The sequence below is a fragment of the Ceratotherium simum genome, chromosome 6, assembly GCF_057802395.1.
Source record: "Ceratotherium simum simum isolate JZ-2026a chromosome 6, ASM5780239v1, whole genome shotgun sequence".
NCBI classification, from domain to species: domain Eukaryota; kingdom Metazoa; phylum Chordata; class Mammalia; order Perissodactyla; family Rhinocerotidae; genus Ceratotherium; species Ceratotherium simum.
The window spans coordinates 63,596,396-64,173,111 of NC_141905.1; the positions used below are offsets into that span (position 1 = coordinate 63,596,396).

Here is a 576,716-nt window from a genome sequence, read left to right on the forward strand (position 1 = left end):
TTCATTTATCAGCTCCTTGGCAAGCATCTTAGCTTCCCTAAGCCGCAGGATTTTCATTTGTGAAACGGGAATGATGATGATGATGATGATGATGATGATAATGATAATAATAGTACCTACCTCACAGAGTTGTTACCAGGCTTAAATGAACTAATACAGATGAAGTGCTTAGACCGAGGCCTGGTACATATGACTGAAGGCTCCATAAACATCACCTGTCACTATTATCTGAGCAAATGGCCGTGGGATGGAAAAGGGATGCTGGACTACTTCAAAGTCGGTATACAAGTTTCCCGGACAGGGATGTGCACAGGCCTCTTTCTGATGTTGGGCATTTTCCTTTCTGCTTCTTGCAGGGACCTCCACCAGTCCTTTTATTTTATTTATTTATATTTTTTTGGTGAGGAAGATTGGCCCTGAGCTAACGTCTGTGCCCATCTTCCTCTGTTTTGTATGTGGGATGCCACCACAGCATGGCTTGATGAGTGGTGTAGGTCTGCACCTGGGATCCAAACCTGTGAACCCTGGGCTGCCAAAGCAGAGCACGCTAAACTTAACCACTGTGCCACCGGGCCGGCCCCCCTCCACCTGTCCTTTTAGACGCAATCTTGGGAGTGCCTGGCCTCAGGCCTGGATTTTATCCATGGGCATTATAGACCCAGGACTTAGACCTATGGGCTTTCTAAGGGTCATCTTAAGACCAGAAAAAACGTTATTGGCTCCAAATTATGAAAGGAAAACTTCAAAATCAAAATTAATAAATGTTTACTTAAATGCCTACAAAACTTAATGTTGTGTCAACTTCATTAATTGTTAAATGAGTACTCATAAATATTTCATTATAGTTGAAGACAATTGCAGGTTTTTTCTCATCTTGGCAAGAAATTCAACACATGCCTGATTGCTTAAAAATAAAACCAATTGTAAATTCAATGAGTTCCTTGTAAATCCAATGATTCCAAAAGCCAAGTTTAGAAAAATCCTTTCAAAATGTTTAAGGCAGGAGAATTTGTTTAATGTGAGATGTAGGATATTTTAGTATGTTTGACCTGATAGGGTTGGGCTCCAAAAATAGGGTTGGTGGTGTACGAAGATCTTACCATTGGTCCTGGACCTAGAGGCCGCCTCCCAGAGGGAAAATCTGTCTGTGGAGCAGAGGAAGGGGCAAGGGTTCCCCCTCCCTGCACAGCCACCTCCTGCCCTACCTTCCAACATGACCAGCCCTGCTTGGGTAGCAGCCTGCACTGGCCTGGCCCCATATGGTGTCCAGCTTTCCCGGGAATAGCCTGTAGGGATTCTTTAAACACATCCTCTCAACTAGAACGCATGTCCACATGGAGCAGTTTCCCAAAGTGTGATCAGTTAATGACCTGCTTCAGATTCTACCGAACCAGAATCTCCTGGAGTGAGGCCTGAGACTCTGCATTTTATTAACCATCTCTGCCACTCCCCCTGTAGATGATTCTGATGCATGCTAAGTTTGAGAATCATTAGTTTTTAGTATGTGTGCACCCTAGGAGGAGGGCAAGATGATCCTTTTTAAAAATAGACTTTGTTTTTTAGAGCAGATTTGGGTTCACAGCAAAATTGAATGGAAGGTACACAGATTTCCCACATACCCCCTGCCCCTACACAGGTATAGTCTCCTTCATTATCAATATCCTCCACCAGAGTGGTACATTTGTTACAATGATGAACCTGCATTGACACATCATTATCACCCAGAGTCCATAGTTTATGTTAGGGTTCACTCTTGGTGTTGTACATTCTATGGGTTTGGACAAATGTGTAATGTCACGTATCCACCATACGCTGTATGGTGGTCATACAGAGTAGTTTCATGGCCCTAAGAATCCTTTGTGCTCCACCTACTCATCCTTCCCTCCCCTCAACCCCTGGCAACCACTGATCTTTTTACTGTTTCCATAGTTTTGCCTTTTCCAGAATGTGATATAGTTGGAACTACACAGTAAGTAGCCTTTTCAGATTGGCTTCTTTCACTTAGTAATATGCATTTAAGTTTCCCCTGTGTCTTTTCATGGCTTGATAGCTCATTTGTTTTTAGTGCCAAATAATATTCCATTGTCTGGATGTACCACAGTTTACATATCCATTCACCTACTGAAGGACATCTTGGTTGCTTCCAAGTTTTGGCAGTTATGAATAACGTTTCTATAAACATTCGTGTGCAGGTTTTTGTGTGGACATAAGTTTTCAACTCCTTTAAGTAAATATCAAGAAGTGCAGTTGATGGATCGTATGGTAAGAGTATGTTTAGTTTTGTAAGAAACCACCAAACTGTCTTCCAAAGTGGCTGTACTATTTTGTATTCATACTAGCAATGAATGGGAGTTCTGTTGCTCCACATCCTCACCAGCATTTGTTGTTGTCAGTGTTCTGGATTTTGGTTATTCTAATAAATGTGTATGGTATCTCATTGTTGTTTTGATTGGCATTACCCTGATGACAAAAGATATAGAGCATCTTTTCATATGCTTATTTACCATCTGTATATCTTCTTTGGTTAGACGTCGGCTAAGGTCTTTGGCTCATTTTTTAAATCGAGTTGTTTTCTTATTGTTGAGTTTTAAGAGTTCTTTGTATATTTTGGACAACACTCTTTTATCAGATATGTCTTTTGCATATATTTTCTCTCATTCTGTGGTTTGTCTTTTTATTTTCTTGACAGTGTCTTTCTCAGAGCAGAAAAATTTAATTTTAATGAAGTCCAGCTTATCAATTCTTTCTTTCATGGTTCATGCTTTTGGTGTTGTATCTAAAAAGTTATTGCTAAACACAAGATCATCTCGGTTTTCTCCTCTGATATCTTCTAGGAGTTTTATAGTTTTGTGTTTTACATTTAGGTCTGTGATCCATGTTGAGTTAATTTTTGTGAAGTTCTGTGTCTAGACTCATTTTTTTGCATCTGGATGTCCAGTTGTTTGTGTATCATTTCTTGAAAAGACTATCTTTGCTTCATTGTGTTGCCTTTGCTCTTTTGTCAAAGATCAGTTGACTATATTTATGTGGGCTTATTTCTGGGCTCTCTACTCTGTTCCAACATCTATCTGTCTATTTTTTCACCAATACCACACTGTCTTGATTACTGTAGCTTTATAGTAAGTCTTTTTTTTTTTTTTTTGTGAGGAAGATCTGCCCTGAGCTAACATCTGCCAATCCTCCTCTTTTTGCTGAGGAAGACTGGCCCTGGGCTAACATCCATGCCCATCTTCCTCCACTTTATGTGGGATGCCGCCACAGCATGGCCTGACAAGTGGTGCATCGGTGCGCGACCGGGATCTGAACCGGCGAACCCCGGGCCACCGCAGCGGAGTGCGCGCACTTAACTGCTTGCGCCACCGGGCCAGCCCTATAGTAAGTCTTGAAGTTGAGTAGTGTCAGTCCTCCAACTTCGTTCTTCTTCTTTAGTATTGTGTTGGCTATTCTGGGTTTTTTGCCTCTCCATATATTCGAATCAGTTTGTTGATGTCTACAAAATAACTTGCTGGGATTTTGAGTTGGATGCATTGAATCTATGAATCAAGTTGGGAAGAACTGACATCTTGACAATACTGAGAACTACTGTGTGTTTGGCCCTAAACTCAGTCCTGAGAGGTGGGAAACTGGACTGGAGTACACAAAAGCACAAGACGAGCTCCTCATGGTGCACCTCACACAGTGCCAGGCATACAAGTAGTGCTCAATAAATGGTCACTGGGGCCATGAGTGAAGCTGAATCCCAATGCACCTGGGAAGAAGGCGCTATGGTGCTCATTCCATGCTCAGATGGGTAGCACAGACTCCCGTCCTTCAGAGGGAAGGCCTGGCCTCAGGGAAAACTCTGTGGAAAAGGTACTGTTGAGAAGGGAGCTGGCCAGCTGGGCCGGTCTGAGCAAGGCTCTCAGGCTGACTGGGTGGCCGTATTGATAGGTTAATTCACTGATTTATTGATTCATTGAATAAATATTTATCGAGTATCTATTATGTATCAGGCACTCAGGGATCTCCCTCCTAGCACGTCCAGCCATCCCCTGCAGTTCGGGCAGGACCCCTGTATAGGTTTTCTGATGGCCTAATAACTGTGGGCTGGGCCTTGGCTGATGGCAGGGGGCCCTGTATCCCAGCTAGGGATGGCTGTGGCTGTTCCTTATTTTAAGGTTAGTTTCTCAACAGGGAGGGAGGTGTCATGCTATTGACTAAGGTGGTCTCAAGTTTAGGGGAGCCCAGCTTGGCCTAGATGAACCCCACTCTTGCCTGCCTGGCGGGAGACCATCCCTGAGGCTGGTTCTGGGCTCAGCATCCAGGGACTCAGGGAAGGAAGAAAGCAGACTCTCAGACAAATATTTTGTTTTATCAACATGGAGACTCTTCAAGACTTGAACTCATCTGGGAGCTGTGGAGACTGAGAAAGAAGGGGAAGAGAGAGGTGAACCACAAGGAGGAAACAGGGCCAGGAACCAAAAGAGGAGAGACAGCCAGGAGAGAATGTGACAAGGGTGGAGAGAAGCAGAGAAGGGCAGGGAGAAGGAGAGAAAGACAAAAGGAGGGAGGGAAAGAGGAAGAGAGAGAGAGAGAAAGGAGCCAGCCAGAGGGAGAAAGAAAGGAGGGAGAGAGAAGGGGAGAGTGGGGGCCAAGCTGCTGTTGAAGGGGCCCCAGTTCTGCTCTGAGTCCCTGCCTGGGGTCCTCCCTCTCCTGCGCGCTGGTGTAAGCACTCACGGCACCCACAAGAACACATGTGTACACACATGCAAACACATATGCACTGACACCCACCCCCTTGGGCACCGTCTTCAGAATCTACACTGCTGGGGAGGCGAGGTTGCCACGGTGACAGGTGTGGAGTACCACCTTATGAGTATTAATAGCTTACATTGAAGCCACCAAAACAGTGACTTCATCCAGCCCCAGTCTCCCTGGAAGGTTCCTTCTCCCTCCTCCCTTCCAAGACGGGGCTGGGAAGGGCCCTCAGGGCCACACAAGCACTTCCCTGCCTCCTGGCAGCCGCCTTGATGGCTGTGATGAAGGATGGCTGTGATTCTGCTGAAAGTCCAGGGGGAGGAGAGTGCCGGAGTTCTTTGATTCTCTGAGCTGGGTCTAACCACACAGCCCCTGCCAAGAAAGGGTTTCTGAGGCACAGGTCCCTTCAGAGGGGTTACTCTCAGCTTCTCTGGGTCCCATGCAGCCACACTCCCTCCTCTAGGTCCCTGCCTAGCTAGAGACTTGCACCTCATTGACACTTGATGGTGGCGTCCTCTCCCACAGTACAGAGCTCCCGGGAAGGGCTAGGTCCAGGCTAGGGAGGTGCCTAGGGTACAGAACTTCAGAGGCACTCACTCTCAGACTTGAGCGGGTACAGAGTTGGCAATGCAGAGTGAGCATCTCCTTACATTTTACTCCGGGGTGCCTCGCTTGCCTCATCATAATCCTGGCCCTGTTGATACTTCCATCACCTCCTCAACCCTCTTGGGCTAGGGGAAGTTTCTGTCCTGCCCTCAGTTGCCTGCCTTGGTCCCTAATGCCTCTTACCTTCCTGTGGGGCTCCCGGGATCAGGCTGCCCTGAGCCGCAGAGCCTGTGGCTGCCTCTGAACTCCTCAGGTGGGCACCAGTCTCTGGGCCTCTCTTCCCGCCTTCCCTTTGACCTTCTTCTTCTCTCCTCTGCTTTGCCCACAGCCCCAGGTTTAGACCACATTGGGCCTGTGACATCCCTGCTGTCTTCTACCTTTGGGGCCTCACCTCCACCCCCATCCCCTGGCCCATGCTCCAGCTCCTGCTCCCTGGGGAAGGGAGGGGTGGGACTCCTCTAGGAAGGGCCCAAAGCCTCCCCCCAGCCACTGTTTGCAAATCCTACCAAGGGCCTTGCATTCACACACACTCCAGGGGAATTACGCTTGTCTATACAGAGCCTTCAGATTTATTCTGATGCCAGCAGCAGCTCACAGTGACCTCATTCCAGCAGACTTCAGGGGGCATATGAGTGCGTGTGAGTGTGCGTGTGTGCTTGTGTAGAAGTGAGTGTGCGAGAAAGTATAGAGGTATGTGTGCAAATGTGTGAGTGTGCTGCCATTCAGAGCCCATGGATTTCTGACACATGAGTCACCGGTTGGGAGCGGGCATTGGGAAGATATGCCCATAAAGAAGACAGCACTCCTGACCTGCCTTGTCCATTCTGTAGCTGGCCGGGCACGTGATCCTGGGCATCTAAGAGGCTGGAGGCGGGGGTGGGGGCTGTTTTTCCCTCCAGACCCCAGAGAGCAGCTGTCAAGGATATTTCTAGCTCGCCTGGAGTCCCAGACATTTAAGGATGTGATGCGTGGAATGGGGTGGGGGTGGGATGCAGGGGAGGGAAATAAAGGGCGATTCCCGGCCTTACTCCCAGGGATCTTAGCTGAGTTCTGCTGGTGGGCAGGGGAATTCATCCGTTCCACAAGTATTTTTTAATTGTCTGTCATGTGCCAGGCACTCTCCTAGGGGCTGGGGACATCATGGTGAGTGGAGCTGACCTGCTCTCTCCCCTCAGAGGGCTTACATTCTTGTTGGGGGAGGCTCAACATAAACAAGGGGGAAAGGCTACTTTCAAACTAGTTCCAGAAAACAAAACAGAATAATGGTATGGAAAGCAACTGAGAGTGGCAGGAGTTTTTTAGCTGGAGCGGCCAGGGAAGATCAGGAGGTGACACATGAACTGTGCCTGAATAATGAGGAGCCGTCACACAGAGACTTGAGGGAAGAACCTGCCATAAGAAGATGGATGAGATGCCCGTTGTCAGTCCACGTCCTCGCTACACTCTGGATCAGAGGTGCTGAAGCCACTCAGGGAGCTAGAGGTGACCTAGAGGACCAGGAAGGCAAATTCTCTCTCTGGAGGGACCTTGGTGCATCTTCCACCTCTGACAGCTGGAAGGAGGAGATGCCCCAGGTCTGAGTAGGAGGAGAATGACTCCCTTTTCCCCTCCTGCAGGCTTCCTGGTAGCAGTGCTGAGCTACAGTATGGATGTCATGTGAACAGGGGACTTGCTGAAGTCCCCTTCCTCCAGGAAGCCTTCTTTGCTACAGACCACAGAGGTTCCCCTTACCCACCTCTTACAGCTGACAGAACCACCCAGTTCAGAATTGGTGGTTCTCTGATGGTTTGTCCCTGAGATCTGTTCCCCCAAGCTTGCCCAGCGACCCAGTCTCCTAGGTCCAGTCTGTATTCATCCGAAGGCCCCCACTGCCCTGTGTCCAGTAACTGGATAGCCTGGGGTTCTTGTTCCCAGCCCTTGCACCAGTACCCCTTCAGATTTCACTGAGAGTGGAGGGTCAAGTGCTGGGGTTCCTAATCTCACTTCGTTTATTCAGTCATCCATTCACTCATTTAAATTTTTTTTCTTGATCTTTTACAGTGTGCCAGGCCATGTACCCGCTGCGAGGGAAACTGTAAATTAGAGCTACCTCGCCCCGCGCCTGGCATCCAGGGAGCCCAACGTTCTTGCTGTACTGTTCCTCTTGTTTTCAAGACGAAGTTCCAGAGTCTGTGAGAGGAATGAGCCCAACCCCCGGAGCCCCAATCTCTGCCTGATAGTTTACCCCGACCTGGGCCCGGGGGTCCCGCGCCGCCGAGAACTTGTAGCCGCGGGAACGCGGCGCGCCCCGGGGCCACATCTGGCTGAGCGGGCGCGCGCGTGTCACTAAGACGCTCATTCACCGGCGCAGCTGTCACCATAACAACCGGAGCCAGGGAATCCTGGCGACGGCGGGGGGCGAGGGGCGGGGGCGGCGGCCGCGGGAGGGAGCCGGCGGGGGCGGGAGCGCGGTGGCCGGGGGAGACCAACCACCGCGGGAGCACCCGGCACGCCCCGCGCTCCACCGACCCCCGCTCCATGCAGACCCGCCGGCCGCAGGGCGCCACGCACGTCGCCGCAGCGGCAGTCCCCGCGGGCGGGGACCGAGCCTGCCGCCGAACCTCCGAGCCGCCGGGCAGGCCGAGCCGCTGAGCGCCCGCGCCGGGAGCCCTGACTCTATGGCCCCCGGGGAGCGCCCCGGAGCCGCCGTGCCGCCCACCACCAGCCGGAACCCGAGCGCCAGCCGGAGGAAGAGGGGATCCCCGGGCGCCGCCAGCCCCTGCCCAAGGGCCCGCCCGCGGCCCCCGCCCCCGCCTCGGGGAATGGCAGGCAGGTAGCCGGCTCGCGCGAGGACCTCCCCCGGCGGGCAGGACCCGCCGAGGACCGCGGAGCCCAGAGAGAGGGAGAGGAGGCGCGGCCCACCCGCCCCCGGCCGCAGCCCCGCCAGGGCCCTCCCCCGGCGGCGCGCCACCGCGCGCGCACACACTTGCACACAGTACCTCGGCTCCTGCCCGGGCTCGCCTGCCCCCCGCCAGTGCTGAAGCCCCTGGGGCCGGATGCCATGGGTAACAACTTCTCCAGTATCCCCTCTCTGCCCCGAGGAAACCCGAGCCGGGCGCCGCGGGCCCACCCCCAAAACCTCAAAGGTAAGGCTCTCCCGTGGCCAGGCTCAGCTGGAGGACCGGGGCGCAAGTGGAGGGGCAGGGAGAGGTGGAGAGGTGTGTTTGGGGAGGACGGGCAGGTGCCACCTGTTGTGCCTATTTGGAGACAGAAGACGCACATCTCGCCATGGAGGTGGGCTGGGGGTGGGGGGCTGCGAGTGGTGATGGTGAAAACCGGAGAGAATGGCGTACCGTGGGGTCTGCGCAGTTCTTCCTGCCAACACGGGGAACGTCACTGGAGTCCTCTCGGGTCACGATGCTAGGAGAGCGTGCAGGGGTGAGGAAGGGAATTTGCTAGGTGTATAGGGGAGGTTGGCGGAATGCTCAGGTCGGCCAGCTGTGCTTCTCAAGGGAGGCACCACGATCTCCTTTTTCACCTGCCCAGGGTTGGAGAGGTCATGCTGGAAGCACTAGTTGCATTTCCAATTGGAAGGTCTTAATAATCCAGGACTGACTTATAGCAACCTGGAAGAAGGGGCCAGAGCCAGTGGCTTCTGGAGTCCTCTGCAGCTGTTGACTTTTTGCATTCACTGAATCAGCTTGGGTTCTGGTTTCCCCAAATGCCAGATGTCCATTCCCAACCCTAGAAAGGAGGGGCTGGGAGCCTTGACACAGAGGGACGTTACCAGGAAGATCTTTGCCCTCTGAGTCTGCGGACCCACCCAGCACCCTCAGGGAGGCCCTAGGCCCAGTTCTGTGTCCTGCAGCTTCCAGTGCTGTCTCTGACCTTTGGAAGACACAGCTGGGTCCTCCCAGGCCCTCAGACCCTGCTGATCCTCTTCAGGAAGCTGCTTTTCTGTCACCCTCAGAACTAGCCAGCACTTGTTCTGGGCATTCTGATGGCTAAGAGCCAGGAAGGGGAGCCCTCAGGCTTTCACCAAGAACAACCCTCTTATTCAGCCCCCTGGGGTTGTAAGGATAATAGTTATGCCCTTTGACAAAGCACTGAAGTTTACAAAGAACTTTCACAAACACCTTTTCGTGTGAGCAAGGAAGCTGCTCTGGGAGGTCAGCAGAGCTGGTCACACCCATTTTACAGTTGAGGAGAACTGATGCTGATTTCAGGTTCCCAAAGCCAGGGAGCGGCAGAGCTAGTCTGCAGACCTGTATCTTCTGACTTGGAATTCTGTCCTCTCTTTTGCTGGACAGTTAACCTTCAAGACTAGGGGAGAAGAGGAGAGACGGGACGACTGTCCTGCATTCTAACTCCAACCCTTTCAGAACTTCAGCTCTTGCTCAGCTCGGGAAAATCCATGGGTTTGTTGTGTCTTTCTGGAAATTAATATGGCAGCACTTTAAAAAAAAAAATTGTATTCATTGGCCTAGTGATTCCATCTAAAGGAATTGATCCTAAGGAGATGAAGATGCAGGCAAATACTTATGTGCTAGGCTAGGATGTTCATAGCAGTATTATTTATACTAGAGAAACAATGGAAATGCCCAGTGATCATGGTATATCCTCTGGGTGGAGTATTATACAGTCATTAAAATGGTATTTTTGAAGAATATTTGATGACTTGGAAAAATGCTTACAGCAGCATAATGACAGTTGAAAAAAACAGGATACAAAGTGGTATAGACTGTAAGATCCCAATTTTATTAAAAAGAAATGATATGAATGCAAAAAAACCAAAAATCAAACAACCCTGGAAGAAAGTGTCCAAAAAGTTAATAATGGTTTCCTCTGGGTAGTGGGATCACATAAGATTTTTTCTTTTCTTTTTTTATGTTTTGCTCTTTTCTAAAATTTCTACAATAAGAAAGTATTATTTTTTATAGTCAGAAATAAGCTGTAAGTGTTAGCATATATAAAGACTGTTTCTGAGCATTGGAAACAGATTCCTAATGATGGAAGAACCCGCGGACATCATCCAGTTCAGTGTCCTCCCTTACAAGTGAGAAGAATGAGAGAAAGGGATAGTGATGTGCCCAATTACTCAGTGGGTTGGTCAAGAGAAGATGGCCAAGCCAGGCTAAGTTCTTCAAGGGCAGGGGTTAGCTGGGGGCCAGGGAGTTGACTTGGTGTGTTAATGCTCACAAACTTCCCCGAGAAGGCCCTGCTCCGTTCTTGACCCTAGGGAAGCCCAAAGAAGCCCTCCGTAATTGCACTTCTTTTTACTTAAAGTTTGGGATTGAGGGGTTGTGAGGTCTCTGTGGCTGGGGTCTTTGGCAAGGGAGAGAGTGGGCTGGAGAGGGTCTGAGGCCCTCCCTCCTCCCTGCCCCCACCCCATCCCCCTCCTCTGCCTGACTCCCCACCTGTCTAACCTGGGAAACCCCCCTGATGCTGCCTCTCTGGTTTGCAAGAATCAGTTCTTCTTCCGTGGGAGTAAAGGGTGAAGTTCTCCCCCCAGAGGTCTCCCTCCCCTGCCCATCTCCCTTCAGGCTTGATTTACCAGAATTTATCCTCCCTGACCCTACCCACACACCTACTGCAGGTGGCCATGAGAATTTTAATTCTGCCCCTTTCAAGCCTGAGATGCAGGATTAGAGTGTGCCCATGAAGGCCACCTATGGGTGCCCTCCATCCTTCATCCAGGGTCTGCTGATCCGCCTTCTCAGCCTGACTTCTCATCCTAAAATGCCATCAGCTTTATTCTGTGATTGTTGTGTTGTTCACTCCAAATTCCCTTCTAACTGTATCAGCATTGACCTAGGAGTCTTCTCTGATATATCAGTGGTCATCCAGAATTCCATTCCAATTGTATTGGTGTTGACCTTGATACTGACTGTGATTCTAAGACTGTCCACCCAGAGTTCTGCTGGGATTGCTTCTGTACTCACCCAGAATTCAGCTCTAATTCTTATCAGTGTCCATCTAGAAATTTGCTGGGGGCGGAGACCTCTTGTTTTTTTTCTCTCCTCTATAATTGTAATCTCTATTGATTTCTCACCATTTTAATTAAAACAACTGGAAGGAGGCTGGTGTAATAGGGACCCTGGGACTCATCGGAGATCTAAGATTGGTCTGGTTGTCAGGCTGACATGAAATGAGGCTCGGCCATCACCTGTCAGGTGGTAGACTTTGGTCTTCTTCCTGAAGACACACTGACCTCCCTCCACTGCTGGTGATTCCCACTGGGATCTGAACAAGGTTGGTCTGGGAGTGTCCAGGGGAGAGGTCCAAGGAATAGCTCTGGGCTTAGGACCAACAGACAGTTACGAGGAGCCGCTCTGTGCCTGGCTCAGAGGTAAGGGCTCCCGACATTCCTGTATATTCAGAGGCTGAAGATCTACTCAGAAACGCAAGGCTAGGGGAGGGAATGAGAACTAGTGCTTGGTTGGACCATTGAAATCCTAGATGTGTATGGGCAGAGGTCAGAAATGGGGGGTCAGTGAAGGATTTGAGCTGGACATGGAGGGAACTGCAGAAATTGGATAGATAGCAAGGGGTGCAGTGGGAATCGTAGGGTGTGGGGAGGAGAGTCGAGGAAGGGACATACAGCAAAGGCTCAGAGGTGGGAATGAGTAAGTGTGTGTATATATTCTTGGTGCCAGGCACAGGGTGACTGCGGCAGGGGATTCATGCTTCATGGAGACAAATACAGAGAATAAAGCTCTTCATCCTTCCCCAGCTCTTTGAGTGCCTGCCTGCTTGATGCTAAGTGGTGAGGGAAAGGTAACTAGGAAAGCCTTCAGGAAGGGCTACCAGCCTTAGTGGTCACCCATAGATGGGGATTGGATGAGCCACCTCCTGTCTTTTTTTTAATTGCAGTAAAATTCACATAACATAAAATTCACCATTTTAACATTTTTTTTTTAATCTTTATTTTTTTCCCCGAAGCACCAGTAGATAGTTGTATGTCATAGTTGCACATCCTTCTAGTTGCTGTATGTGGGACACGGTCTCAGCATGGCCGGAGAAGCGGTGCGTCGGTGCGCGCCTGGGATCCGAACCTGGGCCGCCAGTAGTGGAGCGCGCGCACTTAGCCGCTAAGCCATGGGGCCGGCCCCATTTTAACATTTTAAAGTGTACAATTCAGTGACATTTAGTACATTTACAATGTTGTGCAACCACCACCTCTGCCTAGTTCCAGAACATTTTCATCACCCCAAAAGGAAAGCCTGTACCCATTAAGCAGTCACTCCCCATTACCCGCTTCCCTGAATTCCTGGCAACCACTAATCTTCTTTCTGTCTCTATGGATTTGCCCATTCTGGGCATTTCATATAAATGGAATCATACTATATTTGTCCTTTTGTGTCTGGCTTCTTTCACTTAGCATAATGTTTCCAAGGTTCACCTATGATGTAACATGTATCTTCTTTCCTTTTTGTGGCTGAATAATATTCCATTGTATAGATATGCCACAGTTTGTTTATCCACTTGTCAGTTGATGGATATTTGGATTGTTTCCATCTTTTGGTTATTGTGAATTTTGCTGCTAAGAAGATTTGTGTATAAGTTTTTGTTTGAACACTTGTTTCAGTTCTTTGGGGTAAATACCTAGGAGTAAACCTTCCATCTTTTAAAAGCTGGTGCTTCTTGAATTGGACATTTCACAAAGGCACTGGCTGTGACAGCCACAGAGAGATTGTCCCCCTACAGCTTTGGCTGGGTGTGACGCCAGGCAGACACCTGTTGTTTTCAGAGTCTCTTTTCCGTGACGGCTGAGGCTCCTGGCAGGCCAAGGGAGGAGCTTCCAAGGTCAGCCCAGGGGGCTTGATTCTTCAAGGTGGGCCACAGTGGGCCACAGGAACTTGTCTGCAGACCCTGAACTTCCTCACTGTTCTCTGAGGGTGAGGGTGGGGGATCCGTCCTCCTAGGACAAGGTCCCAGCCGGTTTCCAGCCTTCACGGTCTCGCTGCTGCTTCCCTGATCTGCATTCCAGATATTGCAGTAGTTGCCTTCCTGACTAACTTCTCTGCCTCTGGTTCCTCCTTTGATGCTGCCAGAGTGATCCTTTCGTCATGCCCCTCCCCTATCAACAGCCTTCAATGTTATGACCGAGACTGCCATAATTGGATATTCAAGGCCTCCTTTCTTTGGCCAGCCCACAGATATTCCCACAGCCCTTGTCTGGGCTCCTTCCTTGGTTGCCATGACGCTTGCAGGTTGGGGGAGCTCATCTAGCTCTCCACCCCCAGCGATGCAGCAGCCAGACCTGGCAGGGCGGGGTGGGGTGGGGTGGCTGCTGGTGGCCTCCTCTGCCGACCCAAGACTTCAGAGAGGCTGGGCTGAGACACAGCCCCCATGCTGAACCCTGAGCATCTATCTTGCACACCATGTTGGTTTTTAGTTCATCTGACCTTTGAACCCTGTATTGTTAATCATAATAATAATGTTTGTAATAGTTACCATGTGTTGGGTGGCTACCTTGTGCTAAGTACTTCCATGTAGATTATTTCCTTTAATATCCTCCTGACAACCTACTGAGGGAGGTATTGTTGTCACCATTTTATAGATGGGGAAAGAGAGACTCAGAAGGTTAAGTAACTTATCCCAGATCACACAGTTAGTAGCTGATGGAGCTGGGATTCAAACTGTTGTGACCATTATACTCTCATGCCCCCATAGACTTCAGTTTTGGTAGGTTCTGTCTTCCATTGTGGGAAAGAAACTGGGGAGCAATCTCCTGGTCTCTGGACAGAGCCCCAGAGGAGGGAAAGGGGGCTATAATGGGGCTCTTGATGCTCCTTCTCAGCCCCCTGTCCCTTACACCTCCCCTGCGGGGCTTTTAGTCAAGTAGACCCATCAGCCAGTTATCAGACACTTTCAAGGGAACTTTCTGTTCATTTGGGCCGGTGTTTCTCAAAGTGAGGCTTTTCTACTTCCTGTATTAGCATCAGCATCAGCTGGAAGCATGTCTAAAATACAGGTTCCCAGCCCCCAGGCTAGACCCACTGTCTCAGAATATCTTGGGGTTGGGGCCCCTGAACCCCAAAGAATCATGTTTAACAAGATCCCCAGGTCATTCTGATATACCCCAAGGTCTGAGAACTATCCAGGCTGTGGGACCTCGGAACAGACCTACTGTGATACTCTCGGAGTTGGTGAGATCAGGCTTCTCAAAGGAAGGGAGCCTGGAGTTGGATGGAGAAGATTTGGAACGGAGCTACAGGGGCATCTCGGCGAAGCTATGGTGGCAAAAGCACAGAGGCAGGGAAATGCAAGATGTGTGCAGGGACAATGAGCAATCCCTCCCACGTGGGATGTGGGACCCCCAGTGGGGAGATGAACAGGTCAGTCTTTGAAGGTAGGCTGGGGCCAGACCTTGGAAGGCCTTGGATGTCAGAATGAATACTTTAGACTTTATCCTGTAGGCAGTGGGAGCCATGGACAGCTTTTGAGCAGAGGAGTGTAGTGATTTCATTTAAACAGCAGCAGCAGCAGAATCCAAACTGGGAGGAGGAGGGAATGAAGCATCTTGAGCTGCTGGGAGATTAATGGCAGCTGCAGGGCTTCAGTCCTAGGCCAAGCTGAAAGGGCTGGGTGGACAGCCAAGCTGACCTCATCTAGGGTTCCCATGGGTTAATCTGGAAGCACTTTTGACCAATGGCTATGGTCAGAAGGGCAATTGCTCAGCAGAAAAAAAAAAAGAATTTTTAAGAAGCCCGAGTCCTGATGCTAGGCACTACGCTAGGTGCTTAATATAGGTTAATTCATTTAATTTCTCAATAAATGTGAAGCATTATTATTCCCATTTTATAGGTAAGAAAATTGAGACTAAGAATGCTGCCTAGAAATACTGACCTAGACAATGGCAGATTGGGATTGCTACCTAGGACACCAAAGCCCACAAGGGAGAAAATTGGTCTTGGAGGGAATTTCACATGTTGGGGCTTTCTTTCCTTGACCCTCTGGGATGGCATGTGCCCACTTCAAAGATGTGCACATTGAAGCATTGGCTCTAAATCACAGAGCCCAAGATGGAGGCAGGATGGACAAGAGCCGGAACAGAAGGAGGAAGAGATGGGAGGAAGGAGGGCAGGAGCTGGACACTGCTGGGGGATGCCTCCAGCCTGGTGTACCAGCTGCCTGGGCCTGTTTCCTGTGGGTCTGTGGCTCTCTCATTCCTGGTCCTGCACACCCAGGGGCCAGAGGCTGAGGGGCTGCTTCTCCCTGAGCTGGTTGCTTTGGCAACCCTGGGCAAGATGCAAGTGGTCTCCTTGGTAACGCCTGGGAAACCTGCCTGCAGGGATGGAGGGAAGTGGACTGGCCAGCGGTCAGGCCGGGTGGCACAGGCAGGGCCAGGCTGCTGAGACCTCAGGCCTGTGGAGAGTGTCAGGCTTACAGAATAGCCTGGGCTGCCTGTTGGCCGTTACCCAGAAAGCCAGAGTCCAGAGGCCCTGGGGGCCTGAGGGCCTGCCTGGTGAGACCAGAGGCGTTAATGGGCCAGCCCAGGAAGTGGGAGGAGATGGTGGTGGGGGTGAGAAGGGGGGAGACTATAGCTACTGGATGACAGATCCAGCTACAGGGTTTATTAAAAGATGCTTATCAGGGGTCATTACCCAGATCATGCTGCTTCGGGGAAATGAGCAGGTGCTGATGCCTGTGGGGGGTGGGGCAGAGAGAAAAGAAGGGCTAGGAGAGGAGGCTGAGGGAAGAGACTGGAGTCACTGGGAGGCAGGCGGGAGGCCTTGGCTTTCTCTGCTCTAGATGCAGTTCTGAGGGTAGGTGGGGCTCTGCGCTGGGCTCTGGAACTGAAGGGTGGAGATGGGGTTCCAGGGATGCTCTGATGGGGAGGGGTCATTCTGTTGTTTAACAAACGCATACTAAGCATCAGTGATGGGCCAGACTCTCTCCTAGGTGTGAGGATACAGTGGTACACAAAACAGACAAGGGCTTGCTGCCATGGAGCTTCCCCTCCAGTGGAGGAGGCAGATGGAACAAAAATGACAGATGAACAAATGAATGACAAGTGAACAAAAATGAGTCAGAATATGATGACAATTGCTAATATGCGATATGCTAGAGCCTGTGCTAAGCTCTTATCTCATTTAATCTTTAAAACAACCATGTGGAATAAGTACGATTATTAACCCCATTTATAGATGAATAAACTGAGGCTTAGAGAGGTTAAGTAAATTGCCCAAGGTCACATGCTGGTCTGAGGTGGAGCTGGGATTCTAGCCAAGATCTCTCCCACTTTGGAGTTACCACTCTTTTTTTTTTTTTTTTTAAAGTACTGGCATTATTCAGAACAGTTTTAGATGTATAGAATTGTTGCAAAATAGTACAGAGAATTTCCATGTACCCCATACCCAGTTTCCTCTGTTATTAACATCTTACATTAGTATGGAACATTTGTGATAATTAATGAACCAATATCAACACATTGTTATTAACTAATGCCCATACTTTATTTAGATTTCCTCAGTTTTCCTTAATGTTCTTTTTCTGTACCAAGATCCCACATTATATTTTTAGTTACCACATTATGTATTTAGTTGTCATGTTTTCTTTTTTTTTTTTTGTGAGGAGGATCAGCCCTGAGCTAACATCCGTGCTAATCCTCCTCTTTTTGTTGAGGAAGACCGGCTCTGAGCTAACATCTATTGCCAATCCTCCTCCTTTTTTTCCCCCAAAGCCCCAGTAGATAGTTGTATGTCATAGTTGCACATCCTTCTAGTTACTGTATGTGGGACGTGGCCTCAGCATGGCCGGAGAAGCGGTGTGTTGGTGCGCGCCCGGGATCTGAACCCGGGCCGCCAGTAGCAGAGTGTGCGCACTTAACGGCTAAGCCACGGGGCCGGCCCCAGTTGTCATGTTTTCTTAGGCTCCTCTTGGTTGTGACAGTTTCTCACACTTTCCTTGTTTTTGATGACCTTGACAGTTTTGAGGATTACTGGTTAGGTATTTTGTAGAGTGTCTCTCTATTGACATTTGTCTGATGTTCTTCTCATGATTAGGCTGTGGTTATAGGTTTTGGAGAGAAAGACCGTAGAGGTGAAATGGTCTCATTGATTTCATCACATCATATCAATGGTGCATGCTCTCAACATGACTGATCACTGTTGATGTTGACCTTGATCCCTTGGCTGAGGGAGTGCTTGTCAGGTTTCTCCTTTGTAAAGTTAAAGTTACACATTTCTCTCTTCCATGTTGCACTGTTTGGAAGAAAGTCCCTGTGTGCAGCCCACATTTAGCGGGTGGAGAATTATGCTCCACCTCCTTGAGGCTGAGCACTTCTTCAACTGCTCTGTCGACTCTTTATTTACCCAAGCAGTTACATTTGGATGAAGGCTGTGAAAGAGAAGACTAGGGAGCTGGAAAGGGGGAACTTGACCTGGTCTTGGGTGTCTGGGAAGGTTTCTTTAGGGAAGTGATCTGAAAACGAGTAGGGGTTGGCTTCATGTTCCCAGAGTGGGTGCTCCTGGCATGTTGGATGTGAGACTATTTATTTAGCTTCCCTCACCTCTGCCTATTAAATGCCACGGGCCACCTTAATGTCACATTATGACATTAAAAAAAATATCTCTCATATTTTTAAAAGCACCCCAGAGGGGGCGGTACCACCCCCAATTGAGAGCATTGAGCTGGGTGTGAAGGGCAGCAGTGAAGGGTGTTCCTGGTAGGGGTCCAGCTTGAAGATGGAGCTGAGGGTTGGCTTGCCGCTGCTGCTAAGTATGGAGGGGCAGAGTCTAGGCCAATGTCATCCCAGCCCTCCAGGCCAAGGAACTTTCAGCAGAAAATCATTCAGTGGCTGCTCCCTTGCCTCTCTGTCCATGGAAGCAAGTTTCTGGTCACGAAGGCTGTCTGTGCGGGGGCGGGGCAGGAGGATGAGAGGGGACCCTTCTTGGCATGAAGGGAGAGAGGGAGGGAAGTATGTCTGCTGGTTTACCTGGATGATGTTTTTTGCCTCTGCTGCCCCCAGGATGTCATCCTGGCTGCTCCAGAGTTTGGAGTGGGGACAGAAAAGAGAGAACATTGACAGGGGAGTATGCCATCTTATGATTAGCCTCGTGGCAGTTCTACCTGCCCCTGGCTTCCACCTTCCTCTTTCCCCATTGGCTTGCCCTAGCCTCTGCCTGGCATCTGCTGAAAGGCTGATCTCCTCCAGGGCATGGGCCAGTCTAGACTGTATGTGTCCAAGTGTGGTGTCCAGGTGTCCCTGAGAGTGAGTAGACTTTGCCCTGATCAGAGTAGAGTGAAGCCGCAAGGATGCTCCAGCTGATTCATGTGTCGGTGCCTTCCGTGCACCAGGCATGGTGCTGGGTATGGAGAACTGAGAGGTGAATACTGGGCATCGTCTCTGCCCTTGAGGTGCTCTTGGCCCAGCCTCATCCGGTTCAGACATTAGTCCGTATTGGCAGAAGGGTCCTGGAGCTCTTCTCCTCCTCCTCCGGATCTGCTTTCTTTTCATTTCTTTTTCTGATCTCCCCAGCAAATGCTCCTTTGAACACATTCTTCCTGAGAGGAGAGGACTGGCAGGTCGTCAGGTGTGTGCATGACATGTGGAAGGGCTGGTGGCACTGACTTCAAACATTAGTACCCAAGTATACCATAGAGATCGTTTTGTCCTACTTCCTTTCTCAACCCAGGTGTGGGGTTCTCAGCCCCAGAGAGGGGAAGTGACTTGCCCAACGTCATGTAGCTGGATTGGACCAGGTGGTAATGAGGTGATGCAACGTGATGCTCTCAGGAGCTGGCAGAAGTTAACTCCAGAGGGACACCCGAGAGGGATGAATGCTTGCCCCAACTGTGACATGTGCTGTCCCCAGGGGAACTACTGAAGGGCTTTAAACAGAAGAGTGACAAGATCACTTAAATGTCTTAAGAATCTCTGGGGCAAGAGGGGGGCAGAGGAGGGGCCAGGCAGGAGGCTGCTGCAGTCCTCCAGGGGAGGAGAGAAGTGTGGCTTCTAGCAGGGAGGGGCAGTGAGTAGCGAGGCAAGTAGGTTGGTTTGGGAGATGCTTTAGAAGGTCAACTTGAGGATTTGAAGGTGGAGAGGAGATGTAGAGGAGCTGCTCGTGCTGACATGTGTCTGAGGATTCTGACTTCTGGGGCAGTGGTCAGTGAGGTACCCAGGTGGCTTGGCTTGAAAAAGCTTGAATACATTACTGGAAGAGCTTGAATACATCACCCTCCTACTGGGAGTTCCCTTGAGAGTTCTGTCCCACCCAAGGCCTTGAGGCCTTAGAGCCGGGAGGAGAGACAGGTGAGCAGGGCAGGGCTGGCCCTGAGCTCTTGGCTCCATGCCTACCCCCTGGGACACCATCAATAATTAATGTCCCCTTTGCCTGTCACAGGTGGCTCCCTGGTGGGCAGAGGCAGGGCCCTGGCATCTGTGGTGTGGTGTGCATCTGGCTTTAGCTGGCCCCGGAGCCAGGGCCTTCAGTCTTGACCTAACCAGGCTTTCTCAGTGGTTCCTCGCTCCCCGTGGCTGCCGGGTTCCCTCAGCATACACACACAAACCATGAAAGGTGGCCGTAAATCAGCTGGGACAGGCCAAGGCTGCTCTGGTTTTCCCAGAGTTGAGATCAAAGCCCCAGACCCTCACCTTGGGGCTCAGTACTTATTAACTTATTAAACTGTCAAGGGAGGGGAAAGCAAGATGGATTGGATGGATGGCCACATAGTAAAACAGAATGCGGAAAAATGGGCTGAGAAATGAAGCAGCAGGTGGGAAAGGGGAAGAGAGGAGGAAGAAAAGCTGTCTTGGCCCCAGGGCTCTCAGACTTCTCACAGGGCTGTCTCTCTTGTGTTTGTATAGCACTTAAACAGTCCCCTCCTGCTTTCTCCTCCAAGATCTCATTCGATTCCCATGACAAGGATTCAAAGCCTCACTTTACAGAGGCGAAACTGAGAGCCCGAAAGTCCCAGGATTGTGAAAGTCTGTACTTCTGAGTCCTTTCCAGGCTCTTTCTGGGTCCCTTAATGTGGCCTCTTTGAATCAACATTAGGCTGACACCCATTCTTGTCCCTCACTCTCAGGATACAGACTGGGGTGAGTGAAGAATCCCATTCTGATCCCAGGAGGACCAGCCAGGCCCTCTTCCTGCCTCTGAGCCCCCTGGACTCTCCTCCAGCTTCCGGGGACAAAGGCAGAGCTTGAACCCAATAGAGTGCCCGTCCCTGCCTGAGGCAACAGATTCTATCCCTGGCCCCCTACTCCGGTTGTTTGCAGGAAACCCTTTCTTTTCTTTCCCCAGCTTTATTGTGGTATAATTGACAAATAAAATTGTAATGTGTTTAAAGTGTATGTCGTGGTTTGATATATGGATATATTGTGAAATGATTCCCACAGTCAAGGTAATTAACACATCCATCACCTCACATAGTTACTTCTTTTTGGTGAGAACTTTTAAGATCTACTCTCTTAGCAACGTTTAAGTATATGATACGATATTTTTAACTTTAGTCACCATGCTGTACATTAGATCCTCAGAACTTATTTATCTTATAACTGAAAGTTTGTACCCTTTGACCAACCTCTCCCCGTTTCCCCACCCCTCAGCCTCTGGCAACCGCCATTTTACTCTCTGTTTCTATGAGTTCAACTTTGTTTTTTTTTTTTAGATTCCACATATAAGTGAGATCATGCAGGATTTGTCTTTCTCTGGCTTACTTCACTTAGTATAATGTCCTCTAGGTTCATCCATTTTGTCCCAAAAGCAAGATTTCCTCCTTTTTTATGACTGAATAATATTCTATTGTATGTATGTATGTGTGATACATACATATATATATATGTGTATATCACACCTTCTTTATCCATTCCTCTGTCAACAGACACTTAGGTTGTTTTCATATCTTGGCTGTTGTGAATAATGCTACAATAAACATGGGGGTGCTGATAGCTCTTCAAGGTAGTGATTTCATTTCCTTCAGATGTATACCCAGAAGTGGAACTACTGGATCATATGGTAGTTGTATTTTTATTTTTTTGAGGAACCTCCATACTGTTTTCCAAAATAGCTGTTCCAATTTACATTCCAAAGACTGTACACGAGTTCCCTTTTCTCCACATCATCATCAGTATTTGTTATCTCTTGTCTTTTTGATAGTAGCCATTCTGACGGGTATGAGATAATATCTCATTATGGTTTTGATTTACATTTCCCTGATGATTAGTGATCTTGAGCACCTTTTCATGTACCTGTTGGCCATTTGTGTGTCTTCTTTGGAAAAATGAGTATTCAGGTCCTTTGCCCTTTTTTTTCATTGAGTTATTATTGTTATCTTTTTGCTATTGAGTTGTAAGAGTTCCTTATTTATTTTGGATATTAAACCCTCATCAGATATATGGTTTGCAAATATTTTCTCCCATTCCATAGGTTGCCTTTCATTTTGTTGTTTCCTTTGCTGTGCAGAAACGTTTTAATTTGATGTAGTCTTACTTGTTTATTTTTTCTATTGTTGCCTGTGCTTTGGGTGTCAAAACAAAAAATGACTGTCAAGATCAGTGTCAAGGAGCTTTCCCCCTATGTTTGCTTCTAGGAATTTTGATTAGATCTTAAATTCATTTTGAGTTGATTTTTGTATATGATGTGAGATAAGGGTCCAGTTTAATTCTTTTGCATGTGGATATCCAATTTTCCCAGCACCATTTACTGAAGAGACTATCCTTTCTCCATTGTGTATTCTTGGCACCTTTGTTGAAAATTAGTTGATCATATACGCGTGGGTTTATTTCTTGTATGTCTACTCTATTCCATTGATCTATATGTCTGTTTTTATGCCGATACCACACTGTTTTGATCACTATAGCTTTGGAATATAGTTTGAAGTCAGGAAGTGTGATGCTTCCAGCTTTGCTCTTCTTGCTCAGGATTGTTATTTAGGGTCTTTTCTAGTTCCATACAATTTCTGAGATTTTTTTTTCCATTTTTGTGAAAAATGCCATTGGAATTTTGGTAGGGATTGCATTGAATCTGTAGATTGCTTTGGGTAGTGTGAACATTTTAACAATATTAATTCTTTCAATCCATGAAGATGGGATATCTTTGCATTTATTTGTATCTTCTTCAATTTCTTTCATCAATGTTTTATAGTTTTCACTGTAAAAATCTTTTACATCCTTGGTTAAATTTATCCTTAGGGATATTTTGTTTCTTTATTTTATTCTTTTTAATGCTATTGTAAATTGGTTTGTTTTCTTAATTTCTTTTTCGGATAGTTTGTTGTTAGTGTATAGAAACACAACTGACTTTTGTATGTTGATTTTGTATCCTGCAACTGAATTTGTTTATCAATTCTAACAGTTTTTTGGTGGAGTTTTTAGAGTTTTCTATATATAAGATCATGTCATCTGCCAACAGAGACAATTTTACTTCTTCCTTTCTGATTTGGATGCCTTTTATTTATTTTTCTTGCCTATGTGCTATGGCTAGGACTTTCAGGACTATGTTGAATAGAAGTGGTGAGAGTGGGCACACTTGTCTTGTTCCTGCTCTTAGAGGAAATGCTTTCAGCTTTTCACCATTGAGTATGATGTTAGCTATGGGCTTGTCATATATGACCTTTATTATGTTGAGGTACATTCCATCTATACTTAATTTATTGAGAGTGTTTATTGTGAAAAGATGTTGATTTTTGTCAAATGCTTTTTCTGCATCTGAGATGATTACATAATTATCATCCTTCATTTTGTTAATATGGTATATCACATTTATTAATGTTGCATATGTTGAACCATCTTTGCATCCCAGGGATAAATCCCACTTGATCGTGGTGTATGATCCTTTTAATGTGCTGTTGAATTTGGTTTGCTAATATTTTGTTGGAGATTTTTTGCATCTATGTTCATCAGGGATATTGGCCTGTAATTTTCTTTTCTTGTAGTGTACTTGTCTGGCCTTGGTATCAGGGTAATACTGGCTTTGTAAAATGAATTTGGAACTGTTCCCTCCTCTTCATTTCTTGGGAAGAGTTTAAGAAGGATTAATTCTTGGTATTAAGTCTTCTTTTCTTTTTTTGTGAGGAAGATCAGCCCTAAGCTAACGTCCGTGCTAATCCTCCTCTTTTTGCTGAGGAAGACCGGCTCTGAGCTAACATCTGTTGCCAATCCTCCTCTTTTTTTCCCTAAATCCCCAGCAGATAGTTGTATGTCATAGTTGCACACCCTTCTAGTTGCTGTATGTGGGACGCTGCCTCAGCATGGCCGGAGAAGCAGTGTGTTGGTGCGCGCCCGGGATCCAAACCCGGGCCGCCAGTAGCAGAGTGCACGCACTTACCCGCTAAGCCACGGGGCCGGCCCCCTAAGTCTTCTTTAAATGTTTGGTAGAATTCACCAGTGAAGCCATCTGGTCCTGGACTTTTCTTTATTGGGAGATTTAAGAATACTTTACCCAGCGAAGTTGTCCCTCAGAATTGAAGGAGAGATACAAATATTCCCAGATAAACAAAAGCTGAAGGAGTTCAAAACCACTAAACCTGCTTTACAAGAAATGCTAAAGGAGTTCATCAAGCTGAAAAGAAAAACCTTAACTAGTAACATGAAAACATATGAAAGTGTAAAACTCCCTGGTAAGTGTAAATATATGGTCAAATTCAGGATACTCTAATACTATAATGGTGGTATGTAAGTCACTTATAATTCTAGTATAAAGGTTAAAAGACAAAAGAATTAAAATAGCTATAACTACAATAATTAGTGGGTATATAATATAAAAAGATGTAAATTGTGACATCAAAAACATAAAATGTTGGAAAGGGAGTGAAAGTGTTGAGCTTTTGTATGTGAACAAAGTTAAGTTGTTATCAGCTTAAAATAGACTGCTATAACTATAAGATGTTTTATGTAAACCTCATGGCAACCACAAAGCAAAAACCAGTAGTAGATACGCAAAGAATAAAGAGAGAGGAGTCAAGCATACACTATAAAAAATCATCAAATGACAAAGGAAGACAGTAAAAGAGGAAGAAAGGAACAAAGGATCTACAAAATACCCAGAAAACAATGAACAACATGGCAATAGTAGTCCTTACCTATCAATAATTACTTTAAATATAAATAGTCTAAATTTTCCAATCAAAAGACATAGAGTGGCTGAATGGATGCAAAAAAACAAGATTCAACAAACTACCCAATTATAAGAGACTCACTTCAGCTTTAAGGACACACATAAGCCGAAAGTGAAGGAATGGAAAAAGAAATTCCAGGTAAATGGAAACCAAAAGAGAGCAGAGGTAGTTATACTTATATCAGAAAAATAGACTTTAAGTAAAAAACTGTAATAAGAGACAAACAAGGTCATTATATAATGATAAAGGGATCAATTCATTAAGAGGAAATAACTATAGTAAATATATATGCACCCAACATCAGAGCACATAGATATATAAGCAAATACTAACAGATCAGAAGGAAGAAATAGACAGCAATACCATAATAGTAGAGGACTTCAGTTTTCCGCCTTCCACAATGGATAGGTTATTCAGACAGAAAATCAATAAGGAAACATTGGGCTCGAACTACCTTTAGACTAAATGGACCTGACAGACATGTATAGAACATTCCATCAAACAGCAGCAAAATATACATTCTTCTCAAGTGCACACAGAACATTCTCCAGGATAGATCATATGTTAGCCACAAAACAAGTCTTAACATACTGAAGAAGAGTGAAATCATATCAACTATCTTTTCTGACCACAATGGTATGAAAGTAGAAATAAATTCCAAGAGGAAAACTGGAAAATTCACAAATATGTGGAGATTGAACAACACGCTCCTGAACAACCAATGAGTCAAAGAAAGGAAATCAAAAGGAAAATTAAAAAATATCTTGAGGGGCCGGCCCGGTGGCGCAAGTGGTTATGTGTGCGTGCTCTGCTGTGGCAGCCTGGGGTTTGCAGGTTCGGATCCCGGGCGTGCACCGACGCACCACTTGGTAAGCCATGCTGTGGTGGCATCCCATATAAAGTAGAGGAAGATGGGCACAGATGTTAGCTCAGGGCCACTCTTCCTCAAGAAAAAGAAGGGGAGGATTGGCATCGGATGTTAGCTCAGGGCTAGTCCTCCTCACAAAAAAAACCAACTAAACAAACAAACAAACAAAATATCTTGAGACAGACAAAAATGGAAACACAACATACCAAAACTTATAGGATGCAGCAAAAGCAGGTCTAAGACAGATGTTTATAGAGATAAATGCTTACATTAAGAAAAAACAAAGATCTCAAATAAACAACCCAATTTTACACCTCAAGGAACTAGAAAAAGAAGGACAATCTAAGCCCAAAGTTAGAAGAAGGAAGGAAATAACAAAGATCAGAGTGGAAATAAATGAAGTAAAGACTAGAATGACAATAGAAAACATAAACAAAACTAAGAGTTTGTTTTTTTTTTTTCCCAGGAAGATTGGCCTGGGACATCTGTTGCCAATCTTCCTCTTTTTCTTTTTTTTCTCCCCAAAGCCCCAGTACACAGTTGTATATCCTAGTTCTGGGTCCTTCTAGTTCTTCTTTGTGGGACTCAGCCTCAGCATGGCTTGGTGAGCAGTGAGTAGGTCTGCACCCAGGATCCAAACAGGGGAACCCCAGGCCACCGAAGTGGAACACGCGAACTTAACTGCTATACCACTGGGCTGGCCCAGGAGTTGTCTTTTTTTAAAGATAAACAAAATTGACAAACCTTTACCTAGACAAACTAAGAAAAAAGAGAGAAGACTTAAATAAATAAAATCATTAATGAAAGAGGAAACATTGCACCTGATATCACAGAAATACAAAGGATCATAACCCACTACTGTGAAAAATGATGTGCCAACAAGTTGATAACCTAGAAGAAATAGATAAATTACTAGAAACATACAACCTATCAAGATTGAACCATGAAGAAGAAGAAAATCTGAGCAGACTAATAATGAGTGAGGAAACCCCTCTCTTCAGGGCAAAGAGAGCCTGTCCACTGCCTGAGAGTTATAGAGGGGGCTTTCCCTCCCCTGGGCCAGAGCTGGCAGATCCTCTGGGGCTGATGAAACCAGCCAGACACCCAGACCCTGGTGGAGCCAGAGGATGGAGGAAGTGGTGGGATGACGCTGTGAGTGACAAGGGTGCCACTCACATGGAAGTTTCTGCATCAGAGTGCAGCCCTCCTGGAAAACAGGGCTCTGGCTGCATGAGATTCCTCTAGTTCCTTCACTGCAAAATGAGAAGGAAACTGTTTTAGGGAGTTTGGGTTTCCTCATCTGGTCCCCAAATTGAGGTTGTGTTAAAGAAACAAAACATACGAAGAGTGTGGATCAGCTGTTGAGAAGAGAGTTTCTCAGATTCAGGGCTTATTCTGAGAGTGGGGGTTTACTATCTGGTGCTAAGGTTCAGTTCCCAGGGCACAAGCTTCTATTTTGGAGTGAAGGTGCCATTTCTGCAGGCACGATTCTGGCTTGGTATTGAGGTGCCTGTTTTGGGGTTTGAGTTCCATGCTGGGGTGAGAGTTTCATTACTGAAGGGGAGTTTTCACTCCAGGGTCCAGGATTCATGACTTCAGTTGAGCTTTGATTCTTGGGGCCAAGAGTTCCTTTTGGGGCTCCATATTCTAGGATGAGTTGAGGTGCCCGTCTTGGGCTTGCGGTTTGATTATCCGACTGGACGTCTTGTGCCCTGGGAGGAAGGGAAAAGCTACAAACCCCTTCCAGAGAAGACTCTCTGGGACCACCGGCAGGGGAATGGGCCGATAGACTTATGAGCTGATGATGATCCAGGCTTGGGTTTCAGCCCTTGCCTGGATGTGAGATCAAGGATAAATGGCTTGTAAGCTCTGGGTCCCTGGTGAAACCTTGGCCAGGCAGTGGTGTTGACTCGCAAAGCACCATCCAAGCTCGCTTAATCCTCACAAAATGACATTAATGGCTCCATCGGCACCAATGACCATTGCTCGGTGAGTCAAATCCATGATGACAGCACTCGAGCTGCCCTGGGCACTGCCAGCTTGGTCCAATTAGTGCCAATTGGATCTTAACTTGTGCTGAGGGGCCCCTGGGGAAAGTGAGCACACACTGAGTGGGATATGTTAAATCTGGGTCCTTGGAGCTTGGTGTATGGCTCTGGTGGGTGGGAGCTGGGCTAGGTTGGGTCAACAGCTTCCCTCCCGCGTGGGCCAGCTCTCACATAGCCCAGGCAGTGGGTACAGACATGCTGTAAACCATGGTCTAAAGGGGCTAGCTCTCTCCCTTGTGCTCTGAGGAGTGGCTGGGATGCGGAGGGGTTGTTGCATCCTCTCGCAGCAGCCTGGCTGGCACCCAGCTGAGAAACATCTGCCTCTATATAGGGCTGCTGCCTCCTCTCCCGTTTCTTCCTCCCATTACTCCGATGTGGATCCCCCTCTCAGCCAAAGTTTCTGGGAAGAAAAAATTCCATTATGTTTGTCCTGCACTTTGAGCTTCATGAAGCCCTCATGCCTCTTCCCTCCTGGATCTTGCTCCAGATCTCCTAGAGGTTGCTGAGACTGGTGGTCTTGGCCATGTTTGCTGGAGGGGCAACCTGAGGTCCAGTTGGGTGGACATTTCCAGGGCACCCTCAGTGTTGCCTGTACCCACCTGCCCAGGGTCACACAGCTGCCCAGTGGGCCTTGAATGGGGAGCTCCTGCCTTGTAGCCTCCTAGCCCCCATCCACCCCTGTTGCAGGTGGACTTTCCTGTCTCAGAGGTCCTCCTCTTTTCTACCCAAATGGGAGACAGCAGTGAATGGTGCAGAGGTGTCAGGGTGAGGCCAAGTGGGGAGTTTCCAGCTTGGGAGCAATTTCTCTAATGTTCCAGAAGAACTTCTCCTTTGGGACAGAGCCCCTTCCCCGTGGCCCAGGAAACTCAGGCACCTGAGAAGATGTGGGAGTTTTCATCACAACCAAGTCTGTCCCAGGGATGTAGGAGTATCTCTGTCTGGGTCTGCAGGGACCCCCAAGCTCCACTCTCTGGGTCTGGCCAAGGTACAAGGGAGGCTGAGAAGCCTGGGGGTCCCACTGGGCTATGGAAACCCAATGCAGACATTAAACTGTCGTGTAGCCCAGCAGGCCTCTGGAGCTCCCCAAGGGCATCTGAGGGGACGTGAGCCAGTTGGTCATGCCTAGGGTGTGAGGAGGGAGGAGAAAAGGCAGGCAGGGTAGTACGCACAGTGGCTAAGGTACGTGCAGTGGCTAAGTCAGACTTTGGTTTTGCTGCCTGTGCCACCTGGATCCAGAGGCTGAACTTCTCCATACCCTAACTTCCTGTTAGAGATAATGTTTGACTAGTAATAAATGCACATTAGGGGCTGGCCCTTTGGCCTAATGGTTAATTTTGGTGCGCTCTGCTTCGGTGGCCCGGGTTCTGTTCCCAGGTGCAGACCTACACCACTCATCAGTGGCCGTGCTGTGGTGGCAACCCACTTACAAAGTAGAGGAAGATTGGCATAGATCTAGCGCAGGGCGAGTCTTCCTCAGCAAAAAATAAATAAATAAATAAAAATAAAATAAAATAAAATTGACATTAAATGTTTAAAAAAAAATAAATGCATAATAAATACTAGTTATTATTGTCATCATTAGGCGCAACCTTCAGTCCTGACTTCCCCCAGGAAGCCTCCTCTGACCGCCCTGGCTAGGTTAGAGGCCTCTGTGTCCTCTCCCACTGCTGCCTTGTGCTCCCCTCCCAGCACTGATCATACTGGTTGTCAGGGCCGGTTTACTTGTCAGTGTCTTTTACTGCCTGTGTAAAATCTTTTACGTTGCGTCACTACCACCAGTGCCTGGCACACATAGTAGGCACTTGACAGATACGTATTTTGAAACGAATGCAAGAATGGGCTGATTCTGGGGAAGTCAAACTTTCCTTCCACGGGCCCTTCCGGGCTGCTCCAGCCCACTTTGCTTTCTTTGTTGAAATGACATTTCCTGAATAGTAGGCTCTGGGGCCAAGACAAGAGAAGGTGAGAGCAATGTGGAACCCTTGGATCATTCATTCCTTCCCTGATGGCACAGATGTTTGAGTGCCTTCCAGGTGCCAGGTCTCGTGCCAGCCTCTGGGGACAGACATGGCCCTGCCCTCATAGCGCTGTGGTGCTGATCACTCTGGGGACAGACATGGCCCTGCCCTCATAGCGCTGTGGTGCTGATCACTGGGGCTGAGGGAGGTCAGAGGAGAGGAGGGGGATCAGCCGGCTGAGTGGAGTCAGGGAGGGCTTCTGGGAAGAGAGATTTGTTTGGAAGAATGGTGGAGAAGTTTGGATAGATACAGACGGGCTTTCTCCTGGAGGTGGGCAGGGAGCAGATGGAGCTGCTGTGTACGGCAATACGGCAAGGCTGCCCAATGACAGTGTGGCCTGAGAGTGCGGCACCTTGACTGTCAGGCTGAAGATGGATTCAGAAGCTGTAGGTACCATGGATCCTAGACCAGTGACCTTGGGCGGGTCACGTCACTCCATGAATGCTAGTTTATTCACCTCTACGATGGGAACTGTGATGCCTGCCACTCAGGGTTATCAGACCACAATGGCAAAGCACTTTGTCAAAGGAGATGGCCCAGGTGATGGGGGGCTGGAGGGGCAGGACCTCCAGGGTTGGGCTAGAGGCAGGCATGTCTGGAGGGGGCCTGTGTGGGAAAACAGGAAGGCAGTCCCGCTTCAGGCTTCTGTTTTGTAAATAATTAAATTCTTATCTCAGGTTTATGGTATCCACACTGCAGGAGGCGGGTGGAGCAGCGGGGAACAAGGTGCTCTTGTCTGGGAAGTGGTGGAGTGCCTTCCCTCCCCTTTTACCTCCCTCCTGGTCTCCTGCTCATGGTAGGCAGAGTGAGGGTAAGAAGGAAGCAGTCTTCTAGGGTCTTCTTGTGGCTGCATCACTCCTTCCCTGCATTTCTCTTTCTCTTGCCCTCTCTCCCCGGCTCATTGTCTGGTTCCCCCTCGCATTCCCACCTCTGCGGACACAAAGGGCCACTTGCCCCCTCTACCCCAGGCCCCATGTCCCTGGGTGCCATTACCCTGTGTCCGCCCCACATTGCTGCCTGTTGAAACCCTTCTCCCTCCCCAGTGGGCTTCTCCAATACCCCCACCTCTGTGAGTCCTCCCAGGTCTGCCGAGCCTCTTGAGGGGCCTCAGAGGAGCACCGACCTCTCCCTCGCCCCATGCTCCAGAGACAAACAGTCATTTTTTCATTTATAGTGCTCAATACTGAGAATGTGAAGGTCTGTTTAGTCTTGTCCAGCTAACATAAACCAGCCGGAACTGGGCTGTGGCGGGGAACTTTGCTGTAAGTTCCCTTATTTGGAATGAAATTCACTGTTTTTTACTGGGAGGCAGTGGGGGCTTTGGGGAGGCCCCGCTGGGCCCCTTCCCCAGGGTGTAGCCTGAGGGGCCCCTCCAAAGGTCACTAAGGTGTCTGTGACACAGAGGCTGGCCCTAGGACACCAGCCACACCCAGTGCCTCAGGATGGAGAGGGCCTGGAGTCACGTTGTCCAATCCTGCCCTTTCACAGGGGAGAAACTGAGGCTCAGAGAGGAGGGGAGACCTGCCCAGAGTCACAGGGCAACTTGAAGCAGACAGAGGTCTGGAGCGCAGGGCTCCTGGTTCCCTGGCCCTCAGATCTCTCTGCTGTGCCAGGGCGCCTCTGGCCTAGGAGCTGGTGGGGGTGGGGCTGTGGGATGGTATGGGGTGCTGATGAGTCTGGCTGGAAGTGGCCTGCAGTCTGGGAATCTTCCAAGGCTTCTGAGGAAGCAGCTAAGCATGGAGGCCAGGGGGCAGTGAGCCGAGGGGAGGGGGCATGGGAGAGGAGGATGGGGAAGAAAGGAAGGGGGTGGTGAGAGGAAAGGGAGAGGTGGCTGAGGGACCCCGGAGAGCTGGGTTCTGGTCCTGACTCTGCTGCCGCCGCTGGGACTTTGGGCTCTCGAGTGCCTTCTTCTGCACCTGTCCTGAAGGCTCACCCTTCTGTTGTGCATCTCCTAGGGTGGGCCTTGGATGACCCGAGGTCAGGGAGCGTTTCTTACCTGTGATGGGCTGTGTGAGTTACTGTCCGTTTCTGTGCTCAGGTTTCCCCCTCCTTATGAAGAGGGGTGTGGCCTCTTCTTGAGTTCTCTGCAAGAGCGAGCTTTAGAGGCAGAACTTGGGTTCCAGTCTTGACTCTGACACTTATTAGCTGGGCTATTAATTAGGGGCAGAGACTTCAAAACCCGGGACCCTAGAGGTAGCAGTAAGGGTCTTTGCAGAGATAGCATGAACTCATGTATCCAAAATGTCTGTGCCTCACTGCCCAGTAAATAGAGTGGGGAGTGGGGCAGGAAGCAGGCAAGCATGGCGGCTGCTGACCTCCGAGCGCACAGTGGCCCTGGCCAGCCTGGGGGCTCTCTGTGGCCCTGCTTCCTTAGCTCTATCTCAGGCTTCTACTCGAAGAACAGCAAGTGTGTGTTTAGATAGTCTTTCCAGAGGAAGTTCCCCATTTAACATCCTTTAAAAAGAGCTTCTCTTTTATTCACTTACTCTTTTCAGGGAGAACACACAGCTGGGATGTAGGAAGCTGTAACTGACCAGTGTAGGAATTCCTGAGAGTGGAAAAGGAAAGAGTGATGTTAGAAAGTACGGACCTGAGAAATCTTAACTAGAAGGGCCCTGGTGCTGGGGAAATAGGGCAGGAGACCTTGCTTTGTTTACTATGAACATTCCATTCATGGCTCTTTCTGCAGTAACGCTAGTGCTAGTATCCAAGGCGATTATAAAGGTACGTTCTACATGGTTAGTGAGGCACTCATTTACATCTCCTTGCCAAGAGCAAACCACCACCTGGTGAAACATTAAACTCAGCATTAAAAGTGAAGGGAGATGATGTATGGACCTACATCCACACAGGCCCTGGGTGTCTCTGGGCAGTGGGAGCCATTGAAGGTTTTAGATTTGCTTTTTGGATAGATCAGTGTAGCTTCCCTGTGGAGGATGGATTTAAGAAGGACAAGATGGGAGCAGGGAGACCAGTTATGTTGGGACTGTAGCTGTGTGGGGAAGGATGCCAAAGCCTGAACTACAGTTTTGGTGAAAGAGAGGAAGGGGCACACTGCTGAGACCCATTTAGGAGGTGTGCTAGGCAGCAGTGGTGAATGAATGGTGGGGTGGTAAGGGAGAGGGAAGAATCTAAGACAGGGCCCAGGTTTTCAGGTGGCTGGGAGGATGGTGATTCCATCAGGATCCCAGGCAGGAGAGGAGGATTGGAGGGGAAGATGGTGGGTTGAGTTTTGGGATGTGTCAGAGGAGCCCTGAGGGATTCTGGGGGACATATTGGGTTGGCAACTCCATGTTTGAGCTCAAAGCTCAGGGGAGAGGTCATGGCTGCAACCTGTTGTCAGTAATGGGTGCCATTTAAACCTTGAGAGTGAGCGAAGGATCTCAGGGTGGACAGAATGAAACTGTGAAGGAGTTGTTAGAGGAGTACAAGGAGAATCAAGAAAGGACAGAGGGCCCGAGAGGCCGAGGGAGGCCATGGGAGTAGAGTTCAGAGGTCGTGATGTGGCCAGGGCAGTGGTTCTCAGATTAATGGGCCTTCAGGTTGCCTGGAAGCTTGTAAAAATGCAGGTTCCTGGGGCCCACCTCCAGATAATCTGGTTTAGTAAATCTGGGGGTGGGTTCCTGGAATCTGCTTTTTTAGACAAGAATCTCAAGCAGTCCTGGTGTGAGGGATCCATGGACCACTCATTGTGAGAGACTTGCCAAGGGGTCAGTCAGATCCGGGTTCAAATCTTGACCCTTGGGTCTTGACTTTGGGCAAGTCCCTTGATCTTCTAAACCTCTGTTTCTTTATTGGTAAGTAGGCATACTAGTTCCCACCTCATAGGGCCATCGTGTGGATTGAATGAGGTCATAGCTGTAGGTCATGTGGCTCTGGACCTGGTCTATAGTGATAGCTCAGTAAACAGTAGGTGTTTCTTGTTTATTACTAGAAGGTTGAAGATGGTGAGCAATGGGGCAGGGCAGGCTGCTGACCACACAAATGAGTCAGCCCAAGGGGAGTACTCCCCTGCCCAGCATCTGGCCCTTGGCTGGGCTGGCCCCAAATTTCCATCTCCAAGGTGTCTCGTCTGAGTTGGTAGGACTGGGGGTTCCTGGCTCATCTAATCAAGTCCACAAAAACTCATGAATCAAATCAGAAGTCAATTTACTACTTCTCAGTGAGAAATTTATTATAGGTGCACTGGATTGCTTGGCATCTTCTCCCCCTGTAGGAAGCTACTCGAATGCTGGGTGAACCTGGCATCTGACCAGGGAATGGGGGACAGAATCTGAGAGTTTAATGCCATTGGGCTCTGAACCCTGCCCAGGGTACTTCACCAACAGGGAAATGCCTGCCAAGTGGACCCAACACTTGGGCCAGCTTGGCAGGGCATCAGCTCCCTGGCTGCACTCCCATGGGCCCCACCATGGTTTACCTCAGTGACACCCACTTTTCCCTGATTCCTCAGCATCCAATGAACGTGTCTTTTCTTTAGGTTTGTTAATACCTCCAGTCAAGTCTCCTTTAAGTCTCGCCAGGTCTGGAGCTGTTTCGTCTCTTGAGGGTAACTTTGCATGCTCTGATCCATGACCAGTTGATTTCGTAGACTGAAATTCAGGGAAAACTTATTGCCAAGTGCCGTCATGGCCCCCTCCCTACTTACTGCCCACACAGGGTTTCAAGAAGGAGGCAGTGGGTTAAGTCAATGGTAGCATCTCCATACACAGAAATGCTTTGCAGCCTTTAATATCATGGGGTACTGTGGTAAAAAATGTCCACCACGTTAAGAGAAAAAAGCAAATTGCATGATATGTGTAGTGTACAGAGTATGACCCTATTTGTATTTACAGTATTATATTTTCCCTCTCTCCCTCCTCCCCTCCCCTCCTTCCTTCCAACTAATATTTATTCAGTGCCTACTCTGTGCCAGACACGGTTCTAGGCACTAGGATATACCAGTGAACAAATCCCTTCTTGTGGAGTTGCATCCTTATGAGGAGAGACAGATTAAAAAAAAAAAAAAGGTAACATATGGGATGTCAGATGGTGATAAGTGCTATGGAGAGAACTAAATCATGGGGTGTGGCGGGGATAAGGATTACAGGTGGGGGGTCTGGGGATGTTACATTTTTAAATAGGTTGGCTAGGGAAAGCCTGATGGCATTGATAATGACTAGAAGGAGGCGAGGGAGTCAGCGATGCAGATATCTAGGGGAACTGCTCTCTATTCTGTGGTTTGATACCTTCATATCTGTCTGTGCATCTGTTTGTCACTCATCTGTATTTACTTTGTTTATACAGACACAGACTACGGCTGAGTGGATGCCCACCCAGCTGTCACCAGTAGCTACCTCTGGGGAATAGGCTGGGGATTGAGTGGTGTGGGGGGATGGGATGCTTTTATTTTTTACCCCATACTAATTGGTACTGTTTCATTTATTTTTTAAATAATAAGCATATATTGCTTTTATACTGTAAACTTTTTTAAAAAAAATTAACTTTTATATCCCTGCCCTTCCCAAAAGAGAGGGTGGACTACAGAGTCGACTCCCTGCTTTGACAAGCTGCATCGAGGAATGAATGAGGTACTTGATATATAGTGGCCAGGGGATGTGCCTGCTGCTCAATAAAGGTTAAATTCCTTTTCCTTCTCTTAATTCCTCCCCTCTGGGCCCAGGACAGGGCTAGGTATCCAAAAGTACGTGAAAACAATGGGTGGAATTCAAACAAATCCTGATATACTTCTCTTACCGGGAGCCCCTGGGAGTCAGTGCAAGGGCTCCACCTCTCGTGCCTCTGGGGGCTGGTTGGGTCTGGTTCCCCTCCCCAGAGATAAAGGAACCCCTTAAGGATTTATCTAGAAGACCTCAGACCCTCCTTGAGCCTGTGTGTGGTTTTGGACCCCCTGTCTCAGACATTACATTGCGTCCTCATCATTTTTGACACCATTTAAAACTCTACTGCCACCACCAGCAACAGACACTTTAAAAACAGTTTATCGCTTAAATTACTTTGAGTAATATACCCTTTGACCAACATCTCCCCATTTTCCCTACCCCTCAGCCCCTGGCAACCACTATTCTGCTCTCTGCTTTTATGCTTTTGGCTTTTTTAGATTCCACATAGAAGTGAGGTCATGCAGGATTTGTCTTTATCTGGCTTATTTTACTTAGCGTAATGTCCTCTAGGTTCATCCATGTTGTCTCAAATGGCAGTATTTCTTTCTTTTTTTTAAGGCTAATATTCCATTGTGTATATATATTTATCCATTCGTCTGTAGATGGACACTTAGGTTGTTTCCATTTATTGGCTGTGGTGAATAATGCTGCAGTGAACAGGCAGTGCAGGTAACTCTTTGAGATAGTGATTTTATTTCCTTTGGATATATATTCCAAATATATAAGTGGGATTGCTGGATCATATGCTATTTCTATTCTTAATTTTTTTCAGGAATCTCCATACTGTTTTCCACAGTTGCTGTACCAATTTACATTCCCACCAACAGTGCACGAGGGTTCCCTTTTCTCCACATTCTCAGCAGCATTCGATATCTTTTGTCTTTTTGATAATAGCCATTCTAACAGGTGTGAGGTGATATCTCATTGTGGTTTTGAATTGCATTTCCTTAATGATTAGTGAAGATGAACATTTTTTCATATTCTTGTTGGCCATTTGTATGTCTTCTTTGGAAAAATGTCTATTCAGGTTCTTTGCCCATTTCTTGAATCAGGTTGTTTGTTTTTTGCTGTTCAGTTGTTTGAGTTCCTTATATATTTTGGATATTAACCGTTATCAGATGTATGGTTTGCAAATACTTTCTCCCATTGTGTAGGTTGTCTCTTCACTCTGTTGATTGCTTCCTTTGCTGTGCAGAAGCTTTTTAGTGTGATGCAATCCCTCTTGTTTATTTTTGCTTTTGTTGCCTGTGCTTTTGAGATCATTGTCAAAACCAATGTCAAGGGGGGCCGGCCCGGTGGTGCAAGCGGTTAAGTGCGCGCGCTCCGCTGAGGTGGCCTAGAGTTCGCTGGTTCAGATCCTGGGCGCGCACCGACGCACCACTTGGCAAGCCATGCTGTGGCGGCGTCCCACATAAAGTGGAGGAAGATGGGCACAGATGTTAGCCCAAGGCCAGTCTTCCTCAGCAAAAAAAAAAAGAGGAGGATTGGCAGATGTTAGCACAGGGCTGATCTTCCTCACCAAAAAAAAAAAAAAAAAAACACACCAAAAACCAATGTCAAGCTTTTTCCCCATGTCTTCTTCCAGTAGTTTTACAGTTTCAGACTGTAAAGACTTATGTTTAAGTCTTTAATCTATTTTGAATTGATTTTTGTATATGGTGTGAGATAGGAGTCCAGTTTGAAAATTCTGCATGTGGATATCCAGTTTTCCCAGTATCGTTTATTGAAGTGTCTATCCTTTTCCCATAGTGTAGGTTGTCTCTTCACTCAACATGTTGATTGCTTCCTTTGTTGAAGATCAGTTAACCATAAACGCTTGGACTTATTTCTGGGCTCTCTATTCTGTTCCACTGCTCTCTATCTGTCTGTTTTCATGCCGGTACCATACTGTTTTAATCACTATAGCTTTGTTATAGTTTGAAGTCAGGAAGTGTGATGCCTCCAGCTTTGCTCTTCTTGCTCAAGATTGCTGTGGCTTTTTGGGGTCTTTTGTGGTTCCATATGAATTTTGGAATTGCTTTTCTATTTCTGTGAAAAATGCCATTGGAATTTTGATAGGGATTGCATTGAATCTGTAGATTGCTTTGAGTAGTATGGACATTTTAAACAGTGTTGATTCTTCCAATCCATGAATGTGAGATATCTTTCCATTTATTTGTATCTTCAATTTCTTTTGTTAATGTTTTATAGTTTTCAGTGTACAGATCTTTCACCTCCTTGGTTAAATTTATCACTAGGTATTTTATTCTTTTTGATGCCATTGTAAGTGGAATTGCTTTCTTAATTTATTTTTTGGATGGTATTTTGCAGTTGTCTTTCCTACGTATAGTTGGGGGGGATGAGCCTATAGTGCACACTTTCAAAGCATTCAACTTTGTTTTTTGGTTGTATTTTTTTAAATAGTTGTGGTAAAATACACATAACGTAACATTTACCACCTTAACTATTTTTAGGTGTACCATTTAGTGGCATTAAGTACGTTCACATTGTTTTCAAACAAATTCACATTTGTTTAGTGGCATTAAGTAATTCACATTGGATTAGCACATTAATGTACCATCCATTTCCAGAACTTTTTTCAATTTCCCGAACTGAAACTCTGTACCCATTAAACAATAACTCTTCATTCTCCCTGCCTCCAGCCCCTGGCATCCGTCATTCGACTTTCTGTCTCTATGAATTTGACTACTCTAGGTACCTCATATAAATGGAATCATACAGTACTTTGTCCTTTTGTGACTGGCTTATTTCACTTAGCATAAGGTCTGTAAGGTTCATTCATGTTGTAGCATGTGTCAGAATTTTCTTCCTTTTTACTGCTGAATAATATTCCATTGTATATATATATATATACACACCACATTTTGTTCATCCATTCATCTGTCGATGGACACTTGTGTTGTTTCTATCTTTTGGTTATTGTGAATAATACTGCTATGAACATAGGGGTACAAGTATCTGTTTGAGACCTTGCTTTCAATTCTTTTGGGTGTGTACCCAGAAGTGGAATTTTTGGGTCATGTGATAATTCTATTTTTAATTTTTTTTGAGGAACTGATTCAACTTAGTTTTTACAGAAACAATAATTTTCTTTCCCTACCCCTTCTCTCATACTCATATTTAAGGGATTTTTAAGAACAGCTTTATTGAAGTATAATTGACATACAATATACTGCCCATATTTATAATGTACAATTTGCTGTGTTTTGATGTACATATATATCTGTGAAACCATCAGCACTGTTGAGTTAATGAAAATCTCCATCACCCTCAAAGATGTCCTGGTGCCTTTAGAAGTCCCTCTCTCCTCCTCCTCCCTGCCCCCCCCCCCCATATTCAAGTAACTACTGATCTGCTTCCTGTCACTACAGATTAGTTTGCATTTTTAAGAGTTCTATATAAATGGAATCATACAGAATGTACTCTCTTTTCCTCTGGCTTCTTCCACTCAGTATACTTATTTTGAGATTTGCTCATATTGTGGTGTGTATTAATAGTTCATTCCTTTTTATTGCTTAGTGGTATTCCATGGTGTGCTTGTACAATTTGATCCTCTCTTCACCTGTTGATGGACATTTGGGTTGTTTTCAATTTTATGCTATTACAAATAAAGTTGCCAAGAACATTTGTGTACCAGTCTATGTATGGACATATATTTCCTTTTCTCTTGGGTAAATACCTAGAAGTGGAATGGCTGGATCATATGGTAGGTGTATGTTTAATTTAAACATTTAAAGCTATTCTTTAAAATGCTTGTACTGTTTATATTTTCACCAGCAGAGTATAAGAGTTCTAATTTCTCCACATTCTCACCAACACTTGGTATGGTCAGTCATTTTAATTTTGGCCATTCTAACAGGGGTGTGGTGGTATCTCATCAGGGTTTTAATTTGCATTTCCTAATGACTGATGATATTGAACATTTTTTTCATGTGCTTATTTGTCATCTGTATATCTACTTTGGTTAAGTGTCTATTGAAATTTTTGCCCGTTATTTTTGTCCAGCTTTATTGAGATATAATTGACGTATAACATTGTGTAAGTTTAAGGTGTACAATGTATTAATTTGATACAAGTATATATTGCAAAGTGATTACCATCATAGTGTTAGCTACCACCTCCATCCCATCACATAGTTACCATTTCTTTTTTGTGGTGAGAACATTTAAGATCTACTCTCTTAGCAACATTTATGTATGTAATACAGTATTATTAGCTATAATCACCATGCTATACATTAGATCCCCAAACTTGTTAATCTTATAGCTAGAAGTTTGTACCCTTTGCCTAAAATCTCCCCATTTACCCCACTGCCAACCCCTGGTAACCACCACTCTACTCTGTTTCTCTGAGTTTGACTCTTTTAGATTTCACATATAAGTGATATCATACTGTATTTGTCCTTTTCTGTCTGACTTATTTCGCTTAGCGTAATACCATCAAGGTCCTTCCAGCTTGTTGCAAATGGCAGGCTTTCCTTCTTTCTTGTTGGCCCATTTATTTTTTATTGGGTTGTTTGTTCTTTTTTTTTTTTTTTGTGAGGAAGATCAGCCCTGAGCTAACATCTGTGCTAATCCTCCTCTTTTTGCTCAGGAAGACCTGCTCTGAGCTAACATCTATTGCCAATCCTCCTCCTTTTCTTCCCCAAAGCCCCAGTAGATAGTTGTATGTCATAGTTGTAGATCCTTCTTGTTGCTGTATGTGGGACGTGGCCTCAGCATGGCCGGAGAAGCGGTGCATCAGTGCGCGCCCGGGATGCGAACCCGGGCCGCCAGTAGCGGAGCGCGCACACTTGACCGCTAAGCCACGGGGCCGGCCCTGGGTTGTATGTTCTTATTTTTGAGTTTTGAGAGTGCTTTACATATTCTAGATTCTCTATTAAGTATGCGCTTTGCCTGATTTTCTCCCAGGCTATGGCTTGTCTTTTCATTTTCTTAAAAGAGAAGTTTGATATTTTTTATGTAATATTTAAACAGATTACATAGTTTCCTGGCATACCAACCTGTCATAAACAAGTTCAGGGACAACACAACTTCTCGTATTGAGCATACAGTTTGGCTGGAGGGAGCAGAAGGGTGTACAGGGACACCCGGGAAGACCTCACCAGTTTTGAAGAGTCTTTGTGCTGTGGGTGTCAGTCATAATGTTTTCCAGAGGAAATGGAGCTCATCATTATGGCTGAGGACCCTGTTTTTATTCGAGGTCATAATGTGTACAATGAAAAGGCTACATATTCCAGCTTCCCTTGCAGTTTGGTGTAGCCATGTGACTACATTCTAGTCAATGAAATATAAATTAGAATCGTTGGGTGGACTTCAAATAAGGCTCCTTTAAAGAGGAGCAGATAGCTGGTGTAGGTCCTTTGATTTTGGTTTTCCATGCTCCTCCTGCTTTCTGCTTGGAATGTGGACAAGGTGGCTGGAGCTTCAGCAGCTATCTTGGACCATGAAGCAACCTTGAAGTGTCATGTGGAGTGATGGGGTAGAAAGATAAAGGAAGCAAGTCCCTGATGACTGCAGAGCTTTCACACTAGCCTTGGACTGTGTACCTACAGACTTCTTCTATGTGAGAGAAAACACCTCATGTGTTTAAAAATTGTGTTATTTCTGGGTTTTGTTACTAGCAACCACATTCAATTCCTAAAGAAATTTGGTTAATATGGCAATTGGTCAAGGGGAAGTCAGTTCTACTGCATATATATTTACATCATTGAGATCATACTGTTAGAATTTTTTTATCTCTGCTTTTTATACTTACCTTTATCACCACTACTGTTTTCACCATCATCACGACCATCATCTTCCTCTTCAAATTGTTATTGTGAATAATAATCATTATCATTATTGTAACATCTTTGAGAGGATTCACTTCTTGTTGATAGAGGGTTGTTTGTGTGTAAGATGTATTTCTCTTGTGAAATATTCCATTGGAGGGTAAAGGACAGGAAGTCAGAGGGAGGCTTTGTCACTGAGGAACATCTGTGGAAATGGGTGGAGTTGTACTCAGATCTAGGGCAGCTTCAGTGTTCATTGGGCGTGGGCCACATCAATCATTTCTGCCCTGTGAACGGCCAGCATTACCCGACGTGGGGAAGCCCTCCAGGGGTGTAAGTGAAATAATAGGGATGGATTTCAGTCTTCTGCCAGGGTTGGCTGGTGGGGCAGGTCAGAGTCAGCAGTGCCTATAAAGAAAGGTGGAGGAAATAGAGCTTGATGGTATAAGAAATAAGAAACTATTGAAGGTTCTTGAGTAGAGGAATAGTGTGGTTTGTGTAGGAGGGATTGGGTATGAGGTGGAGGGAACTCAGACGTGGGTAGGCCACTTAGCAGGCTCTCACAGTGGTCCAGGCATGAAGTAGTGAAGGTCACGTGTTACGCAGGTCACGTATTAAGTAGTTAAAGAGAAGATTAAACATGGAAAAATCATAAAAACACTTATCAGAGGAAATGCTGGTGTGAGGAAAAATAGGGAGGAAGTATGAGAGGCTGGGTGAGCTGTCGGTCATCAACGCAGGTGTGACCCCGGGTGAAGGAGAGGGATAAGGAGGGAGTTTTGGTGGAAGCACTTTAGACTGCAGTGCAATTCTAAGGAAAGTTCAGCAAGGCCCCTGGGGAGTCCTCAAGCCCAAGCCACCGTTGCTGGTCAGAGGAGTCCCATGTCCCCAAGGAATGGGCCTGCCTTGATATCCCTGCCCACTCAGTCATTAGCTGGGAGCAGCTGTGGGAAGTGTGGCCTTGGAGCAAATACTGGGATGGATTTCAGAGCTCCAGAGCTGGGGCCCTCAGTAAATTATGCTCCCTGCGATGGAAGATCTAAGGGCGGGGAGAACTGGGGTGGGAGATACGAGGAAGGGGACTGCTGCTGTCTCAAGGCTGTCATTGCAAGTAACAAATGCTGACCTGGACTGGCTTAAACAATGAGGCGCTGTACTATCTCAGTCCCAGCAAGTTCAGGGGTGGGTGGATTTCAGGGCTGGTGGAGTCAGAGTTCTAAGGTGAGCTCAAGGATGAGGCGCTTTCCACTCTCGGCTCTGCCCTCTGTGAGTTGGCTTCTTCCTTCTGGACAGGTAGCAACATGGCCATGGCAGTCCCAGGCATCACAACCAGACACAAGATCTAGAGGAAGAAGAATGAATTCTCTCATGTGCTTCTTTCTGAGGAGCAAGGAAACCTTTCTCAGAGGGGTCCCGCTGATTTCCTGCTGTGCTTCATTGGCCAGAAGTGGGTCACATGGCCATTCTTGCCCAATGGGCAAAGGGAATGGAACCGTTGTGATTGGTTTATACCAGTGCATTGCGGCCCTGGCTGCACATTGGAACCACCTGGAGAGCTTGTAGAAACACCTATGTCTGGGCCACCCCCGTCAGAGTTTCTGTATTGTTTTGGAGCAGGACTGGTAATTTTAATAATCTCCTTAGGTGACGCTAATGTGCAGCCAGAGTGGAGAACCACTTGGAGTAGAATAGATGCTGGGGACTCAGCCACAATGTCTGCTACTGTCACTAGTTTTGTGTGGCTTGGGCAAGTCACTTAACCTCTTTGAACCTCAGTTTCCTTATCTGTAAAATGGGGACTGGCAGTAACCACCTTCTGCGGATACTGGGAAGACTGAGTGAGCTCTTAGATGCTCATAGACTTTGCAAACTGTAAGTCACTGACACGTGAGGGATGGTTGCTTATCATCCTCCTTCAATTTGGAGGGAAAATTCAGCTTCTGTGCTGCCTGAAGCAGCCAGGGTAGAGATTTCTCCTGAACACAGCTTCCTGCCATTAAAATAAAAAAATGAAAGAGAAGGAAAAACGACAGACTGGGAAACCACGGGCAGTTGCAGTGGGCTTTTTTCTTCTTGGAAGGCGTGGGTTTGAATGTGCTGCTATAAATGGTTTATGCAAACGAGTTGGAGGGGCTCACCCTCCTGCTGCCTTAATCCGGGAGAGCCTGGGAGGGAGCCGGGCGCATGGTTTTCAGCATCTCCCCTGTGTAGTCCAGCAGTGGGCGGTTGGCGGCTGGTGGATGCTCTCCTGCTGCCTCCAGGGAAGATGGTCAGATAAGGCTGTGGTTCCTCAGTGTTCCAGGACACACCTGGCTGCTTGGCTTCTTGGCTGTTTCTAGCTGAATGAGCACCGGCTGGTGCTGCCAACAGTACCGAGGGAACAAGGAGCCCTGGAGGCTGTGAGGTTATGGGCCAGGCAGGCCTTTTTTCCAGGTACCACTGGGTCTGCAGGGACCTGGGGCATCGCGGCTGGGAAGGTGACCTCAGGGCTGTGCTCTGGAGCCTGGAGAAGGGGCAGATCGGGGCCAGGTCAAGACCACCCACCGTCAGCCCTGGCCTCTCTTTCTCCCTCCTCTCCTTCTTTTCTTGCTTCCTTCCTAAATTATACTTTGAGTACCACGCAGTGCCCACCATGTTAGGTGCTGGGGATCCAGAGCTAAAAAGACACCTGTCTGCCCTCAGGTTTCTCCCAGTGTGGGATAGGGACCCTTGCCATCACTGCAGGGCTGGGGCTGCACAAAGGGCTGGACATGCCTTGGAGAGGGTAGGTCTAGTGTACCCTGGGGTGTTGGGATGACCTCAGGGAAAAGAGCCGGCGGAGCTGAGAGATGAAAGTGAGGTAGGAGTTTCTGAGTGACTAGTGTGGTGGGGGGCAATCCAGATAGTGGACCAGTGTTCAGGGAGCTGTGGACGGTGCGGTGCAGCCACATTCTAGGACACACATGGCTCGTGTGCATGGAGTGTAGGTACTCGGGTGGGAGGAGGTCCCGGGAGGTGAGGCTAGACACATGGGCTGGGCCATTTCACAGAGGACCTTGAATGTTCCCCAAAGGAGGGTCGAGTTTATCCACTGTGGGCTCTGAGCTGGGCAGTGACCCAGCTGGATTAGTCAGGCAAGAAGGTCAGTCTGGCAGCCCCCAGGAAGGGGGATGGGAGGCCAAAGGCTGTTGGAAGAGTTGTCCAGATCGGGATGATGCTGGCGGCCTGAACTGTGGGAGTAGCCAGGGGATGGATTTGAGGAGGACGCAGCGACTGCTCAGATGGGGGAATCCACGCTGACACCAGACTTCTGGCCTGGCCAGTAGAACTCCAGGGGTAAACCAGGCCGTGGAAGCCTGAGGAGGTCCCCAGGTTGGGTGGGGTCAGGAAGAGGACTGAGAAGCAGTGATATCCAGCTAAGAGCATGCTAGCTCATCCTTGGTTTTCCACCAAACCTTGGTGGTAAGGGGGAGAGAGGGAGGGTCTGCCACTTCAGACAGTGCGGGAATTCTTGATTGCTTCTCCCCAGTGATTCCCCTCCCACATCCCTGACTCAGGGAACTCCTGGTTCAGAGCTCAAGATGCATGAGTCGAATGCCTCCATTTCACAGATGTGAAGACTGTGGCCCACAGAGGAGACTGACTTGCCCAGGGTCACAGAGTGAATTATGGAGGCGGTATCATGACTAGTAAAAATAGACCCCCAATCAAAGGCTAATGGAACCCATCTCCCTCAATTGACCCTGAGAACAGAGCTCTCCTCTGGCCAGGAGCAGTGGGTTTGGCTAAGCAGAGCTGAAGTTATGAGGGGGGGGTATTGTTTTAGAGAGAGGAGGGGGCACCCCCAGGAGAGATCCCTGCTCCTGTTTGCCTAGAAGTGGGGCCCAATACAGGAGCTGCATTAACCCACCTCCTGGAGCCCTTACCCCCACCAGGAGGGAGGAACCTATGCAGACATTAAAAGGGACCCTCCCTCCTTGAGTCTCCCCAAACCCAACCAGGCTACTACAGACCTTGCCAAGCCTTGGTCGAGTTTTACCATGGGCCACATGACCTGCTTGGAACTCAGGAGTCCTGATTCCCAGGGAAGGCTTTGTCCTCTGGACTTTGATGCTGGAGAGTCCACCCTGTGCATTGCTGGGGTCTCTGGTGGCTTGCCTGACCCTGGGCTCCAGCAGCTGGAGGGAGGGGATGTGGCCTCTTGGGGGAGGAGCCTGAGAGAGAGGAAAGGAAGGCGGGAGCAATGGATGGACATGCAAATTGGGAGATAGGGCAGCTGCAGGGAGGAAAATGGGTTTCCTGTCTTGGCCTTCACCCTGTGGTGACTCCCCCTCATGGGCTGCCCTTTAGTCAGGAAGACCACAGTCCTGACAGCTGCCTTTGGTCAGCCACACCTGAGCTCTGGCTCCAGAGGGAGGGGCTGCCGGTGCTGAGCCAGCCACATGGTCATGGTCCCCAGGACTTTAGAGACTAAGAGCCCCTGTTTGTGGGGCTTCCTGATGATGTGATGTGAGATTGTCTAGGGTTGGGGTCAGGGCCAAGGGCTGGAGGTGCAGTGTAGGGAACAGAGTTCGTTCATCAGTTCAGTAGTCACGAAGGCCACCAGCCTCTCCTGAGAGGCCCTGAATGGACCCCAGTACTCACAGGTGCCTCTGTGCCTGAGGGTCCCGCCCTCGGCTCTGCAGGCAGCATGGCCAATGTCCTCTGTGCTCCAGATCCTGGCCCCTGGGGGGTGGGCACAGAGCTGGCATAGTTCAGTGGCTGGACCTCAGGTCGGTCACTCCTTTTTGCTCTGTGAGAAGAGAAGCTCCTGGTTCAGAGTCAAGCTGAGCCCCCCTGCTCCTAAAAAGGACCCTCCTTCCTTCTCTCTTTCCAGAGCATTTTCAGGTTTGTGTCTCAGGGCCTGTGAGAGCTGGGCTCCCCTGCATTAATCTCCCGCTTCCCCTTTGGACATGTGTGTGGTGTAAAGCTCTGGGTCCTGGAGCTCAGAGCTCCCTCTGACCCCCAGTGTGGGAGTGCCAGAGCCGGCGGGGCGAGGCCTGTGGGTGTGGGCAGGACAATGACTCTGGGAGCACCACGGCCAGAGAGTCCAGAGCCGGCTCACACTGGGATCAGCAATTTTTACATTTGTTCCTGCGCTGACCCTGGGCCCCTCCGACTGATGCTGTGTTTATTTAAGTGAAGGTGGCTTTTCTTAGGACAGCACTGTGTGATGACAAAGCCCAGGACCCTGGACTCCTGAGTCTGAGATCTGGGTTCTGGACCCGGCTCTGGCACTTTCTCGCTTTGGTAATTCATTTCTATCTCCTTGAGCCTCTCTGTTTTTCTCATCTATTTTTTTTTTTAACTTTATTTATTTATTTTTCCCCCCAAAGCCCCAGTAGATAGTTGTATGTCATAGTTGCACATACTTCTAGTTGCTGTATGTGGGACATGGCCTCAGGATGGCCGGAGAAGCGGTGCGTCGGTGTGCGCCCGGGATCCGAACCTGGGCCGCCAGTAGCAGAGCGCGCGCACTTAACCACTAAGCCATGGGGCCAGCCCCCTGTTTTTCTCATCTATTAAAGGAATGAGCATCTGCCCTGTGGTACCTCATAGGGTGCTTTTGCAAATCCAGTAAGATTTTGGTGAAAGTGTTTTGTAGCTATGAAGAGCCGGGTCATTATTCCCAGAGGCCACTTGGCAGAGAGGCAAATGCCTGGACTCTGATGTCTGGTAGACGTGCGTGCAAATCCCAGCTTAGCTGCGTATTAGCTGTGTGACCTGCACGCAGTATTCAGCTTCCCCGAGCCTCCATTTTCCCATCTAGGCTGCTGAGTTCCCTGTGCTGCCTCTTCTTCTGGGGGCCCAGAGCAGGGGTTTCAAGATGCTGCCAGTAGATGTAATTTTCTTAATTGATCTGGGTGCTTATTTATCTTAGTTTCTGACTAATTTTTGCAAGAGGAAGAGGTGCTGGGACGCCCACCGATGGGGTAAAGGCCTTTTGGGGGAGCCAGGTCAGAGACCACTGTGAAGTGGGGAGGCAGCTAGGCCCGGTAGGACTATGGAGCTCTGAGGGGCAGAGGCCCCGGGGCAGCTGGTAGAACAACTCTGAGCAGAGGCCTGTCTCTTGGGCTGGGGATTCTGGGACCTCAGGCCCCACCCGTCCTCAGACAGCCCCTGGGACTCACAGTGAAGCCTTCTGCTCTGCCGAATGGCTTCCTGGGTACCAGCCCCACCTCTGCACCCTGATCTGGCCTGGTCCCTGTGTGATCAGCAGCCCAGTCCTCACCAAGGCTGTACCCATGACCATTCGCTTGGACAGTGTCCGCCCTCCTGGGCGGTGCACGATGTGGTGCTTAAGAGTGCAGGCTCTGGAGGCCAGCTGACCTGAGGGCAAATTCCAACGCTGCCATTTCCCACTCTGTGTCCTGGTTTCTCTCTGTAAGGTGGGGTAATGCCAGGGCCTCTGTATCGAGTTGAGGACGCAGGTGTCTCATCAACAGGACTGTCATGGACATGGCACTTCCTGTGCGTTCCACACTGTTCTGAACGCACTACGTGTGTGAACTCATGTCACCCTCCGGCAGCCGTATGAGGTAGGCACTATTATCACTAGCCCCATTTTCAGAAGAGGAAATAGACACCAAGTAGGTTTTAGAACTGAGATTTGAACCCAGACAGTCTGACTCCAGAGCCTACTCTTAACCACCACCTGTGAAGCCCCTGGTGTAGACACACTCTAAGTGGCGGCAATGAGTAGTATTTAGTGTTGTCAGGTTATTGGGATCTGGCTGACAGTGGTCCTGCTGGGGTGCCCCAGCCCCAGGCCTGGCCCCTGTGGGGTCCTACACCGTCTCTCTCTCGTGCCCACGAAGGCCCAATGTCTGAGCCCCAGTGTTGGAGTGAGGGGCCCCAGCAGTGGGGCGAGGCAGGGCCAGGGGCAGTGCACAGGAGTAGAGGTAGGGGTCAACTCAGCTGGTCCTGGGCTCTGCCATGCCTCGGAAAGCCAGACCTGGGAGGGGCAGGAAGCAGGAGAGAGCCCGAGGAAGCAGACTCCTCCGAGGCAGGAGGGTAGGCTGAAGGAGGCCCAGGGGGGCCTCCCAGCCTGGGGGTGGCTTCAGCTGGCTGGGGGCTGGACACCAAGAGAGGTGGGCTGAGCCACGGGGGCTAAAGGTGTGTGTGTGAGTGTGTGTGTGAGAGAGAGAGAGGGAGAGGGAGGGAGAGAGAGGAAAAGGGAGGGAGAGAGAGGGGGTGGATGGGCTGGAGGAGGGTGGTCTCTGCCTGCCGAGGAGGGATTTAACCTCCTGCTATCAGCTGCCAGCTTTCCTCATAATCCAGGCAGGCTGAGCGGGATCAGCCGAGCGTGTTGACGCATCTCCGGTGGACAAGGCTCGTGCTCGCTCCAGCATGTGTCCTCCTGCGTCACCTTGGGTCTCCTCATCTCTCTGCCTCACCTCCCGCATGGCTGTCTCATTGTCTGCCCTTCCTTACCCGCCTCAGCCAGGTTATAATTTAGGGAGCATCTTATGAATTCAGACCCTGGTCGTTTATCACTCGTGATCATGGAGACAAGGGCTGGCTTCAAGTTCAAAATTCATTCTACCCCTGAACAAAAACAGAGCACTAACCAGGCGACAAGGGATGATGTTTAATCTGCCTACTTAGAAGAACCTACTCTTAGCCAGCACTCCGAAACGGCGTTTGCATATACGGCATGCGTGCAATAATACACAGAAGGCTTAGAGCAGCGGCTGGTGCGAGGTAAGCGGTGCTGAGCCAGTGGTGCCGGCATGATGCTGAAGGCAGTCATTATCTCTTAAAGCTGGTCCGCCCTTCTTCTCCTTGGTGTAATGTTTATACTTAGTGCCATACTCACATCCTGCATCCTCAGTCACTCCTCTCTGAGGTTGGCACAGGGATCTGAGCCCTTCCAGGTTCTACCTGGATTCCTGAGTTCCCTGGGTCTCTGAACAACATCGACAGCAATAGTTACTATTACTTTTTGGGCCAAACACTGGGTCTCAGAGAAGCTTGGTGGCTTGCCCAGTCACATGGCAGTTCAACTTGCCTGTCTGATCTCAAGACCAGAGCTCCCACCCTCCACGAGGGTGGGGTGGGCGCATCCACCCACCCTTCCTGGCCGGTGACATAGATCTTATCACAGGCAAATGTTTGCTTCCTGCAGGGGGCTGTGAGGGTGTGGGCTCCATCTGGCACACTCTGTCCTGGGATTCGAAACCTGGTTTCCTCCTTGTTCTGTCCTTCCTGCCTGGCATGGATGGTGACCCCTCTGTCTAGTCCAGGCTGGCTGGGACGGCCCTGAGGCCCGGACCTGGGGAGCAGGAGTAGGTGTGTTTGTGTCCTGGATGGTCTGAGAAAGGGCTGCTTGGCACTGGGCCCGGGGCCTGGGAGGGGCGCCCAACTCCAGGCTGTTTTCTCAGATTCCCTTTCGGTCTCCGCCCTCGCCTCTGCACCTGTTGTGTTCCCATCATCCTGGGCGGCTGGCGGCTGGCAGCTGTCACTGCTGGGGCACCTGTCCCAGCCCCAGAAGACGCCCTAAGGGTTCCTTGGCTCCAGTTTCTCTGCAGCACACAGCTCGTGGTCTCTGTCTCTCTGTGTCTTTGTCCTCATCTCCATGCACATTGCTTTTTCTTCCAGGTTCCAGGCGGCAGCCTCCATTCTCATCTTGGTTCTGGGCGTGGAAGGAAGCTTTAGGGTGGGGTTCCCTGCTCCCCAGTCTCTAGCACCAGGCCCCCTCTGGTGGAGGGAGGATGGCCCTGGCAGGTCGACCTTAAGCCCCAAATGCCAGGTGACTCATCATCTCAATCAAATTATTCCTTGTTCTTGACGAAAAAGAAGCTATAGCAACCAGGAGCTGCCTCCCAGCTCCACCCCAGCAGGGCCACCTCCCCTCCCTGACCTCTCTTTATGGACGTCTCCAGATACCAGTCCCCTCTGCCCATCTCATAAGGAGAAGTTATCCCCTCTCCTTGTCCAGGCTTATCTTCTGTGCCTTCCAATGCCCTGACCTGTATGTCGTGTTAAGCTCCAGAATACTTTAAACCTGAGTTGAAGGCCTCCTTATCTTCCACCCACTGTGTGACCATGGGGAAGCCTATGACTTACTAGGCCTCCTTTGCTACACCTGTAAAGTGGGCAAGTTACTTACTGGCCTGCCTGAAGGCAGTGGCTGGACCCAGTGCTCTCTTGAGGCTCCTTCCCCTCAGAGATCTTGGAGTCTGTGGTTCTGATGGTTTCTATTGACCGGTGAACTTGTTCCATGTTTTGTTCCGCAGTTGCTGGGTCTGCCGTAGACTTTATGTTCAAAGAGGGCAGGCTCAGCCTAGGGATGTGGGTGCCAGGCCTTGTGGGACGTGGATGAGAAAGGACTTGGTGAGGAGAGAGTTGAGCTGGGTAGCCTACCATGGAGAACAAGATGGCACCCAAGAAGGAAGAGGAGCAGGCAGAAAGGGGTCAGGAGACGGGGAGATGGCAGCACGAGGAGGAAGGCGCTGGTGGTGGGGAGGGTCTTGGGAGCTGAGTGGGTTCAGAGATCCAAGGGGGCAGAGGTTCCCAGGATGGGGCCAGAGAGCAGATGCAGCGAGGGGTAGCCAGAAAGGGAGGGTCTCTGTCAGACCAAACTGCTCCCCAAGGACACATCCAGCCCTGCCTTCTGACTGTGGGCTTTCAGGCGTTACAGCCCCCACCCAGGTCGTGGACGGGTCTACCTTCTGTAGGATTTCCAGAATGGGCTCTCCTGTTAGCGGATGGAAGGTCCAGTCTTATGCCAGTCTGCAGTCTCCCCTGCCTTCATTTAAGCTCCATCCCTGGGATGTCACCCTCTGTCCACTGGAAAACTCCTAGGCTCTACCTCTGCATAGAACCCTTATGATTCTTTTTTTTATTTTTTTATTTTTTTTATTTTTTCCCCCAAAGCCCCAGTAGATAGTTGTGTGTCATAGCTGCACATCCTTCTAGTTGCTGTATGTGGGACGCGGCCTCAGCATGGCCAGAGAAGCAGTGCGTCGGTGCAAGCCTGGGATCCGAACCCGGGTTGCCAGCAGTGGAGCGCGCTCACTTAACCACCAAGCCACCGGGCCGGCCCAGAACCCTTATGATTCTTTAAGGAGAAGGTCCATTGTTGCCTTGTCATCTTTTCTCCAAGGAAGAAGAGCCCCTGCCCTTTGACCTTTTCTGGATAGAGCATGAGTTTTGATGCAGGCAGATCTGGGTTTGAGCTCCAGCTCATCTTGCCTTCAGTGTAACCTCTCTGAGCCTCAGTTTTATAGCCTGCAAGATGGGGATGATAATAATCCTGCCGGGATGTTGTGGGGATTAGGCGAGATTATATATGTGAACTACTTAGCATGGTACCTGGCATACAGTAAGCGTCCAACAAGTGGTAGCATTTACAGCCTCTTCCGTAGATTTGTTTATAGATTCTCCATTCCTCTTTCACATCCTTTCCATCTTTTCACATCCCCTTTCACATCCTTTCTGGCTACAGAACAGAACACTGAAATAATTCAGCCAGAGCCAAAGGAACCTCATTCCTTGATCCCAGCATGGCTCCTGCTTGGCTTCTGAAGGGTGGAAATTGGGTCTGGCCCAACAGTGGGTCCGAGGTTGGCACTTAGTGAACGCTGGATGAATGAATGATGTAGGTCAGTGGTTCTCTCACCCCTTGTAGTAACAGAATCCTTTATGAAATTGTATGTGATGCCCCAATGAATAAAACTGTCTGCCGCAGCATCTGTAGAGGCCTGGACACTGCTCTGGGGAGTCTGTGGGGGGCACCTTCAGACACAGGACATTGCCACTTCTTATTTAAATTGGGGAAGTGGATTGTAGGAAAGAGGACCCAAGTCTGCTCGAAAAACCTTCCAGACAGTGATGTGTGAAGGCCCAGGGGCTGCCCAGGCTGCCTCCCAGTTCTCTGCTCCACTCAAGTGTCCAGAGTGAGGGCTGCCTCCCACCTGAAGGGCTCTTGGTTTGCTGAGCCCTCACCCAGACCCTTTCCCTGCTTGGTTACTTCCCCCTGGTTCTGTCTCTGGAAAATTGCATGAATTCAGTTCCATTTGTGAGAGGTTTTCTGAGCAACTGTTCTGTGCAGACATGATGCTGGGCCTGGGGGAGTGAGGCGACTCTGGTACAGGCCTGACCCTGCTGCATGGCGCCACTTTCTCCCCTGGCGCCTTTGCCTCCTCTGCATTACCCACACCAGATGGCAGAGTGACCTTTTAGACATGCAGGTCTGGTCTTGCTGCCTCCCTGGTGAAACCTGTCAGGGGTTCCCTATTGCTCTCAGAAAGAAGGCCGGATTCTTCACCCTGCTGCTCGAGGCCCTCCTGGTGTGTCCTCAGTCCACCTTGGCTTGCCATCAGAAACTTTCCCCAGGCTTCTCCTGCCGTCCCTGCTCCAGCCCTACCAACCTTGCTTCCTGAAGGTGCAGGGCTCCCTCCAGCCACAGGGCCTTTGCACATGTTGTGCTCACTCTCTGGAGCACTCTCTCCTCTAACCTGCTTCCACAACCCATGGACATGACTACTTTAAGGCCTGCCTTGAGCCCCCAGAACCTTGCTCTTTTCTTTCAGAACACTTTTTTTTTTCTTTTGTGAGGAAGATCGGCCCTGAGCTAACATCTGCCAATCCTCCTCTTTTTGCTGAGGAATAGTGGCCCTGGGCTAACATCCATGGCCATCTTCCTCTACTTTGTATGGGACGCCGCCACAGCATGGCTTGATAAGCGGTGCGTCGGTGCATCAGTGCGTGCCCGGGATCCGAACTGGTGAACCCCGGGGCCGCCACAGCAGAGCGCGCGCACTTAACCGCTTGCGCCACTGGGCTGGCCTCTCTTTCAGAACACTTTTTTAGGACTGTGATGAAATGTTCCTTAGTGAGACTACTTGATAAATGTCTGTTTCCCTCTGGACTGTAAGTCCACAAGAGCCAGGGCCTGTCTATTGTTGATCACTATTGCATTGCCAGCTTAGTGTCTGGCACTTAGTAGACGCTCAATAAATGCCAATCAAGGTGAATTGTTGAGATGTGCACAGGAGAAGCCAAGGCAAGGAGACAAGGCCACAGCGAGGCCATGTCTGTCTCTGTGAAGGGCAGGGTAAGACGAGGGGTTGCGAGAGACATAGCTTGGGCTCGGAGGAGAGACAAGCTCCAAGAAGGGGGACTCACTCTGTGCACGGGGCCCTAGGAATGCTTCCCAGAAGAAGTGTTCCCAGTGCTCCGGGGGTGGGACAACCAGGCTGGTCATGTGGGAGGGGTTGATGGGGAAGAGCCCAGCCAGATGCATTAAAAAGCAGGCAGGACGAGGTGAGTTGACTCTGCTGCTGCAGGAACAGCCTCCAGAGCAGCCTCTTTTTGCTTCAGTCTCCTCATCTGTAAAATGGGTGTAAAAATGCAACCTATCTCTTAGAGTTGTCATGAGGATTGAACCAGTTAGTAAGTGTAATGTGCTCAGAACTGCCTGGCACACAGTCAGGCCTTGAGTTTGCTGTTGTTATGATTATTTACCCCACAAAGGAATTTGGGTTATTTCCTCTGCCAGACTTTGGCTTAGCCTCTCTCCCCCAGAGGACCTGGGTATGTGTGCCATGGAGCGTGTGTGTACGTGTCCGTGTGGCCGGGTGCAGGCACGAGCGAGCATGTGCCTGTAGAGAGGGGCAGCCTTTTGTGGGATTGGGTGTCACAGCTTCTCCCAGGGAGAAGTCTCAGGCACACCTCTGGTCTGGGAGAAGGATTAGCATGCCGGGCTTGTGGGCACTTTCACCCAGGCCTGCCCAGCCCTCTGGCTGATGACCCTAGGTCAGGCTCGAATGCCCCTCACCCTTCTCCAGACCCACACAGGGGTGGCAGCAACAGGGTCCTGAGTGAGGGCTCAGGGCCCAGCACAGCCCATCACAGAGTCCAGGCCACTGAGTTCCATCTGATACGAGACAGCCCCCGCCTTTCCCATGGCTCTTTCCCCAGCCCTCACCCCTCCGCCTGCTGGCCTTCCCTCCCCATCCAGTTCTTTCCCTGGGAACCCAGATCCCTGACCCTGAGGACAAGAGCTGGGGGCTGGGCCAGGGCCTGGGAGGAGGGAGCTGTCCTGTTATTCTGGGAGAGGCTCCTGTCCTGCAGAGATCCTGTGATGGGTGATGGACCATGAGATTGTCCCACAGACCTGAGCTTGAGTCCTGGCCCTGCCTCTGACCTGCTGGGTAACCTTAGGCAAGTTCCTGAGCCTTTCAGAGCCTCTGCTTTCTTTTCCGTAAAATGAACCTAACAGTAGCCTCTGCCACCTGGAATATAAATTAGACAGTGCACGCAGTGCCTGGTGCGCCATGAGTGCTCCGTGCATGGGGGCTGCTCTTCTGGTGATGCCCTGGGCTCCCAGCGTGCTTGCCTAGGGCTGGAGGGGCCTGCCCTCCTGCCGCCCCTGCCTTCTCCGTCTGCACCTTTCCCTCTCCCCTGAATGTGGGCTGCCAGGTTCCACACTCAAGATTTCTCCAGAGACTGCATGAGTCTGTGGGAGCGTGCGTGTGTGGAGTGTGTACATTGCAAGGTGTGTACGTAACCATGAGTATGTGTCTGGTGGGCAGTAGGTGGCTAAGTGTGTTCAACGGTGAATGCTTATAAGCGCTTATGAGCCTGTGTTTGTGCATATATGTGTGACAAGGTGTAGACGGGTAATGTGGTCTGTATACATTGGCGTGTGTTCATATATGTTTGTGATTAAAGGGATGGTTTGGTGCAGGGATAAAAGTGTGGATTCCAGTGCCAGACTGCCTGGGTTTGCATCCCACCTGCTGCTTTCTGGCTTGGTCACCTCTCTCTGTTTCAGTTTTCTCATCTGTAGGATGATCATAATAATGGTACCTATTAATAATAACAATAATACTGAACTCATCATTCAGCCTGAGACGACCAAAGGAGTTAATACTCCTGAAGTACTTTCAGTAGACCCCGGAAGAAGCAGTGTTAGCTGTTTGTTATTAAGCTCCACCAGCCGGATTGTAAGCCCCTTGAGGGCAGGGATGAGGTCTGTTTTGCTCACCATGGTGTCCTCATCACCTCGCCCACATAGGTGCATGATGGCATGTGAAAGGCTGTAGGTCTGGGCGAATGGTGAGGGTGTGTGTGTGTGTGTGTGTGTGTATCTGTGATGAAGTATGTGATAGGGAATGTGCATATGTGCATGCATGTGTGTGTGTGTGTGTGTGTGTGTGTGTGTGTTTATGTGTCTGCTCCGGCTGGGGCATCTCCAGTGCTTTCTGGAGCTTGGCTATTTCAGGAAGCCTCTAGTCTCCTCCTCCTTATGTAAATAAACATGACAGATCCCATTGCCTGTACCAGCGAGGGGAGGTGGGGGAGGCTCGGGGAGTGGGTGGGAGCTGGGAGGCAGCAGTGAGCAGGGCTAGAGGGGTGTGCGTGTGTGCATGTGTGGCCGGCCTGTCGGGCAGGCAGCCGTGTGCGGGAGGGAGTGCGTGAGGGCGCGGGAGGGGCAGGCTCGGCCCTGCCATGCCGGCTGCCGGCCATGGGGGAGGAGGGGGGGTAGGAGGAGGGGAGCTGGCGGCCAGGGCGGCTCGGTGACGAGGCCAGCCGGCCAAACGGAGGTGGCTGTGCTGCCCGCTGCCCACGATGGGGGGACAGATGACCCGGAGCACCCTCCACGGTAAGGCCCCAGCTGATGACTGGGGGTCCGCCCATCCCCAGCCTGGGGACCACCTGGGGAGGCTGGGGCCAGGAGCAGTGGGGCTGAGGGCATGGTCAGCCCCCTGCCTCTTCATTCCTTAGTGGAATCCAGGGCCATGGGAGGGTGTGCCTTTGGGTGGCAGGTACTGTGGTGGGAGAATGTAGGGGAGCTGGGATAAGCAGGAAGAGGGGGACTTTCCCTGGCAGCTGGTGAGAGGTCGGGCAGCTGAGTCTCCCCACAAAGTCTCCTTGTCCTCTTACCTCCCCAGGGTGCTGACCAGCCCCCAAGTGGGATGTGAGGTCCCAGGTGTCTGTACCCTCCTCTCCTAGAACTGAGGAAGAGCACGGTTAGACAGCCGGGGGGACCTGGTGGTGGCTCCTGGGATGCAGGCCATGGAGGTCAGGGCTGTGTTCCATGATGGAGCCGTGGAGAGATGTGTGGGCACACGCGTGTGTACATGAGTGTGTGTGCATGTCTGTGCTCATGAGCGTGCATTGGAGGTATCTGTGGGTGTGTATCTGTGCCGGTTTGTGCTTAAGCACATGGGTTGGCAAGTGACAGCCCCCCACATTGCCTGACCTCGGTGGTTCTCAAAGTGTGTGCTCTGCTGGGGAGGCCAATGAACTTCTGACCCCTGGGGTTCCCGTCCCCAGTCAGACAGATGGACAGGCAGGCAGGTGAAGGGGTGGAAGGGAGGAGCGCCAGCTGGCTCCCTCCTTGAAGGACTCGTGCTTGCCCCAACTCCTGTGCCCATGCCCTCCGGGCTCCAGTGCTGTGATCTTAGGAGTAACGTGGCCTATGTGGCACCAGACCCAGAAGGGGGAGCCTTCCCAGAGACTTCTTTTGTCATCGCTGGGCCCCAGGAGCTGGGGTTCCTGTACAAACTGGCTGGCTCCAGAACAGTCCGGGCTGACCTTGCGGAGTCCCTGTCACACTCCCCTGTGTCCCCTCCCCCCCCCCCCGGACAGGGCATTAGGAGGTGGGGCAGCCTCCATCTGCTGGGTCCAGTGGGCACTGGGAGAGGCCCGAGAAGGAACGAGGGTGGTGGCAGGAGCGAGTGGGAAGCTCTGGCCGGGACTGGTGACCAGGTGGCTTCCCCCTTCCAGGCTCTGGACTTTGAGAGAGTAATTTCTAATTTAAAAAGAAAAAGGCATGGAAGGAGACATGGGAAAAGCAAATCATTGGCTCTCTTAAAAGGAAATGAATTTCGTCCTGGGCCTGAAGGTGTAAGTGACAGATGGAAGGCCCTGAAGACACATAATCCAGAGCTGGCTAGGGGCAGTGCCAGTGGCCTGGGCCTTTGGCCTGAGATTCGGATTGGACTGACCTGGGCCTGGCCCTGCCTCTCTGTGGGGCGGGGGCTCCTCTCAGGGCTCATTGGCCCCAGCGGGGCCTGGTGGCAGAGGGTCTGGGCCAACTGGCATTTTCCGCTGGAGTCAGGCTTGGGCAAGCCTGTGGCCTGGGAAGGACAGAGAGGCCCCCAGAACAGGATCAGGACGCAGCACGCTGTCCTCCAGCTGCCTTGGAGCACAGGCTTCAGAGGGCAGTGAGGACCTCGAGACCACCCGTGACAGCAGATGGTCGTCAAGAGCTCATGCTCTGGAGTAGACAGACGTGTTATAGGAGTGTCTTCCTGAGCCTCAGTTTTCTCATCTGTCAATGGAGCTAATAATAGTACCCTCCTCGTAGGATTATTGTGAGGAATGCATGAGACAATGTGAGCAAGGACTTAACATGGGGAAAACCAAAAGGGCTTGGAAAGGCATTCTGAGGCCGAGGTCATCTTCCCTCCCTCTCCCCCTGAGACAGGAGGATAGCTTGGGGTAGGCTGGAAACTCTAGGAGTTGGGCGTCAGGCTGGGTGGCCATTGGTGAGTGCTAATTAAATGTCTCATCTGCCTTGGTGCCCACGCCCTTGCCACGACCACCCTCCTCAGGCTAGGCCCCTGCTAAGTGGCCCTGGCCCCTGCCTCAGCCTACCATCAACACAGCAGGGTGTGGAGAGGGGGTGTTGCTTGTCCCTACCTAGCCCCTTGTCCCTACCTAGCCCCTTAGCCAGAACCCCTGTGTGCATGTCCTCATCCACGCCCGCGTGTGCCCACACCTGTGCACTGGCTACCCTAGTGGCTCTGGTTTCACCTCCTCTGGGAGGTGAGTTGGGGAAAGTGAGAGATGTAGGGGGGTTCCTTCTCCCTAGGAGCGCTCTCAGCCCACCGCCTGACTCCCTAAGTCATGGTTACGTAGCTCTGGATTGTATTTTCATTGTGGGCCTTGGGACTTTGGTTTGCGTGAAGCTGAAGATTTTGGACTGCTAGGTGACAGTGAGAGGTGAGGGGGAGGTGACAGAGTGACCCCAGACTGTTTGTGTGTTGGGGGGTTTATCTGGTTGTGTGTTTGTGGATGTGTTTTGGCTGTCTGTGTTTCTGGTGTCTGCAGATTGTGTATCTGTGTTGGGGCCTCTCTGTGTGTGTACCCGCATGATGTGTATCTATCTGTGTAATGTTTAAGGGGTTTTGTGTGTGTCCATGTGCGTTTCCATGTGTGAGCAGCCACATTTGTGGTACTCTGTGCTTGTGACATGTCCTTGTTATTCTGCAGATGTCAGTGTTTCTGCATGAGTCGTGTGTGTGTGTGTGTGTGTGTGGTAGGGCTGGTGGTGAGAAGTCGGGCTCCTCTGGGACCAGCCTGTCAGGGGACCCATGAGAGAAATTAATTACCATTTGGAAAATGATTTCAGCAGTTACATGCTTGATCTCTTTCATCGGGCAGATTTCCAGAGCTGCTCCCAGTCTTGAGGGCAGGATGGGGGTGGGGAGAACACAGAAGGAGGCAGCAGCAGTCCTGGGAGGCCTCCTCTCCCCTCCCCTCCCCTCCCTTTCCTTCTGCTTCCTCCTCTACCTCCTTCAACGCACTCCCCAGGGCAAGGATGGATCCATTGCTGGTCACTCCCAGGTTGGTCTCTGGACCAACAAACCCTAGATGCTGGGGTGCAGGGACCTGAGAGATTGGTTCCCACCCTGTCCTTTCACAGAGGGGATGCTGTGGCCCAGAAAGGGAAATGGCTGACTGAGGTCACATAGCTGGTGGCTCAGAGGGGAAGCCAGGGCTTGTCCCTTCCACAGCTGACTCCCCACTTCTCCTCCTTGGGTTCCTTAATTCTTAAACACACAGCAGGGGAAAGGGTATCAAGTGGCCTTATGAGACCCGGGATTAGCACAGAGGGAGCCGTCTGTCTCCTGGCAGCAGCTCTGGAGGCTTAGGCCCAGGTGAGCTCACCGCAGCTGGGCAGGTACATCTGTGAACATAGTGCGCCCACGCGCCCATACCCCACTCGTGCTGTGGGCTTCAGGAGGGTGGGGATCAGGTGGCTATGTCTCCATATCGTCTTAACCCAGCCCAGTGTCTGGCACACAGTGGGTGCCAGCAGACACTTGGTCAGTGAGCGAGAGGGAATAGTGTGGGTACAGGCCCTGGCTTTTGGACCATGTGGCATTGGAGCTGCAGGTGGCCTGAGGGGGCAGGTGGGATGCAGCTGTCAGGGATGGATGGCTTCAGAAGGTGTGCAACCTGAGCTGGGCGATGAAGCCAGGCAAGGTTGGAGAGGAAGGGGAAGGTGGGCGGATGTTCTTGCTGAGAGTCTGAATCCTGTTCCACTCTTATTGGTTGTGTGACTTTGGGTCTCCCTTCATCTGAGTCTCAGTGTCCACTTCTGTAAATTGGGGATGGTAAGGTTTACCCCAAAGGGCGGTAGAAAGGATTAAGTGAGCTAATGGGCATAAAGGGCCGCCTACCTGCTGCATAGTAAGCACTCTGCCCATGGATGTGCTTTTGTGAAGGTTTCCACGGAGGCTCCTCCAGGCCTGTGTGTGCTTGCGAGTGTGTACACACACACGTGCCTGGCTGCCTCTAAGGACCAAGATTGCATCTTCTGCCTCCTCTAGCACTGGTGGTCCCCTGGGAGAGAATATTCCTTGGGTGCTTGTGTTCGCCATTAGGCACACGCACCGGCTGTGTGTGTGCACGTATGAAAACACGAGTGAATGTGGATTTGTGTAAGGGGAACTAAGGGTGATGGTCTGCATGGTGTGTGAGTTTATGTGACTGAGCCGTGCTCCCCCTCATTCTCTTAGGCCTGGCCTGGGGGCTTTGGGGAGGCGCTGGGAAGACAGAGACAGGGAGCTGAACCCAGAATAGTTATCATCTGGAGTCCCCTTCTGGAATCTCAGGGTGGGACAGAGGAGGGGGAGGAGGAGGGCTGGTCCCCTCCCAGCAGTGAGGATACTGGGAAGTACAGCTGTGTGCACATCTGGCTGCTGGAAATGTCAGAGACTGGGATGTCGCAGAGTGAATGAGAGCAGGAGGCTCAGGGTGGAGATTAACTTGGCTGTGAAGGTGCCGATCCGCCCACTCCCTGCCACTCTCCTTCGCCCACCTCATCATCGTGAATTCATTCAGTCTTCCGGGGAGCTGCGGGCCTGCTGTACACCTAGCCGGGCGCTCTGGGGGAGATGATAGGGTGCTAACATTGTGTTATACAACAAAGATGTATATACTTGGGGGCTGCAGAGGTCATGGAGAAACTGACTAGGGTGGAGTCAGGGGAGAGGGCACTGAGCATGCTGGCTGGCTAGCTGGGGCTCACTGAGGACAGCTGCACAGTGAGACAGATCTGAGTTTAGAGCCCAGCTCTGCCACTTACCAGCTATGTGGCCCTGGGCAAGTTATTACCTCTCAGAGCCTCTGCTTCCTTATCCATAAAATGGGACTAATTGATACTGTATTGCTACATAACATATCTATTGGTATATAACAAATTACCCCAAAAGTTAGTGGCGTAAAACAACAAACATTTCATCATCTCACAGTTTCTATGGGTCAGAAATCTTGACACAGTTTAGGTAGGTGCCTCCAGCTTAATGTCTCTTGGGAGGCTGCAGTCAAGTTGTTGGCTGGGGCTGCGGTCTCATCTGAAGGCTTGCCTGGAGGGGGATCCATATCCAAGCTTACTTGCGTGGTTATTGGCAGTCCTTGGTCCCTCGCCACACGGCTTCCCCATGGGGCTACCTCACAACACAGCAGCTGGCTTCCGCCAAAGGGAGAGACCTGAGAGAGGCAAGAGAGAGGAACCAAGATGGAGGCTGAACGTTTTTTATAACCCAGTCTTGGGAGCGACATCCCATTACTTCAGCTGTGTTCAATGCATTAGAAGCCAATTGCTAGGCCACTCCACATGCAAGGGGAGGGGACTACAAAAGCAGATGACTGTCAGGAGGTGGATGTGGGGACCATTAGGCCCATCCTAGAGGCTGCTTCCCATGGATCCCTACCTTGCAGGGATTGGGAGGGTGAGATGAGGTTGTGTATGAAAGGCATCAGGTGCAGTATCTCATACAAGGAAAGAATCAACTCTCATGACCTTCCTTTTCTCCTTTTTCCTGCAGGCAAACGGAGCTATTGAAGGTTCTTGAGGAGGCAGGGTTGTAGTCAGGCATATAGTGTGGGATCTTGGTGCTAGGCAGTGAAGACAACTGTCCCTCTATTCCCTTTTTCTCTAATTTCTCCACAGGACACCAGAAAGGGCAAGTCACAAAGTAGGTGGTCCCTGGACACTTGCCAATTAATCAGGGGATTGAAGAATTGAGCAGCGGAAATTTGTTCAACAACTTTTATTGAGTACCTGCTGTGTGCTCTGAGCTATGCACTCAGGAAACAGTAGTAAAAAAGACTATGGTTTCTGGGCTGGCCTGGTGGTGCAAGCGGTTAAGCGCGCGCGCTCTGTTTCGGCGGCCTGGGGTTCGTGGGTTTGGATCCCGGGCCCACACCGACGCACCGCTTGTCAAGCCATGCTGTGGTGGTGTCCCATATAAAGTGGAGGAAGATGGGCATGGATGTTAGCTCAGGGCCAATCTTCCTCATAAAAAAAAATAAAAGAGGAGGATTGGCATCAGATGTTATTAGCTCAGGGCTGATCTTCCTGGCAAAAAAGAAAAAAAAAAAAGACTATGGTTTCTGCCCTCAGGAGGCTCACAGTCCTTCAGGGGGACAGACACAAATAACCCTGCAGCCTTCCCTAGCTGGAAAGCTGTGCCCAGAAGACAGAAAATGATCTGAGTGACTCTCTTCTCAACTCGCCCAAAGATGGCGAGTAACCAGAACCATTCTGGGTATGGAGAAGACGAGTCAGGTCATTGCATACAGTGGATGCCCCAGGGCATTTCGGCCTAATTCTGTGGAGAAATCAGAATTGAGAAAGGCTGCTTGGGTGCTAGATGCTCTGGTAGGGATGTGTGGGGTCCTTGGAGGTCCATAGCAGGGCCCCTAACCTGGTCTGGGGTCAGAGACTTCTGGGAGAAAGTGGGCTTTAAAATCAAGGTCTGAAGGATGAGTGAGAGAAAGGCAGGTACGTAGGTGGGAAGGAGGAAGGAAAGGTTCCTGGCAGAGAAATGGGCTTGGGCCAAACCTAGAGGCAACAGGCAGCTGAGGGAGGTGGGTCCCTTTAAGGAACCCAGAGATGTTCACATCTGCCCAGTTTTACAATCATCTCTCTCACCTAGGCCCCCACCCCCACCTGCTCTCCCACCCTTCCAGCTGGCTCCCAAAGTCTTTTCCCCAGAGAGAGCGCCGTTCAATGAATGCACATAAGCTAGTCCAAATCAGGACCCCCTGGCAATCTGGGATTAGGACATTTGGGATACAATAAAGCAGAAGTGTCTGGCCTCCCACCGGGCTGAAATGAGCTGATTTCCTATGGTGGTGGTGGTTGCTTTTATAAGAAAAAATGAGACCTTATGTTGGGATCAGGTGTTAAAGTTTGCAGAATTCTTTCACATCTATGAACTCATTGGGTCCTCACAACCACCTGGAGAGGTGGGCAGGGCAGCTATGATGACTCCATTTTATAGAGAAAGCAATAAAGGTTCAGAGAGGTGAAGTGACTTGCCTGAAGTCACACAGCAAGTCTGTGGCATGGCCAGAGTTTGAAGCCAGGGCCTCCTGCCTCCAGGGCCTATGCTCTTTGCCCCACTCCACTGCCCAGAAAGAGAGACAAGCCTCCCTCATAGGAGATGCAAACAGTCATGCCAGCACTGCTATTCAGGGCCACGGATTCAGAATGAGGCCATCCTGAAGACAGTGGGATTCAGCTGAGCCTTGACAGATGAGTGACATTTGGAGAGGTGCAAGTGGGGCAGGGAGAGAAGATACATAGGGAAGGGGGAACGGCTTGAGCAAAGGTATGGAGGTAGGAGAGCATAGATTGATGTCAACAGCAATAATAATAATTATTATTATATAATAATTATTAATATAATTATTAACAACTATTGTATATAACTATTATTATTATTATAGCAGCCATTTACTGAGTTAATTTTACATACATCATCTCATGTAATCCTCACAAGAATCCCATGAAGAAGGTCTGCCATGACCCCCATTTTACAGACGAGAAAAGTGAGCCTCCCAGAGGTCTCACAGTTAGTGACAGAGCTGCTGGGTTTGGAGGCAGCAGACCTGCGTTCAGATCTGGGCTCTTTACTCTGGCTGGGTGACCTTGGTGAGGTCCTGTGTCATAGTGGCATTGGGGGCGTAATGAAGACACTGCCTGTTGAGCCACATAGAGGTTGGTCATTGTCATTAGTGTTGCTCTCTCCCTGTCTCTCCTTGGCAGCCCAGCTCAGCCGAGCCTGGGCATCTGGGGCTCTGCCAGGGTGGTTCTGGGGCAGAGCTTGGTGGGGGCAGTGGGGAGGTCACTCTGGAGGCTACCTTGTGTCCAGGCATCTGCCCCTGGGATCCCAAGAAGCAGGAATGTGGTCCATAGCTGGGTGAGGGTCACTGGAGGGCTGGCCAGGCTTGTGTCTTGCAGCTCATAAATGCCCAGGAGGAATGGGCTGTGGGGGGTAGTTTCCATTGTGTCAGCAGCAGCCTCGCCTGAGCGGAGTGCCCCCACTGTGGCTCCCGAGAAGCTCATAAACCTGTCACTAAGGAGGGCCTCCTGGGAGCTCTGCCGGGAGTTAGATGGCAAGATTGGGGCCCTACCTAGGAGCATTGGCCACTGGGGAAGCAGCTGTACGGTGCACAGGCCCAGCGTCTTGAGGCCCTTTGCTGTGGCTGCTCCTTCAGTGGGACTGGCCAGCATCTCCTCCACGCGGTCTTTTCCCACTACGCCTGCCATCTTGGATTCGTGGGGAAAATGAGCTCTAGTATTAGATGCTGAGTAGGGTAAAGGACTCCAGACATAGCATCGGAAGACCAGGGTTCGAGTTCTAGCTCTGCCACTTAATTGCTGTGTGACCTCAAGCAAGTTGGTTAACCAGTCTGAATCGCAACTCACTCATCCATAGAATGGGGCCCTTAAGGGGTCATAGTGTATGTCAAAGTGCAGTAAGGGAGCCCTTTTGGAAGGTATAGGGAAGAAGCCTTGACCCAGCTGCCCCTCTGGCCCTTGGTATCAGAGCTGTGCTCAGGGTTAATTCTCATTTTGCCTTCTCTCCTTCCTCCCCCGCATCATAATGCCAGTTGAGATGGAAGAGGGAGAGCGCAGAAGCAGGGATGGCGGGGGTTGGGGAGGTGGTGATCACCCTGGTCAGGGCTGCCACCTTGGGCACTCTGAGGGCACCATTCCTATGTAGTCCATGAAAATGGCAGCCCATGGAGGTGTCCAGGGCAGAGCCTATGTGGCTGTACATGGTGGCCTGGCCTTTGTTGAAAATGCAATGAGGCCTGGGCTAGGGCTGTGGCAGCAGGGAGGCCAGGCGCGGGCAGAGCACAGGGATGTTGATTTCTGAGGTGGGATTGGCAGGTTGGGTGTGGGGTGCTCGAAAACTGCACTGTGGCCCGGGGGACATGGTAGGGCTGGCGAGTTAGGGTCAGGAGTTCAGCTGGGGCCTGCCAAGTGGCAAGTGACCATGGTCCACGGGCAGGAGATGCTCAGCAGGCCAGAGAGGGTTTTCAAGTCATCCCGACTGAGGTGGCTTGCTGGGTGTTGATCACATAGTGAGCTCGAGGACAGAGATGGGGCTGAGGACAGAGCCCAGAGAGCCCCTGCATCCAGGGCTGGCCCGACAGCCTCGGAGACCACACTGTGGGCAGGAGGAGACAGCATGGGACCTTGGGGCCCTGGAATCTGTGAAGGGGCTTCACAGCTGCTCAAGTGCTCTCCTCATACCCAGAGGGGGCAGGGAACAGCACCCCCACTTCACAGATGTGGAAGGAGCTTAAGGCTGAGAGTGGCAGGCCCCACGAGGCCTTGGGGTCTCCTGTCAGATGGTCCAGATCCTAGACGCTGCCTGCAGTGGGGTGATGGGGGCTGTGGTGGTCGGGGTTTCCAGCCTCCCTTTCCTCCATCTTAATGAAGGTCTGGTGGGTAGTAGTTGTTGTTGCTTTTGAGGTATAAGTTATACATAATAAAATTCATCCTTTTTAAATATATAGTTTGGTAAGTTTTGACAAATGTATGTGTGTAACCACTACCACAATTAAGATATAGAACATTTCTGTCACCGCAGAAACTTCCTTTGTGCTGCTGTGTAGTCATCTCTCTTCCTGTCCCCAAACTCTGATACTCATTGATCTTTCTACCTCTATAGTTTTGCTTTTTCCAGAATGTCATACGAATGGAATCAGACCGTATGTGGCCTTTTGAATCTGGCTTCTTTCACTTAACATGCTTTTGAGGTTCCTCCTCGTCGTATCATAGCTCCGTTCATTTTTCTTGCCGAGTAGTATTCATTGTGTGGATGTACCACATTTCATTTGTCCATTCACCAGCTGAAGGACGTTTGAGCTGTTTCCAGTTTTGGATTATTATGAATAGAGCCGCTGTACATTTGTGTACAGGTCATTGTGCGGGTGTGCTTCCATTTCTCTTGGGTAAGTGCCCACGAGTGTGACTGCTGGGTCGTATGGTAGGTGTTTAGCTTTATAAGAAACTGCTAAGCCGTTTTCCACATTGGCTACACCATTTTGCATCCTACCAACCATGTATGAGGGCAATGTTATGAAAACATGGTGTGTACTTCTGTGTTTTGGTGACATACACACATGTATCATGAAAGCATCATAATAGAGTTCCAGGTACCCTCCAGTGTGCTACATGAGATGCTTTTGTGGATGAACATTTTTTTTCTGTATTTTACAATTATAATCCTATTTTAATGTGCATTTAAAAAAATGTATCCAGCACACCAAACCCATGCTTTCTTGGCTATTAATGCTTAACGGCTAAAACACAGGCCCTGCAGTCAGATTGCCTGGGTTTGGCTCCTAGAGCCCCTTCCTGCTGGCTGTGTGGCCTTGGGCAAGCCACTCAATCTCTGTTAGGCTCAGATTCATCATCAGTAAAATGGGCTGGTAATGTCCCTCCCACCTCCTAAGTTTGCTGTGAGGGTGAAACCAGTAAGTGTATGTAAAACTCCCAGTTTAGAGCCTGGCACATGTTAGCTCTTGATAAATGGCTGCCATCATTATTAGATGTGTATGGCCCATGTGTGATGGGCGTGTGTTTTATATGTACTGTTTTGTACGTCTCTGTGTGCATGGTTCATATGTAGATGAGTGATTCCTGGTCTAAGGGATCAGGGAAGGGATAAGTCTCTCTCCTCCCATGTCTCCTAGGGTCTGGGTTACCCTCATGTGCTGACAGATGTATGTATGTGCCCATAAGTGTGCCTTATTGAGGCCACATGTCTGGGTGCACATTGTGTCCCCAGGGACCGGAGTTCCCAGATCTCGCATTCTCCATTGGTCCTGCTGTCAGCCAGGGTGGCTGGGCTGCAGTCCTTGTCTATCCAACACCCTCCCTGTGGAAGGGAAGCCCTGGGGGATGGTCCTGCCACGGCCTGGGTCTCTACTCCCTTGGTGTCTCCACCATATTTGCCCAGAGCCAGTGTTTTCTAGACCTTTACCCAGGGCCCCAGGACCCCACCCAGGATGGGTGGGAAGAAGAGGAAGCATTTTTGAAGGAAGCTGAAGCCCTGCAGTTGGTCCTTGGATTCTGAGTGGAGGCTGGGGAGGCCTCTCATGGGAGAGGCTCTAATGAGTTGCTGGGCTCAGCAGGCTCAAAAACACTGCTTTATTGAGGTAGAATTGACATACACTAAACCACACATGTTTAAAGTGTGTAATTGGGTGGGTTTTGATATTTGCGTACACCCATGAAACCATCACCACAATCAAGATAGTGAACACATCCATCCACCCAAATGTTCCCTTATGCCGCTTGGTAATCCCTCCCTCTCTCTCCCCACCATCCCCAGGTGATCACCAATCTCTTGTTATCACTATAGCTCAGTGTGTATTTCTTAGAATTGATACGAATGTGACAGGGTGGAGGGAGAGGAAGGGTTTTGAAAGGAATGGAAGCCCTGAAGTTACTCCATGAATTGTGTATGCTTTTCTTTTAAGCTGGCTTATTTCACTCAGCATAATTATTTTGAAATTCATCCATGTTGCTGCTCATATCAATAGTTCATTCCTTTTTCACTGCTGAGTAGTATTCCACTGTATAGCTGTACACAGTCTGTTATCCATTCACCCGGCGGGTATTTTTTTCCTTTATGCTTTCATTTCTACATATGTATACATCCCTAAACAATGTGTAACATCACCTTTCACCAGCAGGTATTTTTTGAAACGAAGAGTCAAGCTGTGTCTGAGGCTGGCCTGAGCCCAATGGGCACCTCTTCCAGGCAGGGCACCTGTAGCCAGTGCCATGCTCTGTGTGTTGCCCCAACTGTCCCCTTCCCTGGAATGGGTTCCCCTGCTCTGCACTATCGAGGGGCCACTCAGCCTCTTCCAGGTAGCCTTCCCAGACTGTCTGGGTCTCCTCTGAGCAATTTCAACCCTCACTGCTTGGAGGCTTTCAAAGCCCTTGAGTGCTGTTAGCGATTCCATTCTTCTCTCCTTAGTGAGAGCAAGGCAAGCTCGTCCTTGGGCCACCCCCACCTGCCACCTTGTGGGCCGGGTGTGCGGGAAGCTGCTCCAGGGAGGCCTGGAGGCTGAGGCACAAGGTGTCTGGCTGGCCCTGGACTGTGGACCCTGGTGTCTGGGGCCCTCTGGGAAAGAGGGAGCAAAGAGGCAAAGTGATGCAAACGAATGCAAACGCGGCCTGGTCTGAAGTCTGGGCCTTCTGGGATCTGGGATCCCTCCCTCCCTCTCTTGTCCCGCCTGTCTTCCTCTGCGTCCTGGAAACCCCTCCTCCTCTTTAGGGTGTGGAAGGGATCTGGGCACGCCTGATGCTGGCGGAGCTTTCTGCATTATTAAATTTCTACCTCGGAGGGACCAAAATTTGAAACATCCCAGAAGGCCTCTGTCACATTCTGTGGCTTTCTACTTCCCCGCCCCCATCTTCCCCATCCTCCATGTCTCTCTTTCCTCAAGATGGTGGGATGGGCCAGGGCTGCCCTTCATGATGGACAGCACAGAGATCTTGGGGAAGAAATGAACACCTCCCCTCCCTTGCCCTCAGCCACCAAGGCTGTGCATTAATGCTGCCAGTGCTGCTGATACGTGTCTTAGAGCCACAGAGTAGAGGCCATCCATTGTGCCAGAGAGGGGAAGTGACTTCCCCAAAGTCACACAGCCAGTTAGTGACAGACACAAGCCACCGACACCTCATCCCATGTTCTTTCTTCTCTGCCCTGTCTCCTGGATGCCAACCGCACATGTTTGTAGAGCACCCTCTCCTGGTCCAAGCCCTGTGCTGTACTCTATCCTGTTTTGGGGTGTGGTAGAACCATCTGTGGAAGAAAGCGCTGTGCCTCTCTGGTCAGGGGTTTTTGAGGCAGATTGGAGTTCTGTTAGGAAGCTTGGTGAAGAGGCCCAACTGTGTCCAGGATGTTGCAGGCACGGGCAGTGTAAAGCAAGAAGGCAGCCAAGGTGGGAAGAGGTGGGTGTGGTCCCGGGGCTGTTGCGCCAAGGCTGCTTGACCTCGCTTGCTGGTCTTTATGGCAGCCCCATGGTCACATGTTCACTGCAGTCCAGCCTGATCAGCCCAGCTCTGATGCCTGCCCCCCACCCCCCAGGAGGCCTTCCTGAGAAGTGACCTGCCTGTACATCCTTTTGGTGCTTATCACTGTCTGCCATTTGTATTGTGATTTTTGTCCATGTCTTATCTCCCGTCCTGGACTGTTGGCTTCTTGAGGACAGGATCCATGTATGTTTTGTGCCTATATCTCCAGTGCCTAGGACAAGGCTTGGTATTCAGCAGATACGTAATGAATATTTGTTGAATAAAATAAATGATGGTGGTAGTGAGAGATGGTGAAAGGTGGTGGACGTTGGTAGTAAACAGTGATTTATCACAATGGTAGATGGTGGAAGGTAGATGGTGGTAAATACTAGTGAGGAGCAGTGGATGATAGATGGTGGTGGTGGGAGGTGATGGGTGGAGGATGAGGGTAGATGGTGGTGCTGGGAGGTGATGGGTGGAGGATGAGGGTAGATTGTGGTGCTGGGAGGTGATGGGTGGAGGATGAGGGTAGATGGTGGTGCTGGGAGGTGATGGGTGGAGGATGAGGGTAGATGGTGGTGATGGGAGGTGATGGGTGGAGGATGAGGGTAGGTGGTGGTGGATGGTGAAGTGGGAAATAGCAATAGATGGCAGCAGGAGAAGGATGGTGGCGGAAAGTGGCAGTGGTGGTGGTTGGCGATGATGGTAGAAATCCTGGGCAGTGGGGTGACTTCTGCTTATGCCCCAGCCCTCTACCCTTCCCTAGGGGACCCCGGTCCAGCTCTTGGACTGCCAAGTTCTCTGATGCTGTGGCTTGTTCCTTTGCAGACTCCATTGGGGGCCCCTTCCCTGTCACCTCTCACCGATGCCATCACAAGCAGAAGCACTGCCCGCCGGTGCTGCCGGGCGGGGGGCTCCCGGCCACGCCGCTGCTCTTCCACCCCCACACCAAGGGCTCCCAGATCCTCATGGACCTCAGCCACAAGGCCGTTAAGAGGCAGGCCAGCTTCTGCAACGCCATCACCTTCAGTAACCGCCCAGTCCTCATCTATGAGCAAGTCAGGCTGAAGGTGGGGCCTCCCTCCCCGCTCTCCATCACTGTCTCCCCCCGGGCCCCTGAGCTCTCTCCCCCGGTCACTGCTGTCTGGCACGGCCATCACTACACCCTGCCTTCCTCTTTCCTCTCTGCTGCTGTTTCTGCTCTTCCTCATCCCTCCTCTGTCTCTTTCTTCTTCCGTACTCTTTTCTCAATTGTCCCTGTGTGACAAAGGAGGAGTGGGGTAGGGGAGTGGCCATGGGGACCACTAGCTGTCACCAGACTGGCGGGAAGGCTGCCGAGGGAGGGAAAGGAGCCTGAGTGGTGGGTGAGCTGGGCTGTGGGACTCCCCATGGTAGGGGGTCTGCAGAGAAGGGCACGCTCCCTTCCCCTTGGGCTCACTGACAGTGAGGGGGAGGCTGTCTGAGGCCGGCCCCCTTCTGCCCAGATCACCAAGAAGCAGTGCTGCTGGAGCGGGGCGCTGCGGCTGGGCTTCACAAGCAAGGACCCGTCCCGCATCCACCCGGACTCGCTGCCCAAGTACGCCTGCCCCGACCTGGTGTCCCAGAGCGGCTTCTGGGCCAAGGCGCTGCCCGAGGAGTTTGCCAACGAGGGCAACATCATCGCCTTCTGGGTGGACAAGAAGGGCCGTGTGTTCTACCGCATCAACGACTCGGCCGCCATGCTCTTCTTCAACGGGGTCCGCACGGCCGACCCGCTCTGGGCCCTGGTGGACGTCTACGGCCTCACGCGGGGCGTCCAGCTGCTTGGTGAGTGTCCGCGCCCGGGGCCCCTTAGGCGCGCTGGTCTGACACTGCTGGATCCCATCAGGCATGGGACCCCTCCCCCAATGGGAGCAGCCCCAGGGCCAGGTGGGCACCAGGCAGCCCCAGGGGCCTTTGTGTGAACTGCAGAGCGCCCCCTTCCTCCAGGCCCCCTGCTCTGGCGAGTGGAGCCTGGGCGAGATGTCGGCCCTCCGCGGCCCCTCGGGTTGTGCCTTTGAGCATAAACGGAGCCTTGAAGACCCCCACTCCCAGGAAGCAGTGAATATGAATCATCGTAACCGTAGTACCGAGAGCTCTCACTATGTGCCAGACACTTCATTGTTGCCATTCTCGTAGCAACCCTGGGAGGCAGACTCCATTACTGGGCCCATGGAGGCGAGACTCAAGCTCAGGGAGGTTGAGTCATTGGCCCCAGGAGGCACAGCACGTGAGTGGTAGAGCCAGTGCTCAGTCCCAAGTAAGCCCCTGACCCCTGGGCTCTGCAGCATCCCAGGAGGTCCAGCCCCAGCCTAGTGCTTTCTGCAGGGATGTGGGCCAAAGGGGGAAGAGGGGAGAGCAGAAGGCACTAGGAGGGCTAAGACTTTTCTGGCTACTCCAGGGCCACCTGCGTGAGTAAGGCTGCTCAGGGGAGTGAGAGGGCAGACATCTCGTGGGATGCGAGTGGAGCATCAGAAGGTAGCCTGGGGCTGCTAAGGTACCAGGCTTCCCAGCGAGGGCACATGTAGACCCGACGATGCCAGGGCTGGAAGAGTCCTCAGAGAGTCTCCGATTTCCTAGGGTCCCACAGTGAGTTGGTGGCTGAGTTGGGACTAGAATCCAGGTCACCTGACTCCCAGTCCAGGATCCCTCTCACCGTGCTATGCTGTGCATGTGCAGGCGAGTGTGTATGTGTATGCATACGTAGACTTGGGGTGGAAATCAGCCCATCGGCAAATTGGCTGTGTCTCCAGGCAGAGCCTGCAGGAGCTTCAGCTTTCCCATCTGTAAAGTGGGTTGGTGGGAAGAATAAATTAAATTAAAGAGGCCATGAGTTAAGTGCCCAGCACGGTCCTGGGTATCAAGTCGGCGCTCAACCAACACTTGTTCTTCCCATCTCCCATTCCTGCCCCCTCTCCTGCAGAGAAAAAGGTCCTGGAGGTGGTTGAAAAACTTTTTTTCTTTTTTTCCTTTCTGACTTCAGAGCCTAGAAACAGTGAAGCTCTTCTTTTCAAAACATCTTTATTTAAGTAAAAAAGATAGTGAATGTAAAAACAAAGAAATGAGTAACCTCAGAAGCCTTTCTGTTTGTTGAGTTCCAGACATCAGGAGGCTGCTTTTGTTAATCAATAGTTTGGGAGCTTTCTGTTTTTCAACTCAATAAAAGTGTTTCTACATTCTCATGGACATGTCCGGTGCCTGAAGCCAGGCTCTTCAGGGTCTCAGCAGGTGAAGAAGGGAGGCACGGCTGCCCAGGATAATCTGCTTTTCATTCCCTCTGAAGTGGATGAGGCTGCAGGGCTTCTACTGGCTGGAGGCGGAAGGGGCAGAGTTATGCTCCTGGACTACAGAGTCAGACCCATCTGGTGGGATACTGGCCTCATCCTATACTAGCTGTGGGACCTCAGTTTCCTCATCTGTAAAATGGGGTAATAATAATTGTTCTCAGGGTTCTTTTGAAGGCTCAAGGAGCTGGGTTTTGTGAAGCAGCTTACACATAGGAGGTATGCAGTGCCTGGCACTCATCCCCATGCATCCGGGACAGGGCGATGCTTAACCCGAGGTTCAAGTGGACGCCTCCTGCTCTTCTGAGATCCTCAAGGCCCCACGCTTCAAGGCACTGGGGTCCCAAAGCTTGGGTTTGAGCTCTAGCCTGGATACTTCTGTCTGAGCCTTAGTCTTCTTGTCTGTTAAGTGGTTGTGAATACTATGACCTAGTCCAGGGCTTGGCCACATGGTAGGAGACAGAAGGATGTCTCTGCTTTTGAGAAAATCAGTCTTTTTTTTGCTGAGGAAGATTTGCCCTGAGCTAACATCTGTGCAGTCTTCCTCCATTTTGTATGTGGGTCACCACCACAGCATTGATGCCGCCAACGAGTGGTGTAGGTCCGCTCCTGGGAACCAAACCTGGGCCACCGAAGTGGAGCATGCAGAACTTAACTACTAGGCCACGGGGCTGGCCCCCAGAAAGTCACAGTCTTGTTGGAGGGAGAGGGGTAAAGGAAGTGGGAACAAAATTGTTGCTTTTCCCTAAGCAAAGAATGCCCTTCCCCACAGTCCCCAAAGATGAAAATCCCACTTGGGCTTCAAGGCCCAGCTCAAAAGCCACCTCTTCCCTGAAGCCTTCTGGGGCTGAATTCTTTTCTCTGTCCCTGTGTCCCACCACCTGGTGCCTGCACTTCTCTCAGCACAGAGGCGTTGGCCGAGCCTTAGTCCATCCACATGTCTGTTTACACACAGATGGGGAGGGCTTGAGGGAGGAATCCATGTCTTCCCGCCAGGTTCCTCTCCGGAGTGGAATCTTGTGCCTGGCGGGTGGAGGACACCGAGGAATATTTGTAGGGTGGGTGGGGGAGAGTGGTGGGATGGCTGGATGACTTGTTAGAGGAAGGAAAGTAGGGGTGACTGAGGTAGACCCAGCCCTGCTCACAGACAGTGCCAGGCTCACTGGGAAATGAGAGACACAAAGCAAGCACATCAGACAGAATTGGGCATAACCCAAGGGAAGACAGTAAATTGTTTAACGCTGTGGTCGTAGGATCCCTTCCATCTGCCTGGATGGTTTCCATCCAGTTATCTCATTTAACCTCTCAGCAGCTGCCCTGGAGGGAGGGTTTTTTATCCCCATTAGGCAGGGAGAAAATTGAGGCCCATGGCAGGCCTGGCTTGTCCTTTTAGGGATGTGGCTGAGCTGGGACCTGAACTGGGTGTTTTGATTCTCAAAGCAGTGCCTTCCCCTTTACCCTTCAGCAGGTGTGAGTGTGAAGGGAGGCAGGAAGTCAGAGGAGACTGAGGTTAGTGAGGGAGGATGGAGTCCAGGAAGGCTTCTTGGAAGAGGGGGCATAGGCTGGGCCTACAAGTTCCAGGAGGGTCTAGAAGGGGGTGGATATGAAGGGGTCATGCCAGGTGAGATGGGGCTTCCAAAGCTCAGGGGCTGGGGGAGGGGCCTGGAGAGTAATCTGAAGGGCCTCACCCTGGGGCAGAGCCCAGGCGGCTGACCCGGCCAGGCCAGTTCCCCCTCTTTGACTATAAATGGGTTTTCATGCGGTATTTTCCGTTGCGTTTGGACTTCCCAGCAGGCTCCTCTGCACACCCGATAAGGCTGAGGCCCGGCTGATTCCCATCCCAGCTGTAAATCACCGTAATCCCTGGGCATTTTCAAACACTGATTATGGCCCCTAAATTCAATTAGCAGAATAAAATGTCGCTTCATTTTGTTCTTCCTAAATTGATTTTTTTTTTTTGGGAAAAAAAAAAAAGATCCATCCAGGATAGCTTTGGAGGTGGGCATGCTGCTCTGTGTCCTTGTTCAGAGCCCCTGCCCTGTGGGGTCTGCCCGCTGCCCTAAATAGTCTCAGCGTCCATTTTCCTCCCTATCCCCCCAACTTCCCCTCTCCCGCTCTCCTTGCCTGCCACTTCAATGCGTCTTTGTCCTTCATGGGCATCTCTCTCCCTCTGCCCAGATCCCTCCAGCTTCTCTGGCTTTCCTTGGTCTCCCTCGTCAGCTGCTGCCTTTGAGTTTCTCCTCTGAAGAAGTTGCTCTCTGTCTTCAGAGGCTCTGAGGATGGGCCTGGTCTTCCCTGGGGTGACTGTCCCCCAAACCAGTGTCTCATCTTTAGAGATTTCCTGCCAAGCCTGCCCGCTCCCCTTCTGCCTCTGTTTGGAACCTGTGGCCAAAGCCTTCCAACTCCACCTGGCCAGTGTCGGCTCCTCAGAGCAGAGACATCCTGGGGTACCTGGCACATAGTAGGTTTGCAAGTCAGGCCATGGTCAGACCGGCCGTCTCCTCCAGCAGAGTGGAGGCAGGGGCTGATGTCTCTCCCTGGTTGACACCTCCAGGCTGGTGCCCCATGCCCTCCCCTTGCTGCCCTAATTATCACCCAGGCCCCCTGCATCAGGCCTTCCAGGCTCCCCGTGATGCTGGAGTCCACCAGTCACCCTCTTCCCTCGGGGCGTCCTGGCCCGAGCCCGGCTGGTATCTCCAAGAATAACAGCTTCCTACCTCCAGGAAGAAGGACCTACCAGCAACTAAATAAATACAGGTTTTATGGGGTGATTAATACTTGGAGAGATAAGCTCCTATCCCAGTTTTTCAAGGTCTCCCTGCTCCTCTCAGACTTGTTGGCTCAGGAAGAGCAGCTGTGGGTCCTGGCAGAAAGCTTGTGAGCCAAGACTCCACTTACAGGGTGCTCCTGAGCACCCCTCTGTGCCCACCACAGCCTTGGCACCATGCAGGGGGAGGGGGAGACACAAGAATTGAAAACCCAGCCCCTCTCCTGAAGAGTGTTTACACTGGGGGGACACACTGTATAACTGCTCTGAGGTGACCCAAATCCAATTCTGCAATTAAGTGTGGCTGAGGAATAAAACTGTGTGGGTGCTGCTGGGGAGCAATCCAGGAGGACTTCCTCTAGGAGATGGGTTTCAAGGCAGGAACCAAGGGAGGTGAAAAGAATGGACTGGTTGAAGAGGAACAATTTAGGCCAGACAGGAGAGGGTGTGCATAGGCACAGAGGTGGGGAATTAGCAGTCAGTCGGGGAGCAGATCCCTCAGGGGAGGGGTGAAGTAGAGAGGTAGTGGGTGACTTGTGGAGAGGGGGTGTGCCCAGGTGTGGGTAGGTGCATGTATTACAGGGGAGAGAACCGTGACAGTAGGTTTCTGACAGCTTCTGGGCTGTCAAGTTTTCAGTAAGAGAAAATGTGGCCCAGCTGGTCAGAAGCCACGCCCGGCCTGGAGTTCAGATTGCCCTGGCTGATCTGGGCATGAGGTCAGTGTGAGAAGACTTATTGCCACATCAAAATGGCAGTGGCTGAGCCCCGGAGGGTGTTAGAAGGGCATTAGGTGGGGCCCCCAAGGGCATCCTGCTTCATCCCAGCCTGGCACAGGTTCCCAGGTCTTGGTGACAGATCCCACCTGCCCACTGAGGAGAGAGATGTGTGAGGCACTCCAGGGAGCTTTCTGAGGGCTGGGCTGCTGTTGGGCCAGGTTCTGGGGTGGCGGGCCTGCCTGGCTGCCCTGCAAGGAGAGGCCTGGACCTCTCTGGAGATAAGGTCCTGGGTCAGGTCCTCTGTCCAGGGTGTGCCTCAGCTTGGTGGCACAGAGTGTGAGCCATCCCTGGCCAGCTGAGGACCACACCGCCATCTGGGGCTTTCGCTTCCCAGGCTAAACCAATATTTACCTTCAGCCGTGGCTGCCAGGGGCTGAGAGGCAAATATTAGTTTAAGGAGCCTGAGCCAAGCTCTTGGGATGGGGGAATGGGCTGAGGATGCTGATTGTGCATTCTTCCTCTTTGACAATTTTTATTTCTTCTTGATTAAAAAAAAATCTTGCTGTTCCTTCTGCTTCAGAGGCTTTTCCAGGCACTTCCTGTCTGCTTACCCCCAATTCTGCCAATTATATCAGGGCCCAACACTGTAAACCCTCCCCTCCACCAGGAAGCCTTCCCCGACTTCCCCTGGTCTTAACGACCCTCCTCCTCCTGACCACCAGAAGCACGTGGAGGTCTAAGTGGTATTGGCAGTTCTACATCATGCATTGTCCTGCTCTTTAAGAAGACAGCATAAATCCTCTTTGTATGTATTATAAAGAAAGTTATTATTGTACCTATTTTGCAGATAAGGAAACAGGCTCAGAGAGGTCTCATAACTTGCCCAAGGTCACACAGCTTGGTGGAGCTGAGACTTGAGCCAGAAGTGTGGGCTACATTGCCTCCCAGCTTCTCTAAATACGAGTCCATCTGGTCTCCCTATTAAGTCTGGATTCCCCCCAATGATGGAGACTGTGGCCTTCCTATGTCTTCCAGAACAGAGCTTATGAGAGCTCAAGGCATCAGGGATCAGCTGCACATGCTGGGCATAGATAGGCCACCAGGGCCCCAGCAGTGTCGGCACAGGGAGGAGGGGCAGAGGGGTGCCCAGCATCCTGATTCAGCGATGAGGGGGTCTGCCTGCCTTGTAGTTCCCAGAAGGTCTCCTGCTTCTGAAATGAGGGCTTTGTCATGCAAGGTTGCAGTTCCTTGCCCTAAAACACACCCCACCCTGAGCCCCCCAGGTCTCTCTCCATGGGCCCCAGAACTATATCTTGGGCCAAAGAGGTACTAGGTGGAAATATAGGAAATTGCCATTTCTGTACATTAGAAACAGTCCAATACTGGCAATTACATGTGGTTGCATTTTATATCTATTCATTCTAGTAGAAAACTAGAGCCCACCGTGAACAACAGAACCAGACAAAGCCCTCCTTTCAGAAGCAGGAGACTTGACTGAACCGAGACGACTTGGCCACTCGCTAGCTTTGGCTTCTCTGTGCCTCGACTGCCTCCTCTATTATTTGAGCATAATCATACACGTGCCATTCACTTCACAGAGCATCTGCGAGGCTCATGGATATGTAAATGTGTTTACACAAATGGGAAGGGCTATTGTTTTTAGGTTAAAAAGGAATATGTAATTTAAAAACACCACCAAAATAGACAAACCCCCAAGCCAGTCCTCTCACTGGAAGAGGGAGACTTAAAACCCAGTGCCTGTATCTGGATGCAAGTCAAACCATGCAATCTAAATTGTTTCTTGGAACAAGATCTGTGGATCTCCAGCTGGGTTCCTTGGAACACCAGGGTTCCACAGAGGCGTCTCTGAGGCGGCTGAGTGGCAGGGCTCTGTGGCCACCTCAGACTTCAACCAGAGCTTTTGGTTCTGTTGGACAAAAGCATTTCACTGCTTAAAAAAAATTTTTTGAGAACCACCAGATCAGATGATTCTGAGAATCTATACATCTAAGATCCTGTGGCTTGAAGACTGTATAAATCTAAGAGTCTGTGACTGAGTGATTCTGGGACATTCTGCCCTTCCCTCCATGAGCCTCAGAAAGTGTGTTTGTTTCTCCTCGCTTTCCCGTGGTTGAGGTTATATGGAGAGGGCGGAGGCGGGTGTGGGTTTCAGGGCACTGCCTCCAGGGGTGGAGAAACCCCTCACCCGCCCAAGCCATGAGCTGTGCACCGCCCTCCTGGCTCTTTCCCCTGCCCTGTGCCAGATGCCGGCCAGCAGGAGGATGTTTATGGAGATAGTAAATGGGCTGGCAGCGCCTTCCAAACGGGGGCCGGCACATACCCGCCAGCCTGCCCGGCGGCTGCAGGCTGACTCGTGGTTAAAGATTATCCAGCGCTCCGGATGTGAGAATCTAAACAAACAAGACTCGGGCTGATGGCAGGCCCTGCTTCAAAGGAGCCCCTTGCCTGCCTCCGAGAACCCTGCACCAGTGCCCAGGCCCTGCCTGGTTACCCTGCACTGGCTGGCAACAGTGGGAGGGCCCGCTGGGACTCGGGACAAGAGCTGGCCCCAGTGCCCCCCGCCTGGCCCCCTCCTCCTCTCCCGTCCGTCCTTGCTCCTCACTGGCCTTTCGCAAACTGTTCTCTAGGCATTGGCAAGCGCAGTTTCCCACCCAAGAGTGCCTCGTTCTGTCTGTCAGTCCAAACCCTCTTGTCCTCCAGGGCCCAGGTCAGATCTTGTTTCTTCCAAGATGCTGTCTCTGACTCACTCTGAAAGAGCAAGGGCTTTATCCTAAAAGGGATATTTGTCCTAAAGAAGGAAAAGCTCAGAGGGGACCCCAAGCAGTGGATATAGGACATGTATGGATCCATGCAAGGAGAGTTTTTCTAACAGCGATAGCTGTTCAAAGATAGGGGCTAGATAGCCTTGGGAGGTGGTGAACTTCTTGGCCTCAGGGGCATTCTAGCCAAGGCTGGGTGAAAGCTTGGCAGAGATAATAGATTTCCTCATTCTCCTCTAAGGTCCTGTCTAAACTGAGACACTAAGAATTTTGTAACAAAATTGTATTCAAATATTTTTATGCCTCCAAGCTTCAGTTCTCCCAAGGGCTATTGGCTCCCCAGGGCCCGGGTCCTGGCTTCTCCTGGCTGGGCACACAGGGGTTTGGTGAGTGGGTGCCCTGAGTGCCAGCCTGAGGGGAGGAAACCCCTGGCCCAGCCCTCCCTGCCCTTTGCCAGGCCCGGTTTTTTGTGCCCTGGCCCAGAGGATATGCAGAGCCACCCCCAGGCACCAAATTAGGCAGGAGCTGAAGACCAACAAATTCCTTCCTGAAAGAGGGGACACAAGAGGGAGCCAGCCTAGCAGCTTCTTCCAAGGCCTTGTGTCGCCCCTCCAGCCACCATAAACACCTCCAAAGTGGGCAATCACGTGTCCCAGGCACAGACCACATAACTTGTTGCTTCCAAAGGTGGGGCCACCCTCCTGTTTGGGGTTGCAGGTTGCCAGTCTAGTTTTTCCAAGCTGCACCCAGGGCGTGGTCCTGGGCTGAAGTTGGTCCCATGGTGTTTTCCCCTGGCTCTGCAGGCCCAGACCCTTCCCTAGCCTTCGACTTGATGTCGGTTCACTCAGCTGTGACCTTTGCTGTCCCTTCTGTGGAGGGCGCTCTGACCAGCTCCTCGATCTCGAGTTTCATCTATTTCAGGGCCCCGGCACAGCTGGGCACACTGACGGGATGGTTATTTTGGAGCTTGCTGGCGGCCTGCCCCTGCTCCTGACCCCAAGGGTGGAAGGGATGGGAGAGAAGACGTACTTGGGCTGCACGCTGGCCCCAGGGACTCCATTTTTAGCTGGTTCCCAGCCTCTCCTGGACCTCCTCTCCCAACTCCTGTGATATTTTAAGCAAGGCCCAGAGGGTCCTTTTCCTACCCCTTCTCCTCTCTCTCCATCCTCCAATGTTTTTCCCCTCTTCTCCTTTCTCCTCTAATCTCCACTTGTAACTTCTCCTTCCTAGCCTTTAGTCAGCGATATCATTCAATGATCATGTCCTGGGTGCCCATCATGACTGATATAAAGTCCTACTTTAGGTTCAAAAAGTTAATTGTCTGAGTGCAGGTGGACCTGACTTTGGTTGGCAGACTCAACCTGAGCAAATACTAATTTCTGAAGTTATCAGGTACCCAGGTGCCAGGGGCTTCCCACTCTACCTCTGATCCTGGCAACAACATCACCAGGCAGGTATTATTACCCCTGTCCTCTAGGTGAGCGATCTGAGGCTGGGAGGAAAGTTGCTTACCCCAGGCCACCAGCCAAGGGCTGGATTGGACGTTTCAACCCAGGCCTGTATCCCTCCAAAGCCCATGCAGTTCCTTCTGAGCCATCTGGCATGTAAACGAAAATAACAATGGCTCATAGTAAGCTAGTGATTACTATGTGCCAGGTCCTCTACTGGTGCCCTATGTGTCTTATTCCACTTTATCTTCACAGCATTCCTTCTGAGGGGAATATTAGAATACAGATTTTATAGCAGTCTGTAAATGCTGATTTCACTGCTGAAGAAGAGAGGCCCAGAGAAGTTAAGCTATTTGTCCAAGGTCATACAGCCAGGAAATGGCAGAGCCAGGATTTGAACCCAAGCTTGACTTCAAAGTCCTTGGATTTAACTGTACTCCTATCTTGCCTACCAGTATATGGATTTTGGTTACTGAAAAACCTAAAATCCTCTTCGATTGCATTATTAAAAGTATAGTGTATGTATCACGGGAGGTGATGGCCCACTGTGCCTTGAGCTGGCTGGGGCCCATGTGGAATATTGAGTCTGAATCTGTTCATTGTGGGAATGTGTGTGGGGAGTCTGAGTATTTCCTGAGGAGAGCTGTCTTCAGTATGGGGCTGAGGTAGTGGGCATAAATACAGGGAGGTGGATTGCAGTTTAAGAGAAGGAAACACTTTCTTAAAGACGGAGTAGTTCAACAATGGCACAGGCTGCCTGGGAGGTAGTGAGCACCCAGTAGTGGGTATATTCAATGGAAGAGGACTCCTGAAGGGATGGAGACCAGGGTAGCTCACATGCAGCCCCGTTCAGAAATCTGTTCTGAGCGTCTGCCCAGCCCCGTGGGTCTGGACTGCTTGCCCTGAGGGTGTGTGTGGAGGGGGTGGGGAGAGGCGTGTGGGGGTGCATATGTGTGGGGTCCCTGTGACAGCCTTGGTTCTGTAGGCTCTGGCTGGGCATCTCTGAGCAGTTTGTTTCCTCCTCACCCTGCTGTCCCCATCCCTTCCCCTCTGTCTCCAACCCTTTGGCGTTCTCAAGGGCCAGTGTCTGGAATCCCTGAGGGCTGGGGGAGCAGGGGCTGTTCTCCGGAGTCCAGGTCAGCACACAGCCCTCCCCGGGTCCCCACTATTGTCTCTAGTGCCTCCCCCTCCTGCTCGGGCCCTCCTTGCCTCTGCCACTCTGCAGCCCCCCAGCCTCTCTGCATCATCGCTGTCACAGAGTCAATTCCCTGGAATAATCGCATTTTCCGGTCGGCTCCCTCCTCCTTGCCAAGCATGATCCTGGGAAATCCCAACCAGCCGGGCCCCAAGAGGCTTCTCCAGAGAGGCAGGGAGGGCGGGGAGGGCCCGACACCGTCTCCACGCCTAACAGGAAGGCTTTAGAGATCGTCTCTAGAGTCAGCTGGGGCTGAATTCTGGCCTCTGCTGCCCAAACCAGTCCAGTTCCCAAAGCCTTGCTCTCACACGGAGCATCCCTGCCATCTTTACCCAGTTCCTGGAGAGAAGGCACAGGTTCTCCCTTGGGGAGGCTCAGAGAAAAGGCTCCTGGGGAAAGACTGGCCCATGATGTGGCCTACTAGCCAAATTTGGGGACTCCCACAGAAGGAGTTCAATAAACAAGGAGGGCCTGAAAGCGAAGAATGTGTTGTGGGGGTTGGACAGACGGTGCTTTAATCCTGGATCTGCCCCTTGGTGCTGTTACATAACATCTCTGAGCTTTATCTGTACAATGGGAGCACCTCCATGGGATGCTTGGAGGATGAAATGCAGGGGTAATTTGTTGCGCATGATGACTTTTATTATAAATTATAGGGCTCCATAAAGCACGACATAACACAGCCATTAGAAAATATGGTGTTAGAAACACGGTTATTGGCGTGGAAAGGTGTTCGGGACATAGTAAGTGGAAAAGCTTGTTTTGAAAAGGAAACCTGTACAGCAGAGTTCTTGGCCTGGAGTCCATGCCCATGGAGGGCTTTATGCGATTCACGGATACCCTGAAATTATCCCTAGAATTTAGGGAGAAGGTGCATTTTTCTGAGGAGACAGGTCAAAGTTATCACATTATCAAAGGAATTTGTTATGCATAAAAGGTTAGAAACTAGTGGTGTTTAAATAGCATGATTCAATTTTTGCATTAAAAAAAGTAACGGAAAAATATATTGAAGAGAGGCTGGGAGGTGATACATCCAAATATTAATATTATTTTTCTCTGCATGGTGGGCTGACAGGCGATGACTTTTTCTTTTTACTGAACTCTCTTTTCTACAAAATACAGCCTGTATTACTCGTATGATTAAAAAGTGGAAGGGTTCGATTTCCAGTCAAGTCATTTTCAAAAGGATATCTGGGATAAATTTACTTCTCTCAGCCTCAGTGTCCTATGGCAATGATAACCTCAAAAGGGAAGCGTTAGGCTAAGATGAGACAAATGTATGCAAAGAGGAGTTCTGGGGAGAGGGGTCCCCTCTGGCCTCCAGAGGGGTAGGATGTCATTAGCGCATTCAACAAATATTTATGGCTGTCTGCTAAGTGCTGGGTGCTGTTCTAGCTGCTGGGGAGAAAGAGGGAGGGCCCCAGGCGTTAAATTAAAAAAAAAATGATAACCATACCATTTAGAAGCAATCAGGTTTTTAATTTCGGTGTCTTTCCTTCCATCCTTAACCCTTCGCTTAAACAAATAATTAGATGTCTTGCAAAACTTGGTTTCCCGATTTTGCTCGTTAATTTATGTCCTAAGCATTTTCTAAGCCCTTAAAAATCTCCTAAGTATTTTCACGGTGCACGCTTTCAAGACTGGCGGAGGAAGAGCCCGGGCCCCGGGGACTGACCCCGGTGTGGCCCGCGTGACGGTGGCCCTGTCTCTCCCCTCCCCGGCCGCAGACAGCGAGCTGGTGCTCCCGGACTGCCTGCGGCCGCGCTCCTTCACCGCCCTGCGGCGGCCGTCGCTGCGGCGCGAGGCCGACGACGCGCGCCTCTCCGTGAGCCTGTGCGACCTCAACGTGCCGGGCGCCGACGGCGACGAGGCCGCGCCGGCCGCCGGCTGCCCCATCCCGCAGAACTCGCTCAACTCGCAGCACAGCCGCGCGCTGCCCGCCCAGCTCGACGGCGACCTGCGCTTCCACGCGCTGCGCGCGGGCGCGCACGTCCGCATCCTGGATGAGCAGACGGTGGCGCGCCTGGAGCACGGGCGCGACGAGCGCGCGCTCGTCTTCACCAGCAGGCCCGTGCGCGTGGCCGAGACCATCTTCGTCAAGGTCACGCGCTCGGGCGGCGCGCGGCCTGGCGCGCTCTCCTTCGGGGTCACCACGTGTGACCCCGGCACGCTGCGGCCCGCCGACCTGCCCTTCAGCCCCGAGGCCCTGGTGGACCGCAAGGAGTTCTGGGCCGTGTGCCGCGTGCCCGGGCCCCTGCACAGCGGCGACATCCTGGGCCTGGTGGTCAACGCCGAGGGCGAGCTGCACCTCAGCCACAACGGCGCCGCGGCCGGCATGCACCTGTGCGTGGACGCCTCGCAGCCGCTCTGGATGCTCTTCGGCCTGCACGGGGCCGTCACGCAGATCCGCATCCTTGGTGAGTGCTGCTGGCGACGGGCCGGCCTCCCCACGACGGCACCCTCCTCCAGACCCAGCGTCGTGCCTTTCCTGGAAGAGGGGGCCCACCCACCGCACCCCCTCAGGTGGTCTTGCCCAGGAGTTACAGACACCAAAGATGAGTGTGGGTGGGACCCCATCGTCTGGTCTGTGGTCCTCACCAGATGCACCCCGGGGAGGGGGAGAAAAGCGTGGATTGTTGAGTTTCACCCTCAGAATCTGATTAACCCACATTCCTATAGGTACATAAACAGCGCAGGGGCACACACCCCAGTGGCCATTAAAAATGAGAAAAAATTGTTTCCACCAGCAGTTAACTTTTTGAGGCTCAGTTTCCATTTCTGCAAAATGGGAATAAAGTCCTCTGCCTCTAAGGATGGTGGTGTGTCTAAATAAGAAAAAGAGGTTGGTCTGTCAGTAGCCAGTTATCTGTGCAGGGAGTGCATGGGTTGGGGGCCTGTGGGGAAGCCCTGAGCAGAGGGCCTTGCAGGAAATGGGGTTGCAGAGGTCTGGGCCTGCCTTTCCTGGGTTTGAATTGACTGACTATGAATGGATTGGAGGATGTGTACTTGTATAAGCTGTATTTCCCAGAGTGTTCTGCAGGATAGGTGTACACTGAAAAAGGGTCCTTGGGTCAAAAAAGTTTGGGAAATACTGAGTTAAAAAAAAGCAGGGGATTCTTTACTGCAGAACTTCCAAGTATGTAGTAGGTAGTGTGAATCTTTAAGGAGGGGGTGGTGGTGGTTATTCTGTACAGCTTTTCCAAACTAATTTCACTAGAAATATTTTTTTCACAAAGCATCTCCAGGGCTTCTGGTACCCCAGAATGATCAGGTATTCATACTTTCCAAGTGCTGGTCTGTTAACCAGCTACAGTAGACAGAGCTGGTTTCTTTTCTTTCTTCTTTTTCTTCTTCTTTTTTTTTTTTGGTGAGGAAGATTGGCCTTGAGCTAACATCTATTGCCAGTCTTTCTGTTTTGTTCAGGAAGATTGGCTCTAGCTAACATCTGTGCCCATCTTCCTCCATTTTGTATGTGGGACGCTGCCACAGCCTGGCTTGATGAGTGGTGTGTTGGTCCACACCCGGGATTCAAACCTGTGAACCCCGGGCCGCCGAAGCAGAGCACGCGAACTCAACCACTACGCCACCAGGCTGGCCCCCAGAGCTGGTTTCTTTGGACTCACTTGGAGAACCTACTAAAGTGCAGATTCTTGAATCTCACCTCCAGAGATTTTGATTCTGTAGATCTTAGATAGGTCCTGGGTATCTGAATTTTTTTAGCAAGTTTGCTTAGACAAGTTTGGAGACCCCTGAGCCTCAGAGCCCCCTGCCTAGACCTTACCCCAAGGTAAGGAGGCTTCACAGACAAGATAATGTGTGTCTGTGAGTGAGCACGGGTTATGATGTAAGGTTGGCATACTGTGTTTGGTGCATGTGAGTGACTAAATGCCTGTGTATTTGTGTGTGTAATGCTGTTGGTGATTGTGAGAGTTTGTGAAATCAGAGAAAATCAGTGGGGACTTCCTACTCTGCAAAGAGACCAAATGAAGATGGAGTGAAAAATAAATTTAAAAAAGAATGAAAAGAAATGGGGCTGGGGTGCGGAGTAAGAAGTTAGGATTGAGTGAAGAGAAATCAGGAAGGAATGAAAAGAAATCAGGCTAGAGGAAAAGACATCAGGAAGGAAAGAAGTGCGGGTGAAAATTCAGCATCAAATAAAAAGAAATCGGACTGGGGTGCAGAAAAAAAATCAGGCCGAGGTAAAAAGATACTTGGCTACACTCACCAGGAGAGGCTGCTCCTCAGGTGAAGGAACTTGCATAAGGGCAGACACTGTCTTGCCTCAGCATCATCTAATAATGGATAAGTAGCTTTCCAACGAGGCTTCTGTTGCCCAAAGAGGCTTATTGGACTGGAGCAAAGGAGACGCTTAAAAAAAAATCAGGATTTAAATGTCCCAAGAGGTAAGTGGGCCAAGGTGATGGTTGAAGAATAATCATCCAGAATTCAGTATGTGCTCAACAGAGTGCTCTTGAGCTGTTTGGAGAATTGGGCATCTCAACCAGCAAATCAGTGTGAGGGGATCTTGAGTGACTCCCAAAAAACAAACCAGTGACAGTGTGTGAAGGGTAATTACTTAGCTTATAGAAGAATGCTTTGCTTTGTTGAAGGCCTCGGTGAACTAAGAATGGAAGGATATTTCCTTCACTCCAAAACTACAGCTGATTTCATATTTAATGATGAAACACTAGAAAATTCTCATTAAAGTCAGAAATATGGTAGAGATGCTGTATAGTCTTGTTCTGAAAATGCTAGCCAGTGCAATACAGCAAGAAAAGCAAATAGGAGGTATGAACTTCTGAAGGAAGGAGATGATAATTAACTTGAAAACTGTTAACACTAATCAGAGAAGCCCTGTGGACATCTAATGAATATTCTTGGGAACAGTGACTAGTAAATGAGTTAGAATGAATAGTAATATAAAGGTCTCATTGAGTACCTACTTGCGTATAGGGCATTATGTTAGGGCCTGTGGGAGGGTCACAGGTGAATAAGATTTCCTGCTCTTGGGAAGCTCATGGTTTAACTGGGGAAACAAAGCTGCATTCCTGGGCAGAGAACAAATAATACCCCAGGCTCCTGTGGTGGTTTAGTCCCATGTATGTGATGTGTGTGGCTGGGCAGTGCTCATAGAGTAATGTGATGGGGACGTCAAGACTGCCCAGAGGAGGGGCTTTGAGGACAGCCCCAAGAGGCTCCTGGACAGTCAGCTCTTTGGGGACAGGGGCTCTGGTGGTCTCGTTCCTGGTTTTATGTATACACAGTGCCTGGTACCTGCTAGGCCCTCAGCAAGGACTTGTTGAAAGGAGGAGGGAGGGAAGGAAGGAGAGAGAAAGAGTGTAGGACAGAACAAGCGTGGGAGATGGCGAAGGGCATTTCAGAGGTGCCAACGCAGAGAAGGTGGGTGATGTCTGGGGACAGTGACAGAGAGTACAGGGCTCTGAACAGGGGGGTGAGGGTAGGGCTTGAAGAGCCGTGCTAGGCGGAGGAAGGCGATTTTGTTCTCTGGCCTGGGAAACCTTGAAGGTGAAGGATGCCAGGGGGCAGGTGGAGGTGGGATTCTAGGCAGGGGGCTTGTTTGGAGACTGCTTATGTTGTAACCCCAGAGCACGATGTGGCCTTCCGATTTGTAGGCGGGAACAGAGAGCTGGGGCCGGCGCTGAGCCAGCCTGTGGAATCCTGCCCTGAGCCTAGTGGCTGGGCTGTGTGGTCAGGCTGTGGCACCCACTTTCTCTCCTGGGAATCTGCTGCAGGGGCAGAGACTCGAGCTTTCTCCCAGTGGGCCTCTGAGTGGCTAGCGTCTCCCTCCCCCCGCCCCGCCCGCAGGCTCCACCATCCTGGCAGAGCGGGGCATGCCGTCACTCCCCTGCTCCCCTGCCTCCACGCCAACCTCGCCCAGCACCCTGGGCAGCTGCCTCTCCGACCCCTTGCTCAGCACGTGCAGCTCCGGACCTCTGGGTAGCTCTGCTAGCGGTAAGTAGGCTGGCCTCTCCAGTTACATGGTGTCCCTGCTGAGACCCCCCAGTGGAGTCAGGCATGCAGCCTCTGTATCAAGGCTGGGACCCCAGAGGAGCTGGAGCAGGCTCAGCGGACCCTTGTTGGGTGGTGATTTCTGGGGTGTATCCCATCCTGTCCCCTACTGGGCAGCTTTCTCCAAAGGACTTTTTTAGCACACGGAACACCCGAAGGTAGCTCAGGAGGGGCCTGCCTTCACAGATTTGGGGCCCGCTTCCTTCCTCCAGTCCTCCTCCTTCTGTCACTGCCTCATGGACGCCCTGGCCTCGGGTCTGCCCAGAGCACATCCTCTTCTCTCTCGTGCCCAGGAAGTTGGGTCGTCAGGGTAAAGAGGCAGATCCCGATAAATGGAGGGCAAGACAAGAGGCCGGGGGGCTCTCTTCCCATGAACCTGGGGCTGGGCTGGGCCATGTCTCCCCCTGACTGGTATCCCCTTGCCCCCAGGGACGGCCCCCAACTCGCCAGTGAGCCTGCCAGAGTCGCCAGTGAGCCCAGGCACGGGCCAGTGGAGCGATGAGTGCACCATCTGCTATGAGCATGTGGTGGACACGGTCATCTACACGTGTGGCCACATGTGCCTCTGCTACGCCTGCGGTCTGCGCCTCAAGAAGGCCTTGCACGCCTGCTGCCCCATCTGCCGCCGCCCCATTAAGGACATCATCAAGACCTACCGCAGCTCCTAGCCCGCTGCGGCGCCCCACTCCGCACGCCCGCCTCCTCAGGCTGCAGCCCAGCTCCAGCTGAGGGGCAGGCCAACAGGGACCCTTCTCTTCGTCCTCATTTTGGAAACTCTTCTCTTCTCATTAAAGCTGGGAAACTGAGGCCCTGGAAGGTTTGGGGCGAAAGGAGGTATCTGGCGGGGAGGTGGGAGCAGAAGCAAATCACCTGGCAGAGGGGAGGGGAGGAGTCCACATCCTCCCCGTGTTTCCCTTCTCTGCACCCAGCTCTTCCCTGCCTGCTGAGGGGCTAAACTGGGGTCTCAGCCTGTCTTAATCCTTCCCTATCTCGGGCAGGTTTCTAGGAGGTCCCTTGAGCCTGTGTAGCACCTCTGTGAGAATTAGAAAACGTGTCCCTTCCTCTGGGCAGATGTGGCCCTGAGCCAGGGTGTGTGTCTTGGTTAGTAGACTGGACTTCAGCCTCCATTTGCTTCCTCAGCCAACTTCCCTTGAGCAGTGTACAACCTGCTCAACAGCAGCCCTGGGCAGGCAGCCCCTGAGCTGCTGCCTTACTCTCTGACCTATACCCACCTCCTTCCTCTCTTCCCTGCCCCGTGGGCCTGGCAGTCAGGGGTAAGGCCAGTGGGTATGTCTCACCCTGGGCAGGCTGCAGCCTCCATGCCATGTCCCTCTCCCACTGACCTGGGACCGGTGGACAGACAGGCTGCAGATAGTTCCAGGCTCTGGGTCCCTGGCCCTGTGCCCCGGCTGAGATGTGGAGGGCTCCTTTCTGGCCATAGCCTTTCTGCCCTAGTCATCTCGCTGGGTGCTTCTGCCCAGACACAGCCCCCTTGGTGTGGGCTGGAGAGCGGGACCTGTTTTCTGTCAGAGTCTCTAAGAACAGGTTTGCATCTACCCTCTGTGACTTGTCCTCCCACATCTCAGTGCTGTCCTGGGCCTGGCTGTTGCTCAGAGAGGCTGTAGCATCCCCAGGAGAGGCCATGGCCCTGGGTTGGGGGCAGAGCGTGGTTCCCTGGGGTAAGATCAGCCTTTTTCCTCATTTTTATTTATTTATTTATTTGGTTTGTTGTTTTTTGGAGAGGGGGTGAGTTCCCAACCCCCAGGCACCTAGAAATGCTGCCCTAGTGTGCAGGATGCCTGGTGAGAGGGGCCAGCAGAGGTAGTCGTCACTCAGAATCTTCTAGATTCTAGCCCAAAAGTCGATAGCCAGCTCTGCTTATCATGGATTAGAACTCCATAAATGGGGGCTGAGTTGGGGGGCCGCCTGGCAAATTGTGTCCATTTTACAGAGAGGCAAACCAAGCTTCCTTAAGGCCCCAGCGCTGGTGGATCACCCAGAGCCACAAAATGCCCTTCATCCCTGGGTGGAACAGGGTTATAGTTGGCTCAGATAGATCAGGAGGCCCAGGAGTTCCCCCTCCTCAAGGGCATAAAAAGTTCTGGGAAGGCTGAGGGAGGGGAGCCAGCTTGGGCAGAGCACACGGCTGGGGGCTCCTAGTCGTAGTAGGGGCAGGGAGCCTGTTCTTAGGAACGGCTCTCCCCCAGGAAAGATGGGCAGAGCAGGTTCCAGCACCTCGGGTTCTTCCTGGTTCTGGGGTGAGGGAGTGCCCCTCACCTGCTCTTAGGTTACAGTCGTCTCAGCCCTGCCCACCCTTCCTGATAGGCCACAGGCTGGAGCCAGCTGTCCAAGGCTTGGCCTGGTCTCCCCAGAACCTCCCAGCCCTCTGCCCCCTCAGATGGCTTGTGTCCATCAGAGACTGCTTCTCCCTTTGGCTGGCAGAGCATGGGATTCCACACCTGCCTGCTGACCAGTTGTGTGGCCCTGGCCAGGTCACAGCCCCTCTGAGCCTCAGCTGCCACCTCTGTAAAATGATTGTTTGGGGAGGGGGGCAGACTTTGTATGTGACTCTTGGGAGTTCCTTGGTGAGGGCTGCTATGGGGTGGGGTGATGGGACAGCACTGTGGGTCAGGATGCCAGGCTGGGCCTTAGTCTGCCCCTGCCTTGCTGTGGGCCTTTGGGAAGTCATGATTCCACTATGGGTCTCTATTCCCCAGTCGCTGACCCCAGAGACCCCTGCTGTGGGAGTGGGCTGGAGCCGGGCAGGTGGTGGCCCCATCTAGTCAGGGTCGCAATCTCAGAGGCAAGGAAAGGTCTTCAGTGCAGGGGCTGCGTGGCCTGAGGGTCGGGAAGAGGAAGCCATCTGTTCCATTGTCTCTGTTAGTGCGGGAGTAGTTGCTGCCTCTTTGTGAACTTGGGTCGCTGTGATTGTGAATAAAGGTGATTTCGTACCAGCCTGAGGGCTGTGCTGTGCAGTGTGGAGGGTGTGGGGGTGGGGGGCAGTGTGCATGTGCGTGTGTGTGTGTGTGTGTGTGTTGGGGGGTGGGGGGTCGGGTGAAGCATCAGGTCTGGATACAGAGGGGAGTCAACAGAGAACACTCCCTGGAGTAGGGGGCTGGAGCATGACCTGGTGCTTGGACAGCAGGGGCTGGAATACCAGGTGAGCCTTTTAAGTTGAGAGGGAGAAGCCACTGCCCTTTGGTGGCCTCAGATCCCTGGGTCTGTGAGGAGCAGTGTTGGGGTAGGAGCAGCAGGAGTCCATGAGGCCTGCTCTGCTTCCTCTTGAGGCTGAGCTGGGCCCAAACCTGGCCGGCAACCCTTGTGGGGTGGCAGTGCCACCTAGGGGCTAATGAGAGGATGACAGGTCCTCCACTCAGGTCAGCAGGGGCTGTGCTGAGCTCCCCAAGAACAGGGCCTTCCCACCCCTCACCCCAGGCCCAGACCCCTGCCTCTGGCTGGGAGCTCAGCTGCGCTGCCACTGGTGAGTGCAGAGGGCTTTACCAAATGGGTGGCACAGCTGGGCAGAAAAGGGAGGCCTCTGACCAGAGACCTTTAAAGAAACTTTCTAGATGTGCTGAGTACCTCCAGCTGGCTGCAGAAGCTGGGGGTGGCAGAGGGGGTCTGGGTACAATGCAATCATGCTCATTTGGCCAGCAGGGCCTCAGAAGCACACGGGATGCCTGCCTTCCTGCCCTCTCTCCTGGGAGGACACTCTGGCTGCCCAGCCTCTGCCTGGCTTTGAACGGCCATGGGCTGCTCCCTACATCAGGACGGCCCAGCCCTGCTTGGTGGAGTCCAGCAAAAGTCGGGGAGGGTCAGGTGGAGTCCAGCAAAAGTGGGGGAGGGTCAGGGCTTCCAAGATGAAGGACCAGCCAGGCCCGCGGGATGTGCATCTTCGGCCCCAGGATCTGCGTCTCTCTCTCTCTCAACTGCCCAGAAGCCTTCCTAAGGCAGAGAGCAGGGAGGAGCTTGAGCACAATTCTCACTAACAATGGGGGGAACTTCCCTGTCTCCCCACCCCTCCAGTGTCCTCAGAGGGCCCCCATCCTGCATTCGGGATAATGTGGCTTTTGCCATCCATTCAGCTGGATGGGTTTTCTGGTGGTAGGGAGAATCAAGGGGAGATTCTGTTCAGTTAAAAAGGCCAAAAAACTTTATTTAGTTTTCAGGGAAATACAAGATGCATGTAAACATAAACAAAATACAAAACAAAACAACCCAAATCTTACAGTCTAGAAGCATGCCAAGACAGAATATCTTCTGCAGACCAAAGAGTCCCGTCAAAATGATGGATACCTGGAAAGTGGCAGGCCAGGGGGCTAGGTCCCTTCCCCAAGGACACTGCATTTTTTTGATGAGAACAATTAAAAAAAAAAAAATACCTACTATTAAAAATATTAGAAACATGGAGATAGTTTAGCACCACCATTGACCCTGGAAATTTGTTAGCACTCAAATTGACCCCACTGAATTCAATGTCCTTTTCTTCTGTTTCTCTGCTGAGGAGGGAAGAGTGAACAACCTCCTCCTGACCCCACAGAGCCCACTAGGAGCTGGGAGGGGGTGAGTGGACACCATGGGGAATTCTGCGAAGTTCTGGAACCCCAGAGACATCCAGCAGTTCCCGTGCAACCATGCAGTCTACAAACCCACGCTTCAGAGACCTGCTGCTCACATCGGCCTCACTCGGGTCACCTTCCTGCAGACCTCTCAGTAACCGGCAGTGAAACCCTTTCCCATCCTGTCCTGGGTTTAAAGAAAACCTGCTGCAGAGAACAAGTTGCAGATTCAAGACTGGCGGCTCTGTTTACCCTTCTCTGAAATAAACGCCTAAGAGCAGTGTGCCTTGGTCATAGGCCACTAAATATGAAAGGGCATAGCCACAGACGAGTGTGCACTGCACCCCGTCTCCTAAGTCACGCCAGTGAGGCAGGCTCAGCAAACTGAATAACCACAGGTACCATGAGAGATACTCGAGAACAAGTAGTGTCAACAGACGAACACGTGAAGGTGCCTTCCTCCCAGATATGCTTGATGACATCTGGACCCCGAGGTTCCAGTTGGGGCTGGTGGGCCCCTACTGCCTGATCCATCACGGCAACTGGGCTCTAACTGATTCAAGCAATTTGAGAAGCTAGCTCTGGATTGGACAAAGGGAGGTGGGCAAAACCAGCTGGGAACCTGGGCAACAGATGAATGTTCTGGAGCCAGGGCCTCTAAACTCTAAGATCTGTTTGTTGCTGGTAACTTCCCCCCTCTACTAAGTAAATCAGTGGCCACTAAGCACCGGCTGAGGACCCAGTTTGTGGCCTAGCAAGTAGCTATTTTCTCGGGCTAGCTGCTTCTATGGCCAAATCTTGGGGTTTTTCCAACCCGCTCTGGCTGGACTCTTGGGTGTTGAATCACTAAATTCCCTCCCCACCTGCTCTCTTCTTCCTGAAACACTCAGAATTGACTTTGTCCTTCTTTCTAATAAAGACAAAACTCGACTCCAAACCCTCTCAGCCATCTCACACTTTTCCCTTTCTGCCTAGAAGACATCCTCTTCTGGAAGCCACCTTCCCAGGGAAGGGACGGTAAGCCCCAGCCACCCCAAACATGCACACACATCTCACCGACGTGCTTCTCGCTCGCCTCCAACATGCTCTATCCATCCTTTTGCTCTAAGACGACAATGCTTCCTCTCCCTCTCTCTTTCCCCCCTCCTGAGGTCCAGCCCATTAGCCAGGGTAGAACTGGGAGCAAAAGAGGGACCTTCAGTGCAGAGACTCATTCTCTAAGGCCACTAAGTTCTAGGACTGGGATGGGAGAGGGAGCTGATTGTCAAGGTCAAGTGCAAACTCAAGATTAAAAAAAATAGGATTGGGGAAGGGGGATCACATGGTAATCCCAACCTTATAGGCAAGTTGGGATCAAGGCCTTGGAGGATAGAGCTCTCTACTCAGTCTATAGGCACCAGCGTGCCCAACCTCTGGCCTGGGGACAAAACAGGAGGGAAGCTAAAATCAGTGGGGCTGTTTTTCCTAAAACGAGGAAGCTATAGGTCACTGACCCCATCCTGTCACTGATCATAGAGCTTGAGAACCACAGAGGCTGCCCCAAACAGGGATCATGATTTAGGAAAAAGCTCAGTACGGTTAAGAGGGAGCCCTCCACACAATTCCCATGACGTGTTCAGTCGGGGCCTGCAGTCCAGACCAGAGGGGCTGATGCATATGCACGTGGTCTGTGGAGCTCACCAGGAGCCAGTGCTCGCCCTGGCCAGCCCGACCACCCTCAGCAACACAAGAACGGAGGGCCGGCAGCTCTTTTATTATATGGGGATTCCCAGTGATGACATGCATGGCAGTGGGCCGCAGTCAGCCCGCTAGATGACACACCTGCAGGTGGTGACCCAATTTAACCACCTTGGCGCTTGCACACCCAGCGGCATCTCTTTTCAACATCTTCATTTTGGAGGCTGGGATGATGGCCTAGGCTGCTTCTGCTAGATCTGTTAATGCCAGTGTGAAGTTTCCAACTAAATAATAAAATAATTACAAAAAAAAAAATACACATTGCACTCTCCAGCCAGAATAATGTGTGTGAATAGCACACATACTTGCTGCCAGAAGCTGCGAGTCCCATGGGGCCTGCCCAATGCCAAGGACTTGTTCAATGGAGACAGCTTGCCCGGTATTTTTTTCTCTAACCCCGTGTTATTTAGTTCAAGTGGGAAATCACCAACACTCACACATGGGCACACGTGCTCATACACAAGTGCACGCACGCACACACACACTTTCTCAACACACAGCCCTCAAAAAAGTGAGGGAATCTTAATTCTTTAGCGATGTGGATGGTTCTCTTTCCAGAGAGCTCTGCATCGAGATTCTCAGAGATTGGACATATAGACTTGTACACTCCAAGGAGACACACACACGGGCGTACGGTCCCTCTGGGCACTTAGATCCATATTTGTACAGAAATTCACCAAACAGAGGGGTTGGAGCAGCAAGCGTACAGTACTGGAAGAGGGGACAAGCCCGCAAGGACGTCCTGTAGCACTGAGGGCTTGGACCCAGAGACTCCCCACCCTGCTGCTTTCTTGACCAGCACCAAGTTCAGAGGAGGCCGGCTTGTACCTGTTGTGGGAAGTTCTGTCTGCAGAGACCTGAGTGGGTCCTCAGACGCATCTCTGAGACCCTCTGGGGACTGCCGGGGTGCTGAGCAGAGGCAGGGCTCCCTCCTCAGGCTGGAGTCATTGAGATGAATGGGTGGCCCAGGCTCAGCCCCAGGCCCAGCTGCAGGCTTGTGGGAACTGATGTCTCACTGGGGTATGCAGGGCTCAAGGCACCCACATCCCCAAAAAAAGGATTTGGTTATATCTAGGGTTCCTGCCCATAAACAGAACTGAGGTTACATAGTTTTAGAAAGACTCAAACATACATCAAAAGGATCATGGCCCAAACGTCAGGAGACTGGGGTGAGAGAGGGCTGCTGAGAGTGATTTTTAGGACAGGTCTTTCTGAGCAGCTGGCTGAAAAACAACGGAAATGAAAACAAGGAACGATTTCTGGATGTCCTTGCTCTGCTCCGAGGGCTGGGGCCCCGGGAGGTCAAGAGCCCCATGTCACTTCCCTGAACCCCCTTCTTCTGGGTGGATGACATCCAAGAGAGAAAGGGGCTGCCCTCTGATGGGGACCCCTGCCATCTTGCCAGGGAAGGGGAGGGGAAGGAGGGGTAAAAGATCAACCCAGGAGGTCACCTGTCAGGTCCAGACGGGGCCACTGGGTCTCCCTACTGTCCCAACAAGCCCTGGCATCCCTCTTGATAATATTGCACTTTTCCTGTCTCTCAGATTGTTTTCATTTTCGATTGAGAATGCAAAGTATTTGGAGGGAGTAGGGGAAGTGAGTAACCTTCAAGAAATAATATATTAGTTAAATACAAAAACAGGAAAAGTAGGGGTTACTTTATCTTTTTTTTCCCTTAAAAACAAAACGAACTACCAAACCAAAGTCTAAACTTAAATAGTTCTACGCCTACTCTGCAAGTACTAGTAATATGAAAATAATGCTTGACCGAAATTCCCTTGTCTTTTTTCCTTAGATGATAAAAGTAGTAACATGCCTTGCTGAGGAAAGCAATGGATATAAATGCCAGTAAAATATGCTGCTCTAACATCTGAAAGTGATTAAAACGATTCTATATAATGCCTTCGTCAAGATGGAGAATTGAGGAGGAAGAAAGAGAAGTCTGTGAGGCCAGGCTGCGGGTGGATGGGGCTGAGGCCTGGCAAGGCAAGGCCCGGCCAGAGCCAGGGGCAGATGGCACACCTGCTGTTCAGGAGTGCCCCTTCCAGCTCCCTCTTGCTGCCCCCAGGGTCCCCTGGCTTAGTGGGAACAGCATGGTGGGGCCGGGGAGCCCGGCCAGGCCCGCCGTTACGAAATGGGAGAGAGATGAAGACATTTTTTTCCCTTGTAATAAAAAAGTCTTTAAACTTAAAGAAAAAGCACCAAATGATGCATCTTCGGGCATTATATAAACCTCAATAATGACCTCAGAAGGGCTCATTATGATTAAAGTTGCAGTATACAGCAATACAATGTCATTTCACATTTTCAATCGCAACTAATGGAAAACTAGGTTTGGACACTGCTGAGATTCCATTTTTCTTTTTCCTTTTTTAGTCCAATCTGGTTTTCCTCCAGATGGGTCAGAGCCACAGGTCCCTCCCTCCTCCCCTGGCTGCCGGCAGTACCCTCCAACATCACAAAGCAGTTCAGTAGCTCTAGGGAAAGGCCCTCTTGCCCTGGGTAGGGCTAGGAGTCCAGGGGCATGAGGCCTGGCACCCCCCGGCCATGTGTGAGAGGGACTGGTGTGCACCCTTCTTGCTTCAAGTATTAATATTCTCTTTGGGTTTGCAGGGTTTGTGCTGTGCTGTGAGTTAGGGGGTGATGGTGAGGGGCGAGGGGCGAAGATGAGGCATGGCAATCCCTGTTCACTGCCCAAATCTATATGCTGTCACCAGGTGGCAGCATTCCCCACTTTTCCTGGATGCCTGAGCAACTCCCAGCCATCCTTAGGGCTGGATGTCACAATGTAAACATGATGACCACACAATAAACTATAACGGGGGTGGGGAGGAGTGCAAGGATTGATGCAGTGCAGAGGTCTGCCATTAACTAGCTATGTGATTTGGGGAGTCATTTCCTGTCCTTGGGCTGCAGTAACAGGAGGGGATGGGATGGAGCGACCTTTGAGGTCACTTTTAATGACTCTATCACTTAGAGCACTGGGGATCAAGGAGGGAGGGTCCTTAAGGGGCTGGGAGAATGTGGGCCTCATGGGTGGTGGAGAGCCCCACGGGGCAGTGCAGACAGTGAGGAAGGACAGGGAAAGGCAGGCTCTGGGGAGCACTGTGGTCCAGTCCGACTGAGATGCTCTGTGCTTGGCAGATGCGTCCTGCACTCCTTTCTGGCCTGGCTGGCACGTTGCTGATTGAACTGGCTCAGTGCAGACATTGAGGAGCGAGGCCGCTGGGGCCCTCCCCCTGGAAGATAGCTACGTGGAAGGTCCTTTAACCTGACAGGCACTCTACTTTTAAATTTTATTTTAAATAATCATAAATTACTTTTTTTTTCTTTTAATAAATATGTGCTGCTTAAAAATGAGAAAAGTATATACTGCATCTTTAAGTAATGCACTTTGCTCTCTGGGTTTCTTTCCATTCCACCTTATTAAAGTGCATTAATTAAAAAATAATGAACCACTTCTTTATCATTATTGTTCAAATAAGTCCAAATAATATTAATATGAAGACACTAAACCACTACCATTAGTACTGCAATCTAGCAGATTAACTCAACATCCTGCTCTATTTAATACTGTCCAGCAGAAGAAAATAACTAATTTCAATTTTAAACAAACTCACAAACAAAACAAAAGGAAACAAAATCTCACCACGGCCCTTCAACAAAGAACACGAGCAGTCTGCTATAGCTGCCAGGCATCAGTGTATGGCGAGGGAGGAGGGCTGGGGGAGATACCCAGTCAAGGCCTTGGGGGTCCAGGGGCGGGTGGGGTACTGCAGCACGAGACACTGAGTCCTGTGCTCATATTTAGGCAACATATACTGCCTGGTGGGGAGCAAGGGTGGAGGGCCTTTCCTCCTTTGTAGAAAACACCAACCCTCAGTCCAGGATTCTGGCAGCTGAATCGGTGGCTGTGAAGCCTGATCTGTCCGCAATCAAAGGCACATGTGGAAAACCACTCCCAGCAAACGGTGAGTCCTTGGGGAAGCCAGTTCAGCTTCTGGAGGGTCCTCTCTGAAACGTCAACAGTCAAAGACAACCCAAAATTGACAGGAACTTTATTCTCGCTCCTCTCTCCGTGGGGGCACTGCCCCTTGGGAAGACCGGGCTGGCTCCCGGCCCAGGGATCTCCCATCTTCTCGGGCACCTGTGGCATCGCTTGCAGGCTGGGGGGCAGCTGGTGCTGTTTGCCCAGCTGGCGTCTCATCAGCCCAGGGTGAGGGTGATGGCTGCTTCTCCACAGTAGGCGCGGAAGGCTTTCGGCCCTGCTCAGGTGGGAGAATGGATGCAGAACGGCGGTCACCCTGCAGCCCGGGGGCTGCCTTCTCTCCTGAACAACACACTCCTCCCTCCTGGGGAGGGTTCTGCCCGGCTGAGGGTGGGCAAGAACCAGAAGAGCAGTGTCTCTGCTTTGCCGTGTTTGGGACTTGGGGCTTCCCCAGCCCCCGATCCCTCCAGCAAGGGCCATGCTCAGGTACTGTCCACACAGTGGAAACCAAATGAAGCGACTTTGCCTTGTGAAGGGGAAGAAGGTGAAACACAGACGAAACTACCTCCCCACGAGTGTACGACAGAAACATCCCCATCCACTACCCATCCTGTTCCTGTGAGGCTGACCATCTTCAGGCCCCCAAACAACCCCTAAAATAAGACCAAAACCCAAGGCCCGACATAGAAGCCCCAAATCAATAAACCTTTCCCAAAACATGCAAAGGAACTGCCCATCCAGAAATACCCAAAATAAAGTCCGTGAAGAGACTCACGGCTTTGCCCACCCTCTCTGTAAACTCTGGGGCTGGTGGTCCTTTGTGGGGTGCCCTGGGCAGGGCGGGCTCTCTCCTCAAGGCCAGGGGCAGTGACAGCTAAGAAAGGTGGTCCTTGCTGGCACCTGGGCAACTACTTTTTCTTCAATTAACAGACACTGAACAGCAGCCTGGTCTAGGGACGGGCTGAGCCCACAGGAGATGCCTCCAAGCCCCAGAGCTGGTGGTGTCTTCCACCACACCCCCCCGTGGCAGGCGGTGGCCATGCCTGGGAAACCAGCACAATTCACAAATACAGATTAGGACGATATGAGAGCTACCTCTGCTGGCAAGATGCCAGCAATCACAACTGGGCTAGGCATGGGCAGGGCACGGGAGGCCCCTACAACCACATCTTTTCCAGATTTGCAGCCAAGGCACAATTCAGGGTTTCCCACATGACCTGTCCCAAATGGCACCAAGTCCACCAGCAAAGTCGCCAAGGTGTACACATGGGGTTCAGCTTTCTTACCTCTGGTCTCAGGCCCAGGGCTCCCCTGCCCATTCCCTTCCCTGTTCAATGTGGGCCCACCAAACCCTACCTTCCAGCTGGAGGACAGCCTGGAGGGGGGGCATCTTTGAGGTCACACATTCTGCAGGGTTTAATGCTGTCCTCCCCCCACCCCCTCCCATTTCCCTTTCCCTTTTGTCTTCATCTCACGACTCATCCACACTGAGGCTGGGAGGACCAACACTCCCTGTTAGTTCTTTTTCTCCAGGTAGTTGGAGGGCACCCAGCCTTTGAAGGGCTTTACCCCATCCAGGATCTGGCAGTACCACCAGCCATTGGGGTTCCTCTCCAGGACCTCCATGGACACGCCCTCCTGGAAGCCCGCTGTTTCCTCATCCCCCTCATAGTCTGCAATCGAGACATACACATCTTTGAGGTTGTTGTGGATGAACTGGGACTTCTCGATGGGCTTGGGGCGCACGGGGGACACGGGGATGCTGTTGCGCTGGGCGGGCAGCAGAGGTGTGTCTGAGCCCTGGCTGGCGGCCCGTTCGGCCAGGCGGCCCTTGGCCTCTGCGGCAGTGGAGCGGGCAGTGCTGAAGGAGGAGTTCCGGCGGACTCCTCGGAGGCTGTCAGTGGCCGTGAGTGACTCGTTCCTCCGCAGGGCACATGATAGGTTGTTGTCCTTGGGTGGCGGGGACACAAACACGGACTGGGGCCTCACTGCCACCTGCCGCACACCATTTCTCATCTTCACCGGCCCGGCACCTGAGGTCTTGCCGAAGCCCCCAGGAGGCTTGGAGGGGATGGGCGGCGTGGCCCTCTTGTTCTGGTTCACGGTGTTCAGTGCTTGGACCCGCTTCTCGATCTTTTCCAGGCTGTCTGACTTGCCCTCATTCTGCTTGTTCTTGGCAGTTACCGCGTCCGGCTCTTTGCCAGAGGAGTCAGGTTGCTCGTTCTCACCGAGCACCAAATAGTGGGAGGGGGCCCAGCCCTCCAGCTCCCCAAACCTCACGTACCACCAGCCACTTTCCAGCTTCTCAAGCACCTGCACCTCCACGCCTGCGGGGAAGCTGATTTCTGAGTCCTGGACCTTCTGGTAGGCGCTACATGTCGTGTAGGTGGTGGCCTGCCCTTCCCGTCCCTTCTTGGTGGGACACGGGGACGTGGTGGCTGGGAGGGTGATGAGGTCAGCCGAGCTTCTCCTAGACCCCTCATTGGGACTCTCGAAGGCTGTCTGGGGGGGCAGCTCCGAATCCTCGCTCTTTGAGCCCTTGAGACCACCCCGGAGTTGGCCTGTTGGTCTCAGCTGGCGCCGTAAAGTGCTGATGTCCATCTTCTCTTGACTCTGGGACTCTGCTCGGTTCAGGAACGGTTTGGGCCGGACCGATGGCTTGGCCCGGGCACAGGAGGTCAGCCCAGCCTTCAGGTCAGCGTCCTTCTTCACCCCGACCTTGGGAGTGCCGCGGATGCCTGCGTCCGAGGCAGAACGGGGCTTCAGGTCACCACTGCTCTTGGACAAGGAGGAGGAGGAGGAGGAGGAGGAGCAGGTGGTGTTGATGGTGATAGATGAGGAAAAGGAGGCCGAGGAGTGGTTCTTCCCCAGTTCTGCCTGGGCGTTTTTCTCTACCTTGAGCTTTAGGAGTGACGACGATTTGGGGGAGCCCAATTTGGGGGAGTTTTTCCTGGCAAGGGACAGCGGGGAGCCCCCTGGGGAGTCACTGTCCCGGGAGGAGCGTCTGGCTGACAGGGCATCTTCTGCACATGGCCGGAAGCCCTCGTTCTCGTAGATGGTCTCCTCTTCTAGGGCCACATCCTCTGAAGACCCGCCCACCCTGAAGCGGGCCCGCTGCAGTGAGGAGGCGGGTGAGGGCCTGTGGGGCTGGGCAGGCTGCCTGTCCCCCGAGCCACTGTCCTCTGCGGGCTCCTCGCTCAGCTCCGCCTCTGAGTCGAAGCCAAAGGCAGGGATGTCATACTCAGGCTCCTCGTACTTGAGCTTTAGTGGGGAGTCCTGGCTCTCGTTAGTGCCTGCCGGACATTCCTCGGCCTCCTTGGGCTTGCTGGGGGGTGCCGGTGGGGGAACCTTGGGCCGGGTCAGTGTGCTTGTACGGCGGCTCAGGTTGGGCTTCTTGCGCTTATCGATGTACGACGCGGGGGCCCAGCCCTCCTTCTCACCGATCTGCACGTACCACCAGCCGCCTGAGTTCTTATCGATGACCTAGGGGGAAGGGGCAGACAGGTCAGTGAGCTGGGAGATCGCGAGGACCCTATGATGTGCCAGGCTAGGAGCTTCATACTTTGGCTCTAGGAGATATCATTTACATCTTACAGATGAGCCGTGGCCCAGGACCCAATGTAGTAAGTGATGGGCAGAAATTCAAGCCGAGGTCTCTATCATCTCCTGGTTGGGGGGGCTCCCACTCTCCAAGACCCTCTCCCCTGGTCCTCCAAATCTCTGTCAACACCCTGGTCGAGCTGGGCTCCACTACAGACCCCTGATTTTCCACCCCCTAAGCTACCGCACTTAGAAGATACACCGTTCCTAGTCCTCACAAAACTCAACTCGCCAAAAAACCATATGTATAAAAATCTGCCATTCCACCACTACCATCTTCTTTCCCTCCCCAGTACTGCAAGGTCCTCCCTTGGTGACCCTGGAAAGGGTCTCTCAGGTCAGAAGAGAATGGGAAGTGCAGGTGAGTTGAACTGGGAGGTACGACCTGAGGCCAATGCCTCCCTGCAGAGCATCTCCCTGGTGTCCCCACTGCCTATGGTCATTTCACTGCATGTGGAAGCCCACTGCAATCCCACTAGCTGAAGAGATTTCTTTGGATTGAAAGGTTTCCTGTGGGAAGGCTGCGGGGCTTTCAGTCATTTTCATGTTAGTAATAACTAGTTCAAGGAGCTTCCTTCTTTACTGCTATTTGAGATTGGCTAAAGGCCAGGTGTGTGGTTGTTGGTTGTACTGGGGTTCATCTGGATTGGGGAACATAAAGGGAAGATAATTTTGGATTGTGGAACACTCCTAAAGAAAGAGGTCCTGGGGAGGGGAAAGGGAAACATGAAAAAATTGGCACTAGGGGAAGAGGGGCAAGGAACGAAGAGAGGACAGAGATCACCAAAGACGAGCTCTGCCTGAGACCAGCCCTCTGCAGTCCACACCAAAAAAGAAAGACTTTTCTCCTTCCTTTGGTCCTATATTCATCCTTCACTCTGCCCATCCCGCACTTAAAATTCAAGCTCAGTTAGATCCTAAGTATGACAGTTCTGTTACATTATGAGCTTTGTAGGCTCTTCCAGAAACCCAAGTACCACAGAGAGAATGATTTCTCTTGGAAATTTGTTCCAAGTTCCAGACATGTGATATAAAACATTCACATTGGGGATATCACCTCTTCAATAGCGAGAGACTACCCAATTACTCTTCTGACAGTTTTACAGGTATTAATTGGATTTAACTCCATTACTACACAAAGCCACTCAAGAGAAATGACTGAGTCACAGATCTTCTCTGTCCCCTGGAATGGCCATGTTCAGTGCAGGCCACAAAATAGTTTCATAAATGCTAGGAGATGGGCCAGAGGGAGCATCACAGGGCCTATTACCCCATTTTGCAGAGAGAAATAATCACAGCCTGGGGGGAAAAGTAACTATATCAAATGCCAGAGGTGCCTGTGGTGTGGATGTGGCCAGAACATGAGTCTCCAGTATCTTACTTCGGTCACCTGGACCACATTCTCCTAACAATAGTACTTCCTAATGTGGGTTCTGTGGATCCTGCCCCTAGGTGCTCCTGGGAGAGAAAGTCTGGGCAATGCTGTTTATTCTAATCCCCCCTTAGAGATGCACAGTGACATCCCCCTAGCATAGGCTCTGAGAAGTCCTGCAATTAAAACAACAAAACTGGTTGGATTTTGTTTAACCCACTGTCCTCCAAACTCATTCGACCACAGAAGCTCTTTGTTTCAAGGCAACCCCATCACAAGCTCCTACAATATGCTTTGGGAAATGCTGCTGTGAGGGAAGCACTGTGGAGCTGCATGGAGACACGAGTCCTGATTTCTAGTCCTGGCTGTAGCATTTACTAGATTTAGGAAAATTCTCGTCCCTGTGGGTCTTGTTTCTGTACCTTTCCTGCTGGCCCCTCAGGAACGTTGCCAGCAAGACATAAATGGGAAATGCGGTAGGTCTTGGACCAGCATAAATTAAAACCCTCAGCCTCAAAACAGCCAGAAAACAATTAACAAAATGGCAGTAAGTACATACCTATCCATTATTACTTTAAATGTAAATGGACTAAATTCTCCAAACAAAAGACACAGAATGGCTGAATGGATTGAAAAAACAAGACACATCTATATACTGCCTACAAGAGACTCACTTGAGATGACACACACAGACTGAAAGTGAGGGGATGGAAAGATATTCCACGCAAATGGAAATGAAAAGAAACCTGGTGTAGCTATACTCATATCAGACACAATAGACTTTAAAACAAAGATGGTAATAAAAGAAAGAGGGGCACTACATAATAATAAAGGGATCAATCCAGCAAGAAGATATAACTTTTATAAATATATATACACCCAACATAGAAGCACCAAAATATATAAAACAAATATTAACAGACCTAAAGGAAGAAATATATAGCAATACAATAATAGTAGGGATTCTAACATCCTACTTACATCAATGGATATATCATCCAAACAGAAAATCAATGAGGAAACATCAGCCTTAATGACACATTAGACCAGATGGATTTATTTGATGTATATAGAACATTCCATCCAAAAGCAACAGAATACACATTCTTCTCAAGTGCATATGGAATACTCTCCAGGATAGATCACATTAGGCCACAAAATAAGTCATAATAAATTCAAGAAGAATGAAACAATATCGAGCATCTCTTCTGATCACAATGTATGAAACTAGAAATCAATTGCAAGAAGAAAACTGGAAAAATACAAATATGTGGAGATTAAACATGTTACTAAACAACTACTGGGTCATAGAAGAAATCAAAGGAGAAATTAAAAAATACCTACAGACAAAGGAAAACAGAAATACAACATACCAAAATACAGAAATACAACATACCAAAATCTATGGGATGCAGCAAAAGTGGTTCTAAGAGGGAAGTTCATAGCAATACAGGCCTACTTCAAGAAACAAGAGAGATCTCAAATAAACAATTTAACTTTACACCTAAAGGAACTAGAAAAAGAACAAACAAAGCTCAAAGCTAGTAGAAGGAAGAAAATAATAAATTGGGGGCCGGCCCGGTGGTGTAGTGGTTAAGTTTGCATGCTCTGCTTTGGCAGTCTGGGGTTTGCAGGTTTGAATCCCAGTCGTGGACCAAGGCACCGCTTGTCAAGCCATGCTATGGTGGCATCCCACATACAAAATAGAGGAAGATGGGCACAGATGTTAGCTCAGGCCCAATCTTCTTCACAAAAAAAAAAAAAAGGAAGGAAATAAGATTAAAGTGAAAATAAATGACATAGAGACTAAAAAGACAATAGAAAAGATCAATGAGGGGCTGGCCCTGTGGTGCGGTGGTTAGGTGCGTGCACTCCGCTGCTGGAGGCCTGGGTTCAGATCCCGGGTGCGCACCGATGCACCGCTTGTCAGGCCATGCTGTGGCAGCGTCCCATATAAAGTGGAGGAAGATAGGCACAGATGTTAGCCCAGGGCCAGTCTTCCTCAGCAAAAAGAGGAAGATTGGCATGGATGTTAGCTCAGGGCTGATCTTCCTCACAAAAAAAAAAAAAAAGATCAATGAAACTAATAGCTGGTTTTTTGAAAAGATAAACAAAACTGACAAACTGTTAGCTAGACTCACTGAAAAAAAGAGGGCTCAAATAAAATCAGAAATGAAAGAGGAGAAGTTACAAATGATACCACAGAAATACAAAGGATCATGAGACTACTATGAACAATTATACGCCAACAAGTTGGACAACCCAGAAGAAATGGGTAAATTCCTAGAAATCTGCAATCTTCCAAGAATGAATCATGAAGAAACAGAAAATCTGAATAGACTAATCACTAGTAAGGAGATTGAATCAGTAATCAAAAACCTCTCAAAAAACAAAAGTTCTGGACCAGATGGCTTCACTGGTGAATTCTATCAAACATTCGAAGAGGATTTAATACCTATCCTTCTCCAACTCTTCCAAAAAAAATGAAGAAGAGGGAAAGCTTCCAAACTTTTATGAGGCCAGTATTACGCTAATACCAAAACTAGACAAGGACACCACAAAAAAAGAAAATTACAGGCCAATATCACTGATGAACATAGAGGCAAAAATCCTCAACAAAATATTAGCAAACCAAATTTAACAATACATTAAAGGATCATACACCATGATCAAGTGGGATTTATTCCAGGGATGTAAGGATGGTTCAACATCTGCAAATCAATCAACATGATACACCACATTAACAAGATGAAGGATAAAAATCATACAATCATCTCGATAGATGCAACAAAAGCATTTGACAAAATTCAACATCCATTTATGATAAAAACTCTTAAAGTGAGTACAGAACGAATGTACCTCAACATAATAAAGGACATATATGACAAACACACAGCTAACATATACTCAACGGTGAAAAGCTGACAGCTTTTCTTCTAAGATCAGGAACAAGACAAGGATGCCCACTCTTGCCACTTTTATTCAACATAGTAGTGGAAGTCCTGGCCATAGCAATTAGGCAAGAAAAAGAAACAAAAAGTATCCAAATCGGAAAGGAAGCAATAAAACAGTCAACTATTTGCTGATGATATGATACTATTTATAGGAAACTCTGAAGACTCCACCAAAAAATTGTTAGAATAAATGAATTCAGTAAAGTTACAGGATACAAAATCAATATACAAAAATCTGTGGCATTTCTATACGCTAATAACAAAATATCAGAAAGAGAAATCAAGAAAACAATTCCATTTACAATTGCATCAAAAAGAATAAAATACCTAGGAATAAATTCAACTAAGGAGATGGAAGACCTGTACACTGAAAACTATAAGGCACTGATGAAAGAAAGAGAAAAGGACACAAATAAATGGAAAGATAGTTTTGTGCTCATGGATTGGAAGAATTATTACTGTTAAAATGTCCATACTACCCAAAGCAATCCACAATTCAATAGTATTCCTATCAAAATTCCAATGACATTTTTCACAGAACTAGAACAAATACTTCCAAAATTCGTATGGAACCACAAAAGACCCCGAACAGTCAAATCAATCTTGAGAAAGAAGAACAAAGCTGTAGGTATCATGCTCCCTGATTTCAAACTATACTACTAAACTACAGTAACAAAAACAATATGGTATGGCATAAAAACAGACACACAGATCAATGGAACAGAATTTGAGAACCCAGAAATAAATCCACACACATATGGGCAATTAATTTACAACAAAGATGCCAAGAACATACAATGGAGAAAGGACAGTCTCTTCAATAAATGGTGTTGGGAAAACTGGACAGCTACATGCAAAAGAATGAAACTAGACCACTCTCTTGCACCATACACAAAAATTAACTCAAAATAGCTAAAGGCTTGAATATAAGACCTGAAACCATAAAATTCCTAGAAGAAAACATAGGTGGTAAGCTCCTTGGCGTAGGTCTTAGTGATATTTTTGTGGATCTGACTCCAAAGGCAAGAGAAACAAAAGCAAAAATAAATGGGACTACATCGAACTAAAAAGTGTCTGCAGAGTGAAGGAAATCATCATCGAAACGAAAAGGCAACCTACTAAATGGGAGAAGATGTTTGCAAATCATATAGCCAACAAGGAGTTAATATCCAAAATATATAAAGAACTCCTATATCTCAACAACAAAACAAACAACCTGATTAAAAAATGGGTAGAGGAACTCAATAGACATTTTTTCCAAAGAAGACATACAGATGGCCAATGGGCACATAAAAAGATGTTCAACATCATTAATTATTAGGAAAATGCAAATCAAGACCACATGAGATATCATGTCACCCCTGACAGAACAGCTATTATCAAAAAGACAAGAAATAACAAATGTTGATGAGGATGTGGAGAAAAGGAAACCCTTATGCACTGTTGGTGAGAATGTAAATTGGTACAGTCACTATGGAAAACAGTATGGAGAGTCCTCAAAAGACTAAGAGTACAACTACCATATGATCCAGCTATTCCACAGTATCCATTTATCTGAAGAATACAAAAACACTAATTCGAAAAGACATGCACCTCTATGTTCATCACAGCATTATTTACAATAGCTAAGACACGGAAACAACCTAAGTGTCCATCCACGGATGAATGGATAAAGAAGATATGGTATATGTATATATAATGGAATACTACTCAGCCATAAAAAAGGATGAAATCTTGCCATCTGCAACAACATGAATGGACCTTGAGGGTAGTACGCTAAGTGAAATGTCAGACAGAGAAAGACAAATATCGTATGATTTCAGTCATATGTGGAAGCTAAAAAAACAAAACAAATGAACAAACAAAACAAAACAAAAGCAAACTCACAGTGACAGAGAACAGACTGGTGATTACCAGAAGGGAAGGGAGTCAGCAGGTGGGTAAAATGGGGAAGGGGGTTAATGGGATGGTGACGGATGTTAACTAGATTTTTGGAGGTGATCACTTTGTAGTTTATACAGATGTTAAACTACAATGTTGTAACACCTGAAACTTATATAATGTTATACATAAATTTTAACTCAAAGCTCAAAAAACAATCCTCTGCCTCATGGCTCAAAGCTCACCTCTGCCTTCTGTCCACCCCGGAAGCTGATCCCGTCAGAAATGCACGACTGGAATTCGGCAATGGTGTAGTACTCCACCTCAACAGAAGGGGGCTCTGGTGGCTTCGGCAGCTGGAACCCCTAAGCAGAGACGGACTCAGTGAGCAAAACTCACCTGATCAGAAAGGTAACAGAGGTGAGTGTGGTGTTTACACTAGCTGGACAGCAGCTGACCTGAGGAAGCATCTATCACCTGAGTCTCAGGGTGTCTCCCCAAGAGATCGCTCTCCTGACCAGGCTTTCTAAGAACACTTAGGATTCACTGGGGACTTGTTTGAGCTATCATAATGATCATTTAGTAACACCCCTCCCTCTCTGGAGGTCCCAAAATGAAAATTAAAAAGCAGAGAAATCATTGTAACAAAGCCTGCGCCCACTGCCTCATGGGAGAGGAGAGCCCTGTCCTTAAGTCTAAGGGTGAAAGGCTGCAGGGGTGACATCTGGCTGCGAGGGCAGGGCCAGGGAGCACAGCTATCCCTACGGGGCGTGGGGTTGGGTGAGATAAGCCCTTGGTCAGTCATCACGATGATGTCAAATGGTCAGGCAAGCACTGAATAAAACTCGGGGTCCTTTGCTCTGTGAGTAGGGTGGAACATGCTGGAAAGCCTACATGTTTTTAGATGCTGCACATCAATATCTAAGCATGATATTCAAGGACATTTAGAATTTGGCCACAGCCCATGACTTGTGAGCCTCATTCATCTGTTTTACAAATGTTTGCTGTGCATCTACTGGGTGCCAAACACTGGTCTAAGGCCCTGGGCATCTGAGAGTGAACCAAAAGGACAACACTCTTGCCCTTAAGGAGTGGACATTCTAGCGTCACTCGGTCTCTGCTCTGGCCAAAATGGACTTTGTGCCTCCCCATCACTCCCAGTATATCCCAGTATCATACAAAGGAGTTAAAGCAAAATAACTAAGTGAAAAAGGTATGTGTTGGGGGGCGGTGCTGGGGAGGGGAAAGCAGCTGTGGTGTAACAGGAACACCTCTGCCTTGCAGCTGGACACATGTGGGCTCCAATCCCAGCTCAGCAATTCACCAGCCACATGGCCCCGGGCAAGTCCCGTGACCTCTCTGAACCTCAGTTTTCTCATCTGTAAAATGGAACTAATAACAGGGTCATTAAGAAGATTACTGAGATAATGTACATAACTTCTGGCCCAGCCAGGGCACAGGAAGAGTGCCATAAGTAGAAGCTACAGCTGAGCACTCCTCCTGAAACACCATCGTATTCCTCTGAAGCTTCCTCGTCCTTCAAGGCTCGGCATGTCCTAATCCTGCCAGTCACAGCCCAGCTGCCTGAGGTCACAGGGAGCGAAGGGTGGGAGGAAGCTGGTTTTGAGGGACTGGCTCTGATTCAGTCAACTTTCTGCCCTGGTGCCTGACCCTGCAGCCATCCATGGAGCAGACTGAGCCAAGGCCCCAGCCCAGCCTTGACCCCTGGCCAGGTGGGATTCAGCCGGGCCTACCTGGAAACAGCAGGCCTGCCTCAGCAAGCCCTGCATTTGGTCAGTGTGGAAGGAACTACCCCATTCTTGCCAAAATCAAGTCTGCCTGAAAATAATCAGCTGGGGCTGAGAGAAATGGGAGGAAAGGAGAACTTGTTGTTTAGTTGTATAAAACCCAAGGGGAAAAGGAAATAGAAACTCCACTGGGGCTGATGGCAAGGGCGAGGACGGTCTCACCTCCAGGGCCCAAATCTTCACAAATCCTGTTTATTGAAGGCCCTCTCTTCCAGGGACTGCTGCTCTCCCCGCTTGGGGGCAGATGCCACTGATCAGAGCCATTCTTGCTGCTAAGCCCAGATGGGACTTCAGAAATCTTTTTCCACACAACACAGCAGGTAGTCCCTCCTAACAGTCACAGTTGACACCAGAAATGGAAACCCGACTGCCAGCCCTCTACACATCATCTCATTTCATCCTTACAACAGCCCTAGGACATGGCTGCATTGTCCCCATCTTATAGATTAGGACACTGAGGCTTGCGGAGGGGAAGCAACTTGTGCCCAGGGTCTCGCTGTTCCTAAGTGTCAGAGTGGAATATGAATCCATGCCTGGCAGGCTCAAAGCCCCATTCTTTCCACTGCATCTCCTGCTCCTGATAACAGTTCTCTGTTCTAGGGCTCTCGGCCTGCCACCAGCATCACTGCCGCTCCCAAGCCCCAGCGCCCTGAGTGTACATCTGCCTCCCTGACCATCTGGACACCAGGAAACTCCACCCACAGGAGCCAGGAACCCCAGCAGCACTGAACCTCTTTAAGCTTCAGCCAAGCCAGTCCTTGCCATTCACCTCCCTCCCTAGAGGATGCTCAAGGTCTGCTCTCTGCCCTCCCAGACTCTGGCATCCACCACAACCATTGGGCATTTCCGAGCAAGGAAGGCAAAGCTGAAAGGCTTCCAGGCTCACATGGACAGCAGCCCTGTTTCCAGCCCCTGGCAATGCCCAGGCTGGACACTCTCGCCGGCCAGTCTAAATGTTTATGTCTGCCAGCGAAGTGGCTGGGATGGATTTATTTAGCTTTGGAATGCAGTGCATTTTCAATTATAAACTGTCTAGCGAGGCCCCCAGAAAGGCTGGGATCCCCAGGCTTCCCTCCCTGCCCCCAGCCCCACAAAGCTAGAAGCCCCAGCAGGGCCTTGGGAGACCTCTTGAGAGAGCCAATTAACTGGGGCTGCTACAGTACATCCCAAAAAGGAACAAAAAAGGGAGAAGAAATTCAGCACACATACCAGGCTAGATTCTCTGCGAGGTGGAGGCCTTGTCCTTAGGTTTGGGGAGCCTGGAAGAAGAAACATGGCTTCAGAAATCCCACTGGGCAACAGTGCCTGGACCTGCCCTCCCCTGGTGTGACCACCTCCTGATCCTGGGACGTTCCTGCTTTTGTCCCACACTGATGAAGGACCCATGCTCTCAGTCACTTTAGGCACTAGAGTTGGGCTTCTTCAGTGGGAAACCACAGACCTTTAAACTTCCTTGACTGTGCTTCAGGGGGATCCATGAGTCCTCTAAAATGATGTGCACATTTCAAAATGCACGGACACAGAGGCATTTTTCAGGAGAAGGGGTACATAGCTCTATCAGATTTTCAAGGTTAGGAGCAGAGACCATGTCTATTTTTTGCTCACTACCAAATCCTTAGAAGCTAGCACAATTCCAGGCAAGAAGAGGTGCCCAAAAAACATTTCACCACTGATTGCCCAAAAGGTTTCAGGCACATGAGCTAACTTAACCAAGTGCAGAACTAAACTAAAGAATAGCTTTCCTCCAGATTTTAAGGATGGCTGGAGATACCCGGAAGCTGGTCTCTCATAATACAGAACAGTTTAACCCTCGACCAAAGGCATTGTTGAGTGAGAGATGGATAGAGATTTGGAGGAGGAGCCAAATAGCCGGGGTTCTCCTATAAGAATGAAGGAGATTCCTGAAGAGTGTCCCTTAAAACTATGCTTGTAGAGAGAGCAAAACCACACCTTCCAAGTCCATTAGGTTTCCAGAAACTAGTGGAAGGTGACAGGGAAGGAGGGATAAGGCCCAGAAAGATGTCGCTCTGTTGGCTGTCACTCCATAAAGCAGCCTTGCATAGAGGGCCCACGTATGGCAGCCCAGGGGACTACAGCTATCTGCAAAGTCACCATTCCTGACTCTCCACCTGAGAAGGAGGGCGTGCTGCCGGCTGATATACTCAGGTCATTTATCTTCAGTGGAGGAATTGCCTTGCCCGCTCTTGTGATTAACATGAGACAAGCTGACAGAGTGAGGCTGGGGTCAGGAGTCAGGATCTCAGGAAGAAAATGATGGGGGGGTCCTGCACACCCTTCTGGCTTTCCTTACACCCCCTGCCCACTCTATAAAGAGCTTTGCAGTGAGGACCAGCGAGGCTCTTACTGATCTGAGCCCTCTGAGGGGCAATCCTGGCCACGGCTGGGGAACCCTGGGCTAGCTTGGAGACGGTCCTCTCGGGGACCCCCAGGGCACTGCCATTGGAGGCGTTGCAAAGGATGGGCAGGCTGATCTCCTTCTTGGCGATGGGGGCCTCAGGGCCCTCGCCTTCAGTTGGTGGAGTCTCCTTATCCCCTGATGTCTTCTTGTTCAGCAGGTTGCTTATCTCCATGATGTTTCCAATGATCTCCACTGGGCCTGCCAGATTCTTCTTTCGTGCTGGCAGGTCATCCTTGGCTTTCTTCAGGTAGGATGCTGGTGCCCAGCCCTCTTTGCCCAGGTATCTGTGGGGAGGAGTGGGACATGGCACCATTACAGCACTGATGCCTGACCTCACGCCCCACTCCCGGACCCCAGGCTTCATCCGGCCTTGCTCAGCTGAGCCTTCTCTACCATGTTATGCAAGACATTTGGCAATCCCACTACTCTGGAGAGAACTGGAACTGAGGGCAGGTGGAAAAGACACCTTGAACACCATTTCTTCCTCTCTTTCTCCTTGTTCTTTGCCTGATCCCTCTCGGTGAGGGCTCTCATTCTCTGCAAAGTCAGGCCAACGTTAGAAGATTCCTCAAATTTTGGGTCGCCCAAAAGGTCGACTTCACAACAGCCTGCTACCTCACAATCAGTAGAGAGCACTTCTAGAGAGAAGAAATGAGAAGCTGTGTAGAGTCAACTGCCCTATCGGAAAGGGAAGTGTTATCAGAGAGGCCAAGATGTAGCAGAGGTGAGAGTTAGGAAAGCTGAGTTCTGGTCTACGGTGCCTTGGACCAGTCCCTACCTTTGAGCTCAATTTTTTCTCTTCTGCAAAATACAGGGATAAAAAAGCTGTGAAAATGTGTCCAGAAGGATAGACACATTGAGAGCAACCAGGAAGATGTCTATAAAGAAAAATGACTGAGGGGGAAAGTACCAATTCTACTGCAGGGGCGGCAGACAGATCACGTTCATAGAACAAGCCCACAAACAGACCAACACTACAGGTAATATTTCAAATTAGTGGGGTAAGGATGGATTATTAAATGAGTGATTTGGGGACAACTAATTATCCAGTTAGGAAAAACAAGTGAGACCCTGGTCTCGTGGCTGTATAGCAAAATAAAAAAATGCAAGTTGTGAACATTTGCCTCATCTTGGGGGTTGAGAAAATCCTAAATGGGACTCCAAATGCCCAAACCATAAATGAAAAGACTAAAGCACATGACTGGATAAAATGAAAACCTTTGGTATGGCAAAACAAAAACTAAACGAAACAAAATGAAACAAAATGAAAACAAAACCAAAAACCCATAAACAAGAGCAAAAGGCAAATGACAGGGCTGACTTAATTTTAGGTGATTTGACGACTTCTGAAAACAAGCTTTTCCTTTTTCTCCCCATGGTGTTGAGCTTCTACCCAAACCCACTGGGAGCTTACTTCCTGGTCCAGCCGTTGCTGGCCAATGCCCCCGAGTCTGGGTTGCAATGTCCCCGTCTGCTCCCTGCGGCACATCTGGCTCCTTGGAATGGGTCCTCCACCCCAGATGTCGGCAGTCTCCCCTCCCCCACCTCCCTGATCTGACCTGGTTCTTGGGCACTCGTTAGGTGGGAAAAAAAGGAATGTGAAAGCTGACGTTTCTATGTACGTGTCTGAGCTTTGCTGGAAAGCTCAGGTAGGAGGTGGCTTCTTATGTTCACGTCATAGGAAGGTGCAGGCAGGCTGACCCAAGCTCACCTGTCTGGCCCCCCGTTGGGGGCTTGGAAGGCAGGCATCAGTGAACAAATGGATGAAGTCAGGGAGCTGGCAGACAGAAGCAGAGAATTTCAGGGGTAGATGAAAGCAACTAGCAAAAATGCCTAGTCTTACATATGAGCCAACAACCAAGGCTCAGAAAGCAAAGTAGCAGAGGGTCACACAGCTAGCTGTTGGCAGCATCCAGCCCAGAGCCTGGTGCTCTTGCATCTCGGATAAAGGAGGAAGATGACGTTTTTCTATGCAAACCCTGTGGAGAGGTGGGGCACAGGGTCTCATGGGAGTGATGGTCAGGCCTGCTCACTGCCCTGAGTGCTCCTATTTCAAACCCCGTTGTGTTCCTTTGGTGTTACATGGGTAAAATTCGACTCCAGGCGGAGATATGCAAGGGAATCAGGAGTGGCTGTGTGTGTCTGGGTCCAACTCTGCTCACATCTGCTTTCCAGCTCTGGAACATGGAATGACTCCAGAGGCAAGAAGACTGGAAAAGGAGGGATGGAGAAAGAGGGAGGGGTGTGTGTGTGGTGGGGGGGGGGTGGAGGAGAAAGACAGGAAATGAGGATCAACACAGAGCCTGGAATGTTGGGAAATGGCATATTTAAGGGGGTATCTGGCAGCCTTCTTAAGGTGGAACCTTTCAGCAGGGTTTTCTCAGTTGAAGCTCCCACTGGCTAAAGGGCTAGGCCAAAGGGACAAGAGTTGACTAGAAGCAGCAGCTCAGAATGACTTCGTTGGTCATTATAGAAAATAGAAAAAAAATCTAGCAGCTTTGTAGATAACCTCCAGGCAAGCAATTTAGGTTCCCAGCCTGCCAGAATGTTCACTGGCCTTCCCATGCCAGACGTGTAATTGCTGGATTTTTGGGTTGGCTCTAGTTTCCATTGCTTAGAGAACATGAAAGTCTAGAGGCAGTAGCTTTGGGCAACAAATCCTTGTCCCACCTAGCAGGAGAGAAAGGGACACCTCAGCGCTCCTGACTGATATGTACAGGGCCAGGGGCAGCTGTGTGCTGTCAGGTCACACTAAGGTTCAATCTCACGAGGCCAGTAACCTCCATCCTACTTGTCAGCATAGATCAATCTTAGCACCATCACAGTCTGCCATGGTCTGAGCACTGTTTCGTGAGTGCCTGCATCACCGTGGTCAATCCTGTCCCTGCTGGGGGAGACAGCTCAGAACACACATCCTGCCCACGGTGGATCTGGGGTTCCCAGGTGTGGTGCACTGGCCAGGCTGTCCCCAAAGCCCACAGACATGGGACTATCTCTGTAGGCTGTGTTATGAGCAGAGGAGAGAGAAACTGGGCAAAATCATCACAGCTGAGCAGGTTCCAAAGGCACGAAAACATTTCCTGAGAGCTAGCCTCGGAGCCCTGGGCAGAGGGGACTAGAAGGGCAGGATCTGGTGGGGGAGAGGTGAGTGAAGCCCACAGGTTTACTTTGCTTCCCTGAGCATCAGGAAAGCTCCCCAGCCCCTACCCACACTCCCAAATGGGTTTCTCAGCTGGGAAAGGGAGGGGCAGGAGATGGAAGAGGTCTCTGAACTAGGCCTGGGCTCAGGCCTCACTTCTACCTCAGCTCTCGCAACCATGTGAGCCAGCCCTGAGGAGCGGAACAGCCCGGGACCAAGCCAGCATCTGGGGCCCCGAGTGCTGAGGCGTGGGCAGCAGGGGCTGCCTGCTGGGACCTCAGCAAGGCCCATGGACGCCAGCGCTCCAGGCAGCGGAGCTGCACAGCATGCCAGGCAGCCAAGGCCGGACACAGAAAACCAAATTCAGATGTGCTGGACCCTCTTGGCAGAGGCATGGGGAGGGATTGCACCACTGCCTGCAAGCTGAGCCAGGGCCCCTGTACCCCGCTGGCTATGGCTCAGGCTCTGCTTTATGCGTCCCGGGAGAAAATCTGCAAGATGAACACTCTCTGTTCAAGCTGTTCAGCTGTTCAGCTGTGCAGACTTGGAGCAGCCAAGCCCAGGCCGTGGGTGCAAAGCTGCTGTCAGTATCTACCTGCCCGCTGTGCCCACGGCCACCCTGCAGTCCACTCTGCTGCCCAGGACTGGGGCCTGAGGGCCAGGGTGGCAGAGACATCTCGCTCCTCTGCGGGTGCTCCTACCTGATGTACCACCAGCCCTCCAGATTCTTCCGGATCACCTCCACAGTGACACCCTTCTCAAAGCCAATTTCATCCTTGCTTTGGCTGGTGTAAGGCTGCACCGTGACATACTTCTCCTCTGTGGGTGGCGGGCAAAGCGAGAAAGCACAATTATTTGAGGTTGGGATGCGGGTCCTCCCTCCTGTCTCCTCCTCCTTCCCTGGCCTGGCCTGCTTAGCTGGTTGCCAAGGTGCACTGGGTTAGCCTCTGGCTTTTCCAGGGAAAGGCATAGAAGAGAAGGGACCAGGCCTCACTTCCAGTGTGTGCCAAAGCCAGCCAGGGCCCGGGTAGCCCAGCAGAGCCCTGGGCAATGTAGAGGCTCTCCCAGCTTCCCAGCCCAACAAAGACAGCCAGGCTGCTGGGGCCTGGGGTCCTCAGGGTCCCAGAAACTCCCAGAGCTGAGGGCAGGGTTAGGAGAAACCTGCCTCTTGAGGGGCCCGCGTCAGGAAGTCTGAGACCAACCCTGGGTGTCCCCTGAATGCCTTGAGGCCCCATGACATGCCCTCTCCTTCCCTGAAGGTACCACACTTCCATCTGTTGCAGACTTGCTCTCTGGGCCCTTCTCTCACCTCAACCCCTTAAATCCTTCCTCTGTCTGACCCTCTGACGGCTCCTGGGGCACTTCCTCTGGGAAGCCTTCCCTGACCACTAATTACATAACTTCCCCAAGAGGATTCCAGGGAACACAGGTCCCACGGGAGTGGTTATACGTGTCTTGTTAAGATAAGGGTCCCATGGCCAAATAAGCAATGGCAGTGCCGAGCGCAGCACAGCCAGGCGAGACCTCCTGGAGCCCTGAGTGGGCCAGTGTGCCCGTGCGTCTTCTGGAGGACAGCGTGCGGAGCTGACCACGTGGTGCGGCAGACCCCTCTGGGGAGCGGCATGCTCTGGTCTTGCAGGTGTGACTGCGGGCCTCATTCAGGGTCTCCCCAGGCACTGGGGAAGAGGCGGCTTGTGGGAGCTCAAGAAGAGCTTCGGGGGCAGGCGTGGGGAGGCTGAACGACCGTGTCTTCCCTGGTTCCCTCAGCCTCTCTCCCAGCAGGGGGGCCTGCTGCCTCCACACAGGTCCTTACTTAGGCTTCCAGAGGTGTTGCTTCTGTCTGCCGGGGGCCAGTTCTGCCTGCCCCCAGGAAGCCCCTGACAGCTGGATCCACAGCTGGCTGGCCACAGACACCCTGCCTTCCAGGTGGAGAGCCCCCGCCAGAGGACGGTGGAGGCCTCAGGATGGAGCATACTCCCCCACCCCCACCCTCTGGAAGAACAAGGAGCAGACAGGCAGGGAAGAACTGGCCCATCTGGCCATGCCCTTTGGGAGGGCGACCCTGAACCTATGCTGTCCTCTCCGGCCTGGGTGTTCTCCGTGGCTGAGACAGTGCCTGGCACACAGCAGGAGCTCCAGAGGAACAGGGTGCATTGAGAAAGAGAAGGAGAAGCTGAGCAGCAGCACTCAGGGGAGACTTTCTGGGAGCTCAAAACAGCAGAACACTCATGCGGAACGCCGGTCTCTAAGATGTCTGCCCCCCACCCCCAGCTGCGACAGCCGCCCCCTGGACTCCTCAGCTGGACCCTGATGGGCAGCAACAGGGAAGGGGGGGCAGCTGCCACCTCGACCCTCTGCAGGAGGGCCATCTGTTCTTTCTTCCCTGGATTATCGGGGTCCTGTTTGCGGCCCTGTGCTGGGCTGAGATAGTGGCTCCCTTTGGGATGAAGGCAGCTGCCCTGTCAGGCCCCAAGGATGGGCCGCTGGCCAAATGTTAAAGGCTGCCAAAAGGCACAAGGTGAATGACGACCCGTGGGAGCCTGCACAATTCTTCAGCATGCTCTTCTCAACTGCAAACCTTTCTCAGCTGCAGGCCTTTCTCAGCATCAACCAGCTCCTGGATGCTTTCAGATTCCCATCCAGCCATGCTGGGGAGAGCTGCCAAGACTGCTTGAGAACCTTGTCCAGCCGGATTCTGACTCGGGCCTTTGAGAAGTTCAGGGTTCCACAGTCCAACCCTCAGCTCTCCCGCCTGCTCTTGGTCCTGCTCCATTTTCCAGTGGGGCACGGCAAATCCTGGCCTGGGTGGTGGCCGGAGGGGCAGCACCAGGCCCCGGGGACCTGGAGTTCTGAGGTTTGGGTGAGGCAAGGCCTGCGCTCCACATTTTGCCTTTGTTCAGCTGGGCTATTTTTAAAAGCCTGTGGTTTGAGCAGGAAGCCATCATTAAAGTTTTCCTAGGCAAAGCTTTTGCAGGGAAAAATTACAGTCCTTCTCTCAGGAAGATCAGAGGAGCCCAGCCCTGCCGCATGGCAGAGAACAGGGCCTACACTGTGTCACATGGGCTCCAGCTCTGCAGCTGCGAGGCCCAAGCACCAGCCGCTGCAGCCCCATGTGTGCTGAAAACAGAGCCCTGCGGGCCATGTAAGCGCCCCACTTTCCCCTGACCCTTCTGGGGTGGGCAGAATCGAGGATATCAGTTTTACCCAGTAAAGTTGAGCTGCTCCTGCAAAAGGCCCTATTCATGGTGGCCCTGGGGCTGACGTGAACACAGATCTCTGGGAGTTTGTGCTCCCAGTAAGAGATCTGGCTGGCTTGGAGGCTTGTTCTGCCCTGTCACTGTGTAGGTTCCAGGTGATGAGAATTCTGAGCTCTGGTCCCACGCAGGGCAACTCTTCCAATTAGTCTGTTCAGGGGCTCAGTTCTCTGCCACAGTTGGCTCAGATGGATGAAGTGTGGATTACCTCCATGTGGACATGTGCCACATAGGTCTCAGGTCCTCAACTCACAGGGTTCCCAGAGGAGGAAGCAGAGCCAACCCCTCTAATGGACTGGGGCCACAAACCACACCAGGAGAGGGGCAGACAGGAGGATGCCCAGACAGATGGAAATGGCCTTAGCGGACAGTGAGGCATTCAGGTTGGTTGGGGTCTCTAGAAGAGATGCCCCTTAGGAATCAGAGTTGGGGGAAGGGGGGCTGTGAGTTCCAGGGGGCACCTCAGGGATTCTGGGAAGCACTGAGGCTGTGGTCACTCTGATGTGCCATCAAAGGATGGTGGCAACCCTGCCCTGGGGAGGGCTGGCCAGGCCGCCCATGGAGGGGGTGGGTGGGTGGGTGGCTGGCTTGGGGGAGGTGGACAGGCCTGTTTTGGTTTTCGAGGCAGGGGCTGGAGAGCCCTGCAGTTTCCAAACCACAGACGCCTCCTCTTTCCAAACACTTTCCCCTCCGTCAGCAGTCTCCCCGGCTCCCCTCCCAGCCCCCACAACCTACCCAACCCCACTGCAAGGGGCCTTTTGATTCCAAGGCCTGGTTGGCTGAGGGAATAGGGAGTGGAGGCCGCGGGGAAGCACTGCTTTTCTCTTGTCTGGTTATATATGACCCACTGCCCGCTTCCCCCCGTCAGCTCGGCTGTTTGCAGCAATGTTTTTCCCAGCCAACTCTCTGCAAGCTTTTCTTGGCTGCCTGATTTAACTTAGGGCTAAGACTGGGAAATCATGTTGTTTAGGTCTGTTATTTGAGAGAGAGAGAAGTTGTGGGCATGTATTTGCATATGCATGGGTAACTGTAGAATCAGGCGTTTAGTTGGGTATTTGTCTATGTTCATAACTGGGAACACAGCGCCCGTGTACACGTGGTATGAGGGCTGATGTATACAAGACTGTAGATGAAGCTCTATGTGTACTTGTGGTGTTGCTGCAGAGATGCACACATGACGTGGCTGTGAGCAGTTAGCTGTGTGGATAATGTATCTGTGACTGTGTAAATAACATATACATGGAACAGTCTATGTGTGGTTGCGTAAGTGGAATTACACATGCGTATCCATTAGTGGCTGTGTGCACAGGACCGTGGATGTGCAGCTGTGTGGGGACTGGATGGGACAGTGTACTGTAGCCACGCCTGTGGCCAACAGGGCTGTGCATTGGTGGTAGTGTTTCACCGGCTGCATGTGTCTGCGTGGTTGTGGAGACAGTTGTATCTGGGGCTCAGTGTATGATGGTGTTTGGAGCAGATGCTGGAGGCGATGGGGGAAGGTCAAGCCTTTCTCCCTGCTGTTCTCCTAGGCCAGCATCCTGCTCTCCTTTGCCACCAAGGCTGAGGGCTGTGTCCCAGCCTGGCCTGCCAGCAATGCTGTCCCACTTCTCCCAGCTCTAGGATGCCTTTGCTTTACATTCAGCCTGTTCTTGCTGTTTCCACAACTTAGCCCCCCGCCGTGCACCAGCCCCTAGGGTCCAACCCATGCCCCACCCTCAGGACAAGCTGGGTTCCTCAGAGCCAGCACTCTGAGCCTGATGCCAAGCTTGCCACGGCGGTGGCCAACCCCGAGTCCAGGCTTCATGCCGCCCAGGGCTTGGGGGCAGATTCCACAACATGGTCTCACAGTCATTCAGGAACGAGCTTTGGGGGTGGGGGTATGAGTCACCAGGCATCCCTGCCATTCTAGAGGCCAGTGCTTATTACACACCTCCCAGCTGTGCCGGCACTGCCCGGAACACACATGATGTGCTCTCCTTGAGGCAGGAGAAACTAGCCACTCACTGCCCTTGGGGCTCTGCAGATGTTTAGGGGTTTGTTCAGAGGCCTGCCTCTACTCTCCCTTCCTCCCAAGCTCCTGGATGTTGGAAAGGTCCTGGGGCCGGCCCTGTGGCATAGCGGTTAAGTGCGCGAGCTCTGCTGCTGGCGGCCTGGGTTTGGGTCCCGGGAGCACACCCATGCACTGCTTGTCAGGCCATGCTGTGGTGGTGTCCCATATAAAGTGGAGGAAGATGAGTACAGATGTTAGCCCAGGGCCAGCCTTCCTCAGCAAAAAGAGGAGGATTGGCATGGATGTTAGCTCAGGGCTGATCTTCCTCACAAAAAAAAAAAGAAAAAGGAAAGGTCCTGAACCTGCATAAATCTCAGTTCCCGATCAGCCTATGTGGCAGGCCTGGGGCCTCCCCGGAATCTTCTTTTTTTTTTTTTAAAGATTTTATTTATTCAGTTTTTTCCCCCCAAAGCCCCAGTAGATAGCTGTATGTCATAGGTTCACATCCTTCTAGCTGCTGTACGTGGGACTCGGCCTTGCGTTGGACGGAGAAGTGGTGCCTCGGGGCGCTCCCGGGATCCGAACCCGGGCCGCCAGCATCAGAGTGCGCGCACTTAACCGCCAAGCCACGGAGCCGGCCCCCCGGAATCTTCTTGATCAGGCCCCTCCTGAAGTCCCAACGGCTAGTGTGGAGATGCTGGAGGCTCCTGACCGGACCTGATACCTCCATCAGAGCTTGTGGGGGCTGCACCCTGGGGCCAGGCCGGGTCTGGCTTTTGCTCCCTTTCTAGTTTCCCAGGAGCTGGCTAGAGGAGGAGGGCTGTGGGTTGCTCCTCCTTCCTACTCTGTCCCTAAGTAATCGCTGGAACAGCTTTGGCTGAGGGAGCACCTTCCTGGAGGAAAGAGGCAATGAAGGGTGGGGGTGACTGGGACGACCCCTGCAGAGACTTGGACTCTTATACTTAGTTTTCTTAATCTGCAGCTTCCAGGGCAAATGTGGCCTCTCTTAGAGTCCCCAAAATTATGTCCTAAGTCCCATGACCCCCACCCCCAGGACGCTGGAAGAAGCCAGAGCCGCCCCCAGTGTCATCCCAATCCCCAAACAGCCCCTGCATCCACCTTCCTCCCCGCTGCTTCCCCAGCTGCAGTAGGCAAGAGAAAAGTCTGGCCAGTGAATCTGGGTGAGGAGGCCACTGGGCAGGGCAGACCAGAGCCCGGGGAGGAGGAGAGGTGTTAGTGAGAGAGAGAGAGGTGGCAGTTGCAGGTGAGGAGAAGCTGGCTCCCACGGTCACCTCGGCTGTGCTGCCTGTTGACCATCCCGCCCAGGGTCCACCGACGATCCAGGCGCCGCAGATGGGCCTTGCGTCTCTTGGACACTGGCGTGGGAGATGGCGATGGAACACGTGGCCGACAGGAACACGTGGCCGACAGGAACGGGCGGAGAGAATGGAGATGAGGATGAGATGGGATGGGGCGGGGAAGGGATGGAGGGACGGAAGGTTCATCCCAGGTCATCAGCACCTGGATGGAGCCCCAGCAGCACACCACTGCTGGATGGGGACAGATGTGACATGCAACAATGTTGGCATGTGGGGGAAAACTCAACCAAAGCCAAACCCTGGGGGGTTTTGCCCCTGAACCTGGGAGGGGCTATGAATTTAGAATCCCAGCACCTGAGAGGTGGAGAGGGCCCTCGGCTCCAGCCTAGCACAAGGACGGCCCTCCGCTGCAGCCCTAGGGAGGGCTCATGCTCCCGCCATTGCTCTGCCGGTTCCCAGGAGGGCAGGGGGCCACACCGCATGGCCCTTACATCCATCTGCCCGCCGCCACCCACTCACTCACCAAGTCCTGCTTGTGAACTAGCCACCATGTGCCAGGTACCATGTGTGGAAGAATAAATGTGCCCAGGAGAGCCTGGGGGCCCCTTTCTCGCAGAGCTTATAGCTCTTACAGCTCTGGGTTTGTTGTCTCTGCTTTCTCGGTCATCCCCACTGAAGTGAGTCTGTTGAGGACAAAGACTTTGAGTCTCTGCATCCCCAGGGCCCAGCAGAGGGCCTGGCACACGGCCAACCCCTAAGAAATGGTGCTGAGTGACGTGCACACAAGAGTGGAGGCCCCTTCTCCGCACGCTATCCATTGGAGTTCTGATGACAGAGGACCTGCCTCCCGGCTGCTCACTGCTCCAGACCCCTTTCATCTAGACCGCCCTCTCTCGGGTGGCCTCTTACACTGGTCCTCTGGTTACTGTGGCCCAGTTGCAGATGATCCCTGCCTTTCTAGGGAACACTCCCCTGGAAAGGACAGCAGACCAGGGCTCCAAGGTGCCAAGTGGCCCCCTACCTCCTGGCCCTGCAGAAGGAGGGTGACAGGCTGCCCAGGTCTGGGGTGGGGGGGAGGCCAGCAGTTAGAGTAGAACTGTCCAAACACACTCAGGTCAAACCCCACCAAGGCCTCCTGGGAAGGATTCACTTTCCCAGAAGGAGGAGAGTGGCCTGGTTGACCTGATGCTTATAAGCGGGAGGCCTGGACCAAAGGTTAGGAGGTGTGGATTCAGTCCAGGCTGCACTGCCAGGTTACTATGTCCCTGGCAAGCTGTTGTCCCAGTCTGGCCTCTGTTTCCTCATCTGTCACTGGGGTCAATACCACCTAGCAGGGACTGAGCGGGCTCTGTGGAACACAAATCAGGCCAAGCGTGAGGCCAGACCAGGAGGAACTCTGAGAGTGGACCTCCCAGCAGGTGTGTGTGATTTCTCTGTGGACAGAGGAACTTCAGCTGATGCCCAGGCCAGGGGCCACCTTAGCAGTAAGTGATGTTTACCTGGTTTAAACCATTTACAAAGACCACCTCACTGGAACCTCACAAAAGCTCTACGTGGCTGGCACTGTCCCCATTTTAGAAATGGGAAACCAGAGGCACAGGATGTTAAGGAAGCCTCTGCATCAGACACCTGAGTGTCAGGGCAGCAAGTGGATCCAGGCAGTCTCACTCCGGAGCCTGGACTCTAGGCCCCGCCACGTTGTTCTTCTCCCTCGATCCTGTGCCCCTTAGCCTGCCAACAATGAAGAAGGCCCAGATAGGGGGCCGGGGCCAGTGTGAACCCACCAGGAAGAAGGCAGGTCATCGCTGGTGGCTGGGGGTCACAGAAGCACAGGTAGGGACCCAGGTTCTGGTCTTGGCTCTGCCACAAACTGACCTGGGGGCCCTGTAGAGATGATAGCTCTCCAGGCCTCCATGTCCTCACCTCTGAGAGGTGATGGATCTGTTAGTTCTACTAAAGCACCTTGCCAGTGTCGGGCTTGGATGTCGGGCTCATCATCATCAGTGGGCGAGAGGGCCTCCACCTCCACTCCAGCTCTCCCACCCCCTACTGCTAACATTTCTGAATTCTATGCAGCACACCTGGCTTCAGGAGAAACACGAACATATGCCAGAATGTCTGATAATCGAAATAAACCAAAACAGCTAGTTGTTTCTTGCTTTCCAAAGCAATGAACCATGAGCTGTTAGGGAAGCTTTGAGGGGATGAAGGCTTCCAATTCTGTCTAGAGGGCTAAGGGACCTATGATGGGACAGCAACAAGACTGGGGTAGAGATGGCCAGAGAGAGGACCAGAGTGGGCTCATCTCTTAGCCACATGGCTGCAGCTGCAGACAGACTGGCAGACATGCCACAGCTGCTGGGGCCTTGGGGTGGGGTACTGAGCCCCGAGCCCTTCAGTCGAGTTGGGCAGAGATGCCCAAGATGTGATGATGGAATTCACAGCTGCCCAAGGGCTGCCAGGGGTACTGGCATACAGGTCCTATCAAAAGCATGCAGAGGAACCTATTTTAGGGAGGGTTACCCTGGGTGCACATGCACACACACACACCTCTGAATGCAGAACCTGCACTGGCTGCCTGATTCTTACTCCATGAAGGTTAAAATTCTCTACAACCCACTACTGCTTGTTCTGTGCAAAGCACCCACTCTCTCTTCCAACTAGGTTGGCATCTGTGCCCACATACCTCTCAGGCTCTTTCCTGCATACTCAGGTCCTGTCCTGGTCCTCCATCATCAACCCAACATCTCTGCTCTGACATTCTTGGCATAGCCTTTTCAGGCAGGGCTCTGATTCCACATACACACCCTCCTAGAGTTGCTTACAAGCAAAACGCTGCACGGAGAGGTATGTAGCACAGCGGTGAAGACCACAGGCAAAGGAGGCCGACCAGGCTCAAGCCTTAGGAAGACAAGCACGTAGCTCAAAGCCTCAGTTCCTGCATCAGGAAAATGGGGATCGCAACAGTACCCCCCCCAAGGTAGAGGCGAAGGCATTTAAAGCACCAGGCCGGGTACTCTAGGGATCGTTATTTCTGAGAAGCCCTGGGATGCCCCCTAGAATGTGGAAGTGGATAGCAGTTGAGGCCTGGCGACTGTAGACAAACTAAACCAGACCCAGCTCAGGGGCCAAGACCCTCCACCGCTGCAGAGGTGCACTGGAACCAGAGGTGAGATGAGGTGCAGGCCAAACCCCAGGGCTCAGGGAGCAGCCAGGAATGACTGAGCACCCAGCCTGAACATATGGGGACTCGTCCCTGGAAACCTGTCACAAGGTGGATGTGTATTGCCGGGGCTACAGCTCTGGTCAAGGGACTGAATTAAAGCCTTTACACGAGAGGAAGGGTGGGGTTCCAACTGCCTGCTGAGTAACCGACATTTAGGGGAAGGATGAATAAGGAGCTGGCACTTGGCGGGCTGCTTATTTTGGCCTGGGCAGTGGGGAATGGTGGGGGGAGGGGGGCAGGCCTGGAGGTGGCCTGAGCCCTGGGTGGCAGGGCTCCATCCCTCTGGCTCACAGACGTGCCCATTTGGACAGCCCCCACTGACCGTTAGGGCAAGTGTTCTTGCTGCCAGGATTTAGGAGGTTTGGAAGCCTTTAGGAGCAGGGGGCCAGGAACTAGTGGTGGCTCACACTCACTGGCTTGGGCAGCCTGCTCCAGGGAATACCTGAGTCCATAGACAGGCTGTCCAGGCCAGTGATGGCCTGGGGAGGTGGGGGAGGCAGGCTTTCTGAAATGCAATGAGAAAGATCCAGAAAAACCTCACTGGGCCAGAGCTAATCAGAGAGGCTAATGGTGCAGGGGCCGGAGCCACTCCTTGGTTGCTGTGACTCTGCACCCTCGGCCAGACTAACAGACACCTGGAGCAGAGGCCTCTGAGCAGAACAACACACGCACAGCAGAAGCTGTGTGCACACAGCCCCTTGGGAGCAGGGAGCGCAGGGAGCATAGCATGGGACGGGGATCTCTGTGGGGTCCCCAGAGGAACCCAGGGCTTCTAGGGGGAGAGGGAGCTTTGGGGATCTGGCCTTAAGACTGTTCTCCCCAGTCTCTTCCCAAAAGTTGTCAAAGCCTGAGATCCACACCCCAAGGGAATTTCCCCACCTAATGTTAGCCCCACGTCGCGCCAGCAGGGACAGGCCTGGGCTGGGAGGTGAGCTTGTGGGTCAGCCTCAGTGAGACAGGATCCCAAGGAAAGGGGCTGGCACATGGTCCAGCTCACTTCAGGGTTCTCATGGTTTTAGGGAGAAGAGTAGGAAAGCTGCTTCCAAGAGGACTTGGATTCACTTCTGGGGCCAGGGATGGGGTGGGCACCAATCCCTGGGGACCCCAGAGGCAGCCACCTCCCCGCACCTGCTCCATTACCCACCCGACCCTCCTGCCCTGAACCAGCAGGCCCTTACCTTCCCCAGTCTTGGAGGTGTTGATGTCTGAGTCATCCCGAGTACCATTCTGGGCCTCCAGGTAGGTGGCAGGGACCCAGCCCTGCTCCTCAGAGGTGCTCACGAACCACCAGCCTGCAGAGGGGACAAGAGAGAACAGGGCCATGAGAGCCCAGTGGGATGGCAGAGGCAGGCTGGGGGCCTGGAAGGGGGAAGGAGCAGCGTGGAGGGCACAGAGCCAGAGAGCCTGCCACCTGGCAAATGCCCGGCCCACCTCCAGCCTCGAGGGGCCTGCGCCTCACTAAGGAAGAAGAGATCGACACGCTCCCTGAGAAGAGGCCCGAAGGACTGCTATCCAAACTTACACAAATGTTTGATGAAAAAATTAAAAAATGAAATTGAAACAGTATGTCCAATGTGTGAAAGTCACCTTGCAAGAAAGGCCAAGGGAGCTCTGGCCAAACAGAGACTCTTGAGGGTCTTTCAACGGACCATTAGGACCACTGGTTTGGCCTGGAGTTTGGCCACTCTCTCTGCTTTCAAAGGCATCTGGGCTTCGATGCCTCACAGTTACCTTTCAGTGGTCACTGTTCTGCTTTCCCCAGCACAGGTCAGTGGTATTTTCACGTCAGTGATACTCACAGCTGCCTTTTAAGTGTGCTGACACTTTTAAGTGGGCATTGCACACACTCGAGTGACCCTTGATGGTCATGGCCAAATAATAAAGGCTCATTCATTGTCTGTCTTGTTCATTGGTTCATTAATTCATCATTCAAACAAACGCTAACTGAGCAAAGTACTCCGAGCAACCGGGTCTTGGGACTGTGCTAACTGCTTCAGTCCCTTCCTAGAACATACTTTTTACAGGATCTTGTCTTCGCCCCCATCCCATCCCAATCCTTCTCTGCCTCCCAAAGCAATTTGGCACCGATTCTCTCTTCCATCCATGACAGAGCTCCAAATCTGCACTGTTCTCTGTCAAGAGACCACAGGGCTTCTCCCTGGGCATCACTGAGGCCACGTCACTGCCCACTGGCAGCAGGTGGCTGCCTGAGGAGGGGGCACACTGGGTGGGGGGCTCCCAGGTACTCCCAGCTGGGCTTAGCACTGGGAGGTGGAGGAGGCTGCCTGAGGGCTTCTTTGACGACAACGGAGAAAGACAGAGGAAAATAGTCTCACCACTGCACGGGACCTCAGAACCCAGGGTCATCTCTTAGGTCTTCAACTGGGTCCCCACTGCCCTGTGTGACAAGCCTGGGATAGCAAATAGCCTGTCATCTAGTCTTGAATGCATACTGAGCCCCACCCTTTCCAGGGAGTTCTACAGCTCTCTGCTTGTGGCTCTTCAAAGCCCATGAAATGCCATAACATCTGTATGATACCTCAACGATGGATACATGTCATTATAGGCTTGTCCATACCCATAGAATGTACAGCACCAAGACTGAACCCGAATGTAAACTATGAACTCTGGGATTAGGATATGTCAGTGTAGGTTCATCAATAGTGTAACAAATATACTACTCTCATGGGGGATGTTGATAATGCGGGAGGCTGTGTATATGTGGGGGCAGGGGGTACATGGGAAACCTCTGTAGTTTCCACTCAGTTTTGCTGTGAACCTGAAACTGCTCTAAAATACAAGTCTTAAAGAAAAAGAAAAGAAAAGAAAAAGCCCTGGACATGAGGTCCAAACTCTTGAGGCCCAGGCCCATTGGGCTCAGAGGCCTTAGCTGGGTCATTGCCCCTCTGGAACCTGGGGTGGATGCCTTTCTTCCTTCCCTCTGCCAGATTCAGGTAAATTCCCTGTCTTTCTTGAGTGGGATGAGTGTGGGCCACCTTCATCACACCTATAGCCACTTGCACATTCTGGGCCTACCATGCACGGGGCCACCGAGTGGGCTGCCTGGAGTAGCACCACCATCCTTCCGGAGGCCCAGGCCATAATGGTGTGGCCGCTCAAGAGGCTGTGGCTGATGGAGGCCCCAAAGAAGCCAGAAGGCATGGTTTTGCAGGAGTCTCTGCCTGAGACGTCTTTTCCCCTCTCCCAGCCTCTAGGGGAGCACTCTCAGGGACCTCAACAGCCTCTTCCAAGAAGCCCCAGCTCCAGGTATTCTTCCACAGAGCCTAACTGGAGGTCACAGGACAGGGATTCTCATCTCATAGGGTTTCCTGCCCTGTGGCTCTGCCTCTTGACCATAGGGATGTGCATGTCCAGCCAATCATCTTCTGACTGGTCTGTCATCTGCCAAGACACCGTAATGGTTCAGGGGATTTTTCAGGAACAGACGTGGGAATCACAGGAGTATGTGGGAAGAGACGGCCTGAGAGTTAAGTCAACAAAGTAGCAGCAAAGTCAAGAGATGGAGAAAGTCTGTCCTGATTAACATCATTTGAGCTCCAGGTTCCAGGTGTGCTAAAAGCTAGACCACCCCGCTGGACTTCCTAATAACAACTAGCCAATGACTTTCCTGTGCTGTTTGACTCAGCCAGAGCAGTTTCAATCACTGGGACTGAGAAAGTCCGCATAATACCATCCCTGCCCAGCAATCACCAAGGTTCATGATGGAAGGTCCACCATCACGAGTCAAGTTGCAGAATAAACCTCAAGTCCACTGGGCACCCAATACCACAGCCCTCAGCGGGTGAGGATGGAGCCCTTCACATCACTCTGAGTAAGCAGTCCTTCCCTATATCCCTCCTCCCCAGGATAACCTCCAAGAGCCCCCAATAGCAGTCGCCACAATCCCCAACTTGGAGTCACTTTTGGGAGGGTCTTGAAGGCTGAGGCTCTCATATGACTCCCCAGGTCCAGGTCCCAATACCAAAAGCACACAGGTGTTGGCTCCCACATCTCATCCAGACCCTCCCCAAAGTGACCACCCCAGTTTCACCCCTCAAAGCCAAGCCAAGTCCCAGTAGGCCAAGGAAGTACCCTGAAGGCCTGGCCTCAAAGGGGAGCCTTTGTCCCCAGGAGAGAGGGGTCCCTAGGCTGGAGCCAGGGATCTTACTGTCATCAGACAAAACGGGATGTGCCTCAAGGAATAGTGGAGCTGAGAAGCATGTGACTTGTTAAGGATTTGCCATGATCCCTCTATGCCCAGCCCCTCCCAGCCTCTTTTTCTACACCAAGGTGTGCCCACTGCCCCTCCACCCTCTGAAACAACCTACTTTCTGTCTCCACTGGGAGAATATTCCTGCCTCGCCTTGTATGAGCCCTTGGCTTCCCAGGAAAGTAAGCTACTTGGTGGTCTCCTGGATGGCTGGGGTCACTGTCTTCTAAGCCTTCTCTCTACTTCTGGAATTTGGGCTTCAAAGTCATCCTCAGCAGAGGTGAAGGAGGCAAGCCCCTCCAAGGGCTCCAGGCGGATTTTCTCCATCGGTCCCATCCAAACTTGTCTGTGTTCACATCTGCTGTGAAGTGAGTTCACCAGCCTGCTGACCTCTTGCTCTCCTCCTCTCCCCCCATGGTCATCTCAGGGACCAGCCCCCTGCGTGGACCTTTCTCCTTGGCTCCAAAGGCCTCATGATTCCAGTATTCAGGTCTCTTCTCCACTGGTGGCACCTCTCCCCTCCCTCCTACTACACTCTTTGAGAACACTTCCTTGTACATTCTGCTCCCTCATGGATCTAGACTTGTCTGCCCAGGGAAACTCCTGGGGGCAGGCCTGCCCTCCTCCTACGTCTGCTGCATAGGCCTAACACTCAGGAGTAGCTGGGCAGAGACTTGCTGAGAGGCCAAATGTGTGGCTGAGGTGCCTACTGGGCAGGGTGGCGTGATGCTATGCACCTCACACCACCTAGGTACCCCATGGATGTGCCAGGGCTTTCTATGAGTCCTTTCTACCTCAAAATCTCCACTGCACCAGAAGCACTAGGGAATCTGGGCCACATTATCAGCTGACCATGATCATCTCCTCACCCCAGGGCAGCAACTTAGGATCCTATGCTCCTGCTGTACCCCTAAGACTTGGGGTGAGACCTTCATCGTCTTCATGGCTTGGTGGTCCCTGCCCACCTTGCCTGAGAACATTGGCTTGGGCTTCCACTGCAGCCTTGAAATGTGCAGAGCTGGGCTGTATGGGTTCAAGCCTCAGGTCCTTCCTGTCTCAGGTCCTGCAAAGAAGAGCTTGCTGCTGTCTTGGCTGTGGGCACCTCCACAGTGCCAGAAGAAGAATATAATTCAGTCAGGCTGCCTGACAGGCCAGGGCCCAGAAAGAACAGCAGTGTCACCCATCACACACAGCCAGCCCTGCTCGGTGGGCCCCAATAACAACCCACTTCACAATGGCCCAGGGGCTGAGGGGAGGAGAAAGCAACACTGGGGTGGCCTGGATAGCATCTCCAGCTCCGGGCAGGGAAGGGGGAGCCCCAGATCCAAGAGGGAAAAGCTCAGGCCCAGGAGCGAGACCCTCCCTCTTTCCAGGTTGAGCATAATCTTCAGTGAAGCGGCCAATGGGGCCCATCTGTTTGGCCAATTTCTAAGCCCTCTCAAATTGATTCTAACTGGGGCTTCCCAATGCTGGCACTGGGGGAGGGACGGAAGTAGAGCTAGAAATTGAGAGTGAGACACAAATTGAGACAGAGACAGAGTGAGAGAGAGACAGAAAGAGAGGCAGACCGAGAGAGACAGAGTCAGAGATGGAGACAGAGAATGCAGATGGGAGGACCTGGGAGAGGGGCCAGGAGAGGGGCTGGGGGCTTTAGCCCCTCTGGGAAGGGGCTGAGCCTGGCCGAGAGTGGCAGGAAGTGACAGGCACTCCCAGGCCACCGCTGTCCCCAGGGTGACCAGGCCACAATGGCCTCCTTAATGAGAGGATAATGAGCTCATTAGGGCCAGAGGAGGCCAGCTGCACACAATTAGGATGTTAATAAAGTCTTCCAAGGTCTCAACTCAGCCTAGGATAAAAGTTGGTGGGGGAGGGGGACCCCGCTCCTTCCTCTTCCTCTGAAACTTCTCCATCCTTCCCTGTATCGTCCTCCATGAGGCCTTCCCTGACTCTCCCCATGCTCCCAATCCTGCTGGCCCCAGGATTCAGCCCACAGGCTCCTCTTAGCTTCCTATTCCAAGACAGACCTCAGTTTGGACCATGGCTTCACCAAGTGCTGGCTGTGTGACCTGGAGCAGGTCATTGGCCCTCTCTGAGCCTCATCATAACAGGATAATGTGATCTGACTACAGGGTTGCCTGGCATCAGGGACATATGGTGAACTCAATAACCAAGTACTTACTGAGCACGTGGTACATGCCAGGCCCTGTTCCAGGCACGAGGACCCCGCAGAGAACACACCGTCAGGACTTGGGCTCTCCTTCCCCATCTCCCCCTGCATGGCACACAGGATGGGCGCAATACAGTGCAACCTGTGTGCTGGCGCAGGGAGCAGGTGAGGCCAGGGTTCCACCCACCAGCCCTGGGCATGAACCCAGAGGACAGGGAGGCAGGATGAGACTCTGACTTTGGAGTTTAGGAGAACCCAGAAGCCTTTAGGTGACTTCCGGGCCTTGCCTTTTCTTTCCCTCTAGATCCCGCACGTGGTCTAACACCAGTTAGAGCTGAGCACCCGTGGGGCGCTACTGTATGCCCAGCCCTATGTGAAGGGCTGCAGCCTCTAGAAGGGTGGGTGATGGAGCTAGGAAAAGTAGAAGACACAGTCTTAGGCCTCAAATACTGCCTCCACTTGTGACACATGCCTGGGCTCAGGTTTTGGCTCCTTTGGGAGGGTGACATGTCCAGGCGTTCCCGTGTTCTTTCCTTGGAGCAGCTGAAGGAGGGGACGAGGTGAGAATCTGGCGGAGAATCTCCACCAAATGGTGGAGGTGGGGAGATGCTGAGAGGAGGAAGGGGGCTGAAGGGCGCCTGGCCAGGCACATGTCACCGGTGCTGCCCACCTGGTCATACCACACCTGGCACAAGGCTGGACCCTGAGGGACTGCTTCTGCCCTGGACCCAGCCTGACCCCTTTCCCATGACCTTGGGGCAAATCTGAGGCTTCTAACTGAGAGGGACCAGAGGTGCTATAAATGCAGGCCGCTGTGGTCATGTTGTGCCTTTAAGAACAACGAAAGGCGGCCCACCCTCGGCCAGGCCTCCCCTGGTCAGAAGGCTCCGTCACTGAGCCTCTTGCCAAGACACACTCCAGCTCACAGCACGTGGCCTCCACAGTCCAAAGCAAACAGGAGCGGGAAAGAGGCTCCCCCTGTCTCGCCCGCAGGCACCTCCACAGCCCCTGCCTTCCTGCCTGACCCCTCCTTCTGGTGCCACCACTAGCACCCACCCCCCTCTGTTGCCCATGGCCTCCCCTTCCCCCAGATGGGGTTCTTAAGCCACCAGGGCCCCAGCACTCTCCCTGGGCGCCTGAGGCCTGAATTCCAAGACCATTAGCACAGGCTGCTACATCACAGTTTGGAAGGCTCCGTGGAGTCCGTGGCAAGAAGACAGCAAGAACTGGGCGGCTGCCACCCCTCCCCCAACTTGGCTCCAGCCTGCCCACCTCACTGGACAGGCCCAGAAGCCCAGTGCTGGGTCTGGGCAGGCTGAGGCCATGGGTGAGGCACCCAGGAGAAGGCCTGGCTGATAAGCATTCAGAGGCAGAGAAGGAGCACATGATAAAGCACCAGGCTGAAGAGAATAATGGTTTTAAGCAAGGGCTCGAAAGCCCGGTTACCTGGATTTAAATCCCAGCTCTGCTACGTACTAGCTGAATGAATTTGGGCATTTGCCTCAGTTTCCTCATCTGTAAAATGGACCTATAGTAGTGCCTACATCTCACAGTGTTATAAGGGTTCAGATCAGTTAATCCACGAAAAGCATTCAGAATCGTGCCTGGTTCCTAGGAAGTTGCACCAAAGAACTATTACTAAAGTTTAAGTGCCAACCACAGGAAATTTTAAAGAAGGAATCAAGATCTCAGCGCCCCTCAATGATTGGTGCCAGGGCTGGGCAGGGAGGCAGGTGGGTCTTAGGTGTTCGGAGTGTCAGGGAGAGAGAGACTCTTGGTGTCACTGTCATTTGGCCTTAACCTTGGAAGGTCTCTACTGAAAACTCTGGGTCTGGTTCTGTGCCTGGCACGGGTGGGGGTCAGGGGCAGGGTGAAGTAGAGAATACAAGATGGCACAAGGCCCCTTCAGGAACTACAGAGCAGAGGGGCCCAGACAGCCCTGTGCCACAGACATGCGGTTGTTGCTGCAATGTTGGCTAGAGGAACTGCAGACATCCACAGATGAGACTGAGTAGTCAGGGAAGAATTCTTAGAGAAGACTTGACTTGAACCTCAGATCAAATCTGGAGGGGAGGTGATCTGGTGGGAAGAATAGGACAGGCAGAGTCGTGGGAGTACCTGTGGCCCACCCAGTAACGCTCACGGTGCTTCATGGTGGGGATTTTTCCAGACCAAAGCAAGAGAGGCAATCACCTTCAACCTCCCTGTCCTCCTGTCCTTCAAGTGCCCCACTCTAAAGCAGAGCACAGCACGGAGGTGTGAGCCTGTGGCCAGAGATTCCCGAACAGAAGGTGGCTCAGGAGGGATAGAAGATGCAAAAGGGGATTTGCTAATACAATTGTAGATGACGCGAATGGTGGGGCGAGATGTGGCTGTACAGAGTGAGGCCCCGGAAGACGGACGGGGCACAGTACTCGGGAAAGAAGAACAGATAAAGGAGATGTGAACTGCAAGGAATCAGGTCAGGAAGGTTCAAGTCTCACAAGTGGATCCCCGAAAAAATGCTCAGGGTAACAAAAAGGGCGTTTACCCTGATGTTCCAGGCAAGAGAAAGAATAAGAAAGAGGGTAAGTTGAAGGAGACCGAGAGAGGGTGCGGGACCGTGACGCTGACTCAAGGAGGAAGAGGGTCCGCTGGACTCCTTTCTCTCAGGAGGAAGGGTGCTCAGACCGGAAAGCACTGAGCAGGAGGGCGGTGGGCAAATGGACCCAGGGCGGAGATGGAGGCAGCACTGACAGGCCACCCTCTGCGAGCTCTCATCAGCTGGCTGTGAGAGGCCTGGAGAGCCCCTGACAAAGAGCCTGCCAGGCCACTATGAGCAATCCTGGAAGAAACAGAGATGTTCCAAGGCCAGAGAACAGAATAGGCAAAGGTCCCAACTTCTAAAGAAGAAGAAGAAGAAGGTGAATTCCAGAGCAGAGATGAGCAACCTCAACACTGGTCCTGATCAAGTGAAACATGTATTCCCGAGGGATGGTCAGAGACCTGGAAAGCAGTTCTGAGCATTCCCCAGGCAGTGCTGAGCAGAAAGGCAGAACAGGAAGGAAGGGGGCCAGGCCACACCAGATTCTGATAAGGAGGAGCGAACCACTGGCTTAGGGGTCTGGGATGTGTCAGAGCTGAGCTGCGAGGGCTTGGGGCTCCCACAATCCCCTGGGGGCTGCAGGGCTGCAGTGACAGATTGGCAGCTGATGGCTGACCACATCCAAAGAGGGTGTGACAATTCACTGGTTACAACCTAGGGGGGGTTCTATTGGGAACCTGTCCTGTTGGATGTTTTAATCAGTTCCAGGAGGAGGACAGAGGCGCTGTGCTAGTGGCACCATCTCTTTTAGCGAAAGCTGTGCCAGGATCAGAAGCCAAAAAAAAAAAAGTTCTGAACAGATGGTAATGACAGGTCAAATCTGACAAGACGAAGAGTAGTAAATGGAGAGACGGAAGGATATGGTTTAGTACAGTGATCTTATAACTTACTGTCCAAACTTTTTGGAGTAAATGGGTGCCATTCATAGTTATGCCAAAATACTAGGTGCCAACTGGGAGTGTCCTGGGCAACTGGGTTGTATGGGTCACCCTACTTGGCAGTGAGGATGAGAAAGGTCCTGGAGTTTGGGAGACTTTAAGTTCAGTAAGTTGTCTGCCCCAAGTCTGAAACCTTAGGCTGCATTAGGAAACACCTGGACTGGGTGACTTACCCAAGGTGCTGTCTAAGAAGGGGTAGCACCAGGATTGGCACCCAGGTCTGACTCCCAGGACCGCATCCACTCAATTCTCCTCACAAACGACTCCAGCTGTCCCTTCCTTTGCAGAAGGAGACCAACACTGCCTGCTCTTTCTATTAGATCCCCAAATTCCCATCTGAGAGAGGAGCTGGGAAACCAGTCGCCTCATCTACTTCTCCATTCCACCAGTGTCTCCAAAGCAGATCTGATTCTCAGGAGAGTCACAGGAATGGCTCCGCCCCTCCTGGCCTCCCCTCTGAGAGGAGGGGGCTGACAGGTGGTTTCAGGCCTCCTCTCCAGGCTGCCTCTCTCTCACCCTCTGTGAGACCCCATGGCAGGGCTGGGTGAGGCAAGGGCACCTAGGCTAAGTGAGTTTCTGGCACAACATATTACCCAAGGGCTTTGCCAGGAGAGAGTGACTTTGGATTAGCATTTCTCAAACCTCAGATATTTCCACACACGCATGACTTTTTCATATCCTTGAACTACAGATACCGTGGTTCACATAGTAAATATATATTTAAAGCAATCCACCTTTTTTTTTTTTTAACTTCAAGAAAATAATTTGTTTAGGAAACTTCAGATTGCCACCATGAATAAACAGCTAGGACCACTGACCCCAACCATGAAATTACAGAGAAAAAGCCATGTAGTGAACTGGAGCTGTGCTGAGACTGAAGAGGTGGTGCGTGCAGCCTGCTCCCTCTTTGTTACAAAGGAGATTTAGTAGACAGAGGTCAAAGACAGCGACCATCAAGCGAGATAAATCAGAAGGCTCGGAAGAGAACTGAAACTTTTCTCCCTGTGAGTTGCAGAAGTATTTAATACCGCCTCTCTGTACCATCTAAAAGCATCCCATGTTCCATGGTGTTGCGTGGACGACATTTTCAGGAAACCAACCTTGAACTAGAATGATACTTGGTCATTCAAAATGGTTGAAGAAAGAGACTGAAATGTCCTTGTTAGTGTGTTGAGAATATTAAATAGCATGTACTAACCAGGGTTGTGGTGAGAAATCAAAGAGAAAAGAATAGAAAGAAACTAGAAGTGTGTCTGGTGCCTTCAATGTGTATTTCCGGTCTGGAGAAAAGAGCTGAGGGAACCCTCTGCAGCTGTTACCAGTCATTTGAAATATAAGAGGTCATCCTTATTCTTTAAACTGGCTTCCTCCAGTGCCTAAGAAGTACACGTCTGAGTTCATTTTTTCCTTTTTCTTTCTTTGCTAAAAATGGAGGCTTCTTGGCCCCAGAATTGAGTTGGTTTCAACTAAAAGCCTTAGGCTGACAACCGTCCCCTCCCTTCTAGCTGAGTTCAGCCCCTCTTCAATTGGGGCAAAAATAAAACGGGGGCAATTTCCACTTTAAAGACGATGTCCATAAACAAAACAAACCCACTCCACAATTTGTCTAGGGCATTCCTCCCTCCAAACCCTCCTTATTTAATTTCTGGGGAATTTTAAATAGAGGCCTTGCAAAATCCTGCCCCGCCTGACGTCAACAGCTCTCTGACAATGTGGATTCTTCCACACGGTGTGGGGAGCAGCCACCGCGAATGCTGATGCTTTTCCAGGCTCCTCTCTCGGTTGGAATTTGGGAGCCACTGGTGTCACCCTAGGAGACTGTGGGAGAAGCATGGTACCCAGCAGTGTCCTGCTTGGGGTCCTGTAACTGCATTTCCCAAACCTCAGGCATTATAGAGATCAGGTGTGCAATCAAGCTATCCAAGTAGCACCTGTGTTTTCTTTTAAAAAAACTTGAATACGTATTTCAAAAAGACATTTTCCTATGCCACACTAAATGGAAAACCAGTAACTCTTGGCATAAATAGAAGATAATGGAAAAGTACATACAATGAAACAACAATGCCAAGGACTTCTAGCAATATATCAGGGCAAGTTCTAGCAAGACACTAAGGCTGGGGCCAGATTTTCTCTTGGTCAAACCAACAACATTCGCAAGTGTTAACAACACAGGAGCCCCACATGGAGACTTTGCCCTTGCCCCAGTGTGGAGTGCAAGAGGACTGAAATGAAATAATCTCCTCATGATGGGATTCCATGCCATTTAATACTGTGTCCACCATACATTTGTATGACCCACTCTCTGGGATAAACACTGACTTGCAGAAGGAGCGTTGTTAAGAATATGCAGCCCCTTAGTTTGAATCCAAGCTCGGTCACCCAGCAAGCTTTGAGATGTTGTGCAAACCACTTGTCTTTCTGAAAGTCACTTTCTTCTTCTGAAAAACAGAAACAAAGCCACCTGCCCTACTTACTCCTATAGAGTTACTCTGAGATAATAGATGGCGAAAAGCCTTTGAAAAGTCTCCAGGTTGTAGACAGATGGGGGCAGAGGGGTTATTATTCCGAGCAATTTCAGGAACCTGATGGACTCCTGACTTCGCCCTGGATATAACATACTGCCCAGACTGGATGGTGACCCATCCCTGTCTATTAGAGAAAAGAAAATGAATCTGTCACTTGACAATTTTCTTTCACAGTTAACTTTCCCAATAGCCACATGGGTTTCAAAATATTATCCTCATTTTATAGATATGGAAACTGAGGAGCAAAATGGCCACATACTGGCAGCTCAGTGGCAGAGAGGAATTTGAGAACAAGCCTTTCATGGGCCTTGGGGGGAAATGCCCTCTATCTTGCTTTTTTGTGCACACTGAGCATGGCTCAGAAGCCCAAAATGTGTGGTCTTTTTGATCCATCACTGTGCCCAGGCCTCATCTTTCAAAGCCACCACCTTTGAGAAGTTCCTGTGACTCCCCACCAGCGGGGATTCTGCTCTCCTGCCCTTGTCTCCCCCAGCACCCTGACCTTAGGTTTGGGTTGGTCATCCCCCTGAGCCAGACCAAGAGCTCTTTGAGGACAAAGGCCAAGTCTTGCTCATCTTGGCATCCTGTTGAGCCCTTGCCTGGGTCCGTGTTTCAGACAAAGAAGGGGCACAGTAAGCAGTTGCCGAAAACGAAATGCACTGACAGATGTGCACAAGGCTTCCTTCTCCATCCACATCACAGTACCTCCTGCTTCCCTTGGCTCAGTATCTCTCCAGCCCAGCTCCTGGGGTCAGTGCAGGGTCAGGCCTGGGCATCTTCTCTCCAGCTCTCACCCCTCTGGCCTCGGGGCCTCTGCTAGAATCCCGTGCAGCTGTTCAGCCCGTGGGCAGTATACCCTCCTCAAGTCCCCCAAATTCAGGAGATACCTCTGACTCATAGCTCTTCTAGAAGGATTTGCCCATAGGGACCTGAGGCCGGGAAATTTTTTGTTACTTGTTGCTAAACTTACCCAAGATGACCCAGTGAGCTATTACCCCCACCTGAGAGCTCTTTCTTGGAATCTGCTCATACACCTGATCGGGCCATTTTCATTTGGGCCTCTCCCCTCACAGGAATGGAAAAGCAAAGCTCAGGGAGGTCCCAGAGGCCAAGCACCAGGGACAAGCCCACGCACTGGGTGAGGCTCCTGGAGGAATGCTGAGGGATGCCACTAGTGGCCCCTCCCCAAGCCCACTCAAAGCAGCCCCACCGGCTGGCCGCAGGCCTCTAATGGGACTCCTGGAGTCACGGCTTCTCATACAGAAACACGAACAAAGCTCTCCTCCTTGGTGGGGGCAACTTGGAGCCCCGGAACAGGCAGCCCCAGAGAGCTGCTACCCCCAACCCCTAGAGGGTGAGTGGGGAGAGAACTACACCCAAGATAGCTTCCTCCAGCATGGTGCCCTACTCGGGGCCCAGGGAACCGCAGAGGATTAACCAGGAGGCAGCAGAATGTGTGGGAAAGAGGCTGGTAAATTACCTGAACTTTCTGGGCCTCAGATTTCTCATCTGTAAAACAGAAGTCAAGCCACCTGTGCTTTATGGGGCAGTGGTGGTGATTATAGGAAAGAAGGTATTTGGCTCACTGTCTGACACACAGGAGTTGTTTCAATAATCCCTTTCTTGCCTTTCCCATAGGTTTCTGATATTAATAGTCTCCAGAAAGCAGCAAAAGGGTTTACCTTGAGCCTGAAATATCCTGGTCCTGGGATAACCATCCTGGAGCCCCAGCTGGGTTTGTGGTAACTTAGGAATAGGTTCTCTCCCTGAGCTGTTCCTGCCCATTTCCCTTCCTGCCTCTGTGTACCATCTTCCTAGTTCCTAAGATCTGGTCTGGTAAAGATCCTACCCCAACCCAAGGAGAAAAGGCTACACCCAAAGCAAATAACTCCTAGTGCAGCTGCCCTAGAGGCCACAGGTCCAGGTATCTCATTTGAGACTCGCCACAGTTACAGTGATTGGTCAGGCAGTGTGACTGACACCCATGAGCACCAATCACTGATGGAGCTCTTCCCATCTCGATCCTGTCAATCTCTGGCGCCTCCTGTCCCCACACCCAAAGACAATTACCATCCTGCCTCACAACACACCAGCAACTGCAGTCTCCTAGGCCACGTCAGAAGTGGGTAACTGTCTGCTTCCCCATTAGACTGTCAGCTCCATGACATGGAGATCAAGTCTTCCTTGTTGAGCTCTGTGCCTTGGTGCCTGGCACACAGCAAGAGATAAAGGTTGGGGAATGAATGAATGCCTGATCTCCAGCTCCTGACTATATGCTGGCTTGTTTGCTTGGTTTGGTTGTCTCCACTCTGAATGAGTGGCCATCCTCTGATCAACACCCCACCATGGTCAGCAGTTAAGATCCTGGTACTTGACGGCAGAGAGACGGGGTAGGAAGCTGGGAAGTTATTCTGTCATTATTTTGTCACTGACGTCACCTACCCTCCACATCCCCATCTCCCAGCCTCCAGGGGGTCATCCCACCACCTCAGGGCCCTTGGAGGAGACACTCCGTTCTAGAAGTGGTCCTAAGGTGGGGAGGCCTGGATGGAGTAAGATAACAGAAGTCAGGGGGTCAAGGTGGGGCCATGAAGATTTCCCCCTTTAAACATGACAGGTCCAAGGCATCCCAGCTGAGTCCCAGCCCTCAGCCATGGCAGATTATAACTTCACTCTCCAGGCAGTGAGCAATATTGTCATCAGCTCCAACCCCCCAGCTCTGGCCTGTCCCCTAGACTAGAATGTGGATGTCTCCATCCCCTAGTCTCTCTGTCCTGGTCTCTGGATCAGAGTTCCTGCCCAACCTGGCTCTGACTCCATTCAGGCCCTCAACCCTAAAACCACTTCTAGAATGGAGTTTCTCATCCAAGGGCCCTGAGGTGGTGGGATGGCCCCATGGAGACTAAGAGATGGGGTATGCAGGGCAGACTAGGCCCTGGGATCCAGAATTATCCTCCCAGCTGCCACATCAGCACCGATAATATGCTCTGGCTCCACCAAAAGTGGAGACCCTTTAAGTCCAAGGATGCAAGTTTGTGTTTGGCTACGCAGTGAGGCCTGGGACACAGGGCTGGGCTCAAAGCAGAAGAAGGGTGTTAAATGCTCTTAAGGGAGGCACTGAGGCGGGACTCTGGATGCTCATTCTCCCTGGGCAAAGCCCCAGTGATAAGGTGAACTTCCTTCCTCTCCTCTAAGGGACAGTCAGTTAAAATCCCACTTTGTTGGCGTTCGCCAACCCTGGTTCTGCTCCCAATACCAATGCCAGAGGGAAGCATGCCCCTCACGATGTCAATACTCTGGGGAGCAGTATTATTTATGCCCAAGCATGAAGGAGTTGATCTGATGCTTGCCTAGGAGGTGCTGATTGAAGGAAGGGGAGGGGGATGAGAAGCAGGCCCCCCAGGGCTGGGTTGGGGCTGGGGGGGTGAGAACCTCATTATTGTGTCATGTTCATTGGCTGGTCCGGGTCCGCTCCAATGTGCTAAGCCATTTTCATTTTTTCTCCACCTGACCCTCCTCCCCCTCTGCCCAGTGCTAGGTACATGGTGAACATGCAGAAAATGCCAGATTAAATATGCAGAAGGGTCAGGACACTTGGTTGGTGTGCAAGACGGAGATGAGGATGCCCCAGGTAGACAAGAAAGACTCTGGGAAAATGGGCTTTTCCAGTTCTCCCCAAGAAGGAATGGGGCAGCAAACGGGCCAGGCGAACCCTTTCCCCACTACCAGAGGAGGTTGGTGGAGCCCTCCCATGCTGGGCCTTGGAGACCCCTTGCTGGCTTGAATTTTGGCCTCTCTCTACGTCCCAGAGCTATTGCTTTCACAGATCTTGTTTAACTTGAGAAGGACAGGGGAGGAGGGGCAAGGAAAACTGCATTCTTCCCCATCAAAGCCAAGAGTCTAAAGTAATACTTCTGGTTGTAACTGATCCCGGCCTGTTTGTGATTATGGCCCCTTGCTTGCTTTCTGGCAGGATGGCCCTGGAACCCCACAGCATGGCTGATGGGGAGAGACACCCTCGCTCACTTGGATGATCTTGTCTTCGTCTGACATGACCAAAAACATCCGTCAGCCTCTCTGCTTTCAGCAGTTCTCCAAGGCAACACTTCAAAACATTACTTGATTTAAAAAAAGGAGGGACAAAGCCACCCCCAACCCCTACTGTGAAATTCCACAACACTAATCATATTCCTTCTGTTACCAGCACCATCCTGGAAAACACGGCAGCACCAGCAGTCTCATTGGCTGATGCAAATTGAAGGAGAGAGGGAGCCTCGGGATTGGACCATCTTCCTCTTTTGCCTACCCCCCCCCCCCGCCCCCGCGCAGACTCGGGCGCGCACACACCCCCACACCCCTTTTGCTTACCCCCCTCCTTTCATTAGGGGAGAACACACACACACACCTTTTGCTGCCATAGCACAGAAGTGGCTTAGCAAAGCTCAAGACTATTTCTCAGCTGTTCTTTCTCTGGAAATTTAATCTGCAAAGCATTTGGCCTCACAAAGCCCATTCCAAAGGTGTCCAGGAGCCCACGAGCCCTGTGATCATCATTACAAACCCAGGGATGTTTGCAGCCAGTGACCCATTTGGCTGCTCAGAGGAGAGCTGGCTGAAGGCTTGCCAACATGGTCAAATTCCCCTCGCCTGCTCCCTCTAAACTGAAATTGGCTTTTTCTTGGCACCCCAGGGGTTAGAGGGGATCTTAGGAACTCTGGAACTACGGAGATGAAAGGCCTCCTTCTTGCCCAGCTTGGTAAAATCATGATGGTGGGGAATGGGGGAGCTTGGTATCTGAAAAGCAACTGTGGCCACTGTCTTCACTCCTAATCACAGGTGAGGAAAGCTGATGCTCAGAGAGGTAAAGCGCCCTGCCTGAGGTCACCTGGTTAGTGGATGGCTGAGCTTGGAACCTAGAATGACCGAGATCCTCTTATGCAAAGCCTGGCATTCCTTCCATGACGGCACACTGCTGCTCTACCCATTGAGATGACACCCTGAGCAGCGTGCTAAGTGGCAATCCCTTGACTCAATGCCTTGAGCAAGACACTGGGCTGGAACTGGCAGAAAGCCCCTCAAGGCACAGAGAGGTCACTTGGCCAGGCCAGGCCTGGGAGAAGCCTATAGCCAACGCTGCAGGCACGGGTGCGTGGCACGAGATCCCAGGCCTGGCTGTGGGTGCATCCTGATTGCAGCAGCTCAAAATCCTGGTGCAATCAAAAGATGGTGAACACGCTGAGTGCAGAGAAGGCTGGGGCCTTGTGAGGGCACAGGTTAGAAGTACAGAAAACAAATGAGAAAAGACAGAGTGTCCAGAAACACCGAGACTGGAGGCCTGGCCAACCTCAACAGCACCCTCACCACCTTCCTGGGGCAAGGCAGGAACAGAAGGGGCAGAAGAGGCAGGGCCTCTGGTCTGGGGGGAGACCTACAGCCAGCCATGGGATGGCCTCACCTCAGCCCCAAGAAGCAGCATTGCTAAATGGGGGAGGCTGCATTCTCAAGTTGGGGTGTCTCAAGATGATCTTGCAGGCTGAAGTCACCATGTTTGAAAATGAGTCTGTTTGAATGCATGGGGCCATGGAGGATATGCAGGAAGCGCCCTGAGTCTCGAGCCTGCCTCTGCGCTGCGTGTTCCCAGGCTCTAGCATTAGCACCAGGCTGAGGGGCCCAGGGTCAGGGAGCTGAAGAGCCCGCTCACCTCCTCCCCTCACCTGGGGGGCTGGATGGGCCTCAGTCAGGGGTGACATGGGGTACACCCAGCCCTGAGTCGGTGGCAAGGCCTCAATGGTGCTGGGAGTTGCCAGCAGGCCTCAGAGCTAGCCACCTCTGCATCAACAGTCCACAGCCATGTGGCAGCCCTGCCATGAATAAGCCATGTGACACTGGGCAAGTGGCTTCAGTTTTCCAGGCTCTGTTCCTCCTCTGACAAAGGAGTGGTTGGGGCAGATGGTCAGAAATGTCTCCCTCAGCTTGGTGTGGAAGGACAGGAAAAGCTCTCCTTCACCTGACATTTGAGGACCTCAACACACCCCTCCAACCGGTTTATTGCTAGGTGAACATCTTCTCTTAGGCAGCCCCAAGCACTGCTGCCAGATCACTCTTGTCCACACCACCCTCCCCACCTTTGTACATGTCATTCTGGTTCACTCAGCTCAGAGCACCTTCCTCCTTCAGTCCTTGTTCAAGGCCCATCTTCTCCAGAAGACTTCCTTGACCACCCAACCCAGGCATCACCCCGTCTCTGAACCCGACAGTATTTATGAAAACCCAGAGCCGACCATGCCTTCTGGTCCTGCCCTCCTGTCCCCTCCATAACACTGTACGGCCCTCGCAACACTCTGCTTTCTGCCTTGCACATGGTAGGTGCACTGTGAAAATGATCGACTCACTGCATCTGGGCCTTTATCCTGCAAGTAAGAGCAAGTCCTAGAATGCTGTCACCTCCAGCGATGGGAAGATAGGGACGGCTGCTCCACCCTGGTATGGGGCACACTTCAGGACACACAGTAGGTGCTCCGTGTTTGCTGAGTGAATGAGCAAACCACATTCTAGAGAAGCAGTCCCTGCGTGTAGGACGTCACTCAGACAGGGCTGAGACTGCTGAAAGACGTGGGGTGAGGGGGGAAGGAGGCAGGATGGCAGCTCTTCCTTCAGTCCTGTAGGGTTGGGGGAGGGGCCAGGATAGGTCTATTTATTTGGACAAACAGGGAAGGTAGAGTGAGCTGGGGCTCTGACCAGCACCGCCCAGGCACAGCCCAGCCTCTGCCCTCACACCTTCAGCCCTGCCCACCAAGACCCTGGTGAGCAGTTCTTTGGGGAGACCACAAGGGCTCCCGACCTATCCACCCATCCAGTCCAGCCCTGGCCCACGGACCTGGCTGAGCCAAATTCTGGAACATTCACACAACTCTTCTGCAGGAAACTTGAGTCAGCGTGCTTCCCTCCCCTTTCATATTTCCTCTGACCTGCCCCTTAGCCTTTCTCCTACCCTAGCTGGGTCTTCAGCAGCCCTGACCTCTGCTCTCCTGCTCTCTGTGGCCTGGAGAACTCACGCAGCAGAGCACTCCGGGGTTTGGCTTTCCAAAGAAGTAAAATCCACGAGGAAGAGAAATGCGAACATCCAGATTTCCAAACACTGGATACACAGCATGTGTTGGAAGCCCATGCCCCACCTTGCAGCTGTGTAACATTGGGGCAAGTCGCTTAACCACTCTGGGCTTCAATTTCCGCCTCGGAAAGACAGAATGCCAACATCTGCCCTTCCTCTTACCAAGGTGTTTTATAAACTGCATGGTTTTATATCTTGTAAAATATAAAATATTCTGATTCAGAAAGCGGTCACCTTGAAAAAAGTCCCAAATCCCTTACTAGCTAGCATGAGCAGGTACTCCCCAGGTGGCCTTGACCTCTCCTATGACCTCCCTAGCAGGAGTCTAAGAGAAGAGACATGCAGGCTTCAGGCCATTGTGCTTAGAATGTCCCTTAACACACAAGGTTCTGGGACACAGTGACCCAAAGGGACCGATGGGCCAGATCTAACAGGAGAGAAGGATCTGCTATCACAGCACACAGCACTCAAAAGCCCACTTGTGGGGCCGGCCCTGTGGCTTAGCGGTTAAGTGCGCGCACTCTGCTACTGGCGGCCTGGGTTCGGATCCCAGGCGCGCACCGACGCACCGCTTCTCCGGCCATGCTGAGGCGGCGTCCCACATACAGCAACCAGAAGGATGTGCAACTATGACATACAACTATCTACTGGGGTTTTGGGGGAAAAAAGGAGGAGGATTGGCAACAGATGTTAGCTCAGAGCCGGTCTTCCTCAGCAAAAAGAGGAGGATTAGCATGGATGTTAGCTCAGGGTTGATCTTCCTCACACACACACAAAAAAAAGCCCACCTGTGGTTCGCTCACTTGATGGCCAGTCCTTGGCAGACTCTTTCTTGGAGTTTGGCTTTCTCTCACCTCCCATGGCACCTGGGCCATGTCCCCACAGTTTAGTCCAATAAAAGCTTACGGGAGGCAAATGCATTTTCTCATGAGCCTGAGAGGTGCCTGACTAAGAAGGGAAATGTAGAGCTGGGGCTGAGACAATTAAATGAACCCAAAAACTCCAATAATTCCATATAGCATATTTCAAATGTAGATAGAAATGAAGTTGGAGTTACATGAGCCAGAAGCTTCCCTCCACTTACTGGGATTCGGCAGCTCAGCTCCCAGGATGGGGAGCCCCAGTGAAGACTGGCTCCCACCAGGCTTCACGGAGCAACTGGGTTAACCTGGTCAGCCTGGCTGTGCCCCTGCAGTGAGGCCAGGGAGTCCGGGTCACCACCAGGAACCCAGAGGCTGAGGTTATGGAACCTGAAAAGATGGTGACAGAGATGAGGGCAGTCACCCGGGTAAATCCCACTACCACCAGCGTGGTTACTGAAAACCCAACTGCTGAGGGGTGTAATATCACACGGCTACAGGGCAATCTGGGGAAAGAACACAGGGCAATTTCTCAACCCGAATTCCCTGAGGTCCTGACAAATTATACTCCCCAAAAGTGCCGTGATCCCAGGGTGGAAATCTGTTACATAAGAGTAGAGGAAATGTGGTGCAGGGAGATCTGTTCCCTGCTCTTCAGCCGCGTGGTGAGAGCTGTCACTTCTACTGGGGACAAAGGCCACGTATATATGTGTGTGTATGTGTGCGTGTGTTGAGGGCCTGCGGAGGGTTTCCAGTGTCGCCCCCTCCTTGGGCACCTGGGCCAGGAATGTCTGGGGAGGGGTGTGGGGTCACCTGTTGGCTACTCTGTAGGACTCCCACTTGGTTGTGGTGGCCGCTACACCCAGAACAACACGCCCTGGCCTGGTACCCACCAGTCTCTCCTGCTTCTCTGTCCTCACTCACCACCCCTCTCCCCCAGATCAGCTGGCCTCTGGTTCTCCCTCAGTTCACCAAGCTCCACCTGTTCTCAGCTTTATCAGCACCTCTTCAGAGAGGGCTTCCTTGGCCACGCTCTCTCACCTCCTCCCCCTGCTTATTCGCTACCATTGTGCCCTGTTCATTTCCCGCATTGCACTTTTTGTTTTTTTGTGTGTGTGTGAGGAACATCGGCCCTGAGCTAACATCTGCCAATCCTCTTTTTGCTGAGGAAGACTGGCTCTGGGCTAACATCTGTGTCCATCTTCCTCCACTTTATATGTGACACCGCCACAGCATGGCCTGACAAGCGGTGCATCGGTGCACGCCCAGGATCTGACCCGGTGAACCCCGGGCCGCCGCAGTGGAGCGCGCACACCTAACCGCTTGTGCCACTGGGCCAGCCCCCCGCATTGCACTTTTTATTTTCCTGATTTACTTGTGACTGTCTCTCCACTACATATGAGCCTCGTGAGGGCAGAATTTGTTGGCCTCCGTCACCTCTGGGCCCCAACCTGGCACTTAATGAGCTAGTATGGATTCAGTGACGACCAACCACCTGAAGATTGGCCTTGCCGGGGTCTGGGCAGAGGGGTTTAATTGGTCCCTTGGTGTTCAAACTCAGAAAAGCAGCATTTTGGGGATGCTCAGGAACAGACTTGGTGCAAACTTGTTTGCCCCTCCAAAGGGAAGGCAGCCAGGTGTTGCCGTGGGGCTGAGGCTGGAATGAGCAGCTGGCATCACTCTGGCCCTTCAGCTGGATTTCCAAGGTCACCACCGAACCACATCTTTTGCTCAGAAATGACTATTCGAGGAAAATGGCCTCAGAGGAGTTTGGCACATGACAGGTCCAAGAACCATCATGAGGTCAGAGTGATTGGCCCCTCTACTTGCCCAACTGGAGCAGGTGGAGGCAAGGCAGAGGGTGCCCCACTGTCCCACACAGCAGCTGGCCCCAGGCGGGTAGCTGGCAGCGCTCAGTGCTGACAAGCCCTTGGCATCTCCCTGACAGCAGCCTGTACAGATCCAGCTCGAGGAAAGAGCTATTTCCAGTCCCCGATACACCTTCCCCTGCCACTTTCCTCCCTGCAACCAGATTGCTTGCTTCAAGTACCACCATTCTCAGGTCACTCTCCTGCTCCCCTGCCTTCCACAGCCCCATCCTTCCTCCCCATCCACTTTTGCCCAACTTCCTTTATTAGCACATATCTGCTCGAGGCAACCAGACACCTGCCTTGCTGTCTCAGCCCCAACAAGCCAGCCCTCTGCCTGGCACTCCAGAGACTCACATGGAACTGGAATTCCTTCCTCTCTCTGCCTACCTAACCTCCCTCATTCTCCAAGGCCCAGCTCAATGCCTCCAACTCCTCCAGGCAGCCTTCCCTGACTGTGCTAGTCTCCCCCTGTCAACACCCCACCCCCAGCATTCAACAGAGCCACTGAGTGACAGCAGCATGGAGGTGTCACAGGTGGGCTTCTCCTCTCCCCAGCTTGCATGAAGCCCCCTGATCCCACTGGGTCACCAATGGGAACCTGACTTCCGTTTCCAACTCTTCTTCTTGTCTTAGGCTGGGGCCCTAAGCCGCCCAAGGAACATCTCCAGGGGGACGACTACGGTCCCCAGCATGGTCTCCCTGCTTCATTACCCTGTAGTAAGTTCCCTGCTTGCCCTACCCACCTCACAAAACCATCAGGCTGAGAGAATCCTCAGACACCACCGACTGCAATCCATTCTCTGGCCAAGTGGGGAAATCGGGGCCACAAGAGGGAAACTGGCGTGCTGTGGGCCCCAAGGTCAATCTGTGGCAGAGCTGCCCCAGTCCAGCAGACTTACTAGCGACTATTATGTACTGAGCACTTACTGTGTGCCAGGCCCTGCACTAAGCACTGAATTCCTTTTGAATCAGCATATACCAACCCTATAGCTATGGGTACAATTATTCCCATTTTACAGGTAAGGAAACTGATGCTTAGAGGACCCAAGTAACTTTCCCAGGGTCACCACTAGTAAGTACCAAATCAAGATTAAAACTAGGCTTATCTAAGTTGGAGCTCATGTTTTCAATTGCTAGGCTACCCTGCAATCTCATTCTCAAAACAATCTCTAGCCTGGGGTGAATGAAGCTGGGCCGAGGGGCCCAAGCCTGGATTAGGATGCCCAATTCTGCTCCCAGATTTATACTCTATGGTCCTTTCCCTTCCAGCCAGCTTTGTGAAGTGGAGAACAACTGCACACAAGAGAGTCTTGGACCAGAATGGACTTTGGAATTGGTGATTAGGCTGATGCAGCAGCAACATGCATACACATGCTGCACTTAGAAAGAGAAATGCTGTCAGAGACCAAGGCCTCCTGAGAGCTGGGACAGCACCTCCTGGGCCAGTCGCCACATCTAAATGGAGGTTGATTCATTGGAACCAAACTCTTAAAAGGCTGTTGCAGAGTTAAGAGTGTTAGTTCACTTATCTGCAAGGCAGACTGCAATAAACCTGCCTTTCTAGCAACAGCCTATCCTATCTTTATTGGGACATCTCTTTTCTAGGGTAGCTTGGCAGTCAGAATTAGCCATCAGGTGGTTACTTAGGAAGCACATAAACTAAGCAAAAGACATAGAAGATATTCAGAAGTCCCTTTAAGACAACAAAAAGTCTGCAAAGCTATCCCAGCCTCACAATACAGTCCACCCCTTACGTACTCAGAACGCTCACATATAGAGTCTGAGCTCCATAAAGGCAGGAACCTTATGGGTATGTAGCCAATCAGCACAGGGCCTGTGACAAAGCAGGTATTCAAAAACTGTGAAATAACTGAATGAGTGAATAAATGAATAAATACCATGTAAAGTATATTTCTCCCTTATAAAAAGCCTATGCAGAACTAGTTATAACAATGTTCATGAAGAAATATCTAGAAACAGAATAGATCCTCGATGTTAAAAAGATTCCAACTCACAAAATATGTGGCTAAAGAATGCATTATCTTTGACAACACAAAATAATCACTAGGACACACAAATCTGAGAAAAGCTTCTTAGTTTGTCTTATTGATATTTTTCAAATAATAAACGGTTACATTTCATTAAAAAAAAGCCCATGTAGTATGTATCATCGCCCCCTCACACTGAGGAGGAAACAGAAGTTAAGTGATTCCCACTTACATCACACAGGGTAGCATTTGATCTTAAACCTAATATTCAGATTCCTGATTCTTTGCTCTTTCCACTGTACACACAGCTGTGAAACAAGTACAACAGTCGCAGTCAACATGTTTTTGGGTACCTTACCCGCTCTGTATCTTCTTTTTTAAAACCTGCCCTCCAACAGCCACTGCTGAAGAGGTTGGCTAGGCAGCCATGTTTATACCCCACGGCACTTCTGGTCACAGCTGATTGGCCCAGGGCTACACACCTGATCTAAGGTCTGCCACTCCATTGGCTGGCCAGAAACCAATCAGATTCAAACATCAAATTTTGAACTCCGAGACCCAGAGGCCATCGTCAGTTAGCCGCAGTTATCTCAACTGAAAAGTCATGCAGAATCTAGTCCTGACAAGCCAACAGCAGAACAGCTGCTGTTATGAGTGAACAGGAAGAGAAGGAAGGCTGGTCTGCAGTTAGGAAATCCCAGCTGGGCTTGAAATCCACATGGCACCCAAGAGAGAGACAGAGACAAGAGTAGCTGCTTTGGCTCATGCTGACTTCCTGATTCCCAGTCCCTGTGAGGCTGGGATGTACTTCCCACCTTTGGGTTCGGTGAGATTTTCCTACATCCTTTCAATAATCTCTTGAGCAAGTTTGAGTGGATTTCTGTCCTCTGCTCACAACTCAATTGGGACCAAAGCATTGACTCTGAGGAGATTGAAGATTCTCAAACTCCCCAAGGCTTAGTTTTCTCACCTGTACAATTTCTCACCTGAATGGACCAGCAGAGCTCAAAATTCCTTGCCAGAAAAATGCTTTGATCTTAGATCCTTATAGCTATGTGCCTCCAAAGAAGTATAAGAACACCCAGTGTTATCATGTCGGTGCCAGGAAAGAAGCAAAGACTCAGAGAAGAAAAGCTGACGCAGGAAAATAAGCATCTGTTGACTCATATCCCCACATCCTCTCCTGGCCCCTAGTCCCGAGAAGAAGTAAACAATCCTGGAAAGTTGGAGGCAGCTTTTTTCAACACAGAAATCAGAGCAACCAGGACCCTGCCATCACCACTCTGCCATAAATTAGACCAGATTATGTCTGCTGGAAGGTGAAGCCAATGCAGTCTTTGAGGCATAAGAATGTCCTACAAAGGCAGCAGCTCACTCACTGCTGGCTATGTCAAGGGTGGAGGGGTTTCTAAGGACAAGACAACAATGGCTGCTGCCTGCCTTGCTGGTTGGCAAAGCTAACAAAGCTGTTGAATCTTTCTGCTAGATTTGTCCCTGGTGATCAACGGAGAAAAAGAGTCCTTTTCTGGCTGGGCCCCAGGTCTACTGCTTGACCAAAAATGCTTTCCCTGAAGCCACTCAGGTCCCACTTTGGTCGTCTTTGACTTCTGTCCACCTATGCTCCCTGGAATAGGCTTGTGCTGGGTACACATCACCCTCTTAAGCTCCTCTTAGCTGTTGCTTGTCTCCAAGTTCAAAGGAACAATTAACAAATTCCCACTACCTATGAGCACTGTGCTGGAAGGTGGGACACAGCGACATCCTTCTGTAATGATGTTCCAGGGAGCCCTGTGGTCATCTCAACCAGCCCCCACCTTTCCCCTCTTTCCAACTCGCAGCATCACCAGCTCAGTCATGATCCCACCAGGGATCAGCCCACTCTCACCCTCCCCCCACGTCCTCTGTAGAGGGGGAGAGATCTCAGCTGTTGGACTCTAGGGAAATGACCTAACCTCTTAGCCTGTTACTTCAGCCACAAAATGGTTCAAGTCCTTCTACTGCCTGGGGTCCTGCCATGATTCCAATAAAGTGATGCCTGTGAAGTGCATGGCCTGACACCTGTTGTTTACTGTTTACTGACTCTGAATTGCTTTCCAGACATACATCGCTCTTTAGACCGATGAGATTACAGAGCGCTGGCACAACCACACCTCCAAATCGCTTGGTGGCTATGGTTCCAGCCAGAGAGCTTTGATGAGCAGGCGGAGCCAGAGATGGCCAGATCCTTTTGTGAACACTCTACTAGAAGGACTTCCAGTCAAGTGAGAAGGGGACACAAGCAGAGTCCTGGCTCCCAGTGGGCAAGGCGAGGCCCTAGAGGGCGGGAATGGTGCTCACTGGGGCTGCTGCCCCAACAATTCAAGTGGAAATGCCTCAATACACCCACCAAGTGCCAAGGTCAAAGACATTACAATTGAGTCTTTGTTCCAGAGTTCAAAAGCCTCACTCACCACTCCTTCCTAAGCCAGCCTGCAGGATGCACAACACACCTCCCCTCCCCCACCATCAGACGTCCAGCTTCCTTGAACTGGGAAACCACCCTCCCAAGGATCTGCAGTGCGGCCCTCTTCCTTTCTCCTCTCCACCCACATAGCTTCTCCGGTTAAGCTGGTCATACACTCCAGGCCTCCCGGTTTCTGACAGCAACAGAGAGCGTAGCTTTGCATGGTGGACATAGCACTCCAAGGTCCCTGTGTAAACATCTTGTGCTGAACAGCTGTCTCCACCAACGGTAAAGATACAAAGTCCCAGAGAAATGGAAAAGCCACGTTCAGGGAGGCTCTCGATACCTGACACCCAGGGCCCTCTAGAGTCTCCCAGCCACTGAGTTCAGACCTGGGAGAGGGCTCAAGGAGCTCATCTGCTCTAGGCCCTGCTTCCAAGCAGCCACCAGATTATCTCCATTTTACAGAAGGGATAACTGAGGCCCAGAGGACTAAGGGACTTGAAGCCACCCAGCCTATAGGTGGTGCGTAGAGCCCTGCTTCCAAGGACAGCAGCTCCCTCAGAGGGTCTGTGTGCCAGACTGGGCTGCTCTGCGGAGTCAGGCTGCCTGAGCCTCTTCAAACAGCCCTTGGGGACTCCTCAGGACAGGAGGTGCCTGCACGTTTTCCAGGCCTAACACAGAACCCCCACTTTGCCAAGGCTCTCCCTCCCCTACTCCTAGGCAGAACTCCAAGTGTTCCCAGTGTCCTGGATGAGGATGGGAAGGCAGAGGACACACACGTCCCTGGCAGTCAGGGAGTTTTATAGCAGGCTGACTTCCTTTTGTGTGGGGTCTCCTTTTCAGCCATCCTAGCCAGCAGCTGGTACCCAGAGACATGGGGCTCACTCCTCCTGCTGTTCCAGGGTTATACAGCTGTGGTGACATAAGACAGGTGAGGCGGCAGGAGGGTCCCTAAGCCAGAACTCTACTTCTGAGCAGCCCTGACCTTATACGGAGAAGTGGGCTTGCCTTTTTTCGGAGCAAGCTCCAAAACAAACATCTCTCTCTCCTCGGTGGCTGCCTCCAATCGCACCACTGGAGATCCCTTCCTTTGGGTCCTGAGGTGCTTAGGGTTTCCAGAGCCAGGCCCCTAGGACAAATGCAGCTCCCCTAGGGGGTGAGGAGGTGGGGCCGGTACTGTGACAAAGGTTGAAGGCAAAGCTGTGCGGGAAGGAGGCCAGCGTGGGTACCTGGGGTGAAGGGCCCAGGTCTTATGCTGGTATGTGGCTCTGCCAGGTGAGGACTGCTGCCGCCAACCACCTTGGCGATAACTCCAGGCACAAGGGCAGAGCCTGCCTCTCTCAGAGTGGAACATGCTGTGAAGACCCCAGACTCAGGAGGGCCATGAGTCAGACCTATGTTGGCATCACAGCCCTGTTTCTCAGAGAGCATAGTTCCTGAGGCTCCTGCAGTAGGAGTCTGAACTCACTTTCCCCAGCAGGCCTACTGGGATTTCTTCAGCATCTCTACAGCTACTTGTTGCCCACAGGCATAGGAATCAGAGGCCCAGGAACATCCCTGTTCTGTTCTGCTTTTGACCGCAGGTGACTCACTTCCACTCAATTTTTCTGTGCCTCAGTTACTCTATCTATAGAATGGGCACAGCCATTCTTTGGTCTGCCTTCCTTTCTGGGCTCAAAATATTGGAAAGGAACAGAGTGGGACAGGAAAGAAGAACAGGCCCCTCCCCTCTGGGAGTGTCCTCTAAACACAGCCCAGAGAGGCTCCTATGCACGGGGCCTTCCCCCGCAGCAAACTGAAACCGAAAGAGAACATCCTAGGAACCAATTCGAGCTCCAGTAAGCTGTGGGCAAACTGCTGATGGATGTCTTGGGCCAGAGTCTGTCCCTGGCCCTGCATCTCAGACTAACGGACTCAGGCCCTCCTCTCTCCACCTGCAGAGACTCCTGCTGCAGATGGCTTGAGGCACTTGGGCCCGCTCCCCGAGAACCCTGGAACCAGCAGCCTCCTGGAGAGCCATCCGCAAGGCCCCAGACAAGACAAAGCCTCAGCTCCCAATGACAGGGCAGCTGCTGAGGACCCTCCCTGGCCCCAGGACCTGGCTTCACTCCCCTGTCTGGGCCCTCTTCCCAGGTCCTGGCAGCCTTCAGCTCAGCAGGGGGCAGTCAGCTCCCCACCCAAACACTAGCCAACCGCCTCAGGCCTGGCCTTTCCTCAGACAATCCGCCAGGGGCCCGAGGACCCCAGACCCCACAGTGATGTCATGGCCTGCCTTCCCTACCAGCTAACCCAGTTCTCCAGCCCCCGCCTGGACCCTGGCTTGGAATATGGCCCCAACATGGGAAGCTGCTGTAGGGCACCCTTAAGCTGGGTGCTACCTTCCCCATGGGCCTCAGAGGGCATGGGGACCCTGAACACAGGCTGGACAGTTACACCCACGCTGCCACCCTGGCCTTGAATTAACACGAGCTGGTTAATTACCGCGCGCTGTGGAGACATTCTTCCACCACCAGGCGAACTGCTGGCCTGCAGCCCAAACCAACAGGGGAAACTTCAGCCTCCTCGGCCCTCTCCCCGCCAGATGGAAATAACGTATAGCTGCAAAGGTGGGGGAGGAGGAAGGGAACAAAAACCAGCCGTTTGAGGAGCCAGGCCGGAACCCTAGTGGCCGGCCAGCCGTCCGGGGCACTCACCGCTTTCGTTCTTCTCAATGACATCCACCACCTCCCCGGCCTGGAGGCTCAGCTCCGAGTTCTCTTGCTTCTTATAGTTGGACACCACCACGTACTGTTCCAGGATCATGGGCTCGGCGTTGGTGTCGGCACCTGGCGAGGGCAGAAAGCACGCGGTGAGCCAGCGGCCAGCCATGGCCCCGCGGCCGGGGCGCCCCCTGTCCATGGGCCTCGGGGGAGGCTGCTCTGTCGCCAGCGCCACTCCCAGGGGCTGCCCGCAGCCAGGGCTCGCAGCTCACTGGGCCCCAAGGACAGGCCATATAGCAAGCCCCCACACCGGCCCGCTGTAGCGCGGGGACCGGGGGACATGGGGAGCCGGGGGACAGAGGAGGGGTGGTGGGGAGTAGAAAGAGACAGAGACGGAGGCCAAGGAAACTGAGAGGAAAAGCCTTCTGCCGTGATGAGTTAGTCCCAGCCCCGCACGAGGGAGTCAGAGGAGAGGCCTGGGGCGGACACGGTCTCTCCAGACCCCTGGGCCGCAGGGGCGCGAGGGGAGGGCCGCGAGCGGGCGGGTGGGCGGCCCATGAGGGCTGAGGCCAGAGCACAGGAGAGAGAGAAAGGCAAGGCCCGAAGGAGGGCTCCTGCCTCCCTCCAGCCCCTGTAAACCCAGAGAAAGAAAGTCAGCAGTCCTCCCCTCGGGAGGGAGAGGGAGAGAGCGGGAGAGAACGTCTCCGCAGCCAGGGCCCAGGCAAGAAGTCAAGAGGGTTTGAGGCCGCCAATCACTGGGGTTTACTCGCAACCCTTAAATAGAAACACATGAGACCCATCGAATGAGGAGCCGGGGGTGGAGGCAGGGGAGGGGGAGGAGGGCTGAGACTGTTTACTTGAAACCCAAGAAGAAAGTCCCAGCACCAGCGGCTCTCGAGCCCAGCCCACCCCCCGCCAACTTTTCCTCAAGTCCGGCTCCGTCCCTGCCCCTCGGGCTCACCCAGGCGCTGCCACCGAGCCCAAGGGCCTGGTGCAGATGGAGCAGCCCTGGGCCCGCTCTCCCAGCCCCGCTTCCAGAGGGAGCATCCTCCAGCGTCGCTGCCGCCCTCTGGCCACAGGGAGACTGACTCAGTCTCCCTCTGCCTTTAAGCTCTGGGGCTCGTGGCCAGGCTCCTGGAAGCCTCCAGCTGCCCTCTCCTGGCAGTTTCATGAAGCTCGAGGGGTCAAAAGGTGGGCTCAGCAGAAGGAGGGCAGGCGGGCAGGAAGCTCCCAAGAGCAAGCAACTTCTCTGTCCTCAGCCACTGAGCCAGGGCAACATCCATTAAGCAAGCATGGGGCTGGGAGGTGGACAGACTGGGCGCCCATCTCAGCTTACTGGCTGTGTGGTATTGGACATGCTGGGTGGAGGTGGGCATAAAACATCTAAGACAATACATGCCCTGCTAGGAGCTGAAAGGATCCAAAAACCAGAGACCTACTGGTCACTTCCTACAGGAAGCCTTCTTAGACTACCTCCAGCCCAAAGAGAATTCCTAGTACACGTAAACTGTGTCTACCCCCCTATACATCTGCCAATCTTCTGGAAGGCTGGGGGCTTCACACAACCACCCTGGCTATAGAAATGGCTGAGAGGGTCCCTAGGCACCACACGGCCCCCTTGGTGCTTCAGCCTGCAGCCACATTCCCTGCATGCCTGGGTCTAACTTGGCAAATGTTCTGTGCCAGGCATGTACACTGTCCCACTTTATTCTCATAACAACCTTCTTACGTCCCAATTTCACAAAAGGCAGCTCAGAGGCCCAGAGAGGGCAAGAGGCTTGCCCCAGCTCACACAGCTGCAATGGAGAAAACCAAATTCACTTGGTGTTTTAGGTCTAAGCCCATCTCTCTTTCCATTAACAGAACTGCCTCTGATTTCTGTTTCCAGACATCCCCTTCTTCTAGCACAATGAACCTCAACTCGGTCTCACAAAATTGCCTGGGGAGCTTTTAAAGAATACTGGTGCCTTGGGGCTGGCCGGTGGCGCAAGTGGTTAAGTGCGCACGCTCCACTGCGGTGGCCCGGGGTTCGCCGGTTCGGATCCCGGGAGCGCACCGACGCACTACTTGGAAAGCCATGCTGTGGCGGCGTCCCATATAAGGTGGAGGAAGATGGGCACGGATGTTAGCCCACAGCCAGTCTTCCTCAGCAAAAAAAGAGGAGGATTGGCAGATGTTAGCACAGGGCTGATCTCCTCACAAAAAAAAAGAATACTGGTGCCTGGGCCCCACCCCTGAGACCCAGATTTAACTGGTCTGGGGTATTTTTTAGACACTGGCTCCTCCCCCGTGGTTCTTAGGTACAGCCAGGGGTGAGAAGCACTGCCTAGATCTTTGGGTCTTTCCATTGGGGGGGCTCTATTCAACCTGGGGCAGGGGGCAAAGGAGGGGAAAGAAATCCCCTGCCCCTGGCAGTTTGCCATGAGGTGTGGGCCCCACAGCCCCAGCTCAGCCCTCTGGAGACCCAGAAGGGACGCTGCCACATGGATACATACAAGCACAGCCCCAGGCAGCCCCTCCAAAGCCAGGATTGTATTTCAGGCAGAAATGCAACCAACAGCTGGGCAGCAGGGCCAGCCCAGCCCTGCACTTGGATGGGGCCAGCTTCTGCGCCTGCTCTGCCAGCCGGACAGAGGCCGCACTGGGCACAGCGCTGACAGAGACTACCTCCTACTGTGCCCCTGGGGGACATCAGTGCCTCTGTGGCCAAGAGCACTTCTTAAGTGCACCCAGCACAAAAAGGGCCAGCCCCTCCCTGTGGGATACAGGGGCTCCCTTTCCAATTTGTGCGAAAGGAAAACTCGATACAAACAGAAGAGAGGGGTTCCCCAGCAGGTTAGAGAGCTTGCAAATCCTGAGAGCACTCAGATTATACCGAAAAGCAACAGCGAGTCCTCGTTAGGGCTCACTCGCGGTCAGCACTGTGCCAAGTGCCCGACCACATCATCCTGCTGTCTCGTTTGATCCTCATGACAACCCTGTGCGGTAGGTCCTGTTATGTACCCATTTTACACACAGGCAGACTGAGACTCATGAGGGTAAGTAATTTTCCTAAGGTCACACGGCTGGGACTGAACCCAAGCCCACCTGACCCTGTTGCTTGTGTTCTGAACTTCTGCACTGTACACGACCTACAGAGAGCCACTTGTCCCCGGTTTCCAAGGAGGGACCCTGCCTCATCCTATCCCCCCGAGACTGAGTGTGGGTTCCTGTTGACTCTTGCTACATCCGTTGACCAGATCACAGTGCCCATTAGGTGGCAGGAACTCAGTGAGTGTTTATGAAATGAATGGACGAAATGAATGAACAGGCAGGCAGACGAACAGAGTGATTTAATGGTTTGTTTGGAGCCAATACAGATAAACCAGGCAGGGCCTCACCTCTGAAATCTGGGAAAACTAGACAACTCAACTCTGGGAGGGAGAAAGGGGAGATGGGGAAACAGATGCACAGAGGAGCAAGGAGCGATGGGTTTGTGGCCAGAAGCTTCTAGAGAGGACAAGTGGGGTGCTGGGAGTGGAGAGACATCCGTTCATTTTGATCTAAGCCAAGGAAATCTGAGGCAAGATTTCAAAGAGGGGAAAAATCCACATACCCCCGCCCCCAGCTCCTTGGAAAATTGGCCTGAGCTTTCTGCAGACTGACACTCTGCGACACAGGTAGAAAAGTTAAGAAAAAGTTCTCCAGGCATTCTAGAGCACAGAAGACAGGTGGCAGCACTTCTTGGAGGCTACTCCAGAGGCTGTGGGACGGGATAGATGGACACACAGACAGACACTGTCCTCCTGGCTCCCCTCCCCTCCCCCAGCACACGCAGGCTCCCAGCTCGCTCTCTCTGGCATCTGCCTCTTAGGGTGTTGCCTGCCTGGGGCTGCCCGGGCGGGCGTGAGCTGGGAGCAGGTATCCAGATGAGAAACCACTCAGCAGGCGGGCCGGTGGGTGATGTCATCCCACAGAGGCTACTCTGGATCCCCTCCCAGCCAAGGCCTGGAAAATTGGGGGCTGAAGGAGTGGGCCCAAGGGAGGGGGAGGGGCAGTGGAGGGAGCCTCCTGTCTTCAGAGGGGAAGGGTTTGGCAGAGGCATGGAGAAGGGGTGTACCTCTTCCAGAGAGCAGAGCCCCTCCCAGGTTGGAAGGGGACTTCATCAGACTCTCATCCAGGGGTGGGCCCTTGTGCCTTACTAGAGCCCCTGGCTGGATCTGCTGGGGCTCCGGCAGCTCCCTGGAGCCCTGCCCCACCCTTGCCTCCCACTGCATCCCTCCAACTACCACCTGGATGGACCCTGATCCTGGCTGCCAGCTTACACTTCTAAACGAGGCTTTTGCCAAGGCAGTCCCCGGCTCCAACACTTTCAATGGGTCCCTGTTGCTTATAGAATAAAGGCGAAAATAGTCTTTCTTGACAATCTGAGCTCCCCAAGTTCCCTGACACACAGCCCCTCTGTTCCAGGCAACATTCATGATTCAACACACGTGTATTGAGCACCCACTATGTGCCAGCCACACTGTTCCATGCAGGTTCTTACTTCCAAGCCTTTGCTTTAGCTGTTCCCCCGGCCTGGAATGCCTTCCCTTCTACCAATCCCAATTCTGCCATCTCTGCCCCTCCAGGAGTCACCTGATCGCTGCAGCCGCAGCGCTTGCTCTGGTCGAGTACTGGATTTTTTATGGGGCCCTGCTTCCCACCTAGACCATGTGCTTTAGACAAGAGTCTCTCTGATGAGAGTAGACACCAGGACTGGCACCAGAGGACAGGGCACTGGACACAATAATTGCCCGAGATTCATGATGCAAAAGCAGAAAATTGGAGTCAGAGAGTCTGAGTGCCCTTACTAGCCCTGTGGCCCTGGGGAGGACACAACCCCTCTGAGCTTTAGCTTCCTCATCTGTAACCAGGAACAACAACAGTACCTACCTCACTGGGTGGTTCTGAGCATGGTATGAGGTGACAGGGTTAATGCCCTATGTAAACTACAGACGGCGTTTATGAAGCAAACAGGAAATGGGAGATTTGGGGAGGAGCAGGGGGCGTTTAGGTTCCTCTGAGCCTCACCACCAGCAGGCGGCTCAGGGCAAGGGCCACAGGCACCAGGAGAAGGGCAGCCGCAGCTGTGTTCCTGCAACGCACCTCTCTCTCTCAGACCCCACCTCCTGGCAGGCAGTGGGCACTTGCCAGCTGGAGAGCCAGATCAGAGACCCCTGGGCCCACCCTGGGGTGGAGACCAGGTTACGCAGCTGAGGACCCTTATCTATAAGGATCTCCAGCGTCAGCCCCTTACCTCTGAGTTTCCTGTCTCATCGAAGTCTCCAGTATTCCAGATGGGGAAACCAAGGCCCAGAGAGAGCTGGCGACTTGCCCAGGTCTCCAGCCCTGGCCCTCCAAGTCTGGCTGGTTTCTCAGTCCCACACCACCTCCCCTCAGCTTTTCACTCCAAACAGCTGGGCTCATCCTGAGAAGCCAAGCCCTGCGGTGGCCCTGGCCCCAGGCTCCCCATGCTCTCCACGACCCTCCCAAACCCTGGGCATCCTACCAAAGTCCCTCTAGTACCTCACAACTGGTTCCTCCCAGGCCTCGGCCTGCCGGCTTCTCCACAGGCCTCGGGCAGCCAGGCTATACGTCTGGTGAATAAAATGTACTGCTGTGGGCCAAGCAGGCTCTGGCTCTCCGGCTTGTGGAGAGGGAAGAGAGGGACAGGAGCCCAGGGACTGGCTCAGGCCCAGGCCCTCGTCACAGGCAACACCAGGATGATCGCAATGAGTCCTGCTGCCTGCTGCCTTCTCTGGCCCCTCTCAGGAGGTCTACGTCCCCTCCCTGCCCACAGCTGTGTGTGGGGGGGCTGAGCCTCAGGCTCTGACCCCTGGGGCTAGCCCAGCCCCCCTCTGACCCCTGACCCCTCTGTCTGGTCCCCCAACCCCTGAGCCTGAACCTCTGCTTGCAAGTTTGGGCTGGGAAAAGGGGGTCAGGGAACACTCTCAGAGATGGAGGACCCTTCCGGAGATCCCGCCCCTCTGCCTGCCACCATCTCCTTCAAGCAGCGGAGAACCCTGCTGGCCAGGTTTTCTGCCATTGTCCAGTAAGACAAAGACAAGCTCCTGACCCCTGGTCTAGCTCTGCCCAGACACAGGCCCAAGTCCCTGAGGCCCCACAGGCCCCATCCCAGGCCAGGCAGCCCAAAGCCTGGAAAGGCCTGAAGCCAGAGGCAGCTCCCAGCCCTGGATCCCTGCGTGGGGGCTGTGATCTCTGTCACAGGGCTCCAGGCCCGGTGTCAGGGACTTCAGCTCTCTGCCTCAGTTTAACTGCCTGATGCGATATTCATCACCTCTGGCGGGCCCATCTCACAGGATGGCCACTTGGGTTAATGCTGAAGATGATGGGAGCCTCATCATCACCTGAGCACTTTCTGTGTGCCAGGCTCCTGTGAGGTGGCACTGCATCCGCTCAGAGAAGTTACGCAACCCGCCCAAAGCGGCATAGCCAGGACGTGGCAGAGTTGGGATTGAAACCCACATACTCCAGGTCCTGAGTGCATTTGCTCACACACTGTGCCACGTGGTCATCACCCATCAAAGGGCTCCAAGGCTGGATCTCAGACCTAAAAAGGGTTAAAAGGAAAGCAGAGGGTACAGCCAGTGGAAGGGCAGGAGAGGGCTGAGGAGACACCCGAATGCTGACAGAGAGCTGCTACACGTCACAGGGAAGCGTGCGGACAGCAGCCGGCGGCACTGGCTCCCACACATGCATGCTTGGGACACACATGTTCCCTCACAGGCACTCACATGCACACAGGCAGTACCTGTCACGTCCTTCTTGGGAGACTCAGTCCAGCTGGAGAGCCACACTTCCGAGTCCCCCGAGAGCAAGCAGCAGCACGAGAGGAGAATCAGAGGAGGAGAGAGAACCGTTAGGCAGGCAGGAGGTCCACCCGGCGAGTGGAGTGGCTGCAGGCGCCGCGTTGGGCCGGCAGCGGAAGGCGGGGGAGGGGAGGGGAGTGATTTCCTGGCCCTGGTCTGGCTGCTGGGCGTGGGCCGGCGTGATTACAGAGGCGCTGGGACACAGCCGGCTGGGACCGGGATAATGAGGTGTCTGGCGAAACGCAGGAATCCTCTGTAGCACAGAGAATCCTACACAATCCTGCCTGGAAGAGGGCCCATGGGTTATCACTATCCTGGAGAAGCCTGGATCTTTCTCTCTGGCCATGTGGGTGGCTAGCCTCATAGGGCCCGGTGGCTCCAAGGATCCTCACAGGCCAGCAGGCTCAGCAGCCTGGACCTGGAACCTCAAACACGAGGGTCGGAGAGCCCAGACCCACCATTGGGCCCGAATGTGTTGTCCAGCCCTCGCCCCCGCCCCACCCCCTGAGGAAGACAGGCCCAGCAGAATAGAAGGAAGCCTCACTTTAGAGAGTCTCACCCCCCAACTCCAGCCCAGAAGGATGGGGACCTTTAGTGACCAAAAGAGATGAGGGCTCTCTTCCAGGCTCAGACAGTCGTGTCTGATCTGGGCCTCAGTTTCCGCATCTATGAAGTGAGGTTAAAAACTGTCCTCCTGCTAAGAGGAAGGAGCGAAGTCAAATCACCTAAAAGAACATACAATTATGAGACGTGATACGGTAACATTATAATGAGGTAGAAAGCTCTTAGGCTCATCAACAGTGGGGACATTTTTAGAGCATCAGTGGGTCAACATGTGAGGAGCACCGACAGTACCCACAGTGTACACTGGCGCATTCACTCCCCATGACGATCCCTTAACTGGGCATGCATTTTTACCCCATTTTACAAGGGAAGATTCTGAGTTCAGACAGGGAAAGTAACTGGCCCAAGTTCCCATGAGCACAGAGCAGCAGAGCCACAAATGGAACCAGGTCTGAGAACATCCCGGCTGGTGCTTTCTCTGCTGCTGCTTGTCGCCTCCAAAGGACCACAGTGCTGGCTGCAGCGGAGACAACGAGAAGGAAACGCTGAGATGTAGGTGTGCGAGGCAAACCCTCGCACTGTGCACCCAGCGCTGGCCAGGAGAGCTGCCTGACCCAATGCCAGATAGCAACAATAATCCTAACAGCAGCAAATGTTTATACAGCATTTACCGTACACTAAGTATCATGCTGAACACTTACATATGGTAACTCATTTGCGTTTCACAATAATCCTATAATGATAAGATACTCCTTCCACTTTGCAGATGGGGAAAATGAACCAGAGAGGTTAAGTAACTTGCCCAAGGTCACACAGCTAGTACAGTGTCCACCTCTTGTGGGGACACAGACCTCAGAGACCTCAGGCAATCAGTTTGACACCGCTCACCATTTGAAGCAGCTAACTCTCCCTCACTCAGCAAGCCACCTTCCAGCTGCAGGTCGGCTTGCCATGTAGGACTGGGAAGCCTGGTCCTTCCAGCTCTCACTGTAAACCAACAGAACAGAGCTCTGGTGGGGAGGTTTAGTGAGGCCTCAAGAGTCTGACTGGATTCAAATCCAAGCTCTATCCCTTTGAGGAAGTTACTTAACCTCTCCAGACCTGTTCCCTCACCTGTAAAAATGGAGATGAACTGATACGCTTACCTTCTAGGTTGCTGTGGGGATTAAATAAGGTAATATGCAATGAGTGCCCCAGTATATAGTCAGTGCTCAATGATAGTTAGCCACCATTGGCAACATTTACCATGAGCTTGGTTCAATCAGCTCTGGGGGCCCCAGGAAAACCACACTCCTAGAGCTGCAAGGAGAGAACCGGACAGTGTTTGATACTGGATGCACCAAGAAAATGCTGGCACCTGGTTAGAAATCCCTCCCCGTACACACCCCCAGACACCACTCCAGCTGAAACTGGGGGCAGAGGGACTCCGGGGGACTGCACCCAGAGACAAATCTGTGGCCAGAGCCTCTCCCTGGGCCTAGCAGCCCGACACCTCCCTGGGCAGCAGGAGTGCTGTGGCCCTGCTTTCCAGCCCTGGTGGGGCTGAGACAAGGTGGATACACCCCGGCCCCTGAGGCTTTAAGCTGGTGTGGCCGAGTGGGTCTGAGTTCAGAATATGAGGCTTCATCGCCTGGTGCCACATCTTTTGGGGGCTATAACTTCCTATCGCTGTACCCCAGATGTGGCGAAGTGGGCTGCCCCTTGGCAAGGCCATCCTAACCCCCCGGGCAGGCCTAGGGCCAGGCCCATCCCAGCCCCATCTGGCCCCACACAGCCCTGTGCTGACCCAGCTATGAGGTTACCCACACCTCTCTCCATCTCTGCTGACTTGGTTACTTTGTACACCTTCCTTTTTGGTTTCTTTTGGGGTTCTTCAGAAGGAGCCTTTTTGGGAAATGCTAAGCTCCTTCAGTGAGCCAAAGGGAATTATTTCACCTGTGCCTGGAGAACCCAAGAAGACTTATTCTGCTAGAACAAGGGTCGGCAAACTTTTTCTATAAAGGGCCATAGAGTCAATATTTAGGCTTTGTGGGCCATGAGGTCTCTGTTGAGACTACTCACCTCTACTGGTGTAGCTCAACAGCAGCCCCCAACAATTGGTAGAAGAATGAGTGGGCAGTGTGCCAATAAAACTTTATTTACAAAACCATGTGGTGGGCCAAACTTGGCCTGTGAGCAGAGGTTTGCCAACCCCTATGCTAGAAGATGAGGGCTATCAGGGAGGGTGAGCTGCTCTTGTCATCAGGGGGAGATGCTCCAAAACCCTAGGAGAGAAAAGTGGGGACCCCCGGCCCACCTACACTAAATGCTCACAAAGTCTTTGCTGCTTGGATGATTTTTTTCAAGAATCATCTTGAAGGCTGTGAGGCCCTTCCAGGACCTTGGGGTTTGGGCATTTGGGCAGGCAGTGGGGAGTGGACAGGAAAAGATCCCTCAGCCTCTGGAAACTGAGCCCCCACCACTGCGCGTGGAACAACCCAAGCTCATGCCGGCCCCCTTCACCCCCCATAAGCAGGTCTTCCCTTCTCTCTCCAAAGGAAAACGGGAAGTGGACCAGAAACGAGCCTGTCTTTTTAAAATAAAAGTCTTTTTAAAGCACGATTTATTTCTCAGGCCCCTGGATCCGCAGAATTAATCCAGTTTCGCTGCTCCCATCCCAAACTCCCCCCTTTGGAGTGCCTTCTCTCCAACCCACCAAGCAAGCCCTCTCCCAGGGTGGGAAGGACCGACCCCTGCCTCTGCCTCATTACAATGAACAGAGGGGAGCCCTGGCTCAGAACCCCGGCCCTCCGGCCAGGAGGCAGACGAGGCTGCTGGCTCAGGGCTGGGAAAACGGAGAGGCAGAGAGACGGGGTGAAGGAGCGAGAGGCAGGCACAGCCAAATGAGCAGCTGTGACCGACACAAACCAACTGCTTCCTGCCCCTCCCTGCTGTCTCTACCTCCCTCTCCTCTGGGGACAGAACTAAGGGCCTTACAGAGCAGGGTCACAGGGCCTGGTGGAAAGCGAAGGGTCCCAGACTAGGAATCTGCACAACTCGTTTTGCTGAGAACTAGCTGTGTGACCTTGGGGAAGTGACTTAACTTCTCTAGGCCTCAATGCTCACATCTGTAAAATTAAGCATTTAGGCCTACTGATCTCCAAGGTACGTGAACTCTTCCAGAAGAAACCTGCTAGTCTCCAAACACAAGTGCACCACAGCTGAAACAAATCTTTCCAGAGAAACAGACTGCCTTTCCAGGGAAAACTACTTGAGTGTGCACTCAGTAAATGGAAACTCAAGTGAAAAAAGCAAACAATTCAGGACGCATAGACGGCAGAGAACTGAGGCAAGAATTTTTTTTAAATCTTGTCTCTTCTGCTTACTCTGCCACTTAGCTCACCGATTCTGGGGCATTTAGCAAATCTCTGAGCCTCTTTTTACTTCTGTAAAATGGGGCTAAAAATACCTACCTTGTCTTTTTCATAGGGTTGGTTTTTTTTGTTTGTTGGTTTTTTAAAGTTTTTTTTTTTTAATTTTTTCCCCAAAGCCCCAGTAGATAGTTGTATGTGATAGCTTCACATCCTTCTAGTTTCTGTATGTGGAACTCGGACTCAGCATGGGTAGAGAAGTGGTGCGTCGGTGCGCGCCCGGGATCCCAACCCCAGCCGCCAGTAGTGAAGCGCGCGTACTTAACCACTAAGCCACGGTGCCGGCCCCTGTTTGTTTTTTTATTTTTTCATTTTTCACTTTTGGTGAGGAAGATTGGCCTTGAGCTAACATCCACGCCCATATTCCTCTACTTTATATGGGACACCGCCACATCATGGCTTGACAAGCAGAGCGTCAGTCCACGCCTGGGATTCGAACCTGCGAACCCCAGGCCGCTGAAGTGGCACGCGTGAACTTAACCACTACACCACCAGGCTGGCCCTATAGGGTTGTTTTAAAAGTGAAATGGCCTAATGCCTGTGGGAGGTTTTGGAGGGGTAGGAATTAGGCCTCTGGGACACAGAAGGGGAGCGGGTAATAGGGACAAAGCTGGTGACTAAAGCAGTGTGTGCCTGGGAGACAGGAGGCAAGGAGACAGGGTCCCTCCCTTGGCCATCCCACAGCACTCACGTCCCTGCCCCGCCATTCCTCCTGGCTTGCAAGAACAGCAAGATTCCAGGCTCAGAGAAAACCAGGTACCTGCAGGTCCTGGCCAAACACTGTGACCTGAGGACACTGAGATGCCGACCCTGATTCTTATCAGGTCCAGGTGATGATGAGAAATCAAAGAACAATACTCCAGCTGCCCCTGCCTTTAAGAAAGTTCCCCCAAACACAAATACACCAAGTACCACAAAAAACACACCTGGATAGACTTACGTTAGGAAAGGGACTCTTATTGGTTCGTAATAAACTCTCTTTTAGCCTTGCATAACTCCAGAGCAGTGAGAATTGGGTTCAGTTTACCCAAATCTAGTCTCAAACCATGTTTCCAGGAATCCTTCCCTGGTGTAAAGCAAGTCCCACCCATGCAAACTAATAAATCCAGAGTGGGCTGCAAGCCCAGGTGGGAGAGACAGGAGCGAGAACATCCAACAGCACAAAGTCCTCGGAGAACGAAAGCAAACCAAGGGCTCACGGGGACCAGGGCAGGGTCACCCGCCTTATCGGCTTACACAGCCCCCGCCCTGGGCTCCTGGGAGGGGAGGAGATGCAGGGACCCTGCCAGGGGCCCTGAATGGAATGCACACCCCCCCATCTTCTGCATGTCTTTCCGTTCTTCGATATCTCAGCACACTGGAGCAGTCAAGACCTCTCCCTCTCTGGGAATTCTATTGTTGTTACCTCACTGCAGCCTTGAACTGGTTTCTAAATATCTGCTGTATTCTAGTCTTTTCTCTCCTTTTGTACAACTAAACTTTGCACAGGGCTAGATTTCCTAGGTTTCCTATAGACTCCCCATGTTTCCTTGCTTTTTTGACTAGGCCACCAGGAAACTCAGCCATTGCTTTCAGGCATCAACTAATTAGGACCTAACAGCTGCTAGCCCTGTTATTTAATAGCAGTCATAGAAGGAGCTCCTTTTGGGCCGGCCCCGTGGCTTAGCGGTTAAGTGCGTGCGCTCCGCTGCCGGCGGCCCGGGTTCGGATCCCGGGTGCGCACTGAGGCACCACTCCTCCAGCCATGCTGAGGCCGCGTCCCACATACAGCAACTAGAAGGATGTGCAGCTATGACAGACAACTATGTACTGGGGCTTTGGGGTAAAAATAAATAAATAAAACCTTTAAAAAAAAAAAAAAGAAGGAGCTCCTTTTCCATGAGTAGAGCATACATCTTGTTGCAGGCGCTGTACTGTCACAGGCACAAAGTAGCTCAAATCTTTACAGCAGCCCTACAGGGCTAACAGTCCTTCACAAAGAAGTAGTTCCTTTACAAAGAAGGAGGTTGGCTTACAGGATATATTCACTTTAGGGGGGCCTGAAATAGGTCCTCATCTCAGAGCAGCAGAAAGAGAGGCAAAACAGTGAGAGTGACAATGAATGCCATCTGGGAAAAGCATGGCATGGGTTAAGATGGCTAAGACAGAGGACAAGCAATAGTCCCAACATGACTTCCAACCGAAAGTCACACGGACAGAAGTGTGGAAGGGTACCGCTGTGAGGGGCGTGAACTGCTGCTCACGTGGGCAACTCTGTGCAGCTTGCTCCAGGGTTAGCAGCAGCCTCCGGCTTGTCGTAAATACCTGTGGCATGAAAAAAATCATGCCCTTGGACTGGACAGGTGAGGGGTTAATGCTGCTACAGTAGCAGCTCAGACCCCTGGCCCTGCCTCCTGCACTCACAGCCTCCACGGCAGGGCTGGCTTCAGGTGGGTGTGATCAGGGCAGCTGCTCAGGGCTCCACGCTTAGAAGGGCCCTGCACTTGGTGTAACGCTCTTCTGCCCCCCATTGGAAATCTTTAATAATTTATGAACAAGAAGCCCTGTAAATTATGTATCTGGTCCTGCCCAAGGCCTGCGGGTTCTGGGCCACAGAATTCTGAGCTAAATAAATAGAAGTACTCCAGAAGAAACTCAGGATGGCTGAATTTCTGATGGATATCATCTTAAAGACAGAAGGCAAATCCTAAATGGGAAGACAGGCTATTGTTTGTCCCAGGTCCCCTCCCCCCAACATCTCTGGCTTCTTGGTGGTACCCCAAAGGCTGGAAGGAGCATGTGGGGACTCAAGACCAGAGAAGGGAAGAAATTGGCCTAAGAACACACAGAAAGTGAGTGGAGGGCTGGGGCTAGAACAGTTACACCAGCTCCCACTTTCTTAACACTCATGCTTGCCACTGTGCTAAACATCTCATGAGCACCATCTAATTTAATCCTTACGACAATCTGTATCTCACAGATGCAGAAAGTGAGGCTCAGGAAAGTTCTGGTTCTTCCCAAGGCCCCACAGCGAGGAAGTGATGGGCCAGACTTGAGCCCAGGCATGCTGGCCAGGAAGTGGGAACAAAAGGGCCTAAAAAGGGGACTTCGTTCTCTGGATCCTCCCTTGCCCTTGGCCAAGGGAGGCTCATTTATTTCTTCTGAGCTTCTCTTTGTGAATGCAGCCATATTCCTATTTATTTTGCTCTCAGTAAGAAGGGGCCTGCCTCCTTCCCCAGGAGCTGCCTTTCCGAGAATCCAGGGTCCAAGTGGGGGCAGCCCAACCCGGGGCAGGAATGCTCTGCTGACCTGCTGGCCGCTGAGCTATGCAGTCAGAGAACAATCAGTTCCCCTGCTCAGGTGGGGAGTGGGGTGGGGTAGGGGGCTGAGGCTGGAGCCATTCCATGGCCCCTTAGGGACCAAGTCTAAGGGCGCCCACCTAGGCCACGGCTGGGGCCAGCAGAGACAGCCCAGCCCACGTGGGTGTGGGCGGAGAGGGCCAGGATGCCCCCGGGAGCACTGCAGCTGCCCAGAGGGGGCTGCCCCGGCAGGGAGTGGCGGGCAGGTCCACCACTCTCCTTCCACCCTGCTGAAAAGACCCAAAGCTTCCTGGTTAAGGACAGGAGCTGTGGTTAGTCAGAGGCACTGAGGGCGGACAGAGGGGTGCTGGGTGGGGAGGTCGGTGGGGTTCTGAGCCTCTGTTCTCACAGCTGCTGCCTGATCCTACAGCAGCCCCTTGGGTCGCAGCCTCCTCCTCAGTTCTCAGGTTCTCACCTCTTCCCATGCCGGGGCGTTGGTGTGTAGAGAAGAGACAAACTCAACACTGTTCAGAGTTCCGGGATCCCAGCCACTCCCCTCCCTGGGGTGGTCTGCCTTGGTGGTCCTCCCCCACTTACTGGGATATCCCCCCTCCAATACCCCCACCCACCAGCTCCCCCACCCAAAGCCGGTATCTCAGCAGAAACAGGGGCCAGTGAAGCAGGATAAAGTGAGCAGCCGCTGGGTCTCCAGCCCCCCCAGCTTCCCAGCCCATCTCCCTCCCTGGCTCAGTCTCCACAAGAGCAGGAGTGAATGATGGAGTCAACAGCAATGGACCCAGGACCGACATTCCCATCCCAGGACGACAAGAAGCAGAATGTTTTGTTTTCTCCAGGCTGGACTCTTGCTATCAGATTATCAATGAATCAACCACCAACTATTTAATGAGCATCTACCACGTGCACAGCTGGGGGCCCCTGGCCATGACCAACTCATTCCCCACCGTCTGTCTCCAAGCTTCGGAGACGGGGCACAAATATTTACGACCAGACACTTTCCCAGGCGTTCCTGTCTGCGTCAAGAGTCAGGTAGGTTTGGGGGAGTCAGTGTGGTTCCCTCATCCACCTGCCTGGCACTGCTGGGGCTACCACTCAAGTGCACCCTCACTCCACAAGGCAGGCCCGACTGGATGGCAGGCTGGGGCCAGGCACAGCAGGCTGGGCCCTGGGCGGGTGGTCCGGGTAGGAGATGCAGCAGGGCTGAGCCGGAAGGCCTTGAATCTGTAACTGGAGCCCGCCTCTGGGGCAGGGCTCGAATGCTGCCGCTGACATCTGGCTGGACACTGCCATTGACTGGAGCAGGAAGGGGGTGGCAATGAGGGGGCAGAGGGTAGGGACAGAGTTCACTCCTGAACTGAGGTTGCGGCTCACCCACTCGTCAAGGGTTGCCGACCTCCGTTATCTTGCCCTAGGCAGGATATCTGTATTGTTCGCTGACAGTGTCAACTGGCTCCAGAATGTTGGGTTGGTTCTGTAATCTTAGCAAGTGTCTGGCACACAGTAGGTGCTAACTCAAAATCTGTTATGAGTCTCTCCAATCAGATCTGACCCTTCAGGGTCTTAACCCTGTCATCATCCTCACAGCCCCCTGAGCACAGTAGGTGGTGCCCAATAAATCCTCAGTGGCTGAGGGAAGGATGCACACCCATTGCGCTCAGTCCGAAGGGTTTCTTGGGGAAACTGAAGCCTGGCTCACCCCACTGCCCCAGGGCCTTCTTGGCACCCACAGCCCTGCACTCTGTCTAGTCCAGGTTTTGCCTCTGGAGCCACACACAGGTCCTCTCAGGCAGGGAAAGACCCTGAGCCTAGCTTGTGCCGGGCAGAGTGGCTCACGGGCAGGTCCCCAAGCCCGGCAGAAGACCTCTGGAAGGCTGCTGGCTTCCAGCATCTGCTGTAAAACTCTTCAAAGAGATTTTTTAAAAAAACTTATCCATAACCAATATGGTCTATGGCAAGATGGATGTTGCAGGAAATGGGAGTCTGAGCAAGAACAACTGGCTTATCTACAACGCCTGGTGGGAGCAGGGCTCAGCAGCGCTTGGAGGAGCCCCCGTGATGTGTGCCGGAGCCCCTGGGCCTCTCCTCTCCCCATCCCTCCCCTGCTCTGCGCGGGTCTGGACCAATCCCCTGAGCTCTCAGATGCCACGTAAACAGAGCAGTGTGGGTCTGTGTGTGTGTATGTGAGCACACACACACACATACATCACTGCCTGGGAAATCCCCACATCTGGCTCTCATGTGACCGAGCTATGCCCAGAAAGCCACAGCTGGGAGGGCCTGGAGGGTCAGGGTCAGGAGTGTGTGAGCTCTCCGGGGAGCACGGAGTTAACCCTTTGGCACCACAGCAGAGGGTTTCTGGCTAATGCTGAGCTTCCACCCTGGGGAGAAGCCAGGAAGGAGACCAGTGCTCAGAAGGCCCTGGCCTGGCTCACTGCACAAGTGTGGGTCCCCCTGGTCTTCACCTGCGAAAGGGCTGCTCTTTCTCTGTCCTGTCAGTTCTGGTCAACCATCAGCCACTGGGGAGACCACTGCCTGGAGATTTCTCTCCTAATGGACCAGCCTGTTACTCAGATATTTAACAAGCACCTCCCAGCGCCAGGCCCTGGAGTAGAAGTCAGGATTCATGCCCTCCTTGCACAGGCATGTGTCCCCCAGGAGCCCTCTGGAAGCCAGAGTCCTCCTAACGATAAGGAAAGGGTCAGAGGCAGCTTTTGGGACAAGCTCTCTCCAACCCAGGCACATGTATTAATTTTACAGTTAGAACTTTTTAAGCTTCAAGAACTTGAGCAAACAAGTGGCCATCTGCAACAGTCTCTCTGAAACAGCACCCAGGAGGGACTCTGTGCCTCAGCCCAGCAGAGAAGACGTGGCCCACTCAGACAGCTAATGCTGAGACTGAGCAGGCGTCCTCTGTAGGCTGCTCTCCCTCTCCTCCCGGCTGACTCATCAAAAAGCCTCAGTGACCAGGAGTGGAAAGCCTTGCTCCGCACCCCGGGCTGGGCTGTGCGCCTCCCCTGAGGCTGCCTCTCACTCTGTCCCACCCCCACCGTATCATCACTGCTGCTTAATTTCCTACCTCCCGGACCCACTGAGGGTCCTGAGGACAACGACCTCATCGGATCCATCTCGGTGTCCCTTGGCTTCTGCTGCAGGGCCTGGCAGGAGGAGGTCCTTGGATGGTCACTGGACCAATCTACCAGACAGCCATGGCCAGTGAGGCAGCTGCAGGTCTGGCAGGAGCTGTCTAGTCCTACAAGGGAAGTCTAGTACCAGCGTCCATTCAGAAACTTGCTGCCCATCAATTCGGCCCTCAAGGGGTCCCCCTCCCCCCGGAGAGCTGCCACCAGTGTCGACTGAGCTGTGGGCTAAGAGCAGAGAGAGCAACCGAGGTCATGAAGAAGCTGGGGGAAGGGCCCTCTCAATCAGAACCCTGCGATCAAACGCAAATGAGAACTGATGGAGGGCTCTCGGAGCCACTAGGCTCCAGGGAGGGACGGTGTACGGCAGCGGGCCGGCAGACCAGGAGAAGGACTTGTCCCACCCTGAAAGATCTGGGACGAGGAGCATTAATGTCTGCATGTTTGCAAGGTTTCCCCGGGGGGCCGCTGCCAACATACAAAGACAGTCTTAGTTTGGTCTCTTGTCACGAGCCTGTGATCACAGCTTCACGAGGACCTCGCCCTCCTGCCAGGAACAGTTATGCACCCAACCCTGACCCTGATCCAACACTTGGGGAACCTAAGGTGGTCCAGGGCTGAGCTGAGGAGATCCTGGAGAACGGAGAAAGGCAGCCCCCAGACACCTGCAGGGGCTTCTCCGACAACAGGCCCCCATTAGCCAGAAGATCATAAAGAGGTGGCGGCTCTTCCTTCTGAACACAGGGAAGGGAGGGGACTTTGTGACACGGCCCAGTTTTCTTGGTACAAGACTCCAGCTCTAACAGGAACAAAATACATCTTTGTACCAGCTGTTTGGGTCACACGCAGCAATGACAAGATCCAGGGGGCAAAGCATAAAGAGTTGGGGAAAAAAACACTTTTTTCCCTGCAAACTTCTAAGTTTTACTGAAACTTTGGAAAATTTTTCTTTGCCTTCACATTTCAAAACCGACCAATCATACCACGAGACAACTAAGTTACACACGCCACATTTCTGTTTCTAAACAAAGTAACTTTAGATCAGAAAAAGGTGCTAAAACAATAAGTAATGCACATTTCCCCCAGATCTTTGTTTTTCCACTGGCTTCGTCATTACTGGAAATGTTTCCTCTTCTGTCACATGTCTATAAACCAAAAAGCCGAAGTGAAGAACAAGCTCTTTTCTGGCTGAAGGCCACAGTGGGAAGCATTTCTTTGCTGGACCACAATGTGGGCATTTCCTCCCCCAAGAAGAAAACCCTGTGGAACTACAAGGCAGCTGGAGTCTCGTCACTGCCTCCTAAGGAGGCCAGAAGGGAGGTCAGCGGCTGGGCAGGCCCCTTAGATAGCCATTCTCCCAGGCTGCGAATGCTGGGCCAGGGTTTCAGCGATAAGAGACTTAGAATCCTGTCCTCTGACTGGTCTCCCTGTCCCACGTTTGCCCAGCCTCCAACTTGGGCGACAACTGAATGCATCTTCCAGGAGCAGCCCCATTTAGTAGGAGTCCATCATGGGGACTCCAATCCTTCCCCCACCTCACTGCCTGTCTACCTTGAACACCGCCATCAACCCACATGGATGACCCACCCCAAATTCAACCCTGGCTTCATCTCAGAATCCCTGGGGAGCCTGTCAATAATGCCAATTCCTGGGTGCCACCTCCAGAGATGCTGATTCAGTAGGTCTGGGTAGGGCCAGGGAACCTGTGCTTCAGTAAGCAGCCTCAGGATTCTGAAGCACCCCTCCGGCCTTTGCACATGCTGTTCCCTTCCAGACCACCTTTCTATTTTCCCAGCAGGAGAAGCTGGGTGATAGGAGCGAGGAAGCAGAGAGAAGTTAAGCAAGCAGGGCCGAGCGAATCAAGACTATCAGCTAGTTGGGAGTGAGATGCCTGATTCCAGGATTTGGGGACCCTCCCCTCCCCCGTCCCTGCTTCATGTGTCCAGGCCAGTAGGGCAGTGGGGCCACACTGTCTCTGGTGGGAGAGTTGTGGCACAGCCGCATACATGAGCAGCACATTCACTTTCTCCATCACATCACTGCCACATGGCTGGCTGCAGAGCTGCCAAATCAATCAGCCCCCTTTCATTTGTAATTAGTTAGCTTTGAACTCCAGGAGTGACAGAGGCTGAGGACCCAGAGCCACGAAAATAAAAATTGTTCACAAACACCAGCCTGGGTGAGATGCGCCAGAAGGCGATGCCTTCACGAGACATGTGTGCTCTGGAACAGGCCGTTGGAGGGTGCCAGGAACATCTCGGCCATGTTCGCTGAGCAGCCTGGGGCTTTCCCTCTGAGGATAGGAGGCTTGGGCAGACAGAAAGCCTTGGAAATTGCTTTGAAGAGCCTTGCGGACACACTCTCCACGGCTTCCTTTCCAGACTCATCTCCTGCCATCCCCCTCCCCGGCTTTCTCTTCACTCCTGTTAGGCTGGACACCTCTCCTTCCCTCAAATTTCTCAAACTCATTCCAGCCTCCAAGTCCTCGCTCATGCCCGGCCCTCCCACCAAGGACACCTGCCCAGCCCTCTGCTCATCTCAATCTCTTCCATCCTCCCAGACACATCTCCAGCCTCTCCCATCTTGGCTAGCCCCACCCCCCTTCTACTTGACACCCACAGCTTGTGGATCACAACCCATCCTGCCTTGTGTTCATTTATGAAGCCCTCATAAGATCTTGCTTTCTCAGTTGAGCTGTGAGCTCCATGGGGCCAGGGAGAGAAATGAAAGCCTCAGGAACCCTGCACTCTAGAGCGGAGTGAAGGCTGCTGCCATGTGCTTTGTCTCTGTCCCTGTCCCCCTGTGGCTGGTGAGCAGGGCAGGCCTGGGGCCAAGAGAGCCCAGCTCTGCTCTATGTCCTATCGGAGCATTCATCTTGGGGGAAGACGGGCACCAGAGGCCTTACAGACCTGCTCTCTCTGCTTCACGATAGCCCTCCTCACACCTCCACCTCCTTCCAGGGCTTGGTGGGAGTGTGATGAGCAGGAAACCAGGTTCTGCCCACCCCTCACCTTGGGCAGGCAGCAGCCCCTCTCCTAGCTGCTTCATCTATAAAAGGAGGAGGGTAGACTAACTTTTACAGTGGCCAGTACTTCTGGGCGGGTTTTGCTTTAAGCAGATCCACTTTATCAAAAACCAAACTCATACAAAGAGAAACGAAGGGGATATTAGTCATATACTGCAAAGGGACCCTCTACCCAATGAAGAATCACTTGTGACCAGTGGGTTCCCTCTAGAAACCTCAAGGGAGGCGGCCTGTCCCAAGAGAACCCCCTCCCAGTCTATGGAACCTCCTGCTAGAGGTCTTCAGAGCCCCAGTTCTGGTCACCTGTGGATCCCTTGGGCCTTGGCTCAGGAAGGAACAGACTTCAATGGAAAGAGGTTTGGATCAGAAGGACCAGATTTGAATCCTGTGCCTACCTGGCTAGGCGACCTTGGGCAAGTCTACCTTTCTTGGTCTACAAAGTGGGGACAAGACTACCTGCCGGGTTGTTGTGAGGCTTACTGACAATTATGTGATGGTGCATACTCCGCCTTCCCCCATCTGACTGAGGAGTCGCTCCTGGAGGACAAATGCCAAAGCCAGTGGTCTCTTACGCGTGAGAGCAGGACAGCTATAGTCCTATTCAGAATAGAACTAGCTTAACCCTTAGTGAGTGTATACGGCACCAGGCACAGTGCTGGAGTTAACACTGCATATGTATTAACTTGTACTCAAGCCTCAAACAACCTGCTGAAGTGCTGTCATCACCCCCATTTCACAGATGAGGAAACTGAGGCACAGGGAAGTTAAGGACTTGCCCAAGACCGCAGAGCCGAGACATGAACGAGGTATTCTGGCTCCATAGTCCGTGGTCTTAACTCTACAGAATATTCCGCCATGGCCAAGTCTAGGTCTCGTCTCTTCTGGGGCCAGGCCCAGGGCTCAAAGAATGGAAATCAACACTTTAAGTGGGTCTTTTTACTCTCAAACCAAAGGTAAGACCAACTTCTCCTCTCCTTTCAGACTCTATCAATAATTACAATGACAAAATGCAGCTACTATTATTGGGAGCTTGCTACGTGCCAGGCCCTCTGCTAATTCAATCCTTACATTGAACTGAGGCAGCCACTCTCTTTACCCCCATTTTCCATACAGAGGCATGAAAGTCAGAGGTTAAATAACATGCCTGTCACAGAGCAAACACATGGGAGAACCGGGGTTCAAATCCTGTCTCTCTGACGCCAAAACCTAAACTCTTAACTCCAAGCAACATGCATCTTGGCAATGAAACTACAGTAACGCTGATCTCATTAACTCCATAGAATAAGGCAGGTTTTATGACCACTAAAATGGAAGCCAGGCTGAGCTCATCAATTTTCCAAGGAAAAATATAAACAGTATCTCATGAGGAACATCAACACTTGCCCAAAAGAACAAACTTGCAACACTCTTGAGCAACCTCATTTACATTTAAACAAACGAGCTGCAGCACGTCACAGGGCGCCGGGTGGGATGGAGCGTCATCCCTCTGCCTGGCAACAATCCCAGGGCCAGGATGATCCTGCAGGATCCGTGGCTGCCTCCGCCCCCTGGTGGTGCAACTCAGAACTCCCGAGCCGCGGGCGCTGGAGAAGGGCAGCCTCCTAGAACTGCGACAGCACCATTCCATCTTCCCAGGTCTGAAGAGAAGCCCCTGCTCTGGGGAGCCTGCTACAGCCCCTCTGGGCTGCTGGAGCAGTGCTCACCTTGGGGAGGCCAGTCGCAGCTAACAGCAACAGACCCTTCCTACTGCCAGGCTCGGCACAAACCCCTCTGCACAAAGTGCATCATCTCCTTGGACCCTCTGCACCTTCCTGCAGGTCGCTGCTCGGACGACTACTCCATTTTACAAGTGTGACTGTCAGTTTATGCGTCAACTTGGCTACGCTATGTCCCCAGGTATTCGACACCACACTGATCTAGGTGATGCTGGGGAAGGTATTTTGCAGATGTGATAAAGTCCATGATTAGTTGACTTGCAGTGAGATTATCCTAGACACTCTGAGGGGCCTGCCTCAATCAGCTGAAAAGCCTGAAGGACAGAGCCAAGGCTTCATGGAAGAAGAAATTTCACCTGTGGACTGCAACCCCAGCCTGCTCTTGGATTTCTGACTTGCCCAGCCAGCCCCAACAATCGCGTCAGCCAATTCCTTGCAAGAATCTTAATACATAGCTCCTACTGGTTCTTTCTGTAGTTGAACCCTGACTGCACGCTCAGTCCTGCTCCCCCGCCTCTGCGCAAGTGCTGTCTCTTGATGACCAAAGCCCCCTCTCTGCCCCCAACCAGAAAAACCCCTCCACTCCCCAGATAACGTCCTGATTTGAGGCCACAGGAATCTCTGTTTCCCGACTTGCAGTGTTCATTCACACACGCCTGCATTCTTCTATCCACCTGCCCATTCAACAGGCAAGAGGGGACCCTGCCACTGGTGTGAGCCCTGCAGCCAAGGGCTTTGCTCTCAAGGTGATGGGGCACAGATAATAAACAAGAAAACTCTCAAGATAATTAGAGCATGCTCAGTGATGTGCAGGGAAGAAGTAGGGTGATTTGAGGGGGCAGCTAGAAGGTGGAGGATGGGGGCGGCCTCTCTGAAGTGAAAACTTAGCAGAAATCTTAAGGAGGCAGCCATGTCAAAGATCAGGGAACAGCATTCCAGGCTGAGGGAACAGCAAGTGCAAAGGCCATGTAGAGAGAATGAGCTTGATGTGTTTAAGGAATGGAAGGTGACCGGTGTGGCTGAGCGGAGGGTGCTGAGTGGGAATGTGGGGTGGTGGGGGCAGAAGAGGGTAGGAGCCAGGGCAGGATGGCAGGCAGGGGCAAAGCACACAGGGCTCTGTAAGCCAGGATAAGAAGTTTATTGAGGGTGGGTGGGAAGTCCTTGGGGGCATTTAAACAGAAAAGCACATGATTTGACACGTTTTGAAGAGCTCCCTCTAGCTGTGGTGTGGAGAACAGCATGGAGGGGCAAGGGTGGAAGCAGGCAGGCGGAGGAGGAAGCTGAGGGCTTCCAAGAGGCTGTGATGGTGGAGGTGGGAAGAAGTGGATGGATTCAGAGGTCAGGTTGGCAGGTGAGAGAAAGGGAGGAGTCAAGGATGACTTCTAGATGTTGGGCTTGAGCAACAGTGCGGATGGGAGGATGGGAAGATGTGGGAAGGAGCAGAGAGAAATGTGAGGCTACACTCCCTCCCGGGTTTTAAAGTCACTGGTCCTGCCTCCTTCATGAGGCTGTAAGCTGCCTGAGAACTTTCTTCCTGTTGACTCCCCCCTTCTCAGGCCTGGCTTCAAATATTGACTCTGCGCTCAATAAGAGATCCATCCAAGAGATCCTCCAAGGAGGAGCTGGGGCTTTGGGGACTAACATGAGACAAGTGACGACCAGGGAACAGCACCCATTTCCTCCATGCAAACGTCCCTGGCTGGAGTGATCCTGCGAAGCTTCATGAGCTGCATTACCGAGCAGAGTAAAGCCTTAAACACAGACTCAAATCCTCAATTTGCCACAGACTGTGGGCAGCCACCCTCTTGGAGGCTGAGCTTCTCATTCTAAAATGGGAATCCCACCAGCCACCTCAAAACATGGCTCCGAGCAGCAAATGAGGAAACATATGTAAAGTTGCTAGCACATAGCAGATGCTCATTAAATAATAATAGTAGCTAGCACTTTGCGAGAGCTTTCCAGGCTGCAGGCAGTGTTCTAAGCATGCTAACATATATTCATTTGTCTAATCTAATCTTCATTATAACCATATGAAGTGTGTATTAGAGTTCTCCAGAAAAATAGAACGGGATGAGAGATAGAGAGATTGATTCATTGATTTTAAGGAACTGGTTCATGTGATTGTAGGGGCTTGGTGAGCCCAAAATCTGATGGGGGAGGCTGACAGGCTGGAGACTGGAGGAAGAGGTGCAGTTCAAGTCCTGCAGGCAGAATTCCTTCTTGCTCAGCGGAGGTCAGTCTTTGTTCTATGAAGGCCTTCAACTGATGGGATGAGGCCAACCCACATTTTGGGAGCTCATCTGTTTTACTCAAAGTCCACTGATTTAAATGGCAATCTCATTCAAAAAACACCCAGAACAAGGCTTGACCAAATATCTGGGCACCATAGCCCAGCCAACCTGACACATAAAACTAACCATTACAAGGTAGGTATGAATATTATCCCGAATTTACACAAGAAAGAACAGGCACAGAGAGGGTAAGAAGCCTGCCCAAGGTCTCAGAGGAGAAAAGCCAGGCTCTCTACTCCTGCTTTCTGGCTCCAGAGCTGGCACTTGGAACCACGACACTAAGTGGCCATTATCATAAGCACACCAATGTAAATTCAATTTCTCCATCCATCCTCTTCCTGGCCTGGGGAAACGGGGGAGGCTTTCCCTGGGTGGGGCCCTGCATTACTTAGGAAGCAGTACAGAACCTGAGCCTCAGAGACAGGGGTGGGGGAGACCTGAGAGGTTATCTGGTCCAGCCCTCAACTTTACAGGGGGGAAACTGAGGCCCAGAGTAGAGAAGGGTCTCACCCCAGGTCCATGGCTTCAGAGTGGAATGATGATAATGCTTCTGATGATACACTGATACTTCCATAGTACTGATTATGTGCTGGGACTATTCCACATTAACTTATTTAATCTTCTACATATGAGGTAGGTACTATTATCATCTTTGTTTTAAAGAGAAAATGAGGAAACTGAGGCAGAGAGGTTTTGAAACTTGCCTAAGGTCACACAGACCCAGAATCTGAGGCCAGGCTCAACTACACCTCTGAGGCCCAGGGCAAGTGTCTTGGGGAGGGGCTTGCCAGAGAACGCAATCCCAGGTTTGCCCTCCCTTCCCAGTTCTCCCACCTGGGGCTCTGACTGCAGGCGACAGCTTAGGCGATGCTGCAGTTCCTCAGGTCCCAAATACAGCCTCACCCTCCTGTTGACGGAAGAAATGCCCTCCGCACCAGTGGGTGCGCACACCTGAGACACCCCTGCCCAGCTGACACGCACGTGTGCACACACATCCCACAGCCCCAGACAGGTACACAAACACACGAACACTGACTCCCACCCACAACCAGATACATCCCAACACAGTGGCACACAAATGCAATACCTATGCACCTGAACATGTAAACACACCCTCAGAGCACACACCTATGAAGACGCACACGGACACACACAACCCCACATACACACATGCCTCTCAATACATACACCAGGACACAACTTTCCTCCTCCCCATAAACACATAAGCAAGCACTTGTACACAGAAAACATACAGACCCATACTCAGAAACACACCATACAATTACACCTACCCCAATTCTCTCACCATCCACCACACAGGGGCACACACACCTCCACTGATCCACAGGCCAAGGCACTTGGACACATATACCTCCACACAGGCGCCATTCACGTGAGCCACGTGTTTATACAGGCTTCCCACATTCCCAAGGGCCAGATCCCCCCGGATGGCTGCCGACCCCCATAACTCACCACCCCCATAAATACGGGCTGCACACATGCCGACACAGATCACTCCCGTCCGCACCCTCTCGCCCCACCCCAGTACACACACAGCCCTAACTCCTAGCGACCACCCTCCCCCAATTAACTACACCCCGCCCACACCCAGGCGTGTGCCGAGCCGGCCTCCGCCACCCACAGAGAACCGTTCTCTGACCCCGGGCGGGCGGACAGCGCCCAGCACACAGCGTCCGAGGACTTGTTCCCGCCTCTCTCCCTGTCTCCACCCTCTTCGCAAACTCCGGGTGGGCCCTGGCACCTATCAGGCCAATGCCAGGGTGGGCCGGCCCCCTCCCATCCCTGTCTCTGCGGCCACCGCGCAGAGCCCCCACCCCCGCAGCAAAAGAGAACGCGCTCAGAGTTGGGGGAGGAGAGGGAGCTCTGCGCTGCAGGCGTTAAAAAAACTCAGTCTCTCGAGTGAGACACCCCCCCCTTGCAGTCCCGGATCTCACCTTCGCATCGGGAAAACCCTGCGTCTCTATTAACCCTTTCAGCACCGCCACACCGCGGGAAAGACGCAAGGCGAAGAAACAGCAGTGCCTAGCTGTGGGCACCGCAGGGGGGGGGATCCGCCTGCCAAGGGTGCGGGGGCAGGCCCTTCACGAGACACCCACACTCCCCGTGCACCCACCCTATTCCCACGGGGGAGAGCCCGGGGAGAGCGAAAGGGATCGGTGGGAGAAGGAGAAGGGGTGAGTACCAGAGCTCAGAGGGCAAGGGCCGGGGAGGGGGGCAACTGAAGGGAGGACCCTGGGCCCGCAGGACCATAGGGCGGGCGGGCAAGGACAAGTCCCAGAAAGTCCTCCGCAGGATGGGAGAGGTGCGTGCAGGAAGCGGGAGGGGAGGCTGGAGGGAAAAACGCCCGGAGGCTCCCTTACCTGATTTCCTTTTGGAACTGCCATAGTCCCTGAAAAAGAAGCAACAACAGATAGACATGGTTAGGGCCAGGCGGTGACACAAGGCTGCGGCGCTGCGGCGCTGCGGCGCTGTGGCTGCGGGGCGCTCAAGGGCCGGCTGCGGTGGGTCCCCGGCACCGCAGCTCATGTGATCGCAGCGGCCGGCGAGCCGCGCGCACCGCAGCCGCACGCACAGCGCGCCGCGCCTGCCCGCCGGGGCCCCGCCGGCCCGCCCCCCGGGCGCGAGCCCCCGCCCCGCCCCGCCCCGCCCCCGCCGGCCCGACGGGAGGGGCTCGGGGGGGAGCCGCTCGCGCCCTTTCCCAGGCACCTTCCCGGTCCTCGGCGGCAGATGCGGGAGGGCGAGGCAGTTTCTCCCGCACTTTCTAAATAGGGAAACTGAGGCCCTGAGGATGGTCGCTAGAACCCAGGCCCTGCGTCGCGCTGGGAGCCGGCTCCCCACCCCTGCAGCGCTTCCCCTCCCAATGCTTTGCATTGCTTGCTCATGCCCACTCAGCCTTTAAGTCACGACTGAAATGTCACCTCCTCAACGTGTCTTCCTCGACATCTTCCCCCTCTCCTGTTGGCCTTGGCGTAATTACAGATTTGTGTGACTCTTTGATTAAAGTCTGCCCCGGCCCTAGACCCAAGGCTCCCTGAGGTCACACTGCGTCTTGTTTCCTCCCACTACATCCCCTGGGCCTGGCGTAGGTGATGGATAAACGTTGGCTGTAGACTGAATGTTGAACAGGCCTTTCTCCTTAAAGGCTCAGGCTGGGAACCCGGGGCTTCAGTCCGGGTGAGGGCAGAGCATGCTGCAGGGGTAACTGGGAGGCCAGGAATGGAGGTTGAGCTTCTGAGTGAGCACTGGGTTCAAATCCTGTCACTGGCAATAACTCAACCCGTCCAGCCTCCATTTACCCTCTGTGGACTACACCAGCCCGGGGCCTGCCCTGCCCTCCAGCCAGGAATTATCCCAGACTCAGGATCAGGCTGTTTCCCAAATCCTGCCCCCACCGCTCCTGCCTTTGGCCCCTCCCACCTCGTCTTCCATTCACCAATCCTCAGGCATGCCTCACATGCCCTAAAATGCTGGAGGTGTGTTCATGCTCAGGAGGGGCTGGCTGGGGATCTCTCTGGAGACTAGAGGAAATGCCTTTCATTTCCCCTGGGGATCAAAGAAAAGGTCAATTGTCAGGCTTTGGTCAAAGTGAACTGGCCAGCTAGGTCTGCCTGCCAGAAAGAGGGGGTATCATGGATGAACAGACAGCAGGTTCACAGGAAAGGGAGTCAACCTCATGGAGACTCCCTGAGATTCCAATTCTGGAGGTTTGGGGGGTGGCCTGGACTTGGGGTGCATTTCTTAAGCTCCAAGGCAATTTGCTTCCATAGCCAAGGGTGAAGGGCTCCCCTTCTCCTAGGCTCCTATGTTTCCAAAAGTTTGGACTTGGAACCCAATGAATCAGAACGCTGGAGGTGAGGCCCAGGAACCTGCACTTCTGATACCTTCCCCCCGCCCCCCCTCCTGTTTGAGAATCCCCTTGGTATTCCATGCCTCTTTCAATCCTCACATCCACACTAAGAGAAAGGTTCTATTATCTTCACTGTACAGATGAGGAAACAGAGGTTCAGCCACTGCCCAAGGTCACCAACCTGGGGAAAGGCTGTGGTTTATGAGCCCACCTGCAGGAATAAAAACTGCAGGGTGGATGGGGTGGAGGAGAATTTGTTGAATCTGTCGCCTCTGAAAAGAGTTAGGAAGATGGGAGAGTTCCCCCCTCCCCACACCTGGCAGCCCAAGAAGGCCAGAAGATGAGCATGCTCATCTCCCTGGGGCAGAAGGGAGACCGAGGATAGACTGTGTCCCGGAGGGCCTGGCTGTGCCCCTTGAAGCTCAACAGTGAGGAGAATTCCCAACGAGGAGAGCATTATATGGTGGCTATGTCCTGCCCAGCAGACTTGCCATTCCCAAGGGAGGAATTCATTTCTTAGGCTTTATTGCAGGGTGAGGCCCAGGGATGGGCAGGGAATGGTGGCAATAAGGAGCTGCCTCCCTTGCCCCAACTCTTTTCTGCTGGTCCTGCAGAAGTCCTCTGGGCTTGGGACCACAGTGACCCACTGACCATCCCCTGATCCCCTGGCTTGTAGTCCAGACAAGGAGTGGCTTCCTTGCAGTGATGGCTGCCTTCTCCCCTCTGTTTGTGCAGCTGTGGGCTGCCCAGGGTTCTCTTTGAGCTTGTCAACAGCACCAGCAGGGAGGCAGGCAGGTCATTACCATGTGACAGGGAAGAACACTGAGGCTCAGGAGTGGGACAGGGACATAATTCACAGGCACTGAGTGCTTCCTCTGTGCCAGGCCCGGGTCAGCCTGGTCATTCAGCAGGATCATCTGGGGAGCTGGTTACAGATTCAGACGTGGGGCCCCACTCCAACCTATCGCACTGCCTGCATCGCTGACAAGTCCCCCTGGGGGTTCTGAGGCTGGACCAGTGCTGGCTGAGAACCTCTGGCCCAGCACAGTCTCCACCCCTTCACTGCAACCCTGACAGGTAGGCAGGAGTGGTGCCGAGGGCACTCCAGTCCCCAGACCATAATCTCCATCAGGACCCCAGGCATCCCTAAGAAACATTTATGCTTAGTAAGAACAATGTGCTTGCAGTGCCAAAGAAGCTTCCAGACAAATCCGCTGGCCAGCCTGTCCTTCAAGCAGAGTACAAACCCTTCCCGCCAAGGATTTTTGGACCCCCTGCAGGTGGTGTGGTCTCCTGGGTTTGCAGGTGAGGAAAGCAAAGCTTAGAGCGGCTAGACAACTTGTTCAAGGTCACGCAGTGAGTAGGTGAGGCTGGGATTGGATACCGAGAACACAGGCCTTGCTTGGGGTTCACGACAAATCCCCAAACACTGCCACCCCCCCTGGACCCTGGAGCCGTGGATGCAGGGGAGGGAGGGGACTGCGAGGCCCTGGGGGCCTGAGAAGCATACGAGGTTAAAGGTGTGGAGCTGAGGTCCTGGCAGTGGGGCGGCCAGGCTGTGACTGAGTGGTGGGAATGGCAGGCATAGGAATCCTTCACACAGCATCTGGCCTCCAGCCCAAGCAGGCTCAGCCCTAATAGGAAATCTCTTGGAGTTTCCGGTTAGGCACCTTTCGGCAAAGCAATTTCATATTTTTAGCCACTGAATATGCTGAGAAGCAGCTTAGGTATCCATGGCTGGGACTCCCCCATCCCTCACAAACCAGGGCAAGGTGGGGAAAGGGCAGGGCACCCCTGCCTCTAGCATGCCCACCTCCCACTGCCCTGCAATCAGTCCTGGCCTGGGCAGGGCAGCAGGCCCTCTGTTGGGGTCCAGTTCCCTTATAACTCAAGATGCCCCCCACCTGCCCTCCTTGCTCTGCTCCAATTCTTGCCCTGAGCTGGTGCTGACAGTCCCCACCCTGCCGGTGATTCCACTCCGGGTAGGTCACAGTCTAGCCTGCTTCCGACTTGCTGCTGAATCACTATCTCCCAGGGAGCCACAGGAAGGAGAAGGGGAGGGGAGGGAGGGCTAGTGTCTCCCTCTAGTGCAGCCAGAAGCTAATGTAATTGAAAAGTCCTCCCGGCCCGTGTCCTGACGTGGCCCCATCAGGCCACTTGGCCTTCTCTGCAACTGGTTGGGTGTGACTAAGACCACAGGTACAGTGACCAACCATCCTAGGCAAACTGGGACATGGGACATTCAGGGCTCAAACTGGGAAAGTCGCAGACAAACTGGGACAGTTCATCATCCTGTGGTCCACAGGTCAGGCCTGGCTGGGGGAATGGAGCGGGGCTCCTCCAACCCAGCACCACCCCTCTCCCCCACTTAAACAGGGACTCCTGACCCCCCAGGCCCCCTTGATATAGATAGTTCATTTCTTGATCTTTCCTCATAGGTTGATGCCAGCTGCCAAGTGAGGGCAGGTTCTGGAAACAGACAGATTCCCGTTCAACTCTGCGCTACCTGCTAGCTGGGTGGTCATCTTGGGCTACTTCCTTTCCCTCCTGAGCCTCGATTTCTCTATCTGTAGAATGAGGGTAATAACCATACCAACCCCTTAAGATTTGGGGAAGATGAAATGTACAGTACACGCAAAGGGGTTCGCAAAGTGCCTGGCACAGAAAATGCTACATAAATTGTCTTTGTTGTTATTCTTTCACACCTAGACATGACCCCACCTTGGTTATTACCCAAATGGCAAAGGCCTGTTTAAACCTGGACCCTGCAGAGCCCCCTAAAACAAAAGGAAGGGGCTTCTTCTAAAGGACCTCAGCACGCGTGATGCCGGCAACACAGTGCCGAGCAGGGGTGATTCCAGCCCCATTTTCAGAGTTTTGGTCTCTGTCAAATGCTATCCACTGGGAAAAGCCTGCTTCTGCAACGAAACGTTTGCACAGGGCTCGTCTGGCCACAGTCGTATTTTCAGGGTGACACTGACCCATGGGAATTGGTGTGCTGTGGACTCCTTTAACCTCCTTTAACCTCCCAAGGAGCGGCCAGCTCTTAGAGCCCCAAACCAAGAGACGTAAAGGGCCCTGCGTCTTCAGGCTAATGGCACCCGAAGTCTCAGCTTTCCTTTTGTTCTTTTTTCCCCTTTCATTTCTCTTGGTGAAACATGCTGCGCTCCTTGCCTGACATTCTAGTGAAGGGGCTGGTGTTGGAGACAGCAAAGAGGGAGAGGCTGGAGGGAGGGGTGGGAAAGACATTTAACAATTCCTGTGTGTTGGCCACCTGCTTTTCCACATGCCTCCCCACCCTCTCCCAGGCAGACATTTGACCTTCAGGGCTCTGAAGAAGGCAATAGTGTTAATCCATTTTATGGATGAGGAGACTGAGGTCCTGAGGGCTTACGTGGCTCACCCAGGCTCATGAAGCTAAACTTCCAGTCCTGACCCAGAATGCTCTCCACTCCCCACACTGAGGCCCCCTAGGGATTGGGCTGCAAGGAGAGGACACACAAGCAGCAGGAGCAGGCTCTCTCGGGGGGAAAGGTCAGGGTTCTGGAGTGAGGCAAAGCCAGAAGAGCCGCTGAGGCAAGGGAGAGACTAGGAAAGGAAGCCAGTCTGGCTCTGTGGAAGGACGCTGAGTCCCTGCCAGGTGGAATTCTGAATGCTACAGGGACATGCCCTCCGCTGCCTGCCACCCCCTCTCCCTCCCATTCTCATTCCCATCAGTGACTGTCCTGGCAGGGGAGGACACGCACGCACAAACTTCCAGCCTGATGTTCTCACTCTCTTGTCTGCTGGCTGACATTGGCGGCTCGGCCCAGGACGCCTGTCTGCAGGCCCTGCTGCCACTGGAAACTGCTTGAGAGACCGGCTGGGTTGCCAGATGGTTGTGGGTGACCTTGAGAGCAATTGGTCTTGGGGACAACGACCGGTACCTGGAATATGGGGGCTGGGGCGATGGTACGCAGTCTTGACCAGGGAAGGGATGCAGGGCCCTTGAGGTACGTAAGGATGATTTTGACTGCTGTTATTAACCAACAAGCACTTTCCAGCTCCTGCTGTAGGCTGTCTCGTGAAGGCCTGTGCAGGCACAGGAGAAATATGCGACACACTCCTGGCCTGCAAATTTGGAGTGAAGTTGGGGGAACAAAACTGCATAGCACAGTGTGAAAGCTAACATTCTGAGACAATCTATACAAGTGTCACAGGAGCGTTATACTCCAAGTCAAAGAAAAGAGAGACCCCGGGGCTGCAGGACATTCCAGGCAGCTTCCTAGAGGAGGGAGCCTTAAGCTGAGCCCTGAAGGATCAGGAGAGTTTGGATCCATGGAGAGGGTAGACAGGGGAAAGTTCTGGAGGCAGGAACAAGGAGCTCCAAACAGAAGGAGTTGAACTGGGAGGATTGGGGAGCAGATGAGGGAGGTGGTTGCTTGATGCCCTGCTGTGAAATCTGGAAGAATTTCAGAATCAAGGAACGATGTGGTCAGGGCATGGCTGGAGGAGGATTTTTGTTAAGAGGTGAGGTGGACACGTAGGGGGACGGGGCAGGAGAGAGACTGTGACAAGTCTGGCACCGGTGTCAACAGACTCCGGTTCTGGGCCTGGCCCTGCCCCTCAGTGGCTGGAGGACCTGGGTAAGCCACTTCAAACTAGTGCTTTTCCAATGACAGGTTGTGCCCCATTAGTGAGTTCTGAAATCAACTTAGTGGGTCCCAACAAGCATTTTAAAAAGATAGAATAGACAAAATGATCGAGTCACCCACAGTAAGGTAAAATATTGTTTTGTGGAACTTCTGTTTCAGATGTCTATCTATTTGCCTACCTACTTGTCTATCTATGTGTACTGGGTTGTGATGTGAAATTTCTTACTGTGGCAGAAAAAGTTTTAAAATTTCTTGAGACCTCAGTTTCCCCATCCCTAAAATGAGGTGACTCTGAATGTCCTTGCAGACTGTTCATTCTCTGTGAAACCAATACAGCAAGACAGAGCACGCTGGTCCAGGAGCCAAGCGAGGAGGGTCTGAGTGAGGGGCTGCAGGTCAGCTGAGGTCTGGAGAACGCTGGGGGATTTTTTCACCCCACTTAGCCCCTAGCTGGTTTTTTGTTCTGGCTTTCGAGAGCCTTTGCATGAAATGGTCTCGAGGGGCAGCGACCTCCAGGGCAGACAAACGGAGGGGGCATGAAGGCTGTTCTTTGCCCCCATTTGCGCCCTGATCTAAATTGTGGCACTGAGGGCCCTTGTGTCCAAAAGAATCCGTCCTTTCTCCGCAGGGGCTGTGTTTTCCAGGGTTCTGAGAATGGGCCCCATTGTGACCATGTGGACAGTCAAGAGAGGCCGGAATTCCTGCCCTGGAATGAAAAAGCTGAATTCTTGGGGAGGGAAGGGGTCTTGGCCCCCCCAGGCTGTGTCGCAGAGAGGCCGATGCTGTGGCTATTGCAGACCCCAGAAACCTCCCAGGCATTGTGCTTGTCCCCTGCACATCCCAGAGGGTCTCTGCCGCTGCTCCATCTACAGCAAAGGACAAAGCACTGTCTGTCTGTCTGTCTGTCTGTCTCCTCTGAATGGACTCACCATTCTGGGCAAAGGCCCTGAGTGTGTCTCCAGCCCCAGGACGGGGTCCGTGTCCAGGCCTCAGAGCAGAGGGTTGAAAGTGTGGTAGGGTGGAAGCCAGGTTCAGCCACTTACTACTTGTGACACAGGCAAGTTACTTAACCTCTCTGTACCTGCAGTTGTCAAAGGGGATAAAAATAGTTCCTGCCTTTATTGTTGTTGTGGGGATTGCCTGAGATAATGTACAAAGCTCTTAGAATGGCATCTGGCACATGAAGGGGACCCCTGGCCAATAGCCTGGCCTCACGAGAGGGGCTGGATTCAGAGTGTGGACGGCAGCCAGAGTATAGGAGGTGTTGACTGGCCCCCCTCATGGGTATGGACTTTGCAAGACTCTGGCTCCGCCGCCCAGGGTGCCAGTTCAGAACCATGAAAACAAACAGGCGTGGGTTCCCACCTGTGTGCACTCCAAGGAGTCCCACCACCCAGATGGTGACTGACAAGCCATCCGTGGAGGAGACGGAGGATGGTGGGGCAGGGACGCAAAGCTGGTTTCCTAGAAGGGAAACGAGGCCGTGCAGCCCCCTGGCCATGGAGCGCTGTGAGCTCCCCACAGGCCACCCAAGCTCCTGCTCTCCACTCTGCCAGACTACTACTGGCCGTGGGGGCTCCCTAGACTTCCAGGGACTGCATGCCAGACCTGGGGAACCATGGAAGGGGCACAGACAAGATGCTGTGATGAGGCTCAACTACAAAGTCCCGAGAGAGAAGAGCAAGGACGGTCTTCCATGTTTGGAGGCCTTCCCTGTCTCTCTCCAAGTGCATTTGTCTGTCTGTCCATCTGTCCACCTACCCATCCGCCCATCCATCCATCCATCCACCCACCATCCATCCATCCATCCATCATCCACCATCCATCCATCCATCCATCCATCCATCCATCCATCCATGTCTTAACTGAGGGGTTGCTGTAGACCCATCCTTGTGTCTGAGCAGAAGAGTGCTGGAAAACTCAGTTCTGCCCTCACAAAGCAAACTGTCTAGTTGGATAGACAAGACAAACACCCAGGAAAACAGAACACACGAGTTACTTTGTGATTAGGTGCCCCAGAGCCTGGCCAAAGGATATGTTGTATAGGAATCCCCAGGAAGGGGAGGTCAGAGTGGTCTGGTGTGGTCGGGGAGGGCTGCCTGAAGAAGGGAGCACTAGAGCTACCTTAAAAGATGAGTATTTTGGGCCGGCCCGGTGGCTTAGCGGTTAAGTGCGCACGCTCCGCTGCTGGCGGCCCAGGTTCGGATCCCGGGTGCGCACTGACGCACTGCTTCTCCGGCCATGCTGAGGCCGCGTCCCACATACAGCAACTAGAAGGATGTGCAGCTATGACATACAACTATCTACTGGGGCTTTGGGGGAAAAAATAAAAAAAAAAAAAAAAAAAAAAAAAGATGAGTATTTAGAAAGAGCAGAGGCAGGAAAGAGATTTGGGGTGGAAGAGATGATGTGAGCAAAGGTGCAGGGGCAGGAACAGAGATGGGATCTTGTGTATATGCGTGTGTGTGTGTGTATGCATGCGTGTGCACACACACTGGGAGCCAAGGGTGAGGAGACCTCTGGGAGGCTGTATGCCTGGGGGCAGGACATGCAGCTGGAGGTGGACTGCAAGCGAGGAAAATGGCTCAGATTTTAGAAGGAGCTTGTCAGTGGGAGAAACCCGGTGGCGATGTTTGTAACATCAGATTTTCCCCCGGAAAGTGGCAGCACCGGCTCTGAGACTGAGAATCAGGTCCCGTCTGGTTCTGGTTTCCCCTGTGTAGGCTTTAGGATGGGGACTTGTTTCAGGGGAGACAGAAGACCACCTTACTCCCCAGCTACAGTGGCTCCATCTGCAGAGGGGTGCCTCATTTTTGTGTGCGTGGACAGACACCAGGGCCCCACCGCTGAGCAGAACTCCAGGCTGCACCTTGGCCGTGGGCCCCTTACTCCCCAGTCCTGGCCTAATTTTGAGCCGGGGTTGGGAAGCTGAGAGCTTGGGCCAAGGGCTCCCTGCTTCCCACGGAGGCCCAGGAGCCCGCCCAAGGCCCAGCTGTGTGCTTGTTCTTGCCTCTGCCTCCGCGGGAATGGGCGCTCGGAGCAGGGCCCCGAGCTTCTCAGGGCACCTAGCCTGCACTGGCTGGGAGGGCTGGGCTCTTCGAGCTCGTGTGGTCACCTCATACAGTGAGACCCCTGCATCTTCCAGACTCTCCCGAACTCCACATCACAAACCCACAAGCACTGAGCACCCAGACGGGCCAGGCCCTGTGACACCCGCTTTGTCTCTGAGGCAGGTGCTTTAGGTCTATTTTATAGATGAGGCTCTGACAGGTTAAGTAATTTGCCTGGTGCCACACAGCTAGCAATGGGGAATCAGGTCTGTGCTTACAGCCACTGCACGCACCCTCCCACCCTCTCTAGTGTTTCACACCCTTCCAAGGCCCAGGAAGGGGCACCGCCTCCAGAAAGCCCACTCACCCCAATGGCACTGAGTGTCCCAGTTCTGCCCCCAACACCTAGTGGTGCCCTACCTGGACCTGCCTAATAGAATTCCCTGTGATCATCGCCAGCAAAGGCCCTTCTGCACTGTCAAGTGTGGTGGCCACCAGCCACTGGGGCTGTTGAGTGCTCAAGATGTGGCTAGTACGACCTGAGAACTGAATTTTTAATCCTCTTTAATTTTCATTAAAATTTTAATTTAAATAGCTACAGTGTGTTGCCTGGTGCATTGGACGGTGCGGCCTTGACCAATGGCCTGAATTTGGCACTAGCCGGAAGGTTTGTTTGGCTAACATGGGGGATGTGTGTGTGTAGCTGCCTGGGTTCAAATGCCAGCTCTGCCAGACAGATTATTTAGGGTCTCTCTGTCTGCATTTCCACTCTGTAAAAAGAAGAGACAGACAGGATCCACCTAATCGGATTGTTGGAGGATAAAACAGGTAACACATATTTAGGACCTGGTGGACAGTCAATCCCAATACAGGTGAGCGAAGTTGCTGAGCTTCCAGCCCACTCCTCCACCCCCGCCTGCCCGTCACAGAGCTCTGCCTTAGGGCCAGTGATTAACCCTGGGGAGGGTGGGGCAGGCGGGGTGCTCCCTGGGGGAGCCAAGGCTTGTAGGTGAGATGAGAGGACCACCTAGGACAGGCTGGGCAAGGCCTGGGGGGCTTGGGAAGATGTGGGCAGACTGGCCTGGCTGGCCCCAATGGGGTGGGCCACGGCTTGGGGTGTCTGTTGAAAGATGAAGAAACTCAGGCTCAGAGGGGTAAAGCCACTTCATCAAGAACACATGGCTTGGGGGTGGCAGGGCTAGGGGTGCAGGGCCAAGGGGTTCAACTCCGTCAGAATGACTGTCATTCCTTTTACATTCCCCAGGACTCCCCACTGCTGCCAGGCTGCTGGGCCTCCCAGGGGCCTTGGCCATTGCTGGCCCGAGGCGCAGGAGTGACAGCCAAGCCTGGATCCCTGTCACTGCTGGACCTAGTGGCCGAGGAAATGAGGCTGCTCCACAATGGGCGAGTGGCTGCCACACTCCACGCAGCAGGCACTGGAAGTGCAGGACAAAGGGCTCTCTGCCCCGGGCCGCGTGCCCAGGGAGCTCGGGGTGTTTCCGGGCCAGCCTGGGCCCAGGGCGAGCTGGGGGTCCCCCACGGGTCTGCCAACTGCCTCCTTGAACAAGCATGTGACAGAGAGGGTCTAATGAGGCGGCCCGAGAGACACCACAGTGGGGCCGCCCAGTGTGGGGTTCACGAGAACTGGGGGACGGCAGCCTTCTCTGTGCCTGTTTCCTCGACTGAAAAATTCAGGGCACTGGACCGGCCCCACCCGACTTTTGCAAAGAGGCCTCCAGCTCCAGGCCCCAGACAGGCCTGGTCCTATTTGCCGCAGGAGGGGCAATCTGGGGCTCTGGGTAACAGCTTCCTGCCCCAGCCCTCCTCCCACCAGCCTCCCCATCAGCACCGGACCTGCTCTCTCTCCTCTGGGTCAGCTGGGCTCCAACTACAGCAAAGTTCTGCTCCCCAGGACACCCATGACAGATCCCAGCGGGCAGCCCTGGCCTCCGCCTCCAACCTCCACCATGTAATGACGTCTGAGATTCTACTGCCAAGAAGTCCCCTGAGGCCCTGGACCCCGAAGCATGGTGGGAAACGGGGAGGGGGGATGGAGGGAGTGGGTCAGGCCATGGTGGGAGTCACCCGCAAGCAGCACCCCCACCCCGAGTGAACGCTTCTTTCCCAAAGAGGGGAGGGAGGCATACTGCTATTATTTCTATTGCTACTATTATTATTACCAATACCATAACTGACAAGAATGGTTCATTTTTCAAGCATTTACGTTATACTAGGTACCAAACTGAGCCCCTGCCACATCAGCTCATTTTATGCCACATCAGCTCATTTTATCCTCACAGCACTCCCATGTGGTAAGTTCTCTTATTTCCCCCATTTTACCAAAGAGAAATGGAGGATCAGAGAGGGCATGTAGCTTGCCCAAAGTAACATGACAGGGTTACTTTGAGTGACAGGGATAGGATCTGAGCCCAGGCTGCCTGAGTGTAGCACTCAAATCATTTACCACCTTGTGGCTGATAAGGACATCTGTAAAATCCAGACAGATACGCTAAATTGGGAGTAGGTGGGGAAGAGAAAGGTAAAATGAAGACAGAGACTCAGGGCAGGATACTAAGTTCTAGACACTTCCTTGGGGAGGTCACACTTTCAGCACTGGTCTGAGGACGGCTGTAAGGAAGAGGACGCCTGGCTACGACACGCGGCAGTGTCCGCGACCATGTGCTCAGAGAGGCCCGGTTTCTGGTTCTAACGGACCTCCTCCAGAGCGCCGTGGTAACAAGGCTCCTGGGTCTCTTCGTGGCGGCTCTGCCGAGTGCCCGTTCAGCAGGAACGTGGCTAGGTCTGCAGCCCGAGGACGGCCCGGCTTCACCAGGGCAGGTTCTACCGTCCCAGAGAGGTTGTTTCTGTTAGCAGAGTTTTCGTGAATCTGGGGACAGTGACGCTGGGTCAATGCTGTCCTGGGTTCTGCCGCCCTCCGTCTCTCTCTCCTCCCGCTCCTCCAGCTCCCAGCCTGATGCCACTGCCCAGCGCCCCCAAAACCTGGCCTAGTGCAGCACCCTCTTCTTTTCCTTAGTAGCCCATACCGTGACTAGTAAATCTTTGCTGTTCCCTTGTTTTTGTCTATTTCCTCCCCCCACTGTAGGCTCCATGAAGGCAGGAACTGTGATGTCTCCCCAGGCCTCACACAGAGCTGGGCACAGTCGGTGTTTGCTGAATGAATGCATGAAGGCCCTGATTCCTGGCAACCAGGTTCGGGCTGGCGGTGGTTCTGAGCAGCAAGGCAGAACTGCAGCTGGTGTTATCCTGAGCTGTCCTCCAGGCAGACTCTGGGCCTCTGCCCTCCCCTCTTCCCCCTAGTAAAGCTCAGTGGAAGTGCCACTCCCTCCAGGAGGTCTTCCTTGATAAGTACAGGTGGGTCGGCAATCAGGGCGTTAGTTCGTGTAAACTATGAAAGGGCTTGAGAAGTCTTGATGAGCAGAACGCACCCTGATGACTTGGTGCATTTCCTCTCCGTTTATGAGGATGGCCTTGGCCTCCTATGCTCCCTCCTCTGTCTGTAACATCACCCAGGGTTGTCATGGAAACAACTGTGGCATCATAGTGAGCCTGCATGCTCTTGCTGACATCCTGCATTATTGCTTCCACCGTGTCTCTCTCCTCTGCTAGCTGGACCACAATGCCTCACCGCCTCCCTGGTGGGGCCCAAGTCTGAGAACAAGGGCACGTGTGTGCTTAGGAGGTGCTATGTGCTGGGCACAGCGTGATATGCTTCATATACATTATCTCAATTCTCTTGACCACCCCAAGGAGGTACTATCATTACCCCCATATTCCAGATGGGGAGACTGAGGCATAAAGAGCTTAGGTCACTACCCCAGTGGAACAGCTGAGATTTGAACCCAGTGCTGGCTGACTCCTAGGTCTGTGCTTGGAACTATCATGATCTTTCCTGTCTCTTTCTCAGCCTTCCCACCCTCCCACCCTCCATGAACACCCCTGCCTGCTCGCCCCTGCTCAGAAGCCTCCAAACCTGCACTCACAAGCCTTCCCTGGCCCAGGCTCTCTCTCACCCTCTGTCTCTGAACTTGCCCTCAGCATCCAAGCCCAGGTAGAGGTCTGGCTCCCCCACGCAGCCTTCCTTGCACACCCCTGGCCCCCATGGGTGTCTCTCCCTCTCCCAGGTCCCCCTGTATTCCTGGTCTGAGTAACTCCACTGGGGCTGCTTGACCACCTCGTGCTCAATGACTATCCCTTGCGCACTGGCCAGTCCTGGCCTCCTGGAAGAGGACCACAGGGGACTAGCCCCTCCGTGCGGGCCTTCCTGAGAGCTTTAGCCAGCGCCGACCTCAGGCCTTGAGCAGACTTGCGATCACACTCGGCCTTCACACTGTTGTTACAGAAACTCAGTGCTTAGTGACAAAGGGCCTCACCCCTGGAGCCCCCTGGCTGGGGTGGGTGTGGGGCATGGGGTGCAGGGCAGGTGCTTCCCGCCCTTCCCTGCAGCTGGAATGCTCTTGCCTCTGGTTCCTGGCAGCACCACCAGCTGTCAGTCAACAAGCATTTGCTAGCACCTATTATGTGCCAGGCCCTGGGGTCACAGCCTTGAGTAAACAGACTCATGCCCTGCCCCGGAGAGGGCAACAAACAACCGAATAAAGCAAACTGATACACTGGGTTAAGAGCTGAGGTGGAGAGGGAAAGGGAGGTCTCTCAGAGCAGGATAGGATTAAAGGAGGGCCGAGGGGCCCCTGGAAGGGCTGGGGTGGGCGGGGCAGGGGCCTTGGGCTGGGGCTGGGGCAGGGGGCGCAGGCCACCACGGGGAAGCTCGTGGAAGTCATCCTAGGCACCGCGGAAAGCCATGGCGGTGTTAGTGCACACAGGCTTTTGGGAACGCTCCCTCTGGGTGCAGTTTGGGGGTGGACTGGAGGAGGGTGCAGGGGAGCAGGAGGATGAGAGGAAGAAGCGTAGATGCCCCAGCACCCCTGCCCTTGTGGGGACAGCCCGCAGCCGAGGGTTCTTCGCTGGCGCCCCAAGTGCCCTGGGGGATTAAGCCCCAGGCGCCCACGGGGTAGCTGGTTGGTAACACCCCACTTGGCTGCCTCACTTCACTCCCTCACTGGTGTCTTCTGGTATCACCTCCTAAATAAACTGCCTGAGCTCAAATCTTCACCCCCAGACCTGCTTCTGCGGGATTCCCAACCAAGACACCTGCCTCTCCTTGAATTATTTCCCTGTCTCCGGCATGAAAGGTCCCCCCACCTGCCCACTAAGATCCTTGTAGCCTCCCCAGGACCTAGCACACTGGCTAACACAGACATGCCGGGTGTGGGCCAAGGTGGGGATAACCCAGGGCCCCTGGCCTCTGGCTCCCGAGGCGGCTGCCTGCGGCCTTGCCGGTCGGTCTCTGTGGGTCTGACCACATGGGACAGGCTCACAAGTACCCTCTCCTGCTTGGGGTGGGGGCCAGAGTGCGCCCAGCTATTAATCTTTAATTCTCTGGCTTGGCAGGTGCAGCCTTCTCTATTCAGGAGCCTGCGCCTGCCTAATTAAATCAGACCTGACGGCAGCCCTCCCTGTCCGTCAGCCAGGCTCCTATTTGAGTCTCCATAAAGGTTCAACTCGGGCCTCCAGAAGCCCTCCTATGCCCCAGCATTCGGGATGCTCCACGCCTGGGCGATGCTCTGGAAATCCGCTGGGAAAGTTTCCAAGAGCCGGAAAGAGCACAGGACTCTGAGTCAAAAAACCTGCTGCTAGTCTAGTTTCTCTCTGTGACCTCAGGCAATCATTTCCCCCCTCTGGGCTGCAGAACCCGTCAGTGCAACGTGAGGGCTGGGCTGGAGGAAGTCGGGGAACGTGGGGCTCTGAAGGCTGGGACTGGCGGCAACCCTCCCCTCCTGCCTCTCAGTGGGACACACCCAGGATGAGAGAGGCTGCTTTGATGGCTCCAGAAACTGCAAACCCACGTAGCTGGAGGCTGAGCCCTGAGTGTTCTGTGGGTGGCCTCTGGCTTCTCCTCAGCACATATTAGCCCCTCACCAACAGCAATAGTAATAAAATGTCCCATTTTTTACGAGCATGTGCCATGCAGTGCACTTAGTGAGCTCTATGAGGGGCGGGACAGGTAAGAGCCAGGCTCTCACGCTGGACTCCCTGGGTTCCAGCCATCTCTGCCACTTATTGGCTTTGCACATGACCTCTCTGTGCCTCAGTGGCTTTATCTGTAAATTGGGGAAAACATCTGTACCCACCTCATGGATGGATGCAAAGATTAAATGAGCTAAAGCATGTGAATTGCTTTCTGGGCTGCCTGGACCTTGCCCTGGTAGAAAGTCGAGCATCTTGTGGCTCGGGCCCTAGGTCTGTTGCTTGCACTCACCAGCCTTCGGAGATGCTCGGGGGAAAGTAAGCATCACGGCCGTGGTGTAGCTGACCTATGGAGCCAAACTGTGTGTATACTTCCTGGGGGTGGGGATGAAGTTTAACGTGGGCACTCAGCTGGGCCCTGGGAATCAATAAGCAGTGAAGGTGCCCAATGAAGTGTGTACCCTCGCCCCTCCATCCTGCGCCCCCAATCAACAGCCATTCCACCTCAGAGCTGCATTGAGAAGGCCAAGCAGTCCTCGCCCCTGGGCTGCTGAGCAATTTGTGCACAGGCCAAAGCAGCTGGAGATACCAGAAGGTCTAGAGATCCCAGCAGCACAGGGTGAGGCAAGACTCAGTCCCCGGGAACGTTCATTTTCTATTCCCGGACTGGAGCAGAGGGAAGGGAGGCCAACGTATCCTAGACCCTGGAGTTTGGGAAGAATTAAAAACCTCCCTCTGGGATCTTTTTAGGGTGATGGAAAGGTTCTAAAATTGGATTGTGATGATGGTTGCACAATTTTGTAAATTTACTAATAATCATTGGATTAATTGTACACTTAAAACTAGTGAATTTTGTATTTATGTAAATTATACCTCAGTAAAGCTGTTTGAAAAACAAAATCTCCCTCCTGCCATAAGCACGGCCTTGCCCAAACAGCCTCTGGTAGGAAGAGCCACAAATGGACCACGTGTTAGAGACCAGGTTGGGGGCTTAAGGGCTTGGTCTGGGGCTGGAGTCATAGCTGGACCCAAGGCCAGAGTCAGGTCTGTCTGGTTGGGGGAAGGGAGATTGCTTTTTTGGGTGCTTCTAGAATCAGCCCCACTGTGTCTGTCCTGTCAGGGGCACCAGGCAGCACCCCTCCTCAGAGGTCTGGCCCCAGAGCAGGAAGGCATCTCCAGAGCTCCTGAGGCTGGAGGAAGGTCTCAGCAAGCATGCCCTGGATGGGCCCTGGGGCTCCTGCGCCTAGCACCTTCTCAGGGATGTGGCCTGGCGAGAAGCCTGGATCCCCCTTAAAGAGATCCCCAAACGTGGAAAGTGCCCTTAACTGTATCTTCTGCCGCCCCGTCCCCCGCGACCACAGCAACCATGGGGTCCTGATTCAATTACTCCCCTTTGGTCAGACGAAAGGTCCCATCTTGCAGTTTGGAGCTAGTGGCCCTGGCCATGGCCCCTGTGCTTCTCTTCATCACACCCCCATGTGGTCAGCTAGGGTGCAGACCTGGAGTTGGAAGGGTTTGCATCCAGCCTCTGACACTTATTAGCTGAGAGGTAACTCAACCAATCTGAGCCCCAGGTTCCTCAGCTGCAAAAAGGAGGCATGAAACTTACAGGACTGTACGGAGGGCTAAACAAGATAGATCATGCTCAAGGGTCAGCGCAGCTTCTGGCAGGATCACGTGAGTCTGCAGGTGCCTGCCAGGATGCTGGCAGCTGTAATACCCAATGTCGCCACAAGGTGGAGCCAGATACACACAGATCCCATGACCTAAGGACCTTGAAGTGACCCAAAGTTACACTGATGCCCAAACTCCAGCCAACCTTGAGACCCAACTTTCAGGGCCTGCGAAGAGGAAGAGGGCACATGGTCTCCAGGATGCTTGTCTCTTCCACATCTGACTGTTGCTATGAATGTCTTCTGTTCCCACAGCCATCAGCCCCCATCCCAGACCCTGGTTGTTACATGTTTGGACTAATGCAATAGTCAGCTGGTCCTGATAGGATCACAGAATGTCAGAGCCAGGATGGGCCCCAGAGACCCCAAATTCTGCCCCCTCACCTGATGCGAAAGTATACAAAGGGTTAACAACCATCCAAAGTCACTGGGCTGGACATCAGTTGCCCCGGGCCCACTCCTCTTGGCCCAGCCCAAGCCAACACTCACTCTCCAGGAAGACAGAGTTTCTTTCAGTTTCTTTTTTCTTTTTTTTTTTTTGGTGAGGAAGACTAGCCCTGAGCTAACATCCGTTGCCAATCCTCCTCTTTTTGCTGAGGAGGACTGGCCCTGGGCTAACATCCCTGCCCATCTTCCTCCACTTTCTATGTGGGATGCCTGCCACAGCATGGCTTGACAAGTGTTGTGTAGGTCCACACCTGGGATCTGAACCTGTGAACCCCAGGCCGCCGAAGTGGAGCCCACGAACTTAACCACTATGGCACCGGGCCGGCCCCTCTTTCAGTTTCTTAAAACTGCTGCCGTCTCAGGGACTGTCTGTGACCTGACTGCCCTTCTCTCCCACTCCCCCTCCATGGCTGGCCCCACCTCACTCTCAGCGCAGATGCCCCTCTTAAGGAAAGCTCCCTGACCCCCGCCCGGCTGCCTGCCGCTGTGGACGGCCCAGCACCTGTGCCATCACTTGTTTCCCTTCTGCCTTCTCCCTGGATTGGCAGCTGTCATAAGCCCCGTTTTCCAGGTGAAGAAACTGAGTTTAAACACAGACCAGGCCACACAGCAGGTGGGGGAGAAGTCAGGGGGCTGGCCAGAACCTGGCCTCCTTCCTCTGCGCTCTGCCGCCTCCCACAGCGGCGAGCCAGGCCCTGCCAGTGCCGTCTCCCCCTCAGACCACGAGCTCCCCACGGGCAGGGCTGAGCCGTGTCCACTTCCGTGGTCCCAGGCCTCACACCGAGATGATCAAGAAATGCTTGAATGATCGACTGCCTCCTGCCTGGATGCCAACAGAGGAAGCCCTGGTCTGGAGGCTCCACACACATCTCATTTCATTCTCCCCAGCGACCGGGCAGGTAGGTGTCACTTACAGACAAGGGAAGGCTCCGTCATCAACTCAAGGCCACGCTGCTGTCAGTGGGGGAGCCTGGATTCTGACATCAGGAGTCAGACTCTGAGCAGGCCTGACCTGGCATTTGACTGGGATTGAGGATGTGGGGGCCCCTGGAGGAGCCTCCCCAATTCCCAGGGCCATCCTGGCTGCACTGCCACACGCCCTCTGTCTTCCTGCTGGGCTGGCAAAGTCCCCTCTGTCCTCCTGGACTCTGCTTTCCCCAGGGGAGGGCAGCCACAGCCTCGATCTCTACTGAAAAATAAATGGGAAGGGGGGCTGGGAGACCTTGCCCAGGAGTGCCTTTTCTTGGGTCTGACCTCACACACATCCCAGCGCCAGAGCAGCTGCCTGCCCCTGCCCTGGTCCTCCTGGAAGCCTCGTTCAGCGCCCTCCAAGTCAGACCCTGGGCCAGCCTAACAAGCCCCCGACCCAAACCCGGAACTCCCCTCCAGTCAGGTAGCACATCCTCCCTTTCTCGCTGGCCTGCCCAGGTGTCCCACAGACATGGTGGGTGGCAGGGGTGTTGGAGGTGGACCCCCAGGCCAGATGGAAGCTGGCCCTCTGGGCAGGCTGGGGCAAGGATGGCTCTGGTCTGGCCGTGGGCCCATCCGCCTCTCACCCTGGGTCCCTCCGAACATTGGGCCATTGTTCTAGGCCACAACAGAGAGCGTCTCTGTGGCCCTGGGGCCGAAGAACAAAAACCTGTTTAGCAAGGCTCCGCTCCTCCCATGCAATTTCAGGAATTCAACTAGGGTCCTGGCTGGCTTCAGCGGGAAGAAGTGTGCTGAGGGGACAGGCCCAGGCCTAGAGCTGAGAGGGGGCGGCAGGGAGCAAGAGACCCTCAGCCCGCTCCTGGGCCCACTGTGTGCCCCTGGAGCTGCTGTGTGAGAGGTGGCCCTGCTGGCTGCGAGCTCCCGGGCCAGCGGGCAGGCTGACAAGCAGGATCCTAAGCGTGTGATGAGATGGGGGCACACCAGCCCAGCCCCGGCCTCCATTTTCCCCTCTGCGACATGGGGGCCAGATGCATGCGTGCCCCTGCCCACACGCTCGGGCTGAGAGCAGAGCGCCAACAGTGGTCAGGTGGCAGAAGCAGGCTGTAGCCCCCACCCTGTGGCTGCAGTGGCAGACCTGGGGTGGGGGTGATGCAGAGCCTCGTGCTGCTGCACCACGCCCTCCACCCCCCCACCCCTGGCCCAGGGCTGCTGTGACGATGACAGCAAGTGGCTGACAGCAAGTGTCGGCGGTCTGTCCAGGCACTTTGTGTGCATTAAAGCGTCATCGTCACAACAGCCCTTGGGGTCCGGCGCTATTGTTCTTCCCACTCTACAGATAAGGAAACTGAGGCACAGAGAGGCAAGGGGCAGAGCTGGCCTGTGAACCTGCTCCACCTAACCCCAGAGGGGTCGAGAGTGCTCTCCACTCTGCTCCCTTGACAGGGGGCAGTTCCATTTTTAATCTGGTTAAACGGCCGACTTGGGTTCAGTCAACACTTACTAGGTGCCACGCCCTGGGGGTCCAGAAGTGTGGGCCTCTGCGGTGGGGGGAGACCCATGAACAGACCAATGTGGTATGGTCAGCGCCACTCCCAGCGGCTGGGCTGTGGACTTTAGCAGAGGCTTCCTGGAAAAGTCTGAGGGCTGAGTAGGCCTCGGGCCCGGGGTGGTTGGGGAGAGGGGTCGGGAGAGTACTCCAGGGAGGGAACAGCAGGGCATGGGCTGCAGGCCAGGGACAGCAGGCTGCACTCCTGTGACAGCAGGCTGCACTCCTGTGACGGGCTCCTAAGAATCAGGGGGTGGCTGGCGGGCCAGGAGGCTGGAGAGACGGAACGGTGGGTCACAGGCCCCCGGGAGCCTCACGAGACTAGACCTCCCCTGACCCTTCTCCAAGAGGAAGGTGCATCACTCCGGGGGTCTGAGGACAGGGCTCACAGAGCTCCTTGGCCTGTTCCCTTTGACAACCTTTAGGTTCATTGTTTCAACCGGATACAAATTTAAACTTGCAAAAAAAGAGGCATTTGCTGGGTCATGTGGCTGACTAGGTTGTGAGTCCTGCCAGGCCAGCCTGGGCCTGCCTCAGCTCCCGTTTGCCATCGCTGACACCACATGGGAATCAGAGCAAAGGGACCCGCTGTCTGGGGGGCTACCGTGTCTGTGGGAGCCCAGCAGCCCCGCAGGGGGTTCCTGGGCGCTCAAATACAGCAAAGCCAGGTAGAGCCGAGACAGCGCACACAGTCCCAGGATACCGCGCCAGGCGGGCCACGTGCACAGCTGGGGGTCACCTTGGGGTGCCGGGGTATGGCTTCCACGAGGTCAGGTTCATCTAGTTGTCAGGGTTAATGCTCAGCACCACCCAGACTTGTCCCTTGAGCTCCAGCGGTGGGTCTTCCCCCTCCTTCAGGATTTGGTGACCAGGGCTCTCCCCACCCCACACCAGCCACACGGCTGCCCCAGAAGCCACACAGGAGAGGCTAAGAAGCGTCCTCACCAGCTTCTCTTGCTTGCCAGCCTGCCTGAGTTTGGATCCTGGCCCTGCCACTTGGCAGCTGGGTGACCTCGGGTGAGCGACTCCAGCTCTCTGAGCCTTGATCTCCTCTGTAAAATTGTATCCCAGTCTCCCTCCTACGAAGACTAGAGTGATGCCTGAGTGACCCCCGTCATTCATTCGGCAGATGTCTCCTGAGGCCTGCTTTGGGCGCTGGGGACACAGCGTGAATGGACAGGGACCGGCTCCTGCTCTCCTGGAGCCGATGTTCTAGCAGGAGGACCAACAATAACCACAGTCACGTGAGGAAGTGACAAGTTCTGTGAAGAAAGAAGCTGGGCAGGGGAGAGCAAGTGCAGGGGGATTTTAAACAGAGGCCAGAGACAGCCTCACTGAGCAGCTCTTTGCGTAAAGATTGGAAGGAGGTTGGGAACAGGCCAAGGGGCTCTCTTGGAGAGGGGCCAAGTGTTCCAGGCAGAGGACAGAGCCAGTGCAAAGGCCCCGAGGCAGGAACATGGCTGGGAGGTGCGAGAAGCAGCAGGCAGGCCAGTGTGCCTGGAGCAGAGCAGGCGGGAGAGGGGCAGGAGGTGCCATCAGAGGGGAGGGGCAGGCCCAGTCGGCCTGGACTCTGAGTGACCTGGGAGGCATGGAGGATTCTGAGCAGAGGAGTCACAGGATCTGACATATATTTTTAAATGACCGTTCCTTCCGCTCTGTTGAAAATGGACCATAGAGAGCAAGGGCAGATGCAGGGAGACCAGTCAGGAGGCTAGAATTCAGGTGGGAGATACGCTGGCTTGGCCCAAGGTAGCAGCAGGGGAGACGGTGAGATGTGGCCAGGGTCTGGATGTTTCTGAAGGTAGTGCCCGCAGGATGTGCTGACGAGTTGGATGGAGGGATGTGAAGGAAAGCAGTGACTCTAGAGTAATGCCAGGGTCTGGGGCCTGAGCCAGGGGCCCGAGAAGAGCTCAGCACTGCTCACGCACAGCAGCAATACACGTTGGCCAGTGTGAGTGGCTAGAGGAGGGAGCACAGGGCCCGTGAGCAACCTTCCTGGGGCGGCCGCAGGAGGAGGGGAAACCACCACGACCGCTCAGCACCAGGCTCACCAAAGGTGCCTATACAGAACATCCTTTCTGTGCGGGGCCAGTGGTCTAGAGCAACCGCTAGAGGTCCAGAGGTGGGCCCGGCCCTCCACTCGCAGAAGCCAGTGCGTGGCCTGGGATCAAAGGCGAGGGGCTCAGGCCTGCTGCCCACCTCCCCCACCAAGCCAGGCCTTGTCTTCCCTGCAAGATGTAAAGGGGCACAGTCCCTCCCCAGCCCCTGTGAACGTTCAAAGGCCCCTGCAGCAGCACACTTGAAAGAGGCCAGGGGTTATCTGCAAAATTCCAACTAAATCCACAGGCTTTGATAATTTGATAAGCCACTCCACAGTTGCCCCAGAGTCAAAATACGCTGTTACTTGATCCCATGGTTATGTTTCAGGATGGAGGTGGGAGGCGTATGGTGGCCTGGGAAGAGGAGGGGGTGCAGGCCCCTGGCTGACAGATGGTCAGCCTATCAGACTAGGGTCACCTTCGGGTCTGGGCTCCTTCATGGGGGACACACTCTGCAGTGGAACACTGGCCTCTCTTGGCAGGTCTTGGAGGCCGAGTGGGGCCAGGGCCTGGGCCAGGGAGAAGCCCTTCAGGACTGTCTGGCCGCAGCTGACCCCACTTCCTGAGCCTCAGGCCTGTCGTGTGCTGGAGAGATTCCTGTTTTCAGGCCATCTCTTGCCAGACGAGTTGTGAACCTGCCCAGGTGACCTATACCACCTCAAGAAAAAGACAAATGACCCCCGTTGACATGGAGACTTGGAGGCCAAATGATTTACAACCCCTCCCTGCAAAAGGCAGGCTGTGGTCTGCAGGGGTGGAGGGCACACTGAGCCACCTTCCACTCCATTCCACAACCTTCCACGAACAAAACTGTTGGGCACTTCCTCTGTGCCCACAGCACCTGGCTGGGTTATCTCAGTGCACATGTAACCTCCAAAAGCCCTCTTGACCGCTCCTTCAGTTCCACATTACCTCATTTTGGGGATGGGAAAACAGAAAGGCAGAGAGGTTGAACGATGGTCAGAGATTACAGAGTCGAGTGGCAGGCCCTGACCCCAGCACCTGGCCCCGCAAAGCCACGCCCGCTGCCTCGCCAATGCACAACTGTTTCTCTGAGCCTGGTTTCCACCGTTCCTCGGGGGCCTGCTGGAGACGGGCAAAAGGCTAACCTATTGCCATTAGTGTGCAGGGGGACACACGAAATAGGACCCATTTACTTAGCTGACTGGCAGAACGGGGTTTAGAGGCACGACTCAAAGGCGGGGTCAGTTGATTTTGTAGGGACACATCTGCTTCTTCACCCACCAGCAAGGACCCCTCTCCCCTCCTGTGAGCACATGATCACATGTGACTCCAACGACAACCCGCCTGGGGAGGGGCATCTCTCTCTCTCCCGACAGAAGGAGAACAGGAGGCCATATAGCCAGGGAGGGGGAGGGCCAGGTATGGACCCGGGGACGCTACTGCTGGTCTCAGGAGGCTTCCTCTGCCCTGGGAGATGGGAGGACAGAGAGGACACACTGAGAGGTGTCAGGACCACAGTCCTGCTCCCCGATTCCTCCTCAAACCAGAGAGGCAGGCTGGAGGAGTAGAAAGAAGATGGTCTCCGAAACCAGAAAATTCTGGGTTCAAGTCCCGCTCCAGGTGTGAGCCTCCGTTTCCTTCTGTAACGTGGGGATAAGAATATATAACTCCTGGTGCAAACCTCTCTCATGAGCCTGACACGCAGTAGGAGGGTGCAGTCATGCTCCTCCCTCTGCTGAGAACACACGTTTGCATCTCATTCTGTCGTTTGCAGAGCTCTTGCCCAGCCCTCATGTCATCTGCGTCTCATAGATAATCCTTGGACATAGCAAGAGCAGGGATTCATCACTGTGCCCTTTTTGCAGATAGGAAAAGAGAGGCTTGGAGAAGCTACTCAAATGATCTGCCTTGAAGTTGTGTGGCTAGTAAGCAGCAGAGTTGGGCTGTGAACTCAAGACCACGCATCATCCTCTCCCCTGTGGTTTTCAACTACTCACATTGTGAACCAAGTCACTGATGAGTTCTGATGGTTTGTGGCATTTTCTTGTTTTTAAGGCTGTGGCAGCCTGCAAGGGAGATGGCCTTGTTAGGCCAGGTGAGCCTCTGACCTGGTAATGCTCTTTCCTCCCTCAAAGGGCCCGAGCCATTTTAGGCTCTTAGACTTACAGTATGGGTGAAAAGAAAAGGGACCCTTTAGGCAGGACTGCCATGTATGGGTGTGCAGGCTGCGCACTTTACAATCTCCATGGGCACCGTTCACAGAAAGTGCAGCATGAATGGCTCCCCTGGAGCTGTGCAACGCACACCTTTGTCTTCAGACTTTCCCCTCCACATCACCAGACGGCCCCAGGCATCTCCTTACCTGTCCCAGACAATTCCCCTGTACCATTCTTTCCCTTCCCTCTGTGGTAATCCCACCTGCCTCTCTCTCCCCTATCCTGGTACTTTAAGATTTCAGGGGAACAGAGATATGGGGTGAGGCAATCAACTAGCACCCCCTCCAACTCCTCTCTGCTACCCAACACTCTTCCCTGGCTGCCTTCTGCTCATCAGCTCCTGGGTGGACACTGGGTTTTTCTCTCCATTGAGAACCTACTCTGAGCTGCAGAGGTGAGGGATGTGTTCTGAGCAAGAGAGGGTGGCCATCAGGATGGAGTTTGGTCATGTATGTGAGAAGCCAGCATGACTGGGTGGGTCATCTTGACCTCTGGGCCCAGAGTATCCTGCTTCCAGAGAGAAAAAAGACCTCGGTTCCCCATTTCTCTCCAAATATGGAAACATCAGCCAGCCCTGGGCCACTAGTAATCAGAGATTTGGGTTCAAGTCTCGTGCCTGTCACATATCCAACCAGCTGTATGACTTCAGGAAAATCACCTAACCTCACTGGGCCTCAGTTTCCTCCTCTGTAGACAGGGCTCCTAATGTCTGTCATAAAATGCTATGTGTAGAAGCCATGTGGTGAACTCTCCAGGGACAGTCATTGTTATTTTCAGTGATGATTATAAAATCTGTTATAGCCGCCCAGGACTGCTGAGTTATTCAGCGGGTGAGTTTTCAGCCTGGGCAGCACCTGCCCTCCTAGACCTGCATTTCAGCTGGGAGCTTGGTGCCATCAACAGTTAAGAGCAAGGACTGCTAACCCTGAAAATCTGAATAGCATGACCATTATGTTCTCTGCTATCTCATCTGCTCCTTACAATAACCTGTGAGCTAGAAAGAGTTTACAGGAAAACCTGCTCCCCAAATGCAGAGACACCCTCGCTTGCCAGCCCTGGGGTAAAGGAAATGAGGAGCAAGCTTTGGCAATAGGAGTCTGGGGAATAATGGTCCCTGTCTTTTTGGCCCATCTTTCCTTGCCAGCTCTCCCTCTTCCTGTGTCCCCACAACCTGGCCTCCCCACGACGGCCTCAGCTTTAGCCCATACCGCCCAAGCACACGGGAGAGGCCTGAGCTACCACTCACTCTTTGGGGGGGTTGACATCCTCTGGTCGGGCCTCAAAGAACCGGAAGACTTCATCACACTGGGAAATGTGGGGAGGCAGCCGGACAAGTGCCTGTGGAGAGATGGGAAGAAAAGGCATCAGGCCTGATGAAACCGGGAACAGAAAAGCCAAAAGCAGGGTCAACTTGGTCTAACAGTGATGAGGGAGGCTCAAGGACTGTGCCGTGGAAGACACAGTCAACCAGCCACCCACCCACCCAACCAGACAATTGATCAACAAAATAACTATTTGGCTAACTAATGAAACAACTCTCCATCCATCCATCCCATCAACTAACCAACCAGCCAAGTAATCAACTAACCAATCAGTCAACTAATAAAAATAACTAACTAATCACTCAACCAACCAACCTATCAACCGTCCAGCCAACAAGTCAACCAACCAACCAGCCAAACAGCCAGTAAACCAACTAAACAATCTGCCAATCAAACAGAAAACAGTGACCGCCGAACCCTAGGTCTCAGGACCCTCAGGAAGTAGTCATTCTGCATGAACCCTGGAGGAATTCCCTCCTGCCCACAAAACAGGTCCAAGATCCTTAGCCTGACAATCCGAGGTCTTATCCCACCAGTCTTGTCTCCCACTTGCCACACTCCAGCTGCACCAGATATTCACAGCCTGACAGCACAATTAGTCATTTAACAACAAGTGGATAATTCTACCAAGAACAACACGGTGCTATGAGGGAGTTTGATAGGACCTAGGAAGATTGGGGGGCAGGGGTTTTAGGAAAGACTCTTTGAAGCTGAGTTCTGAAGGCTGGCTAAAAATTAACTGGTCAAGGTAGGTGGGGAGATCAAGCATGGTGGTTCCAGGAGCTGAATGAAGTTGGTGTGGCTTTAGTGTACTGAGTAAGAGAGAGGGGGCATGGGTCTGATCTAGCAGGGCCTTATGTGGGCTAAGCTGAGGATGCCTGGAGGAGCAGTACAAGTGAAGGGTGTGGAAAGGCTTCTTAGAAGAGTTGGCATGAGCTAGGCTAGAGGGGTTCACAGGATTTGGACAGGCAGAGAGGAGAGGGGTGGGCAGCCTATGGGGGACCACTGTCCAGGCAGGGCTGTGGGCCAGCTGTGAGCTTGTCATCCAGGGAGGGCTGAGAGTCTGCTGCTGGAAAGTGAGGGATTGGGTCAGACAATGGTCAGAGCTTCTCCAGCACATACCCACACCTTGTGGCCTGGGGCACATGGGACCCCTGACCTGGCTCAGTCCAACATGGAGGGGTAGGGGTATAGGTGAGGCGAGGCAAAGCCCTGCTTCCTGGGTCCCTCAATTCGGTATGGAGAGAAAACACTGGAATGATCCTTTGGTCCAAACAGACAGGAGAGGTCACTGCTGAAGCAGGGCTGAGGAACAGGGCCAAGAGAACTCTGGGCTGCAGCCAGAAGGGAGAGGAAAACCCAGGACTGCGGGGCTGTGAGGAGCCGCTGATAAGGAGGCTCCAGGTTAGTGGTCCGCCGGACATGAGCCTGTCACACGCCCGTGCCTCCCCAGGCCCCCTTCACCTGGGCTGCTTCAGACGCAATGACCTGATCCAGCAGCTACCCTGTGCCGAGCATGCTGGGGCCTCCCTGGTGCACCTCCTGGGAACCTCATGATGAGATCATGAGGGCAGATCTCATCCCCATGCTACAGAGGAGGAGACAGAGGCTCAGGGAGGCCCTGTGGCCTGCCCACAGGCCCCATCGAGGGTACCTTCCTTGCTGGAAGGTAAGCTCCACGCCGGCAGGGACTTCAGTCTCATCTGTTGTCTGCTGTGTCCACGGATCCTAGAAGAGTGCCTGGCACAGAGCAGGCCCTCAATAAGCATTTGTTCAAATGGATGAATGAGTGAATAAGGGTTTGGGTACGCAGAAGCCCCATCTCCAACAATAGTGGGACATGATAATGGGGCAAGAAAAGCCCCATGTGGTCTTAGGTCATATTGACAGAAGTACAGTGTTTAGGAAGAGGGAAGCGATAGTTTACTTCTTCTCTGAGCTGGTCGGGTAACAATTCAAGTGTGGCATCGAGCACTAGGCAACATATCCCAATGGCCTTCTCGATGCCAAACCCACACCCGGGCAAGACGAGACAAGACCCCACTGACGCAGGAAAGACAACACTGCAACTCCCAGCCGTTCCTCCAAGAGCCAGGCTTTCTAACAGATCACATCCGCAGGAACAGGAAACAGAAAAGAGGAGAAATTCACATGTAATGAGAACTACCACCTGTCAGGCTCCTCCTGGGCCTCTCGACTCTTCAATTACCCAACAAACAGGGCGGGCTTTTCATTCTGAGCCCGACAGGGGCTGTGCCCTAGTGTTACTGGGACGAGCTAGCCCTGGCCCCCGCCCTGCAAGAGCACACCTGACCACGTGTCACCCCATTTTGTCGTGGAGGTAGACGTCGTTGCCTCCGTTTAGGATGGGGACACTGAGGCTGCTGGGGGGGGTGCGGTGAGCCACAACTAAAGTAAGAGGCAGAATGAAGCCTGGTGCTCAGAAAGGAGGATGGGTGGAACCTGCCCCACAGGGTTCAGGTTTTCACTTAACACACGTGGTACGTGCTGTTTTCTCCCCCAGGGAGGGCAGAGGAAAAGGAAAACTGAGGAAGAAGAGAGAGACAGAGACAGAGAGATGGAGGGGGAGAGAGAGACTGAGACAGAGGGAGACAGAGAGACAGAGACAGAGAAACAGATATACAGAGAGATGAAGAGAGAAAGAAAGATGGAGGGAGAGAGAAACGGAGAGACAGAGGCAGAGAGAGAAGTGGAAATCAGGCGAGTGCAGGGCAAGAGCTCCTGGTGGGAGGCAGGAGGGTTTGAGGAGGGAGCACTAATGGGCCGGGATGGGCAGGAGGCAGGAGGGAAACCATTACCAGAGCCCCAGGCTGTGTGCAGAGTCGCTGCCACGGTCACCTCCCTGAAAGGTTCTGGGGGGCGGGGGGGGAGGCAGGGCAGGTTTCCAGCCCGGCCAGAGTCCTAGTGCCCTCCCAGCTCAGCGCACTGCCACCCACCCCAGCGCAGACCCTGGCTGGCCCCTGGCTCATCCAGCACCAGCGGTGAACATAGGGGCTGTTCATGCCGACAGAGACCAGCATTCTGGAGGCGAGGACGTGTGGGCTGTGAGAGCCTCAGACAAAGAGGCCTTTGGTTGAACCACCGCGGCATCTTGATTTAACAGGGAGCCCCGAGGAGAGCCGCATTGAGGGCTCGTCCCGATTTCAGGCTGACAAGAGGCTCTCAGCTCGGAGCAGCTTCCATTAGAGCCGCTGCCAAGCCCAGCTCTGGCCAAAATCATTTGGCAGGAGAGCCAGGTGCTGAGCAGTCAGTCCCCGAGGCCTGGGCTGGTGACAACTGCCAGAGCCCGGGAACCCCCAAACCCAGCTGTCCTGAGAGGAGCAGGTGGGGGCCAATACATGGGTATTTTCAGGGGCACCACCCCCGGCTCAGGCCTAAAATTCTGCCATTGGACATTCAGAATGTCCATAGGGTGGCTAAGTCAAGGCCTCGGGGCCAGGCAGACATGGGTTTGAGTCCTGGCTCTCCCCTTCCTGCGCTGTGTGATGCTGAATGCGTTACTTGCCCTCTCTGAGCTCAGTACAGTGGATTGGATGTGGCACCTGCGTGTTAGGAGGTTAAGTGAGATCATGAATAGGAGGAGCTTAGCACAGTGCCTGGCGCTGAGTAAACACTCGGTGAATTTTAGTCATCACACGATTGTCTTCGTTGTCACTATTCTTTAGGTGAAAGCAGTGATGCAGACTAGAAAGAACATTGGAATAGGAGTCAGGAGACCTCAATTCCAGTTCCAATTCTGCCATTATAGACTTGCTGCATGACCTTGGGCAGCTTACTTCAGCTCTCTGGTTATCGTTTCTTCTAGGATAAAATAGACTAGCTCTAGGATCTCAAACTGTCTCATGGAACACCTGTTTGATGAAATGAAATGAGTTCTGTGGGCCCATGTGAAACGGCGCCTTGTAGATCCCCATTTTGGGGATCACCATGTTCATCAGCATAGAAAAGGCCCTGAGAAGTCCTGCACAAAAGAAACCTGCAGAACTTTGTTTACTCAGCATTCATTAATAATAATGACATCCTGGGGGATTGACTCAGTCATCACATTAACTCTAAGAGATGCATATGATTATGATTCCAATTTTACAGAAGAAGAAACTAAAGCACAGAGAGGTTAAGTAATTTCCCAAGGCCACACAGGTCGTAAGCAGCAAGATTTTGAATCAGCCCATCTGAGTTTTGAGCCTATGCTTTGTCTCATCTGTTACACCGTACTGCCTCCAGCATTACCCACAGGCCTCTGACCGTGGAGCTGGTTTTCCTGTTGACAGCCCATAGAACACAGCTGGGACAAATCCAGGCTGCAGACATTCTGACGTTTCTTCTGGCTCTAAGTCAGGTCTGTGAGCAGCACTATTATCAGTGAATTCAGCGTCTGATCTATCAATCAATCTGACTGACTTTTCTCATATGGCGCTGACTCAGGTAAGGTCGGAGGGTCCTGAAGACCCCAGGTGGGAGAAGAGCTGGAATGGGCGTGACCTCATAGCCCTCAGCATCTAAGGAGGGGCCACTGCCCCGTGGGGCTGCCTAGAGCATGCAGGCCCTGCGGGATGTCGGCTGAGCTAACTTCAGTCTCTTCCCACCCTGCTATCCATGGTCCAGGGGGCTGGTGAGCTGGCTGAGAGCAGATCTGGGGATACAGGGCAAGAGAAGGGGCCGAGGGCAGTGGGTGCCAAGGCCGGGGAGACTGGTAATGAGGCACTGAAGAGCCAGCCGGGTTTTGCCATCAGCCAGTCCTTCCAGTGCTAAACTGCTCCCAAGACCATTTTCTGGGGGCCAGTGACTTGGGCCACCACTTGGCACCGTGTCATCATTCCAGATGGTGCAGATCTAAATAAGGCAGAAGGTGGCTGCACTGTGTGCCCCTGAGACCTCCACCCAGATATGGCGGGACAAGCCTGGTGTTTCAAGTGCAGCAGCGAGGGAGGGGCCCCAAGCTGACTGCGGTCAGACCTCCTGCTTCGAAACGATCCCCCTCCACGAAGCCCACTGCCCTGGGTAATGTTGGTCCCAGGACAGAAAGCGAAGTTGTGCATTTGGCCAGAACAACTGTGGGTGTCCTGCTCTTTCCACGGGGTCGAACATTTTCTTATTCTTAGCAGCATCGTTGTGGTTTCTAATCAAGGGAAATCCCATAGGTAAAATCCCAGCGACTCTGGGGAGGGTGAGGTGCAAGCCAGGGGCTGCAGTCCTGACTGGCCCCCACTCTCAGCCCCCATTGCCTGAGGCTGCCAGGACTGTTCCTCCCAGATCACCATCTGGGAAGCTGGGGGGCACCAAACTTCTGTAAATTGGAGTATTTCCAACACACGAGCTGTCTTTTTGAAGGATGTAAGCAGCAAATGCTTTTGAAATGGAAATAGAGTCTAATTCGCGGTTGGAGTTTAAGCTATTTCACAAGGGATCCTAGTACATCGGGGACTCGGGGACATGTCACCCTCCTCGGAGGTTTCCTCTGCTTGTGTGTGATCTTTGCATCTTGTCCTCAGATACTGGCTGGACAGCACGTGGGGCCAGGCTCCCTGATTGTTAGTGAAGACACAAAGATAAGAGATGTGGCCTTCAAGGAGCTCCTGGTCTGGAGAAGATGGACACACAGAAATGACCCTCCCACGGAGGATGAGCGTGCAGCGTGGAGGCATGCACAGAGTTTTCTGGGAAGCGGAAGAGCCGGGGTGGTCAGCTTTCCCTGGGGAGTCGGGGGACTTCTAGGAGGGGCACCATGGGAGCTGAATGCGTCCCCAGGAAAGGGGCAGAAGCCTAAGGGAGTCTGGCTAGTTGGGAATGGCTGCATTCCCGGCAGACTGGACTGCAGGGTGTGGGGGGGAGGGGTGGAGCTGAGCCCCGAGCGGTACTTGGCACACTCCCTAGAGTGTCTGGCTGAGCCGCTTGGAGGTTCTTGTGGGCAATGGAGCTCCTCTGAGGGCCTTAAAGGAGAAAAGGGACATAATTAGCTGTATCCCAGGCTGGAAACTCCTTTTCCTGGATCTGTCTGGACCAGAGGAGATGGAGAGATTCTGCCAACTGGGTTCCCCAGAGTCCAGACTACTCGAGAGGCATGAACAGACCAGTCTGGGCTCTCTGCCTCAGTCTCCCCCATCAGCAACACTCATGGCCCAGGCCCACCCTTCAAAGGAGAGCCACAAGCACAGTTATTCTCTCCGTAACTAGGACCGAGCATGCTGGGGAGCCTTGGCACTTCCTGAAGGAGTCTGTTTCGACTGCAACATGAACCTTTCTCTTCATTAAGGGAAGAGCCAACAATGGGCCTTGGTGGAAAATTCCCATGGTGGGAGGGAGAATACCTGGGACTAAGAACCACCACCAAGTTAGAGCCTCAGTTTTCAAATCTGGGAAGTGGGGATAAAAAGGAATGCATCCAGGAGATGGGGAGGGTTGAGTGGGGAGATCCTTACCCCTCAGGGTTGACCCCCGTGTTGGGCTTGGAGTCCCTCCCCCAGTCCAACTACAGCCAACCCCTCATCCCTTCCACAAAGAAAGCCATTGACCTTGAAAGCAAGTCTCCGTGGTGGACAGAACAACAGAAGCAAGCTCAGCTTCTTGGGCAGCAAAACAATTCTAGCCGCACCCACCAGGAAGTGGAGACTTACATAAACGCCATGACATGGCAGAGGGCAAGGTGATCACTCTCAAACACTCTCTCTCACTGCCCCCACCTGGGATATTTATTTTATCCCCTAGACAAACACTACAAACTTGTATTTCACACGCAGGAACAGGGTAAATGGAGTCACTTACGAGATTGCTATCTGAGACCCTGAAGTACAGTTCACCCTTGTTAGTGAGATGAAAGTCTTCAACTTGTCAAGGCCACAGAACCATTAAATACTAACCGCATAACCATATTGCTCATTAAATTAATTTATGGAGTTAAAGAAATGCCTTTGGAACCCTTCTTGATAGACACCGGCCCTCAAGTGCCACATAAAACAATCACCGGGCTGGTGCTCGGTAAATTTTCTGTGACGCTCATCCAATCTGCTCCATGTATGTTTAAAATTAACACTGAGATTTGGGCTGTGAAACCACCATTAGGCAGAGGGACCGTCTGGCCGGCAAGGGCAGGGAGCCCGAAGTCTGGGGAGTCCACTGCACGGTCAGACTTTCCACGTCTGAGTCCTGGCAGAGGAGCCGGCTGCTCTGCACGCAGAGCCAGCTTCACAATTTTGGGTGCGTTTGAATCCCCAGCAAATCCCAGACCTGGAGCCCATGTTGTCTAGCAGGTCCAAGGAAGAAGATGTTGGCCAGACAAGCAGAGCTGCATGTGCAGGGTACTGGAAAGAAAAACCTCCGAGTTTCTAAGCAGTGTGTCTGAGGACAGGCATAGACAAGGGAAGAGCTGACCATGGAATGGACTGTACATGGCACTGACCGTGGAATGTGCTGTGGGGGGCAGTGACGTTGAGTGAAATGTTGGATCCTGAGTGGCCACAGATTGGACTGTTGGACGGCAGAGCTGTGAAGTACAAACACGGGTGACAGTGACTATGGACTGGCTTATCCCTAATGACGATTCCAGGGTCATTCCAAGGTCTCAGACAATCAGACCACAGATCCCAGCTTTCTAGTTCAGCAGAATTAAAGGTCACTTCTGCACTGCCCTGGCCCCCGCCATTCTCAGAGTAAATTACGGCCTGTGGGATGGCTGGCTGGTTGGTGAACCCAGGACATTGCTCCTTGTGGCCCGGCTCTGAGCAGCTCTCATCTGCGCTAATCAGGTTAGGAGGCCCTCCTCTTGCTGGCCCTACTTAATGGCTTCCCCAGCCACCAGCAGCACCCCTGGGGCCCCAGAGCCCCGTGAATCTCCTCCTGATCCGGGAGTCCTGTTCAAAGCCTGATCCCGGGAGATAAGATGTTATTGGCTTCCTCCTCCAGCTGATGGAGGAGACTGCATTTCCACAGAGCCCAATGCAGATGCCTCGGGCTCCCCCAGCTCAGGGAGGCAGAGGCTGATTTGAGCCATAAATCCCAGAGGGAAGAGGCCTCCTCCTGCCCTTTGCCCCTTCCTCCATTAGCTTTGCCCATTTATTTAACTTCTTGGGAAAGGAATAAAGAGAAATAAAATCTCAGGCTGCAGCCATCAATTTAACTGGAAATGGCAAATGCCCTTTAAAGAGAAAGATGAATATTGATCTAAAGAAGAGGAGCTTCTAACTTAAGGGAATTCATTATTGGAGCATCCTTTTAGGTTAAGGCAGAAAATGTAACCAGGTATAACCTGCACAGTCACGAAATTCAAACTTGGGTTCATGGAGAGTATATGGGAGCGCTCATTTTCCTAACACCAGTTAATAAATTCAGCAACTTGGTTCTTATTCAAACATTTTTATTGCCAAACATAGTGATTCAGAACTATAACATATCAGTGCAGAAAGGGACCTTACAGTAACAACTCCGTGTCGGGACGGAGCATTTCAGAAGTTACAAACACTGTGATAGACACTCTCCCACTCAACCCCTTTCATGAACCCCATGAGATACTTGTTTTTACCCCCATTTTACAGATGAAGAAACTAGTACTCAGAGAGGTAAAGCAACTTGCTCAAGGTCACACAGCTAGTAGGTGGAGCGCTAAGATTTGAGCCCAGCTCTTCTCACTCGAATACCAGCACTCGCAACAAAACATTATCCCACACGTGCCTCTCCTCAAGACTCTTGAGTCAGACTCCACAGTAGGTTTCATTTAACTAAGAACTTGCATCTCCATTAAAGCCAGTGGTGCCCAGCGGTAACATTAAACTGCTTACACCTTGTAATAAAAACAACAAAAGGCTAGCGTCTACTGAACGTTCCTCTGTCTCTGACACCATGCTGTTGCCTTACGTGTGTCAGTTGATTCATCCCCACGACTACCTTCTGTGGAGGCGCTCCTCTCCTTCCTATTGTACAGACATGGACACTGAGGCACCTGGAAGTTAAGTAACTTGCCCCAGTTCACGAAGCTAGTCAGGGGTTGGAACCCAGGAGCTCTGGCCATCTGGAGGCCACGTGCCAAGGCCACTACAGTGGGAGCCTCTCCTTCTCACTGCAGGGGTCTTGGACTCTAATCAAAGGAGGAAGACAGTCGGGCTCTGCTTCACAACACTGCTGTCGCTCTCACTGCTGTTTGGCATTGGCTGTTGTAAATGTGTGTGTGCACGCATGTATGTATGTGCGAGCATTTGCATCCATAAAGATGTGTCCATAAAGATCTGCATCTATCAAAACTCCTGTGAAAAAACAAATAGGCATTTTGGATGCTAATGAACTCAGAACTGATTCCAACAACGTCCCAAAAGGAATTCAAAGAAAGAGATCTTCTATGTCCAGCGAAATGCCACATACAGAATTCTTTCAGCAGGAGGTCCCTTCACTTAGCTCCCAGCCGGTGGAAGTGATTTAAAAGAGTGTTTAGTAAACATAGACAGGTCCTGAAAGGAGCAGAGGCTCAGCTGGGAGCCCGAGGCCTTCATGCCCCAGAGCGGGGCCCAGTCACGGGGTGACCCCTCCCTAAGGGACACCCACACCCGCTCCTCTGGCCAGGAAACACCAGGCTTCAGGATGCCTCTGCTAAACCACAGCCAAGACTTTTGTACAGACAGCCTTCCTTCTCAGAGGGACAGCCCCTCCCCCACCCCCAGACACACCCTTACCCGGCAGTACTCGTCAATGGGCTTCAGCCTTTTCACAGCTACATCCCGGATGTGGCTTCTCCGGAAGAGGATCTTGCCTGGAAGAGAGATGCTTGTGAGCTGGGTGATTCCAGGTAGAGCTGCCATAGGACCAGGGACCCCCGCCCTCCTCTCACTCCCCTCTCCCTTGGCTTCTCCGCGTCTTAGCTGGTCATCACCTGTCACCACCTCTGCCCGTTGTCAAGGAAACAAGGAGGACTGGTCACCTCTCCCAGAGGGCAGAAGGCGCTCAAGGCTGAGGGCCCAGGACCTCATGGGCAGATGAGGAGCCCTGGAGGCTGCCATCTTGGCCAAGTCACCTTCTCTGGGTCTAATGTCGGGATCCATGCCCTGACGTGGGCGTGGCTCCCAAATGACCTCGCAAATGAATACAAAGGATGGCCCAACCCACATGCTGTGTTTTGTTTTCAGGCCCATCCCTCTTTGAGAAATCAGCATTCATTCCTACCAGCCAGGCAGGAATTCCTATTCTTAGATTAGGTGGGTGGCTACTTCCAAGGCAGGCACAAGCCAATGCCAAGGGGAGCACAGCTGCCCCAGCCTGACTGTTCTCCCAGCCTCCATACACACAGCATCCAGCCATAGGGGCTGATGCACAGCTGGTCTGGGGTGCCCCTCTACAGGGATGGGGCTTACAGGAAACGCCAGCCCCTCAAACCTTCCCCGCAGGCTCTTCCGAGAGGGCCGAATTCAATTACAACAAGACATCAATGCATAGGCCTTTTACGGTTGGTTAAATTTAGAATCTGAACCCCTTGTTTTGACATTCAAGGCCCAACATGGCTGAAAATTCTGTGCCCAGTGGCTGTCAAGGTCTAGGCCAATGCCCCCTTTCAGAAGGCCCTCCTCGACTGGCCGAGCTGGGAGTAATCTCCCTCTTTCCAGAACACCCACACACTGTCTATTCCTAAGGCAGTAGCCACATGCTGCTGTGTTACAGATATTTCGGAGTCCCCTCCACCAGCAGCCTGTCTGACTCATCTTAGGGCCCACGGAGTCCGCCACATGGTGAAGTGCTCACCCTGTGGCTGTAACAGGCATCTGTTGTCCACGTCTGCCCAATTTCTCTTTGGAGAACCACCTTCCTCCAGTCCCGGTTCTTGTGGTTCAGATGGAGCTAACCACACCCCCTGGCAACAAAGGTAGGCACGGGACCCAGCCTCACCAACCAGAGATGGGCAGGGGACCCGATCTGGGCAAACGAGGCTCAGCCCTGAGACTTCAGCTGGCGCCTTCTCTCTCTGGAGGTGCTAAGCTCCAGGATGAAAGCCCAAAGCTTTTAGTGGCCATCTTTATTATTGCCTGAGAAGGAAGCCGATTAGGAAAAAAGATTTGTGTCCGGCACAAGGCAGGTGCTCGATAAATGTCTCTTGAATGACTGAAGAGCAGAGCCAAGAGATGGCGAAGGGCAGATTCCTTTGACATCATTTGAGCAGCTGGATATAGCTATTCCTGAACCCAGAGTCTACCTGGTACTTTTCACTTGTATAAAACAATAAAATTATTTTATTATTTTTTTTTCCCCCCAAAGCCCCAGTAGATAGTTGTCCATCATAGTTGCACATCCTTCTAGTTGCTGTATGTGGGATGCGGCCTCAGCATGGCTGGAGAAACGGCACGTCGGTGCGCGCCTGGGATCCGAACCAGGGCCGCCAGCAGCGGAGCGCGTGGACTTAACCGCTAAGCCACGGGGCCGGCCCAGTAAAATTATTTTTAATTTAACTAGTTGGAGATGGATTTTCATCACTTGCTTTAAAGGGGTCCTAACTGAGATAATTCCCACTGCGTGTGAACAAATATGTAGACTGCATGTTCATCCACTTAAGCTTCCTCTGTCATGGTCCAAGTGAAGTACTAAGCATTGCCTTGGTTTAGGCTGTTTCTCCAGAAGCAGACCCAGAGACGAGGAATTGAATGCACATCGTTTATTTGGGAGGCGCTGCTGGGAAACACCAGTAGAGGAGTGGGAAGTAAGGCAGGGAGAGAAGGAAGTATTATCAAGCCAGTTAATCACTGTGGCGGCGGAGCTCAGTTCTGTGGCGGCGGAGCTCAGTTCTGTTGGGGAGCTCCAGGAGATGACACAGCACACACCACGGACGGATCCCAACCGAAGGCGAGGGGGCTCGGGTATTTATCTCCAAGTCACTGCTTGTGTTGATCTTCTGAGAGCATTAATTCTGGCACTTCTGGCCAAGGGTGCTAGCGGGGCCAGAACAAAGCCCCCAGGTGTCCCCAGGAGCATCCTTTGGCAGGTAGAGGTGAATGGTAAGGGGACCTGGGGGCACTGAAAGCACAGGCAGCTGCTTCAGCATCCGACTTCCCTGTCACCACGGTCCTGGTCACCAGCCCTGCTCCAGTCAGACGGCGGGACATCTAACTCGTCACGTTGCGTGTGACTTGTTTCCATCCGTGTCTCTCGTCTCTGCACATATGGCGCGAACCAGCGGCAGCGGTCTGCAGCTCCTGCCTCCCCTTGGCGCCACACGCCCCACTTAGCACCAGGCTTTGCATACAGGAGATGCCCCATAGGTACTTGTGGTCCGTTCACTTTCCCCTCCCAGACTCTCCCTCCCTCTCTCCCTGAAGCCAGGCAGAGGGGCCATCTCCCGTCTGAGGGACGACACTGTGCAGGCTGGACAATGTCATCAAGATAAACCAGCTCCGCCACGTGTTCCTTTTGAAAGAAGATAAAACGTGATTTATCAAGACACTGGAGACGGCCGCTTTTCCCCGGGGGAAGATGTCACAGATTTGGTATTCCTGGCCTCTGCCTCCTACCCTTTTTTGGCTGCCTGTCACTTTATTGCCTGCGTGCCGCAGAGCACATGTGTGCCGCCATGGGGACGGCGTGTAAAAATAAACGCATGGCGTGAGGGGACCGCTCTCAGGACTGACAAGATGATGGGCGGCCCTGGGGCTGGGGGCTGAGCCTTCTAACTGAGCCAGTGACCCAGCAGGAGCTGGAGGTCGCCCAGGCCCAGTGACACCAGCGGTCCAGCGGTATCTCACAGGACCCTGAAGGACGCATCTCAGAAGCAGAGGAAACCAAAGGAGAGACCACAGGAGGGCCAGCGCCCACAGACTGGCTCAGCCATGCGCTCCTTTTGAAAGGAGACAAAATGCGCTTTATCCATTCTCCAAAAATAGCACTCCTGCTCTTTCTCATCCTGTTGGAGGACAAAGAGGAAAGGAGGGAGATGGGGAGACAAACGGGGTCCCCCTCCCAGGCCCTCATCTCAAGGCTGGCCAAACCTCTGACTGAGTCTGGTGTCCCTGAGATCAGAGATAGAGACAGAGATAGAGATCAGATAGGACCTGATCCAGCGGCAAAGACAGAACTAGCAAAATAGTTAAGGGACAGTGAAGGCCTCCACGAGGTGCAGAAGGTTCTGAAAAGGGAGGGATGGGGGTCGGGAGGTGGGAGGGCTCTGCCTGGCCCCTCAGCCACACCGGCACAGGACCCCCACCTTGCCCCTTGAGCCCACCCTCTGCCAGTGAGGCCGCCACGCCTCTGGGCTGGACCTTCCATCCCCTCCACAGGGCTCGTGGGTCTGTGGTTCAGGTGCACAGCCAGAGGGGCATTTCCGTACCAGCTATTTCCTGCTCAAGTTTTTGGAATCCCAACAGGGCTTCTCCCCTTCCCGCTGAAATCCTGACAGGAGTCCCCCTTTCTTTTCTCGGCGCTTTGGTGCAGGCAGTGGGGGTGGGGAAGGGAAGGGAGGGAAGATCTGGAAGGGATTCTATGGTCTCGATTTCTCTGTTAGGAATCCACACCACACTCTGAAAGCCAAACCGGTGACCATATTAAAAGGGAGAGAAAAAAAGGAGGAGGAGGAAAAGCCCTATTAAGGAAGCAGAGACCACAGGGCATTAAAGGCCTCTTGTAAATGTAATTCAGCCCATTTACAGGGAGGCCAGTCTCCTGCCTGAGTCTTCAAAGCCACGCAGATGCTGCCCCAGAAATAGGATAAGCAGACACCCGGGGCATGAAACAGACCTCAGGACTTAACTCCTTCCTGAGAGCGGGAAAGAGAGCTGTTGGACCGATGGGGTGCGAGCACGTAAGTATAGGTCGTGCCACTCTGGCTGGGCTGAGAAGGTGGGACCGGCAGAAAGAGCAGGGGCCTCGGCGGGAGACCTGGGTTCAGGTCCTGCCTGGGCCACAGACTGGCTGTGTGACCTTGAAGCAGTTCCTTCCTCCACCGGGGCCTCTGCATCCTCATCTGGAGACTGAAGGGCCGGGGCTCCATGGCTGCTCCCCTAGAGGTCCTAAGGTTGATTTAGTGGGAGTGGTGGAATTGAGAGGAGCAGAGGAGGAGACAAGTGGTAATAGCTAAGTGCTTACTATGTGCCAGGCACATGCTGACAGCTTTTCATTGGGTTCTCTTGCTTAATCCTCACAACAACTTTGAAGCAAGTACTTTTATTATCCCCACTTTGCCCAGGAGGAGATGGTGGCTCAGAGAAGTTGAAGGACTTGTCCAAAGTCACACAGCTATTAAGTGGTTGAGTTGGGATTTCAACCTGGGGTTTTGGAGCTCGGATAGTGATGGGGAGAGAGAAGGCAACAAATCCAGAGAGATCTTTGGGCTCAGATCATGGAAGGCTTTGAGAGCCATAGTGAGGACTTAGGATTTTATTGTGTGATAGGGACATCATTAATGTCTCCTCCATGCCAGGTGCTGTGCTGAGGTCTGGGGAACAGCCGTCTCGGGGGTTGACTGAGAATTAAGCAAGCAGTAACTGTGGATGGTGGGATACGCCATGGTGCATGACCCCCCCGAGGTCTCTGCCTCTCAGATACAAGTGAATGAATGACCGAGTGAATGAAGGACTGAGTGAATGGGTGAAGGAGAGTGAAAGAATGAATGGACCAAGTAGCAGGGAAGGAGAGGTGACCCAGTATCTAATAGTGGACTTTGAGGAGAAAGAGCTCCCTGTCCTTTAAAGGACCCTTCCTGTCCCCACCCCACACCCCCCGCCACCCTAGCTGGGCAGGTCCAGCCCAGCAGAACCAGGGGGATGCTCACCTTCACAAGTGGGTGGGCATCACCCAGGGGAGGGAGGTCCATCTCTGCCCCACCCCCTAATCTGGCCTGACCTTCTCACCGTGAGTGTCCACTGGGGGCCAGGACACACAGGCGGGGCACTGACTCAGGAAGGTCCCCATACGTGGGTGGCAGAAGTGTTTCTCCCTCTCACCCAGGATATCAGGCACTTAATGAGGTGTCTGAGTGGCACCTGATGGGTCTTAGTAGTTGGCATTTGCTTCTGGAGAATGAATTATTTCAAGAAGGCGAGAGATGAGGACATGGCTCCTTCTTACTGATAGAGAGAAGTGGATAAAGAAAAGATGGAAAATTCTGAAAGTAGTTAAACCTCTAGGCCAGCCACAGCCTCCAGAGTCCTCCTTGTGACATGTGGAATCCATGGAGGATTCCTTAAGCAGGAGTCAGGGGGCCAGGGGCCCAGGAAGAGCAGAAATACCAGACACAGCACCACTGGCCAGGGAGCCCCCTACCCAGCCATGAATAGTCTGCAGCAACTCCACAAACTTGGCTAGTACCCATTGTACAGGGCGTTAAGAGGTCACTGGCTACAGGGGTGACAGGAGAGGGCTAGCCTCGGAACCTCTTTCGGTCTATCCCAGCTGATCTGTTCTTGGCAGCCTCTCCTTTTCAAGATTCACAGCGTATATGCGTGCATGTTCACATCCTCCTATAACTCCCTCTTCCTTGCCTTTTCTGCCACCTGGAATGCCATTCACCCATCCATCTATCCATCCATCCACCCATCCATCCATCCATCCATCTATCCATCACTGTCTTGATGAAGGGTCTGCTCTGGGTGCTGAGAACACCGCAGTGAACAAGATGGATGGGGGCCCTGCTCTCAAGGTTTTTACTTTCTAATTGGGAAGGGTGTGTGCATGGGAGGGAGACAGGATATAATTTTCATACATAGTTAGTAATTTGGTTACACATATATGTCTCCTTCCACCTCTATAAAGAGAATAAAACAGGGTAATGGGAAGGGGCATGCCTAGGGGTGGGAGAATTCGGCTACTGGTCAGGGAAGTCTCTCTGATTTCAGTGGAGACTTTGAGGAGAAGGAGGCAGCCATGCAAAGCTCTGGAGCAAGAGGAGTCAGCCAGAGGCAACCCCAGAGCAGAGTTGGAAGGCGGAAAAGAGGCCATTTAGGAGTCTTGTAGCCACAGAAAGGAGTTTGGTTTTCTTCTAAGTGCCCTTGGGCCTCCCTCCCCATCCTAAGGCACAGTTTCCCTGTCCTAAGACCTTCTCCATGAAGCCTTCCTTGAATGCCTGCCTCGCTCTCTATTTACCAACCTCCCGGACCCTCTGGCAGTCACCCCATTCTCACCCTCCCTCCCCTGCTGTCCTGGAGAATGTCAGGGAGCTGCCATCCCAGGTCCCCTTCTCACCTTCCCAGTGGGCCCCCTGATACGTAGGCCAGCTCTTTCCAGCTACCCCAGCCTCTGAGGGCACAGATGTTCCCAACCCTGTCCCTTCAGTGCAGCCCAGAGAGCCTGGAGCATCACAGGGGACTCGCCTAAGAAACAGGGGAGACCACAGAAGGGCCCAGAGGCCCACAGACCGCATGGCGCAGAGGAGTCATTCTCCATGAATGACACTCTTGCCCATCTAATTGGATCTGAGGACAAAAAGGAAACGGGTGTGTTAGTCTCCCAGGGCTACCGTAACAAATTACCAAAAACCTGGTGGCTTAAAACAACAGCAATTTATTCTCTCCCAGTTCTGAGGCCAGAAGTTTGAAATCAAGGTGTCAGCAGGGCCACGCTCCCTCTGAAGGCTCTAGGGGACAATCCTTCCCTGACTCTTCCAGCTTTTGGTGGCTCCAGGCATTCCTTAGCTTGTGGCAGCATCACTCCTATCTCTGCTTCTGTCTTCACATGGCCTTCCCCCTCTGTCTGTGTCTCAAATCTCCCTCTGCTTTTCTCTTATAAGGATGCCTGTCTTTGGGTTTAATGCCCACCCTAAATTCAGGATGATCTCATCTCGAGATCCTTAACTTAGTTACATCTGCAAAGACCCTTTTTCCAAATGAGGTCATATTCACAGGTTCTGGGGTTAGGATGTGGACATATCTTTTTGGGGGCCACTATTCAACCCACTACAGGGGGTTATGGGAGAGTCCACAGGGCTGGCCAGACCCTGACTGGACTGCAATCATCTGAGGGAAGGGGTGACTTTCTATACCCCCTGCCCCTGGTGATACCCGGCAGGTGCTGGGGGTAACAAATGCGAGTGTTTCCTGATGCCCTGAGGAGGGACAGGGGAGTGTCTGGAAAGAGTGGGTCAAGGGTCTCTGGAGCCCTAGAGGGGAGAGGCAAACTGTGAGGATCTGAGAGCTGAGTGAAGCGGGGGTTCCTCTCAGGCTCGGCTGGCTGATGTGGCTCCCAGGAAAGAAGAAACTAATTTCCCAACCAATTAGAGTAAGGAAGACATGAGGGTTACTAGAAGGACACCCCCATAATGCCATGTATGCTCATGGGGTGTGCTCTGGTCTGACTGTTGGTGCCCCTCAAAGTGCATAGGTTGAAATCCTAACACCCAATGTGATGGTATTAGGAGGTGGGGCCTTTGGGAGGCGATTAGGCCATGAGCGGGGAGCCCTCATGAAGGGGATTAGTGCTCTTATAAAAGAGACCCCAAAAACGCCCTAGCCCCTCCATCACGTGAGGACACAGTAAGAAGGCTACAACCCTGAAGAGGGCCCTCTTCCCACCATGCTGCCCCCTGATCTCAGACTTCCAGCCTCCAGAACTGTGAGAGAGAAATTTCGGTTGTTTATAAGCAACTCGGTCTGTGGTATTTTGTTATAGCAGCCTGAACAGTCTAAGACAGAGTCAGGAGACACAGGCAATGCCTGTGGGGAAGAAAAAGGAATAATGAATCTTCCTCAGTCTTCTTCTCCCACAGCTCTCTGTAGTCTGAAGACCTGGCGTGGGTCCACGTGTGAAGTGGGCCAGGCCAGCAAACAAACCCTTTGTCCAACTGCCCTAATCAGGTGCCTTGAACTGTGCTGTTTGCTGACAGATTGATGAAGACAGAAGCTCTTAAGTAAAGAGCCTTGGGCATAGGAGGCCAGGGAGAACATGATGCATGGATGCAAGGATCCACTAATGGCTCTTCCTTCCCCGGGCAAAACAAAAACAAACAATCCCTCCTTCATTTTCATCCATTTAATTTCAGAGGGGCTGACACCAACCCCCACCTCCAGGGGTAACCCCAGTCAGCAGGTAACCCAAGTCGGTCCTATGAGAGTCAGTCTGGGACTTTTGCTGGAACTACCAAGGAAGAGAAGTGCTCTTTTTTGACAGGGGCTGCTAACTCATAAACTGTAAGCCCCAAGTTGCTGGGGAGCATCTTTGTATATCTCTGTCACCACGTGGGGAAAGCCTTTCTGAGAATGAAGTCACCAGAGAAGAAAGCAAAGATGAGAGCTGGAAAGACACAATTTGGTCACCTAGATCCAGCCATGCCTGAAACCATTACCCCTGAAGTTTTCAGTTATGTGAGCCAATAAATTCCCCTTTTTTTCTTAAATCAGTTTGAGATAGGTCTAGTCCTGTCTTCTGGGGGCTCCTGACGAGTATATCTGGCTCTGCCATTTACTACTGGGTGATATGGGACAAGTCACAACCTATTTGAATCTCAGTTTCCTCACACTGCAAAATGGGCATGATACAGTCAAGTGCTGCTTAACGATGCATCTAAGAAATGCATGGTTAGGCAATTTCGTCATTGTGCAAACATCATAGAGGGTACTTACACAAACCTAGATGGTATAGCCTACTACACACCCAGGCTATATGGTACTAATCTTATGGGATCACTGTCATATACGTAGTCCATCATTGAGTGAAATGTCATTTTGCATGACCATAATGCCTAACTCAAAGGATTACTGTAAGAAGTCAATGAACTAGTGTATAAAAGCATTTAACCCAGAGCTCAGCCCACAATAAATGTTGAACAAATGGGATCTCTGTGAGCTGGAATTCCAGGTCAAGTAGGTGGGGTGCTGTGGGGGTGGGGTACAGCCTGCTCTGCCTGTCTCCTCGCTGGCCACGTGGAGTCCACGCACAGCAGTGCTTTCCAGCACCTGTCCGTGCACCTGGCTTCCCCACCCAAGGTCAAATACTGACTCCCTTCGGCCTGCAGCAACCTTCTCTGATTCAAGCCCCAGCCCCCTAAACACACCGCGTCTCCCACACAGCTCCCACTTCTCCTCTATGGGACACTCCTCCATCGGCCCAATTCTAAGAGCAGAGAAGGTGACACAGCGGAGAGGCCGTGATTACTCACGCCATCCGCCCCCCTGGGGCCCTCTAGGATGACTGACACAGGTGAGTCTCCCCACCCGCGCTCTCCGCCCCTCTCCCACACACTCTGGGAAACAGACTTGCAAAAATCCACTGGGGTTTCGCCATACATCAAAACCTTAACCTTCTTGCAGCCACAGCACATTTACAGGAAGAAGGAGCACGTCTAGAGGGAAAAATGATCTTCCAGATTCTGGTCTAGAGGTTCCCATACCCAGCGCAGAGCCAGGCTGAAGGGAACCAAGTCTTGCATTCCTCCATCCTCAGTGGGGCCAGGTGGGATTTTCACGTGTCTGCTAGAAATAAAGCACCTGGTCCCAGCATAGCAGAGGTTTTAATACTGAACCAAACGGAATTGAAGGTTTTTTGAGCACCTTTATAGAACTATGAGACCAGAACAATTTTTTTCCTTTAAAAACAATTTTTTTTGAAGTGTAATAAACATACAGAAAAGTGAACATGCATGTGTATAACTCGATGAATTTCACAAACTGAACCCACTGATGTAACGAGCACCCAGGCCAAGGAATGGAGCATAGCCTATCCCCCAGGAGACCTTCATTGCGCCGGAACAGATCTCAGGTGGGGTTTGTTAGAAGTTCTGTACCAGTGTGAATGCTAGAACTTGAGGCTGACTGGGTGACATCTAGTGCAGAGAAGGGGCACTAACACATTTATTGATTTTAGTGATATTTTTATTTTCTCCAGGCTTATTGAAAAATACATGCTTTATGATTTGATTCAAGTTGCAGCAAATTTAAGTGCATAGTGAGTCTGGATCCATGGAATGAGGTCCCTTTTGTGGGAAATGTGAACACACTTTTGATTTATGAATTGTTGTAAACAAGGGGTAAATGCTGACCCACAGGGTTAGCTTTGGGAAGAACAGCGTAAACAGAAATAAAATAGAATTTGCCAACTTGTTCTCCCTTGCTTTGGAGAATGCCCAGGCTTGGTCGTGAGCCCTGACATAGACTGGAGATATTTCATTAACTATAAGATCTTACTTTGGATTACAGGCTGCCAGTCTTACCAATTGCCTATAAAGTAACCAGCATCTAGGGATTCCCAATACATACCAAATCAGAGAAGGATGTTGGCCACAGTGGCACTGTGGGTTGGCAGGGACATGGGCTGGCCCAGCCAGACCCTGGGAGGCAGATAGACCTCCAGGGTAGCCCTTAGCCCCAGGGAAGGGAGAGGCTTTGTGATCAAATATAACAGCACTTAAAGTGGCCAGGTTGAGGGTGCCACTTGGGTACCACTGGGGTTCCCCAGGGCACATGTGGGTCTCATTCAGAGCTGAGCTTGGACAGGGCTGAGCCCACTCTGGAAGGTGCTTGGTAAACCCATCTAATACGTGCACTAATGGTGGGGCAGCTGGCAAAGGCCGAGGGCACCGGCCTTCACAGCATGGTCACACTGGTCTGATCTCATCTTCCAGCTGTGTTTTTCTATTCTTGGTAAAATGGGAAGGTAAAAAAAAATCAAAATCTAGGACCGTTCAGCTACAAGCAGCAGGATCAGAGCATGGGCTGCAGAGCTGAGAAGCCCCAGGCCTTTAAAACCCCTGTGTCCTGGGTACATTAACCTTCCTGAGCATGAGTCTTCCATATGCCTAATGGGATGATAGGGATGGGACACGGATTAGCAACAGCCCTTGGGACAAGCATAGCACACAGTACTCAGCGTGCAGGAGGGGTGCGACATGAGATACCTGTTGGGAGGAGAGAAGGGTGAGGCCAAATCACTCGATGTTTAGCCAGTAGCCCCCATGAGGTGCATGGTGACATTTTTCTGTCTGATTCCCAATCCTTCCCCCACCCCCACTCCCAGTCTATTTTCCACCCAGCGGCCAAAATAATATTCTTAAAATGAAACCTTTGCTTAAACCTTTCAGTGACTTCCCAGCGCACTGAGAATAAAATCTAAACTTATTTCCGTGGTCTGTGAGGCCCTGCAGGATCTGGCTCACACCTTCCTCTCTGATCTTGTCTCATCATGCCAGCCATGCTGGGCTTCAATTAGCACCACAAACACGCCCAGCTGTCTCCCACCTCCGGGCCTGTGTGCACACTGCCCTCTCCCGGGACACAGTGCCCACTGCCCTTTGCACGGCTAACACCTTCCATCCTCAGGTCACCCCATGGGAGGCCTTGGCAGGCCACTCCAAGAAGGGAGGCCTCTCCGCCTCTCTCTCCCAGGCCTTGACTGTTTCCCTCCTAGAATTCCCCAGGATTTGCAATGATCCTGCCTCTACACCAGATCTTATATGATGTCTCGTTTACTGCTTGATCCTCAGGCCCAGCCCAAGGACTGGCACACAGTGGCCCCCAGTTGACATTTGCTGAATGGATAAGTAAGTGTGAGTGTGTGTGATAACACATACTCACTCTAGACCATCTCTCTCATTTATACAAACACACACACAAACCCCTGAAGGGACTCACCAACAAACCTTACCCTACACACACACGCTGGGGGCTGCAGGCGAGGCTGCTGTGGGGATTGACTCGCCCTCCAGGACCCAGACAGAGCAGGGCCAGAGAGTGTGGTTAACTCGGAGCCCGGCTTCAAGGCCAGGCTGTCCCCACTCCATGTGGGTGTGGGTGTGGCGGGCGTGGTGGGCACGGCTCTGCACCCTCCTCTGTGGGAGCCTGGGAATAAAGGGCCCTATTCAGCCGGTGCAGCCTGAGCTCCTCCCTGTCAGGGGAGGCTGCCCTCAGGAAAGCGGACGGGGGACGTTGCGCAGAGCTTCTCGGCAGCCTCTCCTGGTGGCATAGCCCACAGTGCGTGTGTGCGGAGGGGGGCAGGGCAGGCCAGTGGCCCAGGGCCTCCAGGGCTCAAAGAGACACAACAGAAAGGCCCAGGGGGACAAGGAGGCTGTGGGGAAGCAGGGGCCATCCTGGTTCTGTGGGGCGGTGCTGAAAGGCATAGTTCACTCCCCATGCTCTGAAGCAGAGGAAAATCCCCAGGATGCAGAGGCCCATTGGAAACGGCCCCATAACCACAGGCCTGTCCGCGCCAGCCAGAGGGGAGTCTGCCTGGCTCTCCGGGGGTGGACACTGTCCCCCAAAGCCTGCTTTTCTTGGGCAGAACTGAGCCCAGACAGTTAACTCTCTTCAGCAACCTCCCACCAACGTGTTCTGTGGTTCCACCCCCTCCTGCAGGGGAAGTGAGGGCAATATTAATAACAGATAACGTTCACTGAGCACTGGTGTGTGCTAAGCACTATGCTGTGTACTTTATATTTAATCTGTTATTTCATCTTCTTAATCACCTATGACCTAGGTACTGTTGTCATTCCCATTCTACAGATGGGTAAACTGAAGGTCAGAAAAGTTGAGTGACCTGCCCAAGGTCACACAGCTAGTAAGCGGCAGAGCTGGGATGTGATACGTCGTGGTCTCTTTCTTTAGACGGTCTGAAAGTGCCAAGGCTCTTAATTATTTTTGCTATATTCCTTCATTTCTCTGTGCATCCCCTTGGCCTGTCTTCCCCAGGAGGCACATGGCAACCCTAACTCAACCCCACAAGCACGGTCAGCACGCATCATTCACTGACTCACTCATCATTCAGCCCTCCAATGCTGGGCGCTGCCCCAGTGGCTGGGATGTGATGGTGAACAATACAGACACGGCCCCTGCCCTCACAGAGGACACAGCCTGTGTGGGCATTGCGCTGTGGTGTGATTGTTCATGATGGGGACACATAGGAGGGCAACAGGCCTGAAAAGTGGTAGGAATGAGCCAGCCCAAGGGAAAGTGGAAAGAATGTTCCAGGAGGAGTAAAGAGCCTGGGCAAAGGTCCAGAGATATGAGACCAGACACATCTGAGAAGCTGAAGTAAGTTCAGTGTGGCTGGATAGGGGTGTGTGTGTGTGTGTGTGTCTGTGTGAATCTCTGTGTGTGTGAAGGGGCGTGTGTGTCTGTGTGGGTGTGAAGTTGTGTCTGTGTGAATGTCTGTGTGTGTGGTACGTATGTGGGTGTGAGTGAAGGTGTGCTGAGAGGTTACGGAGTCGGGCTATGACTGGTGCTAGAAGAGACTGGGGGATAACAGGGATTTGATCACATGGACCACAGAGAGCAAAGCAGAGCCATTCAAGTTTCTATTTCAGAAATACACACCCCAGTTCCTGACTCTTCAAGGCGAGGACCACGACTTTTACCTGGGGGGACACAAGCACCTTCAGACCTTCTGAAGGCTTTCTCCCTCAAGTCTTAACCCTGAGGTCAGGGGCCGGGGGGCACACTTGGGCCTGGTCACCAGTGTGGCATGCACAGCACAAGTTCAAACCTGTGTTCTCACCCGTGTCTACACCCGCCACAGTTCAAATGGATTCCAGGGGTAAAACCGGGAGACCCTGGAGGTCGTCATGTCCAGCCCCCTCACTTTCTGAGGTCAAGACTGAGCTCAGAGAGGGCCACATCTTGCCCAACTTCACAGAGCAAGTCAGTGGCCAGGCTGGGCCTCAGCAGGGCACTTGGGCTGGCAGCCTGGTTCTGGGGCGGGTTTTGCAGCTTCCGCACTTACAGGTTACGTTCCCCCGGGTCTCCAACTCGGCTGTCTTTCCTACCTCCAATTTCTACCCCAATCCTAACCCAGTGACAAGGCTGACACCGTGTCATAGAACTGAGGACTCAAAGGAGCCTGTGACAGTCGGCCTCCAAGGCTGCCTGTGGTGACTCTTGCCTCATGGCCCTCAGGCCTCACATAGTCCCCTACCACACCGAATAGGGCCAACCCACGGAACCAGTAGGATACTGTAGAAATGATGGTGTGACTTCTGTGACTTCCAAGACTAGGTTACAAAAGACACCACAGCTTCCTTCTTGATCTCACTCTCAGATGACACACGGAAAGAAGACAGCTGCCGTGTTGTAAGGACACTCAAGCAGCCTTATGGAGAGGTCCACGTGGCAGGGACCTGAGGTCTCCTGCCAACAGCCAGCACCAGTCTGCCAGTCACGTGAGTGAGCCATCCTGCCACTGGATCCTCCAGCCCTAGTCAAGCCTTCAGCTGACAGTCTGACCACAACCTCACGAGAGATTCTGAGTCAAAACCATGCAGTTAAGCTGTTCCCAAATTCCTGGCTCATAGAAACTGTGTAGGATAACAAATGTTTATTGTTATTTTAAGCTGCTAAATTTTGTGTGTGGGGGGGGATAATTTGTTACACAGCAATAGGTAACTGATACAGGGCCCTGCACAGCTCTTGAGGGAATGAGAGTGTTGGTTACAAATGCAGATTCCTGGGATTTACCCAGACCCCCCGAATTAGATGGAAGGGGATGGGGGGCAGGGTGAGAGTCTGCATTTTTAATAAAGCCTCTGAGTGAATCTCAGGTACCTTTAAGATGGAGAAGTACTGAGCTAATCTAATTTGCTTTATAGATTTGGAGAGGCTCAGAGAGCTGATGGGAGGATCCTTATCACACATCTAAGCTGAGGCTGGCCTGGGCCTAGAATCAGCACTGGATTCCCAGTCCAGTGCTCTTTCTACTTATTTCCTCCCTTGTCCATTTTGGGTTGCCTTTTTTTTTTTTTTTTTTTGGTGAGGAAGATTGGCTCTGAGCTAACATTTGTGCCCATCTTCCTCTATTTTGTATGTGGGATGCCACTACACATGGCTTGATGAGTGGTGTGTAGGTCCATGCCCAGGATTCGAACCTGTGAACCCCGGGCCACCAAAGCAAAGCCCACGAACTTAACGACTACACCACCAGGCTGGCCCTCGGGGTGCTTTTTTGAGAGTTGTGGGCTTTCTTTCCTTTTTCTTTTATTTATGTTTAAAATTTGCATGCAGCAAAATGCTACACAGTCAAATGTCTCCCTGTTTAAGAGCTTGCTTTGCTTGGGAAGAACTTTGTCAGCACTATTGAAAATGTGGGCCTAACGCTAAGAAGGCGAGGGGGGTCCTAGGCCATGCAGAGAGTGGGCGCTGCTGCAGAACACTGCATCAGAATAGGTACCGAGCTGCCTTCCATCCACCGAGACACCTCAGCTCCAGGCATTTCTCCTAGGCAAAGAAAATGCAGTGTGTACAAGGCAGAGACAATGAGGGAGTCTACCTTAACCTCTGCCAAGCTGTCACCCCAGCAGGTAAGAATAATAATCCCACTGTCACTTGTATAGCATTTGGGGGCTTAGAAAGAACTCACACACAGTGTTACTGAATTATCTTTGCAGATGGCAAGATAGGCAGGTCTGGTGCCCATTTGGTCGTTCACCAGACACATTGGGTGAGCAGCTACTATGTGCTAGGTAACACTCTAGGCACAGGGGAAATATGGATTTGTTTATTTTTTTATTTTATTTTATTTTTTTGTGAGGAAGATTAGCCCTGAGCTAACACCCAATGCCCATCCTCCCATTTTTGCTGAGGGAGATTGGCACTGGGGTAATATCTGTGCCCATCTTCCTCCACTTTATATGGGACGCTGCCACAGCATGGCCTGACAAGCAGCGCATCTGTGTGCGCCCGGGATCCGAACCTGTGAACTCCGGGCCGTGGAAGCGGAGCACACACACTTAACCTCTACACCACTGGGCCGGCCCTGATTTGTTTATTTAATGAATGTTTATATATATTTACTATGGGCCAAGCACTGGTTTAAGCACTTTACAAATCTTAATTCACTTAATCCTCACAACAGTCCAACAAAGTAGATACCATTACTCTTCTCATTTAGTACAGAGAGTTAAGTAACTTTTCCAAGGCCTAACAGCAAGCTGGGGCAATATGGGGACTGGAACCCAGGCAATCTTGCCCTAGACTCCACCCTCTTAACCACGATAAAATAAGGCATGGTTCCTGCTCTTCAAAAACTTCAGTTTTTAAAATCTCCGTGACCACAGAAGAAAACAACGAAGCTCAGAGACGTCTTCTGAATTTCCCCATGTCAGACGCTGCTGGGACTAAAGCCAGGTCTGACTCCATGCGGTGTTGCTTTGCTCCACCTCACGCGTCTGTTCACAAAGAAGGTTTAGCAGAAGATGGGTGCGAAGGCAACGAACAAGAAGGGCGTTTCTAGAGCCCAGAAAGAGAGAGGGTTTCTCCAGGCTCTGTTGGCAAGTCCGAAGTATCCCGAGAGACACCAGAGCAACTCAACGAGGCTCACTCCCAGTCCGGGCCGTCATGATTTGTGGCTGTCTGCTGCCCCACCGGCACTCATGCCTCCAGATATTTTGGGGCACTGTTATTTATAGACCACATTTCTATTTATACTTTCATTGAATTCTTGCTAACCCTAGCTAGATTCCCCCCCTACAACCTGGAGAGGGGAGGATAAGAACTCTTTTTCACCAAGTAAGTCAGGGGCAAAGGTGAAGGTCAGAGTCTTGGCTGTGTGTGCAGTCTTTCAGCAGGAGTCCTTTGGAGGGAAGCAATCAAGACAAGGGGGCTTTCTAAGCTTTCCAAAGGAAATGGGGGGTGGGGGGAAGGGCACAAAGCTGGCCTTATACAGAGGCAGTCACATTCTGTCAATGCAGTAGGATTTGAGGTGGGCCTAGAAGACCTCTGTTCCCCTAAAATGTTTTCCCTTTTACATGATATTTCATCATTAGGCATTTATTCCTTTGGTCTTAATACCTATTAGGTCACAAAACGTTGGGACTGTGAGAAAACCTAGATAGTATCAAGTCCAATCCTTGTATTTCACAGATGGGGAAACTCAGGCTCAGAGAGAGGCTATGACCTGTCCTTAGGGGGGAATCTGAATAAATAAATGGAAATATATTACAATGCACAGCAGACAATTCCAGTGTTGACAGAAGAGTTGTCAGGTACAGCAAAAGAAACTGGGGACAGCAAAGCAGGTTCAGAATTCCTCTCTCACCAAGTTTTAGGAATGAACAAGTAAAACCATATGATGTTTCTAAGGTTGTATTTGGTGCCCAAAGTAAAAACTTCCTGATTTAGGGTCATAGAAAAATAAACGTTAAGTGGAACGTCTTTCTTCCTCATTTTTAGTCCCTTGTTAAAGTGTGTTTTAGGAAACAGTATCTGTGATGATTGTCACTACATGGTTGCTTTATAGGTTTGTGTTTACAAAGCCAGCCTTCCAGAAGTCAATTATTTCCTTCTGGGCACTATGCCTGCAATTCCAGCATCGGCCACTAGGTGGATGGTTAAAGTTCAGTAGGTAAGAGAAAGTCAACAGAAAACACTGTAATCTAGACAAGACATTTACTGTAGGAATGTGACACTTTATTAAAAGGACAACATTGATCAACCTCTAATTGATATAATAAAAAAGATACAAAACTTGAAACAAAGGTTAAAGAAATGTAAATACCCTGATGCAGGTGGTATACTCACCATTTTATACCAAACCTCAACTGTTAATCTCCAGGCAGGACATCTTTAGTCCATCCCACTCTGCAACAAGCACTTCCAGGACATAGAGAGTAGCGGTCAAGAGCTTGGGCTTAGAAGTGGAAGGACCTGGGTTTGAATCCCAGCTCTGCCTCTTACTAGCTGAGTGGCCTTGGACAAGTCATGCACCCCTTCTAGCCCCTTCATTTGTAAAGTGGGGTTGCTGTCATTAAATGAGATTAATATAAGCACATGAAACCTTCTGCACAAAAGTACATAATAAATAGTAGCTATAATCCTTAGGTAGAAATCCTCTCTCATTTACAGTTGTTTAATCTGTTAAAAGCTCCAAGTCTCACACACAGTTCCTCAGAAACTGTTTGCAACTTTTCCCCTATAACCCACTCAAAAGGTATCTCCAGGCCACTTGGCTCATGTGAACAGCTGTTCCACTCTCTCTTTTAGAAGCAAGTCCTTCTGTTGAAAGAGAACAGCTCTGCCAACCACATAGGTCTTACTTAAGCCATCTTCATCAATTACCAACTATTAAAGTTGTAAATTCATCTTTCAGATCAAAAATAAGAAGCCGAGAGTAAAAACCTTGCCAGTCACAGAAGGCAGCAGATTACCAGTCACTCCCTTGTCTCAACTCTCCTTTGGCTTCTATACTTTAAAGCTTAGAGTTGTAATAATTATTTTATACAGAACAGCAAAAGATGCTCCTTTAAAATCTCAGTTTATTTTTTTGTCTTAACCCTTTTGCCAGAGACTCTTTAAAAGAGACCTAAGCCTTTTTTCCCTCCTAATAGTACAGTAGCACTGAATATGTGGACTTGAGACATATTTCTGCCAAGTTATCTTCAAAGCCACATACGAGTCATAGGCCAGTCTCTCCCATCTCCAATCAGAGAGACTTCTGAAATAAAAACCTTAGCAATCTCCTCGGCCACAAACTTCACCCCATCTTGGAAGGGAGGGGAGAGAGAATGTTCTGACTTACAGCTGATGAGGGAGTGTGACTGGGCCTGGAGCATTCTCCTGGTTAGGTTGGTGATGGGGAATAGAGGGCTATACCGTGACTTATGCCCCCATCCCCAGGGTGCCAGGAACAGGCAGGCAACTCAGGTATGTGTAGCGATGTGAGGCCAAGGAACTGGTCCTCATCAAGTTACCTGCATGACGCCTCATCTCCCCATGCACCTCTACTTTGGGTCAGAAATTGATTCACTAATTCTGGTGGTTCAGTGGTTTATATTACGTGGTTGGACTGAAAATAACCAAACACCAAGGAAGTCCTGAGACAGAGTCAGCCTATGGAAGGGCTTCACTGGACCTTAAAACAGTGCTTCTCAAACTTTCTTGTGCACACAAATCACCTGTGCATGTCATTAAAATGTAGACCATGACTTAGTGGGTCTGGTGGGGCCATGACTCTGCATTGCCAACAAGCTCTCAGAGGATGCTCGTGCTGCTGATCTGCAAACCACATTTTGAGCAGCAAACCTTGAAATGCACAGGACTGCATGCAAGACCTCACTCCTGGAAATGGTCCCAGAGAGACAGCTCACGGTTCTGTGTCGAGCCCGATACTAATAATCACCACGTCACCTTCACGTATTGAGTGCTCACTGTGTGCATCACAGATGTTACATTTGATGCTCTCAACAGCCCCGGGGTATTTCACAGACGAAGATTATGGTGGAGGTGCAGAGATGCTGAGTAAGGCTGGCCCAGGGTCACACAGCTATTAAGAGGCCGAGTTGGGATTTGACTCAGTATGTCTGGTCCTAAGGCGTCCAGTGCTGAAATGCAAAGCCTACCTGCCTCCACCACAGAAAAAGCACAGAGTTTCAAGTCAGACCATGAGCACCAAATAGAAAGCCCAGGTGTGGACCCAGATCTTTGAGCCCAAGGACAGGTTCAGATCTGTCAGAACCACCACACCCTGGGGCTGGCAGAGCTGAGGAGTCACACAGCTTCCTTTGGCAATGCAACTCTGGAAATTCTCCCCGAGATCTGCCCAATTTGTTCTCACTAAGGTGAAATCCGGCCCCTTATGCTCCGGCCTGGGGGGAAACAGAAGGCAGCCCTTGTCCCTCACACCCTGCCCTGAAGGGTAGAGAGGGGCCAGAGCTGCCAGCCAACCCCCATCCGCCCCACTCGCTTCCTCCTCTGCCTTCTGAAGGTGCATTCAGCTGAACAGACTCTATCTTCAGGCCGCGCCAGTCCCTTAGGCCCACTGTGGTCTGGAGGCCGGCAGCCTGGCATCTGGGGCCTCCTCAGTGGACATCGGTCCTTGGAACTGTGGAGGTGAAGGGGGAGGAGGGGTTTTCAGGGCCCAGAGCGACTGTACTGCTCGAAGCCAGGCAGCCTCTGGATGAATGGTGCATCAGTTCATATGGGCCTGGGGCGTCTCCAAGAGTCAGCTCAGTTCCTGCCAGGGAAGAGCTCTGGCGTGGGGCTCTGTCCTGGGGCCTGGGTCCAGTCAGGGTGACCTTGGAGAGCAATGGAGGGGTCAGGCCAGGGACATTGTGGAGACTTGCCACCAGTGCCCCTCACCTCCTAAGAAGGGGGGCCCTGAGCTCCCTCTCAATGGACCTCAGTGTTCTCCCTGCACCCTCCCCCCAACTCCCCACTGAAACCTGGACCCAGAAACCAGAGTGCTTGCTGCCTGGAGGCTCTTGGGGCGGGAGCTGGTGGTGGGACTCTCCACCACAAAGCATCTTTCACATGCGCCAAAGGCTTCAGCTATCTCAGGGATGCGGGAGGAAGTCATTTCCTTTCACCCCCAGGGATGAGGTCCAAGGCGGGAGCTGGGGGAGGGGTGCCAGGGCTGACCCCACAGAACCGTGGGCATCCTCATTCTTGATCTCCCCCTCAACCCCAGCTCCAATCCATCAGCAAGGCCTCTTGGCTGTTCCTGTAAAATACATCTCAGACCTACTTCTCTCCATGCCACTGTCCAGCCTAGGCCAAGCCACCCTCATCTCTTGCTGTGCCTCGCCCACCTCCAACTGGTCTCCCCACTCCACGCTCACTCCCTTGTCCTTCCAGTCTGACACTTGTCGGCTGAGGGATCCTTTCAAAACAGAAATCCCTCAGCCTAAAACCCTTTGGAGACTTCTCACTGCACAGAGGACACATCCACACCCCTTGGCGTGGCCCATGACAACTGCACAGCCTGGCCCTGTGTGGCAGCCACCCTGAACACTCACACAGCCTCATCAACCAGGCTTCTCAGGGCGCCCCCAGAGACCCAGCACCCTCTTCCTTCTCCTGCCTCAGGTGCCCTCTTGCTGCCTCACCTCTGTCACACCTGGGCTCAGGTAACTGTCCTGTCGGTCATCTACACTTGAGTGTGAATTTACTGATGCGCCACTGCCAGGGAACACCAGAGTGTTCTCTCTCAGCGTGGAGTGACAGGATGTGACCCTTGTGAAAGGACGTTTGGGCATTGGGTAAGGAAACAATTTACTTCCAGGGTTGAGGGGTTTGGTGTTGGGGGAGGTCAGGACTGTTGCAGAGACTTAAAATCTCTGGCGTCTTGGGCCGGCCCCGTGGCTTGGTGGTTAAGTGAGTGCGCTCCAGTGCTGGCGACCCGGGTTCGGATCCCGGGCTCTCACCGACGTGCTGCTTCTCCGGCCATGCTGAGACCGCGTCCCACATACAGCAACTAGAAGGATGTGCAGCTATGACATACAACTATCTACTGGGGCTTTGGGGGAAAAAATAAATAAATAAAATCTTTAAAAAAAAAAAAAAAAAAAAATCTCTGGCGTCTGGTGACCATGCCAACATGGAAGGCGATCCCTGGTTGCTCTAGTGTAACTTCTGGTTAAATTTCTTTTATTTATTCATTTTTGTGCCACAGCGATTAGCAAGAGTTATACCAGAATCCTGGACTCTGGACTCCCAGTTTAGGGCACATTTTTCTGCACATTAAATTAAATGGGCTGACAGAGACCATGAAAAGATTTCTGCTTAGATCAGAGGTTTCTTGGGGAAGATACCCCAAGATACATTCCAATCAGGGCTGGGATTCAGGGTTCGGGAGGTTGATTCCCTTCTAGAATTATCTCTAGATAAGGAAGACACATAGCAAGTTGTAACAAAGTGACCTGACTCTGACCCTGGTCTTGAAATGTGGGGATGACATGGGGAAGGATTAGGAGGCCGGATCCGCATTTACTTTCAAAAGTAAAAAGGGCTGCTTGAGCAGCTGCCTCCTGCAAAGCTCGTCATTCCCAGCGAGACCTGGCAGCTCTGAAGCTGAGAGCTGCGAAGCTAGTGACCCTGCCCTGCGATCATGCCATGGGGGCCAGGGCTGCCCAGCCCCCTCCCACCGTTCAGCCAGATCAGCCATCCGGGTCATCAACTCTTCAGAAACAAGCTCCTCACTGCCTCGCAAGTTACCACAAGCAAGGAGCGGGCAGCAAGAAGTGCAACCCAGGCTGAAATGCGCTGGGAAGAGCTGAATCAGCACAGGGAGGAAGGGCAGGCGGAGGGCAGAGCAGAGGAAAGCCCACATTTGTGTCCTGCAGCAAAGCCACCGGGATAGAGAGGCAGACTTAGAGCACCAGCACCTTCATCTGCAGTTCACCCAGTGCTTTCTGTGCTGATTAATCCATCCGATAGATGAGGAAAGCGACCCTGGAGGCTGTGGGACTGAGCCAGAATCACACAGCTTGTGCATGTGTGTGGAGCCCTCTCGTTCTTGGGCAGCTTTGCCACAGGAGACACGCGTGGGAATTTCTTGGTTCCATAACTCCTGTCTGCCCAGCTCTCCATGGCGACTCAGGCCCCCGCCCCTGGCTTCATGAGCTTCTTGCTGTTCTTCAAACACACACCCTCAGTAGCACTCAGGTCACTGCCCTTGCTGTCCCCTCAGCTTGACACTCTGGGCCCTGATCTGCCCACGGCTGGCTCAGTTCAGGCGTCACCTCCGCAAAGAGGCCTTTCTTGACCACCCAATCTCAGTTGCCCCCAGCCAAGTTACCTGCCACATGACCTGGTTATTTTTCTTTCTGGAACTTATCACTATCGGAAATCGCTCATTTATTTGTTTGCTTTCTGACTCCCCCACTGGAACGTGAACTTCCTGAGAACAGTGACCTGGTCCACCTTGTTCTCAGCTGTATCACCAGTGCCTACAGCTGGAGCCGCACAGAGTAGGCACTTAATAAACACCTGTGGCAGGAATGAACGAACGCAGCTCTTGCACGTAGCGTTCAGACCGGCTGCCGACAGCAGGCCCTGAGAACTGCCCGCCCCAGATTACAGAGGGAGAGAATGATTTTTTGGGGTGGGGGCAGTAATTAGCAAGAGAAGACCCAGCACTTCCAGAGGAGGTTACAGAAAAGCCGCTTTTAAAACAGCACACGGTGCTTCTCAGGCCTATAATCTTGTTGATCTTTTTTAAACCCTGGCATTACCAGCACACCATATTTTTCCTTCTCCGGCACGTAGAGGTTTGTCTTTTCCTGCCATCCCAGGTCATCAGTGTGGCTCAGAAACCTCTCAGGCCCTCTCCCTTGGGATCCGCAGTACCTGCCAGTGTCTCTGAGCTGCTGCCTCCTGCATAGCTTCCAAGGCCCTTCGCAGAGGGCTTTTCCTGGTGGAGACATGCAGAAACGCCTACAGCCCAGGGAGAGGGCCAGTCTCCCCCACGCCGGGGACCAGGTCTAGCAAAAGATATCCCTTCCCCCTGCTTCCTTCTGTGTTGGAACAAACACCGGATCTGTGGCGCAGGGCTGGGGGGGCGGGCAGAGAGAGGAAGGCCCCAGAGACTGTGCTGGCAATTCACCCAGCACCCTCCTGCACTGTGGCTCCAAACTGCCTCCTCATTGAGCGGCCGGTATGTAAACTGGTGAGCTGGTACAAAAGAACCAAGCGTGCCTGCTGTCCAAAAATACACCCCTCTAAGTTTGTAAGGTCACGAGACTGCCTGTAGGCTGGCAGCACCTACTTTGATTATGGTTATAGGTTCACTTTTCTTCCTAAGCTATCTAGTTTCTCCACAACTCATTGGCCCAGAAGTACGTACAGCTATGAGTGGGACAGACTCAGCCATTAGGATGAAGGGGCTTTCTGGAAGGTCAGAGGCCCAGTATCAGCCAGCACAGAGACACCGATGGCTTGCGAGCAGGAGGAGACGGCGCACAGTCCCTGCAGAGTGAGTTCACCTCTTTCTGCTCTGCTGCCTGGCTTCTGAAGTCCCTCGGTCCCTGGCTGCAGCTGTTTGCTTTTTACATCAGCAGCTCCACACTCTACTTCACTCTGTAATGACCATTTCCTCCCAGGGAGCCTCCTTGGGCTGGCAAACCCAGGATATACAGGAAATCTACTCCAATCCCAGGATGAGCAACAGGAGATGGATTTTCCACAATAGTCTTTTAAAACAAGGCAGAAAGCTCCACGTAAACAGTAGGCTGCCCTGAGAGGCTGCTGACCCCATCACGCTTGGCTCAATGTCCTAAAGAACTTCATTTCTGCCCTAAAAGCAGGAGACCCCAGAAAGCACAAGATACACTTGTTGTGAGATAATTCTCCCTGGTTCTCTTGCATGTCTGCATGTCTTGTCAACAAGGCACTAACTGCCTTTTATTCTGGATTATCTTTTCAAAGCTTTGTATAGCAAACAGCCTTAGAAGACAGAGGCAGCGTCTTGCTCTGGAGTAAACAATAGGTTTGCATATAGTATTGGAAGACTGAGATAGTGTCTCTCTCCAGAGCAAAAGGGGTAGATTTGCTTAGTGCCCCATTATAAGAGATGTGGGCTCCATAAGACGTGGGTTCCTCTCCTATAATGGAACCCACTGGCACTCCTCTGGGCCTGTGGGTCACCACATGGGACTGGAGGCAACGGGAACAGATGCAAATGTGCTGATGCTCATGCTGCCTGCTGTGCCATAATGAAGTCTTTTGTCTCTGACCCAGGAGTCTCATATTTTCTGCTAGCATCCGCGTGAAACCACGGTAAGCTAACTTAACTGGCTTGTAAATAGGGCAAAATCTCCAATTTTTCACAGTTCTTCAGTGGAGTAGTTCTGCTCTTATGAGGGTCGATGCTGCTGCCCAGTCTCTGAGCTCCAGGTCTGCCGTCTTTCCAGCAAGAAGCCCCAAATCATAAAAAAGTACGTAAACCAAGGAAAGAAGAATTACTTAAAAAAAAAAAAAGAGTGCTCTGCTTTGCAAAAGGACTTACGACATGCTTCTTTTAAATGAATAGCATTTAGGACACCTAAAAGATGATGTGATGTGTCCCAAAGAACTGAATTTGCACAGAAGTTTTCAGAAATATGCCTTAATATAAAACAAAGTTCACCTCTGCCTTTTTGTGGAAGTGGGAATGCCAAGAGGCCAGGCCTGTCAAACCACTGCTAGTTCTTCCTAAAGACCAGCGGCACACTTGCTTAAGAGCACTCTCCACCTCCTTAAAATAAAAGTCAATTACTTGGGTTGATGGTCTAGCTAACTGAGTTGCGCCAATACCAGTTTCCTGGGTTTGATAACGTGCTATAGTTATGTAAGATATTACCACTGGGGGAGGCCGGGCAATGGGTATACCACTCAATGGCTATGTGATGGTGGAAAGTGATTTGACCTCTCCTTAAACTGGGAATAACCACCTATCCTGCAGTATGGAGGGGAGGAATGTAGAGTGCCTAGTATTTTTGCAACATCTTGTGAGCCTATAATTTATTCAAAATGGAAAGTTAAAAAAAATGCTATGACTTAGGAAACCAAATAGCCAATGTTGTTAGATTCATAATTAAATGAAGACAGTGCTCTGAAAGCCTCGGGGCTCTCCTGTTTGTAATCATATTGAAATAATAATAAACTAAATGGCTTAACTGCAAGAAAAAAAAATCATTTACTCAGCACCGGTGACTTCAGCCACTCAATGGCACGAGAGAGCCCTTACAGGTCACCTGAGTCCCCACGAGGTTCAGGTCACCTCCCCGCCCCACACAGTGCACTCTTGAGGCACGAGACAGTAATGGCTGGAGGGACCGCTGGCAGAAACTCCCAGGTCCCTAGCCTTCGAGGTGTGGAGGTGAGAAAGGACAGGCAAAGACAATCTAGCTGAGGCTGGGGTGGCAATGCCTCCCTGCCCAAGGAAAGGCCCAGGCCACAGTAAGAAGGATCCCAGCTCTGCCACTTAATGGCCAAGTGGTGGTGGAAAGTGATTTGACTTACTCTGCAGTGAGAACTGGAGAAAAGATCTGTAGGTACCTAGTACATGGCCAAGCACATGGTGGGAGGTATGTGTATATAAGGGAGGATGCCCAATTCGTGATCAATCAACAAGTCTGAACAGAGCACCCAGGATGCGTCCAGCTCCACAACAGAAATGTGAGACAAGTGGATAAGGGCCTTGTCTCAAAGGAAGGCCACGAAGGTCAGCAGCAAGAGCCGGGTGCGTCTCCCTCACTCTCACATAATGTGGGGTTTGGAGGCCCAGGCAGGCCTGGAGGGACTCCCTCCCTTCTCCCTGCCCCTCACCTCCCCCCCAGGGTATCCAGGCCCTGTACTAACTCTCTGCCCCTAGAAAACCACTTGTGTTTTCTTTCCTGGGATGCCTTGCTGGAGAACCGCCTGTCCTACATGGGGTCCATAACTTCTCCGTGCCCCTCCCACGGGCTCTGCAGCCTCACAAACACTGATGGCCTGGGTACAGTGGATCTTCTCCCCTAGGGCCCAAAAAGCAGATTCCAGCCCTGGTGAAGACAACTGGGGGGCCCTCATTAAGGGCAGTTCCCCTACAAACCTTTAAACCGGATTTTATTGAAATGTACTGGCTCCCCCTTCTACCACCTCAATGGCCCTGCTCACAGCCTGCCCAAGCCCTAACCCCCACTTCAGTAGTACTGCAGAACATTCTTTCTGTCCCCCAGGAACCAGTGGGCATGTCTGGGGTAAGCTTCTCCTAGGATGGAGCCTCTGCCTTTAGCCACAGAAGCCCCAGGCCCTCACCACTCTTTAAACGCACAGGCTGACCCCAAACTCAGGCCACACACAACCCAGACATACCACAAGCCTGTGGCCTAGCTCCTAAGATTTACGGCTCATGTGTGGGACTTTCTGCCAGGATTTGACTGGCAGATGAGCAAGCATGTAACCATGTGAGCCAGGATTCCCTCTCTTCTCTCAATTCCTCTGCCACCAGCCAGTCAAACTTCCATGAGTCCCCCAGCCATGAGCCTGTGGCCAGATGGGCCAAAGCAAAGCAGCTGGCCTAATGCTCCAAACACATCCCCAGACCCCACACCTGGGCAGCAGAAATGCACATCAGGTCCCAGCATCTCCGAAGCTAAAACTAACTCTTCTGGAGATAACGGGTGCTCTCTGCTTCCTCCCCTTGGGTTTTACTTGTTCTGAAATTCCAGGCAAGGCAAAGGATTGGCAGAGCTGTTCCCAAGGCTGCCTGCTGACCCTCCTGGGGTTTTAAGAGTGAAGGCAGCTGGATTACTCAGCGTGTTTGAATTCTGGGAGGTTCTGCTGAGTCACTGCTGCCAGGGCTGAGCTGGGGGAATCAGGAGGTGACAGCAGCCGCCATCCCCAAAGGCAGGGAGGTAGAAACAGAGACTCAAGCTGGTGTGAGGTAATATAGTAGATCTGTGGGTAACCTGCCCAGAGCCCCCTTACCGGCTGATGCTCCCACCCCTCACTGCTGTGGGTGTTGGCTGCTAAGGGCTCACAGCTGCCCCTTCTCCAGAGGCATGCCCTCAGCCCTCGCCTTTGGGAGCACATGCCCACACCTCATGCCTCTGGGAGGAGGAGTGGCTCACAGACAACAGATGACTGATATACTGATATGGGGGGTATAAAAGTTGTCCCCTAAGAGGGGACAACTCTGTGGTGCCATCCACCCTCCATAGTTCCCTGTGAGATCAGGCTGAGGCCAGATTCAGCTGAACCACATCTCTGCCCAGCATCTTCCCCTGCCCTGTCCTGCTTCCCTTGCTGCTGTAGGATATTCACCTGAGAGCAGCTCTCAAACTTCACTTGCGTAAGAATCCTCGTCTCACTGGGGCCAGCCTCATGGCGTAGTGGTTAAGTTTGTGTGCTCCACTTTGGGGTGGTTCGTGGGTTTGGATCCCGGGCATGGACCTACACACTGCTCATCAAGCCACACTGTGGTGGCATCCCATATACAAAGTAGAGGAAGACTGGCACAGATGTTAGCTCAGGGACCATCTTCCTCAAGCAAAAATAGGGAGACTGGCAACAGATGTTGGCTCAGGGCCAATCTTCTTCACCAAAAGAAAGAAAAAGAATCTTCATCTTAGGCTCTGCTTTAAGGGAACCTGACCTAAGACAGGCAACATTCATCGTTGACCTCCTCTGATACCCTCTTCTCCTGGGGGACCCCCTTCGAATCAGGGTTGTGGGGTGGGGTGGGAATCCTCATGCTCACTCAGCCCTCACTTGCTTGGTTCTGATTGTGTTGGGTTGTTTTTCCTCAACCTTTTTCCCTCCTAAACAAGCTAAAGAGTGAGTAGAGTATCAAAGCGTTAAGGTGGTTTCTAGTGGGTGGTGGTGGAAAGCCAGGAACAGGGCCTGGGAGCCCCAGGATGGGATTCCAAATGGCCAGCAACATCCATTCTGAAGTCCTGGAGAGCAAGTGAGCAAAAGAGAAGCAATGGAGAGAGAACCCCACAGAGGGAAGGGGAGTGAAGCCGCAAAGCAGAGGAAAAGGAAACTTCCTTTAGGGTGGCTGGGAATGGGGGCCAGTCAACCTCATTCCTCTGGACAACATCACCCAGCATGCACAGGTCACATTTACAAGGGGGCTGGAAGGTGTCCCTCTGCTTGCCTTTTCCCAGGAGTTGGGGGTGGTGTGAGGGCAGGTTACTTTCTTTATTAATAGCTGCCATTTAATGAGTGTTTACTGTGGGTCAGGCACTGTGCAAAGCACTTTACATGAATTCTTTTAATCCTCACCACAATGCTACAAGAGGAAACTGAAGTTCAGAGAGGTCATTGGTCCTGCAGCAGCTGCTGGGTTAACCTCTCCTGGGGTAGCTGATGTGGAGGGGAGCCGTGGTCCAGAAATCGAGAGATAAGAGTTCTGGTGTTGGTTCCACTTCCTGTCTGTGTGGCCCATGCAAGTCTATTAGCCCCCCTTGGCCTCAGTTTCCTAGTCAGTAAAATGGGGACAATAACATCACTAGAGGATCAAATGAGATTACACATGTGAGTGTGCTGTGCTAAGAGTGGGTCAGGAATTGGTGATAATAAGAGCTAACATTTATTTAGTTCCTACTAGAGGCCAGACACAGTTTTAAGCATCTGAGATGTATTAATTCATTTTGTTCTTACAACAGCCCTATACAATGGATACTATTATAATCCCTATTTTCCAGATACAAAAACTGAGGCACAGAGAAGTCAATACAATTGGTAACCGACAGAGCCAGGGTTTCCAGGGTGAAGCCAGGCAGTCTGAGTGCCAAGACATTGGACAACGGTAGCAGCAGGGCATAAGCCTTCACCCCGCCTCCAGCGCACCCCACCATCCTTTGAGGTCAGCTCCAGAGCCCCCTCTTTCAGGAGGCCTTTGCTGCCTTCCTCAGCTCACAACGAGCTCCTTCTCCCATCAAAGCTGGAATGTCACAGTGGAAGAGGGTCACAGCCCGCCTTAACCGCTTCTCTGATTAGGGAGTAGGTCTTCTCTCTCTCATTAGCCCGAGGGTCCTTTGATGAAAGAAACAAATCCCCATCTCCCCTGAGTCACAGGCCACCCCAGCCCCCAGCCCCAGGCACTTATTCCTGGGCAAGCAGGCAGCCTTCATGGCCCAAGGCCAGGTCCACCTCTGGCACCTGGGCACCACACTGGCTTCGTGTTGGCTCTGGGACCCTTGTGTCCACAGCATCCAGCTGGGCTCCCATGCCCTTGGTGGGCAACACATCTGGACTGTACTGCAGCAATGTCTCAGGTCATTACAAACCTGCATGGTGGACATTCCAAATTCCCTCAGGACTCAGCAGAAAGCCAAGCAGCGCACGACAATCCCCAGCATTAACTCCTAGGCTGGGAACGGAGAAGCTGTCCTCTGCCTCCATGGAAGGAGCCCAGGGGTGAGATTCCCTATACCTTCACTGACTGGTTCTGATCTTGTCCAAACTCTAGGATTTAGTTCTTCCTTGCAGTTAAGTTAACTCTCTTCAACTTTAGCACAAGACTCACAGGCCAGGTGGCAATGCATGCTCTTGTCTTTCACTGCTTTTGCAGATGGGGGTGGGTGAGGAGCACCTTTCAGAGAGGAACTACTCTCTGAGGGAGGTACCCCTAGGTACACTTTCAAGTCAGCAAGTAGGTACTAACCACAGGCTGGCAGTGTGACAGGGACTAATGAGATGCAGACCTGCATCTTGCAAAGGACCAAATGACTGCCATCATCCTCCAGGCCGGCCCATGGAGGTCCAGGCCCAGCAGCAACCGAGGGTGAAGGCCACTATGAAGGAAGCTCCCCTGGGAACCAGCCCAGCCCACTGGCTTGGGGAAAAGCAGGGGATCTGGAGAGCAGGAGGCAGCGTCGCTCACGTGGTTCAGATCAAAGAGCCCAGATTGGAGCAGACCTGAGCTCACGCCTCAGCTCTGCCACTTTTATGGGCAGTTACCTAACATCTCTGAACCCCAACACCTTCATCCCTTAAGCGGAAATTATAATACACACCTCAGCACAGAGATTTATATATGATAACAAATAAAAAAGCACTTGGTAAGTTATAAATCCCTAGACCAATTTAAGACATCATAGTAACATCAGGTTAAGACACACCTGAGAAGTTTTCTTCTAAATTACACAACATAATCAAATGCGTTAAACATGTTCTAAAATGGTGCAGCGGTTAATGGCCTCTATGGCCAGACAGACCCGGGTTCAAATCCTGACTCTGCCAACTCACAGACCACGTTATATAAGCGCTCATACCCCGGGCCGGAGGGCTCGAGGAGATTGGACAGGGAAGTGTGCCCAATTTAAGGTTCCCTGTGGTTACTACGGGAGCAGCGGGAAGAGTTTAGCCTGCAGTTCTTCATCCTTTCATAGGAGAACTTGATCTCTCCGTGCTTTTTGTAAAAAGGCAACCAAAGTCCAAAGCTTGAGAAACTCTTCCAAAGTTACATAGCCCAGGGCCAGCAGAGATGGCCCAGAATGGTGGGAGAGGCCCCTGTGAGGACAATGGCCTTCAAAATCAGGGGCTTCTGACCCCCTGGAGAGTTTTTAATATGCAGATTGCTAGGCCCACTCTGCCCAGAATTTCTGGCTTAGCAGCCGGCCTTTTCTTGGCCTAAGGAATCCCCTCACCAAGTTACCCGCCATCCCCTCAGTGGGGCCATCCAAAGCTTACCTGGGAGGAAGGGGATGATTCTCTGCTTGGGGTCCTTTTGGCCACCTTCGATGGGAAACTTATCCAAAAGCTGCATCTGAGAAGCCAGACAGACAGAGGGACAGGGTTCAGAAGACTGGAACGGCCCTCAGCATCCCTGCCCCAACTCCACTCCACCACTCCAGGGCCCCACCGTCCTCACATGGATGAGTGACGCCTCAAATCCCTCGTTTCACAGACAATTAACAAACCACATGGGGCATAAGAGGAGGAGGCCAGAGCTCTCTGTGCTTCAAAGGGGGTGTCTGAACAATCTCAAGGAGGGTGAGGGCAAAGGGGGAGATGTGTGGAGATGCCCCCCGAGCAAGGCTGGGGTAGAGACCAGCAGGCGTTCAGGCCAGGATGCAGGTGGGGTTTCCAGAGGCTTCTTTGGACCCAGTTTCTTTCATATGTCATATGCTGGGTGAGCCCTTCAGTCAACCACCATTCCAAACCCTCTTGGGCCAGGACAGGGGAAGGCCCCACCTGATACTTCAGACCGACCACCCACCTTCCAGAACCGCTCTGTGGAAACAGACCCAGATGTTATTTTAATTGCAAAACCAAATCCAGCCCGTTGCCCCCGGTGCTAGAAGACCCCTCCTCCATCTCGTACCTTCCTACCCGACATCGCTGCTGTTTTTCCAGGGACAGACCCATGGAAGAGTTTCCAGGGTTCTGGTGGAACAACTGTTTTTTTTCTTCTGCTATTCTGGGCTGAAATTCTGTATAAACTGGAAAAACACACAGGAGACAGGATGGACGAGGCCACGGCCCCTGTGCGTGTGGTTAATCTCCCTTCCAAGGCACAGGCCAGAGCTGGGGTGGAGTGGAGAGGGCAGGATCTAGTTCCGCTGCCCAGCTGTGTGGCCCTGGGCAAGGCGGGGAGGCCTTCTCAGTGGGCCCTCAGCCGCCTCATCAGTAAAATGAGGAAGATCAGTCACATGACATCTGAAGCCCATTCCTTCCTTCAAACATTGATTGAGCACCTACTTGGAGCACTGGGCACTAAGAAAATGGCAGTAAAGAAAGGAGACAAAGTTCCTGTCCTCAAGGAGTTTACATTCTAGTAGAGGAGACAAACAGTAAACAAATAAATATGCACTCAGGGGGTAAGTGCTATGAAGAAAAACGAAGTAGGACAAGGTGCTGGAGCAGAATAGGGGTTGTTGCTTTACACAGAGTGGTGAGGATGGCCTCATGAATCTTCAGCAGAGACCCACAGGAGGTGAGGAAACAAGCCACACTGGTGGGGGAGAATGTTCTAGGCAGGGGAAATGAGAAGTACAAAGAGCCTGAGAAGGTGAGCGTGGCTGGAGTGGAGCGAGCGAGGGGCCAAGGAATAGGCAACGCGACCCAAGAGGCAGGCCAAACCATGGAGAGGATGGCTGTAGCTACAGGGTAGCGAATGGGCCGCAAGGTGGAAGCAGGGAGATCAGTTAGGAGCCTACTGATCGTGGCTTGGACCAAAGCGCTGGCATTGGAGTTGGTGACAAGTGGGCCCACACTAGAGTTTACAGGTGCACGTGCACGTGCGCATATTCCCTCCCACCCACCTCCTCTAACACATGATTTTAGGATTCTCTCTTGCACAATCATTATCCAGCATACACAGGCTATTTAGAGCCCACACGTGAAGGGTGGGTCATTGTCGGATTCCATTCAAAACAAGACAGAGACTGCACGATTATTAACTTTCACTTCCCTGAGTACAGACTAAAGTTTAACAAAAGCTGGCTCATGGGTTTTCAAACGCCAATGTTGTAAGTCCATCTCTCAAACATTTAATAATTGCCTGCTACATGTAAATACAGCCACTGGGCCGTAAAACTATAAACTACCACTTAGGATTTTTTTTAATTATTAAATTTTCAAATAAATCTTACGCAGAGTTGAACTGCTATTTTCTCCTTTTCCCATTTTCCTCATCCACATTCTATTTGGTAAATTTTATTTCTGTATTACATAAGAATTCATGTTCACTGAGGGGAAAAAACTAGAAATTACAGAAGCAGTGGGTGGTCAAAAAGAGAATAAGAATCACTCATAATCCCTCTCCCTGAAAAGCGACATTAATATTTTGGGATATAGATCCTTTCCAGACATTCTCCCATGCATGTAAATAAAATGAGCTCCTTCATACTCTTATACTACACAATGAACATTTCCCATGTCAGTGAATACTTCCATACAGTATTCTTTTTTTTTTTGTGAGGAAGATCAGCCCTGAGCTAACATCCATGCTAATCCTCCTCTTTTTGCTGAGGAAGACCGGCTCTCAGCTAACATCTATTGCCAATCCTCCTCCCTTTTTCCCCCAAAGCCCTAGTGATAGTTGTATGTCATAGTTGCATGTCCTTCCAGCTGCTGCATGTGGGACGCGGCCTCAGCATGGCCAGAGAAGCGGTGCGTCGGTGCGCGCCTGGGATCCGAACCCGGGCCGCCAGCAGCAGAGCGCGCACACTTAACCACTAAGCCACGGGGCCGGCCCCATATCAGCATTCTTAATTGTGACACAGAATGTCAATGTTTGGATGGACCAGAGTTTATTTACCTACTCCCCGACTGCTGGATATTCAGGTGGTTTCTGACTTCTCACTACTATGTGTAATACTATGATGAACATCGTTGTCCATGCATCTATGCATAATTCCTTAATATTTTTTCTATTTTTGTTGAAATCTATGCATATTTATAGGTGCCTTAAATCTTCTCTGGAAGAAGATTGCGAATAAATAGATGGATAGCTAATATGTATAGGCCAGGCCTAGGGCCTCTGAGCAATGGCTCCATAGACTTTCTGAGGAAGAGTACAGAGATATCTGAGGAGACAGGCAGACCCAGCAACATGCCCCGGTGTGGAGTGATCTGCCCTCATCAAATCACTTTTCTCCCAAAAGAAAGTGGCCAGCTGTGCCCAACAAGCTGTAGGACTTACCCAAGTTGGGGCTCGAAGGAGTTAGGCTACAGAAACTTCAAATATCCTGTCAGCTCTGACATACATTTGTTCTCTGACTCCTAACTTCTTTTCAGACCTAAGATTCTGAGATTCTCACTAACAATGCGTAGGGAATGCGGTGCCAAGAGGAGTGGGTAGGGGCAGGCAGGATTCACTCATTCATTCCTTTCCTCCAAAAAGATTTTCTATGTGCCTTCTACACATCAGGCCCTCCGTTAGGTGCTAGAAATAAGTTGAATCAGAGTCTTTAACCAAGGAGCTCACAGTCTAGATCTAGACCAGGGCTTCACAGCCTTCAACACACATACAAAGCACCAACATGTTAAAATGCAGGTTCTGAATTCAGTAGGTCTGGGCAGGGGCCCGAGATCCTGCACTTCTACCAAGCTCACAGGTGATGCTGGTCTGTGGACCACAGTCAGGAGCAAAGCTTTAGAGCTGTGCTGTCCTATATTGCAGTCACTAGCCACATGTGGCGTTGAGCACTTGAAAGGTGGCCCATCCAAATTGAGATGTGATGTAAGTATAACATATGCACTGGGTTTCAAAGACTTAGTAAAAAAAAAAATAATAATAATATGAAATATCTCTAACAATTTTTGTATTGATTGCATGTTGAAATAATAATATTTTGGACATATCAGGTTAAATAAAAATACTTCAAAAATAATTTCACCTACTTTCTATTATGTTTTTAAGTGGCTACTAGAAAATTTAAAATTACATCTGTGGTTCATACTGTATTCTATTGGACAGGCTGTTCTAGAGAAGATGCTTCTCAAAGTGTAGTTGAAGCCTGCACATACCAGAATCATCTGGGTGGTGGTGGTAGGGGGCAGTTTTGTTAAAAATTCAGTTTTCTGGGCCCCACCATGAAGTTTGTGCAGCTTTGCTCTGGTGCTAGAGACGGACAAGCAGGTTCTGGAGTGACGGGGAATGGTGAGGACGTATGAACAGGATCCTGTGGGAGCAGAGGGAGGAGGTCAGGGAAGGCGTCTTGTAGGAGGTGAAGCCAGCTCTGTCCTGGCAGAGTGACGGTCTTTTTCCCTGGGCCTTCCCTGCCAAAGAGCAGTCTGAACTCCCTCAATGGGTTCACATGTCTCCTGGAAGACAGGGCTCACCCGATAGTCCTGCTAATTTGACTTTTCCCTCAAAAGGCCTGTGGGAGGATGCTTTGCAGCTGGCCACTCTCCCACCTCCTTCTCCTTCTGTAACCGATTTTCCTCTTCCCCCACTTCTGGCTTAGTCTGGCCCCCCCGAGGCCAAGACAAGCCCATCTACTGAGAGTACTGGGTCCAAAAGTCCTCTACAGAGCCATGAGCACCCAGCTGGCCTGTCCCCCTCACCCCTAGCCCTCAGGTGCTGAGCCCAGTCACACCTGTCACCTAATCCCACCACCATGGCTGAGCCAGCAGAGATTCTGCCCTCTCCGTGATTCCAAGGCCCACCGGTCACTGGAAAAGGAAGCACCGCTAACCAGCTGGCGGTGACATTTTCTCTCCCCACAGGTCACCTTTCAAAGAAAGCAAATCCCCTGGCTCTGACTCCAGAGCAAACCAAATAAAGGCAGCCCAGTTGAGTTTACTCAGTGTGGGGGGCTCGTAAAGCTGCACTGTTCAGCATCTTGGTGCATGCACAGCATGGCAGGATGGTGGACAGTGGAATAAACATCTGGGGCTATGTCTGATATACAATCCAAAGGTCACTCCACCTGGGGGGTCAGGCGGGCTGTAAAATGGTTCTCTAACCTGGTGGGTGCTCAATTTTCAGGGCTGGCTTCAACAGATAAAACTCTCACTTGAGAGGCTGAGGGGGGCTCTCTCATGAAAAGGCCTGCCTGGGCCTTCCGTGAGGAGGAAGTCTTGGTGCGTGGGCAGTGAGGCAGGAAGGCTCTGCCCAGCAGAGAGTTCTGCTGCAGCCACCTTTTCTGGCCGGAAGTGGATTCTCCTGTCACTCCAGCAAGGGCCTGACCCAGGCTGGAGGAAAAGCAGGGCCCATTGCCAGGGTCCTTCTTAGAGAGAGGCGTCTGGCTAATGGAGCCCTTTGCAGCCACATCAGAACTTCACAGTGTGTGCAGGACACCAGGCTGTTTATCTAAGGGGTGGATAGTGTGAGAGATACAGGACAGCCCGGCTCCAAGAGCTGGCCCCAGACAGAGAAAGCTGATTCGGCAGCTCTTCTTGGGCAGGGATCCACAGCAATAAACACTGGGGAGAGAGAAGGGTGGGCCCCAAGCCCAGCGGGGGCACATCTGTAACCCAAGAGGCCGACTCCTCGCCCTTCCGAGAGGGTGGAGTTCCCAGCTTTGGGGCCCCAATCCTTGCAACCATTTCCAGCTCAAGAACAAAGGGAACATTACTATAAGAGGCTGGTGGGTTCCCTGACCCAGAAAGTTCCCTTTTGAAGAGGCTAGGCCACCCAATCTCCCTGGGGACCATGAGAGATCAAGGGAAACCTCAGCATTGGTTTGTCCATTCTACTGACTGAGGGCTTACCAGTCCCTGTGCTGGTAGATGCTGGGGACACAGCAGGGAGACTCACAGAGACAGAGGGACAATAGCGATACGTGTGGGCTTTTCTTAAAGTTCCCATTCTTTGCGGCCTGAAGTGTACTTCCCCGTTCCCTTCCTTCTTTGTTGGCCGTCTCAAGCGACATCTACTCCAGGAAGCCTTCTCGGACCTTCCCAGCCTAAGGTCACACCGCCTTTCTTTGAGTCCCGACAGCATTCCTGGTTTGTATTCCCTGTTGCAGTCCTTCACACAGACTTCTGTGATTTTTTTGTATAAGTTCATCTCATTGCCCAAGAAGAAGAACCCCTCCCCTTAAATGGTCTTGGTATCCTTGCAGAAAATCATTTCATGATAAATGTATGGGTTTATTCCCGGACTCTCAAGTCTATTCCTTTGATCTATATGTCTATCCTTATGTCTGTCTCTCACCATCTTAATTACTGTAGCTTTGTATTAAGTTGTTTTCTTTTTAAATAGACTTTATTTTTTAGAGCAGTTTTAGGTTCACAGCAAAACTGAGTAAAAAGTACAGAGAGTTCTCATATACCCCCTGACCTCACACACTCCTGGTCTCCCCCACCTTCAAAATCCCAGACCAGAGTGACACATTTGTTACAACTGATGAACCTACACTGACACATAACTATCATCCAAAGTCCATGGTTTACATTAAGGTTCATTCTTGGTGTTGTATATTCTATGGGTCTGGACAAAAGTATTATGACATGTATCCACCATGACAGTATCATAGAGAATAGTTTCACTGTCCTAAAAATCCTCTGTGCTTCACCCATTTGTCTCCTTCCCCATAACCCCTGGCAACCACTGATATTTTATTGTCTCCATAGTTTTGCCTTTTCTAGAATATCATATAGTGGAATCATAAAGTCTGTAGCCTTTTCAGATTGGCTTCTTTTACTTCTTTAACAACACGCATTTAAGGTTCCTTCATGTCTCTCCATGGCTTGATAGCTTATTTCTTTTTAGTGCTGAATAATGTTCCATTATCTGGATGTACTACAGTTTATCTATACATCGACCGAAGGACATCTTGGTTGCTTCCAAGTTTGGGCAATTATGAATAAAGCTGCTATAAACATCCATGTGCAGGTTTTGGTGTGGACATAAGATTTCAGTTCATTTGATTAAATACCAAAGAGGGTGATTGCTGGCCAAATAGTATGATAAGAGTATGTTTAGTTTCATAAAAAAAACTGCCAAACTGTCTTCCAAAGTGGCTGTACCATTTTGCATTCCCACCAGCAATAAATGAGAGTTCTTGCTGCTCCACATCCTTGCCAGCATTTAGCCTCATCAGTGTTTTGGAATTTTACCATTCTAATACAGGTAGGTGGTGGTATCTCATTGTTTTAATTTGAAATTCTCTAATGACATATGATGTTGAGCACATTTTCATATGCTTATTTCCCATCTATATATCTTCTTTGGTGAGGTGCCTGTTAAGATCTTTGCCTATTTATTAATCAGGTTGTTCATTTCTTATTGTTGAGTTTTAAGAGTTCTTTGTATATTTTGCATAACAGTCATTTATCAGATGTCTTTTGCAAATATTTTCTCCCAGTCTGTGGCTTGTCTTGTCATTCTCTTGATATATTAAGTTGTGAAATGAGGAAGTGTGAGTCCTCCAACTTTGTTTTTCTTTTTCAGGATTGTTTTGGCTATATGGAATCCCTTGAATTTCCATACGAATTTTGGGATCTGCTTGTCAATTTCTGCAAAGACGACAGCTGAGATTTGATAGAAATGCATAGAATCTGTAAATGAATTTGTGGAGTACTGCCATCTTAACAATATCAAGTCTTCCAATCCATGAACATGGGATATCTTTCCATTTATTAAGTAACTTTTTTTTTTGGTGAGGAAGATTGGCCCTGAACTAACATCTGCTGCCAATCTTCCTCCTTTCACTTGAGGAAGAGCGGCCCTGAGCTAACATCTTGCACCCATCTTCCTCTATTTTGTATGTGGGATGCCGTCATAGCAGGGCTTGATGAGTGGTGTAGGTCTGTGCCAGGGATCCAAACCTATGAACCCCAGGTTGCCAAAGCGGAGCATGCGAACTTAACAATTGTGTCACTGGGCCAGTCCCCATTTTTGTTTTAAAGTCTATTTTGTCTAATATTAGTATAACCACTTCAGCTCTCTTATTTTCTAGTATAACATTTTAATTCCTTTAATGATTTTTTCACTATGTTTTTGAGTTCTTTCTTTTTTTTATTTTTATTTTTTGTAAGGAAGATCGGCCTTGAGTTAACATCTGCCAATCCTCCTCTTTTTGCTGAGGAAGACTGGCCCTGGGCTAACATCCATGCCCATCTTCCTCCACTTTGTATGGGACACCACCACAGCATGGCTTGACAAGTGGTGCGTCGGTGAGCACCTGGGACTGGGATCTGAACCGGCGAACCCCGGGGCCGCCACAGTGGAGCGTGCGCACTTAACCGCTTGAGCTGCGGGGCCGGCCCCATCTTCCCCCCCCTCCTTGGGAATTAATTTTAATCCAAGACAGCTCACTAGATGCAAATTTGCATTAATTATTGGTAATTGTTCTTTTCTGATACAGGGGCCTATATTCAGTTTTTTTTTGTTGTTTTTTTGTTTTTTGTTTTTTAAATTTTAAAAAAAATTTTAATTAATTTTTTTTATGGCAGTAACATTGGTTTGTAACATTGTATAAATTTCAGGCATACATCATTATACTTCTATTTCCACATTGATTACATCATGTTCACCACCCAAATACTAATTACAATCCATCACCATATACATGCGCCTAATCATCCCTTTTGCCCTCCTCCCTCCTCGCCTCCCCTCTGGTTTGAGTTATTTCTTAATGTCTGTTCTAGGGCTTACAGTATACATCTTGTCAGAATCTACTTTAGATTTATACTAACTTAATTCCAGTGAGATATAGAAACATTACTCCTATATTGCTATTTTCTCTTCCTCTTTTTTGTACTATTATTGGTATACATATTATATTAATATATGTTACAAACCCAATAATTGTTATAATTACTACAGTAGCCCTAGACTGGGAGCTGTGGGGGAGAGGGAGCCCTGTGTTCTGAGCTGCACAGGCCAAGAGTAGAGATTGTTAAGTCGAGACAGGGGGAGGAGGGGTGCAGGTGGCTCAAATGCCACAGACTCTTGCCATTATTACTGAAATTTAGTAAATTTTCTTAAATATATAGTTCTCCATTTGCTATATGTATGTATGCCTTTGGAACAATTTCCAGAGACTTAAAAAAATAATTTTCACCATTTATGGTTGTTTCACTAGGGAGAAGAGCTCATCATGCAGCCATTCCAGAAGTGCTCCCCTTTCATGCTTTCTTTCTGTTCCCCCACTCCAAAGTTCCCAGCCCAGTGGGGCAGGGATCATCATACCCTTGGTGTTTAGTGGTTTTCAAAATGGTGGCACAACTCTGAGATTTCACATGAAGATATAAAAACAATAGATTTGGGAGGGACTGGACAGCACCTCTAAAACAATTAACAAATCCTTTTTTGGGGAGGGGTTCAGCAGAATTCTCTATTCAAATGAAATCTAATATCAAACTTCAATATATAATTTTTTGGGTATAGATATCCTATTATTCCAGAACAATTTGTTGAAAAGACTATCCTTTTCCCACTGAATTATATTAAGTTCTTTGTCAAAAATCAATTAACTGTGTATGTGGGGGTCTATTATTTCTGGACTCTCTATGGTGTTCCATTGATAGATATATATATATATCCTGACACCAACACCATCCTTTCTTGATTACCGTAGGTTTTTAGTTAAGTTTTGAAATCAAACTTTTTATTCTTTTTCAGAATTGTTTTGGTCATTCTAGATCCTTTGCATTTCCAAACACATTTTAGAATAAATTGGTTAATTTCTACAAAATAAAAGCCCTCTGGAATTTTTTTTATTGGGATTGCATTGACTATAGATCAATTTAGGGAGAATAGTTATCTTAACAATATTGAGACTTCCAATCCATGAACATGGTAAATCTTTCCATTTATTTAGATCTTTCAATTTATTCAGCAACGTATTGTGGTTTTCAGTGTAGAGGTCTTACACATCTTTCATTAAATTCGTTCCTAAGTGTTTTATGTATTTTGATACTATTATTAATGGTGTTCTAAAATTTCATTTTCCAATTGCTTGCTGCTAGTATACAGAAATACAATTGATTTTTGTATATTAACCTTGTATCCTGCAACTTTGTTAAAATTACTTATTAATTCTAGTAGTTATTTTTGTCTTTTGCAGATTCCTTAGCATTTTCTACATAGACAATCATGTCAGGAAAAAAAAAAAGAAAAGAAAAAGGACAGTTTGACATCTTCCTTTTCCCAATTTGGATGTCTTTTCTTTTCTTTCTCCCCTTATTTCAGTGACTAGAATGTCCAGTAGAATGTTGAATAAAAGAGGTAAAACAGAACGTTCTTGCCTTATTCCAGTCTTAAGAGGAAAGCATTCAGTCTTTCACCATGGAGAATGATGATAGTGGTAGATTTTTGCAGATGCTCAGGTTGAGGAAGTTTCCTTTGGTTTCTAGTTTACTGATTTACTATTATTATTATTATTATTATTGTTATAAATGAGTGCTAAATTTCATCATATGCTTTTACCAAATCTACCAATTTTTTTTCTCCTTTATTCTGTTAATGTGGTGAACTACACTGATCGGTTTTGAAATGTTGAACCAAATTGCATTTTTTAGATAAATGCTACTTGCTTATGATGTATTATCCTTAATATATACTGCTGGACTTGATTTGCTTATATTTTTGTGAGGAATTTTGCATCTATGTCCATGATAGATATTATTCTGATATTTTCTTTTCTTATAATGTCCTCATCAGGTTTCGATAGTAGGATTACGCAGGTTTCATACAGTAAGTTGGAAAATGTTCCTTCCTCCCAAGAGTTTGTATGTAAGAAAGGTATCATTTCATCCTTGCATGTTGGATAGAATTCATCAGTGAAACTATCTGGGTTTAAAGCTTTCTTTGCAGGAAGTATTTGATTATGAATTCAATTTCTTTAATAGATATAAAGACACAATATTTTTCTTTTTCTTCTTGAGTCAGCTTTGAAAAGTTGATTTTTTCAAGGAATTTGTCCATTTCATCTAACTGATTGAACTTATTGACAGAAAAGTGTTACTAACATTCCCTTATTATTGTTTTACCTGAAGTAATATCATCCCTTTTGATTCTAATGTGGGTAATTTGTGTTTTCTCTCTTTGATTATTCTTAGTAAGAGTTTATCAATTTTATTAATCTTTTTGAACAGCAAATTTTTGTTTCTGTTTTCTGCTTTTTATTTTATTTCTATTCTCATATGTATGATTTCTTTCCTTCTACTCATTTTGGCTTAGTTTTGTTTCTTAAAGTAAAAATTTAGATTATTGATTTTAAACATTCTTTTTAAATTTAGGCATATAAAGATATAAATTTCTCTCTAAACAGAGATTTAGCAGTGACCCACAAATTTTTATATGCTGTGTTTTCATTAAGTTCAAAGTATTTCAAAATTTCCTTTTTGATTTCTTCTTTGGACTCACAGACCCAAGAAACTCAACCAACTCCAAACACAAGAAATATAAAGAAAACTATACCAATTCACATCATAAGCAGATTACTCAAAATCACTAATAAAGAGAAAAATCTTAAAAGTGGCCATAGAAAAAAGACATATTACAGTCAGAGGAACAAAGATAATGATGACAGCAGATTTTTTGTTGGAAAACATGTGAACAAGAAGACAGGGGAAATGCTTGTGACACTTGTGGGGCCCTGAAGAACCTTTACCTTGACCACAGCCATGATTCTGCTTCACATTCAGGAAGCTCAGTTAGGAACCAAGTCCAGCCAGGTCCTCCACATCCACACTACATAGATCTATTCATCAATGAGCTGGTAACCAAATCATGTATCATCCAAATTGGGAAATGTGCGAGTGAAAGGGATTGCTAGTAAGAATTATGTCAGGATAACAGGTGTAAAACAGGACTTCCAGGGCTGTACTGGTTAATGGGGTCATGTGGTTGTCCTAACTATGAGTTCCCAACACCCAGCACAGGTCCTGGTATACAACAGGTGCTCAATAAATGTTTGATGGTAAAAATAACATTTATTGAGAATTTTCTGTTAGGCACTGTGCTAAGAATTTTTACGTGGCTTATCTCATTTAATATTCATATCAACTCTTTGAGGTAGAGACTATTATTACTCTATTTTCCAGAGAAAGAAACCAACAAACACAGAGATTAAATAACTTGCCTAAACTAGCAAGGTGTGGAACTGGCTCCAGACCCCGGTCTCTTGACTACCACAGTCTGAACGAGTAAATTCAATGAAAGAAAGAAAGAATTCAGAAATTCCATCATTAGGGGTATGTTTCTATTAACTAATTAATTAATTCTATTAGCTAATTTTTCACTCAAGTTGGAAAAAATGGCACATCATTAGAAGATCTATTAAGGTAATTTAATTTACCACATTATCAAATAAAGGATAAAAACTATATGATGATTCCCATATACGTAGATGAAGTATTTGATAAAACTCAATATCCATTCATGATTTTTTTTTAATTTAGCAAACAAGAACTAGGAGTAAACTTTCTTAATCCGAAAATGTGTATCTACCCAAAACAATCTTCAGTGGACAAACGAAACAAAGACCCTGCCTACTGTCACTACTTCCATCCGTTATTGAACTAATAATCCTTGTCAAGGTATCAACACGAGAAAAAGAAAGGAGAGGCATAAAGACTAAGAAGAAAAAAATTAACATGTCAGTATTCACAACCAACATGAAGTCACACACAAAATCAGAGAGAACCCTCAAGAGATGCGCACCTTTGGACCTTGAAGGATTCTCACACCTTGATTAAAAAGAAATTACCGGGGCCGGCCCTGTGGCTTAGAGGTTGGGTGCGCGCGCTCCGCTGCTGGCAGCCCAGGTTCGGATCCCGGGAGCACACCGACGCACCGCTTCTCCGGCCATGCTGAGGCCGCGTCCCACATACAGCAACTGGAAGGATGTGCAGCTATGACATACAACTATCTACTGGGGCTTTGGGGGGAATGAATGAATGAATGAATGAATGAATAAATAAATAAATAAATAAATAGAAAAAAGAAATTACCCCTCGAAGGTATAAGACACTAGACCTTAAAAGAGAAAATAAGATGAAAAAGTTCTGGAGAAGGATAGTGGCGATGGTTGCACAACAATGTGAATGTACTTAACGCCAATGAACTGTACACTTACAAAAGGTTAAAATGGTAAATTTTGTTATGTATATTTTACCACAATAGAAAAATGGTAAGTTTTATGTAATGTATATTTTACCATAATAAAATAGAGAGAGAGAGAATAAGATGCTAAAGCATGCTATAGCATGAAGAACCAGCAGGGCAGAGACATGGACTGGGAGGGGTCATTAAAATTCTCTCCTTGTCACTCCAGGAGTAGTCACGCAAAGCAGAGCGCTCAAGTCTGGAGCCTGGGCTCCCAACCACATCCGCTGACTGAGTGACCCTTTGCAAAGCCCTTATGCTCGTCTACGCAATGGCAGAAGATGACGCAACTCACAGGGAAGATATAAGAACCTAGAGAAGATGCTCTGGTGGGCATATTCTATAAACAGAAAAGGGCAGCACAGCCACGAGGCAGCATGGCAGTTGCTCAGAAAGTTCCCAGGATAGGATAAGGCCAGGTTGAGGGTGGATAGACAGAAGGATACAGGCTCTCTTGTCAAAACCACTACAGCCTTCAGGGAATAGACTTGACACCCCATGTATCCCTGAAGTAGCAGCCAGGCAGAGAGACAGGAGGCAGAGAGGACCCATCCGCCCTGGCAAGGAGCTGCCTGCAGCAGATGCATTTGGTTGCTGGAACGTGGGCCCATGCCGTGCTGAAGCTAAGGCACAGAGTGCTGGAACACAACCCAACTTCGAGAGGAAGCCTATCCCAGGTTCCAAAGTCCTTAACAAGCCAAAGAAGTTTTCCTTGACCATTTTCTGGAAACCATGCAAGCCTTCACTCCTTGAAATCCCTTCCCAATCAAGCCCTGACATTCCATGTGCTGCATGAGTGGGATTCGGCACGCGTGTATGTAAGTCATGTCCATGATGTGATTGGGAGCTGAGACACCCACATGGGCACAAGGGATTTCTTTACCTAGTAGCCTTAGGTGTCAACCTGCTGAGAGGCATAAAAAGCCACGCAATGAGAGTTCAGGAAAGGACGAGACCACTGTGGCTGGGTGAGCAAAGCAGGCTTCTCAGAGAAGGACCCAGTCGAGGTAGGCCTCGTATAAAGGATAGCTGGAGAAAAGAGGACCACGCTCCAGAGGGAGGAATGGAGAACACAAAGGCTTGGCAGTGGGAGTGTCAGGATTGCTAGAGGAAGCAGTCAGACTGGAGTGAATTGGTTTGTTCATGAATTCCATGAAATGCTGCCATGTGTCAGAGAAAGTGGTGGGATCCAGGGTGGAGGCCCCTGATAATTTATTCTAGTGATTTGGGGATCACCACATGGTTGGCACCAGCGCAGGATAAGGGCAGAGGACTGATGTGCCACTCCTCAGGGGGAGCTAGGGCATCCTAAAGCATCATTGGAAATGTGACAAGATGGAGAAAGTCATTTCCAGAAGTCATCCTGAGGATGGTACCTCATGTGGACGGAGTCTCTGGAGTGGGGGATGGCAGGCAAGACGCCCCAGATGCCTGCTCGAGTAGTAACACTCACTCACTCAACTGCTGTCCACAGCGGCTTGTCTGCGGTAACGGGCTGGTCCTTTTTTGCTCTGAGTCTGAGATGAACAACTCAGGCCAACAGAGGAGGCTGTGGGTGCCACCAGGTCCTTCTCCCCTCTCCCTGCCACCTTCCCATAGATGCTGAAGACATTCCAAACACATATTTAAAGACCACTGGTTTGAAGGGAATGCCAAACTGTTAGCCTCTCCAGGGAGCCCCCCCACCTCAATTTGGCCATGCCTATCCCAAGGTCACCCCTCCAGCGAGGTACGGCTTGGCATCCTGTGCACTAATGCAGTTGGGAGCACATACTCTCGAGCAAGGGTTCCTTGACTGAGTCTGACTCTGCAAACTCTGTTTTAAGACACTCCTGCTCTCCAAGAGCTGAGATCTGAAGACTGAGGAGACCCAGGGTTGGGGTGGGTAGCACTTTCAGAAGTGCCGCAGCCTCTGCACCCACGTGACCAACCACGCACACGCAAGTGACTAGCAGGAGCTGTGCACTTCAAAAAAATCAGGGAATTAATTGATTCTCCCCTGCCTGCCTCTCTGGGCTGTTATGAGAGCCAAACAGGATTAGAATATTGAGCAATTATTGAGGCAAAAATTGAGCAATTACTATGTGTCACTCACAAGGTAGATGTGATTAGCCCTGTGTTTTATAGATGAGGAGACAGGTGCGCACAGAAGTTAGGTAACTTGCTCAACAACACACAGCAAGGTAGTGACTGAGGCAAGAGTGGAGTCCAGGTCACTGGGCTTCTCAAAGCTATGCATTTCCCCCTTGGAGGCACAACAGCACAGACAGGGCCTCCCAAATGTACGCACAAGCCCCTGTGCCTACACGGGATGGATACCACCACTACTAGGATTTATCTAATGTTTTTCTTTGAACCACTTTCTGGAAAAACTTGAATACTTATTTTAGTTGTATATTACTTTCCTATTACTGCTGTAACAAATTACCACAACTTGGTGGCTTAAAACAATACAAAATTATTTTCTTAGAGTTCTGGAGGTCAGAAGTCCAAAACAAGTCTTAAGGAGCTAAAATTAAGGTGTAGGCAGAGCAATTTCCTTCCTGAAGCTCTAGGGGAGAATCTGTTTCCTTGAGTTTTTCAGCTTCTAGAGGCCACCTGTAGTCCTTGGCTTGTGGCCCCTTCCTCCATCTCCAAAGACATTACTCCAGTCTCTCCTTCTGTTGTCATATCTCTTTCTCTGACTCGCCTGCCTCCCTTATAAGGACCCTTGTGATTACATTGGGCCCACCTGGATAATCCAGACTAATCTCCCCTTTCAAGATCCTTAACCACATCTGCAAGGTCTCTTTCACCATATAACATCCACAGGTTCCGGGGATTAGGATGTGGATATTTTTGGCAGGACCGTTATTCAGACTATCATAAGCCACATGTAAAGCAATAATATCTACGAAATCATAAATGTATTGATGCGTGTGTGTGTGTGTATTCCAGCTGTATTAGCTTAGGGCTACCATAACAAACTACCACAGACCGAGTGGCTTAAACAATAGAAATGTATTGCCTCAGTTATGGAGGCTAGCAGTCTGAGACTGAGGTGTTGGCAAGGTTGGTTCCTTCTGAGGGCTGTGATGCAGGATCTGTCCCACGCCTCTCCCCTAGTTTCTGACGGTTTGCTGGCAATCTTTGATGTCAGATGACTTGTAGAACCATCACCCCGTCCTCTGCCTTCATCTTCACATGGTGTTCTCCCTGTGTGCATGTCTGTGTCCGACTTTCCCCTTCTTATAAGGACACCAGTCATTGGATTAGGGGCCCACCCTACCCCAGTATGACCTCATCTTAACTAATTACATGTGCAACAACCGTATTTCCAAATAAGGTCACATTCTAGGTACTGGGGTGAGGACTTCAACACATGAATTTTAGAGCACGTGTAAGACTTCAACCCCTAACATCAACACAAATTCAAACAACACATAACTATTAAAATATAAAGTATTTGCTCATTTACTATCAAAAATCTCTTCCTGAACTCACAGTGCCGCCTATACAACATTTTGGAAAATGTAAATAATAACGATAAATGGTGCATAGCTAGTCAGATCTGGATTCAAGTCAGTTTCCTCCTCTGTAAAATGGGACAGTGCTAGAATCCTCCTGATAGAGTGGGCGAGAGGATTAAATGACATAATGTGTGTAAAGTGTTGGCACAGAGCCTGGCACAGACTAAGTATCCCACACACATTAGCTATTATTATCATTCCTGTCGTCAGCATCACTCTTGTTATGACACCAGGCTGCATCCCTAATACCAGGGAAAGTGCCTGGGAAGCTAGAGCCCTGAGGTCAGGGAGGCAGCAGGAAGACCATGAGGGGCAGACAGGTCTGGGAAGTGTCTGGCCAGGCCTGGCCAGGCTGTGAGCGTCTAGGGGCCCCAGGGGATCTGCCCAGCTGGTGTGTGTGGGCTGGGTTTGGGGAGGAAGCCTCTGGCTTTTCCGGCAGCTCATCGGGTGCGTGGGGGCTGGCTGGGACACGTTTTAGATTAACAGGGTGGGGCCTGGGCTGACAGCCTAACACCTGCAGCAGGATGCACACAGAGCAAAGAAAGCAAAGATGTGCAGCATGGCACTATCCCGGAAACCTCCTCAAGCCTAGAAGGTGTCCAAACCAGTGGCCAGCCCACCTCCCCCTGAAACTACCCAGTGGGTTCATTCCACCCACCCCCACCATGGCTGACCCATAGCCTTCGGAGAAAGAGCATTGGACATGAGTTGAGAGTTCCAGTTCCAGCCTGTTGAGGTTTGCTGGGCGACTGGGGCAAGCAGCTTGGCCTGTCTGGGTGGCAGTGGCCTCATCTGTGCAATCCGTGCCATGTCTCATGGGCATTGTGAAGATCCAAGAAGACATGTGAGAAAGTGCCGCCACACGCCAGACACAATTATTCCTACTTAACTTCTCTGAGCCTCAGTCTACTCATCTGTGAAATGGGGTCAAGCCTATTTTTCTCCTCCCTGGGGGCTGACGCGAACTTGAAAAGGGGAAATGTGTATGTAAGGTGCTTTAACACATGTCAAGAGGAAACCATCAGAAGCAGCGCCGTTTTACCATCGTTTTAGTGCTGTAGTTAGTGATGGAATGCTTGAGCTCTGAAGTCAGAATTCCAGCTTATTTCCTCCTAGCTGCATGACCGTGGCCAAGTCATTTAACCTCTTTGGGACTCAGTTTTCTCATCTGTAAGGTGGGGGTGAGTAAAAACAGCCACCCCACGGCGGTGTGTGGATTAAATGAGATAACCTGGGTGAGCACTGTGCTTGGCTGACTGGAAGTGCTGATAAATGGGTCACCTTTTTCCAGGTGAAGAGACTCCAGTGCTATCTCCCCATCTCCAGTGCTCTCCTCCAGCCCTTTCTGCTTTCAGGGAGCTGCATGTGGCTGCCACCCCGCCCTCGCTGTCAATGGCTGAAAAGACATCACGGTCCTTCACCCGGAACTTCACAAAGCTCCCGTGCTTTGTCCCAACACGAAGTCGCTCCTGTTCTCCTTGGCCAAGAGGGAAGGGCATGATGCCAGGGCAGCCAACCCCCTGGAAAGCCGGTGACCAACAGGGCTGGGTCAGAGATGCTGGATCCAGTCAGTTCCGAGCCTGGTTTCAGGTAGGACAGGTAGAGCTTTCCTCGGACTCCAAGCCTGAGACATGGTTTCCTACAGTGGGATTGGAACTACACCCCAATCTCCCCCCCAACCCCCCAGTGTCAGCCCCGGCTGCTTGCTGGCCCCTCTTTCCTCTCATCCCCAGGAAGGCGCAGGGCTGGAGGAGCCAGACACTGGGGCAGGGACAGTGAGTGCTGGGCAGGGTGAGGGGCGGGGCTGGAGGGGTCTTCTGAGACTGGGAGGAAGAACTTGGACTTCCTCCTCCAGGCAATAGGGAGCCCCTGGAGGATGCTGCGCAGAGGAGTAACACTGTGAAAGTAGAATTCTAGAAAGATAAATCTGCCCAGTACATGGGATGGAGTAGTGGTGAAAGAAACATCTGTGTGGTGGACACATCGCCAGAGAAATCCCAGCGCCGGCCAGGGCGTCGGAGATGACACCCTCACAGAGAATGAAGCCAGCCTAAGAGGAGTCTGCCCACTCCGGCGTGTGTGTGTTTTCCGGCAGGGTCCAGGCGGAGGTCACTCTGTTCCCTCCTGAAGGGATCTCTAGCTATCCCTTAGCCTCACAGAGACCCTTCCCCAGGTTTCTAACGCCCACCCCCCCACCAGGCTGCCTGACGCTTCCCTCTCCCACATGGACCTCCAAACCATCGACAAAGAGGACAGGCCTGAAGAAGGTGAAGAGGGAAGGAAGGAGACCGGACCTCCACCTTCTCTTTCTCTGAACCACGCCCCCAGCCCCAGTGTTTCTGGATTCCTCTCATCCTGATCATCCCTCCCAATGGCCCAGAACTGTGGTCCCCAAAGTGCCCTGGCCACCGTGGGATCAAATTCAGGCCAAAGTTTGGAACAAAGACAGCATGTTCTTGGCAGAGATGAGGCCACAACAGACCCTCAGTCGTCCCAGCCCAGGCTGCTGCTCAAGGCAGTGAGACTCCAGAGCTGGTCCCCAACGTGCTCCCTTGACGCTGCTCACTCCAGGAGAGAAGCCAAGTGGGACTCTCCTAATCGACAATCCAACGTCCTTGCTTTCCTCCCTCCTGTCTCCAAGCATCTTCTGTCCCCACTTTTTTCTCTACTCCAAATGGGCCAGGGTACTTCTGGGCCCCACCCCCATCCCTCCCCCCGAACCCCAAACTCTTGTGCAAAAAGGAAAAACGAAAGAATAGGCTAAAGAAGAAGGCTGAGGTTGCGGGCAGAGTCCAGCGCCTCCCTGTGGCCTCGTCCTCGTCAATATGGAACCCTCGCTTCCTAAGAGCTCGCCTCTCCCCTGCTTGGGAGTGACCCTGGAGCCAGCAGTGGTTGGGCCATCCTAAAACTCAGGAAAAGTGCTGAAAGCCCTCAGCAAAACCCCAGGGTTTTAAAGTAGACTTGGCAAAAGCCAGGCAGGCCCAGAAGTTCTGGCCAGAGCACTGCTGCCCCAACTTCCTCCCATGTCAGAAACTTCACAGCATAAGAGACCGAGACACACGGGGAACCTCTCTGAAGTTTCCAGGGAAGAGAGCACTAAGTATGCACCATCTCTAACGCTGCTGCAGTCTGCTCCCATCTGACAGTTTCATCTCTGGCTTCATGCCCTTTGTTGGCTCTTTGCCTCCCATGGAACATGAGCCTATTCATGACCTCTGTCCCAAGTGACCTCTCCAGTCACACGTCCTGCTACCATCGCATGTCCCCACACATTGCACTGCCTGCTTGCAGTCCTCCCCAGACGTAATATGCTGTTACACAACGCTGTGCCTTCGCACATTCTGTTCCTCTTGCCTAGAATGCCCCACCCCATGTGATCTCCTGCTGTCACCTCTGAGGCCTTTGCACAGGTTTATCCCTCATTTACTCCCTCCTCTAGATTGCCTTTGTAGCTTAGTCACACTTCTAGAACCGTACTTACCACTATATTGTAACTATTTGTTATATCTATGAGCTTCTTGTAAGCAATGTCTGTGCCTTCATACACCCACTGTCCATCACAGTGTCTGACACATAGCTGGGCACACAACTAGACGACATGTTCCAGCCTCCCTTGCTGGGAGGTACAGTCATGTGACTGAATTCTGACCAATGGAACATGAGCAGGACTGATGTATGCCTCCTCCAGACAACCTGTAAAATCTTCCTGCAGTCCTCCACACTCTCTCTTCCCTCCTCTGCTGGCTGGACTCAGAGATCCGTGGCGGATGGAGTCACAAGATGGAAGAGTCTGGGTTCCTGAACGACCACCTGGAGAAGAGCCCTCCAGTCGCTTGTTTTGGTCTATGACATGAGCAGGAAATAAACCTCTATTATACTGAGTCACTGAGAGTTTGTTACACAGCAGTGAGCCCATCCTGACCAGCACAACGGAGCTCAGTCAAGGTCTGTTAAACCAAACTGAAAGAGGGAAGACAATATAAGATGCAGAAACCTCTGGACCCAACACATCAGGCATTACATCCCCTACACGACTGAACTCTTCCTGAAGCCAAGCCATCACCCCTCCTGCCTGCCCAATCCACCACATCACACACATAGTGTTTAGAATGCCAAGCATTCCCCAGGGAGGACTAAGAAGGGTGGGGACTGAGGACTCACCAGACGACCTATAAGAGTCACCCTAAATGAATGAGCCCCAACTTGAGATCCTGGTTCCACGAGTTTGTAAAAAGCACACAGAGATGCAAAGTTGAATTGTAGGGAGGGGCCTCCTCCTCCCCACCCAGGCATCAACACCCCAACATAGGACCATTCAAGCTCTCGGGAACACTTCCAATCACGGGAACCCACCACCTCTCTGAGGCAGCTTCCGGGAAGTGCTGGGACAGCGTTCCTCACTCAGAGCCCAAATTCACCGGGCCAAATTCCCACCTGGGCACAAAGGGCTGTGATCAAATGGGAGAAGATCACAGTGGGACAGAAGGAAGAAAAAAAGAAATGGAGAAGCAGGACTTCCAACGTGCCCTTCCAGTACTCTAGGCCCTCGCTGCTTAAGCTGTGATCCTGACACTAACCATTTTACCACCAGAGAGCTTGGTGGAAATGCAGGATCTCAAGCCCCAGGCAGGCCTGCTGAATCAAACCTGTATGTTAACAAGATTGCTAAGCAGTTTGTGTGCACGTTAAAATCTGAGAAGCCCTCACCGTTCTTTGCCACAAGGATTCCAGCTAATCATTAACAAGCGTGTCCCAAAGCAAGTCTGACCTATAAGCAACGGGAGCTAAACAGGAGAACCTGTCTTCAGAGAGAGGCGCGTTGTCTACACTCAGTGCCAGCCCACCATGCATGCATTTATTCATTCAACAACCATTCCCTGAACACCTGCTATGTGTAGGGCACTGTTCTAGGCACTGGGACAATGGAAGCTAGTGAGTAGGCAAGGTCCTGCTCTTCTAAAGCTCCCATGCTAGTGGGGAGGAGACAGTAAATAAGCAGTTAAATGAGATAATGATAGATGGTGGTAAGTGTCCTAAAGACAACAGAATGTGACAATGTGACAGGGCTAGGGGATCTCTGAGGAAAGGTCAATGAAGGCCTCTCTGAGAGGCGCCAGTGAGCTGAGGCCTGAGAGCCCAGGAGTCAGCTGTTTGACAACCTGGGGGAAGGGAGTTCCAGGCAGAGGAACGGCAACGGCAAAGGCCCTGAGGCAGCAGTGTGTTTGGTATCCCAGGAACAAGTGGGTGAGCAGTGAGCTGAGAGCCAGTGAAGGGCAGATGGCAGGATACAAGTCTGGAAGGACAGGCGGGGGCCCACCACATAGGGCCTGGGGGGAGGGTAAGGAGTTGGGAGTTCATTCCTAAAAGAAAGCAAGTCTTTCAGAAAGGTTATAAACAGGGGTGTGATGTGATCTGATTTATGTTTTAAAAGGATCTGGGCCAGCCCCATGGCTTAGCCGTTAAGTGCGCGAGCTCCGCTACTGGCAGCCGGGGTTCGGATCCCGGGCGCGCACCGACACACAGCATCTCTGGCCATGCTGAGGCGGCGTCCCACATACAGCAACTAGAAGGATGTGCAACTATGACATACAACTATCTACTGGGGCTTTGGGGAAAAACAAAAAAAGTAAGAGGATTGGCAATAGATGTTAGCTCAGAGCCGGTCTTCCTCAGCAAAAAGAGGAGGATTAGCACGGATGTTAGTTCAGGGCTGATCTTCCTCACAAAAATAAAATATAAAATAAAATAAATAAAATAAAATAAAATAATAAAATAAAATAAAATGATCACTGTGGTTGGTGGAAAGACAAGTGTGCGAGTGCGCAGACCCCTGAGGAGGCTGGCTCAGCTGCACTGGTGGGAGGTGATGGGGCTGGACCAGGGAAGAGGGCAGAGCTGGGCTCCATTTCGAGGGAGGTCTGAGAGGAGGTGCCAACTTGCTGTTGGGTTGGATGTGGGACATGACTGGCCAGGTGTGGGGTGGTCCCAACTGGGTTCAATCCCTTTGGCACCTCAAGTGCTCATTCATAACAGCTGACCTGGGCAGCCCATGGGCCCCAATCTGGCCTGAGGGCATCAAGAGCCGAAGCTGGCATCTGCTGCCTCGATGACTTCTTTCCTGGTCACTGAGCTCAGCCACTTAGCCCACAGGAGTCTTTTCCTGTAATTCCTTTCTGGAGGCCCCTTAAGCCAAGGGCTTCCTAGTCTCTCTTCACATTCGCAGAAGGGGAGGACAAGGTGGAGCCCAGATGGAAAAAGAGAAAAATCCCCAAAGCAAAAACTAAAACTCGGCAGAGTTGCCAGGGGGAGCCTTGTAAAGCAGCCCAGGCAGTGAACCCGGCCCCCCAGGGCCAGCTCTGCACTTCCTAGGCTCTGCAGCCAGCTCTGTTTAATGAGGTTTTCCTGGGGAAGAACCTGACCCCTGCCAGGGAACTGGGAAATGCAAGAGGAAAAATTCCCCCGCAGAACTTGATGTCCTCCAGCCCACCCTGGTGCCCAGCTGTAGGTCGCTCACCCAGGTGGCAGCCCTGCTGCTGACCCAGGTGATGGCTTCCTCTTGGCAACCTCATAAACATGGCAGCTGCCCACCCAGGAGGAGGTGTGGAAGGAGAAGGAAGTGCGAGGAGAGAAAAGGCTGGCTGCTGGAGGACTGCCAGTGCCCCCACGCAGGCCTGCCCCCTTTCAGGCTCATCCTCCACGGAAGGAGGGATCTCCCTGCCCTTTGCGTGTGCCCAAGGCAGTCCTGCCTCCACACCTTTATTCACACTGATTTTGCTGCCTGGAATGTCTTCTCCGTCTACCTAAACCCTAGCCCTTCTGCTAGACCCACCTCCTTCTCAGTTCCACCTTCTCAGTAAAACCCCGGTGGGAGGAAGGGAATCTAGCATTTATCACACACCTCCTCCATCTGCACCATTTTATGTCTTTTTTTAAAAAAAAGGATCTGAAGCAAATGTGGCAAAATGTGAACATTCGTTAAATCTGGGAGGTAGGTCCACTGATGCCTGTTATATTATTTTCTATAGGACTAAAAATTGTCATAATTAAAAATAAAGAATAGAAAAGAAAAGCTGACTGGCTGCAGTGCAGAGAGGCAGCTGGAAGGTGCCGGACTGGAGCCCTGGGGAGTCCTGGTAAGAATGCTGTGGATGCAAGTGAGGAATCAGGAGGGCTTGGCCGAGGTGCCAAGAGGAGGGATCTGCGGGGGTGAGAGAGGGTGCAGTGACTAAGGCGGGGGGGGGGGGGGGGACGAGGAGGAGGAGGGAGGGTCCAGATAGGAGCCCGTCTGGAACATGCTGAGTTGCAAGCATTAGTGAGTTGTAAGTGGAGATGCTTAGAAGGGTCTGCCTGCAGGTCCAGTCATATTCCATCTGTCTCCGCCCTCTCAGCCCCACCCTGAACCCAGCAACCTGCCCACAGCAGATGTTCAACAAACATGGTCAGGTGCTCGCCCCCGCCCCCCACCCTCTAGTTGATGACAGAGGCTTGGACCAGACGGAACTGCCCCTCATTGAGAGAGGATGCCCAAGGGAGAGCAGAGCCCTGCCCCAGGCCTATTCCTGATGCCCTACCTGACCCAGATCGCCGACAGCTGATGGGGTATTTTAGGGGCCAGCCTGACCCTACAAGGGCCACTCCCTTTCCTGGGCAAATGCCCACTGCTCAGCTATTTCTAGCAGGGACAGCAGCGAGGCAGGCATGGCTCTAGAGAAACAGTTAGCATGGGGTGGAGAGGGATTAGGCAATAGAATGGATAGATGAGACCCAGGGGACCCCTGCCTGGCCAGAAAAGGGGAAGAGGGGGAAGAGCCAGCCTGAGGTTCCTGTCCTCTATGTCCCCAGCCCTACTCACAGGAACCCTGAGCCCTACTCTCTGGGGTAGTCTGGGTGAGGGCTGAGAGCACTGCCAGCCCCCTGCACTCATGGGGCCCAGGCACAGCATGGCCCAGAGAATAGAGACTTCTTCCCAGGAGGAAGAGCCCATGGCGGGCCATCATGGTGCCCTCTGGAGGCAGGGCACCTCCCACCAGGGTGCCAAGACTGTCACTTGATTCCAAAAGGAATGCCTATTCATGGGCCAGGAAAAGGTCAATTATGAGGACCCACACTCCCCTGAGAAGGGGAAGCAGCCCCCTCCTACCAGGGGCTTTTGCCTCCTACGGTGCAGACTTTTCAAGCCCCTCGCTCATCGCAGTGACCCCCATACAGACCAGGGTCAAGGTCCCACCCTGCCCTTCTCCCAGACTCTTGCTTGGGACGTGGCAGCAACATGAGGGGAGAGACACAGACAAGAGAGACCCAGACACTGACAGAGACATACCAGAGCGAGAGAAAACACCTCCAGGAAAGAGGCTGGGGAAAGGCCACAGGGACAAACAGAGCCACGCCCAGAGACAGGCTCAGACTCAGAGACCTTTGGGGAGACAGAGAGAGGCAAAGAGAGAAACTGGGAACAGAGAGAGACAGAGAGAAAACACCCGAGGGAGAACCCAAGACTCAAGAGCAGAGAAAAAGAAACAAACATAGGCACAGAAACTGACAACTTCTCTCTCTCTGCCCAGCCCAAACCCTCCCCAGCCAGAGCAGGGGGTCAGGGGGGCACCACCTCCAGCAGCCAGCCCAGCCCCACCTGCACTGTAGCCAAAGCCTTCCTGGCAAGGAGGGAAAGGACCTCTCTCCTCTCGGAGGTGCTGGGGTCTCCCAGGCTGCCTCTGCAGTGCTCTGGCCCATGGTAGGGGCCACCTCAAAGCTACACGTGACAATGGGCAGGAGGGGTTTAGCGTGTGGATTCCTGAGCCAGAATACCCGATCTGCACCCTGCCCCCACTTGCAGAGAGGGTGGTTCTGCAGCTCCACCTTGCCCCACCTTGGTCCTCAACTAGGTAGCCAGGAAACCTAGGTGTTCCAAACTAGCCCCAAGTGTCCCAACCCCAAGAAAAAAACCACATAAAACAATGGATAGAATCTCAGTTTTGAGTCCTCCTACATTTTGTAGATTTCTTGGCCATCTCCCTTGTCTTGGTCCCCAACCCACTGCACTGTAGGATGGAGAGGGGAGCAGGCACAGCCCAGCACCCCAAGGGGCACACGCAGAGGGGTTTCCCTCCACCCTCCCACTGGGGCTTCCTCCTCACAAGGTTCCAAGATGAGGAGTGGAGCCCTGAGAAAACAACTCCATCTTCTCGGGGAGCCAGGCAGACTGGCCTTCACCAGAGATGCCCTCGGAGACCAACCCAGCACTGCCTCAGCGGGAAGAATGGTCGCTTGTTGCACTCCAGAACCACCTTCTCTGCAAGCATCTCACCTCCAGCCCATACACCAGCCTCATGCTTCCTGTTTGGGTTTTTTTTTTAAAGGTATATCTGAATGTGGTCCATTTAGCCCCAGGGACACCCCCGCACCCGCCCCATTCCTAGCCTCCTCCCCAGCCCCCGGCCAGCACTGAGCTCAGACTTCCAGCATGGCTGAACTGGCCACTTTGTTCTGCTGGGCACCAGATAAATGCTCCCTAATTAGCTGACAGAGCCAAATCCTGGCGGGTGTTTGGGGTTGTCTCCTGGCCAGCCCTGGAGCATTCATTTACTGCAGCTTAGGGGTTCCCAAGAGCCTTTTGTGGCTGGGAAAATGTTCCCCTAGTCCAGGCTGGACAGACACCATGTCCACAGGGGAGAACCTGGAGCCCCTCCCTCCTCCAGAGGGGCCAGAGGCAACAACAGAAATGATCGTCAACCTAATATGCTCCATGGCTGCTCTCGGCTCAGTGCGAAAGGTTTCCTGCGCCTGATCTCCTGGAAATCTCACAACTCTATGAGGCAGTTTCTGCAATTAGAGCCATTTAGCAGATGAGAAGGCTGAGGCTCTTGGTGGTTAGCTAATTGCCCAGGGTCACACACATGGTAAGAGGTAGGGCAGAAGAGCACACACGTAAGTAGGTCTGATTACAAAGCCTGAGCTTTCCATCACGGTGAGAAACCACCCCACTAGGAAAGTTGAGAATTGCTATCAGGAATCCCACAAGCTCTTTTGGAGAGCCTGATGTTATCCAACTAAGCAGGTCTCTGAAGAACCGAAAATCTTTTTTCCTTGACTCCAGCTAAATTGAGAATATAAAGGAAACACCTCCAATTCTCCAACAACTCCTACAATGGCCTGGTCAGAGGGAACGTCCCCGAGATGCAGGAATTGCAGCTACTAAAATCACCTGGGGGCGGAGGTCCCGCCGGGGGTGGCCGGGAGCTGGTGAGGGGAATCGTTGCAGCTGGCATCTCTGGGTCACCCGCCTGGCAGTTCGCCTGCTAGAGGGAAAAACAAATTGTCTTCCCTCAAACAAGCCCACAGCTCAGGCTCCCACAGTTCAGCCGGGCTGTCCCACGTACCAAGTTCTGTAAGAGTCAAAGCAAAACCAACTGTTGCCATCGTGAGGGAGGGGCTGTGCAAGGATGCCAAGACCTCCAGGCCCCAGATCCGGGAGCTGCCTCAACAAGCCGCCTAGGATGCCCACGGCATGCAGGCCTGATGGCAGTGGTCTACGCCTTGGGTTGCCGACCCATTCTGTGCCTTCTACCCGGATTCTTCCACCAGCTGGTGGCTCTGACTGAGGCCAAGGCTGTCAGTCTTGCTTTTCTACCCAGGATGACCCTGACTTTCGCTTCAGGGTCCCCAGTACCAAGCCCGGTGCCAAGCACGTAGTTGGCACTCCTCCAAAGGTGCCAGGATTGACTTGAAATTCCCCACTGCAGGAAGGGATTGACTTGGTCACAGAGCATACGCACACATACACACAGACACACACACACAGAACACTCACCTGGCCACCACCAAAGATCTTCCTTCCCTTCATTCTCCAGTTTGGAGGGGGACACTGTCCCCCCACCCACTTTCCAGCCAACTTTCCTGTTGGTTATCCAAAGAGCTGTAGACAGGGGCCCAGTGGGGGCAGAGCTTTCTAGGGGGAAGTTTTCTAGGTCAGACCTTCGGGCCTGGGACCAGAGGAGGAGGGAGGTGATGGAGGCAGAAGCTGCACTCCAGGGCCTCCCTGACGTAACACCCAAACACACCCTGACATGACACCCTTATGCTGGGAAAACAAGGTGCACAGCTCCGAGCAGTCACACTGGTGGTGTGGCCTGACTCAGATGCCGCCTCTGGCAGAGCTGGGGTTTATTATCCAATGAGAGGCGGGCAGTCGTGGGCAGAACGTGTGGGCTGAGCTCCAGGAAGCAGCCGATCCTGTGACAGGGGCTTCCTGCCCTCCTCAGCCAAAAACAGAAAGAGGACTTCTGGATGGGAGGCTAGAATTCCAGATTGGAATGAACTAGAAGCTAGAGTGCCTGAGTTCTAGTCCTGCTGTCACTTGCTGACACTGTAATTTGGACAAGTCACTTCCCCTCCTAGAGGCCCATTTCCTGGTCTGTCAAATAAAGGAAATGAACCACAGAGGAGGGTGGCCATTAAGTTTCATCTCAAGGTGCCACTGCTAGTTGATAGGGAGTGACTTCCCCAAGTTATTTGGTTTCGGTTTTTCAGAAAGATTCCCAGACCATGTCTAGGCTCACGATGGATAAACAATGTCTGCCGTGGGCACAGGATAGGAACGTGCCATGATACATTAATGATGTCTGTTGTGGGCATGAGACTGGAAAGCAGCAGCATGAGAGCCCAGACTTATCATTCTGGTAGATGATCTCTAAGGGTCTTCTGGTTGTAAAACTCACAATTCCATCTCGATTCCCCAGTGGCCACGGTTACCGCTGGTTGGCAAGCGTGTACCTCCCATATTGTGACATTTGCACACAGTTGATTTCTCCCCCTGAAAGAGGCATTCTCATCAGCCCTGTGGGACAGTCACTGGGGGAGCAGGCAGCCCGCAAGCCCCCAGAGCCCACACTCACAAGACTTTACCCAGCAGTTTAGAGCCAATGAACCACGCCAAGTTTTAACACCCAGAGGACATTCCAGCTTCTCTTACAGTTTTCCCCAGTGTCTACAAAGGGGCTTTCCCACTGTGTGAAAATCCTATCCTGGCCCCAAGGAGAAGCTGAGTGACCAGCAAAGGGCAGAGATGGCTCCTGACTTCTTGTCTCATTTGACAGGGCCTTATGTCCATTAGGAGCTCCCTGGGGACCATGTGCCTGGATCACCTACAGGCCATTCGCCAAAAGCACACAGGTACCAAAAAAGGTGCTCACAGACCAAGTACTCATCTGTCTAGGAAAAGGTTAATTCTCAAGCACACCTGCAGCATGGTGAACATCCCACAGCTCTGGGCTGCTTCAGTGTCGGACAAGCTCCTCTCCCCTCTGTATCCTGAGGCTCTGCCCGCAGATGGTTCACAGAGTCTGAGCTCCCTTCTCGGGGGCTTATTTCCCTTTCCGCACAGGTGAGTGGAGGTCCTCCCCACATACTCTGCCCCACAGCCACCGCCCCTCATCCCACCACCTCTCTCCATCTGTTCTGGACCTGCCAGGTCCCTCTTTTACAGGTTATTCCTAAACCCACGGAGTTGGGGGAACTGCACAAGAAGGGGTCACTGTACATTCACAAACTCTATCTGCTTGGAGGGGAAAAAAATAAACTCAACTTGGAGTGCGTTCTAGCCAGGCACCAAGTAACACCGGATTCCAACTCCTGGTAAACAGCTTCCCACCCTGAGCCGGCCTCAAGGTACGGGTTCACCAGGCCCTCCCCTCCCAACATGCCCCAGAGAACAGACACCCCCCAGCTCTCCCCCACCCCCACCCTAACACTCTGCAGAACCTGCCAGAGGGGAAATCAGGGGAGACTGAGAGGAAGCCAGAGTTCACCCTCAGGCCACAGGGGCCAGATGGAAGGGAGCCCTTAGAGCAGGAGCCAGCTCCCAGGGGAGGGGAAACCAGCCATAGAACTCCAGGAGGCACTGGAATCCCCACGGGGTTCCCCTGGAATCCCTCTGTGTTCCACCAGGAATCTGAAAGATGCCTCTTTCCAAGAGCTAGGAAAAACTGTGGACCAATAATTACTTTTTTAAAAAACAGTGTTCTTCTAACAGTGGTGCTAGAAGGAAGGTGGATTGGTAAATTACGCTTGGGAGGTGAAGCGTTTATCTGGGAAACCCTTCACAGCACCTCCTGCCTCTCCCGCCTGGAGGCGGACAGAGGGGAAGTCTGTATTAACGGGGCACAGGAAGAAACTGCTGCCTCCAGACGGAGGGGAGAGGTCCAGCTATTTTCTCTTGGAGTTGAGTTTTTCAGGGTCTAACTGGTGAGGTTTCAGCTGCCCTGTCTAGAGTCTCCATGCCAGTCACTATTCTAACGGCTCTCTTTACATGGGTTGTCACGTTTCATTCTTACTATTACACCACGAAGCAGGTATTTTTATATCCTCATTATACAGATGAGGAAACCGAGGTGCAGAGGGGTTAAAGGTTAGTAAGTGGTGCTGGAGCTGGTCTTGGAACCCAACTACCCTGGCCCTGGAGCACCTACCCTTAACCACTGCACTCTAGGACCACACAACTCTCAGTGTGTTTCGTCACAAGAACACCACCCAAGAGCTTCTTGCCCCCATACAGAGTTCACGTGCTTTGAACAATATTTGAATACGAGATTCCAGCTTGACAAGATAATTTGGACAGGTCCCCTGGATTTGTTGTAATGGGTTCTAACCAGTTACATTCCAAAGGAATGATCTAGAATGACAGTTCAGGGAATATGAGGTAATGTGATTTTAATAATTATTTTCATTTTCTTCTCTCGTTAGATATGTTTTTAATACTGTAATCACCATGAGAGACATATTTTATTTTAGACCTATTTTCCTTACCTCCCCCCATAGGTGTCTTTTTAATTATTATATATTAATGTTGCAAATAATACACGAATACATTCTTTTTTAAAAAAAAGTAAAACATTACAAATAAGGCTAATGTTCCTCTTTGACCAAGCCCCTCCTCCCATTGATGTCCTCAACTCTTTTCCAAAGATAACAATTATTAACAATTTATTAACAATTTGGAGTGCCTCCTTCCAGATCTTTTAAAAATATTTATATACTTATGCTGTATATGTATTTGCAAAAGATATAGCTTGTTGTTGTTTTTGGATAATTGCTATCATAAATAAATATTGTTTTGAAACTTGCATTGGTCATTCATTAATGGCAATCCATCCATGGAATTGAGATGAATCCCATTTGTTCTGACTGTTGTACAAAGTGGTATGAGAATACACCAGTTTACCTAGCAATCCTCTATGGATGGTCATTGAGGATGTTTCCCATTTTCACCATGGCAAACAACTTGACGCTCTCTGTGCCTTCCTGGGACTGAGGACTGACCTCAGTCAAGGCCAATGTTCTCCTCTGTCCAGGGCGTGTGAGCAATCACAACGACCCGCACCGCTGGAGTTAGAACTGCCATGCCAGACGCCTGCACGTTCTAGAATCCTTGGTACAAAATTGTTCTTAGAATTTGGCAAGTAACCTCCCCAGATTTTGGCCCCCTTGCCTTTAGTCTACTGTCCATGATCTCAAACAACGAGTTTACCTCGATAACGGAAAGACAGAGCCTGCAGCTTTTCATGAAGATGGTGCCAAAAGCAAAGAAGGAAGCCCCTGCCCCTCCCAAAGCCAAAGCCAAAGCAAAGGCTTTGAAGGCCAAGAAAGCAGTGCTAAAAGGCATCCACAGCCACAAAAACAGGTCTGCACGTTACCCACCTTCCGACGGCTCAAGACACTGTGGCTCCAAAGGCAACCCCAATACCCTTAGAAAGTTCCTCTAGGAGAAACAAGCTTCACCACTAGGCCATTGTCAAGTTGCCCCTGACCACTGAATCAGCCATGAAGATAGAAGGCAACACACACTTGTGTTCATTGTGCATGTCAAGGCTAACAAGCACCAGATCAAACGCTGTGAAGAAGCTCTACGACATTGACGTGGCCAAGGTCAACACCCTCATAAGGCCTGATGGAGAGAAGAAGGCATATGTTCCACTGGCTCCTGACTATGATACTTTGGATGTTGCCAACAAAATTGGGGTCATCTAAACTGAGTCCAGCTGACTAACTCTAAATATAAATTTTTTTCACCATAAAAGAAAAAAGAGCCTGCAGAAGAGACACTTGCCCCATACCCCTTTTTACTCTCAGGTTGATCCCTGGCACACACCAGGATCACCCCAGTTTGACCACAGCTGAGGCCCTCTCTGGACATCAAACCAAACTACAGCTCATATAAATTTAATGAGTAGAAAAATGAACACATGTTTACCTGCAAAGTGAGGGACTTGTATTAGAACTCATCTATTTCTAAAAATGCAGTGACTCTGTAACTCTCCATAAATGACATCATAACACGCCCCCACACACAGACACATCCATTCCAAGGCCAGTTATTAATGATTTGGGATTATAGTTTTGTTCACCCATCATTAGCCTGGCTATTTGAGAGCTGGAAAGTGAGTGTGACCCTGGGTGGGGTAAGTGGGTGGCGAGTCTAGAGAGATGAATAAGGAAGAGAGATAAAAGCTCTTCAAAATAGGTTAAGTCCTTTAGAGCAAATGAGCAAACCTGAACAAACTTCTTAGCTCTATCTTGCGAGCAACGTGGGGGAAGCTAAAAGGCCTCTCCCGGCTCTCATCCAATATTGACCCTGTGCGCTCACTGGCTGGAGTTCAGAATAAAGGGCCAGCAGCACCACGGAGCCAATGTTTGCAGAGTAATTACTGTAGCCCAGCGCCTTGTAGGTCAGATTGTGAAACAACCTTCAATGGAGCTGGGGCTTCAGAGAGCCTTCCGGTCCTTCCTCGGTGGGGCCAGGCCTTTGGGGAGATACTTAACAGTGAGGGGGTTGTGCAAGGAAATTTACAGACGCTGGAAATGTGGTCCAGCGCCAATGAGAAGGCAACTTAAGAGCATCTGTGGCCCTTCACCCTCCTCCTTCTCCCCTTAACTGCACCTCGGAGTAATTCAAGCCCTTTATAACCAAACAAGCCTCAACACCAGGCCTTGTCCCAGGCAGTTCCCTCTGGGACAGGTCCCTTTCCTGGTCAGATAGGGCTGAGAGGCAGATTATTTTTAGAAGAAACCAATTTCCACTCGGAGACCAAGAGCCTCTCCTCTCTCTGTTCCCAATTTGACACCTGAAATGCCCTTAGAAGCCTGCTCCAGTAACTGACCTGGTTTCCAGAAGAGGTGTTTAGAATAGCTGTTGAATTGAATTGTTCTATCGATGGGGCAAATCATGGTGGAACATAGTCTCCCTCTTCCTGCTGGGGCCCTAGAAGATTTTAGAGGGCAACTGGGAAGGGACTGGGAGGTGGCAGAACACTCTGGGGTGGGCATAAAGTCAGATCAAGCCTGTGTGTGTCCCAGGTGGTCTAAAGCACCACAGTTCAACAGAACTTTCCGTGACGACAGAAATGTTCTAGGTCTGCTCAATACGTAGCTAGTAGCCACTGTGGCTACTGAGCACTTGCAGTGTAGTAAGTGTGACCAAGAAACTAAATTTGATTTAAATTTTAAAAATTAACTAAACTTGGGGCCGGCCAGGTGGCACAAGTGGTTAAGTGCGCACGCTCCACTGTGGTGGCCTGGGGTTCGCCGGTTCGGATCCTGGGCAAGCCGTGCTGTGGCGGTGTCCCATATAAAGTGGAAGAAGATGGGCATGGATGTTAGCCCAGGGCCAGTCTTCCTCAGCAAAAAAAAAAAAAAAAAAAAAGAGGAGGATTGGCAGATGTTAGCTGAGGGCTGATCTTCCTCACTAGAAAAAAAAAATTAACTAAACTTAATTATCAAAATTTAATCTTTAAAATTTTTAATTAATTTAAATGTAAATAGGCACAAATGGCTAGTGGTTACTGCATTGGACAGCATGGGTCTAAAGCCTCCATACGCAGTGCTTCCCAGTGGGCAGGAAGAGGGGCCGGGCTCCGTGTACAGCCCCTTGTGTGTGGAGGAGGCAGACGCACTGGGTCTGAAAGCTCAAGGCAGAAGATACGGGGAGAGAAGAAGGTTTGAGGCAGAGTAGAGGGTCTCTTATCCTAGTGCCCTTAGAAGGATTTCAGGGGGGAGTGAACAAGGAAAAGGGTTATTAGAATTGTATATGTACATTCACACATTTGTCTGGGGAGACAGTCTTGCTTTCATTAGAAGCATAAAAGGATCTCTGATCTCAAAAACAAGATAAAATAAAATAACTCATTGATCTGTCAGATAAAACTCACTTCTTCAGGGAAACCTGTTCTGACCCCAGAGTATAAGGTTCCCCTGTAAAATATCTACAGTACCTTTCATTGTAGCATTTGGAATAGTATAAAATTATATATATATATATATATATTTTTTTTTTTTTAACTAAAATCTGTCTTCCCTCACTAAGCTGTAAGTCCCATAAAAGCAGTAACCAGATCTGGTTTTGCTCATCAGTAAATCCCCAGAGCCTGGCATACTGCCTAGGACATAGAAGGCAGGCACTTAAGATTGGATAGTGTAAGGGTGGGTGGGTGGATGGATGGGTGGATGGATGGGTGGATAGATAGGAGGAGGCAGGCAGGCATAAATGAATCAACAAACTAACAAGTAAATTAGAGACATACTTTACCCTGATAACTATAATCCTCAAAAAACAACCGAATTCCCCCAAACTAGAGTAGAGGTATGTGGCTGTATCTCCTGTCACCAATCAAAACCATATGGGCATCTTCTTTGTTCCCCCCTCCCAAGAAGAATGTTCTTTCCTTCCTCTCCATCCCATAGCATGTTGCTTGTATCTCAATCTAGTACTTATTTCATCTACAGTGGACTTAATGGCTTAAAAGTCTACTTTCCCCACTAGATACGGACTTGTGGAAGGAAGGGACCTTGTCCTTCTCAACTTAGTGTTCCCCAGCCTGTGCCGCTTCTGCCCTGCAAAAGTGCAAATGTGTTGGAGGCCTTAGCATAGGCCAGTCCCCTCTCACCCCGAGTCAGCCTGGCTTATTCATCTTTATACTTCCACCCTCACCACCCACAGCTGGAGTAAGGCTGCCAGATTTAGCAAGTAAAAACACAAGACACACAAGAAAATGTAAATTTCAGATAAACAATGAATACCTTTTTTAGTATAAGTGTGTCCCATGCAATATGTGGGACATACTTATACTAAAAAAAGTATTCACTGTTATCTGAACTTCAAAGTTAACTGGACATCTCGTATTTATCTGGTGACCCTAATCCAGGCCTTTGAAAGTGGCAGGCAGCCAGTAAGTGAGGAGCGTGGCTGGTGGGGGAGAAACGGGAGCATGGAGACAAACGATCTGCTCTGGACAGTCCTAAGGCTTCAGATAAGCGTGGAACGGGCAGGTACCCAGTTATCTGTGGTTTCCCTCCCCCAGCGCCATGAACAGCTAGCTCCCCAGTGCTCCACCAGAACTCTAAGTACCCTGTAGGGAACTCATTAACGCCATGCTCACATCAAAGAGACACTGGCTCTCCTCCGAGCACAAGTCCTCCCACTCCTGCCTCCCTCCTCCTGCCACCCCCTCAGGGCCTGCTGCCTGAGATTGTTCATTCCCAAAGATCTTCCAAGAGCACCATACACAGAGCAGGTAGGTCCTGGCAGAAGCTTTAAAGATGATAACGTAGAATGATGTTCTGCTTCAAATCTTAGTTTGCACACAGGTTGGGGGCCTGAGGACTGGCTGATGTGGAAGCGGCAGTGGAGAGAAATGGAAAAATCAAGACCTATAACAGAGCATCCTTCAAATGCTTCCTGGCCTTGTGGCTGTGGAGTGTGAAGCCAGGGCACGGCTGTCCATCTCCAGGTTTGCCCCACAGAGGGAGAGGGACACTGGAGGTGCCTGTGCGATTCCAAGTGAAATTGGATCTGCACATACCCCATGGTCCTCGCTGCCAGAGGAGAGTCTGGGCCGCTCGGTGACACTTTGCACATGATTCCCCCGGTTACATTAGAGAATTGGGAGCCCAAGTCCTCCTCATGGTAACCTGACCTCCACTAGGAGCAAAAGACACCATTTGAAGAGGGAGAAATAAGAGAGCGAAGGTATGGGGAGACCCACACTGGGGACAGGGAAATCAACTTGTAGGAGGGAGGGTCCCTCAAAGGGGTGTCCAGGCCCACCGTTATTATCTGAATACTGCAAATAAACCCCCAAATGGTGCCCGAGTAGTACAAGATGTGAATGTGTGATTAATGATCCGAAGTGGTGTAGCTCAGTGGCTTTTCACAGGGCGCTGTGACACCTGACGCTGTAAGTAAAACTGTACATATACTCTGTTTTTCTGGGGAGAGGGCTCCACCAGATTCACGAAGGTGTCTGTGGTTCCAGAAGGCCCAGAACATGAGCTGGTGAAGCTAGTGAAGCAGCTTCCCCCAGGCTGGCTTGGGCAGCCCAGGACTTCCAGGGTTCCAAGGTGGGGCTCAGCCAAAGAGGGGAGGAGCAAAGACTCTGAGAGCAGCCCCCTGTGGGCCACACCCCTGCTCCCGACATACTCTGTCCTGACCCAGGGGCAAGCTCCAGAGAGAGCCTGTGGCTCCCAAGGCTCTGAACACTATGACGCAGTCCTGGGTACAGAGCAGCTCCTCGGCAGAGTGAAGCCAAGTGAAGGAAACAACAAAGCAACCCCATGATACGAGGCACTAAGCCCCCAGACCGCTACAACGTGCAGCCCAGAGTCCTTGTCACCTGCTGACACCAAGTAACTCACTAGACAACCACGTGTCAGGAAAAATGTGTATTTGCTCATTTAATCCTCCCAACAACCCTACTGGTAGGTACTAGTGAAATCTTCATTCTACACCTTAGAAAACAGAGCCTAGAGAAGTTAAGGAACCTGTCCACAGTTACACAGTGACAGAGCCAGTAACCAGTTCCCAGGCAATGTGTCCCCAGTGCCTAAGCTCTAAGGCACTGTCTCACACAGCCTCTCAGAAAGCTGAGTTCTGAGGGCCACCAGCGACCAGAGATGGAGTTAGCAATGGCATTTGTTCTTCCTCTATAGGAGCTGCCATATTAAAATCAGTGACACTGATGAATAAGAAAGTCTTTCCAAAATGATTGCCACTAAAAGTCATCATGTCATGAGTTCTGTAAAATGGGTTCACAAAGATGCTACTCTTGGCACAAAGGTTAAATTCTAAAGAATCATCCCAACCCCTTTCTGAACTGCATCTAGAGGGTGGCGATGACCCACGTAGACAGACCTGGCCATGCTCATGGCTAAAACCAGCACATCACGCAAGCTGCTCCATACCCTGTGTCCCCTTCCGACACACAGGAAATGAGCCCTCCAGGCAAGGGAGAAGTGGGGGGAGCAGCATTCCTTTCTTGTGAGATTCTGTAACTGGAAAGGGGGTGGGGGAACAGAACGGAAAGGAGGGGAAGAAAAGTTCTGATCTGAGAGTTTCCTCTGGCTCTCAGACCCCCTCTGGCTCATCAATGAGTCCTTTCAGGGTTCCCTCTCCCCAACTAAGTTATCATTTCCTGTCCAGCACACTATACCCATTGACGGAGTATCAGCAAATCCCACCAGTTTATGCTGGAAGGACCCAAGGAGATGGGACAGGAAATGAGCATGGAGGAGGAAACAGGCAGGAGGGTAAGAAGTGGCTTCCAATCCCATATTGTTAGATTAAGCAAGGATTTGCATTACAGGAAGCTGGCTCACCTCTGGCTCATCTCATAGGTAGAGCGATAAGGACAATGGGATAAAATCAGGTACTTGGGGGCAAACATGCAGGCCTGGCCTCTCCGAGATGACTCACCACCAAAGGCCTGCAAAGGAAGGAGTGGACCTTGGTTGTGAGGGCCAGGAGTAGGTGTCTCTTCTTTGTGTTTTTATTAGCCTAAACCAGGCTCATAGCCCTAAGAAAGAACCTAGAACATCTTGGCTTTCCTTTCCTGGTACAGGAGTGGTTGCTGCCCAACTCACAATGATTCTGCCTTGTCTGGTGCCTGTCTCTGATACACAGAGGTGAGCCCCCTAGTGGCCATGTCTGTGCTACATGACCTTCTACCCTGGGCCATACTGATTGGTCAGAGAGAGCACCTGACTCAAGTCAGGCCAATTCGAGCCTTCCCTGGGATTTTTCAACTTGGAAATGGGAGAGAGTCAGTCTCTCTGCTGTCGGGAACCACAAGATATGAAATTCGAGAGCTGCTAATAGCCAAGTTCCTCGGGAAGCTGAGGACAGTGTCCAGACGGAAGCAGACACAAGACAGAGGGAGAGCAGCCCTGGTTTCAGGTGTTCCTGGAACCCACTGCCTCACTTCCCCTTTCACCATCTGGTCAGCTGCATAAGCTTCACTGGTATATCTTTCCAACCAAATCTGCTTTTTGTCTAAGACAGCATGAATGTAAAACTCTCACTTGTAACCCAAAGAGGCTGAACCCCATTAGCTGACATCAAAAGAGGTGTCTGCAGTGGAGATGTGGGATCCATACTACCATTCCCCTGGTGCACATGCCTGTATATATCAGAGAGACACATGTACCACACACGAGTATAAACAGGGCAGCAAGAGCCTTATTCAGTTAGACAGACACAGTGGTATGCCCAGTCTGTGTCTAGTTCAAGAAATTGCTTATTTTCTGTTTCAGCCTTTTCTGTGTGTTTGCTTTTCCTTGCCTGCAATGATGTGGCGGCTTGTGTCTCACCCTGGATGTTTATAGACACATGTCTGCTCATGCACACAGCACCCACAGCTATCTGCCCGCCTCTCCACCCTGGTTTCCTATCCCCCAGGCGAAGGAGGATGACAAAGCATGACTGTTAAGACCATCTGAGGAAGCCAACAAAGCCCCAAGTGTCTGCCTGAAATATCCAAGACTGAGCCAAGCCCGGCTCGACCGTCGAGGTTCCCTCATCTGTCCCTCTGCTCTGACCTAGACTCTGACCCTGAGAGCTCTGACGGGGTTCTCTGGATGAGGGAGGACATGAGAGAGGCCAGCTCACCAGACACTCAGGCCACTCTGGGTGGAACTGGGCACCATCTGAACTCAGACCAACTCACCTGCAGGTCAAAGAACTTGCTGTACCTCCGGTAGATGGTCTGGGATGTGGAGTCAGACCAGGTCACGTTGATGATGTATACCTGTGGGGAAAAAGTAAGTACGGTGAGTGAGTGATTAAGGCTGGGCTTCAAGCTGTGCCAGGCATCACTTAACAGGACTGTGGATGCTCGATGGCCAGGACCAATCTTTTTCTCATCTCTGACCCCACGGCCTAGCACACTGTCAGGTACCATATGGATGCTCCACATCTAGGTGTAAATACACACACACACACACACACACACACACACACACACGGGCATTTAATAAAATGCTAAGGATGATTATCTTAGGAGGGTAGGATTACAAGTGGTTTCCATTTCCTCCTTTTCATTTACATGTATTTTAGACAGTGAATATAAAATTGAGGTCGTTAAAAAAAATTTAAGTAGCTAATTTCCTCTGGTTCTCAAACTTTAGAGTGAATGAGATTTTGCAAGGGACCTTCCAAAATTGCAGATGCCAGGGCCCCATCCTCTAAAATTCTGCATAAGTAGACCTGGGTTTGGTCTACTTATTTTTTAAAGACTTTTTTTATAGAGCAGTTTTAGGTTCACAGCAAAATTGAGCAGAAAGTACAGGGAATTCCTGTATATCCTCTGCCCCAACACATGCACAGCCTCTCCCGTTACCAACCCCCCCCTCCAGAGTGGTACATTTGTTAAAATGGGGCACCTATATTTTTAACAAACACATTCCAGGTTATTCTGCCATAACTGATCCTCAGAACTCACTCTGAAAAACATCATAGGAGACCTCAAGCATTCAGAGATGTGTGATGCATCTCAGTATCCCTAAGTCTTAGCTCAGTGCCTGGCACAGAGTGAGTGCTCAGAAAACATTTTGGTCCGTTGAACAACCAAACTGACCCTCTGGGTGAGAGGTAGATTTGCAGGAGAGATGTTAGCACGTGGAAGATTTGTGAAGTTTTCTGAAATGCAGACATTTCAGGACCCCATTTCCAATGTCACCCCAGTTGCCAGTGCTCAATCAGGCTCTCCAAGGCTGCTACCTCAGGCCACTCTGGAAGGCTCCCTGGCCCAGGAGGGGCGCAGGACTGCTGGTTGGAGGAGAGTAAGCCCTCTGCCCACACGATCTCGCCTACCGTTCCCACCATTTCTGTCTCTTTTACCTGAAACTACACCAAAGACATGTCCTCTTGGGAGAGACCTCAGTCAGAGGGAGGAGTCCCCTCACATGACCTCAGAGCTATTCTGCTGAACTTCCCCTCTGGTGCAAGCTGTGACCTCTCTGGGGATAAGGGACAGACTGAGACATGGTGCGACCTCTGCCTCACTTCCTCCCTCAGAAGAGACTGAGCGTCTATGGTCCACAGCGGCGGCTCCCTTGCCAGGACGCCCATCAGAATCACCTGGGGAGCCTCATAAAAATTCAGATTCCTGGGCCTCTGCCTGGCAATTCTGATTCAGTAGGTCTAGGGGGATCTCCACCAGTGAGAACAAAATGGCCAGAGAAGCCAGAGGTCTCAGCCACTGTGAGAAGGAAGGAACATTAGCAAAGAGGAGTAGCCTTTGGACACCTTGGTGTCCGAGTGGCCTTCTTCACCAGATGCCTGGAGCAGGGCTGTCTTAGTCTACTCAGGCTGCTATAACAGAACACCATAGACAGGGTGGCTTAAACCACAAACATTCACTTCCCCCTGTTATGGAGGCTGCAAGTCCAAGATGAAGGCTCCTGGTGAGAACCCACTTCCTGCCTTGCAGATGGCTGACTTGCAAATGGCTAACTTGCAGATGGCTGACCTGCAGATGGCTGCCTTCTTGCTGTATCCTCATGTAGGGAGACAGAGGGCTCTGATCTCTTATTATTATTATTAGGGCACTAATCCCAGCATTGGGGCTCCACCCTCATGACCTCATCTAAACCTAATTACCCCCAAAGGCCCCACCTCTAATACCAACACAATGGAGATTAGGCCTTCAACATATGAATTTGGGGGGACACAAATATTTAGTCCATAGCGAGCATGTGTGGTTTTACGTTTGGCTGCTCAGTTAACAGCCCAGGAAACGTGCTCAGGATCCAGTCCCTTCTCCCTCCGATTTCTAAGTCACAGAATTAGCCTCGTGCAGTATGGAATGTTTGTTCTGAAATGTACCCAAAGAAAGGGCCATAAAGCAAAGCAAACAGAGCTGAGTGTTGCCACCCCGAGAGGGCGTATTTATGACATGTTTGATGTGATCCTGATAAGAAAGAACATAAAGTAAAAGGCCATCTCTATCCTCACAAGCCCAAAGTCAACTATTGACTATTATTATAATAAACAGATAGGGACCTGCTGTGCTCTATATCATATGCAAATATATACCTCATATAATAAATTATAGAAACCATTTAAGTAAAGGTTACTACATGCCAGCACAGTGTAAAGTATTCATATGCATTAGCTCATTTAATCTTCAGCCCAATGAGGTAGCTACCATTATTATCCCAATTTTGAAGCCGAGGCTCAGAGAAGCTAAGTAACTTGCCCAAAGTCACACAGTTAATAAAACACAAAGGACTTGAAGGTCTAGCTGAGTCCAATCCCCATGCCCTTAATCACACTGGACTATCTCCCTATATGTAAATTTAGGAGTGTGGATATTTAAACCAAACAACTTGATCAGGACTGAATAACATCTTTTTAAATAAAGCTTTGGGTGGTCTGAAGAGTCTGTACACTCCTTGCTTAGGGGATGAGCCTAGAGGAACATGGGGGAGCCATGTCAATTCTGAGAGCCTGAGACCAAGAAGAGACAGAACTCAAGGCCCAGACAGAAGTCAATGGTTAGGAATCTACAAAAGCAGACGAATGCAGAGGAAATCCTCATACACAACTGGCTTCACTGACTGTGGCAGGATGCTCTGGATTTTCACAGGGGTTATAACCCAGCTCATCCCCCTGCTGACTCTCAGCTCCTTGACTCCCAAATCCTGCTAGCCACATCTCCCCTCCCACCTGCATCTCCGCTTCCTGCAGGTCCGGGCAGGGAGCAGATGCTGTGCGCAACCAGGTGCTGCCTGCCTGACCTCTGTCTGGCAGATGGCCTGTAAGGAGGCCCCAAGTAACCACGCTCTCCCGGGAGAGAGCCTGCACTTGCCAGCACACCATTAGACAGTAGCCTTTCTCCCGGGCCAACCAAGCGGGCCCAGAGCAAGGGCTTAATTGGGGCTTAACATGACCCATGCTCCATCCTCTCTTAATTAGGGGCTTCCCTTCACCTCCCAGGGAGAATTAATCACAAGCTCACAGCCTCTGGCAGCTGGGAGGCTTCTCCTTTTGCAGAGGAGGAACCTAGGACCCAGAATGGTGATTTGCCAAGAAAGAGGCACAGATTCTGGAGTTAGCCACACCTGGGTGTCACTCTCAGGACATTCCTTATGGGCTGAGACCTCAGCCCAGCCTCTCAGGCCCTTGGGCTCCTCTTCTATTTCAGGGGCACAGCTTTGAGGGCTGCTGGGCCTGATCCATTACCCTGGTTATCACTGCAGGCACACCCACCCTGTGAGTGAGAGCTGGGCCGGGAACCCAGACCTCTTAATCCCTGGTCTAGGACTAATCAGCCATGACCAGAGCATGCCCCCCTTGGAAAAGTCTTTTCCCCTCTACTCTTCAAAATAGTTGAAAAGTCACAGGGAGTCATCTGTGTCTAACCCTTGACCTGAACCCACACCTAAGACACACCCTCTGGAGAAATATCCAGAGGGCAGGGGGTGATGGAGAGTTGTTCATGTGACCCATGTCAGCCACAGCCACCCGGCCAGGACACAGCCATGCTTCCCCTCACAGCGTATTTCTTTCCTTGTTGGGCAAAGAACTGCTCCTGCTAACACCATGCATCCCACTCCCCGCTGAGTGAGCATGAAGGTGACTCAGGTCATGAATCCCCAATCCCAGGTTCTCCCAAACCTCTGGGATTTGCCAGAGGCTCCCTCAGCCTCCCCTCCTGGACAGTCTAAATTCTGAGTTGAGGAAATGGTCAGAGACCTCCCTGGAGATAAGCCCAGAGATCCGAGGACAGTCTCCAGGCCCCTTTCTCTCATCTGGGCAGGAGGCTCGTCTGCTTTCTTCCAAACCTTGAACATCCTAGATTATCGTTCCAGATGAGCAATGGATACACAAAATTCCAGCCCAACCCACACTCCCCCGTCCCTCCCACCCCCCATCAGAGTTTCTCAAGCCTCTCTGAGCTGGCCCTGTGGACCCTGGAAACCCTAGTGATAAACCGCAGAGAAAGGGCAGGTGGAGGGGAAGGGGGACAGGGCAGAGGTCATCTGAGAAAGCCAGCTCTGTTTACGGCGCCTGCGTCAGGGGCCCAGATAAACTGTCCTCTGGCTGCAGGAGCGACCAAGATAACATTACACAGCAGCTGGGTCTCAAGAAAAGTTTGCAATTAAACATCCTGCTTCCACACACTTTACTTGGGGTTGTTTCCCGGGTGGAGTTTCCCTTTCTTCTGTATTTAAAAAAAACCATGGATTCTATTTCCCCCATCTCTGGCCATTTCAGGCAGATGGCAGGCGTCTAGGAAGCCTTACTATAGACCAGCAACTGCGCCCAGCGTCCCCTGGAGAGGAAGCCCCAGAGTCTCACGTTCACCTGCCACGCTCACCCGCAGACACAATGACGGAAACTCGCACCAGACACCCAGCACGATGCCTTGGTCTGACCAGCCCACCCACTCTGAGGCCATCTTGAGCCGCCTTCCGTCTGCTCAGCTCATTAGGCCCAGAAATGTCTGAGACTTCCGAGACTTTCACAGTTTCCAAGTCCTGCTCCTTTCACCAAGAAAAGGGCCTTGATACAAATCAGACCCGCAGCTCAACTCCAGAGCACCGAGAATGCAGCCCAGCCCAGTTCCTCTGGAGGGATGTCCACGATCAAACCTGGGCTGCGACCAATTAATGACCCAAAGTTATGGCCCAACCATTCCTAGAAGGCCTAGGACCTGCCCTGTGTTTAATGAGAAAGTGCCAGTGAGTGCCTGTTGCTCCCTTTGCTGAAGAAAAGTACAGTTAGAGGCAAGGAGTTAGGAACTGTGGAGGAAATCGTATATCTTCGTGGCACTGTGGCTCAGTTTACTAAGGAAGGCCTTATTTTCCTTGGACCCCTGCCAGCAGCCCCTGGCCCCGGGCCAAATGGAAACTCAATGACAATCTTCCTTCACCTGCTCACACCACCATGGGGTGGGATCCGTTGGCTGGGGCAAGAGCCACTGCATACAGTTGCACAAGTTGTTCACTGCGCAAAGACTGCCCAGCCAAGGGGACAAGTAGGGTCTGAAATCTAACCTATACTCTGCACCCCAAACTGTGCACCCTGGCTCGGGGCTGCAGGCACACAGAAAAAGGGGCACCTTATTCTAATGCATACATGGTGGTTCTGGCCAGGACACAGCACCCTGTTCCCCTGGGTGGTTATCACTGCTTTCTAGGGCCCTTGAGGTCACAGTATGACCTCAGGACCCAGCTCTTCATCTTCCCCAAATCTTCTAGAGGGAGGGGTGCTTAACATGTGGAACTGACTGCTCAAGAATACGGCCCCAGAAGTCTGCATGAACACAATCCAATAGCCAGTAAAGGGGAGATTACGTTTGGGGACATGATCACTGCTCTGGCTTCCTACTGGAGAAGTTCATCCTTCTTCCCCAAGAAGATGATGCCAGCCCTTCTTAGGTACCAATCAGCTCTACCCTTCTATTCAAAGGGCTCCATGTACTAAGTCCTGTTATGGGGAGGGGGGGGATTGAATATAAGTCCCAAATTAGGCCAGGCTGATTCTCAAGACCCCCCGGCAGGGCAGAGGACCCAAGGCTGCTGTTCCCAGTGCAAGTGGCTACACCAAACGCTGGGCCGATGCCCCCTTCTCCTCCCTGCTGGGGCCCACTGGCCCCACTGGTAAGCAGTGAAGACCCTGGTGTGAAAGACCCGTCTTGACAACACTTGGCTGCACCCAGATAGAAAGCCCCCCAGATTCCAACATCTGCCTGGGCCCACTAGCCTAGCAAGTCTGTGCCCATCTCTTGTGGTACTCATAGTCTGTTTTTCACAATTAGCCAGTTATTATATCTGCCTTTGTTTGCTAATTGTTGGCTCAGAACAACCCAGCACTGGACACATGGTGTGTCTCTGTCTATTTAACATGGGTGAGTATGTCCCTCCCAGATGTCCCTAGCAGCAACCATCTTCCCCGTCGCCCCTGAGGCTCCTGGCCAGCCAGTCCGCTGGGCACACTGAAATAATAACTGGCTGGCTGATCTAATGAGCGAGAATCCACAGGGTTCAAAGCATCAAAGATGTTGCTAGCAGTAATACTTGGGGACTGTCCCCTACTCCCAGAAGCAAATCCCCAGTGGCCAAGGGGCAGAATACAAATATATCTGGCTCAGTGCAAGGGTCTTTGCCAACCCAAAACCCTACCACCAAAATCAAGTTCCATAGCCTGTGGCCACTTGGCTAAAGTTTCTGAGCACCCTGAGGGTGTGGCCCTATTAAAATTCCAACGCCACCTCTGGGCTGGATGTTTGTTCTTAGGGTGGGAAGGGTGGTGATGCTGCAAATTTGGGGAACCACCACCACTTAGAAGCCTGGACTTGGAGGGCGACCTCCACCCCAGCGTGCACGTGCACAGGTTGACTCTAAGGTTAATGACCAGGTGGTGGAACCTTTCCAGTCCTCAGACCACTGTACTCCAGGCTCCCTCTGGACCTCAGTTTATGGAGCAGTCACAGTAAATGCAGCAGAAGCAAACCCCAGAAAGGCTGTGTGCTGGCAGGGCGCTCCTCCCAGAACCACTGGTCCACCAGTCACCTGCAAACCACAGACGCTGCCACTGCAGACCTGTACCAAATGGCCCTCATCTGGGAAAACGGGCTTTTTAAAGGGATTCAGAGGAGAGGATAATCAGCAGGCTCCCATCCCACATCAAACACCTTTGAGAGTTTTCAGCGGGTACCCACCACATTCAGCACCTGCCATCATTTGCACAAATCAGGCCTCGACTGTTTATTTAATTTGGAGGGTGGTTGTAGACAAGAGGGTCTGGAGGAAGCCTCCATATGGCTGGTGCCCCCATTTATTACTCTGCGAGATGGGGATAACAGTGGTCACCTCATTGCTGGGCTGTGGTGAGGATTCAGTGAACTCACCCTGTATCTCCCCATTAGAATGGAAGCTCCCAGAAGACAGAGCCTGGCATCCTAACACTCAGCATGACACTTGACACCTAAGCGGCACTCACGTATTGTCCCCTAAGTGAAGGAACAAAGCAACCAGCAAATGCCGAGTGCTTACCTGGTGCCTAGTTTTGTACCAAGCTAAAGATGGGGCAAAATCCCCGACCTCAGGCCTCACAGCTCAGCTGGGGCAGCCAGACTCACACTGACAAATGAAGCAGGGAAACAGCGCAAGATGGAGTGATGGGGTGCCAAACAGTGAGGCTGAGAAAGGACCAAGGGCAGTGCTGGCATCAGGGAGGAGGAAGATGGCTTTGAAAGCATTTGATGAATTTAAATTTTAGCTCTAACACTTCTCTGCTGTGTGAGCTTGGGCAAGTGTCTTAGCCTCTCTGAGTCAGGGTTTCCTTAGCTGCAAAGTGTGGTTTATAATGGGAGCTTCCACTAAATATGATGCACATGGGGTACTGCAACAGGGCCTGGCACATGGAGTGCCCAATGAACACTAGCTATTTAGACACCCAGGAAGAGGGAGAGGGCGAACCAGCTTCTTTCCATTTGCCGTGAGACTTGGCTCTTAACACCAGTAATGGAGTAGGAGGGGAGCAGGAAGTGGGAAACGGGGACACAAATAGGCAGGGACGGACACACACACGCACGCACGCACACACAGCAGTGGTAGAACCATTACTAATAACAAGCCCGGCCTGGGAAAGTAGAAGAGCGAAAATAGCTCTGCTGCCCGGGGCCAGGAAAACAATGGCTATCCTCAGCAGCACCCCACTGGAAGGATGGACCAGCCGCGCAGGCCCCTCGGGGTTGGAGGCGTTTTTTCCTTCTTTTTTTCATGTTTCCTGGAGGGGAAATGAGTGTATAAAGGAGGAGCTCCCAGGATTTACAAACCCTACGTGGACCTTAAAAGCTTCAGCTGTCAAAGCCGTGTCCTTATGGTCCCAGAACTGGGAGAGAAACAGCAGGAAGGGTCAGCTTTCACAAACCTTGTTCTCGTCTGCACAAACACTTGGTTTCATCAGGCTAACAATAATAACCACGCCCACTTATGGGCACTTCCCACATTCCAGGCGTGGCTAAGCACTCTATCCAGATGATCTCATTTAATCCTTACAATGATCCTGCAGGGGAGTATTGTTATCATTTCCAGTTCACGATGAAGAGACCCAGGCTACAGAGGTAACAGTCGACCTGAGGTTCAAATGTGGCCTTGACTTCACAGCCTGACCACTTCATGCGGGAGCTACACGAGACCTCCCGGAACAAGGCACAGTCCCTGCCACGAGGATCTGCCCTTGTGGTTCAACCCGCTGCTCGGTCAACTGGTTGTTCCCTGTGCCGGTGATCTACGAGTCAGTCTGAGACCGTCCACACGACAGGCGGGTAAAGAGTCCTGCGTGGGGACCAGCGCTCTACTTTGCATGGTTTAGAATCAGTCAGATCAGCTCCAGCAAAAGTTGTTACTCCCTCTGAGCCTCCATTCCCCCAGCATTAAATGGGGTCGTAACACCTGCCTCACTGGGAAGACTGATGAGAACACAGGTCAAGACCAACCGCGGGGTCTGGGACCCTGCAGCTGCTCGATAAATGTGACCTCCCCTCCCCGTCTTCCCCTTCAAAGTGTCTGGCACAGTCTTTTGCACTTTAGCCTCTTCCCTAGAAGTTTCTGGAGACACCAACTAGCCCAGGTCAAGAAAGGAACCCACTTTGGGTTTCCAGAGCTCTGGGCGTGGTCCCTACTGCACGCTCTCCAGAGTACCTGAGGGCACGTGGTTGAACCTTTGTACCTTCCTCCTTCCAACCCTGCCACCACCCTCTGGTCCCTAGTCAGCTTATCAGAGCAAACAGGTCTGACCACCTTGAGCCAGCAGGTGCTCCAACGTAGAGGCCCAGCAGTGGGCAGTGGACGTCTTGGGTAAAGCCCAGGAGGCCAGAGAGGGTGGCAGTGTGTCCAGGTTGGGGAGAGGAGCTCACCCTACTGTGGAAATTGGAGAAAAAACTAGATGCACATTGACATGCGGGAGCTAGAGTCCTGGAAACCTTAAACCAATGTATCCTCTCCTGAACCATGAAAAGGATCAGGCCCCTGGGCTTCCATGGGGCTTGGATGCAGCCCAGTGGATCTAGGAAAGGGTTGGAAAGGAGGATTCTCACTCCATACACTCCCAAATCAACGACTGATCCGGGCCTGCCGACCTGGACACACACATCCTGCGAACGTGCCCTGCTCCACCGTCACACCCTGGAGAGCAAGGCAAAGGTTAACACACACAGCTTGGTTTCCTCTTCCTGGGAAACACAGCAGACAGGCAAGGCCAGAGGCCAGCAGCCTCCTCCACACACAGCCCACAGGGGAAATGACCCCGCCGTTTCCTCCCCACCATCTGACACACTCACACCTTCCTCTCTGCTGTGCTCAGCAAAGCTCAACTTTGACACAAGGCAAATTGCTGGCATTAGGAATTTTGTTGCACGGCGTAGACTGGAACAATCTTTTTGGGGAGCATTTTGGCAAACTTGCATTCCCTTTGACTCAGGAATTTCACCTCTAGGAATTTATCCACACAAGTGTGTGTACGTATGTGTGTATATATGTGTGTGTTGTGTTTACATATATAAAGATGTTCATTGTTAAAGATGTTTGTGACAGCAAAAAATAAGGAATACTGAATGTCTACTGATTTAAAAATGGTCAAATAAATTATGCTTCATATACCTGTTAAAAGATAAGGTCGATCTTTCTGTGCCACTATGGGAAAATGTCCACAGTATATTAAGAAAAGAAAAAAACAGATTATGAAACAGTATGTACATAGTATAATTAGATTTATTTTGGGGGAGGTGTGTGTATGGGAAGTTTGTGTATGCACATGTATGTATACATTTAAAAAATCTGGAAAACATGCAACAAACTGATAACTGGTTATTTGGGTTAAGAGAAGGAGAAATGGGAACAGTTTCACTTTCTACTTTATATATTTCTGTATTATTTTATTTATTTTGAACATGTATGGCTTTCATAATTTAAAACAAGATTTCCATCTTAGAAAACAACTGTGTCCTCTTAGCCTGTCCTCTGGCTAATGCCAGCTCCTGGCTCCTCTGCTAACATCCAACATTCGCTCATTCTTGGGGGTCTGTAGGGGATTTGAAGTTCAATGTTGAGCTCTTAAAGTCAAGGTCTGCAACCCTGTCTACACATGTCACCTGGACTGCTTTAAAAACACTGCCTCCCAGGCTCCACCCTGCACCATTTAAATCAGCACCTTGGAAAGTGGAGTGGGCAGTGGTGGTTTTCAGAGCTCGCCAGGGTTGTACAGGTTGAGAACCACTACCAAAAAGACCAAGGTGGACCAATACCAAAAAGACCACTGGACTAACCAAAAAAATACTCTTGAAATAGAAAGCAATATTATAGTGTAATTTTTACTATTAAGAGTCAGCTCTGCCTTCAAGAGGTCTAGTTAAGGAGTTTGTATCGGGTGCTTTTCTCCAACTTCTGCCTCCAGTTTTAGAATTCACCAGCTCAAGTGGGGAAAAGAAAACAAGGAGACTGGGGTTCATTTGTTCTGAGCTGTGGCTGTGCCTTTGCTTTCTTTGGCAGCCTGTGGCCGTCCCCACCTCCATGTGGCCTACATCAGTGACTGAGGGATCAGAGTCCAGCCCTGCTTAGCTCTAGGAGGAACAGCTGAAAGAATTAGAGGTGCTGAGCCCAGAGAAGGCATTTAAGAGACACGCAACAGCTGGTTTCAAATATTTAAAGGACTATCAATATGGGAGGTTCATCTCCAATTGTACCCAAAGGAAGGCGGTGGAGAATGAGTGTAATTATAGGAAAGCAGGTCTTTGCCCAACATCGGGAAGAAGTTTCCCACCAGAGTTACTCAAGGGTGGAAGGGGCTGTCTTGTGAAGTAATGGGATCATCAGGGCAGGAGATGAGTGACCACCTGCCTGTGATGTTGCTGGAAAATTCCTTCCCATTCAGCCCTCCAACCTGGAACTCTATGAGCCCAGAAACATTTAGAAAGTTTTAACAAAATCCACTGGGAATGCAGCTCCTTTAACAAAAAGTTTCACGCTTTCAACAAACATAGCCCGAGTACCAGCTGAGTGCCAGGCTCTGCACTAGGCGCTGGACATACCACAGTAGCCAGACAGCCTGTCCTCATGGCACTTGCACGGGGAGTGTCAAGCACAGATAGAAGCACTTCTGATGGTCCAACAAAATGAGGTGTGGTGACACAAAAAGACTGCAGGGAGGTGGCTACTCAGACAGATGGTCAGGGAACGCCTCTCTCAGGAGATCGTGTTTAAGCTGACACTTAAATGCAAAGAGCAAAGCACAGCTTGTCAACTAGGGAGCTGGGTGGGACCTCAGTCTGACTCAATCCAAAATTGGAAGGGAACCCTATCTCACATCATACACAAAAAATTAACTCAACATGGATCAAATACCTCAATGTGAGCAATAAAGCTATAAAAGTCTTTGAAGAAAACATCGGCACAAATCTTCATGACCTTGAACTAGTCAATGGTTTCTAAGATATGACACCAAAAACACTAGAAAGCAAAAAAAAAAAAACAGATATTGGACATCATCAAGATTAAAAGCTTTTGTGCTTCAAAGGACACCAGCAAGAAAGTGGAAAGAAAATTTACAGAATGGGAGAAAATATTTGCAAATCATGTATCTGATAAGGGACTTGTATCTGGAATATATGAAGAACTCTTACAACTCAATAATAAAAAGACAACCCAATTTAAAAATGGACAAAGGATCTGAATAGACTTTTCTCCAAAGAAGATACACAAATGGCCAATAAGCACAAGAAGAGATGCTCAGCATCATTAGCCATCAGGGAAATGCAAATCAAAACCACAGTAGAGTACCATTTCACATCCACTAGCATGGCTATAATCAAACAGACAGATAATAATAACTGTTGACAAGAATGTAGAGAAATTGGAACCTCCATACATTGCTGGTAGGAATGTAAAATAGTGCAGCTGCTTTGGAAAACAGTCTGGCAGTTCCTCAAATGGTTAAACATAGAGTCCCCACAGGACCCAGCAATTCTATTCCAAGCTATCTACCCAAGAGAAATGAAAACTCATGCCCACACAAAAACTTGTATGCAAATGTTCACAGCAGCATTATATCATGAAATATTACATATATTATATAATCACCAAAAAGTGAAAACAACCCAAATGTCCAACCGATGAATGGATAAATACAATGATGTGTTATAGCCATACAATGGAATATTATTCTATTATAAAAAGGAATGAAGTACTGATACTTGCTACAACATAGATGAACCTTGAAAACATTATGCTAAGTGAAAGAAGGCAGACACAAAAGGTCACATATTATATGATTCCATTTATATGAAATGCCCAGTATAAGCAAATATATGGAGACAGAAATAGATTAGTGGATGCCTAGGGCTGGGGGTGGTGGCATTGGGGGAAATGAGGAGTGACTGCTAATGGTGTTACTTTTGGGGATGATGAAAATGTTCTAAAATTGACTGGTGATGGTTGTACATTATCTGTGAATATACTAAAAAACACTGAATTGTGAGGTTTAAATGAGTGAATTGTATAGTATATGAATTATATCTCAATAAAGCTGTTTTAAAAATACTAGAAAGAAAAAGATGTCACTCTTGGTTAAGGGGTTCTTGCCAGGAAGGACTCCATTTCTCCATTGTCTCAGCCTAATTCCTCCAAGGTCTAATCAAGACCCCGTACCTCCTAGAAGCCTCCCTGGACTGCCTCAGCCCTGGTGCTCCCTCTGCCCCTCCATCCGGCACACAGCAAGCTAGTGTAGGTAGGGATCATCTCGCATCCATTAGTCTTGGAGGAAACTTATCCTGGGCCCCTGCGATACTCATATCGCAAATCACCAACACTGGCACATAGTAGGCGTACCTGGCTGATTAAGGAGAAAGCTTGGCTTAAAATGTACCTGGTCTCCCAGGCTTGGCAAGAAGAAACCAGGTTCTCTTCCACTGACAACTGGAAAGAACTGATGCCTGAAAAATCCTGGTCTCTTTGCCTAGAGAGTTCGCTGGCCCGGGCAGAGCCTGGCGTGCAGTAAAACTTTCCCAATCAAGCAGCAAAACCGGGAACGCCATCAGCTCCTGTTTGGCTTCCAGGATAGAAAAACTGCACTTAAAATCCACTAACCCTGCTCTGACATTTGGAGTGCCCCCAGGAGAGTAACTGCAGAACTAGGTGAAATCTGCTCACCTTCTCTAGAAACATGTTTCTCCATCTGTTCACGGTCCTGACCCTGGAGTTTGGCCCAGCCTCCTTTCATGTGATCCCCCCACCCTTTCCCCTCATCCAAGCCTCACAGCCTCTTTCTGTCCACAACCATTTCCTCCTCCTCTAAAATCCTTAAGGGCACCTGTAGCCACAGCGCCCACCTTAGCACCAGAGACTCAGATTGTCAATCTCATGCGTGTCCATTCCTCCAACCCATTTCCAGAACCATCCTCAACTGGGTCACAAACTCCTTGAAAGCAAGTATTTAACCCAGACTTCTCTTGTTTTCTCTACAATACTTAAAGATATTGGGCACATGGTGCCCAATAGATCCTCAATAAAGAAATGTCACTTCTGTCTGATAAAATCCAGTTCAGTCCAGTAAAGGAGTATTGAATGCTTACTATGTGTTGGGCTCCGCGCTAGACACTGGAAACTCTGTCAAATAAAATACACCCCTGGCCCCAGGGGAGCTCCCAGACTGGTGAGAAAGAGGGGCACTAATGGATAACTTGCTGTAGAGACTAGATTGAGAGATTTGCATGATCCTGGGGAACCCAGAGGGGAGGCGCCAGTGGAGACAGATTCCTGGAGGAGGTGATGCTGGAGGTGAGGTGAAGGGTCAGAGGTGAGGAAAGTAAGCTGGGCCAGGAGGTGAGGGTGGTAGTGGTAGGAGGGCACCCTAAGCAGAAGAAAGGGCATGGACAAAGACTGGGGGTGGGGAGGGCATGCAACAGCCTGGGCTGGGTGGAGACGGGGAGCAGATTGGTTGGCTGGAGGCTGAAGCCCAAGGCAGTGAGTGACAGGAGCTGAGGGGAAGAGTGCCTGGCTCTGAGGCTTGAGGGAGTGATGGGGGCAGGAGAGAGGAGGAGAGGAGGAAGGCAGAGGTCAAAGTGAAGTGTTTCTCAGGTGGAAATTTGGAATGGTTTGGGATTGGAGAAGGAGGGAAGAAAGGGTGTGAGGGAGATCTAAGGATCAAAGAAGGAAGAGATGAGGAGGAAGGAGCCTGGAAGGAGGAGAGGTGGCCCTGGGGGAGCAGAAGGCACGAAGGTGAGGCCAGGCTTGGTGACGATAGAACTCAGGCAGGGAAATGTGTGGGGTCTGGGAAGAAGAGAAAGGGACATGGGTCCCTTTCCCTAGGACATCCTAGGAGAGGATGCTCGGAGATGAGAAATCCCACCCCAAAGGCTTCTGGGACCCCAGATGGACCACAATTGGGATGCAATGGAGTGACTGGGACAGATCTCAGAGCTGAGAGCGGTGGGGACCCCAGTTCCTGGCAGTGCATGAGTGCTTCACTGCTCACCGTTGGACAGTGCAAAGAATGACTGAGAACTAGAGACGTTCGATGCAAGAAAGTGTAATCAACTTTGAAAAGGGAGAGAGACCAAGTGCTAGAAGTCAGAGGCTTTGTTTTACGCTCAATTCACTCAATTCACTCCCAGGCTCCGGATCTGAGAGCAAACCTTATAAACCTCCCCTCCCTCCCCCAAGCTTGGCTCAGAACACAGGCCATTTGGAATGAGAGAAGGCGGTACCAGGTCACGTCTTCTGGGTCCCCAAACAGCTTCTCCCTGCCCCTTCTTGCCACATGACCAGAGGAGACCCTCTTCTCCACCACAGCCAACTCCAGGACATCATTTGCTCCTATGTCCCCTGGTGGGGGAGGAGAGGGACTTGCCAAGCTGGCTGCAGAAGAGCCGTGCACAGCGGCCAGGGAAGCCTGCCAGAGGCGCATCTGGCCCGGCTTCCCACACCGATTCCCCATCTGGCCGAGGCGTGGAGGTGAGACGAGAAACACATAGCCAGCCTCCTCCCCCAGCGCCCCCCCAAAGTCACGTCATCCAGGCATTCCCTTGGGGAGGGTGGCCCCCTCCCTCTGACCTCAGCCTGTTTCACTTGGCCAGAGCCCACCCTCAGGGAGCAGGCCCCCTCCCCACACCCTCGCTCACACCCAGGCCCATGCAGGGAAAGGCGTGAGCTATAGATTCCAGCCTTTCCAGGCCCCACACCAAAGCCCCAAATAAGGGCCCGCCCCTCTCAGCCTGTCTTCTGAGATGCCAGCTGGGCTGCAGAGGGGGCAGAGGGGCTGGGGCGCTCGGCCACAACACAGCAGCCCCATCTTCCACCCTGTATGTGGAATCTCCCTCCAGCCTTAACCAAGGGGTCAGGGCTGGGGAGAGAAGACAGACAAGCCCAATGTGTGGCGTCCAACAGCTTCTAGTATTAAATCTGAGCTTTGCCTCTTATTTGGTGTAAGATTCTGGACAAATTAGATAATTTCTCTGAGCCTCCATTTCTTCGCCTCCAAACCAAGGGTAATAAGAGGACATGCCTTGGACATTTGAGTGAGGACTACGTGGGAAATGCGTGCCAAGTCCTCAGAACACACCTGGCCCACAGCAAACACCCAGGGTATAGGAGATCATTCCTTTCATTTCCTGACTTCCTCTGGGGGCAGTGCTGAAGGAGGACTAGTCCTACCGTCACAGTCTCCGTCAAATAGCCCAAATACAATTGGTAAATCCAATATTATTATTTTATTATTGATTTCATCTTTCTTATTTATTTTTATACTTATTTATCCTGGGAAATAGACAACTGACCTTTTCTATGTATTATACATACTGTGCACAAAAGCAACTTCAGTAAATTCATTATTTGGAATACACTCTCCAATGGGGTGCTTCCTATGCAGATATAACCCCTAGCCACCCAAGCCCCCCACAGAAATTCTGAAGCCCTCACACAGCTGCACACACACAGGTTCTTCCTTGGTATCTCACCATGGCCCCCCACTCCCCTAAACCGAGAAGCGGTGGGTCCAACACCAAGCCCACCGCCCAGCCATCCAGCCACAAGCTCTGCCCCGATTCACTGCCCAGCACCGGGGTGAAGGAGGGAGACACTTTCACACCTGTTAACAATGAGAACCCCAGAAAGCTCAGAGCAAGCCCAGGACAGCCCTTTCCTGGGAGGGCAAGGAGGCTCACTTCCAACTCACAGCCCCAATGGAAACTGATCCAAACATCACCAAAGCCCCCTTGGAGACCACCCTCCCCCCCATCCCCAGGGAACAACCCTCTAAATCCAAAGTAATGAGTTGAACCACCCAACAGAAAAATTTTAAATGGGCCAGGAATGTAAATAGGCATTTACCAGAAAAGAAATACAACCAACCAATCCATCCGTGAAAAGATACTCAACCTCATGTGTAACTGAAAAAAGAAATCAGATATCAGAAACAAGATATTACTTTTCTTTAGCTGACTGGTAAGACATTCAAGTTTGGTAAGTCCCAGTGCTGATGAAGGTATGAGGAACTAGAAATGCCTCATACACTGCATGAGGGGCGTGAATTCTTTCAGGAGGGCCATTTGCCAACATATATCAAAATGAGAAATGCAAACTCTTTGACCCACCAATTCCCCTGCCTGGGGATAAGCTCACAAAAGTGTGTCAAGTTAAGTGTTAAAGGACGTTTGGGGCAGTATCCATCAAGCTGTTCAGGATATCCTCAGAATTAAGCACTTTGCAACTATCCCAAGAGCTAAATGGTCTAGGTTTGCCCCTGGGGACCTTACACCAAGGGAGAAATGGGAAGAGCCAGGTGCAGGAGAATCAATCTTTTTTGTATGAATACTCTCTAAGGAAGTGCTGGCTGTGTCTAAGAGGGAGTCATTCCTTTCCTGGCCTGTACTGGTCTGGCTTTAACTGCCCTTACAAGGCTGGGGACCTGGTCCTGGTCAGCCAAGTCACAGAGCACCACAACCCGAGGAAGGGACGGAAGGCACCCAGCAAGTTCCAAGCATGTTCTATCCTGGAGGTAGCCATACGTACACAAGTTCAGGGAACACACACACAAACCCTGTGAACAGGCACGAGTAGTGCCTCCATCTCACAGAAGATGATGCTGAGGATCCGAGAGGGTAAGCGACTTGCCCAAGGTCACACAGCCAGAATGTAGTCAGTTTGGATTCCAACCCCTGTGTTCTTTCCCACTCGTGGCACAGCCTTGGGCCTTACACCACACCTCACTGACTCCTGGAAAGCTGAGGGAGCTGCGGGAGCCCCAGGGATGGGAGACAGGGAGGAGCCTGCAGAGGTGGCTGAGGTGAGGGAAGGAGGGCAAGCGGGTAAGGGGCAGGCCTCGGCTGGGACAGCCACGCCAGGCCAGTTGGCTTGCCAAGGCCTCACTCACTACAGCAGTGAGGAAAACAGATATCTCAGCATCCACACCCCAATCCCCTGCCGCTGAATGCTCCCTCAAGCTGTCCCCTGCCAGCTGGTGGCCACTCTCCGGCCCCTAGGAGGAAGCGCACAGGCTTGCCAGGCTATTTTGAAAGCTTCAAGCCTTGTGGAATGTGCCCGATATGGCACTCTCCTGGGTGACCTCTCACTCATTGACTCTCCAGCACCAGACACCCTCCTCCTTCTGCAGAAACCTGCAGAGGACAGAGGACAGAGGAGAGGTCCAGCAGCCCCCGAGGGGAGAGACGGCAGGGATGGACTGGGTTCTGTCAGTGGCTTTGGCCAATTCACTTCACCTCTTTGGGTCTCAGTTTCCTTGTCTTTAAAATGGGAAGTCAAGGAAAAGGGCAGAGTTGGGATATGACTGCTGGTGTCTCCCAGGCTTCTCACATCCTCTGTTCTCTGGGCTTTCCTATGGTGGGGGGAGATTTACTTGGAGCAAGCTGCAGCAGGCCAGAGCCCAGCCGCTGCTGCAGGCGACTCTAGCTTCCAGCAGAGGCTGGGTCCACGGGGAAGGGCAGGGGATTTGGAGTCAGAGGCTGGGGTTCGTGTCCAGCTCCGTCACCACAGGCTCTATGACCTTGGGTCCAGAAGTGCTCAGGGTCTAGAGGAGGTTTTGGGTAGCAAGCAAACATTCACAAAGCTGAGAACAGGCTGCTAGTGTGAGGGATGACCACCCACCCTGTCCCCGCCCCCAGGCCCTGACACTGTCCGCTTGATGGACACAAATGGGAATTTCAACAGAGGAACCAAGTGAGCAAGAGTGATATCCCCCGAGTTTCAACCACAAGTGGAAAGGGCCAATCAGAGAAGAAGAGAATCGGGCTCTCAGGACCAGAAAGGAACCCGAAAAGTCAGGGACCTCTGCCCCATGCCTGTATATGCCCAGCGGTGATGGGGAGGTCACGAGTAAGGCAGTCCATCCAATCTCTGGGCATCTGATCATCAGAACGTTCTTCCTTATATTGATCTGAATCTACTTCCTGCTACCTCCTGCCCATGCCCACTAGTTCTGCCCCTGGGGCCACAGAGAACTAATCAAACTCCTCTCCTGCAGGAGGGCATTTCCCGTGCGCCCCCTCCCAGCATCTCCTCTGCTCCAGGCTAACCTCCCCACTTCCTCCTGTTGCTCCTTGTGGCCAGTCTGGTGTGTCTTCCACTACCCAGGCTGCCCCCCTTGTACTCTGCTCTCATACAGGGTGCACTGGAGCCGGACCCACCCTTCCAGGTGCAGACAGACTGAGAGGGCAGAACAGAAGCAAGTTCTCACCACCTCCCTTCCTCTAAACTTTCTAAACCCTGAACTTCTGTGAGTGCATGCTTAGAAATGCGAATTCTGTGACTGCATGCCCAGGATCTGGAGAGTCACACACACTGCTGGCTTCCGCTGAGCTTCCGGCCAACCCAAATGCTGACACCTCACACTCCTGCTTCCACGAAAACCAAACCTCCTGCTGCCTACACTTGGGCCACTGATTTGTTGGATAAAAATCTATTACATTATGCCTATTCAATTCCAATCTTCTTCAAGGTAGTTTTGGAAGCTGGTTTGTTGTCTGAAGCATTCTCTCTCCTTCCTCCCTGTGTTGCCTATAAATGTGAGCAGGATAACATCAAAATCCAGGTGATTGAAAAGACATTTTTGGTCAGAGACAGAGAACAGAGCCCTGTGGCGTACCTCTAGAGACTTCAGGTCAATGCTGACACACTTAACTTCGTTCTGTATGAAGCTGAGAACAGGGGTGCTCCTGGGTAAATCACAGTTGTATATAAGAGTTATTTATGGGCCGGCCCTGTGGCTTAGTGGTTAAGTGCGTGCGCTCTGCTGCTGGCGGCCTGGGTTCGGATCCCGGGCGCGCACTGACACACCGCTTCTCCGGCCACGCTGAGGCCGCGTCCCACATACAGCAACTAGAAGAATGTGCAGCTATGACATACAACTATCTACTGGGGATTTGGGGGGAAAAATAAATAAATAAAATCTTTAAAAAAAAAAAAAGAGTTATTTATAACAGTTGTATATAACAGGTTTTTTTATTTTTCAAACAATAAGAGGTGCTCCCTATACAAAGGAATTATCACTAAGTTTTTTCACAAAACAACAAATTCTCTCGTGATTAAACAAATCACAAATTGACCTATTTTGCACACCCAGAGTTTCATGAAATCTGGCTAATAAAGACGCCCACGTCTGCTCAGGCAGCCACCACGTGCTGCACTCCCAGCTGAGCATTTCAGGCAGAAAGGCGTATCAGCGGTATCGTCCCTCCCACTTTGCAAGGGCTCCTGGGCTCTGAGAGGTTATATGACTTGCCAAAGGTCACAGAGATGTAAACCCAGATGCACGGCCAGGGCTGTCGGACTCCAAAATTCTGCTCTTCCCACCATACGACGCTGGCTCTCAGGTTTCCTTAAAGAAGGCTCCACTTGGTTACGTCCTCTCTCTGGACTGAGCCCAGGACCCCAGGGTGCTCCCCAGCTCCTCTCTCCCATCAGACAGCTTCAGACTTACTGGGACCACAGCCAACCTTGGGAAACAGAGAGGGGCCCAGGATGTTGTTGGAACCGGCTCCCAATGCGAGGATTTTTTTCCCCAGTGAGCACAATTCCTTCTGGTGCCCCAGGCACACTTTAGAACCTAGCAACAACCCAAGTCCACTTCTGTTCAGGGTCTGCCAACAAAGTAAGCCCTGCCCTAAGTTCTGGAGACAAGGGCTTTCCTGGGCCTCGCCTTAACTACCTGTAAAATGGGTATCACAACAATAATAGATAAGTACCTCCTGGGGTTGTGGTGAAGATCCTGCAACACCTTGCTCCCTCCCACCACTGAGCCTTTGCCAAAGGTTGTTCCCTCTGCCCAGAACACTCTTCTCCCTCCTTCCAAATTTGCAGAGTTGCCTCCTGTTCATGCTTCAGAGCTTCCTGTTCCTTCCAGTCAGTTCCTTGTCTCAGTCCATCGCTGCACATCCACACATGAGACTCTGGTTAACACCAGTCGTCTCAGCCAGGCTGTAAGCTCCCTCCTCTCCTGGTATGTAATTATTTTGGTTCACCCAGGAATCTGCAGTACCTGACATGGTGCCTGGCACGGAGCAGGTACCTAATGAACGCTTGCTGGATGAATGCAAGACCAGATGAGAGAACGGATGTGGGGGCATGCTTTTCACAAGGTCAGCGTGGGCCAGCAACACAAGGGGTTCTCAGGGTCACCAGCAGGTAACTAGGAGATGCTGCTTGGAGGGGGCTGGGGGCCAATGAAAGGGTGTGTTTCACAGTGGGCAGGAGGTAGGGAGAAGTAGAGAGCACGGAACTGATCAAGGGATGAATCCAGTTCCTTCCAAAGGAGGATGTCCCATGGCCAATCTGTCATCCTGACAGGTCCACATCCACTGCAAATGACCACATCTAATGAATTAGCCAGGGAGCTCAGGGTGGAGGAGGGGCAGGATGAGTGGGAGGCACAGGAGTGGCAGGAGAGGGACGTCACCCCCCCAGAACCAAGGAAACTTGGCCCTCAGCAGCCACTACCTGTCACGAGCTGTAACATGTAGGCAATGTATTTGGGGTGGTGATGACGACCGGGCCCCTCGCTCACTCAAGGGAGGAGCTGGTGGAATTCTTGCTGTTTCCCAGGCCCCCTCCTCTTCTGCTTCCCCTAGCTCCTTCCTATCTCCCTTCTCACCTCTTAGGCCCCTTCAAGGCCTTCCCTCCCTGACAGCTCTACTAAGATGGAGTCTCTATCATAGTGTTGGGCAAAGAGAATATGCTTTAGAACTAGACATGCCAGTTCAAACCCTGCTCCACCACTCATGAGCTGTGTGGTGTTGGGCAAGCTATATAACCTCTCTGAACCTCAGTCCACTATTTGTAAAATGAACCTCACAAGGTTACTGTGAGAATTAAAAGAGGTCATGGACAGAAGGCACGTAGCACAGAGCCTGGCATCCAGCATGCTCAACGTGCCCTGAATCCCTTCCAGCCCCTCCCTAAACTCCCAGCAAGTTTTTGGTACCCAATTCTGCTGGGCCCGAGAATCATCTTTCTAACGAGGAAGTGTCCTCTCTACACCTAAACTGTGAGGGTTTTGAGGACAAGGCTGTGTCCTGGCCATCTCTGCACAGTCCACAGAGAGAGACAGCAGTGTTGAAAACCACAAGCCTAGGTTTGAATACCAGCTCTGCCACGTACTGTCTGTGTGACCATGGGCAAATATTCCTATGCCTGCTGGAGCCTCTGTTCCCTCATCTGTAAAATGGGGATATCAAGAGGGGATGGTAACAGTTGTTCTTCATAGATGGCTGGCGTGAGGCTTAAATGAAAGCCTCCGTGTACAGAGCTTTGCACAGGCCCTGGCATAGAATTCAATGGATGGTGGAGATGGTGATCATCACCCTGGCAGGGCTGGCATGGTGAGCAGGGTCACTGGCACATCTTCTGGGATTGAGGGAGGGAAAGCTTTGTAACAAGGTGCTAGGGTTCTCTATTTCTCTGCTTTGAGAAAGGGAGGGGCCCGCTGAGCTGATGCAGCTCATCTAGGTAGCCACACCCGGCAGGGGGTAGAGAAAGCTAGTAAGCTAGTGAGAGCTCCAGGTCCCAAATCAGCTGAAGGAACAAGAGTCCATTCGCCACACCTGGGAGTTCTTCCCGATGATTCACGGACAACATTCTCGGGTTTAAGAACAACATTCTCACGTTACAAGTCCAATGAGCGATTTTACTGCCTCTCCTCCAAGGAGCCTCCCCCAGCTCATTAAAGCAGACAGGCCAGCAGCTCAAAACTTGGTCAGCTTTGAAGCATTGCCCTCCCTGGGGGCGGCCCTGAGATAACCCAGCCTCACTTTTTAATAAAAGCAAGATGATTCCTGGTCTTTTTCCAATGAAAGTCAGGCTGCCTGGCCTTACAGCTTTCCCCCAGCTTCACAAGCTCAACCTGGCGGAGGGAGGGGGGCTGGAGAAGCCAGCACGGATCTCATCACTCAGATATTCCACTTCAGGGTTGGGGCCCCTCCCTGGCTGAGACGCTGCCTTGAGCCCAGGGCAGGGACTCTGCTAGAGCCATCAGCCGTATCGCCGGGTGCCCACCTTCATTTCAGATTGAGGATGAGGAGCCTCTTGCTGAGAATTGGCCTTTCAGGTCTTGTGAGAACAAAGAGTGTTTCTGTTCTGCACTTCCTCCCCACTCCTCCTAACCTCACCCCCAGCCCGAGTCACAGTTAGACCATTGCAGGGTGAGCCATGAGACACACAACGGTGCATTAATTTATTTCCCAGGTGAAAGGCACTATCGTAACTTCTGCAGCCACATATGGAATACACACACACACACACGCTTTCTTTTTTCAATGGAGCAGTCACTCGTTGCAGCTCACATTGTCTTGATAGTTCTTCCTCCTTTTGAAGTCTCCACCTCATCTTTGGCCCACTGAGTGGGAAGTTCCACGCTGCCGGGTTCTTATTTTCTTAACACAGTGGAAATATTTGGCCTTTTGCATAATATTTAGCTCTCCTGATACAACACATAGACAGCACTTTTTTTAATGTGTTTTCAACGGACTGTTTATTTAATGGTGATCTGTAGGATACCACACACTGCTACGGAAGGCAAGCCCTGCAGGCTAGGGTGGGTGGCGAGCAGAGGAACCATCTAGAATGTTGTGCTCCCAACCCACTTCTGGGACACACACAGGCATCCAATCTTCTCTCAAGAGCGTAATGCATTATGCCTCTTTTAAATTAAAGAGGCTTTCTGAGTCATTCCCTCAAGACTCCCCACCCCAAAAAGCAATAAATGAGACTAAAATGAACATTTCTGAGGGTAAGGAGGTAATGCCACTTTTTAAGGGAAGGATTCTGTTTGTTTTTTTAAATAGGCCTGGTTCTAGCCTTTGAAGATGATGGATTAACATGTAATCCTGTGTCAACCACCCAACAAGTATTTACTGAGCACCTGCTAAGTGCAAAGCTCTGTGGAGGAGGGCGGGGAGGGGCGGAGGGGGCAGCCCCGTGGAGAAGGGTAAGGAAGACCCTAATCGCTGCCCTCCCAGAGCTCACGGTGTAATTGGAGAAATCCGGCAAACACAAAACATGTACCTAACAGGACCTAAAGCCACATTAACGCCTTACCGGAACAAGGTATAAGACTTCAGTACTAGTCCATTCCTGCAACATTAGATGTCATAGAACAGTTATGATTAATTATCAGTTGAACAGTTCAAGCCAAAAGTTGGCTAGGGTATTAGGTAGGATTCTTTTTCCTATAATTATCCCCAGCAAATAAGCCTAACTTATTTCCGTCTGCAAACAGGGCTGTAGGCCACAATTTAAACAGAGCTAAATCCCAAACCTGGCTTCTGTGATGGCAGTAACATGCGGGAGGGTCTGCAGCCCCACCCCCACCATGGGCAGGTGAAGCAATTCCTTTCAGGGGCCATTCCTGGGGCCTACACAAGAATGGCCAGTGAGGTTTTGAGACACAGAGCACAGGAGGAAAGCAAGATAAGAGAGGCTTATTTCAGATTAAGTTGAAAAACAAAGGAGGGTTAGTTTTGAAAAGCTGGCTAAGTTCTTAAGATAATGGAGGAAGGTTTTAGGTTTCTGGTCCCATTAGTGAGAACTGGGTAGGGAATTATAAAAAGAACTTTCATTACAGGCAAGGGAGACAGGCCAGGAAGGAATGATATGAAGACATTAAAATTCACTATGTCTTCCAACCTAGGTTGGATTGGTCTTTGGGGAGAAGTGCCAACAGCCTGGAAGGTCCTCTCTGGAAAGCAGAGAGGAAAATGACCTACTCTTCTGGATAATAAGTGTTGGCGAGGATAAGGAGGCAGGAACCCTGGTTCACTGCTGGTAGGCGTATAAACTGTACAGCTGTCCTGAAAAGCAATATGGTCATGTTTACTTAAACTCAGTCTGTGTCCGCCCTGGACCCTAGCAATCCCACTCCTGGGTATGCATACTGGGTAGATCGCTGCAGTATGTAAGGGCTGCAATGTACGGGGATCTTTGCTGCAACAACAACTGCAGTCAAGAGCATTGGAGGCAACCGCAGTGTCCATTAAAAGGGGGAGTGAATAAATAAAATCATTTATTAATTTATGGCCGTGGAGGCCAGTATGGAGCACTATGCAGCAGGCAGAAGCCAATAAAGTAGATGCATACACCAATGTAAATAGATCTTATAAACAGAGTATGGAGTAAAAAGGGGAATTACCAAACAAAATCTATAGCACAATACCATTTGTGTAGATTACAAGCCACACACAAACAGCACAACATATTTTCTGAGGCTACATGGGTTTATATTAAACAGGTTAGAGTGGACGCATAAGGGGATAGGAGTGAGGATTAGGGATGACGGGGAAAATAAAAATAAAGCAGGAGGAGGGCTTTGCAGTGATGACAATGGGCAATGAACTGAAAAACATGATTAACTTAACTTGCTGCACCTGAGGTCAGAAAACTCAGCCTATGACCTACTCCTTTGGGCAGGAAAGCCCACCATGCAGAGCAGGAGCACAAATACTGATGGAGTGTTACACTCAAGGTCCACTAGAACCCTTGTCCTAGCAAGGCTCAGGCTCACTTAGCATCTAGTAAGTAGCCTGGAGCTCAAGAACAGGACCCTGTCTGTCCTCTCCTCATCCTAAGTGTCTGGGGCAATGCCTCACATATGCTTCTTCAATTAATCTTGCAGAGGAAAGAAATATGTACACCAATAATTATTACAAGATAGGAGTGGAGGAAACCCATCTGCCTAGATGGATCTGGAAGGCCCTTTAGAAGACACATCTGAGATGAGCCTTAAAGGATTTCAGCAGGTGAGGGGGCATGTTCCAGGCAATGAAAATGGCTTGAGTGGTGCAGAGAGAGATACTGGGTGACCAAAAGGTGGCTGTTCTGGTCTAGGCTGGCTGCAGCCGACAGAAACCGATGTAGGCTGCCATGTGGCCTAGAACTGGGGTGATGGGAGAGGGGTGCAAAACAGCAATGAAAGGTGAACACATCTATGCGACAGGGCCGAAGCAGACCCTGCTGGTAGTTCCAGCACCTGGTGCGTCATCAGAAGCCACTGGGGAGCTTTGAAAAAGAGAAGAACTGTGGTTCCCGCCCCCAGGCCAGGCTACCTGAACACTGAACCTGCCTCCAGGCTTGGAACGGGTGAGCCCTGAGGAAGGACTTCTTCACCAGCTTCCCAGGCAGATCCGGGAACACTCACCAGCAGAACACAGAATCCAAATGAATGTCAGGGGAGGAGAAGTCAAAAGTCACTCCTGGATTTTGACTCTGGGGACTGGGAAAATGGTGGTACCATTCACTTAAATACTGGGCAGTCAGGGAATAGGGTAAGGTGGAGGGGGCGTGGACTGCCTTTGGTGAGAAGGTGCTGGCTGGCTGGGGACAGGAGAAGGTCCTGCTGGGGACACAGATATGCCCAGAGGTCATAGATCAAATGGAAAAGAGGGTCCAGAGCCAAAGAGCCCAGAGAGAAAAAAATGGAAGCTCAGGACTGGTTATTGGAGTGAATTTGGGGAAACATCTTTGTTGAGGAAGTAGAAAAGGGTTATGCAACGAGATAAGAGGAATGATGAGGAGTGAGGAAAACCAGGTCAGAGAAAGGCCACGAAGCCAAATTTCCACTTGCAGCTGCAGCAGAATCACAACCGTCTGGTGCTAACTTCACTCTCTGGGTCCATCCTCCCGACTACAAACCTCCTAAGGAGGCTGCAGGGTACGGAGGCTTAATGTTAAAGCGGAATGGAGTCAGCCTGGCAGGCAGGTAGCAGCATCCCCTCCTCCGTTACGTCACAGGTGGCCTGGTCTGGATGCGTGGCACAGGCTATTGACTTGTCTTTTTCTTTCTCTTTTATTCTAGTTTGGTGGTTCTCATGCTGCCCAGAATCGCATACAAAGTGCCCTCGACACTGAACTGGATGGGCAATTTAAGAGATTTTTAAAGGTAACATTGACCCTCCTTGCTGACTTGAGAACCTGACTCACACACCAGATGAGGCTGCACCACACCGCCATCACCTCCCAACTGGTCTTCCAGTTTCCCCCAGTCTCTTGAGTCTAATCGATCCTTCACACCATGTGTGGGATTACATCTTTAAATATGCACTGGATCATGTCAAGCAACACCTTCAGGGACTCCACGTGCTTGCAGGGAAGTCTGAGATCCCAAGCATGACGTTCCAGCCCCATACCCCAGTCCAGCTTTACTTGTACCCCAGTCTCCCCTGCTGCCACAAATTCCCACAGCTGGCCTCCTCTCTGCTCCCCATCATCTGTCTGCCCTCATCGCTGCCTGCCCAGGGAGGGCCTGTCTTCCCCTCCTTCCTCCTTTAATAACCTAAAGATAAGAGCACACCTCCAGAGACCAGGGCGCTGGCTCTGATTCCAGCCCCACAATCCCTGGCTCCACCACCCTGGCTGAGTCTCTTCCCTCTTTGGTAAGATGAGGATGGGTTAGTACCTACCTCACAGGGTGGTTGTGAGGATTCAACAAGATAATACTCAGAAAGCACTCAACAAGGCCTGGCACACAGTAAGCAGTCCATTAAAACAGACATACACGTGCTCACAGGCACACACACACATGCACACGCACTCATGTGCGCACGCACCAGGTCCTGGGGGTCGAACACTTTAAAGTGAACAGTTCCCTTCTGGAAGCTTCCACACCACCTGCTTTTGCATCTCCACAGACCCTCATTTCATCCTACTTAGCTACCCATGTGGGGGCCTCTCTCTTAGACTGTGAAGTTCTACAAGCATAAGAACGGAGTCTTGATGTCATTCCCCCCAGCCAGTCCTCACCCTATTGAAGTCCTAAATTCTTAGCAGAGGCTAATTTAATTTGCCAAACAATAGGGAGCCATTGAGGGTTTCTGAGCAAGAAAGTGACCCAATCAAATCAGTACCACAAGATGATTACCCTAGTGTGGGCCAATGAAATGTACTGCTTGCAGATAGAAGCATTTTTTTAAAATTGAGGTATATAACTCATAAGCCATTAAATTCACCATTTTAAAGTGTACAATTCAGTTTTTTAGTACATTCACAGAATTATGCAACCATTACCACTATCTAATTCCAGAATATTTTCATCACTCCCAAAAGAAACTTCATACCCATTAGCAATCATGTCCCATTCCTCCCTACCCACAACCCCTGGAAACTACAAATCTACTTTTTGTTTCTAAGGGTTTGCCTTTTCTGGGTATTTCATACATTGGAATCATACGATATGTGGCCTCTTATGTCTGGCTTCTTTCAATTAGCCTACTATTTCAAGGTTCATCCATGCTTTAGCATATATCAGTAGTTCATTCCTGTTTATGGCTTAATCATCTTCCACGGATAGAAGCATTTAACTGCCACTGCCAGACACTGCTGCCCTAGGAACCACAGAAGCCCATTAAGCCTTTGTCAGTCTCAGTGCCTGAGAGCCTACAATGAGCAGAGATCGTTGACTTCAATGGACATGAAGTGTGAACAAGAAATAAAACTCTGGGGATCTTTGTTCCTGTAGCATAACCCATCCCATCCTGACTGATACACCAATTTTTCACTCTTATAAATACATAGCAATAAAAATCCTTGCACACATCTTCTCATGTGCATTTTGGAGAGTTTCTCTAGACCCTGAGTCTAGGGTATCCACCTAGACGGGGAACCACTAGATCATAGGATATATACACTTTCAAATGTATTAGGTATTACCAAATTGTTTTCCAAAGTGGTTGATCCATGGAAACTTCCACCAGCAGCATATGACTGTTCCCACTTCCCCATAGTCTAACCAACACTCAGTATTGTTAGACTTTTCATCCCGTGCTTTGTAACAGGGAATCACATAATCTCTTGAGCAAAAGCGCTAACTAGGGCACTCAAGGGTGTAGAATATACCAAATATTCTGCTTGACCAGAAACCCTTTATGTTGCTTTTAAACATTACTTTAGCCTGATACCCAGCCACAGATGGGGAAAAAATATATAAGATAATACAACGTTCTTGAATTGATTCCATAGAAATTAGGGATCCATGGGGGTCTTCATTGTAAATATCAGTTCTCATTGTATGGATTTAGATACAAATGAAATAGAAGAATGGATTAAATGTGGACTGACCTACCTAACATAAACCCCAGACTCTCTTACCTATCAATGTCATTTCAATAATTTATCCTACAAAGAAAAAGTAGCCCAAGTTCCCAAAGATATATACGGATGTTTAGGGCAGCACAGTTTACAACGGCAAAAAGAAAAAAAAATAAGTTGGAAACAATCTCACTGTTCATTAATAAGAAGATCGTTTTTTAAAATTGTAATTCCTTGCTCTCTACCTCTGAACCGCCTTGCAAATGAGATGATAAACTTCCACACAGTTTAAGACAGTTTCAGCTGGGATTTTGTTACTTGCAGCTGAAAGCCTCCTAACGAATTCACCAGTTTTCTTTGGACCAGCTCTGAGTAGAGGAGAAATAAATGCAGTCTGACTCCACACGCAGAGAACTCCAAAGCACTTGGTGACTTCCCCATCAGCTGCCCCCAAGAGACAAGTCCCATGACCCTGCGTCTTGAGGGAAGAGAGCCTGATCAGGGACCCAGCAATTTCCGCCAGAACTTGGTAAGGGGGCTGGGAAGTTAGTCAACATTAAAAACAAATAAAGATGCTTTTTTGTCTCTCTCCATCCCCTCCCGGAAAGAGAGTCCCTGGGGGACAGATCAGTAAAGGCTTTGCACAGTTTCTACCCTTCCCCCAAGACGACGACCAGGCCAGAGGAAGTAATGGGAATAAACTGCAGGCAAGTTCACCATTTTCCTGCAAGACCCAGCCTCGGCCAGCTTCAACGTGGTAGGGCAGGGGAGAAAATCCACATGTGACACAGGGTAGAGAGAGGAAGTACTGCCATGGAACCTGCACTCAGGACCACGGGCCACCCTGACAGAGCCGTTGTGGGGGTTTGTACCCAGGGCTCCTCGGCCACCACTGGGAGTGAATCAAGCTCACCCTACAAGCCACCAAAAGGGGTGACGGTGGGGCCTGCCCACTGATGCAGTGGTTAAGTTCACGTGCTCTGCTTTGGCTGCCAGGGCTTCGCAGGTTTGATCCCAGGAGCAGACCTATGCACCGCTTGTCAAGCCATGCTGTGGCAGGCATCCCACATATAAAGTGGAAGAAGATGGACATGGATGTTAGCCCAGGGCCAATCTTCCTCAGCAAAAAGAGGAGGATTGGCATGGATGTTAGCTCAGGGCTAATCTTCCTGACCAAAAATAAATAAATAAATAAAGGGCTGACGGTGGATGAACCTTGAAAACATTATGCGAGTGAGAGGAGCCAGTCACAAAAGAACACAGAGTATATGATTCCTTTTATACAAAATATCCAGAATAGGCAAATCCATAGGGATAGAAAGTAAATTAGTGGTTTCCAAGGACTGGGGACCAATTGCAAGGGGAGAGTGTGTAGGTGGTGGCTAAAGGGTAATTCTTTTTGGAGTGATGAAAATGTTCTAAAATTGTGGTAGTGGTTGCACAATTCTGTGAATATACTACAAACCATTGAATTGTACACTTTAAATGGGCCACTTGTATGGAATGAGAATTATATCTCAATAAAGCTGTTCCCAAAAAGGGAGGGGGCTAACAGCATCAATGTGGGCTATCTGCTGCCATCGCCCAGGGAGTTCAGCGAGGATGCCAAGCTCCCACTGTTTCCTAAGTTTTTACCATTAATTTTGCTTCTATGCCAGCTACTCTATGAGTTTGTGCTACTTTTATTATCCCCATTTTACAGATAGGGAAACTGAGGCTCAGGGAGATTAAATAATTTGCCCAAAGTCACATGGCTTGTGGGGGACTCTGACTTGCCTGTAACTGCTACACTGTACCACATCCTAACCCAAGTTAGCCGAGAGCCAAATCTATGCACGAGGGTTAACACTAATATTAATACCAGGTTAAGGCCTAATATTAATAGTATCGGGACTGGGAACTTATTAGAGGATGGCTTTTGAAAATTCGTGCTGCTCAGGCTGCCTTGCATGAGTCCACCTGCTTCCCAGGGTTCACCTTGGCTGACGTTGGGGGCACAGGGTGGAGCAGATGTGGCCGTTTAAGATTCTTCGGGGACACTGGCAGGAACTGTCTGCTCCCAAGGAATCGTTTGGAGTCATCGAGCTGGCTGGGTACCGGGGGCTCTCTCCCAGCAGCTCTGGGAACCCAAGGGTATCTGAGCCCCAGGAGTAAATCCCAAATGCTCCCCCGCCCACCTCACGTCTGAGACTGCAGCTTCCATGGGATTTCCCACCCTCTGACGTGAGCTCTCAGGGGCGGGAGCAGCCAGGCGATCCCAGCGGCCCCATAGCTTCTGTCCGCCAAGAACTTGCGCTGACGAAATGTCCACCCTCTATTCCTTCCAGGAATCCAGCCTGAGAAAGCCTGTTTCCCTGCCCATCCCCTTATTAGAGGTTAAATCATTTAACAGATAACACTGACGGATCTGCATTGCACCATCGCCACACATCTGGACATGTAACCTCCGCACAGCAGAGAAATCAGCCACGTAAACAAATAGGAGAGAGACTGATGTTTGCTCTCGGGGGATAAAACTAGGCAGAAGGTTCCTTATGCAACTGAAATTTCTAAGTACCCTCTCCTTGAGGCCCAGGGGGATGAACTCAAGGACTCTCTAGTTTTCTTCCTGCCCCTCCTCAATTCTTCTCTTGCTTTCTTGAAGTCTGTCCCCCATCTTCACCCTGCTTTGGGTCACAACAACTTTTTCCAGGAATCAGGTCCTCCCGGGACGCCTCTACCAGCCTAGTTCACGCAGCCCAACCTCACAGCCTTCCTGCTCCTGCCCCTGTGGCCTCCACTTAGGCTAGAAGTAATGTCTCTAGAGCAAGTGCCCTGGGTGGAGAGGGAGGCCCTTTCTGCACGTGCAAAGCTGCAGCAAAATCCCACTTACCAGCTCACCCTACACAGATAGAGGAGACAGGAGAGGGTGGAAGTTAAGAGGTTGGTCAAATCCCAGTCCTGTCACTTACTAGCTGTGTCACCTTGAGTGAGTGACTTAACCTTTCTGATCCCCAGTTTCCTTACTTATAAAATGGGAGTAACACAATCTTTCTTTTGCGGGAGTGAAATGAGGTCTGTGTAAACCTGGCTGGCACAGAACACACACTGGAGAAAAGGTAGTTACGGTAAGTATATGTGAGGATCTATGAGACCATTTTATACTAAAATCTAAGTATTCTTGGGCCCCCTAGCCTGAGCATAAGGAGTTCTCAAGGATAAAAGATGGCCCCAGGAATATGCCTGATGGACAATGACCCACCAGCTTGTACTACACACACACACACGCACACACACACCAAACCACACCACACCCGAACACACACACACATACCCCCAAACACACATACACAAACACACCACACCCAAACACTTGCCAACACACCCAAATACACAACACATCCCCAAATACACATGCATTCCACACTCAAACACACACACCCCAGATCCAAACACACCACACAAACATACATGCCTCCAAACACACACACACACCCCTTCTCCTTTTCTCCCTTTATTTTCTTAAAGACGCTCTCACCACTTATAAGGACACCCAGTCTCACCACAATTTCAAACATTATCACAAGAAGCTTTAATGTTCCTAATGTCCAGCTCCCTGCCAAATAGCCAGATTACAGCAGATTCCACTAGCCAGATACAGACAGGAAGTTTACGACAAACAGCAGAGTGTCTTGCCCACATATGTCACCTTGTACCTGGGCATAGGGGCCAGCAGCCCCCGACCTCTGTTTCCTCAGACACTTACACTGCTCCTCCCAGCCTGACCTGTGATGGATAAAGATATTAGATTTCTATTTAACCATACATCCTTTGTTTCTTTCTTTCTTTCCTGGGGCAAGTCTATATAAGACCAGATTCCCACATTTCCAAGGCCCAGATTCTCTCGGTAGGTCGTATTTGCATTGACTGAGCTCCCTCTCTGATGAGCGCCTAGAAGCTGTTGTATTGATCAAACATTCTTGAGCCCTGTCCACTCTGACTCACTTTGGAAATTGCCCTCTTATAAGCTAAAATGACTTGCATCAAACAAGGCTCTTTTCTGACTCCTTTCTAACAAGAACCCCAGAAACTTCCAGAAAGACCTGAGGAACTGAGTCACAGACAGAGGTCTTCAGTCCTGGCTCCACCACTTGTAGCAGGAGAAGTTTGCTATCATGGTTTGGGTTCGTCCCAAAGCAGACCCGAAGACAAGGCCTTGGGTGCAGGCTGTTTATTAGGGAGACGATTCCAGGGGACCCGAGGGAGGAAGTATGGAAGGTGAGACCAGGAAGGGATAAAGGCTGGTAAAGCGTGTGTTAATAGGCAGGTTACTGCTATGGGCATCTGGGCTCAGTCCTCCTGGGGATCCTCGGAGGTTCTGGCTGGAACTTGCCTCAGATCTTCCCACTGGAGAGCAGTCAGCTGGGATATCAACCCCCATCCCCCACGTTTGAGGGCAACCCCAAGGAAAGACCCCCCTGCTTGCCCCTGGCCTTCCTAAGGTGCACCTCCTTGAGCAGAGCAAGCTTCCGTGGTGCCACAGGGCTGGAGAAAGCCCTCACACTGATCAGTGAGGTAGGGAGAGGGGTGGAGGGGAGGAAAGCTTGAGGTGAGGAGCTGTCAGCGTGCTGGAAACGGCTGGAAACTACTGCGGGTGAACTCAGGTGAGCCCAGGGGATATGGAATGGGGTACCAACAGTGTCCCCACACTTACAGAAGTCACATGCCTCTCTGAGCCTTTCCTCATCTGTGAAACAGGCGGGAGACCCACAGCGCTTCCTAGAGGGTCCCTCAGAGGCAGAGGTAACGTCTGTGAGGAGCTCAGCAACCTGGAACCCTGCTGGTACCAGCAGAAGGCACCATCTCCCTCTGCGCCGGCAGCCCTGATGCAATAAACCCCAGAGGCTGCTCGTGAGGGGAGAGATGTGGAAGAGAGTCATTCAAGGCTCCCAGCCAGAAAGCCAGGCTGGAGCCCTCTGACCATCTGGTGCCCTTGCCAAGCCTCGAGGCTGTTTAAGTGGCCACCATGAAGGAGAGTGACTGCTGGATGCTTTACCCTGCCTTGGGTCCTCAACGTGACCCTACAAGGACGGCATGGGCACAGTTAGCTGAGGAAACCGCTGAGAGGGTTAAGTGACCTGCTGACAGATATGCAGCTAGGAAATGGTGGAGATGGCATTCGATCACCTGCTGGTCTGAATCTTGACACCCTCTTCCTCTAGAACACGCCACAGCTCCATCCCGAAACGCCTCTGTCACCAACACCATGTGGCCTCTCAAGGGTTCTAATATCTACCCGTCAGGCCCCAGAGGCCCTGGTCTGATGGGAAGCAGACTCCACCTGCTGTGCTCAGATAAAAACAGTAACACTGAGGCAGCACTAACTCTGCCCCAGGCACTGATTTAATCCTCCCAGCAATCCTACGAGGAAGGTACTGTTATTATCCACATTGTACAGAAGAGGAAACTGAAGCACAGAAAGGTTAAGTGACTTGCCCAAGGCCACACAGATATATATGGTAGAGTAAAATTTTAGGCAAACTGGTTCCGGAGGCCCTGCTCTAAACTACTCTGCTACAAAGTAGCAGGTGCAGACTCTTCTCTTCACCTGTCCATCAGGAAGGACCAACCCCAAATGTTAGGAATGGAACTGCCATTGACCTCTTTCCTTGGACAACAACAGACAAAGGCAGCACAGGGGAGACAAGACAGCATGCCCAGCCACCTCCCTTAAAGGACCAGCTCCTGGGGAGACAGTGCAAATGCTCCATCCTGAGCGAGCGTCTCTTTCCTGGGGGGTTGGTGTGCCCATAGTGGCCCCTGGCGCTGTGGCCCAACACAATGAGGGTCAAGTGCATTTTTTTTTTCTTTTTGAAAATAATAACTTTTCAGTCTGGATGCTCTAATGGGGGTTCCCAGTACAATCTTTCCACAAGGGAGGATAAATGCTAGGAAAAGCCAAAGGTAACAAGAGTTTCCCAGAGTATAGAGCTAGGGAGAAGCCAAGGCAGGCTGGCCCACAGCTGTTGGCACATGGTGGAGTGTGGAGATCGTGTGGAAGACCCTCTTGGGCTCACACACCACCAGAGATAACTGCTCGATCCCACGGGGGATTTGCCCACCAGCTGAAGGCAGTCCTTGGCCTCCAAGCCAGTCTTCTTTCCATTTCTTACATTACATCAGCAGAACCCCTGCCAAGTAGAAGAGAAATCCCAGTTCTCCTTTTTCATGCCTCCATCCTGCTTTATAAACAGTTCTACCACCACCTCCAGACCAAGTTGAAGTGGAAGTTCTGAATGCAGGCGAGAAACCAAGCCAGGCAAATTCGCTCAGCCACACAGACCCAAAAGCCAGGTTAGGAGAGGAGCGTCCTGCCAGCTCTCGGATGTGCACGCGAGAACGATTCTTTGAGGGGATGTTCTGCCTTATCTGCCAAAGGGAGTGCACGTTATTCCATTCACTGAGCTCTACTCTGGGCCTGGCACTGCTCTGAGCTTTACACGTATGACCCACTTAATCCTCACCATCAGCCTGGGAGAGGCTTTGATTATGCACACATCACAGATGGGGAAACTGAGGTGTGGAGAGTGTCAGCACCGCCCCCAAGGTCATGAAGCTCCTGAGCAGCCTGGCTTAATGACTCCACTCCAGCTGCCTCTCCGGCACTGGTCTTAATCTGTATCACGACACACTGTGATACAGATCCCATTACCTGATTTTACAGAGAAGGAAACTGAGGCTCAGAGTTAAGCTACCTACCCAAGGTCACCAGCTAAGTGGCAGAGCCAGGAGCCAAACCGATGGCAGACTCTGGAGCCTGAGTTTGTGACAACCATGAGGACCTGCCTCACTGCAGGGCAGGCGGGGACGGTGCCAGTGGGTGGCCAACACGCCAGCACTGCCTGGGAGAGGGCATGCCAGGGCACACCAGCTGGCCAGCAAGACAGTAGGGCAAAGCCAAGGGGCCCCAACGCCCTACGCCATTAAACCCAACAGGGGCAGGGCCAAGCGAGAGTCAGAGGCTGTTGACAGACTGGCAGCCGACAGAGACAATGTAGCCAACAGCTGCTGTTTATTTTGGGGCCTGGGAAGAGGGGAAGGACTGGTTAGGACCCACCTCATTCCAACAATAAACTGAACAGGGGAGGGTGGAGAGGGTGCCCCCCTCCCAGCTAAAGCAACAGCCCGGCCACCTGCTGGGCTTTGCTGAGAGCTGAACGGTCTAGGTGTCAGAAACATCTCGCCAGACACTCTAATCTGGCCTCCACCAGCAAACACAGTGTTCCCCACCCCCCCTCCCCAGCCCCATGTGCTGGACTTGTAAATGGCCCAGGAAGACAACCACACACAGCAAACCCGCCCCCCTGCAGTGTCAGGTTCCAGGAACAAATGGCTTTTCCTGTCTCAGGAACAAAGAGGGGCTGCTCCTGCCTGCCCCCTGTGGCTTTGGTTCCCTCACTCTGACACTTAACTCTACTCTCCCCCTGTGGAGGACATCTAATGACAAGAGTCGTGCACTCAAGGTCTACAGATGGCTCCCCTGGCTGCCGCCAGGCTGGCTGGCAGGATCCCCTGGAAGGCCAGGAAGTTAGAGGCTTCCTGAAAGACTTTGGAGCCCCAATGCCAGGCTCTGAACCCCAGCTCTGCCTCCTCCCAGCTTATGACCTTTGGTACATTAACCTCTCTGCATCTCTGTTCCCTCATCAGTAAAGTAAGGACTATAATAGTGCTTTTCTCATCTGGTTGTTGTAAGGATTAAATGAGTAAAGTGCTTAGAAAAGTGGCTGGCCCATAATTAGTGCTGCTATTATTATTATTATTTGATGCTATTACTATAATCATCATCATCTAGCATGGAAGTTTCCTTCTCACTGTGAACACTGGAAGACAGTGTTCCTGGATACCACACATAGAGTTTAGGTTCCCAGACTAGCCCATAATGTAGGTGAACTAGAGACATCTGGTTCTTGGTGCTATAATTCCACCTACTCCATGGATGAGAAAGGTTTTGGTAGAGTGGCCTGAGAATCTTAACACCATTTACAATATTATATCACTAGGAATACATATTTTGAATATCAAACAACCAATTTCCACAATTATAAGTTAACAGCTGTCATTCTTTAAAAAAATAGGAGTGGGGTAGGAGGAAGGGGCTTTAATAGAATGAAGCCTTGTCCACGGATTTATCCATTGATCAAGGACCTATGGCGATCTAGACCCTCTGCTGGCATGGGGGAGGGGGAGTTCAAGATGAAAGGATATGGCGGCTGCTGCCTTTGCAAGAGCTCACTACCTCTGGCTCCCAGTTGGAGGAACCTTTCAGCACAGCGCCTTGCACACAGTAGGTACAAAACCAACGTTCAGTTAGCGAAACTCCCTAACATGAGCACTGCCTTTGGGGTCTTGGAGTTCCTATCCGTGACATAGCTGCATTTCCCCAGAGAGTGCCTCTTAGGGCGTCAGGGCCAAATCCCAAACATGTCCCCATGGCAACCTCTCCGGCAGTGTTTGGGCCAGTTTCCATCTCCAGCAAGTCAAGAGGAGGCCTCGCTGCTGAGCAGAGCACCCTGCTTGATGCTGGGAGGGATACAAGGCCCAACTTGACCCCTTTACCTGTCTGACCTCATTGCCCACTGCTCCCCCCCTCACTCACTCCACTCAGCCACACCAGCATCCTTGCTCTTCCCTTAAAAGGCCAGGCATAGTCCTACCTCAGGCCTTAGCACGTGCTGTTCCCTTTCCCTCAACCACTTTTGCTCCAAATATCCACATGCCTGTCTCCCTCGCCTCCCTCAGATCTTACTCAAAAGTCACTACAGAGTGGGCTGGCCCTGGCCACACTATAAAATGGCACAGCAACCCCCACTGCCACCACCATTCCCTGTCTCCCTCACCTGCTTAGTCTTCTCTACACCATTTATCCTCTGTGTAACACACTGTATATTTGACCTGTTTTGTTTGTTTACTGGTTCCCTTCCCCTACCAGAATGGAAGCTCCTAAAGGGCAGGAATCTGTATCTGCCCTGCTGTGTTCCCAGAGCTTGGCACTTAGTAAACTTTCAGATGTTGACTGATTGATCGAATGAATGAATGAATGGATATGAAAAAGTATCAGATCAAGGTCTATCCCTCAAGGGGCTTTTCCATCAGTCAGGCACATTAGACATGAGCCCGCCAAAAGCTGACCAACCCAAGGCCATTCTTGGTAAGTGTTACAGGAGAGGTAATAAAACTTCACAGACAGGCAATATTGTAAGATGAGAAGTCATAGAAGCTTCCGGGAGGTGGCAGAAACCGAGCTAAACCATGAAGGATGACCATGATAATAATAGCTGCCATTTATTGAACAGCTATCATGTGCCAAGTACTATGTAGAGTAACAACCATATGAGCTGGGTAGTATTATTATTATTTCCATTTTACAGATTGGAAAACTGAGGCCCATGGAGGTAAAGAAATTTGACCACGTGAAACCAGCTAGTAAGAGGCTTCAGAGCCTGAGTCCATGTAGCAGAGGCTGTCGGTGCCCTGCCCCCACCCTCCCGCCCTCAACTTCCAACTGCTGGCACCTGAGGCCTCTCTGGGGCTTACTCCAGTTGCCAGAGCCTAGTTTAGCCTGAGCAAGCAGCAAGCTGAAAGTGCCCAGGAATTAAACTGCCCCTGCTCCCAACCATAGCACAGTGTTACCCCCAACCCTGAGGACAGGATGGAGAGCCCCAGCAGCTGGAGTTTCTAAAGGGCCAGGCCTTCAAAAGTGGTTCTGGACAAGAGTTCAAGGGGAATAAAAATCTGCATCCCAAAATAGAGGCCAGACCTTGCCAGGGGTCCATTCTCGGCAGCGAGAGGTTTGTTACCTCATCCTAGCCACCAGCTCCAACCTCATCACATGTTAAAGGAGGGTCTCGGAGGGGAGGCCAGAGTGGGCAGGTGACCCGGGGTTTAATCCAGACCCTTGGAGTTTTATCCGGGGACCCACGTGGTGCACTCCCTAGCCCCCCAGCCTCTTGGGAAGCTCTCGGGAGACAAAGCCACCTATTAAACTGCAGATTCTCAGCCTTCTGAGGGAAGGCCCACTGCGCACACTCCCTTTTGGGTCCACTCCTTTTGTTAAGCCCAGGACAGTGCTCTCAGTGTTCCATAGCCCAGCAGAGCCACAAATCCGGGCTGAGACCCCCATGGTGTGCAGCAGAGGGGAAATGCAGCCACAGAGACCAGAGTCGGATGGAGTGTAGAGAGGGTAGAGAAAGACCAAGTGCAGCTAGTTTTGACATATGTGGATGCTTCCTGCTGGGGGCCGAGAAAAAAGAGAAGAACTCCCAACTACCCACCCAACCTTTGGGGGAGAGAGGAGATCCATCAAATTATCAGGGAGCACAGGAACCATCACAGGCTTTGTTGCTGCAGAGATCTGGGTTCAAACCCTAGCTCTCACCATTTACTGCCATGTGATTGAGGATGAGATGACGCACCTCTCTGAGCCTTAGTTTCCTCATATATAAAATAGGGATGATGCTCAGCCCAGTGCCTGCACTTAGAAGGGGCTGCACTCACACATTCTCTGACTCAACTCCCCCACTGCCCCTGCCTGGGAGCTGCCACATCCAGCCATCAGGGGTAAAATGAGGCTGCTTTTCTCCAGTTGCCAGTGAGTGATGACTAAAGTAAATAATTAATCCCGGCTTGAAACCAAAGTTCAGACATTGTTCTATGATAGACCTTAACTCTGTAAGAGAAGGGTCAGTGTGCCAATCCAGCGGGGCTCAGACTGGCAGAAATCCCTGGGCGGCCACCTCTGGAAGCCCTGTCCTCATAACAAGCGACTGTGTCCCTTCTGGATGCCAGGCACTGTGCTGGGAGCTCAATGAATCAATCCCAGCCCAGAAGGCAGAACTCAGGAAAGAGTCTCACTCTCTCGGAGCCCTGCTGCCAGCACCGTGCCAGGCCAGCGAGGCCTCCGTCTCTGTTGTTACAAAGAAATTCTCCCACACAGGCAAGTCCCTTAAAATAGCCCTTTGGGTCTGGGCCATCAGGAAACGGAATAAAGCTGGGTCGGAATGGGGCCTACCATGAAAGACTTTACAAAGCAGCCACTTCAAACGACAGGGACAATCCTTCACGCTCAGAACCCTTAGGTGGGCAAAAGCAGCAAGGCAAGCTTTCTCAACAAAGAATGCTATTCCCCAGGAGGACACGTTGGGCCAGCAGAAGCCCCCACTACCCTCAGGCAGCCCTGGAGAGGGACGAAGCGTCTAAGGCACGGTGACAGTGAGAAACAGGCACAGGCTGGGGGGAGGGGGCCAACCCACCTGGCTTTGTGCTTGACTAACAGTGCAACCTAAACTTTTGAACCTCAGTCTCCATATGAGTAAAATGGGGTTAAAAATGCACATTGTCAGAGCTGTGTTGAGACCAGAGATTACAAGTAAAAGGCCTGGCAGTGCCTGGCACAAAGAAGGAATTTAATACATGGTCACTGCATGATAATGGTGCCCACGTACTACAGGTCAAAGTCTCCTTTAATACAGAGTGAGAATATCCCTGGAAAAGGAAAACAGCAAGGGTTCTCCACCAGGGACCATGCAGTGGGCAGTGGGCAAAAAGTACAGACCAGCCCAAACCCACGCAATCTCTTATCCCACCGGGTATACCCTGCAAGTTCACTACCAGCATTGTGGTCAGATCTGTGACGAGTGATCAATTTCCGCCAGGCCTGAAGTTCACACTCCAGGGATCCCAGAGACAGACTGGAGGGCCCCACACGTCCCACTGCATAATTTAGGCTGCATTGACACATACAGAGGAAGGGATTCTGCCCCCACCCCACCGCGCCTCCGCCCAGCCTTGGGGAGGGTGGCTTCCTCACCAGCCAAAGGGAAATGACAGCAAAGGGCCAGAGAAAGCCGCCCAGCGGAGAGGCAGAAAGCACAGCTGTTTCCCCTTTGCTAACTCAACCGGCTGGATGTCACTTCTTCCCCTCAGGTAACAGCAGGGAGAGAAGGGACTGGAAATAGCTCTGTCTCTGCCCTTTCACAAAAACGATAGGCTTGGAAAGAAGCAAAGTGTAGGTCCCAGAGGTTTGCTGAAGCTGTCTTCACTGAGGACCTAAGGTGATCCTGAGTCAACCCTGGCTATGAGGCTTCTCAGGGGAGGGAGCATGGCAGGGGTCAGGAATAGCTCCTTTTTGTAAAGCATCCCTTGCCCCACGTGATTAAGAAACCAGATTGAGGGTTCTGGGATCCCTTCACACAGCTGTTTTCTCAGGGCCCAGTACTTTCCAAAGCAGCTTTCGTACCCACCCTCCCCTCTGCAAGGCAGGCCAGAAAGGAAGCCATCAGCCCATTTTCTAGATGAGCAAATGGAGATCTACTAGGGGAAGGTGACACGTGGAAGGTCTCATGGCTTGAGAAGACAACCAGCCAGGTGGAATCTCCTTGGGGCCCAGTGTCCCCAGGTGTAACGTGGTTAAAGGGCTGTGAGGTGTGTGGGGACAGGGCAGCTATGGTGCCAGCAGGCCTGGGTCAGAGCAGGCCCCTCTCCACATGCACCTTATTAGCTGCATGGTGTCTCACAATTCATTGTAGCTCTCTGGGCCTCAGCGACCTGCCTGTACAACGTGGATGCCAGCAGTAACTACACACTTCGGGGGGCTGTTTTGAGAGTTTCTGTGTAAAACTCTCAGCATGGAGAAAGCATTCAGAAACGTTAGCTGTTATTTTTATTATTACATTTTCCCTAAAGAATCAGACTTCCTGGATTATCTGGCAGGGTGGTGGGGGTTAAATAAATGAAGAGGTAGTTTGAAACATTGTATCTAAACTAAAACAGGTTCAGAGAGTCATTGAACCGGAAGGCAACATCAGGAATATTTCGGGGAACAGAGACTCCAAAGACATCCTGGGCTCCCAGCAAGCTGGGAGTACTAGCCCCCAGGCCCTACAAGGATAGGGGTTTCCTCTCTCTGGCCACTGGGGTGCTTCAGCGGCAGTGCTGAGTAACGGATGGAAATTACTCCATCGTGACACACCGCGGCTGCCTCAGACCCTGCCAGCCAGGGCCCCCACTGGTGAGGCCCAAAGCAGCCAGAGGCTCACTCCTTACTGTCCCCCCTTGTCCTCCTCCTCCACCCTCCCTCCCCAAGACCTCCGGGGTGCAATCAACTTTTATGAGGCAGCCTGACCCCTGTGAGTAAGAGCTGTAAACAGAGAGGGACTGGGCTCCGGCCTGCCAACTCGAGTCCCCAGCACAGAGCTAGAAAAAGAGTTCTAGTCCTCTCGTAGCTCTGTTCCAGCTACAGCTGCAAGAACAACCCTAGAGCCAGCCCTGGAACCCACCAGAAGAACCCCATGGTGACAGTCAGCAACCCTTCCCCCACAATCCTTGGGAGAAAAGGAAAGTTCAGAGGTGTCTACACAATAATCTCTGAATTCCTCAGCTGGCATTGGAGGCTCTCAGAAAGCTCCCCGACCTTTCTCCTCCTCCTTCTCCCCTACGTGGGTTTTGCCCATGTTTTCCTTGCATGTTCCTTCCACCTCTAGCACCTTTCTTGGTAATGTCCTTCCCCTCTTTCTCCCACCTAAAACCTCTTTCCCATCCAAATCCTAAAGCCTCCTTAAGGTGCGTCATGAAAGCTGCCTTCTCCAGCCAGTCTTCCCTGAAAACTCCAGTTCACAGAGAGCGCTCCCTCTTCTGAACTTAATAATCATTCCAGCAAATACCTATGTTGTACTTAATACATGCCAGGTACTGTTCTAAGCTCTTTACACTTATTAACTCATCTAATCTTCACCACAACCCCATGAGCTAGGTCCTATTTTCCCTACATTTTTGTTTTTTACAGATGAGGAAACTGAGGCACAGAGATGTAAGTAACTTGCATTGGGTCCCAACGTAGCAAGTAGCAGAGAGAGGAATCCAGCCCAGGGATACCAGAGCCCACATTTTCTCCACAACACAGCCTTCCAGATGCACGCTTCAACCTCTCAGGAGGCGCTGCCTGGACTCCTTGGCCATTTCCATGGCCCTCTCTCACCGACCCAGCTCTAATGGGGAAGAAAGTGACAAGCTCACAGACCTGGCTAGCAGAGAACAGGGCAAGAATCCTTGCCTTGCCACTGAATTACTCTGCGAGTCACATAAACTCTCTGAGCCTCAATTTCCACATCTGTAAAGTGGGGATAAAAACACCTACCTATCTCACGTGGTTGTTATGAAGCTCAAAAAAAACTCCTCTAAAAGGTATCTTCTGCACTGCCTGGCACACAGTAGGGACTCATATATTGGTTCTTCCCCTTCTCTCCTTACTGTGCATCTTGACATCCTTGCTGGACTCTGCTTAGCACCTGCTGCTGATGTGGTGACTTGCCTGGGGGTTACTCGGGGGCACGAGAGGGACCTTCCTGCAGCTGGCCCTCCCGCCCTCGTGTCCTCACGTCCAGGGCCCTGACCTCTCCATTCACCTGCCTTCCCGTGACTGACTCCGCTACAGGGAGCAGCAGCCGGCCCGGTGAGAAGTCACATACAGCTCTGGGAATCTGCCTTTTGAAATGCTGATCACCCTACTGGACGCTTCCATTATTTTTGGCAATTGCCATGGCAGAGAACACCTCTGGCCCGGGCTCCGAATCTATTTCGAAAGCCAGAATCTCCACCTCATTTCCCATACACGCCCCTTGTCCTTCCTGTCCCCTGGATCCCTGTCCTAACCCATTATCCCCTTCCTGGATTCTCAGAACTCAAGAGGAGTAAGTGTGACTACCGTACGCAGAACGCTATTATTTGTTTTATTTTGTTTAATTGAGAGGCAAAAAAGAACAGAGTTGCCTGTTAGACTTTTTCTGGCCAAGAAATAGTCTGGTCAGTGACTCAGGCTGACGAAATTAGAAGGCAATTTCCAGGAGACTGCTGTGCAAACCCGAAGTCAGAAGTCCTAACAACACTCCTCTAATTCAGAGGCTCCACTGGCCATTAACTCATGCTGGCCCCGGAATCTCTCTCTGGAAAATGCAGCAGCTGATGCTTATATTTCTGGAGCTGGAACCAGTCTCCTACGACATCAAATAGGTTGATTTTTCCCTTCCCTTCCCCTCCGCCTTCCACCACACATGGTGATTCCAATCCTGATTTGCCCCCAAAAAACCCTCACTCAGCTCGAAAATGGACCATGATAAATGGCTGGTTATGGTCCCCGTTCCAACGGCCTTGAAGGATGTGGTTGGTTGTTCCATGAGCAGGGAGCCTTGTCAGACCTCTGAATCACCCCTAGATCACTTCCCTCCTCGGAGAAGAAGAAACTATTCTCATGGTGTGTGTGTGTGACAGAGAGACAGACAGAGAGAGAAAGCAGGCAAGAGTGCTAACCTATGTGTGTTGCTAGCCTTGGGGCTAGGATCCTATTCGGCCTTGCCCTTCCCTGGAGCACCTCTCTACTCTTCTCCCGCAACCCATGTTCCTTCCCTTCTCCTTCCCAACTTACCAGGAAGCCATTACTAGATCAGCTCCAGGAAGCCCTCCAGGTCTGAACAGCTGCTCCTTGTTTATCTGTTTCTCTTGTATATTGGGTGTTTTCCAGGGGGCATGGAGCCCAATTTCCCATCAGGCTGTGAACAGCTGGGTCTTCCTTTTTTGCCCCAGCCTTTCCTTTTCTCTCAGCTTCACCTATCAGGTCCTAAATGTACTTCAGTGTTTTGGTGATCAGGAACACCAGATGGAAACTAGTGTATGTTGAGTGCTCATGATGGGGGCCGGTACTAAGTAGAAGCCTTACCCAAAATTATCTCAGGTCAATTTCCCAAAAGCCCTGTAAGGTTACAGGTGAGGAAACTGAGGTCCAGAGTGGCTGGCCCAAGGTTGCACAGCTAGGAATAGCCAGAGGAGGGATTCAAACCCTGATCTGCCCAGCGCCACTCATTCCATAAGAGAACTGGTGCTGAGAAGACTGTGACCATGCTGCAGCTGCACAGCCTTCCTCCCCTGGGGCTGGATCCACAATCGAAAGGCTTAGAGAAACAATGAAGGGCAGAGAAATGAATGGGTCTGGGGCCAATTCCTAAAAATGTACCTCCCAGGACCAAGACCAAAATCTATGATGATCTAAACACAAGGGAGAATGTATTATTTCCACAGAGTCAGTCCTTAATTTATCACCGCAAGCATCACTGGGGACCAGATATCATGCTTGATTGGCTCCACTCCTCCTGCTTCACCGTGACCTCCCTCCATTGCCCGTCACTCACTCACCTCCGTGGCACAGTGAGGCCATCCTCAGATACATTCTGCTTTGCTCTCTCACTGTCGTGCAGGCCTGAGGCTGGTCTCCCCAGCCAGACTCCAGTTGAGAAGAAGGGCCCCATGTTAGGTTTATTTCCTCCTTCGGAGGTAAACTAACCTGAGTTTACCCAGATCTGCCTTGTACTAACTGGGAGACCCTAAGCAATCTCTAACTTCTCCAAGCCTCAGTCAAGCCATCTGTATAAAGGAATCAAAGAACCCACCCCATGTTAGGGTACATGCAATGAGCTGTAGGATTCACATGAAATCATGCATGTTAAGCATTTGGCATCATTGATGGTAAATGCTAATGTGGCTATTATCTGCTCTGGCTAAAGAATCCTGTAGAGGATCAGAGTATTCATGACTGGTATTTGTCTAAAATAAACAATCAGGAAAGGAAACAACTGTGAAAGCACAATGCCTAATTTCTTGTTTGTTTTAGATAAACAAGCTTCTCTCTACCACCAGATGACTTGACATGCACTGAAAACGGAAAACTTTCAAATGAAGGTATCTGCAGTTTGCATCCAGCATCATCAGGACCACTTTGAACACAAGTGGTCTGAGGCCAAAGCCAGTTTACCTAAGGTCTCCCAGTGGCAGCTCATAAAAGCTAACAGAGGAGCTCAACTCCATGCCAGGGAGCCTGGCCTATGCAGCAGCTGCCCACCCTCCTCTAATCCCACCCCAGGCAGGGGCTTGGCAGAGACGCAGGAAGCTAAGGGCTGAGAGCACCATCTAAATGATGGAGGCCACTTGCCTGCCTTTCGTAACGGACCAAAAGCACAAGCCCCTCGGTGTCTAGGCAGCTCCCCCTCACCAAGGCAAAGAGCACGCTGTTTGCTGGATGCCCTGAGAGAACCTTTGCAGTGTGTTTCCAGCACTCTGGAGCCAGCAGAGCCCCTCCCGCTTGGGCCCCAGGCCTCTCATCAGCTAGCTAAAGCTAACGTGCGCATCCCATAAAACCTCTCTGCTCTGCAATATGCCAAACCACAGACTCAGAATTCACCATCAGTGGAGGAGAGGTTGGAAGGATGCATGCTTCCCCAGTGCAGAGGGCTTCCAGAACATACGTGACTTGGGCGCAGGGTGTCCTGCCAGCTACCCACATCAGTGCCTTACCAGTCTGGTGTGTGATGTCCCCCATGCAAGGGCCAAGAGAGGAGGAGCTCCTAAGGTTCAGAGGGAAGCCTGCCCCAACCTGCTTCTCCTCCCCCTGTCGGCCCCACCAACACTTTCTATTGTTGGGCCCCCTCTCCTTCTGCTATGCATTAAGGCCCCAAGTCTGTAGGAGCCTCTCGCTACCACCAGATATTTGTCTTCCTAGTCAACCCCAACTAGACTTAGATGAACAAATCCCACGCTAGGGGCAAAAGGCCAGTTAGAGCCAGGTGCTGTGACTAGCTGTGTTGCAAGTGCCCTTACCCCACCTGGTTCTCAGTTTCCTCATCTGTCAAATGGGGGGCTGAGCCTGAGGAGTCCTCAGGTCCCTGTCAGCTCCACCATTCCACAACGTATAACACTTTCTCCTTTAACTGCCTTCCACAACCTCAGTTCCCAGCTCTGCATGGCCCCATCTGTTCAGTGACATCACTCCCTGACCCAAACATACTGTCGATTCTTACATGGGAAGCGGAGATGTCCTGGGAAACACTTGGTCCGTAAAAAGAGAGGAAATGATCATTTCAAGGGAACTGGACAGGACTTCTTTTGTATTTTCACATGGAACAAGTTACTGTCAATCTTAAAACCCAAAATCTTTCTTCCTTTTTGCCAGACCATTAATAGCTGCTTTTCAAAAGTGCTTGCTTAGTCAGAATCTCACCAATAATAAGATACCATTTAATGAGGGCTTGTTGTGTGCCAGGAACTGGCCTAAGAACTTTGTGTGGATGATCTCATTTAATTCTCCAGACAACCATGAAGTAGATACTGTTATTATCCTCACTTTAAAAATAAGGAAACTGAGGCCCGTGGAGGTTAACTAACTTGCCCAAAGTTGCATAGCTAGTTAGTGGCTGAGCCAGGCTTTGAACAAGAGCCTCTAACTCAGAGCTCCAGTGCTAACCACCTCGCCATACTGCCTGCAGTGGGTCCCCAATCACTTTAGCAACACCCCTGGCTTGTTGCCAGTAAGTCCTACATCTTTAATCTTGGACATCAGTGGTCTGAGCTAAGATTTGATGTTTCATCTAAAATCCAAAGCCAAGAAATCACCTGCCTGGCTCTCAGAGCAGAGAGTGTCATCTGTTGAAAGCAGTGCCAACTCTAACTGAAGACCAGAGAAGAGAACCCCTGAAACTTAGCCTGCAACATCTGAGAAAAGAGGTTAGGAAGGTGGACTTGATAATAGGCACTGGGATGCACAAATGGACATCTGTCCCCAGAGCAATATGACGACATGGTGAACCAAGTCCTCCAAAAAGAGCTTTCTTGAAACGGCAGGGGAAGATGCTTGCTGAGCCAGATAATACAAAAGGAACAACTCTCCCATAGGCTCCCACCTCTCTGGTCAGGAACCAGACTCCTCGGTTTACCTCCTCCTCAGCCTGAGCCCAGGCCCATTTACCCGACTATAAAGAAACCCAAAGTTCAGAGCTATTGGTGATAAAGACAGAAAGAGTAGCCTGCAGCTGACATTAGCATGAACCCCAGTCCCCTTCCAACAGGGAAATAAAAGGCATTTCAGAGATCATGTGCAGTCTAGGGCAGCAACCAACAGCCTGTTTTAATTGCCAAAATTAATGTTTTGAGCATTCTAAATGCTCCTTTAAGTGCCTAATTTGCAAATAAGATGCTGTCCTTCTGCTCTGGATGCCGAGCTGTTTCTTCTATCTCAAGTACAGGAGCAAAGCCGCTCAGATGGCGGGCCTCAGGCATCAAGGACACTGTGTTTACTTCCCAAGGTGCGAAGGATGGGAAGACAGGACAGGCAGAGATGAAAGGGGAACGTGTCACACAGACTCGGGAGCTCGGCTCAGTCAACCTTAGCCCCTTCTCATTAAGTTTGGGGAAGAAAGGGGGAGGGGCAGTCAGCCGTTCCTCGGAGACCACAGCAAACATTTGCCTCCTCGTGTCTGGAGATGGAGCATCACTTAAGAGGAAATGAACCCGGTTAAGGGTCACGTCCAGAGGAGGGATAAAAGGAAAAGCCACAATTCTCCTCACACCGACGGACACAATGACTTTAAGAAGGAAATCAAAGCTCAGGGCTGAGGGTGGAGGTGGGGCAGGGGGTGCGGCGGCCTTCCTGTGCCCCCAGACCCAGGCCTAGGGAGGCAGAGACCGGAGCAAACGTGGGAGGAGAGCGCGAAGCTTCCTTCTCCAGGGCAGGCCTCCGAAAGCTTCTCGGTCTGTGTGAGCGTGAGCGACCCGAGCCCCCAGCGAGGGCCGAGAAGATGCTCTTTCCCAACGGAGCTTCGCAGCAAGGGTTTGACGAATGCTCCCCCCACCATCCATCAAAGCTCAGGCGGACAGATGACTTCACCGCTGTAACAGACAAGGGCAGCCACTTGCCAACTCCAGTGCCAAAAAAAGAAAACGGGGGGGGGGGGAGCGCGGGGGGGGGGGCTGGAGGAGTAGAGAGGACGGACAGAAAAGGCTTCCTTGGAAATCACAGCCCTGTGAAGGAACTCAGCCGAGGGCTGCCCTGTGGGCACTTAGCTCCAGGACTTAACAGCGGGGAGGGGCGAGGGGCCACCCGGAGTCCCTCCCGGGAGTCCCTGGCCAGCCCCCCGCAGGGGTCGGTCGGGGCAGTACTCACATAGTGCTTGGAGGGGTTCCTCCGCTTCTCCACGTCCACCACGGTGGCATCTTGCACGCAGTAGGCGAGCATCTTCCCCCACAAAGCGAGTGGCGCCCCCCGGCGGCGTCACCTTCTCATCCCGGTAGGGCTCCGGCTCCTTCTCCCGCTCCCCGGGTCCCCGGGGTCACCCGCCACCCTGGCCCGGCGCGCCGCTGCCTGGGCTCCCGGCGCCCACAGGTACGGCCCCGGGGCAGGGACGGTGCCGCAGGGCACGCGGGCTCCGTGCGCCCCGGGCGGCTCCCCGTGGGCCTGCCGCGCGCCCCTTCCCTCGCGCGCCGCCGCCGCCGCCGCCGCCGCCGCCGCCGCTCTCCGGCTCGTCCGCCCGCTCTCTCCGCCGCCCGGTGGGTCCGGCGGGAACTGGCGGAGCAGAGGAGGGGCGGGGGTGTGTCCCGCCGGCGAGGGGACGGGGCGGGGGCCCCGGAGCCTGCTGTCAGCGCGCTGGGGAGGGGCCGACAGCGCCCCTTCGCCGCGCTCCGGCTCCGGGGGGCTCGGCGCTGGCGGAGGCTGTTGGCGCAGGAGGCGGAGGCAGGGCCGGGCAGGCAGGGAAGGGGAGGGAAGGGAAGGGAGGGGAGAGAGGGGAAGCGCGCGGGGAGGGGCTCCAAGCTCGGGGGAGGGGCGCGGGGCGGCGGGGAGGGGGCTGCAGCCTGGCCCGAGAGGCCGGGGCGGGCCGGCGCGCCCCCACCGAGCCGAGAGCGCAGCCAGCGGCCTGGCGCGACTCTGGGCTACTTCGTCGGGCACAGAAACTCAGGGTGGCTCCGGAGGGAGGAGGGGGCGGGGAGAAGTGAACCCAGTGTGTCCGCACCCTGGCCTTCGGTCTTGGAGCGGATTTGTGCCTTTTTGTCCCCACCTTTGCGTCCCCCTCCCACTCCTGTCCCCCAGATCTCTTTAATGAAAAGTAGTTTATTACCCTGCTGTTAGTGCCCAGGCTCCCCGAGGAGGAGACAGGAATGGAGAAGGGGCCAGCATTAAATCCTTCAAGTCAGAGACTCTTTTGATAAACCACCTGCCCCCCTGCGGGTCACAAAGGGTGAATCCTCCCCGGAAATGTGATCGATGCCCTGCCTGAGTCGTCCATCGATCTGGGCCTGTGTAACTAACCTGTGACATCATTTACCAGTGGGGTTACAAGACGGCCTAACACCACTGCCTTAAACCCAGGGCTCCCCTGGGACCTTCCCCAGGCGGGGTGAGGAGGCAAGGGAGCACACAATGGTGGGAAAATCCAGTGGGTTGGGGGCCAGCTCATCATTGGCCCCAGGCTCTGGCTTTCTCACCACCTCTCCCTCTGGTCTGGAAAACCGAATTTCCAAGCCACTTGTCAGTCCTTGGACTTGGAGCACAATTACTATTTAATTCAATTTACACCCCTATCCCCCACCCAGCACCCCCTCTCTATTCAACATTTTTTTCTATTCTAAAAAGGCAGTGTTTTCACAACTAATCCTATTGTTTCACAGTTACAATAAAGCTTTGTGAACTGTGGACTAATGTGAAACATCTAAAATGGGGGCGAAGAGCTTTATGACTTTATTGTATTCATATTTTCTTCTCTGCAGTGTCAGAACCCTTGTACCAATCGAAGACTTTATTCACACATTTGCTTGGTACAGAGTATCCCACTATTCCTCCAACCTTCTTAGGGAAGGATGCTAGAAGAGCAAAATATGCCACTACCTAAATATCTGACCTTGAGCAAATCACTTAATGGCACAGGCATTAGGCTCACCATAATGTTCTCATTTGTAAAAAGTGGGTGCTGAACTAGATGGTCCTTTAAGATTCCTTCCTATATACATTCCAAACTCTTTGCAGTAGTTATTTCCATGGAGACATTTTTGAGTTCTCTGTTTTTCATAATTAGCATATATGGATTTTGACATTTAAAAATAAATATTTTTTAAAATTTCTTCTCTAAAGTTCTAGAATTTTAGGATCGATCAAGCACCTATTCTATGCTCATTTTACAAGGCATTAAGAGACAGAAGAGAGTGGGAGAATTCAGTTAGTGTTTGTGGAACTGAAAACTGAATCCAATAGACAGACGTGTGTCTCTTCCCTCAAAGAGCAGACACTCTAGTTGAGAAATGGGGATACCATTAAGACTGCATCTAATAAAATGTGCATTAGGACTCCAGAAAATGGAGGCCCAGAGTAATCAGGGAGAACTTCATGGAGGAGGCTGTCTCTGGGCTAGGCCTCAGAGGATGGGCAGAGTTTGGAGCACCCTGGAATACTCGGCCTCCTCTGAACCCCTCTGAGCCAGCAGCGCTTGCCCTGAGCTGCTTTGACATGTATGTATTTGTCCAGACCACACCTCATTTCCTCTGAAAGCACCTGGTGCACAAGGACTGGCTGTAAGTTATCTTGTACTTCTCTGCGCCCCTCATCTAGCCAAGAACGGCACCTTATACACAGTAGTAGTCACGCTACAAGAATCCATTGAATGAATGATCAGGGGAGAAGAAAAGGTGGAGTGAGGAGAAGTAATACATGCAACCTGAAGCCTGAACAAGCTGGGGACAGGCAGAGGACCAGGAGGACAGCATCCACTGGGGGAAGAGTCAGGGAAGGGGGTGAGGCACAGGAGAAGGAAATAAGGAGAAGGATGAGTGTGGGTGGTCCAGATTGTGAGGGATCTTGACACTAGGCACAGGGCTTCTCTATCAGAGAGATGATAGAAAACCATTGTAGATGCTGGAGCAGGCGTCTTGGGAGAAGGTGACCTGGCAATGATGCTCAGTGATGGGAAAGGAGGAAACAAGGCACCATGCCCTAAGCAAGGCCTGTTCCCCATGGGGTGGGGGGTGCACGGGAACCTGGGGCAGGCCCTCAGCACCGAGCTCCCCTCCAGGGAAGGCTGGGCTGTGGGAACCTGGGAGGACCTGGAATGAATCAAGACAGCCTGTGGGTTCATGGTAAAGGGATTCATAATGGCACCCAGCCACTCTTCCTCTGTGGGCCACAAGGCATTCTGGAAGAGCTGATTGAGCCTGAGAAGCCCCTGGTGAGAGGAGCTGGTGTTCAGCTGTTGGAGGGAAAGAAGAGGAGGAGGATTGGCTTGCCCTGGGTCCCTTTGTGAGTCAGAACAGTTGGCTCACCTAAGAGGCATCAGTGGTTTCCCGCTCACCTTCCTTCTTCTGGACTGGGATCCACACTGAACATGACCCTAAGCATAGAGATCTGGAGGAGAGAGGAAGGCTTCCATGCTCCCTTGCTATCCTAGTGACTCGGTGCTCACCTGCAAGGTGATGGCCTTCTTCCAGCCTAAGAAACCCTGGACAACCTGACATCTCTTAAATTCAGGGTCTTGAAGCACAACTTGAGTACTCCCAACTTCCAAGTGCTCTTGAATTACTTCAGTTGGAGGGAGCAACTGAGCATCAGCCCCGACCCCAAGCCCATGGTGCTGAGATCTCTGGGGATTAATTGGGCAGAAGTTATTTATACCTGTGGGAAAAAATCTCTTTTCCCTCTGGAAGCCGTATACCCAAGAGGCTTTAAGTATAAAATGGCACAGGCTCTCCTTTCTTCCCCGGGTACATTTCAACCTCACGTAGATTTCCTTCCCAAGGGCTTCAGGCATTCCCTTCTGCTCAACATACTCTTCGCTTAGGTTGTGCCTTCTAAACCAGTAAGAAGCCCACGATGGTCTCGAGGACTATGAACTTAGACACTGGCATCACCTTTCTCTCCTGACCCCCACTCAGCACCTCGGCCACCTGGCACACACACCCCACCCAGCACAGGGCTTTACACAGGCCAGGCACTCAATAAATGGCTGTCTTTTTAAATTAGTGGGATCTCAACAGATATTTGTAGGTGCTGCTGATGACAGTGACGCTTAAGAAGAGTTGAACTTAGTTCCGGTGCAGGACTTACCCAGCCTGGGTTCTCGTCCTGCCCAACCACAACCCAGCCTTGTGACCTTGAAGTCACTTCCCATCTCTGGGTCTCTGGTGATCTTTCTGGTTCCTTCCATGCCCTAGGATGGTGGATAACTATTATGTAAAGTGAGGTCTAACTGGACTATTACCCAGAGATGTGCAAATTGGAGTGAAATTTGGGGCCCTCTCCTGGCCAAAGTGATTTTAGCACCTTTACCTCCAGCAGCTGGCCCACTGTGTCCCTTTCAGTCCCTGGCTGTCCTCTGGCAGGGACAAGCAGGAGGGCCTGGCACAAATAACCTGCCAATTTATAGACTATAAGCAGTCCAGGGCACTCATGCTTCTCTCTTTCTTCTTCTCCTTCTATTTCTCTCTCTCTCTCTTTCAAATCAGGCTTAATAGAATTATGTTTGCAGAGTGTCTTGAGGATGGTTCCACCTGAATTTGGAGTAGACAGCAAGGCCAACTTCCATTTTCTCCAAAGGGAAGTAAATTGGTGGCCAGACTTCTCCTCTCTTTGGTTGCTGGGAATGAGACCAGCAGGAGGCACCAGCACTGCCCTGTCTGCTGAGCCCCACTGTTCACTAATTGCAGCCATAATAACAGACTCCTCCTGCTTGCCAAACCACCAGGTAGTGGAAACCGCCTCTGTCTGACTCCCAACACAGTAAGTTCATCAGCAAAATCTCAACGGGCTTCTTTACCTGGTGCCTCCCATCTCTCAGCCTCCTGTCTTAGCCTTGACTCTGATGACGGTCCTTAGGTAGCAGAATTTTTTGATCGAACCACTTCAAGTTCCAGCCTTAGCACATGACCATGCCCCTGGAGTACCAGAGGGAAATCTGGTAACTGGCATGGCCAAAGAGGCCAAGGATAAATTAGATTAACAGAAGAAAAAATATTATTCCGTAACTCCAGGCTGCATCCCTAACACTGACCACACATCTGGTCCCCAAACTAGCACATTGTGTGTTAAGACCCTCAGAGATGAGAGTGTGGATGGTTTCATACATCTATCTCAACTACTGAACATGCCCTCAAGTATTCCTGCCTTGTAGGGGGTTACCAGCATCATCTTGGTATAAGATTAGTCTGTATAGTTCCATTTAACCATAAGCCACCACAGATTTTCTTTTTCAAAATCCCCTGGGTTTTCCAGAAGCCAGCAAACCCTGAGTTGGCCATTGGATGACAAAAAGAACATTAACAAAAAAAAAAAATCCCTTGGGGAATTCAAAGCCAGTTTCTTTAAATAGCCTGAAGCCACAAATAATCCAAAATATGAGTCTGGTTTTGGTTTGACGCCCCCCCCCCTTTTTTTTCCAGTTCTCTATTCAGAAATGTCATAGAAATTACTGTTCCTCATCTGTTTGAATCCATATGTCTATTTCAGGTGAAAGATTCAAGACTCTCAAAGTCAAGTCTGGCTCCAGCTCACATCCTGCCCTCTCTGTCTTGAGCAGAAAGTACCTCCATAGTTGGTTCATTTCTTACCCAACAGGCTAGAGCAGGCAGAGGAAGCCTTAGTAGGCTGGCTTTTCCTGCCTCAGTGAATCAGGCTGGGATTTGGAGTGTCATCAACAAGGTGTTGCCCCAGGCAGATTACTGTGATCACTTTGATTAATTTTACCACCTAATATATGAATAGTGCATGTCTTAGTTAAGACTCTGCTTTACAGGTACTAGAAATTGAGCTGAGCCAGCTGAAAAAAGGAGAGGGCTTTATTTCCAATATGCAGTGGTGTCTCATTACCACAGACATCTGGGCTTCTCAGAGGAGAACCAGGAAGTAGCAAACCTTTGAGAACGTGATAATTTTCTCCATCTCTTATCTCTGCTTAGCACTGTGTCTGTTTTATTCTTCTCCATCTGCAGACTGTTTTTCTGTTTCTTCACCCACGTAGCAGGAGTCCCCCACCACCCAAGTGTCTACCAGTCCCTCAATTCCAGACACATCTGAGACTCATTGGCTGCCTCTGGAGTCCAGATCCCAGTTCCCAGGAAAAACAATCTGATTGGCTCAGCTCTGGTCACATGTCCACCTTGACTCAATCAATTATTATGAGGCGGAGTCATTAGTACCAAGGTGACTATCATGAATCAACCCATTGGGTTGGGGAATTAATTCTAAGAAAGAGGGCTGATATGAGTGGCCCACACACCCCAAAATACACCTAAATTATTGTGTACTTTTTCAAGGACTTCATTCCTTTATTTATTCACTCAATGAATATGTGTTAAGTTACCAACATGTGTCACCCACTCTGCTAGGAACTGGGGCTACACTTTGGGCAAACCAGACAAGGTCCTTGTCCTCAGGGATATTTATCACCTTTGGAGAAGATACTCATTGTTTTAAAAATCATAAAAACAAATGTGAAACTATAATTATGACAAATGTTATCAAGGGGTGGGGCAAACACGTGCTAAAGTATGAATGATGGCAATCCCTGGGGGTGGGAATATAAAGTTTTAAATTTTAAAAATGTATTTAAAATTTTAAAAATTCTATAGTGCACATGTCCTTCTGTAAAGTGTTTTTTTTTAATTTGCTTTTTTTTTTTTGCTGAGGAAGATTCGCCCTGAGCTAACATCTGTTGCCAATCTTCCTCTTTTCTGCTTGAGGAAGATTCACCCTGAGCTAACATCCGTTCCAACCTTCCTCTGTTTTGTATGTGGGTCGCCGCCACAGCATGGCCATTGATAGACGAGTGGTGTAGGTCTGCGCCCAGGAACCAAACGTGGGCCAGCAAAGCAGAGCATGCTGAACTTAACCACTGGCCATGGGTCTGGCCGCTTTAATTTGCATTTTGAAAGGACCACTATGGTCCCTCGGTGAAGGGGCCTGGTGGGTGAGGAGGAAAGTCAGAAGTTCTGCCAGGGAGGACAAGAGATGATGATGGGTGGGACTAGGATGATGTCCTGGGATGGAGTGAAGGAAACGGTAGAAGGTAGAGTGGCCTCTCTTTGTCAGGGATGAGGGAGCGGAGGTGCTAAGAACAATTGTAGGTTCTTGGCCTGCATAATTGGGAGACGGTGGTGCTACTCAAGTTTTCTACATTTTTTTAGTCTGTAATATATGAGGCTGATCTAGTCAATAGCAAAAGTTCTCTTTGGCTATAATAATGACCATGATATAATAATAAAAGTAACAACAACAATAGCAATATCAGCAATGGTTTATTAAGCCCCTACTGTGTTGTGCCAGGAATTATGCTGAGTAAGCACTATGCTCATGTACTTATTCCACAAATGAGAACTTAGTCACAAACAAGAATGTCCTCCTTTGTGGAGCTCACAGGCTAGGTGGAGGAAACAATGAATTAGGTAAGGGAAAACCAAGACTTTTGGGCCCCTTCAATCTCTATTTTTTAAATATTTGTTTGGCATTTATTTAATGAGGGCTGGAAGAGAGAAACTTTTTAAAAGTGTACTTCTTTCTCTACATTCAAAGTAAGGCATTTATTACATGGACTGAAAGCAATATTTTCTTTTTTTTTTTTTTTTTTTTTAAAGATTTTATTTATTCAGTTTTTTCCCCCCAAAGCCCCAGTAGACAGTTGTATGTCATAGGTTCACATCCTTCTAGTTGCTGTACGTGGGACCCGGCCTCGTGTTGGAGGGAGAAGTGGTGCCTCGGGGCGCTCCCGGGATCGAACCCGGGTCGCCAGCATCAGAGCGCGAGCACTTAACCGCCAAGCCACAGAGCCGGCCCTCTTTTTTTTTTAAAAGATTTTTATTTATTTTATTTTTCCCCCCAAAGCCCCAGTGGATAGTTGTATGTCGTAGCTGCACATCCTTCTAGTTGCTGTATGTGGGACTCGGCCTCAGGATGAACGGAGAAGCGGTGTCTCGATGCGCACCCGGGATCCGAACCCGGGCCACCAGCATCGCAGCGCGCGCACTTAACCACCAAGCCACAGGGCCGGCCCTAATATTTTCTGAGTCATCTTTTATTTCATGGTTTTTCATACCTGGATAATGTCACTCACCTGCTTGCTACGAGTAAAAGTAACTTATGTGGATATAGCTTCAAACTCTTAAAAGATATTTTTATTTTTATTTAATTTTTTTTTGGTGAGGAAGACAGTCCCTGAACTAACATCTGTCCCAGTCTTCCTCTATTTTGTATATGAGATGCCACCACAGCATGGCTTGATGAGTGGTGTGTAGGTCTGTGCCTGGGATCTGAACCTGCAAACCCTGGGCTGCCGAAGTGGAGTGCGCGAACTTAACCACTATGCCACCGGGGTGGCCATGTTAAAAGATATTTTGATTTTAAGAGGTTTGTTTGTTTGTTTGTTTGTTTTAACTTTCATGGAGGTCAGATGTTTCCTATTTTTCTGGAGTTCTTGTTGTTTTGTCTTTAATTTTGGGGGTGGGGAGAAGAGGAAGTTTTCTGAATAGTTCACTTCTTGGGAGGCATATTAAAAGTTTTGAACTTAGTTAAAAACAAATCATTCTTGGGGCCGGCCTGGTGGCATAGCGGTTAAGTGCCTGTGCTCTGCATCGGCGGCCTGGGGTTCGCAGGTTCGGATCCCGGGCACACACCAACGCACCACTTGTCAAGCCATGCTGTAGCAGCATCCCATATAAAGTAGAGGAAGATGGGCATGGATGTTAGCCCAGGGCCAATATTCCTCAGCAAGAAGAGGAAGATTGGCATCTGAAGTTAGCTCAGGGCCGATCTTCATCACAAAAAAAAACCACAAATCATTCTTTCCGAGGAACTAGCACGAGGCCGTGCATTACTGCATATTCACCTTGCAGCTGGGGGTGACTACTGCTGACCTACAGGGCTGTCTGCTGGCAGGGTCAGGGCAGGCCCAGCCCAGTCTACAAGCACACAGCATCCTGCATGGGCACACTGCAAGAACACTCCATGGAGATGGGAGGTGCCAGTGACGAGGGATTTTGAATTCCCACTTGAGGATGCTGTTTATTGTAGTAGGAACTGGACCATTTGTGCCAGGAGATCCTCGGGAAATCCCACTCTTCCAGGCCAAAACTCTTAGCCATTTATCTACCCTGCTTAACACATGAGGGGTCGCCACTGCTCAGATGTTTAGAAACAAAATAGAAAAATCTCACCAATGGATAGTCAAGAAACCATGTAGATAATGTCTGACTACTAATTCATGATATTACTAAAACATAAGAATGCCAGCTCTATAAACATAGGGATGTTGGTCTATTTTCTCACCATGACACACCCCTGTGCTGAGAACAATGTCTGACACATAACAAGTTTTCACTAAATGTTTGTTAAATGAATTATGATAGTAAATATTTTCAACTTTTTGGGCCCTTTGATCTCTGTTGCAACTACTCAACTCTGTATAGTATGCCTTTACTGTGACCCCGCAATTTCACTCCTAGGTATAGATCCAAGAGAAATTAGTGCCTATGTCCACCAAAAAACTATACAAAAGATATTTATAGTGGCATTATTCATAATAACTCAAAACTGAAAGCCACCCTAATGTCCACCAATGCTGAGTAGATCAGTAAATGGTGTTCCATTCATACAATAAAATACTAGACACCAATGATAAAGAACAAACCACTACTACATGAAACAGACTGGCTGAAGCTCACAGACACAATGTTGAGCAAAAAAAGACAGACTCAGAGGGCGCATACTGTATGATTTCATTTATACAAAGTTCAAAACAGCCAAAATTAATTTATGGTGCTAGAGGTCATATTAGTGGTTGCCTCTGAGAAGGATGATCTGGGAGGGGGCACAAAGAACTGTGGTGTGCTGGAAACAGTCTCCATCTTGATCTGGGTGGAGGTTTTCAGCTGTGCACTACAGTTGTGCACTTCAGTGTATGTATGTTATGCCTTGCTATGGACTGAATGTCTGTGTCTCCCAAAGTTCATTTGTTGAAATCCTAATCCCCAATGTGATGGTATTGGAGATGGAGTCTTTTGGAGGTAATTGGGTCATGAGGGTGGATCCTCACGATGGGATTAGTGCCCTTATAAGAAGAGACACAAGAAATCATATTTTCTCTCCACCCCACCATGTAAAGAAATGAGGAAGAGGGCCCTCACCAGAACCCATCCATGCTGGCACCCTGATCTCGGACTTACCAGCCTCCAGAACTGTGAGAAATAAATGTCTGTTGTTTACACCACCCAGTCTACAATATTCTTACTATAGTAACCAGAATTGACTAAGACATACCTCAATAAAAAATTAAAAAATGAGTGATAAAACTAAACAAATCAGCCCAGATAAATCTCCATAAGATTCTGGTGAGTCAAAACAATGCAAGTTGCAGAAGGATATTAACAGTATACCATTTATGTAAATGTTAAAAATAAAAAACAATATTATACATAATGTACATATGTTTAGGGATATATACGTCTGTGGTTAAAGTATTAAAATGGACAGGAAGGATACACACCAACTTCAGGATAGTGGTTACCTCTGGTGAGAGAAGAGAACCAGAAGATTCTGTAATTGTAGTAATACGTCTTTTAAAAAGTAATTGAATGTGGTAAAATGCTAATATTTGTTAAAATTAGGTGGTGAGAACTTATTTTTCATATTGTTCTCTGTACTGTGAGGTATGCTTGAAATATTCATGATTTTTAAATAATTTATTGAAAATGAAAATGTAAAATTAATCAGTGGGAACAACGAATGTGCTTTGATAAGCATAGAAACCAGAATTTTGTGGTTATGGATGTCAGTTCCAGTTTTATATCAGTGTCAGCAATCTATTTCTATATTTCATTATTGTTGCACAGCATCAAGTCTTGATTCTCATGAAGACAGTCCTCACAAATATGATAGTCTTGAAGCAATTTGTCTTGCAGTATTCTGACACTCTTCAATGAAACTGATCCAGAAGCTTAAAAGAAGAGCAATAAGAATTTTCTGTTTCTGGGCTGGCCCCGTGGCTTAGTGGTTAAGTCTGCGCGCTCCGCTGCTGGCGGCCCGGGTTCGGATCCCGGGCGCGCACCGACGCACCGCTTCTCCGGCCATGCTGAGGCCGCGTCCCACATACAGCAACTAGAAGGATGTGCAGCTGTGACATACAGCTATCTACTGGGGCTTTGAGGGAAAAATAAATAAATAAATAAAATTAAAAAAAAAATAAGAATTTTCTGTTTCAAAGTTATACTACTAATAACACCTATGACTGCTCAAATTCTTAAATTAATTCCATTTCAAGGTCAATGAAGGGTTCCTCTGCTAGTTTTTAGCTTCACTGTTCACCAAAAAATACTTTTCAGATATACTTTTTAATCTTATAAGACGTTCAACGATGCCATTTAAAAAATCTGATATCTTAGAGTCTTAAGGTGTCAGATATCTTGCAAAATTTCAAATCAGAATTATTTTTTAATATGGAGCTGTGACTTGATTTTGATTTTGTTGCTAACACTTTCTTAAGTTGTTAATAGAATAAAATCTCAGTACTGCAAAGCAGTGTCAGCTCGCTCAGGTTTGTAAAAGCACCAGCTGCAGCATTCAAGTTAAATTGAATCCATTTAAATAAAAGAAGTATTTAGCTAATAACAGGTTTTCTTTAACCAGATAGAGAGTAATTTCTTGTGGTAATTTCTTTTCTCAATTGAAATGGTCATACTAGCATCTTGCTCTGGCCTGAACAGTAAAAGGTAAATTTTGGATCTCACTGCCCATCTTATTACATTAACCCTAAGATGTCTGAAAAGTCCTCAGTGTGAAGACTACGCCTCAGCACCATTGAGATGACATATACAATGTATTTTAAGATGCTGTCTTCTTGATAATAGCTAATGCTGGATGTGTGTATCATATAATGACGATTTAACCCTGGTACAGGCACAACTTAATAGAAGCCACTTCTCTCTCATTTTCCCCCATCGTTTTCTTACCGTTTGAATGTCATTATCACATTTTTGTCAACATTTCATAGCACGATAAAAAAATCTTCCTTGTAACAGCTTTTCTGAATGCATACATGGCAAAGGAGTGTGGTGGGGAAAGAGTGTGGGTCTGGATTTGGATTCTGTCTACCATTATTCTTTGTGCAATCTTTGCACGTTGTTTAACCTTTCTAAGCTTCAGTTTCTTGTCTATAAAATGGAGATAATAATGCTTACCTTATGGGGTCATTGTCAGGTGAACACGAGATAATTCATGTGAAATAGCACAGTGTGGGCACAGGGTAAATCCCAGTATATGTTAGCCATTATTATTATTCATTATTATTACTATTATTATTTACTAAAATAAGCACCATTTGTCCTCTGGTCTTGCTGGTTTGTAAAGATCGTACATAACTTTAATCTTCAAACATCAAGCAAGTTGGATTCATTCATTCATTCAATAACTATTGAGAACTTACTCTGGGAATAAGATATACCAGAGCCCTGCCCTCAGGGAACTTGCATTTCCAGTGTGATCTGTGCACGTGCAAATCCCTCTCTGGACAGAGTGATCAGGCAGTGGTTCTTGATGCTGTTTCACAGCAGCCTGCTCCTTCAATGTTCTTGTTGCCCGATTATTAATAGGTCTTATTAATAATAGCTTCAAGTTTCCTAAGCTTTTCCTTAATAGTATGTTCTCCTTCAAGTGCAATGTGTTATGTGTGGCACTGTGAGTGCATTTTCATCACCAGACTTCTTTGCATATGTTTTTACAAAAACATTAAGCTGTTCATTTTCCATGGAATGAAATGGAAAGCCTTGTTTTCATGCTCTACTTTGTTTAGTCACAAATGGCATTGCCACTTGGCAGGGTCTGTAAAACTAATTTGCGAAATTTACTACACAAAACATATTTAGGACTTGGGTAATTTTTATTGCCATAAAAGATGACTCCCCAAAACAACTAAATAACTTTGTGCTCTCTTGTCTTTGAGTGGCTTTGCATGAGCATTTTCGGCACATTGCTGCCATAAACTATTGTCAGTGAGGATGATGCTTTGAAGAATTGTTCTGAGGTAGGATATCTGATATCTTGGTCCTGATTAAACTCATCACACCCATCATCAAACTTTCTTCTTAAATGTCTTGTTTTTACCTGTGAAATCCATTTTTAGTTTGAAGGGTAATTAAGTCCACTTGAAGAAAATATACATTAGCGATTCAGGCACTCATATCTAATAACTATAGTAGGATAGTGCCTCAATGAGAAGTATAACATATAAATTAGTCATCGCAGGACTGACTATTGAACTATAATGTGTACATTAGCCCTGTGGTCACCAATGTGTTTCCATTTGGAATTACAACACATCTGGATGTGGGTATTATTTATTATTTGAGTTTTAAACATAGTTTTGGAAAATTAATTCTTACAGTATAACGTGTAACAGGATCCCTTCTATGTAAAGAGATATACAGATGTGTTTCAGGCACTGTCAGTGCCCTGCTCGTTTCCCCTCGGTCCACCCCAGAGATCCGCAGCTTCAGTGGGGTTTCCTTACACAATGGCAGCCCCGCCCTCAAGCACCTGTGTCTCTCTGAGGGCTTACTCTGGCTGTGTGCTGCTGGGGGCAACCTGCAACCAATGAGGGACTGGAGTTGGTGGATAAATCCCCCAACTTCCTTGTCCCTTGGACAATTCTGAGGTGTGTTCTACACAGGCTCTCAGGGGGCACCATGGGATTGAGCCCCACTTGCCTAAAATGCTAACCTGTTCATTACGTACCTTCATTGGCTTTCTCCCTTTCCTCACTTCCCCACTCCCTCACCATGCTTCTTTGGATCATGTCCCTCCAAAATTACTGGCATCCAAATCATTGCCATGGGACTGCTTTGAGGGAGCCCACAGTTCGACACTATGTAACACATATCAAATGACGTGGAAGGATTCACACCTGATAAGGGTCTAGTAGGCACAAATTGAAGTGGCTTCCAGCTCACAATAGTTCTCCACTGACCACATATATGCTACCTTTATCCTTTTGCGGAATTGTTCTCCTCCCAAAGGGAACTGCCTCCCTGGGCAAAGTGATTGGTTGAGGTTGGGCATCTGATCCAAGCCATTAATAATACCCCACACCCTGGCAATTGTGATTGGTCCATGGAGCAAATGTAACCCACACTGGACTAATCAGAGACCATTCCTGGGATTTTTCTAACTGCTGCTACGGGAAGGGAACTTCTTTCCTCACAGAGCTATGAAGCTATGAGTCCAGAGCTGACCTCAGCCATCCCTCTCACCACCCAGAGAAGCCTGCTCACCATGAGAGGGTACACAGTGAATTCTCAGAGGGAGGTGAGAGTGACAAGAGCATCTTCATGGCACTTGAATCCCTAGGGCAGCTGATCCTAAACCAGCTCCCTTCTGTCCCTCCCCACAGTTTGGTTATGTATGCTTCCCTATACCTTACCATGTTGGCATAAGCTAGCTAAAGTATTTATTATTTACAACCAAAGAAGCCTACTTATAGATGTTTTACTCTGGGGCAGAAAGTCAGATTGGGATTGAGGGTGTGGAGCAGGAGGATCACTTTTCGGAGACTGTGTTTTTCAGTTTTACAATTTCCATTTGATTCTTTTTTACAGTTTCCAGATCTCTCCTGAATTTCTCATGCCTTCACCCAATATATGCATCTTTTACTGCAGACTTGCTAACATATTTATCAAAGTTACTTTAAAGTCCTTGTCTGCTAATTCTGACATCTGGGTTGTTTGTGAGTCTGTTTCTATTGACTGGTTTATCTCTTGATTGTGGGTCACATTTTTCTTTTTATTCACATACGTAGTAATTTTTGTAGAGTGAACATTGTGAATATGTTCTAGAGATTGGACTCTGGTATCTTCTTCGGACGAGCATTTTCTTGCAGTAGGCAGGGAAATTACTGGTGGATCACATGACTGAAAACTTGCTTTTAGGTTTTGGTAGGATGAGTCTATTTTAGTTTTAACCTCAGTGCTAGGGTGAATGCCTTAGTCAGAGATGTAGTCTTTACTCTTAGACTGTGGCCCTTCCATGGTTTCAATTGTAAGCTTGAGCTGTTTACCAAACCCCTATAACTTGGTGAGACTTTCAACTCCAAACTCTGTCTCCCCTGTGATGGGCAATTGCTGAAATCTGCTCAATCTTTCAGCCATCAGCTGTTGTTTCCCCTTGGACTCTTTGGAGTCTCACCTGGACATGTACACTTCAAGGGTCAGCCAAGGATTTGAGAATTTATACACATATTTGGGGGCTTCCCAGTCTGTGACTCTCTCCTTTACAGAATTTTCTCCTCAATTTTCAGCCATTCTAGTTGTAAACTCCTTCTCAGAATCATCAGGCCAATACGCCTGTGGCTTTAGTTCCTCAATGACCCCCACCCTGTGCAAGCTGACTGTGGTTCTCAAAGTGTGGTCCTTGGACCAGTAGCATTAGCATCACGGGGGAACTGGTTAGAAATGCAAAATTTTGGGCCCCACCGGAGACCTAGTGAATCAGAAACTCTGGGAGTGGAGCCCAGCAATCTACATTTTAACAAGCTCTCCAGAGATTCTAATCTACACCAAAGCTTGAGAACGCCTGCCTTAGGGGAAAAGCTATACAAATGCGGGTCTCACCCAGAGTGGTTCCCTTTCTTTCCTGTCTGGATGCTCTCCAGTGCCATCAAATAGGCTTTTTGGTGGTGGTGGTGGTGGTGGGGGCGGTTGTCCAGAATTCATAATTATTATTTGTAGAGGGATCAGCCTTAAACAAGCTACTCTGTCAGATGGGAATTTGGACATTCACTTTTTAGTATATATTCTATACTATATACTGTTTGATCCCCCCCCAAGCATATACATTCTTTGTAATTTTAAAAATAAATTTAAAATATTTTAAATTGAGATTTGAATACAATGTTTGTGAAACTCTGGAAACACCTTATAGCTTTATGGAACACAGCTTGAAAATCTCTAGTTTAAACCATATGATTGACAGTATGGTTTGGAATTAGCTTCAACCATGCATACGAGTATCTCCATGGCAACTGTCACCATAGCATCAGGCCTACAACAGAGGTGGTAAATGAGCTTGTGCAGAGTGGAGAGGAACGCAGTGTGGTATCTTCCTGGTCCCCATTCCAAGAAACCCCAGAGACCTGCCTTGCACCTTGATAGAAGAAGCCTGCAGGTAGTGACCAGAAGAAAATGACCTCTTTGCTAAGAGCAGCCACATTTCCCACATTCCAACCTGCTTTCAGGAGGCTCTTCTTAACTCCCGTGGGTCGGATTCATACCAGCTTTGGTTCATCACGCCTCACATGTTAACCTCATCTGCTCACATTCCCCAAAGTGCAGAGGGTCGCTCTTCCTCCGTGAGAAGCAGAGACTCTCCCTCAAGAGGAAATTTACCTTACGTTTTGCAGTAAGACCTATGGAATGGAGAGAAAGTACATCTAAAAAATCACTCCAGCCTTCTCCCCATCCACCTGAGACAGACCCAGTGGTGTTTCATCCACTAGGGAGCAGGCACTGGGCAGTGCTTCTCCAAATTTTCTTTTTTCTTTCTTGTTTTTTTTTTTTTTGAGGAAGATTGGCCCTGAGCCAACATCTGTTGCCAATCTTCCTCTTTTTTTTTCTTTTTTGTTTCTCCCAAAAGGCCCCAGTACATAGTTGTATATCTTAGTTGTAGGTCCTTCTAGTTATTTTATGTGGGATGCCACCTCAGCATGGCTTGATAAGAGATGAGTATGTCTGCGCCCAGGACCCAAATCAGCCAACCCTGGGCGGCCCAGGCAGAATGTGCGTACTTAACCACTGTGCCACCAGGCCAGCCCCAATGCTTCTCCAACTTTAATGTGCACATGAGTCCCCTGGGGATCTTGTTAAAGTGTAAATCCTGATTTAGTAGGTGTTATGGGCTGAGCTGTGTCCCCTCAAAAGTCCTATGCTGTACCTCAGAATGTGACTATATTTGGAGACAGGTCTTTAAAGAGGTAATTAGGGTTAAATGAGGTCTTTGAGGTGGGTCCTAATCCAATGTGACTGGTCTCCTTACAAGAGGAGATTAGGACACAGATACACACAGAGAAAAGACCATGTGAAGACACAGGAAGAAGGCAGCCATCTACAAGCTAAGCAGAGGCCCCAGAAGAAACAAACCCTGCTGACACCTTGATCTTCTAGCCTCCAGAACTGTGAGAAAATAAATTTCTGCTGTTTAAGCCACCCAGTCTGTGGTACTTTGTTATGGCAGCCCCAGCAGACTAACACAGTAGGTCTGGGGAGGGAACTGAGATTTGGCATTTCTAACAAGCTCCTGGATGACGCTGATGCTGCTGGTCCAAGGTCCACACTTTGAGTAGCAAAGACCTGGAGAATCTGGTTCCTTTTTGTTTTATAGCATTGTCAGCAGCTTCCCAAGTCACCGGGCAGGTAGGGGAGGAGGACACTTTTTCTCAAACTCTGCGGTCTTTAAGATGGCTAAGGCAATTGTTCTCAGCCTTTTTATACTGGCAGCGCTTTCGAAATATTACAAATATGGCGGCACCTTCCGAGGGATGAGTCACAGGCTAGGTTATGTAAACGAATGAAGTGGGCAGGATATAACAACAGGGCATGATGGATGCAGTAGGTAACCCGGGCAGCTTGTCCCTCGTCTAAAGTGGGCAGCTGCTCCCCTGTCTCCAGGCCAGAATATGAGCTTAGTGTGGTCAGATTTCCCAAAATTTCAAGAGAAGTTAGAAATTTGGATTCTTACATTAAATCTCTAGATTTTTAAACTTCTAAATGTTGGCAACTCCGTCAATTTATTTTTGAAATGTAAGGCAAAGGAGCTCCTGAGGTTCTAGACACGTTCTTGATCTATATCTTGTTTTGGGAGTATACACAGTAAAAATTCATTAAGCAGTACAATTAAGATTTCTGCAGTCTACTACTTGTAAATTATGCCGCGATAAAAAATCTGCATGGGAATGCTGCACAGCAAGCTCAAGAGAGTTGTTACCTGTGGGGGTGGAGGCGGGGAAGGGATGGGGTTGGCTTTACTTGTATCTCTAACATTATGTTTCTTTAAAAAGATAGAGCTGAAGCAAATATGGGAAAATATTAACAGCTGTCTTATCTCAGTGGTATCTAGGTTTTCTGCTTTATTATTTTCTGTATGTTTGAAGTATTTCATAATTAAACATTTGTAGTATTAAAAAAATAAATCCTGAGTATACCAATACTGCATAGGCCAAACTAAACCCCTTGGAGGTTACTGAACCATTTTCTTGGTCTCCCTCTGGAACTGTACTGCTGTTTAGGTAGGAATGTTTGCTGCTCTGACCCAGCTTTCTTACATGCTTCAGTAAATACCTGCCCCCTCCTTGCCACGGGTGTGACGTGATATCACCCTACCCACTCAGCCCGTATGACCTTTATCACCAGCCTCAGCTGTCATAAAAATAAAGTTTATACATCAACCCAAATCTGCAGACACTCTGTGTTGGGTTCACAGTCCAGAGCCACCAGAGAACGGGCTTCTCTGATCCTGAAAGCAGTACAGCCTAGTGGTTAATCTCACAGGGTAGAAACTTGGCCCTTGCAGTTACTAGCTGCACACCCTTGGGCAAGTTAGTCTGAGCCTCAATTTCCTCATCTGCAAAGTGGGAATGATAACAGTACCTACATATTTGGGTTTCTGAGAAGATTTAAGTTTGCCGAGTGCTTGGTGCATTACAGTTCAATAATCATTAGCTATTATTAAGTACTTAACATTAGTGCAATTTTACTTTAAATATCTTTCTTACATCATGGATTAAGTCTGAAGCCACAGAGTTACTAAATTGGTAGCTGACCACCAAGCCTCAAAGGGAAAATACTTTCAACTCTGATGCAAGCAGCAAATGTGATCAAACACTGTCATGGCCGCCACTGCAGAAGCAGAGGCAGTCAAAACTCACTTTCTGCCTCCGAGGAACCAACCTGTTTCTGTCCTTCGTGAAGGACCCCAAACTACTAAAGCAAACTTTAATGGAAAAGAGAATTGTAGAAGCTCCAGGCTGGTTAATTTACTGGCTGCCTCAACCCTCAGGGGTAGGGCACCCGCCCCTCCCTTTGGACAGTGGTGTTGCCAGGGCAGCCTGGCTTGTTGACATTCAGGGTTGCTGTTTGGGGCTTGTTGCTCAAGGTAATCCTCCCAGGAACAGCACCCTGCTGGCGGCTTTGTAACCCAAAAAGGGCTTTAGCAGTGACTAATAAAGCTGTAAAGGATGCATACAGATCCAAGAAAATTCATTCCCTAAAGGAATATGATTTCAACTCCTTTTCAGTTGGTGCTTCTTTGCCTTTTAAGCCACAAGATTTAGTTTCTCTGTCTGAAAGTCCAGTTCTCCCATGCTGCATTCTCCAGAGAGACTGTTTTCTCTGGTAAATCACTGACACACGATTGGTGCCTGGAAGAGGGGAGAGGAGCTAATTACCCCGAGAGTACATTTCCTCTATGGGGCTTTCCTTGCATTTCAGGAGATGTACTCTTTCAGCACTTCTGCTGTCTCCAGTTCAGAGAGCCCCCTTTCCCTTCCGTTCATCTAAAACTCCTGCAGCACTTACTGTGCTCTGTCCTGCAGAACCTGGGAGTTTTCCTGGCCTTTTCCACCCTCCTTCACCCCTAAATTGGTTCCCTACCTGAGTTCTATTCCATCAGTGTCTCTGACCTCTCTCTCCCACCACTGTCCCAGTTCAGGCCCTCACACCCTTCCCTGGTTACCGCAGCAGACGCGTCTCTCTGGTCTACCTACCCCTGAGCTTGCCCTCATGCAATGCTCCTCCATTCTGCTGCCAAAACAGTCTTTCCAAAGTGTAAATCTGATGCCAGCTCTCAGCTTAACATCCTTTAATGCCACCCCTCCCCCACCCACACACTGTTTCCAGACTAAATGTTCCCAGTACTGCCAGAAATCTGGATTTTTATGTGAATTCCCCCATCCCTTTTTTTGTGTCTCTTTAAGAGTTATTATACTTTACACATTAAAAAATTATAAAACATTGCAATGTCTCCCACCCACTCCTGGCCCCCAATTCCCCATGTGAAGAGGCCACCCCAGTTACCAGTTTCTTCTGTAGCCTTTCAGACATACACACACACACACTCACACACACATACATACACTTTTTTTTTTTTTATAAATTCAATTTTTTTTTTTATTCCTTTTTTCTCCCCAAGGCCCCAGCAGACAGTTGTATGTCATAGCTGTACATCCTTTCTAGTTGCTGCATGTGGGACACCGCCTCAGCATGGCCGGACAAGCGGTGTGTCGGTGCACGCCTGGGATCTGAATCCGGGCCGCCAGTAGCGGAGTGCGTGCACCCAACCGCTAAGTCACGGGGCCGGCCCCATACACTACCTTTTTTATACAGATGGTAGGCCATCTTTTTTATGTAGGTATAAAATTTTAAAACTCTGAAGGTCAAACAAGATCCATTTGCATCCATGGGTTATGAGTCGTGTAGGCATGTGCTTAGATCCACATAACTGAAAGTTCCCTGAACACAGGGGCAGTGCTTTGTCTTGGCATGCCCCTCTATACCTGGCATGATGCCTTGCACACAGTTGGCACTCAACAAGTACACTGCCCAGCCATTGAAACATTTATTAAGCACCACTCTGTGCCTACTGCTGGGTCTGTCACAGACTTTGAGGTGAACTGTGATGTGAGCAACCTCTGAGGAAATATATGAGAACAGTTAGTTCTAAGTCTGGTTAAATGTCCAGCCCTGTGGAAACATAACCAGAACTCAGCTGGCTATAGGTTCAGAACCTGCCTACCTCCCATTTTTCCTGGTTACCCGGGTCTACAACAACAGGACAGAAACAGCAAATCACTCCCTGTTCTTGGGCTTGCCCTAACGGGGTGGCTGCTTGTGCTGACGGCCCAGCCCCGACAAGGCGCTGACACCGGCATTCCCAAGCCAGCTGTCATTCCCAGGAGCGGAGTTCCCATTTCTTGCCCTCCACCAGGTAAGGCAAGCCGGGACGGGACAGAAACCACAGGCACAGGCAGCTTGCTGACTCTTCTCGAGGCGCTGGGCTGGGCTGGGCTGGCTGCTGGAATGAGTAAGGCCTTTTCAAGCTTCTTCATGTTGGGAGAAGACTCACTTCTCGGGAGGTCTGGGACCCTCTCCTAAGTTAGATTCTATTCACTCACTTCCCTGTGTTCACAGGTCACCTCTGGCTGGTCAGCATGTAAGATGGTTGCAGGACAGGGTGAAATTTTCAGTTCATGATAAAGTGGACCCCACTGAAGAACTGTAACAAACTCATCACATTTCTCTCCCCCACCCTCTGGGCACTGATTTCCAATTGTTTCCATAGTGACACAGGAGGGTGGTTTCTGTGGGCAGCATGCTCCCGTGAGAGGGTCGTAAGCAATTTCCCTGGAACCATACTGTGATGTCATCCCTTTCTCTCCCACTCAAGGGACCATTCAGGAGGGAACATAACCTTGTTCTAAGATTCACCTTGAATTTATCTAATTATAGTGAGTATGAATCTTATTCCCAAAACTCAAGCGGACGAGACTTGTCATATTCCCTTTTTTCTTTATTTTAAGTTACCTCGGGCTTGGAAACCTCATCCTCTGGGCTGGCAGGAAAATAATACTGGTGGTGGTGGGGTGGGGCAGGCTCCCCTCTTCCCCGGGGATGTGTGAAAATCCAGGAGGTTATGGGGCCTGGGAAATGGGGACGGGTCTACTCTTCTCCTGAGAGCAAGGCTTCTGCTGATATCCCCAGCGTGTCCCTGCAGAGAAGGAGGCTGCGGCAGCTTCCGTTCCAAGCTTGGGAATCTTGGCTGAAGCTGGGAATCCTAGGCCAAGGCTCTAAGCCTCAGAGAGACACCACAAAGCCTCATCATGGAAGTTCTGCCATCCTGCCACCTGCTGCAGGCACCATAGGAAGCATGTTCCGGTCTGTGATGCCTGGAGTCCACTAATCTCCAATCACTCCCAGGCTTCCAGGATTCCAGAAAACAGAAGCCAGCTTGTCTGCACAAACAACTTCTGCATTCCGCCCCCAAACCAAATCTCCTTGAGGCAAGGCTGGCTTCTTTCTCAGAAAGAAGAAATAAAATACAGGAAAAACAAACCCCACGCTAATAGCTCAATATGTTATCCTACCACCTAATTTACATTAGAATAAACTAATCATTCACAAATTTCAGTACATCACAAAATTCAGGACTTGTCACAACTTAATTGTGCCACGCATCACAGCGTGTGCGACACCACCGTGGCTTTGCTCTAAAGTAGGGCTAAAAGATGGAAGGATGCTCTGTCCTCACCCTTGCTTTATTCCCTGCATTCACTGACTGGTGTCAGAACAAAAAAATGAAAACCCTTCTCTCTGAGGAAGCAATTTCTAGCCAAGATTATCGAAAGGGGTGTTGCTCAGTGCCCTAATTAACTGTCCCAAACCCAATCAATGATGAAAATGCAGGCATCACCTTATTATGATAATTAAGCTATGTTGGTTAAAGTGGAAGCAGCATTAAGACCATTTGTATTACTGAAGCTATCTTCTCCACGTAATTAGCACTTTCTTAAAAACAACCTTAGTTTTTCAAGTTCATCTGACTGGGGACAGAATCATTGAAGCAGAGCTGAATGGCGTCTGGTTTATGAGAGGTCTGAGTCAATAACATGGTGATTGGTTTTTAAAAGATCGTGGCCGGCATGTATTATTATATATAATATTTGGGCAGGCGTGTGGCCAAGCACTTAAAGTAGCAAATTGGGAACCTTGAGGTTTGAGTTCTTCAGGATGTTTATTCCAGCTGTGTACTAACTAGGACCTCGGCGGCCGGCCTCCAGGCTGGCTCTGCAGCTGATACCACTGCTAGAACACACGGCCTGGGCCATCCTCAGCCTCTGCTGGAAGCAATGGCTAATGTCCTGGACAGAGCTGCATCTGTCTAAAGGTTAGCCATCATGAACAGATGCTCACCACCACTCACACCTAAAGAAATATAAATGCAAACAAAAACCGAAAATCATTTTTACCCATCAGATGGACAGTGATTAACACTATTGATAATACAAAGCATGGGTAAGCTTGTGGGCAAACAGTAGACTCATAAATCACTGATAGGAGTATAAAATGGACTAGTCTTTTCAGTGGGTAATTGTCAAGGTCTATTCAAATTTTTAAACGTTCATGCCCTTTCTCCTGGCAGTTGCATCGCTAAAAATTTACCATACAAATATACTCACAAGTGTATGACAAGAAAAGAAAAACGTACAAGGATGTTTCCTGCAGAATTGGTTGCAATTGCAACAAACTGGAAACCAATTAAACGTTTCTCAATAGAGGTCTGGTTAAATACATTAAGGGAAAGCCATACAATGGAATTATGTGACCATTTAAAAGGATGCGGTCAATCTTGCATGCTCAAGTGGGAAAAAAAACCCTCTAAGATATAGTATTAAATAGAAAAAACAAGATGCATATAAAATGCTGACATATTTTTTTCTGGAAGATAGACAAAATATTAACATGGTCATTTTGCTAACATACCTATAATCTAAAAAAAATACAGAGTACCTGGGAAATGGTAGACCATTTTTTCCCCCTTCTTTGTACTTTTTGGTATTAAAACAATGTTTTTAAAGAATGAGGCTATATGTATATAAAAGTTGAAAGATGTCCGTGAGAGATTGTATTTTCCTAAAATGGCCAGAGCTATATTCCCGGTTCCACACTTCCTTCTAGAACCTTGTTACTCCCCATCAGGAGATGGTTTATTCCCTTCCTCTGGAAACTGGGTGGGACTTTGTGACAGCCTCAACAACTAGAATGCCATGGAATTGACACTGTGTGGCTTCTGGGGCTATGCACAAAATGGCCATACAGCTCTGTCTGGGTTGTGCTCTCTCTTGGGATGCCTGCTTAGAACCCAGCTACCATGTTACGAGGAATCCCAACCTAACCCACAGTTGAGTGCTTTTGTGTATATTCACGGAATTGTGCAAACGTCACCACTATCTAATTCCAGAACACTTCCATCACCCCAAAAAGAAACGCTGTACCCCCCGATCCCTCTCCCCCCATGCCCTGGCAATCATTAATCTATTTTGTGTCTCTATGGATTTGCCTATTCTAGACATTTCATATAAATGACATTGTACGATATGTGGCCTCTTGTATCTGGCTTCTTTCACTTAGCATACTGTTTTCAAGGTATATACACATTGTAGCATGTATCAGTACTTCATTCCTTTTTGTGGTTGAATAATATTCCATTGTATAAACATACTTTTGTTTACCCATTCATCAGTTGATGGACATTTGGGTTGTTTCCACTTTTTGGTTATTAGGAATACTACTGCTGGGAATAGTCACGTGCAAGGTTTTGTGTGGACATGTTTTCAAATCTCTTAAGGTAAGTACTTTTAAATCACGTATTAATATTAAATGATACATAATACACAATAATTAAATGATAATGAATAACAACAAATACACATAATTAGAGTAATTCTTATTCATTAAAGCAGGTTTCCTAATGGCAGCAAATCTGACCCCTCGTGGTAATTCAGATGTAATATGGAACACTGGGTAGACCTACAGTAATAAAATGGCACTATTTCAAACTCAGATTTTTCACTAATTTACACAAACCTTTCACCAAATCAGTCTGAATTAATGAGACACCACTTTACTGTCTCTACCTAAAAATACTAGGGCTATTATGTGCTCTTTAAAATTCCTCTCTTTATGTTGCAAAACGAAAGAAAACCTATCATTTTAATTTGACATACAGGGAGGGACTTGTGTCTCTTTAGGAATCTGGGGTTTGATTTAGAATTCTTGTGAGCACAGAACCTTGTGCCATGCTGTGACTTACCTGTCTGGGTTTACCTAATAAAAGTTCAATAAAAATAGGCTGTATTTTTTAAAATTCTGGATTATACAAAAACTCACTTACGTGGGAGTCTGGGATCACATTAGAACCTCCACCAGTAGACTATCATGCAAATAAAAGCTCTACTGCAAGGTTCTTCATCAATAGACACCATTTCTCTTCAGGATGGTCTCGCTTTTCCCCTAGGGCCTGCTGCTGGCTTCTCCAGCTAGCCTCATCACAGACTTTCCAAGTGTGCCCATCTGCTTCCTGTACAATTAGTAAGGAAATAATTGGGGCATTGCTGTAGAGGCCAATTGTAGCGAAAAGACCACACAAGTAAGAAAGTGTGGATACGTTCTCCAGCGGAAAATTACAAGTTTGCTTGGTTTCAATCATTGGCACCAAGTCTTGGGTTCCTCATCACTGAATTGACTTCTTTCTACTTGGCTTTCTCTTGGCCAATGTCCTGGCACACTATCAGAGGAAAAAATAATTAGAAAGAAGTGTCTTATAGGGCTGAGAGGCACTGGTAGCTTACCAGATGGGGATAATCATGGATCTTCAAACAAATCCTTGACCAGGCAGTAGCACCATTTGTCTTCTTGCCTAAATCAACTATATGCAGTGTTCATACCTCCTGAAACACCTGCGTACGGAGAGAGCTGGGACGTTTGCTTGGTTTTCTCTCCTTCTCAGAGGAACCCGTTGGTGGCTCTTCAGTACCAGGTGGGTCTTCAGTGACCCAACTGTAGTTAGCCCCAAAGAGTTTTCCAAAAGCTTCCCTCATCTTCTCAGAGTTCTTATGTTGCTGTGGAGGAAAGGGGCCCATCTCATTCTTGGTTCACTCATGATTCCAGTTATGTGAGTGTGGGGTGGGGTGTGAAGGTGGGAGAAGCAGCTTATTATTATTTTTATATTATTATTTTTATAAAAATGACTCCTGCTAATTGTAAAAATATCAAAGTATAGATATGCAGTTAAAAAGCACCTGACATGTCACCTTTCAGAGGTAACAAGTATATCACTTTGGTGAGTGTTTCTAGTAATCTCTCTGATGTGTATAATTATTCATACAGCATTTCTCAAATACATTTGAGAGCATGGTGTTAATTTGTGCTCCTCGGGAAGCTGACCCTGAGACAAGGATGGGAAAGGAAGCAATTCACTTGGGAGGTGCAGCAAACAATACTGAGGAATGGGAAAGTAAGACAGGGAGGGTGAGGCAGCCAATTAAGGGTGGTTATCAAGTTAGTTGCTACTGTGGGTGGATGCAGCTTAATCCCACAGAGGAACTCTGGGAAATGGTGTAGTACATGTACATGCCTCAGAGATATCTCATTGGAAGAGTGAGGGAGCAGGAGTATTTATACCCCAGTATTATTGGCTGAGGCTGCCCCCAGTAGGTGTTAATTCTGAGCACTTCCAGCCTGAACAGCCTTCAGAGACATTGGAGAAAGCCCCCCAGGAAAAAGAGTAAGATGCTAGCAGGCAGAGGATAGCCAGACACACACACAGAAGTGGTACTGCTTGAAATATGTGCCAAGCACTGTTCTAGGTGCTGCGACACAGCAGGAAACAAAACAGAAGAAGAGCCCTGCCCTCATGGAGCATTTCTTCTTTTGGGGAACAGACGATAAACAGGGCAAGTAAAAAACATATGGAGTGTGTTACCTGGTAACAAGGACTGTGGAGAAAAATAAGTACTGTGGCGTTCTGGGGAGGAGGGGGAAGGGGTTGGCTGTAATCAGCAAAAGAGGGATCAGAACAGGCCTCACTGAGAAGATGACACTCAAGTAAAGACCCAAAGGAGGGGAGGGGAAGCCCACCATATGGTTACTTGGGTGAAGAACATTCCAGACAGAGGAAACAGCAAGCGCAAAAGGCCCTAAGGCAGGAATGTCCTGGTGTGTGAGGAACAGCAAGGCCTATAAAGCTGATGCAGGTGAGGGGGAAAACAGCAGGAGAGGAAGCCCCGCAGAGCAGAACCTTGCTGCCACTGCATGCCTTAGGCTCCTAGCTGGAGTGAGACGGAAGAAAGTTACAGGAGAGCTGGAGCAGAGGATGACAGAATTGAACTGAGGTTTTGACAGGATTGAACTGAGGTTTTAACAGGATCGCTCTGGCTGCTGTGCTGAGGATGCACTGAAGAGGGGCAAGGGTGGAAGCAGGGAGAACAGTGAGGAGGCAACTGCAGTACTCCAGGTGGTAGCAGTAGAAGAGTGAGAAGCAGTTGGATTCCGGAAATATTTTGAAGGTAGAGCCAAGGTGATTTGTGGGCAGGCTGGATGTGGGATGCGAGAGAAGGAAAGAAGTCAGTGGATCTGGCCTGAGCAACTGGAAAAATGGAGCTGCCTTTTCCTGAATCTGGGAAAACTTCAGAAGGAGCAAGTTTGGGGTCAGGGGTGATTGGGGGCCTGGCTTTGGGCATATTAAATTTGTGATGTCTGTTAGCTACCTAAGTGGAGAGGTCAGCAGGAAGTTGAATATCAGGGTCTGGAGTTCAGAAGAGGTGCAAACTGGATATAAACTGGGGAGTCTGTCAGCATATAGATGGTATGAGCCATGAGACTGGCTGAGATCTCCAAGAGAGCAAGCTAGATAGAAAAGAAGTCTGGGCCTGAACCCTGAGCCCTCAGGGAGATGGAGCACTGAGCAAAGGAGACTGAGCAGGAGCAGCCAGAGTGTGGTGTCCTGAGAGCCAAGCGCAGAAAGCATTTCTAGGAGTGGGGAGTGGTCGACTGTATGTATGTGTATGCATGCGCTACATTAATATAGACATATATGCAGAAACACACTCTCTCTCTTGATATATACATACACACAGAGATAGTTTTAGATCAACAGTGTTGTACTATATAAACAGATCTGTAACTCGACTATCTTCCCACTGAATCTATTGGGAATAGTGCTTTACGGCAAATATATCTGTCCACTCCACTATTTTAATGGCTGCATGGTATTTCATTGTGTACATGTACCATAATTAATTTCTCCCTCTAAATATTTTTCCCAGTTATAGAATTCTAAATTACAGAGCAATGGGCATCTCATGCATTCATCCTTTCATACCCGTGTGATCATCTCCTTGGCATAAACCCTAGAAATCAGGTTGCTGTGTGCAAGGATATGCCCTTTTTATGTTCTAATTCAAGACCGCTTCCTGGGCAGCTCCAATAATCCGAAATGTATTCAACATGGAACAGCCACTGACCTCACGGCAGAACTGCTGGGATGTCATTTCAGGTAGACCCTATTCTACAGAGACCCTTCTGAGCACAGAGAAGACACAGGGCAGCGTTCTGGGTAATCACTGTTAGAAACTGGGCAGAGGTTTGGATCAAGTCAGAAAAATCCACAACAGGAAGCAATCTCTCGGTGCTAGCCCTGAGCTTGACACATGGAGCTGCAGCCGACTTCTGAGTGTAGAACCACTCCATTTTCACGTAGAGCAGAACGAGTCTCCAGGCCTGCAGGCTCTCCAGCAGAGCCACTAAGAGCTTATTACGTCAAGAGCGAATGCAGCAGGGCCGACTCTGTGGCTTAGCGGTTAAGCACACACGCTCGGCTGCTGGCGGCCTGGGTTCGGATCCCGGGTGCGCACCAACGCACCGCTTCTCGGGCCATGCTGAGGCCGCGTCCCACATACAGCAACTAGAAGGCTGTGCAACTATGACATACAACTATCTATTGGGGCTTTGGGGGGAAAAATAAATAAATAAAAATTAAAAAAAAAAAGAGCAAATACAGCAGATGAAGGCAGATATGCCTTTTGTGAAATGACTGTAATTAACTCCAAATCTTTGTCCATACTTTATTTTTGCTGGCTGGATTTGTCATCTTGCTGTTAGAACAAGCCTATTACATACCTCAGATTTTCCCCTTTACCTTGTTATTCTGAGTAAAAGCATGACTCCACCACCTGTCTGGGCCCATAGCGAGGCTTTGTCTGAATGGTGTCAGGACGCCCTGCACTTTCAATCGCAACCTTGAAAATAACATCTACCACTGCCAGGCAGTTGGCTGACAGCCTCTGAGAACTTAAGGGCATTCAGGGACAAGGCGTTTAGTTACATATGTCCTTAAGTGCAGGGAAATGTACTGAGACACCTTTCGATTCTGAAGGAAAATAAGGAAAATGACAAACACAGAGGCATGCCTTGCACCCCTATTCCCATGTCTCGGTGGGTCTGTAAACAGCCTTCAACCCAGGACTCAGGAACCGCTGCTGGTGCTTGACCCTCGGAAATCGCAGTTCAGGACACTCACCCAAGGAGAACTAGTCCCCCATGTGCCATCAAGAGAGGCCACAAGAATGTACCTGACAGTCTGAAGATTTAAAAAGCTTCAGATCTGTGTGACCTGGCTGCATGCTCTGCAGTTCCCGCAGTACATGGGCTTTATCACATCATGCCCTTTCACCACGACAGACCTCAAACCACACACACCAATTCAGCCACCAACACGGCTTCCTCCCCGTCTGCTCCCAGAGCGATGCCTGGTCCAGTCAGGAGGCCAACAGGGAGGATGTTCTTGTATGTCGTGGCTGAGATACAAGTTATTTTGTCCCAAGGATAGAGCAGGTAGAAGGCAGCCTATAGAATTTATGCCAGATTCCATTCCTCAAATGACCATTTCATAGTTTATTATGAGATAATTGCCTCCAGGCCTATAAGCCTCTGCATGATGTTTAAATCAGAGCCTGGGAGTGAACAGCACCTGGTCTTTCCCCACTTGGCCCGGCTCTGCCCGTGCTGCCTGCCGCCTCTCCTCAGAAGGCTATGTAATAGTGCTCCATGGTGCTGACGATGTCACTCTGGTCCTCCAGGAGCTCCAGCACCTGCTGCAGCACAGCTTCACTCAGGCCCGGGCTGAGGCTCAGGCGGGCACAGGCCAAGATGTGCAGGAAGTGGCAGCCCTTCTCCATGTCTGCAGGAGAAAGGGAGTTGGCTAAGCTTGGACACACCTGTCAGACCCGTCTCCCTCTCCTCCTCCCTCTCCCTCTCCTCCTCCCTCTCCCTCTAAATGAAGCTCTTCTCCATATCTCCAGAACCAGGACCTGCATTTTAACAAGATCCCCAGATGATTCTTATGCACATTACAGTTGGAGATGCACCGGTCTAGATTACCAGTGAAAGTAAAACAAAAAAACCTGTTCTCAAGCAGAGAACACACTTTCACCATACTGACATGGACCCACTGCCCATGGACTCAGGCCTTCAACCTTCAAGCATTCTCAATCAATAATTTTATATCCATAACCTAATGGAATTTTAGTGCTTGATGTTTTTTCTCTAGTGAAATTACATGTATAAGTGCATGTATTCAGTGCTGAATCCCCCTCTTCCCAGGTGGGAGCCCTCCTGAGACTGACAGCAGAGCCAGTTTACAGCGGCTCCATGTTCTCTCCCCTAAGCCCTGAGTGATGGGACTGCCACAGTGAAGAAGGGATTCCTACTCTTGGCCTACTGTTCTCATTACTCTCTCCCTAGGCTTCCAAGAAGTCTTGTCTGTGATGGCTGCGTTCTCGTAACCTCTAACCTCTACTCCAAACTAAGACCATTCGGTGTACAGCGATCAAAGTTCAGGGGCAGTCACCTCTTTCCTAGTTGAACTCAATGATTTAGAGGAGTGCTATTCACACTGAAGTTGTGACCAAGAGGATCATGAAGTCAATTCAGTGGGCTGGGACTGGCATTCTTTTTCTTACTCAACAGACTAGGAAATTACAGAATGTATTACATTATAGTTAGGATAAATATTATTTTGAGAAACTTCATTTCAATTATTTATGTATATATAATTGACATAAAATTTATAATAAAATTTTACAATTATAATGCATACCATATATATATCGTATGCATTATAATTATATAATTTATTGGGCCACGATATAAAATGTATTTGTAACTCTCAGCCAAAGTCAAATCTCATTACTAAAAACAAACCTTCCCCAGTTTTTACTTTAAAGCCCCATGGCAGGGCCTGGCAGGGCCTCTCACTGTTCTGTTCCTGACACTGGCACACAAGCTGCTCCCTGAGTGTTGTTTTCAGATCATAAAATGCTTTAGGCTCCAGGAAGGTGCTCAACGAGGTATCACGGTGTTGGGAAAAGCATGGTTTGGGACTCCGTGCACAGTTGTGGCCTTGGGCAAGTCATTGCGTCTCCAAGCCTCAGTTTTCTCACCTGTGGGGAGGGGGGCACGTCTGAGGTCCTTTCCAGCTCAAGGGTCAGACTATCACAGGCAGTGGTCCTGGGCTAACCAAGACTTGCTAAACTCTGACCTCTAGTGGCTACATCAATTCATTATTCCTCCCCACTGGGGTTACTGTTGGAAAACCTGCCACCTCCACTGGTCACCACCTTTCCAGGCTGTTTCTTCAACATCCATTCGATAAAGATTTCCTGAACACCTCCTACGCGTGTAGTGCTGAGCAAGGAGGAGCCAGTAGAGAGTGGCAGATGCAGAGCTGACTCTGGAGTCTAACAGACCTGAATTCAAGTCCTGGCTACGACTGGGGCAAAGTGGTTCACTTCTCTTAGTATGTTTCCTTGTCTGTAAAATGGGAAGAAAATCACCTACTCTACTAGGTGGGTTGTATGGATGAAAGGAGACCCACGGCAGGTGCTTCTTACAGGGGGAATTACTATGATTCTATCACCAGATCCATAACTTAAGAAGATGCACATAACCTAGTGCCTGCTCTAAAGAAGCTTTAACTCAAGATGACTTACAGGCATATGAGGGGGCCTAAGCAGCGATGCTGACTGCCCCAAAGCCCTCAGCTATTTCTTCAGAAAGGCCATTCTGCCGCCTGAGGGTTGTCTGGTAAGGCTATTCACAGACTGACCTTGCAGTCACGTGGGGAACATGAACTCAGACTCTTTTTCATATGAGAAATTATCCAAAATAGTAAACATAGAAAAAGCCACCAGCAGCTCCCTGGTGGCTAGCACACTGATATCATTCGACTCTCACCAGACAAACCCACCAGCCAAAGGCAGGCTCTTCTGAAAGGTGCTGTCCTGGCAGACAGAGCTTCCTCACAATGCATCTCAAAGAGAAATAATAACCGCGCCTTATATTTTCCCAAGCACTTTTGCTATTGCCTCATTTTATACCGTACCTCTACCAGAAGCCAAAAATGGCTGATGTTCTAATGACTCAAATTATATTAAAATAAATTTCAGATACAATCTACTAACTATAAAAAGTTACAAAAGCACTTTAACAGTAGTTTTAAAAGATTATAATAAGATAAAAAACATTACTCCAATATGAGTAGTGTTAAACAGTATTCAGTTTCCACAAAAAGCAGTTGTCCCGGGGCTGGCCCTGTGGTGTAGTGGTTGAATTCGGTGTACTCTGCTTCGGCGGCCCAGGTTCACGAGTTCGGATCCTGGGCACACACCTACACCACTCGTTGGCAGCCATGCTGTGGCAGCAACCCACATATAAAATAGAGGAAGACCGGCACAGATGTTAGTTCATGGCTAATCTTCCTCAAGCAAATAAAGAGGAAGACTGGCAATGGATGTTAGGGTGAATCTCAGGGTGAATCTTCCTCAGGAAAAAAAAAAAGCAGGTTGTACCATCCGAGGCAAAGAATGAATCTGAGCTAGGTACATGTGTAGCTTTTTGAAAAGCTAATGGTATAAAGTAATCATCTAGTAAAACGTGCCAAGTTAGAAGTTATCAAATGTTAATTTTCATAGGTGTGAAAATGATATCGTGATCATATAGGAGAACGTCCCTATCCTTAGAAAACATGAGCTGAAGTTTTTTTAGTGAATCTAGTGCAGGGTAGGTGGGTGTTTATTGCACTAGTCTTAATTTCTCTTTAGGTTGGAACATTTTCAGAATAAAAAGTTGGGGATAAAAAGATGTCTTTAATGTGAAACTCCTTCTTTTTGGATAATCCACCATTGTTGTACCCATACTTAAAGCCAAAATAAAGATCTTTAACTTTAGCCCAATAATTATAGAGCAAAATCTACACACAGATTCTATCTGAAACTAATTCCTTCCAGATCAACATTAAACCTCACAGAGTAAGCAGCTGGGTCTCTCCAGGCTAGAGAGTTTAAGGGCTGTCACCTGTGCATGAGGAAATAGAATGTCATTGCTATTTCACCCTTTCATAACTCTAAGTTTTGAGCACTCTTTCAAAAGGTTTTTTGGTATGATTCCATTTTTTCCCCCAATTTTTTTTATTGTGGTAAAATGCACATAACATAAAATTTAACATCTTAACTATTTTTAAGTGTACAGTTCAGTGTTATTAAAAACATTGATAATGTTGTACAACCATCACTACCATCCATCTCTATAACTTTTCATCTTGTAAAACGGAAACTCGGTACCCATTTAATAACTCCCCATTTTCCCCTGCCCTCAATCCCTGGCAACCATCATTCTACTTTCTGTCTCTATGATTTTGACTACTCTAAGTCCTCATATAAGTGGATTCATACAGTATTTGTCTTTTTGTGACTGCCTTATTTCACTTAGCATAATGTCCACAAGGATCATCCATGCTATAGCACGTGTCAGAATTTCCTTTTTAAAAGACTGAATAATACTGCATTGTATGTATATGCCATATTTTGTTCATTCACTCATCGGTTGATGAACACATGAGTTGCTTCCACATTTTAGTTACTGTGAATAATGCTGCTATGAACACGGGTGTTCAAATACCTCTTCGAGACCCTGTTTTCAATTCTTTTGGGTATATGCTCAAGTGGAATTCCTGGGTCATATGGCAATTCTACTTTTAATTTTTTGAGGAACCACCACACCATTTTCCACAACGGCTAAGCAATTTTACATTCCCACTAACAGTGCACAAGGGTTCCAATTTCTCCACAACCTTACTAACACTTGTTATTTTCTGGGTTTTTTTATAGTAGCCATCCTAATGGCTGAGTGTTGGGACTCCCCTCAGCCTCAGAGAGACTAACGTCCTCACTTTCATTCCTGATTTTAGTAATTTGAGTCTTGTCTCTTTTTTTCTTAGCCCATCTAGCTAAAGATTGGGCAATTTTGGCAATGTTTTCAAAGAACCAACTTTTGCTTTCATTAATTTTCTCTATTGTTTTCCTGTTCTCTATTTCATCTATCTTTGCTTTAATCTTTATTATTTCCTTCCTTCTGCTAGCTTTGGGTTTAGTTTGTTCTTCTTTTTCTAGTTCCTTAAATTTTAAAGTTAGGTTGTTGATTTGAGATCTTTCTTGTTTTTTTAATGTGTTTAAAGTTCCTCTTGGCACTGCTTTTGCTGTGTCCCATAAGTTTTGGTATGTTGTGTTTTTGTTTTCAACCATCTCTTAAGTATTTTCTAATTTCCTTTGTGATTTCTTCTTTGATCCATTGGTTATTTAAGAGTGTGTTGTTTAATTTCCAGGAATTTGTGAATTTTCCAGTTTTACTTCTGTTATTGACTTCTAACTTCATCCCACTGTGGTCAGAGAAGATATCTATCTTTTCAAATCTATTGAGACTTGATTAGTTACCTAACATATGGTCTATCCTGGAAAATGTCCTATGTACACTTGAGAAGAATGTGTATTCTGTTTTTGTTGGGTAGTGTTTTGTATACATCTATTAGATCTAGTTGATTTATTGTGATGTTTAAGTCCTCTATTTCCTTCCTTATCTTCTGTCCGGTTGTTCTATCCATTATAGAAAGTGGGATACTGACGTCTCCAATTATTATTGTAGAACTGTCTATTTCTCCCTTCAATTGTGTCAGTTTTTACTTTATATATTTTGATGTTTATGATATTTTGATATATTATGATGATACATAAATGTTTATAACTGCTATATCTTCTTGCTGTATTAGACCTTTTATTAATATACAATGTCCTTCTTTGTCTCTAGTAAACTTTTTTGATTTAAAGTCTATTTTGCCTGATATGAGAATAGCCACCTCTGCTCTCTTTTGGTTACTATTTGCATGGGATATCTTTTTCCATTCTTTCACTTTCAATCTATTTGTGTCTTTGAACCTAAAGTGAGTCTCTTGTAGACATCATATAGTTGGATCATGGTTTTTAATCACTTCTGCCAACCTCCGTCTTTTGATTAGAGAGTTTAATCCATTTACATTTAAAGTAATTACTGATAAGGGGGGAACTTACTTCTGTCATCTTGCGATTTGTTTTCTATATGCCTCATAGCTGTTTGTCCCTCATTTCCTGCATTACTGTCTTCTTTTATGTTTAGTTGATTTTTTTTGTAGTGAAACATTTAAATTCCTTTCTCATTTCCTTTTGTGCATATTCTACAGCTATTTTCTTTGTGGTTATCGTGAGGATGACATTTAACATCCTAAAGTTATAACACCCTAATTTGAATTTACTCCAGCTTAACTTCAAGAACATACAAAAACTTTGCTCCTTTGCAGCTGTCTCCACCCTTTTAGTTGTTGGTGTCATAAAATTACATCTTTATACTTTGTGTGCTCAAGAACATAAATAATTCTTTAAATGCATTAATCTCTTAAATTATGTAGAAAACAAAATATGGAATTATAAACCCAAGTAACAATAATATAAGCTTTTAGACTAAGACTTGTTTTTTTAAAAAATGTGTTAGTCTCTTAAATCATATAGAAAACAAAAAAATGGAGTTACAAACCATTGTTACAATACTAGCTTTTATAATTGCCCTTGCATTTCTTTATTGAGATCTGTATTTTTTTTTTTTTTGTGAGGAAGATCAGCCCTGAGCCAACATCCATGCCAATCCTCCTCTTTTTGCTGAGGAAGACTGGCCCTGGGCTAACATCTGTGCCTATCTTCCTCCACTTTATATGGGACGCTGCCACAGCATGGCCTGACAAGCGGTGCGTCGGTGTGCGCCCGGGGTCTGAACCCGGGCCACCAGCAGCGGAGGGCACGCACTTAATTGCTATGCCACAGGGCCGGCCCTGATCTGTATTTCTTTATATGCCTTCAAGTTACTATCTAGTGTCTTTTCATTTCACTCTGCCAAACTCCCTTGCGTATTTCTTGCAGGGCAGGTCTAGTGGTAACAAACTCCCACAGCTTTTACTGTGGATTATCTTGATTTCTCCCTCACTTTTGAAGGTCAGTTTTGCTGGATATAGGATTCTTGGTTTACAGTCTTTTTCTTTTGGCACTTTGAACATATCAGCCCATTGCTTCTGGCCTCCAAAGACCTCCATTTCTGATGAGAAATCTGCTAATAATCTTATTGAGGATCCCTTGTATGTGATAAGTTGCTTCTCTCTTGCTGCTTTCAAGATTCTCTCTTTGTCTTTCAAAAGTTTGATTATATGTGTCTTGGTGTGGTCTTTTTGAGTTCATCTTACTTGGAGTTCATTGAGCTTCTTGGATGTTTATATTCATGTTTATCATCAAATTAGGGGTTTTCAGCCATTATTTCTTCAAATATCCTCTCTGTCTCTTTCTCTCTTCTCCTTCTAGGACTCCCACAATGCATATACTGGTCCCACTGACGGTGTCCCACAGGTCCCTTAGGCTCTGATCACTTTTCTTCAATGGCAAGTTTGCTGATTCTTTCTTCTGTCTGTTCAAATCTGCCTTTGAATCACTCTAGTAAATTTTTCATTTCAGTTATTGTACTTTTCATCTCCAGAATTTCTTTTTGGTTTCTTTTTAGGTTTTCTATCTCTTAGTTGACAGTTCCATTTCGTTCATCCATCATTTTCTTGACTTTCTCCACATCTTCCTTTAGTCTTTTCGGCATCTTTAAGATAGCCGTTTTAAAGTCTTTGTATAGTAGATCTGTCATCAGGTATTTTTCAGGGACAGTTTCTGTTGATTTTTTTTCCTTTGAATGGGACATACTTTCTTGTTTCTGTGTAGGCCTTGTGATTTTTAGTTGAAAATTGAACATTTGAATCTAATAATGGGATAACTCTGGGGAGATCAGATTTTTCCCCTTCCCCGGGGATTGCTGTTTTTTGTCATTGTTTTTGTTTTTCTGATTGCTGTAGACTGTCTCTGTGCCAAGGATCAGCCTGAGTTGTAAACTTAAGGTCTTCTCTGGTCTTTTTCTGAGCCTGTGTCTTTCCTTGGACACGTGTGGTCACCTTCTAATTTTCCTCATATATGCAGTTGCTTTTGAATGCCCTTGTCTTTCTCTTCTGGCTCCCAAAAAGGGAAAAAAAGAAAAATGAAGGGGGTAAAAAAAAGGGCCCAGTCCTTTAAATCCCCTAGAAGTCACTTCAGCTGTTGGGGAAGGTGTAGCAACAATGAGGGGAGGTGCAAGAACAAGGGCCGTCCACCTCTTTGTCTGCACCTCTGTGATCAGAACCAGTAATCAGAGCACAGACCCCTCATATTTTGAGGACCAGGTCGTTTTGCCCACCCTGGTTCCCGCAAGCTCTGTGCACGTTGCTCTAGGAACAAGTGCACAACTGCCTGCCATGTGGCTGAAGGTGGGGGATGGTTAGCTGCTACGAAGAGCTGAAAACTGAATGAAATTAACCCCAATTTACTGTCCAAGCCTTCCCCTGGAAGTTGCAAGCTTTCAATAGACTCCAGAGTTCCAAAATAGTTACATCAGACGGGTGTAATAGTTGTTTAAGTGGAGAAACAGATTCCTGGTGCTTCCTACTCCATCTTCCTGACAGTTCTATAAAACACCAATTTATTGAATCCTCATAACTACCCATGATGTAGGTACTATTATTATCCCTATTTTGCATGTAAAGAAACTGAGGCACAGATTTACCCAAGGTCACACAGCTACAAAGTGGCAGAGCTGGGATTCAAACCCAGACAGGTGACTCCAGAGCCCAGCTCCTCACAAGTATGCCATGCTGCCCATCTTCAGACAAGCAGTCCTCATGTTTACAGCCCTTTCATTATTGTAGGTTTAGCCTTTGCTGAAATACTCATAAATGACTAAAGATTTTAAGTACTTCTACCAATCATCCTGACAAGGAAAAACTCAAAGCTATGTTTTGTATAAAAGGTTAGAAACGAACTCAAGGCCCAGAAGAATGGTTAAATAAATACATATAATGGAATATTGTGCAGCTATTAAAAAGACTGAGGTATTTTTATATGCACTATTGCTGAATGACCTCTAGAAGCCAATGTTAGATTTAAAATACAAGGTGTGGAAGACTGAGTATTGTATGCTAACCTTTACTTGTGCTTTTTAAAAAGGATAAACTACACAAATATGTTTGTAAGTGCATATAACACTTCTAGAAGGACATGCAGGAAACTAGTAACAACCAGTGCCTTTGGAAAGGGGAACGTGGAGCCTGAGGCTCAGTAGTGGGAGGGAGTCTGACTTTTCTGTGCACGTTTTTGCACTGTTTGACTTTTCAGCGTGTGCATACATTATTATTCCAAATAGTTTTTTTAATGTGATAGATATTTCCTATGAAAAGAAGTGGTTGCCGCAGATATCAAGACAGTCCCTAGGAGATATTTTTACTGGCATTCTCAGTTACTCAGGTTCCAGAATTCAGCCCTGGGAGTTTGCTAGTTCCAGGGGATTGGCTTATGGCTTTTAGAGGCTTCCATTTACAGAATGAGTGGCAGAGCCTGTCTACCTTGACACACACACTCACCAAAGCAGGAGCTGCCCTGTGGGTTAAAAGTGGATATAAAACCTGTCACTTTTACAGACCCTCAGGTCACCAAGGTGGCTTGGTTTTCCTAAGAAACCAAGTGTGAATTCCTTTCATTTGCTTCACCTGGACCTAGATTATTTCAATCCACCCCACTCCTAATGCAGATCAAAATAAGAATCCGGCCAGGTGGCCTGGGACTGGGATGAGTGCAGGAATGTTATTTGGGGGGCAGCCTCTCATCCCTTCTTGGTTGAAGAATCCCACATTTCACTGCTCTTAAAAGCACCTTAATTGTGGATAGACAGGCTTTCTCCTCAACTAAAGGATACTTGTCCTTATTGTTCTGAATGAAGTAAACAACAACCAGAAACCTTGCATTAAAATAATAGATTGCTTTCAGTTTATTTTAAGATCTGTTGTCAACATCACTCTGGGATCTGACCTCACCAGTTCTTAAAGGCTGAAGAGGGCCGAGTACCATAAACACCAGGGCTGGAGACCTGGTCCAGCTCCACCCGCTGACTCAGCCTGGAACAGGTCCAGGCCCCAGGGACGTACGGGCTGAAAGGAATGGAGGTGGACTTCTCCAGAGAGAAAGAAAGCAGGATGAGGAGACCTGCCACCACTAACAAGCCTTTCTACTTTTCTTCCAGCGTCATTTGTTGACGTACGCCAACATCTGTTACTAGCATATGTTTGTAAAAGGTGGACTTTGAAAAGTCACCTTTAAGACTGATCAGTTTACACACGATTTAAAGATAGGACTAATGTTGTCTTCTCTTTCTAACTAGTGTGAAAATGGTAATGTCTGCTGTCAGACTAACTACAGTTTGAGTTTCTAACCACTAGGGGCTGACCTAACTCCACTAAAAGCAACTATTTTCTAAACCATTTCTTTTGCAAATTATCAGTTTCCAAGATGACCTAATTACACTGTTCATAAACTGTAATGTCTGGAACCATTCTTCCCAACACTAAAAGCCTTGATGCTAGAAGAGAGGAAAATGTCAGGTTTGGGTTCAAAGACAAGAGAGTAGAACAAGAAATAACACAAATCAGAGAGAACAGGAGCACCAGAAGGACATCAAAAAGTCTTAGCCTAGTGACTTACCTCACTGTATCAGAATCACCCGAGGATCTCACCTGTCTAGCCCCATCCCATCTCCTGGTGAATCAGAAGCCCCAGGGGTGGGACCTGAGCACTTGTATATTCAAAAAAGCTCCAAGGTTGAATCTTATGTGCAATCAAGGTCAGAACAACCCTGTGAGCCTAACACTTACTCTAGAAAGGAAGAACCTGGGCTCAGAGAGGGCAGTTATCTTGATGAGTCACACCTCCAAGTCACTACTGGGGAAAGCCTCAGGTCTCCTGACTCTCCATCCAGCGCTCTCTGGGAGGGAACAGCCCCTTCCAGTGCACCAGGGCCCTCCCCAGGGCCCTCCATGTATATTACACCACTTACGATTTGGTTTCTGACAGTCTTCTTGAATGATACGGTGGATCTTTCTGTGCAGTTCTTTGTCTTCTCTGGTTACCTAAATAGGAAAAACGGTTCCGAGAGAAAGCATTCTTAAGTAACACAGTGGTTGTGTCATCCAGACTCCCAAATTAGTATTTAGAATAGTTTCTAAAGAGTCCATAACGAGGGCCGGCCCCGTGGCTTAGCGGTTAAGTGCTCGTGCTCCGCTGCTGGCGGCCCGGGTTCGGATCCCAGGTGCGCACCGACACACCGCTTCTCCGGCCATGCTGAGGCCGTGTCCCACATACAGCAACTAAAAGGATGTGCAGCTATGACATACAACTATCTACTGGGGCTTTGGGGGAAAAAATTAAATAAATAAAATTATAAAAAAAAAAAGAAAAGAACATCTTCAATAAAAAAAAAAAAAAAAAGATTCCATAACGATCACCAAGCCTGCACCAACAACATGGTTTTCGATACTTGGCCTATTGTCAAACCAGCTCTGTCCCTAAGCAGCTCACTGCTCCGTAGTTGACCCAGAGGCACACTCCCTCAGGAGGTGGTTTGTTGCGGCCATGATAGAAAGAAAAACCGGAATTCCATACTTTTCTTTTTAAATATTCATAAAGTTTCTCTTATTTGTTATTATATCTTTGAGGGAGGCACAAGTGATCAAAGGCTCCACTCTCCACGCCAGGACTCTTTCCTCTGGGCCCTCACATCTGTCTTGTGTCTCATTAGTTTTCTTCCTTCTCTCAACCACAAAGAAAAACAAAAGAAATAAAAACTGTAAGGACAAGCTAGCAAGAGAGTAAATCTAGCCTATCCTTTGAAACACTTTCTGTTCTCAAAGGCAAACATAACCTAGTTCCTTTCTCAACCAGCTCAGGTAAGACGGAAGCAGCAACCAAATGGGGTTCACCTTCATGTTCAATAGTAAGTCTAATGACAAAAAAAGAAAGAAAGAAAGGGAAAAAGAGGAAGAAAGGAAGAAAAAAGAAAGCAGCATGCAAACAAACACATGTATCAGGAATGCCTGTCTGACCAGACTTACAGAATGACCAGATTATAGGAAGACCAGATTTATAGAAGGCGATACTGACAACAGCCAGCCTTCTCTCTCACAAGGTTATTGTGAAGATTAAGTAAGGCAATGTGGGTGAGAGCTGCTGAAAGCTGGAAAGCACTATACAAATAGAAGTATCTACATTACTATGATAACAATTTCCCTGAGGCGAGGCCCTCAGGAAAACAGGAACCTACAACCCCAGGCAGTGAGGTGGAAGGGGAGGAGCGAAGTCAGAGAAGGGGGATGGTTCTGCTGAGGAAAAGAGAGCTATTATTGCTTGATCACCCCATTCCAGCTCATACTGATTCACAGGAGGAAGTGCCCCAGCCCTGCCACACCTTGGCCCTGAACTGCTGCCCATGATCCTGCTGTTCCTCAGCAAGAGCTGCTTTCTACAGACCCAGGAGGCTGACCCCAGAGTCTCCCAGGGGAAAGGTGACTGGCTGGGGTGGAGGGGTTTAAGGTGAGCTGCCCAGCGTGAGCTTCTCTAACCTCACAACTGCCACCACGCCTTCCCATGCCTGGAGGGGGCAGACTGCACTCACCCTTATACAGAATGGAATAATCCTTTCAAAAGTTATTCAAATAGTATTTAAAACATATCCTAATTTTTTAAAACTCTCTAAAATGGGGACTCACTAGAGTAAGTCAACATCAAGAAAACGTCCTACTGAGGTAACTGTCCCCTCAGGAATCACGTCTGTAAACAGTGAGACTTCGGGATCCCTCCAGGTTTTGATCTATGTCTAGGAGAATGGGCACTGAAGCCACACCTACACAACTGATAGCAGTGGTCATGAGGAGGCCTGCTTTCAGCTTGGCTCCTCCAACAGCAGAGGTAGGCAGTGAGGGGTGAACTTTAACTCTGAAAGCATGAGGCAAGCAGGCACTCGTACCCCTGTGGGACTGTCAATCAGAGCAGCCTTTTGCGAGGCCAATCACACTGTGCTGACCAAAAGCTTAAATGTACATGCCCTTTGCTCCAGCAATTCCTCTTTAAAGAGTCAATCGTACAGAAATACTCACAGAAGCTCACAAAGATACTTGTGCAAAAATAGCCATAGCAACACTATTTATGAGCACAAAAGTTGGAAACAACATAAACGTCCACCAGAGAAGTGGTTAAAAAAATTCATGGCAAGTTCCCATAATGTGGAATATCACGCAGATGTCAAAAAGAATGAGGTAGATGTATAAGTACTAACCTGGAAAAATGCCCGTGAAGTGCTATTTTGGTCTCAAAAAGAGTTGCTGAGCATTGTTTAGAGCAGTGGCTTTCAAGTGTCCCAGGGGACACTTGACAATGTCCGGAGACATTTTTGGTTGTCACAACTGGATGTTGCTACTGGCATCTAGTGGGTGAAGGCCAAGGATGCCACCAAACATCCTACAATGCACAGCACAGCCCCTCACAACAAAGAATCATCCATAGTGTTGAGGTTGAGAAATCCTGATTTAGACGATGAGCACATTTTTTTGTAACAAAAAAGCCACAGGAGCATTTGTAAATGCAGATACACGTCTAGAAGGATACCCTGTTAAGATTTTTTTTGGTTTAATTTTGGTGATTTTTTTTTTGGTTTAACTCGACAACATAAAATTGGTACCTTGGGAAAAGCTTAGGGCCGACTTTCACTCCTTACTTTATGTACTTCCTTAATGATTCATTTTTAAAAACAGTAATTAGTAATAAATATATTTGTAATTGAAGCCAAGAAGGAAAAAAATTAAAGTGCAGCTCTCTTACATAGAATAGGTTGTCAAAACCACCATCTTTCTGGAAAACAAGTCCTTTTTCCTGCAGCAGCTTTATAGCATTCTTAAATATACTATGAATTGCCTTGGGAGTGGTGTCATTCTTAAAATCCACCTGTAGGAAGAGGAAAAAGGAAAAGAAAAGAAGAAAAGAAATAAGTCGCATCTTACAGCACCTGAGAGTAACTCCCTAGACCAACTGGTTTATGAATTCACCCAACAGGCTTTTCAGCTGCTGAGTCAAAAAGATTCATGCATGCACCGGCCTAGCACGATGATGTTGAAGGAGGCCTGGGAAGTTTGCTCTTGCAGGATCATGCTTGGTAACTGTTCTACATTTTAGTTGTGATTTTTTTTTGGTTTAATTCGACAACATAAAATGAAAAAGCAAAAGGACAATCTTCGATTTATTTTTTCTTATACAGAACCAAACATTGCATACATACTAGCTCATTTTTTTAAATTAAAATTGTGGCTATACACAACCTCTTCCTAAGGACTTCAAAGAATTTTACACACACTGAAATAATTTGGGGATTCTGGTATGTAGAAAGTATTAACTAATCTCCTTATTTTACACGGGGGACAATGGAGGCAAATTTTACACGGGGGACAATGGAGGCAAACAGCTGTACAGAGACCTGTCGAAGGTGGGTCCATGGGCTGATGGTGGACAGGGGTCCTCGAGTGAAGCAAGAACACCACATGGAAGGAACCTCTGCTGCGATCAGTTTGCTCTCTCCTCCATTTCAATATTTCTTCCCTTCTCTAAGAGAGAAGTTTGCCTAGAAAGGTCACCAGGTCATCCTATCTCTTATTCCCAAGGAAGCTGGGTTTCCAGCTATGCCGCCCCACAGTTAACTAGACTGCATGCTTCTTGCATCTGGGACTTCGCATTTCATCTCAGCCATCTCCCCAGCGGCACACAGTGGGTGACCAACAAAATATTTTTGTAATGAATGGATATAAATACCCTACTATAGAGGCTGTGTCCTTCTTATTCCATTGGGGATTTTTAGTTCATTCCTAAAACAAAGAAAGTGGTGAACAACAATTGTCCTTTAAGGTACAGATCCATTTTTGTTTTTTTGTGAGGAAGATTATCCCTGAGCTAACATCCATGTCAATCCTCCTCTTTTTGCTGAGGAAGACTGGCCCTGGGCTAACATATATTGCCAATCCTCCTCCTTTTTTTCTCGATTTCTCCCCAAAGCCCCAGTAGATAGTTGTATGTCATAGTTGCACATCCTTCTAGTTGCTGTTATGTGGAACGTTGCCTCAGCATGGGCGGACAAGTGGTGTGTCAGTGCGCGCCTGGGATCCAAACCCGGGCCGCCAGTAGCGGAGCGCGCGCACCTAACCACTAAGCCATGGGGCCGGCCCCAGTACAGATCCATTTTTAATGTGACAGAAATTTGTCAAGATATTAAAATGATCAGAGTGCCAAAGAAACATGGCAAAGCTTCCAAACAAGTGTTTGAAGGCAAAGTTCTAGCTCTAATGAAAGGTCATTAAGGAGGCAACCTAGGGCAGCACCCACAAATGCTGAAAAAGAGGTGTGTTTGAGATTTGCTGAGGACATTTCCTCAAAATGACAGAGAGAGGCAAGAAACCCCCAAATGGCCTCGAGTGTTGACAATTCCATCCCTAAAGAAATCTTCTCTTTCTAGAAGAGGCCTCCCAACAGGCATTGTTTTAATCTAATAGAACCTGGTGATGTTTCACAAACGTGGGCTGAAGAGGACAGTCTAACACTCAATTAAATTAATAGTCTAAGTTTTTCCTCAACAGAACAAGCTGGAGAATCTGGTCACTACAACATTAGGGCCTAAAAGTTAACAAACATTCCAGGTTATGACGCACCCATTCTCTGAAGGGAGGAGGCCAAGAAATATTTGATGACTCCCACTAGCAGAAAAGCTATTTGAGTGTGTTTAGAATAACACCTCACCTAGCAATCTGTAGCCACACATTTTTTTATCCGGGGGGCTTCAGGCAAAGCTGTTTTAAATTTTACACGAGTGCTCTTACTCAGGGGAAGCGCAATCAACCCAATATTGACTCCCCCACAAAACTTTATAACTACTTAATCTTTGTAATTCTAAGGAGATTTGGTTTTCTTAGTCAAATTAATACAAAGATCTTAAGGATTGAGTTTATTACATCTCTTACCAAGATAGAAATAAATTGGAAACTAACTAGAAATGATTGTTACATGATTATTTCCGTTATTAAAAATGACTCTTGGTTATCCCCAGCCCCTACCAAAGCCCAGTTTCTCCTCCCAGATTTGAGTAAGATCACTCAGCAGGAAGAGAGAGTGCTAGGCCCAAGAGATTAAGAGCCCAGTTTCAGCTGTGAACAAGAGCGACCTAACAGAAAAGGCTCACTGTAAATATAAACAAGATGTGAAGCTTCCTTTCCAAAAACATTTGCCTCAGCTGACCTCAGGACATACTTCCCTGCTGGTTCTAGAGACACAGTCTCAATGGTAAAGCCTCCAATCATCTCTTCCAGTCAGCAGCTTTTCCTAGCCTTGTGTCTTTCTTGCCTTTCTCTAAAGAGCAATGACAGACTCATCTGATTCAGGAAACCGAAAGTGCTCAGAGACTAAAACTCTGACGGGCTGACTGTGCTGAGCCTTCGCAGGCCTCTCCCCGTCACAGGTCAGGAACTGGGTGGATCTCTGAAATAAATACAGAGTCTTCATTCCCAAACAAACTCAACATTTATCCAGCTGTCAGAGAAACAATGGTTTCGCAAGGTCTGCTTATCAGGTTTCTGGATTTGCTAAGAAGGCCCACCGTGGAAAAAAAAGGGAGAAAACATTCAAACCCATGCCCCCCCTGCCCCTAAACTATAACATGATCACAATGATTTTTTGTGAAGCCTTCATCTGTATGACAACAGAAACTGCCCAAGGATCTAGGGTTTCACCACCATTGTAAAGCATCTTTAGTCTCCCAGGGTCTATTAAACAGAATTCAATTTAACAACACTGACCACCCCAACGAGAGCCAGGTCAGGGAATAATTCATAATTAATGGAAAAATAGTTTCCAAAGACAAACACAAATATAGCACCATATTCATTTCTTTTTAAACATACAGCACTGGGCAGACAGAAGTTTCTGCTCTAAGCATTTTCAAAAAGCTCCCCACGGATTGTTTTGAATGGAGGAGGCTTTTAGTCCTCAAAGAGTCCTCAAGTCTCTCAATTATAGCTATTGCAGAAGAACTGGTTCACAGGAAGAATATGGTCTTCGTTAAGCTTCAAAGTTTCCTTCCAAACATGCCAATAGAGTGGTCAGAAGTCCTCGGAGGCCAACTTGGCATTGAGCCTCCTCTAAATGATTAAATGAGAAGAAGGTCAATCTTGCTGTCAGCAGACAGCTGGAGAGCTACAACTGTTTAGAAGCAACAGTGGCACAGAACAAAGCCGCCAGTCCTGACCCTCTCTGCCTGGGTGTTTCCTGAAACAATATCCCTCACCTCCGAGTATGAAATCTCAGGTCACTGGGCACACAGCCTGGTGCCAGGAAGAGATAATTAGGTTTGTGAACGAAACTGAGAAGCAGTGGTCATGCCTGAGGGGTCAGGATGGGGACCTGGTATCTGTCCCACCAGAATACGAAGAATAACTTCCGTTACCTAATGCGAGTATTCACAGCAGCCCTGTTGGTAATGGTGATAGGCTAGAAAACATCTAAACAGTCCAGGCATGGAGAGACTGGTTAAATAAATTATGGTACATGTAACAAAAGATTATTACATAGTGGAAAATCTATATGTACGGCCAAGAAAGACTCTATAAGACATACTGTTCAATGAAAAGTTAGGTATAGATGAGTGTTTAGTGTGTTACCATTTGTGTAAAAAAGGGGATACAACTACTTTTAGTTTATATATGCACAGACCATCTCCGGAAAGATGTTCCTGAGACTAGTCATGGTGCCTGTCTCCAGGGAAACGGAGTGGGAGGGAGGATGGGAAGAAAACTTACTTTTGTGTGTGTGTGTGTGTGTGTGAGGAAGATTAGCCCTGGGCTAACATCTGTGCCCATCTTCCTCTAGTTTATATGGGACACTGTCACAGCATGGCTTAACAAGCGGTGCGTCGGTCCACGCCCAGGATCCGAACCTGTGAACCCCGGGCCACTGAAGCAGAGTGTGCGAACTTAAGCACTACACCACCGGGCTGGCCCCAAGAAGACTTACTTTTAACTGATATTTTTGGGGACCATCTGAAGTTTTTTAAACCATTCATTCCTTCAATCAACAAATAATTATTGAGAACTTACTTTATGCTAGCCCTGTTCTAGGCTCTAGTTCTAGAGAGCAAAGAACAAGACAGACAAGACCTCTGCTTTTATAGAATTTAAGTTCTGGTGGAAGAATAGGCAGGCAAACAAATAGCAGTGATATCGTGAGACATGAAAACAGAGTGATAACACAGTGAGGAAGCAGGTGGCTATCAGAGCAGCTGGCCAGGGAGGGCAACAAGGTGACATGTAAGCAGAGATCATCCCCCGGTGGAATAAATGAAATAAATAAATATGAGTTGTGCTACAACAACAAAAGCCCTAAGAATCGCAATGAAAGGGAAAGCCTAAAACCACAGTCTCAAATAATTCTTAATTCCAAGCAAATAAGTAAACACCAAGCATCTTAAGTTCACCTGTAACACTAGGGGTAAAAATATGGGGACAGCTCTTTCCAGGAGGAATAAAAAATTACTTGAGAGTTACTTAAAATTTTTACTTATAAATCAGACTGCATCCAACTTGGTCTTTATTCAAACTTTGAACACACAACAGCTTAACCTTATTCTGAAGAAGAGAGAGCAAGTCATTAAAAACCTTGGTTCAAGTTCAAGAATCATCTTGCTGATCACTAAATAATCTTGGAAGGATAATTACCTCTTCTCATCTACTTCTCCCTCATTTGGCTCCTGCTGAGATTAAATATCCATCTCTGTAAGTACTAAGTACTATGAACCTTAGACTATTTTTTTTTTCTACCCAAAGATTAAGCAAGGAGGGGAAAAGGGCAGGTCCATTTTCATTTCAAATTCTTAGTGGTCAGTGACCTGTCCAGAATAGAAACGACATGTGATAGAACCATAACTTCTATTCCCTGGGCCCACTCTGTCTGTCTTAACGCCACAGTGACACCCACCCACATCCTTCAGCAGCAGATTTGGGGCAGGGGACTCAAGTCCTCACATGGGCATGCCGCACTTACTTGCTCAGAGCAGGCGCTGTGAATCACAGGCTGGTTGGCAAGGGACAGCAGAGAGTCCACCATTTCCAATTCCTGCTGGTAAAAGGTTTGCACTCTGTTCTTCACAAGGAATTCTTTGGCTTTTTCACTCAGCAAACATGTGAGACTGGCAAGGTCCAGGGCTCCGGGATTGCTGCTGAGGGAAAGTTTTTTTTTTGTGTGTGTGTGTGCGTGTGTGAGGAAGATCAGCCCCGAGCTAACATCCATGCTAATCCTCCTCTTTTTGCTGAGGAAGACTGACTCTGAGCTAACATCTATTGCCAATCCTCCTCCTTTTTTTCCCCAAAGCCCCAGTAGATAGTTGTACGTCATAGTTGCACATCCTTCTAGTTACTGTATGTGGGACGCGGCCTCAGCATGGCCGGACAAGCGGTGCGTCGGTGCGCGCCCGGGATCCGAACCCAGGCCGCCAAGAGTGGAGCACGCGCACTTAACTGCTAAGCCACGGGGCCGGCCCAGGAAAGTTTTAAAAAGCCCTGCAGAAAACTATCACCTTTGTTCCTTTTTGGTGTGCATAAAACAGAAACCTAGGAAACGCAACACTAAATTGATGCTTGCTTTTGACATAAAGGGCAATTCATACAGTGAACATTGTGTAGTTGTTTAAAAGGACGAGACAGAACTACGGGAACTAAGACACTTATGACAGATTAAAAAGTCAAGCTACAGAATAGTATGTAAGGTATGGTGCCATTTTTGTTAAAAAGCAAATAACAACTCACAAAATTTATGGGTGAATATTCGTGCTCGTGTATGCACAGAAGAAAAAAGCCTGAAAGGATACCCATGAACCCATGAATAGTGGTAATCTCTGGGGAAAGTTACTGATGTGGGAGACAGGGAAATGGAGAATTTTCACTTTTTACTTTATACAGGACTACAGATTGGGAGTTTTTTTAATATAATTTTTTTTTAATATGTAATACATACACATGCTAAAAAAACTAAAGGGCACACAGTGACAAGTCTCCTTTCTATCATCTTCCCAGTTCCCACCTCCTAGGCAGCACTATTATTGATTCTCTATCTCCTCCCAGAGTTCTTTGATACATATACTAGCAAATATGCATATACTCTTACTCCTCCTGTTTTTGTTTTTTCAGGTTTTTTTTGGTGAGGAAGACTAGCCCTGGGCTAACATCTGTTGCCAATCCTCCTCTTTTTGCAGAGGAAGACTGGCCCTGGGCTAACATCCGTGCCCATCCTCCTCTATTTTATATGGGATGCTGCCACAGCATGGCTTGGTAAGTGGAGCATAGGTCCGCGCCCAGGCTCTGACCCTGCAAACCCTGGGCCGGCGAAGCAGAGCGCGAGAACTTAACCACTACGCCACTGGGCTGGCCCCATTACTCCTGTTTTTTTTCTCTCTCCACACAAGACAGTAAATTCACCCCTGGTTGAGAGCGACTGGTATATTTTGTGGTTCTTATTATGATGTGTCATGGTGTAGCGTTTTGATTATGATGTGCCTTTGTGGGGTTTTCTTCAGATTTCTTGCCTTGGGGCTCACTGAGCTTCTTGGATCTGTGCGTTTATAGTTTTTATCAAATGTGGAAAAATTTCAGCCATTATCTCTTCAAATATTTTTTCTCTGCTCCCTCCACTCCTTCAGAGACTCCAATTACACATACATTTTCCTTACAACAATCTGAGAACATCTGTCCTATTACCATCTTTACTTTACAGATGAGGACACTGAGGTAGACAGAGGGTGAGTGGACTTGCCCAGCGTCCTACGGTGAGTAAGTGGATGGTTTAGGATTTGAACCTAGGCCCATGTCAGCATCTGGGCTCCCACTGCTTGGCCTTACTGCTGTGGTCACCTCTTCAGCCACTGCTGAAGTGACAGGCCATAACTTACCTTAGTGCCTCTTCTTTCTCTAGGGCCGGGCTGCGGAAAGGCTGGTCATAAACTTTCCTGTAGATATTGGGCAGCTCAAGCATCCTTGCAATTTGAATGTTGCACACTGGATCGTCCACCTTATCTAACAAGCCATGGGGGAAAATATGCCACAGAAATGACACTGAGGTCAGTTCTTTTCCACGTCCAAATTGCTGCTAGGACAACAGTAAATGAGGAACTCGGTGGGTTTACTTCCTGGTGGGTGCCCAGGGATCACACAGTCTAGATGCACTAAAGGTTTCCCAGTCATTCTGCGACGGGGAATGCAGTGCCCTAGGCACCACAGGCTTGGCCAGGAGTAGACAGGACTACAGAAAGCACATTAGTGTATTCACTCATCTGTTACAGTGTGGACAACGGGGCCATCCTTGCGATTTCCCAGCAAAACCAGCCAGAGGAGCATAAAGAGCAACACTCATTTGATACAGGACTGTCCTAGTTCTGATGAGCTGTTTTCTTTCAAAGTTAATGGACTGAATGGTTTTTAAGAAATCTCCATCATTTTGAAGAGTGTGAACACTCTGCCCTAAACAGATTGACACTTATAACCTCAAAGTACTTTAGAAACTCTACTATGTTGTCCAAATAAATTTGCCAACTACATATAATAAATCATTTGTTTTCTTTCCCAATTTACTTATAGTTACCTCTCTTGAAAATAAAATTAAGAAATGCTGCTTTTCTCAAGAAAGCATGTTATGCAATATTATTTCCTCCATTAAATAGAGTTAAAACTTTTTATCTGAACTTGTTAGAAGTTTCACTTTTAGCTAAACAAGAGTTTACTTGACACACACCCAGAAAAACAACCAATTTGGCAGAAATATCTTGTGCTTACAATACGCAGTGGCATGAATTTCTCGCTCTTCTCTGTACATGCGGACATAACCTCTGATCCGGATAACGTCCCCAATTTCTATCTTTGTTTGCTGCTCAATGGTCTCTTGCAGCTTCTTAAACTGTGAGGTTAAGCTCAGCTCTCTTGCTGTTGGAGCAGCTATAGTCGTTACGGGCCGGAAAGAAAGAAAGAGAGAAATGCATAACACAATCACTCCACCACATTTGTAAGACAGTTTTGGGGTAAGACCAACATAAGACATTTATTTATTCTACTTCTGATTAGTTGCTCTGCTATAAGAAATATGCATAACCTCTTGAAATCCTCTATTGAATAAAAGGCATAAGCTATGATTATTCAAAAGTAGAGTGAAGGGGTTGGAGTCTAGAGGGAGGCTTGACAACCCAAGTGGGCGAGTTCTGACATGGCACCAACATCTTTCTTACCCCTGCATCGCCAGTGCAGTCAAAGGGCTCGAGAGGTCCCGAGCCAAATTCTGTTATGAGTCCAGCCGGGTTTGGTGGCAACAGCTCTAAACAACTCCTTCAAGTGTCCTTGCAGGGTAAGAAAAGCCTGGCATAAGGGGAAAGGGACCCAAGAGTTTCTATTTGTGGTTCTGCTTATTTCCTACTTTGGTGCTCAACACCCTAAGCTCTCATCTCTCATCTTTGTTGGGTAACTAGGCTAATCTCTCTCTGTCTCTCTTTCTCTCACGCACGCTCACGCGTGCACACACAGCACTTAAAATTATAAACTTAAGCAACTTCAGGGTGAAAAGAACCCAATGCACATTCAATTCTAAATAATTTATATCATTCAAATTTACTTCCAAATTGTATTAGTTAAATAATAAGAATAGCCACAAATGTATGGGTACCACAGGTGCGGTTCGAAGGACTTTACAATATATTAGAGCACATCTAATCCACACAACCACTCCTATTTATTATTAGCCCCATTTTACAGATGAGAAACTGAGTCACAGAGCAGTCAAGCAACTTGCCCAAAGAATAACAACTAATTAGCAACAAAGCTGGAGTTTGAACCCAGGCAGTCTCTGACTCCAGAGCCTTCCTGCTCATTCTTTATTCTCTGCTGCCTGCCCCATGAGTAGCCTCACATTTCCCATAGTTACAGCTGGTGTGTGTCAACAACTGTGTTCTGATTTTCTGCCTAGCATAATTTCAGATACACATATGCTCCACAGAATCTATACAACTCAGCATTTTAAATAACAATATAGCATGTGAATATGCCACAGTTTGTTTAGCTAGTCTCATTAAATATTTCATCCTTCTTCTCCTTTTTATACTTTTTTATTTTGGTTTTTATCACTAGCACTGTATGGGGCTTAGAGGTCAGCACTTGGGTAATGGAGGCAGACAGAGCTGGCTTAAATCTCAGGTCACTTTTTTTTTCTGCTGAGGAAGATTCACCCTGAGCTAATATCTGTTGCCAGTCTTCCTCTATTTTGCATGTGGGTTGCCACCACTGCATGGTTGCCGACGAACGGCGTAGGTTTGCTCCCGGGAACCAAACCCAGGCCACTGAAGCAGAGTGCACTGAACTTCACCATTAGGCCACGAGGCCAGCCCCTCAGGCCACTTCTTACCAGCTGTGTGACCCTGGGCAGGCTGCTTAACCTCACTGTGCCTCAGTTTCGTCAGTTATGCAATGGGGATAACAATCGAGTCCACCCCATACACAGATTGTTGTGTGTGATCTAGGCCAATCCTTACATCATGAGCTCAGCACAGGCCAGATCCACAGGAAACAGTCAATGAATGTCAGCTATTGTGAGAATGAATAATTAAGCCCTCCAGACAAAATTATTTTGTTTTCTTTGGGGTCTTGCTTTGGGGATTGCTGGATAGAAAAGTACAAACAGGTTTACAGCTCATTACATGTTGTCAGAATGTTTGCCAGAAAAAAACAATCAAACCATTCTCTTTTTATAAGGTGTCACCAGCAATGCATGTATGCTCACAGCTCCTACACTGGCTTCAGTCACTGGATTTTTTAACATTTTAAAAATACATAATGAGGGGCCGGCCCCGTGGCTTAGTGGTTAAGTGTGCGCGCTCTGCTACCGGCGGCCCGGGGTTCGGATCCTGGGCACGCACCGACGCACCGCTTGTCTGGCCATGCTAAGGCCGCGTCCCACATACAGCAACTAGAAGGAGGTGCAACTATGACATACAACTATCTACTGGGGCTTTGGGAGAAAAAAAAAAAAAATGAGGAGGATTGGCAATAGATGTTAGCTCAAAGCCGGTCTTCCTCAGCAAAAAGAGGAGAATTAGCATGGATGTTAGCTCAGGGCTGATCTTCCTCAAAAAAAAAAAACAAAAAACAAAAAAAACATAATCATTCCATAACATTTTATTTTGCTTTTAAATTGCCAGGGAGGCTGTGTGTTTTTATATAAGTTGATCTACTCTCCGTATTTCCTTACGTATAAGCTCTTCATCTCTTTTGAACACTTTATGTTAATTTCTGAAAAATTTTTAAGGAAGGTTTATCAGTTATGCTTATTACATCCAATCTCCCATTCTATTGCTTTCTTTTTTATGTTTATTTGATTTCATTGTATTACATAAAAGTTTGACAAAATCTTTTAGTCTATCCCTTGTCACTGATGATAACTTTCAGTGTTCTAACAACTACGGACTTATGAGAGCTTAACATACATACCCTCATATTTTTGGGGATAAATATACAACTCTGTCTTGTTTGGGTTATTTTATTTAAGCTGCAAGATAGGCATCGTGGTTACCTCTTTTTTTTTTCTTTTTTTGTGAGGAGATCAGCCCTGTGCTAACACCTGCCAATCCTCCTCTTTTTTTGCTGAGGAAGACTGGCCCTGGGCTAACATCCGTGCCCATCTTCCTCCCCTTTATATGGGACGCCGCCACAGCATGGCCTGCCAAGTGGTGCGTCGATGCGTGCCCGAGATCTGAACTGGCAAACCCCGGGCCGCCGCAGCAGAGCGCGCGCATCCAACCACTTGCACCACCGGGCCGACCCCTGGTTACCTCTTTTTTAATATTGTTATCTACCTGAACCAACAACATTTGTTAAATGCTGATTTATTTCATTTGTATTGTTGTATTATTTCTGGCTTGTCATATGTTAGGGTTCATATAATGGAATGAATCTCTCTTGTGGTCTATTGATGAAATTTTCTGTTTTTTAATCTAATACAACTTAGATAACCATGGCTCTGTAATGTGCAAAGCATTACTTTTAACACATCTACCATACCAAGGGAAACAGCAACCTAGGGAGCATGAACTTTGTATACCTAGGAAGAATGCTAGGAATCTAGACAGAATCAGCGTTAATGTTACTCAGCTTACTGGGTTTCTTCAGAAAATACCCAAGTATTCCTTTTTATTCCACCTGTGTTCCTATCCCCAAGTCCTCTTCTACTTAGGTTGAATTTGAAACGTATTTATAAATTTCACTGCCATTATTCAGACACTATAGGTAATAACAAACGTCTCATACAGTACTGTTAAATGATCAGACTGACGCTGGTCTGAGAAAGAGAGGCCCAGCCTTCATTTAAAGGGTGAGCCAAACTGCGGAAAGAAGGGCTCAAGCTGTGTGATTTAATGAATATAATCAGATGGCTGGAGCCTGACAAAATTTCACTTTAAGTAGTCTATTCCACCCTGAAAGATAAACCCCCTTTAAAATTCTAATATTAAGGGCCAAGTTTTCTTAACTTTCCTCATAAGCTAAGTCCAAATCGTACATTCAACGTGAAATTTACAGGAGTTAATATTATATTCTTATACCTTAACTGACTAGAACATGATTTTGACTCAGACTAAATTTTATTAAAAAAAATTTGTCTTCATTGGCTACTTTCCAGTGGAAAGCTTTAAAACTGAGGGAAATTAAATTAGAAGGGAGAATGAGCTAGCGTGAACAACTTAAAAATATCACTTTATATATAATGAGAAGAGAAATCATTTCCAGGCTTTTTCCTCGTGTTCTTACCCTCTCTTTTTATTCTCAAAGCAATTTCCAATTAAGGACATCCACTGTGATTGTTCATCTATTCATCTACTTACAGATATTTTGAAAATCTCACTCTCAGGATTAATAGCCATTTTATCTAAAAAAATTACTAAGAGTTAATAATATTCCTGATGATGTCATTTCTTAAAAAGAGAGTTGATTTAGAAAGGTAAAACAACATCTAAATCAGGAGTCTGCAAACTACAGCCCACAGGCCAAATCCATCCACAACCTGTTCTTGTAAATAAAGTTTTATTGGAACACAGCCTGTTTGTTTACGTATTGTCTACGGCTACTTCTGTGTTACAATGGCAGTGTTGAATAGTTGAGACGCAGACCATTTAGCCCAAAGCAGAAAACATTTACTATCTGACCCTGTACAGAAAAAGTTTGCCAACCCTGGGTCTGAAACAAGTACGCATATTCAAACTACACCTTCTGGCTGAAGATTGTGACACTACAACAACCACAAATCAGCAAATGATTTTAATACCCCCGACACATATGAAAATTCAAATATCTGACTGTGTTATAGGTTTATTTCTCGCCTGTGAGATATGTGCATGAAAACCTGTTGTCTCCCTTAATTTTTTTATCTACAAAGCTTCCTAAGCAAAGCAGTGCCATTGATTTAGATGTTCCCAATTTAGGAAATGGGAACACCAAAGTTATGTGAAACTGATGGTCAAATTCTAAATGTAAATATGCCAGAAAATTAAGCAAAGGAGCGTGCCACTGGTCAGTATAGTCAAAGCAGGAAGTTGAGATTCTGACAGATAACGCCAAAAAGGAAAGAAGAAACCATTCCAAGTGTTACACAGTCTCACCTTGCATAACACGAGGAGATAGATAATAGATGTTAGATATGAGAGCAGGCAATATTTATTGAATAACTCTACTGTGTATGGCACCATACTGCATACGTTGTAAAACAGAAAAACAAAGTCCCAGTTTCTATAGCTTCTCTAGAACCAAAAATATACCAATATAGCACAATATTTTTTTTAATATTATGAACTTAAGTAACTTAAACTACTTAAAAACTATTAAAATATACTCATTTTCCAAATGCTGTTTCAGTTATAGTCAATCTGTTCAATATAAAATTTTAAAGTTCTTTTTCAGTTTCTATTATTTCATGGTTAACTTCAAAGGAATCCTATCTTACCTTCTCAACAATCTTAGAATTCCTGGTATATTTGTTTGAACATGTAGAGATTTCAGAAAATCTGGATCATAGTAGCATGGAAATTAGTGGCAACCACATACAAGGAAAAGTCTTCAAAATCTTCTTTGATCAAGTGACTACGCCCAGAGCAAGAGGATTCTGACCTGACTGGCAATTAAGCTAAAACATCTTGACTTGCGTAATAACTGGCAGGGTAAAAATGAAATGCTGAAACTCTTGGTAATCTATTCACATTGTCATAGGCTTAGGAGGAATTGAGCACCAAAGAAACAGGAGAAAGAAAAACAACCAGCTATAGTATCAGTTTGCAGAGTAGCCGAAGCTCCGGGTACAGCGCTTCAAGTTGATCAATGTAATTCCCCAGTAGATAAATGTGAAAATTCAGCATTACAGCTGTTCTGACGCGCTACCCTAGGTAAAATCCATTGATTAGCTGAAAAGTAAAAAGGCATCACAAACAAAATTACCTGATGAAGAGTTGGTATTGCTCAACTTTTTCCAGCAGATGCAGTTTATAACTCCAGTGCTATCGTCCACTGCAAAAGAAGTGCAAAGAGTAGAAGAGAGATTTGGGCGTTGCTGGTGAATTAGCATGTTGTCATTGCATTCAGTCATACTGAAAGATGACATTTTTCACTAGCCTAATTGGGCAAATCCCTTATCAAACTCTCCTTCCACCTTTAGAAATAATCTCTCACCACACACCAGTGGGAACTGCTTGTCTGCAATGTCAATGTAATCCACGAGCCCAGTGGGATGTAGCCAACATTTCACTTGCCTTTCCTCAAGGAATGATTCTTGTCTACACGTCTCCCAAAAATGGTGTCCACAGGAAGTTAAGTGCAAAACTCTCAATGACTACTATCATACAAAATCAGCCTTGCTCTCCTACTCTGCAACAAGAGAGCATCCCATGGTCTGTGGTTAGAGGCACTCAAAGCACCGCCTTCTGCCATCATTTGCTCATTCTCTAGCTCGCTGATTTAACAACACAAGGCATCCCAAGTCATTTGGCCTGGGCTTCTCTTTGAAAGAGCTTCTGCCCAGTCCTTACCACTGCAGGGGATGTAAGGAAAGCCAAGTACATCAAGAGGGGCAAAGTTTTATTTTCATAATAGAAAATAATTACATCTTGGTCACACATACGATACTGGTCTGGATTATTTTATCCCTACCGCAAAAAATCAAAGAATTCCCACTGCACTTGGATTTATAACCATAGAGGAATTTGGAGGTGTTTGCTAGGGGGTGATAGGCATTTTCTCTTTGCCTAATTTCTGACAAACTCAGAACAGAGGTTGCTAAACATGGGGTCAGTGGGTTTAACGATTTTTTAAAAATCATCAGTTACACTGCTGTAAAAGCACATTTAATATAGAAGAAACTTAAGGCAAAAATTTTTTTATTGCTGGTTTAAATCTGTGTAGAAAGCAGAAGCTGAGAAGAATACTTCTTATACTAAAATAAATTCTAGATGGATTTTATTTCATTAAATGTAATACAGGTAAACTTAAGAAGATGAGAAGAAAATATGGATGAATACTTTTTAACCTTGGGCTTATAGTTGGTAGGGGGACACTTTTTTAAGCAGACCTGAAAATCAGAACTCACTTTAAAAAGTCTGATATATTTGACTAACTAAAAACTAATAATGCATAGCAATTTTCCAAATGATGGAGTTAGTGTCTTAATATATAAAGAGCTCAGGCAAATTAATAAGGAAAAGAACAAGACCACAAGAGAAAAACTAGGAAAGAAAAAGAATATGCAATTCATAGAAGATATAAAAATGGCCAATAAACATGTCAGTACATTAAATTCACTAGTTACCAGAAAAAAAGAAGCAAATTTAAATAATTTCTCAACCACCAGAATGACAAATATTAAAACTACTGACACCCTCATATGCTGTTAGTGGGAGTATAATTTTGTACCAAATTTCTAAAGAGCAAGTTTCGAAATATGTATCAAATTTTGAAATGTATATATCCTTTAACTTAGCATTTACTTCCAGTAATTTACCCTGAGGAGAAAAATAGAACAAATACACAGATATACAGATCTTGTATAAGGCTGTTCATTGCAATCTTGTTTATATTACTGCAAGTTGGAAAGAACCTAAATGTTTATAAATATGGAATTGGTTAAATAAATTACAATGGCATAGCATATGAGCATAAAAAGTTATAACGAAGATCCATGTTCATTGCTGTTAAAAGATATTCATACCTCATTATAAAACAGAAATCATATATATTATCTTATATATCACCTAATTTATGTAAAATATTAAATAGTGTGTTTTGACAGAAATGATTTTAAGACATTAAAACGCTGATAGCAGTTTCTTTTGGAGTATGGGGAAGGAAGCACATATTCAATGTATACACTGACTGAAAGCCTAATTCCAGAAATATTAAGACAAAGAAATATGCAAAATAGTAATGAGGAAATAAGGCATATCTATACTTCTTCAATATTAGGACCAAGTGAGAAATATTAGGAAGGATGTTCACCCAAACATTGACACTGTTTTTGTCTGATTTATAGGTTTCACATGAGTTTTATGTACTTCATTAAAATTTTCTCTAGCTTAAAATTTTTTTTATAATGAATAAGTATCATTTTAAGAAGGAAAAAAATCAATTAGGACATTCTGAATTTAAAAAAATGTATGACACCTCTAGGCACACCACTTCTCTGGACAGTTTAAAATCTTGATTTATAATGGAAAGTCAAAAAATATTAGCACATGAACATTTGTTCTAGAAAATATGAGGACATCCCGGTCTTGACTGTAGCCTCCCAGGATTCTAGGTCTGAGCTTGAGTTGCTGCCAGGTGCTCTGCGTGCTCAGGGGACCGCCAGCAAACCCTCTGACTTCCTGGCTTATAACCTCCCCTGGCAGACCCTCTCCTGGCGCCCTGAGGTCTGGCTGCCGGAAATGTCCCGGAAGGAGAGCATCCTTGCAGTGCTGCACAACGTCCTCCCTGGCTGGGCAGCACCGCCTGGGCCGCCGGCCTTTTGTTTCAGCCATGGGCTGAGTCAGTGTGAGCAGGAAGCACCCCCAGCATAGGCTTGCGGTGAGTCAGGCGGAGCAGGACCCAGGACAGCAGGAGCGGCCGCTTGGCAGGTGGCCCAGGAGCCAAGCTGGGCCTGAGGACAGCAGGGAGAATGCAGCTCTCCCCTGAAGAGGCCTCACAAGAATTTAAGTAGCAAAAGTGTTTCCACTCTCAATTACTTCGACCTTCAGATGCTTTTCATTTTCCCATAGCCCACAGATGTGTCATGCTCTCACGACATCCACTCTAAGGGAAATGTTTACATATTGCTTTCATCTTTTTATTACGGGAAAGGGGTTAAGTGAAGCCCCTTTACGTCATAGGCATAATATCTGGCTTGGTTCTAGGGCCAGGACTGATGTCCTCAAACAGCCTCATTTATCTGGTCCAAAAAACAGAAAATTAAAAACCAGATACAGCTGATTTTTTTGGGGAGTGGGACATGGGGAAGAGAAAAATCAAACTGAATTATATGGAGACTATTCAGCACAGTGGAGTCAGTAAACAGATTGGACCCACGAGTGCAACCTTGAGCAAGTAAGCGAGCCTTAGTTTTCTCATCTACAAAATGGCAATAAGGGTCTGGCCTGGTGGCACAGTGGTTAACTTCTGGTGCTCCGCTTCAGCAACCTGGGGTTTGCAGGTTTGAATCCTGGGCGCGGAACGATGCAGCGCTCATCAAGTCATGCTGTGGTGGCATCCCACGTGCAAAATAGAGGAAGATGGGCAGAGACATTAGCTCAGAGCCAATCTTCGTCAGCAAAAAGAGGAAGATTGGCAACAGATGTTAGCTCAGGGCCAATCTTCCTCACCAAAAAAAAAAAGAAACAAAATGGAAATATGTCCTTTCTATTTCAAAAGATTAGGGGGAGAATAACATGCAATTATACATGTAAAAATGCTTTATAAACTGAAAGAGGGCCGGCCCCGTGGCTTAGCGGTTAAGTGTGCACGCTCCACTGCTGGTGGCCTGGGTTCGGATTCCGGGCGAGCACCGACGCACCGCTTCTCTGGCCACGCGTGAGGCCGCGTCCCACATACAGCAACTAGAAGGATGTGCAACCACGACATACAACTATCTACTGGGGCTTTGGGGGACAAAAAGGAGGAGGATTGGCAATAGATGTTAGCTCAGAGCCGGTCTTCCTCAGCAAAAAGAGGAGGATTAGCACGGATGTTAGCTCAGGGCTGATCTTCCTCACACACACAAAAAAAATAAATTAAAAAAATAAATAAATAAACTGAAATATACTATTATTTCATCATTGGTATTTGGAGAGGAAGTACCATATTGTACTAAAGATAATGTACTTGCCCACAGCTGGGTATGCTGTAGGAACTTAGCGAATGCTTGTTTAATTGTCTGGAGAAAAACAGAACCAATATCTTTGGGTAAAATGAAGCAGAGAAGAGATCCAGTATGGGGATGCCTGACAAGATGATCTATTTCAGAGTTTTAAAAAAATACATGCTGGGAAAAAGCAGAGGGCATGAGAAATCTCACCTCTCACATGTTATTTTATAAGCACAAGATAATTATCCTCAGGAAAATGAATACATGTGGAAGAAATGCAATGATCTTGTTATCTGTAAATTATCAATCACGCACAGACTGCCAACGAAATGTTTTTGGTCACCCGGTTCAACTGCCTTCTGTCTTTCCCCAAGCAGAGCCAGAACACAAATCCAAGGCAACACCACAAGAGTGACAATGTCAGTTACAGCAAAGGTTTGGAATTCAAAGTTAAGATTCCCACAAAATATCTAGTGTGGCCTCTTAACTACAGAGAATCTTAAAGCTGCACAAGGCAATGTACTAAAATGCTTATACTAAACTCAATTAAAAAAAAATCATGGCGCTGGCCCCGTGGTGTAGTGGTTAAGTCCGGCACGCTCCACTTCAGCAGCCCAGGTTCACAGGTTCAGATCCCGGGCGCAGACCTACACCACTCATCAAGCCATGTTGTGGCTGCGACCCACATACAAAATAGAGGAAGACTGGCACAGATGTTAGGTCAGGGCTAATGTTCCTCAAGCAAAAAAGAGTAAGATTAGCAACAGATGTTAGGTCAGAGCATCTTCCACACCAAAAAAATTAAAAAATCAAGACCTATGACACTAAAATTATATTCTAACAATTCGCTGGTATCCAAACTACAGAAACCCTTTATTTAGTTTCCATCATGAGGGAAGGGAGATTTTCTGATAGTGGATATTTACTCCTTCGAGTACCAGAAGACTTTTTTTTTTTAACTGTTCTGGACATAAATCTTATAAATTATTTTTTACACACCTCCTTGCCTTCTTAAAGAGTCTACCTTAACATTAATCTGGACTTTTCTTTTTAAAGTTATCAATATAAACATATATTACCATCCTTTGCTATTTATAGCTATGCCCTCAGGTATCACGTGTCTGTCCCTGATCAACCAGTGAGTCCAGATTGCCGTATTTTAATTCTTTGGCCTCCTAACTCCCCAGCAGCTGTCACTTGACAGTATTCGTCAGTATCATTCCTCCCTGTTGCCTTGTACACTTAGCCCATGTCGGTGGCTCCAAAGGGCTCCCAACAGACCAAAGTGCATGGGGTTTGTGAGAGTCCCTAGCTGCTCTGAAAGGCTGAGGTTGTTTCAAATTCAACATTCAGCTAAGTGGGGTTCTTCCACATAAACTCAGTGTCAGACACAATTGTTCTTACCTCCATAACTGTAGAAAGCATCTCTTTCTCTCACTCCAATTACAGTTCCCAAGACATCTACCTGCTTTATTGGATGTCCGTTGTAAAAAAATACACCTGAAATTAAAAAAAAGGCAAAGTCTATACAATGGATGACTACAGTTTCTCCTTCATTAACGTTAACTGTGGGGGTGGATGTCACAACTCAGTGGTATGCTGCTTGCTGAACTTCCAGACTTAAGAATCAGTCCTTGACAAATGGCAAGCCCCAAGAAATGCAGATGTCTTTTCCTCAAGGGTCATAAGTAGCAAGCCTGGCTTTAAAGAAGCTTGTACTAGTGCAGAAAAGAGAAAACCAGTGTTGCCCAACCGGATTTGGTTAATCTTCTTTGCACTTGTAAAAATAAAGTGTACCTCCCCGGAGAACGCTCACAAGGGGCCTGGAAACAGTTATCATGTCATGTGACCACACACAGTACTGTGTCTCGAGGGACTGGAAAAGGAAAGAGAGAGGAAACCACGAGAAAGGTTTCTTTGGCTTCTTTACTGGTGCTTTTCTAGGAAACCAGTCATCATTTCTATGAATTAGCAGTTAACACTTTTTTTTTTTAAAAAAGAGAAATAATTAGGTTACAAAACACTACCCTCTGGGGCCAGCAGATTACAACCCAAAAACTTCTCTTTTTAAAACTCTCTTTTCAAAACCTAGACGGCAGATGCCAGCAAGCAGGTTCCTGCCAGAGGAGAAACCTGAGAGGACAAACCCTACCCACTGACCCTGAAGGCCTTTTTGGACTCAGGGACAGGACACAGACAGAGGGACTCCCGGCAGGGGTGAGTCCCTGATTCCATCCCGAGGTCCCGGTGCTGTCCGGGCTCCTGCAGAGCTTCCCTCTTGTGGTCCCCCCATATCCTCACCTGAACTCCCTATTGTGGCTTCAGCTACCTGCGTTGTGTTCCTGTCACTGCAGCTAAAAAGTCCTGACCAAAATCCTCTCTGGCCTCTTTTTTTTCTCCCCACGATGGCTGAGTTTTTCCCTTTCAGAAAGAGGCCATGAACTTTTACTTGGTGACTTCCTTTTTAAATAAACATATGAACGTAAGCAAAGAAACAGTTATCACTGCAGGCATTTGGCCACCTCCCCCGCTCCCCACGCAGCCTGGTCAGAGTTCTGTTCACCTCCACGGGGTACCCGCAGCCTGAACCCCGATGCCCTTCAGAATCCCCAGACTGGCCTCCACTGACGGTTCTCGTTTCCTGTGTGGATAAAGGGGCTGGGGATGAGTCGCTCACAGCAGAGTCCCAGGGGATGGACAAGCAGGCTCTGAGCCTCAGTCATTCAGAGATTTTAGGAGAGTGAGATGTGGTTTGAGGGGAAAAAAAAACGATGGTAAATTTAGCCAAAAGAAGGTCCCCCTCCCTTGGCAGCGGCACCCTTCTAAAGATGACTTAGTGGACTGGAGACTGTGCCCGGGGCAACCTTGGGGGCCACAGCAGGAAAGGAGCCTGGATCACTGTGTCATCCCCAGAGGAGGGGTGTCCCCATCCAGGAACGCTTGGATTGAATGGGGACAGACTGGCTCCACAGAAAATCCATGAAATTTTAAGAGCAGGACAGTTCCAACTGACTTCTCCAGAGCTCTTACGATTGAAATCCTGGTCTCTTAGTTACTACCTTTGGTGAGACCCTGGGGTCCTCTGCCCCTGCCAGCCTACACTGACCAAACACAGAGGAAAGAAGGCCTTCGGAGGAGGGAGATCCCTACAGACCTTTGCAGACAAGCTCAGGCTTCCCTGTGGCAGAAGGAAGTTTAAATCGGGAGAACGAGCCTCCTGCAGGGCCGTGGGCATGGAGTCCTCCACTGAAGTGTACACTCGCCCTCCCCAGTACCTGACATGGCTGTGGCATGGCACTGCTTTGGTTCTCCAGGTTTGTTGTAGGGCTAGGTGGGGCTTAGAGCAGCCTGAGCTTCAGGCTGGGCTCTGACACCAGTCAGACCTTTTTGCTTTGTCAAATGCACTGTAGAGGTAATATCACTTTCTATTTGTGCACTGAGCAAAGTTAGAGAGAACTGTTTTCTAGAACCTGACTGGCCGCCCCTCCCTGAGCCCAACTCACGGTCTGTCCTGGTTGCCAAGCACTTGTTTGCATGAGAGATGGAACACTCCGCAGGCTTTCTTGTGGCCAGTTGTGGCCCACAGAACATTGCCAACTGGAGGCAGAGCCCTGGAGCCCTTCGGGCCCATGGAGGGCCTACTGCCTGCCCTGAAAATGTGTTTCCAGCTGGTCCTGGAGCTGCCGTGGGGTGCTCTGGGGTTATGTCTGAAAGCTTGAGAGAGTCCCAGGACTCTCTGGGTTTCCCTGGGACACCCTGGTAAGTGCTGCTGTGGGGGTTTTCACAGTAAAGAGCCGATACACTTTAAGAAGGGGAAAAAAGCTAGCCAAAAGGTGTTCCGCCTGGGTTGAAGCATACGGAAAATGCAATGAGAAGACTGGACTAACCACACAAGCCAACGGAGTCCTCGAGTCACCACAGTGGAGACCAGTCCTCCAATGTTACAAACTCTGTATTGGGCAACACTTGATAAAGACCTAACAGGTCTTCACTTGAGGACACAACAGACTTTCTTGGAAAGGGACAGAGAAGGGAGCCCCCTAAACTTTCATCTCATAGACTGCCAGTGGCTACTTTGAGGACAGACACAGTCACTCAAAGACACAGGAAATCCTTCCAATCTCAAATGACTGATGCAAAAAAAAAAATCTTAAAAGCACCAAAGAACAAGGGAGAACAAATTTAGAAGAAAATATGGGAGAAGTCAAGATGGCAGCGTAGGCAGACTCTGAACTCACCTCCTCCCGCAGACACAGCCAATTTACAACTACCCATGGAAAAATTACCCCTGAGACAGAAGTGAAAACTGGATAAGAGGAACTCCTGCAACAAAGGACAATCCTAGTTGAGGTGGAAGAGGCAGAAACTCCCTCCTGGAGAGAAAAAAACGCCACCTTCACAAGCGGCCAGCTTCACGGACGCCCAGGAGCAGCCCAAAGGTACGCAGCCCTCCCGGGAGAAGCGGGACCCTGAGCAGGGGAGCGCCCCCGCTGTGGGCATTTTGTGGACCCAGCACAATCGAGACCAGTTGCATAATATCTGACTTTGCCTGCTACTAAAACATTGGGGAATACCCCCAGAAAACCTGGTTCACAAAGTAATTAAAACCAGCTCTTAAAGGGCCCGTGTGCAAGCTCACCCGTTTCAGAAAGCATCCTAAAATCACCAGAAAGAAAGGTGCATAGTGCTTTGGTGAAAAGAGACTCACCTGATAAACCAGAGTGCATCTCGGTGAGAGGTGAGACCTCCCCAGGGACTGGGACATTTGCGGTGGCCATTGTTGTGGCCTGGTGTGGTGTGCTGACACAGACGCCATTGGAGTTCTCCCTGGGGCCTGCTAGCCCAGGTCTGCCCCACCCACTAGAGTACCGATTTAATCCAGCTCAGCCAGGGCAGGCAGCACACCCTAGAGACTGGCCCCACCCAACAACAAGCCCGCAGGCAACTTGTGGGCCTGCATAGATTGGTGACTAGATTCTCTGCAGCCTGGCAACTGAGCCGACTTCAGTGGGGCAGGGCGTGCACAAGGAGCAGGTGGAGAGTTTGGGGCTGTAGCGGAGTGTGTGGGGCTCCCGCCTTGGAGAGACTGGGTCCACTTCGGGAGGTCAGGGCATGCATACGGGGCAGGACTGTGTTGACTGTGTGTGTGGACCTGTGGGTGGCAGGGCTTGTCAGCTGCAGAAGACTTGTGCTTCTCAAAGAGCCACATAGGGGGTTTGCCCCACCTTCCAAAGTCTGAAACAATTGGGTGCTCCTGTGCCTGAGGCCAGCCCCACCCAGCTGCAATCCTCAGAGAGCTGACAAGAGACCTAAAGGCTGGAGGCTTATAGCAATTGTAAGCCCCTGAGCCTAACAACCTGCCACGCTGGGGGCCTACTCACTTAAAAGAAATACTGCAACACAAATGTGGTATTAGAACTTGCAGCCAACTGTGCTGGGGCTCCCCACACCTGATAAAGAGACTGAACGGCCCACAACTACAAACAGCTGAGCATTACAACAGCTGACCAGGAGCATAACTCAGCCTACCTGGGCGCATACACGGAGAGCAAACAGGCCACAACAGAAGGACACACGTAGCCAACATAGGGGTCACCCCTGGAACATTGAGAACTGAGGGAAGCACACTGCAGGCCTTCTAAGGCATCACTTGTATAAGGTCACCTATCTAAGAGCAGGAGACGTAGCTGACCTACCTAATACGTAGACACAAGCACAGGGAAAGAGGCAAAATGAGGAGGCAAAGGAATACATTCCAAGTAAGGGAACAGGACAAAACCCCAGAAGAGGAACTAAGTGAAACAGAAATGAGCAACCTACCTGACAGAGAGTTCAAACAAAGAGTGTTAAGGATGCTCACTGATGTGGAGAGAAGAATAGATGAACTCAGTGAGAATGTCAACAAAGAAATGGAAGATATAAAAAAGAACCAATCAGAAATGAAGAATACAATACTGGAAATGAAAAATTCGCTAGAGGGACTCAAAAGCAGAGTAGAGGATACAGAAGAATGGATCTGTGAGCTGGACGAAAGACTAGAAGAAATCACCCAAGCTGAACAGGTAAAAGAGAAAAGAATTAAAAAGAGTGAGGACAATAAACCAATGTTATTGCAATAAACAAAAAATTAAAAAAAAATAAAATAAAAAAAAATAAAAAGAGTGAGGACAATCTAAGGGACATCTGGGACAACATCAAGTGCACTAACATCCGTGTTATAGGTGTCCCGGAAGGAGAAGAGTGAGACAAAGGGGCAGAGAATCTATTTCAAGAAATAACAGATGAAAATTTCCCTAACCTAAGGAAGGAAGCAGACATCCAGGTACAGGAAGCACAGAGAGCCCCAAACAAGATAAACCCAAAGAGGCCCACACCAAGACACATCATAATCAAAATGTCTACAATTAAAGATAAAGAGAGAATCCTAAAAGCCGCAAGAGAAAGACAAGTTACACGCAAAGGAAACCCCATAAGGCTATCAGCTGACTTCTCAGCAGAAACTATACAGGCTAGAAGAGAGTGGCACGATATATTTAAAGTGCTAAAAGGAAAAAACTTACAGCCAAGAATACTCTACCCAGCAAGATTATCATTCAAAATGGAAGGAGAGATAAAAAATTTCCCAGACAAGCAAAAATTAAAGGAGTTCGTCACCAAGAAACCAGTGCTACAAGAAATGTTGAAGGGACTGATTTAAGGAGAAAAGAGAAGACCACAAATAGGAAAAATTATCTATTTCCATGATAAGAGGGCCATGGATACAAATGCACAAAAAAGAGGTTAGATATGATATCAAAAACATAAAATGAGGGAGGAGGGGAGTTAAAGAGTAGAGCTTTCAGACAGAGGTCAAACTAAAGAGACCATCAATTCTGTATAGAAGGAGAAAGGAACAGAGAAGGACTACTAAAACACTGAGAAAAAAAGTTAAAAAATGGCAGTAAGTAACATACTTATCAATAGCTACTTTAAACGTCAATGGAGGGGCCGGCCCCGTGGCTTGGTGGTTAAGTGAGCGCGCTCCACTGCTGGCGACCCGGGTTCGGATCCCGGGCTCGCACTGACGCGCTGCTTCTCCGGCCATGCTGAGGCCGCGTCCCACATACAGCAACTAGAAGGATGTGCAGCTATGACACACAACTATCTACTGGGGCTTTGGGGGGAAAAAATAAATAAATAAAATCTTTAAAAAAAAAAAAAAAAAAGTCAATGGACTAAATGCCCCAATTAAAAGGCATAGGGTGGCTGATTGGATAAAACACCAAGACCCATACATATGCTGCATACAAGAGACACACTTCAGACCTAGACACTCACAAATTGAAAGTGAAGGCATGGAAAAAGATACTCCATGCAAATGGCAATGAAAAGAAAGCTGGGGTAGCAATACTCATATCAGACAAAATAGACTTCAAAACAAAAACTGTCAAAAGAGACAAAGAAGGGCATTACATAATGATCAAGGGAACATTCCAACAAGAGGATATAACACTTGTAAATATCTACCCACCCAATGTAGGTGCACCTAAATATATACAGCAATTATTAACAGACATAAAAACAGAAACAGACAGAAACGCAATAATAGTAGGGGACTTTAACACTTCACTTACACCAAGGGATAGATCATCCAAACAGAAGATCAAAAAGGAAACATTGGCCTTAAATGACACACTAGAACAGATGGACCTAGTAGCTATATACAGAGCATTCCATCCAAAAACCGAAGAATACATGTTCTTTTCAAATGCACATGGAACATTCTCCTGGATCGATCACATATTAGGCCACAAAACAAGTCTTCATAAATTTAAGAAGACTGAAATAATACCAAGCATCTTTTCTGACCACAACGGTATGAAACTGGAAATCAACTACAGCAAGAAAATCAGAAAAGCCACAAATACGTGGAGATTAAACAAAATGCTACTGAACAACGACTGGGTCAATGAAGAAATCAAAGAAGAAATAAAAAAATACCTGGAGACAAATGAAAATGAAAATACGACATGCCAGAATTTATGGGATACAGCAAAAGCGGTTCTAAGAGGGAAGTTTATAGCAATACAGGCCTATCTCAACAAACAGGAAAAATCTCAAATAAACAATCTAACAATGCACCTAAAGGAACTGGAAAAAGAAGAACAAACAAAGCCCAAAATCAGTAGAAGAAGGAAATAATAAAAATCAGAGCAGAAATAAATGAAATAGAGACTTAAAAAAAATAGAAAAAATTAATAAAACCAAGAGCTGGTTCTTTGAAAAGATCAACAAAATTGACAAACCTTTAGCTAGACTCACCAAGAAAAAAAGAGAGAAGGCACAAATAAGTAAAATCAGAAATGAAAGAGGAGAAATTACAAGAGACACCTCAGAAATACAAAAGATTATAAGAGAATACTATGAAAAGCTATATGCCAACCAATTCGACAATCTGGAAGAAATGGATAAATTCTTAGAATCATACAACCTTCCAAAACTGGATCAAGAAGAAGTAGAGAATTTGAATAGACCAATCACCAGTAAGGAGATCGAAACAGTAATCACAAACCTCCCCAAAAATAAAAGTCCAGGACCAGACGGCTCCCCTGGTGAATTCTTCCAAACATTCAAAGAAGACTTAATACCTATCCTTCTCAAACTCTTCCAAAAAATTGAGGAGGGGGGGAAGCTCCCTAACTCATTCTACGAAGCCGACATCCCCCTGATACCAAAACCAGACAAGGACAACACAAAAAAAGGAAATTACAGGCCAATATCACTGATGAACATCGATGCAAAAATCCTCAACAAAATACTAGCAAATCGCATACAACAATATGTTAAAAAGATTATACACCATGATCAAGTGGGATTTATTCCAGGTATGCAGGGATGGTTCAACATTCACAAATCAATCAACGTAATACACCACATTAATAAAATGAAGAATAAAAATCACATTTTTATCTTGATTGATTATTTTATCTTTATATTGATTATCTCCAGAGATGCAGAGAAAGCATTTGACAAGATACAGCATCCATTTATGATAAAAACTCTGAATAAAATGGGGATAGAAGGAAAGTACCTCAACACAATAAAGGCCATATGACACACCCACAGCTAATATCATCCTCAATGGTGAAAAACTGAAAGCTATCCCTCTAAGAACAGGAACCAGACAAGGATGCCCACTCTCACCACTCCTATTTAACATAGTACTGGAAGTCCTAGCCAGAGCAATCAGGCAAGAAAAAGAAATAAAAGGGATCCAAATTGGAAAGGAAGAAGTGAAACTGTCACTATTTGCAGATGATGTGATTTTATATATAGAAAACCCTAAAGAATCCACCAGAAAACTTTTAAGTGAATTTATTATATAAAAGTTTATTATATAAAAGTTATAAAAGTTGCAGGATACAAAAACAACATACAAAAATCAGTTGCATTTCTATACACTAACAACGAAGTAGCAGAAAGAGAAATTAAGAATACAATCCCATTTACAATTGCAACAAAAAGAATAAAATACCTAGGAATAAACTTAACCAAAGACGTGAAAGATCTGTACACAAAAAACTATAAAACACTGCTGAAAGATATTGAAGAAGACACAAAGAAATGGAAAGATATTCCATGCTCTTGGATTGGAAGAATTAACATAGTTAAGATGTCCATACTTTCTAAAGCAATCTATAAATTCAATGCAATCCCTATCAAAGTTCCAACAATATTTTTCACAGAAATAGAACAAAGAATCCTAAAATTTATATGGAACAACAAAAGACCCCGAATAGCTAAAGGAATCTTGAGAACAAAGAACAAAGCTGGAGGTATCACACTTCCTGATTTCAAAATATACTACAAAGCTATAGTAACCAAAACAGCATGGTACTGGCACAAAAACAGACACACAGATCAATGGAATAGAATCGAAAGCCCAGAAATAAACCCACACATCTATGGACAGCTAATCTTTGACAAAGGAGCCAAGAACATACAACGGAGAAAAGAAAGTCTCTTCAACAAATGGTGTTGGGAAAACTGGATAGCCATATGCAAAAAAATGAAAGTAGACCCTTACCTTACACCATACACAAAAATTAACTCAAAATGGATTAAAGACTTGAATGTAAGACCTGAAATTATGAAACTTCTAGAAGAAAACATAGGCAGTACGCTCTTCGACATCGGTCATAGCAACGTATTTTCAAGCACCATGTCTGACCGGGCAAGAGAAACAATAGAAAAAATAAACAAATGGGACTACATCAAACTAAAAAGCTTCTGCACAGCAAAGGAAACCATCAACAAAACGAAAAGACAACCTAACAATTGGGAGAAGATATTTGCAAACCATACATCTGATAAGGGCTTAATCTCCAAAATATATAAAGAACTCATGCATCTCAACAACAAAAAAACTAACAACCCAATTGAAAAATGGGCAAAAGATCTGAACAGACATTTCTCCAAAGAAGATATACAGATGGCCAACAGACACATAAAAAGATGTTCAAAATCATCAACTATCAGGGAAATGCAAATCAAAACTACAATGAGATATCACCTCACGCCCATCAGAATGGCTATAATTAACAAGACAGAAAACAACACGTGTTGGAGAGGATGTGGAGAGAAGAGAACTCTCATACACTGCTGGTGGGAGTGCAAACTGGTGCAGCCACTATGGAAAACAGTATGGAGATTCCTCAAAAAATCAAGGATAGAACTACCATATGATCCAGCTATTCCACTGCTGGGTATTTATCCAAAGAACTTGAAAACACCAATGCACCAATACATGCACCCTTGTGTTCACTGCAGCGTTATTCACAATAGCCAAGACTTGGAAGCAACCTAAGTGCCCATCAAGGGACGAATGGATAAAGAAGATGTGGTATATATACACAATGGAATACTACTCAGCCATAAGAAACGATGAAATCCAGACCTTTGTGACAACATGGATGGACATTGAGGGTATTATGCAAAGTGAAATAAGTCAGAGGGAGAAGGTCAAATACCGTATGATTTCCTTCATTAAGTAATAGATAATAACAACAATAAGCAAACACACAGAGACAGAGATTGGATTGGTGGTTACCAGAGAGGAAGGGGGGAGGGAGGAGGTCGAAAGGGATAATTCGGCACATGTGTGTGGTGATGGGTTGTAATTAGAATTTGGGTGGTGAACATGATGTAATCTATGCAGAAATAGAAGTATAATGATGTACACCTGAAATATACAATGTTATAAACCAATATTACTGCAATAAACAAAAAATTAAAAAAATAATAATAAAAAATAAAATAAAATAAAAATAAAGAAAGAAAAAGAAGAAAATAACAGATGGTTTGAATAAAATCGCTCAGAGAAAATTGACTGAGGAGGAAATACACTGCTTAGAAATAGAGAAGAAACTTCCCAAAGTGAATAGAAACATCAACTATACATCAGAAGTGCAAGCTCTAGAAGATGGCTGATGATACAGAAAAAGAAATGGAGAGAACCACTTCCTTCTATCAACATAAGATTTTCTTCTATGAGAAAAGAGCTCAAGAAAGTTGGATGGCAGCTCTGTGGACTGAGAGAAAGCTCAATGAGCTAAGAAAAGAAAATAATCACGACAACAGATACTGGCTGACACTGAGTTTAAGTCTCAGCCTTTCCCAAGTGATCGTTTTGCTCCTGCTAATCCACGTGCAGCCCACAGAGGCTCAGACATATCAGGGGATCCCGCAAATCATCAGGTCCCCAAGAGAGAGGAGGGTCATGCTGGGAGGGCTCAGGGATCCAGGGTCACAGGTGGGTTTGATTCAGTGTTCCCAGCAGCTGCCCCATGAACAGTCATAACCACAGCAAGATATCTGCCTATGGTTTCTCTCTTTTAAAAGTACTTTTGCTTTATCTCTTTTTGGTCTAACTGTTGTTATTTAATTGATGCTACAACTGCTCTTATTGAAGTCTGATAGCAATAAAATGCCTCAGATAATATTTTTTAAAATACAGATTCATTTAATACAATTCTTATGAATACATTATTTCCACTTCATTGTACCCTCTAGAATTAGATAATATAAGTACTGTATTGTGATTTAAATAAAAGATTCACTATTATTTATCCCATCATTAAAGTCTGAGATGGACAGAGACATTTAGAATAATAAAGACTACTTCTGCATGCTATGAGCTATAACCAAATCGAACCAAATAAAACAAAAACCCAAAAACCACCACCACCACAGTCAAACTTCATAATATTTTTTTATTTGTTTAACCCTAAATTCACAGGTTAATTTAGGGAGCTGACATCTTGCAACCATTTTGGAAGGCAGTCAATCTGACGCTAACTACCCAGAGTAAGGTCAAATTTCACAGATTAAGGGCACAGTCTCCCACAAGACTGCCCTCACTTCCATCACCAGCCCCAAGTTTGGAGGTCCTCAAGCCACCCACACTTCTAACCAACTGGCTACAAATTCAGGGGTTCCCACAACTCCCTCAGGTTTGATAATTTGCTAGAATGACACACAATACTAAGGAAGGTACTATACTTACGACTGTAGTTTTATAATAAAGGGTACAAATCAGTACTAGCTGAGTGAAGAGATGCATAGGACAAGGTCTGAGAGTCCAAGGGAAAGCTTCCATGTCCTCAGGACACATCACCCTCCTGACACACTGATGTATTATTACCAACCAGGAAAGCTCACCCAACCCTCAGTGTCTAGAGTTTTTATTGGGGTTTCATTATGCAGACACAACTGACTGAATCACTGGCCACGTGACAACTCAATCTCCAGCCCCTCTCCTCTCCCAAGGGGTGGGGCTGATGTCAGTGGCTCAAAACCCAACCCTCTAATCACATGGTTGGTTGTTCAGGCACGGACAGCCCCCATCCTGAAACTACCCAGGGGCCTAGCAGGAGGCACCTATTAGCATATACTCAACTGTGGTTCTAGGGGCCACCATGAATAACAAAGACACTCCTATCATTCCAGAAATCCAAAGATTTCCCAGGAACCAGGACAAAGGCCAGCCAAATTCTTTATGATATATTTGTTTCTAGTTTTATCATTTTTTGGTTAACTTTTGTTATTTTTTTAGATATTCTTTACTTTTTAAACATTTCTAAATTTTATGCAGTCAAAATAAAAGTTTTTTTCTTTACGACAAACAAACAAACACAACAACAAAACAACATAAAAATGAAAACCTAGACTAGTGGCATTTCCCACTCCTCAGAACCCTAAAATACAGTCTAAAGAAGATCACTCTGAAATTATGGTTGATGTCTGCTTCAACCATGAGGTTTCATTTTAAAAACTACATCAGAAACATTATCACCAGTGATATAGCAAAGATCAGCTGGACCAGTTTTCCTTGGTTTGTTGTTAATACATCTTACAGTCCTTCACCCATAGGAAGAGTTAAGCCCCTGATACCTCCTTGAGCACCTACAGAAGATCTGTAAGCAAGGCTGGCATTTGGTGTGAATTAATTTCTTCTTGAGGAGATGAGCTATGAAGAATATCAGACTATTGTGGAAAACAGACAACTGTGGGGGAGGATGGCTGCCTTCCAAAGAAAAAAACAGATCATTTCCAACAATAATTAGCAAATAAAGGTGTGGTGGAAAATCTACAAAAGGCTTTAGCATAAGGTCATCCAAATACATTTGTACACAGAACTGGAAACACACAAAACGTCATCTCATTGAAACTGTGCATACTTGACATTCTTGACTACTTCTGAATCATAGCTTGCTATTCATTCAAAATAGCAAACGGAGTTTAACTAACTTTCTCATATAGCACGGTAAACACGTGAAGATCCATCCACAGCTATACGAATTATTTAACTGTATTTGCTATATTTTTAGGTACAAAGAGCCTGTCTTTAGTGACCACTACTCTAATTAAAAAAGCCATTTCTTTAACTTTACATTTGTAATGCTTTATTGCTCCAATGACTATTTCTTGCAGGCCCACTACGTGCCAGATACTATTCTAAGCACTGGGATTACACAGGTGAACAAGGCAGATAATGTCCTTCCTCTTGGGGAATTTACGGTATTTTGATGCTGATGAATTCAAAACAAAACAAAACCACATAAGAAAATCAGGCATGGTTAATCCCCATTCTTACAAAGAAGACACCTAAGCTTTACAGGTGAGTCACATACCCAGGCCAGGTAAGTGGCTCGGTTAGGAAAGGAAGCAAGGCCTAGGGATGCCTGGTCCAGTGAGCTTCCCACTAAGAGCAGGCCCAGAGAAAAACAACTGAGCATTTTTAAATACGAAAGACGTCAAACCCAGGTAAAAACACTCCTCAGTAGAAAGGTTACTCCCCCAAGCATCTATTAACAAAATAAAAATAAAAAAGATTTAGACTGTTTTTAACTTGCATAGAAATGAACTCATTTGAGGGTCCAGGCTAGGTCATTTACAAAGCTTGCAGCAGGGAAGGCTCTCCTGAAAACCCCTATGCCCCAGATTTCTGCAGCTTTGGGGAAGGGAGGATAGTACAGGGCACCCACCAGGCTGACAAGCCACATACCTGGCACCTGGCAGGACTCCTTCAAGTCCAGGATATCCCTGATGTAGAGTTTTGCAAAGGCTAGAAACACAGGATCCAAACCCCACAAGAGGGAAGGGGTCTCCTCTTCACACCAGCCGGATTCAGACTGCATTGGGATGCTGGGCTGTGGCTTCCAGCCAACCCTGAAAGGCTTTGCATCACTGAATCGAGGATCTAGATGGGAGACACCAAAATCAGGATGCAAGGAGGTTAAAGTGGGTGAAATTGGCATGGCCCCAAAGCTGTTCCCGGGCGGACATCCAGAACTCTGGGAGGGGTAAACCCATGGGCCCAGGGCTTGTCAAACTGCATGCCATGGGCTTCGGAAAAGAGGTGTTCCTCGAGTGAGGACCCATGAGTTCCTTATGGCTCTCTCCCTGGAACCTCCTCTGGCCCACGGGAGGGTTTCTCCTTCCCCAAAAGTACCAACTTCGAAAACGTTAAACACCAACTTTTCACTCTGGGGAGATATGTCCATACGGTAGTATCCTGAAACCGCTTTAATTGGTGGGCTCCAGGGAGGAATAGGCGCCCTCCTGGCCATAGACGTGTGCGGCACAGAGTGGGCGGGTCTGTCCGTCGCTCTGCCCCTGCACCTTCCGGTTTTAGAGATGAGACTGAGAGCAGTAAAACGGAAACGAAAACCAGCTCCGAGCCCCTCCCGCCGCGCCCGCACACGCGGCCCGCAGGTTCCCGGAGCGCGCAGGCCCGGCCCCTCCGGCGCTCGGAGGCCGCCGGCGCCCACGGGCTAAAGGAGGCGCCGCCGGCCCCGCCCGGCGCAGGAGCGCTTGGCCGGGGTCGCCTCGGGAGTTCTGGTGGGGGCCGGACACCGCCCCTCGCGCTGGACCAACCTCGCGTCCTCGCCCCGGCCTTTTCTTCCCGCCGCCTGCGGCTCCGCCCCACCCCGCCCGCGCCTCGCTGTGGCTCCGCCCACCCCGCCCGCAGCCACGCCCCATTCTGCGCCCGCCGCGGCTCCACCGTCTGCTCTCCTCCAGGTGGCGGGGTGCGGCTTGGGGCTCCGGCGGGGGATCCTGTTTGGCTCAGGCAGGGCTGAGGTCCCTGTGGCTGTCTGGACTCTGCGGCCTTCGCGGGGGTGAGCCTAAATCTCTGAGGCGTGGGAGCTGGCCCTGAAATTCCTGCTGACCAAACCCCGCCTTCCAAGTCACTGTTTCACACCCCGCCCCCGCTAGTGGTGGGACCTCTAAGAGATTGGTTCAGACAGGTTTTTTTTGGTTTGTTCCTGATGTGTTAAATGAACAAGTAAAGCAATACCAAAAGCAGGATTACGTTGTGACATATTTTAAATGTTTATTACACTGATAAATGACCTACTAACACACAGACACACACGTTGGGACTCTACAGTCTCACTTGGAGATAATGACAGTATCTGAATTTAAATCCTTGAGTAAATGTGAGGTCTAGTCTTTACCCAAGACCAGCCTTCCTTGCAAGATCATGACAAATTTTGTCTCTTGTCCTCTGTCTACACTCTGGAATGTTGAACATTTAAGAATTTTGAAAAACTGGCATTTTGGTAAATTATCACCACCTTGATAGTGCTTTTCCCCAGTAGTCCTAATTGAAAGTGAGATAAGATAGCCACGTTCCACTCCCATAAATAAATAAGCTACATCATGACATTGCTCGAGACAGCAAGAGTTCTTCCTGTTTTACAGCAACTCTGTCAAATGGCAGGAGGCGTACAAGTCACTGTGGTAGGCCATTCCTGGGGGAGGTAGATGGTGACCAAAGAGATAATTGCTAAACTATTTAGCAGAGAAGGAACTTCAAGCAGCTGGAAGGGAAAATGTGTGTCATTAGAAGAATGCCATTTAATTACACCGGTGGGCACTGAAGAAGCTAAAAAATAGAGTTCTTGGTAAAGTACAGCATCACCCAGATTCTACTGCGATGAACAGTTGGGTCTGTGGAGTTTCAAATTTAGTTGAAAGAAACCACCTTTCTAGTAGGGGAGGCTTTCTTCGAAGAAGAACATCCAGTAGGACACCCAGTAGGATGAGAGCTTCCGGCTGACCTGTCAGATGGGAAGAGACAGGTTGGGCGACATTTTCCTCGCTGCACACGTCTGCTCCCGGGTGGCACCCAAGAAGAAAATCACTATTGGGTGTACTCAGAGCCTGAGAAAATTTCAGGAATAATCTCATGGCTCTCAGGGGTACAGTGCTAGGAACCAGGGCCCTTGGGAACCCCAAGCTTACTGCCAGCCTCGGGGAGGGCCACACCCAGGCGGGGTGAGCAGAGCAGACCGCCCCAAAGCCATCTTTTACAATGAAGGGTGGAATCCTTGGAGTAGGGGTGCTGCTTTTGTGTGTGCGTGTGTGTGAGGAAGATCAGCCCTAAGTTAACATCCATGCCAATCCTCCCCTTTTTGCTGAGGAAGACTGGCCCTGGGCTAACATCCGTGCCCATCTTCCTCCACTTTATGTGGGAGGCTGCCACAGCATGGCCTGACAAGCGGTGCATCAGTACGCACCCGGGATCCGAACCCGGGCCACCAGCAGCCAAGCATGCGCAGACGTCTAACTGCTACGCCATGGGGCTGGCCCTAGGGATGCTTCTTTTGATCTGAGCTCAAAACTTGAGGGAGTAGGTGGCAAGTGAAACGTTAAGGTGAGATGTGAAACAGAATTTCCACACTCCAGAAAGATCTAGAGGAGTTTGGGAGGATCTTCTTCCCTGTCATCTCCATCAGGACAGATTCCAGGTTCCCAAAGCCACTGCCTAGAGGTGTGCAAAGGGACTCTTGAAACCATGAACACTGGAGGGCTCTTCAGCTTGGGGTTTCACAACACTACAAAGCAGATATTTCAAAACCCAATAGTCCACACTTCATGCTAGGAACCTTTCTTATGGCTTCTCCATGTGAAATAACTTGGTTTTGCAAGCTTTCTGACACACTAGATAATCCTTCCTAGAAGGTTAAGATTTTAGCAAATTCTTCTGAAAAAATGAAGGAATTAAACTGCATATTTCCTATCTCAAAGCTCAAACTATCCCGCCTTGGCCAGTTTTGACACTTTACAGGTAGACTGGAGTTTGTCCACTTGTAAGTTGGGTTAGAATTTCTATTTGAAGTTGATAAGGATGACTTGTCAACATTCTTTTTTTTTTTTTTTTAAAGATTTTATTTATTTTATGTTTTCCCCCCAAAGCCCCATTGGATAGTTGTGTGTCGTAGCTGCACATCCTTCTAGTTGCTGTATGTGGGACTCGGCCTCAGGATGAACGGAGAAGTGGTGCCTCGATGCGCACCCGGGATCCGAAGCCGGGCCACCAGCATCGCAGCGCGCGCACTTAACCACCAAGCCACAGGGCTGGCCCTGTCAACATTCTTATTATGTTAATGTTGTAACCCTGGGGGGCCGTCTTCAGTCACTCAGCATACTTTGAGCATTCTCTGTGTGTTGTGGGCGAGCCCTAAGAATTTTTATTTCACTGGAGCAAAAAGACTGATGCCTGTAATATAGTAAATAATAAAGCAAGAGACCAAATTGTGATTAAATACAGAATGTGTCGCCTGAATAATAACTATTGTATGGGTTATGGGAGGCAAATTGTGGGGGGATCATTAAGTCAGATAACAGATATAATCCCTGGAACAAGGTAAGCATTCAGTATATATAAGCTATTATTATTATTCACTGTGGAGGTGGGATTTAAACTGGAATTGGAGACTGTGGAGGAGCTGTTCATTCATTCATTCATGAAATATATTTGTAAAGCACTTGTCAAGCACTGTACTAGACACTGGGGGTAAGAAGGAGACAAGACAGATGGGGGACAGCCCTCACGGAGCTTCCATTCTGTTGGAGGGGAAAAGGGAGGACAATAAACAAATAAATGAATAAAATAAGTACAGATTGTCCTCAGTGCTTTGAAGGAAATAAAAAGTATATTATGATCACTCATAATGGGATATGGGATCTACTTTATATAGATCTACTTTCATCGGATGAGAGGAAGTGACATTTGGGCTGAGACCTGAAGGATGAGAAGGAGTGAACCAGGAAAAGTGCTGAGCAAAGAGCATTCCAGGCAGCGTTGTCAGGGCGATTGTCGAATATCTGGAGGCAGGAAAGCACTTCCCTGTTGGAGAAAGAGAAGTGAGCGTGGGGGAGAGTGGTTACATGTCACAATTGGAGAGATAAGCACAAGGCAGATCCCAAAGGACCTTGTAGGCCATGATAGGCTGGGGTTTTATTCTCAGTCTCCCTACATGTAAAGAGGGGGATACTATTGCGATGGGGTGGGAGCAGGGCAAAGGCAACAGGGTGAGTGAGACATTTGTGGGCAAGCCAACACAGCAGCCTGGTTGGAGAGGGCAGCTGCAGGCTGGAGAAAACAGGCTGGAGACCAGGATTTTAGCTAGATTCTGAAGGGCTTAAATTAGTTTCTACTACTATTCCCTGTAAATAATAGAGTGTTGTTGATTATTGACTAGAGGAATGATTTAATGAATTTAAAAAATTGCAGAGATACCTGCCACATGTAACATACAATGGTAGAGAATAGAAAAATATGTAAGAAAAATTCTCTACCCCATGTTCTGAATGTATCCTAAAAATTGTGTCTTAGGGCTATTCACTAGTAGATGGTGAAGAAACTAGAGTAAGAATATATTGCCCGGCCTGTTGCTGTGGGCCCTGCCTATAGCATTTCTCCTCCTGCCTCCTCGAAGCCTTGCTCAATCCCGTGATGTTACCCTCTCCCTCTCTGGCTCCCCTCTACCCTCTTTAAATGTCTTCCAACTTTAAGAAGACAGCTTCTCTGAAGACCCCAGCCCCTCTAACTATTGCCCTCTCGCCCTCTTCCTCTCCTTTCGAAGCTAAATTTCTTGGAAGAGTCGTATGCATTCCCTATCCACACATCTCTAGTTCAACCTACCATAATTTGGCTCACCTTAATTTGACTTTCAACTAACTCCACCCTGGCCCACTGCTCCACTGAAACGTCTCTCCTAAGGTTAACAATTACATTCAAATTCTAGAATACAATGGATACTTTCTTTTCTTATCATTCTTCATCTTTTTTTCTGATTTTCTAGCATTTGGTGTTGATCTGATCTCATTCTTTCCCTACCCTCCCTTGGCTTGCTGATATCCTTTTCTGTTTCTTTTCTACCTCTCTGTTTCTTCCTTCTCAGTTCCTCTTCTTTTGTTAATCTCTTACATGTTGATATTCCCCAAGGTTCAGTCTCCTGCCCACTTCCTTTCTGATCATATGTACTCTCTCTGAGTAGCCTCATCTAAACCTATGGCGTCAACCAAACCAATATATATAATAGGTTCAGAGTTTCAGTTTTGCAAGATGAAAAGAATTCTGGAGATGGATGGTGGTGATGGTTGCACAACAAGATGAATATGCTTAATACCACTGAATTGTACCCTTAAAAATGATTAAGATGGTCAATTTTGTTATGTATATTTTATCACAATTTTAAAAATTGAAAAAAAATGTCTGTATTCCGGGGCAATGCTGGGCACAGTGGTGGTTTATGGTATGAAACTTATATGACAGTCACTTGTGTACTACGTTATGCTTGGTTATTTAAGCCAGAAATCCACACGATGTCTTGTCGAGAGTGGAGGATCCCGTGTTTATTGGGTAGTTTATGAGATGCGTGGACTATTTTGGATTGGACTCTTGCTTATACTGAGATGAGTGGAAACAATCAAACTTTGGTTCTTCACCTCGAGTCTTCAATACACTCACTCTTCTGAGAAAGTCCCAGAGGGTTGCTCTGACAGATGACAGATATCCTACAGGGGCAGAGCTGGCAACACAACTACTTTCCTAGTGGCCACCAGCTACCAGTGAGCATACCAGCTGGAAAATAAACTATCTGTGTCTTATTCTTATATTTCTATTCTTATAACAATGTTGCAAAGCTTTTAAGGTACTTGGAGCTGACTAAAGATTAAGTTTTGGAGAAAAAAGATTAATAGTCATAATAATAGGCCAGGATAAAAGGATTAATAAAAATGTCAAAAAGAAATCGGAACCTTTCTTTTTATGCAGGATCTTTATAAGCTTATAGCCTTGATCAAATAAATTGTGTATGGACATAACGTACAATTTTAAAACTAGTTGGAAGTAATGGTGAGTTTTCCAATTTTTAAATGTTGGGTGTATGTTACTTATTTAATAACAAAAGTCATTTTAAAATTAACATCTCTTGAATTTTACAACTGTAATGTTGAGTCAAAGAAGCCAGATACAAAAGAAAGTACATACTGTATGATTCTATTTACATAAAAAGTACAAAACCAGGCAAAACTATTCTATGGTGTTAGAAGTCAGGATAGTGGTTACGCTTTGGTTAGGGTGGTGATTTCCAGAAGGGAGCATGAAGGAGGCTTCTGAGGATTCTGGTTATTTAGTGTTTCTCGATCTGTATTTATATGATATTTCAGTAAAATATTTTTTTCAAGTTTTCATTCTTAGTATTTGAATTAGTTGCATTTAAAGTTGAGAGAAGTTAAAAAGTGAAAAGTTATTAAATGTGTAAGACCCCACATTTTGTGTGATTGTCACATGCATAAGAAAATAGACAATTTTAAATGTTAATGTAATTCAAGAGATAACATATAGCATCATCCGGTATTTTTCTTAATTATTTGACATGTATGCCTATAGGCACAAGTAGCCATGACATTTCATAAGCATTAGCATAAAGCTGGCCAACTGCATAGAATTTTGTTTCTCTTATCAATTTATAATTCTCCCCAGGGCTACTCGAAATCAAGGAAAAATTGAACTCCCGAATGATGTCAAAGACAGCATATTGCAGAGGTTAATTAACGAGTCACCCGGAGAAGATTGAACAGCTATTGTGCTGACACTTTCAAGAGCTAATCGGTTCTGATGATGTAATTTGCAGTAGCGCCTGATGTATATTAGACCGACAAGTGACAGCTGCTGTGGGCCCTGATGATTAAAGTCTGAAGCATGGGGGTGAATGCTTTCAAATGGAGAGAGACTTTTATAGAGCCAAGTGAACATGACCTGGTCATGCTGGTTACCCTAGCCAGAAAGCCTGCTCATCTCTTCCTTATTTACACAGATTTTACCAGGTCTAACACAGTCTCAACTCTGGGCTCACTTCATCCAAGACCACTCCAGTCAACACTGATGCTCTCTTCCCTGAACTCCTGTGGAGCTTACAATCAGCATTGCATACTTTGTCACTTATTTCTTGAATATTTATCATGTACCCCCAACTTGACAGTAAGCTACTTAAGGACATAGTTTTTTTTATATCTTCCACAGCATGGAACAGAATGGTAGGCACAAAAATTACATAAAAAATAATGGGGGCAAAATGTTGATAATTGTCCAAGCAGAGGGATGCTTACACGTGGGTTTATTCTACTATACTTTCTACTTTTGTGACTTTGAAAATTCTCTTGATAGCAAGCTTGGTAGATTTAGCAAATACAAATGCAGGATGCCCAGTTAAATTTGAATTTCAGGTAAAGAAGGAATAATTTCTCATTATTAATAACTTATATAATATTTTATTATAATATTACTTATAATATTTCTCATTGTTTCATTTAATCATACAGTTTATGACAATATTATTCATATATACTCTTTTAGTATAACATTATATTAATATTATATTATATTTTTATATTATTATTTTATGTTCCCATGGGACGTATTTATACTAAAAAGTTATTTATTATTTATCTGAAATGCAAACTTAACGGGGCGTCCTGTATTTTATCTAGCAGCCTGACTTACTAGAAACTTAAAAACATAATTGGTGATTAATCAATGGGCTGAAAGAAAGTGGATAGTACAAACAGTGCAGTGTCTTTTAGAGTGTGTTCTGGTGTCACTTGCATCAAAATCCCCTGTGGACCCTGTTGAAAAGCCAGCTCCCTATGGTCCCCTACCCCACCCTAGAGGTGCAAAATCAGTATTTCTGCTGGTGGGATTCAGCATTTGCAATAAGATCTCCAGGTGATTCTGGTGCTGTTGCTAGCCGACCTGATGCATTCAATGTTTAAGTTTTTGTGATATGATCTTCTGCTTCCTTGTAGTGGTCTTATTTGAACAACTTCTACTCTGATTTTATGTCAGAGACCTGACTGAAGAGATGTTAATATTCCTATTCTATGACTCACTCACTGAAGTTTACAAGTCAAATACTGTTACGAATACTCTACTAGCCTTTTGTAGTTAAGCTACTCCTTGAATATTCATCCAATAGCCCAGCATCTTAATTACTGATATATATCCTACTAATACACATTCGTTGTTATGGAGAAAATTTGCAGCTCCCTTTAGTATTTTAGGGCCAGGGCTTCTAGGGTAACCAAATATTCTGGTTTGCTTGGGACTGTTCCAGTTTCAGCACTGATATTCCCATGTCCTGTGCTATCCTTCACACCTGGTTGCCGCCCTGGTCATCCTACCTGTAGTAGATGACATAGTAGGCTGCCCAGATCCCCACTTCAGGTCCAAGGCACTCTTCAACAGCTGCTGGTAGTGTCAGCTCACAGTTGAGACCCTCCTCAGGGAACTGAATTATGCCCTGTCCCCAGGAGCAGTAACCCATTGATGCTGCCCCAATCCTTAATTCAGGACATCTCTGATTAGCCATCCCAGCTCCAGAGCTCCCTGTGGGGACAGCTGAGGCCTCTGGTACAACTGCCCTCAATTCACCTTCTCCCTCTACCCAATCCTGCTTCCGTCACTCCCTCATGGGGGCAGCTCCTGAAAGCACTCCCTTATGTACCCCTATAGGCAAATCTCAAAGCCTGAGAGTCTGGGGGAATCTGCCCTCCAATAGCTGATACAGAAGTGGGGTGGTCCTAGGAAACAGATTCCGAAATAAGATTTTGGGACTGGATCATCTGCTGATTGGCTGGTAATGAGAACCCCTCACTAGAGGTAGATGGAGTTCCTGATGAGGTAGCAGTGCAATTGCAAAACTTTCACCAGTAGTGAACTGGAGTGGGATGCCAGCGTAAGCGAATGCTCTAGAGGGTGCAGCATCCTGGGCATCCAGAGGTTCAGGGAAAGTAGTAACTTCAGGACAATGGGATGGGATGGCTTTTACTGGCCACTATCAACGTATTGGAGAGAGACAAGAAAGGCTGAGGGTGATCAATCACCAATTTAAGAGGCCACACCTCCTGAAGTTGAGGCGCACAACTTAAATTATGAGGTAGCAGAGCTCCAGTGAAGGCAGAATTCTCAATCCTAGTGAGTTAGCTATGTTAAAGTCACCCTTATTTAGGAAGGAATGAGAGCCCGAGACATGACAGGAGGACATATGGGTCAATGTCCCTGTAAATCTTGACTCCCACATTTCCTCCGAATCCTTTGGGCTGCAGAAGGGGCCCACTCTCCTGGTTAAATGTGAGCATTCCCTACTTTTGAAGTTGATACAGAGATTTTTGTCTTGCATGAACATACCTCCTTCCCTCAAAGAATCTTAACCCACTCTGCCACCTTCTCCCCTCATCCCCAAAACGATAACTAGAGTTAAGTCGCAACATAAGCCGTGGGCCTGCTAAGGGAGAAAAGAGGCTATTCCTTGAAGGAGCTGTATTGGCAGAAGCTGGAAGAGTGTACACAGATCCTGAGTACATGTAGTCAAGCGCGGAGAACGTAAAGTTGGGTAAGGAAGAATCCATTGACAAGATAGCATTCTCCCATTGCATCAAATTGACCTGTTACATCAATGATATAATTTTAATCACAGTAGGTGAGCAAGAAGTGCCAGTACATCAAAGGCTTTGGTAAGACACTCGTGTGTCAGAGGGTGGAAGTTAAACCCTACAAAGATTCAGGTCTCTGCTACATCAGTGACATTTTTAGGGGTGTAAAGGCTGGGCTATACTGGGGTATCTCTTCCAAAGTAAAGGACGAATTGTTGCATTTCACACCTTCCACTACTAAGAGGGAAGAACAATGCCTGGTAGGCTCTTAGGGTTCTGTAGGCAGCATTTTCCACACTCATAAATACAGTCATGTGTTGCTTAAGGATGGGGATGTGTTCTGAGAAATGTGTTATTAGGTGATTTTGTTGTTGTGCAAACAATGTAGAGTGTACTTACACAAAACCTAGATAGTATAGCCTACTACACACCTGGGCTATCTGGTATAGCCTATTGCTCTTAGGCTACAAACCTATATGGCAAGTTACCGTACTGAATACTGTACACAATTGTACCAATTGTAACACAATGGTAAGTATTTGTGTATCTAAACATATCTGAACATGGAAAAGGTACAGTAAAAATACACTATAAAAGATAAAAAATGGTACACCGTACAGGGCACTTACCATACATGGAGCTTGCAGGACTAGAAGCTGCTCTGGGTGAGTCAGTGAGTGAGTGGTGAGTGAATGTGAAGGCCTAGGACATTACTGTACCTTGCTGTGGACTTACAAACACTGTACACTTAGGCTACACTAAATTTATTTTAAAAATATCTTTTTCTTTAATAATAAATTAACCTTAGCTTACTGTAACCAATTTACCTTATAAATTTTTTAATTTTTTAAAACTTTTTGACTCTTTTGTAAGAACACAGCTTAAAACACAAACACATTGAACAGCTGTACAAAAATATTTTCTTTATATCTTTATTATATAAGCTTTTCCTATTTTTTAATTTTTTTTTACTTTTTAAACTTTTCTGTTAAAAACTAAGGCACAAACACACACATTAGCCTAGGCCTACACAAGATCAGGATCATCAGTATCGCTGTCTTCCACCTCCACATCTTGTCCCACTGGAAGATCTTCAGGGGCAGTAACACTCATGGAGCTGTCATCTTCTGTGATAACAGTGCCTTCTTCTGGAATACTTCCTAAAGGACCTGCATGAGGCTCTTCTTAAGGAGTCACTCTTTTCAGAAATATGTCCATGCTGGTTTGGTTGGTTTGTTTCTTTTTTCCCTCATAGATTTGCTTGTAAGCAGATAATGTGCCATGAACATTCCTTTCTATTAATGAAAACTTTTCAGGGTTGGGCTCCATGTTTTCAAATCTTTAAGGAGCTTGTTGAGGTCTGCAAAGCTTCTGCTAAACCCTTCACTGTGAATTTTCTTTGGGGTTCTTCATTTTCTTCTCTTGCAGTTTCCTTTTCTCTTATCTCTTTTTCAGCTATGCATTCTTGTTCCAGTTCCAATAACTCCTCATTAGTCAATATCTCAGGAAGTACCTCTAGGAGCTCCTCAATGTCATCCTCATCCACACCCAGGTTGAAGTTGTTTGCCATCTCAACCACAGCCTTATTGATTTTAGCAACCTCCTCATCCTTGGAAAATCCTTTGAAATCATGGATGAACCTCTTAACCGTCTTCTTCCAAATGCCATTCATAACACTCCTTGGTGACATCACCCCAAGCCCAAGCAAGGTTCTTGATGCAGTCAGATGTTGTGATCCTTCCAGAATTACATCAATGTCTTCCTCAGTTGCAACAATAGCCTGGGCAAATGTCCTCCTTAGGTAGTAGGCCTTAAAAGCTACTATAACTCCTTGATCCATTCGTTGGATCAAAGAGGTGGTATTTGGAGGGAGAAACACCACTTTGATATTGGGATGAAGCAGTAGGTTTGTTTATACCAGCATCACCACAAAAAAGTGAGTAATGCATTGTGCCATGATATTATGATGGCTATGACGTCACTAGGCTATTAGGAATTTTTCAGTTCCGTTATAGTCCTATGGGACCACCAATGTATATGCGGTCTGTCCTTGACTGAAACGTACCACTTTGGCCCTTTTCCTGGTAACTGAGAAGACTTCTAGCTTTGACTGGGGCTTTGAAGCAAGTCCAGGATGTGGTGACAGCAGCCCTACCTCTTGGGCCTTTCCAGCCAACAGACCTGTGCATTTGAAGTCGTTTGCATTGTCACCTAAACTCTCTCTCCATCACTCCCCTAAAATCTTAGGTGAAGAGGTACCTTCCGCCCTGTGTGCATGGTTGCGAGAGGCGGCAGAATATCACCTCTAGATTCCTGTGCTACAAAACAGAGACTCTAATACGGAAGTTTAAAGCCCCAGACAGTGGAGAACCTAAGTACCCTAGAAATTTTCAGAAAACCAGGGAAATTGAGCCAAAGATGGAATGGGAAGGGAGGCCCCCGCTGACAACTGGGTTGCACATCTAATTCATCATTATACAAATTAGGAAGGTGGGGAGGAGTTGTTAAAAATGAGCCAAATGAATTACAACAGGCAGCAAAATATGAATGTTTGTCACAAATGTTCTTGAACAGTTTGCATGGAAAATATAAATGTGGTGCTGAAGCTTTAACCCGTGTTTCCTGACTAGCCTAGAAAGGGGATAAAATTAGGATCCCGACATAAAATCGTATTTCTCTGGCTCTTCCTCCAGTTACCAGGTGGCATCACAATTTCCCTCCTCTGGCTCTGCTCCAGCTCCCTGGGATTCTGTCTGCGGCCAAGGCAATCAATGCCTGGGCCAAAAGTGCCTGATTTCTCCCACAGATGCCCTTGCTGCCTCAAGAGCAGGGAAGCCACTACCAAGGCTTCCAGCCCCCATGCTGCCGCTGCAGCTGCTGCCCTTTGGTCTCTCACTGCCCCGCAGAGAGCCCAGCCAGACTGCCTTCACGCCGTGACCTCCCTCCATCACAGACTTGCCCCAGGACAGGAGCTAAGCTGGGGGACTGCCTGGGTAACCCAGTTGTACTCAGCAGTGGCATATCTAGTGATTTGCTACTCAGAGTGGATAACTTTTTTTTAATTGACGTATTAGTGACATATAATGTTATATTAGTTTCAGGTGTACGACATAATGATTCCATATTTATATATATTGCAAAACGATCACCACAATAAGTCTAGTTAACGTCTGTCGCCACACAGTTACAATTTTTTTTTCTTGTGATGAGAAATTTTAAGATCTACTCTCTTAGCAACTTTCAAATATACGTTACAGTATTATTAACTATAGTCACCATGCTGTACATTACATCCCCACCAATTATTTATTTTATAACTGGAGGTTTATAGATAGGGGATAATTTTTAAACATACTTACATATGATAAAATTATTTTCAGTAGTAATCATGAAATAAAACGAATAGCAATAATGGCCAGAAGAGAAATGCAACAGTGAAAATTTTATTTTTTTGAACTTTGTATGTATAATCATGCTGGTAAATAAATAAGAAAGGAAAATAGAAGGAAAGATTACAGTGCAAAAAAGGAAAGAATTAAGATTACTTTTAATTACATGAATGTACTTCTCCTCAACATTTTGTTATGAATTTTTCCAAACATACTGCAAAGTTGAGGAAATTTTAGTGAACACTTGTATGCCCAGCACCTAGATTTTACCAGTAATATTTTACTATAATTGCTTTATCACACAGTGACCTATCTATCCATTTCTCTGTCCATCTGTCAATCTTATTTTTTTATATTTAAATGAACTCTTGTTTTTTTGCTGTGTAGTCCATTGTTTTCTTTTTTTAAATTTAACTTTATTTTATTGCAGTCACATTGTAAATAAACTCTTTACTTTAAAATAGTGTTAGATTTACAAAAAAAATTGCAAAGATAGTACAAAGTATTTGCACATACCTTTGCACCCAGTTTTCCCCATTATTAACATCTTATGGTTAATTTATCTTATAGTTAACCATCTTATGGTTAATACAATAATTGTATGGTATATTTGTCACAACTAATGAAATAATATTAATACTTTTTATTAACTGTACTCCATATTCAGATTTGCTTAGTTTTTCCGTGATATCCTTCTTCTGTTCCAGGATCCCATCCAGGATATCAGATTACATTTACTTGTCATGTCTCCTTAGGCTCCTCTGGGGTGTAACAGTTTCTCAGACTTTCCTTGTTTTTGATGACTTGGACAGTTTTGAGGAGGACTAGTCAGGTATTTTGTAGAATGTCTCTCAATTTGGTTCATCTGATGTTTTTCTCATGGTTATCCTGGTGTTATGGGTTTTTTCGAAGACCACAGAAATCAAGTGCCATTCTCAACACATCGTTATCAAAGGCACATGCTATCAACATGATTTATCACTGATGATGTTAAAGTTGCTCACTTGGCTGAGGTAGTGTTTGCCAGCTTTCTTCATTATAAAGTTACTTTCTTCATCCTTTCCATACTGTGCTTTTTGGAAGCAACTCACTAAGTGTAGCTCACCTTTAGGGAGAAGAGAGTTATGCTCCACCTCCTAGAGGGAGGATAAACTACGTAAATTATTTAAAATTCTTTTGTATGGGGATATTTGTCTCGTCTCACGCATTTATTTATTTATTCAATTATTTATTTATGTTAGTATAGACTCATGAGTCTATATTATTTTATACTTTGGAGTATAATCCAATACTTTTTATTTTACCCAAGTTTTTCCAGCTTTGACTATTGGGAACTCTTTTAATTGGCTCCTGTGTCCTTATGTTATACCTCCATAGTTTAATTTTTGAGTACTCCCTTACTTTCTGGCACTACAAGGTGCTCCAGGTTCACTTTGCATATTCCCTGACCCAGTCCTAGAATCAGTCAATTCTCCAAAGAGCTCTGGTTCCTTTTATTGGAGAATGATATTAGAAACCAAGATCTGGGCACTGGATGTGCTTGTTGCTACTGGGGTGTTGTTGTTTCCATGCCCTCTCAGCAGATAGGGCTAAGAAATATATGTATCTATACTAACCTGTATATACACACATACCTAGATATGCAGATATAGATGATTATAGATTATATAATCTATATATATGGATAGATATACATTATTATCTATATTGAGATAAACATGAGTTCATACTAAAGTCTTCCCTTCTAATCCAGAACAACACAGCTCATTCTAGCCTCCTCTCTTTGCTTATTTGTAACCTCTCTCAATGACAGTGAGAAACCTGGCTCCCACTATCCCCCAGCCATTTACTTATTTGTGCAATCCTAGCATACACATACAGCAGTTTCAGAATTGTTAACTTTTACCCTTTGAGAAACACCCTTACCAATTAGAGTATAGTGTTAGGTACTGTTTCTTTTGTCTTTAGTTTTATAGTTTCCAGTCATTTGCAAAGTTAGTTAGGTCAGCGCCTCTTTTCCCCATCCCCTTCAGTGAGGTTATGTTATTGATATATTTGTAATATAGTTAGATTCTTTGTCACAGACTGTATCCCATCCTGGGGTTCCCCCACCCTCCTAGGTGATATTTTTAAATTTTGCATATATTACGATTTACTCTTGCTCTGTAAAGTTCTATAGTTTTTGGCAAATGAATAATGTCATGTAGCCACCACTATAGGAGCATACAGAATATTTTCATGGCCTTAAAAATTTCCTGTGCTTCACCTAGCCAACCCTCCTTTCTCTCCTCAAACCCCTAGCAATAACCCTGGCTGACCTGTTTTCCGTCTTTGTAAATTTTTCCTTTTCCAGAATTTAACCTTATCATTTTGGCTTCTTTCACTTAGCAATATGCATTTAAGATTCATCTACGTTGTTGCATGGATGAATGCATGTTCCTTTTGGGGAAAAAAAAAGAATATATACCAATTTTAGTACTATTTTAGTAATGAGTAATGACATTTCAAGGCTTAACTTCTGCAAATTGGTTAGTGACTTTATCTAAAATTGATCTTTGCTTCTTCATATTCAAAGGACAGTACAACTAGATTTAACCATTTACTCATAATTGATTGAAGAACACTTTTTATTCATTTTAATTTTGAAAAGTTTCTTTCACATAAAGTAATGTGCAAAGTTCAAAGAAAAGGTAAAATCTTAGGACTGTTACATCTGTAGGAGAAGACATTTAATCTTGCTCTAAGAGAAATGCAAATTAGAATTATGCAGTAATATGTACAATTCTCAGATTGTCAAAGACCAAAGAATTTGATGACATAATGTGTGGGTGAGGATGTGGAAAAGCAGGAACTCTAATATACTGCAAGTAGAAGTGTAAATTGGAGTATCATTTAAAATTATGGCAATTGGTATCAAAATTACAAATGTACAAGCCTTTTGGTTCTGCATTCTACTTATAGGAATTTTCTATAGAGGAGCTTACATATGTGTGAAATGAGGTATGCAAAGATTATTTTCAGTAGCATTCTTTGTAATGGCCTGCAATTAGAAACAACATAAATGTCCATCAATAAAAGTTGTATTGAATAAATTATATTAATTAAACTAAATCAATTTAAATTGTATGCCATCATTAAAAAGACTACATGAAAAGATCTTTCAGATATATTAAGTGAAGAATGCAAGATGAAGAACAGATCATACAGTATCTGTATTAGTTGGAGTTCTCTAGAGAAACAGAACCAATTGCATAGATGGATAGATAGACAAAAGATTAGATAGATAGATGGGAGAAGATTACAGGATTTGGCTCATGGAATTATGGAGGCCAAGAAGTCTCATTACCTGCTGTCTGCAAGCTGGAGAATGGGGAAAGCCAGTGGTCTGATTGAGTCTGAGTCTGAAGGTCTGAGAACCATGGGAGCCAATGGTGTAAATCCAAGTCCAAAGGCCTGAGAATCTGGCGGCTGATGGTGTTAAGTCCCACTTCAAATCTGAAGGCTCAAGAACCAGGAGCACCAATGTCTGAGGGCAGGAGAAGATGGATGTCCCAGCTGAAGCAGAGGGAGTGAATTGGCCTTTCTTCTGCCTTTCTGTTCTATTGAGTCCCTCAGAGGATTGGATGATACCCACCTGCATTGGTGAGGGCCATCTTTACTCAGTCTACTGATGCAGAAACACGTTCCAGACACATGCAGAAATAATGTTTACCAGCTATCTGGGCATCCTTAGCCCAGTCAAGACGACACATAAAATGAACCATCACAGTACCCTTCCATTTATTTACAAAATATTTGCTTGCATATGCAAAAATTATCTCTTGAAGGATACTCAAGAAATTTATAATGCTGGTTGACTTTAGAGAGAGCAGGTAGACAATTGGGCACCAAGGTGAAAGGAGATCTACTTTTCATTGTGCACCCTTTTGTCCTTGTGAAATTTGTACTATGTTAACGTACATGTAAATGTGATGTAATAATTAAATGTAAGTTTAAAATCCTTGAAGAGTATAGAATAACTGTAGATAGTAGTAGGGGCATGAGATCCTTGTGTCTCTGGATTTAGCATCATCCTGGCTACAAGAAAAAAAAAAAGACAAGTGGCATCAAGTGCAGCAGGGTTAAAAGTGGTCAATATTCCGATGATTTCCTTGCCAGGAAAGGAAATATCTGTGTCTAAGGATCAAACTCCTACACAAGGAATGCAATACATGGATGAATGTGGGTGTTTTTGTAAAACTAGATGGGAGAAAGCATTCTAACAGTATGAGGGAAATATTTATATTGAGGATTGGGCCTGGGAGTCATCTTGGACCACAGTGTCCCTCCATCTCATATCTATGAATCATCAAATCCTACCAATTTAGCCACCCAAAGATATTACAAATATTTAGACTTCCCTCTACCACTTCCCTAGTCCAAGCTAGCACCACTCACTACCCCAGACTGGCATTCCCTAATCCCTCCATTCTAAATTAGAATTCCTAGTAGCCTCTATTCTCTTTCACAGCACCTTTATTTTTCTTCATGACTCTTACCCATATATGAGAATATTTTTTGGTATACTTGTTTGATTAACATCTACTTTCCCAACTGGACTATAAGCTCCATGAGGTCAGAGACCATGTATGTTTTGTTAATTACTATATCAAAATTTTGTGATGAATAAATGAATGAACTAGATTACGGAACTCATTGGACAAACATAGCTGTATATGTAATGGGAATATTTTAAAACTACATTGAGGAGAATACAGTATAAGGAGATGAATTATCAGAAGCAGTTGTGTACTTGGTCATGGAGGATGGTCTAGAAAATATGCTAGGTCTTTTTGGCCCCTGATCTCCACAAATGTGCCACACATTGAGAGTTGTCAGCCCAGATGCTCGAACAAGGCACAAGACTTCAATACTAGTAAATTGAACCATTTCCTTTCCATTGTTTCTCTCTATTCAGCTTTTGTATAGAAGAACAAAGAATTTTTTTTAATTAAAAAAATTTTTTTGTTGTATAAGTTTCAGATGTACAGCTTTAACAGAGAACTTCTTATTTGAAGACATGAGGTCAAAGAAAACTCTATATATTGTTTTAGCAGCACCTCCCTAGCAAGTCTGTACAGGCTGAGTATGAATTGGGTGGAGTCCATGGCAAAGTTTTACTTCAGGAATTTCCTGAAATAACTCTCCACAAAACTCGGCTCTCATAACTGAAGATTACATTGACCTCATGCACTGCTAGGGCACATTTTAAAATTTTCTGGGAATCAAGACCATCATGAAGAAGTTTCCAGTGATTGTGTTACCAGGTTAATAATGGCCAGGAGCACTTCGTACATATTTTTCTTCATGTTCCCTTATAATAACCGTAGTGTATTGTAATAATTTGTTTATGCGTCTGTCTCCTCTACCTTTGGACTGTGCCGTCCTCAAGGGCAGGAATATAATTGGAACAAAATAAATATGTCTTAAATGAATAATCTGAATTCAGTACCTGGTTTTGACTCTTGAAGGAAGGGAGTTTGTTAGAGAGAGAACTGTTCTAGTCTAATTCACTACTTATTAGCTCTGTAACTCTGGACTGATCATTTAATCTCTACTCATTTTCCTCCCTTTTAAAGAAATTATGAAAAATGTTAACATACAGGAAAATACAAAGAGTAACAAAATTAGCATCTATCTACCACCCAGTTTTATAAAATTTTATTATTTTGTCAAATACAATGGAGAGAATGCCGTGTATTCATCAAATCCGATTTCATTTTCCTCTTCCTGGGCACACCAAAAGATTGCATCTCCCAGCCTCCTTTGCAGTTAGATTGGTGACATGAGACTGGTTCTGCCAGGGGGCTGTAAGTGGATGTGGGGTGTGTTACTTCCAAGGTAAGCATAGAAGAATAACTGAATTCTCTGTACTCTCTTCCCCTGCTGCAGAGTCCATGGAAGCCATATTTTTAAATGCTGGTATAAGAAAATTCTGGAACCTCTATCAGCCTGTATCCATGAATGACTATATGGATCAGTGTTTGAGAATCTCTCTTGCTCTATATCTTCATCAACACTGAGTTTTGTAAGCTTTTAAAACTTTTCTGCCAGTTGGATGGTGTGAAAGATTGTTTTAATTTGTATTTTGCTGATTATGAGTGTCTTTTCAAATGCTTGTTTGTCATTGGGTTTTTCTGTGAATGCCTTTCATACCCTTTGCCCATGGTGGTGGTGTGGATCCTTATCCTAGTGTTTTGTAGGAATACTTTATAAATTTTGGAAACTAATCTTTTAACAGTTACATTCACTGTAAATACTTTCTCCAAATCTGTAGCTTGTCTTTTTATTTTGTTTAAAGTATCTTTGTTGTATAGAAGTTTAAATTTATCAGTCTTGTTCTTCTGCTTTGTGTAAGAACTCTCTCCTATCTCAAGGTCATAAAGATATTTTCCTGTATTTCCTTTTGAAAGTTTTAAAGACTTGCTTTTCATTTTTAAGTCTTTAATCCACTTGTAATAGTTTCCACATGTGCATGCACATGAGCATGCACGTGTGTGCAGTGTAAAGTAAGAACATTGTTTTGTTTGTTTTTCTTTAGGAAGATTCGCCCTGAGCTAACATCTGTTGCCAATCTTCCTCTTTTTGCTTGAGGAAGATTTGCCCTGAACTAACATCTGTGCCAATCTTTCTCTATTTTGTATGTGAACTGCTGCCACAGCATGGCCACTGATGTGTGGTGTATGTCTGAGCCCGGGATCTGAACCTATGAACCCAGGCCGAACTTAACCACTACATCATGGGTCCACCCCAAGAATATTATGTTTTTTTTCATAACAATAGCCAATTTTCCTAGACTATTTATTGACTAGTCCATCTTTTCCACTGACGATAATATAACTTTGCCATATATCAAGTTTTCATTTATGCAAAGTTCTGTTTATAGGCCCTTCAATCTGTTCCATAGGTTTATTTTTCTGTCCTTGGATCAAGGCTATACTATCTTAATTACTATAATTTTACAAGTCTTGATATCTAGTAGTGTGAGTATCCCTCCATCTTAATCTTCATGATTTCTATTGTTGACCCTTTGTATTTCAATATGAGCTTGAGGTTGAGCTTGTAAGATTCTAAAAATAACTAAGCTGGGATTTTGGTTGAAATTGCATTTGCATTCTGTTGTTGTTGTTGTTGTTATTGGGATTGAGAATGAGATTTTTTTACTATTACATTTTCTGGTTAGCACTAATGATGCATAGAAATGCTATTGATGTTCATATGTTGATTTCATACCCAGAAATTTCTTGTGCTCTCATATTAATTGTGTCTGTAGAATCCTTGGAATTTGTAGACGATCTATGTTCTGTAAATACGAACAGCTTTGGTTCTTCTTTTCCAATTCTTACATTGCTCCTGTACAGTATTGAATGGAAGTGGTTAATCTTATTCTTGATTTTAATGAAAACGCCTTTAAAGATTCACCATTAAGTATTTTGTTTGCTCTGTTTTTTTTGATGGATATACTTAAGGTAAGGAAGTATATTCAACCTTTTTATGCTTCAGTCTTCATATTTGTTATATGCAGATATCACCACCTTTTTTACCTATTTTACTAGGCTATTGTGAGGATCAAATGAGATATCTTCTAGAAAAGATCTTTGAAAATCGTAAAGTACTATATTCAAATGTCACTTTGTATGTGTGTGTGTGTCTGTGTTTGTTCACTGGTCTATCCGCAGTACCTAGAACATTTTCTGGAACAAAGTTGGTGCTTAATAAATATGTGTTGAATGATTGTGAAGAAAGAGTATTAATATTAAAGAGATGTTTCATGCAAAGTAATATTTCCTTACATCTTAGCAGGGATGGCAACAATGGGCATGCATCCTGCCATTTCCTGTATCACCACCAGTGGCAGAAGTCACTAAATTATGTTGGAACTCTTTCTGAGCTTGGACATTCAACCTCAGAATCCATTTCAACTCAATATTCTAGTCAGCCATTTCCAATCTATTGTAATTGGCATATGAAAAAGAACTTATTCACCAAACGTACCTTAAAATATACCAAATCAATAGCATTTAACATCTACTTGATTAGGCATATGGTACCGTTACAAAAGAGAAATTTAGAAATTAAGGGTTTCTTATTTCCAAAGGCAAATATCCACAGGAGAGCTCCATAACGACCAGCACATAGAAAGCCCATTCTGTTTAATTGGTTTATTCTTCTTAGGTATTTCTTCAAGAGTTGAAAACACAATGATATCTGTAAAGTAAAAAGCAACATCAGACCTATATAATTTTTTCCTCTTTACTAGTAAGATGCTTTATTCATTAATTTGTCTTTATTATTATATTGCTAGCTGGAAATGAGAACTATGAGCACAATTTTAATAATTGGTTAAAGGGCTTAATTTTTAAAAATCTTTCCAGCAAAGCTTGCTGAATCTTCTATTTCTGATTGTTAGAAATTGAGGTGAATAGTAATAAGTCATCTGCTCACAAACAAGAACAAATAAGCACTAAATTTACAAAGAAACTGTAAAGTGCATCATTTTATTTTATACTTTTATATTGCTTCTCACATTACATTTGCTATTTTCACACCTTCTCATGTTATTAATCCATGATTTCATGTAAAAAGGGACCTCGCTGAGTTTCTCTTCCCACTTCTCTCTCACTTACCACAAGCCCCTGCCCATTTTTTCCCTAGAATACACAAAATTTAAAGATTAAAAATAGAAATGTAACATGCATGTTACTAGAAGGAAACATTCATTTACTGAGAGACAGGTGATCAATGAAATTTAATATTGTGTATCAAACCACAAACATGTTACACCTGGAAAGATTTTTGGTTTCACTGTGGTCCTTGATGCCTGTTATTTCCCACTCTTTGGCTCCTTGGAGGAATGAACGCGCTCCAACTTTGCACTCCCGCTGCTAGGCTTTGTCACAGCATTCAAAAAATTCAGATGCTATTTTCTAGGCAAACAAGCTTTGCCAAAATCAAGCCTTGAGGCTCCTATAAAAGATTAAAATTTCAAAGCTAGTACTTTGCAGTGAAGGGTACACATCAGTACTTTGTTCTAATCTGCAACCACCTGACAGGCTCAAGAAGCTATCATGGCCAGGAACCAGAATCACAAATAGTGTCAAGTCATTGGTGCTTTTCAGTTTTGATTTTAGCCTAATCGAAAGCTATCAAGTAAGGAAATTTGCATGATATGATATTATATTAAAAAGGGGTGTTTACAATAATATGATTGATATATATACATATGTATATCCATATATATGTATATATATGACATCAAGCAAGTTAGCTAAGATCTCTAAGCCTCAATTTCCTCTTCTATAAAATGGAGATAATAATAGTATCTATCTCACAGGATTATGTTGTTAAATGAGATAATCTATGCAAAGAACACAGCACAGCACCTGGTAAGAGTGTACAATAATATATAGTTTATGTAGACTATTATTAGAACAAAGGCTGCATAGATATATACCTAAATCCTAACAATGGTTATTTTGGAGTAGTAGGATTTTATGTGTGTGTGTGTGAGGAAAATCAGCCCTGAGCTAACATCCTTGCCAATCCTCCTCTTTTTGCTGAGGAAGACTGGCCCTGGGCTAACATCTGTGCCCATCTTCCTCCACTTTATATGGGCCGCCGCCGCGGCATGGCCTGACAGACGGTGCATCGGTGCGCGCCTAGGATCTGAACCCGGGCCGCCAGCGGCAGAGCGCACACACTTAACCACTACACCACGGGGCCGGACCCCTGGAGTAGTAGGATTTTAGGTGATTACTATTTTCTTTCCTTTGCTTTGACCGTATTTCTAAATTTTCTCTCATGAGTCTATATTACTTTTTTTTTAATAAGAAAGATTCAGAAGTTAGTCTCCCTCAACTAAAAGTACTGAGGTGGTTCTTGCTCACCAGAAAAATGGGGCGGTATGGAAGGATGAGCAGTATTAATGAAGTATGTAGAGCTTCCTGTGATAGATTATTATAATGGCCCCCAATGAATTCCATCTCCTGATGTCCACGCCCCTTTGCAATGTGACTTTGCTGTTCCTCCCATCAGTAAATGGAGTCTAATTTTCCACCACTTGAATCTGGGCTGGCTTTGTGACTTGTTTTGACTAATAATGTGACAGAAGAGATGCTGTGTGAGTTTCAGAACCTAGACCTTAAGAGACCTTGAAGCTTCTGCCTTTGACATCTTGAAATCCTGAGATGCTTTGTGCTGTGCAGACGCCCAGTTTAGTCTACGTGAAGGATAATCATTGGGCCCCAACACACAGCCAGCACCAACTGCCAGACATGTGGCTGAGACCATCTTGGACCCCCCAGCTCCAGGCAGGTGGTCAGATGACTACAGCCACATAAGTGATCCCAGCTCACCCTGAAAAGGAGCAGCCCAGATTGTCAACACACAGGATTGTGAGACATAATATAACATCGATATTTTAAATTACCATGTTTTGGGGTGGTTTTTTACACAGAAATATATATCTGAAACACTATTTGTAGATGCCTGTGCTGTGTGAATGGCTTCTACTTCATAGGGGCTGCTGCAGAAAGAATGGATTTCTCTCCAAACATATTCATTTATTGTGCAGTTAGTAGAGAGGAAAAAAATACTTCTTTTTATTTTTGCTTTGTGACCTGAACTTAAGCTTACACTATTGTAAATCTATACGGTTGTCACTTGGTAGGTATGGAATTGAGGATTTCCTCAACCACCTACCCCAGGGACAAGAGTGCTCATTTCCAGAAGTCCAGTGTTTGAAACTTTTGAGAAAAAATGTCTCATTATCAGTTTCCTGTCGTATGACCCTCATTTTCTGGGGGTACCCTGGCTAAGATATCAAGGGACCAAATATTCATTCATTAATTTGTTAATCTATTCCTCAAATGTTTATTGAGCGCATTGAGACTGGGCTAAGCAATGAAGTTCAAAAGAAGACTTTAAGACATGATCACTGCTTTCCACAACAGGAAGATAAGACATGCAGATGATGTCAATAGAAAGTAATCCATGCTACAGTGCTAAGATAATGTTCAGGCAGCTCATAAACCATATGACTTTAGGGGAGGGAGACAGGCCTTCCAAATAGGACGACCTAGATTGGGTTTATAGGAAACATGTAATTTGATTCTAGTCTTAAAGAATGAATTAAGAATTTGGTGGAGGTGAGATGATGAGGGGCCATCTGGATAAGGAAATCTTCTTGAGCAAAGGACAGGAAAGAGACACAAGACACATTTGAAAGGTGTCCATGAGACAAATTTAACTGAAGTGGAAGGTTCATTTACTGATTCATTTATTGATCTAACAAATACTTCCCGAATGCCTGCTACGTGTCAGATACTCGGCTAGTCTCTGAAAATACTGAGATAAATGACATAGGGCCTATCTCTAAGGAATAAGTAATTGAGTGTGCAGGCAGCAAACAAACCATTGTAGTGAGTAGGATGATAAGTTTGTGGCTGAGTATTAAGGAAGGTAAGTCTGGAAAAGTAGGTTAAGGCTGGACTATGGAAGGCCTTGAAAGCCAAGATTTCCCACCCTATGGTTCAGAGAAAGTTTCACTTAAAACAAAAAAGGGGAGCCTTTTTTTTATATTAAGTTTTATTTGGAACCACAGTATAAAAGATAAATAAAAGTGGAACTATTCTGATTGCAGAGGAGGGTCCTAGACACCTACTGGCCTTACGTCTCTTTCAGTCGCTTTCCCTGTGGCAGCCCTGGGCACCTCTACAGTTCCAAGGAACACAGTTTCAAAAACAATATTACTGTCTTGGCAATAGGGAATCATTGAAGTTGGTTTGGTTAAATCAAGAGAGTCACATAAGGTAGGTAAGATGCCCAACCAACACAGCTCCCAATCGCTGAGCACTTAGGAGGTAGCAGGTGCCATATGAAGTGTTTTTTGTAAGTTTTATCACTTAATCTTTACCACAACCCCATCAGGAAGGTACTATTATTATTATTACGCCCATTTTAGAGCTGAGGAGCCTGAGTTTCAGAGAGGTTAAGTAAATTCTCCAAGTTGTACAGTTTGTAAGAGGAAGAACAGGGACCAGAATAGAAGCAACGAGACCTCAGAGTCTGTGCCGTAGGTTAGGCACAGCTAGTGAGGGTGTAAGGCCTCTAAGCTATATGGCCTCCCAATCTGCTCGCCATATGCTCGACACTTGGTTAATGCTATATTATTATTATCATTTCTAGTGCTCTTAAAAGAGGACAAGTATCTAGGAATTACTTCATAATTTGAATACACAATTTTAGTTGAGGCAGAGGAGCTAATGGCCTAGAATCACTAACTTTAAAGACAACTTGTTTCAATACAGTAAATAAAATACCAAATGATATTATAATTTACCATTCATCAGTTCTATTGGGTTATCATACAGATTTATGAAAATATTGGCTTAATGGGATTTGAGCTACTCAGAGCAGCTCTCAATAAAGAAAAAATGAAAAACAAATGGCTAATAAAAATACTAAGGGTTAGGGGCCTGCCCGGTGGTGTAGTGCTCAAGTTCACGTGCTCCGCTTCGGAGGCCCAGGGTTTGCAGATTCGGATTCTGGGCGCAGACCTACACACTGCTCACCAGGCCGTGCTGTGGTGGTATCTCACATTCAAAACAGAGGAAGATGGGCACAGATGTTAGCTCACGGCTAGTCTTCCTCAGCAAAAAGAGGACGATTGGCAACAGACGTTAGCTCAGGGCCAATCTTCCTCACCAAAAAAAAAAAAATACTAAGGGTTGTACAGACTTAACTCATGGTTAAAGAAATGAAATTTCAAACAATGAGGTTCCAGGGCTGCCATGTATAGTTGTTCAGTTGGAGCATCGTGCAAAGCTGACTGGTCAAGGCGGGGATAGGGGCATGGGGTAGAAATGGAGGTCTGAATGGCAAAGTCCATGTTCTAGCATGGCCTTTGTCTACCTAGAAGGTTGGGGGTGGGGGAGCTTTTAAAATTCATTCACCCGGAAGGAACACCTTTTTAAAATTCACACAAAGGCACTCTATAGGTTTGCAGGGGCCCTGTGGAGTAATATTTCCCACCTATTATTGCTGACAAAGATTAAAACATTTTGTTATGCCCACAGCTGGTGAGGGTGCAAAGAAAGAGGCATTCTCTCACATTGATTTTGGGAATTTTTGGAATTTAAATTTGGGGCTGCTTTTCAGGAAATAAATTGGACAATCTCTTTTAAAAAATGTTACATTTTCACAGCATTTGATCTAGGAACTCTGCTTCTATGAATTTATGCTATAGATATATCATGCAAATGGGCAAAGGTAATATTCAAGGATGTTCCTTGCAGTATTATTTGTGAAAGGGAAAAACCAAAAATTACCTACATATTCATGTAGGAAAGTCTAGTTAAAAAATTATGGTATGTCTATATAATGGTATAATATGGAACCACTATGAAGAAATTTATACAGACTGATATGAAAAGATATGCAGAATATATTTAAATGAAACCAATCAGGTTGCACAACATCTTACATATTATACTCTCATTTGTGCAAAGAAGTGACATATATATGTGTATATGGTTTTAGATTTATGGGACATTTCTGGAAGGATAAACAAGTAACAGTTAACAGTGGTTCCTTCTGGGAGACAAGGGGAACAAGGATCTGGGATTTTTAATTTTCCACTTTATATCCTGTTTTGTTGTTTAATTATTTTTTAAAAGTAAGACAAAAACAAATAAAAGGGGTTTTGCCTCCCATGTTCATTGCAGCGTTATCCACAATAGCCAAGATATAGAAATAACATCAGTGTCTGTCAGTGGATGAAAGGATAAAGACGATGTGGTATATACAATGGAATATTACTCTCAGCTATGAGAAAGAAGGACATTCTGCTGTTTGTGAAAACAGGGATGGACCTTGAGGGCATTATGCTAAATGAAATAAGTAAAACAGAGAAAGATAAATACTATATGATATCGCTTATACGTGGAATCTAAAATAGCCAAACTCATAGAAATACATACTAAAATGGTGATTACCAGGGGCTAGGGGGTGGGGGAAAGGGAAAGATATTGGTCAAAGGGTACAAACTTCCAGTTATAAGACGACTAAGTTCTGGGGATCTAATGTACAGCAAAGTGAGTATAGTTAATAATATTGTATTAGATAATTGAAAGTTACTGAGAGAGTAGATCTTAAACATTCTCATCACAAAAAAGAAATGGTAATAATGTGACATGATGGAGGTCATTTTGCAATGTAGAAGTGTATCAACACACTGTACACCTTAAATTTACACAATGTTATATGTCAATTATATCTCGATAAAGCTGGGGATAAAAATGGGGTTTGGGGGATGTTGGCTCTGAGTCAGAGACAAGTGTGCTGAAAGCTTATTTCCTGCCGAGCATTTTTGGGTTCAACACTTGTGGAAGGGAAAGGAAGGAAGCAGGATTGCGCAGGGAGAAGGTGGGCTGTGAAATAATCTCAACAATGGCCTCAGCTAAGCCCACAGGATCTCTGGAGCTGGGATGGCCCTTCACCTTTGTCCTGCACCGGGGCGAGAGGGCCAGGCCTTGGTGTACCCTGGCATCAACCAGTCAATAGATAAGGCTGTCTCAGGAAGAGGATGTGACTGGGGGAGAGGAGATTCTTTAGCTGAGTCTATTCTGCAGAGGACTGCCTCCCATCACCTGAGGGAAGAAGTGCTTTAGTCTCAAAGGGGGACCTGGGTGGCACATTTAGCACCACTTCTGTAGCAAAGCCCGTTTTCTACAGGCCCAGTGACACTTTAAATTTGTCAGTAAAACCCCACATAGCCGTTTCAAAGACAGCTGGTACAGCTAAGAACAGCACTGGCTTTTGGCTCTTGCTCCTCGTCTCTGGCTTCTCATATTAAAATATCGACCAACATCATTTAATTGCTTGGTCTTCTTTTTTTTTTTTTTAACGCTGCTCGCTTCCATCCACTCATTGTTTGAGACTCTTATTGAAATGGTTTTAAATCCTCTGGTTAATTAAGGGAATTAAGGGAATACTGTCCTTAGGATTTAAGGAAATACTGAATTTTTCCTTCTTTGTAGCACACAAATAAGTAATACTTTGACTACACAGAAACTCTCATTGTTTAAAAAAAATGGTATTTTGTTGAAGCTGAAGAAAGCACATCACCTTACAGTGCTTTTGTATTAATAATCGAGCTAGCTCGTTTTGCCAGCTCAATCAAGGGGTGAGTAATTTGAAAATAATTCAGTTGGCCTGGTTTACAGGAGCGTACCAGATTGAAAATGAGTTTATCTGGAGAATCTGGATGCTATCAAAACATAATGGAACATAACCTCCCTTTGGGAAAGAAAATCATGCAGCTTGAGAGGAGAAGACAAAGGAAAGCTCTTTGGGAGAGAGCTAGTGCTTCTAAGTTTGTGGATTTAGCAAGATCGCTTCTGGGGTTGGATGGCAGTAATTCTTGGCTTCAAAGCAGTCTTTATCCTTTAATAATTCCCTAATCCTTGTTGTTATGTGAACCAGCAAACATTTGAAAGGCAAAGCTGTAGAATGGAATTAGGAGGGTCTCCTGAGTGAGGCAGAAAGATTCAACGGGAGCAAAGGACTTGCAGGGTTCCACTTGAAGCTTATGTTTGGAGAAATTTAGTGAATACCAATCAGAAGCAAAATGTTCTACAAATCTCAGTTTAATTATTGGTGCTAATCACAGGTGTAAAAGTCACCAAAGTGGCTTCCATATCATCAGAAGAGTCACAAAAAGGGGAAGGTCTCTCCCAGTGGTGGCGTAGAATAATTGTATGTTGGCTGGGGTAGGAGGTGTGGGGGAGCTGGGGGAATGGGGATGGGGCTTATGGATAGCTTATTGGTTTGGAACTGGAGGCTGAAGGACTTCCCTCCAAGCTGTGTATGCATAGCATTTTACGTAACATTGAGAAAAACTGTGTCTATGATATTTGTCCATTTCAAAGAATGGAGGGGGTGGTTGCCAATGGGGATGATGGGGGTCCTAAAGGCCACTCAGGTCACCCCTCCATGCTGCCATTTTTCTTTCCTATGAAAGTTATCAGCAAAGGAATATTTCTTAATATTTTGTTTAGGGACCCTGAGCGTAAACTTAAGTTAGCTGCACAGCAGTAATGTAAACCTGGGTTGATTATTATATTATTAAGGCAAACCTATGAGTTGATTTTGAATAAGACACAAGGTCACAATAATTGATTATAATTATTAATTGATTAGATATCATTAAAATGTATTTTTCAGTTTCATTGAAATATAATTGACAATAAATTGCACATATATAAAATGTACAATTTGGTAAGTTTTGACATGTATATTCACCTATGAATCCATCACCATAATCAAAATAATGAACATATTTATCACCCCCCCCAAGTTTCCATGTGCCCCTGTATAATTCCTCTCCCTCTCCATCCCGAGACAACCACTGATGTGCTTTTTATCACTATAGTTTAGTTTGCATTTTAGTTTCCATTTACTGTACAAATGGAATGTACTCTTTTTTGTCTGGCTTCTTTCACTCAGCACACTTTTTTGAGATTCATCAGTGTCATTGCATGTATCTAATAATTCATTTCTTTTTTGTTTTTGTTTTTTTTTTATTGATGTTTTAATGGTTTTTAACATTGTGAAATTTGGGGTTGTACAGTTTTGTTTGTCCATAACCATATATATGACTCCCTTCACCCCTTGTGCCCACCCCCCACCCCCACTGCCCCTGGTAACCACGGTACAGTTTTCTCTCCACGTGTTGGTTTATATTCCACATATGAGTGAGATCATACAGTGTTTGTCTTTCTCTTTCTGGCTTATTTCACTTAACATAATATGCTCCAGGCCCATCCATGTTGTTGCAAATGGGACAATTTTGTCTTTTTTATGGCTGAGTAGTATTCCATTATATGTATATATATATATATATATATATATATATATATATATATATACATGTGGTATATATATATATATATATACCACATTTTCTTAATCCAGTCGTCGGTTGAGGGACACAGGTTGCTTCCACTTCTTGGCTATGGTGAATAATGCTGCAATGAACACAGGGGTGCATAAACCTCTTTGGATTGTTGATTTCAGGTTCGTTGGATAGATTCCTAGTAGTGGGATGGCTGGGTCATAAGGCATCTCTATTTTTAATTCTTTGAGGAATCTCCATACCATTTTCCGTAGAGGCTGCACCAGTTTGCATTCCCACCACCTGTGTATGAGGGTTCCTGTTTCTCCACATCCTCTCCAACACTTGTTGTTTTTTGTCTTGGTGATTATAGCCATTCTAACGGGCGTGAGGTGATATCTTAGTGTTGTTTTGATTTGCATTTCCCTGATGATTAGTGATGTTGAACATCTTTTCATGTGCCTATTGGCCATCTGTATATCTTCTTTGGAGAAGTGGCTGTTCATTTCCTCTGCCCATTTTTTGATCGGGTTGTTTGTTTTTTTGTTGTTCAGTTGTGTGAGTTCTTTATATATTATGGAGATCAACCCCTTGTCAGATGTATGTTTTGCAAATATTCTCTCCCAGCTGGTGGGTTGTCTGTTCATCTTGATTCTGGTTTCGTTTGTCTTTAATCTGATAAAGTCCCGCTTGCTTATTTTTTCTTTAGTTTCCCTAGTCTGGGTAGGCATGTCATTGGAAAAGATTCCTTTATGACCAATGTCAAATAGTGTGTTGCCTATATTTTCTTCTATGAATTTTATAGTTTCAGGTCTCACCTTCAGGTCTTTGATCCATTTTGAGTTAATTTTTGTGAATGGCGATAGCAGATGGTCCACTTTCATTCTTTTGCATGTGGCTGTCCAGTTTTCCCAACACAATTTATTGAAGAGACTTTCCTTTCTCCATTGTATGTTCTTAGCACCTTTGTCGAAAATTAGCTGTCCATATATGTGAGGTTTTATTTCTGGGCTTTCAATTCTGTTCCATTGATCTGTGTGTCTGTTTTTGTACCAGTACCATGCTGTTTTGATTACTATTGCTTTGTAGTATGTTTTGAAGTCAGGGATTGTGATGCCTCCTGCTTTGTTCTTTTTTCTTAGGGTTGCTTTAGCTGTTCGGGGTCTTTTGTTGCCCCATATAAATTTTAGTATTCTTTTTTCTATTTCTGTGAAGAATGTCATTGGGATTCTGATGGGGATTGCATTGAATCTGTAGATTGCTTTAGGTAATATAGACATTTTATAATAGTTCATTTCTTTTTATTGCTAAGTAGCGTTCCATTGTAATGGTTAATTTTATGTATCAACTTGACTGGGCTAAGGGTGCCCAGATAGCTGGTAAAAGATTATTTCTGGGTATGTCTGTGAGGGTGTTTCTGAAGAGACATTTGAATGCGTAGACTGAGTAAAGAAGATCCACCCTCACCAATGCAGGCAGGTATCATCCATGCGCTAACGGCCTGAATAGAAGAAAAAGGCAGAGTACCAGGGAATTTGCTCTCTGAGCTGGGACATCCATCTTCTCCTGCCCTTGGTAAGGTATACACAACATGTTATAATTATTTTAGATTCTCTCTGAAAAAATGATCTCATTAAAAAGTGGTCATAGTTTTCAACTGTTTTAAAAGTTGTGATAGAGGTCAATAGGATTGACCTTTAAAATTTTTTGAGTGTTTGAGAGGGTCCAAGATGGCGGTGTAGGAAGACCCTGAACTCACTTCCTCCCACGGACACACTGTCGCTACACCTACACCTAGAGCAATTCCTCCTGAAGAACTGAGGGCTGAATGAACAGCTCCTGCACAACAAATGAGAGAGGCCTCACACGGAGACGGGTAGGAGGGACGGACACGTGATATGGACAGAACAGCGCCGCCCAAAAAGGGCGACCTGCAGCAGAGTATCACAGGGGCTGGCTGTCTCGCCTTTCCTGGGGCCCAGCTGGAAAATAGCGGGTTAAAGGGCACCTGGACCGTCCATGAAGGAAATCCATTTACTAACCCTAGAGCGTTTGCCAGACAGGCGGGGAACTGCTGGAACTCTCTCCGGATCGGAGGTGCCGTTCCCCTTCCACCTTGAAAACGAGGGCGAGACCATGGTCCAGGCGCTCTAGCCGCTTACCAAGGCCGGCCCCCCCCCCCCCCCCCCCCCGGGGCGCGGCCCACGCCAACTCCAGCTGTCATGCCAGGGTGGCCCCGGCGCACTGCGCCCCGTGACCTGCCAGCCTGGGCCTGCTCTAGCTTCAGGCCTGCCAAAGCCACCATGCACATGCAGTCTACACAGGGAACACTCCTACACAAGGCCACTCCTTCAAGACTTGGAGAGGTAGCCTTTTGGCCTAATTCATAGAAACAAACACAGAAAGTCAAACAGAATAAAGAGAGGAATATGTTCCAAACGAAAGAACAACATAAAATTTAATTGGGTGTTTGGGCATCTCTAAGTGAGGCTGTGTAAAGGGGGGTGATGTCCGGGGGTCATGAAGAATGGAAACTTCTGCAGCAGAAGGGTAGATGACAGCCGTCGGGTGGAGGGACAGGGCACTAAGTGAGTGAGAAGAGGGGAGATAGGAAGAATGGAATGTAGAAGCATGGAACTCAAGGGCACAGAGTTCTTTAGAAGTCACTCAGATCTCTCATATTTTAAGGACATGTCTGAAATGCCATGGAATAGGACAGGGCCTCAAGCAACAGGAAAGATAGAAAAGAGAACATCCCTGACATTTAGATAACAACACTGAGGTCTATGTTACAGGCCAGCACTGCCACTACTTTATAAATCACTTTTGTTAAAACCAGAAGAAAGTGTCCCTTTGGGCCAACAGACTCACAGGCACTCAGCCTAGTTAATGAAATGTGGGCTGGATTTCAGCCTTCCCCCACCTCTTTGGTGGTGTGTTTTTGTGTGGTGCACAAAAGGTGAACAAGTAGTCTTTCCACAAGCCAAAGAGAAATCTAGAAACCAGAATTCCTAACTGGTTTGGGAGTGAGATGGTTAGAGTCAGCACAGTTTGAACGTGAAGGTTCAAACAGAAAATAACTTTTCCAGCAATCAGGCATAGATCAGGGTGGATAAGACTTGGCAGTGAGGCCATGGGTTGGAAGTCAAGGCACTGTTGATCTGGGATAAGAGTGGAATAAAGAAGACTGATTGGAGAACTGCATCTCCAGAGGTCAGGTTCTAGTAGAGGATCTGAAAGTCTGAAGGAGAAGGGTGGCAAGTGTTACCTGGGAGGTAGGTCAGTATCCTAGTCTGCATAATGCTGTACTTGACACTGTATTTTCTATTCCCAAGTTCCCTCACGCTGAAGTGATACGTCTGAGCTGAGACATGGGGGCACTGAATGTGTGTGGGGACTGGGAATTGGTCTTTAATACGAAAAACAAAACAAAACCTCCATTTGATTTTGGATGATGACAATAAAGAATAAACCTGAGTTCAACCAGACTTGAGACAGGATATATTTTCTCAATGTATCCACTTCAGTCTAGTGTTGTTTTTAAGGCATGGACAAATAAATAGGCAACTTTGTATCAGTATATTAGAAGGATATTGTGTAGTTCAATTTAAGATCAAGTGAGAATTTAATGAAACATGGAAAGCATTCTGTAACATTCAACATCTAAATAGGAGTATACATTGATGCTATTACTTTCAAGTAAAAACAGAATTTAGGTGTTTTTTTTTTTTTTAAACTTATGTAGCTGTTAATTATGACCTCAGGGACTTTGAAATAACTACTGAGATGCCATCTAAGCTTTTTAACTGCCATTAAAACTTTTCAAATAAGTAAAAAAATTTCATTAGGCAAATCTAAGGTATTTCACTTTATTACCAGAATTAACCGTATTACATGACTTCTCCAGTTAAAACTATCCTGATATTAACTCTGCAATTTTAAGGGTTAGAATTTCAGTTACTGAGTTACTGAAAGGTTAGTTTGGTTTTCTTAAAGTCTGGCCCACTGAACACCAATTTGCAAGATGGCACTTTAAAATACAGATTCTGGGGTTAAAAATGTTCGAGAAACACTGGATACTCTTGTGCAGAAACACAAAACATATTAGTCCATTAAAAGTTCTGTAATAAGAAAAACTTTAAAACTTTCTTTAACTAAGAACTTCCCAAATTTATGTGGCTATAGTACTCCTTTTTTGTGTGTGTGAGGAAGACCAGCCCTGAGCTAACACCTGATGCCAATCCTCCTCTTTTTTTTTTGCTGAGGAAGACTGGCCCTGGGCTAACATCTGTGCCCATCTTCCTCTACTTTATGTGGGACGCCGCCACAGCATGGCTTAACAGGCGGTGCGTCGGTGCGAGCCCGGGATCTGAACCGGCGAACCCCGGGCTGCCAAAGCAGAGCGTGTGCACTTAACCGCTTGCGCCACCAGGCCGGCCCCTAGTACTCCTTTTTAAAGTAAAATTTTGATTTACTTAACATTGTTCCAGTTACAGATTGTTGCTTAACAAATTTCCCTAAAACTTAGTGGCTTAAATTAAGAGCTATCATTTATTTAGTTCGGGCATCTGCAATTTGGGCAGGGCTCAGCGGGTAAAGCTTAGTTAGCTCTTCTCCTTTACGTCAGCTGGAGTGGTTCGATTAGAGGCCGCAAGATCAACTTCAAGATGGTTCACTCACATGGCTGGTAAGTTGATGTTGGCTGTCAGGTGGGAGCTCAACCAGGACTGAGAACCTGGGGCCTCTGTTCCTTTCCACACAAGTCACTCCACATGGGCCTCTCCATGGATTGTTTCTTTGGGCTTCCTCAGAGCCTGGTGACTGGGTTCCAAGAATGAGTGTCCCAAGTGACGGGAAATGGAAACAGCCAATTTGTTAAGATCTGGGTCTGGAAATCGGCACAGCATTACTTTTGCTGTGTATTATATTGGTTATATTGGTTAAGCACAGATCCAAGATTCAAGGAGAGGCGACATAGAGCCCTCACCCCTAATGGGAAGAGTTTCAGAGAATGTAGTGGCTATATGTTAAAGTTATACATACAAAAAAAATGCACAAATCATAAGAGCAGAGTTTAGTGAATTTTTGCATAATAAACTTACCCATGTAATCAACATCCCCCACCCTTATGTCCTCTTCCAGTCACTACCGCATCAAGGGTAACTAATATCCTGACTTCTAATACTAAAGATTAGTATAAAGTTTCTCAACCTCAGCTGGATAATTCTTTGTTGGGGATGGCTGGGGGTTGTCCTGTGCATTTTAGGATGTTGAGCAGCATCCCTGGCCTCTCTACTCACTAGATGCCAGTAGCACCCCCTCCACCAGTTGTGACACCCAAAAATGCCTGCAGAAATTGCCAAATATCTTGGGGGGGGGTGGGGGCGGGCAAAATAACCCCCAGTAGAGAATCATTAGGTTAGAAGATATTATCTCTCCTTTATTATTTGCCTAAATCCTACTTAACCAGCTAGAATATAAGTTCCAAGAGACTGTGGGTTTTTGTTTATTTGTTTTTTGGGTCTGTTTTGATTTTGACTGATTCTCCAGTCCCTAGGATACTGCCTGGCAGATAGTAGAAAATTGAGACTATCTGTTGAAGGAGTGAATGCAAGGTAGCAATTCTAAATAGTTATTTAAAGAGTCAACTCTGGAATATATATATTTTTATTCAGCTGAACCCTCAATTACATATAATGTTTTCATTTTTGTTAGAAAATGCCATTTTATGAAGTTCACATGGATAAAAACTCGAGAATATTTTTACTTCTAATAGGAATCTATATTGGTTAATTTCCTACTGCAGCAACATGAAATATGAGCCTCAGAAATAGAAAAGATTGTGATTTCCTAGACAAATAGGGAGTGTCATGATTGCATTCATATTTTACTGTAATAAGCCACAAATTGTGGTTTGTAATTACTGTGACAGCTTTGTGAAACAGGAATGCACAGTAACAAAGCTGGGTTCTGAAAGATTAGAAGAGGCAAGTATGAGGAGTCCAAAATGGCAGTAAGGGCTTGGGAAGTTATTTCTTGACAGGGAAAACCTGAAAATTTCTTTTGGAAGATAGCCACTGACATTACTCTGAAAACATCCCTCCCTCCCCCAGTGCAAGTGGCAGGCTTTCCCATCTCATTAGATAAATTTCTTAAGGGTTACCCCAAGAATAGTTTTCAGTGGAAACAGGATTCTCAATGAATATTGACAGACATGCCTTTCTTTTTTCTCATTCTTTTTTTTGTGTGTGTGAGGAGGATTGGCCCTGAGCTAACATCTGTGCCAATCTTCCTCTAGTTTTTGTATGTGGGATGCTGCCACAGCATGGCTTGATGAGCAGTGTGTAGGTCCACGCCCGGGATCCAAACCTGTGAACCCCAGGCCGCCAAAGCAGAGCACATGAACTTAACCACTGTGCCACTGGATCTGCCCCAACCAACGTGTGCCTTTCTTTCTGAAATTCCTAACTGTGTTTATTTACTTTTCATACACAATTGTGTCAGAAAAATGGATACAATTACCTTACTAGTTCATAAGGCAACTAAAGTTAAGGGCACACTGAAAACAAAATTTTACAGTTGCAAGGGCTCTTAGAGGCTATGTGATCATTTTGAAGAGGCAAACTACTACAAAAATCTTGCCTTAGCAGTTGCCCTATTTTCTGGGTTATTCTGAATGGTTTTATCTCCCTGAAGCCACCTCTGTTAAAAGTGAAATTTGTGTGTAAGCCTGTAAGTGTGAAGTAGTGACTTGCCCACAGAGCTAGTTAATGACAGGACAAATAATTTTGAGTCAGTGCTCAAAACTATCAAATCCCCCGTAAGTCTTATCAAGCAAAGAGAGAAGAAATGTAATACGTAAAAGTGGGGAGCAATAGAATAGCACAAAGGCTTTTGTCAACCTCAGTGGATTGGTTGCCTGATAATGCTGTGTAGTTAGGTTACTCCCATTTAATTAACGTCTCAATGAAATAAATTCAATGTTGACCATTCAAGACTTTTAAGTTCAAAAGATGTTAGTGTGTCTAGATTTTTAAGCTGGAATTTGAATACCTACCACTTGTAAAAGAAGTATGTGCGTTCAGTTTTTATTTTTTAATTTCCTAAGATTTGAATATGTTAAGATTTCTCATCACATTGCCAATGCTTATGATTCATTTCAGCAGAAGTAGCTAGGGCTGAGGAGCGGGTGAGAGTGTTAGTGTGTAACAATTCTGTATGACGCAGGAAAAGAGATGAAGTAAAAGGCAGGATATTTTTAGATTCCTTTTTTGAAACAAAAATAGCTTAAATCAGGTGATTTGTTTACTTTTAAAATAGGAAAAAATGACCAAAACTCTGACTTGGAATTTTCTGAATGACACACGATCCTATTTCAGGAGAATAATTGACATAATTGTAGATTACGTTCTTAAAATACCTGAAAAAATTCTGTCCTAAAAATATAACTCCACAAGGATAGAAAAATATGTTTATACCACAGAGTACTTGTACATCAAAGGAATTTGCTACTTCCATGTAACCTACACAGTAGCATTTAAAGAACTTACTAGTAAACTTACTGTCTAAATTAGCAATAAGAAGGGGAAAGAAATTGACATGCAACTTGCTTTCACTAGGTATAAAGTTTTTCATTTTCATTCATTATTCAACAAAAATTTATGGAATAGGAAGACATTGGGCTAGATGCAGGGGATGTAAGGATGAGCAGGACACAGTTCCTGACCTCAAAGTGGTCTCTCTCAGTCTAGAGAAAGAAATACACACACACACAGATATACACATGCTCATGCACAAATATACACACGCACCCATACACACATATATTCACACACATACACACATGTTCACACAATACATTCACATGCTCATACACAAATACATATTCACTCCCATACACTTCTACACACTCACACATGTACGCACACTCACATACATATTCACATATAAACACATATACACCCACATATGTAGCCACACATACACACTCACACATATGCTTGGGAGCTAACAAAGTAGAGACAGTGGTAGAATAGGTTTTCAAGGTAAGAAGGGAAGGAGAAAGAAATAGCAGTGGCAATAATCCCGTGAGATAACTATTAGAGAAGCTCAGTGAGGCTAAAGAGACTGTCTTAGTGGAGTTCAATGCCAGGGAGTCAGGATTACCAAGATCTGGATTGAAGTTCACATCTGCCACGACCATGCTATTTAACTCTGCCTGTTTTCCTTACTTCTACTTGGGGACTATCATTGTACCTACTATCATAGGGTTGATACGAGGTTTAAGTGAGATGATGCATGTTAACCACTTAGCACAGTGCCTGGTGTGTAGTACGCACTCCATACGTACTCAATTTTTCATTTTTAATGATATCCTTATTATTATCAGTGAAGGCTAGTTACCTGGTAAATTGTGAAGATAGCTCTCCCCTCACCAAGCTGTTAGTGAGAATGTCTTAAACTATTTTTAAGGTGAGTAGAGAAAAAAAATTGTGTATTAAATGAATACTTTACATGGTTACTGGTTAAACTTAACTTTTAAAGGTTTAAAAATTTAAGGAAGCAAACTATGATTTACAAATAACACAAACATCTAGATATAATGATCATTGCTGGGAAAATCTGAATCTGTCTAAATGACATCTTGCTTGTATTATTAAGTACAAGCTGTGGCTATAATTTCAGGGAGAAACGTATAAGCTATTATTAACTCCATGATCATTTTGCCAAAGTATGTTAGACTTGATCACCTTGTTTATACAATACTAACAACATCATTTGATATTATTCATTGATATAATGAGGCAATCCATAAAATAAGAAATAAAAGTGGCCAATATACATGTGAAATGGTGTTACATCACTCATAATCAGAGAATTGTAAATAAGAGATTATTTTGGGCTATCATCTTGGCAAAGATTAAAGAGATAGGAAATATCTTGGTGCTATCGAGGGTGTGATGAGACGGGTGCTCTCATACATTGTTAGTGGGAGTAGAAATTAGTACAACCTTTCTAAAGGCAAATTGGGCAATACATACAGGTAAAAAATTTTTAATAAATTCTTTGACTCAGCAATTCCACTTCTTGAGTTTTATCTTAAGGAAATATAATCAGACAAATACACAAAGATGCTTGTATACGCTTGCTCACTGCAGTGTTGTTTATGATGACGAAAAGCTGGAAACCACCCAAATGCCTACCAATAGAGAAATGCTTAAATAAATTATGGTAGAGCTATACACTGGGACTCTGTGCACCTCTTAAAAAGGATCGCATAGATCTATTTGTGCTGGTATGGAAAGATGTCCATGATCCATATTGGATACCATTTTTATAGTTAAAAAAAGTGTACGCATAGAAAAAAATCTAGTTATATATCTATATCTGTCTTTCTAAAAGCAGCTTTTCTGTGGTATAATTTACATACATAAAATTCACCCATTGCAAATGTGCAATCCAATGATTTTTGGTAAATTTATACAGTTATGCAATAATTACCACAATCCAGTTTAAGAATTTTTTTCTTACCTTCAAAAGTTCCCTCATGATCATAGGCTTAACTTTTAACAGTGGTTAGGTTGGGGGTGAAGTTGGGGAGGGTGAGGAAGGAGGGGAGAATTATAGACAGCTTCCTAGTTTATCATTTCTGTATTATTTGAATTAATGTACAACAAGGATACACTATCTTTTAATTTGAGAAAATAGTGAAGGTTTTCTATTTTGAAAATAATAAAAACAAGGAAACAGACTTATACCCTTTGACCCAAATCTACTTCTGGTAATTTATCCCAAGGAAATAATCAAATATGTGGAAAAGGATTTGTGAACAAAGATATTTATCAATGTTTTATTTAAAACGGAGGAAAGTTATAAGTAATCTAAATATCTCATGATGGAAGGAAACAATTACTAATAGTAGTGGAATATGAAAAGTGCAGGATGCAAACCTTTATATGCAGTATAATTTTATCCATGTAAAAAAAAGTTAACGCACAGTCAAAAGATCCCGTATGGAAATGTAACAAAATCTTACCGATGGTTATCTCTGGATGGTAGAATTATAATACTTTTTATTTTATTCTTTGTGCATTTCTTCATTTTCCACAAAGAGCATTATTACTTTTACATCTAGTGCCACCTACATAAATGATACTAATTAAAAATAGATTATGATATTGTTTTTACAGGTGTATACATTTGTCAAAACATACAAAAGTATATTTTAAATATGTACAGTTTATTGTATATCAATTATATCTCAATAAAACTATTAAAAAATAGAAGGATCTTGAGAAAAAAATCATCATAATTCTCTTACCGGAAGGGGGGTTTTGTATGCCATTTTGGGGCTGGAGGGTAAAATGGTTGGGAATACGTGGGCACTATATAGACAGCACCTTGGCCTCTGCTTCAGATGACATTCATTCATTCATTCATTCATTCATGGGATCTGCCTTCCTATTACATGCCAGGAATGTTGCCACATACTTGGATACGATGATGAGCAATCAGCCACCGCCCTGAAAGAGCTCCCTTCTGATGGAGGAGGGAAAGGCAGGTCACCATCTGACAGATCCCAGCCAACGCCCACATCGCCCCACCGGGCAGTCTTCCACTACTGCTGTCCAAGGCGGGCAGAGGCAGGTCGGGAAGCTACGGCCTTAGTAAGTGGTTCAGATGGAGTCACGAAGTGTGGCACCAGGATTAGGCTGTGGAAGTGGCCAGAAAGTAGATGACCCTCAAGGGAGTGTCTCGGTCATCACTTGAGAAGTGGGCTTAAACAATTTTTATGTATCTATGTTTATCTTATGTGCACAGTTGTAACAACAGCCAGAACTACAATTGAGCGTTTGTCGGTGGAGGCACCGTGCAAGGGGCTTACTTCCATTGCTCTTTTACACCTCGCCACAACCTCCAGGTGGGGACTATTAGGATCTTTATTTCACAATGAAGAAACTGAAGCTCGGAGAGGTGACCCACCCAAGGTCACAGAGCTCTCCAGAGCTCCCAGCCACCAGATATAACTTCCCTCTCACTGTCCTCTGGGATGCGTTTGAGAGCGGAAAAGTCCACTGTCGGGCCCCCATCGGGACAGGTCAGCTTTCGCTCTTTACAAATTTTCCCAGATCCAGAATGGAGACAACATCCGCTAGCACAACCAACAGGGTCGTGACCACGGGGGCAACGTCAACAAAGCCGTGGACTGACAAGGATTTGGGGCGTGGTGGGAAAGCGGGGAGCAATCGTCAAAGAGCGAGAAGAGTAAGCTTCCACATCGCAGCCCGTGCGGGACGCCTGCGAGCCCCTCCCGGCCGCCAGCTTGCGGGGCCCAATGCGCGTGCGCGGGGCCAGAGGGGCCGCCCCTGCGCGAGCGCGCGTTGAGCGGGGCGCGCGGCTGGGGGAGCGCGCGGGCGCGGTGCGGCGTCGGCGTCGGCGTCGGCGCGCGCTCCAGGGCCAGGCTGTGTGGGCTGGTGAGGGAGCGAGGCGGCGGCGGCGCCCCAGAGGCGAGGGAACGCGCGGGCCTCGCGCTGCGGGAGCAGACGGCTTCTTAGGAGACCCTGGGCTCGTCGCCCGAGGCAGGGGAGCTCGGTCTGTCGATTGCCCGCCTCAGAGGCCGCCGGCCGCGTCCCTCGCCTGGAGTGGCCGCCGCCCCTGGAGACTCGCCGTGACACGGGCCTAAGCCGCGGCAGCCGCGGGCGTCCGGACCGCTCGGACCCGTCTGGCCGGGCCGGGTGGCGACGAGCGTCGGGGCAGGTGCCGCCCCCCGAAGGCCGGCCGGGGGGGAAGGCGCCCACCCGCGCGGCTCGCGGGCCGGGCTCGGCGGGAGGGGCGGCTGTGCAGCGCCCCCAACCGTGGGCCGGAGCCCGAGTCGCGCCCCGCCTTCCCCGGGGACGGCCCGGCCGCAGTGGCGGGAGCCCGGAGAGCCGTCGCCGCCGCTTCGCGCGGGAGAGGAGGGAGGAGAAACTTTGCCTTTTATTGTTGTTTTCAGTCCTTAAGTGCAAGGAACTCTGTTGGGAGGAAAAATGTCCTTCTTCAATTTCCGTAAGATCTTCAAGTTGGGGAGCGAGAAGAAGAAGAAGCAGTACGAGCATGTGAAGAGGGACCTGAACCCCGAGGAGTTTTGGGAAATTATAGGGGAATTGGGCGACGGAGCCTTCGGGAAAGTGTACAAGGTAAGAGGGAGGAAACGGGAAGTTGCACTTGTAAGATAAAAGCCACAGGCCGGGAGTGGCACGAGGATTTCTCGCTCCCCTTGTCCCTTTCCTGTCTCCTGCCCCTTCTTTTGACTTCGACAACCTTCATTGGAACTTGATTTAGGTTATCATCCAAGGGTTGCTGAGACAGTAGGGTTTAAGGTTGAACAAAATGGGGCCTGGATGCAGTTTGGAGAGTGATTGCTAAAGGGAGGCGAGGTTATTCAGTCCACTCTGTCAAACTTTCAAGGAAACGAAGGTGTTCTTTAATTTAAAGGAGGGGTCTGGTTGTGGTCCTCCACTATTTTAAAATCAGAAATTCGTTATAAGTGAATTTATATTTGTCTACTAGCTGTTTGCATTCATATGTATGCTTGTCCTAAAACAGTTCCCTTTTTAGGGTTCAGGGCATGTATTTGGTTGTATCTATGGTTAATAGGTAACCAGTTTCTTGGGATGAGGGCAAAGTGATTGCTACTTGCAGGCTATTCTTGAGTTGGTCGTTTGACAGCATACTATAAAATGGAGTGGGATTTCTGATAGAAAATTTCCAGAAGAAAATCTGCATCTGGTACTAGTTTCTAAATATAATTAAAGTAAGCATTGACTAGAAATCAGTATCAGCGCTTAAAAAATTAAAAAAAATACACACACCGATATACACACATTTTTATATATGCTATATATTTCAGTAGAAAGAGGTTTGATGTTTCAACCTGAAGGCATTAATACTGTTTACTATCTCATGAGGAGTATATGAATGATGTCATCAGAATATTTTCATCCTGAAGTGTGAGGTTTTGATGAGACACAGTTCAGGGGGAAGGGCTCACAGGGTTGCCTGGAGGTAAAAACATAAATAACTTATGTTTATGCAGGACTTGGCAGTTTTTAAAGCACTTTGACATAATTTGGCCTCCACGAAAGTCCTATGAGGTAGGCAGGTCAGTAGTATCTATATTTCACGGATGAGGACACTGACTCAGAAATTGTTCCAAGTCACACAAGATTTGAACTCAGGTGTTCTGAGCCTGTATTTACTGTTGTTTTTTACTTTAACGTGCATTGGTAGAAATGGTAGCATTTTTCCTCCTTTCTAAGCACCATCACACTTTGCTCTGCCTCAAATGAATCTCACAGCCCTAGTCTTTCTTCTTGACTCAGGCTGAAATGTCCACTCTTCTCTGTGTGCTTTCAAAATACATTGTTCACATGGCTTCTATGGTATTTGTCACATATTATAGTTAATGTGTTTATGTTTTTATGATAAGACCAGGGGCCAAAATTATAATATACATTTGGGTTCATGTGTTGCTTTAGCACATAGTGCATCTCTTTATATATTTGTTGAAATGAAAGAATGTTATGTTACCTACATGTGAGTTCCGTGTGAAGCTATCATATGCTGTGAAAGTTGGCAAAGTAAACTTCAGTGCCTGTGTGGAGGGTAGAGTGTGGATTTCAGCAAGAGCTTATAGTATACATGTATGGTAGGAAGGGCTTTTAGTGCAGCGGGAAGATCACTCCTAGGAGTCAAGAATTGTGTTTTAGTGCTGGCTGTCATAAACCAGCTTTGTGGTCTTGGATAGAATATTGAACTTCGCTGCACCTCTGTGTTCTTAGCTGGAAAATCACCGATTTCCCTAAAGGTTTGTTTAGATTCTTTCACCTATTAACGTTCTGTGAGTATGCAGTTATCTAGGAAAGGCAAAAATAAATCCTCAAGGCATGTGGAATCGTGTAGTTAGAAGGCAGTAGGTGATTGTGGGCAGTTTTCATGGTATAAATGTGTTATCTAGAAACACTGTAGTATTAAGACACTAGCTCTGGTGTTGGACAGTATCTTGGCTCCCTCGATAGCAGCCTGTGACCTTGGACAAGTTACTTAATTGTTCCATGTCGCACTTTCCTCATCAGTAAGACCTACTCCTCAGTGTGTGAGAATTAAAGGAGATAATAAGTATAAGGCATATAAAAAGGGCTCAGTAAACGGTAGAAATTACTGTTACTACATTTGGAGCTGAGAAGCAAAATATGGGATGGGACAGGAAAAGGGACCTACGAAGATAGTAAACCATCTTCTTGGTTTCCCACGGCACAGGCAGATTGTGTGGATAATACTCCGTGATTAATTCTTGAATGACTCTTTTTGCAAAGTGTAATGTATCATCCTATAGTGAGACATCAATTGAAAATTTTCTGAAAAATAAGAGACTTACTCCATGTAGATGAACACTATAAAATTATGTCAAGGATAATTTTTGTGGGCTTGATGACTATTTTAGTGTGATATTTGAAGAGCATGAGTTCTTTGCATCTTTTCGTTTCACTATTCTATGCTTCCAAGGAATAGGCTCTGAGAAATTTTTTTTTAAGAAACTTTAAAATTTAAACTTTTCTGACCTGTTTTGCCTCTTTTTCCTGAAAGTTTTTGTTTTCCAAGACTCTGGAAATTTTAAATTTATAAACTTCCTTTTGTGTGGGGGAAAAGCTATCAAACTTGAATATTGTGTGTAGTAGTATGCAGTAGAAAACTATTTCTAAAATAGATTCTAACTATCATTTGCTTATGGAAGTTAGGAACCATTTTAAAGATTAAATTGTAAATAGGCAATCATTTGTGTATTTAGTTTATGTGAAACATTTTCCCATCATATAGTTGTATTCTTTCCACTCAGTCCAGCACTACGCAACTCGGTAAAGATATTTGCCTGAAAAATCTTCTGTATTTTAAATTTATTTTTTTCTCTTTAATATTCTTTGACATATAAATGAAGATATGTAATATCCCTCACAACTTTTTACGTTTGGATTTCTGTTGCTTTTAATGGGAAAAAAAAAGGAATGACATAAAATTATGTATTGAATTGAAGCTGAACTCCTGATTGTGTGCTGGATGAAAGTGATACTTTTTATGGCATTGATGGGCATGCACCTTTTTTTGAATAGTGAAATATATAATCTTTGTATTGAAAAGTACAAAAACATATATGTACGTTTAGCAGATAGTAATAAAGTGAACCCATGTTAACCACCATCAAAGTCAAGGAGTAGAATTGCTGGGTTATAGGCTAGTGTATCTTTAATTTTACTAGATGTTGCCAAACTATACCAGTTTACGCTTCCACCAGCAGCGTATGAGAATTTTCTTGTTCTGCATCCTTGCCAGCATTTGGTATTGTCAGAATTTTTAACTTTTGACAATCTAATGTTATATTTTTCACTATGGCTTTAATTCATCTTTCTCTGACTCCTAGTAAGTAATTCTTTTCATAGGTTTATTAGTAATTTGGATTTCTTCTTTTGTGTTCAAGTCTCTTGTTCATGTTCCCATTGGATGTCTTTTTCTTGTTTATTTGTAGTGTATTCTGGATTTTAACCATTTGCTGGTTGTGGTTATTGCAAATGTATTCCCCTTCTGTGGCTTGTCTTTTCATTTTCTTTATGGTGTCTTTTTATGAACAGGAAGTTCTTGATTTTAATCTAGTCCAGTTTGTCAATTTTTTCCTTTTTAGTTAATGCTCTTTGTATTATGTTTAAGAAATTCTTTCCTAACCTGAGATCATGAAGATCCTATATTATCCCCTATATTATCTTCTAAAAGTTTTATGATTTTGCTTTTAACATTTAGGTCTACAATCCACCTAGAATAGATTTCTGCAAATGGTGTGAGGTAGGGGTCCAATTTCATTTTTTTTCTCTGTATGAATTCCTCATTGTCCCAGAGCTCATCATTGGGGGAAACTACTTTCCCACTGCTCTAAAGTGTCATGTCTGTTGTATAACACGTATGTGTTTCTGCAATCTCTATTCTCTTCTTTGATCTATTTGTCTATTCCTGTACCAGTATCCCACTATCTTAATTAGGAAAGCATCAAAATAAATCTCTGCTGGAGTAAGACTTCCTCTTGTTCTTCAACAGTGTCTAGTATATTCTTGGCCCTTAGCGTTTCCATGTACATTTTAGAATTAGCTTAATGGAATTCCACAAAAACCCACTGTGTTTTTTTTGGAGAGATTTTATTGAATTTATGTCAATTTTGGAAAAATTAACATCTGTATGATATTGAGTCTTCCTATCTATGCAGATGTTTTGTCTCTAGGTCTGTTTTAGTTATCTTTCAATAATGGATTATAATTTTCCTCCCTAGAAGTCTTGGGAGCTCAAACTACTTCAAGTGTCTTAAATTCTTTGTTTTTCCTATTGGAATTTCCTCCTTGTTTTGATTATGTATAAACTTCAGTAGTCTTTTGAGAAAGGATCCGTGGAAGGTAAATTTTTTTAAGACCTTGCCTGTCTGAGTATGTCTTTATTATAATGTCATATTTAATGTATAGTTTGGTTATAGAATCCTAGTTCAGGAATAAACTTTTCTTAGGATTTTAAAGACTTTTTTCCATTCATTGTCTTTTGGCTTCAAGTGTTGCTGTTGAAAGTCTGATGCCATTTTGTTTCCTGATCCTTTGTGATCTTTTTCTCTTGATAGCTTTTAGGATTTTCTTTTTATCCCTGTTCATGGTGATGTACCTTGAAATTTTTTTTTTCCTTCCTTTCATTTTGCTGGGCTCTTGTTTAGTTCTTTCAATCCAGAGACTCATGTGCTTCAGTTCTGTGACATTTTCTTGCATTATTTATTTGATACCCCACTCCCCATCCCCCCAATTAATGGCTCTTCCTATTGTCCATCGATTCTTCGTGTCTCTAAATTCAATGGACACTTACTATTTTACTTGACTTCTCAGGAACATTTGAGACCCTTGACCATCCTTTCTTTTAAAAAGCTCATCTTTTGGCTTTCAGGTCTCCACTCTTTATTTTCCTCTCACTTACTCGTCAGACTCTTTTGCTGGCTCTTTTTTCTCTTTCTGACTTTTAAGTGTTGGGATTCCACAGGGCTTGAGTGTAGGCTCTCTTCTCTTCTTTTCTTGTGAGAGCCCATCTTCTCCCATGGCTTCAATTACCATCTAAATCTAAGTTATGTCTCTTTCCCAAGATTTCCCTTTTGAACTCCAGACCCATATATCCAACTATCTATTAGAGCTTTCCACTTGGATGTTTCACACATTCCTTGAGCAATAAGTCCAGAACATGAACTAAGTGAACTCATGATGTCAGCCCCACATTTGCTTCTGTTGTGTTTCCCATTCAGTAATTGACATCTCCATCTACTAGTTGCATAGACCAGAGACCTGGAGGTCATTCTTAACACCTCCTGCCCCCTTACCCATCAAACCCAATCAATCACCAAGGCCTGTTAATTCTACCTGTTAAATATTTCTTGAATCTGTCTCCTCCTTTCTTTCTTCACTGTCACAATACTAGTCATAATTGCCATTATTTTTTACCCAGACTACAGCTCTTATTAGTGTGTTTTTGGGCTTCATATAAATGTAATCATACATGCGTTCTTTTGTGTCTGGCTTCTTTTTCTCAACATTATATGAGTGAGATTCATCCTTGTTGTTTGTAGTAGTCATTTGATCTTTTTCCTTGCTCTATAATACTGTATTTTATAAAACACTACAATTTATAATCCATTCTACTCTTGGTGGACATTTGGGTTGTTTCTACTTTTTGTGTATTAAAAATAATACTCATGAATATTCTTATATATTTTGGTGCACATTGCATTCATTTGTGTTGGATATATACCTGGGAATAAATTTTCTAGGTCATTGAGTATGTGCATTTTAAGCTTCAGAAGATACTGCCAGTCTTCCAAAGTGGTGGTGCCAATTTACACCCCCATCAGTAGGGTGTGGGAGTTTTCCCAGTTGCTCTATATCCTCACCAACGCTTGCTATTGTTATTAATACTATTATTAATATTTTATGTTAGCCATGCTGGTGAGTGTGAAGTGGTTTTATTTACGTTTTCCTGATGACTAATGAATTAAGTACCTTTTTATATGCTTATCGGATATTTGGGTATTGTTTTTTTGTGAAATTCCTATTTGTTTGCCCATTTAAAAATAATTTTATTGAGGTATAATTTATATACCATGAAATTCACCCATTTTAAGTGTATAATTGGATGAATTTTAATAAATTTGTGCAGTTGTGCAACCATCACTACAGTCTAGCTTTAGAGTCCTCTTACTACCACCAAAAGTTCCCTTGTGCCCATTTGCAGTCAATTTCTGTTCCCACTGGGATTTTCTTTCCCTGTTTACTAAAGAGATTGAGTTCCTTTTCCTATGTTTATTGACCATTTGGATTTCTTCACTGAAGTGCTTGTTAAAGTCTTTTGGTTCTTTTTCTTTTTCTCATTGATTTATGGGAGTCTTTATATATTCTAGATACTAATCCTCAAGTTATATTTGATGCACATATTTTCTCTTGCTTTGTGGTTTGTTTTTTCATTCTCTTTATGGTGTCCTTCTTCTATATAGACATTTTAAATTTTAATGTAGTCCAATTTATTAACTTTTTTCTCCATGGTTAATGCTTTTTGTCTTAAGAAATTTTCCTTACCCAAGGTGGTGAAGATGGCCTGCTACATTATCTTCTTAAAGTTTTATGATGTTGCCTTCTACGTTAGGTCTATGATTAAACTGATGTTGATTTTTGTTTATAGTGAGAGGTAGGGGTCCAGTTTCATTTTTTCTGTGTAGATACCCACTGGTCCCAGAACTATTTACTGAAAAGACCATCCTTTCCATACTGCTTTCCAGTGCCTCCATAATATGTCAAATATCATATATACGTAATATATATCTGTAAATATATATACATATATACACATGGTATATATCATTTATTATTTCTTTAGGATAAATTGCTAGAAGTAGAATTGTTAGGGCAAAATAAATGATTGTTTATTAATGCTTACTGTGAAATTACCCTAGAGAAGTTATTTAAATTTATTTTTAAATTAATTTTTAGTCATATAAAAAATTAAAGAATTTCTATTTACTGGAAAAATTAACTTATTAGAGATAAAGTTAGTCTCCTTTGACTATTACTCTAATTACTATTCCTTCTCTTCTCTCCCTAGATGTAACCATTATCAGTATATGTTTCTAGATATTTTTCTGTACTTCCGTGTGTGTACATGGGTTATACCTATTTAAACAACCCATGCTTTTTTCCATGCCTTATTCCTTAACCTTTTCAATGTTCTTATCTTTTAAAAAAATTATTTGCTTTTTTGATAGGAAAAAAGAGTGTCTGTTTATTTCATTTTCCATTTCTTTGATTTCTAAAGAGATTGCACATTTTAAAAATAATCGAATTATCCATGTTCTAGTAGAGTTGTTTGTTTTCTTGTTGATTTGAAAGTATTTTTTATGTACTGTGGAAATGAGTACTTTATCATAGATGCTGCAGTTATTTTAGTTACTTTAGTTTATGCTGCTTTTTTGATATAAATAATGTTCTTTAGTCTACAAAATGTCAGTGTGTAACTTTGCTTTTTTCCTTTGCTTTCGTGCTTGGAAAAGCCTTCCCTACCCAGAAATTAGATAAATACTTATCTATGTTTTCTTTTAGACTTTTTAATAGTTCATTTATAAAGAATTTTACTTTTAATTCATCTAGAATTTAATTTTCTCTGTGGATTGATATGAGGCTCTATTCCTTCCCCAAAAACCAAAAGTATATTTTATCTATTTCTAGAAATTTAAATACTATTATTTTGAGAATATAGCAAAATATAAAGAAGAATATAAAAAAAAAATTCTACCATTCAGATAACTTTTGTTAGTAATTAAAAAAAACTCAAGGGGATACTAATATGGTTAGAAATTTGAACAGTATAAAAAATGTTACAATTGAAAAATTAAAGCCTTCCCCACCAGTCTTTTTTCCCAAAGTCAGCCACTGTAACAATTTCTTGTCTGTCCTTTCAGGTAAAATTTTATGCCTATGTGGGCATATATATGAATGCCTATTTGTAAAACTGAAAATATATTTACATACATACATATATACAAGTGAACTTAACTGCGTATCAAATTGATAATATGATCAAACAGAAGAAGAGCTTCAAATAACGTGAATAGAGTGCTCTGACTAGTGGGATATATTTAAAGGGTAAAAATGGCAAATTCTTGAACTTTATTAAATAGGTTTGTTGCTAGTAGTGATATTAATATCATAATTCTGAAAATACTTTATATGTATTATAGGATAGAGCAAATGAGTTAATATATTGATATTTTAGGAATTAGGCTTGTTAACGCTGGGAGAAAATAGTTATAAACTTGGAATGTGGGGAAAGTAAGGAAGAGCCCTGTGATGTTGACTTTTGAATCGGAGGTTTCAGTTTGAACTCATGATAACACACACATATGTACGTGTGTGTGCGCGCACACACACAACGCATGCATACATTGTTATTCTCCTCTGAAAAGGCCTAGAAATAATGATACCTAGTATTCTTAGATCTTGGTTTCTAAATACCATTCCCCGCTACAAGGAACCAGGGCTCGTTGAAATGGCTAATCTAGGTCTGGGATAGGAAGTACAAAAATAATAAAATTGAAAAGTAAAAGCCTCTCACTACTTGTTTTTTTCCAAGGGAGCCTGGAATATCTTGTACCAGAAAACAAGTATATGCTCGAAAACTAAGGGGGACGTGCCAAAGGATACAGGATAGTTTTGAACAACAAAAATATCAGCAACAAAATAATAACCTAATAGAGGAGTGCTAGTTAGTTAATATATAAATATTGATAAAATTAGAAAAACCACTGTTTTGCAACCACACTATAGTAATTCAGGCAAAGATTTTTGATGGATGCTAAAATCATTGTGTGAAAGGTTGTAGAGGAACATGATATATACACCTGGTTTCAAAGTATCACCCCATAAGGTACTTTTACAGTAGAGAGATCTGGTGGATACTGTCTTAATCAAGTGACCCTAGTGATCAAACCTAGGGTTAATCATCAGTAATAGGACAAACTGTGTTTTCTGATGTAATTCGATGGGAAATATATAATCACCTAATGTAAATATTTTTGACAAGAATACTAACCTGACTCTAATAATGAGGAAACAATCAGACAAATCCAGATAGTGGAGTATTCTACAAATCAATAGTTTGGACTTCTAAGAATGTAAACAATAAAGGATTTTTTTTAGACTTTTGAGGAAATTTGAGTATGGAGTATATATTAGATATTATATCAATGTTAAATTCTTTGGGCATGTTAGTTATATTGTGGTTATGTAGGAGAATGTCTTTGTTCTTAGGAGATATATGCTGACGTTTTTGGGAGTGAAGTGCAGCTTACTTGCAAATGGTATGGTAAAAAAGAAATGCATACATATCTTTGTAAAATATATGAACGCATGGGTGTGTGTATGTGTGTGTGTGTGAGTGAGAAAAGCAAGTGTGACAAAATGTTAATAGTTGGTGACTCTGGGTGAGGAGTATATGGATGTTCACTGTTCTGTTCACTCAACTTCTCTGTAGGTTTGAATTTTTCAAAATAAAAAAGTAAAGGGTCATACTTTTAAATACTCTTTTGCACATTGCTTTATTTCACTTAACAGTTCTCCTTTTGATGATTTTTTCCACCTTCTATATATTCGTTCATTTTTTTCTTTCTCTCTCTTTCTGTGAAAGGAGAAACAAAGCCTCCTCTCTGGTCAGGCAACTATTTCTATACTATGTTGCTAAAGTCAGTTGGCGTTTATTATTATTTTTTTAAATAATTTTATTTATTTATTTTTCCTCCCAAAACCCCAGTAGATAGTTGTACGTCATAGCTGCACATCCTTCTAGTTGCTGTACGTGGGACACGACCTCAGCATGGCTGGAGAAGCAGTGCGTTGGTGCATGCCCGGGATCCGAACCTGGGCCACCAGCAGCGGAGCGCGTGCACTTAACCGCTAAGCCATGGGGCCGGCCCAGTTGGCGTTTATTAAATGCTACATTATGCTTTGTACTCAATACCATGTGAAGTCCAAATTCCTAGCACATATACATTTATGTTTTAAAAAGGTAACTGAAACTTGGGACTTTAACAATAACTTTAACATGCTGGCTTTTCTTTTTCTTTTCTTGAAAAATCTTAGTATTTGTGATGAGTTCCTTACCTTGACAGCCACATATTTTGGCCCTTTACTTTCATAATTTAACATTGAGAATATTTGTGTGGAAATGATCTTCCTTACCATTTAAAAGCCTTTGTTTTTCTTGAATTAATTTCCAGAAGTAGTACATCTTTGTCTTATTTTTAAATATTTTTTGGGATTGTCTTGTCTTTGTGTGTTCTCACTTTTCTATCTTTTCAACTATGCAGCCTATGCAGATTTCCTTGGCTTATCTATCACATAATTGTCAATAATGTTTCAGTTTATTCATGCTGCTCAGAGTCAGCAAGTCCTTGAAATAAGTGACAAAGCTGTGTGATCTGAGAATTGGTAAAACATTTTGGAAACTGCAGATGTGACCAACATTAACTTATTACTGACATTTTGTTGTTGGTATCTTGACTGACCAATGACTAACTTTTGAATAAATAACCAGAACAATATAAATAAAACAGTGTTTGGGAATATAACGAGAATATAAAGTATAGTTCTTTCTCCATTGCAGAATTCAGGAAATGACAAGAAAATGCCTTTTTTTTTTTTTTTTGTGAGGAAGATCAGCCCTGAGCTAACATCCATGCTAATCCTCCTCTTTTTGCTGAGGAAGACTGGCTCCGAGCTAACATCTATTGCCAATCCTCCTCCTTTTTTTTTCCCCCAAAGCCCCAGTAGATAGTTGTATGTCATAGCTGCATATCCTTCTAGTTGCTGTATGTGGGACGCGGCCTCAGCATGGCCGGAAAAGCAGTGCGTCGGTGCGCACCCGGGATCCGAAGCCCGGCTGCCAGTAGTGGAGCGCGCGCACTTAACTGCTAAGCCATGGGGCCGGCCTGAAAATGCTTTTTAAAAAAAAGATTTCTGTAATATTTTATAGACATTATGGAAGGAGTATGTGCAGTTGATCCTCATTATTTGTGAATTTGTCTACTTGCTAAAACTTGTTTGTAGCCCCGAAATCTATACACACAGTGCTTCCACAGTCATTTGCATACTTGTGCACAGCTGCAAAAAATGTGAGTCCCCAGACCCACACATTCCTAGCTGAGATGTAACTAGGTGACGCTCTACCTTCTTGTCTCAGCTCTCATACAGAGATGACCAGAAGATGGAGACAGTAGAGGGCAGTGTAGTATAGTGCGAGAATCTCTAGCTTTGGGATCAGTTGGATGGGGTTTGAGTCCCAACTCTGGCGCCTGTTATTGGGGCATCCTCAAGCAAGTTGCATAACACCTCTGAACTTCTTTTTCTCTTCTGTAAAATAAAGAAAATAGAATCTACCAGAATGAGTTGTTTTTAGGATTTAAGATTATAATCTATGTGAGATGTGTGTACATGTTTCCCCTAGGAGCAATGGTTCAGTATTCACTAGGTCAGTGTTTACAGTGACTTTATAGAACATAACTACCACCAATAATGAAAATCAACTGTATATTTTTGCTAAGTGATGTTGAGTAATTTTACTCTTAGTTAATATTCACACTTGTTCCTACCAAAATCTTATCAAGACTCGGAAAATATCACCAGAATTAACATATAATTTCAAACAGGTAACAACAGTATCAACATTCTAAAACTATATGTTTTCTCCAGTGCTGTTCCCCTTCTTCTCACTTAACAGCTCTTTGGAACTTTGGATGTTTATTACCCAAATACTTACTACTACTCTGTGCCTTAGTTCTCCTATCTATATTCCTCATTGGTTTTAGAAGGATTATGCCAGTTATTGTTATTGTCTTTTGGCTCGAAACACACCCTTCTATGCTCTGCTTTGTGATGCTGTTCTAAGATTTTGCAAATCACATGTCTGCCTTGCCAGCTGCTCACTTTTAGGTTTCACAAGGAGCACTAGAGGGAGGCTGCAAGGAGGAGGAGGAAGAAAGGACTTGCACCTTTCTCTTTGTTTCTTGTGGGCTCCCTGTCTGCTTTCTTGTTACTTATGACCATCATCCTAGCGGAAATTCTTCTTCCCTACAGTTGAATCCAGTTTGTAGTTTTTCCAGCACTCACAGAGCTAGCTTCGTCATAACCCTTCATAACACCAGCTCCGGTTGGCTGATCCCTTCTTCCTCTAAAGGCACCCTAGTCCCACAAGACTCCTCTTCCAAGTTCAGAGATGCCCGCAGCAGCTGAGCAGTACTCTCTTCTCAGAGATCTGAGTTTCAGCTCTGCAGAACCTTTCCTGCAAGCTTCTGAATTTTAATAAGTCCAATCTCTTCCCTTGGCAACTCTGGTCCTAGGAGTGGTAGCTTTTTCCTGCAGTTGTTACCTCCCTGATCCTTCATGTTTTGTCTTTTTAGTTACCTACTTAACAATATAGTTAATAATAACTTATATTAAATTTTCTCTATTAAAATAATCCATACAATTTTTTTTCTCCTGGCTGGACCTGACTGATACAAAGATTAAATAAGTAAATGGAGAGTGCAGAAAACAGTGTTTGGCAAAAGGTAATTGCTCAGTGAATAATATCATCTAATAGCATAATGGGTATTATTATATAGAATAGCATACTTGAAATAATTTGATATTTTTATACCCTATTTCTTTGCAAAATACTAACATTTCCAATTTAACTACATAGCTCAAAAGACATAAAGATAATCATTGAACTTTGTTGATCTTGATGTACTCAAATATCACCTCAGTGAAGTCTAACTTAACTACCCTATTCAAATTGTAACCTCTTCCCTGTGTACCCCCAACTGGTCCATCTCCTCATCTTTCTTATTACCTTACTTTATTTTTTTCCACAGTACTAATCACTAATAGAATAGGCTCTTTATTTCATTTATTTGTCTATTGACTGTCCTCTCCCCACAGTTATAAGTGCCATGAGGACAGAGAGATTTGGTAGATTTTTTACAGTGTCAGCATCTGGAACAGTGCCTCACATAGAGAAGATACTCAATAAGTGTTTGTTGAAAGAATGAACTGATTTTAGCAGATCAACTCTTGAGCATACTTGATAGATTTTTATATTGCATTTCTGTGAGGTGTCGTGCTTGTCGTGTTTTCTACAGCTCCTAATGCCTTGCATGTAGTAGATGTTCATGAACCGTGATTTTATTTGTTTAGTTTTTGTATTTTCTTATGGTTGAATGTCCTTATACACTGGATGTTTAGGGTTTTACCTCTTGTCTTGGTGGGAGGAAGAACACCTTTGAGCTCTCAACCTTGAGATCAAATTATTCACATCAGTAGAATCAATCCCAGTGATTATTGAAATGATTGAATTCTTCTCTCTCTTTTTATTCTTTGTCTTTTAGATTCTTTTTATATTTATCCTTTTTTTTTTTTTTTTTGGCCTTCCCCCTTTTTTTCTGCTTGAGGAAGATTTGCCCTGAGCTAATATCTGTGCCTGTCTTCTTCGAATTTGTATGTGGGTCGCCGCCACAGCATGGCTGCCGATCAGTGATATAGGTTCATGCCTGGGAACTGAACTCAGGCCGCTGAAGTGGAGCGTGTTGAACTTAACCACTAGGCCATGGGGATGGCCCCTTGGCCATCCCCTTTTGATTGACTAACACATCTGTGGCACTAAAGTCATCTATATTTTCTGTGCTGGTCTTTCAATTTCTACTTGAGAATTTTATTAATATATATTTCTCATTATAGAAAGTATTATATACTTAGGAAAAGTAGAAATGTAGAAAGAAAATAAATGAAGATTTAAAAATTACTTGTATTCTTACCACCCAGGAAATAACCACTGTTAAAAGAAGAGTAATATAAGAGGATATAACTTTTACCTTACTTCGTTTAGAACGTGAAACCAATACAAGAAACTTAGATAAGTTATGTTTTCCTACAGCCCCCTATTTGTTTCCATAAAGTGGTCAAGCTCTATTCATGATTCATGAAAATAAAAACATAGTGATTGTTAAGTGATCATGATTGATCTCTGAAAACTTTTTATTAATAGAAGTTATATCTTTATTTTACTTTTTTTTTGTGAGCAAGATTAGCCCTGAGCTAACATCCGTTGCCAATCCTCCTCTTTTTGCTGAGGAAGATTGGCCCTGGGCTAACATCGATGCCCATTTTCCTCTACTTTATATGGGACACCGCCACAGCATGGCTTGAGAAGTGGTGCATGGGTCCGTGCCCGGGATCTGAACCCGTGCACCCTGGGCTGCCAAAGTGGAGTGCATGAACTTAACCGCTACGCCACTGGGCTGGCCCCAGAATTTATATCTTTAAATTAATATCTGGGTATGTGTTATTGCATTCTTATTTTTATTAAGATTTGTTTAGTTATTTCATTAAGTCTTTATGTGAAGAATTTTCATGCTTTTAGGTAGTAGATGAGACTTTATTTTTAACACTTTATATCCATTATATTTGAAGTATAATTTCACACACTTATCAATGTTTATTTCAGTTTTGATTTTCAGAGTTCTCTGGAACCACTGATGAGTAATTACTGATGAGTAATTACATTATTTTCAAGCAGTAATGTAAGAGGCACTATACTTTCTAATGTAACTTTTATTTATTACTTATATTAAACCAAATAGTACCATTGTTGGTTTCATCAGTATATCCAGGGGAATGGAATAATTAAATTTGTTACTATGAAGAACTTTAGAGATTATCTGGTTTTAGTTGTTTTTCCCCTTTTGTGCCATTCCATTCACAAGTAAAAGATGCATCTTTAAAATCTCTCAGGACATCAGTAAAGTGTGCAGAAGCAAGATGACTTTTAACTCCACTCACAATATCCTTGGTTTCCTACCAGGGCTTATATTTTATAGTGTTCCTCTTTAAGGACAGTTTCTCTGGTCTCTTTCTTTCCACAGGGTTACATTAAAATGGTGAGAGAAGGGCTTCTCTCTCACTGGCTTATTTCCTCTGACTTAGGGGAGGATGTGTTCTAAGTGTTATTGGTTCAACTATAGTATCTTTCTTAGAGAGACAAACTTAATGCTGTATTTCACCAGATATGACAGACTTTTTACTTTTTAACATCTCTGAAATTGGGGTATGTCCTTTATTGATTGATGCCTTCATATTATTGTTGGCCAGGTGTCGGTCGCGATGTATCTGTCATTGCCTGTGCATTGTGAACTTAGGTATATCCGTAGTGTCACACAGTTGCAACCCCTTGATGTTTCAATCAATCAACTATTTAAGGACCTTTGAAGAAGGAATGTGAGTCCTGGTTGTTATCTAAAAATTTTCTTTTAGCACCTATGGTAAGGTCAAGAAAGTATCAGCATTATCATTGCAAAATGGGAGATAGTGGCTTCAAAGAAAATTTTGGAGACAGTAGTAGAAGAGCACTCTTTTAAGAAATGCTGCATCACCAAAGCTTTTGATGGCCAGAGAATAATATCCTGTGGAAAAACACAGACATTAGATAACTCGGAGAGAAAAAGTGATTCGATTCAGAAGAGTCAAACTTTAATATCAAGTATTTAAATTTTTATATATGCGCAAGAATAATAGAAACACCATAACAATTTTTGTCTGAATATGTCCAAAGGAGCTCTTAAAGAAGGTATAACATAAGAATTCTAAATGATAAAGTGTTGTCATAGTTTAACTGGCAGTTTTTCTTCCTGAATGGAACATAAGATAGTGGCGTATCTTGAAAGCCATCCTAGATTTGATAAGATATGGTAGATTAGAATATTATTCTAGCGATGAACTGGTAGCGATGACCAGTTATCTTTTTATCCAAAACATATTCTCTGAACCCTGAACGTTGCGGTACTTAATTAGTAATTAGTTTTACTTTTTACCTCTATTTTTTCTCGGGAAAGTAAACCGTAGCAATAATCTACTTAAGAAAATTCGCATATGTAGGCTGATACCTGTTTTGTTTATTCTTTTCATCATCACCTCCAAGGTTAGATAATAGATCCCTAAGAAATATGTGGTATACTGATTTTTTTAGTATTTTATTGCTAGTGTAACAAAAATACATGTCCATTTAAAAAAAGTCAAACAATATGAAAAATATAGAAAAAGTCAAAAGCACCTGAAATTCCACCATCCTGACTGATGATGTCTTTCTAGATACTTCTTATGCAGCTATCTATATGTGAAAATGGGAAAAAAGTTGCCTTTTTTTCCCATTCAGTGATGTGCTGTGGCTACTGTTCCATCTTAAGAAATATTAATTAATTAGTCAATTAATTTTTTTTTTTTAATTTCTCCCCCCAAAGCCCCAGTAGATAGTTGTATGTCATAGCTGCACATCCTTCTAGTTGCTGTATGTGGGACACGGCCTCAGCATGGCCGGAGAAGCGGCGCGTCGGTGCGCGCCCGGGATCCGAACCCGGGCCGCCAGCAGTGGAGCGCACGCACTTAACCGCTAAGCCATGGGGCCGGCCCATAGTCAATTAATTTTAATGGCTGCATAATTTTCCATTGTAGAACTGTACTGAATGATTTAGGCAGGTTCCTGTTAATGGACATTTAGACTGATTCACTTTCCCTTACTGTAAACAGTGCTTTGATGTGTATTTCTGTGTATGTATATTTTTTATAGTAAAATTATCTCCTTATGATAAATTCTTAAAAGTGGGATTTGGACATTTGTTTATTTACTGAAATACTTATTACTAGCTTTTAAAAGTTTAGTATTTTTTTCAAGGTGATAGATGCAGTTTTGCTGAAGTGATAACATGTATAATATTGAAATGTCTTAAAAAACCTAATTAGTATTTTAAGATCTGATTACTAACTTTTTAAAAAATGATCTTGGCTTCTATTATGTATTTGGAAACCTTTCATTTGTAATAAATGGAGGCAAGAAGTTACTTAACCAAAGAAAGAAAATGGAAAAATTAAAGTACTAAGAATAACGAAAAATAACCAAACTGATGGAAGTGTAGGGAAACTGGAAAGGGTAATGATTAAGATAAAGAAAAGGCTTTGGAAACAGACCTGAATTTGAATCCTGATCCTACCTCTTACGAGCTACATGACCTTGGGGAATCCTTTTAACGTCTCCAACTTTATTTATCCTCCTCTAAAGTAGGGATAATAATATATCGTGGGGTTATTGTGAGAATTCAATAATGATAGTAATAATTGCAGCTCACATTTTTGAATCCTTACTATCTATAGCAGGCATTGTATTAAATGTTTATATTTTTTCACTTGGTAAATATTTATTATCTTAATTCTCACAAACTTATGAGGTGTAAATACATTTTGCTGATGAAGAAGCTAAAACAGAAAAGGATTTTGTAAGTTGCCCCAACCAACACAGTTAATAAGGGGCAAAACCAGAATTTGAGCCCTAACAGTCTCACTCAGTAAAGCCTGCTATCTGAAACTCTATCCTATGTACGTATAGAGCACTTAGCACAGTGCATAGCATGCATTAGTTAATATTTATATTTAGAGTATCTTTTAAAAATTATGTCCAGAGAATGAGAAGGCAAACCACTGAGTGGGAGAAAATGTTTGCAGAAAAACATATCTGATAAAGGACTGTTGTTCAAAATATATAAAGAACTGTTAAAAACGTAACAATTAGAAAACCAACAATCTGATTAAAAAATAGGCAAAAGATCTGGACAGACACCTCACCAAAAAAGATATACAGATGGCCAATAAGCATATGAAAAGATGCTTGACGTTATATGTCATTAGGGAATTGAAAATTAAAACAAGGAGATACCACTACATGCTTATTAGAATGACAAAAATCCACACCCACGACACCAAATGCTGGTAAGGATGTGGAGCAGTAGGAACTCTGATTCACTGCTGTTGGGAATGCAAAATGTTACAGCCACTTTGGAAGACAGTTTGGTAGTTTCTTACAAAACTAAACATACTCATCCATATGGTCCAGTAATTGTGCTCCTTGGTATTTACCCAAAGGAGTTGAAAACTTACATCCATACAAAAACCTGTACATGGATGTTTATAGCAGCTTTATCCATAATTGCTAAAACTTGGAAACAACCAAGATGCCTTCAGTAGGTGAATGGATAAATAAACTGTGGCACACGTGTATAATGGACTATTCAGTGCTAAAAAGAAATGAGCTATCAAGCCATGAAAATATATGGAGGAACCCTAAATGCATGTTACTAAGTGAAAGAAGCCAATCTGAAAAGGCTGCTTACTGTATGATTCCAACTATATTACATTCTGGAAAAGAAAAACTACGGAGGCAGTAAAAAGATCAGTGGTTGCAAGGGGTTAGGAAGAAGGGAGGGATGAATAGGCAGGCAGAGCATAGAGCGTTTTTAGGGCAGTAAAACTATTCTGTGTGATATTATAATGGTGAATACATGTCATTCATTTGTCAAAACCCATAGAATGCACACCAGGAGTTAATCCTAATGTAAACTGTGGTCTTTCGGTGATAATGATGTGTCAATGTAGGTTCATCAACTGTAACAAATGTACCACTCTTGTGCGAGAATGTTGATAGTGGGGGAGGATGTGCATGTGTAGGGGAGGGGAGTATAAGGGAACTCTCTGTACTTTCTGCTCAAATATGCTGTCAACCTAAAACTACTCTAAAAATAAAGTTTATAAAAAAAAATAGAAAATAAAATTTAAAAAACAAGTATGCATTGTAACACTTCTGATATTTTCATTTTTAGGCCCAGAATAAAGAGACCAATGTTTTAGCTGCTGCAAAGGTGATTGACACCAAATCTGAAGAAGAACTTGAAGATTACATGGTTGAAATTGATATATTAGCATCTTGTGATCACCCAAATATAGTGAAGCTTCTAGATGCCTTCTATTATGAGAACAATCTTTGGGTAAGAATTTCTGTTGATCTATAGGAGTAGCCGAAATGAGTTAATTGTCCTAAAAATGTTTAGTTGTGAAAGCCTCTTTTATGTATTACATACTCTTCTGTTTAGTTACTTATGTTACTTGAATGAGAGTTGATTTGCTGATGAGAGGGTCATTAACAACATAATTATCCTTAGCTTTGACAGATGTTCAGGTATATATTTCAGATTATACCCTATTTCATGATTGATTGACATTGCACCCAAATGGAGAAACTTGGTTAAGAATATTAAATTTCCTAAATTATGAAATTAGATGGTCTCCTTTTGTTTGTAATGTAAATTTAAGCATTTATTAAAGTTTTTGAAAAGTTTCTTTTGTTTTCCTAGAAATTGTCTATGATTTCTTACCTGAACTTTTTGTAAATCATGTAATAAATTATAAAATGCTTACTAGAATGTTAAATATTTATCTTACATATTATCAGGCCCAACTTTAGTGCATGATGTAGTAGTGGCTAAGGCTGTATGTATAAATTTTGTTCATTTTTAGAAAATATTAGGCATAAATACATATGGAAATAAAATATTAATATTCGTTACAATAACTAGCCAGTCACTTGCTCTGTATTAACACTAATTTAATCAAGGTGGCTTTTTGAAATGGAGTTTTAGTTTTTCTCCTTGAAGGAAGAAGCAAAGTGTTATGAGAGAAGAGTAGGTAGTACAAGTAATACCTGACTGGGTTTCAAAAGGTCTATATTTTTTGATCTTGGTGCTGCTGAGTAGGAGCTTGAATAAGTCAATTAACCTTTATGAATCTGTTTACTCATCTATAGGATGAGTAATGGTCTACCTCCCAAAGTATTTTTCAAATTATATAATGAATTGGAAATCAATTTGTAATTGGCAAGCACCTGTAAAGTGTCGTTATACAGAGGGAAAAAGAGCAGGAAGTTACAAGTTGTTAAGATATGTAATTTAAAAAAATTATCTATAGTTATTATTAGTGTGGTGTCTTCTAATGTAGTTGTTCTGGGCTCTAGCAGAATGTTTCCAGAGATTATAATGAAAATGAATTTCTAGACAGTTTAATAAAGAGATAAAATCTTTACTTGAGACTATTGCATAATAAAAAGTTGGATAACTGTGAGGGACAGTCTAGTGGATAGAGAGATTTAGATTTAAATCTCTAGATTTAATTAAATCAAAGAATCATAATAAATATAAAATTACAACTGTGATAAGGGTTAAGAAGGAAAGGTACATAGTGGTATGTACCAGGGAGATCTGGGAAGGCATCCATCAGGAAGTGATAATTGAGCTAGGATCTGAAGCTTTTGTATATATATATATGTTTTTTAACTAAAAACAGTCTCTATATTCAAGATTTATTCCTATTAGTAAAGTTAAAAAATATATTTAATCACTTAAATAACAATAGTCACCTTAAAAAGAAGAGTAATAAAATCTTCCAGTGGTGACGAAATGGGTATATAATACTGTCCTGAATAAAAAGTCTGTACCTGGTAATTTTAGAGAAGCAGAGACACTAAAAATGGTGATGAACAAAAATGCGCATACTTCCACAGTGTGTTCTCTTGGTGCTTTCTCAAATGTATATCAAGACTCATAATTTTTTTGACAAATAAAATCTTTATGGTCAGCATAGTATTGTTTCCATAACCTAGGTGATCTGATAGCTTTTCCTTTATCTTTTTTGCTAAATTGAAGAAAAAACACTCCAACTCAATGTTGTGTTAGACACATGCTTTTTTATTTGCCTTCAGATCCTCATTGAATTTTGTGCGGGTGGAGCAGTGGATGCTGTGATGCTTGGTAAATACCTTTTGTTCTTTATGTTAATATCTCGTATGTTTGTATCAAGTTATACTGAATAAAAATCAAAGGATTTCAAACATTGATACATATATATATCTTATCATTGAGGGAAGTTCAGTAAATTAAGAAATCAGCTTAATATTTTTATATTCTTGGATAATTGTGGTAAAATTCTAAAATGAAGTGTTGAGTATAATATGTGAGGAAAGTAATCTTTGTAGATATTTCGTTCTTCTAAAATAAATTCACTGTATATGATCCTTGACAGTGATGGTAGAAATATATAGCCTGCTGATATTTTTTTGCTGTATAAAAATTCAGATTTGTTTACTTTTTCCTTATAGAGCTTGAGAGACCATTAACTGAGTCGCAAATACAAGTAGTTTGTAAACAGACTTTAGAGGCATTGAACTACTTGCATGATAATAAAATCATCCACAGAGATCTAAAGGCTGGCAACATTCTTTTTACCTTAGATGGAGATATTAAGTTGGGTAAGTTTATTCCCTTAAATAAAACATTTGAATTTGTGCTTTGAGATTTCCCCCTGTATTATATGACTTAGCGTTGTTTTGTTATGACTCAAATGTGTGAAACATGGAGAATTACTCCATGTTAATTTTTTAAATACTTCCTTAGATACATAATTATTCATTAATTCCCAGAATTGCAAGTATAGGCAATTTGAAGACCTTTTAAAAAGAAAGTGAGAAAGGATGGATTTTTATTTTCAAAAAGGCAAGCTTTTAAAAGACTGGTTAATTCTTTTTTTCCCTTAAATTTTTGTATATTGATTTAGTACTTGTAGATATAGTACATTTAGAATATGATATAGTATGTAAACTATACTTAGTTTTATCTTCATTTTCAAAACTTATGTCTAGTGGGCTTCTTTTTCCATGTTTAGTTTTATACTCTATTTTATAGATATGGTATCTTGGCTAAATTAAAAAAGTAACTACCTTAAGGTCTGAAAAGGATGCTTAAAGTAAGTATAAGGCCTAGAATTTTTAATTTTACACTGAGGGAATAAATGATAACTTCATAAGAAGAAATAGATGTAGATTTTAGATGGGATATTAATTAATTTCATATATACACATACAAAGGGAAGTCCTCTTTAAGTACACCTAAGATATGAATAAAAAAAAAAATTTGGTGATGAAGTCTAAACTTGTGTATTTTGGAAGGATATTAAAGGGACAAAATATATTCAAAGGCCATATTAATACCAGTGATCATAATCATTTCACTTCATCATGACATCTAAACAGGTATAATTTGATATACTAAATTTTAAACTTTTTTTGTGAAATAAACACAGATATAGAAAACCACACAAACAATTGTGTGGCTTAGTTACTGTAGCTGTGTAGACAATAGCTTTATAACCGTCATCTCGGTCAAGAAATAGAATTTTGTCGGGCACCCCAGCACCTCTTCCATGGGCCCCATCTCAATCCCTGTCCCTTCTCCAGATGGAACCTTTATCCTGACTTTTATAGTAATCACTTCCTTGCATTTCTTGATGGCTCTGTCACCCAGTATTCATGTCTAGACATCGGAGTTTAGACTTGCTCATATTTAAAACCTGATTTTTCTTTTAAGTCTCTTTTTATTTATAGGTTCCCCCTTCATCCTTTTCTTGTCTTTACATTTTATCTATGACGTGCATTCTTATGGGGGTCATATTGCCCCCAAAGGAGCAAAAATTGGTTTTTTGAGGGCAAAAAAAAAAATCTTAGATATTATAATAGTTTGTGATCCTCCAAAGTACGCAAACAGGTTACAGTATATCTGTGGCATTAAAATTTCATGGCGGGAGAGATTAGGAAAAAATGTCTAAAAAGACTCCTTAGGAGAGTGATGATGAAAAAAAGGTTGAGAAACACTGATCTGTAGGACCTGGGCTGTTGGACCTGTAGAGTTTCCCTCAACCAGCATTTTGCTGATTGCTTACTCATGATGATTTTTAATAAGTTCCTGTTTCCTTCAAATTTGCAGATGAATTCAAAGGCCTTATCAGTCTCAAGTTTGATTCTTTGGCAAGACTCTAGGTGGTTTTGTGTTCTTTCATTGGGAGGCACACAATGTCTGCTTTTTGTTTTTTTTTCAATATTAGCAGCTTTTGATGCTTAATGCCTAGATCTGTTTTTGATTGGAGTTGATTGCAAAATGAATTCTATCATTTTGTTTTCATTTGTTATTTTTGGTAATACTATTGTTATAATTATTCATCAGTTATTTCATTATTGTCACTTATCATAATTATAAAATTAGGAATAATTATATAGGAAGACACTTCCCTTCAGCTATTGGGTTACTCAGGAATATAGTTCATATAGACAAGATGGGAAAAATGCTTGATTCCTTTGTTATATTTATTTAGCTTTAAAGACAATGAATTGGTTCTCTCTCATCCTTGGTTAGTCACTAATATCTTAAAAAATGTCGTTATTAGTTCATGAATTTAGTTTTATTTTATATAAAATCTATTACAGTTTTTATCCTTATTAAAGTTCATTGTACCATCTTTGGTCAATGGGAGCCTCTTCAAGTTAGCTAGTTAATCTTTTTGACATAACTCTAGTAGCTTTTGGTAGCTTCCTTGTTATCTGTTAGGTTGAGATGTTTCAGGCTCATCTTGTGTTTTCCTGCCTCAGACCTATAATTAGCCATTTCTTTAAGAAGCCCTGGTTTCTTTTAGTAGGTTGTGATATTTTAAGACCACAATTTGAGTGCTAGAGATGCTTATAGTTTCTGGATTGGCCATCATTCTAGGCCTTTCCTGAGTTCTTACGTATTTCCTCTTCAAATTCAGGGTAAAGCTTGTTTTTTTTTTTTTTTTTCTTTTTTTTACCAATCTCTTCTATATTACATCTGTATCTCCTTTCTTCTATCCTGAGAGTCCTGGTTCTCAAGGATGTTGATGATAGATTTACAATATCCCATGATTACCCATTTTAACCCTCATCTCTATATTTAATGCTCACCACCAGTCCTTATGTTGATGTCTCTTTGGTCATGTTGGTTGTCTGAAGTTCATTCTCTGGTAGATTTCTCTGCAAGGGCTCTCTGAATTCTTCTATAATGATAACAGTTGTACCCTTTATACTTTGAAGGTCAGTTTTGCTGGATAGAAAGTCCTTGGCTCACATTTCTTTTCTTGAGTATCTGAAATATGTCACTCTGTTTTCTTCTGTCATAAATTGTTGTTGTTGAACAGTCTGATGATAATCTGATTTTCTTTTCTTGTTTTTTTTTTTTTTTGTGAGGAAGATCAGCCCTGAGCTAACATCCATGCTAATCCTCCTCTTTTTTTTTTGCTGAGGAAGACGGGCTCTGAGCTAACATCTATTGCCAATCCTCCTCCTTTTTTTTTTTTTCCCCCCAAAGCCCCAGTAGATAGTTGTATGTCATAGTTGCACATCCCTTTAGTTGCTGTATGTGGGACGTGGCCTCAGCACGGCCGGAGAAGTGGTGCGCTGGTACGTGCCCGGGATCTGAACCCAGGCCGCCAGTAGTGGAGCGCGCACACCTAACTGCCAAGCCCTGGGGCTGGCCCTGATTTTTTTTCTCTTATGAGTCATGTGCTCTTTTTCTCTAGATGCCAAGGAATTTTTTTTAAGGACCAATAATTTGACTTTTCTAATAAATATGCTCTTATAATAGTCAAGTTTTTTTTTTTTTTTTTTTTTTACAGGAAAGTTTTCTGGCATTACAAATTTGATTATTTGTTCTGTATTCCATTGACTTTCTTCTTTAGGGAATTTTATTATCTGTTTGTTGGGTTTGCCTATCATCAATATTTATAACTTTCTCTCAAGTTCTTATCTTTCTTCATTTCCTTTTTTATTATTGTGGTGAAATATACTTAACAAAATTTACCATTTTAACCATTTCTAAATGTACAGTTCTGTAGCATTAAGTATATTCACATTGTTGTGCAACCATCATGACTATCCATCTCCAGAACTTTTTCATCTTCCCAGACTGAAACTCTGTACCCATTAAACTCTAACTCCTCATTTGCCCCCACTGCCAGCCCTTGGCAACCACCGTTCTACTTTCTGTCTCTATGAATTTGACTACTTAGGTACCTCATATAAGTGGAATCATACAATATTTGTCCTTTTGTGACTGGGTTATTTTACTTAGCATAATGTCTTCAAGATTCATTCATGTTGTATGTGTCAATTTCCTTCCTTTTTAAAGCTGAATAATATTCTGTTATATGTATATACCACATTTTGTTTGTCTTTTCATCCATTGATGGGCACTTTGGTTGCTTCCACCTTTTGGCTCTTGTGAATAATACTGCTATGAACATGGGTGTACAAATATCTGTTCAAGTCTCTGCTTTGAGTTCTTTTGGATATTCTGGAAGTGGAATTGCTGGATGATATGGTAATTCTATGTTTAATTTTTTGAGGAACCACCATATCATTTTCTATAGCAGCTGCACAGTCTTACATTCCCGCCAGCAATGCACATGGGTTCCAATTTCTTCACATCCTTGTCAACACTTGTTATTTTCTATATTTTTGATGATAGCCATCCTAACGGGTATGAAGTGGTAATGGGTGTGAATTTGTTGTATTTATTTGCTCTTGCATGTCTCCTAATTTAGTCTTTGTTTCTAAAATGATTTTTTTATTTCTAATTTTTTTTGAGTTCTGTCACCTCATTTCTGAGTTTTTGTAATTCTGACTTATGTTACTCTTTTAGATCTTATATCATTTTTTAAAGTCTTTTAGGTCGTTTTGAAATAGTATGTTATAATTCTGATCTATTTTTGGTGCATGTTTTTCTGTAAATGTATTAAAATCGTATTTGAATACAGGAACATACTTTTGTGTAAAATAATGCATACCTTTAAAAATAAGTATATTTTTGAAGATTTAGGAATGCCAAAATACTTTTGAGTTACTTGACATTTAAAACAATTGCTATTTCTGTTTTATTCATAAATACTTACAGAGAACCTTCCATTTCTGTGATACCCTGTTAAGTGTATGCAGATGTATAGAACCATGCTATCCTCAAGAACCATGTAATACATTACAAGAACCAAATTTTTATGATGATCTTATCAGATCATGTCATTACAAGTGGAAATAAGTATGTAAAATGCTGTTTTAACAGACCAGTGTATATATGCCACATCATTATAAGTAGAATTATAAAGCACATAGTGACCTTAATTTTCCCCTTTGCACAGAAAATAAAGATGCCTTTTTGTCCCTCTTTAGTTTACCTCTTGTTCGTAAGAGTGCTTAGAGAGATATGAATGTTGACTGTGGACAATCGTTGTTTAGGCCTATTTCTGAACCTCCTTCCACAGTCATGTTCTGAGGGGAGAAAGTTAAAAAGAATAGAGTGTTAATAGGTTCTAGGAAAATGATAGAATAAGTACGGAGCTGACTTTACCTGAGTACAAAACCTCTTCTGGCAGGAATTCACGTTGTGGTCTCAACTCCTTCTTACAGACACGTAAGAGAAGCTTCTAAGTTGAGGAGGTGAGGGTAATAGGGGTGAAGAGTCCTGAATAAATCTATTTATATTGCTTCTTCTGCAAACATATCTTCCAAGTATAATATATTCTGTTTGCTTATTCATTTATGATTTAATTTTAAATCATTAATGAAATATCTAATATAATGAAGGACTTCTTACAGCATATTAGTAAGCTTGAATTTTATTCCACAGGCAGTAGGTAGCTGCCAATATGTTTTAAGCAGGAGAACTACATGGTCAGAAAAAGAAGAAAAGAACCATATAATAGACACAAATAATTAGAATACAAAGCAGGATTTCATGAATTTTGAGTTCTACCAACAAAATATCACAAAGGTTAAAATTATAGATATCATTAATAATAGTAGTTACCATTTTTTGAGTGTATATTCTGTGCCAGGCCTTGGGGTGTGAGCACCTAATACTGGATTTTTGGTTATTTATTCAATTTTGAGAATTGTTGCATGTAAAACATGAAACTTTAAAAGTTATATATGTATGGTATGAGGTAATTTATGCAGCAATAACAATTTTATGTTGCTATTACTGGTTGTCTGAGCTCTAAGCTGAAAAGGTAGGGTTAACAACTGAAAAAGCTATAATATTGCTGTTCTCTATAGTTTAATCAGAAAACATGGCTCTTAATTTTTTTTTTGTAATATAAGTCAATGAGGAAGTTAGCAAGACTTATGCTGTCATAAAGGCTGTTTTGGTATAATTTCTGTTTTTCACACTATAGAAAATGTTTTTGTTCATGGATTGTAACATGTAGCACTAGTTGGCATTTGTTTTGAAATGGATAGACTGGTCTATTTTAAAGTTACTATTTTTTTTTCAATTCTGGAGAATTTGTGATCTGAAGATATATAAAGATGGTGGTATGAAGTGTATTAATGATGGAATCTTTTCTTTGGCAGTTTTTTTGGGGGGAGTATGTGGTAGAAAGAGGGTGGTCAAAATTAGGATGGTAGAGTAGTTATTTCTCATTCTATTTTGCTTACCCTTTACTAAGAGTGGCCTTATTAAAAACTGGATCTGCTTTTCTCCTATGTTGAATACAGTGAACTTTGCTTAAAAACTATCATTAATACTTTTGTATGATTATTTATTTCAAGCGGATTTTGGAGTATCAGCTAAAAACACAAGGACAATTCAGAGAAGAGATTCCTTTATTGGCACACCATATTGGTATGTATTGTTTTATGGATTTACAGAATTAGTTATATCAGCAGTAATTATTACTCATTAATTTTGTCCTTGTAATTGGTTATACTGTCTATCTTTTATGTGGTTTGTAATCACTATTCTTAAGTTAACCATTTTAACTTTCAATTCTCTGTCTTCATAGGATGGCTCCTGAGGTAGTCATGTGTGAAACATCTAAGGACAGACCCTATGACTACAAAGCTGATGTTTGGTCCCTGGGTATCACTTTAATAGAAATGGCTGAGATAGAACCACCTCATCATGAATTAAATCCAATGCGAGTGCTGCTAAAAATAGCAAAATCTGAGCCCCCTACGTTAGCACAGCCATCAAAATGGTAAAATATCCTAAACAAAGCTTTTTAAGAAGCAAAACTTGATGCTTTATTCTTCCAATTTTCCAAGGGTATTTAAATTTAGATACATGATACAAAGACTAAATGAAGTAGAAAACTGGTTTTTGGTGTACTTTCAAGACTTAAGGACCATATAAACGCTTATAACTAACTTTTCCCATAAATCTGAAAATACCAGTGATTTGAGTTTCATATGAAAAAGATACTTTCTGTACTATGAGAAAGTGAGGCATATATATGGTTGATCTATATTTGTGGAATTTAATATAATAGAAGAATTTTTGTGATTTTTGGCATACTTGTGAATACATGGCTATATCTCAATGGCTAAAACTATGAACCTACTTACATATGTGTCTAACTCTATTTATAGATGAATAACTTATGAAATCTTTTCATTAACTAGTTTTCGTATGTTGAATTAATACTATTACATACATAATGAAACTTAAGCATGATTTATCAGAGTTTGTTTGATTTTAATAACAAGAAAGTAAAATGGAAAATCATTGTTAAAATTTTATTTTGAAGGTCTTCAAATTTTAAGGACTTTCTAAAGAAATGCTTAGAAAAGAATGTGGATTCCAGGTGGAATACGTCTCAGCTACTACAGGTAAGATAAGAGTAGAATGACGACAGCAAACCATATAATTGTTTAACATCTCTTTACGAATACAATTTCAGATTGATTCAGTGTGCTTCCTTTCCACTGGAGTTTCCCTGTGGAAACTCAAAATACATTGTAGCAGTTAACATTTGCTTTACAAACGTGTTGCTGCCGTTACCAAAAGGCATTTAGCTTATAAATAATTTCTCCTGTGCTTTTTTGATTCAGTTTAATTGTGTTCTTTTCATTTTGTTAGTTATTTCTACTTTGTTAGTTACTTCCATTTTGTCTCTCCAGTTAATAGAAAGCAAGCACCTTGTGAGGCAGAGGCCATGAGCTAATTAATTTTTTTATGTCTCTTACAATGAGGATAAATGTTCAGTAAATATTGCTGACTTTTTAAAAATGGTGTTAAAGTGATTGGATAATTTTGTTTTATAGCAGGACCTGTTTGTAATATTTGAAATTAAAATTTGTCAAATAATTAATATTATAGGTGGAAAAATAGAATGACATTATCTTGAGGCAGTTACTATTAGGTTGAGTTAACTGTGTAATTCCTGCATTATAGTGTTTTAGGTTGATCTATTTATCTGGGGAGAAAATTGCCTTGCTCTGTGCAACAAGTATATCCCTAGAACACATTTTCTCTTATTATTTTACTACCCATTTGAAGGCCTTAGTCTGTGATAGATGCTGTTAAGTGCTGAGTATACAGAGATGAAAAAAACATCTTTTCACTCTTAAGAATGTTAGAACCATGTTAAAAAAGCAGGTGTTTACAAACACTTTTTAACAGTGTTTACAAGTACTTTTTTTAGAACTTTGAAGCTTTTTGTAATTCTTTTATTGAGGCTTTTTACAGGATTTATAAATATTGTTGCTTTTTAAGAACTAGTAATGTATTAACTTGGAACTTGCTTTGTTTTAATTTAAATCTTAGATTATGAAATTTTCAAACATATGGAAAAGTACATGTACCTACTACCCAGATATAATGTGTTATCATTTTTAACATATTTTTTAGAGTCTTAAACAGAAAGGTACAGATACAGGTACAGGCAGCCCCTGCAATTCCTTTTCCCTCAATTCCTTTTCCCTCCTTCCTTTCCCAGATATAACATTATCTGAAGTTGTTTGTATTTTCCTACCTGTGTATTTGTATTTTTACCACATAATAATGTGTTTTCTTATATTTGAAACTTACTTTACAAGCATGCATTTCAGCTTGAGTATGCTCTTTTTAATGATCAAACAGCATCCTTTTGTTACTGTTGATTCCAACAAACCAATCCGAGAGTTGATTGCAGAGGCAAAGGCTGAAGTAACAGAAGAAGTTGAAGATGGCAAAGAGGAAGATGATGATGAGGAAACAGAAAATTCTCTGGTCAGTATTTAGAAAGGAGATTTCATTTAGATAATTTTTAGAGTTGGGTTTTGAGGTCTGATTGCATCTGTATCTAAGGACTAATTGTTGGATAGCAGTACAAAACCTTTAATTTTAGAGGTGAAGTTTAATAGCAAGTTTGCTCCTTGCTACCCACTTTTGTCATATTTATTATGTGAATATTTGTCAATTCCTTAAATTATTTGTATAACTTAATCAAATTTTACTGAATAAAGGTATTAAATCATTATATAAATATGAATTAAATAATAATAATATATATAAAACATTGTTTTGGTCACCATCTTGAAGTTATGTTTTAACACTAAGAATGTGTAAAATCTTTTTTAGCCAATACCTGCAAGTAAGCGTGCCTCCTCTGATCTTAGTATTGCCAGCTCTGAAGAAGATAAACTTTCACAAAATGCTTGTATTTTGGAATCTGTCTCAGAAAAAACAGAATGTAATACTTCTGAAGATAAATTTAACAGCAAAGTTCTTAATGAAAAACCCACCACTGCTGAACTTGAAAAAGCTACAGAGGGTATTAATGAACATATTAATGATACTCATTTAGAAGCCATGGATGAACTCCGTAATAGAACAACAATAATCAAGGAAAATGGGAGAGAAGAGAAGAGACCTAAGCTTGAAAATCTGCCTGACACAGAAGACCAAGTAACAGTGGACATTAATTCAGTCAATGAAGGAAAAGAGAATAATATGATGATAACTTTAGAAACAAATATTGAACAGAATCTGAAACCTGAGGAAGAAAGGGATCAGGAAAATCAACAGATATTTGAAAATAAGGTTATAACGTCTGAAGAAATTAAAGATACTACTATTCAAACAGTGGATTTAGTTTCTCAGGAGACTGGAGAAAAAGAGACAGATATGCAGGCAATTGAAAATGAAGTTGAGTTTACAAAGGAAGACACCCAAGAGAAATCGAGAAAAGATGATAAAACTCGAAAAGATGTCATCAGTGATACAAGCAATGTGATAGGAACCAATGAGGCAGTGGATGTTGCTCAGAAGGCAGTTGAAAACGATGCTGAGGAGGCTCAGAGTAGTGATGGGAAAGAAGTGGTTGAAGTAGGCCAGAAATTAGTAAGTAAGCCCGCGGAGGGTCCTGAGGCTGGTGGCACTGAGGAAGTTCCTGTTAAGGAAACGGTTGAAACTAATGAGGTAGATCAAAAATCTGTAGACAGTAAAGGTGAAGAACAATTAATCAACAGTTCAGAGAATGTAGTGGAGACCAATGAGGAACCCAGGACAAGTGAAGTTGAGGAAATTACTGAGTCTAGTAGCACTGAAGAAATAGAGATCAGAAATGCAGTGATTCATACTGACCAAAAGGATTTAGAAAGTGGAACTCAGGATGCTCATAAAGCCACCGCTCAGATAGATACAGAGCAAAAAGAAATTCCATGTGAAGTGCCGATTAAAATAGAACCTCAAGTTACTGCCACTTCACAGCCTGGTGAACCTCAGTCTGTTCCAATACCCAGTATTAATATCAACTCTGAAGATGGAGAAAATAAAGGGGAAATAGGTGCTTTATCAAAAACTGAAACCATGTTGCTACCAGACTCTGAGAATCAAAAGGAAAATGATACCGATTCAGGCACTGGTTCCACTGCTGATAATAGCAGCATTGACTTGAATTTATCCATCTCTAGCTTCCTAAGCAAAACTAAAGACAGTGGATCAATATCTTTACAAGTAAGTGTCCATGGGCCCTTGTTTGGGTTTTTCTTTGTCATTTTGGCAATTTAGAGTTTATGTGAAACCAATGCCTTAAAATAGCACTAAATCCATGTAGTATTAACCTTATAAAATTCTTAAGGCCTGTGAAGGCAATCAATTAAAAAGAACCAAGGAGAGAGAGATTCTGGATGTAACCTTTGAATTTTTTGATAGTACCTACCTGGTTTTGCCGACTTGATATAAACAGTATAATATAGTTGCATAGTGAGATTTAGGTTCTCTTATTGCACATATCTAGATACTGTTTTAACAAGCATAAATAATATATGAAAGAATTGAGAAATCAAAAGAATGATCTCTTTTTAAGCACGTTTAGCAGGTAAACAGCCTTTGATTTACCACTGGCCCATACAGATGACCATTCTTGCCTCCTCAATTGTAGCCATCAATAATACTGCCGTAAGAACCATCGTAGGGCCGGCCCTGTGGCTTAGCAGTTAAGTGTGTGCGCTCCGCTGCTGGCGGCCCGGGTTCGGATCCCGGGCGCGCACCGATACACCGTTTCTATGGCCATGCTGAGGCCGCGTCCCACATACAGCGACTAGAGGGATGTGCAGCTATGACAGACAACTATCTACTGGGGCTTTGGGGGAAAAATAAATAAATAAAATCTTTAAAAAAAGAAAAAAAAAAAAAGAACCATCATAGGAAAACAAAACAAAAAACTAAAACCCAGAACACTGGGAGATTTTAGAGCATATTCTCAAATCTTAGTGTGCTTAGCAGTTAACCAGGGTGGGCTATGTAGAAGTATAGGGTGGGGCTCAAGAATCAGTATTTATAACAAAAGATCCCATGGAATTCTGATACAGGTGAGCCATGGACTGACTACTAAGAGACTCGGGTTTGACAGCAGAAGAGAAGACTGTGAAAAGCAGAAACAACTTAGGAAAACTGACCTTAGGGACAAGACTCTAGGGCATGACTGATCAGCCTGCCTATCTGCTCCAAATTATTACATGTATTGCCTAGAGTGCTTTCAGTTTTCAGTTTATTTTGTTTCACTGACTGTAATTCCATTAATCTGAAGTTCATTCACTGACTTAACAGTTAGCTTTTTTAAAAAATGCAAATACTTCTATGAGAATTAAGGTGATATTAATTGTGGATACTTTAGTAGGAACTGAAGAAATGGAAAATTTGGAGGTTATTGGCAGGTAGGTCTATTTTTGGAGCATGCCCACTTCAGATTTTAGAGGAAGCCAGGATAGGATGTCATAGTCCAGGGCTTAGGGAGAGAGCATGAGGATACTGGAATCCTGGAGAACAAAACAATAAGGAGTTGCAGAGAGGTGAATGGAAAGTGCCTAAGACAAACTTTAAAATTCTAATTCATTTTGAGTTTATTATTTTCACATTCTACTTTCTCCATATCAAAACCAAGTAATTATCTGCTTTTATCTTATATGTTTACCAAAATGTATTTGTAGGAGTGTTATAGTTCTGTTATTTCTATTTGCATTTAAAAAGCATTTGGAGACCGGTTGAGGAATGAAGAGTTTGGTCTTGATAAAGAGTTGTAGGCAATAGCAAGTAGGCAGATCTAGTGCTTTAGGGGTGCAGTGGAGGTGCTATATTACTAGTAACTCTAAGATCACACATCCGTCTCTGGGCCTGAGATGGAGGAGGGCCATTGACATTGTTGATGAAATGGATTTTGACTCCCAGTTCTGGTAGTGTTTAAAAATTACCTGGGGAGCCTTTCAAAATACCAATTCTTAACCACCTTCAGATCTATTGTTTAGAGGATGAGTCCCAGGAATTAATTTTGAAGTGTTTTGTTAGTGGTTCTAAAACTGAAATCAGAGGTATCTGAGAATCTACAAGGTGAAAAGAGGAAGAAAAAAATGGTTAACATGTAAAAGTTATGCTAATTTGTCATTTGTGTGAATTGCTCATTACCACTTGTGCCTGGTTATGATGTACTATCATAAAACTTATACATGCACGTCATCAAAGTATATAATTTCACTTAAAAAATTTGATTTCATCTATAAAGTCATGTGAAAGTCAGATGAGGTTTGAGATGATATAACTGGTTCCACAGAGGAGTCTTATTGCTTTGTATTCATACTTTCTATGTGTAGTCTTCATGGCTGTTCAGTTTTTTGTTTTTTTTTTTAAAGAAGAAAATGTTTTCTGTCTCTAGTATTCCCCACACAAAGCCTAACTAAAATAAAAATCTCACTCAGGAAACAAGAAGACAAAAGAAAACATTGAAGAAAACACGCAAATTTGTTGTTGATGGTGTAGAAGTGAGTGTAACAACGTCAAAGATAGTTACAGATAGTGATTCCAAAACTGAAGAATTGAGATTTCTTAGGTGAGTAGAGAAACAATGTAATTAAAACTGGTTTTGTGACTTCTTTTCAGTCTCTGCAAAGTCTGAAGAATAGAGAAAAACGAGTAAAGTCTTGGCTAATTTTGGATTATTCTTTTATTACTTTTCCATTTGAAAAAGTTTGTTATTTTTTAAGTTTGTTTTTTAAAGCATTACTTCAAAGGTGTAATTTTTGCTCTCCTATCATTGCCATTAAATTTTATCAGACGTCAGGAACTTCGGGAATTAAGATTGCTTCAAAAAGAAGAGCAGAGAGCCCAGCAACAGCTCAATAGCAAACTGCAACAACAGCGAGAACAAATTTTCCGGCGCTTTGAGCAAGAAATGATGGTAAAGTCTTAGATTTTTGTACCATTTTGTTAATAATGAAATTTAGTGCTTTAAAAAAACACCCACTAGTAGGTTTTAGAACTTGTTCTCTGATTACTAGATTTCTCTGGCTTTGTGATGTTTCTGGCCTTTATCTCTTTTTTTTTTGGCCTTTTGCCTGAAAGGATCTTCCATCTTAGCCTTCTTATCAGTGACTTACAGTGTAATGGGTGTCTTCATTTTTCTTTGACTAAAATCTGTTGTGAAAACCTGGAATCGTGAAGTTAGTAGATGGTTTACAAAGTTGTTAGTTGTGCCCATTGCTGGATAATTTTTCAGTGTTACAATTTGACCTCTCAGATTTAGAATCTAAGATTTTAAGCCAGTCTAAAGCAGTTGTCTTCAAACCTGACTGAGTGTTAGAACTTCTTGGGGGCTTTTTCAAAACACACTTACTCTCTGGCTCCTACAGTTAAGCTTCTACATACCTGTTCACAGCTGCTAAAGAATTAGTGCTGACTAGTCAAGGGTAATTGTCAGAGTCTTTCAATTTTTACCTTGTGTCCAAGGTTGGAAAAGGAATTAGTAATGTGATATAAAATTTTAGTAACTTATGTTGAAAATCTAGCTTAATGTAGGTTAGAAAAAGATCATTTGAAATGTTATAGTATTTGTGTTTTGAATGTAGTTCTTTTGCTGTTCTTGTAACTGAAAGTGGTAAGGATTGTTTTGTGTGAAGTGTGGCACTGTGGGTTACATTTGTTGGATCATAACTGAGAATTCCTAAGAAGATAGTGAACTTTTGTTCTCATTGAGTGTTTTTATAGTACTTATATTCTATTTTTCAGAACCTTAAAAAAACTGTGTTTGTTTTTCCCCTTAAATATTTTTCAAAATATTTTGCTTTTTAATTTTTTTTTAAAGAAAACAGTCTTTACAAGTATTTATCTATATCCAAAATTGCAATTGAGTATTATATTGTACTCAAGTATTATGTTAGCAGGAATCTTTTGTTGAAAGAGTAGATTTATAATTCCAAAATATTTGTTTCAATGAAATAGGATGTTTTAAGAATCTTAATGGGGAAGAGTAAATCTAAAAATGACAAGTAGTGGTACATTATTAAAATAGACTTCAGATAAGACCTTTGATTTATCAGAAATTTTATGGGATAAATATTGAAATTTTTCCTACTTTAGTACTTCATAGCAACTGGATATTCTTCTGGATTGTCTAAAAATTTTGAACATTCTACTACTTGTATAATAAAAAAGGCACTTTCCATATTAGAAAAAAATGAAATGCTCGTCTTCTTGAAAAATTTCATAGTGTACTTTAGTGTATTTAACTTGTTTAGTATTGCAGGAGTTATATATCACCTCACTAAATTTAAATGCTACTTATGTGCTCTTAGGAAACCTCTTCATTATAATGAGTTAATATGAGTGATACAAAAGTTAAATGATCTTGAGCTACATTGTTTTACAGAGCAAAAAACGACAATATGACCAAGAAATTGAGAATCTAGAAAAACAGCAGAAACAGACTATTGAACGTCTAGAACAAGAACACACAAATCGCTTGAGAGATGAAGCCAAACGCATTAAAGGAGAACAAGAGAAAGAGTTGTCCAAATTTCAGAATATGTTAAAGAACCGAAAGAAGGAGGTAAGTGTAACTGTTGTTTTTAATTACTGAAGCTATTTTTTAAATGTACACTTAAGACTGTCTAAGGAATTAAGAATAATACTTGATAAATAGCACTCATTCATACTTTTTTTATGGTCTTTGCAACACTCATGTAGAGTAGTAGTAAGTTCAGGTATTATTCAATTTTACTGCCAAGAAAACTGGAGTAGAAGAAGTTTTAATGACCTGTTCAAGTTCACAAACTACCATTAAATGTCCAGCTAAACCTGAACCAAATCTTCAAATTGAGTCTAATCCATTTTCCTTCCAATCTATCATTCCTCTTTTATTAATGCAACATTTAAGGCCTTATACAGAAATATTCTTTTGAAGAAAACTTATAGTTGTGTTTGCAGGTGGCAACAATAATTCATCTTATTATTTATTTGTAATATTTAATTCATACTTAAAAAATTTTTTTTGATTAGCTTGATTGCCTTTCTGGGACATTGTGCCAAAACAAAAGCTGAGTAACCTGAAATTTGAAACAATATCTATAAGTTTATCAAATTGTGAGTTACTTTGAAGAATCACAGGTGGAAAATATGTGTAAGGTCATTTGATTAGAATGAATTTTTTCCTTTTTCCTAAAACTGTTCCATATTGTTATAGAATCTATTTGTGGTATTATTTACTATGGAAGATTGTCGTTGATTCAGAGAGGATTTATTCAGAGAGGATTTACATATTGTATTAGTGTGTCTTTTCTCCCCACATTAAAAGTAAGAGAGCTTTACATATTAGCAGTTTTCAGAGATAATTTTATGACTTATTCTGTACCTTCAGTATGGGAGAATTAGCCTTTTCATGATATAAAAGACCCCAGGGACAATAATTATGATTAGTTCTATTAAGACTGGAACAAAAACATCTCAACCAAACTAGCGAATGCATTTTCACTTTTGTTGCACATCTCAAATACACACATTTATTGACTTTAACATTTAAATTATGCAGAAAATTGAACATCATGTTGCTGAACTTGAGGATCTACTTTAAAAAGGATAGAATCAAACATTAGTAAATACAATGTGTTTTATGCTTTTTTTAGGTAAAGATGAATGAAATGGTATATAATTTTATTTGATGTGGCTACCGTTTCTAAAAATTATTGATTTGTTACTATTTATTATATTTTGTATAGAATTGCTCTATATACCATGATGTATAACTACTGAGGCTACATGTTAATTTTCTTGAAACCATAGGTAGTTTTTATTGAGAGGTTATTTTTTAATATGAGATTGAATTAAAAAAAATTTACAGGTAAATATGTGATTTAATCCCAAATATTTGAAAGTCTCTAGATATTGTAACCGTTTTGGGGTAGGAGAGTTTTAGCCAGTGAACATGTTTGAGATCATGATATGCATATTTTAAATAATTATGTATTTTTTTCCTTATCGCTAAACTTCTTGCATTTGGGGAGTCTCTTCCTTTTAATGGTGATTTGGTTTCATGAGGGATTACTGATGGGAAATTTTAAATACACTGTGTTAAATCAAAATCAGTCTCTTTCACGGACCATCAATAGCATGTGGTGATTTGGAATCTGGTTGCTTTTGGTGCTTCAACTTGTAAACACATGATCGTTTTTCATAGTTGGATTACAGATCTATTGTTAGGTGGAATACAAATCTAGGATTTTGAAATGATTAAAAGAAGGAGCTATAAAATACTTCATTTTATAATATACTTTATCTGGTATAATAAATCATAGCATCCTAAACTGTTATTTTATGAGTGCTTATATTACTGATTTTAAAATTGACAATTAAGTTTGGCTTAAATTGTCAGCAAAGGAGAATGTTATTTGAATCCAATACAAAATCATCAGATATGTTCATTTTTATCACACCATGTATAAAATGGTATGTTTTATGAAAAAAGAGAACATAGTGTCCATTTATTTCTCCTTTGTGTATTCTAAGGCTTACTTTCCCTTTTGTTTTTCTTTTGGTCTCATTAAGTAGATTTGATTTAGAATTATTTCTTTGGTTTTATCAAGCCAATTATGAAATTTTGCTCTTTTATAAATGGCGTTAGCTTTCCTTGTATTCAATATTTCAAACAATGTCAATAGATATGTCTATAATTTATGATCTTTCAAGAAGGTCATTTGAGTTTATCATCTTTAATTAAACATCAGTGCTGCAAGTAATCCTTTACTGATTGTCTTTGGATCTTAAGAAAGAATGGTATATAGGGATAATTCAGCAACTAATTAACCTTTATATGGTATAATGTCGCTTTCTGCACTACGATTAAGCATGTTCTATCCTTTCATTCTTTTTCTTCAAACTAACACCTGTGCTAATGCATGTTGAAAGAACTTTTTAACAGCTTTAATATTTGACTTGTAGCTTGTCTGCTCACATAAGTGCTTGCTGTGGAGAAAGTATTATTTCCCCACCTCCTGCATGCTTATACACTGTAGGTTATAAATGAAGTGGAGAAAGCACCCAAAGAGCTGAGAAAAGAGCTCATGAAACGCAGGAAAGAGGAGCTTGCACAAAGCCAGCATGCTCAGGTAACAGCAGCAGCTTAATGCTACTAAAAACAGAAAGCAGCGTTATTCTCACAGCTCAGTAAACCATGATTGAAAGGGTAGATTCAAACTGTACTTGTTACGATGTTGACTTCTCATACAAAGATTCCCAGGGCGTTCTTTATGTAGTGCTAAATTCACACTCATGGTGACATTTTAGTTGCTAATATGAAATTAAGTGGAATTTTTGGAAAGCTGACTCCAGATGAAATAAACAAGTATGTTAATGTATAATCCACTGTATTCTTATTTTAATCATGATGGAAGCTTATATTTTTAAGTAGTAATGTCAATGTTTGATAGAAGACTTTTAGGACAGAAAAATATAGAGGGTGAGTGTGTAAGCTTTGTGCGTATGAAAAGAATGCCTATTAAAAAGACCATTCTTTCTATTAAGTTCAAAGTTAAAAGAAAAATGGTAAATGGTAATGTTAAATGGTAGATAAAACATTTATTACTGTTAAACTCAACCATTTAAGCAACTTAAAACCAGATTTTAAATATTAAGTATGTTGGTTTTTTAAATTCGGAATCCAGCAGTTAAAAATATAGACTATTTTTACCTATATAAACTTGATTCTAGGTTATGATAAGGCTGAGCCAATTAAGATAGGTGAATTCTTTACAAACTAGATAAATTAGTATTTTCAACAGATTTTTCCAGAATTATCTCACATGACTCTACTAGGTCTTTTATACTAGGCATCATCTTTCTTTTAATTAAGCTTTCACTCAGCCTGGAGGCAAAGAGAGAAGTGAGCTCAATTTGTAATTATGTATGTCAATGAAAAGAAGGAGACATGGATTATATATTAATTGTTGCTTTAAATTATCTTTTGAGTGTGGTTTTTTGTGACTTAAAAAGTGGTTCCCAGACTTTTGAATTTTGCAGACCCATGAAAAGAAACATAGAAACAACAAAAACCATTGGGGACCATGACAAATGGATTGCTGTTAAAAAAATTTTAGTTTTTGCCAAATAAGGATATTTTAAAACTGCCATGTACTTGTCACCATCATTTGAAAGGAGAGAATATTTTAACACCATGAAAAATGAGGAAAATATCTTGAAATTTAAAATTTTATTAAAACTAGCCTATTTGAATAAATTTTGTGTTGTTTTTCTATGAGCTAGTGAAAAATTTTGTCTTGGCCTGGTGTGGGGATTAGTAGTTAAGGTAATAATAGCAAACACAGCATTTATTATGTGTCAAGCACTGTTCTAAATGTTCTACCCGTATGAACTCATTTGACTTCACAACATATGAGGTAGTTACTGTACTCTCATTACCCCTATTCTACAAGTGAGGGAATTAAAAGCACAGGAAGGTTGAGTGACTCTCCCAAGCTCACGCATCTGGTTGATAGTAGAGCTAGAATTTTCATCCAGGCAAGTTTGGCTCCACATTTCATACACTGAACCACCACACCATACTGCCTCTCATATTTTTAGCTATGCTTTCTGTGCCTAACCTAAACTCTTATCAGCTTAGCCCAGTGGTTGTTGGCAATGTTATTAATAGCTGAAGAGGAAGTCCTTGCTGGCCAAACATCTATTTTCAGATAATTTGGATTTCAAACCAAATAATAACAATATAGTTTTGCTTTGTAAAGGGATGTAAATTTTTTTAATTCCAAAAGGAATCAGACTCTGTGTCGAAATTGAGAATTTAATGTTGAATGCATTAGGTGATCCTGTGCTTTAATAAAACTTTGTTGGTTTTCATATAATTTTGAGGGCTAGCCTGTATTTTCTAACTAAAGCTGAAAGCAGTAGTAAATTTCTTTCTGTAAATTTAATGAAGAATTTAGTAATCTAATGAATTTCGAAAGTATTTCTCTTTAGCTACTGCTTTTGATAAAGTGCTAAAATTGGATAACTTTACAGAGTCTATTTTAAACTTTTTTTGAGACTTTATAAATGATAGCTGTATATGGGCCAGCCCTGTGGCTTAGCGGTTAAGTGCGTGCGCTCTGCTACTGGTGGCCTGGGTTCGGATCCCGGGTGCGTACCGACGCACCGCTTCTCTGGCCATGCTGAGGCAGGGCCCACATACAGCAACTAGAAGGTTGTGCAACTATGACATACAACTATCTACTGGGGCTTTGGGGGAAGAAAAAAAAAAAAAGGAGGATTGGCAATAGATGTTAGCTCAGGGCCGGTCTTCCTCAGCAAAAAAAAGAGGAGGATTAGCACGGATGTTAGCTCAGGGCTGATCTTCCTCACACAAAAAAAATAATAGCCATATAGTCATGGAGCTAGAATGTATTTGATCATCTAGTCCAGTGGTTTTCAAACTGTATTTCTAGGAGCTCTTGAGTTTGGAAAAAGCACCTCGAGAATCCTTCAAAAAGTGAGGACTGTTGGGCTCTGGGCCCCTGCTTCCGCTTTAACTAAAGCAATACCACTTTTCATTTGTTTTATAAATTTTATACATTTTGTGGTGAGTTTTTTAGAAGAGGGTTTGACTGGTTAAAAAATAACAGCAGCAAACTGGAGTTTGGAAACCACTGATCTAGTTCAAATCCTTAATTTTACAGATAAGAAAGAGGCCCCCCTGTTAAGTGACTTGTTCCAGGCCTCAGGAAACTCAACATTTGTATAATTATTCTTTCCATTTACAAAAAGTCATTCAGCTATATTCTCACCTGGGAGGTGCGTTGTATTCTGATCCACAGGGTGTTGCTCAGGTCATGATTCAGTCTTTTCAGTTGTCATCTTGTGCAGTCTTCAACGCCCAAATGCAGGATGTAAGTCCCACGTGCCTGTAGGAGGATGCCTTCTGTTTTACCTGCTTTTTCTTTGGCTCACATGTGCCTTTTCATTGTTAGCTTTATTTGTTAAAATCTAGAAGATTGATAGATGATAATATCAGTAATGAAGTAGTAGTAATAACCTGACGTGAACTTTATAGTACAGTATTCGTCAAAGAGTTTTCACATTTGATGCTCACTGCTACCACCCTAATATAGGGATGGAGTGTATCTATTTTGTAGATGAAGAAATCGAGGCACAGAAGACTCAGTGATCTGCCTGAAGTCACAAAAGAGATGATGGTAGAGCTGGAACTAGAACACTTCTAATACGGTGTTCTTTTTCCTCTCTACTCTACCACAAATTTTAATTTGAGATTTTTACTTTTTTCAAGAAATATCTTCCTAGTAGTATTTTATGAGCTTTGCACATGTGAGAAATTGAATGCTGTGATTAGATTTTATCTTTGTGTGAAGTGACATTTTGATTGCATATATGTTTATGTAGATGTCTTAATTATGGATATGGTCAGAAAAGCCATATTAAATGTGGTGATTTTAGTTCCATTTAACTCTAGTTTTTACTATTCAAATTGTCCATGATGAATAGTGAGTTGCTATTCTCCTTACTGTAGTTTTAAATTAAGTCTGGAATTCCAGGCTGTATTCTTTCTCACAGTTTCTATAGGGAAGTGACTAGCTTATTTAACACTGTAATTTTTGTTTGTGTTGTTTGATATACACAACTGAAGTAGATAGAATACAGCTTGATTTCAACCCCTCCTTTCCCCTCTCCTGAAATTAGACTTTTTATTTTTTTATTATTGGCAGCTGTTGGACTCTATAGTTTTCTAAAAGAGTAAGCAAAACATTAATTTTTTTTAATGTAGGGGAGAAATTATGAATTACAATCACTTTTCTGATCATTACCATTTTTAGCTTTTCTTTTGAGTTAAAATGATCAAATTCTGTTCGAATAGCCCAATATATTATAACCCTTACTTACAGTTTTCTAGAACCCAAAATTGTATTTTTAATGTTTATAGTTATCTAATATGATAAAATTCCTTATCAGAATTTAAACTTGTACATTTAAAGGGCACTCATTTTATAATTTATGTGTCCATTTAAAATTATCTGTTACTTCTAGAGCTCAAATCCATTTGTAATTTTTTTTTTAGGGTGAATGTAATTTGTGCAATCTTCTTGGAATGCAAGATCACTTTTCTTTTAGATCCTAAGAGTAATTTCTAATTATAAATTCCATTGTGAATGTATTATACTTGGCTTTTGAACTTAGGAAATTTAATGAAAGCTCAGTAATATTAAAATTTCATTTCATTTGAGGTAATAAAATGTATTAATTAGTATGTATGGGACTTTTCAGGTAATTTTTAGGTTTAATATAAAAAATCATTTGTATATCCTTAACTATGTAATCATCCAGACTCTGCTTAATTATTCAGGTCCATTGCTCTATTATTCAGGTGTCTTTGCTAACTCTGATTGTTAGGAAGCACTTCCATATGTTGCCTACCTTGACTGTTACCTGCTGATCTTATCTTACCTTCTGGAGCAGCACAAGGCTAGTTCTGCCTGCTTCTATTTAACAGTCTTAGCTCTTCTTTTCCCCTTATGTATTACCTTCTTCAGGGCGTGCTTCTGTAGTTCTTTCATTCATTCATGTGTGGCATGGTTTCTGGACCCTTTATTCCCAGCTTTGAGTATTCTGTGGTTTACTTTTGGACTTTTGAAAGTGTGATATTAAGAGAAGGGGCCCACTACTCTTTATGTGGACTGACAGAGAAAACCAATTTGGGACCAGTCGAGTGGAAAGCTCCTTGAAGGCAATCCTGTCTTTTATTAATTTTAGTGTCCCCATAACTAGTACAGTGTACAGCATTTACTAAGTGCTTAATAAAGGTTTTCTTTGAAATGAACTCTTATCTTGCTTAATCTAGACATAAGTATATTATAGTAATGTAATCAAAAATTGCTTTGACACAAAATTGCCTTCACTTTTTTAGTGGCACTGGCTTATATTTGCCTTTTTAATTTTCACATAAATATTTATTCACCCCATCTTGTGTATTTGTACTTGATTTCTTTTAATCTAAATGTAATATTTATATTTATGCTACTTAATTCGGACCCATCATTTCTGTCCACACAGATATTTTTAAAAAGTCCTTTATGCAAACTAATGATAAAAATGTTGAACAAAAGAAAACCTTGATATATCTTGCAGATTGTATTGTTTATTAAACAAATTTGCATATAGAAATTTTACAATGAAATAAGAGAAACAATTTATTAAAGTGATATTTACTGTAGGGAAAAAAGAAGCTTGAACAACTTACTTTCTTTGTTATAACTGTTTGAAAGACAGGCGTGGAGGAGCCAGCCTGGTGGCATAGCGGTTAAGTTCATGTGCTCTGCTTCGGTGTCCCGGGGTTTTCAGGTTTGAATCCTGGGGGTGGACTGACACACTGCTCATCAAGCCATGCTGTGGTGGCAACCCACATACAAAATAGAGCAAGATGGGCACAGATGTTAGCTCAAAGCCAATCTCCCTCAACAAAAGGAGGAGGATTGGCAACAGATGTTAGCTCAGGGCCAATCTTCCTCACCCCCCCAAAAAAGGCGTGGAGATTTTGTGTCTCTTTAAATAAAACTCAAAAGGCCTTATTCTGTATTCATTGAGTTTTTTTCCTCTGTGATAAAGTTATATAAGTGACTGTAGTTAAGTTGGCAGTTGTGTTTTATAGAGGCAATTTATTAGTCTTTCTGCTACTGTGTGTTTGTATTTATGCTAAAATATAAATTATGATGCAGATGAGACAGCAGCATTTGTGACTCCAGATTACTTTAACAGGGTGTCATGAATGGTAAGACCTGATTCTCACCTCCAGAGACGTAATAATAAGGCAAGCATCTTGAGGAACACTGCGAGACTCACTCTCTGTGCATTGAAGACCGGGCTGGTAGTGATCCAGATCCAGTTAGACTCTGTCCAAGGCCTAAAGAATAGTTCCAAAGTGGATCTTGGAGTTTTATCTTCTCTTGAATGTACAGGAGAAGGGATTATAGATGAAGTGAAGTGCTGCTTTAACCCTCAGTTTCTAAATCCACACTCAAATCGATCAGAATATCCCTTGTGCTAATCACAGACTGCTCTAACTGCCAAGAGAGGGATGGAGATCCAAACGTTTAGAGCAAAATTTACATTTCTTCAATTTGGATACCGTTACCTTCCTTCTGTAAATGTGTGATCTAGCATAAAAACCATAAGTCGCTGTAACGTTTCCTTTTCTTACAAGGTAATTGAAGGATTTTTTTAAAGCATAAATTTGGCATTCATGCAGATATTATGTACTCAATAAATATTCATTGAATGAATGAGTGAATCCCAAACATGTTGGTAGAATTCTCTCATTATAAGAAATTTTGTTTATGGATTTATAAAATGCAACTCACTTGCCTATTCCTAGTTCACATTTCTCTAGCAATGCACTGTTTCTCATTAAGTCCTCAAGCTATTGTTGTTCTTTTTAGGCACAGGCTGTAGAAATAGAAACTATCTTTCTCTATTAGTGTAACCATGATATTTCTTCCTCTTTATTTCTTAGAAAAATAGAGAGTTTAAAATTCTGACATCTCTTTTACTTATTTGCTCTTCATTGCCTTTCTTCCTAAAAGACATTTCTTGTTTATTCTTCTTTTATCTACACTATAGTGGAATGAATAGTCAGTTTTAGAAGCTGTAAATTTATTGTTTTCCTAAAGATGTCAGTGTATAATGGGGCATTTTAATTATGAGTAGGTCATAGACTTCTTTTGTGTCTATTATTAATAGTAAGTTTAGAATATTACATATTCTACTTTTTTTCTGGGCTTGAATAGGGTGACTGATACATTTATATGTATACCCTGTAATTTTGGTAATTTTTTAATCCAGTTAACTTTAGAAACTCGCTTGAGAAATCTTATTAACCACTAATATAGTCATATAGATAAATGGGTGTTTCATTCAGTAGATACTTGTTAACTGATGGTTAACTATGTCTAATAGGAACAAGAGTTTGTTCAGAAGCAACAACAAGAATTAGATGGCTCTCTGAAAAAGATCATCCAACAGCAGAAGGCAGAGTTAGCCAATATTGAAAGAGAGTGCCTGAATAACAAACAACAGCTCATGAGAGGTATATGAAATTATGCAGCATATGTGTATATATAAAATGATATGTCAAAAACACTGCTGAGGTAGACCTTGAAATGACTTGAATGCTTTCCTTTGTTAGAGTAGTAGAGGGAAAGATTAAAGTTGAGGCAAATAAGAGGAAAAAAATCTTTATAAAGTTAAGACATACTGCAAGATGTAGAATTCCTTTATGACAGTAGAAGTAAACATAAACACATAATCCTTAAAACATCTTTTTGTCCAGATGATGCTAGAAATATACCTGAATAATTTTGTATACTCATAATGCCTTATAATTGTTGGTATACTTAATACCTACATGATAGAATGGGATTTTAAGCACTTACTTCTCCCAACAAATAGCTTAAATTTTTTTCTTTCTCATTAAGATTATAAAATGAAATTTTGGTGTTGAAATGAAATTTGTTTATGGGACATTTGAGCAGAAAGCAAAGTGGTAATAGATATTATCTTTACATTGGTAGTGCTTCATTTATAGCTCAGAATGTCAGTGTGTGTATTAGTGTATATAGAACACTTTTATGTAAATATTAAAATGGAGACCAAAGTACATTAGTAAAAAGAGCAAAGTGACATTTTGAAAATTGCTTTCTCTTCTAGCTCGAGAAGCTGCAATTTGGGAGCTTGAAGAACGACACTTACAAGAAAAACACCAGATGCTCAAACAGCAACTTAAAGATCAGTATTTCATGCAAAGACATCAGCTACTTAAGCGCCATGAGAAGGTCAATGAAAGGAAAATTTGTTCACTTTTTTGTTCATTTTAAAGTTTGTAGAGCTATTCATTTTTGAAACTTATATTTCTTAAAGCATAAATTTTAGATTTCCTTCCTTTCTTTTATCCTAAATTTCTGTGATAAAGTTTGGAGTAATTAACTGTATCTTGATCATGGTTGTAAAACTTCCTTTCTACAAATTCCAAGAAAGGTGACTAATTATGATGCTTAAAGGCCTTTTATCATCTTCATCTTGTCTCTCAATGGTAGCTGTTGTGGCTCCATTTATGGTTCAAGTATCTTAAAAATGTGGACTCCCTGTACTTAGTAAAAGAGAGTTTCAATATAGGACTCTTATTACTAATAGCTTTATTTTTCTTAAAACTATTTTTTGCCTAATACTTTGCTGGTTGGTATGCAACAAAAGAGAGAGTAATTTTGGGAAACAGCAACAATAATTGACATGTTTGAGCATACATGTGGGTACTGAGTATTAAATTATATCTACATCACTGGATTCTGTTTAAAACTTTCTTAGGAAACAGAACAAATGCAGCGTTATAATCAACGACTTATTGAAGAATTGAAAACCAGACAGACTCAAGAAAGAGCAAGACTACCTAAGATTCAGCGCAGTGAAGCCAAGACTAGAATGGCCATGTTTAAGAAAAGTTTGAGGATTAACTCAACGGCCACACCAGATCAGGACCGTGACAAAATTAAACAGGTAAATAAGCAAGATACTCTCGTCTCTTAAGTTTAAGAAATTTGAATGACCTTTAGAAATGCCACATAATTGTGTTGTAAACATTTAGAGCCAGCGTGGGCTTGTTGATGTCCACCTCGGCTCTATAGGCTGGAGCTAGATAGATGGCATATACCAACTCAGTCTTCCTAGGGTGGTGGCCACAGAGGGCAAAGCCCTCCCTCCCATGCCCCACACCAGTTCCTCAGCTAGACTGGTTCTAAGACCAACCCTGGGAATGAGACGACTTGGACAGCTTTTTAAGTCAAAACATATGGCCTCACTAAACTTCTGCAGTCACAAGTCCCGCATACAAATTAACTGAGGTCGCTAAGCAGATAGGAGGAACAAAGTTTTAATCAGAAGTTCCCCCTGCACCAAAGCCATGATGTAGACTCCAGCTTTGAGTCACAGCATATTATCACTTGCAGCTTTAGTTTATTGTACTGTAAGTTTTGTTAAATTCCATAATTATACCTTTGGAAGATGCAGAAATTACATTGCTTGTTAACCATATTTATCTTTTGTTTTTCTTTTAGTTTGCTGCTCAAGAAGAAAAGAGGCAGAAAAATGAGAGGATGGCTCAGCATCAAAAACATGAAAATCAAATGCGAGATCTTCAGTTGCAGTGTGAAGCCAATGTCCGGGAGCTGCATCAACTACAGGTTAGATACAGAAGCATGGAAACAGAGCTGGTAGTCGATGGGCAGCACAGATGGCTGGTTTTGAGAAAAATAATAGCTAACCAAAGTAAACTACACTTGTCTCCTGAAAATGCTAGGATTTAAAGGTTTTGTTTCCTGCATAGACCCAAAAGAAGATCAGTTTAGTATCATAGACACTCGTTTGGATTGTATATAACCAGAATTAATATAAACCTGAAGCTAAATTATAACCTAAGAAGTTGAGTCTTTCAAAAGCAGTATTGAGTATTTTTAGTGTTTTGCAAAGAAGATGAACAAAGTTTTCAAAATGATATAGGCAATTTTGTTATCAGATTCTGAGTTTAAAATTTCAATTAGGGAGAAAAAGTTCATTTTCTTCTAGGTTTTTGGAAAAAGTGGTAAATATATGAGAATTTTTCTCCTAAGAAATTTAAAGGTTACTTTAGAGAGGACTTTTGGGTTTTTTGGGCCTTACCTGGAATATACAATCCATCTAGTATATAGCCTAAAATGTTAAATTTCAGAGTAGTGTATGCATAGTGGATACTCTACATATTTGCTTAATTTACTAGAGTAGAATAGTTCCTAATCCCACATTCTGGTACCAATGGGTAAAATGCATACAAGCTGGCCTCCAAAATGTCAGTTTTATGAGCAGTTTTATGTCAGTTTTAACCTTTTAGGAAGGAAAAGCAGGATCAAACTAATTCTTCCTATTTAAATTCTTTTCATATGGTAAGTAACAGATCTAGCTTCTAAATTTGCAAAAATGATGCTATGACTCATTTCATAATTCTTGGCCCTTGGTTTTTATAGGAGAATTTGAAACTCAATAATAGCTTGATGTTTGATGAGTAATTTATTATTTTGGAAGATAATTGTATTTGTGAAAAATTGCTTAGTTGATCTGAAATTTTTTTAATCCAACCTTTATTTTCAGAATGAAAAATGCCACCTATTGGTTGAGCATGAGACTCAGAAACTAAAGGAGTTAGATGAGGAACACAGCCAAGAATTAAAGGAATGGAGAGAGAAATTGAGACCTAGGAAAAAGGTAATTTTAAAAGCTTTAATTAAAATATGTTTGTATTCATCCAACCAGTCAGCCAGCCAGCTATTGGCTCTTTACCTAATATGTGTCAGGTGCAGTGTCAGAGACAGGAGATACTGAGATGAAGAGACCAAGCCCCTGTCCCTGAAAAGTTCAGAATCTAGTGACAAGCAATGACAGATCAGTAGGATCATTGCTCTGAAGGAGGTAAGTAAAAGATACAGGGGAGAGGAGCACTATATACAAGCAAAGGAGGAGGGGTGCTTAAGTCTGCATGGGGAAGTCAGGGAAGCTTTAGAGAGGAGATGCCTTGTAGGACAAGTGAGGCTTGAAGGATGAATAACAACTTGCTAGGCAGACAGACAGATCGGGGTGGGATGGGGCAATTTAAGTACTGAGATGAGAATGAGGTACAGGAATCCTAAGTAGCTCCCTGTCATTGGAACATTATGGGGAGTGTGTACCTGTGTGTAGGCAGTAAGGAGAGAAGGAAGGAAGTGATGACAGCTTAGTCTGGACAGGTCACTGGAGCCAAATTACAAGGCCCTTGTATGCTATGTAGATTGACAATCTTGTCAGATAGGAATGGCTTCCCTCCCCTCAGCCAGCCAGCCAGCCATCTTCCTTATTTGTACTTGACTGCCTGCCAGCCTAGTCCAGTTGGTTACCCATTTCAACTCTGTTTTTACTATAACTGTATGATCTTCTCCCTTCACTAACTCTCAAACTTAAACCTTTATTTTTTCTTGGGCTTCCTGCCTGCTCTACATTTCATCCATTACTTTCTTCCATTTATCCAATCAATTAATCAGTCAATCAATCAAGGAAATAGGTTTTTAGCACCTACTATGTGCTAAAGGTTCTAGAGGAAGTGAAATCACCACGTCAGTTGAAAGTGTCTTTTTAATTTAAATTCTATTTATTGTTAAATTTTTGAATAGGTAATACATTCCTGTGGTTCAGAATTTAAAAGGTATGGAAGGGCAGACAAGAAGTCCCTTTCTCCAGTTTCTTTGAACTCTTTGCAGTCTAGCTTTCACCTCAAACTCCCCAGTTGAACTCGCTGACAGTAGTCATAAGTGAGTTGCAAATAACCAAATCCTATGGCATTATCTAACTGTTCTCATTAAAAATCTTGTTTCTTACAATTCTCTTTTCGCCTGACTTTTGTGACATACTCTCTTCTTTCTCTCTGCTCTTCATCACCTTTTCTTTGTCTTCCAGTCACCTAAAAAGTAGACTTTTCCTAGTTTTACACCCTTTACTCTGTTCTTTATTTTGATGATCTTGTAGCTAGTCATATCTTCAGGTGTTAACATATTTAAGGACAATTCCAAAACTTGCATAGTATGTATTGTATAGAGCACAAATTATAAAGTCATACAGATCTGGGTTCAGATCTCAGTGCTGATGCTGATTGTGTGTGTCACATAACACATCTAAGCCCAGTTTTCCTCGTTTGTAAAATGAGGATGATAGTACCTACCTAATTGGGGTTGTTAAGACAGTTAAAAGAAGTGATGTGTGTATGGCACGTGTCCCAGTACCTGAGCCATGGTCAGGATTCAATGAATGGTTGCTGTTAACTATTATTGTTTGTTGTTTTATTATTATCGATTCATGCTCTGAGCTCCCGTTTTCCACCTGGATGTTCCATTCCTCATTTCATTCAGGCCTGTGTCCCAATATCATCTCATCCAAGGTTCTTTTTTCTTTTCTTTTTTTTTTCCGAGGAAGATTGGCCCTGCGCTAACATCTGTTGCCAATCTTCCTCTTTTTTCTTTTTTTTCTCTCCAAAGCCCCAGTACATAGTTGTGTATCATAGTTGTAGAGTTGCAGCTCTTCTGCCTCAGCGTGGCTTGATGAGCGGTGAGTAGGTCTGTGCCCAGGATCCGAACCAGCGAACCCTGGGCCGCTGAAGTGGAACGCAAAAACTTAACCACTACCCCACTGGGCCGCCCCTCCTCTTCTGATAATTATCCATAAAATAGTCTCCATGCCCATCTCAAATACTCCCTATCCCCTCACCTTTCTTTGTTTTTCTTCATAACTTTCATCACAACCAGACATGTTTGTTTGTCTTCTCCCACAAGAATGTAAGCTCCTTGAGAGCAGGGACATTATCTCATTGTTCACTGATATATATCCAGCTTCTAGAACAGTTCCTGGCACGTTGTAGGTGATCGATACATACCTGTTGATGTGGACTAAAGGTTGTAAACTCAGTGGAGATAAAACTAAACTCAAACATCCTTTTTTGTTCATCACTATCTCACCTTTTTCAGCTCTCTCCAGTTCCACCCACCATCAGATGTTCTTTCCGACGTTCCTGTACTCTTAATTGACGTCTAGGCTAGAAACCTGAATTATTTTTCATTTCCATCACACTCCACATTTAATCTGATGACAAATAATTTTGACTCTCTTTTCATAATATTTCTCTTTCCTATTATTGTCATTCTACTACTTGCTTAAAATTGTTCAGTAATGTCCTAATGGGCCTTCTGGTCTCTAGTTCCTTTTCCTTTCTTCCTACTTGCCATCACCAGAGTATTTATCCTCAAGAACATCTCTGATACTGTCATAGTGGTGGTGTTAAGTCTTTAGTTTCATCAGAATAAAATGTAAACGCTTCATTGTGACTTTGAAGCCCTCATAGTGCCACACGTTGGCCACAGTCAAGCTTTCTAGCTTCATCTCTGACTAGCCACTTTGTTTCCAGTTCACATTCCAGTATTGGGTATAATTGCCATGACTCATACCAACTCCGAGATTTCCTGCCTCTGTGCATTATTTTAGCTCTCTCTGTCTGGCATGCCTTCCCCATCCTGTCTGTCAAATTCTTATCTTTCCTTATCTTTTCCTTTCTAAGACTAAGCTCATGTTTCACCTTTTCTGAGAAACCTTCCTGTATCCTTCCATCTTCTCCCATGCTTTGTACCTCTACAGCAGCACTTATTCTGGAACCGCTTGTCCACAAAGTCATTGATACCCCAGATATTTACCAGGCACTTACTATATTTCCTCTGTATTGTGGAAATGTAAAGATGAATCTGCTTTAGGTTTTACCTTCAGACAGCTTCTAGTCCAGTATGGAAGAAAAGACATGCACATCAATAATCAAAATAAAAAATAGAAAATGGTAAGTTCCATGTGGGAGAGACAGTAATAATAGTTAATAATACATGCCATCTATTGAGTGCCTAGTATGTGTTAAGTGCATCATTATCACATTTAATCCTCCCATAGCAACCCAGTGAGGTGGGTGGTATTATCCCTATTTTATAGCAGAAGAAGGAAATGATTCTGTAATATGGAGAAGTTAAGTAATTGACCCAGGTTATCCATTCATGTGGCTGAGCCAAGACTTGAAACTAGGGCTGTGCATAGCCTATGATCCTAACTATTGAGCAGTCTGGTCTTCCTTAGGATAATATACAGAGGAAGTGTTTCGGGAAAATAGTTTCTCTTGGCTGTCAGAGTAAATTCTATTTGTAATACCAACACATAATTTCTTTTTCCCTTCCTTTTTAAGACACTGGAAGAAGAGTTTGCCAGGAAACTGCAGGAACAGGAAGTGTTCTTTAAAATGACTGGGGAGTCTGAATGCCTTAACCCATCAACACAGAGCCGGATTTCCAAATTCTATCCTATTCCTAGCTTGCATTCCACTGGATCATAACAATGGGGAGCATTCTGTGGTTGGGTTTGGCTTTTTAAATATGTCATTCTTTTCTCTTCATCTTCTACCACAGTCTGTCTTAGAGAGCTCAAGAAGACAATCACCTGCCTCACCTTCTAGGTATTTTTCTGTTTTTCTGTTTTGTTTGTTTAGCAAAGATGAAGGGAAAGGAACTAAGACAGATGCTGGGTCATGTTGGCAATGTAGCATCTTGCAGTAATTCCCTAAGGTGATTTTGTATATTAATCTTAAAAATTGTGTTCTTTAGACACTGTTACCTGAAAAACTGTTAGAGATATAAAGTTTAAAGGTATTAAGAAAAACCTGTTACATCGCTAAGTATTAGTAAATATCTTTTTACCTGACCTAACTTCTCAATGATGCCTAAATTCTGTAGTTGAAACTCTGCTGTAGAGAGTTGGAGTAATTTTCTTTTGGTGAATCAGCTCTCATAAAAAAGCTATGAGTTGCTCAAAATATATTGACTCAATAAATAAATCTATTTTATCTTTAAATAGCAATGAATTCTTTTAAAAGAGAAAAATTATTTCAATAATTTTTATAAAATAATTACCTGTTTAGGCATAAACTAATAATTAAGGGTGCTGGTTTTATTAAGATAGAGCCTAAAACACTAAATTTCAATCGAGTCTAAAATAAGATTTTCTTTTTTGATTCAACAGGGACAGAACACCTTAGCATTAAGCATTATTGTTTTTTAAATTTTGCTATTACCATTTGATAGAAATTTTCATCCTAAAGTATATGTTGTAAAAAGTAAGAAAGATGAAAAAGAAAAGGTAGCTTTTGGATGTCCAAATTGGAAATGTAAAACTCACCAAATTAAAAGAAATATAAATATAGCTGTCCTAGCTTATTTCCTAAAATAATACATGAGCTGGTTATCCCATCTTAGTAAATTCTGTTCATTTGAAACTCTGTCAGAGGCCTGCAGGCTCTGAGTTATATTTATAAATGTATTTTCTGAAACTAATCTTAAAAGAGGCATTTTTTCAGAATATTTTTTAAAAAAGAATTTAAATAAAATATTTAGGCAAATGTCAGAAATGACTTTTTGTTGTTTTGAAATAAAGTCAATTTATATTTTGGTTTTATTTTGTCCCATGGTTAAATTATTTAGTTTAATTTGAGTGGGAAAAGCCTGAAACCTTTATCACGTGGTTGCTGATATGTGTAATTATTAATGAAATGTTCACTCTTAGTCCCTCTTGAGGCTTCGAATTTCAAGCACGTGTCAGGTCAAACAGTATTTATAAACGCACATTTGTAAATGATGCTTGCTGCCTGCCGTTTGCAACCTATTCTCTTTTAAGAGTACTAGGTACCAAATTGTACCAGTTTCAGTTTTTAGTTATATTACATTTGAGGCTGGTGAAAAATTTAAATATAACTTTGTGGGAACACTGATTCATATTAAGAAAATGTAAATATCTGTAGCACTTTTCTTGCAATTAATTTGAAAACTTTGAATGCTCAACCTTATTTTGTCAGTGGTTTAGATGATTTAAAAATGCATGTGTGATTTTAATTTTGTAATTGTTTTGACAAGCTAATTTACTTGGACAACTTTGTAGGTAGCCTTAACTTCTGGCCAAGTTTTTTTTTTATATAAATATATATACATATATCTTATGTATGGTTGTAAATTCATACTTATCACATGAATGTGTTACTGTATACAAAGCTCTTTTAATGCTTTATTCTCAAATGCTGGGTTGAAAAATGTTTTGAAAGCCTTTTAAAATATATATCTTTATAAAGTAATATTCAGGATGATGATGGAAATTGTTTATATTCTTATGATAAAAATGACAGTATAATGTTACCCAGTGTATTTAATGATTTATTTTAAGATGGAGAGAAGAGGAACGTTCTCATACCACTTTCTCCTTTGAAATTTTCAGTTTATTGGCTTTTAAAAAATTAATACTTAAGGCAATGGACATTTTTTCAGTATCACTTAAATGATATCCTGGGTGCCAGTGTGTGGCACATAATTAATTTGGTCTGAATATTTGATTCTTTTTATTCCTTTCCACTTGACATTCAGAGTATTGAATAAAGGAAAGAGGCTCAGAGGAGAATGGTTACACTGGTAAGTTTATTAGCAATGCTTGCATCTCCCTTAAAACTGCCCTTTGGATTCAGTGTTTATGCTTGCGTTCTCTTTCAAATATGACCATATTTATTTGGGTGCAGGACTACAAAATGATACATAATGTAGAGATGAAACATTCACTTTAATACTTAAAGTTACATAAATCTTTTCAAAAAGTGTATTGGTATAGAATATGCTGTTTGTAGCCATCCCTGCCCACTTCTTGTTACGCCCTATATTCAAATAGATAATAGTGATCTTTCTTTCTCACATGAAGTGTAGGTGGAGAGTGAGGGAGGGGCACAGACTTCTTTGAAATCGAAGGTTATAGACAAATCCATTCCTGATTTGGTTGTTTTGTTGCTGTGGCAGAATGTGCTATGAAATGCATAAAAGAAATTCTCCATATGTGCACCCCAAACTTAGCCTCCCCTCTTCTCCTTGCGTGCTGTGACTACACCAGATCGCCACACTTCTGCAGGTCTAGCTCATAGAGCTGGTTGCACCAGGTTGCCTTTCCTAGTCCTGTCAATCCATAGTTGGGTGTGAATTGCTGAAATAGCTGCTATTCTTTATGGAGTCACAATTAAGCTTTTTCTTACCCTTTTCTATGGGGAAGCTATAGGGTGGGTAAGGAGGAAATTTAGAGTGCTTATACTTTGCTGAAAATATTAGGACTTTGCTGTGACAGGATACAGCAAATTGTAACTAAATATAAACCAGAACCAGAGCTACCTCTAAGTAGTGTTTCTTCAAGCACAAAGCTCTCAGGCCTATGAGACCCACTAATGGAGGGTCTCTGATTTCTTGAGCATCAGCGAGTTTCAGAAGTGACTGTCTTTTGTACTCTTCTAGTTCCCTTGTAACTACACACTTTGTCCCATTCCACACTGTGCTTAAATGACAAAGACTCTCCTAAGAAGCCAAATTCTGTCACATGATTCGCTAGAGATACTGTTGATTAAAGGAAAGCCTAGAACTGAGGTGGAAGAGGAGAGTTCGTTCCAGTTCTAATAGTCTTCTGATTAAATCAATCAATTCTTTTCTGGGAAATGATCTTTTATAGGAAATGAGATATTTTAAATGCTTTTCTTAAGTTGAAGGCACAACAGTTAATGCCTCTGTTGTTGCTATTCTGTGGCTGACATGGTTTTGATATAGCTTTAAAACTTCTGCTACTAAGCTTGGGATAGAATGTTACACCAGTTTTAAATGCTGGCTGCAGCTTTTTGTGATCCTTCTCTGATGTGCAGTGTAATGACTTCACGAGCTAAATTTTCAGAAAGAATTTTGTTTCAGATAATGCATCTTGTCTATTTGGGAGCAACATGTCTTTTCAATATGGGGTTGACAAATGAAAAATAAAGTTATTTCTTAATCTAGTTTGAGAAGCAGTCTTTTATTGCGAATCTTTGAAACTAGGTTGTCCTGCATGAGAACATTTTGCAGCTTTTTTGGTTCTGGTTATATTTTAACACTTGCAGTCCTCCAGGTCTTCTGACCCTTTCAGACTTATTAGTGTTCCTCGCCATCAGTAGTCACCACACAGAAGAATGTGGTTTTTACTGGTAACTTAGAGGGGGTGTTTTTCAGCATGCAAACCCCTGCTTTGGGAGGTGCTTTAAATATTTCCATCAACATATGTATATGTACATATTTTTTATTTCTTTTTTTTCCCTTGGGATGGATTATTTTTCTCACCAAACATTGCACAAACCATATGACCTCACTTTTGCTAAAAATAACACCTTTTCGTCATTGATATGTTCATGCAAGATTCAGTAGACACTAGGCAGCATCATTTGGCAAGTGTTCAACTTGGCTGGAGGGAGGCATAGCATGTCATTTTCTAATCCAGAAGCATTGCCTACTATTGAGCTCATTCTTGACCTTTTTTTTTTTTTTTAAATGAAACAAACGAGGCTCAGATCCATTGCCGTCCAGCTGAGGACATATCTCGTATCTGCCCATCCTCTTCCTGGGTTCTGTCCAGAGGCGGTAGCAGGTTTGAACTTCTACCCTATTTCACTTGGTCATAGAACTCGATGAAGACTTCGCTAGCTTAGAAAGGTAAATCTAGTAACTGGGGAAAAACTCATAAGTCTGATTAATCAAGATAAGAATCATTAAAGGGATATAATACTTGAGCTGCTGAAGCTGCTATTACAGAAATAAATGGATTCAGCTTCTAGGTAAAACTACAATATTAAAAAGGCATGATGCAGTCATTCATAATACACAATAATGAGTTTTCATTAGTAAAAAGTTGTTTGAAATTCTGAAGGCCTTAGGAAGTCGTTTTTTGGAATTCCCACATTGATTCATAGCAGGTAGCTGTCAGGATGTGATACAGGATGCAGACAGACCAGGTAGAGTGTTGGTGTTTGGTTGCTGCTGCTAGCAGTGGTTTGATATAGTGGAACTACATGTGTGTGTTTCCCAGGATAATACGTGAGATGCTCGGGAGAAAATAACAAGTCTTTTAGAAGAGGAGAGGTGTAGAAGGAGATTTAATTTAACCCCGTTTTTAATTACTCAGCAATTGAGTGTCATAGCTTGTAACAAATTCACAACTTGGCCAACTGTAGCCTCTTCTGAATTTGTGTTGATTTTGCTATGCATTTCTGTGGGGTATTTGATATTTGTGCATTTTTTCTTAATAGGAGTTTTGGTATTCCATATATTATTACTTGCCCTGCAATCGTAACTCCTTTTCCCCAGGATAAATCAATGCATTAATTCCAAATAATCTTAGTGTTTATCTGTTGCCTATGTGTTTATTTCAAGTAACTTATGCTTAGGGAAACCCTTCAGATGCTTTGTAATATGGCCAGGTTGAATTAGTAGCTGCAGATGAAGATCTGCCTTTAAAGATCTCAGTGATGAAACAAAATGCCAGAAACTGTGTCCCCAGATACAACCAGTTTCGTTTTCTTGTGTTTATAATAGTGTTCAAGTCAAACCCAATTAACCCAAAATATTTTCTTCCTTCCTTTCTTCCTTCCCTCCCTCTCTTCCTTTTACTTTTGTTAGATGGACCACATTAAACATAATATTAAAAAAGAAAAAAAACCTTTAATTGGAAATTTTGCAATTGAAATGACTTTTCATCTAATAGACCACATAAATGTTTTTAGTCGTTGAAAAGTGCTTAAAAACCAGCTGCGCCCAGTCCCCGTGCCATTTCCTAAGTGCAGAACAGAGGTGACATCCTTCCCCGGCATCAGGTATCCTGTTTTCCTCTCCCTTCCTTTCTTCCCTGCCCATTTTCCTTCTTTTTCTATTTGCTGCAGGCTAGTTCAGTATAACATTGCTATAAACTCAAGCAGGGACCTATGGATACAGATCATAGCTACAATCAAACGAACTTTCTAAGCAAGTGGGAATATGATTTGTAGTGAGAAATAACTATTAGAAACCCTGTCACCACCTTCTGTGGAAGTGAATTTCGTAATTTTTTCAGTTGCAAGAGTTGCTTCTTAGCCAACTCTTCTGTGACTAGAGGGCACAGAGTGAACAGGAGGGAAGGGGCTGCCAGCACAGCCTCGCAGCATTAACCAGAACACATCCCCACCAGTGTCACCCCCAGGTGACATCCTCATCTTCCATTTTCTGGGCTCATTTTTAGGCACAGCTCGAGGACTCCTGAGCCAACTTTTACGAAACTGGCTTTCCTAGGTGGGGGTTTGAACTAAGATTTAAAGAAGACAAGGAGCTCAGCTCTAGATAGCAGAGAAGTCAGTCTCATTCTACAACACTGCACCTATTCTGAAGTCCACCCAACAGAGCTGTTTCAGAATGTGTACCTTTGGCTGAATTCTATATAGATAGTTCCAGACTAACACAAGAGTTCTAGTTGCCTATTTGGTGGTGCTGTCTCAGTAGGCCGTGGAGACGCCAGCTTTTACCCTCTGGAGAGATTCTGACCTAAGCGCCATAAGCCATTGCAAGAACTGGTCCAGGGGGCTGTTCTGCCAAGGGCAGCTCATGGCTTGCTGGCAACACTTCTCTTCCTCCTCCCACCATAGACTTGGTCACCTGAAAGTCAGAAGATGGGTAGGAAGTTAAAAAATATCTTGTGGCCTGCGGGGACTTCAGCTTGGCAATTACGGCAACTGCGACTACTGCAAAACTGGCTTGGAAGATGAACTACTCTGTAAGACTCTCAATTTATTTAAATTGTTTGCCTTATTTCACTACCAGGTCAGTTCTCCTTTTCCTCCCTGCACTGGCACGCTCCTTCCTCTCTCCCCAGCTGTTCATGTGATTGTCATTGCCAATTACATCGTTGGCAGTGTCTGCCTTTAGTACTTGGCATTTGCCTTAAATTTTCAGGCTCTGGAACAAATCGTCCTCTTTTCTATTGAGCGCCAGCTGCCCAGCACTCCAGAAACTGCAGCAGCCATGGCTTACCTCTGTCTCCTTTTTCTCCCTTGTGCCCTCGAGGGCCGGGTGGCCCAGGCCGACCTGGTGGTCCAGCAGGGCCCTTCGCACCTAGGAGGACAGACAGGGGCGTGCTAAGTAAAGCAGCAGCGCGGGCCTGGCGGAGAAAGCTGGAGGCGCGGCACAGATCCATAAGCACTGGCGGGAGCTGCTGCTCAGCAGGAAGTTGTCACACAGGATCCTGGTGGCTGTTTCCTGCCACCACTTACCTTTGGGTCCTGGGATGCCCACCTCTCCCTTCTGCCCAGGGGGTCCTGGAATGGCTCCATACGCTGCAAGGGGAAAAAACTGGCCTTAGACTAGAGATCACCCTGAAGCTTGGGAGGTAAAGTGATTTGTTCCAAGTAACACAGGTAAGAAGTGGTAGAGTTTGGACTTATAAGAGGAAAACCAAGTTTCAATTTTATGAGATTTTCAGCATCCCCAGTGTTAATAACTGGAGGTTTTTCGGGAGACTGGTTTTTGTGGACCAGGCCCCAGTGAGACTGTGTCACACGTTAAGTGTTGGGGAAGCAATCGGGGGATGCCCTTACTTCGGAAAAAGTCCATGAGGTCCTCGGTCACATTGCTGTAGGCAGAGAAGACCTTGCTGATGCCAGGGGGCCCCTGGGGCCCAGGCTGGCCGGGTGGGCCCTGGACAGTGTAGGCCATCCCTTGCAGCAGGCCCTGACCTGTAAAACACCAAGAATGTGGGCACCCTCTTCACAGTGGGGTACAGTGCCCTCTGTTGTCTAACTCCCAGCGCAATTAGACTAGATTAGGGGCAGCAAGGGAAAGGCCCTGCCCTTCATCTTCCCTGGTGAGAGGCTCTGTCTCCACCCCAGTGGGCTTTCATCTAAGGCTTTTGAAATAACTGCTGTAAGCTACAGGGAGAAAGGCTTCTTAGCCAACAGTGTTCCCTCAGCCCCACCAGAAAACTGTTCCAGGCACAGAGACTCTCCTGTGACCCACACAAGTAGTTGGGAAAGCAAAGAACGGAGACCCCAACATGCTCCATTCCCTGGAGTAGGCTCCAGTCCTGACGGGGTCCCCTGGAACTAAGCTGGCCGAGAATTAGGTTGGGGCCTCCTGTCTTCAGTCCCTGCCCATCTGATTCCAGAATTGCTGTCCTCACAGCCTGGGCGCTCCAAAAATGAGAGGGTGAGTTTCTGGAGCCCAGGTGTGGAGATGCTCATGTGCTCCCCCCGCCCCCACCCCAACCCCCCACAGCACTGAGGCTAAGTGAGGCCAACTTACGCTGCAAGCTCTCAGACACCCGAACAGCCAGCTCATTGTAATCCAGACCTCCAGCAAAGCCAGCCCCGAAAGATCCGCCATCGCCACCATACATGGCACCTTCTGCTGCTGCCCCATAGCCTCGGCCCAGGCCCATGTCCAGGCCAAAGGCTCCCCCTTCACCCAGAGAGCCTCCGCTGGCTCCTCCTATGCCCATCGAAGAGCTGTAGGAGCTGTGTGAGGAGGAGCTGCTACCCCGACTGTATGAGCCGTCCATGGACACAAGGCGGCTGTCCCCAGGTGGTCCCTGGGGCCCCGGGGGGCCTGGGGGACCAACGATGAAGCTGCGCACATCAGGACCTGCAGGGAAGACGCTGCCTCAGTGGGAGCTCAGGTCTGGGTAGAGAGAAAGACCCTCTCCCAGGGTCTCAACGCCCCAAAGCAGGATCGGAATTTCGAGGCTCTTGTACATGAGCAGGAGAGTGCTGGGCGGGAAGAAACTGGGCTTTCCCCCCCTGGGGCCTCCCATGTAGCTGGCCTCCCGGGGTCCTCCAAGCGCCTGCTGCTCCTCTTACAGGGAGAAGCAAGGTCTGGGCAGGCAGCATAGGAGGCACAGCAGCGTCGGGGCACCTACTCGTGAGGTAGCTAATCAGTTCGCTCCGGAAGCTGTCGCTGTTTTCAGCTGCGTAGGTTGCCAGAGCTCCTGAGACACCTGGAGGGCCTCGAGGGCCTGGGGGACCAGGAGGGCCTGGAGGGCCTGGGATGGATGACAAGCCGGCAGCTGAGCGGGAGGCAAGAGAAAGAGAAAGATTAGGGATCACCTGTTGAGAATGCTGAGTTCCCGGCCTGGGCTCTGGGCCCGCTGCGGGCCCCTCACGGAAAGGAGAGGATGAGGCCGGGCCCCTGGTGAGGGGAGGAGCGAACAGCAGGAGGCTCATGGCACGCCCATTTCCTGGCATCACCGGGAATGACTGCTCCTTGCACTCCCAGTTCTGAGCCTCATCTAACCCACATCATATCCCCGCCCTCAGCCCTTCCGCCACTAAGAGCTGGAGCTCCCAGCTTGGCATCTGATCACATGCCGCCTCATGACTCCTCTAATGGCTGCACCTGGGAGCACTGTCTCTCCCCACTTCTCCCCCTGCCAGGGCTGAAAGCACCTCAAAAGCAAGTGTGTCCTTCTCCGGGGCCCCAGGGCGTGCCCTGGACATGCTCCAGGAGGATTTGGTGACTGGCGAATGGATTCAACTCTCCATGACTACCCTTGCTAAAACCCATGGGAGCCCCCAAGGCCGGGCTGCAGTCCTCTGCCCTCCTCACCCCTGCTCCTTGTGCCTTACTGTGCAAGTAAGATGAGAGGTCCTCCATGCTGATGCTGGACCACGCGTTGCCTGGGATCCCTGGAGGTCCAGGGGGACCTGGGGGCCCAACGATGCCTCTGAACTCAGACCCTGAGACATCAAGGGAGAGCAGGGGGTCAGTCATGGCCTGAACCATGGGGCTCTGCCTTCCATCCCAAACCACTTGGACAGATGTCCCCTGCTCAGCTTACCTTGGAGCAAGGAGAGGAGCTCCTCATAGGATGTTCCCGGCAAGCCAGGGGGCCCTGGGGGGCCAGGAAGCCCAATGCTGATTCCAGAACCTGAGGAACAAAATCCCAAGTTGTGATGGATTCAGATCAGACAGAAAAGGACAGGTGGAAATACCCTGTCAGAGAGGAAGTCAGACACAGGAGTGATCTGGACAGAAGAGGAGCCCGAAGAAGGGAAAAGAGAGGGGCAGCAGGAAGAGACGGGCAGAAAGAGTAATACAGAGAGACAGTCCTGGGTAAGGACACAAAGGAGGAAGGGGCTCAGGTGCTAGGAAGAGGGCAGGTCAAAAGTGCCTGTACCCTTCATCCTGCTGAGTGTGTGGGGGTGTGCGCGTGTATGTATACGCGGAGATGTGTATGTGTGGGTCTACAGAGGGTCCCTGACTTATGATGGTTCGACTTACAATTTTTCAACTTTATGATGGTGCGAAAGTGATATGCATTCAGTAGAAAAGAACTTTTTCTTTTCTGAATTTTGATCTTTTCCCAGGCTAGTGATATGCGGTATGGTATTCGCGATGCTGGGCTGCGGCAGCGAGCCGCAGCTCCCAGTCAGCCCCGTGATCACGAGAGTAAACAACCCATATGCTTACAGCCATTCGGTACCTAGACGACCATTCTCTGTTTCACTTTCAGTCCAGTATTTGATAAACGACAAGAGATATTCAACACTTTATTATAAGCTAGGCTTTGTGGTAGATGATTTTGCCCAGCTGTAGGCTAATGTAAGTGTTCTGAGCCTGTTTAAGGTAGGCGAGGCTAAGCTATGATGTTCGGTAGGTTAGGTGTATTAAATGCATTTTCAACTTGTGACATTTTCAACTTAGGATGGATTCATTGGGACGTAATCCTATCCTAAGTGGAGGAAGATCTGTATAGAGAAGTGTAAGTGTGTGAGTGTGTCTAGAGAAGTGTGTGTGTGCATGTGTGTGTGTGTGAATGGAGAAGTGTGTGTGTGTGAATGGAGAAGTGTATGTGTGTGTGTCTGTATAGAGAAGTGTGAGTTGTGTGCAAACTCCATGCATGAACGGTGCCCAAGACGCCGTTTTGACTTCCCTCGCCAGGCTCCTTCACCTGCTCTGGGGCCTCAGGTTTGACCAGCTCTGAACTCCGCTCACTCCCTCTGGGTTTGGTGCAGCCCAGCAGGAGAGGGTCGGTGGGGCCATTTCATGGCAGTTCAGCACCGACAGCCTCATCCCAGGCCCTCCTGACCACCTTCCTGCGGAGTGCAGGCCAGGAGGGCAGACACTCACTCGACATGTAGCTGAGGACTCGACTGCTCAGCTCCGCGTAGTCCAGAGACTGGAGGGACCAATCTCCACCCACTCCTGGTGGCCCCGGGGGACCCCGAGGGCCCATCAGGTACTGCTGCAGATACTGACGCACGTCATCCCCTGGAAGGAAAGGAGGCACTAAAAGGGACCCACTCAGGCCACGGGGCTCCCATGCCACCACCCAGCCACAGCCTGGTCCCCCCCCCAACACCAGTTCCCGAGGGACGACATGTGAGCTCTGGGTTCCCAGGCCCACAGCGGGAGATCAGGAAGCTTCCAGGCACCTGAAGGGCACCTGCCTGGTTGCCTGGCATTGGGGCGGACAAGATTTGCTGCCCCCTTTCCAGTCAGCTGCTGACTCACAAACAGCCGGGAGCCATGAGGGAGTGGTCCTTGTTCCGGAAGACCGCCTCCCCTCTGCAGCCCTCACAAAGCTCCCACCAGGACAAGCCGTGCCTGACAAGTGCGGTCAGGAGACAGCACAGGTGCTCCCACCCTCCCGCCCTCCACTGGCAACTCACGCTGCAGCACAGCCAGGATGTCTTGGGAAGAGATGGAGGTGGGCGACAAGCTGATGCTGTGCCCGGAAGCTGTCGGGAAGGAAGCCTCGGGTTACCTGCTTCTCTGTACTGAAGCAACACTCTCATTACTCCAGACTCACAGAGACCTGGTCCACTAGCTGTTTCCATTTGGGGAAATGAATGAATGGGGATATTAGGAGGCTATTTTGAAAGCAGGAAAGGGCACAGTTCGTTTTGTTTTTTTTTTTTTTTTTAAAGATTTTATTTATTTATTTTTTCCCCCCAAAGCCCAGTAGATAGTTGTATGTCATAGCTGCACATTCTTCTAGTTGCTGTATGTGGGACGCGGCCTCAGCATGACCAGAGAAGCGGTGTGTCGGTGCGCAGCCGGGATCCGAACCCGGGCCGCCAGCAGCAGAGCGCACGCACTTAACCACTAAGCCACGGGGCCGGCCCTCGTTTTGTTTTTGTTTGATAAGAAATGCAGTCTGTTTTCAAGAGGATGCTAACTCCTACCAGATCCTTTCAACCTAAAACATCCCTTTTCATATACTTAGGACACATCTGTCAACTGTAAAAAGGCTCATTTAAAAATGGCTCTGCAGTGTGGCCTCCGTTCTCAATCTCACACACCCTTTCTGAAGTCAGATCCCAGTGGCCTGGTTACCGCGAATTCAGAATTGAACATCGCATTCAGAAGAAGGGCAAAGCAAACAGCAGGTTAAGAGATGAGGCCCCAGGAACAAAAGTGGACCCTGGGAGGAAGGTTTTATTCCCGGGGTGGGGAGACACTTACTCTGTAAGTAGCTCACGACGAGGTTTGCCAGCTCTGAGTAGTCAAAAGTCTCACCCATGATGGTGGTGACAGGCCCTGGGGGACCAGGTGGGCCTGGGGGACCCTGAACTCCAGAGAGATAAGACCTAACACTGTCACCTGCCAACAAAGAAATAAAGCAAAGTCAAGCCTGTCCCCAAGAGGGCATGCCCTCCCCATGATGACATATCTACCCAGCCCTACACAGCACCCCAAGGCATGGCGAGCAGGGAGCCCAGACACCCCTTGTTACAGAAGGAGAAACTGAGGCAGAGGTCTCTGCTGGGTCAGGCGGTACTTGAGGGCTGTGGACCAGCAAGACTCCAGTCAGCCACCCATTTGACAAAGCTCCGGTGCCCTCACATCCGTGGGGATCATAGGGATGAGATCGGGGGAGTGCACACGTGAGAAAGTGCGTGTGTGTAGCTGTGTGTGCATGTGGATGAGCGCGTGAGCTCATCTGGGGCGAGGCCTCTACTGGGGCGAGGACGAGGCTATGTGTTTGGGCAGCTGTGAGAAGGCAGGAGCTCACAGACCTGCAGTCCTAGCTCCAGAGGTGGAAGACCTGAGCTTGGCTGTAGAGACTGCTGCCCCCCAATACACACACACACACACACACACACACACACACACACTCTCTCTCTCATACACACACTCACACACACACACACACACACACACACACATTGCCCTACTCCGACCCTGGGCACTTACTCTGCATGTAGTCAGAGATGTACTGCTGAATCTCCAGGCCAGAGCTGCTGATGGAGCCTGGAGGCCCAGGGGGCCCCGGTGGGCCTGGCGGCCCCTGCAAGAACGTGCTACTCCATGACGATCCCCCTGCAGGAAAGAAAGCCTGCTGAGTTGCTTCTCTACCCTCGGGCCAGACAAAGGGACCCAGGTACTGCTTCCACAATCTGAGGAGGGAGGATCTTCCTCAGTAGGAGAAATAAGACAGTGGCAAAGAGAAAGGTCCCCCCAAAAGAGAGGAAAGGAGTGCCTGTAGCAGCCACTGTCTGAAAGGGGCCCAGAGATGGGAGCTCTCCCAGGCCGAACCCTCCCTTTCCTTTGGCAATCTGCTCACCGCCCCTCACGGTCCGCTCGTCTCTGATCCCCCCTAGCTCCCCGGTCTGTTCTGTGCTCCATCATTCATCATGGGCATTGTTAGCCATCTTTGCCGTGCTGGGTCCTTCCCTCCCACCCCCACTAACTTGTAACCGCCTTAAAGGCAGCTCAGAGATCCTAGCACATGTAGAAAGTACCTAATCAACACTGAATCATGGGTAAATGAATGAATCAATGTCCTCATCGGCACGATCAGCCTCGCTTGAAGGAGGGGAGAGGAAGTTTGGTCACCTTTGGTTCTTACCTCCAGTGGGACCACTAGGAATGCCAGGGACTCTGGGATCACCTGAAATCCAAAACAAGAAGCCCTGTTTGCATCACCTCCTCCAGGAAGCCTTCCCTAGTTAAGCCCAACCACACTTATCTGCGTGTGACTCAACAATGTCCCATGTCTCTTAGTCTGTTTCTGCAATCACACCACAAGCTCCCCGTTGGCAGAGACTATATCCCCATGGCCCCGTCCCTTTCTCCCTCCAGCTTCTCCTTCAGCTTCCTCTCCTCCCAAGCCTTTAGCACCAGCAAGTCCTCTCTGCCCTTCACTCGGGCTCTGGGAGCCAGCCTTGCTCCCATTCCTCTCCACCCTCTTGGCTGCTCCCTCACTGACCTTCGTCACCTTTGGGGCCCTGAGGGCCGGGTGGGCCTGGTGGTCCCTGCAGGTTGAGTCCCAGGGAACTGGAACTTGGAAGCCAACCGCGCACCCAGTGCAGTCAGCCAGGGCTGGGAGAGGCTCTGGCCAGAGGCAGCAACAGGGGCGGGGGCTCCGCACTTACCTGAGGCTGAGAACCCGGGGAGGCCCTGCTCGCCTGAGGAACACACAGAGAGGGGGACCGTCAGTTATGCTCTCCAGGCTCTCCCTGGGCCCAGCCCCGGACCCCACCTCCCCTCCCGAGGCTCCCCAAGATTCATGATGGCTGGGGCTGCACTGCCCTTTAGGCAGTACCTAGAGCTGCCTCACACACACACACACACACACACACACAGACACACAAACACACACGCACATAAATTCTCAACCATTCACAGAGACACACACTCTGATCTACTCTCACCCATTTGGACCAAATTCATTCCCAAGAAGCTCAAAGCTTGTGGAAGGTCAGCTCTTGCCACCCTGACCCCTACCCCATGTTTTGTTTGATGCCAGCTCTACTGTACCTTTGTGTCCTCGGGGGCCTGGGGGGCCTGAGGGAAGAAGGCAGAGAGTTGTGAGACACATACAAACCAGGTGTTGTGGCTTCAAGGGGCCCATGGGGAGGGGACGGGCTCCAGGGCTGGAGCGGACACAGAGCTTGGGGCTCCTCATGCCTCTCCTTCCACTGGCCAATGTGGAGGCAGGAATTCTTGGTAGAGCTTCTGACCACCGTGCCTCCCCCCACCCCATGCTTCAGGCTGCTGAGCTCCTAATGGGACATGGCAGGAGGATGAAGGAATGTCCCAGCTCATCCAGCCTCATCCAAACTCTCCCAGCTGCCAGTTGGGTAAGCAGGGCCACATATAGGCTCCTGCACTCCCTAAAACACTGTTCTTACCTTGGTCTCCCTTGGGGCCTGGGGGGCCAGGTGGGCCTGGAATGGAAGCTCCTGCGGAAGAAAGTGAGGAAGAGGCAATGCTGAACTCAGGGAGCTGATCCCACACCTGAGAGCAGGATCTTGGCTTCCTCACTAAGTTCATTGAGTCCCCTGTCTCCCAAGATTCCACACCTTCCAAAGATCCCTGAGATGCTCACCTGGTGGCCCGAGTGGCCCAGGTGGGCCTGGGGGACCTCGTAAATCAAGACCCTCTATAGAGAGAAGAAAACAGAAATGAGCAAAGCTGTCATGAGGCTGTTCTCTGCCAGCCTTACCCCTCCCCAGGATCATCAGTGCCAAGCATCCCAGGCTACACTCACACCCCACACACCAGGCCCTGGGGCGTGGCACATGACCCTCCAGGACCTCCTTTGCTAAGGGTGCTCCTCGCTCAGAGGCAGGACAGGGCTGCAGTTGAACTCCCTGAGAGCTGAAATGGAGGTATGGAGTGATGGGTAAGAATGTGGCTTTGGTGTCAGAAAGCCAGGGTTCAAATCCCTGTTCCACCACTTCTAGCTGGTGGCTTTGGGCAAGTTCTCAACCTCTTTCAGCCTCAGCTTCCTCCTCTGTAAACCAGAGGCAATAAGACCTATGTCACAGGGGCCTTGTGAAGACTCAGTGAGATGCCATGGCACAATGTCTGGCCCATGGTGACTGCTAAACCAGGGCTGGCTGTTATCTTTGTTGTTCAAGTGTCCACATGTCCAGGTGGGAAGCCCAGTGGCATCTCTGCCTGAGCTCTTTAGAGGACTTTGGGAACAGGACGACCCAGGAGTCAGCCCTGCCAGGCAGGGCCTGTGGCTGAGACCCCACAGACCATTGTCATTGCTCTCAGTGAGTGGGGGATGCAGTGACTTCACTCCTGCCAGTGACACTCCCGGTGCCCGGCTCTCTTCAGAGGCCTCACGTGACCCTGGTCCTCCTGGAATCCTGAGAACTTCTCTGACAGCTGCCTCATCCCCAGTGACTTACCCCCCACAGCTGACAAAACTCCTGCTGTTCCTTCTTGGCTAGTGTTGCATTTCAGGGGAACTGGCCATCCTTACTCACACTGGGGCTTGCGATGACGCACTGGTGCAGCTGCCACAGGCCCCAATGCGCCGCCTCTCTCCCACTCCCACCCTGTGTCACCTGCCCCTGGGCCCATGGGGGCACTCACGGGCAGAGAGGATCTCAGAGATGGAGCTGCTGCTATCCAAGAATGATTCGGCAGCAAGCCCTGGCTCCCCTCGCGGGCCTGTCGGGAGGACACAGTTAGGGTGGGCATGGCCTGCAGCAATCCATCAGGATTTCCCTCTGCAGAGGGTCCGGAGCTGCCCCGGTACCTGGGGCGGGCAGGGTAGAGCCAAGGGTGGGCAGGGCCTAGCTGAGTATGGGCGGGGCAAGCCATTGGTGGGCAGAGCCGATCAGAGAGTGGGCGGGGCCAGAAAGTTGGCTGTGAGCCTTCCTGTCTGCAGTCGCAATGCCTGGGAGGAACTGGACCAGCTTTCCCTAAGCGTGACTGTGTTTTGGTATTTGGATAAATCACTGGATAGTGGTGAGATTATCAGGGTCTGGTCACCAGAGCCCTGAGGGCATGAAAATAGCCAAGCTTGACCGTGACCAGGGGGCCACAGAGCCTCAATCCCCCCGTCCAGAGGACCCCTACCTTCTCAGAAACATGGAAAGGGGTGAGAGGAGGTGTTGAGGCCTTGAAGGCCCTTGGTGAAGAGCTGGGTCGCCCCCTCACCTCCCTTCCCAAAATGCACGTCTCACACTTTGCTTAAACACCGGGGCCCAGTCTACCCTGGGAAGAGAGCCCCCCGACTGAGCCCAGGAGACGTGTTCTTTCAGGTGACATACCTTGCTGTCCTGGGAGACCAGCTGGGCCGATAGGGCCTGGAAACGGGGTTGGGAAGAAAAGGGTTTATCACACCTCTAGGGCCACAGTTCTAGGAAGAACTGAAGAAAAGGCAAATGCCTCAGTACACACGTAGCTTCCTCACGAGGCATGGAACGGTGGCCCAAAGAGGTTAGCGTGCTGATCTGAGAGCAATGAGCAACTCAAGACCAGCCCTGTGCTCCACCCCGCTGAGAATTCCTCTGCCAGGCCCCAGCACCCCCCGGGACAGCAGGGCTGCCCCCTCGGACACTGTCCTTCAATGGCTAGGGACTTCTTAGTGCCCTCAGTGTCCCCCCCTCACTGGAGCTTATCAGGAGGGAAGGCTGGTCCATACTCACATTGGTCATGTTAAATCACATATTTCATTTACACACAAACATTTGTAAATAATTAAAAAATAGATATAATAAAATAACAGGCATTTTGGAAAAAATAGAAAAAGTATCTCCCATAATTCTTTAACTTGTAAGCATTTTGTTTTATTTTCTTACAGTATTTTTTCCTCATCTTGTAAAAATATAGTTGCAACCACAGAACACACATTATTAAGCATTCTGCTCTTTTAAATAACACTATTATCTCCCAACTTTAAGTCTTCATATTTTTGAGGCAATCTCATTGTTGGACAATTTGGAGACATTTTCTTCAAATGGATTCTTAGCATTTTTCTTGCCCTTGATGCATATTATCAAATTGTTTTCCAAGAGGAAACAATTTGAGGACCGAGTGTTCTGACTGGTCAGACACTGGCTCTGGAGGCAGGACGACCTGGCTTAAACCTGACTCTGCTACTTCTTAGCCGAGTGACTGTAGGCAAGTCATTTACCTGCTTGAGCCTCCAAGGGGGCTGTGGGGGCCCAGTGAAGCAGTGCCTGTGCGGTGCTTGGGACAATGGTGGGGTGTGACGGGGGCTTGCTAGGCTATGTGGGAGGGGCTGAGAAAGCCCCTCCTTACTCTTCCCTGGGTTTCTGACTTGGGTTTCAGGATTTGAGCGAACGCTGCTATAGTCCACTATAACCAAGGCCTGCTGCTGATTTGGGCAAAGCAAGAAAATGGACTGACCTGGGGCACCTGGAGGTCCTGGAGGTCCCATGGCTCCAGGAGGTCCCGGGGGGCCTGGGACGGTGATAGTTGATGACCCCTCTGAAAACAGAAGGTACATGGAAGACTGAGCCAAGCTCTTCTCTCTCAGAGGTGCTGGGACCCAGGCCAGGCTGTGGGTCGGGCTCTCATTTCCCCCAAACTCCCCCCACCCACCTCCTTGCTGACGGGAAATGCTCAGCACGGCATCCTGCCCAAAGCACCGTGCCCGCAGGGTGGGTGTTCTCGGAGGGTGTTAAGGCAGAGCCAGGGCAGATGCCCAGTACATGAGAGAGAAAGACATGAGAAGGAGGACCCCTCCCGGGCCCGCCTACCTGAAGTCACGATCCTGCCGGGAGCTCCCGGTTCACCTAGGAGGAGAGGAAAAGGAGAGCGGTTGTGCCCAGGATCAATTAGTGGCTCAATAAATCATTTCCAAGGCTTCTGGTTGCATTTGAGACCCACACCTGAGCCTCTAACCCTCAGGCTAAAGACATTTTAATGAACTGAAGGGAAGCGTGCAGGATGCATTAAGCTCCAATCTCTCTGCCGGAGACCCTGGAGGCCAGAGCATCAATCTTCTCGGCCCACATTAGCTTTTGGAAGAAGCTGGGGCTCCGAAAAGGGGCTTCATCTGTGGATGTAGTAGAGTGTGCCTTTCAGTGAGGCTGGAATGAGGCTGACTCGAGCGTCATCCCTACTTCCACACTCTATCTTCTCCCACAGTGGGCATCTCAGGCTCTTACTGGGAATCGCCTTCGGTGAGAAAAGTACCGACAGGTCAAAAGACTGCTAGGTAAAGCCTGGTTCCCAAAGTGCTTCTCAGGATGCTAGTTCCCTGGGACAGTACCTCTACTACCGTGCAGAGTAAAAGAGGGTTCTGTGGTTGGTAAGTCTGGGAAATAATGCGTTATGTAAAGGTTAATAGATCTCTTTTCTGCCTTTGTCTTAGAGGGTTGCAAATGCTAATGTGTGTGGAGGACTTCCAAGAAGGGGATGTTGGATTCACACTTTTCTCAGACTTATGGACCACTTGATGCCGTCTCCATGAAGCATCTCTTGGGACTGGAAATCCACGGACTCTGGGGAACCAAGTGAGTACAGCAGAGGATGGAAAAGCCCTCCACTGGGGGTTCTTTGGGGGCCTCTTTTGTCATTTCCCAAGGTCTGTAGGCAATTCAATCATCCATACAACGAGGGACAGTATTGATTGCCCCGTTAGGGGAAGTAGAGGGATGGGCTCTGCTTGCTCTGGGGGTCAAGGCCAAGAGGAGAAAGCATTTGAATTTGTTTTGTTGGAACACACTCCAATATTAGGTAAAATGTCCACTTCTTGTGTACTTTGTCCAGGGAGGGTCTGAAGTCCCCCTTGGGGAGGAAGTCATGGGCTCTCGAGACAGGCTGCATGTCTGGTATCCTCGGGAATCCCCAAACCCACAAGTCTCTTACTACAGGTGCCATCACCATGAGCAGATCTATGGACCCAGAGATTTGTCTGCCTGGGATGTATGAGCTCAGTTGTTATTATTTTGGAATTACAGTTATTTGTCCTGAAAGAACTCCTTGGCCCAATCAATCAATGGAAATAGTTTCTGGAAAGTAGTTATTTCATCCTAGGGTCCCCCCGAGATGACAGTGACTGCTCATGACAGGATGCAGCTCCACAGAACATCAGGATTCAGGAACATGGGGTCACAGAGACAGAAAGAGAAAGAGTGTCCCTGAGCACTGTTTATCCCTGGACTGGCTCAGAGTCGGGGTCTGATGGTGCAGAACTGGACAATGGTAGAGGAGCAAAACAGGACAGGAGCGTCATACCACTTAGGAGTCACCAAGTGGGCCCCTGTCAGACTCCTGAGGATGACTTCCCTTGTTAGAACATCCCCTCTTAGAACTCTGACCCCTGAGGATGACTTCCCCTCCAGAACTCTGACCCCTGAGGATGACATCCCCTCCAGAACTCTGACCCCTGAGGATGACTTCCCCTCTAGAACTCTGACTCCTGAGGGTGACTTCCCCTCTGGAACTCTGACTCCTGAGGGTGACTTCCCCTCCGGAACTCTGACCCCTCAGGATGACTTCTGCTCTAGAACTCTGACCCTTAAGGATGACTTCTCCTCTTAGAACTCTGACCCCTGAGGATAATTCTGACATTGTCCTCTGAGTAGCATCTGAGATGCTCCTCCCTGCCTCCATTAGAGCCTCCTCAGTTTCTCAGAAAGGATGTGGTGTACCCAGTCACACCGAGGCCTGTGGAATGAAAAGGCCGAAAGGTGGTTCCTGTCCCAGGAAAGAGTCACGTTATGAGGGGACCAAGCCTAAGTGAGGGGGGTAGAGCACTAGTGGGGGCATTTTAGAGGCAAGGCAGAGGATGGAAAGGCGTTGGGGGGGGGCAGCACCCTTCCAGATTCTCTTCCGACAATGGCCTGGAGACATCAGGGTACCAAAGTGAGGCCCAGGATTGCAGGGTGGAGTGGGGGCTGGGGATTCAGGGCTTAGCTGATCAGAACAAATCCCTGGCTCCCAGGCCTCACAGCCTTCCACTGAAGCCACTAGATGCCACTGTTGATCCAGGCTCTGGCCTGAGAGGGGCCTCCCTCCTGCCAATCCCTCCCCTCCTACAAAATGGCTAGTGAAAAGAAAGAACATCTGATTTGGAAAATCACTTACCTTTAGCCCCAGGTCGGCCGGGGTTACCAGGAAGTCCTGATGTGATTAAAAACAAGTGAGTCAGGATGATTAAGTAAGGATGATTAAGTCAGCAATTCCAGACACCCTCTAGCAGTAACTAGCACTCGGGCACTCGGCACAGCTGCAATTGCTGGTCGAAGCCTGGAGACCCACCTGGCTTTGCCTTCTGCTTTAGCCCAGGCAGCCCCTGGGGGAGCCTCTTGCTCTGAGCCCTTCTCCCTCTCTGGGAAATGGGGCAACAGCTGGGCTTGAGGGAGGCGGAGGCCTACGGACTCAGCTTTGTGGGATCCCAGTCCCTCTGGGTTATGAGCCCCCTGTAGCCTGCAGTGTAGGGGTGTAGGCGCTGGGCTTCCTGTATCTGATGCAACACCCCTCCTTGCTTTTGTCTCCTGAGCTCCACCAGGGAGCCTTTGAAGGATGTCCCTGTGTGCCCAACTTTTGGGGGGACCTGCTGCTTGATTTCATTTTACATCTTTGCCTAACTGCCTCTAGGATTTGGGGCTGGGTGTGGCGACAATTTCTCAAATCCAGATGGGCGCACACTGGTCCAACTATAGGACAGACTTTGACACGGAGGCTGTCCCAGAGAACCTGGGCCCTCCGCAGGAGGCGCACTCCCACTCCCTACCATGCGGATGGGGGTGTGGGCCTCTGTGGGGCTAATGGAACTCCTGTGCTCGGAGCCTCCTCTCGGGGGTTCCCGTACCAGAGGGAACCGGGGCTCAGGCACACAGAATGGGCACGTGATCTAACCTCATTTCTCCCAGAATGGCTTTCTAGATTGTTCTGTGCATATTTTTCCTTCCTAAGGTGCTTCTCAAGACTCACAGTAAAAGGACTTGAACCCACTTTTGCTGGGAGAGTGAGGGGAGGAGAGGAGACTCTAAGGTGACTGGAGAAGCATCTGCCGAATGCTGGCAGTGGGGGGCTTGGCAGGTGGCATTTGGAGGTGAGAGAGACCCGATGACTCACCCTGAGGTCCTTGGGGTCCTGTGAGACCTACAGAAAATAAAACACAGGAGGGGAGAGTTGAAGGGTTGAGGAGCCACACCCTCAGCTGCAGGAGCCGTGGAAGGGATTGGTGGGTGAGGGAGGACAAACCCCGTCTGGGGCAGGTGGACTCCGGGGTGCCCCCAGCACTGGACAAAGAGCAGTTCTTTGGACTCTGCAGTGAAGTGACCCATCGCTCCATTGGGCAATGGTTCTTAGCCTGTTTGGGGTCACAGGCCCTTTGGCGTCTGAGAGCCATGAACACAGAAAGCCCATACTCTCACAGAGCCCTAATGCTGCCCCGAGGCTCCCTCCCTTGGCGCCTCCCATCCGTGACCTGCCAAAGGAGCCAGGAGGCTCCCCTGGTTCTCACAGCATCCCCTTGCCTCCCAGCTTTCTTGACTTGTTTTGATTTGTTCCTCCTGCAGCCCTGAGCGTCTTGCTTCTCTTGGGCCTTCGGTGGAGACCCTAACAATGGCTTCTCTCCTCAGACTGGTGGGTTTTGGTGAGGGTCCAGATGTGGCCCGAGGGAGGTGAAGTGGAGCAGAAGGGCTCAGAGGAGCAAGGTAGTGGGGTGGCGTTCAACTCTGCAGTTTTTAAGAGACTCCTTGCCCCTGTCTAGAACCCCTTGCTTTCAGCTGCTAATCTCTCTCTTCCCAGTTGCCAGACTTGGTGACTTGGAGGTGTCAGGACCCACAGCCACTGCACACAGCACAAGCCAGCAGTCATGGCAGTTCCCTGCTGAACTGCTGGAGGAAAGTGGGATAAGGTGTGCGCGCGCACACACAGACACACACACACAGACACACACACACACAGAGCAAGGCCATGGCTCCCTCTTTCCGCTCTGTTACCTGGCTTTCCTGGGTCTCCAGAAGGTCCTGGTGGGCCCCGTGTTCCAGGCATCCCTGTAAGGCCTTGTTCACCTAGAGAGAGCATGGCCAACATGGAAATGTTTTCCTTTTGGGAAAGCTAAACTGGCCAGCACAGCTGATGGTTTCTTGGGGTCTTACTGAGTAACTTGCTGGCAGGTGGAAAGGCGAAGCGGCACAAGACTGGACCTTGCAAATTTCCACATGAAGTGTGCCCCTCCAGCGTTATGACTAGGGGCATGGGGGCTGCGTGCTGGGATGTGGGCAGGGCTGGGAGTGGTAGGTGGGGAGGCAGGGAGAGTGAGGAGAGCAGATCAGTGACCAACCTCTTGGGCCTTGGTGTCCGTCGGGGCCAGCGGGTCCTAGGAAAGCAGAACCACGGTGTATCAGGGCCTCCGGGAGCTACTCTGGGACTCCCTCCCGCCACTGCCCGACAGCCTCGCAGCAAGTTGCTCCTGGGTAGGAGCCCGCGCAGCCCTTCCCGTAACCAGCAACCCTGGAAGAGGCCTGGTCACTGTCACCCCCAGCTTTCCTCCTGCCCTCTTCTCCTAAACCAGTACTTGTCTATCCTCATTGCATCTCCAGCACCCGTTGTGAGACTAGGCCCACACCAGATGCTCTATAAACGTCGGCCTCATTTACTCAAGCTCCTGGGAGTCGAGGTCCTCCACGTTCCCGTCTGCTCTGCTCTGGGCATTAGCCTAACCTCTGTCCACTGGTATCCTTCTAGGACCAGGTCTTGCTTTTCTCACTTCTTGGTCTTTCCTCATTCATGTTGTTGTCTCTATGTGGAATTTTCCAAATTGATGGAAATTATAAGTCTTCTTTACTTTTTAGGACCAGCTGAAATGCCACCGCCTTCATCCTTCCAGCTGGGGGAAATCTCTCTCTCTACTGCATCCTCGCAGACTCTCTATCGTAGTTTCATGGCGCTCGGCGCCTCACACAGCATTATCTCCCCTTGAGGGAGGTAAAGCATCTGCCTGCCCAGCACAGCGTCCTGCATGCAGACAGTGCTTCCTGACAGTTGTTAAATGAATGAGGTAGTGAGTACATCCCCACTGCTTGGGCTTAAACCCTTCTAGGACTTCGTGCTAAACGCCTGGCCCTCTGAGGGTCCTTGGCCAGCTTCCAGGTCCTGGCTGATAGGCCCCTCGGTAAGGGTCAGCAAAAGGGCTGAACACTGGATCTGGGTACCTGGAATACCGAGGTTCCAAAGGACCTCAACACCTGTCTGTCCTCCCCAGGGGCTTGGGTGGCTTAGTGGCAGGAACCAGGGTGGATGGGCTGTGCCCTGCAAAGCCCCTCTAGAGCAGTGAGAAACCCACAGAGGCAGCTGCAGCTCTGAGCCCCAAGAGGGCTGCCCAGACCCAGAAATGGCCTGTAAATGGAGCCTCTACCAGGGGATGGGCAGCCTAGAGAACAGGAGAGGCAGCTGTAGAAGGATCTCCACTCTAGGGCCATGATAATGACTGGAATGGGAGAGACCACTGCATTCATCCCTTGGGGATACTCACCCATTGCTCCTTTAGCCCCGGGCTCGCCCACGGAACCAGGCAAACCTCTCAAGCCTGGCTCGCCTGCAAAGGAAACGGGCTAGCTGGTTGGAGGCTTTCAAGCTATGTGTGCTTGACAGTGGTGGGATGCTCCACTCTCCCTACCCACCCCTAAGCCTGCATCCTCTCTAACCAGATGCTGGTCTGCTTTGATTCTGTGCTCAGGGCCCCCTGGCCCTCCCCAGCCCCAGTGCAGCAGGCAGAGACTGGCCCAGAAGCCACGCCTGGTCTGAAGGGGCCAGTGCAGGAGTCTTATTTCCTCGGCATCAGAGAGCTGCCCCTTGTAGCCAAAGCACTGTTACTATTAATTTCCTTTTTAATCAGGCAAGTTGGCAAGAGGTAAGTGGTTGAGAGGGTACAAGTAGTGCAAACTTTCTGCTACTATGGGAAGAGCTTAATTTTCCCAACTGGAGTCCTCAAAAGAATCAGAGGCAATCATAACTCCCTTTTCTGCCCCAAACGTTACTGTCTGGACCATACATTTTGATGCTGGCTTATACTCCATTCAGTCCTTTATTTTGTCTTGTCTATATTTTTTCTAGATTGCAAGCTCCCTCAAGGTTTTTAGACAGAGACTCTGTCTCATACTTCTGTATTTTTTCCCAACTCCAGGGCCCAGTGAATTTACAAAAAGTCTTCAATGGATTGAAGTAGATTCCTGTGTGGGACTGACCTGTGAGACCTCGGGGTCCTTTCTCACCCTGGTCACCTAAAACAAATACGGGATGGGGGAGGAGGAAGCGTCAGTGAGGAGCAAGGAACACAATCTCACCCAGTCAGAGGGGCCCTGGCTGAGGAATAGTTCTCCTTTTATCCGTTAGCTACAAATGTTGGCGAGAACACATTTGATCTCTCCCAGGGTCAGAGCCCACCCACAAACTGACCCCCGCCCCTGCTGTCGCACACATGGGTGCTGTGGGCACAAGGGGGGCCAGACTAGAGGGCAGATGCCTCAATGCTGCAACCTCGCCGTGCCGAGGACCACCAACTGCAGCACTGTGACGTTGCTACTTTGTTTTCCCTCTTTGTGCCTCAGTTTCCTTATCTGAGAGGTTGGACTACAGTGAGCTCTCGGATCCCTCCCAGCCCTGGGGTCCAGGAGCCAGTATCATCTGCGTTCTTGGACCCACGGGCAGGGGTCACATCTGGGTTCCCAGGAGTCAGCAGACTGTGGTGATGTCTGAGTGGCAGCGGGAGCAACATACCTTTGGGTCCTGGTGGTCCCGTAGGCCCTTTGTCACCTGAAAAGGAAATGGACACCTTGCTGTAAAGAGCCCTGGAAGGGATGACCAAGAAGCGGCAGTGTCGTGTCTGAAGACAGGTTCCCCCGTTGTCCGACCTCCCCTTCCCCTCGCTCACCTGTTGGCCTGCACATGTTGTTGGTAATGCCCATCAGGCCCTCCCTGTCCCCCAGGCCTCCTTCTTGAGTGAGAGGCATCTACAGGGTGACATCCCATTACCCCCACCCACTCCCCCCAGCTTACCTTTGACACCAGGGAGTCCCACTTCACCTCGGAGCCCTTGGAGACCTACAGCGCCTGCAAGCAGAGAAAACCATGCAGGTGTCCCCAGCTTTGGAAGGGATAGACACACACACACTGACACACACCCACACACATGCACAGACACACAGGTACACACACCCTGTAGTAAAAGTCAAGGGCTGCTCTCCACGGATTCCTCCCCGCTTCCCTGATCCATCATCCTGGTCTGGTTCCTTGCCCCTGCAATTACCAGGCCCGGGGCATGAGGACACTTCATGGGCCCTGGCAGAGACATTGGTCTGCATTACAGGGTGGGCTGCAGCTCAAGATTCCCAAGATGGCAGGATGAGCTCTTTGACCCACAGGGGATGGGGTAGAGGCAGGCACTCGCTCAGATCAAGGCAGGAAGGGAACTGGCTGCTGCTGAAGCTGCTGGAGGGCCTCATGCCCTGAGCCAGGTGAGAGTGGATCTCACAGGACCCCCAGGTACCTGACCTCCGCCACAGGGGCACATGAGTGGACGTGAGTTTTGTGTCTACAGGTGGCTCTCTTTATAATTGCTTCTTTTGCTTTAAAAATGTTTGTTTTTCCTTTTAACATCCCTTTCTTGCCCCAGAAATAGCATCTATTTATAAGAACTGACCTGGGGGACCCGGTGGGCCAGGAAAACCACTGGAACCTGAGGACAAGACAACAATTATCAGAAGGGTCAGGCACAGGGCAAGGACATCTGACTCCTCGGTGAAGGGCAGGTGGAAGGTGTGGGAGCTCACTTCCAGGTGAGGGCTGTGTGTGTGTCTCGCCCACACAATGTGGGTTCTTGCCAGGACCTGGAGTCAGTGGGTCCAGGAGTGACCCCAGTGCAAAGTCCTCCTTAGGGAGGAAGCTGCAGCTGAGTGGGATCAGGAGACCCCTTGCTCCTTCCCAGTCAGAGTAAAACCTTTGGGCTGGGGCAGGGGTAGGGAGGAGAAGCGACCAGATGGGCATCAAACTGTGAGAAGGCCCCATTCGCCTGGGTTGTCCAGACATGTTGCTCTCAAATGTGTGCATCTGGGTCCCAGCCAGGTGAGGAAATTGTCTGACTTCTGATTTCCTGATCCATCTACCTACTTAGATGCCATTGAAGACAGATGGAAATATGGCCCCCAATCCACCACGGAGCCAAAAATATAGCCCCAATCCTGACCCCTAGGGACTCCTTTGTGGGGGAACCGTCCCTGGGCCCATCACACCTGCACAGGCCTGGGGCAGTGGGTTAGGACTGTCTGGGGTGCCAGCGCCTGGACCTCTGTGATCCATCCTGGACGTGGCAAACTTGGGCACTTGACTTACCTTTGGGACCCACAGAACCTGGGACACCAGGTGGGCCCTGAATACCAGGGTCACCAGCAGCTCCTGGGGAGAAATGAGCATCTGAGAGCAGCCCCCTAGTTTGGTTGCCCGCCCAGCCCAGTGGTATCATGGTATCATACGTGTGTGTGTGTGGAAGGGACACTTCCCACCCTGCTGGTGGTCCCTGATCCATTTGGTGCCTCTGTGAGGCCACGAGTCAGCAAACACCTTCAATTTCTACCCCAGAGCCCTTATATTCCATGAAGTCTGACACCCAGTAGGCACTCAATAAATATTTGTTGCCTGGCTGAGCAATATTTTTAAGAGAAAGTGAAGTTAAAAATAAAGGTTCTTGCTCAGGATCTTTTGGCATTGAGAGAATTTCTGGTGTCTGTGCTTGGTTTCTCCTGATGAAAGCAGACTCATAGTTAAGCATCTAATTGCAAAATCTTCCCAGCGTCCTCCAGGACGAGGCCTGTGTCTGGGGCTTTCTGTTCCTCCTTCCCTGCCTGGTTCCAGCCACAAGAGGCTCGAGGGCCTGTACCCCACACTGCCTTCCGTCAGGCCCTGCCCTGCCCGGAGCTCCCCGCTCTGCCCTGATTCCTCCCCCCACACTAGGGAAGACCTTTTATCTCTGTGACCGCATTCTCAGTGGATTCCGAGCACTGCGGGGTTCTTAGCCCCAGGCCTGAACCTGCAGCCCTGCCCAGGCCCCCTCATTAGCCCACTGTCTCCACAGGGCCCAGCACAGACACGGGCTCCTGGCTCAAGGCAGGTGCTCAGCACATGCTAGTGAAAGAAGGGGGGAGGGAGAAAGATGTAAGAAGGAAGCACGATGTAGCTACCCCTCCTGGTGAAGGAATCTCCCCTTACCTCTGTCCCCTTTCTCTCCAAATCCAGGAGGCCCTGGTTCACCGCGAGGTCCCATGGGGCCTTCTCGCCCTCTCTGGCCCATGGGTCCCTCCATGCCGGGCTCTCCTAAAGACAGGAATGGCCACCTCAGAGTTAGGACTCTGTGCCGCGGGAGCCTCCGCGCTGGTCTCTCTGCTTCTCCCCTGCCCCCTGTAGCCCAGGCTCAACCCAGAAGCCAGAGCCATGCTTTGAAAATGCAAGAGCATCATGTCCCACCTCTGCCTCAAACCTGCACGTGGCTTCTCAGCTTACTGGGAGTGAAAGGGGAAGTCCTCACAAGGGCCTCCGAGGCCCACATGGCCGGCCTCGCCCACTGCCCCTCCCGCTGGACTCTCTGCATCCCTGTGGGCTCTAGCTGAGGCCTCCACCTCTCCCTCACTCTTCCCCTCCTCCTCCTCCTCGCTGCTCCTTGACTGGCAGACACATCCTTGCCCCGGGCCTGTGGCTGCTCCCTCTGCCTGGAATGTGCCCCCCAGATCTCCTTATGCCGGGATCCCTCACCATCTTCAAGTCTTTGCTCAAATGGCACCTTCTCAGGGAGGCCTTCCTGGATGGCCCTATTTAAAATCACCCCCTCGGCACTCCCACTGCCCTGCCAGGCTCCATCTTGCCTATTTCACGAACCACCTCCTGCCCTGCATGAACCTCACTTATCTATCACGTCTATTGTCTTTCTCCTCCGCCCAAATGTAAGCAGGGATTTCTCTGTCTTGTTCACTGAAGTCTCCCCAGCACCTAAAACAGGGCCTGGCACACAGCAGGCACTTAATAAACGTTTACTGAATGAGTGAATGAATCAGGGAATGAGTGAATAGAAAAAGCGGTTCTTACCCACGCTGCCTTTTTGTCCCTTTGGGCCTTGTAGACCTGGGTGGCCCAAGGGCCCAGGGATACCTGTGGATACACAAGAATTTCTCAGCCCTGTTTTTCTCCCAGAACTGGGAGCCGGGACCGAGAGCCCGCAATCCCAGCCCCGCCATCAGAGGTTACACACCTGGAGTCCCAGGGAGCCCTCGATCTCCTGCGGGAACAGAGAAAAGAGAGATGTCAGCCGGAGAACTCGGGCCAATTACCTAAAGGAGCCCCTGATGGAGTTCAGGTAGGAGTGCCAAATTTAGCAAATAAAGCCGCAGGATGCTCAGTTAAGTTTGAATTGCAGGTAAACATTGAATTAATTTCTCACTATAAGTATGTGCCCATGGAACATACTTGTTTATTTGCAATTCAGATTTAACTGGGGGTCCTGTATGGTGTGGCAACTCCGGGCTCCGGGGCTCCGGGACCATCGGTCCTCATCCCCAGCATGGTCAGGAGGGGTGTATGGCCTGTAGGCCGGAGCCTTGGGGAAGAGGGGCTGAGGCGGTGACCCAGGGTGTGTGCATGGGGACAGGGACTCCTGAAGAGAAGTGGAGGGCCACCAAATGGAAGAGCGCCAATTCCTGCACTGGGAGCTCTTTGGAAGGGAGGTGGAGCTGGGGAGAGAAGGTGACCCTGTCACTTTGACAGTGATTCTCAGAATGGACGGTGTACCCCTGGCTTCAGAACCACCTGGGGTGGTCAAGACTGCAGACTCCTAGCCCACCCACACCTCCTGAATCGGAGGCTCTGGGAGTGAGGCCCAGAATCTTCTGGCAATTCCATACACACTGAAGTTTGCAGACTCCACTCGGCGAGATCAACGGGCTCTGCTGTGGTCATTGGGACTGAAAACCTCTTCCTCCCATCCATGGGCCTGTCCCACTGATTGTCAAACCACTTTTCTGAGGGAACGTATCAACTTCCTACCACACATAAGTGTGTGCCACGCAAGTTAGCACGTGATTGTCCCCCAACTAAGACTGTGGGGCACCTTTTCCTTGGAGTATGTCCTGCCTCCCTGCTAGACTGCCCACCCCTTCAAGGCAGGTGGTGTTGCTCCTACTGGATTTCCCCCACAGGGGTCCTGACTGCTGGTCCCTTGGCTAAGACCCCCGAGAGCAGGCTGCTCCCCTGGAGTGGTGGTCCCTGACCTGGTTCAACAGAGTTAACCTGGTGGAGGGAGGTCCAGCACCCGAGCGTCTGATTCAGGAGCATCTGATTCCTGGCAGGACCCGGGAATCTGTATTTCTAGAAATCTCCGTGGGGGATGTGTAGCAGCAGGCCCTCAGACTGCCCTTTGGAGCCGGGCGGGCCATTGAGATGGGTCACCTCAGGGTCCTTGTTCTGGGAGTCCCTGGAGCCCCGAGAAGGGGCCAGGGACAGTGAGGCCCCAGAGATGTAGAGCCGTGTGCTGTCATGAAGCCCCCTACCCCCTAAACACCCGAGGGTCTGCAGACTGCCCCGCAGCTCACGGGTCCTTCCACAGAAGGGGGATGGCAGGGAGAGCGTGAGGCGGGTTTTCTGACACTTGCTGATTGCGTTAAACCATCAACCCTCACAAATATTTAAGGTAAAAATTTCTATGTTCTATTTACCTTTGGGGCCTTGACTTCCCATGTCACCTAAAATCAGAAAGATACGAAAACTGTGAGATGAGCTGAGAACCCAAGGGCCCTTCTCTCCTGGTATTTTAAGACCAGCTGACACTCCCTAAACTGCATTTCAAGGTGAGTTGGCATGTGGCGTGGGCCCCTTACGTCTCTGTTTGTGTCACTTGGGCACGTTGCTGGGCCTCTCTTACATGACACGTTAGGTCCCTTCCCATTCCAGGATGTTCCGACTACAAAGCCAATTCTCAACCCTCCCAACAGATGCCGTCAGATCTTCCCACTGCTCATCTTTCAATTTGGAAACAAGAAAAGTTTTCCAATCCACCCAGAAAACCCGCTCCAAGCGCAGGAAATGAGAGCAGGGAAAGGGCTCGATCCACCGCGATACCTTTAGGGCCAGGGCTTCCTCGGAGATTTCCTACAAGGGAAAGAAAACCCTGCGTTAGCTGCATATCTTCTGTGTCACACACCCACACACACGCGCGCGGTACAGTGGAAAGAAACTGAGGCTAGGACTAGCAGTCAGATTCTAAAGTGTGCTAGCTGGGTGATCTTGGGCAATTCTCTCCAGGTCTCAGTTTTCCCAGCAGTAAAATGGGCTCACACACTGATCCTCCCTCCCTCCCAGGGCCGTCAGAGGACTGAACAAGGAGAGAGTTTGAGAGTCCCCTGAACGAGGAGAGGCAAAGGAGTCAGTGACTGGAGCCAACTGGCCCTTTGCCCTGCCAGGCACTCACCGTTTTCTTGTTCTGTCATCAGCTTGTTCCACACAAATTTCCAGAGCTCCTCCTGACTCTGGCTGTCAAGCACAACTTTTCCCATGCCTGTTCTCATCTCAGGTGCAACAACCTTCTCTAGCTGAGCCTCACTGTTCGGCTGGACCACAATCCGCATCTGGCTGCTGCTTTTCTCTAGCTCGTCCACGCGCGCTTTCAGCTTCCTCACCTCCTCGGCTGAAACGGACACACGAGGCAGCGTCAGCCTGAAGGGCAGGAGCGGGTGCCTTCCAGGCACACACTCACTCCTCAAGGGAGCCTGAAACGGGGGCTCTGGGGTCTGTGGTGGCTTCTTCATGCTGCTGGGGACATTTTACTGGAATATTTACGCAGAGACAGTCTGTCGTGGCCGCCAGAGGGATAAGCTACTCAAAATCATCACAGAGCCTTAAAGAAACCTGCCCTGGGAGTCAGTCTTCTCATCTGAGATGGTGACAGAGGTGGCCCTCACTCTCCCCGAGAGCTGGTGTAGGAGCCAACAGAGCGTGGACAGCCAAGGGTATGTATCCAAAGAACACGAAAACACTAACTCGACAAGGTATCTGCACCGCGGTGTTCACTGCAGCATTATTTACTCAGTCATAAACAAGGTGCAGTCTTGCCGTTAGTGACAACATGGATGGACCTTGGCATTACGCTAAGTGAAATAAGTCAGATGGAGAAAGACAAATACCGTATAATTTCGCTCATGTGTGGAAGATTAAAACAAAACAAAACAAACGCATAGACACAGAGAACAGATTGGTGGTTACCAGAGGGGACGGGGGACGTTTGTATGGTGACAGACAGAAACTAGACTTTTGGTGGGGAACACAATGTGGTTTACACAGAGGTTGAAATATAATGATGTACACATGAAATTAAAATTGAAAAAAGGCTATGTAGAGGTATGGCCCGATTATTAAGGGCAGTCAAATGCTTAGCACAGACCGCTACAGGGACAGAGGGCCCTGGGCCGGCAATCAGGAGCTGCATTGGAATCCCAGCTCTGCCACTAAGCAGCTGGGCGACCTTGGCCCGGTGTCTCCCGGAGCCTCAGTTTCCTCATCTACAGTGACAGGGGTCTGCACCGATGATCTCAGGCCCCCGGGCCTCTGATACTTGGGACACATTCCTGCCCTTCTGAACGGGCGGTGGGGCCTGCTGCCCTGCCACGTCCCCACGTACCCAGAGCAATGAGGCCGAAGAGCAGCCCCAGGAGCAGCAGCCAGGTGAGCAGCAGGCCCAGCAGCCATTTCCACCAGCTGCAGCTGGAACCACAGGGGCACCAGGCTGGTGCCGCCCCCCACGGGCCCCCGCCACCGCCACCGCCGCCACCACGACCACCACCGCCGCCGCCGCCGCCATGGTGGTCGTAGCCATGGAAATCTGCGGAAGAGAAGGGAAGGGTAAGGTGAATGCAGGCGGCTCTTGCCCTCTTCCCTCCAAATCCTCCGGCTTTCGGTGACTTCCTGTGGGCCTGAGTGAGTGTGAGTGGGGGCCTTCAGGTTCCTGTGCAGCTCTGTGAAGAGTGGGGCTGGCTCCTGGAATGAACACAGGGTCGTGGCTGGTGAAGAGCAGAAATCTGACAATCCTGGGCCTGAGCTGTGTGACCCTGAGAAGGCCACTTAACCTCTCTGTTTCCTTTTTTATTAAGAGGTTCAAAGATTACCTACTTCACAGGATGATTGTTGAATGAAATGAGACAAGGCACGTGAAGTCATTATCAGAGGATGTAGCACACAGCACTAGGTTTAAACTCTCTATTAGGAATATTGATCTGCCACAACTTCCTGCATTTTATTTGGCCCAAATCTAAAGCATTCCCATCTGCACGTCTCAGGTCACATGGCTCTTTCTTTGTAATCCCCAAGTGCCTAGAATTACATTCAGCACTTAAGGGGTGGCCACGAAGCTTTTCTTTTTAGTGTCTAAAATGGGGTGATAACCTCTGATCTGCTTCTCTCAAAAAACTGTGGGAGCAAATTAGGAAAATATAAGGGGCTGGAGATGTGTGTGGTCTTAGTGTCACCTTGAAGCCGTGGGGGGTGGTTCTATAAGACACCAGAGTAGCCCCATTGTGTGACTCCTGCTGTGTTGGGAGACCCTGGACCTAAGGGCAGACAGTGCCTGCCCAGCAGGGACGGCGGGGCCTGTGGGCACCATCCCCTGAGCTAAGCTCCTTCTGCAGCCTGCCCCCTCCATTTCCCTCCCCTCCACCATGCTCCCTTTGAGCATTCAGGGGAGCTCTTTAGAGGTGGGGCTCCTGTGTGCACTGGCTCCAGGCTAGGGTGCTGTTCCCTGTTCATTCACCATAACCAGCCCTATCCGTCCCGTCCCTGCAGGACCCGCCGGTGTCACCCACCTGTGGAGGCGGCCTTGGCCTTTGTGGACACGGTCTTCACGTCTCCTGAAAGACAAACCCCAAGAACACAGGTGTTGACCTGAGCCTTTAAACTGCAGGAGCCCACAAGACAGCCCGTGCATGCATTGACTTGGGGCAGGGCTTGAGGTAAACGCGTCCCCCAGCCACCTCGCGGAACAGCAACGCACAGGAACATCCGTTAACTCAGTCCTCGCTGATCTGATGTTTGTAATCGTTACATTGATGAAGACATGGCTTGGCAGACAATTAATGGTGTGAAAAAGCATGGTGTTCATAACCCTCTTTCGACCTTGAGCTTTTAAAGCCCAAGACATTTTCAGAGTTCCACGGTAGGGGTGACGTTTGCATTCAAACAGTAAATGTGCTTGTGAGAAATGACTCTTGATTTCTTGGTTAAGGAAACACAGGTTCCTAACCTGGGGTGAGGGGAACCGAACGGCAAGGATGGGCTTGGAGGAGGGCTGTTCAGGAGTCCCTAATGCTATTTGACCATTGAGTGTTTGTGGCATGTGTGGAATTTTCTGGGAAAATTGTTTACAGCTTTCATCAGATTCTGAAAAGGGTCTTTTGGCTCCACAGCCCCACCTCCAGCCCTAAAATGTAGGGAACTGCTAACTTAGAAGATTTAGAGTCAGGCCTTGTGACACTGGAACTAATTTCATTTGCATTTATCTCAAAATGTTCTATGACTTAACTTTTCCCTTCCTTTACGGACCTCCCTGAAATCAGTGATTTGGAGAGATTCTACAGGACCCAGAGCATGTGGAGAAATGCAGTTATCCAAGAGAGAATCCAGATATTTGGGAAGAAAAAAAATAAAGCTAGCAGGTGCTTTGCAAAGCATTTTCTATTAGTTCTGAAAATTATGGGAGGATGAGTGAGAAAAAATGCCTCTGCGGGCTTCAGAAAGGCCACGGGAGGCGTGTGCTTCCATCATTGCACACATGAATCAACCGGGGGCTTGTTAGAGTGTAGCCTCTGACTCAGCACGTCCGGGCTAGGCCCGGGAGTCTGCATGTCTGACACGCTCCCAGGTGTTACTGATGCTGCTGGTCCAGGAACCACACTTTAAGTAGCTAGGTCTCAGAAGACAAATAAATGACATAAGGATTGGCTGAGGTCAGAGTGGACGGTGATCAGATTTGCCCTTACCATTAGCTTCTGAGATTAGGTAGGTGTCAGCAGTGTAGGCAGCTTGCTTTTCCTTTTTTAGAGTGTCCTCTGAAAAAGAAGCTGTGCACACAACCCATGATAATCTGGAATATTCTTTCCCCACTCCCCCAACCCTGCCCCATACCCTCTCCTGCTTGTGGAGGTAGGATAAGGTAAATTAGCCTGGTAGGAAGACGGTCCAGCTTTCCTGGGGTTAGTCCCCCCATCTGTACCTATGGTTAGGAGACTTCTATTCCCCAAAAACCCCTCTGGGAGCTCTTTGCTGGAATTTTCCTGCCTTGTCTGCATTCAGGGCAGACCCTGGGACACCCTATTCAGCAGGCATTTTTCATTTGAATGGGACGACTGTGGTTTCATTATTAAAACATGTCAAACCACCCTGCTAGGACACTCGGTCTCCTATACTGTCTGCCTTTCTTCTGGACCTGAGTCATGTGGGCCCACATACTTGCAGAGATGCTGGCGGGAGAGGCAGTGAAGACCTTCCCGCTGTCCTTGGTCATGATCAGCAGCTCCATCTCCTTCTTGGGAGCAGGCACATTGTCTTTCTCCAGGATCAGGAATTTACAGTCCTTGTGCAAGAGCTCATCATTCTGGACACTTGTGGTGCCGGCTGGAAAGAAGTGGGCGAGGAGGAAGGAAAAGGTGCCAGGAGGAGGGAGAGGGAAGAAATAGCCAGAAGAGGAAGGAGAAGGAAGAGAAGGAGGGCAGAGGAAAAAGAGAGATTAGTCCAAGGGTCTCCTGATCTTGCTGGCAGTGGTTACGAAGAAGCATCTTGGGGACCAGAGACGCCCTCCTCTGCCTGGCTGGGCCTGGCCATCAGCAGGTTGGGCCAATGTCAGAAGCACTGGGCAGCTGGCCTGTGGGGCTGCCTCCCCACCCAGAAGTTATAGGGTCTTTAGTGAATGGACAAAAGTCCCCTTGTCAGCAGGCCCTACTTTTTTTTTTTAATTGTTTTATGAGGAAGACCAGCCCTGAGCTAACATCCTATGTCATTCCTCCTCTTTTTGCTGAAGAAGACTGGCCCTGGGCTAACATCCGTGCTCATCTTTGTCTACTTTATATGGGACGCCACCACAGCACGGCATGACAAGCGGTGTGTCGGTGCGCGCCCGGGATCTGAACCTGCGAACCCCGGGCTGCCGAAGCAGAGCATACACACTTAACCACTGCGCCACGGGGCGGCCCCCAGCAGGCCCTTCTTTAATTAACTTGTTGGGTTCATTTCTACCCTTCAGGTCTCAAGTGTTAGCATCTTGGGGGGCTTTCCCTGACCACCCCATCTAACACACAGCCACACCTGTCTCGACCCCCTCACTATTTCTTTCCTTCAAATACATGTCATTTTCTGTAATTATCTTGTGCACTTGTCTGCTTGTTTGTTATCTGCCTCCTCTGCTGGAAATGTCAGCCTGGTGCAGTCAGGCATCTAGCCTGCTTATTTATGTCTGCACTCTGGGCCCTCAGAACAGTGTCTGTCTCACACATAGCAGGTGCTCAGTCAATATTTTTTGAATGAGTGAATCGTTGAATGGAGGGAAACACACGAGGATCAGAGCAAAGGAGGAAATAGCCCTCAATGTGCTGTGAGCCCAAGTTGATAAAGATGCTACAGAGAGTAGGGAGGGTGTGGCAGCTTCTGACGGGCTCCCTGGCCCTTGCGATGGGTAACATGTAACAGGAGCAGGCCAGGGGCTTTTAGACAAGAGTGGGGGCTGGGTTGTAAGTGCCTGACCCCAGGCAGGCGTGGAGGGTGGAGCTTCCTGCCCGCCTTGGGCAGCAAGGTCAAGGTAAGGTCGGGGGCATGCTCATCTGTGCTCACTCGTGGCAACAACCGAGAGGCCCTTGGGGTGAGTCGTGTTTGTGGACCTCAGACCACCAGTGGGTTATATCCTCTCCTCCCATATGCCACGTGTCACCGCAGAGCGGTTCTCCCAGCCTGTCCCACAGCACTCACCAGCAGAGGTGGACACGCCAGTGCTCACAGCGGCAGGGCTCTGGGCCATGTTTTTCTTCACACCATACACTGCAAGAGAGGAACCACTGAGCGAGTGAGGTCAGTGTGGGAGGGTGGCCCACGTACCTTAGAAGCAGCCTGACCAGCCCTGGCAGACAGCCAGCCTCCCCAGGTGAGAGGAAGACAATAATAATGAATAATGATAAGGAATGAATAATAATGGGTAATGAAATCAACTCTTTCCAGCCATAGGGGCAGCAATGAGAGTTTAGATGGTACTTTCTTTAGTATAATCCTCATCCTTCTAGGACTGTTCCAAAGGCCACCTCCTCCATGAAGTCCTCCTAGATCCTCCCACATCTCCTTCCCTTCTGAACTCCTACAGCCCTAACACCTGCCCTGCACAACGTGATTCATGTCTTACAGGATCCTCCAACTGTTTCATGTGTATTAGACTTTCTATTCCAACTAAACAGCAAGCAAGTGAGGGCAAAGGCTGAGCCTCATGCCTCTTCTGTACCCCTCTGCCAAGTTTGCACAGAGAGTGTACCATGCAATTAGCCAGACGATTGATTTCCAGTGACAGTGGGCTGTTGGGGCCACTGGTGAGACATGGGGATATACAGGTGACACCCCGTACCACAGGCTCCCCTGCTGTTTCACTCATGTCTGAGCCAGCAAATGATCGAGGTTGGCATCTCTAGGTTGAGGAGTAGGGGACTGTTTCTTTGGTGGCAAAGGTCAACTGATTTTTAGGGACATTTTGGTCCCTCTAATTCAGTTGCTGAAAAGGAATCTTGTGAATTGTAGCTGCAAAGAAGCGTTACTCCCCTGCCCCTAAGCTCCAAACTGTGGCTACGGACCTGTGGAGGTGGTGGCCGTGCTGTGGGACAGGGCTGATGAGCTGGGGGCCAGATTGTTCTGCATGCCAAACACTGTGAAAGGAATTGAGGACAGGTGAGCGCAGGTGCATAGAGGAGGCCCCTCAGCTTAAAGAAGCCCCCTAGGAGCCCCCCAAACCACTTCCATGATAAATGCCTTTGTATATGACAGAGATTCCCAAACTTTCTCAGTTCGCACATTCTAAGTGACACAGTAATTTTTTTTACGCCCGACCTCCCCACCCCAGGCCAAAAGTTACTGATCGTTCCATTTATTGAGTAGTTGGGTCCACACAACTTAATAGCAGTAGTTCGCACAGGGTCTGACGGATGTTGCTGTATCCCTCGAAATTTTAAAATATCCCAGGGGCTCCCCGTTCCCTGCAGCACCCTGGGGTGCCTTTGTGCACAGGGTGGGAACTGTGAGCATGGGATACAGACACAACGGGGGTCGGGAGGTACTGATTTGACAAACTCTTGGTTTTCCCTTTAACTCTCTTTCTCTTGATTCAAACACATAAAACTCCCCTCGCCCCCATTATGATTTCAGAGGCTGGTTGGTTGTCATTAACAATGTGCAGAAGCTCATTCCTACCTGGTTAACAGCTTCTCTTATTCCCTCCCATATAGTATTTGGGGCAGAAGATCATGGATCCAATATCAGCCCCCCTTCCTCAGTCAGGACTTTGCAAAGGCAAAAAAACTGAGGCATGAACCTGCTGTCTTCTTGGTTTGGTGGGACTCTAGTCAATTGGAGGTGGTGAAAACCAGAATGCTGAATTTGCACTTGCAGACCTACCAGCCAAGTCAATCAAGAAAGCCCACATCATTATATTCATTAGTCACGACAGCACAGGGAGAAGGCAGATTTCTTTTAAAAAAGATGTGGGCTGAAAACTTATTTATATATAGGCTATTATGATGTATGTATTCTGTATGTACATAGAATAAATATTTTCTTTGCATTGGAAGCTAGCAGGAACATTACTTGAGCTCCCAATGAACTGCTATATTTATAAAAAGATCTGAGATAAGATCCTTCTAAATTAATGCTTTTCACCTGGAATGTCCCGGGCTATGCCTCACTTAGCTCCTTTACTTCCACTTCTCCACCTCTCCCAGAAAATAAAGGACCAGCACAGAATGAGCACATAGGATGCGATCTCTGGCCCCCTCCCCCTAGAACTTTCCCTCAGGGCCGAGCAGTCTCTATGACCGAGGGCAGGCTCTGCGCTTTCTAAGCATCCCCTTGGCTGCTGCTTCTGTGCTGCCTGCCTGTGCATGCAGGAAAGTCCTCACACTCTTGGGCAGAAAGGACATCTTCTCTAGAAACCATTCCGTTTTCCTCGCCAGGAGAGAGCATCCCTATTTTTTCAAGCAGACCACCTGGAAAAGGTGACTCAAGCTGGCGAGCACTGACCTGAGGAGCTGGTGCTGAGCCCGGGGTGCAGAGTGGAAGCGCAGGACGCCATGTTATTGGGAACTCCAAAGACTGCAGAGGAGGAGGAAGGCTGGTAAGAGGGATGTCCAGCCCAGAACAGGGCTAAAGACGCACTGGGAGAAATGCCAGCGTTGCATTTTTATATTGTGTTACATTTTCGTTTTTAGAGAAAACTTTAGGCTCTTGCCTTGCAGCATAGAACCAAACATTAGTCTATGGTGAACCTTGAGTTATAGCCAAGGGGCGGACGTAGGTCGGTCACGCCTTGAGTGGACATTTGTTTCTACCAAAGCCCCTCTTGTTAGTGACCGTTTTACAGAGAAGGCACTGGAAGCCCAGAGAAGTTAAATGACTTGCTCAAGGTCACACAGTTAATCCACGTGGAGTGAAACTAGGTTCCTTGCATCTGTTTCATGCTCTTTCCCATTACATTTTTTCTGATACACGGTGCTGTATAGTCTTTTCTGTAGGGGACCCACCAAAAGAAACACCTTAGGGATTGAATTGGACTGAAGTTCCAGTGGAAAAATCTTGGGACTCTTGGCCACAGAAAACCCCTTTAGGAAGCTTTGGGGATGGCAAATACAGGAGAGGTCATTCAGCTCCAGGTAAATGTGTGGAGGGTTCAAGAAGGGGAGGGGATGTGCGCCTTGAGTCACGTACCCGATCCTGCAGAATAGGCATTGGTGTTGAGGAGGGACGAGCTCTGGGCTGTCACATTGTTGTGATAGGTCCCCATGGAGGACCCCGCCGGCAAGGTGGAGGACCACACGTGGGAGGGAAGGTTGGCATCCAGGATGGTTGTGTCATAGGTGCCGGACACTGGAAACAGACACAGGCACGCACACGCCCCAGTGAGAGATAAATCAGCACCCTGTGCTGGGGTAATCCAGTGGGCTCAGTTTGCTGGGACTTTCCTGGTTTAGCCCTGAAGGTCCCACATCCTGGAAACTCCCTCAGTCTGGGGCAAACCAGGGCAGTTGGTCATCCCACTTCCATCTGAAACCTTGGAGCTGCTCTGAAAACTTGATCTCTTGGATTAGAAATTCTTGCTGTTTCTTGGTGAAATTTGAAGTAGGTAAATTTTGCTCTGGGATCTGCCCATTTCTCCTTCTAAGCCCCTCTCCCCACCTCCTGGTGTGCTGTTCCCACCAATGGGGTCTCACTCTCTATCTGTTGCTGACTCTACCTTCAAAGATGCCAGGAAGCAGCGAATGAGGCCCCTGCAGCGAGTACCTTACAGTAGAATTCTAGGCATATAGCCAACGCAGGTAGGGAGGCCCTTGATTCCAAGGCCACACTGCACGGATGGCAGCCTTCTCTGGTTAAACCCTCCTTAAACATTCCTATGTGCCAGCCAGAGCCAACGGGCACTCTGCCCCCATGAGGCGGTTTTGGTGCTTCTTCAAAAATGAAGGCAATTCTGCCTATTTATTATATGAGAGGGAGCTAGCCACGCAGGTCATAAAGTGCCCTGAAGTTTTGGTTTTATTTATTTATTTATTTTAAAGATTTTATTTATTTATTTTTCCCCCAAAGCCCCAGTAGATAGTTGTATGTCATAGCTGCACATCCTTCTAGTTGCTGTATGTGGGACGCAGCCTCAGCATGGCCGGAGAAGCGGTGCGTCGGTGCGCGCCCGGGATCCGAACCCGGGCCGCCAGCAGCGGAGCACGCGCACTTAACTGCTAAGCCACCGGGCCGGCCCAAGGTTTTGGTTTTATATTAAAAAACAAAAGGAAGATCACACTCTCCAGGTTTTTTTTCAGTGGTGAATGACAAGAAATCTTCGCATCATAGCAGAACTGGCTTCTTTCCTTATCGCCCTCCAATGATCTGCTCATTCACCTTTCTGCCTCCCACAGAATCTACTTGACTACCATCTCTAGGTTATCTGTCTGGCTTCCCCCAGAGGCCTTCACCTCCACGAGGGCAGTGGCTGTGTCTGTCTTGTTCATTGCCTTTCCTCAGTGCCTGCTGCTTGGCATAGAGGAGGCGTGTAATCAATATTCACTGAATGAATGAATGAATGAATGAATGAAAATACTACAACTTTGCCCAACAGTCTTCATTTGGGGAACTTGGCCAACACGTTCCCAGGAGATGTCAAGAATTTCCTGGGAGAGAATCTCTAGGATATAGAGCCAGACTGCAGCCAGCACATGGGATGGTTGACCAGACTGGAGTCAGAAGAGCGCAGCCCACATTTTCACTCCGCAAGAAGAGCAAATGCTCAGTGCTTTGTGAAGTCCCTGCCACAGACCGACAGGCCTGCCAGGGTATGGTTGAATTCCTGCGCCAGGGCAAATCTGCCACCTTGTTCCGTTCCTCCATGACAGCCCAGGCTGCGGGGCTTACCTGACTGGGAGCTCGCCGTCACTGTTTTGGTCTCCACAGTGGCTTTCTTGGGGATGGGGAGGGTGTTGGAGGAATTCCGGGTGGGGCTCACGCTTGCTGATCGGCTCCCCTTGAGCAAACGCTTAACCTCATCCAATTCTGTCCCTGTAATAGAATCCCCCAATTTTCCATTAGGCCCCGGATTCTTTCCTGAGTCCAACTGCAGCGGGAGGAACATTTAAGGCTTCTGAATACTGGGAGGATGGCATCCGCTTCACAGGCTGTGACATTTTTGGTTAGCCTTATAATTTTTGCATTTTGTCAATTTATAGCACTTATCAACCTGGCACTTTGTAATGTTAATGGCCTCATAAATACAGTGCCTCTACAAGGAGGTCAAAGTCCTGGGCAGATATTCCTAATTAGACCTCATCACACACCACAGGGATGATTCTGTGCTGCAAGACCCTGTCGTCCTGGATGGGGGGAGGATCTACACCCCGGGGCAGTTAGAGAACCAGACCCCTCGAAACGAGTGGTTCAACAGTGGTCTCATCCCCTGCACAGGACGCCTCGGGAGTCGGGTCCCTGACCTTGTATGCTCTGGAGTGTCAAAAGGGATCTGTGACCCATAACCCCTAAATATTATGCTGCTTTCATGTGAGTTAATTTCATGTCTGTCTGGCTGACATTATTTGTAACAAGGTGATCTAGTGGAGCAAGCTCCCTGTGCTTCTCAACGTGGCAGACAGGAAAGGAGGGAGGCATCGTGATGGGCAGAGCGTAAGAGGAGACAGACAGATTCACAGACAACACGAGCTGGAAGACCATCCAGGCACCCCCACCCCTGAAAGCTCCATCCTTTGGGCTCAGCCCTTCCCAAGCCTGGAGGGACTCAGGTGAGACAGCGTCAGGCCTGGAGTCAGACCCCATGACTCTAGGCATTGGTCTCTTCGGGTGAGCCCCATGAGGCTGAGCCGCCTCATGCAGCATTTTCTCTTCCTACTCTTTGTACTTGGCTCCTGCCCTAAAAGTCGGGCTCATTTCACAATGTCAAATAACCCCTAACAAGAACTAAAGGAGTCTAACGTAATCAGTGGCCAGAGACTGGGGAATCTCTGCATTTGAGATCAAGTTCAAACTCTCACACTCCACTTCTGACCCTTCTTTGAGCTTAGCTATCCTGTTGTGTCCCCTCCTACTCCTGTTCCTTCAGCCGCACTGAATGCTCCTCCAACTTCTCATCTTACGTCGGATCGGCTGAGTGAACCCATCCACCCTTCAGTCCCTTCAAGCGACACTACCCCAGGGAGCCTCTCCTGGTTGGCTGGTTTACTGTCTCCCCACTAGTCTGTGAGCCTAAGCAGGGACTGTGACTTACTCAGCTCCTTACCCCCGGCTCCTAGCCCAGAGTCTGACTCCCAAAAGGCCCTTAGAGACGTTTTATGATTGAGTGAAGGTACACACAGGTGCGCACACACACACGTGCACACATACACACACACACAGAGCGGTAGCCCAGGATTCCTGGATTCTTTCTTTTCAAGAGGACAGTAACCACTTACATCGGGTGGATGGGGATGCGCTCTGCAGTCGAACCCGGATCTCGCTCTCTGTACAAGAGAAGAGACGGAGAGGCTGTGAATGAAGGAGCGTGGATCATAGTGCCTGACACTGAGCTCTGAGCAGCCGATATATCTTTGGCCTGCTCTGAGATCTCTGTGTCCTGGGAACAGGAAACCTAAGTGTGCCAAGAATGAATGCTGCTTCAAAGGAGAGATCCTCTCCCCACACCCCGACCTACCTCCTGCACACCTCCCAGCCACCTGGAGACGTTCTGATGAAATCCCAGGCTGAGCTGGGAGGCTCCATTGTCATCAGCAACGACCAACCCCTTTTCCGTTGCCCTTTCCAATTGCTTGAACCAAGCTGCTCTCCTGCCTCCAGGGTCTCTCAGGCATTAGTGAGAGAATTCTGAAACCTATGGTGTTTACTTAGCCATTTTGGCCTCTTCAGGGCAGGAAGTTTGTGGTTTAACATTATTAGTTAGCTTCAGGGGGAACATTGGCATCCTTCAACTATCAGCTTAAAGCTGTGGCTGGTTGGTATGTTCCTAACTTTCAAGTTCCTGATGCAATGAGGCCCCTGGGAAGTCTAGACTGGTCGTTGAGAACTCGCAGAGCCTCTGAGGAATTCTGCCTTCAGCACAGCCCTGACACATGCTCCTCGCCACTTTCACCAGATTTATCAAGGGCAGCTTTCCCCAGGACCACATGTCCCTCCTAGAGCCTTATCCATGGGCAGATGCGGAGAGTGCAGAACTGTCATGGAGCCCTTTGTCCCCTGGAATAATTTGAAAAAGAAGGGCCTTTTCTCAGTTCTGATGCATAAAGGCAATTACAGTGCATCTTGTTCAAGTCAAGCGGGAGACTAGAAGTGAAACCAGATGTGGCGGCAGCATCTTCAGAGAATCCAGAGCAGACCAAACTACTCCCCAGGTCCTTACCGTGTGTCTTCACCCCTGCCTCCACATGCTTGTTAGATCACTGTCTAAATCTACCCTTCTCATCCTGGTAGAGCCAGCAAAAGATTCCCAGGATGCTGTAAACTCCTTGAGGGCAGAAACTATGCCTTATTCATTCTTCTGTACTCCTCACATTTCCTAACTCAAGGCCGGACACACGTCAGATGCTCAGGAAATACTTTTTGAATGAACTGAACTGGACCTAGTGACAGAGCTCACCTCGTGTTTGGCTCCTCCCTCTGGTTGAAGAAGATGCTGAGAAACAAAGAAAAGTAATCTTAGGCACATAGAATAGGTGGCATGCTAAATATTTTTGACATAGAGGTAGATCTATTTGGGTGGGTGGAAGAAGTTGTTTTCCTAGTGCGTTTATATCCAGATAGGAGACTTTATGGCTGGTGGATGCTTAATCAATGACGACCACATAGCCGAAGGGCAGAGAAAGTTTTGCAAGGCCCCAGTGCATTTAGGGTGTTAAGTTAGCTAAATGAATGTTAAGTCAGCTCACACTTAGAGTGTTAAGTTAATAAGTAAATCGTTTGGGAGCACGATCCATTTGGACTGGCTGACTATACTGATCAAATATGTATCAAAAGACTGCTAAATCTTCCCTTTAGGTTTTTGTTATAGAATTCCTTGGTTTTCCCACTGTAAGCAAATAAATAAAGTTATAATCACTGTACAATCAATGATTATATCATCAATTCATATGCACAGTGAGAATCCAAGAATATGGACCAAAGACTTATGGCCAAGTGAAGATATAGCCTAGCTAGAGTTTCACTTGGCATAAAACATGCCCCTCTGAAGTTGGCTGTGGTGGAGGTGCTGGGATGTTTGGCGCTTGTGGGTTCTAACCCCTGTTCCTCTTTGCTGGGAGGTCTCTGTGCTTCCTGTGGAAGGAAAAACCCTACTATTGTTGCTTGGCCTTAGGGCTTATCTGTCCAAGCTTGAGCGTTGTATGAATAGCTTGCTATTTCGGTAATGTCACTAGCACAGGTTTATGGCAGCACGTTAACGTGGCTGACAGTCCCTTAAGGTGCTTCAGGATAAGGAGCAAGGGAAAAACAGGTCAGCGGGGGTCAAACTCCTTTAGAAAAATCCATTTAACTCATGATGTTCACTCCTCCCTCCTCGCTAGGCAATTTGATCATTTCTTCAGAAAATAGGGAAAGGACATACCAAATTCCTTCCGAGGGTACTCCGGAGAAGAGTTGCCACTGGAGCTCCCTGGAGAGGGGATAAAACACTCAGTACAAATGGCTGCTTAAGCCCAAAGGGCTTCTGAGAGGGCGGGTTGTGCGGGTTGCTCCTCTCTGAACTGCACAGCCTGGGTGTCCAGGACGAAGCGATGTGCTCTTCAGCAGGCTCATGATTTAAACACCACGCACCTACTGGATGTGGTTGTGGCGCTCCGCCCTGCCACTGATCTACTTCTGTGGGTCAGGGTTTGAACAAAGGAAAGCAGAAGGTTTTCATTTCTTTTTTTTTTTTTTCCACTTCGCTGACTGCATTTGCCCTGTACCAGTGCTGGTGCAGGTGACCTGTCCCTGGTCAAATAAATGTGCTGTCAGCATCGGGGTGTCTCTGTGAAGCTCGTCTCAATTGTGGACCCTGTGAAAATGAAGGTACCAGCCCCCATGCAGGCCTGACATCAGAAAGCAGTGTGGTGACACAATCCACCTGGCCTGGCTTTTGGGCTCCTCGATACCCCCTGGCAGCTCTGGGTCTTAAATCATTTACTGGGGTTCCCATCCCTTAATCCTGCTCTCCATCACTAGAACCCACCTCCGTTCATTATTGGACCCATTTGTCACATGGCTTGTCTGTTTTTTGCTGAAGTTGCTTCTGCGATCACCAGGAACTCCAGTAACCTTAGGAGCAGAACCCAGATGTCTTCCTCTCGCCTACTCCTCCTTGACTCTGAGCACTGTCTTGAGGTGACTTCAGTGATGCTGCCTGTTCCTGGTCTCCCCACCCCTCAAAGACTCTTCCTCCTCTCTGTGAATTCTGGCTCTTCTTTTTCCTTCTTCCCCCAACTTTATCCTCCTTTGCTCCCTTCTGCTTTTGTACTCTCTTCCTTGGCCCACTCCTTCAGTTTTCCAACTTCCACTAACATCTCTTTGTAAATGACTCCAAACTGAGGATCTGGCCCTACTTCTTCCCCAAGCTCAAGTCCTGGGCATCCCGCTGCCTACTTGGTACCCTCACCTGAAAGCTATACCAGTGGCTCTGCTTCAGGATGAAATAACTGAACTCATCCACGTGGAGGCCTCCACCTGGCCTTCTCCTGTTTCAGTCATTGGCACCACCATGAACCCAACCAGTGGAAATCTCAGTGGAATTGCTGACTCCTTTTTCTCCCTTTCCCCCAACATTTAAGCAATTGTCAAACCTGTCAGTTCCACCTTTGCAATATCTTTCGCCTCCTGATCCTCCTTTCCTCTCCCACTGCTACCACCCTAGTCCCTGCCAAGTCTTCTTTTCCCTGGACTATTGAGCACCTTCTAACTGGCCACAGTGTTCAGCCTCCTTCCTCTCTGTTCTTTCTGCACATGGCTTCCGGAGTTCAGGTCCTAGACCTCAAATACAATCAACTCTTTTACTCAAAAATCTCTGCGGCTTCTCACTGTGTGCAGAAGAAAGTCCAAACATCATAGTCTATCACCGAATCTGAGTCTCTCAATCTCTCTTGACATAAGTACCATGCTGCTTACTACCTAAGCCCTGACTATCCTGCCTGTCTCTGCTTGTGCTGCTTCTCTTGCAGCCTGGAGTGCCCCATCTTTCTATGGGGTATAAAATCTTACACATCACAAAGGCCCAGATCAGATGCCACCTCCCCTATAGACGCTTCCCTGAAGACTCAGCTGGAAATGATAATCCCCTTCTACTTTGCATTATAGTTTTTATTTGTCATCTTAACTTGTCTATTAGACTATAGGCTCCTTGCAGACAAGATCCATGTCTGATTCATTTAAGCATCCATCCAGGCATTCTGCACAGTGTTAAACACATGGCAAATATTTGATAAAATACCAGTTGAAAAAGTGACTGAATGGATGAATGAATGAATGAAAGAATGAATGAGTGAAGGGGTAGGTAAATCAATGAAGTCTCCAAGTAACATGAGTCCCTAAATGAAGGAAGAGGGGAAAGAAAGGTGAGGGGGCAGACCCAGGTGAACACTTAAATCTTTAAAGGGTGAGAGAAGTTACTTGGGGAGGAGAGTAGTTCTCTTCTCAAGTCTGTGAGACTGATACCTTCGTAGGTTCCATGGCGGGTGATGTAAGTTTTCCTTTCAAAGGTTGAGCCTGGTGAGTTGGGCAGCGTGGAGGCAGGTGAATGAGCCCTCCTGTAACTGGATGTGGAGGCATTGCCTCGTGTGCTTCCGCCTACAAGTGGAGAAAAGCGGAAATTCTCAGAGCACTTTGGCAGATTGACATCCAGTTGCATTAAGTGCACTCAGGCTGCTCATAACGGAAGAGCGCCCTCTGGAGGGGCCAGAGGACATCAGCAGGGCATGACAGGAGAAGTTCACCCCACATTCCCATGGCTGCTCAGAAATGGGAGGCGATATTACTGCCACTCCCCTTCCCAAGCTGACCCCTGGAAGGCAGGGAGGTCCTTTCCGTTCATGGCAACAGTGCATGGAAATGGAGAGGCTTCAGCAGGGCTTTCCTGAGGACCTGGCATTTAGTCGCAGATCCCTGCTGGATAGACTAGAACATAATCCATATGGAAGCGTCCTCAGTAGGTAGGGGCAGGCGCCTCTCTTGGTCAACCGGGCTGTTTGTATGTCTTGGGTCTCCTTTTTTAGTATCGCTCCAAGATTTTTGAAGTGGCTTCAGGGGTTATGTGTGTGGGTTTGTTCGTTTGTTTCCTTTGCTTTGTTTTGTTTTGTTTTGTTTCAGCTTGAAAGCTACCATGAAAGAGTGTTTCTTTCTTTTTTTTTTTTTGTGAGGAAGATCAGCCCTGAGCTAACATCTGTGCTAATCCTCCTCTTTTTGCTGGGGAAGACTGGCTCCGAGCTAACATCTATTGCCAATCCTCCTCCTTTTTTTCCCCAAAGCCCCAGTAGATAGTTGTATGTCATAGTTGCACATCCTTCTAGTTGCTGTATGTGGGACGCGGCCACAGCATGCTGGAGAAGCGGTGCATCGGTGCGCGCCCGGGATCCAAACTGGGCCTCCAGTAGCGGAGCGTGTGCACTTAACCGCTAAGCCACGGGGCCGGCCCTGAAAGGGTGTTTCATTGGGAACAATGGGCCTGGCTTGGATGCTTGCCGGAGAACTCGCGGTGTCAGATCCCGTGTCACCAGATTCCCTCAGCACTGTAACCCAATCCTTAAGTTTCTTTTGTTGTTGTTAATTCAAATTGTAAACCCTCAGAGTGCACACCCTTCTCTGAAAGAGATAGCTTAAGGAGAGTGATTCAGTGGGAAAGGAGCTACCTTCCCGTGAAGCCTTATGAAACTGGCAAAGAGTTAGCCATTGATGATTAAACAGCCTGTAACTATGGGGGATCAGAAGAGGCCCCCACCACCACTAACTAACCAAAGGAGTTTGTGATGGGAGGCCTGCCCCCAGAACAGGCCATCACCATAGAGATCTCTGATGTCTGAGTGGGTCTGTGCTAAACTCATTCTTAGTTCTGGTTACTCTTTATAAAATACATTTACATTTGTAAAGAAAATCTCCATTTGTAAAGGTATCTTTTCCCTGTACCAGGAAGAAGGGAGGGATGGCCTTACCTAGAAACTTATCAGAATGGAAAATGAAGACTTAAATCTGCATGATAAACTTACCCATTGTTAACTGTGCTCTTTAGGTAGTATGCTATCTGACTCCCTCTAGGTTCCTATAGGTAATATCCCCCTGGAGCCTGGGTCGCCATGGTAATGGGTGTTTGAGCTATTTTTTCAGGAACTGAACCCCTTGTCCACTTCATGCTGGATTGAGACCACCAACCCATCAACTGGGCCCTTTTGACAGCAAGAGGTTGGAACTCCACCCTCAGGGCATGCTAATGCCGCCATTCTGTGAACAGGTGTCCCACAAAGTGGCATGAAGGCTGACTACGCTTGCGCAGATCATCAATTACCTCATCTCTCCTCACCTCCAATCATTTCAGACCACCTTGCCCCTTCCCATAAACACCCCTGAGTCCCTATTTTCGGGGAGGTGGATTTGACACTTGTTCTCCCATTTTTCCTCACTTGGCTGCCTTGTGATTAAACTCTCTCTCTCTGCAATCTCGTCATCTCTGTGATTGGCTTTCTGGGCGGTGGGCAAAAGTGGACCCAGTGCGATAACACTTAATTAACTATTGTTATTTATATTAGGTACTTAATGAAAATTGATCCCATTTGAAGTAGGCTTCAAACGTGGATGATTTGAAAGTCTCACTTTCGTTGGCTTGTGTGTCTATTACACAGCTCTTTGGGGCATTTGGAACAATGAGGAACAGTTGTCATCATCCCTCTCCCTGCAGGACTTTCTCTCTCCCCATCTGTCTGCTCTCCCTCTATGCCTCCCACCAGCAGGCACTTACTTGAGTTTATGTAGCCGCTGCTGCCATGCATCAGGCTCTGCTTCTCCAGCCGGCTCCCTCCACCAAGAGAGCCCGTTTTAGCATAGCCATTGCTGGTTCCCCCTTCTGCAGAAACAAGGAGCAGGTGACAATTTACCAGTGGAGTCAGCCCAGAGGGTCCCCTCATCTCCTTGGAAGCCTTCTCTGGCTTTCCACCCAAGACGCTCTTGGTTTGGGGTCCCTGTCCCACCTGCACTGCCTGGTGCAAGCTGCCAAGCTCTCGTTTTGTTTATTTTTGATACAAATGTCAAGAGCAAATATTCTACCTGATTTAAAAGGAAAGTCTTCTGGGTGGAGCATAGTAAATTGCTTATTAGGGAAACTTAAATATTAGAAAAGATAGCTGAATGAGGAGAAGTTCCTTGAGGCCAGGCCTTGTGTTGGGCTTGCTCTTTTCAAAGGCCTGGTCAGTGGCCCAGATGTGGCAGCCTCTAGGAGGGCTGGAGGGATGAGTGACAGCTCTGTGCTGCTAGTGTTCCACCAGCAGCCTGTCATGCTCCAACCTCACCTGCTAATGGGTGGGCTCTCCCACCCTCAATCCACACCACCATCCCTCCCCACCCCTGCCCCACCACTGTGAGCCAGGCTTCCTGGGAGGTGCAGGGGTAGCTTTAGAGTTCAGATCTTGATTACAGAATCCACTAAACCTAAGGCCCTCCCCAGAAGACAAGTGGATTCAAACAGAAGCTTGACTGCTGGTTCCTTCCTCCCACCCCATGCTCTGGTTGGAAGACTTCCGATATTTTAGTGTCCAGATCAGGTAAATCTACAGAGACAGAAGGTAGATTTGTGGTTTTCAGGGGCTGAGGAGAGAAGAGGGAGAATGTGGAGTGACTGCTAACGGTCATGAGGTTTCTTTTTAGGGTGATGGAAATGTTCTAAAATAAGATTGTTGCAATGGCTGCACAACTTGGTAAGTATACTAACAACCATTGAATTATACACTTCAAACTGGTGGATTTTGTGGTATATTAATTAATGTCAATACAGCCGTTAAACATAAGATTTCAGATGTTTTGGATTTGCTCAACTGGAGAGTGAGCACCTATGGGAAAGGTTACACGTGGAGACCTTCACACATGACTTACTGAGAAGAAAGATCATGACATGGTCACTTACTTGGTGGTAAGGATGTAAGTCTTGTAGTTACTGTTTCCGTGATAACTAGAAAAAGACAATGAAAAGATGAGATATGTAATGCACTGAAATCTCTATGTTTTGGCCAGGTCTAAAATCTTTCACAGGCTCAGCATATTAAATTAGGTTCAACATAGATTTTTATGTACTTGTATTTTAAGGTATGTGATCTGACCCACTGTACACAAAAATCTGTGCAATAACAATGGGGTTTAATGTACCTGGAAAATAAGTTTATATGCCTTTGCAACCAAAAGTAGTTAGTTACCCACTTATTTGGAAGATGACTTGTCTTGGCATCAATGTCTCTCATTTAACAATTAGATTTAGTCCAGGCCTGGATTTGCCTTTGAAGGAGGACCAGGCCCTCAAATCACTCTCAAGTGTCTCAAGTCACATTCTTTCTCTGTACTGCCCCTTCCAAATGGCCACCCAGTCCATCTGGGGCCAATGCATCAGCCTGGCTGATTTCACTGTGAAGTGGATAATTTCCTTGTACTTCTTTATGAATTGGTGGTTGTCTCAAGGACGTCATAATTCATTCTAAAATCTCCAGGGCCATTCCTGAGTGTGAGGAGGTGGGAAGGAAGCGGGGGGGGGTCACTGAGTCACGTTTGGTGCTTGGTGAAATCAAGGATAGGTGAACATCAAAGACAGACTTGAAGAACCCCCCAGTCCCTTTGCCTCCCCAAATTGAGTTTCTCTAGACTCCAAATGATGGTGAGTCTATGGAGGTAATAAAAGCTTCCAGTGATTTTTAAACACCAGTTGGAAGAAAGACCTTTTGCCTCCCTGAATCACTGTCTCCCCTGCAGCAGCAGGGGGAGATGGGTAAAGATTCCTAAATCTATAGCCGGGCCAGATTTGTGCTCTGACCATGTCTATTACCACTACCTCCCTCTGTGGCAGACATAAAGAAGCACCTATCGGGGCCGGCCCCGTGGCTTAGCGGTTAAGTGTGCGCGCTCCGCTGCTGGCGGCCTGGGTTCGGATCCCGGGCGCGCACGGACGCACCGCTTCTCTGGCCATGCTGAGGCCGCGTCCCACATACAGCAACTAGAAGGATGTGCAACTATGACATACAACTATCTACTGGGGCTTTGGGGAGAAAAAGGGAAAAAAAGGAGAAGGATTGGCAATAGATGTTAGCTCAGGGCCGGTCTTCCTCAGCAAAAAGAGGAGAATTAGCATGGATGTTAGCTCAGGGCTGATCTTCCTCACACACACACACACACACACACACAAAAGAAGTACCTATCTAGCTGACGTCACTGGTCTTTAAATGCTTCTCGTGTGTGTGCGCACATGCCCAGGTGTATGTGTATGTACGGTATGCGTGCACACGTGCCTGTAGGTACTGGTGGTAAAAGGATAAGAGGATGGAAGAGGATGGTATGGATCATTTTGTGCCACTTTAAGCCGTGCTGCTGGCAGCTGCTCCATCCCACACCAGGCTTACTGCTGCCGCCTTGCCCCTCCCTCTTCACACTGCATTTTCCTAATGAGTTTGGTTGTCCTAGCAGCAACATGGGGTTATGAATGTAGCAGAAACAGCATTCCACGCATACAATGAAATGGTTTTTCAGACTAAAATGGCAGCTTGATTTGAATAATAGTCCTTGAGCTTTCATTAAACCTCTCATTGTATGGACATTTGGGATTCTTTGACACATAAAAATAAATTATTTCTTAACCTAAATTTCCGAGTCTGTGGTGCTAGAATTTTTTTATTGGAGATATATGAAAGTCACAGGATAAGTGAAAGAGTTAGAGCTGCTAAGGGGACAGTTTAAATGTCTCTGAATTTATCATTTGGGCAGTTTCACAAAGGAAATGTGACTGTTTTCAATTTTCAGTGTGGATGGCACCAGTGTCATTTTAACTTTGCCCCTGCCATAAGTGGGATATTATTCTTTTGGATTTCTGCTGTTCTGTATCCCTAAAAAGGGAAATGGTTAAATAAACCAAGGCAAATTCATTCAGCAGAAAATTACGCAGCCATTAAAAATGCTGGTTATGGGCCGGCTCCGTGGCTTAGCGGTTAAGTGCGCGCGCTCTGATGCTGGCGGCCCGGGTTCGGATCCCGGGCGCACCCCGAGGCACCACTTCTCCGTCCAATGCGAGGCCGAGTCCCACATACAGCAACTAGAAGGATGTGAACCTATGACATACAACTATCTACTGGGGCTTTGGGAGGAAAAAAATGAATAAATAAAATCTTTAAAAAAAAAAAAATGCTGGTTATGAAAACTATACATTGAAATGGCAATTTTCATCTTTGAAGAAAAAGCAGAACACATTTTGATTACAAGTATGTTAAAACAAAAATCAACAAAAGGCATCTTATTGGAAGGAATAGTGTATTTAGGAATACATTTTGAACAATACAGTGAAAAAAAGCAAAAAAGAAAAAACTAAAAAAAAATGATACAGTTGTGGTGGAATTAAGAATGAATTATTTACAGTTTCCAAATTTTTTACTACTTTTATAATGATATAGATCATGTTCTTACATCTTTCAGTGACTTCAGTGCCATCTCTTGTGTTTTTCTTGGTTATATCCATACCATAGCCACCTGCGGAAAAAGCCAGAAACCATAAACAGCCATGCCTCTCACCATCACTTAGTAAGTGTAGGTCTCTACTACTCAAGCTGAGAACCAAAAACTTGATTCCTAGAACTCAAAGTATAATTCTTTCTTGTGCAGAGTTTTTATGAGTCACTCCCACTTCTTGTATCGGTTATAACAAAGAGTAATTAATAGTTCCACTTCGGATTCTATTCCTTTGTACTGGGATCTTATTTTTCAGGATCTAATTGATCAGGCTGCTCCCTGCTGAGCGTTAACAGGCTTAAACAGAAGATGGGGTGCCCTGACCTTTGACTGCGAAAGCTCCATTCTTTGCCAAAGTAACAAACAGCTGAAGGATTTCTGTCAAAGAATTTAGCACTTTCGGCTAATTCATTTTGACGTATCCCATAATATTCAGTGTTCTATATGGAGCTCGACAGATATAAGATATTCATGCTTCATTATTTAGAGTTTGGATGTGAGAATGATGTTTTAAATCAGGAAAAAAAATCATTATAATGGTCATACGTATAGAACTTTGCACTTTTTCACAATATGAAACTTTCTCTTTGGAACAAACCAGACCTTGTATGCTTATTTGCAGACATAAGTAAGAAAAATATAGGAAGAAAATATATGTAAACTCTACAGAAATACATAGGAAAATACATATTTGCACATGTTCTCTATGTTCTCCCTTCACTCTCACTCTGCTTCTGGAAAGGAAAATCATTGCAATCCTGTCCACTGTGTCTTGAAGGAATGAAGCAGGGCTGACATGGGGGGTCTGGGGTGCGGGGTTCGGGCTTAAATACACAGGAGAGCACAGCAAGGATCCCAGTCCCAACTGGGCTCTTTTGGCTGTAGTTCCCAGTCTCAGGTTCTGGAAGGACTTGAAATCTGGCTTTCCCTGTGGTTCTCTCCCCACCACCCCTCAACCTTCCTTTCCTCCTGGTTTATCTTTTGGATGCAGTTCAACCTGGATTCTAGACTTCTGGGGTGAGCTACTTCTGGCCAGGATGCCCCTTGCTTGAAGATCTCTCTAGATGTCTCCTTTCAGTCTTTTTTGCCTGCGTGGTGACTTTAGGGTTGACTTATCCATTAGGCGCAATGGGCATAGTGCCTAGTCCCATCATATTTTTAGGGGACCACAAAAAGGTTTTAATTTCTTTTTAAAATCAGAAGGAAGGGGCTGGCCCTGTGGCTTAGCGGTTAAGTGCTCCCGCTCCGCTACTGGCAGCCCGGGTTTGGATCCCGGGCGTGCACTGACACACCGCTTGTCTGGCCGTGCTGAGGCCGCGTCCCACATACAGCAACTAGAAGGATGTGCAACTATGACATACAACTATCTACTGGGACTTTGGGGAAAAACAAAGGAGGAGGATTGGCAATAGATGTTAGCTCAGAGCCGGTCTTCCTCAGCAAAAACAGGAGGATTGGCATGGATGTTAGCTCAGGGCTGATCTTCCTCACACACACACAAAAAAGAAATAAAATAGTTTTAAAATCAGAAGGAAAAATGAATGCAATCCAACCTGAATTATATTCTTCCAACGCAGTTATAAAATATAATTAAAATTTTTTTTTTTTAAATGAAGGAAGGGGTCAACAAAGGCAAAAGTCACTTTGGGTGTCTTCCACACTGAAAACCAAGACCACATGAGACCAGCTTGGGTCAACTACCTGGTGGAATGAACCAAGGTCGGCACAAGCAGCTTCAGGGCCTGGTGGAATGTGCCAACTTCTTGCTCATCAGAGTTTCTTAAATGCAGCTCTAGGCAAAGAATGAGCCATCATGGAAAAACTCCTTGCTGGATCTGAGAAGCCACAGAAGGTCTTTGCAGGTATGTTTCTCAGAGCCAAGAGGTGGGGCTCCATAAACAATTTAACAAGGGAGTCCAGACTCATTAGAAGGCCAAACTTGGCCTGTGACTATGTCTGCATTTCAGCTATATAACCTGTATGATTTACGTCAGGCAAACCTACATACAACCAGATACCTTCTTTGAAATCCTTTGTTTAAGTATTATTTGCCCCCTCCACCTTTTTTTTTTTTTTTCAAATTGGTCATTAGCTGTGGACCAGGAGGCATTTTGAAGATTCAACATTCAAATGCACATGGCTGCAGGTGGGGAGCCACCTAGGATGGCACCTGAACTAATATGAAATATTATCTTGAAAGGAACTGTTTATAACAATCCATGGAAACTTTTGCTTCCCACAAGTTATTGCTTATTTTGACTCTTAATTGAAAGTTGCTGCCGGAAGCTATAAATTTGGGATTGGCTGGATTTATTGCACTTATAGCCATTAAGGCAGACTGATGACAGCTCTGTTTAGTAAGAGTCTCAGTGTCCAGGCAGCAAACCCGGCATGTGTTTTCTTTTTTTTTTCCTGAGGAATATTCACCCTGAGCTAACATCCACTGCCAATCTTCTTTTGTATGTGAGCCGCTGCCACAGCATGGCCACTGACAGATGAGTGGTGTAGGTCTGCACCTGGGAATGGAACCCAGGCCGCCAAAGTGGAGAGTGCTGAACTTAACCACTAGGCCACCAGGGATGGCCCTTGGCATGTGTTTTCTTGTTCTGTCTGTACCCAGAAAAATAAGAGACATTTCTAGGCCCCCTGCCATCTTTTCCTTAAGTCCCAATGACGGAGCCTCAAGACCTGCCGCAAAAAGCCAAGGATTCCCTAACTTCCAGAGGGTACGAGGAGACAGTCTGCTAAGAAATCAGATGCTCCCCTCCAGGGCCTGGGGGCTTCTCATGGAAAGGTACTCTGGGATAGAATGTGCCCTGGGTAGGTGCAGGTAGATGGGCCTTGCCTCTCTCTCAGCCTGAAGCCCATGGCTGTGTCCCATGGCCGTACAGAAAGATTTCTTGGGCCTGAAATGTACAGGATGGAGCTCTGTTGACTTTGCCAAAGTTCTGTCCCACATGGGTAGTCTGAAGTGGCAGGGATGTGTTGGGAGATGGATTCCTTTAAACCAAATGTAAGAGGTAGCTTTCTGTGAGTTATCAAGTGGAAAACTGTGGCTGAGGCACAAACCTGCACTGGATCATCCAATATTCCCATGATATCCTACGATATTCCCACAGGACTTCCTTTTGAAACATTTTAAATGCCGATGGTTTAAAAAGTGTAGCTAACATTAGAGAAAGGGACGTTACGTGCCTGGTACATGCCCGAGCCTGCCACTCCCAACAGTGCTCGCAGTGTGCTCTCTCAAAAACACTACTTGATGCAAGCACAGTCAAATAGCATAATTTTTAACTTCTTAGATGTTTGGGCCACATCACTAGAACTAAGAACGAGCAAGTCACTCAAGTTCTCAATTCCAATATTATGCTAATTTCCATCCATAATTCTAAGGGGCTGCTTCGTGGTTATTTCATGGTAAATGTTCTTTTGAAGATATAAAAATGATCCCGTGTCATTTTCTTATGCAAGAAACACAATTCAAAATCAGTTTTCTACTTTTATGAGTTTTTTTCCTTCCCACTTCATTTAAGTGATGTCACCTCCACCTAAAGCTATTCCAATGATGATGTGCTGTAACACTCCCACAAACAAGGGCAGACCACCGTTAGCGGTAGTACACCATCACATTGACCTTATCCTGTTCTACTGACTCATGAAACACTTGGTCTTTGATACAAAGAAGGGAGTGGAGAAGCTCAGTGTTTTTCTCTCTATTGTCTGTTTTAGGAATAAATGTTCCTATACTTTGGCTAAGGGATCACAAGTATTTTTACAGCTCCTATTACTCCAATTTCTGTACACTTTACGTTGTAAAACAAAACAACCACAAAAAGGCCAAAATGTGAGAAAACCGTCCGCTAGCTATTGATCTGTTAGTACAGAAAGGCCAAACAGTTTGACAGCCAGGAACACCAACGCCCTAGGGTTGATCGCCTCAGAGGTTCTTGTCTCTACAACACCCCAGCCATGGGCTCGCCCCCTTGCTTCCTTTGGCATCCTCAATTTTCATAATTTGGGGGTGGGGAAGCTCGGGCACCAGCTTTGTGATTAGGCTGCTGGTTTCCAGCCATGTTTGGTTAAGTCTTGCTGCAAATGAGCCAAACCATGCAGACACAGGTTTCTTTGGGTCAGGCATAATCTAAGAACGTGGTCAGTTCTTAGGTTGGATCAGTTTCACCAGTCTGAGTTTCTATCCAAGTTTGAAGCAGGACTCCTCGCCTCACTGTCCCCATGTAAACTCTGATCTGATGTCTGTGGGTGTTTTGAAGGGGCTGAGAGTAAAGCAGGCCCTCTTTGATTCTCCGACGGGCACCCATCAGGAGCTGAATGTCTGCTTTAGTTTAGTTCTGACTTAGGTCTGTGCCTTAGCTCTAAGGGAGAGCATACAGAGGCGAAGAGATACAATTCTGCTTTTCAAATGACTATCTTTTAAAAATCTCACTCCATTGATGGACATAAGAAATCCAAGTATTTGGCTACTGCTTAACTGCTTCTCAGAGGAAGTGATGGGCCAGAGGCTTTGCCTGCACTTCCAAAAGTGAAGTGGTAATTTGTCAGTGAGCAGTTCATGTGGTCCAGTGAGATACCTAAACTGGTAACTCTCACCCCAAAATAATTTTTTTTTTGGCCCAAATTGGCCAGTAAAAGTGTGTACACAGACAAAATTTTCTTTCTCTTTTCTTTTATTGTTCCAAGTTTGACTCCAGGAAGTTCCTGGATTGATTATGTCATTTCAGATACTCCACTTTACTTTAGATTGGAGCAGTAGTAATTTTAGAGTACAATAAACGACAATGTTTGCTCAGCCCTTTGAGCTTAATCAGAACCTGCCAGCACAGAGGCCTGGGCAGCACATCGGTTCTTAGTGCTCAGGGGCTGTTTCTAGAAGCCCCCACTAACCTACACTTTACCTTTCCCTCTGAGCTGTTCCCTGCTGTCAAGGGGAGAGAGGGACAGAGAAGGACAGGGAGAGCGAGAGAGAAAGAGAGAGAAATTAAGATTGAGAAAGAAGGAATTATAAACTCATCATCTTCTAAATAAAACAAATTAACACAAGCCATTTTACAATAGTGAAAATAATACCAAATAAATCTGGCCGCTAGAGCCCAGTTTATCTTAACTGGCCTCTTTCTTCTCTTTCTGTCTGATGAATCTTTCATGTTTCTTTAAAAGACCTACCCTGAGCAGAATGCATAAACCGAAGTAATCATTTATGATCAATTAATCACTTCAGTCAGAACCCTTGAAACGAAACAACTTCATCTTATTTTCTTCAACAAACTTTAAGTTCTCAACGGCAAGCCTCAAATCAAAGTCTCAGAGAAAGGGAGAAAGGTCAGATCCTTCCTGTTACTTACCTAGTTTGAGATTTTGAAGGACTTGGAAACAACTTTGAATAAATCCCCCTCTCTCTTTCTTCCCCGATGTTTTCTTCTAGACGTTTGCAGTATCCACTTTTTTTATCCAGACCCAGCCAAGGTGTGTTAGAGCTGAGTGATCTTTCAAAAATGCTCTCTTCTCCTTCTCTCCGTCTTGTTTCTTCCAGTTCTTTGCTTCCAAACAAGTCCTGACAAAGGTGTGTCGTGGTTTACGGCGTTACTCCACCCTTCCAATTATCTGACACTTGATGGATTTAAAAAAAAATCTGCCTCCAGGAATCAAACTTTATAGGAGGCAGAAAACTTCTCCTGCCAGTGTAGGTGGATTAACCATTTATGGACCCATATATGGGGAACACGGTATAAAGGTTCAGTGGAAAGGGAATGCCTTTTTATTACTTCTTAACTTCTATAGCTAGAGAACTGCCACAGCTTGGTATTCCCCTTCCTTGCTGCCATGGCAGTAGTAAAAATCCCAGTGTGCATGATTCATGGTGTAGCCAGGCATGTGGAGGGCCTGAGGTCAAGGTGCCAGAGCCCTAGAAAAACTGTGAAGTTGGCAGGATTTATATTCAAGACCTATTTCCTCTATAGATGCCTTTGTCCTCTTTCTCCCTTTCTGACCCAAGCCAGCTCAAGCCCACCTGGAGGAAACAGTGGGTGAACTAATTCAGAATAAGATGTTAATGACTAAAAATGTGGAGCAATTGGTGGCATAGGGGTTCGTTTTTTAAAAGAGGTAACCAGATGCAGTAATGCTGATTCCAAAGAGTGACACGTTAGTGACAGGATTTTAGGCATTTAGCCACCTCAATAATGGAAAGAGATAGTGCTGAGGAGGGTTAAGGACCTTCTTTCCCCTCAAATCAGCAATCACATAGTCTCCATACACCCAAGACATGTGTGGACTCCCAGAGGCCCTGTAACTCCAGGTACATTCCATGGGGACATTAGACTTCTCTAAAGGGTCAATTTGCACCAATCTAGATAATGCTCATGAATACCTGGATAGCATCTGGCTTACTGGCACCCCTAAAGACTAACTTGAGACACTTGGTGTTGGTAATATGGGAAGTCTGAACCTGGAACTCACTCAGGTGGTTCTTTGAAGCCATAGCATCTTCTCGGGACCCAACATCAGGTTTGAATTCCCAGTTCTGAGGCATCATTTCAAGGTCCTGGAGGGGAGCTGTAGGATTTCTGTAGTTTAGTGCCAATCAATGTCTGCACTTGCTGTTGTGGGCACTCACATCGCATGGAAGGGTAGCAGACCACCGAGCACCACCCATGGGGTTCTCACTCTTAAGCTCCCAATATTCTGCATTGGAGTCACATTTCAGAACACTTTCAATGATCTAGAATGTGACACTATTGGGTTCTTGCTTTCTGGGATATTCCCGCCTTCCTCAAATAAATACTTACTCAACATGTCGGCTGTTAATGGCACAGGAGAAGAGCATTGAAGAATCTGGAAGATAGAGAGCTTTCAGCATAAAATTGACATAGCCTTGAATCATTCATTCACTTATTCATTAATTCATGAATTAAGCAAAAATATATTGGCTCTTTCTTGGAACCAGGCACTGAACCATATGCCAAGAGTTCAGTGGTGAAATATAGACATTCTCCGTCCACATGGATTCACAGTTTAGTGGAGGAAGATAGGTCTTAAACAATGTATTACTCTGCTAGAGCTGCGTAACAAAACTCTGGTTGCTTAAACAACAGAAATTAATTTTCTCACAGTTCTAGAGGTTGGAAGTCCAAGATGAAGGTGTTGGCAGGTTTGGTTTCTCCTGAGGCCTCTCCCTGGGCTTGCAGATGGCTGTCTTCTTGCTCTGTCTTCACATGGCCTTTTCTCTGTGCATGTACTCCCTGGAGTCTCTATATGTCCTCATCTCCTCTTCTTCTAAGGACACCAGTCAGACTGGATTAGGGCTCATCCTAATGGCCTCATATTAACTTAATTACTTCTTTAAAAGGATCATCTTCAAATACTGTCACATTCTAAGGTACTGGGGATTAAGCTTCAACATCTGAATTTTAGGGGGACACAATTCATAAAAAATTACGTACATAATAAACAAATATGTACCAATATACAATTAAGAATGTGATAACTATTATAAAGAAAGAATTCTGGATACTATGAAAGAGTGGAAGAGGAGACATAATCTTGAGGAGGGATGTAAGTGAAAGTCCTGCTAAGAAAGTGACATTTAAACCGATAGATGAAGATTGAATAGAGACTATACAGGTGAAAGGAGGGGTTGAGAATGTTCTAGAATTTAGATAGGGGAAAGGTATTTGACAAGGCTCTGCAGTGGAAGAAAAATGGTAAGTCTGAAGAAGAATGATGCCAATATATTTAAGTGCCAGAGGTAGGCAGGGGTTAGATCACACAAGGCCTCATAAATCTTACGGTGAGGTGTTTTTTTGGTACTTGGCAAATATTCTTAAATTGACTTTATGGAGCAACTCTATATAGGCACTGCATGAGTGTTTGGATTATTAAGAAAGAAGAGAGACTGGAACTAAGATTTTCTAAGGTCTATTGTGTGCCAGATATTTTACATACATTATTTCATTTAAACCCTATAGCAACTCTAAGAGGTGTGTACTATTATTATCTTCTTTTTTTTTATGCTTTGTGGGGATGTTTGATTCAGTCAGTGGCAAAAGTAAAGAAACTGGAATTTAAGAAAAGTTACAGCAGTTTAACATTATCATTCAAAAAGAAAAATTACTGTCAAAATTAGCATAAAACATTGTAATAATGCACATCAAGGAAAGATTTCTTAATGGTTGCATATATATATATTAGGTTGTCTTAATTAAGCTTATTCTTAGGCTTAATCTTAAGTTTTGTATTATAGGATAGAATTTGAAAAATATGCCGTTTATTGCCAACAATGTGCAAAAGAAGACAACAAAATGGAGATCGGAAACAAGACCTTCAAGAGTGGAAATTCTTTCAACCCTTGTTTGAAATGCTTACCATTAGTCTTTGCCCTTCAGTATCTGCGTGCACTTCATGAATGGGATATATCACGGAGGTTAGACTTTCTACCCTGATGCAACATGCCTAGCCTAGAATCCTAGCTACAACCTCTGTGGAACAAGGAAGTGAGGCTGTCTACCCACCTTTGTCAGCAGCTGGCAGTATCATCTTCATTTTATAGCTGAGAAAAGTGAAAGTGACATTCAGAGAGGCTGAATAACCAGGCCAAAGATTTTACATCTAATAAGTGCTCCAGAGCAGGGAGAGGGGCTGGAAATTAAGTTAATAATTGATCACGCCTACATGATGCAGCCTCCCTAAAATCCCAGTAGTATGGGTTTCAGAGAGCTTCCAGGTTGGTGAACACATCCATGTACTGGGTTGGGGACGTGACACATCTCAACTCCATAGGAACAGAAACTCCTGTGTTCAGGACCCTCCCAGACCTCGCCCTATATATCTCTTCATCTGGCTGTCCATCTGTGTCCTTTATCACATCCTTTAATAAACTGGTAAACATAAGTAAGTGTTTCCCTGAGTTCTGTGAGCCACTCAAGCAAATAATCAAATCCAAGGGGGAGGAGGTATGGGAACCTCCAATTTGTAGCCAAGTCGGACAGAAGTTGTGGATAAGCTGGAGACCTGCTACTCGCAATTGGCATCTGAAGTAGGGGGGCATTCTCGTGGGACTGAGCCATTAAGCTGTGGAATCTGATGCTATCTCCAGGTAGATAGAGTCAGAATTAAGCTAAATTGTAGGACACCCAGCTGGTGTCCCAGAGAATTGGTTGGTGTGGGAAAACCCCCACATCTGATGTCAGAAGTGTGTGAGTTGGTAGTAGTGTGAGAGTAAAGGAGACACAGGAGGAGGCTTGGGAGATTTTTTCCCACACAGTGGCCGAGCCTACATTGCTCTTGACCCTTGAACCCTCGTTTCTCACTGCCTTGTGTATTATTAAAATGTAAGGATGCCTATAGCTTTGAAAAGAGAATAGGCAATGTCAAAAGAGATCAGGCTGAGGGCAAATGACAACTTAAATAAGAACTAAAACCACCTGAAGGATGGGGATATTTTCAATCATCAGCATTATAGTGTTGGTGTAATTTATTGATGATTTTAGACAAAAATCTGTCTATTAGGATTTGGCAGCCATAGACCAATCAATTATTCAACTATAACTACTATATAAAACCAAATATCCTCACCAATCATTGGAATCAGCATGGCTGTTTTTTTTCTTCCTTTGGGGTCCTGTAATAACATTGATATTCTCCAGGGACAATGGAAAAGTCAGACCCAAAATAGATAAACCCAAAGTAATGCATCCAGTAGTTCATCCTTAATTCCCCTCCAAGGTAACTCAATAGCTAATAAGCCTGTGAATATGTGTGTGTGTGCCTGCACCCGCATATTCACATGTGCGTGTGTGTGTGAGTACTGTTGAGAGTCCTGTACTAGGCCCTTTGAAAAGAATTCAAATGCTTATATTCTAGTTACTCATGAAAGTTCATAGTTTATCATGCTTGGCAAAACCATTTATAATAAGACATTATCTTGGTGCACGGAATGAAAGAAACCTCATGTTCATTCAACATTCATATATTAAGTTACTATCATATGCCTGGTACTAAGGGAGTTGTCTTTTAAATGTTTTTAATTAACTGGAAAACAGCAAAATTCTTGCTAAAATGAAGGAACAGAGAGTCAGATTTAGGAGACAGCAGTGACTAGGACACCGGAAAGGTGTTTCTTGTTCCCTGCTCCATTTGGAGCTGCATTAATGAGTCACATTTAATCAATTTTTGATGGACCAGAAAGAAAATCTCCTTAAGAGGCAACCGGAAAAATATTCATCCTGCCCAAATTATCTTATTTAAATAGTTTGAGGAGAAAGTATGTCTGTTCATGTGTAGCCCAGATTGGCACCTGGTGACCAGACTCTCATCACTTGCTGAGCAACGTGAGTACAGGTGGACCCCATATTACGTGGCTGACGACTTTCTGAAACGTGATGTGTAAATCGAGTTTTTGGTGACCAGGCTGAGTGTTTTTGTCAAATGGCTATTCACTACCTCATTAATCTTTGTGAACACAGATTTTTCTTTATCTGTTTGGTTTAAAGGAGTGTACCCTAAAGGTGAATTTCCACCTATTCTATGACCCTCCTCCCATAATACAGCATCACATGATAGTAATATGATGTTCTTATGACACCTTCATCCAGGGATCCTAAAGCTTTGGGACACGTTTGCTTTGCATTCCTAAGAGACAATAAGAAGTGAAGTTCACTGAGAAGGAGGTGAGAGAGAATAATTTTCTATTTGATAAGATAATTCCAGTATCTACAATCATTGATTCTTCTCTTTTGTTGGACAGTAAATCCACTGATTTTTTAAAAAAATGAAGTCCTATATATTGAAATAAAAATGATACAATTATTTGTTCCAGTTTGCCTATTTCTAAGACTAGAAGACCATATTTCTGCCTAGCTCTCCCTTTGGTTAGCATGTACTCCTGGATGATAAGACTTCCCTGTAAGCAGTTATGACAACAGCATATGTCGCAGTATATGGAGCAGTTTGACTTTTGGAAGGATGCGGCTGAGAAATAGTACCAACTCCTACCCTTTACATGTGGGCTTAAGGTCTCCATCTCTTTTTCCTGTCTATAATCGTTCTTGAATTGTTCCCAAACTGTATTTCTTGCTGCCTCTTTATAATAACAAAGCATGCTAGTTTCCTTTCTTCCATTTCTAATTTCAGATCTATTCATTCATTTATCCGTTCAAAACTCATACATATTTGTTGAATGAGTAAACAAATACCTATTGAGTGTCTACTATGGGCAAGGCATTGGGTGTATAGACACAATTGAGGATGAGATGTAAAACCTTCCTTCAAGGAATTTACAAAGTAAAAAAAAAGATATATGGCTATATTCACCACATATACAAATAATTACAATATAAGAGAATGTAAGGTAAACCATAAGAGAGGTAAGAACTATGGAAATCCGCTTCCAGCTGTGGGCGTCAGCCAATGCTTCATGAAAGAGCTGTCATTTGAGCTGGACTTTAAAGAATGAGTGATATTAAGAAGCGCAGGGTGGAGCTGGAATTTTGAGCACAAAGTCCAGCGTGAGAGGCACTCTTTCCTGTCAGGAAAGAGTGAGGCTTGGGTGGAGGATGGTGAAACATATTGTGAAAAAACAGTAGATAGGGAGAGGTTGGAAGTGTAGGATGTGCCAGTCTGATTGTGGGGAATCTGAAATGCCATTTTGAGGAGCATCTGTGTCGTTCTGTGGGTGAGGGGGAGTTATGAGAAGTCAAAAAATGAAATGATGAGAGCTGAGCTGCAAAAAGATTAATTTGATGATAATGTAGAGAGTAGACCAGAAAAGAAGAGATGAGATAGTGAGACTGATCAGGACACTAAGGCAATAGCATGGGTGAAAGATAAAGGGCCTGAAGTTTAGCAAGGCAAAGACGGAAAAGGAAAGGAACCGAGGCGGGCAGAGACAAGGCATTTAGTGACTGCTGTTAGGATGAGAGAGAGGGCAAGGCCTAGGATGACGCTGAGATTGTCCAAGCCAACCAGTGACCACAGAAACTTCCCTCCTTTCCCTGCCAAGTGACCTTCCTCAAGGTCCGCCTGCCAGAGCTTACATTTCAGTGGAGGATATGAAAAGAAAAAAAAGATTATTCCCTTTGGTTTGGACTCTTCCCTGCCCCATTTTGTCCTATGTTCGTTACCTCACACATTACCAACGGGAGGTTTAAAAAATGGTTTATTTTCTGTCTTGATGAATTTAGATATTAAGATAATAGGATAATATTAGAATATAGACTGGATTAGAATATAGAATTTAGATTCCAAAAGGTTCCTGTATTCATGGGAGAAACGCAAATCTTCTTGTCTGGGAGGGAAGTCATTTCTAGTCTTATGTTTGGCAATGTTTACCTGCCCACCTTGGCAGTGTTAAGCCTCTAAGAACTGGGGCAAGCCAAGTTATTTGCACTTTATTTGCTCGGAAATGACATGGGGGGGATGTCAGAAGCATCAAGGTGATGAAAAGTTCAATACTACTCATAGAAAAAGATGTGCTCTCAAAAGTGAATTATTTAATATAAATAGACCAGTTGTTTAAAATGTGTGTTAGGCTTTATTCCCATTAGGGAGCAAGGAAAAACAATTCGACAAAATAGCAGGAAGCTACCTGACAGGAGGATTCATTACTGGATTTTAATGGCTTTTAGCCCAAAGATCTGAAAAGTCTGTGTCAGGTGATGAGCATTCTCATGTACTGGAGGCCATGATTCAGAAGACAGGTTTGGTTTTCATAAAACATGTCCACACAAGGACTGTCTTCATTAAGATGAAGACCGCACCCTATTATCTGGTTTGTGGTTACCACTATTTTCCTCACGGGTATATCTCTAGTACACAGACTCATGCTGAAAATCAAGTCTCATTGCCCACATACTCATTGACTCAACATCCCACTGATTATAACACTCATCTAAAAGTTTCTGAACTACTGTTATGCCAGTGGTTCCCAACTTGTGTTTTGGAGGCCCTGGTGTTTAACCATTTGCCAGAATCAGATGTAAATCAGATAATTTAAATTCAGTAAAATTCACCCTTTTATTGTCCTGTGAGTTTTGACAAATGCATATAATCGTGTAACTACCACCAAATTCAAGATATAGAAGAATTCTATCAGATCCCCAAATTTCCTTGTGCTCCATTGTAGTCCACCCCCATCTCCAGCCCCTGGTAATTCCTACTCTGTTTTCTATCCTTATAGCTTTGCCTTTTCCACAATGTGGAATGATACAGTAGATAGCCTTTTGAGCCTGGCTTCTTTGACTTAGCATCTGAGATTCATCCATGTCATTATGTGCAACCTTAGATTGTCTCTTTTTATTACTGAATAATATTCTGTTGTTTGCATATACAATTTTATACATTCATATGTTGATGGACATTTGGATCGTGTCCAGTTTTTGTCAATTGTGAATAAAGTTGCTTATAAACATCATGTACGAACATAAGTTTTCACTTCTCTTGGGTAAATACTTAGGAGTGGAATGTTAGCCTAGGTAAATATATATTTAACAAACTGGCAAATTGTTTTACAAAATATTTGTACCATTTTGGATTTCCACCAGCAATGTATGAGAATTCTTGTGGTTCCACATCCTCACCAGGTTTTGATATTGTCCATTTGTTTGATTTTAGCCATTCCAATGTGTGGAGTAGTATTTCATTATGATTTTAATTTGCATTTCTCTGGTGACTAATGATGTGGATCATCTTTTCATGTGTTTATTTGCCATTCATATATCTACTTTGGTGAAGTGTCCAAATCTTTGCCTGTTTTTGAATTAGGTTGTTTTCTTGTTATTGAATTTTGATAATTCTTTATATATTTTGGATACAAGTCCTTTATCAGATAGATATTTTTCCAAATTTTTATCCCAATCTGTGGCTAGACTTGCCATTTATTAACAGAGTCTTTTGGAGAGGAAGTTCAACTTATCATTTTTTTTTTCTATTATGAATCAAATTTTAGAGCCATGTCTAAGAAATCTTTGCCTAACCCAAGTTCACAAGGATTTTCTCCTAGAAGTTTTATTATTTTCAGCTTTACATTTATGTCTGTGAAACATTTGGAGTTAATTTTTGTGTAAGCTGAGAGATATGGATTAAGGTTCATTTTTTTCCTAACATGAGGATGTCCAGTTGTTCCAACACCATTTGTTGAAAAGATTATCCTTTCTCCGATGAATTACCTTTGAAAATTTGTCAAAAATCAGCTACTCATAAAAGTTTGGGTCTATTTCTGAGTTCTCTATCATGTTCCTTTCATCTATTAGCCTATCTATAGCTTTTTTAGCCTATTGATGTGATGGATTATATTAATTGATTTTCAAATGTTGAACCAGCCTTCTGGGATAAATCCCACTTGGTCATGGTGTATAATCCTTTTTATACATTGTTGAATTTGATTTGCTAGTATTTTCTTGAGGATTTTTGCATCTACGTTCATGAGAGACAGTGGTCTTTAGTTTAATTTTCTTTGGTCTTTAGTTTAAAATGTCTTTGTCTGGTTGTGATATTAGGGTAATGTTAGCCTCATAGGATGAGTTAGGACGTATTCCCTCTGCTTCTAACCTCTGAAAGAGATTGTAGAGAATTAGTATAATCTCTTCCTTAAATGTTTGGTAAAATTTACTAGTGAACCCATCTGGCCTGGTGCTTTTTTTTTTTGAAGATTATTAATTAACTATTCAATTTCTTTAAGAGATATAGGCTTATTCAGATTATCTATTTCTTCTTGTATGAGTTTTGGCAAATCACATCTTTCAAAGAATTGGTCTATCTCATCTAAGTTATCAAATTTATGAACATTGAGTTATTTACAGTATTCCTTTATTATCCCCTAATGTCAATAGGATCTGTAGTGATGTCCCCTCTTTCATTTCTTTTGGTGAGAAAGATTGGCCCTGAGCTAACATCTTTGCCAATCTGCCTAGTATTTTGTATGTGGGACACTGCCAAAACATGGCTCGATGAGCAGCGTGTAGGTCCTCACCCGGGATCCGTACTTTGAACCCCGGACCACCGAAGTAGAGCACATGATTCTAACCAGTACAGCAGTGGGCCAGCCCGTCTTTCATTTCTGATATTAGTAATTTATGTTCTCTCTTTCTTAGTTAGCCTGGCTAGAGGCTTATAAGTTTTATTGATCTTTTCAAAGAACCAACTTCTGGTGTCATTGATTTTCTCTATCGATTTCCTGTTTTCAATTTCATTGATTTATGCTGTAATTCTTATTATTTCTTATCTTCTACTTACTTTGAATTTAATTTGCTCTTCTTTTTCTAGCTTCCTAAGGTAGAAACTTAGATGATTGATTTTTAGATCTTTCTTGTTTTCTAGTAGATGCATTCAATGCTATAAACTTTTCCATAAACACCTCTTTCACCACATACCACAAATTTTGGTAAGTTTTATTTTCATTTTTATTTAGTTTGAAATATTTTAAAATTTATTTTGAGATTTCTTCTTTGAGTCATGTGTTATTTATAAGTGTGTTATTTAATCTTCATATATTTTGGGATTTTCCAGTTATCTTTCTGTTATTGATTTCTAGTTCAATTCTAGTTCAACTGAGATCAGATATTGTACAGTTTCTATTCTTTTAAATTTGTTAAGGTGTGTTTTATGGCCCAGAACGAGGTCTATCTTGGTGAATGTTTTATGTGAGCTTGAGAAGAATGTGTATTCTGCTGTGTTGGATGAAGTAGTCTATAGATGTCAATTATATCCAGCTAATTGATGGTGTTGTTGAGTTCAACTATGTCCTTACTGGTTTTCTGCCTGCTGGATATGTCTATTTCTGATACAGGGGTGTTGAAATCTCCAACTATGATGAAATCTCCAACTATGATAGTGGATTCATCTATTTCTCTTTGCAATTCTATTAATGTTTGCTTCATATAGTTTGATGCTCTGTTTTTACGCACATACACATTAAGGGTTGTTATGTCTTGTTCTAGAATTGACCTCTTTATCATTATGTAATACTTCTTTATGCCTGATAACTTTCATTGCTTCAAAGTCTTCTCTGTCTCAAATTAATATAGCTACTCCTGCTTTATTTAGATTGTTATCATGGTATGTTTTTCTCTAAGATCTTTTCATTTTTAATCCATACTTTTAATCTATATGTTTCTTTATATTTAAAATGGGTTTCTTGTAGACAACATATAGTTGGGTCATGTGTTTTGATCCACTCTGACAATCTCTGTCATTTAATTGGTGCATTTAGACCATTGACATTCAAAGTGATTCTTGATATAGTTGGATTAATATCTATCATATTTGTTACTGTTTTTTATTTGTTACCCTTGTTCTTTGTTTATATTTTTATCTTCCATTATTTTTCTGCCTTTTGTGACTTTGAGTATTTTATATGATTCCAGTTTCTCCTTTCTTAGCAAATTAGTTATACTTCTTTTTTAACTTTTTTTAGTCATTGCCCTAGAATTTGCCATATACGTTTACAACGGAAGTCCACATTCAAATAGCGCTATACTGGGCCGGCCCCGTGGCTTAGCAGTTAAGTGCACACGCTCCGCTGCTGGCAGCCCAGGTTCAGATCCCAGGCATGTGCCGACGCACTGCTTCTCCGGCCATGCTGGGGCCGCGTCCCACATACAGCAACTAGAAGGATGTGCAACTATGACATACAACTATCTACTGGGGCTTTGGGGGAATAAATAAATAAATAATTAAAATAATAATAATAAAAAAACCCAAATAGCACTATACCACTTCATGGGCAGTGTGAGTACCTTATAATAACAAATTAATACTAACTCTTCCCTCCTATCCCTTGTATCATTGCTGTTTTTCATTTCACTTATATATAAGCATACATAAGCATATATTTATATATATAATATGCATAAACATACACAATTGAATACATTGTTGATATTATTATTTTGAACAAATTGTTATCTGTTAGATCAATTAAGAATAAGAAAAAGGGAAGTTTCTATTTTACCTTCACTTATTCCTTTTTCGATGCTCTTCCTTACTTTCTGTAGACGTGGGTTTCTGACCTATATTATTTTCCTTCACTCTAAAGAACTTCTTTTAACATTTATAGGAAGATAGGTCTATTGGCAACTCATTCCCTCAATTTTTGTCTGGGAAAGTCTTTATTTGTCCTTACCTTTGCAGGATAATTTCACAGGGTACAGAATTCTAGGTTGGTGGGTTTTTTTCTCTCAACACTTTAAATATTTCACACCACTCTCTTCTTGTTTACATGGTTTCTGAGGAGAAGTCAGATGTAATTCTTATCTCTGTTCCTCTATGGGTAAGGTGTTTTTTCCTCTGGCTTCTCTCATCATTTTTTCTTTATCTTTTATTTTCTGTAGTTTGAAGATGATATACTTATGTATAGTTATTTTTTTGGTGCTCATCCTGCTTGGTGTTCTCTGAGCCTCCTGGGTCTGTGTGTTTGCTGTCTGACATTAATTTGGGGGAGATTCTCAGCCATTATTGCTTGAAATGTTTCTTCTGTTCCTTTCTTTATTCTCCTTCTGGTATTCCCATTACATGTATGCTATACATTTTGTAGTTGTCCCATAGTCCTTGGACATGGTTTTTTCTTTTTTTCTTTTTTAAGTCTTTGTTCTCTTTATTTTTCAGTTTTGGAGGTTTCTATTGAAATAGCCTCAAACCCAAAGATTGTTTCCTCAGCTGAGTCCAGTATACTAATAAGCCTATCAAAGGCATTCTTCATTTATGTTACAATGTTTTTTATCCCTAGGATTTCTTTTTGGTTCTTTCTTAGGATTTCTACCTCTCTGCCTACATTACCCATCTGTTCTTGAATACTGTCTACTTTATCCATTAGAGCACATAGCATATTAATCATAATGCTTTAAATTCCCAGTCTGATAATTTCAGCATCCTTGCTATGTCTGGTTCTGATGTCTGTCTGTCTCTTCAAATTGTGTTTTTTTGCCTTTTGATATGCCTTGTAATTTTTTCTTGATAGCTGGACATGATGTGTACAAGGACCTGCTGTAAATAGGCCTTTAGTAATGTGGTGGTGAGGTGTGGGAAGAGGGTAAGCATTCAATAGCCCTATGATTAGGTCTCAGGCTTTTAGTGAGCCTGTGCCTCTGGACTGAACTTCACAAATGTTTCTCCTTTTTATTATTCCCCTTAGGTGGCACAGCACGACTAAAGGGGGCTGGAGTTGAGTATTTCCCTTTCCCATCAGTTAGGCTTATAGTAATACTCCAGCAGATCAGACTCTAGTTAACTAGTTTCCCTTAAGTACAGACCTTGTTGAGATTCTCCAGTAATTTGTCAGTTACAGTTCAGCGTTTCCTATCCCAGCACTGGGTCCTGTGGTGGTTTCTGCTCACGAGCCTCCCTCTGGTAATCCTCTACTCCCTGTATTTGCCTGTCTTTCCAATCTTGGGGGCAATAGTTTGCCCTGTGTCCTCACCTTTCTTAGGATTCAAGGAGAGTTGTTGATTTTTCAGTCTGTTCAGCTTTTTATTTGTTAGGATGGAGTGGCAACTTCCAAGCTCTTTACACACAGAACTGGAAACCAGAAGTCTCTATTGTTTTTGTGTTCTCAATGTCATTGATTTCTGCTCTTATCTTTATTATTTCCTCCCTCTGTTTACTTCTAACGTTGTTTATTGTTTCTTAGGATGGAAGCTTAGATAATTAATTTGATGTCTCTCTTCTCTTCTAACATTTACTGTTGTAAGTTTCTTTCTATGCATCATTTTTGCTACATCCCACAAATTTTGATATGCCGTGTTTTCATTTTCATTTGAGTTAAGATAGCTTCTAATTTTCCATGTGATTTCCTTTTTGACACATGAGTATGTCATTTAATTTTAAAATATTTGGGGGAATTTTCCAAATACTTTCTGTCATTAATTTCTAGTTTATGTTGTGGCCAGAGAACGTACTTTGCATGATTTCAATCCCTTTAAATTAGTTGAGGTTTGCTTTATGTTCTAGAAAGCCTTTTTGCATGAATGTTTCATATATACTCGAAAGAAGACTTTTGAAATTAGTTAAAATTTTTACCTGAATTCTTCTTACCTTATTGTAAGGTGACTGAGTTCTTTCTCCTGTGTCCTGCTACAGGTGACTAGTACTTGTGCTCTGTCTCCTGAGAGAAAGGCTTGCTTTTTCTTAATTTCAGGCTGCTTGATCACCCTGCAACCTCAGCTGTCTGAGGAGTTCAAGGGAATTTATGGTTTTGTATTTAATCTGGATTTTTATTGTTAGTGTGGGAGCAATGCTCATTTCAGCTTTCTGTACTTCAGGCATATGTGGAAATTCTGAAATTTAAAAAAAAAGGCAATAAGGTGGGAATTTTAGGACACCAAGAGACTTAGACAATCAAAGCGTTATTCCGTTGTTTCTTTATTCTCTTCCCAACACAATATTTGAGATCATTCAAATTTTTCCACATACATGTTTCAGCCCTCTGCTCGTGAGATTTCTTCTTTTGTGACCTAGGTGGAATACCCACTTTTTGACTGGGAGCAGGTGCAGTGGGTTTTGCCTACCATCAGGTGACTGTTTCAAAAACAATTCTGACCCCTTTTATGATGACTCTTGTGGCAGAAATGATTGGCAGTGATGATATCAAATCATAATCTCTGTGATCTCATTTGAGGCTGGTTCTGTGGGCTGCTCTGTTTTTTTCAGTAGCAACGTTAAATAGTAAGAAAGCATTACATGTTATATGTGTTGCAATATTTGAGATTTATCCTCTAGGAAAGATGCACACATGAGTTAGGGTGATTTACTTTAGAGCTATTAATTTCATTTTTTTCCCCACAGAAGAATACAAATCATTAATAGTGTGGTGAGTGTTAATGGAATTTGGTGTTATAGAGAGGATTTGACCAAGGATTTCCAGAATATATAGGAGCAGAAGTGGGCACAGTATATGACAAGTTATTACCATGGCTCTATGCCCAGCACTCTGTGTAGACTGAGAATTTATTATCTGTTATAGTAGTGTTATAGTCATGGTGGTTGCCTCCTGATTCTATCCCCAAACTGTACATCTTAATCCATTGCCCTTGTTAGTCATGGATTTAGGAGGGAAATGTGACCCTTTTCTGGTCAATGGTACCTGAAGAAAGCCTATCCAGGGACTTTTGGGAAAGGTTTAGTGCATCTAAGGAGACAAAGAAGAGACAGCCTTTTTCTTTTTCAGGATATTGTTAGGTCTGGAAGTGATGTGGAAGTGCTAAAACACTACAGCCTCAAGGACAAAATCATCACAGTGAGGAGATGAGACTTGGAAACATCCTTGCTCCTCAATGACAACACTGAGCGTCTGAATGAACTGTCATGGAGCCATCCTATCTCCAGATTCCTGGTATGTGGGATCAAAAACTTCCTTATTATTTAAACCAATTTGAGTTTGCTTGTTTTTGCTATGGCATTTGGGGAAGTTGTTTAAGATGCTTTTTGAGGCTCTTAACTAGCCTAAATACTGAGGAGCTTGAAGAATTACCAAAAATTGTGGACCGAATCTACGTCACTGAAATCTCGTGCAAGTTTTAGCAATTCTCAATGATGAAATTAAACAGAATAACCCTGCTCTTGATGATTTTACCATCCATTCACTTCTCCTGGAAGTAAGAAGTCAGCTCAGCCACCCTGCACACTAACAGGATGCTTGCAAGGGCAGGATAGTTAGTGTGGCAGAAAATCAAATATGTTTTGTACGATAATTTTTTTGCCACGTAACTTATGTTTATCAGATTGTGTTCATTGCATCTATATTAAGTCAAACAGCCACAGTAGGAAGAGTACCTGAAATGGGGTACTAAAATTTATCATTTCTGATTATCTCAAATCCTCCACCTCTTTGGCCTGTAGCTGGAGGACTTCATTAAAATTTTAGATGGCCCAAAAATTGATAAAAATCCAATGAGCAGTCCCTCTCTTTCCCCAGAACTAACAAGAAGCAACTTTACCTTCGATATAATTATTTTATAACAATCCTGTGTAACTTGCAAGAATATCATAAAGTTCGAGAAGTGATCAATTAACAATATATTACCATAATTTAAATAACATTTTAATAGGTGATTTTGGAAGGAAGTCGACAATCTAAGCTGAAAACCTGGAAAGACAAACCCAGCCTGAGAAGAAATATCCGAGTTGGTCACAGCCATATTGATTTACCATTTATGGAAGCCCACACCAATGTTCAAGGCTGCCTGTTTTCTTAGTGATAACTTCTGGGTAGAGAGCAATGTTCTTGGCACAGGAAAAGCACAAAAGGGGACTTTTCCTTTAATGGGATAAAAATGCAGCAGGTATGTGACGCTTGGGTTTCCATTTTCGGTTTGTCTGGGTTAACCCAGGCAGCTGAGAAAAGACTAAGAGAGTTAAGACGTTTATGTAAACCTTAACTTATTTGATCAGCCTATGGGGATTTTTTTTTTTTTTTTTTTTTTTTTTGGGGTTGGGAGAGAGAAACACAAATGAGCGACTGATGAAAGACAGGAGAGTTTACTCTGACGCTCAGACAAATGGGGTTGGGGGTAGGGTAAAGTGAGAGGGACTTTCCATTAGTTCCAAGATCTGAGAAGTTAGTGGTCAAGGGGGATTTCATCACAAAAGCTGGGAAGAGTTTCTGAAATAGAAAGTTAATTTCCTCAGATCTCACAT

General features: G+C 47.3%; 5 protein-coding genes and 1 pseudogene across 14 annotated transcripts; 3 read left to right on the top strand and 3 right to left on the bottom strand.

Moving 5' to 3' along the window:
- Positions 1-7,896: 7,896 nt before the first annotated feature.
- NEURL1 (neuralized E3 ubiquitin protein ligase 1) lies at positions 7,897-87,405 on the top strand. Of its 2 annotated transcripts, XM_087432542.1 has the most exons (8): positions 7,897-8,152; positions 8,335-8,468; positions 69,190-69,431; positions 69,846-70,167; positions 70,474-70,557; positions 82,297-82,986; positions 86,396-86,542; positions 87,029-87,405. In XM_087432542.1, exons 1-8 carry the CDS (start codon positions 8,001-8,003, stop codon positions 87,265-87,267), a joined length of 2,010 nt encoding a protein of 669 aa, XP_087288668.1. In that variant the 5' UTR covers positions 7,897-8,000; the 3' UTR covers positions 87,268-87,405. The 2 variants fall into 2 exon arrangements, with proteins under 2 accessions (XP_087288668.1, XP_004428095.1); XM_004428038.3 differs by lacking the exons at positions 7,897-8,152; positions 70,474-70,557 and having other exon boundaries at positions 8,269-8,468.
- A 9,028-nt stretch (positions 87,406-96,433) lies between these two features.
- On the bottom strand, positions 96,434-333,772 carry SH3PXD2A (SH3 and PX domains 2A). 4 transcript variants are annotated; one of them, XM_087432545.1, is made up of 15 exons: positions 333,275-333,770; positions 284,400-284,480; positions 246,085-246,160; positions 215,005-215,081; positions 205,252-205,343; positions 179,915-179,943; positions 160,038-160,082; positions 153,239-153,370; positions 125,024-125,137; positions 120,593-120,676; positions 114,758-114,875; positions 110,864-111,201; positions 109,708-109,757; positions 106,936-107,055; positions 96,434-100,366 (listed from the first exon to the last, which is right to left on the bottom strand). In XM_087432545.1, the coding sequence occupies exons 1-15, from the start codon at positions 333,344-333,346 to the stop codon at positions 98,399-98,401; spliced, it is 3,396 nt and encodes a 1,131-aa protein (XP_087288671.1). In that variant the 5' UTR covers positions 333,347-333,770; the 3' UTR covers positions 96,434-98,398. The 4 variants fall into 4 exon arrangements, with proteins under 4 accessions (XP_087288671.1, XP_087288672.1, XP_087288669.1 ...); XM_087432546.1 differs by lacking the exon at positions 120,593-120,676 and having other exon boundaries at positions 333,275-333,772; XM_087432543.1 differs by lacking the exon at positions 160,038-160,082 and having other exon boundaries at positions 333,275-333,769.
- LOC101399471 (large ribosomal subunit protein uL23 pseudogene) lies at positions 276,975-277,434 on the top strand (annotated as a pseudogene).
- Positions 333,773-361,730: 27,958 nt separating the features above from the next.
- Positions 361,731-408,901, bottom strand: STN1 (STN1 subunit of CST complex). Of its 5 annotated transcripts, none has more exons than XM_087432547.1 (10): positions 408,864-408,901; positions 407,992-408,186; positions 394,851-394,946; positions 389,558-389,626; positions 383,873-384,031; positions 382,993-383,116; positions 381,093-381,267; positions 375,843-375,965; positions 373,027-373,099; positions 361,731-362,905 (listed from the first exon to the last, which is right to left on the bottom strand). In XM_087432547.1, the coding sequence occupies exons 2-10, from the start codon at positions 408,122-408,124 to the stop codon at positions 362,748-362,750; spliced, it is 1,110 nt and encodes a 369-aa protein (XP_087288673.1). In that variant the 5' UTR covers positions 408,125-408,186; positions 408,864-408,901; the 3' UTR covers positions 361,731-362,747. The 5 variants fall into 5 exon arrangements, with proteins under 5 accessions (XP_087288673.1, XP_087288678.1, XP_087288674.1 ...); XM_087432552.1 differs by lacking the exon at positions 408,864-408,901 and adding an exon at positions 408,465-408,731; XM_087432548.1 differs by lacking the exon at positions 408,864-408,901 and adding an exon at positions 408,465-408,604 and having other exon boundaries at positions 381,093-381,264.
- Positions 408,902-449,505: 40,604 nt separating this feature from the next.
- SLK (STE20 like kinase) lies at positions 449,506-505,903 on the top strand. 2 transcript variants are annotated; one of them, XM_004428043.3, is made up of 19 exons: positions 449,506-450,211; positions 468,853-469,017; positions 470,784-470,832; positions 471,180-471,329; positions 477,468-477,540; positions 477,701-477,895; positions 478,445-478,526; positions 479,779-479,907; positions 480,259-481,635; positions 483,873-484,003; positions 484,228-484,351; positions 485,819-485,998; positions 488,457-488,549; positions 495,394-495,523; positions 496,144-496,268; positions 496,798-496,986; positions 497,544-497,669; positions 498,610-498,723; positions 502,256-505,903. In XM_004428043.3, the coding sequence occupies exons 1-19, from the start codon at positions 450,062-450,064 to the stop codon at positions 502,400-502,402; spliced, it is 3,729 nt and encodes a 1,242-aa protein (XP_004428100.1). In that variant the 5' UTR covers positions 449,506-450,061; the 3' UTR covers positions 502,403-505,903. The 2 variants fall into 2 exon arrangements, with proteins under 2 accessions (XP_004428100.1, XP_004428101.1); XM_004428044.3 differs by lacking the exon at positions 488,457-488,549.
- A 1,673-nt stretch (positions 505,904-507,576) lies between these two features.
- On the bottom strand, positions 507,577-560,626 carry COL17A1 (collagen type XVII alpha 1 chain). The gene is made up of 54 exons (XM_087432553.1): positions 560,438-560,626; positions 555,036-555,098; positions 552,505-552,549; positions 551,347-551,451; positions 549,057-549,188; positions 546,976-547,023; positions 546,013-546,048; positions 544,835-544,882; positions 543,291-543,434; positions 541,596-541,754; positions 540,912-540,983; positions 539,474-539,545; positions 538,611-538,679; positions 537,102-537,266; positions 536,633-536,713; positions 535,460-535,504; positions 534,283-534,483; positions 533,077-533,292; positions 532,728-532,757; positions 532,325-532,351; positions 530,866-530,892; positions 530,703-530,765; positions 529,833-529,937; positions 528,960-529,022; positions 528,271-528,306; positions 527,628-527,681; positions 527,349-527,384; positions 526,817-526,852; positions 526,105-526,167; positions 524,914-524,949; positions 524,570-524,641; positions 523,698-523,724; positions 522,705-522,740; positions 520,370-520,405; positions 520,017-520,097; positions 518,915-518,950; positions 518,232-518,309; positions 517,231-517,284; positions 517,034-517,084; positions 516,660-516,686; positions 516,275-516,307; positions 515,749-515,790; positions 515,094-515,219; positions 514,362-514,499; positions 513,566-513,634; positions 513,024-513,164; positions 511,732-511,821; positions 511,520-511,630; positions 510,814-510,960; positions 510,201-510,539; positions 509,498-509,635; positions 509,174-509,236; positions 508,935-509,015; positions 507,577-508,559 (listed from the first exon to the last, which is right to left on the bottom strand). The coding sequence occupies exons 2-54, from the start codon at positions 555,085-555,087 to the stop codon at positions 508,507-508,509; spliced, it is 4,335 nt and encodes a 1,444-aa protein (XP_087288679.1). The 5' UTR covers positions 555,088-555,098; positions 560,438-560,626; the 3' UTR covers positions 507,577-508,506.
- Between the last annotated feature and the right edge of the window lie 16,090 nt (positions 560,627-576,716).

Coding starts and splice junctions, on each gene's coding strand:
- NEURL1 (XM_087432542.1), top strand. CDS start 8,001: ATGGCCCCCGGGGAGCGCCCCGGAGCCGCCGTGCCGCCCACCACCAGC. Junction 8,469..69,189: donor CCACCCCCAAAACCTCAAAG/GTAAGGCTCTCC, acceptor GTTCCTTTGCAG/ACTCCATTGGGGGCCCCTTC. Junction 86,543..87,028: donor TCTGGGTAGCTCTGCTAGCG/GTAAGTAGGCTG, acceptor CCTTGCCCCCAG/GGACGGCCCCCAACTCGCCA.
- SH3PXD2A (XM_087432545.1), bottom strand. CDS start 333,346: ATGCTCGCCTACTGCGTGCAAGATGCCACCGTGGTGGACGTGGAGAAG. Junction 284,481..333,274: donor GGAACCCCTCCAAGCACTAT/GTGAGTACTGCC, acceptor TTTTCCCCACAG/GTATACATCATCAACGTGAC. Junction 109,758..110,863: donor CCCTCAGAGGGCTCAGATCA/GTAAGAGCCTCG, acceptor TTCTTCTTCCAG/GCTCCCCAAACCTAAGGACA.
- STN1 (XM_087432547.1), bottom strand. CDS start 408,124: ATGCAGTCTGAATCCGGCTGGTGTGAAGAGGAGACCCCTTCCCTCTTG. Junction 394,947..407,991: donor GGAGTCCTGCCAGGTGCCAG/GTATGTGGCTTG, acceptor TTTTAATTTCAG/GTGTATTTTTTTACAACGGA. Junction 375,966..381,092: donor ACAGCGCCTGCTCTGAGCAA/GTAAGTGCGGCA, acceptor CTCTTCCTACAG/GTGGATTTTAAGAATGACAC.
- SLK (XM_004428043.3), top strand. CDS start 450,062: ATGTCCTTCTTCAATTTCCGTAAGATCTTCAAGTTGGGGAGCGAGAAG. Junction 496,987..497,543: donor ACCGTGACAAAATTAAACAG/GTAAATAAGCAA, acceptor TTTTTCTTTTAG/TTTGCTGCTCAAGAAGAAAA. Junction 497,670..498,609: donor GGGAGCTGCATCAACTACAG/GTTAGATACAGA, acceptor CTTTATTTTCAG/AATGAAAAATGCCACCTATT.
- COL17A1 (XM_087432553.1), bottom strand. CDS start 555,087: ATGGATATAACCAAGAAAAACACAAGAGATGGCACTGAAGTCACTGAA. Junction 524,642..524,913: donor CGGACACCAAGGCCCAAGAG/GTTGGTCACTGA, acceptor TGCTCTCTCTAG/GTGAACAAGGCCTTACAGGG. Junction 511,822..513,023: donor AGTCCTCAGCTACATGTCGA/GTGAGTGTCTGC, acceptor TTTGTTCCTCAG/GTTCTGGAATCAGCATTGGG.